Here is a 576,716-nt window from a genome sequence, read left to right as displayed (position 1 = left end):
TTGAAAACACGATTTTAACTGGATGTGATTCATAAAGACTGACAATGTGCAGTCAAATGAAGAAAGATGGTTCTTGTGCAAAGTTAATGGCCCATGGCAAAACCCAAACACCAAACACTGGCATAAAACTAGTTTGTAAAGAATCATAAATCTCTAAGACACCCAACATGATGACACTCCATCCACATTTCACACTTGTGCTGTTTGTCATTCAATCTGTATGCAATTAAACTTATTACTGGTTGACTTGAGAAAAGCTATGTGTAAAAGTCAAAGTCCCATTGAGACTATTGTAGCTATAGCCTACAGTGTAATATGGAATGCGTTTAATGAACAAGTGGATCTCATCTAGTCTAGTTTAGCATTGTTTATAGCCTTTGTAGTGTGAGACTACGATAGGCTACTGCAGCATTGAGCCTTAAAAGATTTTCAAGTTGGTACAATCCCGTGAGCCATAAAAAAGAAAAGGAAAAATAAACATTGCAATTAGGTCTGTGCAAGGAAATCAACTATGCAAAGAAAGAAAGAAAAAACTATGTGAGCAATGCCAGAGGTTGTTCTGTTCCCAGGCACTGATGCATGGCCCATCTATTTAGTAACCTAAAATTAACCAACCAACTCATTCATGAGAAAAAGCCTATCATGTTATTATAAAAAGGGTTTAACATTGTTAAATGTGTTAACAGTTAAATTAAGAACAGTTAAATTATTTCAAGATAATGGCAGTCCGTTTAAGCGTAGGCTAAGGAACTATTGCACTGAACGATACAACCAGCTTACTGTTCCAGTCACTGAATGTTGAAGTCCTAAACACGGAGTGTATTGCTGCCCAGTTATTAGCATACAGCTAGCAGACTTACGCAGTATTTCCTAGTGGGTGGTCCCTCCTCTACTTGATGTGGAAACTGAATTAGCGCCGAGCCAGTTTTCCCCTCGATCTGGAAACATTCCTAACCTTCCAGAAATTAGCTTAATATAGAGACGTAATAAAACACCTCCAGCCCCTGGCGTGTTGTTTTACCAAATAACATCTAACTGGCCATTACTCCCCATTAAGGCTAATGGTCAGACTAATTACGATAATTCCATAAAAGGCACTGTGTTTAGAACAAACTGTGGACGGGCATTAACTTAACGACAATACTGACCTCTCGCTGCCTGGATGCATTCTTTAACAGGCTAGTCCCTTACTTTTTGAATGGCTGGATGAAAACGTAGACTACTTATATCACCAATGGCCTGAGGTTGTGAAAGGAGTTGTAATATAAAAATGAGATTAAGAGAGATTAAGATGTGTAATGCCAGGGCAACAATTTTGTGATAAATCCTCTATCCCATCATTTACATGATAGGCCTAGCTATCCTGAAACTCTCCTAGATGGAATGTGGCTCTTAAACGTTTTGAACTTCTCAATGCTTTATGAATGACGATAACCAATGAATATCAAATTCCAAAGAATAGGTTTTGTCTGAGTAAAATAGGAAGGAATACTGCATTCAGCCAAAGAATGCATTAGGGCCTGTTAATTATTTCTCTTCTGCTCCAAATTCTTAAAAATCCTTTGAGCAATCAAGAAGATTTTCTTTAAAGTGCCACAGAGTATCACTCCACTGTTAGAACAGTTTTATGCTGTGGTATTTTGTTTTTACAAGTGAGGCGGTACAGGCTTTAAAAGGCCGCCTAAAGTATTAATTGTGTTCATGCGGTCTGTGCTGATGACTGGCCTGCCCCCCTTTGATTAACACTGGGCTCTGGAACCAAAGCTGTTGTCCCAGGTGCTCTGTGTTTGGAAAGCGAACGCTTCCAACACTAAATACTTCACAGAGGAAGTCTCTCACAGGGCCAAGGCTGAGTAGCAACACCACATTGAACCACTTTTTGGTGTGCTTTCACTTCCTCTACAGTGTTAAACGTTAGGATTGCTGTAATGGTGGTGACAGTATAGCAAGAAACAAGCAAACTCAGGAAAGAAAAAACAGAATTTGGGGTTCCCCAACAACTGGATTATAAGGCAAGTCAGAACAATTAAGTCTATTTTCTTTATCAGAGTATCCAAGGGTAGGCGTACTCTCCAGCTCCTCCAGGCGTATGTTTGGATCATTGCTTTGTGGCTTTTCAACACCCTATTTTAACCTGAATAGTTGTCATCTGAGTGAATGGATATTGGTGGATTAGTGCCATGTTGTTTAGACTGGAATTGTCATGTACAATAGACACAACAGCTGTTGCAAAGTAACAGACCCAAGAGAATAATGGAACATTTCCCTCTGCAACTGCACTATCGCGTTTTGCTGTTTTTATCTTGATTCCCTTTTCAACTTAATAGTTCTCCAAGGCTTTAAATGACCGTAGCTATGGATATCTACCAGTCCTACAGCTCACCATTTCCTTGCGTAGCCCTCCAGCCAGCATACATTTATGAATGTGTAAGATTCTTAACATTGCTGGCAGAAGTCCAGCAGGCCTAATAAGTGTTATTATTCCTGACTTGGCTTTTGAATGGCGGCCTGGGCCCAAGCCACCCAGTCCGTCTGTGTTCAGTAGGTTCTCTACAGTTCAGCCTGCCTGCCTGCCTCCCCTACTCGGATCCTGTTAAACGGTGTTGATTAGAGCAATTGGAGAATTCAGAAATAGAGCAGCTGCTTTGATTTGGCCTGATTGCTGTTGCTGAGGGAAACGGCTAAGAGAGGCATGACTCTGTCAGTAATAGTTTGGCAGATTCCAGATGTTACCCCCCCCCCCTTTTTCTCTCCCTTTCACATTCATATTTCTTGATGCACTCATTCAACCATTTAATACAAGAGAAAAAATAATGAAAGTCCACTTTTAGGATTAATTTCTGATGTTAACTAAACTCCTCCTCTGATCGCCACAGGTTCTGAATGTTAATGACAGAAGAGGCACACAGGCATAAGAACATATAACAATGTTTTTGGACTTCAGATGTATGCTGATAAGACTGTAAACCAAATTGTTTCCGTCTCAAATGGGTAAGGGATACAAACATTTGGACATTTGGCTTCAGATGCAGTGCCTCCAGGCATAGCAACCGGGCAGTGAGCACTAGGTTTTCAGTGTGTTAATGACAGGCCTCAGATTCTCCTTGACTCTTCCAGAGCCGTCTGCACTGGGCATCACCAAAACTAGCTGAATGCTGCAGCTCCGGCAACATTAGCAGCTGGAATAAATCCATGCTTGGCCCTTTTTTTGTTGCTACTCCCAGGTTCTTGCCTCCCAGGTTCCGTTCATGCCAGAGCACAGCCAAGCAGTTTGAGTGATATGAGTTTGAACTTTAGATAATGTTCACCTTCTAGGTCTGCAGTTTTTCCAATCTGCACAAAAGTATTTTTAGTTTTCTTATGTACTGTATTTTGTTGATGATTGATACTCTTTCATTAAACTGGTTTAAAAGAAATGGACCAAAGATAAAAGAAAGGTGTGAAGGTAAATAATGGAGCGGGGATACATGTTTAGAAACGAGAAGCTTTGTCAGAGAAGTCTTGCAAATGAAGGTTTCATCCGAAGTGAATTCAGCCTCCATAATGATATTGTTGAGGACCACACCGTATGTTAAAACATGCTTCCACATGCAGTGCTAATGTTAATTCATAATAAAGTAAGTATAGCTGCATAGGCAAAGAAGCTGTGTACACAAAGCAGGGGGAGCTGATGAAAGAGGGAGCTGTTCTGGCAGTCACTTGGTGAATTGAAACACATTATTTCTCCACTCAAGCCAAACGTACAGTAATGAATGTACATGCATGCTCCTTTTTCCTCTGAGCTGCCCTCCCTTCACACTCTGCCCGCCTCCTTTGCTGAAACATGAATGACTTGCAAAAGTAGCCCAGGACATTTTTCATAAACAGTTTTCAGTTCTTAGCACCACTTAATCAAATGTCATACTCCAAAAACACAACATTACTTAAGCTCATTTAATGGTCACTGGAAAGTGACAACGTTTGATAAAAATAAGTATATTTTCGGTGCTAACAATGTCATTACAAAAGACCAAAAAACAGGAAATAATCCTAAACATAATTTCTTCATCCCAAAAAGATCAACTGGAGGGAGAGCATGAACGATGCCTAATGCTTTGCTGAAATGATTTGAGGGCAATGTCGCCAATGTGATGCCGTTTCAGATTTATTTGACATGTTAACCGTAAATACGTACTTTCTAAAATGTAGTTTACAACCATTGTTCAAGACATGTATTATTAGTTTAGTGTTAGATTAGGTTGCTATGTCTTTGTCCATACTCATACTATGTGTCAAGCACATAGGACCTGCCTCAGTTGACCTTGTTAGACGCTAAATCAAATCGTCCACTGGTTGTGGTTGGACAAGGAACTACCAACCAAACTGAAATTATGGTGTCTAGATTGATTTTTGGTAAGAGGGTATACTTTAAGTGTAATCGAGTAAATAACAAGAAATAGGTTAGGCTCTTTCATCTAATGTTTGAATTTAATTTGAAGTCATTACATTTTCAAATAATGGATTCTTTTATTAAAATTTGTAAAAAATGATTGTCCTAAAGCACACAAACAGATTTGGTTGATAGCACACACGTTTAAGTGTGTGTCGACCAGGGTGCAAGACGGGGAGGGAGGGGCAGGCCACAGGAGGCGGTTCATGGGTAAATGGGGGCAGGTCTGAAAGGGAGTGTGTGTGTGTGTGTGTGTGTGGGGGGGGGGGGCACATCTGAGAGCAATCGCACTTTGTGACAAAATGCAGACCTAACAGTCTGCTCCGACACTTGTTACCAGCACATAAACACTTGCCTTACTGAGATAGGGGAAGAGGGCTATGGAAGCAGAGTGCTTTGCTGATCTGTCATTTATCAACAGCTAATTAACTGTTAATTTGCCAACCTTTAGGTTCAAGCATGCAGCCAATTTATCACACCCAACAAACACTCTGTCTGCCGTCCCCCAAGGGGTGGTCCTGTGGCCTGCTAAGACTTACCCTCTCACACTACTACCAACTTCACGTTGCCAAAATGAATCATCTGCTCTCTTTGTTTGCTACACAGTAGACCTTTAAAACTGACGACTTTTTGCAGGGTCAGTTTAAAAGTTATCAAGGTTAAATAAACACAAATAATGTATAATGAAATTGTTTTAGGAGTTCAGAGTTTACTGATAGAACCTTTTCGTCAACAGAATAGTAGATATTGTGTTTTTTTTTTGCTATGTAAAGCTGACAGCTAGATGTGTTAGTAGACGTGTGTCTGGCGCTGTGTCGTGGGCTCTGTGCAACACTGTCCCACTCCAACTTTCTGCAGAGCTGATGTTGACAGCAGCAGCCGTTAGCAGGCAGATGGAACTCTCCTGCACGCAAAGGTGACAGCAGCTGTCAGAGCACCAGAGGAAGTGCCCTCATAAAACATTTGTGCTGACAGCTAGAAACTCGGGGAGCAGTCTGACACCACCACATATCTTTGTATTTCGGAGCATCGGGTCAGCTAACGTACCCATCACACACGCATCTCAAACAAACCAGCTGCTCCATTAGTATGAACAAGTGAGAACAAGAATTGATAGCAATCATGATGGGAGTCTGACAACCATAATCAAATATTTTATGTTTAGTTCAGTTTTTCATACTGTGGTTTATGTCAGGGGTCAGAAAATGACATCATTCAGGGAAACCAAGTGTGAAATCCAAAAATTCTTCCTCAACAAAGGAAGAAAGTAATAGAAATAGCAAATGATAAATTATTCCACTGAAGAAACAAATCATGAAACCTTAGTACAATTGCTCTCAAATCATGCTCCAATTGCACCAAATTACAGAGAAACTGAATGGATGTATGGATATCCACCCATAATTAATCATAGATTTACAATAAAACAAATACAAATAACACTGTGCAATTGTGACTACTTGAATTTCCAACTTCTCAGACTAATCACCCCCAGAAGCAAACAGAGAAGGGATTCTGTTTTGCCTGAAGTTATTAGGGAAAGGTATGTCCAGAGATAGCAAAATGAATGTAAGGGTCCCACAGCAATTATACTCACTCAAGCATGGAACTTGAAGCCCAGTGCCAAATTAGGTCGTTTTGCAGCAATTTACTTCCTCAAGCAAATCTCTGAGGCACATTTGAGAAATGACAGACTGTTTACAAACAGGCTCTGATTGCATGGGAGAGCACCACTAGCCCACCACACACCTGTCAAACAGCCTGATCCTGGTAACATGGTGGATGACTCAACAGAAGGTTTTCTCTAAGGTGGTGCAAAATGAGATAAGGATTTTGACAGAAAGTGCATGTAAAACATCAATCTTATCATCACTTTAGGAGAACAAAGAAGCAGCCCTTTTAATTAACCTGAATCAATTTTCTTTATGTTAAACATTTCAAAATTCTTTAGGTAGAATTCTAGAGTAACCAAAGATTTCTCAAAGTTGTTATCATATTCCTGATATTAGACCTGATGGTAGTAGGTGGTAGATCTGTCTGCACCTCATTTGCTTGCTCTTACATTGCTATTTGATGATTAACGTCTGCATAAGTAATTAATCCTCGTTACATAGAATATTTGTGAAAAAGAAAATGAGACCTCTTTTTCCAATTTGGCTAACATATTTATATTAGGATTAAAGTGGGGCATTTAGGACTGGTGAAATACTGCCCCAGTGTGTTTCTCCAGCAGCTGTGTGTCCCCGGGCCAGGCATGGTCAGTCTAATGTGCTCTGATAGTCCCACTAGAGGATTTCCTTACACCAACCCCCGGCCGCCGGCCGCTTGATCAGGCCCAGGCCTCAGTGTACTCATTCATCCCCTAGCCCGAGCACGTGTGTCTGTGTGTGTGGGTCCGTGTGTGAGAGCTTACCTTTGCAGTAATGACAGCCCACTGAAAGGAGACCTGTGGCGAGGCTGGGCCAGCCAGATCTTTTCAAGATGTCTGCAATCAGGCGCTCAGGACCGTGTCATTGCTTTGCCCTCCACACTCACACACCAGTTCAAACCCACAGATGAGCTGGGTTTCCTCACCAGAGACTAACAGCACTGGGGAAGGGGGGCTTTTATGTTTGTCACAGAAGTAATGTTTGGAGGAATTATTATCTGCTTAAAAATGACTGTTTTGTGTTATGTTCACATTCTTGCTTGTCAGTGGTAATTACTAATTCCAATAACAAAAAGCTGAACATTTGCATTTTAAGACTAAAGATTTTTTTTTAATACAATTGTTGTCAGATTTACCACAATCTTTAAAAACATTTTTATGTTGTTAACATGACATCCTTTCCATGTAGATAATCTGTGGAGCGTTAAGTGTTAAAACATATCTTTAGGATTTTTAAAAATCATTTAGAGTGAAATGTTTTAAATAGCTGTTAGAATGACTATAAAAGGAGAAATCAAAAATGTTTGTGCCAGAGGCTGGAAAAACAGTATTCACTCAAAGCACTTTAATTTTAATTATTCTGGTTTCCTTTGCAGTCTGGTGCCCACGCTTTGAAACCAAAGAAACAAAAAATAAACACAGTTTCTAGAAAAGAAAACACTTTTGTCCCCTTCTGCACAGAGCCCCCACAGCCAGAGTTTCCTCTTGTTGCACCAAGGGCAGGTTTGCAGTGAGAGGTGAGGTGTTGCATGGATAGCCAGATCTGGCCAGTGTATTAGTACTACCTGGTCCGTGTCTGGACACTGTGCAGGCCAGTCTGCAGTCCAGCCACTCAGCTGCCCTCTCACTATTATCACAGCTGTAAGTATGCCAGCCAGAGAAATTTGTCTGCAATTCACCTGAATTGGAAAGGCTAACCCAGACCACTACGCTAGCTCTCGTGCAGCGCACTGTAATGGTTTGTTTATTTTCAAGGTTTTGCTTTTAGCAAATCATTCCTTATCTGTCATTTGCTTATTGTCCCATTGGGTAGCTCCATAGAAAACCACCACATGGCCCTATAATTGGAAAGTTCCCTCTGCACACTTAACAAAACAGTCTAACTCTGAGCAGGTAACAAATCTTTGCAAGTGCACACATTCTCTGTTATTTTCACTTTAGTTGATCTTTTGTAGCACCTGGTTTGGAATGGTCCAAGAAAGGGGACCACAGTCAGAGGAAATAACAGATCCAGAGGGGGAACATTTTTCAAAATAGCCCCTGATTTCAAGGAGCTTCTCAATGTTAGCCGTGATGCTGTATGCTTTGTTGTACCAACTTAGATAGCTCTGTCATTACAAGAAGTTATGTTGTTTGACAGATGACATATAAGTTATCCCACTAAGAGTGTATTCTTTCTATAAATATCATTGCATTTGTATGTCACAAGTAAGAAATTGTTTCCTTTCCATATTTACTTTTTCATGTCAACCAAGAATTTTGAGTTTTCATCAACAACTCTAAACAATGCAATCCAAAGGATGCATTGTTTGTACCCAGTGGGATGAAGATGCAAATGGACAAAATCAAGTGTTGTTTGCATGAGATAACAAAAGGCCCTATTGTTTACATTTTTGCTGGCGGTGCCGTTGTGACATGGTAAGCATAAATAACCAGCCATACTTTTCAATAGGTCAACAAAATATGCGAAATTGACACAGTTTAAAATGTTTCTACAGGGAAAATGTATTCGAACAAAAAAGCATTTTGTGGAGAGCTTAGTATAAACGACACAACAGCACTGTTCCCAGGAGTGCTAACTGTGTGTTACGGTCCTGCAGATGTCTTTACCGTTCCTTTCCTTTGAGAAGTGGTCAAAGAGGGAAGTGGAGTGGTCTCTTTGTTCTGGAGTTGAGGGTTCTCAGAGAGACTGAGACCCAGGCAGCTTTACCTCTCTAAATCAGCCTGTCACACACCACTGGTTCTCTGTCAGAGCCCTATCTGCTACCACTTACTCAGAAATGCAACAAATTTTGTTATAATTACTTAAATTTACCATGCTTGTAAATACTTGTGCTCTGACAGTTCATTTATTTTGTTTGATTGCTGCAGACTATTTATAGATGAGAGCTGCGTGAAGGCCTGGCAAACGGATTCCGTGTGTCATCCATATTCCACACAAAGACAAAAGGGGCAAGGATGATTATCCCCTGGTTTTACACTGTTTATTTACTCCTTTCACAGAGGCCATTGAGAACATTGCCATAATTGACATGCATTCAAGCTTAGCCCAAGTAAAGATATGTCCTAGAATATGCATGGGTCATGGTCAGGAGTGCCCAACAGCAAAAATGGAAATTATTCCCAACACAATACTTTTTTGTATTGTTTTTGTATACTTTTGAAATATATTGTTTTTTGCGAGTAGGTGTTTAATGTCTAACTGAGAACAGTGTAAAACAACGAATAAAAAACTTCCCAATAGAATGGGATGTTGTCAACTTCCCAATAGAATAAATAAAACATATTGCCTTCCTGTAAGAAGTAGACTGTTATGCCAAAACAATTTGTCAGAAAACCAGCTATGACACAGGTTTATGGTGAATCCTAGACTGTGTGTGTAGTCCCACAATTTCCCCAGATTCTGCTGAAGTCCAAAGGGAGTAATCAGTCTACTTAGTTTACCTACTTCAGCAGATGCTCACAGGGCTCGCCTGTTGTTTTCCTCTACCACTTATCATCAAGTGTTTGACCACTGCCAACAATAATTGAATGCTCATCCCTCACCTCTGTGCGATAGTATCTATACAATAACACACGAAGGGTAGCAATGCTACTCTTCTCAGTGCCCAGAGCGCCTGCTGAGACTGTCACGCACCATTTCAGCTCAACAAATCCCCGGGGGTGTTCTCATGATGAGAGGTCTGATAGTGTGGGTGGGATGAACCATGCTTGGTGAGCACAGTCACACAGTAACACAGACTCTATATGACAATTGTATGACTAAAACCACAATTGCCTCAACTTATTGTGTGTCCACTATTAATGTACTCTCTTCCTGTGGCAAGTCAAGTTAATTATATTATTAATTACCTTCAAAATGTGTGACAAATTGTATGTGGTGTTATTCCTTTCAGCACTACAATCTGTGAGTATATTATTGTATCTGTAAATGAGCTGCCTGTTACAGTACTGTGGCTGGTAAAAAATAAATTTTCACTTGTAGAAATATTACACACAGGGTGGAAAAATAGAAATGCGAGGAGGATCAATGATACAACAATTTATACTAATTAATACAAATTATTACACAACAAAACAGTTTTGAAGTAATCATTTTGTTAATACAGCAACCATGATTTATTTTCACTACATTATTGGCATGTGCAGAGGTTGCATGCTATGACAGTTGGTTGAATGATCCATTTACATGTTCTGCTTACAACTCCCACATATTAGGGACAGAATGTTCTTGTTTTATACCAGAATGTCTCTCAGATAAATGTGCAACATTTGTCTTCATAATAGGAACTGGTTGCATTTGTCCGCTGTAAAGTAAGAGCCGAACTTAGCTGGGTTAAAGGAAAGCATTACAGCCGGCAGGCATGTGACCACATAATTTCAACAGGAGAGGCCTAAGCTTCCTCTGTTTGCTGTCATTATTCCATCAGTAAGCCACATTAAGGCCCAACCATCCTGAGGAGATTGGAGAACTCCTCGCTGCAGGGCCTGATTGGCTATTATCTAAATGAATCAATGTTCAATATCAGAGCTTTTGACTACATAAATACCCTGTTAATATTCAGAGGAAGTGCTCGAGGTCAGGGTGCTCTCAGCCGCTTGACCCAGGGGTCACAGGAACCTGAGCCCAGGGGTGGCACATGGCAATGAATGAGCCCTAATGATTTAGATGGTATCTGTTACAAAGCCAAGAGAAAGGCAATCTTACTGGGCAATCTGGCTGTGGAGAAAAGGCAGAAAGAAACCCACTTGATTTAGAGGGAGGTGATGCTCTCTCAGCAATGCAGCACCTCAACGAGATACGAATATTTGGACAAATGACAACAATTTTACCACAGATGAGCACTTGGGTTCCAGATATATGTTGGTAAATAGATATTATAGAGGCAATTGTGTCCTGGATTTAATCCACTAAATATGGCAGATCCTTTTGTTATTTGTTTATTTACATGGTGCTTAAGTGTATTTTGCGCCGTGTTAAAGTTCCCTGGTCTTGTACAATCCGTTTGTTTAACTGATGGTTGTCATAGAAATCTCCCAGGAGGATTAGGTGAGCTTTTGCTTCCATTATTCCAAAAATTAACCATTTGTACTGTGATCTAATACATTTGCTGATGGGTGGCATGGTGGTGTATCTCCCTAAAACGCTCAGGTAAACATGGGGCAAACAATAAATAAATTGCCTTATTTAAAGAACAAAATATACTTTGGATCATAAATTACTGCATGTAAACAGAGGAAGGATTTTAATTTCACATTTAACCTGACCATGATAATAATCATCATGTTAAAAAAATTACTTTGAGTATGTGCCCTTGTCTTCAGGGTCCAATTCTGCAGTTACTGCAAAAAAAGTGCCAAGGAAACAGATGTTTGCGTTTTTGAATTGCAAATCTAAATATGTTGCATCTGTTGCTTGATCCTGTTTCCAAATATCTAGCATGTTGTGAAGATCATTGGTGTTTATCTTGGTAAGATTTGATCCAACCTCAGTTTAAAACACTTCACTCTATCACTTTTACATAGGTCAGAAAGAGTTCAACCTCATGGTAGGAAATGTCTGTTGTTAACATTATTCTGTCGGTCATTTTCTATTCTTTGTTGTGTCACTGTTATCAAAACACTGTTGAAAAGTGTATACTTTATTTTTGAATCCACAAGCTTTATTGTTATTTCATCGCTTTCATTGCTAAGAGATTTTTAAACCTTTTTAGACATAATTTTTATCACTCATCAGTGGATAAAAAGTGGATTTTACCTCTTCAATTGGCTTCTACGCTGAAGGCAGAACACACTGAGTGGTGAGTAATGTGGATGAAGCCTGGAGAGTTTGATAATATTCTCCATTTAGGCTTTCTCCTGTCTGCAGTTGTTTCCTTGAAGGACAGCAAAAATGAAGGGTAAAGTGTAATTTTCCGATACAAAGTTTGTCAAAGGTTTAACAAATATGCCACCAAATAGTGGTATTTATATGCAATAAAATAGTGTCACTGTGTCTGGCAAAGACAAACCTAGTTTCAGTTTTCTCCGACACCAGTACTGCCCCATAGAGAGGGGGAATACTCCTGTTTGCTGTGGACAGTAATCCATGCAGACAGGATGAGCTCTGAACAGCCCTGTAGAGTCCTACAGAAAACAGAAACTTCTTTCTCACTGTTTTCATCACCAGCACAAACAGGGGAACTCCAAACTCATTAATAGATGATCACTGCTTGGAAGGCAAATCTTGGTTATGAGTCTATCTTTACTAATCTGTTCACAGTAGAATTAGAATGTAATATCATTGGTGACAGCCTTGAACTCTGAAGAATGTAATGAATAAAAGGCCAAACACCAACAAAGTAATGGAAAAAATCCCTCTAGCAGCAGTGATGCTTGCATTGTTGAATGCACACACAAAGGCAAAGTCTAACCTGACATTCCACTGTAATTAAGACATCTCTCAAATGACCACAGGGGATTCACATAAAGCACCCGGTTTTCAAAGCAATGGAAGCTACACACATCTGTGATCACTATTCAGCACCAAGTGACCATGAATGTAGTTTAAATATAACACTCAGCAGGCATTTGCTTTAATGTATTGACGTTTAAATTGTGATCCCACTTGCCCCCTCAAGGGGACAAGCACAATTCAGCAGAAGTAGCCATTGATCGAATAGTCGTGTTGTAGTAGTCTACAGGTATAAAATCTGAAGACCAAGCAACTAAATGGCCATTGTCTTTAAAATAAATGTACAATAAGGTAATAAAAAAGAAACAGTATATTGATTTTACAGTATATTGATGGCTAAGAAATATTCAGTGAAACAAAAGGTAATTGGTATAATTGAAAACACCTAAATATAAATGGGATATGTTGTGCACTATCCAGGTCATTTGTCATTTACAATATATCGTGTAATTAACAATGATGTAGGCTTGTCGATTTCGTTATTTGTATCAATATAATTCAACCTAAATAAATGTAACATCACATCCCTGTTTCCTATACACATGCTTAGTATTTGTACATTTTGGTCAAAATGTGAAGTTCAAGTTCATAAACCTTTCAGTTTTTCTTTCATGTTGAGTACCAAGACCTTAGGATCACAAATGATGTGATTGTTTCATTTAGTGACACTGAAACACTTCAAGACTTGTGTTAACAATTAAGTAACAATAACAACTCACTTTGACACTAACCAGAGTGAAGAGGGTCCGAGGCTTTATGCACTAGTGACTTGAGGTTCAAAATCTCAATATCATGAAAACTAAAATGGCACTTGATTAAAACACAATAATGACAACTAAAAGTTTGACAAACAATAAATAACTTTGACAACTTAGATGTTCCTACCAAAGGATATATTTCTTCTTTATCAGCCATAGGCCATTTTCTGAAGGGATGCATTTTTCCATTAGTTAACTGTTTAACTATTTAACTGACATGAATGTTTACTAAAAACTCAAATTTGAAAAGCAAACAAACTAAAAGATTGAGATGTATTGCTGTTATAGACATGTCAGATATTAATTATTATTAAGCATGAGAAAAGTTTTTTTTCTCCAGAAAGTTTCAGAAATGTGACCTAAGAATAACTCCAACTCATGAGATAACCGAGATCTTTATTCCCACGCACATATAACTTAGCACATATAAACAGCAAATTGCTTCTAATATGAATTCCTTGCATATAATCTGAGAAGATAGTCTTTTTTATCTCCATCTACTGGTGCATACTTGCTATTGCCTCATGTCTGCCAGCACGTTCTGTGGGTATAGCCTCAAATACATTTTATTTTGAATGACGGGGAAAACTCAATTGTTGAACCATATGTGTTATATTCTTCAAAAGAGTGAGGCCATTTCCCAATAGTCAATATTTACATCACCTCAATGCACTGAATTTGTATCTTGTACATACCTAAAAGTTTTGCAAAATAATTTTGCATCACAACAAATCTGGTAAATCTAAGACAATGTAAATATATGAATGGATCACTTCTATTTCATAATCCCTCTAATACTGGTTAATGGTGTGGACCTTGACTTGGGTTTAATTAATGACTTTGCTGGTCTAAGTTAGGTGTTAGGCCTCAGGCCAGGGCTAAAACAGTTATGTGGTTGAACCTTGGCATAAAAAAAGTGAAAGGTATTTCTGAAATCCCTATAGACATTTTGATTGTATGGTGGGAATTGTAGACAAAGGCCAGGGTAACATTTAGCAGAACAGTAGCATTAATTACTACAGAATACCACAGAAATAAGATGTCCCAATAGCACAGAATACACAACAAATGATTTTCAAAGAAAACTGTAAACTGTATTCAAGCAAGGTTGATTATCAACAAAAATGTAATCTTAGTTTTAAGTCTTGCTTAAAAGGTGATGCCATATTCTATAACAGAAGGATCTGAACACATTAAAAAGATTTTGCTCAAGAGGGCTGTTAGTCCATTAAGTACTGTATTGTATGCAATAACAAGGGAAGACAGCTACAACCGGTATAATTCACTGCCCTGGCACAGTGGACGCATTTAATAGGTTGGACATACAAAAATAAACCACAACAAAGCAACACACTTATTGTACAAATAAAACCTGAACTTGTTCCATTGACAAAGTTTGATCTGAGTGTATTTCCTTGCAATGTGGATACATGATTTACATCTGTGACTAAAACACGGCTATTGATTAGCACATAGACACCTGTTAAAAATGTACATACTTTCAACCAAAAGAAAATGGCATGATGGATGTTAAACATAGCTGCTTAATAATAATGAAAACAATAATAATAATAATAATAATAGAGACAATAACAATGACATCAATAATAATAGTATGCAACATCTTGACTGCTGACGATGATAACATTGACAAAGTGAAGACAAAAAGGATCCAATGTTTTACACAGAGTAGTGACCTATTGATGCCTGAAAAGATCAAAACTAACTGGTTCTTGTTCGGGGGGATTTTACAGGCTGATGAAATATTCAAAAACATAATTCTTAAGAATTGTACAAGTATAAAAAGCTACAAACATTAATAAATTACATCACTGACACAGAAAACACTTCACAAGGTGCTAGTAAAATAATTTTGAACTAGGACTTGAACAAGAGGCTGGTCATAGAAACTTTGTTTAGATTTTTTTCTTTTTGTATTTTTTCTCTCCAAAGCTTCCTCTCTTATTCCAAAAAAATCACAATACGGTTAGCTTTGTATGTAAGGCCATATGACAATGTTATTTCTTCAGTTGTTTTCCAGGCAACACCTCAGTCAAAAAATAAAATAAAAATAATGTTGACTATCATGTCTCGAATAAAATGTAACATAATGGCTATTTCTATTTATTCATATACATTATATTTGTTTATAATTAGCAAAAAACTAGTAAAAATGTATAATGTGGTATGAAGGGAAAAAGATACAAAAAATGAGTCATTTAAAAGGCTTTGTACAAGCTACATTCTACATACTGTACTGTGAAGCAATATTTATGCATATTTCAGTCTAAGTTTATGGTGATGCCTGTGAAACAAAAGAAGATAGAAAGTATCCCCATGTAGCCATAGCAACTAAAATGGATGAGGCTTATCATCAGGTCTTTAGGTCCCGTTTAGTGTTAATCTTTTGAAAGTCCTCTACGTATGTGAGAAAGAAACAGTCATTTACTAGCAGTCTCCAACATGTTATACTTGGGAATATCAACGCGTAAACACAAATAACTGTGATACAATGTGAAAAATAATCCCATGTATTAGGTTTATTTATATTCCACTGTGATACTCTAGGAAAAAAAACAAAGTTATTTGCTGTTCGATCAAAGTTTCTTATAACAGCAGTATTACCTTTAGAATTTTACAAAAAATGTAGTTGAAGACTGTCTTTGCCCCGATAACTGATATGTTTTGATAAATATAAGAAAAACTTTAAATACAAAGACTGCATATTTTAGCATTCGGGTCTCTAATAAACAATAAAACTAAGTGAAAAGTTTATTGTAACTGTCATCACATCCTAACATTTTACTTTACTCAGGTAATAACTTCATTTTTTGTGCTTAATAGTTGTTCCATAAGTGCCTTTTTGGCTTTCCTTTCCTATTTATCACATGACACACCATTACATCAATAAATATCACTGATAGTGCTTAGCAAACAAAGTAAATAATAAAAAGTTCCAGGAAGTTAATGCTTCAATTAAAGCCTTAAACTGGGGAAGCTAAAGGGAGAATTTAAGATGACTGACCCAGTAGCGTTACTAAAACATTCAAGCATTTTTCTGCTCTTTCCCTCTATTATTGAACATTGGGAGGCAATGATAAGCCACATCCAAATAGTAGGAATGAATTTCCTAAAATAAATGTAAATCCCCCAAACCAAACCTCTATGCGGACATGCAACTGAATACATGCAAGGGATACTTTCAGAATCTTGGAATGACTGCAATGTACTTCTATTTCACATGTAGCAACCCCTGATAAACAGCTGTAGTAAAATGACACGTTTTCTCTTAAAAAATATTTATAGCAGGTATTCTGTACACTTTAATATCTGAAAGTTATAAAGAATAAGTAGAGGCAAAAACCTATTTGAATGATGTTCTTCTTAGAAATTGAAAAATGTGTGACTTGTTTCGTCCTCCCTTGTGTTTCCGTAATTTTCGCTGTTGGCTTTGATCAGTGAGGAAGAGGAATGGGAGGAGGAAGAGGGGGGGGGGGGGGGGGGCAAGATAGGACCAGTTCATGAGCCCAAAACATCAGGAGTATATCCCAGTCCTACACAGTTTGTGTTACAGAAGGAGCTTCCCATTCCGATGGATCTTTAAGATCTTTCCAAGTCTCTGTTTGGCCGTTGCCATGCCTTTCTTTAGCCTTTTTGCTGTATGAAAGGGTCAACAATAAAGGGTTAAGGAAATATAAGCAGAACTGATTGAGTGGGTTGATTATAGATTATTATGAATGATTATTAATCACTATGAATGTAATAATTATCATTATTAATTAATTGCCTAATTATAGCCACCAGTAAGAATCCATTCAACATGTTTAAGTTCACAGTAAATAACCCTTTAACTAGTGGTGGGGTACTTATAAATATTTAAGAAACATATTCCTGTTTAATAATTTACTTGAAAACCATGAAATGTAACTGCGTTTCTGCCACAGACAAGATGAGATCCAGATCCTACTGACCTTTAGCCTCGGCTGAGACCCCACGATCTCCTCCTTTTGTTGTGGAGTTCTGGGATGACGTAGAGGGCCGTCTCTGGTTGAGGAAGACTCCTGGAGCCATGGGTTGGGGACCCCCAGGTGGTGTTTTGCCTGTTCCAGTGCTGTACTCATGATCTACCAGGCTGTCTTGAGAATCCTGGGTGGGCTCTGGGGAGCTGCTGTCCTGAGAGATGTTCTGGGGTTCCTCAATCACTATTGTCTTTTTTTTGGTGGTCTTCTTCTTCTTCTTGGTCTTCTGCTGCTCCTCCTGATCAATAGATTGGGTTGAGTCTCAGCAACTTACTGTCTCCGTGACAAACTTAGGCAACCTGGCTTTATATTTAGTGTTAAGTGCTTTGTAAAGCGATAGTGTGCATATTACTTAAGCCCAATTTATACTTAGGTCGCAGACACTTTTGAAAAGGTCGCTGACAGAAATGACGTCTCGGTCGACACTTTTAACCGTCGCTTAGAAGTGTCGCCTACCAGGAGAAATTTCTACTGGCGCGGATGTCGTCACATAGTGAAAAATTTAAATGGTCAGTTTCTCCGATTGATCACCTAGGCTACAAAGCGTTAACAATGTAACCATAGCTATGAATGTAACGGTAAAATGATTCTGTTTACGTCACGCGAACCTTGAGCACAGGCTACTGTTTGCCGAAGTATAAATGCAGCTGCCTGAGCGACACTTTTTTTTTTTCGTCGGCGACCATTTCAAAAGTGTCCGCGACCTAAGTATAAATTAAGCTTTAAAGGTAAGGATAATTATAGTGAGATGTAAGCCAACCAACCTGATGGGAGAGTTTGGCTGCAGCAGCTGCAAGTCCAGTTTCTATGGAGGCCACTCGTGCTCCCTCCCGAGCAGGCCTCTCATGTCTGGGGACTGAAGGACCTACACGCGCTGCAACCATCCACACAGTCAAAGAAACATCTATTCAAAATAAAGTTCAGATTTCATGCCGGTATTACAATAATACAAACCTCTACGGTCCACATTACTGTACCTGTTGGACTGTAAGGAGTGTCATCAGAACTTTTCCTTTTCTTTGATCTGGATTTAAATACAGGATTGTCCTCTTCAGACTCCAGAGAAGGGTAAACTAAAATAAACAATGAATCTAGTTAGTTGGTAAAAGCATACATGCGATTTAAAACTACTGGCTGTCATAGCATCACCCCACAATATCCTTCTCCATCGTAAAATTTCTGCCCAAGAAACAAGATGACACACCAAAATTAGGCATGAAGACATTCCCGTCTGAAAAATGATGTCACACTGGAAAGTTCAATACAGCAATATGTGTCACATGATTTGTGCATTCCTTTTGCATTTGACTGCTTTCTTGCAGGAATAAGAGCCTATTCAACAGCTGTTAGACATCTGTTGACTGCTCCCTCTCTCTCTGCTTGCACCTTGCCAATTTTGAACACAACCATTTAAGTGCATGCACTACATTTTCCGATAATTAAATGATCAGGATAAAAAAATTGTGTTTACAGAAGTGCCTGACTGATTTGATAAAATGCAAGCCTGGTGGTGTGATTCAAGAATGAGAATGTTTTATACCACTAATGACTCATTAGATTTTCCCTTCAAAAAAACATTTAAAACAACAATTCTAAACTTGTGTTAATGGGATATTAACAGACTGGGAGGGTCAATCCTGCTGTTTTTGGATGGAGTTCACAAGGAGCTCATTTCAGGGAAAAATACCAAATTGGAGTAACACTAAAGGGTGGGTTTGGAAAGGACGTACAAAAAGTAAACACAAACCCTATCATCTTCTCCTAATGAAAACTTCCTGGTTAAATTTAGAATGAAGGGACCACATGTTGATATAAAATAGGTCAATTTGTTTTTAAAGACACCTGTTAACAGCAATAGGAAAAAGTCATATACATCTTATAGGTATAATTACTTTTTTAGCACACTTAAAACAACATTTTCTTTTTAAAGGAATCTGAAAAATAGGCAAGAAAATCATTGTTTAAAGGAGACATCTGTCATTTTTCAAAATGTAGTAGAAAGCTTTACACAGGAATTCAAACAGGATGGTTTAGTTTTACCATAATCAGAGTCCTTGAAGCATGCATCCATGTGATCCTGATCATCGTCAAACTCCATACTGTCAATACTGCTGCTCTTTCGGGTTTTCTTCGGGAGACGTTTGTTTGGCCGCTTGCTGTTATTGCCGCCACCGCCGTTGGTTCCTGTAGCCTTCTTGCCAGTCTGTGCGCTGTGAGAGTTGTTCTTTGACTGGCTATTGTTCTTGGACTGGCTGTTGCTCCAGGTCTGTTGCATGCTGTCTGAAGATGACAGGTTTGCCATGGACAACATGCCCTGAATGGCTTCCTGTGTGCTGGGGGATGCAGGTGGCTGACTGTAAGTACGTCAATAAGAAATACACAATACACAGACATTACACATCAGTCAATTAGCCAATGGGAATGAAGATAGATCGAAAGAGGAAAGTAAGGAGTGAGTTTAACGATAGGCTTTTCCATTAACGTTAACGAATCATTATCAACAAAGTTAATAATGCATTGTAAGGGCATATCTTTATTTTACCAAACTGAAGCGAAAATAATCTCTATGGACTGTCCATTTAGGAAAGCTGCCCTAAAAACTAAACCAAATTGTCCCTATTAACACCTATTAAGTCATTAACCGGTAATTTTAAACAATGTGAAAAGTGCCTATTTAATGTAGTTTTAATTGGCCATGGTCATTTCCTTCCCTACAACCATTAAGATATATGTATGTGAATACTTCCCTTTTCAAAACAGGAAAATAATTTGAGAAATTTACATTTTAGTAATCTTTTCTTTTTCTCTTTCATTGCTCATTTGTAGCTTTCATTGTGGTGGTAATAGACCATCAAGAGCTTACCAAAACAGCAAAAAGCAAAGCGAGGAAGTGATAGCCTGAGGCCATACTGCTTTTGACAAATGAATAGTGAGTGATGGAGGATAAAACAAAACTGACCAAAAAACTAACTGGTGAAAAACTTTGAGTAAATCATGACGCAATTCAGGAGTTGATATGTAGTCTATGGGTAAGACCTTTGTTAACAAGTTTGAGTTTTGGTGTTTTCAGAAATGGTCAAGAGTCTTTAACGAGGCAACCCTATTTGTTATCTAAATGAATTGTAATTAACTGCCAATAATCCATCCCATCAAGCTTAGTAACCAAAAGAACCAACCTTGCACAGTGTATGTATGCTGTACTGTGTGTTCTAAGACTGTTTACATTACCATAAAATTGATTTTCATCATGTTATGTCAAAGCTTTATTACCATACCTGTTTGCACTGTAGTCGATCCCACCCACTTGTTTGCTTGCCTGTAACAGGTCAAGAATTCCTGCTGCACTGCCACCCTTCTTTTTGACCTTGGAGTTCCGACCTTTGACCTCTGGTTTTGCATCTGTGTCTATATGAAGGGACTCTTCATCTGAAGAGTCAGCATTCTAAATAAGCAAGAGTACAATGAAACAACACACATCATCAGCATGACATACTTTCAATAAAGTAAGCAACATGATATCGATACACTGTAATTTTCCAAGTTAACGCATATTTCTGAACTGACACTAGATTTTGTCTTGGTTAAGTGGGGGAGTTAAGAGCATGCTGAAAATAGGCAATGAAACAGTATACCAAGGTCATTATATGGCTTCTTATGAACTCAGTTAACAACCATATGGACATCTGGTGTCATTCTGTTTCTCACTCTTACTTGATTCACACCGCAACTATTGCCTTAATCAGTTTGTGGTGTTCCTTGGCCAAATCCTGGAACTTTCTCCTTTTGATTCACACTGTATGTTGTTTTAAGTGGGAACATTATGGGACAATTGCAGCACACTCCCAGTATGCTGTTCTAAGGGCAGAGCTTTTGCATTTGTGATAGACTGCTTTTAATGCAATCATAGGGAATTCATTATGGACCTCATGGAATAATATTGTTAAAAGTTTTTGTCCAACATTTCTTATAATCTGTCATTTCGTTTTTGCAGACAAGGAAACGAAAGTATCACATTGTAATTACAGCAATTTGTTATGGGTGTTAGCTTTCCAACAAGACAGAAAAGAGGCTAGCTTCAATTTGATCTATAGTTTTCAAAAAAACTATTATTAATCAGTACTGTGCTGTAAATACCTTTTGAATTGAAGGTTGGAGCTTCGTTTTTTTGGCCGGCTGAATGGGTTCTTTGATGTTTGACAAAACTGTGAGAAATTGGACAGTGAAAATCAATCACAAGAAGTGACAATTAGAATTCAATCATAATTCTTCATCAAAACAACTACAATTTAGCCACTGCTTTAGCAGAGGTCCCATGTAACCCGAATGTCCCCATTGTGGGACGAATAAAGGTATATCTTAAACAATACAGATATTTTCTAAATATGCAATATGTTTAAATTGTTTACAGAACTCACAGGATATGTCTCTCTTGACAGCGTTTTTTTTCCTCCTGATGGGGAACTCATCTATCTTCAGCTCTCCTTCATCTGAGACATATTCATACTCGTCTCTCACCGGCTTGGCTTTGTCTTCTTTTAAGTTTTGTAAGGATCCAAAAACACTTGAGTTGGTCTGGGGTTTTAGTGTCTTAGACCTGAAAACAAAAGGACATGATAACAGGCCTAGATTATATGTGGGTGAAATAACAGACAAAAAACAATGAATCGCGAAACATCATCATGAAATTATTTTCACACAGGTAAAACTTTATCCATACATACCCGAGTAATTTTTTGTGAGACATGGTAAAAGCAAATTTGTCTTTGTTGCCAGACAGTAGTGTTCTTTCAAATTTGTGCTCTTCTTCCATCTTTAACAGGGAATCTGGTTTACTGTTCTGTAAAATCATTGCAAACATTGCTTGAAATAGGTAGACCACAATAGCATATTACAAATTGGTAGATATGAATTCAATTAATGGAAAATGTATTAAAGTGAATTGTGCATTTGGTTTGTCAACTCTGGACTAGCATTTAATTGCTTTTCACACTAAAAGAGGAACTATAAACCTTCACCAAAGTCAACTATGATCAAAACTGATAGATTGAAGATGTGGTCTGTGATGGCCTTGGTAAATATAAGAAAATCCATCCCATCTGCAAATGTTTGGCCTGATGCTAAGGAACACTTGGATCAAGATCCTTGGAGTGACTACAAACATTCCAAAGCAGTTTGGCATTGAATTTTCCATGAAACTAAAGCCTTTTAATGTCTTCCGTTCAAGAAAATTAAGCTTTCCTACAAAACTATTTCATGTTTTTCAGTAATAATGACAGAACAACATTCTTTTTGAAGAAAAATGGCATATGTAAATACTTAGGTGAAATTTGGATATGACACAGTGTAATTCCATTAGATAAACTTTGGAAGGAAAAAATGTTCTCGAGGAGCTTTGATGAGCACCAGGCCCCAAATAGTGACTGAAGCCACAGTGCTATTTTATGCTGATTGCTTTGATGTGAAGGGTGTGAATCCCTTCTGGATGATCCAACTCCTTCACTCCTAAAGCATTCCTAGTAGCATTTCATTTGAAAGAACATTTAACATGTTACAGATAATTGACCTGCTTACTTAAGTATCAGATCGTAAAATATTTCAACTATGCTGACAATGTGCTCTAATCTGGAATGCCTGTGCTGTGACTTACCTTGTATTTCCATTTGGCTTCAGTTTTGTTCTTGTTCTGTTCCCGAATTTCAAACTTATCCAAATTATTCTGCTTAGATGTTTCCTTCTCTGACATGCTTAAAACATTTTTAGCAGCCTAAAAGTAAAACGATGATCTCTTGTTACATGTAATTGCTTATTTCAAATGCATTTTCTTGCAATTCATGACACATTAATGGTAGAGGAAGGCTATTCATTGTTTTATGGGTTTACTTACCTTCCCCTTCTTTGGCTGGTCCATCTTGCTCAGGATGTCCTTAGCATGAGATTCGAGAGCAGCAAAGCTGGAGGGCTTTGGTGGGGGAGCAATCTCCTTAGCTTTCTTTCCTTTCTTCTTGCCTCCTTCCTTCACTTTGGGTACCTTGGGTGGCTTGGGAGCCTTAGACATCTTGGGGGGCTTGGGCGGCTTTGGGGGTTTGGGTGGTTTCGGGAGTTTGGAGGCTTTCTTCCTTGTTGGTTTCTCCATGGGGGGTGATGGAACGTGAGCTGGAGAAACAGGTTCCTCAGGCTCAGAGTGGGCTGAAGGAGGCTCTTCCACAGGCACCTTGGCGCTAGGCTCACTCTTGATGGCTTTTGTTGCATTCTAAAGAGAAGATGGTATATAGGGATGTTCAAAGTGGATCATACGATGAGGAATTGTTCTTCTACTCCATGTTTATCAACGGTATGACAATACCTGGTTGGAAAATCGTGTTGAGTAACCCTATGGATGCAGGCCAACACCGTACTGTAATGTAACACACTATATATGTCTCACAATAGAACACTGAAAAGTGACCACACCTCTGAAATTCTGATCTCCTTGGCAAGATCCTTTATGAGCTGTGTGGGCTTCATATTCTCTGGAAGCTCATCCTCGTGTTCCAAAAGAGCCTGTTGTCAGGGGACATTTTTCAAAAGCATATTATTGCAACACCAATTTGTAAACATCAATTCAGTTAAATAAAAAATGTTAAAAGACATAACATCTATGGCCCAAACAACTCCAACCCAACTGTCACAGAAAAGAAAACAAATTAATTGTAGCTTGACTTGCCAGTTGTCTCCATAGCGCCGCTTGCGTCCAAGCTCAAAGAGGACTATGTAAATGGAGTGTTAACTACCACAGAGGTAGACTGAACACCCCATTTTTATGGTACTGATTAATTAATTCAGGAACGGTTGGTCGACAGTTGGGTGGGTGTGTTTGGGCGTAAGAAGTTAGAGAAAGAATGAGTGTGCAATGCAACAGGTAAGCTTACCTGTTTTTTTGTCCATGCTCTGAAGGCTCCGTTAATGATTTTGGCACCATGTACCAGGTATGGAGCTGGTTGTTTGTTTGCCTTGTGTAAACCTGAAGAAATAGAATAAGGAAGCATGAAGGACAATAGTAAGGAATAACATATTTGGCACTGGAGCATGGGAAGGAGTAATACATGCCCTATCAATGGAACAGTAAAACTGTCATGAAAACAGTTTGTTGTTCTACTTCCCCTTTTGGAAGTTGAGGATTTCAAGAATAAAGATCGAAACAACCACCAGCATCGTAGGTCACTTTCAATACCCACTTAGAACACCCAAAAGACTTGAAACTAAATTTGTACAATATGATCAGTTACATTTGAACTAAAATAGGCGCCTTTTTACTAAGCTGGTTTCAACTTCGACTGACTACTGATTGGCTGGACTGCATTCACACCCACTATACATCCCACAGTTTACTTAAAAAATACAATCAAGAAAACTTCAACAGAAAAAAGTGTGAGCTAGGCTAAGGAATGCCTTGAATTACCATAACATTCATAACATAATGCAGTCTTAAACTGTATGCTGGTTGTGTGCACAGAATTGCAATCTGGCCTTACAAACACATATATACCCCCCCCCCCCAACCACACACACACACTCACGCACACACACACATACACACAGAAAATGGTGGAAATATAAACAGTTGCCCCAGGCCAGCTGAGGGGAGTTTAAACAAAGGCTTGTAATGGAGCAAGTGATTCTGCCTCAGCCAGGCCTTTTGAAGCTAATCATCTGTGAACTCTGCGATTCCCCGATTTAATGACTGAAATAATGTTAGAGCATCCAGATCCTCATCTGCTGAGCAGATTTCTGCCAGAAACACATGGAAGAGCAGCAAGCTGCATAACTAACTCCAATGCATCTCTGAAAGATGCCTTTTTAAAGGCATTAAAAATACTATTTATACTGTAAATATAGGCTAAAATAATATTGGGAGTACTGTGTAATACTAAATTCACAAAAATCATAGATGAGATTAGGTTGAAAACAGAGTAAATGCAAATAATAAAATATGTATTATCCACTTAAAAACATAGAATCTCAGTTATAAAAATGTAAGGAAATAATTGTTCACCTTTAAATCGCTCCAAGAGATGTCGACCGACATACCAACATGCCGTCTCAAAGTTTGGGAAGGGAGTGAGGCTTCTCACCTTTAGTCGCTTTTCTACTTCGTAGGCTCTATGCAGAGAGACAGTTTGGGGCTTACAAATACATTTAAATTTAACATTTAGAAGACGCTCTTATCCAGAGCGACTTCCAGTAAGTACAGGGACATCCCCCCGAGGCAAGCAGGGTGAAGTGCCTTGCCCAAGGCACTTCACGTCATTGCACGGCTCGGAATCGAACCGGCAACCGTCTGATTAAGAGCCCGATTCCCTAACCGCTTAGCCATCTGACATTTAAGAGACCCACATCAAATTGAACATCAACAGAAGACCAATATAATCATTAGGATAACACAGTAACAAAGTACTTTATGCATTTCATCAGTAATAAAAATTTGATGGATTTCATAGTGAAATACAGATTAGCATTGAAGTAAAACTGCACCCTTCCTCACCTCATCTGCATCTCCACACTCAGGTTGTGGACAAAGTGTCCAGAGAATGCCAGGCAGTCAACTGGAGTCAGTATTGCATTTATCCAACCTGAAATAATTGAAGTACACACTAGTAATTATAAGGGAGCTCACATGATTAAATTATAAACAGTATTTCTTTAAGAGCCACCCGTACCTGATGGAATGAACAAAGTCTGTCCTTGCTTCAGTGTACATTTGTAGCACTTGTCCACCTGATCAGCGAAGAACATCTCGCTGTGATTGGATGATGACCTCCAGCGCTCATACAGAGACAGGTTGGCAGAAGTCGGCTTGATCAAGAAAAATATTTTCTCTCCCTGAAAAAAGGAAACAAAATGCACAGAGGTATATGTAGTGTCAGTCTCCTTACAGATCAGATTCAGATCAATTCTACAATATGTGATTGTCTAGGTGAATTCTAAAGTTATAAGAAGGTTGCTATTCCACCCACCTTGAGGACATGGTACCAGACAGAGGCACCGCCACACTCAATATGGAAGTCTGTGTAGCTGTCTTTCACACAGATGAGACAGTACTTGGTGACTTTGGGCTTGCCAAGCAGAGCATCGTCAGGCCAGTAGTTTCCTACCCAGGATAACCTCCTCACTATCTGGGGACTCTCCACTATACTGTCCATCCTAAGAGAAAAAAAAAATATTATAAAGTATGATACTTATTATTACCGCAATTCAAGTAAGAAACTGTTTAAGGGGCAGCTATGTGATTCGAGAGATGGAATTCAGTATATGTTTATTGTGAGAGGTTCTATTTATGTTGTAAAACTTGTTTGAATAATACATCTGAAGTCAAAATGCATCCACTCCCATTTTAGGACAGTATGGGAGATTAGCTGCGCTTTAATTTTGAAAATCTTAAAATCCTTATTGACGTTCTGTTCACAGTACTGCTAGAGTGGGTGGCAGGATGGATAAAGTCATATTTAAATGTTTATGTTTTGGAATATTTCCATTTCATGAAGATGATTCTTCTTAGCTATTTCATATTTAAATTCACATAATATCAGCAACTTTCCAGGGACTAAAAATCTAAAATTATTTGAAACCTTAAACATTATATTTATTATAATATATGCATATGTAATGCACTTTTGGATTTACCTTGTGTCTGAAAATTCCAAGTTGATCACATTTAAAACTTTCTTTCTGTTTGTGCTATAGTAGTAATCAACAAACTCCTTGAGTTTCATCTTGCTGTCCGTCTGTTTGGTAACCTCAATAACATCAACACCAACATCTGGACCTTCAACAAAAAGATGGATGAGATTAGAAAGAGGCATTTACCAACAAAACATAAAATCTGGTACTGTTCAAAATAATTGATAAGGCCAGCATAAATAGAGGTTAAGGTAAAGGTGAAAGTGGTTTTGCATGTCTGGGCGTCTAATGCACAACAGCAAGGCAGAGGCGCCCTCTGCTGAAAAAATAGAGGGTCTTTGAAAGAGTCATTTAAGTAACAAATCTGTCCAGTGTGAGGTAGTGACATTTTATATGCAACACATCATTTTGTATATGCATGCAATGACACCAGTTTCAAGTTCATGACTCATGACATTTGAAATGCAATGTTTAAATGTGTTGATGTTAACACAAAAACTCAATACATACCAACATAGTTCTCAACATCACTGATGTAGAAAGTTGGAGCTGGCATGGACATATCCAGACCGTCTTTCTTCTGGACTAGAATAGGTTCATTAAACCCATTCTCCTCCAAGTAGTCCATTGTCAGTTGACTGCCATTCAGTTTAACCACTACATCTTCAGCACTAGGAGAAAAATTAAACATTACAAGCATTCAAAACAAAGGTAAAAAGGCGGAGAAATGTATAGGTATCAAACTGACAATAAAGGCAGGAATATCTGTCTGCCTGTGGCGGGATTATCTTGAGAACCGGGAATTGTATAAGGTTGAAATTTGCCATGTTTATTGCTCAGGATCCAGGGATGTGCAGTTTTGCATGTAACATTGTTTGGATACGTTAAATGCAAAACGAGGAACAATCTATAGCATGCAATGGTTATAGTATATAACCACCCAAACCCCCATGCAATGAACTGCGCAAAAGGCTCCACTTCGTCACATAATTTTTTTTCTTCACATTTCTATGACATGAGGGCAACATTGGGGCTAAAGGGTAAAGGTATACTGTAGGTAAAGGTATACTGTAGGTATAGGTATACTGTAGGTATGGGTATACTGTAGGTAAAGGTATACTGTAGGTATAGGTATACTGTAGGTATGGGTATACTGTAGGTATGGGTATACTGTTGTTAGTTACAATATTAGCTACTCGGCTAGCTACATGATTAACACGGGTTGTACTATAGCCAGCTCACTGTAGTAGTGGCTAACTGAAAAGGTTATTCAGCTAATTGTTATTTGATTTGAAATGCACATTCTGTCTGTTTCACTAGAAACACTAGCAACCAGTATAAAATATTTACAAATTTGAATTGAGCTAACTGATGATGGGCTGAGCTGCACTTAGCGATGGAGCCGTGCAATGACGTGAAGTGCCTTGGGCAAGGCACTTCACCCTGCTTGCCTCGGGGGGAATGTCCCTGTACTTACTGTAAGTCGCTCTGGATAAGAGCGTCTGCTAAATGACTAAATGTAAATGTATACTAGTATATGTAATTACATGAATGGTAACAGGCAAAGACAACCTCTCCATAAATGATTAAAGAGTGCCATCTAGTGAGACTTTTGAAACAAGAGACTTATAGAAGTAGTATATAGTATAACAGCACTTTCAACTCTTACACTAAGTTCTCTCTAGATCTGATCAACTGATATTTACTTTGAGACATATTTTACCGTTAGATGTTGACAACATCATTTGAAAGACATAGAATGTACCTGGGAAATGTCCGACTGCGAAGCTCCTTGATGAACACTTGACTACCATTCTGGACAGCTTTGACATCTGTGCTTTGGCCTGTGTCATGCTTGTTCCAGTTCTTCTTCTTTTTCACTAAGGGAAAATGAATTTATGTACTCATGAACAAAATTCACATTCTCACATACATGCACAAATTTGTTTGAGGGCTATTTAATGGACTAACGTACTTGTTGATTTGCCATGGGTCTTCTCACAGTTTGGACAGTGATAAATATCAATGTCTGGAGCATCATCTTCATCCACCTCAACACAGCTAAAACACAAATACAAACCATGAAATAAAAAGTATATATCAAATAATAGAACAACAAAAATAGACACAAAAATAGAGACCACAATAACATGAGGAGATTCCTTCCATTTGGGGCCGCTGCTTTCAAGCATATTGACCTGGGAGTTTCCCACTTCCAGACTTTTTTTTCACACTCCTTTTTTGGTTGAGGGTGGGAGTGGGGGCGGGGGGCTGTATGCCAGTTTTACTGCTTAGGCTACTCGCCATAACAACATGTCCTGTATGAAGTCAATGAGGGAATGGGTGGTGTCTTCACATGAAGGAAATTGTGATTTTTTTCGGCTTTGTTAATTTGTCATTTGGCAAAGCTTAATGCCGTTTCATCTAATATACTTTCACAGTAGATCTCTTTCCGAGTACAGCACATTTGTCACTACATAGATAATAATGTAATAATTGTGCCTATGTTTTTTTAATATGAGCTGTTAGACACAAATCAGTTGGAGGTTTAATTAAGAATAGCGTTGTTTATAGGTAATTAAAGTAATATTACTGCTTTGTCATAGCTAAAATAAACAAAACCAGGGACAAACACTGATCACAAGATTTGCTACAAACTGCTCATAGCACTTACATTTCAAAAATATTTTACAAGTGGAAAGTCCTTGTTCACCAACCACTTACATGAGTGTAACCAGTTACAAAAGTGTATGGTTCATACTGACAAATAATAATCATTAGTCATTAATGCAGAACATAGTTCAGAGATGCTTTTAAATATGCAAAATGTTCATTGAAAAATCACAGTTGAAACAGCTATGAAATCATATCATCTTCCATAAAAGTTTAATAAATATATTATGTATTGTACTAAAGCATAGTATCAATAGCATCTCACATTTTTTGTAATCAATCAAAACCAATAACAAATGATCTGTGATAAATCAAAACCAATAACAAAGTTTGTGTGTACAATCAGTGTTGCCTACATTATCAACATTAGTTTGTAAGAAAGAAAAGGCCATGTAACATTTAGAAATGAAAGGAATGTGTGATGTAACCAATGAACCCTGAATGATTGCAAGCATAAACAAACAGTAACCTTAATCTGGGGGGTGTTGAACATGTATTCACAAATCTACTCAGCAAGCAAACAATAAGGACTAATCGACTATGATTGACATCCCCATAGGTATCATGGGAGGCCACCATGAAGTTTGGAAGTGTTATCAATACACAACATTGCAAAAAATATATTTTTTAGTAAATAGGCTTACAATTCATAACTGACAGATAAAGTCTGAACTGGAACTCTGAAACTATAATGAGAAGGTGAGGCAATGTATACATTCTTGTTGTATTCCATATCACTGTTGGTGTCTCAGAATGAAATTCTATAAGCAAAAACTAACTTTCTGAATATTGCCAGACCAATTGAAAAGGCTTAAGATTCAGAAGGGACTACAACTGTGATCTCATGAAAACGGCACTGGTTGCAACAGCACCTAAAGCATACACCTCATCCACAAAACGTTCTTCAACAGTTAATGGTCTAGACAGTCTGTACAGTTGACTAACAATTTAGTAGATTCCTTGGCCATCACATAATAAGCTTTCGCTGAACTTGCATCATTAGCCTCTACCACCTGTCAAGTAATGACTGATTAGATTTGTTACAAACCCATGGTTAACGATGAGCTATGTTCTAGCAGCATCAAAGGGTTAATGTAAACGCGCGTAAATGATGGCCAGTTCTGAAGCGAATTGTACTATGTGTGATTTCAGTAAACCAAATGATTTTAGTATCGTATCACAATCACTCTTGGTCAAATATGTTAAGATTGGCCTTGATTTATATGACAATTTTGGTTCACTGGAGCATGGATAATATCTAAGTAGCCTAGACATGCTACCAAAACGACCGACTTCTAATATGTGCGAGGTTAAACTGACGGAATTGTATGGAATTAGATCGTCTACATTACTGCAAAGCACTGCAATCAAACATTGCCAACCGATAGTCTACGTGTTGGCTATTGAACAATATCATTTAGCCCGAACAGGAGAAGAAAAACACGCTATTGTCTATCATCATGTAAGCTAGGCTAGAATTCAAACTGGCAACTGCCTATTGTCAGCCGTAGGTATCAGAACCATCGTTTTACATTGACAATACGCAAATGTAGGGACATAAAGACACGTTTAGACACGTTTAGACCAGATATTTCAAAGATGAGTAAGTGCACATCGAAACAATGTAGCTACAGACAGAATGCTTAGAGCCTCGCGAATGTCTGATGATCGCAGACACCCACTGTTCTGGCGTTCGCTCGCTCGCTTCAACAATGATATTGGGGTTACGCGGGATAAAACAGTAGGCGAATATGTTTATTGAAACGTATAGAATGATAGAAACCCACACCCAAACTATCAATTGTGTATTTAGTTGACTAAATCTTTTTGAGCTATTCACAAAAATGTCATAGCCCAGTCAGCTATATTTAACTCCGCCTTCTTCTTCAAGCGGCCTCGCTCTTATGGCAATTCAGATGTAGACAGCGAATGTGCAATAGGCTGTCAAACGTTGAAAGACCTCACAAAATATTATGCAAACTGACCAAAAATCGCCGTAATAAATATAAATAATTACCTGCCATGGAACCAATCCTTGCAAGCATCACATTCTATCATAAACTGGGTTACGTCGTAAGGTAATCTGCAGATGCAATATACTGGTACAGTCGCCATGTTCGCTAGATCAATTCACAACAACGTCGGAGAGACGGGGGCAGCAGGAACCCTCCTGCAACAAAATACCATATGAAGATCTTCCTAATGCAGGGCCGTTCCGCGGGACATGAATTTGAATTCAAAACTCCAACATACGCTGGCGTTGCATTAAAATGGTATCATTGTTGAAAGGATATTAAATTTCCTGAAATGCATTATTGTGTGTATGCCCCCTGGTGACAGTAGCCTACAGTAGTGAGACGTTCATAAACCGTAAGAAAATGTATCATTGCATTGTAATATTGTTACGTCAGCGCACTAGACAAAAATGTGTCCTCAAATGAGATGAATGAATTATCTCATTAACACTGCAGCTGTTTCCCCGGGTATCCCAGGACGTTCGAACCCGATAATTTATATCAACAAACAAACAATTTACACACATTTAGTTTATGATTCAACACTAAACGGGTAACCTTATTGACTGCGTGAATTGATCAGTAACGCACTTTACTTCCAACCATCTGAAAAGAACGTGCTGTAAAGATTCAATATAGTAATATTAGCTTCCCTAAATTCTACTTATAATAATGATAATAATGTACATTATAATTTCGCACATTATAAAGCATAACGTTTGAAAGGTTCAGGACTAACAAATAGAATTAAGATAATATATCTAAATCAGATTGGTTAACCGTATCAATATAAGAGGGAAATTAAAAAAGACACAAACGGATTATACTAAAAGAATATACTTTTATTAAGCATTGTAAGTTGCATTCAATTGCCTTCGGAAAAACCCCACACCACAATCCATCAAACCCAACAGTAGTTCATTCTTTTACAACCAATGAGTTAAAAAGTAACTCCGCTCAACTTACATCAAGGTAACCTATTTATAGCTCTTGCGGGCAGGGGACTGAGGAATACACCATATTTCTGATCACTAATGAGTGATGAAAATCTTCATGAGAATTACATGGAAAAGTTAATTAATGATTCTGGTTTAGAAGTACACGAAGTTTTAAAACACTAAAGAAACATCAAAATGATTATAGAATTACTTATTTATGATAAAATCTCAATGGGAAGGTCAAGCATTTTGCAAACTTGTTTTCAGCTACAAAAGGGGGTATTTCTGATTAAAGCTTTTTATAAGAGGGTTTTCATTTTTCCAGAGATGCTTTACTAATGGGAATGCAAAAACAGCAACAGAGAACAATGAATATAGTAATGAGTACACCAGGGTTAACAATATTCAACAGTGACTAGATAATTTTGTAGTTTTTTTTTGTTGAGTAAATGAAACAAATGTCAATATCACAAAAACTGAAGGTTAGAGCAAATCAGTTACTGACAAACAGTTAACATCAGGACTATTACTGATTCTTAGACATTCTTTTGAATTTGCAATGGGCACAGTACTGGTAAGAATGGAAGAAAAAGGACTACATGCAATAACTACACTCCTTTTAAGATTGTGAACCATGCAGACAGTTAAGCTGAAACAGTAGTACTAGTTTTCTACATCTGAATCAAAAAATCATGTTGATCACTAATTTTGACAGAGCATCAGGATTGTATGCATCTCTGCAATTTTATAACCGTTTCTTGAAATATTACTTATGTAGCTTAAGTATATCATGAACTGTTGTGAGCACATTACAATTTATGCTGCAGGATTTAAATCAACTACAGTTACTTAATTTCTAAAATAACTCAGCATATTTGCAACACAAAACTCACAATGATGACCCATGTGAGAAATGTGTTTCTGCGCTTCTCTCTTTTCATGTGAGTTTAATTTTCAAAAAGCATTTACCGTGACAACACAAAATCAATTACAATGGCAAATATATGATGCCAAGTACTGGAATAGTATCTCAACCTATAAGAACTAAAAGACAGCCAAATAAAAGCATCTTGAGGCTTCTGTATTTCAAGAAAAGGAAATAAAACACTCATAACCAGTTTGAGATATGTATATATCAGTGATGAGGGAGTGAACTGCATTTACTCCTTATGCTAGTAGTATTTCATACTGGCAGACTTATTTTGACCAAGAAATTGTCATTGTTCAGGTTTTACTTGCTAACATCAAAGAGGGATTCAAATTTCTTGTCCTCATTTTCTCTTCCTTAAAGGAAAAATGTTTTACATTGACTGTAGGCTTTCCATCTCTCCAGATATTCCGAACCCTATACCCCCCTTTCATCCTTTACCTTCTCTATAAAAATAGGTTTACTCTTCTGTTTTTAAGACAGTGGAGCCAAGAACTTCGTCTCTGTGGCAACCACTGTCTAGGTTTAGTGCATGTAAATGAGGATTAGTATTGCACATCTTGGAGTCACTGCTAAAGGCACTTTCAGGTTTGTTGAGAGCCCTGCTTTCTACTTTCATTCCGTTCAGCTGGTCAGTCTCTTTACCATCCATACCATTCTCTGTGGCGGAACCTTCTGGTGACACTGGAGGTGATTTGGCTTCTTCAGGTTTGGGCTTATTTCTCTCCTTCACCACCTCATTCACAGATGAAGCATATGCAGGCTTGTTCTAGAATAAGAAACATTTCTGATTAGGAAATTCTGATGTCAACTGCTGTTAAAAGCTAATTGCAGGGCATCCCAGTGGCTAACTAGGTAAACAGGTTCGATTCCATCCCAGGAAATTTTCTGCATGTCATCCCCTCTCTCTCTCCCGCTTTTCCTGTCTCTCTCATACTGTCACTATCATTAATGAAGCTGTAATGCACATTACAACACCTTATACCTCTAATGCCATTAAAGTTAGACACTATATTATCTAGGAGTTAATGTCATGATGCTTCATAATTTCATCTAGTATAACTCTTTGATTAAAAGTACTTGACAGTAACAAAGTGATGCATTTAGATGCATTTACAAAAAAATAAAATGATATAAAAATTCCATCCATAACTGATAAAAAAAAAACTGTTATGATCATATGAACGCTTAAAAGAGATTTAAAAAAGCTGGGTCCACTGAGGGAACAAAAAGGTTAGCAGCAATTTGGAAGTTAATTAGAGGGCTTTAAACTGCATAAAGATCTGCTAAGAGAATGGGATGTTCAGTCACCCCATAGTGAAAGCTGAAACAATGACTTTGTATAGTGTCATTACACTGTAATTAAACATAGGGCACAAGCTGTATCCACTCTTTCGCTGTATTGCACAAGAATAACACATACTACATATTTTGAAACATTCACATTCATTTATTTCCTGGGAGATTGAAATGTGCTCACATCTTTTCAACACCTCACCTGGTATGTTCCCTGACTCTTGAAGCCTCTGCCATAGTATTTGGCTCCTCTACCAAAAGTCCTGAAGACAGGAGTTGAAATCACACCTCTTGGACGACTAAAGAAACATAAAATTAGCAGCAATCAAAGCTAATTTGCACAAACAATTTAGCTTTGCTGTCAAGCCATGTTTTAATTGCTCCCCCAATGTTTTAATACATTCACAGAAGATTTTAAAGTGAAAATCTGCATAAACATTAAATAAGTTCTGGATTGTTAAAATCCTTTTTAAAGAGATAAAATAAAAGATCCCAGGCACTTTCCATTCCCACAAAAACATATCTCATGCTAATTTCAATACCCAATTACAGCACAAAAATACAAGTATTGTTGCTTTATTTAAGATGATAAATCTTACCCTCTGTTTGATCCTCCAACAGACACCACCTGGATGGGAAAGGTACCCCTGCCACGCCCACGGCGGCTCCCTGCCCACTGGCCCACTACAGTGCCAGCAATCTCCAGCTTTCCACCTTGTGAGGACATGGCTTGAAGTCCTGGTTTGAAGGGTGAAACAACACGTGTTTTGTGTCATTTCACCCTTCATATGGATGTAATACATGAACATATCCATGTGTAAAATGCCATAAATAACCATATAATGTTGTTTTCAGGAGTTAATCCAGATTCTGTCAAACACACTTTACATTTTACATATGTATTCTTCAAAGTGCATGGGACAACATATAAATCATCTGCATCCTACTTCACTCTCAGTAGGTGTAAAACATAGCTAAATGTTTACATTGACCGTTAAGTGTCATCATCATCAACTGGTATATAACAAGTTACTACCTACTGGTTGTAATTTCTCCAGTCATTGGTCCCTTACCAGGCATTCCTCTGCCTCGCCCCTGAGGCGGCAGCATTGGTGGTGGGGGGTAGAAGGAGTTGGGAGGGGGGTAGAAAGGCATGCCATGGGGTGGTGGTGGGGGAGGAAAAGGAAGAGGATGAGGTGGGCGAGTAAAGTTCAGACCCTCCAAGATACTCTGACGCATCTTCTCCACCTTGGCAACCAGCTCAGCCTACAGGGAAGAGAAGGAAAAGTGAAAGTCACTTTAGGACTTATATCTTTATTCACAAAGGCTGTCAAATGACCTCAACCTTACCAAAACAAGCAGAATTATCTTTTCACTTTAGACACAATGCAGAAAGTACTGCCATCATTTCATGGTGTTTTACACATCAATACTCCAAGATATGAAAGATGAATATGATTTTTAATATTAAAGAAAACAGAAGGCTAACTGTATGCAAGGTGAGAACATGTCACTTTTGGCTGTTTGGTTTGGGTAGAACTACCTGACCATCACAGAGGTCGATGAGAGGGGCCTTGTCCCGGTTAGCTCTGATAAGTTTACTCTGAAGCAGCTTGCCATCAAAATACATCCATGGACAGCAATGCTCCCATGGAATGGGCTGGCCACACACGTCATTGGCAAACAGAGCCATGTCCACCCCGCTCATAAACAGAGCAGACAGTTGGATACCTCGAGGGTCCAGGTTGTCAATCTGTAAATACAAACGTCCAGAAATAAAAGACAATCCAATGAGAGAACCTACCACCTCTTACCCCATCCAGAGCATTCTAATCGAAGAGCAGCACAGCACTGAGCAGCGTAAGCCAGCGTAAGCCCATTCACTCAGTCTGCAGACATATAGTAGCTGACAACCTAATCCAGCCAACACACAAAGCCAGCAGGAGAGAGACCTACAGTACACAGTCAATCTGCTACAGAGCATAGAACAGACAGGCTGACATACAGACTACTAGCGCCAAAGTGCACAGCTCGTGTGGATGGTTTACAACCAAGACCAGCCATCATGAAATAGTCTCAACATAAATGAGAATCTCAATACATTAGGAAAACAATACTGATGTGTCAGTAAACCATCCACGCGTACAAACACCCCTGTCACTAACAGACATCTTTTCCTGCTGAGCTAATGAAAACATGCTTGTGCAAAACATTTGTATGCTTTGCTGTACACATTTTCTTGCCACAACAATATGAGGAGTGTCCTGTGAAACAAAAGTATAACTGTCAGCAGCTTACCAGCCCAACCTCTGATTTTGAGGCCATAGTAACAAACAAAATAACCCAGTCTTAACATGATTGAATAGGTTACTGCCAAATCCGTTTTGGTAGACTGCCACCAGACGTTTTCAGGACACGCCTCATATCATATCACTACGAAATCACCTTCAGTTCCTGCAGCTGGTCAGGTTCATATAGTTTAGGAGAAAGTGCTTGGGCTAGGAAAGCGTCAAGTTCGTTACGACGCAAAATTCTTACTCCTGGCCATTGTAACATAAACCTGAAGCAAAACACAAACAGTGAAATATTACAAAATGCAGGAACTGATCTTAAATTAACTATCTTTTCTTAAGTTGTCTATTACTGAGGCCCATCCGTTAAAAACTAAATCATTGTAACCAAGTCATTTATTGGCCTCATGTTAAGACATCATACAGGCCATACATTTGTCCAAATGGGATGAAGCCCATCTGTGTAGGTGCATGAGGTCTCCAGCTACTGTTCCCCACTCACCGGAGCACACAGCAGAGCACCATGAGGGGGGTAGGAACGTTGGCAGGGTTCAGCATGGCCGGAGTGTCAGAGCGCATGCAGGCCAGGAAGGCCCTCATCCTGCGGTTCTTGTCCTCCACGGCCTTCCCCAGCCAGAGCTTCTTCAAGTTTGGGCAGGTCCACTCGCGGAAAGGCAGGGCCTCCACCAGCTCTGGGGTATGGGGAGACTTTCCCTTGTATGCTGCCCACTCTTTGACGATCACCGGAGGATCTACAGAGAAGGGATATGAGGTTAAAACCTAAGCAACGACCCAAAAATAGTGACATTTATGAAATGGCTAATAGGTAAATTTAGGTTTGCTTAAATAAAATACTACCCACACTCAGGGAGGCGGTTTCTCTTCATGGCTACCCTTTGGGCCTTCTTTTTAGCCTCCGCCAGACTGAAGAGCACTCCGTAAACACATTGGCGGATAGGCCGGAACAGCTGCACCGCTGAAGGCAGGTCTTTGTTAGCTTCATCCTCAATGGTGACAGATATCTTAATTTCACCCTGCAATGAAAGACATGTTACTAAAGTACTGCAATGTTGAGTAGGGGAAGCAAGGAAGCCTAGCTAGCAAAGAAGAGTCCATCCCCCTGTCATCTCAGTATCAAAAACAAAAGTTGTCAGTGTGTCTCTGGACTAGCAGGATCTCCTCTGACCTTGGTGAGAACATGGTAGATGTAAGGGTACATGAGACCCTTCTTGTGTCTGTGCTCAGCAACCCGAAGCACCTCTGGGGCCACCACAGGAAGAGGCGGGGTAGTGATGTCCATGTGGTTCCTGGTTGGCATTGAAAGAAGGGATGGAATCTGGGCACTGAGGCTATGATGACCCCCCACCTCCAACCCTGGACTAATGTGGGAGGTCAGCTTGAGGTCAGCCTGGGAGGGAGGGAAGACAACATCTGGATGAGTTTATATTGAGAAAGAGTAGCGTGTTTAAATTCAAGAGGGTTGCATCGCTCAACTTACACTTGTTTGGTCCCCCAGGTCACCCACTACTGTGTTCTCAGATTCATTTGCAGATTTGTCCCATCCTCCTTTATGGTCAATTACATGACTACCGAAACAGAAAATACTTACAATTTACTCTGAATGGGGGATGAAAAGTTTTGTTGATACAAAGTTTGATTTCCATGTGTTCGAATTAATGTAAATGTCAGTCGCAGAAAGATATTTTTAAGGTGACGTGTTATACACACTTGGCAGTGGTGCCTGTGCTCTCCTCATTCTCAGAAGAGGAGGAAGTGGAGGAGGTGTTGAAGAACGCAGGGTCACTGTTGTTGGGGCTGCTGCCCTGAACGGGGTTGATGGGAGAGGACCTCTCATACAACGGTGTGTGCTTCCCTTCATGAGGAATGTTGCTGAAGCTGTTCTGATCTGGGACGCCTTTCTCCACTGAGTCCAAAGCTAGGGCAGGCTCCACCAATGGGGTTGGGTAGGCATGCTGGACCTGGACCCACATAACAAGCCATGATATCATCTCAATCACAGCTCTGGATTGAACTCAAATATGACATTTTCACATGACACAAGGGCTGTGTGGAGAAAGGGACTACTCACCCCAGGTTTCACGAGCAAGTGAGCCTGTGGAATGTTGAGCATTTGTGGAGGTGCATATTGTGGCACTGTTGCAGGCACTCCGATCTGATTTGGTCTGACTAAGAGTGGAAATCGAGATGCAACAGGGAGAGTCAGACAGCATGGCACTACATCAAGCCTTTATAGTAACTCTACTGACAGTGGAGCCACTACTGGGGAGCCTGCCAGAATACTGAAGCATACTGAGCACCTTCAGAAATATTTAGGATGATTTAATCAAAAAGACATACAACCTAACTAAGGATGGTTAGAGAAAGAGTCAAACTATAATGCAGTGTGCCTTTTGGGTCATTAGACCATTCATAAACAGACCATTCATAAACAGACCATAAATGAGTTTTCCCAAACTTGTAGTGGCTATGCAAGCCTTTCTAAAGCAGCCTATTTGTATGCGCAGGACATAGCAGCCATTCCAGAGTGGACACAAGGTCTGAGGCAAGTGGGAACATTTCTCACATTACTGAGAGCTCTCCGGCTCTGTCTATTTGACTGATACAACAGCATATTTTAAGGCAAGTTATCAAAGAGATAGATATAGCTGAGCTGAACAGAATAGGTTCAAAATATATTGTTGTGGACAGACACTGAATGCAAGGTGAGGCATAACAAGTGTAGACTGGCTTATGGTAAATTACAGAGATACATTTCATCCAGTTGAATGATTCAAACATGAGGAGACATGGGATTTCTACTCATCCCCCATGATTCACCACTAGCTTTTGTATCGCTTTGCTTTTGATGTCAAGTTTTGATGTCAAGCATGACTTCGTAAGACAAAGTGACCTTTGAAGTTACCTAAATAAGGAGAGAACTGAGGGGGTTTGCTGGCTGCAGAGTAGTACTCCACTGCCTTCTTGAAGCGGACAACTTTGTCATCTGTTCTTGACTGAAATAAGAAAAACAATGATACACCTATTGTCAGTGGAAACCATGTCAACAAAACTAAGCAGCAGGCTTAGATCAAACCAGACAACTGGCTTCATGTCTACAAGGGTAATTGTTATGAAAGTCAGAATGTTCCTAGATGTATTTGCGTATAGAACTGCCAAAACCAAGATACTGCTGACTATGTGCCACAATGGTATTCTCATTTTCTTTATAAATAATGTTTTTGAAAGGGTTTTGGAGCAAACTTGAAACTCAGCAACCATATATTTGCTAGTCACAGTAAAAAAGCATGTGCATTCTTGCTGTGCAGTTGAAATACCTGTGAATGCTTGAAAATGTCCTTTGCTATGGCTTCCAGGTCAGTCATGTCTTGCATGTTGCGGACATACTCAGCCACTGCTTTGATCACCACATCACAAGGGGGGAGCACTAGTTGGTGGGCACGCACCTATTGAACAGATGACAATTTATTGTCATCTATTATAAAACTGAATATGAACAATTACAAATACATTTACTGGACTTCCTGTGAACAATCAAAATATGTAGTTCTTATGGAACATCTTCAATGTCGGAAATAGAGCGACATACAATGGGAAAATACATGGATTTCCTTCACTTTGGCTCCATGTCTAAACAAACAACTGCCTGCCAGACAACATTAAGACTCAGTTAAGAGGCCTCAGTGGAAGAGACGTTTGTATACTTATGTTAATATGTCACTACATTGTTTTGCCAGTTTTAGGTTTGCTAGTTGCATGTGTAACTGGTGTCATCGTGCCGCTTGTCAGCATAACATTCCCCCCGATCCTCCCACACTGGGATGCAAACTTGGGTCCTCTGACTTCCAAACAAGACTACCATTTTGTATAGACACCGTATTAACCAGCTACGCCACCAAAAAAAACAGCTCTTCGATGGCACGGATGTCCAGTATTTATGAAGATTGTCAAGTATTCAGTCCTTTCCTGACAAATCCAATTTCTCTCAAACAGTCACAGTAAATAGTAATTTGCAATGAAACATTAGATTTGTGCTTCACTAGAAAAACATCATGACACACAATCATTCATTGACAGTTTACCTTCAACGATGCTAATGGATGCTCTGGACCAAGTAAACTCCAGTGAAAGGCAGCCAAGTCTTCATCAGGCAGTATGTGATTACCTGTAACCAAGAAGCAATGTACTCATGAAAAACGAATATGATGAACTAGGATAGTTGTTTGTAGGTCATTTATTTGGCTAGTGACTGACAATATCTCTGTTACCAACCTAAAAGTGATGCAAAGATGACAAATCGATTTGGATTCAAATCAAGCTGCTTTGCCACTTCATGCATCAAGTACTGGCTGGTGGTGAGGCTTTTGCCATTGCGACTCAGTTTGAGGGCATGGGCACTGAAGTAGTAGGGGATGTTGCACAGGGCATAGTCAGAATCATACGCCACTAGGCCATGGAACCCATTCTCCCTGCATAAGGTGATCACTTCCAGGTGGTGGTCTTCGATGCTCTGGACAACCTGAAAAATGACAACAATGTTGAATTGCCTGTATACAACATTTCAAAATCACATAGAAAATATGCTCTTGAAAATATGCTCTTGAATCAATCACGGGAAGCTTTGGAATTCATTTAGGATTATAGACTACTTAGGTCATTATAGTTCAACAGATTGTATCATGTAATTTGAGGAATACACAGAATCTTACAAGAAGATAAATATATGTACACTGGCCCTAAAAGTACTAGCCTTGAAAAAAAACAAGGGAGACTGATAACTGAATTTTGAACAGTAAAAACGAGCCAAGGGCAAATAAACTATAAGCGGAAAGTAGGCTGTCCAACACAAACAAGGTAACTGGACATTTTAGGCTTTGTTTTCTGAACACTGTAGCTCAATGGTTGAGCCTTGTTTCTCTAATCATCCCGGTGCCATTTCCATTTTCGAAGAGGGCCGTAACGTAAAAGTTGGCATAGGCCTGTTGGCTTTGGCTCACACTAAACAGTACAAGTGACATGTGATTTCAGTGTACAGCCAATGGTAGGGCTATTTCTATCTGTACTCTGAAATCAGAGCCTCTGCTGTGTAGCCTATAGGAGCAGTGCAAAGGTGGGACTAACAGCAGTACCAGTGCAACTCCTCTTATGAACATTCTCACAGAAGATCCAATTCCCAGCATTCATTGGAGGTGTTTACTGCTGGATTCTGTAATGCATTGATTCGAGCTATGCCTACTTTTCACACGTTAATGTCAAAGACACGCAATACATACTCCTACTGTACTTTAAAAAAAATCTTAGCTCTCCTCCTTTTTGATGGACCTGGCAAAGATGGAGGCAATGACAATACTATAAAACAATTTGATAGCCTTCTAAATATTTTAATCTTGAGATCCAATTTGTTAGATTATTTAACTACTGTTATCTAAATGATATGTACATACGTTAGGATTTAAATGGCCAATTATAACCAACTTTATTTCAAGAGTTGACAAGCAAATTAATGGGCGGCTTTCAAGCACAAGAAATTCAAGATCTACCAGACAGGTTCTTTTCAGACAGGTTGCTAGCTAGCCATCCACTTAGCCAACTAAAGCTCAAGACCAGTAACGTGTTACTTGAAAGCAAGCTGCACAACTGCAAACTTTTGACAATGTAGTTAGTGTAACATGTCGAACTGGTGTGTTGATAGCAGCTAGTTAACTGTGTAATTAAGGTCAGTTTTGTTGGCAAAGTAGTTACTAAATTACTGGTAATGACACTAAGGTTAGCTGGCAGTGCTAGCTAACAAGCTAACTTACCCCGATGTGGAACCTGAGGAGTGCCAGTCGGATGCAGTGGGCCATGCATACGGGAGGGAGAAACCAGACCTTCGGGGGTGGAGTTCCCTTATTCTGGACGTGGCTGACAATCTGCTGCGCTGTCTGTCTTTCATTCACCTGTCGTTTGACCCATTCGTGAAGACGGTCTTTCTCCAGGGCGCCATTGAAGCATACCAGGAGCTCAATGTTGCCGTTGAAGCAGGCCTTGGCTAAAGCAGCCAGGTAACCGAGCATGTGGTTCCACTGGCCTCCGCTCACCCAGTCGGTGTAAAACCCACCATAGAGCCGGTGTAGACAATTTTCAGCATCCACAAGCAACCTCAGCGGACTTTGAGGTGGTCTCTGTCTGCCACCTCCAACCAGGCTCCCCCGAGCTAGCTTCTGAAGCTCCACCGGCACCACAGCATTTGGGCAATGCTTTTCAATGTATTCTTGGAAACCTTGCACACCCATGATTGTATTCAAATGAGAAATTGCTATTAAAACGACTTTAAAAGTGTAGACGCGTAAAAGCAGAAGAAAACAGGGGGTTACAATACACCTCTTCCGTTGTCAGTAAACCAGTTCTATGGATATTGCAGTAGTTTGAATAGTTATATCCAAAATTAACGAAATCAAGTTGCTACTAATGCATTAACTGTTTTTGGTGAGTTGTTTTTTGGTTCATGGCTGCTGGCCGCCATGTGCCGTCTCACGGAGCCATGTCTCTGGATGTGCGTCTGTCTAGTCTGCAGAGAAAGAAGCATAGCGACGCAAGGGCACGTACTGTGCTCAGAGAAGGAGGAGTCAGTGCGTTACATCGGGCGTAGGAAAAACTGTTGCATCTCACTATGAGAGCGCAGCGATTATAATGCTATATCATTGTATCATCTATTGCTCAATTGTCAAATTATTGTATGATGTGTACTACAGTGAAACCATGTATCAACAATCTCCACTACCAATGGAGCGTTGCTAGACAAAGGAGCAACATTTCACCTTATGAGTTAAGGGCTTTTAATGATTATGTAGGCCTATTATGAGGATCATGATTTACAATCCTCTATAATGAGAATTGTTCTGAAAATGAGTGTGTCATATAACCAGATTAATAGGCTACATTGAAGTAATAAAATCTGTGAAAACAAACTGACCTGTATGCCGACATGTAAAACTATGCGTGTCTTCTGACACCTGACACTTCAGAATAGAGAAGATAGAACAAGGATAATAATTATACGTGTAACAGGATTGATCAAATGATGACTGGTATCATTCAATTAGACACTTAACACCTAGAAAAATAAACTGAAGAACATACCAACAGGGGGCAGCATAGCACTATATACTTACGTCTCTCCTGTTGGTGTATGCGTTTGAAACTCAAAATGAAATTTCAACGTAATGTTCAATCTTTTGTGGAAAAAATCTGAAGCAATTGATGTCCTTAAAAAGCTTTTATTCATAATAGTATGAATGTGTTTGTATTCTAAATTCAATTGCAATCATTCAGCATATTGGGATACAAAAAACAACATTTTAAATCAAATATTGGTGGTGAAACAAAGGTTTGATATAAAAAACACAAATAAAAACATTAATATACATTAATTGCTGTAATAACATTAAAATATACAGAAATCAATTACATAATTACACATTATGTTTACTAACATTGTGCCTAAGTAAAATTCGATTTGGCTTCATCTGATATGCTGGTCTTTTATCACAGATGATATGTGTATTGTTACATTTACCAATATAATATAACTAGTCACTACAAACCTCTTTTAAAACCATTTTATGTAGATGTCTTGTAGCATTTCCTTTCAACACGAAACAATATTTTCATTTTTAAATATATTTATAGAAATAATTAAAACATATCAAATATTTTGGTCAGGGAAGTTTAGAGACAACAGTGGTTGAATTTAGCTATCAAACCAGAAAAAAAGATAGCTTTTGTTTAGAATACCAGTGGCTTACTGAGACCATGAGACAGCAGTTCACAGTGCACTTTCAGATGTCAAGCGATTTCCGAAAGTGCTGTGCTTGTTGGGCCAGCTCCTTTGCAAAGTTCTGGGCTTCATCTAGGGCTGTTGTGTCTGGGAAGTGCAAAGCAGCCTTCTTGGTGGCCATAGCCAGCTGTTTAAGGAGTGCACACAGGTGGTTGCACTGACACAGCAGGCTCTGGCTAGTCTCTCCACTGTGGGCCTCCCTGCACAGGGTGTCCACTAGTCTTTGGCCCACCATGATCACCAACTTACTGTGGGATATGAAATTCTCAGGTGGCTGGCCATCTAGTAGGCTGTTCACAAACACACTTATGGCCTTTTGTAGAGCACCAAAATATAAACGACAATGTTCTGGAAGTACAACTCTTCTTGGCCCCTCCACATCAACCTGAGCTTCTGGGGAAGGCTGTTTCTGGTCCTCCTGTGAGGTAGAAGGGGAAAATGTGAGAGAATCAGTGAAAGATTGTCATTCATCCTCTGCACTTCCTCAACAACTCTCTCACAGAGAAATAAATATAAAGGAAGTGGTCTGCTGTCTTAAATTACAAGGAATGGATACAAATATTTTTAACCATTTGCTTCTGTATCACCCTTAAAAAGTTGGCTCTTCACCCACTGTGACAGGAGGACATTATACCTTTGGCTTTTTGGAACCCCCTCTCGGCTCAATCATTGGCTTCCCCTGTGCTTTTTTCTGTTGTTTTTCAAACTCTGTTTTAGTCTGGGAAGAAAGGAAGTAAAAAATAATGAGGTTAAAATACAAAGTGTGTTGGAAGTCAATGAAAGCAAATCAATCAAATAATTAATTGATTATTTGCAAGTGACTACAAGTCCAAACAAGTTCTACTAGTTGGTAAAAGAAAATATACCTGTAATTGAACATAATCATTTTCATCTTCCACGAGATCATCCACTTGTTCACTCTCATTGTGACACTTCTTTGTTTCTGGTGAAATTGTGGAATTGGGATTGTCTGGTTCTCTTGGCACAGACCTGAAAAGAAGCTTCCCATTAGCATTGAGGATGGACACCAGTCGCTTGACGTCCTCTGGCACAGTACGGGCCACCATGACAAAGCGCTCGAGCGGATCAGGTGTCTGAGCTTGTCCTGGGTCTTGGGAAAGAGTATCAAGAGGCCATCCAGCCACATTTAGAGCACTCATGGCCTGCTGCAAGATCAGACCTGAGTCTTCCAAGATGGAAAGCTGCTTGTGGAGCCTGGCCTGCAGGTTGGCATCAGTTAGACGGCGGGCATTGCCCTTGAGGTCCAAGGCAAAGTCCAGAAAGAAGGTCACAGAGCATGTGATTCTCTCTGCTGCACCCTTGATCTCCTTCAAGTGTTTCCCCAGGTGCTCCTTCCTCCTCCAGTGGCTACTGACAAAATCCATGAGCTTGGGAACAGCCCTGCACACAGCTTCCTGGAGCACCAGAAGTCTGCGGCCTGCCTCCTCCTGGCTGAGGGTAACCTCCCGTAGAGGCTCTGGAGAAGAGGAGCTCAGAGCCAGTGAGTCACAGGAGCTGGTGGAGGAGCTGGAGGCTGTGCTACTTCTCTGACTGTCAGTGGCTGACATGTGTGAAGCACTGCTTCTCTCTTCCTCCTCCTGAAGCAGTGAGCCCCTGGTCCCTGGCCGGTTACGCAGAGAAGCTGACACCAAGTCCATCCTGCCACGCTGCATGCGCCCTCTGGAGTGGTCGTAGTTGGGACCAGTGTCTCCTCGGCACTCCAGGGGCACGTGGCCTTTGTAGGAGTCGCTGAGGCGTCGAATGGAAGACTGGTCCTGTGGTGGCACTGCATACACACTGTCCTTGGACTGCTTCTGTCCAGGTGGTTTGTCATATGTGGGAACCCTTGGAATCACTGTTGGTGGACTGTGGGTGTCTTGGTCCTTTCTTGTTTGATTGGAGCAAGGTTTTGGTATATCATAGAGAGAAAGAGCAGAGCTTGGGCTTCGCACAGGCCAGACATGTGCTGGTAGAGTGTCGTAGAGCTGCCTTGCTGGGCTCATGACTTTGCTGGGCATGGTACCATTGTAACGCTGCTCGTGACCAGGCTTCTCAGGAGACATGGGCACATCATAGATCCAATCGGATTTACGAGGGTTGGGAAGGGTGTTGTACCCACTTGCCAGTCTCTGTTGAGCTTCAGTAGATGAGGGCACAGGAATATCATAGCTAGGATCCTGGGATACAGGAGGTGGAACTGCATATACCTGTGGAGCATAAAAAAGGTTTGTTGAATGAGAAATTACATTGTAGAAGGACAGAATGCCTAACAGTAAAGAAATGGGTACTTACATAGGAATCACTTGAATTGTCGCTCTTTATACCCAAGGTGTGAAATCTCCTCTCCAACTCTGAGGTTCGAATCAGGGAGACCTTTCTTTCCAAAGGTTGCCTTGGTGATTGCTGTAATCACACATGTTGTTTAGGGGTTAAAAAGGGGAAATTCAGTATAACAATCAATGTTGCAGCATTTTGTCTTCTTCTGAATACCTACATTTTTATAACATAGGGTTTTACTGGGTACACGCTTAAAAACCTCTTATGATATGTCTAAGACAACTAATGCAGGAACATCAGTACTATTTATACTGAGACTCACAGTTAACAGAGACGCCCGTCTGCCAAGGCTTGGGACATCATAAACCTCCCCCTTGGGACTAGAGAGGATGCTAGGGGCCAAAGCCTGTAAAAACAGAAGCTATGATTGGTTCCTCCCTTACTACTTTGATCTTAAACGTGTCCACCTCATTGAGCTCATACTGAATATTTCAACCCCTTTATGAGGATAATGTTTCCTCTCAAACCCTTGAATGCCAGTCATCCCTATTAGGCAGGCAGGCTTGCCAATTAACCCACTTTTATAATTGAAACCCTTCTGCTCATTGACTCTTAGATGGCTACTGTAGACGAGAACAGCCCTCCCCTGCAGCAGTAGAGGAAATGTTCAACATATGGAATGGCCCCGTGTGCCCGATGCCGAACAGGCACCCTCACAGACACCTCTCTCATACAGGGGTCCTCGGCAGCCCTGACTGCTGTTTGTCGTTAGTGGTGTCTGAAGTCTGTCTTTGCTCGTCTTTTACAGGCCCATAAAGGCCCAGTGCTGCATGCCTGTCCCCACAGAGAGCCCTCTGGTCCTCATCTGTAAGCTCTTTTGCCAGCGGGGGCTTCCGAATGCTGCATTTCATCCACTTTCTACCTCTCTAATCATGAGGAGGGTTAACACTTCCCAAGGAAAGGGACCAACCATTCTAGGTGAGCAACTGTCAGACAAATGTCTGGCGTTTCTAACTTAGGCATATGTTTTTGTTTATTTTTGCAACAACAACAAAAATCTCTTCTAATAGTCTTTTAACCTGCTGCTAAGTATTTATGATACAGAGAAAATCACCTTACCTTGCTGTTTCCCTCCAGTATTTCTGTGCTGTTCTTGAATGGGGAAGGGAGAGGACTCTTGGACAAAGGAATGGAGGGGATCTTATAGATCCTGTCCATGCATTCATAAGATGATGTGGTGGACAGTCTGGGTCCACTTGGGATTTGATAGATATTCTGGGGACTGTCACTGTTTTGGCAGTTTGGTGATGTTGAATGTTCAGCACTTAGCGCCTTGGGTAGGAGCTGCAGCCGGTTGGCAGGGGCCAGACCTTGACGTCCATACAATGAGCACTTCCACCATCCACAGCTACCAGCTACATTTTGATCCATCACTGTGACAATGTCGCTCTTTCGGAATGCCAGTTCATCAGGACACTCTGCAACGTTATCAAACAGAGCCTTTGCAAGAAGGGTCTGGAAAAGGAAAGTATCACAAAAGAGGTTGCATGAACAGCACACAAAAGGATATTTATAACAAATTGTGCAAGACATATGGAAAACAAATCTTACTGACAAGCAGAGAGCATATTCTCTGCACACCAGATTACAGTTTACAATACAATACAAAAACTAGGCACTGCTTTCCATTAAGTTGTGGAGTTTCTTTTTACAATTTAATATTACCAGAGTTTGTTTAATCATTCAGTGGCTCGGTACCCTTTACAATTCTCACTATACCCTCTCATTGTTAAACAACAATTGAACAGATGTGGAGTGAGTCCACTTCTAGTCTCATTCTTAAATTAAACATAAATAGACATTCGTAATCACAGGTGTTCAGTAAGAATGGACTCATTCGATGTCCTGTATTTTGATTCCTGTGAGTATTACCCTCAGACAAATGAAAGGAAACAAGAAACCCAAAAGCATCTTATTTGAAAAGGAGCAGAGAGAATGCTCCTTTTCATTCCAAAAATAAACAGAGCATAGTATATTATATATAAAAAAAAGAAATCAGATAAAGAGTAAGAATAGAATCAATTCATGTTAAAGGATGAAGCGGCTTCACAAGTCCGGCTTTGAACTGATGGCATGACACAGTGAGATGACTTGTTTGCTAGATTAATCAGATTAATTCTATGAGGCTCACCTATTGGCTCTAAGCACTTGGAAATAAAATGCCCTTTATCCACTTTTTTGTGAGTATCCATAGCCGAGTGTAGATGATACATATGGTACATACATCCAATGTTTCCAATCCAACATTCAGCAGTATCTACAGCATTTATACTCACACAAACACACATACAGAGAAACTCACACAGCCACGCACAGACACACTCGACCCCCCTCAACCCTCAGCTGATAAGTCAGGCTGCTGGCACTGCCTTACATGGTACTGCCCTCTTTCTGTCAGTGAATCCTCCATAACAAAGAGCCTATTCACCATCAGAGCCCAACACACACTGCACCTGTTGAATAGAAGGCCTGCCAGGCCTAAAGAGCACAGCCCCTACACACTGACCACAGCAGACACAGGCCCACTTTCACCCCCAAACACCCCCATCAAGTGCAGCAAACTCCCCTGTAAAGTCTGCGGAACTGTGGCACTACGGTCACATTGCAGTTCTATCACGTAGCTCAAAGCATCATGTAAAAAGTGTCAGACAGAGGCAACTTTTTCACCAGCAGTAGTCTTTAGGTAAATGCTATTTTGTGTGTACATTTCAAACAATTTGTTCACATATAGAAGAACCACATTTCAAAGACTACAACTTCCACGAGTTTAGTCAGAACATATACGTAGGTTAAGTTGCATTTTACAAATGCTGCTTGTTGAGGTTAGGGCACGTATGTGTGAAAGCAAAACACATTTGTCATAAATTGCTTAGATGGGAGTTTTGAATGTGATTTTGTGGTGTAAGGACATTGCATGAGAACTGTCTTCTCTTTTCCCAGTCATTTGCATCTGATATCTAAATAAGTTCTAGATCAGAGCTTGAAATAATTGTTTATATCATTTGAGAAAATATCAGAAATTGAGACGTTTTCACAGTGGGACTTATATTTACATAGAACTCTTAAATACTTATGTTATGCATAGTATAAGGACATATGGGAGCTGGAGTTGTATATGCACTGTGCTAAGCAGGACAAAAGTATGTTTACTTCACTGTGTGTTGTTTCTTTGTATATCAATCAGTACAGTAAAATAGGGGTCAGATTCAGCTGTGAGTCTTTTGGATTCCTGCACACGCCTGCTTGTACAGCTCAGGTTCTGGCAGCTGGCTGCAGCACTTTAGATACACAGCTGTCTTTCTCTTTTTCTCTCCTTCTCTTTTTGATACTCTCTCTCCTCCACCCTTTGGGCAAATAAACATGACCTGGACTATCATAATAATAAAATTAATGTGAACGATGGGCATTTAACTCAATGAGTTTGGTATCTAAATATGCTGCTCTGCTATCTTACGTGTGGTTGTGGTATCCCAGCATTAAAAGATGGAACAATACAAATTGACACTCTAACACCTCTTTCTACCAAAGACTCTGGGCAGTAGAAAACAGTATGGGAACCATTCCCCCTAGCTCACTTTGACCTTTGACCTTTTGACAGCCTGGTCATGACCCCTAGGTCAGGTCAGCACCTCATGGTCAATCAGCTGAATGGCAACGCCAGCATAGGTGCAAGGAATTTGTTAGACTGAGAAAAATACTAAAGAGATTTTTTTGATACAAATCAGAGTGTTGGACAGAACAAAAAATTATGAAAGGATTTCACAATTTCCCTACAAAATGATGAACAGTGATACTTAGTTAACCATTCAAATATCATATTCTGTTGCTGTGTGATTCACTTGTACTAAATGTTGGAACTGTGGGGAAATGTCTATGTCTATGCAAGCCAGAGGCAGCACAAACAGAAGTTTAGATGAAGTTCTCTGTTCAAACCAGGACAGGAAGATTTCCCATAAATTTCACATTAAAAAAACTTTCCCACAGTGTGTGTTTATGTCAATATTCAATCTAGTCCAGTGACATCCATCATACTGTAGGTATAGGGAAACTCATTGTATCCCATGGAAAATCCAATTCAGATCTAAACAAACTGAAGAAGAGGTTGAAGCTAATTCTGGTCCATGGCAGTGACTTTGCCTGCTTACAGCTGCCCTGGTATTTCCTGTATATGAACTCTTGAGAACTATGTCAAATTTCACACAAAATCCAAACTACTGATAAGAACTTCTCAAGACACCAAATAAAACTAAACTCCTATATGAAACAATAGTACACACTTAAAATAGTTATGATAAAACTATACAAGGCAGATGTGGATATTAGGAATCGTGCAATATCCTGCCAGGAAAAGTAATGCTTGATTACTAACACCAGAAGATTCACTCTGTAGTGCAGGAGACTTGATGCAGCACCATATCTATATTCACCCTCTGGTTTTATTTAAAAGTAGACTTCCTTTTCAACTTCCTCTTCTGTTTTGTCTATGGCTAGGCACTCGTCATTGCCCTAAACCTCTTCCTGATCAGCTCTGAGCACATCATGGCCACCATATTTTGTCTCCTTAAACCAAACTCTTTCCACCCAACCCAAGCTCACAGCATGTTTAAGGAAAGTTAGATGAAGCCGTTTACATTTGCAGCTGATTCGTGTCTGATGTTATGGACATGGATCAAGACTGGTTAACAGACTACTTGGGAAAAGTCATGCTGATTTTAACTTTCCTGTGTGGGAGGTCAAGAACATTATTCAATTTATCCACACCAGCTTTCAGTTGTGAAATATCTACTGACACCCTATAGTGTGGACATTTTATAATACAGTACTTAAGAAATGAGCTTGTGAGTGCTTAAGGTTGTTGAGAAGAATACATTGAAATGGGCTAGTTCCCAGTGCATAGCGTTTGCAGGATGTATAATGATGACGCTTCTGCCACTTTTCCACAGTTTCTCTGAATGATATGAAGTTCTTATGATAACTCATTCTTCTGGAATGAATGTGCTGTGGAATGCTGTTGATTCATGTTATATCATTACCTGTGAATATATAGCTGTGTAATACCATCTTCCGTCTTCTATCAAGCAGTTGTGACAGTGAAACTCTCAGTATTACACACAAGTCTTGCCATATCCAATCAGTTCTGTCAGGATGACAGAATGAACCCAGCTGGGACCAACCAGCAAGCAAGAGGTAGAGGGAAGGTTGAAGAGACAGAAATACAGAAACAGAGATAAAGAGAGAAGTATACCCCCAAATTCTTCCTTCTGCAACCTTTACATAAATGTAAAATCAGTATCTATGGGAATATGTGTCTGGATAGAGCTTAATATGAACCACCAACAAAATGGTGACATGGTAAATACTAATAAAAAATAACTGTTCAGACAGAGAATTCCATCTGCTTTTAATTCTGCATCTGCTAAATGACAATAAATGTCATTAGGTAGGATATGTATAAGATGCCAAAGATTTTGCTAAAATATTAAATACAATGATCAATTAAACCTGACATAAAAGTGTAGGAATTATGTTCTTCCTCACTCCTACCATCTGACCTAGCAGAACAACCAAGTTTCACAAACTGAGAAGACTTAAGGAGCCATATTGTAGCTTGAAGGTCCAATGAATAGTTCAACAGCTTGATTTCATATAGCTTCAAGGAGTGTGTTAATGAGGCTTATAAACGCCAATCTGCAACACACTCTCAAAGGACCAACACTATCATGTTACAACAGCAGAGTATAGGAGTGTTGTAAGTTGGGGGGCTATACATGGAAATAACAGGTCGCTTACACCGCAACAAAGTGAAATCTTAAGAGACAGTAGACAAGTTAAGATTCCTTTAACTGATAATCCAAAGAAAATAATGCAATCAATAAAATAACAATTGAAAACATTGAACCTTACAATGATTTCCTGAATATTTTTCTTGAACTATTTGAATTGAATAATCATATATTAAGTCGACATCGGGTGAAACACTCACCTCCATTTCCAAATAGGGATTACAAAGTAAGAAATGCTAAATATTCCAAATCAGATATCCTGACACTCAGTCATGACTAGGAGTGTGTGCAACCTCGGTGTAAAGCCAGAGCTTTGTGGTTTATTAGCCTGCTCGAGCACACACATTCTCTGAGCTGTCACTGGGAGCCAGACTCTTTACACACAGGGGCGGGGAGAGCTTACCCAAAGTCTTTGACATAGCTACTTTCTCGCAGTCCTATTGGCTTTGCTTGAGTCCTTTTCATCCTTGTCCCACCCTTTTCTAATTACCTCTGTCTCTCCATGGCCGACCATTTCTTCAAAGAACTTCAATGAAGTTATTAGAATACAACCAAAATACAAATGTTCTTTTTCACTAACTAATTTGGTTTATCGAGAAAAAAACAGACTCATCTTTCTTCATGTTCTATCATTTTCTTTTGGGTTGAATTTATCTGTTGATTTTTGGAAATGTATTCATTGGGAGTTAAAAGAAAAACATGCATTCTTAAGCCAATGGCCATTGTTGCCAGGACAACATTGAGAAAGGCCAATGCCTGAGAAGATCAGAGTGAGGGATGTTAGTGGGTCCGTGTACCTTGTGGCCATTGGTTTTTCTAATTTGCAACCCGTGTTGACAAACGCAAAATAGGGCCGTAATATCGTTTTGTCACTTTAGTAAATCGAAAACACATTTAAGTATAACGGCTTGTTTTTGGTTGTTTCGTTTTTTTTTTGAATAATGAAATAACCATATAACACAAATGCTATAACGAGCCATTAATCGTTGTTTTGATTATTCCATATCCTTTATGCTGATATCTGCAAAAGATGAAAAATAGTCTCGTAATATCGATTTGTCCATTTCGGAAGTCAGAACCAGATGATGGGGAAAGGCTTGGTTTCCGTTGTTTTGTTTCATTTTGGAATTACGGAATATCCATATAACACAAACGGTATAACGAGCCATCTACTCATTTTGTTTGATCGGCCGTATTATGCATACTGGCACAAGTGAAAAAGAGAGAGAGGGGGAAAAATGTGAAACTATTGGGGGTGTTATTACTTGCGAACACCAGAGGGCAGCAACGACTAGCTTAAAAAAAAAATGTTCCTGTGATCTGCAGGCCTACAATCTTGACGACATGGCAGCAGGTTCTTTAGTAGAAGACACACACACCAAACTGAAGGCACATGTTGACCGCGTTTGCTAGTTGCTACTTAGTTAATAAATCTTTGATGAACCCAAGTTTCTTTAATATATATTAAGTTTCTTTAATATATATTAGAAACATTACAAGACAGGGCTCCAGTGTGTGTTCAAACAAGGCCAAAAGTGCCAGACGGTATCAATCACACCCGTGCAAGTAACACTCCACGCCCCAACCCTCCCTCCCCCCACCTAAATTAAGCTTTCAGTTCTGTTGTACGTCTTAATGAAGTGCATTGAGGCAATCATAGTAAGAAAGTTGAGGTCATGTGGGCTACCTTTGCAGTTTACATAGACACACAACTGACAGAGGCACTGTTGTGGATACTTTTTTCAAAGTTCTGATCATATTCCAAATTCAACTTCTTCAAAGTCCAAAAACAGTACGGAGCAGCAACGAGAGGGTTCCCAGGAAAATCTGATCTAATATTATAATATATTATAATATTATAATTGTCTTAGTTATTTGTGGCTTTTATACTTCTTGTGAAATGGCAGACCCCTTACAGGAAATACCTGACCCCAATGGTACGTCAATGATCAGAAATGAGAACTGTGGTATCTGAATGCATGGTGTCGGAGGTGTAGCCTAGTCTAAGACCACAGTGCATTTCAGTAAACACATGGTATTTGGCACTGTGTCAGACCAGTGGAGATAAATGTACTATCTGAATTATTAATAAAGGCTAATGGCCCTCTGTGTGAATTGCATGCATTTACTGAGATGACATGCAAGCACATCACTTCCAAAAATATCTGTCATATATATATACCCGAAAAAAGGAAAATTCAATATGGAAATAATTGCCTTTAATAAAAAAAATTGACACAATGTATACAGTACAGAAAGAAAATACAAAGAATTGTCAACTAAAGTCATTCTTTTCCCCCCACCAAAACTGTGTGGAAAGACTTGTAGCCACATGTCAATGTTTGTCTGGTTAGATGCAATTTAGATCCTAAAATAGGCTCTGTTTAAAATTGAATATTGTGCTGCAATGGTCATTCAGAAATATTATCCCAACATCTATGGAAAACAGCGCCCCCAGGCTGTGGCTCGATGAGGATGCAAACAGTGAGACGATGGCTTCAAGGTAATCAGAAGTCCTGAATACCACTGCCACTGACAGAAAAGCAAGTTTAAAACAAAATGTCCTCAAAACTTTGTTAGCTACAAAAAGCTACAGAAAGAGGATCTGATGGTGAAAGATTAGTGACTGTCATCAGGCCTGCAGGACCTATGAGGCTATGAGGGTTCAGTGGGATCCCTGCTCCCTCAGTCTGTGGTGGTGCGGCGGTACCAGAAGCGGGCCCTGAAGTCATCGCTGCAGGTCATGAAGCCAGGGTTGGTGGGCGAGTGGACAATACAGCGGACAATGTTGTTGTGGCCCAGGGACAGAAGGTTCTTCCTCTCGGCCGAGCGCGAGTCCCAACAGCACAAGCTGATGGTGCGCTCATCAGGCAGAAGGACGTAGTCCTCTGTGTGGTTGAACACACCCTGCGTGCGGTGCATCTGGCGACCACTCAAGCCCGCACCTGTGAGAAGAGGGACGACACTGTAACACTGGACTTTCTCAAAATAAATCATCATCTCAGAAGATGCAGGTAAGGCTCTTACGTTCAGTATTGCATATGGGCAAGCAGGTGTCGATGGACAAAAATGGACACTTGTTAATCTGACCAGATTTAACAGTGTATCTCATAACATTATCCATTTGTCATTACAGCTTTATGTGTTAAGGTAGCATCCTCACCTGTGTACTTGACAAGTGTGCGTCCAGTAGAGATCTCCCACAGCTTTACCACAGAGTCTTTCCCACTTGACAGAATGTACTTTGAGTTCTTGGAGAATACGGCAGAGCAGACCTCAGCACCGTCGTGAGCCTTGTCAAAGGTGGTCACACAACGGTTTGACACTCCATCCCACAGCTTGATGCTGCCATCCTTGCTGCATGTGACATAACTGTTGGCACTGGGGTTGTAGTTGACGGAACAGATGGTGTCTGTGTGCTGGTCCAATGGGTTGCATGATACAAAGCACTGGAAGGTGTTGACATCATAGAGTCTCAGGGTGGGATGCTGGGTTCCCACTAACAGAAAGTCACCTGATGGATGGAAGGATATAGACCGAAGCATTTCCGCTTCCTGTGGAGTGGATTCCCAGAAGTGGACAGTCAGGAATAAAGCCATTGTGTCAAATGCATAAAATGTATATGCGCAAGGAGAGAGGACTGGTGGGAAACACATTTTTGTGAATAAACATCACAAAATAATAAACATTTGGTGGATAAAGATCACAAAAGAGCTGTATTGTAAATAGATAATAGTATCAACAGAAGTTTACCTGAATATGCTTAAAAGCTCTTTTCGCAGACGGTTTTGAGTAGTCAAAGAGTTTGAGGGTGTAGTCACGGGATCCAGAGGCTAGGATCTGTTCAGTAGGATGGAAGGAAAGGCAAGTGACCTCATCCACATGGTCATACAGTGTCCGAATCACTGGGTGGTTCTCCATGTTCTGCTGGGCGGTCTCATTCATCATCACCTACAGAACAATGAGAGCCATGAGGGCACAGCTACAACTTTCCAACGTGCAACATTTCATGGTAAATGATGAGTGATGATGGCTGCGCTCCCTTTCTCTCAGACAAGCCTCACCTCAATGGGCATGGCACTTTTAGCCAGCATGCGCTCTGTGTCCAAGATCTTGATGGAGGCATCAGCAGAGCCTGTGGCAATGAGTTGGCCATCACGGCTGTAAGTGGCAACACGACATGGCCCCTTGTGAGATGTTACATAGCAGGTCTCGTATTCTGAGGCTTCGGGAGACATGGTCTGCACATCTGCGTCAAACTCCAGGTCAATTCCCACACCAGGTGCCACTGTGTCTGACCGACCAATGGCATATTGAACCGCACTATCATCGTTTTCCATACCTGTGACAAATGATAGGTTTACAAGTTTTACTGTCATTGCATAGAAACGTGAAAATCAAGCTATACAAATCCAACATACCAATTTTTGCAAGCTGCATCAGCTGTTCAGATGGTGACACCACACTGGGTGGCTTCACCTCGTTGATGAGGTTGTTGGCAATGTTGGTGTAGCCATCATAGAGAAGTTGGCTGATTATAAGCTTGTATAGGTGCTGTCGGTCCCTTAAAGTCGGTTTAGGGCGATACATCTTAATTAGCAAGTTATGATTTTCAGATGTGACGATTACAACAAAGTATCTGAAATAAAAACAACACATGCACGACGTTAGTCATCACCAGCATATTAAATAATTCATATCTGTTAGCTTTGCCGACGCTTTTTGGTTACATTTATATAGCTAGTATAATTGCTCTGGTTGTATACTTTACTCCGGGCACACTTTTGTAGCTAGCTAGCTAGCTAGCTAGACAACTGCGGTAATGGATTGCTAATGGCTACCTAGAGAGCAAGTTCGGTAGTATTATTGCCAAATGTAATCAATGAAACTTGCTAGCTGGCTAAGTAGCACTTAGTGCAGCAGTCGAAGCCAGCTAATATAACGTAGCCTAGCATAGATACAGTACCTAGCAAGTCATTGTGGAGTGCGTTAAGATTACCTCAATAGCTAAATCAATATGTCAAGTATTTTACAGTATCTAAAGTAGCTACTTCATATGTTCACTTGAATTGAAGCAGCTAATAAGCTAGCTAGTTACAATACTACCTTGATAAGAGAGGCGCTGTTTCCAAAAGCGCTGCATGCTAAATGTGCGCCGTAGGTTGAATTCTCCAAACTCAACGTATTTGCGTCATGTGTACGCCACGTTGTAGCCGAAAGGAAGTCGTCCATAACACAGTCAGACGTTAAGAACGGATCTAGGAGCAGTTGGCCTACCCGAATGTAAAAAAAAATGCATTGGCCAAAATGTGCAAAAAATATTCTGGACCAGTTCTTAGTATTAGACTTCGATTTTCATATAAATACGGCATAGACGGAGAGCGCAAATGCGCATTCTGAGAAATCCAGACGGGGGCGCGCAAGTATTGGTAGCAATTGTCTATGAGATTTTTTAGTTGCTCCGAAATTTTTGATCTAATTGTTGCATTTTTGTTTTAGTTATCCTTTCAGTCACGTAGCAGTGTCAGTATATCGGTTTGGCGCATAATACAAAATAATCCTCGAGTTATTAGGTGGAGTCACGGGGAGTCAGCTGAGCGGTGAGGGAATCGGGCTAGTAATCCGAAGGTTGCCAGTTCGATTCCCGGTCATGCCAACTGACGTTGTGTCCTTGGGCAAGGCACTTCACCCTACTTGCCTCGGGGGAATGTCCCTGTACTTACTGTAAGTTGCTCTGGATAAGAGCGTCTGCTAAATGACTAAATGTAAATGTAAATGTTATTAATGCTGATCTGATGCCAGAACACTAACTATCAGCACCCAAACACATTTTTGCATCATGCAATGCATGAATAGCAACAAACTTGGCATGTGTGGTCCCCTGAATTATTTCAAGTACCAATCCAGATAATTTATGTTTTGTAGACATTTATGTGTGGTAGACAATAGTCAGGTGCTAAAGCTACCAATAACTTTAACATTTGTATTAGTCAGTCCCCTGCCAAAACTCCTTAACACATTTCGAGAATGGCAGGAGGTGTTTCGTTACCATGCCAACACAACCATCCCCCCTCAGTTGCCTTGGAGACTGGTGTACTGCTGATTTCTTCTATTGACACAATTTTACAATCCTGCCACCTGAAACTGGTTGAAGACCTAGTTCACACAGTCGGCTAGTGTCAGTGGCCTTTAGGCCTTTACAGCCTAGACAGTGCAGAATGATGCTCGCTTTATCAACATCTCACAAAGCAGAGAAAAAGACTGCACACATGGACACAAGTGTGCTCCGTTTGTACAATAATAACTTGTGGCTTTTTTGGGATCAGAAGAGGTAATTTATTTAGAAAAATATCAATTTGTTTTTACTCCGTGACTAAAAAATCTTGCTGTTAGAGAAGAAAATATACAATAGACAGTAGGATAGCAGTTGTCATTTTTACACCAGTCTTAAGTAACCATTCACATGAATACATATTGCACTATTGGTATTCCCCTCAAAAACAGAATACATTTGCAGACTGAAACTTTTTGTTATTCCCAAAAGCAGCCTCCACTCCTCTGCCCTCTTAAACACATAAGACACCTATACTCATGGACACAGATGGGACTATGCATACATTGGCAAAAAAGGCTGTGGTTATGATAGTGGGTGGGATGTTCTCTGCAAACACTTCCATCTATTATCTGTTTACCCTCATGGGCAACGACAATGCCAGCGCAACCCTATGATTTGCTGACTACACCCACTGAATCTTTCTTGTGCCCTGCGAGTGGGTGGGTGAGGTGTGGTTAGAGGAAGGAAAGCAGAGAGATTTTATCAGAGGAAGTATTCAGGTAGTGGCTCACAGTGTGTTGATGTTAGAGTGAGTCAGTCAGTCTGGGAGAGATGTACTGTAACAGGTAAGGCTCGATGCGTCAGAGAACTTCCTCCTTCTATTGCAAATGTTGTTGATACTTTCAGTTCTGCAATTCCTCATACTCAGAATGTGACCATCTGTGCTTTTCAGTTCATATTCTTCTCTGTTTCTTTCTTTTGCTGATCACTCTCTGTACTTGTCAACTTATGCATCAAAAGTCTTTGTTTAACAGCACTGTCAAGCAGCCCCTTCTCCCTCGTGTTGATCTCTGTCTCTCTTTGCTGTTCCCTCTCTTGTTCTCTCTCTCATTCTCTCTCTCTGTCTCTTTCTCACTCCCCCTTCTCTCGTAGTGCATATTCGGTCTCATTTGCATCGCTTACAGGGTTCCTATGTCGTCTTCAGCAGAAACATTTCCTCTGCAAAGAGCAAAGATTTGATCAAAGAAAACTGCCAAACTGCTTTAAAAGAAGTCTTCATGACTCACAGACGTAAGCATGTTTAGTACAGTATTGAGCATAAACAATGCTGTAAGCTTGCCAGTTGACCTATATGGACAGTATTGTATTAGAAGTGGATTTGGTGCAACTGTCTGGAAAAGTAAGATATTGTTGACTTTGGTTTGTGGTCAGGTGTTACTTTAAACTTTCTAATCTGTAAATTTCTTTCAATTTGTTAGTTTTTTTGTCTACACTTTGGTTGGTATATATTAATATAGGTTTTTTGATAGCACACATGTGAATTTACAGTCTCATATTTGTTCGGTTTAGAATAAACCTACAGTATACACAGATATGCCAAGTTCTCCAATAGACAAAAGCCAAATGTCTTTGAAACTATTTGATCATAATTGTATTATTTTTCAGGAAAAGGTTAGTCACTAAATGCTATGTGTTCACGTGATCTGTTTCAGTCAAGTAAAGGTTAGGAGGCTGTATGTCCATGAATGCCAGAAATTTACATATCTGACTGGAAATGATAGCAGGGTACTGTATGAGGAAGAGCTTCTCATTGACTGTGTAACTCTACTTTGAGCATTATAATTTAGAATATTTTGAGGATAAGTTAGAAAAAAAGGAATAGATGTTCAAGTCAAATGAACGGGGGAGCAGAAAACAACTTGACATTGTAAAATGTGCCACAGAAAGTGTTTGGCGTGGGTGTGCTTTAACTGCACTCACATCAAACAGACGTCTTTAAGCCACCAACAATTCTAAGGCTGATACAATCATAATGCAAATGAGGATATCTGTGACTCATACCAACAGTGTCACACTGAGCCACACTGTTTTCATACTGTAGGACTACATCTTCTTTTGCTTAAAGATATTTTTTAATGTATACATTTGAAAATACATTTAGGCTAATATGTTTATGTGTACTGATCTAGACAACAGCATGCACATTTCAACAGATGAGACACAGCTGTCTCTCTCTCTCTCTCTCTCTCTCTCTCTCTCTCTCTCTCTCTCTCTCTCTCTCTCTCTCTCTCTCTCTCTCTCTCTCTCTCTATCTCACTCTCTATCTCTCTCTGATAGTCAATCTCTTACCACATTCATGGCTATGTAGTGCATGTGTTGTGTGTGTCAGTGTATGTGTGTGTGAGTCTACGTGTTAGCTTTCATTCATTTCCATGCATCGCCTGCACTGCAAATTGTCATAATAATCATATTGTGTCATACTGCACCTTGACAGCATAGTCTAGCTTTGATGTAGCCCAGAAACGTTGTCCCACTACTATCCTCATCATCTTCACAACAAAAAAAAACCTGTAATGTTGACTCTAATGGCATGCTTTGTTTCTAATTCATATTTATTTGTATCATTCTTATTGTATTCATCCCAGTCTAGTTTAATTACAGTTTATGTCTCAGAAAATGAAGACTTGTATGCCTTGCACTATAAACCACAGACCAGAGCAGCATTCCCATTCAAACAGAAATAGTTATTCTTTGATCATGCCGAGCAGAAGGCCTAATGAAAACGATGTTTCTATTGCAGGTAATTAAAGGCCCTGCATTGGAACATCACAACGGCTGTTGCCATGGAGACTGGCAGGCAGGGCTTTGTGAATGTTTCTGTGCTCGGCAGCTCAGTCTCAGCGCAGAGTGAAAACAGGATGCACGTCCAGGCCCCACCGACGACTATGCTCGTCCACACGATACCTGCTGCGCCACCACCTCTCCGGGCACAGATACACCCACAAGCCCAGCTACCTGCTGCCACCCAGGAATCCGCCCACCTGCATCTGCCAGTGCCGCCTCTATATGCCAAAGAGGCACTTCCCTTCCTGACGCTCCACTTCCCTGGAGGGCTAGAGCTTCATCAGGGACCTAGCCCAGGGACAGCCATGTCTGCAGCCAGACCCAAGTCTGCAGGGAAGCATTTGTGCCCTCATTGTGGCCGGGACTGTCTGAAACCCAGTGTGCTGGAGAAGCACTTGCGCTGCCACACTGGGGAGAGGCCTTACCCTTGCACTACCTGTGGCATCTCCTTCAAGACCCAGAGCAACCTCTACAAGCACAAACGCACCCAGGCCCACGCCCGTCTCTCATCTGAGTCTGAGCAGAGCAGTTTAGGCAGCCAAGACAGCTTGAGCAGCTCCGGGGATACTTATACCACCAGCCTGTCTTTAGATGTCCTCAGTGGGGACTCTGGGAATCAAAACATGGAGGTTAGTGCATCTCTCTGTCAAGCCATCTCTCCATTTAGCTCTGTGCTGCCCCCTACTGCTCAGGTTGGTCCAGAGACAGGCTGGGCCCTGCACCAGGCTGCTTTGGTGGGACTTATTCTTGCACCTGGAAATGACCATAATGTCTCTTTGGTCCAATGTACAAAATCTGAGGGTATGAATTACTCTGATAAGACAAATGATGAAGAGAAAGATAAAACAATTGAAAATACAAAGCCTCGAGTGGCTCCAAATCGTCATCTCCCCCTCCAGAGGCAAGAGGCAACCCTGTTTTCCAAACATTGGGAGAATTCTGTATCAAGAGGAAAATCCCAGAGCCATGACAGCACAGATTCCGGATTCAGTGAGAGTAGTGAGCTGCCCTGGACCACCAGTCCTGGGATTGTGCTGCCTGACCACAGCATGGAATCCCTTGTCGAGTCCAGTCTGGAAGTCCACAGCCAGCCTAACACCACACACATCTCCACCAAGCCTGACCTTACTACTTCAGAGACCAAATCCAGTGTATCACAGCAGGAACAGAAGAAACTGGAGGAAAGGATCTCCAAACTGATATCTGAGAATGATGCAGTAGTGGATGATAAACACCTGGAAAACGTGAGGCCTCGGAAGACAATGTTGTCCAAGCAAGGGAGTATTGACCTCCCCATGCCATACACCTACAAAGACTCATTTCACTTTGAGATAAAGACCAGCAAACCCTCTAATACTGCATTAAGTTGGCAGAAAGCAGACAGAGGGGCAGCTCTGTACAGCTCTGTGCCCAGCCAACACTCCTCCAGCGTAGAACATGTTCCCCTGACACGCAGCAGTTCCCTGCCCTTCAGTGTGGGAATTCAGCACTCAGAGAGGAGCAGCACAGCCTCTCCCCAGAACAGAAATTTTATAACTTTAGCCAGAAGAGGCAGCTCGGGACACACATACCCAGCAGGCTTTGGCACAAAGTCTGTAGACCAGCAGGTGTCCAATCATCGCCCACTAGTACGCCAAGCAGCCATGGACTGCAACCCGGCAACAGAAGGCCTCGCTTTGACATCATCATTGGAGGAGGTCTTTCCCAACAGTCTTTGCTCAGATGGCGACAGCAACGACATTTGTGTGGAGCCAAGCAGCCAAAAGTGTCGCAGGAAGAAATCACAGAAGTTTGCCTACAACAAATGGTACATGTATGGGGGTGGAACTTTTAAAAAGCTGTACAGTACAGACAAAGTTGAGAATAATACTGTTCTCAAGGCTAGAAAGTCAATGATGAGCCTCGAGCATGAGGTGGTCCAGGGGATTCAGAGAAGGGGCTCATTAATGCACAGGGAGCTTGTCACATCAGTGGGGTCTACAAAAGACTGCACTGCAACAGTGTGTCACCCATCCTGCCTTCCAGCCAACCTGCCCTCTGTCCCATGTGGGAATGTATGTCAAACAGGCAGCCATCTTGATTCCTCGTTTACCACGCTGAAAACAACCTTTGTGGAAAAACTGTCTCTGTCAACACATCCACCAACCACTGGAGCAGCAAACGCTAAGAGTACTGAATCTGTTGCAGAGAGTGTAACGCATGGGGGAAAACACACTGGCAATGTCTCGCTACATCAAAATTGTACAAGATATATTCCCTCAGAGACTAAGAAGCAGAGAACTGACAACAACATATGTTCACTGGGGACGCAGTTTGACCCCAACGCCAGTAAAACAGTGATGCTCCCTGTCAACGTTGGTATGACCTGCTCTGCTTCGTGTGTGATGAAGACCAACATAACCTATGTGAGCACTTCATTCTCCTCTAACAATCACACTGCCACTAAAACCAACTTTCTACCAAAGTACCAGCTGAAGCTACCCAACACAACAGACTCAGACTCTTCAACACTGACCTTAAATCAACCCACTGGTATAATTTGCCATAACACCATCTGTACCATGTCCTCCTGCCAGACATCAAGAACCATAACAACTGGAAAGAAAGACATTCCATCCTCAGAATCCTCATGTATGGATCAGAGTCACACAGTTATGTCTCCACCAACAGCAGTTGAAAAACAGCCATCTACCAACAAAGCCTTAGTAGAGAGTGAGACTGTCACAACAACGACAATTTTACTCCAGGAAAGGGATGCAAAACCACCCACCACATATATACAGCATCCACCTGTTGTGGCTTATGCAAAGAACCTCTCTGCTACATGTACGCCTATCACAACCTCAGTTAGGAATCTGACTGTTGCACCCAGTACAGTTTCCACTAATAATGTCTCATTAATATCAGAGAACAGTTTTACTGAAGAGTTGAACACAGCTGCCATACCTTGTCACATTATTCCGTACGATGACTCAGAGCGTTCAGCTGCCCAGAATGTATTTCATGTTCGGACGGCAGATCTCCAGATCTGCCTGGAGATCATATCTGATGAGCAGCTGGCTCTCATAGAGCCCCAGATTGAAAGGCAAGGCCATACAATTGGGTCTGGATTCTTTACCTATAGTGGAGAAACAAGGGCCAATTCAAAGGACGCCACACATGAAGAACAAAGCCACTTCGCCAGGGCAACAGTGAATATAAATGCAGATTTGGGGCCTAAAAAGGCTGGATCTCAAACTCAGGTTAAGTTGTCATCCTCAGAAGGTCTTCAGAACATCAACTCCTTATTACCAGAAAGTTTTCATCAGACAGATCAACACATTGCTGTTACAGACCACAACAATAGAAGGCAGACAGAGAGACCGTTCAAAATGGAATCTACTCCTTCAACTAACACAGGACAACAGACACATTTCTTACAGGTTTCATCCACATCACCCGACCCATTATTTACCCCTGGAACTCATAAACACATGCTTCTGCCAACACAGAAGAACCGAGCGGGGGTTACGTCAGCTCCTGTCTCCTCAAAAGGTGTGAAATCAGAAAGGAGCCAAACACAGGAAGAACATGTCCTCCCGAAGAAGCCTATTAGCCAAAAGGGCCAGGTTCCTGATGAGCTGCCTGGCCAACACAAACTCTGCCTGGCAGCCAGCTCCTCATTATCATCTTCTACAGTAGCAAAGAGCAGCTCAGGAAGTGGATTACAGGAAGCTGATAGCCAACACAAATCTCTAAATCAAAGAGCCACATGTAACATGGACAAGATAAAAACTAAGAATACAACCCTGGAACAAGAAGCCCCTACTTCAGAGGGAATGCCTAGAGAATCCCATCTGCCCCTGCAGTCAAGCTCTGGTCATAAGTCTAAAGCTGAGAGCAGTGTCGCTATCCCCAAAAAGGAGCTTTCTATTTTCCAGAACCAAGCCTGTAAAACTTCTGGAGAACCAGACTCAAAAGAAATACAAGTCTATAGTAGTTTCATGGAATTTGAACCTGTGAACTCAAAGATCTATTCTAGTTCTGATACAATGTCATCAAAAGCATTTGGTGTGGGCCATATCAACATCGAATCTCTGGATGTACATGTACCTTTGCCATGCCAGGCTCAGTGTAAATCAGAGGAAAAACCTTCCAGTAACCACAGAGACACACAGCTGGTCCAGTTTACCTTTGAGCCTTACAGTATTCATGAGGAAAGGCCCAAACATGCCCCTGGTGTCTCTTTATCCAATCAAGACCCAACAACAGGTAGGTATACAGATGTTTATCAAATTGTATAACTTATTCTTAGTTTATGCTGCATCATGCAGTTGTGAGCACAATCAAGTTTACAGATTGTCAGAAATCTGATATTTGTTTAAAAAATGACCTCTTTCCTCCACAAGGGGGTAGTAAATGATCATGGTTCTTGTGGGATTCTCTTTGAAATGAGAAGAAATACAACTTGTCACAACACCCTTTGCTGAAAAGACCAATGAGTTTTGTACAAAATAAATAAAGGCAGCTGACATTCCATCTTTAACTGCCTCAAAAGGCACCCTGAATAAACAAAAAAACGTTTTAAAAAAAAGTAAAAAAAAGTATTGTCTCTGAAAAGCAAAGAATGTTTCTGCATTGGAAAAATATAGCATGGATCTAATTTCACATTAAATATTCCCCTCTTAATAAAAAAAAATTATAAATCTAAATGTTGAATTAAAACGATTATTTTCTAGGTCTTTACAAACAATTAATTGAGTGTCTCTTTATTATTATTTATTTTTTTACAAATGGTTCGCTAACAACTTTTAGGAACACATGACCTCTATGATGTGTATGCAGGAGTTTAGCCTACAGCTTAGGTAGGTCAGTTGACAACTGAGCTTCAGATAGTCTCATATAGGGATATTTCTTTGTACCAGTCTAAAGTCATCATACCTACACTCTATTGGAATGTGTAGGTTTTATTGGTTATGATTTCAAATCTCTTTCAATGGTTCAGTAATGCAAAAATATGAATAATTTATAATTGTTTGAATATGTCTATAGTTCTTTAACTATCTGCAAAGGATGATTATTACAAGGTGTTGTCTATAGTCAAAACAAATACCCCACCGGGCACAGAGAGGAAGAGTTGATTCACACTTCCAAGTCCTCTTGGCTTGACTAGGCCGTGGTGTTTTGACTGATCAAATGCTTTCAGGAACAACAGAGGAGCCTCTGGAGGTCAGAGGAAGTGGCTTCCCCTGGGGCTTCTTACACAGCAGACCCCTGGGTAACAGAGGATTCGGCTTCTGTCTCCTTTCCAGACAGCTGACAGGCAATTTGAAATATAAACGCAGACTAGTCTTAAAGCAACTCTGCACAGGGGCACGCGCTAGAGTTCAGCCAAACCAAATAGACCCTGAGTATCAGACCAGTTGTTTTTTCACCAAGACAATTATTGCTATATCTCCTCCTTCATAGCTATCTACCAAACATAATATATATTGTCCACATGTTAGTCTCAGTCTCAGATATGCAATCACTACATATTCATTAATTTGGCTGACATTAGGTTTGCAATGAGGCGTAATGTTTTTTTGTTTTATTTTATTTTATGGCATTTTCTGCTTTATGGGATAGACAGTGAAGAATGACAGGAAATGTAGGGGAAAGAGAGAGAGGGTAGGACATGCAGGAAATGGTCTGAGGAGGATTCAAATCTAGGCCCCTGCGGTAAGGCATCAGCCTATGTGGTACTCACACTTGACTGGTGAGCCACGGGAAGCCCCCAAGGCATACAATTTAAATAATATAATGTTGGAGCTATACTGTGATTAAGTTACAGTCAATAAATGAAAATCCAAAGGGGTTTGTCTCTTCCATTGCAAAATATAGTGTGTAATGTATGTCAGCACACTACATTGACTGAAAGTGACTGTAAATAAGTCTACATTTATTGTCGTGATTTATTTGTCGTGATTTATTTAGTCAGACATTTACTGCATGTATCTATGGGTAGTTCCTTATTATAGTGTAGATCAAATCAAAATAGCTCAACAGCATGTTACTGACTGAAATGCCATAGCATTATCCAGGTGGAATAATCTCCATAATCTAAATCTAATTTCACTGACTGGGTATCATTCCAGACAATCCAAACCCTAAATATGAGTGAAGGACAGGATCATAAAACAGTTGTGAACTCATGTCCGCCCCCCTGGCCCCCTAACCTCCACAAACACGTACAAACATACACAATAAAAATGCTTTTCATTTGTTGTTGTGCCCTTAGGGGATGTAGAGAGAGGCTGCCTGACAGGAGATTCTATCCAAAGGGAGAATGGAAAACTAGGCCTTCAGAGGCCTCTTTGGCAACCCGACAACGCAGCCACAGAGTCCAGGGAGAGAAAGGGTTTTGGAGAACCAGACAACCAACATGCTGAGCAAGAACAGAGCAGAGGAAGAGTGAAAAAGAAGGATGGAGGAGAAAGAAGTTTGAAAAGAGACAAAGTGCTGGAGTGGGAGGATGTCAGGCTGAAGGCAGGTGATCTACATATCCAGCAAACAGATATGTTTAGGCATGAGGTTGGTACATTTTCCAATGTATTTACAGCTAAGATGCAAATACATATTTCATATATCAGACACTGTATGCCACTGTAATAGAACTGCAACTTGTAATTCAAATTTTCATCAAAGAAAGAAAGACTTAAACCACAGACTCAATGGTTTACACATTGGCATTCAACAAAACATACAGATAGTCAACATAATAGGCTTACCAGCATCATGTTTACTCATACAGTATGTGGTGTAACGTGCATGAATTATTCATTGTAACAATACCATATGATTGTTCTTTCTCATATGTGCCAAACAACTTTCTTCTTGCAAATGTAAATGCTTTAATCACAGGTTTAAAAATTTATGTTTGAGGCCACAGTTCTGTACAAGTCATTAATTCTATCCATTGTTCTGACAAATTCAAACTGACATGCATTATTTTACATAGTTCCATTTATCATACCTCCAGCTCACCACCAGTTACCACAATGCAGCTGGGTAACTTTACTATAAACTCTGCATCCACCATATGTAAAGCAAAATTTAAAATTCTTTAAAATTCTGATGCAGTTATTTTAATTGAAACTCAAAGGACAGGTAAGCTTTAAAGTATTTAAAAAATGCCCCTGCACTGATCTAATAAGATGGCTCAGTGAAGAGGATAATAAGACTGTCTGGTTATGGTGGCATTCCTTTCATCTATGATAGCTAACGCAAATATAATTCTCTTAATAACAGCTCCATGAGGTAAAGGACAAAGCAGATTCTCATCAGAACTGTGGACTATCAGCGGAGCCTCGTCAGTTTTTTTCCCAGACACAGGCCGGAATGTTCTGCAACCCCTCTCAACCCTCTCAGCAAATGACACTCACTTCCAGTCCCATGAACGCTCAAGACTGTAATACTAGCATTCCTAATACTTCAGAGCCTGAAATGAAGACTATCGGTAGTCGGATTCCCCAACAAATGTGTGACACCAAAATGTTACATGTCAGCTCACCTTTATTCAAGATACAAAAACAACCCGTCCAGAGTGAGACCTGCCTTACAGAAACTACTCAACATAGCCAGGTAAACAAGACCAGGGTCATGTGCGGCTTTAGCAAAACTCTATCTGCATCAAAAGGGCAGAAAACACCAAACTCAATTTCTGTGGATAAAGCTCATATGAGTACAGCCCTGTGGAGTATGACAATGGATACTCATCAAGACAGCAGTGACACTATGGACAGTCTCATGCACCCATTACACATTGGAACCTCTGCTCTCACACTGCCAGGGGACAGGCCTGACAACAGAGAGCTTACAGCACCAGTCTACACCACACTCACCAATGTACTTGTGAGGCAAGATAGTTCAAGCAAATATTGCTCTGTACCATCAACTGGACAAATTCACACCAACCTGCTACCTGACTGTCTGATGAGTGGGGCAAGGGCAGTCCAGAGCAGCCTGGAGGATATAGAGGACACCGGCAGCAGCGATGATGAGGGGAAGTTGATCATTGAGCTCTAGACAGGAGGGAGTACACAGGAACATATGCAGACATAAATGCTGGCCGAGATAGACTCATAGTTGGTGTGTGTCACAATCTAACGTGTCTTTCTCGCGTGCAACCAAAACCACCAAAATTAGCTCCTGCTCTCACTCTCACACCTGCAGCTCTGTACCCTTGCCACCCAACACACACACACCTGTTCATATGAATCATGCATCAACTCTTTATCTCCTGATGTTGGACTGCCAGTTAGGGCACCTGGGGAAAAGAACCATCCACCACAGGAATGCAATCCCTTTCCCAGACTGTGTTTACTGATAGTGAGTCAGTCTGACAAGGCACAGGAGTGCAGATCACAGGAAACAAGCACATGCAAACAAATCTCATAACTCAGGCAGCCATTGATCATCAGGTTGGTGTTATGACAGGAAACCACGGCAGGTACTTATACCTTATATGGCATAGAACTGAGCACAAGTTCTATCAGACTTCTGTCTGCTGTGGATGTCTGTTGTGCTGTATGGTATCGCTCTTGTTAATGTGCATTGTGTAAATAGGTCAGACACAGGGATTATTGGGAATTTTCCAAAGTTTCATTTAATTAAGTCAAAGTACAGATTTCTTTTTCAAAAGCTGGCAGCACAGTATTATGGGGGTATTATGGTGGAGATACAGAAAAACAGTTGATTCAGTCTACGTATATTGCAAATAGCTGCACCATGTGCCTATGACCATAGTAACCCATGGTTTATTGATTGATTATTGATTTATTGATATACCATGCCCTCTTGTGATTTATAGCTTAATTATTTAAAATGGTTTTTTTCAAATGTTTATTAAAATTAAATGCTGAATAAATGAAAAAAGAAAATGTTAACAAAACTCCTAACTTCTTTTGCATACATGCTTCTAAAAACTTCATATATGACACATTTATAGAAAATATATATGGATATCAATGTATACACCTACGAGACAACAAAAGGCAAAGAACGTGACACATTCTTTTTTCATCACCTCAATCACTCAGCATACTTTTTTTAAATAATTCTATAACAATCAGTTGCAGATGGCAGAAAACATTTGTGAGTTAGCAAGAGAACAATGTTTACTTTAAATGCAAAACCTTATCCAGAAAAATAACATATTGTGTTCCATCTGTGCTTGATGGTCTTCCCTGAGTGCCACATATGACTTATCACTCCTCATATTTCAGCAACATTTGGAGGGACTTCCACGTGCAGCACAATATATATTTACAATTACTCAACTTCTTTCACTTCTATATTAAGCATGCAGTCATGGGGAACAGAGAAAGGTTGGATAAGGGAGGGTTGAGAGTCTGTCTCTCCTAGTGTGTCTGCAGAGGCCTCTACTCTGGACCATCTGCCATACGTCATCTGTTTCAGAGGAGATCTGTACAGAGGGTGGGAGGGTCAACTAAGAGCAGTCTAGCACTACTTTCATGCTGTCTTTGCTGAAAGTCTGTTGCAACAATTGCAAAAGATTGTTGCAAAGATTAGCGGAGAGTGGGATTTCTGGGGGGTTGGTAGGTAGTTTGATGGTCATTGAGAAGAAATGAGTGTGTTTGACTGATCAGGGTTATATTAATGATAAAGTGACAAAGAATCTTAAATTCGGTTTTCAGATCGACTTAACTAATCCGCTTCTGTTGTGAGTTTAAACTTTGATACCAGATTTCTTTGTGCTAAAGTGATGAACTATGTGAATGTGAATAGGTGTGTATGGGTAGTGCTGTTCTGATGAATTGAAGCTAGAAACCACAACAAAGAGACCCAAGACATAGCAACACTGTATATTGAGGCTTGAAAGTGATGACTGTGATGACTATCACTAGTCCCTAATGGGATGGCTTAGAGTTTGAGCTAACTCCAACTCAGCACAGGTGGGAAATGACTACTGCACTGGTGTCAATGGAAAGGAAATACAGCTTTAGAAAGTATTTTGGAAGACAATGCATAGTCAGGGGTCAGAAAAAGGGTGGTCCTCTCAGGGCCTGGCTGAACATGTTTTAACAGTTAAGTACCCTAGGCAGGGACAGCCAGACTTAAACCATAGGTCATAGATAGGAGAACTGGATAATCAATTGTGTCAGCCAGTCATCCAATTCACACTATTCTTTCTTTGTGTCCAAGATCAAAGCTATTTAGACATATAATACATTTGTGAGTTCTTGATTTGAGTAGGAACATTTTGTTTATTGCAGCAAAACAGGCAGGTAATTTAAGTCACCTAGATAACACTGAGAATTTCAAAAGGATTCTCAGAATGACAGCTGTGCAGCAAGGGACTGCCAGAGTGCTTGAAAACCATGACTTACTCATGGAATGAAGTATCTTTAACCTAGTAAATGTTATCCTTTAAGTGCGCTGTACTTCTCTCCTTGTTTTGTTCCCATGCCAGACCATCTGCAGTACATATGACTGCATTCAAGTTCAAATCTACCAAAAGGAGTCATCATCTTTGCTCAGCTACACCACAGTTCTTATACATGGTTGCCAAACAAAATTTATCACCACAAACACATTCTTCATGTTTTCTTAATATTCAAAAATGATTAGAAACAGGAGAGCTTGCTCACATTCAGGAGTGAAAACAGTTATGTGTGTCTGTTCTCCCGCTAATGCTGTTGAACACATTCTGGTTATTATTACTGTGAAACGATATTATTACAGCCATACGAAAAAGCTCTCTAACAGAGCTCTATATTGCCAAATTGCACTTGTTAACTTGATAAGGTAAATGAATGTTACTGAATAATAGAGAAACTGAGCTTGTTTTGAGTTATAAAAGAATCATGTTTGACAAGAAGCATTAGGCTGTCAAGATTCTGACATACTCCTGAGGCGCTGCATAGTTTGTTTGCTAATGTCAATAATTTCCTCCATAAGTTATTAGTATTCCCCCTAATAGGTTTAATTAAAATAACTATGTTTATTTAATGTTATCTTTACAGACTGTTACTGTGTTTTTTCAGTGTGATATACAGTTAGCATTATTTTATTACATTCTATATGCAGTACTTCTTCATTTTCTGATAAGATATCACAACCCAGACAAACAGATGTTGGTCTAAAGTGTGTAACAGAGAAGAATTACTGTCAACATGTCTGTGGAGCTACTAGTTGGCTCACTGACTCACTGTGGGAACATGTTATTCCTGTAATGAGTTCCTAATGGCTAAACCAGTCTATCTTCACTTTGGGCAAACCTTGGGTTGTTCAAATGGTTATTACCATAGGTCTTAAACTGTCCAAAAAATCTATGGATAAAGGTAAGCATCCTGAACTCTTCATTTGCATTCACCCTTGCTGTTTAGTTTCCACATTACAAGTCCTAATAGTTACTTGGAAATTGTATCAAGTGCAATGTGTCTTAAAACAGATAATCAAATAATAGTACATTATAAAAAATCTGAAATGTACACTAACTCGGAAAACATTTTCTTTCGAAATACATTGTGGTTACAATGATAAAGCTATCTTCCAAGGATTGTAAATTATGAATCCCACAATCATATATAATCAGTTCCTATTAAAGGCTTAATGTCTTAATGTAGAGGAAATGTCTGTCGTCTGTCTGGTATGTAGGGAATGAGGAGGAGAGTTGACATATCCTTATGAGAACTCACAAAGGAAACAAATCTCCAAGGACATGAAATTGCCAATCTCCAAGCCAATCTCTGGCTTAAACATCACAACCATGCAGTGCAAAACAGACATGTTGCTGCCTGTGACTTGTGTGACAGTCTTGTGTTTTTTGTTTATTCCCTAGTCGTAGTAGAAACAGAGAGAGTGAATTATCATAGTATTTGTTATATGAAAACTGAAGTGTCATGGGTTCCACAAAACTGCCAAACGTTTCTTTCATGCCGCCTATTACACCACATAGACAGACCTCCAGGGACCAATTAGAAGCAGCTATGATTCCGATCCACATTTATCTTGTCAGCAGTAGAACATCCAAACCAGGAGCTTTAGAATGATATGCAGGGAATGGTTGTAAGCATGTCCATGTTGTGTCAAAGAGTTCATCATTGTATCATGTCTGTTCTTTACATCCTAACATGTAGATGATGTACTGTAACTCCAGGTGGACATTGTGTTGTACTGTATGTAGCTTCAATGCTTTTATCTAGTGTTATTTTTGGTCTGACATGTGTTATATGATCTGTTCAGTGATTTAAAAAGTAATAGATTTGCTGGTTGCGCTTGGCTTCATCCCAAAGGAACAATGTATAATAGGACCTTGAGAGACCAAGCAGACAAGCTGAGACAATGAGTTGGTGGAGACGAGCACAGGCCAGAGGGGAATTTGTCTCGGCTGATTCGTGGAGGGTCTATTGGAGTCTGAGAGTAGATCAGCCAGAAGCCACATTCCTGCAGCAAGTCTGTCAGTTAGACAGAGAGACTGGGCTCCTGCACATGCATTCATCTTCCTGGCATCAGACTGCACTATAATCTCTGTGACAGCCTTTGGGAAGGAGGTGGATAAGACTAGACAGCAGCCATCAACTGATAACTAATAAGCTCTTCATTGATTTCCATTGATTTTGTTTTTGTTTACATTCCATAAAGGGAGTTTGTGTTTAGCTTTTCCACAGCTCACTGTTGGTGAAGCCATACCTTTATTTTGTATATTATTTTATGTATATGTATATGATGGTAGTTGGAATAAAATATGTTGACTGAAGTCTGTTCCATTTGGCCTGTCCATCTAAACTGTGACTCCCACACAGGGGCGTTGTTAGACATAAAACTCTACTTGGACACAGGCCCCTATTCATATCCCTTTTTTTTCTTCCAAGCGTGCTGCGCACAATGCACTACTCAGCAATATAAACTCCCGTTGCTTAACCCACTATACAACAGTTCAGGGTCGCATTCATTTGAGGGCAAATACTGTTTTTTTGAGCTTCATGTAATATAGTTTTGTAGCCAAAATAAGATGATTGGTAGGCCTATCATTTAGAAACTTTATTTAGTTTGTTTATGTTTTCTTAGCCTACCTAAATTCTGACTTGTGTGCCGAGTCCAACACCTGGACTTCTGTGTGCGTGCTGCAGTGGTTATTTGGCAAGCTCAGAAGAGCGCGCTGACATGGAATTCTGCGCGCATCAGTTTGTGTTTTCGGTTAAACTGCTTTGATTTTACAAGCGTTGATTGGGATACTTCGTTTATTTTATCAATGTAAACTAATGCACTGACAAATATAAAGTAAATTGTTAAAACTCAAACTTGGGGCACGTGCCCCAGTAAAATGTGTCTAACGACGCCCCTGCTCCCACACCTGTGTGCCTGGGAGGCACCCAAGCTGTCCCACAACCAAGGTGGCTATACTAATGAACAGACCCCCCCCCACCCCCCCCCCCCCCACCCCCCCCATTATGTCTGCAAACCACAAATCACTGCATGGAGGAACTCACTTCCATGACTCATCATCAAGAAAGGGCCAGTAACCAGAGAACCTGGTTGAGCATACATTCTGCAAACACTTATTCTGGGGTCCAGTATTGTTTAAATGGTTTTTGCTTCAGTTAAAATGTCCCTGCTATAAATGTCCCTCAATATACTCTCTAATATTGGGATTTTGAGAGTCCACAGACACAGGATTTAATCCAGGGTCAATAAAGCTGGATCATCAATTTCAACCCATGTCTAGCTCTGGGGCTTTGTATAAGAACATTTAACATGTGGAAAGGGAAAAACTGTTTATAAATCCCAAATTGTGTTATTTTTGTTGCATGATTTTAATAGTGAGTTCATGTTTGTGATATATTTTTCATTGTCAATGCAGCTGAGACTAAACAACAAAGACTATGGTCCATGCACTAATGTCTTCTCTGTGCTTCCAAGCTGCATCTCATTCTGGCGATCTCTTCTTTGAACTCAAGAGCTGACAGAACTGGACTGCATAAAATAGCTTGAATAAAGCTCATACTATCAGCATAGCCCCCAACTCTCCAACTCCGGAAATTGAATGGAGAGAAATGAAAACTGCTTTTCCACAGAAATGTTCACAATATTGGGTTGCCAGCAATAGCGCCCTCTGAAAATCCTGCTGAAATTATTCAATTGTGGTGCTTTGTGCTGATCTTTTACAAACACTTGTTAATGACAGCCTCAGATGTTTATCCCAAAGCAGACAATAACACATTTCTGGATCATTCTTAATTTAACCCAGTCCCCCCAGAGTCCACCCTTTATTAAAAAAATCTGAAGGCTAGTTATTGGACATTTCTGATGCACTCCAAGTCTCCCAAATCATGTAACGTGGATAAACCGAATGATTGATGATTTCTCTTCAAATATTACATTAAATATAAACCTTTACCAATCGATGCATATACATTTACAAAGTACTTTACCAAGCAGTAAATCCTTGCACACCCTCATACATTTAGCAAGCGAGCGGGTCCAGATCTATTCAGTTTTCAACAATACAACCAAAGCAACATTTTGAATTCAGGGAGAAATATGAGGGGGTTTGATGCTGCTAAGGGGCCCCATAGTAGCTGTTTAGTTAAGATTAATTTCCCAACGGGATCAATGTGGAATGAGGATTCTAATCCATGTGCCTTACATTCCCATGACATACAAGGTAACTTCAGCAGGTCCTCCCTCAACCACCAAACCATTGCCTTGATTCAGACTTTATTTTCCCAATGTGTTTCCTGTTCAAACACAATCGAGTTCCACAGAAAGGCACTTATGGAGAGAGAAATTATATACATTTCCAAACAAAGTATCGTGAGATCTTGGATTTACAATGATTAAATGGGTTTTAATATCAAACTGACTGGTTGAGTACTGTATCAAGTTAAAATCCTCTTGACATACTTTATGAACACATGATGCTTGAGGTTTGTCCTAAATGTCCTAAGAATGTTTTTTTCTTTATATGTAATTTAGGTATCCTGAATGTACTAAAATGCTAAAAAACATATATTGCTATTGTCTGCTCTGATTGTACAATGCGTCTGCAATTATGTAATGAATATTTCTGAAAAGTCCGTTGGAAACGTCAATGCATGTTAAATCACTGTCCAAACACTGTTGGACTTAGTGAACATGTGACTGTGTAACTGTGTGGAGTTCTTGAAAAGATTATTTGGTGCATAAGACAACTTTTATGGCATAGTTTCACCCATCTCTGCCTCAATAGTTCAGATTACTGTGCCCTGGGTGGGTTACAAATTGTCTGGCTTCAGTAAGACTGAAATTTAGGAGCCAATTATTTTACTTACTTCACAACACAAGACAAGAAAAGATGCAGTTCACTGATAAACATTGACATTTGAGTTTTAGGCCTACAGTACTCTTCTAGTTTTGTCTCATTTTCTTTTGATAAAATACGCATACGCGCAGGCACACACACATATTGACAACAATGTAATTGCAATTAACTCATTTCGAACTAAAATTGGCAAAGCCACTTTAAGTGGGGTCATTAACTATTTACTTAGGGTCACTCCGACTCATAGGTCAGTTTGAACCATCTTCTAGTGTGCGCGCGCGATTGATGTCGTACCACAGCCCCTAGCGGTATGTGGTTGTCTTGTTTTTGCTTTCACCGCACAGGCTATAAAGGCTTACTTCAATGTGCGCCTGAAGTACAACAGCCTGTCTTGCACTGTTCTGTACCTCACGTGAACTATTGAGCTGTCTTTCACTCAACAAGTCTTTCAAAGAAACGTAAAATGCTTGTTCTGAGAAACAACCCGGATATCTCCTGATTTTACTTTCAAGACTCGAGAATTATCAGCTGGTTTACGTTCGGATACGGCAAATTTACTGTCACTTGTTTATATCTGTTATATTGAAATTTTTCACGCATGGCTAGTGCGCCACAGATGGATCTGAAAGTTTTGCTTTTTATCGGGCTAACAGCTGTTTTGGCAAATGGTAGGCTAAGTGTAATTGTTATTCACAATAATATGGTAAAAAGTGATTGCACGGTAAGAAATAGAGGAAACCATGTAGATGTATCGAACATACATGTTCACTACATTTCTGAAATTAATATTGAAATTCACTAAACGTTGTTGTGTTAAGAAACGTATCACTTTTTATTTGTGAATGTGGCACCAGTTTTGTTTTTTCCCTCAACCCATCATCACTTGTTTGCCACTTGCTGTTTTTTTTTTTTTTTTCCATAGCTGTTCTAGTTCATTGAATGATTGCCCTTTTTTTCTTGACATATTAAATACAAATTAAATCATATGCATTAATCTTAAATATTAGGTTTTATATAAGTACATTATTAATGTCATATTTAGCATTTAACACATCTTTTTCCAAATCTTTTTTAGGTTCTCCAACACGCAAGGATGTGAGTCAAAGAAGAGAGCTGGTGTTTGCTAAAATGAGTGAACTCCTTGGGACCTCACCAGAGCAGCTAGGCAGGGTTGCCTCCAACAGTGATGGCTCACAGTGTCCCCAGTGTCAGCTGTCACAGCCGCGAAGACGTGCCAAGAGATGCACATGTTACACTTACAAAGACAAGGAATGTGTCTACTATTGTCACTTGGATATTATCTGGATCAACACACCAGAGTAAGTGTGATGAACATTTCTCACTAATTCATTTTATTTTTTTGCAATAACATGATCTTAACCCTATTCATATGAAATATTACTGTGACATTGGGCCAGTTGTCCTGGTAATATTCCTTCCACATTAAGACATAAGCTACACGTTAACTACTAAAAAGATACTGAGCTATTAGTTTAGACCCTACGTCAATAACCATAGTAAAACAAACTTCATTAAATTATTAAGTGTTAGTAGGATAGGTTATAACAAAAGTGTAAGAAGGCACAGCATGGGGGAGGGGTGTTAGGACTAGGAGAGAGTGGATCTTGTAAAGGGGCAAGTGAAGGTTGTGTCACCGAACCAAGATCGATGTTAATCTTCACTCACCCTTGGAAAGCCTAACCTCCCCCATACCAAGTTTCACATGTGCAATAACTTGTACCACTAAACCATTAGGATGTGTAACTACATGGCAGTAACTACAATGTTGTTACTAACGGTATTGCTATGTAGTGACATGATAGTTTATGTTATCTTAATGTAAGGTGTTTGTCAGGAATTATTTTTGAATTTAAGTTTTGAAGGCATTATAAACTTGGGAGTAGTACTAGTAGTAATATAAGATTAATGAGTCATGTCATAGTGTAATAGTTCCCAAGCTCTCCACCAGAACAACCTTAACTCGCCTATGCATAGATTACTAGTATGTTCTGAAGCCAAACAGCTCTTAAATGAAAGTTCTTCATGTTAACTTTCCCATGATTTATGTATTTATGATAATCTAATTTGAACTCTTTTCTGCCAATATGTAGATTTGTGTAATGTAGCTACCAAACTGCTACTACACTAATGTTCTGCACCAGAATACTGAAAATGTAATGACAATGTTATTAGTGCTGACAAACACATGTATGGTATTTACTACACAATAAATTCAGTATGCAGCATGTGGCAGATATCCAGTAAGTCACTGGCTTCATCTCCTAAGCAGTAATACCTTTAAAGAGAAATTAACATCTTTCACAAGTAATCAAATATTACCTTCCTTTATACACCTGTCCGTTACAATAAATGTAATTATCCCTCTCTTTCTTTCTCTATCCAGATTCATATTTTTCTAACCATTACATGACCCTCCAACCTTGCCTAACATTACTTTTCAAATACAGTACTTGTTATTAGTCAAGCCAGCAAAGCCCTGCAGATACCCTGACATGAACAAAATACCATGATAATTCTGAAATGGACTAAATTTGTGAAACTAATAGCTCATGAAATTCCCCACTTCAAAGAGCAACTTAAAGCATTAACATTCCTGTGATAATTGATTGTAAAATTGCTATCAAACTAAGAAAATTTTATGTTGAAAAAAGGTTTTCAACACAAGCCGTGTTGCTAGCTGTTCAGTGATTTATGTTTTTAGCACCCCATTCATTGAATATTGCCTGAACTCATGTTACAGGCTCCTGGGGTGTGAGTGTATATAACCTGTATGTCAAGGCCAAAGGCACCGCTTAAACTCAAAGGGTCACTATAGTTTCTGACTGGCGTCTGAGTCTAGCTGGCGGGATTCTGGGGTGGATTTGAGTCTAAGTTCTGATAGAAATGACAAGGGTGATGATATTTATTTTTACTCTTTGAGAAGCAAGTCCCTGGGATTGAGGATGTATTGTAGCTCAGATGCCAGATGGTTCATGAGAAGACCATAAATACACAGCAGGAGCCTCTGTCACACAGTGGAGCCAGGTCTCCCACCCTGTCTGTACAGACATTAGACAAGCCTTCTATCCTCACTTTGATTTATGAAGGCATCCTATGCACTTTATGTAGCTGTCCGGTTTTCTAAGAAACCAGGTGGACGGGGAGTGCCACAGGAGACATGCTGCTCAACAGGAGTCAAGCACAGCGTTAAGGAATGAAGGGGGGATATATTGGGTTTTCCACCGCCCTGGTGACTTTGAGAGGGAGTTCCTCCATGTGGTTCCTCCTGTGTTTTGTAAACAACTGTGCCAGCCACTAGAGCAGAACATCCAAAGAGATCCTCAGAGACCATCCTCTATTTACATGCACAGTTTAAATGCAATTATTGTGAATAATGGACTAACCCTGCACAGCATCTGCTGAAGACATGCACGACTAGAGAGCTTTCATTCCCCTCTTGAATCAAACTAACCAGCAGGCTCTTGCTTCAACATTAGAGACTGATGTATAATTCTTGACATTGTGAAATGGCAATAGTGCAGCTCAATGTCTTGATTTGATCTCAGCAGTACTGTGCTCTGAAGCTCATGGAGATGTGCGGTCTGGACACTTTAATTAGCCTCATCAGTTCTGTCCTTCTTTTCAGGAACGGTGTGACTATTCACTTCCGTTCTGGGTTTATGAGTATTAAGAAATCTGTAGTTTGGATAGAGAATCTGAAATCTAACACACACAGTGTCGCTAACAAAGTCTTTCTGAGACATGATGGTCAGAGGACAGAATTTATAGTAGAAAGGGAACAACTAAGACAACACACAGCCAACATGTGGACACTACATCATGGACCCATGACTATCATCAGAACATAATAAACGCAGTGGCGGTTCTAGACAAATTTTACTGGGGGGGGGGGGGGGGGGGGGGGAGTGAGGGGCCAGTGTTTAATCAGAGGGGCACATTAAAAAACGGAAGCAAATTATATTTCAGGGACATTTTTACAGGGGCACTGGCCTCTGTAGGCTCCTGTGTAGAACTGACCCTGAATATATGGTAGATTACAGTAGGAATATATTCATGAATAAAAAGACAGAATACAATATCAGATAATAAGGCAATAGTAACAATAATAATAATAACACTTTATTTATATAGCACATTTCATACAAGAATTGCAGCTCAAGGTGCTTTACATAAAATCAATAAAAACTATAATATACATTATAAAAGTAATAAAACCCTTCTGAACACAGGCCGCAGTCTTTGCGGTATCTCGAGCCATAGTCTTTGTGGTTTCCCAATATAAATAAAATGTAACTCAACAAAACATAAGCCGCAGTCTGCAGGAATCCAAAAGACACAGGACACAGTCTTTGCGGTATCTCGAGCCGCAGTCTTTGTGGTTTCCCAATATAAATAAAATGTAACTCAACAAAACACAAGCCGCAGTCTTTGCGGGAATGAAAATCAATAGAAAAAATTATAAAAGTAATAAAACCCTTCTGAGATCAAATTAATAAAATGCTTTGGTAAAAAGATTAGGTTTTAATCTGTCTTTTGAAAATGTGTAGCTTGTTTGCTTCCCTAATATTTATGGGTAATGTGTTCCATAGTTTTAGGGTGTAGTTGACAAAGGCCGCATCACCAATCTTCTTATGACTGCTTCTCTGGTGACCCTTTAATAGGCCTGAATTTGATGATCGCAGTGTTCTAGCTGGTGTGTAGTTAGTAAGAAAGTTAGCAATGTAGCTAGGTTCTTGTCCATTTAGAGCTTTGTATGTGAGGAGACAGACTTTAAAGTCAATTCTGAAGTAGCTAGGACAGGACTAATGTGTTCTCTCCTTTTAGTTTTGGTTAAAAATCTAGCTGCAGAGTTTTGAATGAGCTGTAGTCTTTCAGTAGTTTTCTCGGGAAGACCAGCGAAAAGTGAGTTACAGTAGTCCAGCAATGATCCACTATTGTGATTAACATAAGCACATAATGAATCTCTGATTTCTTCTACAATTCCAAGAGGTAGTCGTCGGTTCTTTAAAAATAAATTTTGTGTATTGTATTTTAACCCTTTTTATCACAATTCACGTCAAACAAAGGCATACATTTAGCAGTATCCCTTTGAGTATTTTTCAAATGTAAACATGTTTGTGAATGTCTCAGCTTGTCACCAAGGTAGAACCTCAAGGCTCTCTTCACTGTGCCCTATTTAAGACTAATTACTTCTGTAATAATTCACACCTTGAACTTCCCAAACTTGTTTTGCCAAGCATGTTCTGTTTGGGCTCCCAAAGCACATATCCCTCGTTCCACCCCTTCATTCAGGATTCAATCAGTCTCTCCTGCATACACATATCATTTCACAAGAGAACATTCTTGTCTCTATAATTGTACTCACACATTGTACTGTATGTTTAATGTTGTTGTGCTGGTAATGTGTTTTTGTTGCTACCGTGTGTTGCGTGTTGCTACCATGTTGTCCTGATACCATGTTATGTTGCTACATTGATATGCTCTCTGTCATACACAAGATCTCTCAGACACAGGGTCTCTCCCAGAGCCTCTACAAAGTCTATGTCGGGTTTCTTGTGTGCTAGTTTCCACAGTTGGTTGCTGTTTTCCTGCGGTTTGTTTGCTGATGCCATGAAGAATGGGTTTTAACTAACCTGCCTGGTCAAAATATATTTCTTAATAACATTTATATTTGCAGGCACACTGTTCCTTATGGGATGTCCAACTACAGAGGCTCAGAGCGTGTGCGTCGCTCCACCCAGACAGAGAGTGGAGGGAAGCAGGCCGAGTCCCGACGCTGTGCGTGTGCACTGCAGAATGACACGGCATGCAGCAGCTTCTGCAAGGACAGGTAAAACAACCACACAAATAAGTGACGACATGCAACTACATGTTTGTTCTGTACATAGTTGTTAAGGGAGCAATAGTGTTACAATTTTGTGACTACTAGAGGGGGTTACCATTACTGTCTCTTCAGACACGACATAGGAAACAAAATGAACTTAAGTGTCTACACTTGGCAGATGCTTTATCTGTACAGCAACTTACTTCTGTATCTTTCTTTTCTACAGGGAAAGGAAACCATAGTCAACTGTCTTAAGCCGTTCTGTGATTATCAGTTCTACCGGTCATGACACAGCCATGTTCACCTTAAAGAGCCTTTCGCCCTGACTGAGAGATCTATTATAGGATCCCACAGTGACATTGTACACTTAAAAAACCTAGGTAAAGTAATATATCAAGTGTATACCTCCATAGACATCCAGTCATGGACATGTCATTCAGTGGGAACCTTGCTGGACTGTACCACAGCTAACTGTCTTGTCAGCCAACTAAAGGACTGATGGCCGAAAATCTTCTATTTTCAAGTTTGACATTTAGGAGAGAAACTGGAGAAGAGGGATGTTCACAAAGTGCTCCTTCTGTCCATCTCTCCATGTATCTGCCCCTCAGATGGGAGGTGTTTTTCATTATTTCTCCATCAGCTGGCTTCGATATGCAAGACTGTCAGACCAAGAAAAAGGCCTATATGGACAATGAGCATTGGACCTGAAAGACTTATACACAAAATGTTTGTCATGGTGCTTAGTGCGCCCTCAAAACATCATCATAATAAATATATGCTAAGACTTTCCTATTTTTATCTTGATGTGGATCTACACTAATCCAAGACTGGCAAGCCGGTGCACTTGAAGTGGACAAAAAATGATCTGAGGGGGGTATTGGTTTTTGGATGTCTCTCATATTTGATTCATATGGTCAAGTTACATGTTTTCTCCTTGAAGAAAATATGCCAGAACTACATCCTGTGACTCACAAGATCATGTTGGATCCATGTAAAAAGTAAAAGTGTTCATACCAAGGCCGTAGCCATGGATTCAACATTGGGGGGGACTAATTAAATTTTTTGTGATCATTTGGGACAGCGCGCGTGGTTGCCTGTCGTAGCATAGCACATTTATATTTGTATATCAATATATTGGGGGGGACATTTTGACCAGATTTGAATATTGGGGGGGGATGTGTCCCCCTCAATATACATTATGATTACGGCCTTGGTTCATACTAACCATTACGATAATAATCTAAACTTCAAAGGTATTTTTTATTTAATTTTTCATTCTTTTGGAAGTCCTGTGATCAGACCTTGGATGACTATGACCATCACCAGTCTGGTGTTTTGAGGGAGGGTACTTAAAGGGGGGGGCCACAGAGTGTGTCCCTGGCTGAGGCTTAACACATGTAAACAGAATGTCACTGGATCCATAGAGGTATTTCTTATCGGGAATGCTTTAAAGTAGACCTCTAAAAATATCTACACATGCTAAACTATCTGTAACTACTAACACAGCTCTGTTGATATGGATCAAATGGCAGAAGATTGGGTTTTATGTATTGGGCAGTCATTTGATTATTCACAGACCTTCTATAGAGAGTATTTCTCTGACAAAAGGAAGAATCATCTTTCTTGCCTTTTTAGGTAGATGATGTGGAATTTCCTAAAGTCTTACATTTTATCAAAAATGTCAATTGAGATTTTGAATTAAAATATGCTTAAAATGATCAGTTTAGTGGTAGTTAAAAGGTTTACACTTTTATGAGTATGCAGGAAACAACACGGTTATCCTTTTGTTCCACTAATTAGCTGAACTGGGATGCTTATGGTTCTGATCTTACAAAGTTAACGAGAAACATACCTACAAATACTGTCCTGTCCAGTTTGTATACTGTCTGCAGGATAGTGATATAAAATAGGAATCTCTATCAATATCATGGGCATAATGGAAGGTATTATACTACATGGACATAATACTATATTTTTACCACAGCTCTGTTCATGAATCATTAATTGTGGTCAAATGGTCAAGAAAGGGTTTGGAAAATGTACAGTACTGGTAGGTTGATGCTATGCTTCCAAAAATGTTATGTATGTGAACAATTTGAGCCATAGTCTACTAATAAATCCTGAATTGCCCCATTGTACAACAAGGAGTGTATGTCAACCTGTGACTGGTAGATCACTACTGTAGTTTTGTCAAGCTGATGTTATGTTTAGTGATCCAGAGAATTTTGATTTCAATTTGATCATTTACCAGACGCTCTTATCCAGAGCGACTTACAGTAAGTACAGGGACATTCCCCCCGAGGCAAATAGGGTGAAGAGCCTTTACCAAGGACAAAATGCCATTCCGCACGACCAGGAATCGAACCAGCAACCTTCTGATTAATAGCCCGATACCCTAACCGCTCAGCCAACTGACCCCCAGAGGAGACAGTAATAACCAGTAATCTTTAACATAGTACATTACTTAGCAAGAAGCTACTAACAAACAACAATTCGAATACTTCAGATACCCCGGCAGTCAGATTTGATGTTAAATCTAAATCTGAAACACTTTTCCTATAGATTTATGCTTCTCCCCCAGTATGGTCATTTATGGACAAGTCCTAGTAAAAAAAAAGTAGAAGATAAAAAAATAGTACTACCTTGCAGAATAAGTCTGACTCAAGTATCTAAACTGTTTACTGTTAGGTCTTGTGACTTGATATATCCATGACAAATGAATGTTGCAACATTCTTTAAAAAAATAATGATTATGTACTGCATGGGCATCAACTACCAGCACAAGGGGCTCATTAGTATTTTATTCTTTAGACTGCATTCTACGTTTAGATAAATGTGCCCTGATTGGAAGCAATCATTATACAGTGGGTTAGTGCAGACACTTTGGTCTCGGATCTATGTCAGTGCCTCTGAGAGGATCTGCAGGAAGCACACTGTTGCTCCTGGAGCTCAACTACATTATATTATATGTACAGGTACATGCATGATAGATTTCTGTTAAATAAATTAGATATCATCCTACCTTTGTTTCTTAGTGCTATTGCTTTTGGCAGAAATGGCACATTCAGTCTCCAAGATATGAAGCTGTGCTTAAACTAAATGATTTAAGCAGAGCATCTCTTCACATATGCAGATTAAAAAAAACATGATTGGAAACATGTTCCAGTTAATCTGACATACAAAGCTAGTGACATCCAAAAATATGAAACAAAAAAAGCATTGGCAATGGTTCACTTTTTGAATGACTACCACTGTTGTCAACAAACTTTTCTCGCAAGTGAGTTGAACAAGTTTGGCAATGTAAAGAAGAACCAAGTGTATGTTCCATTCATCAAAGGCTCACTTTGGAAAGATTGGATATCACTGTATTTTGTTTTGTATATGTATATGTATTCAGCTATAAATATTATAATGGGAGTAAACCTATATGAGCATAATACATGTATAACTGTGATCAAATACTTACAGTATAGATGTGTGTTCTTTGGTTAGGCTAAGAAAAAGATACTAAGATTGCTTTTGGCAGCAAAAAAAAAAAACTTTAAGGAGGTGTAGTTTTCCCCTAATATCTCATGCTAGTCAATTACATCCAAAAGTACATTCCACTTTTGTCATTATGCTACATAGCAAAATATTCATCTTGTAAATGACTCCCAGTCTTCTGTCCCTTGCAGAGGGACAGAGTTATATATTACTGTTTAATGGATGGCCTATTATCAGATATACATTAAATTTCTTTTTTGCTTTAATCCATCTATAGAGCAGAAACTGCAAGCCAGATCTAGTTCACATCCTTCTCTGAGAGATATTTGTACCTTGTACCTTGAAGATGAATTCATTTTTTATTCTCAGACACATCATGAAGTAGAATGTACAATTACAATTGTTACAACTGTAATAACTACAAGAAGCTAAAAACAGGATTGATGTAAAGTTACTTCAGTTAACCTAGGCCAGAGAAGCTTAGTCAAGGTGAGTCAAGGACTTCCAATGAAATTGTTCACAGAATCAGAGTTTTGGAACTGCAAACTACAAACTCTATAACATTTGTCAACCAATATGTCTAACTTTATGTCAAAGGAAAATTAGTCTAGTCTTAGCATGCTTTTGTTTTTGGCAATGTGGTTGTCTTTACATAGAATCTACTAAATGTGTCAAACTCAATGGCAGATCCCCATCTCGGTTGGAACAGAATATGTATCGACATTTTATTTATTTTTATTTTAGTAAACTTATGGTTCATAAATATGTAGTCTCTATGCATTTTTATAAATGTTTGATATCGTTTTTCACTGTGGAAGGAACACTTTTTTTATCAGTCTGTTGGGGCCAATTCCATATTCCAGTATAGAAGAGCACACAATAGTTTTCCTTATTTTGGAGGGAGTTTTATCACAAGCCTAAAATCCAAAGGTAAACGCAGAAAGAAATAAAACTCCTTCTATTATCCAGCCAAAAGATGCAATTTGCACATTTTTCTCCAAAGAGCAGCATGTGGCTTTGGTGTTGGCAGGGTATCTGTAGCTGTTTATTATGGATGGGTGTAACAACTTTGGCCACACAGTGCAGTCATGGGGTCAAACACTGACCCTTCAAAATAACCCATCAGTGACTGGAGCATTCTAATCACACAAACATCCAGTACTTAACAATATTCTCTGTCAAGTAATACATGAACTGAATTCTGATTCTGATTCATTCTGTCAAGTAATACATGAACAGCAAATGTATTTTGTCTGGTAAGTGGAAATACTATTGTTGGTCAAAGTGCAAAATCATAGAGTACTTTGAGTCTGTCCAACAGATAACAATTATGTTCTTTTGACTGATCAACATCCAAGCATCCGTACAAGGCAAACAGACGTGATTTTTCTTGTATTAAAAACATATTTCAATATACTGTGGCTTTGCTTTAGCTATTATTACATATTATTATTAAATTGTATTGGTAAGATGAATGCATGGATGTGCATGGGTTTCGTTTTAACAAACCTTTCATCACCCTAGATACAAACAGTACCCCATGCTCTGCTGCTAATTATTGGTCATTTCATTGGCTGTTTGACATTGTAAGGGACATGTCCCTACAGTCTACCCCAAAAACCTATGCCTATGGGTATCCACCGTACAGTACATACAGTTCCACTGGTTGCATCCTTGTCATTATCCGGATGTAATGATATCCCTCAGGGAACATGACCTGGTGGGATCATCCGTTCTCACACAGCTTCTCCAGACTTGTGGTCATGACTCAGCCATGTTAATAAGCAGTCTCTGACAGAGCCTAGGAATCACTTTAGTAGGCAAAGGTGAGAGAAAGGACACTTACCACAGGCTTTGACATCTCAGTGCCCTTTCTGGCCTTCTAGTTACTAAACTCGGTCAAAATGAACTGTACAGAGTTGACATGCAGACTCCCCAAGACACTACCCACTTCCCCGGTTGCCCGGATTGTACAGTATCAGTACTGCCAGACTGCATAGTGAATTTAAATCTTTGTAAATATAGATTAACAGGATCTCTTTTAGTTGGAGCTCACCAATGTGTTTGCCCTTGTTGATCCACAGTAATCTATCTCTTAAAATGTATGTGTTTGTGGGTTTGTGATCAGCTTGATCATCTTAGAGGATGGGGATCTGGGGAAGGGGTTTGGAGCCCAGGTTTACCTTTGAAGACACTTAAGGTTATGCTGGTTGATGCTTAGGTTGATGCTTAGGGGCACAAGTTGTTTGCACTCTTTGTACTAAACTAGGTGTTTTGTTCTGTCTGTACAGGTACTTTGAATAAATCTGAATGTATGGAATCTAGGCATTTAGCTTGGTTGATATGGAGATCTTGTTGCCTCTCATTCAAAATGGTTTAAATCGGTTCTACAAGAATTTCATCAAAGTTAGATTTGTTATCTCAATAACAATAAGCACCAGACCACATGAAACATTTTACTTGTGCATTCCTTACAACCATTCTGAATCAGTGTGATATTCGGAATGAAAACTATTCAGTAGTGAAAAAGATTAGGAGAATATCTACTTGTTTTGAATTATACTAAACCTATGCTCCTTTTAGATTATTTGTCCGGCCATATAAAAAAATATATGTTTTGCATTGATCTCTAAATATGAGTCAAATTGTTTTGTTAATTGATGACATTCATGATTCTAACTCATACTGATAGTGTGAAAACTTTCACGCTGTTTCACAACAGCATGTAACAAACTGTGCCAAAAACTACATTCTCAATGCATTGTTTATTTACTTGAAGTATAGTCAAACAAAACTGTTTGGATTGGCATTTCACATTCGACTCAACCAGACAAACTCAGTACTTGTGAAAACAATTTTTTTTCATTGGTTCCTGAAACACAAATCAAAGATAAATCATGTACTTAAAATAATAATAATAATTACAAATACTTTGTGATAGGATAGTTACAAGCACTAGGGGAGTCAGGTGGCTGAGCAGTTATGGAATTGGGCTATTAATCAGAAGGTTGCTGGTTTGATTCCTGGTCGTGCGAAATTACGTTGTGTCCTTGGGAAAGGCACTTCACCTTACTTGCCTTGGGGGGAATGTCCCTGTACTTACTGTAAGTTGCTCTGGATAAGAGCGTCTGCTAAATGACTAAATGTAAGCACTGATCACAGAGCACAACATATAAAACTGCTTAAGTAAAGAGCCCCCTGCTGTATTATCTGCAAGACGGATCACTTCAAATCTTTTCATTTTGGTTCTGTTCTTTTGCTCCAAGCATGGAACAGTTTCTCAGCATTGTGCCTCAGTTCAGCCTGGTTTGAGAGGTCCCCTCCTATTGGTCCACATCCTATACTCTAAGGTAAACAACATAAGCCCTCAGGTTAGGCTAAAAAAAATAATCTCCAAAGACACTTGATGCGGGAGCCACAATACACAGCAACTGTTGCCCACAGAAAAATCCACCCCATCACTAATTGGGAATGTTTGACTAATGTCATGCCACTCCTCACAAGGTAAACTCACAGTGGACACAGAACGAAAAATAAGTATTAGAACCCATTGCCTTTTTTGAACAGCAAGGTCTAAGCTGACGTTGTTGTGTTTTCAGCCATGTCCCCACTGGCATTTAGTAGATGACTTGTTTCCTTCACTTTGTCACAGTGTGTGATTGGAGAGATATCCGGGCGCTCTTTTCCGCCTACTCTCGGAGCCAAACCTACGCATCTGCTTGTCACTGACATGGAAGAGGACAGATAGCTGGATTCAGATTCAGTCTGTCGGGAGAGGAAAAGGAGGATCAAGGGTCCTACAATGAAATTATAATGTAGCCATGGAGAGACAATGTTTTCTCCACACAGTGGTTACACGTCTGCATGTTGGAGAAGAAACTACAAAGCCTGGTTGATGAAGGAACCCATAACATACTGTAAAGGTTGTCAAGTCTTTTATAACAATGTCTTCTGACCTGTCACAAAATCCAAGCTGCAGCCTCATATCTATAATCTTTGTCAGTATATCATTAGTTGTCATATCTGTAGCTCCACTTTTTTTTAAGTATTATAAAATCTCGGGTCCTTCTGTTTCACATAAATATTGTCTCCACCAGGTGCATCATACTGAGAGCCCAACAGCCAGAAGAGTTACAAAAGCTTATGTCACATGAAAAGACACACCTGTTATGGAGTAATGTGAACCTGGTTCAATATGGACTTTATTTGACCCTTTCCTTTGGACACTTTGGTTCTTACAGTTGTTGAACATTACAGACAAAACCATTTGTTTCTGAGGAGCCTCTGCTGCTGAGCACAGGGTCCATGGTTACAAATTAAGAACTTAACAGTAAATAACTCTCGATCACTTGTTTGAACTTCGGTATCCCTTGAAAAACAAAACAAATGACTATAGATTATTTCCATAATTTTGACAGGTAGAAATTCTTTTCACATCTCAAAACAATGTTTGGGTTTTTGTTTCCATTGGCGTTGAGTTCAAACATGACCACTAAGTGGTTCAAACTCCCTATATCTTTCCAGTTAGTCATTTTTTATTCTAAACAGATTTGAACAATACACCTAAAAGGATGGCAAATCATGATTTTAAGGAGTGCGGTTTGTATATAATACAGAAAGAAAGAGAAATAGAAAACATAGTTAAACAACAACATACCGGTACTTGTTGGTGTAGTTGTGGTCAAAGATATTGGCATATATATGCATTTCAAAGAATGCACCATAATGGTAGTGAGAAACTTAAAGCTACAAATATCTCGAAAAACCTTGAAGTTGCTGTTTCCATGGTGTACGATGATATCAGGACGTTTAAGGCCCATGGCATTGTAGCTAACTTCTCTGGTGGCCACATGAGAAAACATGATCGTTGACTGCTGCTAAGGATTGTTTGAATGGGGGAGTAAGCACCTCAGTCAACTTCCAAAGAAATTCAAACTGAGGTTTAAACACAAAGTTTTGCGGTTTCAAAAGGCTAGTTACCTTTTGCAGTTCAATGTTCAACACAGAGCCCACCTCCACAGAAAGCTGGGTCTCGATCAAATATTCTAAGTCTTCTAAAAGTACATTAGCCTCAGCAATGGTGAATTAGAGTTCCTCACATTCTTTTTTCTGCATGCAGCAAACTATACATGATGACTGAAAATTATCCAAAAAACAAAGGACTAAGGCTTCGGCCACACATACTTTTCTTCAGTCTGAGATGACATAATTCAGGAGACTGAGACATTTTGCATGCCGCTCTGGGACTTATAGAGTTCCATGCGAGCAAAGTTTTTTGCTCTTCATTTCACATTTTGGCTCCATGTTTCATTTATCTCAGGGGACAGATGAGTGTTAGGTATCAGCTGCAACATGAGAGATGTACAGTTCTGAACCACAGGTCTGACTGATGGCAGAAGGAGGCCCGTTTTGGCTCCTCTGTTTGAAGTGAAGGGGAGCACAGCGGGGACACCGGATCCCACACAGCCGCTATGGTATTCACACTGGTTCACTTCAAGACGGAGGAAACTCTCGCCAAAATCGACATCTGAATGTCTCCATAGAGTGCACTTGAATATTTTACTCCCTTCAAATCTTGGTGGAAAACAAATGTCTATTTCATAGACATGCACCAATAAAGATTGTCACAAGAGGCAGTGCAGAGGAGGAAAATGTCTCCTTTTTCATCCTGAGAAAGAGGCGGTCTCAACATGGCCTGTTTTTCTTCAAAGGTGTTCTTTGAAGGATAAGGATCTCCTGCCACCCAAAACCTATAGCAGTTTATCTTGGCCAAAGAAAACTGACCTCCTCTCCAAAGGGTTCATCAGGTCCTCTCTAAAGTTCCTGCTGATATACAAGATAAACATCAAAAGATTTTAATCAACAAAAGCATGTACAGTATGGTACTCAATGACTTGTTAATAAAGGGAAATTAGTGAAATACAGGAATTTACATAATGAATACATAGGCTATTTATTTTTTTATTTTTTTACTCAAAATACCCTCTTGTTCATATTAGCAATTTTAAATTAAAAGTAGTTGTAATTCAGGTAGTCCGTTTGCAGGTGTACAGCTGCGATGCGGATGTCGGAGCTGATCGCGGCTGATCGCGACCACTCTAGCAAAGAGTATAGAAGAGAATAGAAAGAGTAAGAAGAGTATATATCAATATAAGTTCTTTGACTCGAGTCAATGGTGCAGTTTACACCAGACGCGCCGCGGCGCGTTTCAGAAGCGTCACAGACACGGGCCTCGGCGCAGCTTCGCAAGAGATAGGTAACTTTTGGGTCCAAGCCGCAAGCTAAAATACAAAATACATTTCAGAAAACGGGTGGAAAAACGAGTCGGACAATGAAATGCCTGGCTTAAATTCGCTTTATGAAACAGGCCCCAGGTCAGTTCAAAATAAAAACACAGTGCATTAAAACACCTTGTGCAACACCGTGTGCAGACTCCCGATTGTATTTCACTTCACTACATCGGTGGCAAAAGGCCAGACATTTAAGGATTTTACATCATGGACGACGAAGAAGTTGAGCAACACTAGTTGTATGACACCACAAATCCACAAACTCGCAGCAAACTCGCCAATACAGCTGTGCTAGCCTGGCTCTGCCCTCCTACGTACTTCCGCTCAATTTAGATTTTGCTTCTGTACTAGGTCTGGGATTTCAGTGTATTAGTCGGTTTTCAGAAACACATTTTTTGTTGGTCCAATCAGCGAACAGAGGGAGTGGCTGAGAACGATGACGTTGATATCGTGCATTCGTTTGAGTTGTAGTTCAGTAATGGCGTCAGAGAAAGATGCAAGCGAAACTATTGGGTCTGTTGTGGCAAAGCTGCCGAATATCCATAAGTTAAAGCCGGAGCAAGAACAATCCTTGCTGAGTTTTGTTGGTGGCCATGATGTTGTGGCCCTCCTCCCCACGGGGTTCGGGAAAAGTTTGATTTTCCAGCAACGGCAGCTAGCTCCGTTACAGTAGTGGTGAAGGAGTTGGCTAAGGCGAACACTAGCAGATCCAATAGTTTTAAAGTTCAACAGAGTACCCGCCTTCAAGGAAGTTAACGCTTGTCAATGGATCAATCCCAGACCCTCTGTACAAATGAAATGTACGAGGGTCTGGTTAGGACCAGGCTACTGCCTTGCAGCATCTCTTCTGAAATGCTGTAAAGACAACTAAACCTGGTCCCGCCGCAGACGCGTCCTGTGTGAGTTGAGGTTGCGTCGAGGACGGAACAGACGTCTGAGTACACATACTGAGGTGAGTGGATTCCACCTCAGTTATTGGTAGGCCTATGTAGGAGTCTAAAAATACGGAATATCTAAATTAATCTACTGTCAAGTGCCAAAACTGAATGAGGATTTAGCAAGCGAAGTTCTCTCACTTTTATTTATTGTGCTTCACAGTCGACCTCAACACGGCTTCTGACTCTGGGGAAGGGAAGCAGCAGGTCTTGCTGGTGCGATTCATCACATGCAAGTGCATGGTCAATAATTCTGACAACCACTTGCATTTGTACTCCCAACCAGGTGCAGAAAAAAAAGAGTTTGAGTTCACACACAATGTCAAACCCACAATACTGGATCTCTGGTAAATATCGCTAAAGAACTTGTTTGTGACTGTCACTTGATCTAATACATTTAAATTACTTTAAATACTGTGTAGTCTGTGCTGTATGTGCTAATCACTATAATCATAGAATATTTAAAAAAGGGAATCTTTCTAACCTACACATAATACAAAATCTAAAATGCTTGGCAAGGTGGCTTGTACAAAATTGAATATTTAACAACAGATGGCCCCCACACAGGCACATCTTCATGAAGCCTCCTTATGTGTAGGAATTTCAGCAGATCAGGAAACACTGTCTCATGTCAGCCATATATCACTATGATGTACAGCATACAGTCGACTACAGCTTTATTATGTAGTTCAAGATGTTTATAATAATTCTCTATCATGCCAAGACTAGACGATACACAACCTAATCCAAGAGGATTAGACAGGATGTCTAAGAAATTGCACAAATCCCCCTGATAGACCAAAATAATGGCAGGTACATAATGTATCAACAAAGTTCTCAAGAGGTACAAAAGAAAAATACAGCCAAAAAATTCCCAAAATTAAGACCTTGACTTCTCAAAATAAAAACTGAGAGGGGAATACACAAAACAGTATACAGTACAACTCTAAGTCATAGTTTCACTAGGTATCAGTTCAGATCACCAGGGATCATTTTCAGCCAATCTAACCCCTTTTCTCAGTGCACATTTTGGTAATATAATATATTCACAGCATGCACATTATGAGCATAATCGGGTTGGCAAACCAAGTCTGTACAGCCTGCTATGAAAGTATTATAATGTTTAGGCTTATGCCCACTGGCATGTCACGTAAAGTTGTTTTCAGTTTGACATATAACATATGCAGTATATCATCAGCTACACAATATACCACTGTAGATAATGGCCAGCATTTCAACTACAAACAGGAAATAACATTTTTAAGAAAGTACAAACTCCGCCTTTAAATGATTCCCTGAAGACGATGCCTACAGTAGCTTTATCATGACATTGTTGCTATAGTTCTTTCACAAGCCTGTTTCCACTGTGAAAAGTGATTCCAGATGTTTCCTCTACATCCCTGTCAAGTGATGGAGACCAGAGGCTGCAAGCTGATGAGGAGAGCCTGATCTGTCAGGACACAGTACAGCGCCCCAGTACAGTACAGAATTTTTACTGACATCAAACCACATCAGAATATTCTTTTGCATTTGGCATGGCTGGTGTATTTTACATTTCAGCAGTGAATCTGGAATTTTAATCAATAAATCAATAAATGAATGGAGAAACAACGGTTCAATGCTCCTATTGAGTACAAAGGCTGAAATGTAGGCTACATGGATTAAGCACTTTGATTGAAGAAGGTGCTTAATAAGACATTTCATAACTGTGTTCTAATTTCTGTATGTCCATTAGACCCAGTGTGTTGCCCTGACATCAATTGCATGCTGACCTGCCTTACCATCCTGTCTGTGCCAGGTAGGTCCATACTGAAGGCTAGCACAACATTTTGATGGTAGATGCTCATCTGTTATGCTCTGAAAAATATCACGAAAGAGCATAACAGCTCAGGAGGAGTCTCTAAACCCATAATAGATCATATAAAGCCCCTTTGTTACAAGAAACAATTTTAACATTTTTGGGATATTGATTCTAAGAGGGACCACCCTTACCACCCTCAGTGAGAAATAACAAGGTTTCTTTACATTTTCTACTAACTTTTTATTAACGAGGCGATGGTCATCCAACATCAGCAATTTAAAGAGGAGACAGATTCCATATGCCAAACTTTTGGTGCTTCATGGCTTAGGATGAAAATCAAAAGAAAAATAAGAGATAGGCCTACATGTCTGACCTGGTCTATTTGTAATTAAAAGATAGTGTGTGGACTTATTTATACTGATAAAAAAAAATTACTGTCATGCAACATATTCAACTTTTTTCTTCAACATACAGTAGCCTATGAATCCAAAATGCTTTATACATATGTTAATGAGCCAATTCATCCTCAAATAGTTTATCAAGAGTCTAGATATACAATTTAGGGATGGATTCTTGATGATGCATAGCAAGTAGCAACAGTTGCAGTTCATAGTTTACATCAATGCATAGGTTAAACAGTGCATTTATTATTTCTTAATAATATTGTAAATTGATTCAAGTTACAAACAGTATAATTCAACTGAATCTGATAGTCTTCTGTTGAAGACTCATACCTTTGTATATAGTCTTACTGATTTACGAAAACGCTGATACTACAGCTGGACCAAGGCCCTCTAAACAAAGAGGCTTTCTTCATGCCAGGACAGCCAGGTAAAACAAAGTCAAATTACACAAATAAAGAATAAAAATAGCAGAATGCTATCCAAATGTAGCCTATGTGAGACTGTGTGTTTGGTGAGCTAGTTATTGGATTAATGTGCTCTAAAGTGACCTGCAAGAGCTGACCTGTCTATAATCAACTATGTTGACTAAAACGAGTACTCACTTACATAAGGTTTTATTTTATTATGACACTTTAGACAATTATAAAACAGGCTAGAGTACAGGTTTTAACTATGTACAATAATCCACTGACAAACTGGCAGCAAAAACATTGGTCTGTTATAGCTAGGATTTTGTTGCTGTCCCCACATTAAACTTTCATATAGTTAATTGGCTAAGGCTACAGAACTTGGCTACAGTGCTTCATACTATGTCCCTTCAGGGGTTTTGGTGCATTGGACACTTAATTTGTGAAACCACCTCCGTTATGAGAACGGCTGTGGAAACGCACACACCCATAGTAATATCAGATTCATGAGAATGACTTGAAGGAAGAAACATCCCCAGCACTACTAGCTCTGCAGAAACAGAAACTATGTATTTCTGCTAGCTTACCTGTACCATGCTCTATGCACTTCAGCATTTGCCCTATTGCTATTTTCTTCTCTGCTTATCGTGCATTTATTTCCATTGATAGAGGACATTGTTAAATGTTGATTTACTGTCAAAGTTCTTGAGCATTCCAATAATGGGTTCCCTGAGACTGAGTACAATTATTTAATTGTCTGAACAATGACAACACTCCCAGGTGAACTGCAATAGAAGTTGAGTCATCAACCTAAAATCAGACAAAACAAATAGTCATAGAAGTTGCTTTAAGTGATGTCTGACTTGCAATATGCTATTAATAACATGTTAGAAAACAACTAAAGTTCTGACACTAGGACCACATCTTTGGTTTTGTCCCTATTCAGATTTTACAAACTTTATTTTATAATTACAACTTGCATAGTAAGTGTCCATCCTATTTGGCCTTTAACACCCCTGCTGTAATAGTTAACCCTTGTGTTATCTTCGGGTCGTTCTGACCCATCAGTCATTGTGACCCACCGTCGTATTGCGACAACTTTACCGCATACAAAAACAAAGTGAAGCATTTTCTTTTAACTGTTGGGCTGTCTCAGACCCCCCACATTGCGAAGGTTAAAAGAAAATTATTTTTATTTGTTTTTGTATTGGGTAAAATTGGGTAAACACAACGATGATTCGTTATGAACCTTTGGGTCATGTGACTCGAAGGAAGCACGAGGGTTAAGACACCATCCCATCTGCTTGTGAAATGTTTCAAACTGTACCATTGCTTAAATATTACATTCTGAGAAATGAAGACTTTGCATTCAAGCAGTAGGTAAAGAACACATTGACTGTCGGCACCATCTCTCTGCCGCACCCAACTGAGACACTGTATCGACATCCGTACAGAGAGCTGCGATACACATTCCCCCTCGAAAGAGGGTACATAGAACCAAGTGTGGAGGCAGCAGGAGTAAAGCGCTGACCATCCTATGTCGCATTAGCAATGAAGGTGTGTGGGTGAGTTCCTGGTCTAAATAATACTGCCCTGCTAAAGTAGGTGTGCCCGGACTGTGTGATATGAGATGCTGACTGACAGCGCTATGGTCTTGGAGTCTCCTGCATGAACCAGCTCCGCTTGATTTGGGTTTTTTTGGGACTTCATTTTAAGATGTAACCCCCAAAAATGTTGTTACCCAGTAAGCCACCGCAACCCTGTTTTACACTTATAAACGGTCCAGTCCTTGTACTATACCGTGTCAGGCATGTTGTTAACGCTCCCCTTCTCTTTATCTCCTTTAGTACCTTTGCATGCCTTGTTTTATGTGACTGTTTAACATTTATTGAGTCTTAAAATGAGTCATCCAATTCCTCATTCTGGACTGGTTCCATAACTCCATGCCACAGCATGCCACTTGTACCAAAGACATGAGTTGGTGCCATGCTGTCAATCATGTGACAGTTCCTGTATACTCCCTCTCCAACAACGCCTCAGGACCTGTTTGTGTTTTTCACATACAACCATCCTTCCAACATTCCTCTCCCTCTAAAATAGTTCCTGATCTTACTTGAGTGGATAGGTGAAAACATGTGCCTCTCTACACAGCTGTTACCCATCTCCTCTGTCAGATCAGTGACACAGGCATTCCAAAACATGTATAAGTCTCTGGGCTTCTAATGCCTATTCATGTTAATCTTGTTCACTTCTTACAGACCACTAGTACTATAGTCAAATTAAATAGAGTATTCCAAATAATAAAAAATATAGATCATGTTTTTTCACAAAATAGCCAGTGGAACAAAGTATGTCAGAGAACAATACAAATCTTTCAGAAAAACAAAAAGAAGAAAGGTTTTTGGTTATTTATTTATATAAATAGCTACAGTAAACCATATGCAAAGTACAAATTCTGAAGATTAAAGATGATGGATCTTCCATATATTTCTAGTGTCAATTTGCAAGGCTTCTTCAATGGACACTGCCATCTTGTGGCAGCATTTGCAACAAGATTTTAAAGTTTTAAAGCAACTGCTTAGGATGGGATGAATATTCCACTTCCAAAGACCACTTGAGCCTCTATTCTAACACAAGACTGAATTGGGAATGGCACTGTCAGCTATGGAGGGTGCAGCCTGAAGTCTGAAGGTTATGGTAAACTGTGGAGGAGGTTGGATGGGTCAGTAAGGAGATGAATGAGAGAAGGAAGGCACATCTACACCTTTGGGAGTGGGTGAAAAACTGGCATAGGCCTACTTGGTCTGTGTTTTGTGTGGGGTTGTGTCTCATCTCTTCAACAGGCTGTTGATAGCTTTAATCTCATCATTAGAGAGAGGAGACAGATTGTAGCCCCTTAGCTCAGGCTTCCCTGTAAATAGAGATAAAACACGTCAACATTCAAAGGTGTAAGGTAAGAGACCATTTTCACAAATACCGGAATACTTGAGAGCAAAGCTGAACCCCAATCCAGGTAGCTGAAAAATGTGCTATAGAAAAAAATCCTTACCTTGCAACTCATTGAGACGATTAACCTTTGCTTTCAACACTTTACGGAGATCATTTATCTCTTTGTCTAGTTGGTCTTGGTCTAAACAGTAAAATTATGTTTCAGTGCACTGCAATGGTTGCACATGCGTAGCGTAAAAAGTGGCTGGACAAAAAATAAGAAGCTATGGCTAACCTTTAAGAATCATCTCAGTCGTCTTGGCTTTAGGAAACTTTATAAACATATTTCCAAAGCAAACCTTTACTTTCTCTGAAAAAACAAAAAACAAATGAGGCAGTCAGCTTTAAACACTTTCTTTTTTTTTTACGTCAAAACCTCTGGTAAAAAAAATCTCTTACCATTTGATGAGTTCGGATTACGCAAAGCATTCAACGCCTCCCTGTTTCCATTTCTCTTTTTATCTAGATCCACAATCTAAAATAAAAAGTATGATGGACAAAAGCGAAACTAGCTAGCTCAGCAATGACAAAGTAGTAAGCCAATATATTCATGCACGTTCCTTCTCTTCAGAATCTTTGGTGCCAATTGCAATTAATTGCTGAAATGACTGACAACACGATCTCATTAACCACTTGTTATGGATCGAAAATATTTTACCTGTTGTTTGTTTGCAAGGACATCTTCAGCTGCTTCTTCTATTTCTGTCAAATACTCTAAAGCGCGCTGCGATTCCGTCTCCATTATGTTGTGTTCATATTTATGTATGTCCCACGTAATACAAAGGCGGATGGCAATAGTTCCGCGTTCGATTATTTCAGAGCACCAGTCATGAGCAGTATTGCAGGTTTGGTCCTTCATATGACAGAGTAACAGACGTGTTCATTCCACTGAAATGTACACTGAAGCTATATGAGTGTAAGGAATCCCAGCCTTAACATACAACCTAGAAATAATTTATCCTAGATCATGCCAATTGCAAATGTACAATTTTGTATTCACACAAGTAATACTTAGGAGGAGTTCAAACAATTTGAGGACAGTGATACAAAATGTGTGTTGAAACGGAAGTACAATTTTACATTCTTAATCTCTTTATTCACATGAAAGGGAAGCACCAAAAAGTAAGCACCTTGTGTTTATAAAACTACAACAATCACTTCATCAGCAAGACAGAAGTCAAAACATCATGTTCAGAAGACTGAATTCCCTTTCTTGTTGAAAATTAATGATAACTGTAAAGATGTACTATAGTCAAAATGTTTTATAAATACCATGACAACACTGTATTATTAGAAAGAGTAGAGGTGACAGTGGCAAACCTTTGTTTGGCCTTTTTAAACATTATGCAATGTTTGTAAACATATAGCAAATGCCAGTATCAAAGCTGTGACATTACTTTGTAAATTCAACCTGTTTAAGCCTTCCATTTGGCTTTACTATGGTTAAATTCTTGGATCCAAGTAAATGGTCTACTATTGCACCAATAACATCTGGTTGTCGGGCTTCTGAAACAGCAGCTCTTCTTCGTTCCGAGCCACTCCTCTTTCGTTCAGATCCACTCCTTAAACATTCCGACCCATTTCTCCTCTCGGACCCACTTCTCTGCTCAGAACCACTTCTCCTTAAACCAACCTGCCTGTGATCCCTAGGTAGTTTATCATCTACCCTAATACAACCCAATTTCTTTTCAGTCCCAACACTCAAACCTTTTACTACAGACTGAGGCTTAGTTGTGGGAATCGAAACAGGGTTGCGAATGTTTCCAAATGCTTGCATGTTTTTCATGTAGCTCTTCCCTCTCTCTGGGCTCCCAAACCTCTGGGCCCTGCGTGTCATGCTCTTATCAGGCGAGTGAGCCCGGCTCTCACTGTAACTCCTCTTAGGAGGGAGGTAGGCCCGGCCCCTAGACTCCTGCGGTGGACTGAGTTGAGAATGGCGGTGTTGAACATGGGAGCGACAGCAGGTAGTGTACAGGGTGCGGCAGGCTGTGCAGGAACAACCAGAGAGTTGGACAGTGTGACTGGCCAGGGTGGAGAGGAATGTGAGAGGAAAGGCCCGCTGACACTGGAGGATGCTCTTGGGACAACTTAGGCGGGAGGAGAGAGCAACATGAGGCCGGTGGTGACAACCAGCTACAATTGAGTCATTGGATTTACCACCTTCCTCCTGGACAGTCTGGAACTGATGCCATTCTAGCTGCAGAAGCCTCTCCAGATACCTTTCCAGTGGCTCGACTGGCCTGGGGCGAGGGGGTCCCCCTCCCTCCATGTTGTAGTACACAGCCAGCTGCCCCAGACTCCAAGCATTAAAAGGTGGAGGCAAGAAGTCTGGAAAACTTAAACTGTCGTGGCCCTGCCGTCTTCTTCCAGTGGTATGTGGTGAGAAATCATTAGAGTCGATAACCTCAGCCCGCAGGTTGAGCTGAGGGGGGGTGCAGTGGGAGGGGAGCACAGGAAGCCTCTCTGACTCAGAAAGGTCACTGTCACTGTCTTTGCTTTTCTGTCCATACTCACTCAACTTCACAGTCTCTGGGTTTGGTGCCTGGTCCTTCTGTGGGTCTGAGCTTGGCTCTGATGGGGAGCTAAGAAGTGGAGTTGGTGCACATCTACTTTTCCTAGGACCAGTGTGCTTCTGTTCTCTGTGATGGCTGTAGTGAGGGCCCCGTTGGTCCCTGTGCTCCTTCCCATCCCCTGTAGAGGGCAATGAATGGGGCTTTGCATCTGGTTGGTGCTGGGTTCTGGACAGAAAGCCGTAAACATTTGAAACATATTCATGTTACAATAATAAATATATAATAAATAAGAAAAAATGGTCTTTGATGTGCAGTTACTCTCACCTGAGTTGAGATGTGTTGTGCTTGGTTGACGGGCTGTTAATTTTGTGTCTTCGTCGTCTCTGCAGAGACTGCTATGATTACAAATATAAAAAATGTAAGAAACTGATTTAATTATGAACCTTAAATACTCAATTCTACAAATGATGTCTATTTCCAATGTAATTTTTTGGGTATTGGCTATAGCTAAAAGCTACAAAAGAGAAATTAGCCTACTTTATCCACTGGCAGAGAATTTTCTTGAGATGCTTTCACAGGTTGCAATGACTTATGGGTCTTGTCATTTTGACTTCGCCTCCCCATATTGGTGCTATAGGAACAAAATAAGTAACCTAATCTGAATTTAGGCCTGCCCTAAATAAATTTATACAAGCATATACAAGGAAGTGTTTGCAAAGAAAATTGGACTAGGGTAATAATGGTTTGGGTAGGGTGTATTGTTTCAAGATGTCGCCTCAAATTGTCATTTCAAAGTATGATAATGAAATACATGCTCAAACTACCAAATATAGGCTACCAGACAACAGATGTCCGATTATAATAACATAATATTGCTATGTGGCACTGGTGCCACATGTAGCCTGAGTTTGAGAAATGTAACCCAAATTATACTATAAATATAGGCAACTCGTTTCACAAGGACGACATATGTAATGCATACCTTGTCACTGTATCAGCATCCCACGATATTTTATCCAACCTTTCCCTGAAAGAAACCTTGCTGTAACCACTTGTACGTTGCAGCAGGATTGTGCCCATCGATGAAAAACAATTGGAACACTTTCAAATAAACCAAGCTTGTGCATGCTAACTGAATTAGTTTTTTTTCCTGCACATAATCTTTTCGCATCTCACAATAATGCGTTTTTTAAACATTAACGACAGCGTGAGAACATGGCTTCGAGCTATGCCACGACGGACCAGCGGCCAGCGGGTGATCATAAACAGAAATGTAGCATTTTAATTGTTTTAAAGTATCCATATGTAGGACAAGAAATACTATGTTGCATGACGAATCTTTCATGCACCAGAGTGTAAGAGCATCTTGTTGTTCTCATTTCAAGCACCCTGTAATTTACATCGACATGGGCCGAAGCGTTGTGGGTAATGTAGTCATTTACCGTAGCTTACGTCTAGGCGTGGTGAGGCTTCCCACAACAAGGTATGTTGGGCTATGGACACAACGGGCATGAAATATCTTTATCGCAACACTAGCGCTAATCTTAAAGGCTGCAGTCATCCTATAGCCTGCCAGGCAAGCACTAGCCTAGAAACGCATGTACAAGATCAAAACAACAATTTGCTATTAATATCCACAGTAGGAGTCTTGCTAAATGTCAAAGGTGACCTATACAGTAAGGACTTTGGGGGTATCAGATATCTTGGCTGCTGAAATGTTTTGTACCTCTCATTTCATAAAGAAAGATCACAACCCCAAACTGGCAACTTTCAACTTTTGCATCCTTAGCGTTCTGAGAGGTTATTCAAGCAGTTGGGAACTGATGTCAGTCGTGGTTTATATTGGGGTAGTAACAAACACTTTGAGCAGCAGTGCAATCAAGACTGTTGCCAGTTGCAGATGGTCTTGACTAAGGAACTCAAAAAGTAAGTTTTTTTTAACGTAAAATTATGCATGCCTAACCAAACCTTTAAATTGTGCATTTGACCTAAATATGCTCAAGAAACAATATTTGCACAAGGATAAAAGTTTCCTTTAAGACCTAGTAGTTATCGTTTGGTTAATTTCCTCATACAGTTGTATTCCCGTTCTGTAGTTTCAATGAGAATGAACAAGGTTGGGGTACGGCAGACAAAGAAAGCCTCTCCAGGGTCGAATGAAGTTGGAATGCAGTTCACCAGTGTATCCAGACCCAAAGCAACAATCCGTTTGAGGGATCTCTATGACCCTAAACCTGAACCAGTAAAACCACCAGTCAGAATACGTCCTCCCAGTCCTAGACCTCCTCCATCTAGGGAGCCTGTTTTTGGGCGCAGTCTCTCTTGCAATCCACCGACCAAGCCCATCATAAGAAGGCGAGCCCAGTCCCTGCCTTCATCCACAGAGAGGAAGAAAAGTCCAAGAAACCTGCAGGTGCGCTTTGTGGACTCACTGGGCCTCGAACTGGAAGATGTCAAAGTATTTAAAGTCGGTGAGGACCCTGCAATACCCCCTCATGTCATCTCTAGGCTGCTGATGAGCTCGGAGGTGGCATCAGGGAAGCCAGTAGAGTTGTCTCTGCCCTACTTCAAGCCCTGCTTTGCTGAAGACATGGGAGCTCAGCCGGATTTTATGACGCGCCTATCCATTCAGCAAGTATGTCTGGAGCATGTCTTGTGCTCAGAGCAGGGAATAACTGGTACCATACAAGTCATTAACTCAGCCTTTGAGAAAAATGTCATAGTGCATTACTCCTTTACTAACTGGAGGAGCTGGGCTGACACCAAGGCATGCTGGGTGTCGACCGTACAGCGTTTGGCCACTGATGGGCCAGAATCCGATGTCTTCCGATTTCGCCTTCCAGTTCCACCTTTTATATTGCAGCCTGGAGCAATCCTGGAGTTCTCCATCTGCTACCAAGTCATGGGTTGTGAATACTGGGACAATAATAATGGGCGCAATTACATGCTGTCATGCCATAGCTACAAGTTGACAGTACCAAAAGAATGTGAGAACAGTATGGTGCATTTCACATGAATGGCCACAGTTTTACCAACGCATTTATCTGAGGTTTGCTTGGAATGGTGGGAATACCTATAACTCGTACTTGTACTACTCCATGGGAGCTAGAATAATGACTCATTGAGGTTTGACTGAAAAGAGAAATGTAATATAGAGCAAAACGTTTTCAATGAATTTTGTGGTCCATAAGTAGAATCAAGACCCATATTTCTGTCTTGGTGGTGTGTGTGTGTATTTGACATAGCATCAACCACCTGTCTAAGGGTACTACTAATGAGTTTGCTCATGTATCACTTCTGCAAGGCCTGTAACCCAATTCCATGGTAGGCTGCATGTCCTCAAAGTAACTGTTTGGAACTATGACACAGCTGCAGTAGACAGTAGTTTGTGGTGAATGTACAAGAGCTGCAAGCTTAAGATAGTAGTCTTTACAATTGATTCAATGTTATGGGAACATACTTACAGTGTACACTATAATGCCATAAAATATTTACAAACAAAATCAACAGACTGATCTTCAAGATTGACACGGTTTGTATACATGGTATAAAGTTATGGATTTTTTTGGTAATTGTTAAGATTATGCTCTGGGTAAGAGGGTCTGCTAAATGACTAAATGTAAGATGTGGATAGAACATTGGGTTAAGAGTAATCGACCTCATACAAGTATACTTGACCTTTCCCAACACTTTAGAGTTAGGATTCTGGCAGTGCAATGGAATGGCATCTTAGAAATTCATTCTTTCATGTGCCTTTTTTAGTACAGCTGTACTAGAAGCACATTGCATGCTGCAAACATGAGTTGTGTAATAGAAACGCTGTGGAAAATAAAATGCACACTAATACTTGCTGAACAGTTTTGAAACATTTCATTTTTATATGAAGGATTTTGTCTTGCCCATTGTACTGAATTGACTTCTCATTTCAAATTTTTTGTCATGTCAGATATTTTACACAATTTGAGATGCTGATATTAAAATAGGCAACATATATCTAACACTTTGTGTCAGAATAGGAGTGTACATACCACCTCAGCTCAATTCACACATTTGTCTTTTTAAAACTGTGCTAGAGTTCTTTTGTTGTATGCGGTCACTAGATGGAGTCAAATCTTCCATTTCAGTGGAATTCAGTTCAAATTCAGGAATGTAAAATGATGAGCTCAATGTTTGTGTGACTCAATATATGACAAAACTTGTATTTTGTGCTTTCAATTAGCTCAGTTCCATGATTAAGAGGAGCAAATTGCAGAAGGGAATCAGCTCATCAAGTCTGATTGCAGACGTTGATCCCTGTTCAATAGGAACAGATTGCCCTTTCTCTCCATTTCAAAATTGAAAAGGAGAGAAGATGCAAAAATGCTCTAATGACTGTAACCTGAGCAGTTGTTTGACCATGTACTGTATAAATAGACACGTGACAGCTTCTGACCAAAATGAGTGGTCACGTATATCTTTTATACTTCCTTTATATAATGTTATAGACATGCTATCATTGTGTAGAATGTTCCTGGCTCAATAACCTCACAACATTAGCCACGATAGTACACAGTGTAATAGAAACAAAAATAGAAGCATAATATTACTTTTTGCTATCATCATATGTCGATATCTTTACAGAAACTTCCTGTCTGGCTTGGAGTGAGCTCTAAGCTAGACAAATGATTGTCTGAGATTTTTCTAGGATGATAAACATTGCTCTGAAATGTAATGGTGCTAAAAAAAGCTCTTCCAGTCCTTATGTCTTGTGTGTGTGTGGATGGGACTTATGCAACAGGACGTTATCTCCCCCTTCATTGAGAGCAGAGGAGACACTGCAGACAAAATGTCCCATGCTTCTCTACGCTTCATTAGTCCTGCTTCATTACGCAGCCATCAGTTACATTTTGGATTGTAACCCAATCCATGCTGTGGGTCACAGTGTAAGAGAAAGAACCATTTAAGGTCTAAACAATTATGTTTGAACATGATGCAGGTCTCCAGAAATGGTTGTTTAATGCAGATATACTATGTGTTTTATTGGTCACAAGATCACTTAAGAAACTAATATTGGTTTCATTCAATATTGGGAGTCAGGTGGCTGAGCGGTGAGGGAGTCGGGCTAGTAATCCGAAGGTTGCCAGTTCGATTCCCGGTCGTGCCAACTGACGTTGTGTCCTTGGGCAAGGCACTTCACCCTACTTTCCTCGGGGGAATGTCCCTGTACTTACTGTAAGTCGCTCTGGATAAGAGCGTCTGCAAAATGTAAATTAGACTTTAGCCACAGGTTCATTTACAAATTGGGTCAACTCGTGCTTGCTTTTGACCTGTGTGTATTTTTTTGTGCATGAGCATCAACTGTTCCACATTATCTACGTCATTATCGACGTAGCGTATGAATGCTGAGGGTTATCCTGAGAGCAGGATATCCCTCCCACACAAGAGCAATTCCCTTCCTTCCACACACTCACGTCCATGGTTGCCAGGACTTTCAGGAGAACTGCCCTCCACCTGCGGTGGGACTTCTGGCCGGAAGCTGTACTTCTCATTATTCCAGCCAGTCAGGGGTCTGGGTGTACATGCCTCATCAAGGATGTTGCCATCTGTTCCTCTATAGTCCTAAGCTGTACAGCTTGAATCACATACAGCTTTTTGTTGATCTAAGCAATGTTTCTTAACAGAAGCACTGATTTACGGTTAACTGGTTTACAGTGTCGTATTCTGTATAACTAATACTTTCGGCTGTAACTCAGAACATTTGATATCATTACAGCCGCAAGAAAATACATTACAATATAAGACGGGTTTAAACTATGAATAAGTATATCCATATAAAACTTATTTCATTGCTGGGCTGTGGGTTGCAATCAGTTTTTGACAGCCTTATTTTTAACAAGTGGCCTGGGGAATAATATGACGAAATATCTTCATAAGCACCACAAACCTCTGACCTGATTTCTATTTGTGCAGCCAGGATGACGTAGGATGCAGACTCAGGCACAAGTGACGCTACCGGGTCACATTATTTCCACTAAAGATAGCTGACTGGGAACATACGGTATGTAGGCAGGTGGGCTTCATATACTTTTTATCTTTTGATAACCATACAAAAACCATGTACTTCACATAACTGCAGACATTCATAACTACGTGTACAATCTAAATTCTGAGCTGATTTTAAATATTCCTGACATTCTGTCATTGCATTTACACTTTAAAAAAAGGACAAACAACTATATTTCTTAAAAATGCAAAACTTGTATTGTGCAGACAATAAATAGTGCTTACAAAGGGATTTTGTCTTGTGTACAGACATGGTTTCCTCTTAATAAGAACAACACTTACACAGTTGATATGAAATCCATTTAACTTCAGTGAGACCCCACAACACTTGAGGTGTGACTACCGACGTTACGGGAGTGGGAAAGGTTTAACTGGCCACATGCACATCTTTCCTCTGGCAACAAAAAGGCCATGTTTCAAAAGAGTCTGATTAAAAAAGAAAGTCTCTGTATGGCAAATAGACCTTGTCGCCCCTGCTCCAACTGAAATGTAAAAAGAAGGTAATGTAATGTTCCTCTGAGCAGATGTGGAGCTTGCTGCATGCACCTCCTCTGCTGGCAGCTCCAACTAGAGACATAGCCTCCAAGGTTCACTGCGCCCAAATATCAGGACACTCAGGGACCATGGGCCAGGGCACTGGAAGACTCCTTGCAAGGTCTTCACTGACAGAACCAGATATCAGCAACTCTTCACAGAAGAAACCTTGCTAAGGCCGGTGGAACCTACAAAGTAGAGAGAGGGGACAATGAACATAAGCGCCATGATCACATCCACAGGCCTCATCAATCAGAGCTCTATTAATAGCTCAATGGACAGTGCTCTCAGGCTGTCCTCTTTAGAAATGGGGTCTTGCGTAAGCAAATCCCAGTATAATTCTGACCATACTCTGCTTTTTTTAAATGCTGAAAGTCAAGTTTAGGGTAAGCAGAACGTAAGCTAAATCTGTACAGACATTTATTATTTTTGTCAGGGTGTGCTAACGTGTGCAGATTTCGGTTTCCCAGAGGAGACAATGCAGCTATATTTGGTACAACCCTGTATACAACAGTACAGGGCATATTCAATTATGTGAAATAAATAATGATAATGATGATAATAATAATAATGTGTTGAAAGGGGGGCCTGCCCCGTTAAGAAGAATGACTGCGGGAGCGTCTAATTAGCACCAGTGACGGTTATTTTTTATTAGAACCCGCAATGTTATATCTGTGTTTGTATTTAGAGAACCACACACACTAGATAGAGTTCTGAACGGATTCCCCACAGTGTTTTGACATAATCCAACCACCAGATAATTGAACTATTTTTCAATAAGCAATCAGTGCATGTTTTAACTTTGTTGCTGTCACACAAACTGACCTGCACACATCAAACGAAGTGTGCACTGACCTTGTCAGGTGCTTGCTCGAAGAATGAACCTCCATCTCATTACTTTTGAACTCGTTTAGCTCCTTCCGTATTGCTGCCTGTGAGACACAATCAATAACAAAAGTAAACCCCTGGGTGTGGCCCTGTACATGCGGAGGATCAAGTTATAAAGCCGTTCAAATGGAATTTCAACTATGAAATGACAAGCTATTTAATGTCAGGCAAATATTTGAGGACACCAAGCTACACTTTGTTATTATGAGGAGGAAAGTACATACAGTATGTGTTTTGCACATAACAGTACTACCAGGCTAATGCTGATGATTCAATCCTAATCATTCTATAATTGTTCTGAAATCTGATTGAGAATTTAGATGAGCATCTATAGAAAAAGTAAGCTATAGCTCCTTAGTGTCTGTTTTACTATTGACATGGGTACAGTATGTAATGACCATTTCAAGTGAACTCAAGTGGTAATAGAGCACAGTGCTCAACAGGGGGTGCTCTCGGGCATACCTTGTCAGCAGCTGACAGTCTGGTCCAGGGCTTGTCAGCACGCCTGTCATAATCCTGAGCTTTTGCTACCTCCACATAGTCACTGAAACGAATAAGGATCTTTCTGTCCCGCAGTTCATCAACTGTGGGTCGCTGGTTAAGCTAAGGAATAAAAACAGTGGTATTTGTTATGGTACAAGTCAGCCGAAACATTGTTTCTATTATTTTGTAACTCATCACTGATCAGTTAACCTTGGGAATGTGTCCCTCGGGGAGAGGATGGGAAGGGCAGTGTATTGTCCGGTGCATGTTTCTAGTTTGTAAATGTTGGTGTCTTAAGGTGGATGTCCTGCTTACCTTTCTGTTAAGACGCTGTTTAATTTCCCTCCTTTCTTCTTGCTCTATCTGGTCGTTCCTCTCTGTAAGACACAAAGTGAGAAGTCCCATATAAGCACAAATACATACAGACAGGGAAACAAGTGATGGACGGTGTCAGGACAAGGTTTCAAGTTAGTGATGCAGAAGTAATGCGGTCTGCAGTTATTGGTCATGACACTTAGTAAATCCAATCTCACAGAAAAGCAAGGTATTATGTGACAATCAAAACTGTCTGTAAAAACCATGCCAAAATATCTAGCTCACTTCAGATGGGGACGCTTTGGCATCTGTTCCCATAGACAAAAACAAGGACTGGCCTCAAGCCCTCACATTTTCTGTGTCTGCCTGTATAATTTTTTTTCTTAAACAACAGCAGCCCAGACTTACTTGAGGTTACTTGATTAATGTGCACAAAATTCCAGTAAAAAAAAAGAAAAGAAACATTTATAATCTCCACAAGATGGATTAAGTGAGTCTGGACTGTGCTGTACCACTGGAGTAAAGGTGGAGTCAGCATGTGTCTCCATCAGATTCTATCAAATCTGTTGCAGGAGGATCAAAAATAAATAATACTTTAGAGGCTGAATGTCACTTCAGTATGATTATAAGAAGCAGCAAATCTACTATCCATAGTTTGCATCATGGATCTGGAACAGGTGTCCTTTTGCTAGAAGTGTATGGTCTTTAGTCCAGTGATTTGACAGTGCATTGTGTGTTGCATTTTGACACTGTGGAAGAAGGTGGCTCGTCTCAACATCAGACAGGTGCTTAGTAGGGCCAGAGTGTAGAGCACATGGATGCCACCTCTAAACCACAAGCATGAATTAAAGTCTCAACCATAGGTAAGAAAAAACACAGAGCCACACCAACTTGTAAAAGGACAGTTTCACAGATTGTTCATTCCTCTGTCGCCTAAAGCAAAAGTCTGCAAGATCACTCTCCTCAGGGTCAATGAAATGTAACAAATGTAATCAATCTTGATGAAAATGATCATCTATTCAGTTCTCGTATTTTTGATGTATTTCAACTTTTCAATATTATTTTAGTTTTAGTAGTATTAGTAGGCTATTCATTGAACTGCACAGATTTGTGAAAGGGTTGTAATAGTTGCTATGTATATGAAATCTAAATTGTGAATAATACACTTAAGAACACTTCTTTTGCTATGTCAATAAATTGTTCAAAATGATGGTAGTATGCCTCATCATCATCTCCTAAACCCCAGTATTGCAGATAGTATTGCAAATACTTAAGTGTTTAAATATAGTGAGGACATAACAATAAGAACCTGATCACACCCTGATTATATTATTGCCAATCCAGTACTTACGCTTCAGGATGTTCCGACTTTCCAGTTCTTCAACAGCTGGCCTCTGGCTGAGTCTCCTACGGAAAAACACTAGAATCACGTTTTGGACCATTTTGATCCACTTTCCCCTCAAGTAATAGTCTTGCAGTCTGGTACTAGCACGCTGTTTGCCGGAAAGAATGTGTAGAACACCAAGATCTACACATCTTAAAACAAAATCGTGAGTCCCTTCTTGAGTCTATAAACCAACTTCGTTTACTAAATCGCGACAAACTCAACATCGGGGAATAGATCCAGGTGTGATTAATCACGCGTTAAATCCGTTTTACAAGCATTCTTCCTTAATATGTATCTCTGAGTATGAATCGCAGCACTTGCCGTCCAAAAATTACTGTTGTGACAATAATACGACACAGTAAATTCGCTAAGTATCCCAAAGAGAAGTAGCCTATTTGACTTAATTGGGTATCCGGGCTTCTCTACTGCAGATGCTGAGCGCTTAGCTGTCAAGTCTGCCTCGCAACCTGACGCTGTTTAGAGTGGTGTGATGCTGGAAAGCCTGTCTCCCTTTTCACTCCATGCATAATTTCTGGGGGCGGTGCCTAGCAGGAGATTCCCACGCACACTTTGAATACGCCTTGAAAACTGCTGCAGTAAGGAATTTAAAAGCAGACAGAACGATGCAGTGGAGCTAATGGTTAATGAAAAAATAGTCCAAAATATTTCTCCGAGTTAAAGGCTCATTACACACATGGTGATTATGGTAAAATGTGGTTTATTTTTAGATCGTTATGCCCTTAGATCAGCGATACCTCCGTATTGTTTACAATTAGGAACACGGTGTGGCAATTATCAATAAGGTCTGCAAAGAGGGAATCCCCTGCCTATAGATGTGCACCGAGAAGGACCCAGACAGACATGCTTAGCATTGACGCTAAAGTGGATTCGTAGTTAAAATTACACCATTCGATTTCCTCAATAACTTACATCGTAATTTGAAGCTAGACATGAGCTGTCGGAATACACAGACAATAGACTACTACTGTTTTGATACAATATGCAATTATATTTAATACCCCACGCTATAGGCCAGGAAATAATTATGACTATAATGGACTGGACTGCTAAAATATTTCCGGGCCACACAAAACTAAATCCACAAACAAATGCCTTTCTTTCTTCTCCACACCAGCCCATCCTCTACATTTGTGCAACTGCCATAAACATAAGTAAGATGACCTCAAACTTCATATTAAAAGTCTTCATATTGTCTATAGACAATACAATGAAGCCTCACTGCAAACCTACTTACTTATTTCTCTTATTTGGGAAAATGGACCACCTCACCTCTTTCTTGGCCTTAAACACAACATCTGTATAGACCATGTTTCCAACTGCAGGAACTGTGCTGATGGGGTGACAGTCCATTTTCTCACCCTGACACATTTAAAAATGACAACTCCACAAAAACCTTTGTTATTTTCAGTCCATTGATTGTTATGGCCCCAGTCATGGAAATAGTAGGTGTACAGATGGCAACTAGGTTCCAAGCCTAAAATAGAACACATTTAATAGCCTCATCTGTGACTGGGACCACATTGGGTTTATCATAAAACAGAATCACTTGCACAGAGATGGACATGACAAGTGTCCTGACATGAGCACCAACCACAAGGTTAATATGGTACTATACTTTGTATCAAAGTGGTACAGATCAGGGGATGGTTAACTTACCAGCCCATCTAAATGGACTTTCACAGGGAAAAGGTTCTTATTGTCATTTGTACTTCCTAGGCATTCACTCCTCACTCCATTCCATTTGGTACAATGTGAAAGTTCCTGATTTGTTGGATGACTCACCAGAATGTCAAAGCCATGAGCCGGCTGCAGAAGCAAGGCTGATGGGAGTGTCAGCCCATGGAAGTGGAGGAAAATTGCACGAGTCAGGAGTGGTGGCTGAGGCCTACTAATGCCCGCTGAGGTGTGTGTTAATGCCCTGGTCCATCTCCTGGGGTAACCGTGACAGGGTCTGAGACCAACACACCACTGCTCGATGTGGTGTCTGAGAACCAGTTAAGTGTGGCTGGGACACCCTGAGGCGGACAGTTGCCAGGAATAATTAAAGAAGTCATCTTCCTTTCTATGTTTATATAACTTTGAAAAGGCTTGGGTTGGATGTCATGCCTTGGGTGGGTGTGAGTCCTGACCTAAATGTCTCTCCTAGTAAATCTTGGTATGGGGAGATAGACCAAGTGTAGCCGGGCACCTCATTTTACTTAGAAGCCTGCTCCCTCTGAACCAACTCTGAACAACCCAACTGTTCTGTAATGCATGTGTCAAGGTATATATTTTTTGTACATTATGGATTGGCTTACATGGCCCTATATGCCATTCAAAACTCTGGAGGGTTCAAAAAGATGAATCAGGTTCAGACTCAGTTCAAGCTCAGAGCTTCATGTAAGGTCAAACATAAATGATTAATGCAGTCTGCTGTTTGAACCTGAGTCTGAACTTCACAGTAGGTCTACAGATCAAGGAAACAGGCAAGCTGAGGCCACAACGAGAAGTCATCTTCAAAATGCATCAAATAGTGGTCACCTGTGCCAACAATGTGAAAGTGCATCAGCTATAATGTGTAGCGATTCCATCCAAGATTGATACATAGCAACTACAGTAATAATAATCACAATACTATCAGAATTATTGAGAATATAAATCCATACAAATGGTTGACGAATCAACATGTGGCACAAAAACAAAGAATCTGACAAATCCTTATCTTCCTCAATATATGTCTATGCCATTCCCAACATCATGGTAAAAATAATAAGAAAAATGATCTGAATGGGGGTAACAACATCTGACATGTAATGGCAACATCTGTTGCCATTAGAGATGGCAAGGCTGATTATCAGAGAGAACAACCCGTGGAGCACATAGTTAATTACTCCTTGTGGGAATAGGGGGTTCATGGTGGCAGTGTATAATTTTGTACGGGTCTTTTTTGTGCAGTCTGTGATATCCTGCACTTTTTACTTCTACAACTTGAGCGTAGCTTCTAAAAGCAGCAATATAATTGGGTGTTGCCAACTCTGATTCTGAATGTTTTATATAGACATACATAGGTTTCAGATGGACCCAAATTCAAATAGCAAATGTTGCCATCAGCTATAAAGCTCACACAATCACATTCTGTAAATGGGAGAACATGCCTGCTTATACAGCTAAAAAGTGAAATAAAAGGAAAGGAATGAAAGGAAGAAGGAAAGAAGTTGACTACTAAAATGTCTGCTTAAAAAGAGAGGGGGGAAATCTTACTCAGAACTTTTTAAAGCCCTGAGACAAAGAAAGCAGTTACAGACCTCATAAGCTACGTGTGTCCTCTCCACCCTACACGTGTGTCCTCTCCACCCTACACGTGTATCCTCTCCACCCTACACGTGTGTCCTCTCCACCCTACACGTGTGTCCTCTCCACCCTACACTTGTGTCCTCTCCACCCTACACGTATGTCCTCTCCACCCTACACGTGTCCTCTCCACCCTACACGTGTGTCCTCTCCACCCTACACGTATGTCCTCTCCACCCTACACGTGTATCCTCTCCACCCTACACGTGTATCCTCTCCACCCTACACGTATGTCCTCTCCACCCTACACGTGTGTCCTCTCCACCCTACACGTATGTCCTCTCCACCCTACACGTGTGTCCTCTCCACCCTACACGTATGTCCTCTCCACCCTACACGTGTGTCCTCTCCACCCTACACGTGTCCTCTCCACCCTACACGTATGTCCTCTCCACCCTACACGTGTATCCTCTCCACCCTACACGTGTGTCCTCTCCACCCTACACGTATGTCCTCTCTACCCTACACGTATGTCCTCTCCACCCCACACGTGTGTCCTCTCCACCCTACACGTGTGTCCTCTCCACCCTACACGTGTGTCCTCTCCACCCTACATGTGTCCTCTCCACCCTACACGTGTCCTCTCCACCCTACACGTATGTCCTCTCCACCCTACACGTGTGTCCTCTCCACCCTACACGTGTCCTCTCCACCCTACACGTATGTCCTCTCCACCCTACACGTGTATCCTCTCCACCCTACACGTGTGTCCTCTTCACCCTACACGTGTCCTCTCCACCCCACACGTGTGTCCTCTCCACCCTACACGTGTGTCCTCTCCACCCTACACTTATGTCCTCTCCACCCTACACGTGTCCTCTCCACCCTACACGTGTGTCCTCTCCACACTACATGCACACTCTGACTCAGGGCCAACAACACCTCTTCACCATGCTGCTCCAGAAATCCAGTACAGCATTTAATACTATCTGACCTGCTTTTATCAATAGAAGAAAAGAGGATATCTGTACATTTTCTCATCATTCTCAAAGAGAGCTCAAATGAAAAATTCTCAGATGTGTTCAAAACAATCACTATGGTGTGTCTGCAGGGGGGAGGGAGGAAGGGAAGTCCTGGCAGAGTCTCATTAATATTTCAGATGATGTTCCACAGGAAACTGCATCTAGTGCTTATTAAATACCCTGTGTTACCTGGCAACTGCTGTTGCTTGCAATAGAGTTGTACATTTTCACGACAATACAAAAAGTTTCAAAGGAATCAAGTGAATCAAGATGCTGCCCCTCATATTTTAGAGGATGTAGCTTAGGTTGGCTTGTTGCTTGTAGACTAGACCGAATGTATACATTTGTTCCAAATGGTTCACATTTATAAAAATGTTGGTCTGGTTTACTTTGCTCCAAATTGCTTACCTTGCCAAAGTTTAAACATTGTGTGTTCCTTGTGAGTCTGCCTAGAGTGCTAAAATATGAATCCCTACAGTTTGTTGACAGTGTATTGTTGTGGAGACCACTGAGAAGGTAATGACCATGACATAAACTGACACAACAAAAATGGCTGAATTGCTGTACGATAAGGATACCTACTGTAAAATCACACAACAAATAGACATTTCAACATATATTTAGGGCACAGGGGAGCAGCTGTGTGTGGGTTTCTTTTCGCTGAGTCCTGTTTCACACTGACAAGCCGGGCTAGAGCTGTGGCCGAAACAAACTTTGAGCCACAAAGGCCTATTTCGTCTCCTCCCACACCACTGCTGCCAGTTTCCCTCATTATACACCCCGTCCCTCTCGAGCAGATTCAGTCAAGATCGGCAGACACTTGCCTTGGTGAGGCTGGGGGTAGGAAATGTGAAAAAGGGTGCGTGGGTATGTGTGTGGCCATGAATAACTCATAAACTGTCTTGTCTATTAATAGCTAAAGAGCGTCTCCATAGGAATTAATGCAATTAGCATTTCTGAGATGGCTATTGATAGTAAGGTCATCACCCACAGAGCACAGGCATCCACTGACTGAGGCTCTCCCCCACTAGTCTTACAAGGTCCCATTCTCACCACCTTTCTTTCCTAACCACCAATCCAGTCGCAGTAGTGACAGTGGAAAGCTTACTGGGCCAGAGCCAGAAAGATGTAGATCACTGCGGTAAGTCAAGGCCACAATTTCAGAAAGCTTCCCTGGGGAATGTGGTGGTTCAATCAGAGGGGAGTGGAGGACAGGCAATCTGTACATCTGAGCAGGGATAGGAAAACAGCCCTATCTGTGACGTACATACTGCATTGATCGGAGCTGGTGCCGCAGTATTTTAGCTCCAGTGACAACGATCTGAGCTAAATTTAGCAACAGAGGGTTCCCTTTCCCTGTCCTGGGCCAGCCTACTGTTCTGAATGCTGGTGCAACCTAGTACATCAAAGCTGTTCCATACAGGCTGGAGGCTTTGTTCCACAATGCAGACAGAATGACATTCTGTGTTGCATCATCAGACCTATTTTGAAAAACATACATGGATATTGGAAATATATTGTTTAACACACAATACACCTGCACAAACAATTGTTGAAATGCACACATCGTTGCTTGTGTTTGTATACTGTATGCCTACAATGTATTCTTCTAAGTAATGGTGAAATGAATTGTCTTGGTTTTGTAATAGAGCTGGATTTTTTTGGTCAGCATCCAAACAACAAAGAGACAAGTCTCATACTTTAGAACAATTAACACATCTCAGCTTGATTGGTATCCTATTCAACAATTTGGTCGATATCAGATTAGAGGATGAATTCGCCCTGTTGATGACTGACTCTGAAAGCTGTCCTTACATCATGTTGTGTGACAGGCCCTGTACCAAGCTGCTCCGCAGCCAAGGAGGAACTGGCTGTTTGTTCTGCTGCTATTCTGCTCCGAAGACCACACTGTTCTGATGGAGAACAGACTCGGTGAGCACAACAGCTGCTCACCCTGTGGGTCCTCAACCCACACTCAGCTTCTAAGACAAGGCACAGTGTGCCGCCACCTCAATAAGCACAACTGATTCACTCATTAGGATTCACTGTGTGTGTCCTGAAGACACCAGCAGGTACGAGGTGAATAGTCGGTGAACACAGAGAGGACAAGGAGGAGGGAAAGTGGAAGCTTATCGTTCGCCACCGTTCTAGGGGCTCAGTCGTTAAGGTCCACTCTAAGACCACCATGTTAGTGTTGGAACTCTGGCCAGCCAGGATGGCCGAGCACATGGTGCTCTCATCTTAAACAATGACATGTCTCAGCTGTCCCTCTGTCAGCAGACCAGGAGTGGTGATGCAGCACAACCTGGCCTGGGCCCTGGAGCAGAGGCCCCCCAGCACCTGTGCTGCCTGCAGGCTGTAGAGGACACTATAAGGCCATCTGACGGGGCTGACCCACATGGCGTTGTGGTCTTCACACGCCATTCCTGATGCAGGCGTCCCTCCATGAAATGCTCTCGATCACATCATTATGCAACTTTAGGATGAAAGCAAGCCATCCCCCTGCTTCAATATGTTTTACTCATTTGGATACATAGCTGTCCCTCACATTGTTGTGGTGAGCTAAACATTGTTACATGGTCCAAAGGATTTACTTTGATAACTCTTACGTCATCAACTAAATACTTTCACATGGCTACTTGTTTTGGTGCACTCACCAAAAGTGCACCAAAACACAATCGGATAATTGTCTATCCTAGTATGATGCTAAGATGCTTTTCCTTGTCTGACATATCCATACACAGTCCTACCCTGGTTGGCAGACTTTCCTGTTGTCATACTTTCCCTCCATTACACAGGATCAATCACTTCCTGCCAGTTATGTAAGCGTACTCAAAAGTCAACTTTATGTAAGCTGTTGACTAGTTATGTCTGTGTTCAGCGAACAATTGATGTGGTCTCATTTCCTACAATAACCCCACTATATTTGGTTTGTATGCAAGTTAATTTTGTATGCATTCCAAGCATTACCTCCGCAGAGTAATTATTGTTATGGGTAATATGTAATTTCCTACATTTATAAAGACATGCCGTATACTATTACATTTGTTTGTAGTCATTTATTCATTAGGTAATATTTCTGATATTCCCCAGTCAGCCTTTTCCTTAAGCGGCACGTTTTTCAGCAAGTGTTAAGAGTCACACAAGAGCACGTGGAGATCCACATGGATGGAGGCATGTCAGGGGTGTGCTGGATGGAACAATAACATTCCAAATATCTCCACTGAAGTGATGGAATTTTTCTAATTCATTCAACAGTTCGTGATCATGGCCCGGGCTAAAAATAGCTTTGGTTTATGATGCTTGCGTTGATGACACTGTTGTTACTGGCTAACTGCTCCTGGCATTCAGACTGGCACGCAGCTGTGAGATGCCCACGGGTGGGGTTGAACAAAGCACACGTGAGGAAGCTTGATGGCAGGGTTAGAGAACCTCACAGACATTGATCTGAGGCCTTCTGGCAGTCTAAACACACTCCTTCTAAGCCGTCGCACACAATACACTCAATTAAAACATTAAAGTGAAGTAATATTCATCAAGATCAACAGATTAGCAGAGGGTCTTGACACTTAAAAAAATCCAAACACATAAAACACATAGCCTTATCACAGCACACTATCACACTTAACAAGCCCACTTGTCCTCTCTTACTCTCTCTTGCCTTGGTGTTTACACCCAACATTAGCTCTTTTGACCTGAGTAGCATTGCCTAACTGAGTGCGGAAAGAACATTCCCAAAGGGAGTTGGGATAACTACCATAAGTCCTTAACTCCAGACAGAAGGGTGGCTGGGCTTAACTCCCTCCATGCTCCTCTCCTTCTCACACCTACGCTCTATTGATTCCTACCCTGAAGTGTCTGCAAGCTATTTTGAGCCCTCCTGCAAAGACTACTGTCTGAGTCAATTATTGATGTTGTCATATATTTACTTGTGTTAAAGGGGGGACCACTGTATGTCTAAGTGGTATGCACTTAATTATACATAGCACCCAAAGAGATAAAAACAAGTGATACTGTACTACAGCTCATGGATAGTACTGAAAATGTATATGATGCCAAATCTATAAACCTTACTTTTATTGTAACAGAGCTATCACATATCGCCTGAGTTGTTTGTGTTTTCAAATTTGCTGTGTTTTTTTTGTTGCCAAAATGGCAAATCCAGAATTTTGTTAGGATAACAACCACAGTGTAAAAACTGAAAGTGTTAGACCTCCACAAAAATCCCTCTCGAAGCATGGAATAATCCCACCAAATTCACCAGGACAACTCTCATTGTTCCATTCCATTCCATTATCCAAAAATGAATCACATTACAATATCATGAATGACAGGTTAAAATGATAATCCCTTCAACTTTCATATCAATAACATAAAATCCTATAAGATCAGATAGTCATGTGATCATATATTACTGGCAAGAAATAGTGAGGGTTATTTTCAAGGCATTTGTTTGTGGTGAGATACTGGCTCCCCCCACTGGCTGATAAACTTGTCCAGTTTATCAGCACACTATAATACTATCAAATGTAAACCCCATAGAAATGCAATCTTCATTTGGTAGACAAGAGCTTAAACTAATATACTTTCTAACAATACATTCTATCAGAGATGTTCAGAAGTACATTTCTGCTAATCCAAAGTATCAAGCCTTTTAGAGACCGGTCTTTGGTCACAAGTCAAATTTAAGTCCCTGAGGGTAATAGCTTTCTGTGTGCTGTGTATTCATTTTCTAAACCGTTTCTGAAAAGAATTAATATAATTTATTGGATAAACTCATCATTTCTAGGGACTACCTTGTCCATCATAAGCACATTTGGCATTGAATCAAAATATCATGAAATCTCCCAAATCTATGAAAACTCTTCATCTCTACATTGAATGTAGTTTCAAAGAAATGTACAGTATAATGCAGAGAGAAAATATGAGACAGTTAGAAAGGAGAAATGGAATGGAATGCTGTTAGGCTAAAACTGTGTCGATGGAATGAAGAGATGATGGAAGCAGGTGATCAAACTCATTAACAGACATGGCCAACATAACCTTCTACAAACATGGAGATGGAAAGTGGGACAACAAAACAGCCATACATGGGAGAGAGGGCGGGCTGATGAGGGGTGAGCTGGGCCACAGAGAGAGACTCACTTGGCTAGCTTCATCTCTATCTGCTGGCGGATCTCCTGGCGCTCCTGGTCACTGCGTACTGGGAAGATGTTCCTGTCCTCCAGGTCCTGCTTACTGGGACGGTTACGCAGCTTTACAGACAGTAGTTCTTTCCTCATCCTACGTGGCAATGTCCCTGTTTACACACACACACACAAACAAACAAAGGTCAGCAACTGTTTTTGGTGCCATGGCTCACTACACACCATGCATTGTATACTATGAATTGTCAACAATGTAATCCTGTTCATCACACTAACAAGAGACCAGTTTGTTTGCACTGGGTAAACGTTTCAGTTTGCAACAGTAAGCTACACAAGGTTATTTCACATGCTTGTGTTTCCCTGATGACCCACATGCGGTGACATCATCACCCATCAGCCCAGGAAGTAGGGCAGCTCAACAGATGTCGCTGACAAATACAGTCGAATGACTCTCTTCATTTTGGCTACATTGTTAATCTCCCACATGTGCATCCGGAGTAAATAACATCAAGCAACATAACATTAAAACAAACTACCCTGCAGAAAAACAACAACTTGTAGGAGAAACACCAGGATTGTGGATTGTCTGTGCTATTGTACCTTAGGACAAAGTTGATTTGAAAACCTACCAGATATTACAGACTCGTTCCAGCTCTCCTGGTCGCTGAAGTACTCATCCAGGCGGCGATTCTCTTTGTTCTCGTCTGACTCCTTCTTGCTCTCGGACTCTCCAGAGGGCTCCTTCTCTGTGCTGGACGTACGGGGCAGACGTCCATCTGGGCGGCACTTTGGGGAAGAGCGTATCTCCTTCCCTTGGAAACTGAGGTCACAGATTTAAGCCTCAGATCAGACTCAACATACTTCTACGACAGCTATGTGGAGAATCAGATGGCTGAGCGGTTAGGGAATCAGGCTGTTAATCAGAAGGTTGCCGGTTCAATTCCCGGCCTCGCTAAATTAAGTTGTGTCCTTGGGCAAGGCACTTCACCCTACTTGCCTCGGGGGAATTTCCCCGTACTTACTGTAAGTCGATCTGGATAAGAGCGTCTGCTAAATTTAAATGTAATGAGAGAGGTTAGGCACCTTACCTGTCCTGTCTATGCTTGGAGGCCAGAGCACGGTGCAGTTCCTCGATGATGCAGCTCGGGGACAGCTGTGGGTGCAGGGAGCCCAGGTGGGGGGAGCCTGTTGGGGTGAAGATCCGGCCTCTCAGCAGAGATCCCTGTGGATCTTTGGGAAGGGTGAAGTTCCTTGGCAGGGTGGCGGGAGATTTTTTCACTGCCATGGGATGAGGCCCTTTTTGGTGGAAATTGCACACGTAAAGATGTTTTCATAGTAATATTATAATTCGCTTGTAAGATAAAGCAAGACATTTTAACAACTGTCTCACCGTCTAAACTGCCTAATCTGGTGAGAAGTTTGACAGGTAGACTGGGTGGAGGAGGGGTGCTGGCGCGTCTCAGGGGAGGGGGTTTGGTGACTTCCTTGGGCCCCTCAGGGGGGTCCCCTGGCCCCATGGAGTTGTCATCAGGGGGTTCAGTCAAAGACGACTCCTCCTCTTCCCCTTCTTCATTCTGACTATGATCTCCTATTGTCTCTGAATCCTCAGTCAAATCTTGAACTGCAAAAGAAAAACAAAGTTTTGTTATTTTCCCTCTTGACCGGTCGATTTCGAACCAATTAATAATCTCTGTCTCCACCAAGTGGTGGTTAAGAGGAATCACATGGAGTTTTCCACAATGTACTGACAGCCTAAACCTTGACATTTCAATGTACCCACTATATGGTAACAAAAACGATAGTAAACATTTAGAAATGTCCTGGCCCACCTGTGGAACGATCCAGATCACTTCCCTGGTCCTCTGACGTGTTGGCCAGGGGTGCCATGGGCTCCTCTTCTCTCTCCTCCCCATCTGAATGTGTTGGTGTGTCTGGGTCCTCTATGTTGCCCCCGCAGGCTAGACCTGACTCTATAGGACAGAAAACAGCGACGTATTATGTATCTATATTGTTTTCATAATGATAAGTAAAACAACGCAACAAAACAAAATAGTGTGTTGTGAATATTAGATGGCACTGGCGTGTGCATGAGTGAGTTTGTGTGAATGTGCACGTGTGAGTGACTGGGAGTGTGCGTCCAGTCATGCACTCGCACACCTGGCTCTGCCTCCCCCAGGCCTCTTCTGGTGACATCATCCCGACTCTGTCGAGCAGCTGCCTTCCTCTCTATGGCTGCAAGACACAAGCATTTGACCTATGTTTATCTGGTTGAATGGAGCAATCCATACACACGCATTATAGTCACAACAACATTCCAGTTACATATGAATTTGTTTTTAACTGCATATTGAATTATGTGCCTTACACTGGCTACATTCCTACATTAATTACCTGTGGAACTCTGCTTAAGCTTCTCATTTTTCTTTTTTCTCCACTTCCAAGGCTTGAAGATTCGGCCCAGGCTGGCCAATTTACTGTTGCGTCGAACAGGAGGGGTTCTTACCCCTGAAACCAGACAACCAGAGTGGAGGGCCCTCTGTTGTTCCATGACATCTACAAAACACAGAACAGAAAGAGGGCTCTTAGAAAACAACATAACGTACAATACAATCAGCAGGGTCATCAGCAGCTCTTGTAATTACCTTGTAAATGTCAAAAGACTGTAAATGGCAGATTTTAAGCATATTTAAGAGAGCAAAATACGAATGATTTTTTTTGGTGATTGACTAATAAAGACTGCCTGATTCACATCTGGAAACTGAGCAGTGTGGAGGACAGAGAAGGATATTGTTTGAGTGTGACTCACATGGTCAAGGCTAACCCTCTGGACCCACACACTCAAACAATGGACTGCTTCTAAACACAAATTATTAAAGCGCATGGAGAAATAAAGGCAGCTCTACTTATTTCCTATGAACAGTAAAAATGTGATGAGTCGCACCTCAACGTCCTTGGTTGTGTTCATGCAAACACACAACACAACAATGATAGTGTAGAGAATAGCCAGTATGAGTATGTATCTCTACCAACAGACATCAGTTGATGTTGCTCAAATAGTACTGATTCCTTGTGCTGGAATGCATTGCCTGCATTCTTGGCTCAAGGAAAGGATCCAGTGTGAGCTCATGTAAAAGCGCTGTGTTTTGACTGCCTCATCTGTCACTATGCTGCACTGGGTGACAGAGACAGAGAGACGGCTTCAGCCCCTGTGAGGAAGGACAGAAATAGGCCCTCCCACACAGTCTGGCTCAAACAGCGAGCTGACACCTCAGGGAGTTTGCAGCTGAGCCGTCGGTTGTTGAGGGAGATGCTGCTTTCTAAATACGAGCTCACTGATACATCAGTTCATTTGACTATAAAGACATTTACCACTGCAGCCTCAGCTCTGAGAATGGAAGGATACTGGTAAAAAGAAAGCATGGTTCAGTCTCAGACAGCTTTAAATAAAATGGGCATCCTAAATCCCAAATTGTGTCCAATATACATTCAAGCTGGACCCAACTGCTGGTCTAAAGGAACCAGGGCCCTGATAGTACTTAAAGAATCTGTAAGATTTGTTGTGTTTATAAAAATAGCACTTATATTGAATGAATGAATGAATTTATTTCAGACAATTTACCACAAAAAAGTGATTGGTAAACAGTAGTTATAAAAAGAAAATAACAATCCAGAACAACATATACATATTCACCAGTATTAGCTCAGCCTCGCATTACATATTCATAAATAAATTTTGAACATAAATAGAAACTGATAATTTAAACAAGATTTCCAATTGAATAAACTTGTAAGTATATATACCTCAGACCTCAGTTAATTTTCTAGAGCAGTCATGGAATGTGGAAAGCACTCAATGCCAGAGAAAAATATGGGAAATAGCTGCATTCAGCACAGAAATATTATAACGTGTCCTTGACTCATGTAGTGGCAGCAGGTCCCTCTAACCTTTCAAATTCCACACCCAAAGAGTATACATGTTGATACAATGTTTCCATAAAAATAATGATATTTATTTTAACAAATCTGCACATAACCAACTGTGCACCCAAAGCAACTGACAGTCATCCAACTCTTTGACCCCCAACAATGGGAAGCAGATCAGCTGCCTCAGTCCTGTGTGCCCGACTAACCAGATGTATGGAATCCAGGTCATGCCTAGTTACTGCAGTAAGTATAAAGGGTCAGACCACCGTTACCATGGATACCACTCTGGATGCAGCAGAAAAGGCCCTAGGAGGCACAGAATCAAGAGAGCATGAGGAATACGGGGTTGCTGGGTGGATGAGAAGATTGTTGCCTCATAGACAGAAACCTTACAAGAACCAATCACAGCCTAGCTGAACCAATGCATAATGCAAGCAAGGAATTTCTGTATTTTAAATGTTGCAAGTTGTTGAAATTGGTTTATAATTGTAAAACAGACTGACCTTTCCTTACTAACATTTCCCTTTTTGTTTTTAGAATATCTTGTTATAGTAAATTTATAACGTGTTTTTAAGAGAAAAATGTATGTTTCAAAGAATGGTATGCTCAGCAATGGCATCATCACAATACAGAGGTGTACTTATCATTCTCATTACGAAAATAAATGTATGGATAATAATGTAGCCTGTCTTTTTTTATTATAAAATTGAATATACTCCCATTCATGTATCATGGATAGGTTTGAAAAGCTGAATCAGTGGTAACCCTCAGTTGTAACCATTCCATTATTTTAATCGAGACTTTGCATTCTGACAAGCAACATAAACTCTAAAATAACTTGCCGCCTGACTCCTCCATCGGCGTCGTGGCCTATCATTAAGATTTTAACATGATATTGCACATCTTTCGCCACCTTCAATCAACAGCTAAACATAGAGGCAACAAGGAAACTATAGGTTTTATCGTTTCATCAAACATTTGAATCCTGAAGAGGGAAAACACTTACGTGCTATGGTAATTGAATCTTCAAGCGTTTCTACGTGGACCTAGCTATCTAATCCCGTGATGCCAAATAAAAAGGAAAACAAGGCGTGTAGTGGTATACAAAAATAGCAGGAGCTGGACGGCAGATAAAAGCCGCGAGAACTCCCTCAAATATGATAAATGGTCCTACTAAACATTCTGTTCAATCTCTGTCATTTGACGTCAATGAAGCGCCGGCATTTCTCCTCAACTCAAATGTTGTCCCGCCGCACTCACATTCAGTTCTGGTGATGCAGGCTACCCACCCCTTGTGTTAGGCTACAGGGAGCACTAAGACTTTAGTTGTTTATTTGAAAGGAATATAATTTGGCAATGTAACATACAAACAACTTACAACTTACATATTTCTCTCGTATTTAGTGTGTTTCAAGCACATCAATGTAGAATATAGGCCAGCCTATTGTACAATGATGTGACGGAGGCCTATTGATCACTGTACATAATTGCCATTTAACATAAGCATGTTCCTTTGTCTTCCTAAGAGACGCTTTGTCGACATTGTTGTGGCAGTAATCAATTGATGGGGAAATAGAACCTTCTGTGGTTTCAAATCATTCTCAGTATATAGCACCTTGACATTATCTTTAGACTAAGTTACAGGGTTAAAGTAGTCTTAGAACATGAGATGGGAATGAATATTTCTCCCTTGGGTTAGAGGAACAGTAAGTACAGTTAAGATGTGAAGCAGTGAAGCACCTGCTACACACAAAACATGACAATATCTCATTCAATATTTACAATACTTTAGATGTGTTCCCTAGACAAATGAGGTCAAGATAGAATCACTCCATACGGATATCTTGAATTGTTAACTCCCAGGGGAGGGAAAGGAAAGATAACCAGGCACTTTATCAGCAGTTCTTTTACACAAGTAAAAACTGCAGCTTGAGTGTCCATCTGTGGAATAGTGATTTTGTACAAAGTACTTTACAATTGATTTTCCTTTACTTTGAAACCATGATATAACTGAATCGGAATGAGGTTATTGATAGCATTGGTGTATGTACTGAGAAAACTAAGACAATAATCCCGTATGCAGACAACATGATTTTGAAACACAGCAGTGTCAATGCAAATTCAAGTTGCCATCATAATATAACAAATCAATCAGGCACACAAAAACATGTCCAAACACTAGTAGTTAACATGCTGAGAAGGAAACAGAAGACAGAACATAGTAATTGAGGCCTGCTGCAAGTACAGGCCTGGAAGAGCATCATCACTGAAGACATTGTATGCAAGGATACACAACCATTTGATTTCTTTATTGTATGATGTCAACCTACATTTTAGAGTCTAATTTAGTTCAATACAATTGTGGGACTTAAGTTCCAAAGGTTCAGTTGATCTTATAGAACATCGACATTTCTACAGTCACACAAACACAATGTTCAAAATACGTAATTTCTAAAACTGTTAGCCTAATTTGGTGTCTTTACTTGAATACACCAGAGCAAAGTCCACCTTATCATTGTTTTTACACATCAATGATTGTTAGTCTCCATTTATCTTGACACATTCAAAGACTTAATTCTACCAGAAATCTCTAATTTGTAAATCCACAGCCCAGTCCCACAAGATTAAATGTAGCTGCTACTTTCCTCCCTCACACTTTCCTGTGCGTGAGTCAATTCTGTGTGACAGATCAGTCTTTCCACTCCCACTCCAAGCTTAGCATGTTGCTTTAATTACATTTGCCAGTTCTACAAAAAGGAAAATGTTTGCCTTCACGATAAAATCCGGGTGGTTTCAATCCCTATCTCTGTGGGATGTAGGCTTCTTGAAAACACATTATTAACAACAATACGCTACGATCAGTACTGGTCTGCACTTCCTTTACTGCACTTTGTGAATCACATAAAATGATCAATATTATCTGACTCCAAATCCCTTCTGTGACTGAAAAAGCAGAATGTGGATGTCAAAGGGATCAGACGGCTTCTCAGACATGTTCAAATTTGCAACATATTGGTTCTATTGAGCTCTGAAAAGATTTAGGTCAAAGCATGAAACAGCTATAAAAAATACATTGAGTAAATGGCTGACGGCTCTTTTCAACTTGCCTCGCCAAGAAGCAGACGTGTCCACTCCCCAGTAACCTGGTAAAACCCTCCCTCTTCTTGCCGCCACGACACAAACACACTCAGACATGCACAAATACAATATGGATCTGGTCTATGAACACATGTCATTTGTATCTAGCATATTTCTATTCCAACAAACAATACAGAAACATTGGGTTGAAGGATAATGGGATAGTAAATAAGCACAGAAAAGAATACATGTATGTATACAGGCAAAAATCTAGGAAATCAAGGACACTGTGGATAAAACAAAGCCCAACACGGTGTACAGTATGCAGGCCATGAAACACAAACCAGTGATATCATTATGAATCTAAATGCTATTTTTTGTGTCTGACGTACCAATGAAGAATTTGTAACCTCTAGCGCCCTAACAATTGCATTGATGCTCTACAGCCTAGTTTTTTTAATTGTCGTTCTTTGCAGCCTAATTTTGGGGGAATCTTGTGCTGTATGACTTTGCTGAAATTCTGCTGCCAGGCGCTGAGAAAACCAGGCTGCCTAATGAACTGTACGACTAGACTGGCTGTCTCAATTCATTCTTTTTATGTGCTCTCAAGCCTGCCTTTGCAAGCTGGCCAATCTCTTATCCTTGATGCATAAGACTGGCTGTCCCCGTCCAATTCAGTCCTTAATCAGCACTGAAGCATGGTCTGTAGTCTGTAGCTTGGCCAATGGGAGTTACAGATGCCCTGTCATTTATGTGTCCGTTGATTTGATTGGAGGACAATGACATCATGGTTCCCCCTGTTTTTTGGTGTTGCTGTCTGTGATCCTGAAGTCAGTTGATTCCAGGGACAAGATTGGCTCAGAAACATGGGGTAGAGGACAAAAAGGTGGCCTTGCTTTAGTACTTAATGCTGAGCCACTGACTCTGCATTTAAAATCAATAAGAAAAAAAAAACTGAGAGAAAAAAAAAAGATCAGGTATTTATTAAAATCCTCCAACTAACCTGCACTATAAATAGCCCTGGTATGGCAGCATTATTGCTGCAATGCCCCACATAAATCACTTTCATTCTTCTAAAGCAAAAGCTAATCAACACAGCTCTTAGATGTTCCTAATTTTTTAAGTATGACATTTTTTCTTGGTAATTTTAATTTATTTACATATTTGCTCAAAATAACCTTCAAACAGAGCTTCATAATGATCTACCAAGCTTTTCTTGTGAAAGGTTTTGAGAAAATAGACTAACCTCGAGAAGGAAGCTCTCATCTCATCTGATATCTATTTTACCCATCCCCAGCTATCCTCTGTTCAAATCAAATCACCCTAAAACGTTTACATCCAATTCAAACTAAAAGTGTCTATTGATGCACATATTTAACTTTAACAGCATAACATTTTACCACTGTTGCTGAACTAATGACAAGGACCATAGTTTTGGATTTCGTTCTCTTCTGATTTAAAAGAAGTTGAGAACTAGTGTCCAGTGACCAGAGGAAACTGGTCTGTGATGTACAAATGACCTTCAAAGCTTTGGGTGAATCCTGCACTCTTTTGGATCTTCCTGTTGGCATAGGTGGCATAGGACCTGCTCTACCTGACAGAAAATCCCAGATGAAGCAGATGCAGCAAGTGCCTACCTGTTCTAACCTCCAGATTAGAACAGGTAGATTCTTGTGACTTTGTGACTCTTTGAAACAGATTTCCGTGCTTTACTCTTTTGACCTCACACATTTAGCTCTCCTCGCTTTCTCTCTCTCCCTCTCTCTCTCTCTCTCTCTCTCTCTCTCTTTCTTTCTAAATAGGTTAGGTATTCACTCACTGTCCCTTTCTGTAGGTCTATGCGGCCTGTTAGAAATTGTAGATGTACAATTGATGGACCACTGGGTCTCTGTCTCGGCCCAGCTGTGTCGGCCTAGCCAGAGCTCCACAGGGCCAATGACAAGGCCAAAACTGTTAAGAAGATGATGACAGCAATGCTGACAGGGAGATGTCAGTTTGTCAGGAACACTAGTCTGTTAGGGACATTTAGCCTCACAGCACAATTTCTCTGAAGCACCCATATGCACACATAAGCACACATATATGGATGGTAAATACCATCATACTATACTTGAACATCATGTAGATGCACATATGTTTTCTCCATAGTCCTCTGTAGGTGCAATGTTTTGAGAGAATAACCCACTTGTGTAGCTGGAACCGGGGCTTAGCTTCTGCTCAGCTTCCCGGCTGAGCAGAAACACTGTCTCTCATCATCCTGTGGAACATGTGGGAGGATACTGCCAGGTACCGTTTGCTATTCTCTTTGTGTTGCCTTCCCCTCTAAATGCTCCGACTTAATCATAACCCTGAATATTCACTGCAGAAAAGGCACACCAGCTATATATAGGGCGTCTGATTAAGAAAACATGAAGCATGTCGATTCAAACACAAGGGGTCCTATAATCTCCCTCATCAGGCCCTCCCGCCTACACTGGAAGAGAGCAGGAAAGGAGACAGCAAAAAGTGGCTTGAGGATCAATGAATGGAAGACGGATGGACAGAGTCCAGTAAGGGAGAGCCTTTGATGTGACAGCAGCATGTCAGATTAGAGCTACAGGATCAGCTCATATGGGGACGGCTGAATTGACAACGCACCCACAAACTCAGTCAATGCCTGATGATTGTAACATCGTACTTCCATCATACAACACATAAATAACCCTACATATAGCATCATACACACACACCGACTGTCTAAATTCCTGGCTATGAAAGAAATTAGTTTGGTACACAATCGATAACTCCATGAATCAGTATGTAGTCTGTAGTAAATTAATGTGTGCTAATTCTGTAATCTATGAATTGGCTTGGTGAGACCGATGATTCTGAGATGATTTTACTTAAATCAGGCCCTACTGAAAGAGCATAATATGTTCTTATTAGGGGTGAAAGTGAGCAACATAGAGGTTTGACATTGCAGTTGCCTCATTCTACGCATTGATCTGACGACATATGCATGTGAAGTTATTATGTCACAGCTGAATATTCTTTTCATTATTGCAGTATATTAATATTCCCAGGGAACCGACAGTTTATAGTTCTGCTCAAGTAGTGCAAAGCATTTTTTTTGTATATGAAGACATTTATTTTTCAGCAAGAAATATAAGTGACAATGGTATCTTCTTTGAGGACTCTCTCTCTCTCATGTCTCTTAATTAAACCAATATTAAGAAGAACACTATTCTTCAAGTGCATGTTCAGGTGGCAGGATCACAGCTGCAGTAAGGGGGCCAGGGGGATGAAAGGGTTAGCAGCAAGCAAAGGAGATGGAGAGATGGGGAGGGCAGGTTCTTACTGCTGCATTGCCCTTTCAGCTGGTCATGCCAGGGAAGAAGCCTGCTAACACTGGAAATATGCTGTGCTGCTATCAAGCTGTGCTCCTCGGAAGATGAGCATGCAGAATGGTAACCGCTGACATGTGACAGGTCCATCCCATACAAACTCAAGAGTTACAGTAATTGAATAGTGTTACAAGCTTTTTGTTTGTACATATGCAGCAACTGTGCAGTATCATTCACAGTACAAATATTCACTGAGATCATTTTTCATTAACAGTATTGCTTTTCTGTTTGTTTTGGCTGGCACCTGAGAAGCAGTATTATGTTTTGTAACTGATCAATTTTTTAAGCAAAATCAAAAAAAATAGCTGCTTATGGTCGTGTATTGATCTTGAGGTTGACCAGCACTCACTTAACATTGGGGTTAGATTGTTGCTTTGGCAACAATGTTAAAGCATAAATAATAATGCCAAATTCGTATTCACTCTGCATGACCACATTGCTCTTATGCAGAATATTACCATGGAAATGAAAAGCCAATGAACATGAACTCACATCAAATAATGTTTACATGTTCAAAGTTGACATACTCAAGACTACATTGGACACAAGTGTAAAGGGGAAAGATTCACCACTGAAGTAGCCAGATAAACACTATCTCATCTTACAGTGGAGGTTCCAAGTGCTGGGCTCAGCCCTTTCTGTCACCATAGAAACAACTAAATACACAACGAGCACTGTCATCAGCTTCTCTTCACTACACTCAATTCAGTGTGATGACACATTTAAGGCACTCATTTGTCCATCAGAGTGTAATATGTTCTCAAGGGTGTGTTCTCAAAAAGGATGCAGGGCAGTGAGTGAGCATATGGTTGATGATTATGAAAGAAAAAATATAGACTTTACCTTCCATTGCAGTAGTGCAATATTGTCTGCAAATTATGACAATCAATGTATATTGACTGAACACTGATGTGTTTTTTTATACACTCAAATGGAGAAATGAGTGCCTCCATTTTTGACAACTTTACAGAGCAAAATACATGAGATGTACATTATGTTTTTCTTTGATACTATAATAATTTGGCCTAATGTGTCATCTCAGGTTCGTCTCAGATGCTATGTAGACCAGCATATGCAATCATTTCCATGTATATACAGCCTGTATTATGTATACAAAATAAATGTATGTCATTATTAGAGCTTTTTAGCTTTTTGCATATATTTTTTATTTTTTACGGTGGTGGCCTTTTCAGTGTTGGTCAAGTGGTACACTACGTTTGATGCATGACAATCCGTGAACTAAGCGCGTGACAGCTATAACCCAGAAGAAACATAGCATTAATAGGCTAACCAATTTCAGACAACATAAATTGAACAGTAATACATATCTAATTCAATGAGGTTTACCTGCTCTGTGCGCCTCACTGATACGAGCCTCCGTGATGATGCTTGGGTCACTTTGAGATCTACCCCTCTGCAACACACAATCCTCATCCGATGTAGCCATGTAGAGAGAATACAATTATTTCAAAATGAAATATTGATAACGTTTCCAGCGTCAGCCAACGTTACGTGTATCCAGTAGTAGTACAGATTGAATTAGGTTGGACTACTGCAGCTCATGGTACCCAAGAGGGAATGCTCGGGAAAACCCATTGGAAGTGCGCGCTCCTCTCTGCATTGGTGGTGTGCATTCAAAAGCGCGCTCACGAATCGTGTCGATGTATTGCGGACAGAGATGCTTCATATTTAGCGATAGTAGCTCTGTTAAGGCTGTAGGTTGGCTCTATGTCGCCCGTGGTTAATTGTTTGTTGAATACAAATTCCTAATTTTTCAATCAAGACATTTTCTTCGTTGACAAATCCCCATCAAACCACAAGGTTGATGGGAATTTGATTTATCAGTTCCCGACCCAGTACAAAACGTTAATGACAGGCATCCTATTTCCCTTAAACCATTTTTGCCAATTAACCATGGAAGTAGTGATCGTCTTTCCAAGCACATTCAACTCACACTCCTGAACAGTAGGTGGCGATGATGCACCCCTTAGTTGAAATCTGACAACATTTCAACATTCAGAAGACGAAGTAGTCCGAAAAGAAAGTCACTGACTTTAAACATGGCTACGGACACAGAAAGCAAAGATTCAAGAAGTGATACAATTGCGACTAATATTGAAAATAGTATGATTGTTTATGATGATGACAAAGTAACGCAAGATCTCAGAAGTGTGTTGGTCACTAGTGTTTTAAATTTGGAAAAGCTTGACACAGACCTTTACAGGTGCGTAAAATAGCTAGCCAGCTAGGCTACCCACCTGTCAAGACTTAAGTAATAATACAGTAATACTAATAGCAAAGAGTAAAAAATAAGTCTTGTTTCTTTCACTAATAGTAGGTCGCTAGAGCCAGAGCCTTTTCTCTCTATGGCTCTGGCTAGAGCTAGCTTATTGACGTAGGTAGCTAGTATAGCTACCCAAAACCCTATGGCTATGCATTTCACTAGTTTTTCATAATGCTTTCATTGGGTTATCTTTGTTCAGTTTACAACCTGGAAACGATGTGGAAATACTGTGCGCATTTTTTGCTGTTAAATTAACTAGCTAGCTAACACTAGAGACACAATTAAGATAGCTCAGTAGATGTAGTTCAAGGCACAACACTACTACACATCGTTACAGTAACAGGGTAGTTAAAGCATTTCATTCTGATACACTAAGTATAAAATGTAATTAAGTCAACAACATGTGGGTATTATCTGCAGAGGAAAGCACCATTGGGTACCCCGCACCCAGCGTCTATTTGGGGGACAGATTATTGGTCAAGCACTTGTGGCTGCTGCTGAATCTGTCAGTGAAAATGTCTTTGCACATTCCCTTCACTGCTACTTTGTACGAGCAGGTGAGGTTACACCCTCGATTACAGCCAATTTGAGCTCCCAACAATCATAAAGTAATTAGTAATACTGATCTGTAATTGTCTCGTGATTTTGCAGGAGACCCTAAGGTTCCGGTGTTGTACCAGGTAGATCGTACACGAGATGGTCGAAGTTTCTCTGTGCGATCAGTGAGGGCAATCCAGCATGGGCAACCTATTTTGATCTGCCAGGCCTCTTTTCACATGCAGCAGCCTAGTCCCGTAGAACACCAGTTTACCATGCCCACCGTTCCCCAGCCTGAAGAGTTGCTCACAGTGGAGGAACTCATTCAGCATTACCTCAGGTAATGTATCGTACTATCCACAAAGCCAGAGCTTTCTATATTTTTTTTCATGAATTGACCAAAAATAACAGAGCTGCATGGTATTTTACAGTAATCCAGACCTGGCTGAGAATGCAAAACAAGGACTCAACAAACTATTGGCTGATGAGGTCCCAATTGAAATAAAACCTGTCAACCCACCAGGCTTTTACAAACGTTTAGCCATGGAACCAAAGAAGCTGTTCTGGGTGCGGGCAAGAGGACATATTGGTAAAATGGAGTTGGTGTTTGTGTGCACTGTGCATGCTGAATTAAATGTGAGATGCTGTCACCAAGCATCATGCAAGGGAAACTGAAGGAGGTTTGGCTGACTTAATGAACACTGGACTCATATTGTTCATATTTTTCTCTAGGTAAAGGCGACATGAAGCTGCACTGCTGTGTTGCTGCATATGTATCAGACTACTCTTTTCTGGGCACCGCACTGATGCCTTACCCACAACACAAGGCCCAGTTCTCTGCCTCTCTGGACCATGCCATGTGGTTCCATAGCACTTTCCGGGCAGATGAGTGGATGTTGTATGAGTGTGAGAGTCCATGGGCAGGTGGGCTTACAGTTTCCGTCAAAATCTGTCCATTACTAAACTTTTCTTTCACAGATTGTCCTATAATAGAATGTGTTTTATCCTACAGGGGGCAGCAGAGGACTAGTTCAGGGACGTCTGTGGAGGAGAGATGGGGTGTTGGCTGCCTCCTGTGCACAGGAAGGGGTTCTACGAGTACAATCAGCTCCACAGAGTCAACTCTGAGAGTTTTTAAGACAAGAACATTTTAATTGTAGATAATATTTATGCATTTCATCTTGGTAAAGTGATGTAATTTATAATAATTGAATAATTATTGTTTTTTGGGACTCATTTTGACTGGGCACGGTAGTCACGCCAGTGATACCTGATGTATCGTTCATGAGATTAGCCTACGTAATTGGGTATATTGTAAGAGCTCTTCCATAGCAAAATCCAGTAATCTTCAGACAAACACTGGTCCTTATTTTATTTTGCTGTCATTATTGAGTCTACTGTATATGACATATGTCATTCTATTGTGTCTGAATTCTAATCCAGTAGGATTATCAGTAAATGACCAAATCCTTAGCAGTTAGGGCAGCACCTGATTATAATGAAACATACATTTAGTCATTTAGCAGACGCTCTTATCCAGAGCGACTTACAGTAAGTACAGGGACATTCCCCCTGAGGCAAGCTGGGTGAACTGTCTTGCCCAAGGACATAACATCATTTGGCACGGCGGGGAATTGAACTGGCAACTTTCAGATTACTATCTTAACCGCTCAGCCACCTGACACCCTTACATACTGCCTAGTACATTTTCCACAAACGCCATCATTTGAGGGGTGCTTCAGGTTCTTTATACATAACTTTGTTCATCCATTATTTGCACTTGATTCTTTGTGTAAAATACAAAATTAAAATACACTGGACTATTAATTGTTGTTGATTTGTCCTTATTAATAGTAGTTTACGTCTTTTAAGTCCTTCAAATGTGTAGGCTGAACAAGGGCGTAGAGTCTGTATTCGGACAAGGCAGTTTCTACCGTTGCTATGGGAGAGATGTGTATACCCACAATGCACCCCAATGAGCTAGTGAACAGAAGCTAAGAATCTTCATAGGTAATTTAGTTTAGCTAGATAGTGCTTTTTAAGCAAAACTAATGTATAACAATATCTGATAGTCTAAGAAAATCTAAATTTCGACGCAAGACAACTGATATTAGCTATATCTTGTCCATGTTGCATCAAGTAGCATTAATTGTATAGGCCAAATGTTCGCTGGCTAGATATACTAGCTAGTTAGCCTAGCCTAGCTACACTAGTCTACTTATACTGTAGTTAGTTACATCAGTAGTAGTTAGTTACAGAAAACCACGTAAAGTTCATTGACAACATAGGAATGTGCTGCTGTACAGTTATAGCCTTGTCTGTTTTCCAGGTTTAAATGTGCTTAAACAAATAAAGCGTAAATGGAGAGTGAGCAGCGCAACAGTGTTGTTTTCAATGCATCCAAGAGAGAGTTGTTCACCATCAACAATGGATACAAGTCAGTGCAGAAGCGTCTGAGGGCACAGTGGAAGATTCATAGGTAGGCACCATGTCCCTATTATATTGTTACGATGGTGTGCTGCTTTTAAATTCGTTAAGCATTTTCCCCTTTATCATGTTAAGTATAAAGGAGGAGTTGTCTTTGGAGAAATTAAATGGTGTGAAGTTGTGGATCACGGCAGGACCAAGGGAAAAGTTCACAGCTTCTGAGGTAGGCTAGGGCTAACCCTATACCTGTTCCACTTAAACCATCAGTACAGTTATATTTCTCGTATGAGACACTGTATATTGATATAATTTCAGTTGGAGGTTCTTAAGCAATTCTTAGATGGAGGAGGAGATGTTCTTGTGATGCTTGGTGAAGGGGGGGAGATGAAGTATGACACTAATATTAACTTCCTGCTCGAAGAATTCGGGATATTGGTCAACAATGGTGCGTATAGTATACTATATGAAGTGAAACTGTTATTTATCGTAATACTCACTTCTTAATATTGTTTTTATTGAGGGTTGTTACAGCTGTATAATTTAATATTTCCTTTATAAATAATGCAGATGCTGTGGTAAGAAATGTATATTACAAGTATTTCCACCCAAAAGAAGCACTTGTGTCCAATGGTGTGCTTAACAGGTTAGTTACAACTAGCTATTGATAATCTCGATGAAATACTAGGTTGTGTAACCAGTCACTTACAAAATATGGATGGATGTTTTCAGCCTCTCTGTAACTATGTTTTCTTTAGAGAGATCAGTCGGGCTGCAGGCAAGGTGGTAACTGGAATCATTGATGATGAAAGTGCTGGTAACAATGCACAGTAAGATCCCCCCTTATATATGATCATGCTCAAGGATCTATTCTGTTTGGGTTCAACTAATTCTACCCATTACACCCTTATAATAGTATTTGTGTCCTTGTACAGGGCTCTGACTTTTGTGTACCCATACGGCGCTACCCTGGCCGTGATGAAGCCTGCTGTGGCTGTTCTCTCCACAGGCTCTGTGTGCTTTCCTCTCAACAGGCCTGTCCTGGCCTTCCATCAGGTCAAAGTGAGGACACAATCCAATTTGTCTTTCACTTCTGAACAGTATGACTATACATTATTGTACATTAATATTACAAATGTTTCTTTCATTATGAAGGAGGCGGGCAAGTTGGCAGTGCTGGGGTCCTGCCACATGTTCAGTGACCAGTACCTGGATAAGGAGGAGAATAGTAAAATAATGGTTAGTGCTGGTTAAGAAACATAGGAGTGCACACGTATAGATTAAAACTGGGATCCTTTTGAGGCTGATAAAACCTGAAATGTATCTGCTTTGCTCTATGCAAGTCGTTAGTATTATTTTTAATTCACAATACTTTTTGCATCATACAGGATGTGGTGTTCCAGTGGCTCATGACTGACAACATTCAACTGAACCAGATAGATGCAGAGGACCCTGAGGTAAGCAGGCACATGTTTGGAACAGCAGTTTTACTATTTCAATTTCAATTAAACAGACCCTACTTTGGTTTGTCTAGATTACAGATTACACCATGCTACCAGACACTGGCTGCCTGTCAGAGAGACTCAGAGTGTGCTTGCAAGAGGGAGACGAAAACCCCAGAGACTTCACCTCCCTCTTCGATATGTCACTGCTCAAGTTATCCACAAACACTTTGCCCCAAGTAATTGGGTGAGAGACATTCACATACCCCTTTATGTGTTGGAGAGAATAAACCCAGTTTCATTCCATGTTTTCGAAACCAAACTAGTGAGTTGCTGACATGTTCTCATGTGCTTTTCATCCCTGCAGTTCTTACAAGCAGCTGAATGTGAAACACGAGCCACTCCAGTTAATTCAGCCTCAGTTTGAGACTCCTCTTCCCCAGCTGCAGCCTGCTGTAAGTTGTACCTCTGCATCCTAGGCTTCATTCCTAAATGAAAAAAACATGGGAGTAAATGTACAAAAAGGGGATGTATCAGTGGTGTGTCATAAACAGGATGCATGTCTTTTTCATATGCTGGCTGTCCACACATTCTTTTGCGATTCAGTCTGTTTACAGCCTAATTTGTTTGTGCAAGTATTCATCTCTCTACACCTCTTCCTAAGTGATTTTAGATGTTCTTTTGAAACACTTGTGACTTGTTGATCTTTGTGTGCACATATTGGTGTCATTGAGCAGGTTTTCCCACCTGCATTCAGAGACCTTCCACCTCCAATGCTTGACTTGTTTGACCTTGATGAAACATTCTCCTCTGAGAAAGTGCGTTTGGCACAGCTCTCAAATAAATGTAAGTGTTTGACTATCTTCCATCACATTTCTCTAACATGTTGTATTTGTCACAACACTTGGGTGAAAAAGTAGCCATGTTAATAGATGTGTAATGTTCCCTTAGGCACAGATGATGACCTAGAGTTCTATGTGCGAAAATGTGGAGACATCCTGGGTGTGGCTGCAAAGTTGGACAAAGACCAGAGAGATGCCAAACATATTTTGGAGCACATCTTTTTCCAAGTTGTGGAGTTCAAGAAACTAAATCAGGCAAGTTAAACCAACCAACATACAAAACGTATGGTTGGTTTTACCAAGTTAAATTGTTTTAAAAATGGTTGTCCTTTCTTTCCAGGAACATGATATTGACACAACAGAAACAAGATTCTCCCCATTTTGATTGACCACTTCAAGTCCGTTTTGTACAATGTATTTATTTCTATATTTGTATTTAAATCATTCCATTGAACTCGTCATATGACAGTTTTGTTTGCATTCAACTTGTTTAAGACTACCATCTTTACGTAACGCCTTTCACATCTTTGTAAAGTGTTGTCATAACAAATGTAGAAATTTGTAATAAAAGTATGATTATATTCTGAAAATATTTGACATTATTTTTCACAGTAAAAAAAAATACTTTATTTGTCAAGTTATTTAAATGTTAAAACACAGTTCAGAGTGGTGGTCTTCTGGCTTGTCCCATGTCTGCAAAAGTGAAATAAAAACAGTTTTGAAAGCCAATGGCAAAGCCCCAAAAGGGAGATATAAAAAGGGTACTAGAGACAAAACTCCATTTGAGAACCATACCTTAGTTATTCCTGCAGTCACATATCCGTTTTTTCTTTATTATCCACACAAGCAGGGCTGGATGTTTGTTTCTGCCAGCCATCCTCAGCTACTGGTGCAGACCCACAAGATGTCTGGCTGGAACCCACAGAGTCCTCACTCCATGACTTCTGATACTCATCTGTGCCATTAATGTGCTGTGATGTGCCAGACCATATCAGGGAGGGAAGTTCAGCAAGAGAGGTGGAAGCAGAGCCAGACATATACTTGGGACTCCAGGTGGATTCCAGTGTGCTAGACCCCAAGGTGAGTTGGGGGTTGTTGATGTCCGTTTTGATAAAAGAAAACTCCCAGGATACATGTGAAGCTGTGGAGCCAACACACAATTTGTCAGGTGAACTTGTTTTTTGGAGGAACATACAGGGAGTAGAGGACTGTGCAGGTGTCCTTATCGGGGTTCGAGTTAACTCCACCGACATTGTGTTCATGTTGGGTGCCTGAGAGGGTGACATAGTATTGAATGGATCACGGATGGTAGATAATGACGGTTTGGTCTCAGAGTATTCACAAACGATTTCATGGGAAGGTATGGATACTGAACCCTCCAGTGATAGATCATACACAGATGAACTTTGATTAACACAGAAACCTCGGTCAAGTTCAGATGGCGATGCCAACTGAAAGCTGGATATATCTGTGAAGTAAAAAACAAACAAAAAACATTAAACCCCATCATCGAGTAGTATCGTAGTTGCTACAGCACAGTTTCTTACCAGCACTGACTAACTCCCTGTCCATATTTTCTGTGATTAGTTATTTCAATTGACACAGCTTGTTTATGGAGCTTGCTAATGATCTCACCTGTCAATAGGCGGAGTTGCCAATTAAATTACTCCTGATGTGAAGCATAGTTGAGGAGGAGCAACATATTTTCGGAATGGAATTTAGCCAGGCTGCCGCTGCTTACGCACTCTTACGTCATCACAGGACTCACTGCGAGACTGTGAGAAGAGAAGCGCGCGAGATAGAAACTTGAGCGGGGACTTGTCTTAACAACAACGCAAGCTCCAGTCCAGATAGACAGAAGCTGGTTTGTAGTATCTTAAGCGCATGCATGGGGGATTTTTATCCAACCAGTAAGATAAGAAACGTACTATTGGCAGTTGTGTTGTATTGAAGTTACATGCCAGGGGAAATATTTGTCATATTAATTTAGTATTCAACTAGATAGATTGCAAACGGTATCATCATCGACTCTCCCAGGTAAAAAACTGTATCACAGACCAGGGAGGGAAATGTCTTGGTGGTCGCGCGGGTAAGTTGCTAATCATGCCTTACGCTCTTTATTCATCATCTACTAATTTGATTGTATTTATACAGTGGTCGGTGGCTAGATATTATGTTTAGTCTCTGCCGGCAGCATTTATTTAACTCGAGTATTGGCTGGTTAGCTTGCTGGCTACATGTCTCAAGACTGCCGCCTTTTTAGCAAAGCTGTTGACTTGTAAAACTCAACTAGATGGCTTCTAATGTTGAATTTATTTTTATTTTAGATAGATAGTAAGCATAGTTCCATGTGCATATTGTCTGCAAAGCTAGCAAAATAATATAACCATTTAATAATAAGCCCACTTTGCATGGTTAGCCGGTTGAATAGCTCTAAACTAGCTAATACTAGCTCAGCTTGAATGTAGTGACAAGCCCTACTCGTCAAAATCCAGTTTTTCGTGCAGTCTAGGCAATCTAATTGTGTTATAATTGTACATTGCTGTATCATACACACAGGTACAACATTTAATTGCCTAAATGCAAATACAACTTAAGCCAAGTACTTTCCAAGTATTTTTCTTGTGATTTTTAATAATAGTCATGTATTTATTTAGCAGCCTCTTTATCTAAAGCTACATATCGAGGGGGAATCGAATCTGCGTCTTGTTCTGCACTCAACTGCTCTCCACTAAACCTGTTCATCTTCTCAACAGTGATGATGGGGAGGAAGCTATGTGTCAGGATACAGACTCTGATGTGGCAGAACAGAGAGACTATGGGAAAGTGAAGGTGAAATGGACACAGGAGGAGGTGAGTTTCAATAACATTTGCAATAGTTATTAGTTGTCAGCAATCCACTAGCCAAACATTAAAATGTCTCTTGTGTTGTGCTCAGGATGATAATCTGAAAGCTTTAGTTCAAAGCCGGGGTCCAAATGACTGGAAATATATAGCCAGCTTTTTACCGGTGAGTTCCTTTAGTCCTTTTCTGCAATATCCTTTCAGTATTAAATTGCAGCTGTTTTTCGTTAAAAAGCATATGTACTCCTTTTCAGAATCGCACAGAACATCAGTGTCAGCTCCGCTGGTTCAAAGTTCTGGATCCAGATCTGGTCAAAGGGCCTTGGACCAAAGAAGAGGATGACAAGGTGCTTTCCATTTGACCCATTATTTGTGCTCGCATCTATCTAGTCAGTTTACCCAGTTATCCAGATGCATTATAAACCTTCTGAATACTTCCACACAGGTCATCGAACTAGTGAACATGTACGGGAACAAGCAGTGGGCTATAGTGGCCAAACATCTTAAGGGCAGGCTAGGGAAACAGTGCAGAGAGCGCTGGCACAACCACCTCAACCCTGACGTGAAGAAGTCCTCTTGGACAGCCGAGGAAGACCTCATCATCTACAAGGCCCACTGCACACTGGGGAACCGCTGGGCTGAGATAGCCAAGCTGCTTCCAGGAAGGTAGATGCTTTTACTGGTGCTGGAGTATCACTCAAAATCTGTTATCTTTTTTTGTTGTTGTTGGTGTAATTAGAATGGGGCTTGGGTTACTGATACATGTATATGTTTGATGAATATACTTTGGTCCTATATTGTTGCAACCCCAGACATATGACATTCAGCTATAATGTAAAAAATGAACACATATCTCTACAGAACCGATAATGCTGTGAAGAACCACTGGAACTCTACCATCAAGCGCAAAGTGGAGATGGGCTTCTATTCTGGGGTTGTGTGTCATCCTAAGGAACATGAAGAGTTTATTGCTTGTACCAGTAAAGACATACAGGTAAGTCTATATTGCATGCATGTTGTCCTCAACAAACATAATCTGCAATTGTTGTCAAGTTTTTTAATGCAAGCTATATACAGATGGAGCACAGCAGTGATGGGTGCATGGACAGGGACTCAGGTCAAGAAACTACACTGCAGGTGAGAAGGCAAACAGTCAGTGTGGTCATAGTTGGGGTGTAATGTATCCTGTGTGGCATTTAATGTTATATGATGGGCATTTGGGTCCAACATTTCAGTAAGGGCCTTACGTTTGTTGACCTACACATTTCCAAATGGATTTTCATGTTTTTGTCACCTCCGACAGGAGACTTCTGACTCAGCTGCTGTAACAGATACGCCAAGAGAAGCAGGTTCCCTCAGGATTTTTTCTCCCCAGCAGTCAAAGGATGGAGGTGGCCCCAAAAGTGACCCCGATTCCACGGGAGAGATGAATACCACCTGGGTGGTGGATAGTTCAGGCTTCCTCTCTCCTACAGGCCCTGCCTTAAAGGAGGTCATGGATATGCTGGATGGGGTAAGAACACTGAATAAGATAATTCTTCAGCCTATAGGAAAGTAAATTGAATGTCATTTTACTTTGCATGTGGTACTTTCATACAGGTATTTGCAGACCCTCCATGATATTAAATAGTCAATGTTTTCTGCTTCTCGTCAGGACCCGGATGTGTGGTGTAACCTGGCAGCCTTTGATCTCGCTGAGGAAAGTCAGAGCCCAGAGAGACACCAGTTCCGTTTGGAAGGTAGTGCGCTTCAAGAGTTAAGTAAGGGAAATCGTGGAGAACTGATCCCGATCTCGCCTGGTGGTGTGACACCCCCCTCCATACTGACCCGCCGAAGTCGCCGTCGCATCGCCCTGTCTCCTGACTCCACTAACTCCATGACTCCCAAAAACACACCGGTCAAAATCCTTCCCTTCTCTCCCTCACAGGTAACAGTTCTTAAAATACACTATAGAATACAGTGTTGTGAATTTATTTTCTTCATTATCTAAAGACTGCATTTCTAGTTCTTCAACATGTGGACCAAGCAAGACACTTTTGACCTGGAGAATCCCTCACTCACGTCCACGCCAGTATGCAGTCAGAAGGCCACGGTTACAACACCATTGCACCGTGACAAGACTCCACTTACCCAGAAAGAGAACTCTGTGTATGTGTTCTTATTTGACCCATTAGTCCTCAAATTCCTCCATTTTATTATTGTGAACAATCTGTTTTTCTGTTATTTTTCCTATGTATTTTATATAAATATTTTTGTACCAGGTTTGTCACACCGAACCATAAGTCTGATCTATACACTACTCCTCGAACTCCAACACCATTCAAAAATGCCATGGAGAAATTTGGTCCGTTGCAGCCTTTGGTAGGTCCCTCTATACCATTGCCAGGATATCTGGAGGGTTAGAACATTTGAATGTGATATGTACACCTTCCTTCTAATGGTGTTTTTCTTTCTAATCATGTCCATAGCCCCAAACTCCTAATTTAGAAGAGGATTTGAAGGAGGTCCTTCTCAGAGAGGCTGGTATCACACTGACTGTGGTGGGTGACACTCCCCCTGAGCAGAGACGGAAACAGGTGGTGAGTGACAACAGAAGTCCCCATCTAAATCAGGAGCATTATTTCTTTGTTTCGGATTGTAATTTAGGAGAATGCAAGATCATTGGCAACACTTAACTTTTAGCAACACTTAGCCATAACTTAACTTTTAGGGAATTCAATGTGATTGCTGTAACACAGTTTCTCATATTCAGCATCGACCTCCAATGAAGAAAGTGCGCAAATCCCTTGCCCTTGATGTCATTGGCTGCAATGAGACTCTCCCTGCCAGACACAAGTCCATACTGTTTGAGGCTAAACCCTGTGTTAAGGTACATAACGCAAATTACATCTGTACTTTATGCTACTAGTACTAGTATTTGTTATGCATGTTGATTTTGTGTCTCTTTTTTGTTGTTGTTTTTACAGGCAGAGTCCCTCTCGGACTCTCTAAACTCTTCATCGTTCTGTAGTAAGAGAGAGGAGAACGTCTTGGACCAGGGCTTCATTGTGGGTCCCTCTGAGAGCATGCATCCCAGTCCATCTCCGCCAACCCCAGTAAGCGTCAAGAGCCAATAAAGTGCCTTCTGCATTCGGATAGACATTTAGTATGCAGGATTTCATTGTGATACGTTCTTTTTTTTTCAGATGTCTCAGGCGTGGGAGGCTGTTGTTTGTGGACGAACTAAAGACCAGATTATAATGACAGAGAAAGCAAGACGCTATCTTAGCTCACTAAAGTCCCATGCACCTAACAGAGCCCTCATCTTATCCTGAGCCGATGGTCACTACTCTACACTACTGTAATGTTTCTGTTGTCTTAGAATGTGTTATAATCTTCACTTTAAAAAAGTTTTAACATTTTGGATTTGTTAGAAAAAAAGGTTCAAAAATGTACATAAATGTAGTACAATAGATGCTCAGCTGTGCTTCTGAATGTCTCTAAATGAGGCAACCTTCTCCTGATCCCCTAATATTTAGAACAAAGTGGTTATAGTCAAAATGCGAATGTAAGACTTCACTCTGTTAAAATTTCTAAGGAAATTAGGGGCCATAACAATAAGTCTAACTATTGCTTATGTAGTTGTGTAAGTCTAGCATTTCTTATAAAATGTGTTCTGCGTTAAAGCTTGAAAATATTGTAACAGAGTTTATGTAGTACCACATGATTTAAGTACCTGTTAAACTGATAATGAATGGGACTGAAAAGATAGGGGTTCTCCAATATTGTGTACATATGTTTTATCACTCCTACAAATTATAGATTTAAGATACATTTTGAAATGCTCTATGTATAGCAACAGAATCAGTGACTGCTGGTCATATTTGTATAGTGTGATGTATATAATAATTATGGAGGGTCTGTCTATCAAAACTTAAATATGTATTTAAGTTTTTTTTTTAATTCATGATTGATCAAATGTACAAAAATAAATAATTGTTCTCCATCCTTGTAAGGGTAAGTTATATGAATTAAAAGGACACATTGCTGTACATGCATGATGCAAATGTATTAAACACATAACTTATTGTTTAGTGTAATTTTGTATTTTCTTTGTTTCGTCATACAGCAATCTGGAAATTAATGATTTGTAGGTTGTAGAATCATTAGGTGTGTTCGACTTCATGTAGCGCCGGCGCAGCAGAAGATGTTGGGGACCAATGAGAAACGAACACAGAGTCTGAAAGCGCCATCCCATTTCTGATGACTGAATTTCCGGTAAAGAAGAACCCGGCAATGTTTGAAATAAAATAATTATTTTATATTGGCACCATATTGCGAAGAAAGACTATTAAGCGAATATTTATCGAGTTGAATTGTGTACATATGTCTACATCAACTACAAAGGTGCTCAAAATTTCCTTATTTACCAATGTTGGTTGATGTCATTTCAAAATCGTGGGGAAGGTAAATTAAAACGGTGAGGTTAGACATAACATTATGCCAAACATTTAGAATAGTAAGCATTTTTTTTTCTATCCATCTTGGAGAATGAGAAATGTGTATTAGAATATAATCAGGTTTCCATCATTGAGCAATAATGATAGTTTACGACTCCTTCCACCCCTCCCCTTCAGAAGTAGTCTTACCTATAGAACCCGGAAACAGTCGCCGGTTTTTGGTGACGCTGCATTAGAAACGGCAAGACATGGCACAGCCTCGTAAGTATTTCTGTCTGGTAGGTTTTTAATATGAAATTGATCCGCTTCCAAGGAATGGTTTCTGGCAAGCAAAATTGGTATAATATAATGTACACTTTAAGTGGCAGGACGATAAAAATGCGTTTAAAAAAGACGTGCAGGCAGCGAGCAATGCAATTTAGCTATAAAGCTAGCCAGTCTGCTAGCTCACGCTCACTAGCCTGTCAACCTCTGCTGCTAAAATGCCATAGTTACCCGTTTTTTAGCCAGGTAATATAGAACGTTTATGCACACGTCTGTTTAAAGGTATCGCTTGTAAGTGTACTCGTGTGTACCAAAGGTGTAGCCACTCATGACGTATAGCTTGCTAGTCAAAGTCGGTGAGAAACAAGGCAATTTTCCTCTACCAGACTATTACGTTTAAAAACGACAATTTCGGAGATTAACATGCATTGCCGATAATTTCCTTTCATATGACACTGTTTCTGAATCAACAGGATTGTTCAGCTTGGTCTTTCTTACCCTGGCTCTTGGAGCCCAGGCTCTGACCCCATCCCATTATCTTTCTCGCTCTGATGTGGAGAGACTTCAAGCCCTAATGAGGCAGCCCTTTACGGATCTTGAATCTGCATACTACTCCATTGTGGGTCTTGGTAAACTTGGGTCTTCCATTGCCGATGAAGGTGTAAGTATAAAGAAGGTCGATGTTCTTATGCAGCTACTATTGCAATTGGTCTTCTTGTATACCTTTTGTTTAGTGTGTAATACAATTATCATAAGGATATCAACCTTGTTTTTTGTAGACAGTTGTAAAAAAATTTTTTTAAAATTTTATTTGCAGGATGCCTGCCAGTTCCTGAAGTCCAAGCTTGACCCCACGAGTGTTGATTCCCTCTTCTTTGCTGCCGAGTCCAGTCAGGCTATTTCAGGATGTGAGGTAGCTGCAGATTGAGTTGTTTTTTTAATGCCTTTGAAACCATGTATCTTGTGTAAAAACAATTTGAGCGCTGGACTGCAGTCCCATTTCTCTGTTTTTTTTTCTTCTTATTGAATGCATCCAGTCTCAAAATGTACCTTTTATAATCCTCTCCCCTTATTTCAGATTCCGGTGTCAAACGAGACTCGGGACCTTCTACTAGCAGCAGTCAGTGAAGACTCCAGTGTGACTCAGATCCATCGGGCTGTGAGTGCCATCAGTTCACTGGGGCTGCCTCTTGCCTCACAGGAGGTTGTCAGTGCCCTTGCTGCCAGGATTACGAAGGAGGACAACGTTTTGGCGTGAGTATTTATGCTGAAGGTTGAGTGTTCCCCTCAATCTTTTCAACATGATCACTTGGAATGGCATGTCTATTCATTATGGGAGCTCTATTGGTTTATTTAGTGAAGGTCTCTTGGCAGGATCACACAGGCTCTTCTGACCGCCGCTCGGCTCTCCCAGCAGGCAGAGCTTGGGGGGATCCTGGAGGAGATTGAGGTGAGTTTCAAAATTCCATCAGGTTTGGTTGTTTTTCAGATGCCCTATTTCTCTGTAAAGTAGGCTCTGCAGCTTCAGTGTATATATTTGATTAATTATTACTATTATTATTATTGTATTTGTATTATAGTTGTTGCAAACAGGTTGTGCCTTACTTTCCCTTTCAGGATCTTGCTGCACGCCTGGATGATTTGGGTGGAGTATATCTGCAGTTTGAGGAGGGACTTGAGGCAACTGCCTTGTTTGTGACTGCAGCCTATTCTCTGTCAGACCATGTGGATATGGAGCCCCCTTTGAAGGAGGTACACTATCACGTAGATGTCAGGAATAGGAAAGGGATGGAGATATCGATCTTTGTGATTCAGTAATTGTAAAACAAAACTATGTACCTACCAATGTATTATGCTTTAACACTAATCAAATATAATCTCAACACAGGACCAGGTCATCCAGCTGGTGAACTCTGTTTTTAGCAAGAAGTCCTGGGATTCGCTATCTGAAGCCTTCAGTGTTGCCAGTGCTGCTGTTGCCTTGTCCAACAACCGTTTCCATGTGCCAGTCATTGTCAGTGCCCAAGGGCCTGCCACGGTGTCTCACAGCCAGCCCACCCTCCAGGTACACCACAGATAGTCTGTTCCTAGGCAATTTCTTTTAGTATTATTGTTGTTTTTGCACCCCTATTGAAACCATGTCTGTAACTGACTGTCTTTCTTTTTGATCCATAGCTTCTAGTTACTAATGTGCTTTCCCAGCCCCTGGCCTCAGCCAGTGTGGTGGTGGAGTCTGCTAATGCCCTGGCTTCCAAGAGCGTCATCCTCAGCCAGGCACCTTTCACCTTAAGAGAGTAAGCATTTTCCAGAAGAAAATGTATTTTACGATTTCTGTCCAGTTTTTAAATATGTGCTTTAATAATAATGTGGATCTGATTTTAAGTGGTGTTTTTGAGCTGAACTTCATGGCCAGCCAGCCAGCTAGCGGATATTACCAGTTCACTGTGGCTGTGACTGGGGACAGCAGATTTGTTGCCAATCAAGTTGAGGTAAGCTGGCTTGGCTGGTTTTGTAACCATTTAATAAATTAAATACAAGCTAATTTTGTTTTCGTCTGAGTTGGAGTGGAGTTCTAGCATTAATGAACTGTTCTAACTTTAGCACAGTGAATCATTTGTTTCTTTGGCCTTTGGCTTTTGGGTTAACAAGTCATGATGAAGTCTTGTTCCTGATGAAGACTATTAAACTATTATGTAGCTTTTATCATTTATGTAGCAAATTAGACATAGGAACGTTGGTAGTGCTCTAATGATGACCACAGATGAAGCCAGAAGCAAGAAGCATGTCAGAATTGTAATCACTATAAATGTGACAGTAATCACACCACTTTGTTGGAATTAGCATGTGAATGTCAAACCTGAACTTTTATGTTAAATTCTATCTCTCCTATCTTCTTTTTAGATGAAAGTGAAGGTCTCTACTGAAGTTGCCATCACTAACATGGATTTGTCTGTGGTGGATAAGGACCAGAGCATTGGCACTAAGACAACCAGGTCAGTCTCCAGGCTGTTTCCCCTGAGGACCATTTGTGTCCCAAACACCAAAATAGATTGCTCAATGTCTGTTTTTCTCTTCCAGGGTGGAATACCCCTTCAAGGCCAAGACCTCCTTTACCGCTGATGGCCACCAGAACTTTGCCATGTCCTTCCAGTTAGTGGATGTCAACACTGGAGTTGAGCTCACCCCCCACCAGGTTTGTAGTTATCCTACTTCATCTTCATTTCCAGTATAATAGAACAATTCTGTTACCTTACCTTCCAGATTGGAGTCAGTAGTTTTCTTTCTCTTGACTCATCAGACATTTGTCAGGCTGCACAATCCGAAAACAGGCCAAGAGGTTGTGTTTGTGGCAGAGCCAGACAGTAAGAACCTTTACAAGTTTGAGCTGGACACCGCAGAGAGAAAGTCTGAGTTTGACTCAATGTCTGGAACCTATGCTCTCCACCTCATGGTTGGAGATGCTACTCTGGAGAACCCCATTTTGTGGAGCGTGGTAAGTTTCTGGATCGTAAGGATTAACTATCAAATCATCCAAGTGTTCCTTTGCTTCTGAGCTCAGTATCAATAAAGGTTTCTGTTTTTGTAAGGCGGATGTAGTTCTCAAGTTTCTCGATGAGGAGGCTCCAGCCACCATCCAGTCTAAGACCCTATATGTGCCAAAACCAGATATTCAGGTAAACAAGACGGTCGGTCAGACACTGGTTTTACACAGGTTTTACACGGGAACATCCCATTCTACAGACGTTGATTCATGTTCTTCTGTGCTGCAGCATCTGTTCCGTGAACCAGAGAAGAAGCCTCCCACGATGGTGTCCAACACCTTCACCGGCCTGATCCTCTCCCCCTTCCTCCTCCTGCTGGTGCTGGTGAGAGACACCCTCGGTTTACAATCAGTATTCATTTCAGAAATTGTTTTTATTTCATTTTTTTGGATGTCGAGAATAGCTCTTTAAAATGGGACCATGCATTTTCAGTAACAATGCATGTTTTGATTAAAAATAACAAAAGCAATGGTAAGTACAGTACATCTGTTCTTCACAAAGGGCACTTGAAGTGTTAAGTGATGGCCACACTCAGGAAGGCTCAGTTCATGTCAGTGTTTTTCAGTGAAAACCGTTGAGTTTTTATGACATCATGAGGCCTTTCATTTACAAATAGCATTCTCTTGTTCTCATCCTGTCTCTTCAGTGGTTGAAACTAGGGGCCAACATCTCCAACTTCAGCCTATCTCCCAGCTCAGTTCTTTTCCATATTGGCCATGCAGGTTGGTACTGAGGGTGGAGCCCTGCATTTGAAAAGGCACCGTGTGTCACATCATGCTTGTTTCCATGATTCTTAAAAAATTTGCTTTTAACCAGCTCAACAATATGTTGTTGCATTTCAGCCATGCTAGGTCTGATGTATGTCTACTGGACCCACCTCAACATGTTCCAGACTCTGAAGTACTTGGCCATCATCGGCAGTCTCACTTTCTTGGCTGGGAATCGCATGCTGGCCCAAAAAGCAGTAAAGAGGTAAGCCTCCTGTTAGCAGTACCCGACAACCAGATGGTTCCTAGAGAGCTGTTGACTGCAGAGAGGAAAATGCCCCTTTCTGGATGAGGACCGTTGTGATGCTATGGGTGGCCTCTTGGCACTTCATGTCCCTGTGGTTGACTGGTGCCTCCGTCCTCGTGGCACTTCAGAGGGCTCTGCCGGCCCTCAGTTATTCTCCAGGGGCCCATGTCTGCGCTGGGCTGGCAGAGGAGTGGAGACCCTGCTGCAGAGCTCCAGCCTGACGGGCCCTCTAGTGGGTCTTACCAGTCGAATCTGTGTGGGTGAGGAGCTGAGTGGGCGAATCCCTCAAGGCCATCAATTTGAAAAGCTCTTGATAGGCCAGAGGCAGACCTTTCAGTGTGTGTCACTGCCTAAAGACGTCAGGGTGTAATCGCTCAGTTTCACTGTGGAGGTACCCTGCTTGCACTTTCCTGTCTGTTCTACACTGCCTTAGCCTTGTTCTGTACTTTATCACAAGTCAACATGATTATGTTGTGGGTGTGATTATAAGCAACGATGGAATATTCTTGCTTGTAGGTTTTCTTCTTGCTAAATTGTTTACACTTCAGCTAGCCATAGTCTCCTCTAGCTAGTGCCTGTCTCCTTAATCCTCCTTCCTCTCCCTGCTGTATTTCTCTCTTTACTCCTCTTTCAGGATTGCTGCAGAGCAAAGTAGTAGATTGGCAAAATATAGGAGCCTGCGGTAAAGGCCTCTATTCATATACAAAATGGCCAGTCTTCCGGGTTAAAGTAAGGGCTTCCCTATGGTTTGCATCCCAGTGCCTCGCCATTGGCCTGTCTAATGCATGACTGTGTGGTGGTGCTCATTCACAGTGAACTTCCCCATGTGATACCGATTTCAAACCAGCCCCTGTCTCATCTCACCGTCATCTGACCACATATAGTCCACCTTTTACTTTCCTTACCTCCATGTTAGTACTTTAACCTGCTCAGATCAAGGTGGATCATGATACTGGTCATACCGTATCACTGTGTTGTGCATGAAGTGATGTGCCATGCTTGGGCATTTCTCATAATCATCCTTGTTGTTAAACAGTCCATGTGAGTTTGATAGTCTGATTCTAGCATATTTAAACTGAAGATCTGAATCCTCACATGACTCTTATCCACTCTGAGATGATTCATGTATCCAGGATATATGGATGCATTTAATAGGCTTTTGTGTTAACAAATCATTGCTTGCTTTTCTCTGTGTAATGACTGGAAAAAATAACAAGCCTTTTCTTTTGCAGAATTGAAAGTAAATGAAGACAAAACATAAAAGAAGATTGAAGATGCTTAAACATTTGTTTCCAAGAATTGAAGGACACAAAGTCAAAATGGCATATTACGTGAATTCCTTTTTTGTTTATGTGTTATCAGTGTGTCTTAAAATGTCAGAACTGAAGCTCACTGATAAGACATTCTCTCACTGCAGGCTTTAAAGCTATCCATTCTTGCACTTCATCTTGTGATTTTTTTGACAGTGGGCTATGGTCGTTTTTATGGTTTCTTTATGAAATTTGAATGGATTGGGGTTTTTGTACATTCTTGTTTTCTATTTCTGAATGTCTGTCTCACCACTGAAGTTAGCACCCAGTTTTACAACATGTTTAAGTGCATTGAAAGTGTCATTACTGGCATGGTCAACATCAAGAACCTTTCATGGAGCCATATAAGATTAGCTTGTACAAGTACTGAATTAAATGTTTTCCCCTTTGATAAAAACAATTCCATGTGGAGAAGAGAATAACTGATGGGTAATTCCAGAAAATCAGATGTTTTGTAATGAAAGGAAATAAAGAAAATGAGAATTATTCTGTCACTTTCTTGAGTCTAATTCAACTACCATATAAGCATGTGTCTTCATGTCTTTGGATATGAAACAATAGTGCTTGTGAAATAAACACTTTGGGCAAAAAATTTAATTGAAACACATTGACCCGTATAAAATCTCCTTGCTTTATTGTGAAAACATTGCACTTGCATAATGTCTTGAAAACAAGTATTGTAGAATGTGGTAAACTGGATGTGTTGGTTCTTCATAAGCTTATATGTGCTGTAAAGAAACTGTTGAGATGAATGGCAGGGATGCTCAGGGCCCCATGTTCCCACAGACACACCTGCTGTTTATGCCCAGCCCTTGCTGACACAACATAGAAGTCTGTAAAGAGCAAACATGGATTTAGTCTCTTGTATGGCTTATGTCTTTTAAGTCTTATGCATCGAGGTCAAAGTTACCTGGATTTCTTGACATTATGTTGTCCCCTAAAACTCTGTTGTCTTTGAATGGAAGTTAGATCATGTTTGTAGGTTCCCTCATAGATGTCTGATTGACGTTTTACATAGCTTTCTGTGTCCTCTCTGAGTTAAATAGATTAGAATAAATACACATAGTTACACATGTTAACAGCGTATTCCTTGTGATACAAAACTATAGCCAACAAACACTTGTTTAAGATTAGACGACAATGACGTGTGGATGTCTTTTGGACTATTTACCTAAGCCGTTTTCCCATGATTGTCTGAAGAAACTTTCGTGCAGAAATTTGACCCAGGACTTTCCTGTAGCTGTTTGTGAATATGGCATCAGCATGTCTTTCTGACCTGAACAATAGATAGTAATGAGCACATCAGGAACAATGTGATCGAAACCAAAACATTTTTTTATCAGAACTTTTAAATCAGATACTCTGCACAGCTTCTAGTAAGAATTGCAATAGTGAACAAGAAAAGAAAACTGTCTGTGGCACTAACCTTATCTCAGCTTTAGTAAGGGGAGTGTTGTCCTCTTGCTCCTCTGGTATTTGATTTTCTATGGAGGAGGTCATCAGGATGGATGTGTCCCTCTGTCCAAACCTGGCAACATACAGCAAACCAACTATGACAACTATCTGTAAACTATCTATACCAAACTATTTGTTTTCAAATATGCAAAAATATGAAAACCACAATATTCAATCTTTCAGATGCATCTCTGTTTTTTCATGAATTATCAAATGTGTTAATTACAGGGTCTGTTTGTGGTAGTGTCACTTGTAAAACAAATAATCACATGCCAGTATTTCAGATGTATTCAGGTCACATGAATGCCCAGTACCTCATCTCCATAATAATGTTCTGTTTCTTTGTCCGCTAAAGCTGTGATACTGTGCAAATGTTTCACCTTTTAGTGACTAATACAGACAAGTTGACCCTTGTTAGCATAACAAGAGCACAGGGCACATTATGACAAGCAGAGTGACCCATGAGAAATATAATGCATCATATTCATAGACAGTTTGCTGGCAGTGGTGATTTCTTTCTCCCTCATGGTAACAGAGTCTTTGTCAAACACATCTCATGTTCATCAGTCTATTGTTATATGATTATTGCACACAACCATTGCTCATCAAAGACAGAACATTCAATAATTAAAAACAGAGTATAGGGTAACTGTGTAGGCTACAGTTTACAAAAAACGGTGAAAGGTTGACCATTGTTAAAGTATAAACCATACTACTACTTATGCATTCAAAAACCTTGCAGCAATTTGACAAGAAGTTGCAAATAAAACATATATGTTTTGTCTGTTTCATAAAAATATGCAAATGAAAAAAATACTTAGTTAATCAATTATTGTTCTCAGACAGTTGGTCAATTGGCTTTGTGCCTGAATAGTAACTCACAAGGTTGTCATAAGGAATTCCGCAAATTCTACTGATTCACTTCATAGTGATGCAGTTCATAGATGGTTTTTAGATGATTGTTGTAGCTCTATTGACAATCATTTTGACTGGGTTTTTTCACTGTTTCATTTATGTCCTTCAAGAACATAATTTAAGTCATTTTAGATATGTAAATATTAAGGTATTATTGTAGAAGAACATAAAACCATAATTCAAAGGCAACTTTATATTTACTTTATACTTTTCTGGCATTTGCCAAATTAGTTCAATATTTTCACATAAATTATGATTATCCAAAGTCTTGTGGAAGTCCTTTGACTTACCTTATTGATGGGTAGACTGGGGAGCCTGATAAAGACATGACCAGGCAGCAAAACACCAGCAGTGCAGCTCTTTCCATCATCATGGCAAGGTCTGGGGAAAGTGGACTGCAAGAAGAAATGACAGTGTTAAAATTACATTACAAAAAACGCTGAAACCACAGTTTGCCTTACTTGGCCTCATATCTTTGCAGTGGACATTGGGTTCCAGTGAAAATACACAGAAAACACTCAGCAATAATGCTTTCATTCTGTCATCATAATTGGGTTTACTTTAAGAGTTTATCATTTTAATTATAAGTGTGACATACCTTAACAATTGTCAAGCGTAGTATGAATGTACTAAATATGTTACCTGGATTAATCCTTTGAGTTTGAAAGCTTGTTATCCTGCTATCCTATCAATTCTTTGTGTCTGATTTTTTAATCATCTCTACCTTTGTAAATTGTGATGTTCAAATCACAGGACAGAGACTGGATTTATAGAACTCTCCTCGGAATAAACCTTTTTAACCAAGCCAATAGTAGAGCACAGTGACATCATTTATGGTAATATTCCCTTTCTCTCTCTTTCTCTCTCTCTCTCTCTCTTTCTCTCTCTCTCTCTCTCTCTCTCTCTCTCTCTCTCTCTCTCTCTCTCTCTCTCTCTCTCTCTCTCTCTCTCATACACACACTCTGTCGAAGTTGAGGTCACTTATCTCAGCACCCGCCTCTCTCTGATTACACAGTAATCTGAAAAAGAAAAAGAAAACTAACCATCACATCAACTGTAACTTCAGAATTATAGATATATTTTAATTAATATTCAAACCATGAATTCAAACCATACCAAATATAGTTTACAACTAAAATCATGCATAGTTACATTTTTGTGTGGTGTTTGTCCCAGCGAATGGAACGTTTATGGATGGAACGTTTCAAAGGGAAGTTTTTCTAGACGGACGCAAAAAATGTTACGTGCCAGAGGATAATTTGGACAAATGAAAGCTGGAGAAGCGTTTGTGTTAATGTGCAGACTATAAAACATTAGAAAATCTGATCGCCATGCCTCGCCTTAAGAACAACGAGCAAGCCAAGGTTGTAGTGCTAGTTGTTGGTTGTGACTTGCTTACTGTTGTATAAGGGCAAGCTGCTGACTAAACACCAAAAATACTTGCTTTTATCGATAGATTATATATAGTTGAATAACAAGGATGAAGTGCACCACGGGATTAAGAATCGTTGTACCATTTCTACAACAGTGGTCACCTAAAGGTGACAAGGTTAATCACAGGTTTTGTTCAAAATTAATTAGTATCCCGTCAAAAGAGAAAAGCAGGGCAGATAAATTCAAGACACAGTTATCTACTGGTCCAAGTTTTAAGGATTTTGTTAAAGGAGTTTCTGTCTACCCAAAGCCTGTTGGTGATTTTGATGACAGATATGAAGCAGACAGGCACGCCAATCAATCAGAAAAGGGAAATTCAAGGAAAGGTATGTGGTATCTTATTTTCAGGGGTGGGAAAATGTGTTTTCAAAAACAGTCTTCCCTCAGATTGTTAATTTGTTTAAATTTATAATATAACATTTTTGCTTAACAGTGTGTTTTGAAACATATGGCTGTCAGATGAATGTAAACGACACAGAAATCGCCTGGTCCATATTGCAGAAAAAGGGTTATGAACGCACAAGTGATTTTACTGAGGTATGGAGCAACATTTAACTAAATTAGATTAATAGGTACTAGTCAGCATTTTCCATTTTTGAGACTCATTGATTCTCCAATCTTTTCTAGGCTGATGTTATTCTCCTTGTGACATGCTCTATAAGGTAAATTACATATACTATGGGAAAAGAGTAGTGGGATTCTTAACCATTTTTAATGAGCATATCTTTTTTTGTTATACTGCATTTGCAGAGAGAAAGCAGAACAAACAATATGGAACAGACTACAGCAACTCACAGCCCTCAAGAAGAGACGGTCAAAGAGTCGCACACCAATGAAAATTGGAGTTTTAGGTATATAATAATTTACTTGTAAGTTGATGCAGGTGAAACATTGGATGTCACAGTGTCTCTCTTCCTCTGTGTGTTTGGTCAGGTTGCATGGCAGAGAGGCTAAAGACGGAGCTACTGGAGAGGGAGAAGCTGGTGGATGTCCTCGCTGGCCCAGATGCATACCGAGACCTTCCCCGTCTCCTCTCTGTGGTCCATGGTGGCCAGCAGGCGAGCAATGTGCTGCTCTCTCTAGAGGAGACCTATGCTGACATCATGCCAATCCACCACACCCCTCAGGGATACAGTGCTTTTGTGTAAGTGTCACTCTCTGGCTGTCTCTGATGTAGACCTGCATACAATCTAGTCTGTAGGCTGTGTACTGTAAGGTTATTTTTTAAATGAACCTTGACGTTTTCTTTCTTTCTTGGAAAACATGGTCATAGGTCTATCATGCGAGGATGTGATAACATGTGCAGTTACTGTATAGTCCCGTTTACACGAGGCAGAGAGAGGAGCCGACCAGTGGCCTCGATCTTAGAGGAAGTTTGCATCCTGTCTGATCAGGTTAGTTCCAGCCTCTCTCAGACCCATGTAATACTGCAGCTGCAGCTGTCTCTGTGTATCTCTCCTCTTTATGTTCCTCAGTGGATACGGTTGTGTGTTTTCTCAGGGAGTGAAGGAGGTGACACTGCTTGGTCAGAATGTCAACAGCTACAGGGACACATCGGAGGAGCAATTCTGTGGTCCGCAGCCGCAGCAGCTGAGTCGAGGATTCAGCACTGTGTATCGAGCACGGAATGGAGGCCTGCGCTTCGCTGACTTGCTGGACAGAGTGTCCCTCATCAACCCTGATATGAGAGTGCGGTTCACTTCCCCTCACCCCAAGGACTTCCCTGATGAGGTATGAGGAAGACCACAGGCTGTTTATGTTGGTGCTACTGTCATTCTGTTCAGGGTGTCACCTGGGATGTGTTATCTCACAGTGTACCGGATGTTGTTTCCTTGCTTCGTCTGGGCAGGTGTTACATCTAATTGAGGAGAGGGCAAACATCTGTAGACAGATTCATCTTCCTGCCCAGAGTGGCAGCAACACAGTCCTACAGGCCATGCGCAGGGGGTAAGAGGTTGTCCATTTGTGTGAAATTAATTCATTAAAAACTGAACTGAAAATACTAAACTGTTCATTACAGTGAACAGATGTATGTGGCCATTTGTTTTTATTACAGTTACACAAGAGAAACCTACCTGGAACTGGTAGAGAACATCCGGAAGATAATACCAGGTAGACACTGAGTAAGAGGTCTTGAGAATAGCTCACTACTCTAAACACGTCTGTGTCACAAGTTACATCCAATTTCAAAGTTATAAAGGCTGAATCAGTTGTACTGCCAGTCAAACAGGCTTAGTTATTGTTTTTCAATGTATTTATCTCTATTTGTGTCTGGGTCCCAGGAGTGAGCCTTAGCAGTGACTTCATAGCAGGGTTCTGTGGTGAGACAGAGGAGGACCATCAGCAGACCCTGTCTCTGCTCAGAGAGGTGGGCTACAATGTAGGATTCCTCTTCGCCTACAGCATGAGGAAGGTGAGCAAACTGATCTGAACCTCTCTCTATACGGTTCTTATTAGCGATGCTTCTGCCTCTTACAGGTTTTTCCAATTTCTGAAGCACAATTTTGAAAACAGGGCTCACTTTGTCAAAACACAACATACGATTCACACAACTAGACACACAAGTAGCAGAACACCTCCGATCTTTTGCAAAATGAAACACTTAGTTCAAAACGATACAATCATGTATAAAAACCCATTTCTGTCACCGTATACCACACACATGGTTCATAAGATTGGACTCTGTTTGAACCAGTTACACACTGCTGTGAAAAATGTAAAACACTTTTACACTAACTATTCTTTTCTAATGATATAACCTGCTTGATTTTGTCAGAGATATTGTTCCAGCAGAGTACGTAAAAGTACATGATGTTGACCACAACACACAAGACTAGTACTGCACACTGCTGAAAATATTTACTGTATTTCTCCACATTGTCTACGTAAAGGTTGTGTTTTGCGCAGAAAAATCAGAACATATTTAAAATTGAGTAGGCTACATACTGTAAACACAGCAAATACATTTGTGGAGACAAAAGAAAGTACTCAGCAAATGAAATACAGTACATTGTTTCAATCAGGGACTGTAGTGTATATAGTAGGCTACATTTTACTGTACTGTAGACAGTAGAGAATAGTAGTTTTCACCTGTGCTCTTGTCAAAATGTCCAAATTACTGTTGCAACAGTATATCTGCTGAGGTTGGGATAAACTCTCTGTCCAGCCTCTCTCAATGTTGCCCCATGGTTCACAACATGGTCAACAAATGTTGTTCGAATTTCATTAGATACTGTAAAGTTGGCCCTATTCTTCCACGGCTTCAGTTCTACCTCTCCCTACCAGTCTTCCTCCACGGGCTCCCCCTCTCATCCTCCCTCTTCCTCTTCTTGCAACATTGCCTTCCATTTTTGATGAGGACAGGTACACTGACCTGTTACCTTTTTATAGTGCTTACACCTGATTGGTATGTTTACAGTTAAGCACTTGAGTGCTTTTACACCTGATGCCTGTGTTTGATCCATTCGTTCACATGTGTGACATTTTTACATGGCAGTGTCTAAAAAAGGCAATGAAGTGACATAATCTTAAATCTTAGAAAAGTGTGTTTAGTGATTCGTAAAACACTGTGTGTAGTATTTTGCAAATAGTGTGCGGATGAGTACGTGCTTATAGTTGTGCAGGTCTGGGCTTATGTTTTGCTCCTTGAGGGTCAGGTTTCACTAACTGTGTTTTTTTTACATTTTTGTGTCTAAGCAATCGGAAAAAAACTGTAACACTGACACGGATCCTGTGTTCTTGGGTCTCCCCTAGAAAACCCATGCATTCCACCGTCTTCAGGACGATGTCCAGGGGGAGGTGAAAAAGAGGCGGTTGGAGGAGCTTATCCGTGTGTTCAGAGAAGAAGCTGTCAAGGTTAACACTGCCCTTATTGGCAGTACACAGCTCGTCCTAGTGGAGGGAGTGAGTACTGCAACTGGATGTCACCTGCACCTTTTTTTGTTCTGTACTGTATCTGATATGGTATACCTGATCATGTTCTCTTTATGTTTTATAATACACATGCATAAAATGTTACATGTTTTATAACATGTTTCCTGTTTTCAGGAGAGTAGAAGGTCTGCCCAAGACCTGTGTGGGAGGAATGATGGGAATTTGAAGGTGATCTTCCCCAGGCAGGATGTGGCCATTCAACCAGCCAGCACTTCCACTGCTCCCATAACCCCTGGGGACTATGTCCTGGTCAAGGTATGATCTCCCAAGTTTCACATCAAGGCAACACTGTCATTTTTGTCAACTCATCTGAAAAGATCATCATTTAGTTTGAACTGCAATTAATTCAAATGATTCAGAAATAGTAATTCAATAATAGTAATAGGGTGTTGTTCTGTTTTATTTTTTATACAGATTATATCAGCCAACTCCCAGAGTTTGCGAGGCCACGCTCTAAACCACACATCCTTGAGTGAGACTGAAAGATGTTTGTCTGACCCCTGTCATGATGGACAAATGGCTGCAGTTTGAAGCAGACATGCTCTAGCTCTAACCAATGTTTTAGTGTGCACATAATGGACTGTCAAAATGTGCTATATGATGAACTGTACCATGGTCACCTACTGAACTGAAAATGATAGCTAAATTATCCAAATAAATATTGATAGAAAACATTTATTGTGTTCAAAGAGGCATACATATGAACATACTGATTAAGTATTGGTTTTTCAAGATGAAGTTGTGGCAGTGAGTGCCTGTAATTTATTAAAATACCCTTTATCCTGTGAACAGAACATCTGTCCCAATCAGCATATAGTCCTGGAGAGAGAAAAATACAATTATTTAAAATGTGCCACAGATATGTTTTACACAGTAAATGGGCCATAAACTCAAAATACCAACACACACACACACACACACAGTATATCACTGTACCTTAAGGACCTGCAGCTGAGTGTTCACAAGGTTCATCTTCCCCAAGGATGGAAGTGGATACCCACTCTCCAACCGAGCTAGAGAGACAAACACTAGATTATCCCGTGTTCAAAACTAAACTGTACAGACAGTGACATTACAGTACAAACCAGATTGTGGATTTGCGAACCCACAAAACCCACTCACCATTAACTATGGGTATCACTGCCAACTTCAAGACAATCGAGAAGATGTTGTCCAGAGTTTTCACCTGTTTGATGAAAGATGACATAGCTCTTCACATCCAAATGTATGAATCCAGAATTACTTTAAGCTTGTTTTGGATGTCTGGCTTTATTGTTGTTTACCTGAAAGTCTCCCACATTACTTGTTCCGAGTGTCATCTGAATCCTGTGGAAATTAAACATTTGTTTTGTTTGTTGTTGTTTTTCACATGACACATAATCATACAAATGCATCCTTGCCCTCCTCCCATCCCAACAGCAGAGAAAAAACAAGAAAGAAAGAGAAAATATATAAAACATAAAATACAAAAATATGCATCCATAAGCTTTTAAGCACTTGAATGGACTCTTAACACTCACTTGTTCAGGGTCAGAGTTCCTGCAAGTTTCATGCCTGTCACGTACATTCGAGCACTGACACTGGCCTCCTGTGGAAACAAAAGAACCTGATGAGTTCATTACTATCAGTGCTTGAGTTACTGCATTCCACCTCCTTGTCCACAACTGACCATGTTCAGGACAAACAGAGGGGAGAGCGTGGTGTTGGGCTGGATGGCGTAGGCCGTCACAGTTCCAGTGGCCTGCAGTGTCACGTTGTTGGGTTCAAAAGTGATGATGGGCTGCTTCGTCGTTTTAACCAGCAGTTTCATCATCAGACCAGGAAAACGCTTTGCAATCTGGAAACAAAGAGCCACATTTCTACTATAAGGAAAAAGCTGGCAACCTCAGTCAGACACATTTGACTTCATGCCATCAAATTGAAGGAGATCACCTGTGGAATGAACACTCCAAACGTCCTCGTATTCAGTCGGATGGGAGAGATGGGGGGGATCTAGCAGAAGAAAAGTATAGTCACCTTTCACTGAATGAGTGCCCTTAAACATTAAATGATTAGAACGATGAGAATGAAGCTCACCATGTCATCCGTGACATACAGACTGAGAGCTCCGGCTTTGTTGTACACAAAGCCAGCAGAGTTGGGAGTGAAGGAAGAAATCCCAATGTACAGCATGTTGTTGATCTGAGGAGGCAGGGAGAATGGTGTAGCAGAGAAAGGAGGCTCCTGGTGGGCTCCAATGTTGTAAAACTCCCCCTTCAGAGGAAGAAGGAGTATGTGACAAAGAGAGAGGTAGATAAAGAAAAAGATGAGAGAAAGAATAGATATTCAAACACGTCAGACAAACTGATTTGCCGATTTGGTGTAATCTTGCAAAATAATATATGTATCTTATAAGCTGTCTGTATTTCTTTCCATCTAAACCAAATGGCATCTGAAATTCATGAATGAAAAATGTATAGACAGAATATTTCTCACCTTTAAGCCGAAATCAATGCAGGATTTTGAAATAGCTGGTGATTCCACCATGGAATATTCAATCTCAGCATCCTTGTCCACTTTGGCTAGAACTGTAAGATAAGACAAAATCCACATTATAAATGCAACCAGGACATCCATAGTAGTACAGCTATCATAATTATTTACAGTTGTTCAGGGCTTGAACAATATTTTACCATTGAGAGTTTTCAGCTGAGGGTTCAGGTCAGTAATAGCATCAGCCACCAGGGGGCAGATCTGGAATGAAAACATCACAACAATTGGGACTTAGTAACAAGGCACCAGCCTTGTTACTACGTCCTAAGACTGTCCATGAAAACACACTTCACCTGTTTCTGTATTGCTTTGCTCAGGGCCTTGTTAATGTAGGAACGGAAGAGGTTGTACAGCCAGCTAGAAAAAACCACAGCATTTACAGAAGTAGAGAAACAATCAACTGAAACACATTACAGTAATTTAAGAGTGGTTTTACTTTCAACTAGACAACCCAAGATAACATCACTCTGAAGTGGTTTTACCTGGCTCCGCCATGAAATTTGACTTTGGCGCTGCCCAGGTCTGTCACACAGTTGACACTGCTAACAGCAGGCCGACCTGTCTCATCGCTCTTGATGGCAATGCTTGTAGTAATGGTCAATCCATTAATTCCCAGGTCAAAAGAGCCACTGTCTTTTCTGTGTTGTAAGAAAACTTGGGATAAGAACCATCTGCAACAATGTATGTTCCCCCCCCTCCCCCCCTTAACTCTTGATGTATAATTTTCCCCCCTACACACACACTTACATGAACTTATATCGAACCCTCCAGTTACCATGAAGGTTGAGGAAGGCATTTCCTATGGACAGGCTGACACCTGTTCCTGGCACTAGTCCCAGCCCAGACTGTGGTAATCCCAGACTCACTATCCGTAATCTGTAGCATGCAAGAGGACACAAATCTATGTGCTTTCCACACTTCTATAAAAATGAATGCATATTAGAGCATCAGACTGTTTTTCTTACCCCGTCAAACTGTACTTGACCCTGCCAATGCGAGACACTCTCTGTGACCCTGAGAGGTCTGGGACCGTGATAGTGTTGAGTTTTTTCTGTAGAGATGCCATGCCAATTTGTCTGCCTGGGAAGAGGAAAACGGAGGGTAAGAAACAGTCAAAACTGAATGACTTACCTTAATACTTATGAAACCTACCATATTCAAGGCCTTTCTCAGTGAGTACCACCTTGACTCCAGGGTTGATAGCAAGTGTCAAGGGGAGGAGAGCCAAAAGAGTCAGCCATGCGGACATCTTAACTGCAGTCAACTGTAGACAGACAAAATCAATATTGTACTCTTTGTTATGTTGTTAGGCTAGTAATAACATAAATTTAAATAAACTTACTGTACTCCTGGAGAGATGAGTAACCTACAAGTATAAGGTGTGTCACTCTGTTTTTTCTTCAGAAGGATTTTAGTAAAAAATAGAGTCGGAGACGGAATATCTTTAAAAGTCAACGTGGCTTGATGATTTATTCAGTAATGCAGCACTGGTTCAGGAAGACACAAAGCACTTACACACAAGACACAACCCATTATATAGCCTGATATGAAGAAAATCTCCAGCCTTGCATAATATTGTTTCCCAATGTTCAAGATTTTCCATCACACATTGGCCAAGGCCTCTTACAGTTTTACTCAGTTGTTAACACACAAAAAGCAAAAAATTTGGCACAATTGCACAACCTTCACTTCATGTATCAATTGCTCGACACAATTTGGCACTACTTACACCACATATGTGTGCTGTTTTATGTTTGACTATGAAAAAAGTAGGCCTACACTGAGACATTTTACAAAAGGAGAAATGGCTCATTCTCCAGAGTCATTGTCATTCATATGGTGTGTTCCATTTCTATAATTGTGTTTTCAATTTTGCACTACAGTGTGCTGTGAATAATTGGTAGTGTGCAGCAAATGCTTAGTTGTGTGTGTGTGGGCTACTGTTATGAATGGTATGTGTGTGTCATTTGAAAATATGGCTGTGTGTACCAAATGAGAACACGAGTTCCATTTTGTGAACAGGTAAGAGATTTGATGGCAAAGAGTCATCTTGCAAAGGGGGTGTCAGGTTTAGCATTTTGTGTGTGAGGTTTTCAGTTTTGTGTGTGCAGTTTTGAGAAAACCGTTATTGTTTTGAGAAACGTGTTAACAATTGTGAAAAACTGTAACAACATGCGTGCTCAATCATTATTATGTCCGCTCAAAACCTCTCAGACAGTTCACCCCTTCTACTCATCCAATGTGCGTCACCCTCAAAGAGACCGACATGTGTGCCCCTCCTTACTTAGACTATCTGGCAAGGTATTCCGGAAGGCGGTGTTAGTGAAAACCCTGAGTTGGGTAATCCTAAAATGAGCCAACCTCTCTGGGGTTTCCGTTCTAGAAAGAGAGGTAACGAAAACTTTTTGTCAGTCTCCATGGTAACTTACTCTGGACCTAACCTACTCGCTAGCAGGTTTCCCATGACAAACTCTGCATTTCTAACTATCCCACACAGTTGGCAGACATGGGGTGTCCTTTCCTGGTTCAGCCGAACGATATCGAACAAAATTTAATTCGCTTAGTTATACGCCGGGAGAGGATTATAAAACTGCGATTCGATGTTCTTTAAATCCCTGATAAATACCCAAGTTAACGTTAGCTACCGTTTCCCGTCACACTCCATAATTTATTTTAGCAACATTCTCAGCCATAATGTTAGCCTACACTCTGTGGACGTGCACCCAGAACCGACCAAATGCTTTTTGGCACTGAAATAAAGACAAATCATTGAATGTATTTGGTCTTCTTCATTGCCTACAAATAGAAATCCAACAATGATTCATATCGGCGAGTCCTACAATTTACATGATTCACCGGTGACCATGTACCCTCCTGTAACTGGTGTTCCAGCAAATGAATTTCAAGATTTGTAGGGGGTTAATATTGGCCATACAACTAAAACGAATTCCCCTGGTTTGAAAGAAGATGGAAAACTGAACAGTGTATTAATGCCAATACTTTACTTGACTATGGGTTAAATCAGAGCATGGTCAAAGTAAGGTTAAATAAAATAAACATGTGATAACATTGCAAATAAGGTTGCAAAGGGGCGGAAAGTTTCCGGTAAATTAGTGTTGAGTCTGAACGTTTCAGCCATAGACATATTCAGCCCTATGCCTGGCAAGTGTGAGAGCGCCAAATTGCGTAGAGGCCAAGAGCGGTATTGCAGACAGATAGAGATTTAAATTATAGGTCGCAACATATAGCATTTTTTGAGCTGTGAATTTAGTTAAAAATTTTGAATTATGAACTGAACTTGTTCATGTACAAAGTGAACTTTCCCAACACTGTCATTACCTAGCATATTGATTACTTGGTAAACTGAAGCCATGTTCATTTTAATACCAAGTTTGTATACAGTAGACTAACTTTTTACAGCAGTGAGAGTAGGATGTATGTATGTCCACACAAAAGTTGTATTATAAATGTTTGCATGCATGTCTGCTTATTCCAAGGTAAATACGGTTAAATTACCCCAACATTTCCAGTTTATTCCCGTATATTCCCGTTAATTCCTGTGGAAAGTTTCCAACTTTGAATATTCCCTGAATTTTGCAACCCTAATTGCAAATTAATTAAATCAATTACAAGGCAAACATGTTACAAAATGAAGGTTAACTCTTACCTACTCGACGATGATTATTGTAAACCAGAGAGAGAAACCAAGAGGTGAGGAAGGAGAATGAGTAGAACAAGCCAGAGTTGAGGAGAAGGTCTCAGGAGATCAAGAATCCACAGAAAAATGCTTCACAATTCCTTTTATACCCAAGAACAACCAATCACACCACAATCTTGACCCTTACCATGTATAATATATAATTGTTTTGCTTTACACTGTATTACAGTGTTTTTAATAGTGGTGGGCATAGATTTTTTTTAAATCTAGATTAATATCACTGTAATCTTGGCGTTAATCTAGATTAATCTAGATTAAAATGGCTCATTTGAATTCCGCCGAAGGCATTCAGAATATGTGTGCTACCCAAATAATGAGATAAATCTTTGAGAACGGGTTTCTCAAGCCAGGTGGCGCATTAGACCAGGAGATCATCTCCTGTTTCCAAAATGCATCACAAACTGCTTGAGAAAGCTGTTCTACTATGATAATTGGTGATGAAAATAAATTATGTTCAATAAGATGTACTTGTGATTAACTGTTTATTAGATTAGTTAGCTTGGCTGATAGAGCTGTGCTGATGGGCTTGCCTCGGTTGCACTCAAACATCGTAGTTTGACGACGACTCTTCCCCTGCGCTACATCAGTGCTTGGCCCGGCATCTTCCGCATTAGCTAAGGGATGCTTTGCGTTTCGGTGGTATTTGAGACTGGAAGAACTCCTACAGTAAACTAATTCCGCATAGTACAAGGTGCAAACAACCTTAGTCTTGTCGAGGTTTCCATTGGGAAGCTTCTTAAAAATACATTTTCCCTGAAGCAAACCAGGCGGCTTCATAGCTGCATCCATGTTAGCACGTCACGTTTGATGTGATAATTTCATTACCAAGGCATACACACAGGTTCGAAGACTCGTTCTCGCCCCCTACAGTGCAATTCGGCTAGGTATACATCCGCGCTAAAATATCAAGGTTAAAGTCATCATAGCTTGCTTAGTATAGACCCAGCTCCCAACCCAATTTTGAGAATAGATTAACGGCGATATTTTTTTTTAAATCGCCGATAAGAGTCGCAGCGCGTTAACGCGCGTTAACGCCGATAACGGCCCACCACTAGTTTTTAAACATATGGCTGTCAGATGAATGTTAACGACACATAAATTGCTTGGTCCATATTGCAGAAAAAGGGTGAAGGTGATCTTCCCCAGGGAGGATGTGGCCATCAACCAGCCAGCACTTCCACTGCTCCCATAACCCCTGGGGACTATGTCCTGGTCAAGGTATGATTTCCCAAGTTTCACATCAAGGCAACACTTCCCTTTTTGTAAAGGATTTCGAAATATAAATGTCATAATAGTAATAGGGTGTTGTTCTGTTTTATTTTTTTATACAGATTATATCAGCCAACTCCCAGAGTTTGCGAGGCCACGCTCTAAATGATTCCTCCTTGAGTGAGACTGAAAGATGTTTGTCTGACCCCTGTCATGATGGACAAATGGCTGCAGCTTGAAGCAGACATGCTCTAGCTCTAACCAATGTTTTAGTGTGCACATAATTGACTGTCAAAATGTGCTATATGATGAACTGTACCATGGTCACCTACTGAACTGAAAATGATAGCTAAATTATCAAAATAAATATTGATAGAAAACATTTATTGTGTTCAAAGAGGCATACATATGAACATACTGATTATGTTTTGGTTTTTCAAGATGAAGTTGTGGCAATGAGAGCCTGTAATTTATTAAAATACCCTTTATCCTGTGAACAGAACATCTGTCCCAATCAGCATATAGTCCTGGAGAGAGAAAAATACAATTATTTAAAATGTGCCACAGATATGTTTTACACAGTAAATGGGCCATAAACTCAAAATACCAACACACACACACACAGTATATCACTGTACCTTAAGGACCTGCAGCTGAGTATTCACAAGGTTCATCTTCCCCAAGGATGGAAGTGGATACCCCCTCTCCAACCGAGCTAGAGAGACAGACACTAGATTATCCCGTGTTCAAAACTAAACTGTGACATTACAGTACAAACCAGATTATGGATTTGCGAACCCACAGAACGCACTCACCATTAACCTTGGGTATCACTGCCACTTTCAAGACCATCAGGAAGATGTTGTCCAGAGATTTCACCTGTTTGATGAAAAATGACATAGCTCTTCAAATTCAAATGTATGAATCCAGAATTACTTCAGGCTGTGGAATTATTGTTGTTTACCTGGAAGTCTCCCACATAACTTGTTCCCAGTGTCATCTGAATCCTGTGGAAAGTAAACATTTGTTTTGTTTGTAAACATTTGTTTTGTTTGTTGTGACACATAATCATACAAATGCATCCTTGCCCTCCTCCCATCACCACAGCAGAGAGAAACAAGAAACAAAGAAAAAATGTATAAAACAAATACAAAACTATGGGGGAAACCGGGGTGTTTGTGAGCATGAATGCATCCATAAGCTTTTAAGCACTTGAATGGACTCTTAACACTCACTTGTTCAGGGTTATAGCTCCTGCCAGTTTCATGCCTGTCACGTACACTCGAGCACTGACACTGGCCTCCTGTGGAAACAAAAGAACCTGATGAGTTCATTACTATCAGTGCTTGAGTTACTGCATTCCACCTCCTTGTCCACAACTGACCATGTTCAGGACAAACAGAGGGGAGAGCGTGGTGTTGGGCTGGATGGCGTAGGCCGTCACAGTTCCAGTGGCCTGCAGTGTCACGTTGTTGGGTTCAAAAGTGATGATGGGCTCCTTCGCCGTTTTAACCAGCAGTTTCATCATCAGACCAGGAAAACGCTTTGCAATCTGAAAACCAAGAGCCACATTTCTACTATAAGGAAAAAGCTGGCAACCTCAGTCAGACACATTTGACTTCATGCCATCAAATTGAAGGAGATCACCTGTGGAATGAATGCTCCAAACGTCCTCGTATTCAGTCGGATGGGAGAGCTGGGGGGGATCTAGCAGAGGAAAAGTATAGTCACCTTTCACTGAATGAGTGCCCTTAAACATTAAATGATTAGAACGATGAGAATGAAACTCACCATGTCATCCGTGACATACAGACTGAGAGCTCCGGCTTTGTTGTACACAAAGCCAGCAGAGTTGGTAGTGAAGGAAGAAATCCCAATGTACAGCATGTTGTTGATCTGAGGAGGCAGGGAGAATGGTGTAGCAGAGAAAGGAGGCTCCTGGTGGGCTCCAATGTTGTAAAACTCCCCCTTCAGAGGAAGAAGGTAAATGTAAATGTAATGTAAAAAGGAGTATGTGACAAAGAGAGAGGGAGATAAAGAAAAAGATGGGAGAAGGAATAGATATTCAAACACGTCAGAAAAATAAACTGATATCTTGCAAAATACTATATGTAGTATACTTTAATACTGTGAAATTCAATTCACAGTCTGTATTTCTTTCCATCTAAACCAAATGGCATCTGAAATTCATGAACGAAAAATGTATAGACAGAATATTTCTCACCTTTAAGCCGAAATCAATGCAGGATTTTGAAATAGCTGGTGATTCCACCATGGAATATTCAATCTCAGCATACTTGTCCACTTTGGCTAGAACTGTTAAATAAGACAAAATCCACATTATAAATGCAACCAGGACATCCATAGTAGTACAGCTATCATCTTAATAATTATTTACAGTTGTTGGGGACTTGAACAATATTTTACCATTGAGAGTTTTCAGGTGGGGGTTCATGTCAGTAATAGCATCAGCCACCAGGGGGCAGATCTGGAATGAAAATATCACAACAATGGGGAGGTAGTAACAAGGCACCAGAGGCATGGCAGGACTTAGGGCTGTGGGGGCCCCTGGGCTTGGGCCATTTTCAGGCCCTACCTTCTATACATGACTTTAAATAGAGCAAAATGATATATACACAAGCTATGTATTAGAGCTACACGACTCTGGATAAATTGAGAATAAAATACAGATCACAATTCTGAACAAACAACTAAACAAAATAACATAATTTATGTTAATTGCTGAAGTCTATTTAACATTTTTAATTAATCTGAATTATTAAAAAAAACTTTTATGGGCAGGGACCCATACTGTGCAGGGCCCATGGGCTGGAGCTCAGTCAAGCCCAATGGTAAGTCCGGCCTTGACCAGAGGTAACTACAAATCCTACGGCTGTCCATGAAAACACACTTCACCTGTTTCTGTATTGTGTTGCGCAGGGCCTTGTCAATGTAGGAACTGAAGAGGTTGTATAGCCAGCTAGAAAACAGGAACCACAGCATTTACATAAGTAGAGAAACAATCAACTGAAACACATTACAGTAATTTAAGAGTGGTTTTACTTTCAAGTAGACAAGCCAAGACAACATTTGAAGTGGTTTTACCTGGCTCCGCCATGAAATTTGATTGTGGCGCTGCCCAGGTCTGTCACACAGTTGACACTGCTAACTGCAGGCCGACCTGTCTCATCGCTCTTGATGGCAATGCTTGTAGTAATGGTCAATCCATTAATTCCCAGGTCAAAAGAGCCACTGTCTTTTCTGTGTTGTAAGAAAACTTGGGATAAGAACCATCTGCAACAATGTATGTACCCCCCCCCCCCTAACACTTGATGTATAATTTTCCCCCCTACACACACACTTACATGAACTTGAGATATCGAACCCTCCAGTTACCATGAAGGTTGAGGAAGGCATTTCCTATGGACAGGCTGACACCTGTTCCTGGCACTAATCCCAGCACAGACTTTGGTAATCCCAGATTCACGATCTGCATTCTGTAGCATGCAATAGGAAACAAATCTTTGTACTTTCCACACTACTATAAAAATGAATGCATATTAGAGCATCAGACTGTTTTTCTTACCCCGTCAAACTGTACTTGACCCTGCCAATGGGAGCCACTCTCTCTGACCCTGAGAGGTCTGGGACCCTGATAGTCTTGAGTTTTTTCTGTAGAGATGCCATGCCAATCTCTCTGCCTGGGAAGAGGAAAATGGAGGGTAAGAAACAGTCAAAACTGAATGACTTACCTTAATACTTATGAAACCTACCATATTCAAGGCCTTTCTCAGTGAGTTTCACCTTGACTCCAGGGTTGATGGCAAGTGTCAAGGGGAGGAGAGCCAAAAGAGTCAGCCATGCGGACATCTTAACTGCAGTCAACTGTAGACAGACAACATCAATATTGTACTCTTTGTTAAGTTAGGCAAATAATAACATAAATCAAAATAAACTTACTGTCCTCATGGAGAGATGAGTAACCTACAAATATAAGGTGTGTCACTCGGCTTTTTTAAACTCCAGTTCCTTAAGAATAACAAAGAGTAAACGAAGAGGATCTACAAAGATTGTCTCAGATCAACAGTGTTGAGCAGTAACTGTGGCGTCGCTACAAGTAGCGCCGTTACCAGTTGAACTACAAATTCCTAGCGTGGTGGTAGAGTCGCTGTTTTCTGAATCAAATAGCTTTTCAGTAGCGAAGCTCTTTTATTGATCAAGTAGTGCGGTCGTGTCAACATTTTCCCAAGCATTTCTGAAGATCAAGCTCAAGTCTGAAAAACAACTGCTAAGGATCACACAACCATAGTCAAACAACCTAATCGTCACAATTCAGTACAGGGTTGGTCAACTAGGTTTGGCCACGGGCCAATTTTTTTCAGAGCTAATAGTCGGTGGTCCAGAACTTAATCAGCATGTATTATTACATTGTTTCTCCGGTAACAGTTAATTGTTTAAATAATCAATTGAACTGAACAATATTGCATGCCTATCTGTTTGACTGATCACTGAGATAGCATTGACTTGAATTTGAGTGTGTTCAATATAAAAGTAAATAAACAGGGGGTCATTTTGACTAGCAGCTTCCCTTGTTGCCTTGTTCCTTACAACTGAACAATTACTTTTGCCACACCATTTGCTACAAGAATAATCCTAAAAGGAAATTCTGGTGTGGACTAGCACTTCCTTTTCTGTTAAACAGAGAACAGAAACATTCATCTTGCACAATATATATATATAAAATATATATATAGACTTTGAATGTGGCATAAAATATACCTATAAACTGAACATTTCTTGATTATATTAAGTAAAGTTTTTCAGGTCAACAACTGTTTTGCATCTTGATAATCAACATGAATCAAAGGTTACTTTATTCTGTTGATGGGAGGTAAACCCATTCACAAACAGCAGTCTCAGTCTGTGTGGTGGCCCTGGGGGATGTGGGACAGAAGGCCATATGATACCATCCTAACTTGATTCACTTTAGGCCCTTGAAAGAGCTGTGTGTCTGTCAGAGCGGAAGATAAAGCCACAAGACTCGTGATGAATTAACCACTGAGCTACATTTTTATTGAATTATGCCAGGACTGAAGTGAAAAGAGCAAGGCGGAAGATGGACTTGTGACTTTGAATGTCTGAGTTGGATATCCTTATGGAAAGTTGTTTGTTTGTGCCAATTGCACATATTTTATTTTTTTGTGTTGTCACAAAGAATACTAAAACAAATAATTGTCTGCCTACTCAAGTTGCAGCCTTTGCAGCGTAGCTAGTATTACTGTTCACCTTGTGACATAAGATTGTGACCCAACTATCTGCACTACTATTAGGTTGATGGATAAACCGCTTGAAAATCTTTTACTCAGCATTAGATAGTATATTCCAAATAAACCCTTTACCATGTTCACAAATGTGCTACAATGGGTTTACTGCCTATTTTGTATTTCATATTCAAATTGTGTACAATACACAACTCATATTGTATATTGGTTGAAAAAGAGTATTATATTAAAAGTACTTACCTTAAGCAGAAATCAGACAGAAGCAAATCTGTTCTCTCTTTCGGGTACAGCCTGCTGGCTAGCTGCAGGGCGGACTAAAACTAGTAGGAAGTAAGAAGTAAGACACATGACCTTTAATTTAGTCTGCTGAACGAGGAAGAGCTAATAGATGGGGACCAACCAGACAATAGGGGCCAACCAATTTACAATCAGATTCAGGAGCTTGAGTGTGTCCACATTTGTTTTGCATTCCAGAAAAAAGGCAGAACTCAATGAATGTATATTTCGTGCCAATAATCACTGATTATATTTAGTGCCAATAGAGGCTGACTAAGTCCATTAATGTCTGTCAGACTTGATAATTGTCTGTCATAGAGTTGACTGACTATGGTGTGTAGAAAATGTATGCACAAATGATTTTTCTCAATAAAATAAAAATACTGTAGTTCTCGGGATGTCCTGTAGATGACAGTATTGTAGTATGTGTTTTGTTGTACATTGGGTTAGGGTTAGGTTAGGTAGGGTTAGTTCCATGTAGGGTCTGTTCCATTAGTCCCACATTAGATTACTAGATACAGTCCCTTGGTCTTCTATCAATAATCATAACAGCTGATCTTTAGAAATGGGACACAGGAAGTATTATTTGCAAACAAAACATTATTTGTGAGTTTGGACTTAATATTAGATTGTATAACATATTATTAGCTCTGTTCAAAATAGGACTGTTTACTGTTGTTGTTTACCATTTAGAGTTGTTGAATATTTGTTATATAGTTTAAATAACATGCAGTTAGGGTTGGTAGGGCAATGGACAGCCTTGGCACATGCCAATGTGTATACCATATGCTTGATAGTGAAAATTGAATTCTATAACAGCTGTTTTTCACTGTCCCTTTGTCATTGGATCCATTCATTATTTTCGATTAGCACACATATATTTGGATGGGCCTGCATGTGAAAGGTTAAACAAACAAAATTGTTTTACCGATACAATAATACACAATGGTCATAGTGATTGTCTCTGTCTCTATCTAAATAAGTAATCACGAAGACTCCTGACGAAAACAAAGGGCACCTGCCTCCTTGGAAACCGGACATTTTTTAATGGTTTGGCAGTTCTGTAATGGGGTGGCACAGATGGCACAAACACCCTGTGGTCAAACTGCAGGGAAAATGAATTCATCTGTATTCTGTAGAGTAGCCCAAAGCTATACATGGAGACATAGACATAGACAACTGGTGCACAACTTTCCTGAGAAGATGATGTTGACTTTGCAAGGTATGGCAGAGAAGAAAAAAAAAGCAGTATTCTGCATGGCTCTGAGGAGAACGTCAGCCTTGCCTGCCTTCATCACTCTGAGCGTGTGAGCCGGGCAGAGCATCAGCCACAGGAGAGCTGCAGAGAATGTCAAACAGGCAGTAGTGGACTGGTGGAAGATCTGGAAGTGGCCGCACTTCACTTTCACTCTTTATGCCTATCATAATATTGCTCATAATATCTCTCCATCACACAACAACACAGTCAATCCATTGTAAGTTTTGTCACAGTTGGGAGCATGGCCTGTTGATGGAGAGTGTCCAAACCCAACAGGCCTGGGACCAGAGCAAAGCAGGGAACTTCCTCTCGTAAGTTGCCAAGTGTTTGTGGACTTCAGAAAACTTTGAGATGTGAGCTGAATTTATTTTCTGACAATATCTGTTCACATTGTGCTGAGATATGTCCCTCTGCAGATACACGTAATAACTTGAGGTTCATGTCATTCATGCAAACGTGTTTTGTGAGGTGTCCCTATATCAAGGCGCTTTTGCGGCCTGTAGACCTAGGCTGGGTCTGAGGAGTGGGGATGGGCATCAATGCTCCAGTGTATGAGGCATAAAAGGGGCAATGTGCCCTGAGAGAAGGCCTGTCTGTGCCCCAGCTCCATGCAGCTGGAGGACTGGGCACAGCTCCACCAACCTGCTCCATGCCTTCACTGCATCTACTACTGCCCCACTGCTACACCCGCTACTACAGTTCAGCTACATCAAGGCTAATTTATCATATTGCTATCCTTGCAACCTTAAAGCTTAATTGGGTATGGCATGTATGTCTGTTAATGCACGTATCTATATTTTTTAACTGTAATCAGTACATTTAAAAGTATTTCAACATGTATATGTAAAAAGTATTTGGCAAATTTTCTTGTTCAAACGAATATATAAAAATTTGTGATTGTCAGCAGAGGAAGAACTGCTTCCTGGGCACCTTGAAGCCCTTCTACTATAGATCTACAAAGCTGTACTGTATACGAAAACATCAAAGAACTGTCTATTCTGTTTCAATAAAAAAGGATCAGATTCTCTAGTCGTGATATCCTTCAAGTATTGTGTGTTTCATGCCCAGCACAGCACAGCCTACTTTCTTCATTTTGAGTTGATATGGAAAACTGGACTGTGCTCTCCTCACAACGGTTGACCATTCGCATGAATGAAGGAAAAAAGGACGCTGTGTATTACCTTCTAAAATAAGTTAAATAAAGAATACCTGCTCAGAGCTCTGTCAGACAAGAAGTTGAATGTACGTATATGTGATTGGTGACACCCAGTGTAACTGAAACCTGTACATATCGCAGTTATACAGACAATATCTACTGGGAAATGCAGGCTTCTCAAAGGGAAACTATAGGAAAAATTGCTTGGATAATTTAGGCAAATTTGATTATGTAGTTAAATAAAAAAGACCATGTTCAACTCCCTGAACAGGAACATGGATTATAAATGTCCCAAATGAATGCTACAATATTTAAACTATAGAACAGGGCCTGCAGCTGTCAGTTTAGAGCAGAACTTAATGACCCAGTGTGTGTGTTGTTGTTGTCATGGTCCAGATGTGGGCTGCTACATGGCAGGGCACAAGGTTCAGCAGAATGCCATTGCTGATTTCCTGTGCAGCTGTGAGAGAGCAGCTCCGTCATGTGCAACCAGCGACCAGGCCGGACACACAGGGTGTGGTATAGCATGACAGAGTGTGGCCACCTGGGAGCGTAGACTAAGGACCATGCCTTGGTAAATACGCTTCTCACTAGAAAGCATCCAAAAGACTCATTATGCCGGAGAGCTGTCACAGTCATCATGAAACAGACTGAGAGAGTCATGTTTTTTGTTTCATCTTCAGAGTTCCTGCTTGTCTGGTGAGAACGTAATGTGGAGGTGGAACAAATGAAGGAAGAAAATGATCTAGTCCTGCCTGAGGGAGTAGAGCAGAGTGTGTTTTGGGAGGGGAGATTTGAACCAGGGGTTCAGACATTGAGGAGACAGTATGCTAGAGGTTTCTTTTGAGTCTTTTCAAAACAGTGCATATGATTTGGCATACCCATGCATGACATTTTACACTTGGCACTGTCAGTGAGTGACAAAATTACTTGTGGGTGGGATATACTTTACATAAGCAGAGTAGCTTACGTCTTACACTGGTTTTACAGTTTGGATATTTACTAAAGGTCACACAGTAGGTTTCTGCTGTATCAAGCAGTGTGCAGTACAGTGTGGAGTACTACACTCTCCCGTTTAATTTCATCTGAAGTATCATGATTACTTGAAAATCAACTCATTGTGATGTTCCTTATTATTATTATTAGCCGCCTGTTCCTCAAAAGCAATATCAGGTGGCTGAGCGGTTAGGGAATCGGGCTAGCAATCTGAAGGTTGCCAGTTTGATTCCCGGCCGTGCGAAATGACGTTGTGTCCATGGGCAAGGCACTTCACCCTACTTGCCTCGGGGGGAATGTCCCTGTACTTACTGTAAGTCGCTCTGGATAAGAGCATCTGCTAAATGACTAAATGTAAATATCCTCAGGGATGTGATGGAAGATATTTGAGAGTGGGCCATTACTCATCACTTTTAAAGTTTGAAAGAGGTCTAAGAACTGAAATGTGAAATGGTGAATGTATTAATTGTAATAAAAATCTGTTGGCAAGTACATTTTTGCTTCCAAAAGCAAACAAGCTATTCAGTGATACTGAGTTATTAACCCCGTCAAAATCCAATTTATATATTTAGTAAAATATTTTTGTTTCAGCACGAAGAGAAACTTTGTGGAAATGTGGAACCAACTACTGCTTCCAAATCCTACCAGAATATTAAAATAATCTTCTGAAGGATCTCTCATGGATTACCTAGTCTCATTTAGCAAGGCATCAGTTGACAGAGTATTGGCACACAGTCTCAAGGAGATGCATTAACCCGTTAAGGAGTAGCGTCACACATATGTGATCGTTCGAAAGCGGGCCCCACAGAGTACCGTCACACGTGTGATTCTGAACATTCCAACCGACTATTTTCCGAGAGACAAAAACTATATGACAAACGCTATAGTATGGCTTCAAAATTTACAATTAGGAGGCTAACAAGTAACACTAGCAGGTAATAGCATTGCTACGAGTATTATGCTAGGTTGCTAGGTAACGGAAGCTAACTAAAACTAGCTAGCTTCCGTTTTGGAAAAATAACTCACTCTGGTAGAAGCGTCGGTAATATTTAGAACTCACTACTTAAAAGGTTGGTGTAATAACACAGAAGACAGTGTCTAATTTGAATTTACGTTGTTTCAGCACTTCTGTGCACCGCAGTGCGCCCACCTGCCTGCCAAACAGGTCCTTTCCTTCAGGCAGCATGAGCCCTGCTGCTTCCAGGCAGGAGGTCATTTGAGTGTGAAACTGATGACTGGAAGTCTGTGCTCCAGCCTGACCAGGGCTGCTGCTCTGGACTTGACCAGGAGTACAGGGAAAGAGAGTTATGTTGGTGACCTACAGAGAGCTGACTACATCATCTGAAGGAGTGGGCTGGTGGTCAAAGACATGTCAGCATCTTGCGGCAATTATGAATGACAATACAAAAGTGTTGTATTGTCATTCAGCCAATGTCTGATCATTGGCTGTGTTCCATGTCAATATCGGAATAAACCCCGTTATTTGCATTTAAAGTGCATAGGGAGAGATACACACTCATATTACAATCTACTATTAAAGTACTTGGTACAAAATACAGTCCTACCAAGGAAAATATACTTAGTATCTCTGTGTATGTACATGTCTCATTATTTATGAAGATAACTTTGAAGTTATGGTTGATTTGCTATAACAGTCTGCCGTACCAAAACAAAATGCTCTATTGAGAATTAAGAGGCACTTCAAAGCAGACAAATGTTGGCATAAAAGTATAAAATGAGTATATAGTGAGTTTCAGACAGAACTTGATTTGAAAAGATCAAGAAAATATAGAATAAGAACAAAACCAGAAGATAATGTTAGAAATCCTTTAGGGTTTGAATTTGATTAGTTGTCCCAGAAAATAAAGTCACAGGTTATTCCTGACTGCAACACTAAAAGAAACTGACAACAGTAGACTGGATTCAGTATTTTTCCACAGAGGAATTGCCTGAAGGTAAACACACTTTGTGAAGCAGCCTTATTAGCGAAAAAAACTGTGGTTCTAAAAACTATAGTAGTAAATCATTACTTTATCTCTGGCAAACACACATAACACTGGAAATCGTGTACAACCTTTTCTCACACTAGGCTGCAATGTCAGTTCAAATTTACAATCGATTAAAAAATATTCACTTAACTTTACTTGATGTAATCATACATGACACAAACCATTTCAGAATTGACCTAATAAGCATACTCAATTGACATGTATGAAGTCTTTACAAATATTTAGAGACCGGCCTTATCTTTTCTTAAGTGGTGATAACATAGGCTACATGCATGATTAGTCATGTTGTATGCTAAATTACATCACCCTCTATTTTTTGAGAAGCTAACTTCTAATATACTTGTAGGCTCAAAGCAAGCAGTAACCTATACCAATGGTGAAACGCATTTGCGTCAGTAAATAGGCTGGCTTGTTAGGAAGCGCTGAACAAAATCCACGGGATGCTTTGACTTCTTCGTCTATGTCCCTCCCTCTTTTACTCTCTCCTCATCGCCCTCCCCGGTGTAGGCTAGTCATCTGAAGCTCGCAGCAACGCACTTACACGGATCCTTCAGATCAAGACGAAAAGACTGGGCTCGTGCAGTATTGGATTGATTAGTTCGTAGCGCGCAACGCCATCCTCTCCTGGATGAGTGTTTGACAGAAAGGTAGGGAAGGAACCTTCGCCAGACGGTAAATTGATTACGATTTTATTGTATTGGTGCTATTGGCTGTGACAGTATAATGATTGTCTTTAAACGAATATGTGAGTGTATATGTATGGTGATTTCCTGTCTATCGAGTTTACAATTTCCTCCACATATTATAGGTGACAAAGGAAGAATGTAGGTGTTTTTCTCTCAGTGATCAACATGCCAACACTCCCCGTTAATAAGATGCCTGTCGACATGACCGAACCTGATTTAAGCACTGCTAGTCGGACACTGTCACATGAACCCGCATTTGTTTACTGCAGCCTATGCATTTGCGGCATGATTTAGCACAATGAATGAGAGAGACAGAGACAGAGAGAGAGAGAGAGAGAGAGAGAGAGAGAGAGAGAGAGAGAAAAGAAATGTGAGGAGAAAACATCAAATTGCAATGACACCTAAAAGAACCCTGGTGCACAACTTGTAGTGGTGGCTGAATGTCCCTCACAATAACAAAGCCTATGCTACTGTAAATGTCGACACACCAAGGCCCACACAGTTCAGATAAACCGTCCCACTGAGTGTTATGAAAGCTGATAGCTGATGTAGAAACACACATTTATTGACTAGACCTATACCTTAAGCAACTCTTAATGCAAAGTATAATGTATAGTGCAAAGTACAATTAGTCAGTAGGTGTATGGAGTTTCTATGGCAAAAGTTGTCATGTCTAGTAAGTAGTTCCTTATCAATATAGCCTATATTCATCCCCCCTACCCCTTACACTTCGACACAGAATGTCACAAACTATTATTTTCCTGTAAACTGCAGTTTCACAGTCTTCTGTTGTTTAACAAGTGTTTCAGACCATCTCTCATGACAGCTATAGATCAATTTGTTTTTGTTCAATTGTGCAGTTGTCAAAGCCTGATTCGCCTCTGACACACCCAGTTTTCATAATACACAAATAAACTCTCTCTCTCTCTCTCTCTCTCTCTCTCTCTCTCTCTCTCTCTCTCTCTCTCTCTCTCTCTCTCTCTCTCTCTCTCTCTCTCTCTCTCTCTCTCTCTCTCTCTCTCTCTCTCTCTCTCTCTCTCTCTCTCTCTCTCTCTCTCTCTCTCTCTCTCTCTCTCTCTCTCTCTCACACACACACACACACACACACACACACATACACACACACACACATTCTCATACTTGCACACCGAGACTGAACCTATACTCTAATGCACAAATGGAGGGCATTCTCATTCAGACATTCCAGAAGTGGTTTGGTGTGCTGAAAAACAGTCATTGTGTACTTTTGCATTTGCTGATACCTATCCCTGGATGGAGCTGCCTTCATCCAAAAGGTAGCCTAAACACACTAAAGAGTGTCTGGTAGGAGTGGAATGAACATCCAGAGGTGCAGTGTGTGTGTGTGTTCTCTGCTTGTCTGCTCCATGCTGTGGCATTGCCATGTATGGAGGTGGTCTCACCTCTGGACTGTTTAGCAAAGAAGCCTGTGGTTCTTTGACACATATATGTAAATTCATCTATCTATATAAATATTTGTGGTTTACGGTTTAATTATGGTTCAGGTGGGCATCTCTTTGGAATACATATTACATCCTGAGTGATGTCATGAATGCATTTTCCTCTGGCTCAGTCTCTCTTCATGCTGTTCAGTGGTGACCTCTTCATGGGAACTCTCCATGGTTACGGTTGCTAACAGTGGTCATACATCCTGGTGAACAACAGAGCCATTCAATGCTTGTATTCCAGGATACTTATTTCGAAGTGTCCTTTTAGATCCGCATTTGTCGCCAAGATTGTTTGAAATTTCAGTAAGACAGAACAATGATAATTAGCTAGACTCTTGTCTCTTGAAAGAGTCTAGTCTTGTGTTTTGGTAACTTGATAGTGTTCACATGGTTTAATCTTGCCCAAGCCATGTGGGTTGTTATGACATGGTTAATGATGCAACATAACCTCTGATACAGGAGTATCATGTGTAATTAGATGTCTTCTACCACACTGTGATTTAGCAATGAACAAAATGCCCATGAAAATTAACATAGAGTTTAAATGGTATAAAATGACCATCTGCTAAGACAAAAAAAGTATATTTGTCCAGCCTTTTAAAGCAGCTTGACTTGCATATTTGTTATGTGTATAGATGTTTAGCTTCACTTCACCCGTCTTCTTATTTAGGGTTTTGAACTTGGATTTGGCTGGCTGGGATTCTCACCCTATAGAGCTTTTCCTGCAAAACACAGACTGGCAGCCTTACTTGGTAGAGCTGTCAAGACAGCGTAGTGGGGTTAGTGGTGGACACACCCTCATGGCAGCTGTGCCAGGCTCACTGTGAGCATAACCTGATGCTCTCCTGCTGGAAGGACAGCATGCCTGTCCTTGTGCTTGCCCCGGTCTTCTCTTGTTGTATCCAAGTGTCATTCTGCTCTTCCTGCCTTTGAAATGCAGAGAAAACATCAGTGTCTCACACAGGAGTCATGATATATACAGATTGTTGCATCATATACTGTTGCTGTTTGTGTGTCCATGTGTGGGTGTGTGTCTGTGTGGGGGTTAGGAGGCTTGAGGGTTGCTGCTGGGATTTCATAGCACAGCATGCAGATTACCCTCATTTGCAATTCAAATGAGTAAATAGGAGGCATCCAGTGAGGATGAAGCAGTCCATCTCTCTCTCTCTCTCTCTCTCTCTCTCTCTCTCTCTCTCTCTCTCTCTCTCTCTCTCTCTCTCTCTCGCTCTCTCTCGCTCTCTCTCTCCCATCTCTCTGTCTTTTTCATGCCTGTCTCCCCCCCCCACCACCTTTTCCTCTGTGTTATTGGAGACAATCATATCCTGAACACGGAAGATAAACTCTTTATTACTCATCCTCAAAAATCAGATGCCCAAAGGTCACCCCAACAGATGTCATTTAGCCTACAATGACAATGCACAATGCCAGTACCACTGTAACTGCACACAAGAAATCTGGTTCATGAACAGTACAGAGGCTAGTGCAGACTGTGTTGAAAATAGAGGCTGTGCTTCAGTCAGTGCCTCTGCCAGGCTGTCATAGCTGCTGGCCCTTCTGGAATGTTCCCTGGCTCTCGGTGTTGTTGTAGCAGGGGGAATCTGCTCACGTCTCCGACAGCACTGCAGTGCCCTTTCCTAAAACCCAGGCCAGAGTCAGGCACTGTCTGTCAGCCTTGCGTCCCTCACACACTCAGGTGTGGACTTTACACTTCTCTCTGAACTTGGCAAGGTAAGCTCCACTATACTGGATGGGGGTTCTGATATGGTTGTTCAATGCGCATTATGTGCCTCGTGTCATTCTGAAGTCTTATTGTTTGGAATATGGGTCTCATTCTAGATGTGGGAGTTTGATCTGGATTAGGTGTCGAGGAGCAGGAAAGGTTTAGTGATTGGGAATATGATGGAGAAGGCAAGAAATGTAATCACGTATCTGTCTTGATAGAAAACAGCCCTGGAGAACAATAAAACAACTACAGAAAGACCAGAGAGATATTGCATTGTGCCCACCCTTCTCAAAAAACTTGCTATGGGGCCACATACAGACTCATTAGATGTATTGTGGTTGGGGCTTATCCCTTATGTTTCCCCATGGAACAGGACCTTTTAGTGTTTGTAAACATTTTGAAAGGTTGGTATGAACACCATTAACACACATTAGTCTACTGTATCTGTGAGGGTGTGTCTGTGGCTGACGTCGCCACCACTGACCCAGGGCCTGCGTGCAGCCTGGCTCTGCTCCATGACCTCTCCTCACCCCGGTGTGGTCCTTCCCACTCTTCAGGACTTCTCATGTCTGTGTGCTCAGGGTTGTATTTACGTTCCATCTAGCCACATTGCCTTTTGGTGCATTCTTCTGGAGCCGAGATGTTCTTCGTCAAAAAGCGTAGGGATTTCATCTCTTAAACGGTTTATTCTCCATTGCGCTTCCAGCGCTATGTCGGAGAGTCCTGTGTGATGTGGGAAGTTTCACTTTGTCCTTCTGAAGGGGAACCAGGGAGCGTTGGCCAGCCTCAGCTGCAGCTCTGCCTGATTCCAGTGAGTCAGCAGGTTAGGGGATGCAGGCTGGCTGTTTCTCCTTTTACGTCCCTCCTCTCCCACCCTCCCCATCCAACACACACTCCCCTCTGCTTTCATTCTTTGAACACCCCCCCTCGTCTTCCCCCACTTCCCCCTCGTCTTCTCAGGGCTAAGCCATGCCATGTTGGTAGCCCCCATTGATCTGGTGTAACGATTCTGTGTGGATCTTTCATGCCTCATTATTCTTCCCATCTCCCAGGAAATGTGTTCCCCCTTGACTCTGTTCTCACTCCCAGTAACTGGGAACGACATGAAAGCATGATGGAGCTGGTGGCTCAGAAGACGTTCAGCGGGTAGGGTAGCTGCTTCACTGCAGGGGGTCAACTGCACCTAGACTGGGTGACGTTTCCTGGTGTCATCTCTTGGTGTACATTATAACATACGTTGACTGCTCAACCCATGACCTGAGCACTGGTTCAGCTATACTGTGCAAAACATCCAAGATGTAATTACCCTGTCAACAGATAAAAAGAGATGGGTGAGTTTAATCAGAGCTCTCGTAAACTGGGACATCTGATTAAAGCCATGTTTGTATTTATTTAAGAAGACAGAGTTCCCACAAGACTTAGGCCTCTCTGGTGTGGCCCTGTGATATTCTTATGCTGCATGTACACATGAAACATGATCATCATGTTGCAATACAGCACCCAACTGGATATCACAGGGGGGCCAAAACATCAATCTGTTTTCTCTTTGAATTCCCTGTGAGCATGCTCTGTTGATGGTAGGAGCTGCAGCAGTAGGCTGGGAGTGAGGAGGATTTGGCTTCCTGTCCCTCTGGGCCTGGCCTGTGGCTAACAAACCTGTCCTACTGGTTTCAGTAGACGCTCGTCTGTGAGGCAATAGCAAGCGTAGACGTTGGCGATAGGACTGCGTAATCTTGTAGGAAGACACATATTGCGCGGGAGGTTGACGCTGAGATATCTCGACAGAATTCGAATGGCATGTCTAGCGTGCTGTTGTCTGAGTTCATGCCACAGTGTTGCATTTCGCCCTTATATAACATAGCTGACACATTCGCCTGCCCTAACGGCATCGTGTGGAAAAGGATGCTCACCATCTCTCGATATTGTTCCGCTCTCTACCCTCTTCTCCACCTGCACGCAGCAACGGCTGTTCTCTCACCTCGTGAAAATGCATGTGTCCTTCCTGATTTACCATGAGTGCAGACCTCTATCCAGACGGGGTTTCATGGTCACATTCTGTTCCCCATAAACGGGGATATTTTACTGCAGCAATTAAAGAAGTAAGGTTAAGCGCCACGACGAGGCAAAGCCCCAGGGGGCATCTGACCAGGCCCATTATGTCCTGCTGTTTCACTAAGCACTGAGGCTGTCTGTCCTATCAACCAAGCTGATAACATACCCAACTGGCTTTGGAGGAGAAGATGCCTTCCGGAACTTTCCCTCAGAGGTCTGTTTGTCTTCTGAGAGGGATACAGTTGTGGCTCATGCGACGGTGTGCTCTTTTACAGCTATAATAACATTTTTGTGGCTACTTTTTAATTTGACCTGAAGTTTACGAGGGCACGTGAGGGCAGATTGAAGGACTGCCCTTACAATAATCATCTGATCTGTTTCTATTCTCTGATCTGTTCCCATTGTTATCAGCAGTGGAGAACAATAATCTTGTTGTTCCCCAACACCTAACACACAGATCTCTGAAATCTATTCTCTTTAGCACTTACTCGCCACGCTATCTGCTCTAGCCCTCTCTATCACATGGCTTGGTAGTTATCAACCACACTTTGTTCCACAGTTTGAGAGCTTAGCCGGCCGACATCATTAGTACCCCACAGCACACACAAATCCCTCGTTGATTCACTGTAGCACATTGATTGATTATGGCTTGACAAATCACACGCTCTTCTATAATTCATGGCATTATGGATGCTAAAGCACATAACGCTCCAGTGTAAGTTTTTCAGTTGCATCCGTTTTGTCCACGAGGCTAACTTCAGCTCACAGCAACTTCTCTTCAATGCACTGATAAAGAAGCTTGGGATTGGTTCCATAGAAAGCACGCAATAATGTACGCTGTGTGCGGTACACAATATTCTTAGGCAACTGATTCAGTTAGACTGAAAATGTCGGAACTCTGGAAAGCACTGTTTGTAAGGCATTAATATGGGATCACTATCAAGTTAGTCCTTTTGTTACTGGCCCTGTCTACTAGTACCACTAAGGTCTCTATTCGGCCTCTTAACAGCTCCCTGTCACCGACACCAATAACACAGAGTCCCTTCAGCTCCCTTTCAACCAAGCACTGATCCTAATAAGGAGATGAATGGCTCTATACAAACAGGAGAGTGAGCCGAGCTGTGACTGGACCTATGCCCATTGCCTCTCCCTCTGAAGCCCTGTCTGTCCCAGACCTCCATGTCCTCAGCTGTCTGGGTGAAATGGCATGGGCTCCTGTGGGAGGTCTCCTGGACCAGGGCTATGCAAGTGGTCAGCAGTGGCAGTCGGGCAGGCAGAAAGGGCAGGAGGATAGGGATTCAACTAATATTGCCATGACCAGCAGCCCCCACCAGCCGTCCTGTGAGAGACCCTTCCCCAAGCCAGTCCAAAGCTTGCTGAGTGGGTACCAGCTGACAGAAAAAAGAGTGGAGAAATTTTTTCCAATCAAATGTCTCTTAAGTGCCTGTCAGGGAATGACAGGCTCCATATAAGAACTCATTGTTTTCGTGTTTTTAGAAAAATGGGATTGAATTCACAATGACAGTATCTCCACTTGGCAATTGAGCGTGTGCCAATCATGGATAGGGTGTCCCACGGCATGCTTTTAAATGCTTTCATTCGTACAACACAGCTTCCATAGCAACTCTGCGTCTGTCACACTTTCAGAGAAGGGAAGGCTCCTATTTGGTTAGAACTGTCTCTTTGAAGAACCCCTTGTATCAGACATTATTTGTGATGTATGTTGTCTACAAATGCTTTACACACAATGGAATATTGTTTGAATTAAGTTCGAAGTGTTCAATGTGTAAAATACTTTAAATCTCAGGTATTCTAACAAGGCAACATTTGTTTTCACCTGGTATTTGAGGGGTTTTGCTCCATGTACAGGATTGTCCTTGCTTGTGTATGTAATGGGTCTTCCATTCAGTCCCCAGCATGAGTAAAAGGCAGTCTGAATGTTCATGTTTGTTTTTTAGGACTGAGTCTGCTTTTCCCTCGAGGTAAGGCTCAAACAGCTAGCCAGGATAGAAATGGGTGAATCAACACCTGTCGTCATTGCCTTTACCTAAGCACACATGCTAGGCTGTGACAACAATGGAGTAACCTAGTCGGACCAATGCAAATGGTTCCCTGCAATTCTATAATGTGCACCATTCAGATGTGTAAAGTCAGGGTGTACGCTGGTTTCATGCGGCAGATGCAGACACGGTTGACTGACAAGCCTTTTAAGTCTCACTGACAGGAGGGATGTTCTGTGCCGTTTTCATCATCATTTCATTTCATAACATTATCTATGTGAGAGGAATGAAACATTATCTACAACTGTTTCCACAGCAACCAAAATAATGTGCAGCCTATGGTCAGTAGTATGCTATTCACATCCCAGCCTTGTGCTCATGACAGAGCCATCAACAGCTGCCAAGCATTGTTCTCACACATCCTATGGCCTAATGCAGAATATCTCCCATCCTAGGGTCACAGTATAGTGACAGTTTAGGCATAGTTAAGCGTAGTAAAACACCCATCAATAAAATGGATGATATTTTTTTTGATGATAGCACGAGTTTTGCTTGAAGGATCGATGGAGAAGAATGGATGGCTTGTTGCTATGAGCTTTCCTTGAAATTGTATTACAGAAGATAGACGACCTCAGCAGAGCATCCCCTATCCATCCCTCTCTCTGTGTTGGCCAGTGTCCATCCAGATGCCTTGCTGATCTGTCTTTCCCTCAATATTCACTCCCTTCCCCATCTTTCCATCTCTGTATTCCCATCCATAACTCTGCTTCCGTGAGCAGTATTACTCTCTGTACTGTACCCTGTGCTGTCAATGACAGTCTGGTGACCCCGTGTGAATCTGGTATTTACATAGTGTAGAAGCTGTGGCCACACTAGAGGACAACATTGATTGATCTGGTAGCATTCCTTTTGTTTACCCTGCAGACGATTGTACGCCTCAAGAACAAGCCCAGCCGCAGATCAATGTCAGTGTCTGGGAGATGGCACCAAGTATAAAAACAGCTCAGTTGCAATTGTTCATCCTTGACTGTCACAAGTGTTCAACATTGACTGTCTCTCAGTCATGGCTTAGAGTGTTTGCATTGCTGTACTGTCTGGGCTGGATCAAAACAAGTCGAATGTATCTTCCTTCCTCCGGGGCTCGAGGTTATAACTAGAAGAAGACCGAATGCTGACAGTTTTTGATCTATCCTCTCCAGACCTTCTGCTGCAGTCCTCCTGTGATTATGAACTCTGATGCCACACAGTCTTCCCCTCCACAAGCTTGACAGCCAATCGGGGGGAAGGATGATGGACAGGATGGCTAGAAAATGGGCCCAACGCCAACCCTGTCCCGCGTTACCTTTCTCAGTAAGACCTCTGATCTCAGTGGGATCTACGCCCTGGCGTTGCCAGGCAACAGAGCCCTTCTTGACGGGTAGGGATGACCATTGCAATGACCTTTCAGTGGCATGTGTGAGACCTCACCACAGCGCCGCCTTCACTTTGGGATAGCCTCTGCTTTAGGACTGTGCTCACGCATATAGGAACTCTGCCATGACGCTGTTTGGCTTTCTACTCCACGTCCAATGTCAAGTGCAATGAGATGATCTCATTCGACAACCAATTACCAAACTGCTGTAGATGCAAATATCGTTTGCTGGAGCGCCGACTCGCTCATCCGTAAGATCTCCCATTAGAAACGCCGATTCTTGATTCCTTTGAGACGGCTCCCAAGACCGCCTCCTACGTGGCGTCGTCTCCTGTAGCATCGGGGGGGACGGGGGGGGGGGGGGGGACGGGGGGGTTGGTTCTGTGTCAGCAATACCGCCACAAGGCACAGATCCGTAACTGCTCTTTTCTCTGCCATGGGAGAGCTATGCTATGATCGTGGCTGCCATAGAGCTGAGGCATGGTGAGTCTCAATACACAGAGCTGCCGTCCTGGGCTTCTTATCTCCTGCCCGTGTACTGATCAGATGGTATCTACGCTCCAGAGCTGCTTTCTGTGGCTACGGGAAAGGCTAGGAGATTTTCCAGGTCAATTTCAGCTGTGTGTGCTTGTGTGTGTGTGTCTGCCGGCCCTCTATTACCTCCACGGACAAGGCCAACAGGACAAACAGCCTTTTTACCAGATTTGTCGTGTCAGCACCACCCCGCCTCTTTCATCCTTAGGAACTGGAGGAAAAGAAAGCGAGAACGAAATGGCTGAGAGGCGTGTTGTTTTGGTTGATTGTTGCCCCCTCTCGTTCCCTGTGTTCGTGTGTCACAGTAAGGCACAATAGGCCTTTGTGCAGGAGTGTTCTTTGCGCTGCCTCTGTGTTTGAAGAGCTGTGCCCGGTTTGGAGGACTGACTGTAGCCGAGGTCATGTTGACAGCCAGCTCCGCTAGGCGTTCTCCTCTTATCATCCCACAATGATCAACACATCTCTGCTGCCACGCCTCCCTCACCTGACACGGAAAAGGGCATCAACACTCCACACCAACATTTCACAACTCTCCACTTTCACAACTCTCCACAGGCACATGGGATTATTGCAGTGCAGTTCATGAGTCGTGTCATTAGTGTTGCAGTGGGCAGGAGCCTCATTCCGGTATGGCTTGATTAAGGCTCCTCCAGGTTTGTTCACCGGCGGCACTCTGGCATGGGGGCCGCGGTGGTGTGAGGGAAGGCTTGCCGTGGTTGAACATGTCTGCCATGATTAAAGGAGACAGAAAGTCTTGACTGCTAAGCAGAAGGGATGGATTATTCATGATGCTGCAGAGCAGCATGAGGAGGGGGAATCATAGCCACCACAGAAGAAGCTCATCCACTTGCAGCTCCCGTATTTGAATACCGATCAATTTCAATGTCGTGCGACGACACGCGACACATCCCAGAATATGAGAGACTGACACGCATGGCGCTGCTGAGAAACAGTTTGCTATGTGTCTTCCACTCACGGTAATCATTTAGTCAAGGCCTTGGGCGAGGGGCATTGTGGGTAGGATGCTGGCCGTGACTTCACCCCTTCCCTCCTCCCTCCCCGCTCCTCCCCCCTCCTCCCCTCCGGCTCCATACCCTCTCCTCCTCTCAACGGGGCTCCTACTCATCCCTCATGCACCTCACATTGATGGAGTTTAAAACGGGCAGCATTTTACTTAGGGTTCCAATGACCTCAGAATCAGGGCCGGCATGCTAAACAGGCTGGTTTGTGTGAGAGGCCCCTCTGCCATCGATCCCCTCTGATCTGCCGTGACATGCAGCCTGTGGTGAGATCTGCCATGGCCACCCTGATGTGCAGTGTCAGGCAGAGTTTTCAGCAGTGGTCTCTGTGTGTGTTGAAATGGAGCGGGCTCCTCCCCTGGGTGAGTTCACCTAAATGGGGTTCATTGTATCTGGTCAATAGGTGTTGGTCAGAAGTGTTTGTCTATGGCTTATACACGGAGCTGCATTTGTGTGCGCGGCCTACTGAGTTTGTCTCCACCTTTGTGCTTGGGATAAATAAGGTGGATTGGTGTTTGGAAGTCTGGTGGTCACCGAGCGTTAGTGAGGTCCTCGTGAGGTATCTGAGTTACTAAGGTATCTGGATCTGTATTTACATTTACGTCGAGTCATTTAGCATTTCTGTCACTTTGTGTCCATCTCTCACTGTCTTTTCAACTCTGTCCCTATCTTTCAATCTTTCTTCCTGTTTCTCAATACACTCTCTCTCTCTCACACACACACACACACACACACACACCAACATGATGTTGCACTCCCTGTGCCGCAGTGACGCATGCCCTCAGTAGGAGGAGAGGTACAGACGAAGAGATGAAATAAGCCCCCGCTCTCGCTCTCTCTTTCTCTCTCACAAGTGAATACACTGCAACGATGTTTGTGTGTGTGCAGAACTTTGCGAGGAAGTTGGTGTAAGCATATGCTGTTGACATGGATGATTCCTGTAGTGGAGCTTCTCTATGCGTACTCATGGGAGTGCTCATATTCCCTGACCCACTTGGGAAGCTGTGGTAGTTGTGTGTCCTCTAAGAGGCTGGCAGGACTCTCCAGGGTGTCCCAGTGTGAACTGTGAGTCAGTACAAGTGTATGCCTGTGTTATGTAACAGTTTAGACTTGCCGTATGGCCGTTTTTCCACTGTGTCTTTTGCACCTGGATCTGTTCTTGTACGCAGTCCGCTCACTGTTTTGACTACCTTGACCCTGCAATGTAGATAATAAACACATGAAGATGATGAGGCAGTGTACTGGAATGCTGTTACTTATGTGCGCGAGTGTGTGGTGCAGCAGAAAGACTCCTAATCTGTTTCTCAAGCAGTGTGTGATTATCTGGAGGGAACTGGCTGGCACTGAAGCACACTTTGTGTGTGTTTGGCTGGTCTCAGCTGTGTGCGGGCAGGGGACTTGCAGGTACACCTGCAAATCCCTGTGGTTATGTAGGGTCTCGCTTTGGAGGATGGACTTGTTCCACCTTTACTCATGGTCGAGCCTCCAAACCCAGTGGAGGAACTAGCTGGCGTAGTGTGTAAAGGATGATCATCTGTTAAAGCACAATCACTTCCCTTGATACTGTACCACAGCTAGCTCAGGGACACCTTTGTCATTTCAGAAGGCTGCTCTCCCGTGATGGATTTTCATGTTTGCGATGTGAGATGCTAAGACTAGGCCTATGCCCTTAAAGTGTCCAAAAAAAAGATTACATGGAAGCTATGTGCTAGTTTTGAGGATTTTATCAGTGGTGCCAGTGCATGTATTAGGCTTCACTGAGATTTGTGTGGCTGTTTGTATGGTTCACCCTTCCATGGAAATCTTGAATCTTTAGTAGTTTCATCACAGTGGCTTAACTGTAACACAGATATTGAAACAGGCTTAAAAAATTCTTTATATCTATAAATCAAAATAGCAACCCAGTATTAGATACAGAATAATGACAATTGTGGTACTGTGTGCCTTAGTTGCTGCTTGTAGGGGAGTTTCCTAGCTGGCCATAGTACATCTTTCTGTACCAAGTCAAGTGCTGTTGACCTTGTTTTTCAAGGTGGTTTCTTTGAAGTGTGCACATGTTTCCATAATGAGTGAGTCCAGTGGCTGCAGGCTTATTATGTGAGGTTTCAACTTTTCTAAGGATCACATTTGTGTCACGGGGAGAATGGAGTGAATCCAGACACAAGCTGTGAACATTTCTAAAGCCTCTTGTTCAACACAAAAGAGAGAAGCTATACCTTACGCGTATAGCAGACATTCTCTCACAAGATGCAAGTCGCAGCTAAAGTATGAACCGCGCGTTCTCTCTCCTATACCCATTTCACACGGCCCTTGTGAATACCACCCCTGGGTGCAAGCACTGCACCGCCCAGTATGAACCTTGCAAAGATTCCTGAACTCACAAGGGGTTATGACAGTGCCACAGTCAAGCATGGACAGCAGACAGTGAAATAATCTCCTTTTCACTAGTGTCCATGACTGGGAATGCAGTCTGAGTGCAAATGTAAATTATTGAGTGAGACTGGCTCTGCTCCAGAAGTGTGCTGTATGAATGTGATTACAAGCAGTCTGAATGGGGACAGAAATACAGAATGATATTTGCTGATGAACAGAAACTGAACCAAACAGAGAACATAGTAATGAGATTAGGTGCTGTTCTCTCTGTATCTTGGCTCAGGCTCTCTCCTCTGCTTACAACAGCCATTGTCTCAGTGGCTTAGGGGTCCTGTCTAGTGTGCTATCTCCCAGGATGGAGCTTGTTATATGAAGATACACAATGACATAAGCCTGTTTTAATCTTCTTAAATATCCCATGCCTTACCAGCACATAACTCATATGTCAGATGAAAATATAATTCAATTGCCTTAAATTGTGATAACAATTTGAAGTCTTCATACTTGTATTCTTAGATACAAACCTGTTTTGGGAACTTTTGTTAGTTGTTGGGACACAGGTTCTGTTTGTTTCATTTGCTGTGTCACTATCAAGTCACCTTGTGTTACCTCACTGAAACAAGGGACAACTGAAATGCCCTTTTACTGGTTATTGTATCCTTGTTGCAACTGATATAGTGAAAAAGATAATACTACTGTAGCTGCTGACCATTTGTAAACATTTTCTTTACCTACAACCATAATTTCCCAACTGAATCTTATGCTTCTCAGTTTTGAAGACCCCCCTCCTCCGACCCCCCCTTCTCCCACCATGACAGTGTGACCTTGTGTCATAAATGCTTGATTCTACCAACAGATTGTGCCACAGATGTCTCACTGTGCTGCGGGCTGAAGAGATTTGCTAACCATGTTTCTGTGAAGTGGGAGGACCAGAGGACACTTGCCCAGTGAGAAATACTATAGGGGGTAACCTTGTGGTGTGGCAATTGACATCCAGGTGTACATTACATTTTATTAGCATTTACTGAGTTGATACACTTTGTTCATGGTGGGACCTTGTCGCAGTATTGTTACTCACTGCTACCAGTTTGTCTCCTGGATCAAATATATCACTTCCACTTTATGTGTGCCAGGTGGAGTGCTATATGCTAACTAATCGTATTGGTGTTTAAACTAAAGTTGTGAGGCACCCTCTGGAAATGATGGATTGTCTATGTATTTACAGGGTACAGTGAGCACAGTGTGTTTATGTACAGTGTGTGTGTGTGTGCGTGTGCATTAATGTGTGTGGGACTATAATTAACATCAGAACAGCCTTGTGTCCCTGGCTGATAAACGCCAAGGTAATTTAAATGCTAAGTATGAGGAGGCTGTTTTCAGTGCCTCCTGTAGTGGTGATGTCTCATTGTTCAGTGTCTTGGCTGCTTTCTTCCATGTCAGCACGTGATAATTACAATGTCACCCTGACACGGTTCACTGCTATTATTTGTAGTGTGATGCAGCTTCTTCGAATCGACCATCTTTATGTGAAAGTGGGAATGGAAGCTCAGACAGATAGCTAACTGCTTATTATTTCTCACTGATCAGATGGTAAAAGGGCATCAAAGAGGGCGAGGGAGACAAGTTCCCCAGCAGGACTACACATCTCCATCTGTACCACATTCATTTATTGTGCTCACTTCAAATGTATTGGATCTCCAACCCACATCTAAGACAACTTCCAGAATCGCACAGACTTGCTTCAATAGACAAGTTCCTTCCTCTCCTCAGCCCAGCTCCTTCACCATGCTGAGTGGTTGTGTGCCACGCCCCCCCCCCCCACAAAAACTGCCCATATGGCATGGCCCTCTGCCACCCTCTCCATGGGCACTGGGGCATGTGCTCCAAACGAGCTGTATGGTTGATGCTGGTTAGGGCCATAGGCTCTGCTGTCATAGTGTGGGTAAGATCATCATTCAGTCACGGTGTAAACTTGTGATTGGTCGAGAATCCTTGTCTCCTGATGGAAACGCTCTCACGTGGTGGTCTCCTTCGTCACTGCTAAGGCCCTGCAGTGTCTCACATGCTTGTTGAAATGCAGCTTAGCAAGTTGTGCCACAGATACATTCTTTGGCACTGTACAGACATATCATATAGGTAAATACGGTACCAAAAGTATGGACACATTTTCCCATTCATTTTCCCATTCAATTGTGTATATATATGTAATTCAGTCAGTCATTCAGTCATTCAGTCATTCTATCATTCTGTCAGTCACCATCAACGCTTCCATTGCCGTGTTGATGTCTTACTGTGTTACAGCATCAGTGTCAGCCCAATGCCAGTCTGTAATGAGGCAGCCCATGGTTCCTGTTCCTCCATCAGCCCTCCATTACCCACACGTAGCAGAGGAGAGGCTGTCTCACTCTAGCTTGCTGGGCGACAGCAGGCCTGGTTTGGCTGGCAGAGAGGGGTGCCGATGGGCACCAGCAGGATGCTAGTTTTGCCTAGATGGCTCTCCTCTGCCAGCCCTCTCACGGTCCAGCTCAGCATATTTCCTTATCGGAGCGTTCTGCATTTTCATTCTGATGGGCTACTTATGCAAATATCATCCCATTATCTTTTATAGAAATTGTTTCGATCCCAGTGTTTAGAGTTGAATGAGCACAGCAGTGATGCTCTTTGAATTGAAAAAGTGGTCTGGAAAAAATCAAAACTTCTAACAAACTCTCAGATGCGCCATAATTGAGCCATACAGATCATACTGCAACATAAGTGTGAATTAAAATATCATAATTGTGTGATCTTTGGTAATAGGAGCATGTTGTAAAATAATCCTCTGTTTCCCTTGTTTTATACTAAAGCTGTGATGGCGGTGATAAATGGTACTAATCTTACACTGATCCCATAACCAAATACACCAGGTCTCTTCCATGCTTGACCTCCATGAGGGCACTGCAGCAATCTCTCAATAACTCCTGTTGTATGGCCTCCTGATCCATCTTGATCCCTGGAGATAAATACAGTGAAAACATGTCGCCATAATTCAGGCCGGCCACGGGGGAGATGGAATGTGCTGTGAGGGCTCAGACGCCCGCCGCTCTCATTGTGATTTATGCCCCTTTCTACGTCTTGCAGGGGTGAAAGGAAATTGGAAAAGCTTTGTTGGAGGTGACCGTGTGTTCGCAGCGTGGACCTGGACGCTCCTCTAAAGGACACCATGGTCCCCCTGAGCGTCAGTAGACTGCCAGGGCTTCTCCTGGGTCACTCTATCCTCGTTTGCGGCCCGGCCCTCCTCAAAGCCCAGTTGGAACTTTCACAAGGGCAGGTATTTATGTCCAGTGATTAGCATAAATACATACAGGGAAGCATAAGGTGCGATGACCTTCCTGGACAGTAGAGGAATGGTCTCTGGCAGTCACCAGTCTCTCAGTGACGTTATGAAGGACCATCACACCCTCGTTGTGTGCAATGACAAAATGGCTACGTCCCCTGAATGAAAAAATAAATATTTTTTGTATGCTTACCAGACTGTGAAATGCAAATGAATCATCAGGACAGGGAAGACTCAAATGGAACACTGTCTCTCAGCATGTGAATAGAGCTATTCTTATCATCAAAAGGGAAACTGAATCCGAATAGTCAACTAACCACACTCACCACGTTGAAGACAAAGCAAATATTGTTTTTCAGTTAACTCTCAACAGGGTGATGGGAGGAGCTTTTTGTGAAGCTGTATTTAACTCTTCACTTGATTTATTGGTTGTAGAGAGAAATATGGTTGGTTGAAGTGTGTGAATAGTCTCCCTTTGTCTAAGTGCTACAGCCTGGGTCAAAGAACCAAACAACATCATCTTTATAATCTGTATTTGGCCTATTGCTTTTTCAGCAGCCTTTCCATTTTTCTTTTCTTTGGATAGACTCATTATATAGCACTGTTAAGTTCTTCAGGTGCACCATTGTGCTAAGGTACTTTGCAGAACTAAACTAAACAAGCCCATCCTACTGTAAATGTGTTTCTTTATCAGCAGTTCTCTCGGTTGAGTACAACAGGAGTAATTGTGCTGTTTTTAAAAGGGTGAGGCACGGAAACCGATTCTGCGGCTCCTTGATAATAGCGGTATGTAATCCACCATAAGCTTTCTGGAAAGAGCACCCTTCCTGACAATCTCTTATTAACTGGTGCATTGTGGAGGCTGAGAAGAGGACAGGGCCTCTGAAGAATGTGGCCAAGCTTTTGGTTATGATGAGAGAGGTTCATGTTGTCATGCTTGTGACAGGAACATGACATCAGACATCAGAATGTTTTAAAAGCATTTTTTTAAAGAATACGATTTTACATGAAAAATCTGAGAAATTCTGCCCCCTCACACATTGTTGCACAGGCAAAGACATTTCGGAACAAGGAGCAATTATGACGGTGTTATTGGAAGAAAATGGATGAGGTAGAAAAAGAGAAACTCATTCCGTTAATGGAAGATTAGCCCGGTAATAAAAGTGTTGAGCAAATGCCAGCAGTTTTTCCCATTACTTTCAAAGAAGCTGTTGCTGACTGGAATCTGTATATACATCTGAAGGGTAATATCCCAGAACTGTGTGCTTCCTTGTAATTTGTTCCACTATACTTTGAAATAGAAAAAACCTCTTAGGAAGTAATGGACAAATGGGCTGGTACAAAGCTGAGTGCTTGTTGTGGCCGGGGCTGTTCAGAGACAGCAGGGCTGAGAATACCCGGGCTCGCTTCTCTCTCCCTCCCTGGGTCAGTCCAGGTGTACCAGGCAGGGATCCAGGAATGTGGAGAGTGGGAGCTGTGAAACTCCTCGTAAGTAGCAGTCCTTTTCTCTCCGTAGACACCGGAGGCCACACGGCCTGGGGCTAAGCCCTCTCTGTCAGCATCCATCAGCTCACACTGAGCAAAGGAAGTGTTAGGAAAGGACCTAGGGCATATTTGGGGAAGGGAGACCAAGGAGGATTCCTCAAGAACACACTGCACCTTGTGTATGTGTTTTGAGGCATGTGGATTGTGCTTCAGGCAGAGCTTGAATGCTCCATCAGCATCATGTTGAGATTGTCAGTGTGTATGACAACCCTGGATGGATTTGTTGCGTGTGTGAATGACAGTGGTGATAGCAGATGTCATCGTGAAACTTCTTCCTCTTTTCCGGTGACTGGCTGCTTGACCTGACAGTGACACTGTGGGTCAGGGCAGCAGAGACAGAGTGGAAGAAACCGGCTCCAACAGGACCTTTAGAAGATGAATGGTCTCATTTCCTTTGAGAAAAGCCGTGTTGTCTGAAATGTCATTCCACTTCATGTACTGTAGTCACACTGCATTCTGCAGGTGAGGTGAAAGATTGTAAGGCAGGGCAGTAGTCTGACTTTCAACTGACTTTAACAATAACCGACACCTGGCACATGACACGTATGGGACCAGACGTTTAGGCCCTGTAGCCAGATCTTCAGACTGTGCAACCATACTGCTCTATACTCGCCTATACAAACACATTGTGTCATTGTGCAAAACTGAAAGCTCTCCAGTAAAGGACTTCCCTGCCACCTGAGTGGCTGTCTACACAAAGCAAAATAGATGTCTCTATTGCTGTATGGTAAAGTGGGAGCAATAGTTTAGACATACAATTTGTTTCCCTATTTCCCAAGAGCCCACCTAAAGACAGAAATCAAGCCACTTGCCATACTCTGCAGAACTACCCACTCAGCAAAGGCACGCAACACCGACAAAGAGGATTACAGCCTGAGTACCAATGAGCAGAATGGATTTGGGATTGGAGTGGAGACTTGGCCAGACACCGCTGTAGTAAACCCCCCTGTCAGAGACGACTGTGTACTGGCAGGTCCCACAGGTAGTCAAGACAGACATCAAAGGGAGGAGAAGGTTATCAGAGCCAGTGAACGGCCCCCTGCGGCTGGCACAGGGATGTCCGTGGCTGGGCCCGGATCCCACTCTGTTGTCCAGACAAAGCAGCTTGGACTGGGGCATGTGCTCTGACTGGTCAGGAGAGCTGTGTGGTCCTTGTAATGCTTGGCATTCCTTGTGTCGTAATCCCCCCCTTCCCTTCGTAGCCCTTAAAGCAGCCCCCCCCCCCCCCCCCCCCCCCCCCCTTTAACAATTTCTGATCTTTCTCTGGCTTGATCCCCCCATCCTCGCCTCTTGTTGTGGCCTGCCATCTTTCTTTCTTCCTCCCTCTCTCTTCCTTTCTCCTTCAGCCCGCTGTCACATGTGCCGCTCCGGAGGAGGGGAAAGAAATGGGTTCAGAACAGTTACCATAGCAACTGAATCTCCGCGCTGAGCCAGTACTCTTACGCGCTCTCTCTCTCTCTCTCTCTCTCTCTCTCTCTCTCTCTCTCTCTCTCTCTCTCTCTCTCTCTCTCTCTCTCTCTCTCTCTCTCTCTCTCTCTCTCTCTCTTTCTCCCTCCTCTCTCTACTCTTAGATTAAAGCCACTTCTTTGTGACCAGAACGATGAGAAAGAAAGGGAAAGGCAAGTAATGGACAGTGGTACACTAAAAAGGAGGTGTTCCAAAATGTCATTACAGGGCTTCTTTTCTTTGTTCTACTTGTGCTATGCTGGACCAAACCATAAAGCATTTGATCAATAGAGCACAGTGTGTTGTGATAGAAACATCTTAGCAGGTCTGCTTATAAATACCGGTGTTAGACGGCTTGCAGCTGTAAGGTACTTTCTCCTCTGTAGAGGTGATGACTGTGTGTCGATGGAGGGGGGCTGTTATAGGTAATGGTGTGTGACTGGAATTTGAATGTGTTCCTGAGGGTTGATCTTATTCCTGTGACATTAGCCCATACTAATTTCGTAATTAATCGGAATCCATAAAAGATCTCAGGATAGGGGTCCCAATTAGACCTAAGGTATGGGTGAGTGTTTGAGCGAGAGAGTGACAGAGAAAGAGAGAGAGAGAGGGGGGAAAGGGGAAATGGGGAGTGTGTGCTTGTCTGTGTATTAAACATCCCACTCTAATCAGAGCAGTACTGTGCAATATTGACTTACATAGCACTTTAAATCATGCATAGCTAAATCATTCACAGCCAATACGTGCTCTTCTATCGATCCAGGAGAAAGTGAAAGTTATGAAAGATGTGAGTAATTATTTACTCAGCGGAACTGATTGGGTGTGAAACAGAACGATTGGCTGTTTGATCTTCAAGCAAGGGTCAAGTTTGCCTGGACAATGTTTTCAAACCGGTGTCATTGCTGGCAGAGGAACATGATCCACCCCATAGCTATTACAGGCACACTCATATGGTTGTCATCTCAGCTGATGCTGCCAATGACTACCGTGTATCACCACAGCACCACAGAGGCTCACTTGCTGGGTCTTTCAATCACACAGATTAAAGAGGTGTACAAACATGAACGACACCGGGTCATTGAGAGATGCCTCAAGTGAGACAGAGGCTGTCGAAGAGACAGAGAGGATAGGAGAGAGGTACACGGGTCTCCTTACTTAGACTCGTGGGAGACCGCTGCACAATAGGAGGGTATGCCTGGCGGTCATTGACTTGATTCAGCCGCTGACGGAAAATTGATTTAGCACCATACAGCCCAGGGCTCAGCTGGAACAGACATCCAGGGAAGATGAGGCCCACAGCAGCTGACACGCTGCTCCCCCCCTGCTCTTTTTGTCCCGGAGGAGAGAAATTAATTTGGTTAATTCTGTGTGATTTTAAGTAATGAGACAGCCGAGTGTGTGACGGCACGGAGGAGGACGGAGGGCTCTCTTCATGCATAGTCGCACACTAGGTGTCAGCCCCTCTCAGGGTGGCTGAGTCCCCCTTCCCCCTCCCCTCCCCTCCCCTCCCAGAGACCCAGACCCCCAGAGGAGCGCCCCTCCTCTCTCTCCCTGCATTAGGGTGATATGATTTGTGTCGCGAGGGCAGAGGGAGCTTCAGGGTCAGACGGAGGATTGGATTACAAGCTTCCAAGACACTGCATTTGATGCTCTGTACTGGTGTCTTCTATGGAGGGAGGGCTGACCGGATCGGACTGCGTTGAGGGGAATGCCATTTGAGAGTCCATTTCCAGTCATTTCCCCCTTGTACGGAGAACAACAGTGGCATGTCAATGGATGACCAAACAACTGTAAGATGACCTAGCCTGACGGCCTCTAAACTAGCCTTAGAGCCCCTCCCCTACATGGATGGGCTTACACATCCTCCCACACCGTAGCTGTTTTGTTCACACCACCAGCTTTGGCCCTACTGATTGCAGACCGTACTAATATACTAATAGGACTCATTTTGAGTAATAACTAGGCAAATACTGGTACTCCATCACTACATATGCATATTCATCATTTTCAGACCCACTATCTTGCCTAGGGTAAAATTAATTAACTTGCATTTTCTGTGATTATAGTCTTAGCGACAGAGATTGTCGAAATTAAATACTTGTCAAGGGATTTTCTTTATTGACATGGATGTCTTTGATGAAAAAGTGCTTTCAGTAATGCTGAGTGGTCACTAAAACAAGTTGACCACAGAATGTGTTTTCTGACGATTTATTTTCCTTATTCGGTGGCATGGAAGTTGAGTAGCTGTATAAGGATCATTCAATGACCTTGTTGAAGAAATTAGATGTGCTTCTGTTAATCACAATCAGTTGATCAGCTAGTGCCTTATTGTCTGGTAATGAATTCTAAGCTATTCATTCATTCACATATTGTATTCTTACTGTGAGTGTCTCTGTCTCTGCCTGCCTATACCAAACCTCAATTGGCTGTATGTTATCTTTGTATTTGTCAATTCACGATGAACACCATCCTCTGACCTTCAATGAGACTTTACTTTTACGCATGTGTCTGAACTGGTCATATTTATGTCGAGGTGTTTGATAAACTCTCACTCCAATCAGCTGGCTGTCTAATACTTATAAGCCCAGAACCTAGATTGGTAGTCACACTGTTCTAGTGGAGATGGACAGAACTTTCTTCCACGACTGCTTCCTTGTTTTTTTTTGCACAATTGCAATTGTGCAAACAACACAACACATACCACTACCATGCCAGTAAGTAAGGTTTTACAAGTTCTGTGTTTTTCTTTTCCCCCCTCAGGTTTGAGCTGAGTTGCTTTGGCTGCAGAGCTGGGCGCTGAGTCTGGTACAGAAGGCTGTAGAAGAGTCCTCCCACCTGAGGGGGGCAGTAGCAGTCATGCAGGACTCTGCCTCGGATGGCAAGATGGCCAAACATGTAAGACATTTTTTCAGAATAACCAGAATAGCATGCTGGCTTGCATACTGCAAAAAGTAAACATTTACATTGACTCAGTATGTATTGGGACATCTTAAATATTTTCCTGGCATACTAAATATGATTGTAGTATGAATATTGGGATGGAACCATCATCTTCCGTAGTATTTCTGCAACCTTTTATCATGCTGAACACCACAAAACATTTATGCCCTTCATGCTATCACCCTCCATTTGATACATATACAAACATTTTGTAATGTCTACAAGATAATATGGTTTGCTGAAGTTTGAGCCGTGATTGTTTGATCCTTTGCCCTTAGGATCAAGACTCCAAACCCCTCGATGACTACAGGGACACAGATGATCTGTCAGAGAAAACCACCCCCAGCAAGATGCCCAAATCACCACAGAAGTCCTCCAAGCGGCCAAAGACTGCCCCATTCAAGGTCACCCTTCTTGATACCACCGAATACGAGGCAGCAATTGAGGTAAGCATCTGAGGATGACTATGATCTCCAATATAGTACGATACTTTTCATTCACAGGATCACATGGACCTGTTCTGCTTTGAATTTAACAAGAAATGATATTGATCACTGCCCAATATGACATTCCTACAAATGTATTTTCTTTGTTGTCGTTCGCCTTGCAGCAGATGCAAGTAGTTTCACGACGAGGTGTTCGTGTTGTGTTAGCTGCAGAGAACAGATAAGGCAGTCACACAGAGGATGACAGAGGGAGAGATTCACGCAGGGAGCTTGGGCAAGGCCGAATCAAGGTTGCACATTCTAGTGAACACACCCACATAACAGGCCTGTAGAGGAGTAGCGGAGCATGTTAGCACATGTGCAGTACGAGGATTCCTCATCCTCCACAATTATTCCCATTGTTTCAATTGACTATGCTGCACGTTACAGTTGGTGCATTCTTTTTTTACATGCTGTTTGGGAGCATTTGTATGAAGACATACAATATGTTGACAGTGAAAGGGTGTTGTGATAGGAGAAGTGAGTGGTCATATGTTCAGCAAATATGTGTTTCTGCTGGACCAGTAGAGCATGTAACTAGCCAATAATGGCAACCACAGTATCAGAGTTGAACAGTGCCGACCCTCTCCTGTTCCTTGCCTACCCCCCTTGGCATGACATCGAGAGAATATTGTCCCATTGCAAGAGTTATGTTACAGTTATTCCCCTCAGCTTGTCAGTGAAATTAAAATGAATTTTTGGGCAAAGAGAAGCTGTTCAATCGGCATGGCATGTCTCTGTGTTGAACCATCATGCGTCTGTTTTGGCAGGGGCATATGGCATCAGGCTGTTAGTGGCCAGGGAGCCGTATGGCACCCTGCCCTCTCTCTGCACCTCCTCCCCCACATCCCTCTCCTTGATACAAACATGGCAGAGTAGAAAAGACAGGTCGGATGAAATCCACCCTTGCATAACAACCTGGGAAAGAATGATGGGAAATCCATAGTCATTAAATGTTGCTGTTCAGGTGCAACCAAGGAGAAACTAGGATAGTGTTATTGGTTGGGTGTTAATGACAGCAGCCCCTTACTTATGGTAATGGGTGTAACCCTTTACAAACATACGGTAGTGTGATTGTGTGTGAGTGTGATGCAGGCGTCACCTTGTGTGGGTAGTCTTTGAGATATCAATGGAAAACACACCTTCACTGTATGATGATCCATGCCTTTGACTTGTACCCCTCCTTGAATCTCTTAATATAGCAGTCTGCTTCAAGATGTACTATTGAATCACTCTCTACACACCCTGTTTACATAGCCAGCTGCTGTACAGCATTATCAGAAGTCTCTCACCTCATTCCTAGAAAGGCGTGCTCCTTCCTGTGCCTAATTGCTGAGTTGGAATGTCAGGCCTGCCCTATCAACCCTCCTACACGCTTCAGGGGTTAATAATAATAGCACTGAGCAAAGGCAGGCACCACTTTGTGACAACTTTCACGGGAAGAGCTGCAACATTCAGGGGTTTATTAGCCCATCTCGTCATGGCTGCTTGGCCTCTCTGGGCACTGGGCCCCCCTGCACACCTCCGGGAGCCTCTCTGCCCACTGGGGCATTGCACCACCAGCCCACGCATGGAGAAGCCAGACTGTGCTGGGGTGTGCACTAGCAACATCCTTTTGGTGATGAGCTAGGAAGTACGCGAAATTACTGTGCAATTCGGTTTTGTTCTGGAGAACAATGACGGGGATTTGCTTGGGCTTGGAGAGTGGAGTTAAATTAATTGCTTTGAATCAAGGGTGTGTCCATGGAGAAAGACTTCTCTGTCTGACTAATGTGCCCACGTATTTCTACCAGCTCTCCAATAACATACAGCCACCCTCCCCTGTACATCCACCACCCACTACATTGCTGTGGTGACCTGTAGTGGATAACACTACTGGTCACCCGAAGAGTCAATACTCTTCAGAGCTTTTCATGCGTTACCCACAATTCACACACACCGAGGCAAAAGCAGACTTAAGAGGACTCATCTTTACGCCCTGGCCTTGAAATATTGAGGAGTGAGATAGGGGAAAGAAGCAAACTGCATCTTGTTTCCCTGGCAACAGCTTGCTGTGTTTAACTGTCATTGCCAAAACGTGACTGCGGAAGGCAGCCGTTCAAGTCGCCCAGATGCTCACAACCCACAGAGCCACACACAGTGCTCTGGTAAAACCCCCAGGGAAAAGTGCACTAAAATGTGTGTGTATATGAGTGTTTGTGTAGTTCTATGACATGTGCTATATCAACTGGTCTTTTGGGTAGAATAATGGTTGGCTTATTGGGACAGGATATTACCTGTCACTGTCTTAGAAATAAAAAAAGGAGACACATACCACAGTGAAGCTCAGCAGCAGCATCTGCTTATCTGATTTGAATGTGTTGCTTTTGTTCTAGTGCTAGCTTGCCATGTTGACAGCTTTGTTCTGAGATCCTTGTTGTCAACTATTTTAAGCACCATGAATATAATACAGCACTCAAGTGCTCAACTATTACATTGTGTTAACAAAACCAGAAGCTGTCTTGCTGTTTGCCAATGCTAACATATACAGCATGGTTGAAATCTCAACACTCATTACAGCTAAACAAGGTTCCAAAATGTACTGGATGAATACCTCTGTTGCTTTATTTATTTACTTCAACTAGTAATGACACCTTTTTTATATTTTTGCGCTATTTTTGTCTTTGCAGAAGCACACCAAAGGACAGGTGCTGATGGACATGGTGTTTGAACATCTCAACCTGCTTGAGAAAGACTACTATGGCCTGACATTCAGTGATGCAGACAGTCAAAAGGTCAGTGGATATATCACCTCTGACTTGCCGTCATGTGAAATACTGTTTTCAGAAGAATGTGCAGAGTTTCATCTATCAAATGTGAACAAAATGAAAACAAACTAAGCTGAGGCAAACAAAAGAAAAAAATTGACATTTTCCAGGCAGGATAAGCTAATTATACAGTAATTGTAATTATGGCTTTTGTGTCACAGGTTAAGGTTTGGCTCTAAGAATCCTCTGAATATTCCTAACTGTCAGGCTGTTAAAGGACATCCTGTGTTGTGGGCAGAGTGGGTTCACCCTGTTGCGCCTTCCCCTGGGGCAGGTGTCTGGTAACATGCTGAACATGAGGAGAAATCCACCCACCGCACACACAACATAAGGACTGTCTCCAGTCACTACAGTATATGCCACTTGTGTGTGTCCAGACTTGTGTGTGTCCAGACCATGGCATGTTGGGTCTTGAACAAAACAGAGCCTCGGCTCTAGGGGGACAAAAAGGTAAATTGGATACAAACTGAATGCTTATCTCTTATAGAGAACATGTATCCACCTGAGAGCTGGAAGGCTGCCCTGAGAGTTATCTCAGGGCAGCTGGAGCTTTGGGTCAGGGGTCCTCGCTGACTCAAAGCCAAACAAGATGTGAAATGTGCTTTCAGACCCTCCTATTTTCTGCTCTGTGAGGTTATAATCCTCCCACCATTCGGTGAGAACGTCTAATGTGTGTATGATTGCTTTGTGAACTATGACTGCAGTACTCCTGAGCTGAGCAGTGAACAGTGAACAACGGGAATCCTGCTGGAGCTCTATAGAGAGGAGACAAAGAACACAAAACGCTTTAGTAATTGAGTGCTCTTTGGCCCGGGCAGAAGTCAGATAAATTCAGAATGATAATAAATGCTCGGAGCCCATTAAGGTGTCGAACAAACTAATTAAGAGCACCCCTTGTGTATGTGTGTGTGCGGGTATGTGTGTGTGTGTGTGTGTGTTTCTTTCTGAAATGTGTATAACAACTTGGCAGGACCCCTCGCAGTTTGTCAAGGATGGCCACAGTGTTGCAGTCTGCTGTGCAGTTTTAAACGTTCACGCTTCTGACCTCCCTCTGGCAGATGTGATACTGTCTGCCAAAAATACTCTCAGCACTAATAAGCAGTTGGCAAGTGCCATTCAGCCGTGGAAAGCTTACTATCAGCTTTCTGCAACATTCTGCATAGCATGGCAGCATTTACCATGCAGTAGACACACTCATGCTTAAATCACCCGTCTTGAGTTTGCAAGGAGGAGCTGGTTGGCGCTGAACGTTGTCGCTTTACTCGTGTGAGATTATGTGTCGGGGTATATTTTGTTCCAGAAACAGCGCTTCGTGTGGTGATTTGCATCATTACACTGATGATGCCTGAAAAGATCTGATGAAATAAGCGGCCCAGTGGCAATTTAGTATCACAATAGTCAAACAGATGTTGGAATAAACCCTCCCCTCCCTCTGTAGAACAGCACAGTGGGGGAAGGCGTACTTCCTTTCATTTAAACATATGGGGAGGCTTTCATCAACAACCTCGTCTGCAATTATAGCCAGGGAGTGGACCAGAGTGTGGCAACAGAATGTGCAGTTGCCCTTTCTCCTGCAGCCCCCTTGTGACTCCTTCTTCCTGTGTTTCAGAACTGGCTGGATCCATCCAAGGAGATCAAGAAGCAGATGCGCAGTGAGTATCTGCTCAGTCACGCAGCACGTGCACGCCAGCTGCTCTCAAATGTCACATAGTCATTTACATGAATTCTATAGAGCATAGAAATATATAGTTAGCAGTTAGTGGTGAGTACTTTATTGATTCCCAATGGGAAATTGCGGTGTTGCAGCAGGCAAGACGAATAAATACAAAGAATGTACAATATAAACCAAATAGAAAATTTATAAAATACAAAATACCTAAAATATTCCTAGTTTTGTTTGAATATATCTCAAATGTATTATTATGTGGGCTGGTTTAGGCTCCTATTGAGACACATGAATACTGTATGTAGTTCACCGTACAGGTCTTCATTCTTAAGCAGCAGTTACTCATCACAATTTTGTTCATATCTGTCCTCAGCTGCTCCCTGGAACTTTGTCTTTGCTGTCAAATTCTACCCCCCAGACCCCTCCCAGCTTACAGAGGACATTACCAGGTAAGGAATGGGATGGGCGCAAATGTGCACTTTGTTTGAAAGCAGTAGTAAACCCCCCTTAAAGGATTGGGAATTCCACAGACTTCGATGGCTTGTCCCTCCTGTTGGAGCTTGCCTACAGACTCGGCCAGTTCTGTCTAACGCCCACCTTCTTGTTTGTCCCCTGGCAGGTATTACCTGTGTCTGCAACTAAGGGATGACATGCTATCAGGTCGCCTGCCCTGCTCCTTCGTCACCCACGCCCTCCTGGGCTCCTACGCCGTCCAGGCCGAGCTGGGAGACTACGACCACGATGACCATGGCACCGACTACGTCAACGACTTCCGCTTCGCCCCCAACCAGACTCGCGAGCTGGAGGAGAGAGTGATGGAGCTGCACCGCACCTACAAGTACATACACTCCACGTGTTTGCGTTCAGTGTCTTGTTGTGCCATATATACTGTACAACGCTGTGTTCTCGCGCGGAGCCATTGGATCCTCCTGGTAAGCTGTTACTCACATAGTGTCAAATGGCCCACCACACATATGTTGATAAATTACACCACATTTCCCCAGCATCTGTCATTTCTGTCTCCACACAGTGCCTCGCCAATATGTCGCCACATCCCCAGTCTCAGGGTCCACTCCCTGCTTTAGACTGGCACTGGCGGTTGGCATGATGTCATTGAGATTTAGTGTTGTGGTGGGTGGAAGTGGTAACATGGAAAAAACACCAGGCTTATTACTAAAAACAATTGAGCACATTCTATGTGGTTGTGCACTGTCGAAACATGTGTGGTGGTCTTGGTGGTTATTCTTTGGACTTTGTTTCAGGGGTATGACTCCAGCTGAGGCAGAAATCAACTTCCTGGAGAATGCAAAGAAGCTGTCCATGTATGGAGTAGACCTCCATCATGCCAAGGTCAACTCTAGAACAGATTATTATCGTGTTCATTTTTGTCCCCTACGAACGTATTCTCTTATCATGCTCATGTGGTCTCTTCACGTCCTGTCTTCTCTAGGATTCAGAAGGGATAGATATCATGCTGGGTGTTTGTGCCAATGGACTGCTGATCTACAGGGACCGTCTGAGGATCAATCGCTTCGCCTGGCCCAAGATCCTCAAGATATCCTACAAGAGGAGCAACTTCTACATCAAGATCCGTCCTGGAGAGGTACTGGAATGCCCTCATTTATGTCCTGATAAAAAAAGAATTCTCTCATTTCTTTTCATTTTTTGGTCCTTTTATAATCATTGTCCAATCAATGCAAGACAAAAACACAGTTAAACTCAGAGAGGAATAACAGAATGAGCCCCAATATTTTCTCAGCCCTGCAGCCATTTCTTTCATGGTTGGAATGTAGCGGTGCAGCCTATAATGTGAGAAAAGTGACGATCAGTCAATCCGATGGACCAGACACTGGAGTTGGAAAATCTCATGAGTTCCTCCCTCAGGGTGGAAGTGGATGCAGTCTGTCTGGGTTAGTGCTGCTGCACAGCAACTTCTCCACCATGCTGAGTGCCAGTTTGACAGGCTGTCTGGCCAGGCCCCAGTCAAGGCCCACTGTGAGCCTCTGAAAGACACGGATAAAGAGAGCCTTTATTTGCTCAATGCAGCTGCAGAACTAACCAGAATAAGGGGTTGGGAGTATAAATATAGAGCCATGAACGCCACCCTCATGCTGATTCCCAATGCCGTTGAACCCTAACTCGGTAGGTCAGATAGTCGGTCAGTATGCATGACAAAGTGTCATTCCTTATCATGATTCCTTTACATTGACGAGCATAGGGACCTACGCTTCTGTCCCATTGTCACACTGCTGACAGTATCATGCAGAACACATTGTGTCAGTGTCCTGCTGGTCTTGTTTCTGTTCATTAAGTGCGTCTGTGCGAGACTTCAACCATTCACTAGGAGAATACACATAAACACCTGCCACTTCTTCCTCCTAACATCTCTCTCTTCTCCTTTTCTCACTCCCCTCGTTAAACCCAGTATGAACAGTTTGAAAGCACCATTGGTTTCAAGCTCCCCAACCACCGAGCCGCCAAGAGACTGTGGAAAGTCTGCATTGAGCACCACACCTTCTTCAGGTAAGCTTTCATCTGCTTTCCCAGGAGAGGGGTGTGGTCTCACCTGTTTATGAAGCACCTGTGCAAGATGGCCTACTAGGTCATGGTCTTGTGCACCCTTGGATTTGATCAGTTTCCCAAACTTCTCTCCACACCTCGCTGTGCTTAGGCATCGCTGGGCATCAGAACTGCAGGATATCTTGTAGAAAGAGCTTAGGTGTGATTACACCACAGCTTTTATCACAGCCAAGGCATTTGCCTCATCTAGGTTCACATCTACACCATGACTCAGGCTGTTTTTTGTCTTCACAGTTTTGTCTCTTAGCCCTCGTGTATTAACTTGTTTCTCTTCTCTGCTTCATTGCGTGATTTGCCTTGGGGCTTTGGAAGGGATTCACCCCAACATAACTGTGGGAAACATGTTGACATGATATTGTGGATATATATATACCTTTCATTTTCAAGGTGTAAGTCTTTGGGCTTGGTCTGTGTGACCCTCAGGCTGGTGTCCCCGGAGCCTCCCCCCAAGGGGTTCCTGGTGATGGGCTCTAAGTTCCGTTACAGTGGGAGGACCCAGGCCCAAACCCGGCAGGCCAGCGCCCTCATAGACCGGCCTGCCCCTCACTTTGAACGCTCCGCCAGCAAGAGGTACTTGCTATCTCGCAGCTTGGACGGCGGTAAGCAGCGTGTTCTGAACCCGTTCTCTCTCACCTCTGTCGACGTCTGTGAACCGTGTCTGTGGTGTTCTAACCCTGACCCTGCTCTGGTTTTTCAACCATCCTCCATGTCCTCAGCAGAGTTCTCCCGACCGGTCTCGGCAATGTGTGGGAACCAAGACAAGCTGTTTCAGCGCAGTGTCAGTGGACAGCCCCACGAACACAGCCCCTCTGGGGATGAGCAGGACACTGAGCTGGAACCCAGTCTGGACCAGGACCAGGACCAGGACCAGGAGGATGAACACGACCTGGACCAGAAGGAGGAAGACGTGGAGGACCAGGAAGAGGTGACCACTCCCAGCAGAAAGAGGGAAATGAAGGTACAGTCATGTAGATGATGGAACTAAATCATCACTGTTTGAATGTTGGCTTTGAGTCTGGTCTGACTTCTGCCATCCGTTCTCCAGATCCACAATTTACGTGTTTACTGTAGTGATGAATGTGTACCCCTACAGTCGGCATAATGACAGAGCCCAACACAGTGTCCAAAACAGTACTGACCCTTAACTGTTCAATGAAAGCTTGGTCAGGCATGTACATTAGTCGCATTTTCTGCAGTCATTTATTGCAGTGGGGACTCGAGGATTTGTCACACTAACTGTACTACTTAGCAGCTTATGCTTACTAGTGCACACTCGCTGTCCCTGCTAACTGCTATGTTGAATGTTTTCCTCTTCTCTCTCATGGTGGTGATCCTCCCACCTCTGCAGTTCATTCTGGCTCCCCCTGCCTGTCACTAACGTGCTCTCTCTCTTTAACTCTTGCTGGCTAAAGGAGGATGCTGAGTCACATCTTGAGAGTAAACAGGAGGTATTTCGTTTGCGTGGTACCCTCTCTTCTGTCTGCCTGTCTGCCTGTCTGTCTGTCTGTCTGTCTGTCTGTCTGTCTGTAGGTCTGTCGTTCCAGACTGGATTTGTGTCACCCTCAGTAGTTGCATCTGTAATAGTAGAGCTAGCAAACATGAGGACATGTGTGGTACAGTACTATATGGTCCTCTGAACCATGTTGTTGTGTTTCACCCATAGTATGGTATCAAGTTGCAAAATGTGATGGAAATGCGGTTAATACAATGAAAGTTGTAGTTCCTTGGAAGCCTGTTGGGCCATCTTTATTTATGTATGTCTGCCTTCATGTCAGTCTGTGGACTTGGCTGTCAGTCTTTGGGTTTGTCTGTTTGTCTGTCTATGGGTTTGTCTGTTTGTCTGTCTTTTGGGTTTGTCTGTTTGTCTGTCTATGGGTTTGTCTGTTTGTCTGTCTATGGGTTTGTCTGTTTGTCTGTCTATGGGTTTGTATGTCCATCCGTCCATTGTTGTGCCTTCCTGCCTGCGAGCCTTCCTCCCTGACTTAACGGCTCCGGCCTCCCTCTCTGTCTCTGCATCCCCCCCCCCCCTCCAACACACCCCCCTGTCCCCATGCTGTCACCTGTGCCATGCCCTAACTAAGCCCCCTCAGTTGGACCAGGAGACCACCCCTCGGCACAAACAGGAGGTACAGCCCAGCTCACTGTGTTCAATCACTATGCTTAGTGGCCAGCTTCTCTGTTTGTGTCTCTCTATGGCCCTGCTGAGAAGTAGGAAGCCCCAGACATCAACCCAGGCAGGAAGTGATTCTGCTCCTATCCAGTGTCCAGTTATAACACTCAGAGTTAGATAAGGAGCTAAAAGTATCTAACCATGATTATTTTCATTGCAACAGAATCTGTTATACAATACAGTATGTTACATAATATCAAAGTAAAGGAACTCTATGTGATTGAGTTTTTCATGAGAGAAAAATACACTTCTTAGTCCTTATTGAACATACATTTGTCATTTAAATAAATGAAGTTGGCTTGAAGTTGATAATGTTTTACTACACTTATTTATGGAATCTAAGTGTTCCTTTTGTATTTTGTATTTTTTTACCACTGTTCAGGCCTCATTTGATTAAATGCATCATTGACTTTAGACAGTAGATACACTATACGCTACATGGTAAAACTGAGTTGTTTTTATTGGTGTCATCTCAATGAACAATGTATGCAGACACTTTAATTTCACATTTCACCGTTTTTTATAAGGTCCGAGCCATATTTATTCCTAGATAGACCATTGCAAAAAGAATGCAATCCCTGCTGCTGAAGTACTTGATCCATGTGGTGAAACCTCATCATTAGGCGACATTAGTGAAACCTCATCATTAAGTGACATTAGTGAAACCAAGGCATTATGTTTGTGTCTTTTGGTGTTTCTGTGGAACTTAGTTGGCAGTGTGTGATGCATCATTTAAAATCATGTTTCGGTCACTAATGCACAGCAAATTGTAATTAAATTGAATTTAATGTGTCAATTTGATTACTGTGGTTGTAATTTATATATCAATGTATTTCTAATAGATTTGGGTTCCGGCTCCCATCTTTTTCTTTCTTTCTGCCTATATCCATTTTGTGTCTCCGTAGTTTTTGGATAAGCCTGAGGATATGTTGCTGAAGCACCAGGCCAGCATCAATGAGCTGAAGAGAGCGCTGAGGGAGCCCAAGTTGATGAACCGTGAGAAGCGTCTGTCAGGGTCCTCCCCAGGCGGCACCCCAGAGAAGAAGGCTGTGAGTGGGGGGTGAGGGTGGGACGACCGGGGGTGGGAGGACCGGGGGTGGTCCTTTGGAGAGATCCATAGCCTCTACTCTATTACTAATGGTCCTACTCTCTATGTGACTTGAGGCTGATAATGCAACACTGCCTGTTGTTAATATTCCGTTATTTATGCTCACATTTCTTAGCACTCGAATAGGTTTACTTATCACTGGTGCTAAGAGTGCCTGGAGATTAAGGTAGCAGAACATCCTTTGGTCCATTCTTTGTAAAAGAGGTATGACTTTTGCTGTTCCAAGTTATTCAAACTTGAAGATCTATTATATTAAAACAATAATTGGATCTAGAACAATAGCTGTTGAGGTTAGAATCCGTGTGTGCCTATACTGTTAGAACTGTCAGAGAGTTGAATGATGCATCTCTTTTCTGAAGAGAAAGCTTCATAATAAAGAACATAGAAGAAAATGGAACTTGTTGTAAAGTGCCTGGCTGTACACTTAAGTATACTAACAATCGAACTGCAGTCATATGTCAGGTTTCCAAACACTAGAAGAAAGGAACTTGAATGCAACATGAATAGCAGACAGCAGTAGATGTTTGATTAGCTTTATGGAATGCGAGGTACTCAGAACAATCTTATGTGATGTCACTGTGCTGTCATCTTGATTGCCTGGTAGTGAGATGCTCTCTTTGTGTCAAGACACCCTGTCTCCTGCATCTTTTATCACTCTCTTTGTGATTGTTCACAATACTGTACCTAGATTGGGCTCTCAAGATAGGACTTCCATGACAAGAGCTATCTATGTTTTCTACTGACAATTTCTCATCTGCTGTCTGAAAACAATCTGATTATAGTTGTGGGATGTCAGACACCCTTCAGGGCAAAAAGCTCAATATATTTTGGTCCCGAATCTGAGGAAAAAATGTAATCCTTTGGACAGAATGCTGACAAAGTTTGTCTCAGAATCCTAGAGGGTAATACTTACCAAAGATATTCAGAAAATCAATGCTTTGATGTTGTTGCAAATGTTATTTGCATTGCAAATGGACCCTTATTTGGTTATGTAGTTGGCAACCACACAATGCAGGTAACGAGGACTGGTATACTTGTGACTCTCCCAACTATTCTCTCTTCTTGACTTGCATTTCCTTTAACCTATTGCATGTAAACACCAATAGTACTATGGAAAGGCAACACAAATGAGCTGCCTCTTTTCCTAGTTAACATAGTACAGTACATGGGTAACAGGGTTAGGGCTCTAATATCTGTTCTGCACTCTCTCCTCTGCCCTCTCCTGGTGGGGTTAACTCTGCCACCGGCCCCCCAGGAGGGAGGACTGGACCCTGTAAACAGTATATCTGTTGAGGGCTTCACCCAGAAGACTGTTGTCACTTCCCCAGAGGTTGCACTTCACTCTTCTACCTCATAAGATACTATCAATTACAATAGGTTTTATATATAGGATGTGGCACTATTGTATTCTGTACATTCAAATGGCTCTATTATCCCTTTCTACTGCTACTGTGTATAATACATTCATGTCATTACTTAGTTTTATGTACTGTACTGTATATGTAACATACATAGTTCTATAGAAATCTATGATTGCAGAATAATACCTTAAAAACCTTTACGTTGCAGAATGTACCCAATATATTTCAAAAAGATAAGTTCATACATTTGATGTGCAACTGTATTTCTTTTTTTGTGAAACATGATTGTAGCTCTGAAGCAATGTTACAGTTGGCAACTCTAACTGTGTTTAATCTATACCAACATGTAGGGCTCTGAGGAGTGGGTATTGATTGAGAAACAAGACACTTATCAGGACCCTGACTGGAAGGCAGAGAAGGAAAAGAACAAAACTCGCACCTCACCTCCTCCATTAATGGCTGACTCCTCCTGGGAGAGAAAAAAAAAACCTGAGAAAGAAAGCGATAAAGCCAAGATTATACATATTGAGGTTACAGGAGATGATGGGAAAGAAATGAGAACCTGCATAGATGACTTTACCTCGTCCATATCTAAGGAAGCCTGTGAACATCCTGAACAAAGATTGAGCAACAGCAGTCGTTTTGTGGTGGCATTAGCAGACACCCCTGAATCTCCTGAAAGGGATTCTCGACGTAAAATACCCCCGGCTTCCGATCCTTCTCCAAAGAATGACATGGTTCCAGACCCACACAGGGGAAAGGAGCAGGAGCCCCACAGAAACAGAAAAAAGAGGAGACCTCAGAGTTTAAACCTGGGAATGTCCACAGAATTCATCTATGAGAAAGAGGGGGATGGCTCCAATGAAGAGGACGAGGCGTCTGACGGGGAGCAGAGGTCTTCAGAGATAGAGGGACCAGTCTTTCATCCTGAGAGGCGGACAGCAGGATCAGAACAAAGAGAACTCGGCCCTCTTCAAGATGACCAAAGATCAAGCGAGACGAAGCAGAAGGCTGGCCCTGTGTTTGATGACCCCCAGCTCGACCACAGCACATCGGTAGGAGACGACAGGGACACTTCTCCTCATGAGATCATAAATCCTGACACAAGAATGGACCCAAAGTGTCCATTTAGTGAAAGCCAGTCAGCAGACCAAGGACTAGGACCAGTGAATGGCCCGGGGAAGGCAGAGCCTGACAGTTCGCCTGCACAGTTTAAAGATGAGTCACAGGTCAGACAGAAAGGCATGGCTGACCGTAGAGACTCCACAGTGTCACAGCTGAGACAGGTCAGGACACATGAGAGAAAGGCCAGCAGCTCTGGGGGAGAGGATATTGAAGGTCTTGCATCAGACAAGGGTCAGAGAAGGTCCTTTCAGAGGCTGTCGGGCAGCAGTCAGTCCGAAATAACCAGGATTGTTCCTCTCAAGCCTGAGAGATCAAAGAGTGTCGCCTGCAAGGATGAGACAGACAGAGAGACAGAATGTGATAGTTTTAAGGAGAGGATTTTGAGACGAGAGTATCGTTGGTCGGTTGGTTCTCCAGAGGGATCCGAGTGGACGGACATTCCCACGTTTCATCCTGCGTTTACCCTGCCGTCTTCCAGCTCCATTGCCACTAGCGCTAATCCAGGACAACCGGTCCACTCTCTAACCTCCATTCAGAGAGACATGCAGCAGCACCCGGAGGAATGGGGCCTCGTTGATGTGGCAGGTAAAGTGGAGGATAAAACGGAAGAGTTGGTTCAGTCGCAAAGCAGAGCTGCTTGGGAGGATGCATATCAGCCAGCGAGGGGACCCACAGAGAGTCATCTGCTCAGCTCAAAGGCATCAGCGCTTTCGAAAACGGCTCCTCCTGCCCCGCCAGTGAAAACACAGAAGGCCAGGGAGTCTGGACTCATACTCCGGAACAGCCGCAATGCCAGCAGGGAGCCTGGCCAGGACGCTGCCAAGAAGAGACACTCGGTAACTCTGCTTGGCATCTGCTTTTCAGTCATTGGAAGCAAAAGCATCGCATGAGCTTCAGACAGACTCGCACACCCATTTTCTTTTTTTGTTTTTGTTTTCAGTGACTTGAAATAATATACATACATGTAACTTATACGTGCCTGTATATGAAGAAGGGGGTGGAGTGCTACTTATTACACAACTTATTTTGATACCGTCTCATTGGCTGATGCAGTAACAATGCCATTGGTGTATTCATGTATTTTGAGTTTGGACTCTAACCCTTTTGGCTTCCCCATGTAGTCCCTCTCCCTGCCTCCACCCTGACCATTCCCTCTCTGCACACATGTTGCAAAAAAACGAAAACAAAAATGACAAACATTTAGAAAAATGTCATACTGGCTTTTAGATCAATTCCCCCCTCTCAACCTCTCAACCCGAATTTCCTTTCAACTCACTGGATAAAGTCTTAGCTTTGTAAGAGGGTTGCAAGGAAACAAGGGCTCTTGCATCTTGTCATAGCTCTGATGTTTTATCTACATGCTGTTTCCAAGCTGAAATGCAGAGGAAATAATTGATCTTCTGAGATGGTTTTATACATTGTTTACCACTGAATGAGAGGAAGAAAAGTGAGAACAGAATCTTATTTACATTACATTTACATTTATTCATTCATTTAGCAGACGCTTTTATCCAAAGCGACTTCCAAGAGAGAGCTTTACAAAGTGCATAGGTCACTGATCATAACAACAAGATAGCCAAAAAACATCGCGAGTAGCCAAAACATGAAGCACATCTTATGCACCTAAAAGGCGCTATATGGCACACATACTGCTAAATTTCACACAATGTTGAAGCATCATACCAGATAAAAACAATATCCCAAACATACTAAGTAATTCCAATGCCATCTTTCAACCAAACCTCCTCTTGCCCAGCACTAGCACACTGTGTCGCTATTTCCATTTCACAGTTGGTGTCATTAGTAGTGTGAGCCTATTTGGCAGTTGGATGAAATGAATAAGATATTAAGCCAATAGCTTACACCATTTCCACACTTTCATTTAAATAAAGGTCCTGGACACATTGGCATGGAGAGAGATGTGAGCTCATTGTATGAGCTGCCTTGCCAGAAAGTTAAATGCATAGTAGGGAAACATTGATTACTGGAAGAGCCAAACTGAGAGGGCTTCCAAACATGTCATGAAATTAAAATTCTCCTCCTTTTCATTCCCGGGCTGGCTTTGAAAGCACACTGATGGCACGGCAACCAAACACAATAATGCGGTGATTGGCATGCTCAACTCAAAATTCTCAACTCTCTAAATTATCTTTGGGGTTTAGCATCACTCACCAAGTCTGTAATTAGCCAATGAGTGTTGTTGCTATGCTGCAAATACTAGACCATACAAAACTATACTTGAAATACATTCATTATACATATGGTATGAAACAACAGCAATTCCAATGGGTCGTCTGTAGATAGTTATTTCATGTATAGTGTTGATGTAAGTTGTCTAACCTCATGAATTGGTAAGGGGGTGAACTGTCGTACGAACCTCATGTATTTCTGAGCATAGCTCCTTCAGTAGTTCAGTGTGGTGGTAGGAAGCCTTGCCTGGCTCTCTTCTCTCCTCTGGTGGTCACAGCAGCTAACCACTGGTGGCTCTCCTTCTCTCTCTGCTCTACCTTCACAGGAGCCTCTCTCCACCACTGCAATTTACGAAGAGCAGCTAGCTGATATCAAGGTCACTACATTTTTATAAACCTGCCCTAAGTGGTCTTTTCATTCTTCCCCTTGCTCTCGATATGCGGATGAGCCCGCTTTCACTCCCTCATCCTCTCCTGCCATCATTCATGAGGAATGCATGCTGCCGCTGAGTGACGTCAGACTGTATTCGCTTTTCCACTGCTCTCTTCATTTCCCTGAGCACTGTATTCAGGTAGAATTATTCAGAGATGGAGTGCTCGTGACATGAAAGTAGAAATGTCAAACGGTACAACCACTGAGTGGATGACTTAGCCTCTTTGGATACATCGTAAAGACCCTGGACTTTTATGTCCGTTCATGGTCTTTCATCTGAGGACATTGCCTGCTGTCCTCTCAACATTGCTCATCTCTCCACCATCATGTTGTTCCAGAACGGGTGACAAAATGCATGTCTAGAAAAGCTAACCTTGCTGTGATTGTGATGTACTGTATTACTTGAGTCCAAATGCTTCATAATAAACAACAGCAAGTTGTTGAGTCCCCCCCCCCCCCCCAACCAGGGGAATGTCATCCCATTAGCCCCTTGCATGGTCACCTCCGGAGTAGCAATCAGGCTGCCGCTATGTGACACAGGCATGGCGCTCCTCTTTGTCATCTGTCTGACCCAGAGGGAACCCTGGGAGAGGAGGCCTCGGCCAGGCTCTGTTTCCGAGGAGGACCAGGAGCGTGACACTAGCGTCTGCATGAAGGAGACCCACCTGGGCATCGAGCGCAAATGCTCCAGCATGACGGTCAGCTCCACGTCCAGCCTGGAGGCGGAGGTGGACTTCACTGTGATCATGGACCTCCACTCAGAGGTGGGGCAGTTCTCCGAGGGTATGTCAGAGCTAGGAGCCAAGGAACACCAGCCGGAGGTGGGCCGGGAGGACTTTGAAGAAACCTCCAAGTTCTACTCGGCCCGTCTCATGGGCTCCCATGACAGGTTCCCTGTAGAGCAGAGGCCCCCAGAGGAGCGTGTGCATCATGAGGTAGAAGGACACACCCATCGCTTCCACCCCACCGCCATCTTTCAGAAACACCACGTGCCCTGCGACAGACTGGCACCTCGACTCATGCTTTAAACCCCCACTTCCTCAGTTGAACCACTTTCAGTTTGGACTTTTTATCCTTTTCCATTGTTTCATTGTGCTTCTTGTTGTGAAATTCTTTGTAAAGTTTATTGTGTTACTTGCTTTTTTTCTCTTTTGTTAAAATGTCTCCCTATGTTATTTATTAAATGTGTTTGTTTTATGGTTTCTGTTATTGACATACACTTTTATTAAAGTTTATTCTCATAGCATTCACTCAACCATTCTCATCATTCTGGATTTTAACAATTCTTTTGACAGACTGTATCAGACAGTAGTGAGTGGATTGTGACTGTGCTCCGCAATATGATAATGCTAATAAGATGATCTTATTATAATGTCTTTAACGTTATCATATATGTTTTCCGTGACAGCCCCCCGTGGCCAGGAAGGACGCTAGTGCTGTGAATGCTGCCCACATGCTGAGGAAGGCTGACTCCAGGACTGAGACACACACTAATGGCTCTGAACCCACCAGCCACAGCATGGATGGCTCTCGTCAGGTAGGTCTGCACCCCCAATCTGCCTCCACACACTGACACTGTTACACTCATACCACTGACCCTTGCAATTATAAAAATGGTCTGAAGTGGGAAGATCATATGTGAATAGCTTGTACGGCAGAGGACAAATGATCCATATTTTTTGTAAACAACATAGAAATCGCCATTTTGTAAAAGTAGAATGTGTGGATTACTCTATGCTTTTCATTGCTTGTGATTGTATGTAGTCGCATAATTTCTGGACTTGAAGCATTATCAGGCATAATTGTATCGTTATGAGGCGATTAAAGTATTGACATGAAATTAATGAGAATGATGAAAGTAAGCAGGAGTTCCATTCATCTCCAGAGTCAGAGCATGGAACTGACGCTGCCCCACAGGTGCCTGATTAAAATGTAATTACTGCCTCTCCCTCATGCCATTCATCTGTTGATGAAGATGAGCTGTGGCAGTAGTCTTGAGAGGATGCCTTTGAAGTGCGAACACCTCACTCAAGTCCCTGTAGATGAGAGCAGTTTTGTGGCTGTGCTTGTCATGTGGAATACCATAAGCCACAGTATATGTGTGTGTGTGTGTGTCTGCAGCAAATGGAGGATGACATCACCTGTTTGGAAACAAAAGCCTCCTTCACTGACGTTGCTGAGCCACTAGAGGGTGATGTGGTACGTGATTCTTGACAATAGTAGAAGGGCATTGCTTTTACTGTAATGGCAGGATTTGCATGTGTCATAAATCTGCTTTTGGAAAATAGCATATGCTGTTTTGAATGAGAGCATGCATTCTCGCTAATGCTTTGACACTCCCTCATCATGTTTAGGCTGCACCAAATGTCATGGGTGCCTTCATCAGAGAAAAGATTCATGTGAAACATTCAATAAATGTTTGATCTCATGGTCTTTTTTGCATAAACCTTAATAAAACTTTGACCATAACAAAGGCAACCCTGAGTTTGTGTTACAAATATTGTCATTAACTAAATCATTTGCTTGTGTTTTTGCACCACACTCATAGCTCCTGACATTGTATCACAACAGCAGTAGAAATGGCTAGAACGATCTATGTTAGGATGATGCAATATTGGTGCATCATTCGGTTATATTACAGTAATGTATCACTGCTGGTCTACTTATTGACCAACTGCTGGCTCCATATGGTCACATGCGCTGATGCCTCATCAAATCACTGCTGCTTTGCATGATACAATCTACTGTTCTCCTCTATAAGACTTCTAGCTCTGTTTGACCTATCCTCTGCTTTTCTCTCCTCTTTCTCCCTCCTCCTCTCCCTCCCTCCCTCCCTCCCTCCCTCCCTCCCTCCCTCCCTCCCTCCCTCCCTCCCTCCCTCCCTCCCTCCCTCCCTCCCTCCCTCCCTCCCTCCCTCCCTCCCTCCCTCCCTCCCTCCCTCCCTCCCTCCCTCCCTCCCTCCCTCCTCTCCCTCCCTCCCTCCCTCCCTCCTCTCCCTCCCTCCCTCCCTCCCTCCCTCCCTCCCTCCCTCCCTCCCTCCCTCCCTCCCTCCCTCCCTCCCTCCCTCCCTCCCTCCCTCCCTCTCTCTCTTTCTAGAACCAGGCAATGTTAGGCAGAAAGGAGACAACTGCTGCCAGCAAAGAGAATGGATCCCCTGTAAGTGGTTACAATTAAATGTATTTGTATGCAAAGTTTTGTGTGTAGAATAGGTACATTACAATTTCTTGATTTCAGCGTACATTATGTGTCCTTTCACTAGACTATGCTAGTTGCAGCACCGCATCTGTCTGCAAGGGTTAAATAATACTGTTATTGCAGACTTGTAGCCCAAAGTAGAGTTGCACATGCTGTTGATTTATTGTCTCTGACAAGGTAATAATGGTTACCTTAAAACAAAGCCCCTGGCTGCGGAACTGAAGTAGCATGTGAAGCATATGTGTTTGGTGGCCAACACTAGTCACACAACAGCCAGACGCACAAACTGTGTATTGGTTGTGTGATAGCACGTTTTTGTGTGTGTCTGTGAACAGTTTGTGTGTCTTTGCCGTTGGGGCTGAAATAGCAGTTATTCTAGGGGGCTGTTGCTGGGTTAATAGTATGTGTCTGCTGGCTGTGCTGCAGGTGAAAGCAGCTCCCCTGGGGAGAGAATCTTTAGTGTCCCCGCTGACTGTCACTGCTGAAAATGTCACCTCAGCGACCACCACTCAAGTTACCAAGGTAACCTTTCTTTTGTCCCCGGCACCGCTTAAAGTGGTGGTGAAGGGAGGGAGAGAGCCTCTGGCTGGACCATGTCTTGCGCATCTCGCTGTAATCAGTGTCAGAGCTCTGCTTGTTTCTGTGGTCTCTTCAGCTCGGTGTGTTTCTTTTGTATCAGACAGTGAAAGGGGGCTACTCAGAGACCAGGATTGAGAAACGGATCATCATCACCGGAGACGATGATGTGGACCAACATCAGGTGAGCAGTCCAAAATCACAAGATAGTGTACACTTGTCCAGTAGGTATACTAGATTTTTGGGTAGTAGAGGTAGTACTTCTAGTTAGAAGCTATTGTTATTGCATGACATGTACCAATAGTGTGTGTGGCTGTGTGCGTCATTTCTCCAGGCCCTTGCCATGGCCATACAGGAAGCCAAGCAGCAGCACCCTGACATGCTGGTGACAAAAGCAGTGGTTGTCAGGGAAACAGAATCGCCAACTGAGGAGAAACACAGAAAATCTGAGGTAGGTGCCCTCGATTTTGTATGTACTGCAAGTTTTTACAAGTCTGTATGATAAGTCTTTTTATGGACAATGCCATGATCAGCCATGTGTCATGCTGAGTCAGGCTGAAGGGAATATTGCTTTCTGTTTCAGTCCTGATTGCTCCTGGTGGCTCCTGGGACTGGGGACAGGAGTTGGGCCTTGTCGTCAGTAGCCTGACCCACCCTACAGTACTGTAAGCCACCACTGCAAGAGGACTACCTGCCCTACAGTGTATACAACACAACAGGCCGTGCTACAACACAACACACCTCCTCTTTCCGTCCCTTTAGCCAAAACCGACTGTGATTTTGCCTCCAACCCAACATGGCCTCCCCAATCCCCCCAGACCTAACTCTCCTCCTCTGGAACATGCCCCTTCTGGGATTCATATCCAGGTTTGTTCTAGTGTTGAGAACAGAGGTTTAGGCTGCAGTGTTTATAGCACCAAAAACTTGTACATGACAAAGATATTGCTATTGTTTGCATTCTCACAAGTGGGAGGTCTGTCTTACTTTGATTGACATGGTGGTTCATGGTAGTTCAAATATTATTTGGCCCTTAATTTGTACAGATTTATTGCATCCATTAGAATACAACTGGCCATGCCATGATGTTACCCACCCTGAGTTAAAGCGAATTGACTCCACCCCCCCAGCAAACATTGATTTACGGTACTTGTAACCACTGATCATAAATGTTACAGTAAGTCAATACCCCCCCACTTACATATTGCTCTCACATATGGTTACCATGGAGATGCTATATGCTGACAACATGCATTTAGCATGAAAGAGGGGGTTCAGTTGATGAGAGGGGTGGGGGGAGGGGATAGGCAGGATGCATTATGGGGCCAGTGGTGATGGCCAGCCTTTAACGCTTGTTGTTACAAAAGTGACACATATATTCAACAGCTCTCTTATTAGCTTTTTACATTTTTAATAACAATAGAAGATCAAATTTATGCCCTGTGTTTGCTTGTTTATGAAATTAATTAGATTATCATAATCACGTGCATGATTCAAAATAGTGTTGGGAATGAGAAATACAACATGGAAGGTGTCTAATGTCAATAGGAAGAGCCCAGATGACTTAACATTGACACACATATACCTGAAAGACCATGTGGATTACTGGTGATGTGCATGCCAGCCGATGCTGATGAAACTGAAGGACATTAGGACAACTCAACACAAGTGGACTAAATCAGCACGGACGAGGGGCTTGGCTTACAGGGTGTACCTAGTAGTTTACAGTCTCCCCCTGAAACAAACTGAATTACCTCTGTTGTTCTTACCCCATACCACCCTTGCAGTCAATCTTCCATTCTGTTTGTCACAAAATGCTGGTCATGTAGTCCATTCACGGTTATGACTTTTAAAGCCAATGAGTGGTTTCATATAATGTTTTATCTAAGAAAATAAAATGTATGTTTTTTATTTTTTATTACTTGAGTTGTTTTTAAGTTATGGTGTAGGAGTTTAACATTTGTATTTATAAGAGTGGTGAATGTGAGTGTGGTTTTTTTCCTTTCTAAAAAAGTGTATCCTCTTTTGTCCCTGACAAAGCCTGGATTTATATGGTGATATGTTGAAGCCCCAAGCCCATCTATATGAAAAGACAAGAAGCTGAACTGTAGAACTGTTACAACTGGGATTCTCTTTCTGGTCCAGGTTCCCATTGTTGAGGTGGCAGCCTCTATCTGGCCACTTGTATAGAGGGTTGCTTATGCCCTTTAAATCACATCTATTATACTTAGCTTTCTGTACATCAGCCAGTTTGAGACATTGCACAAACAGTGATGTGAAAGGTACATTTTTAATAACACTATGCATCTAACTAACTAATGGAAAGGTCTCGTAGGGATCCTGATTCACATTTGCAGTGTTGCTTTCATAGTCGTCTTGTGCTACTCTTAATCAAAGCGGTATATCCCACTGCTTGTGAGACTTGCAATAACTGTCTCCTGTAGCCACCTTGCTAATCTATTATTCGTCTACTAAGAGGAGAAAACTGTGAACTGTCATGCAGTATTACCAAATCATACCTGATGGAGTTAGTTATGAGTGGAGCTCCACTACAGTGTGTCCATGGCTTTGTCACCCTGCCTGTTTAAATGAGTCTACTCACTTTTTCTTGTTGTGACTGTGTGGAAGCTTTGGACTCGTCTTACCTGCTGTTAACTTAAATCTCTGTGAATTCTCTCTGTTAAGTCTCCTTAGCAATGAATTTGTATATTTTACTCTATTTTATTTGATCTTATTCTATTTTATCTGGTCAAATGACACTGGATTGTTGTGAAGGCAATTGCTTACAGTGATAGCAGCAGTTATTTTAGAGAGTTCTCTGTTTTTGGTCTATTCTCTCTGAACAAGATGGTTTACTTGCTATAAGCAGTGGGAACAAAGTTGCTATGTATAGCTGATGTGGTGGGTTGAAGGGTGGATTGCATATTATTTATAAACATTTTCTATATAATTTCTTATGTTTGTGGATAAATTACAGTATATTATTAATGGGACTTGGCTGGGTGCATTTTATAACAAACACGTTAGAAAGTGAAGCAGTGCAATATTGTTGTCATACTGATAATGGGTGTAATACTGTTTTAGGAATTGCCACATACTGGACTACTTACTGTAAAACTGTACAAGAGGCTCTTAGGTCTTTGGTTTCTTCTGAGGTGACCTTTACCCCTGAGGCCTAAGGAAGATACAGAATTAAAAGTCCTGGTCAAGCACTGGGCACTTTGACTTCAAGTGTTTCACTTGAAACCACTCTTCCAATAGCTTCCACCTTACAACTCACCACGGCCTTTTGCTCTAAATTCCCCTAGTGCTTGGTGGTGTGTGTTTGCTGTATTTGCATTCAGTCTAAATGGAAAACATACATGCATAAATAAATGTCTCAGTGCACTTCAACCTGTCTCCAAATGACTGAGAATGATCTGTATTGTGTTGGCAAGACACCAGAGTGCTCACACCACAACACTCATGCTACAATGTTATGTTATTATTTAAGACTATATTGCAACATCGACATAAGTGTATTTCACACCTTCAAAATATGAGAAGTCAATATTACATTTAGTAAAAAAACAACACTAAATTGTGACTGTGGCAAAATGAGCTACAATTCAGTTACTTGCATTGCCATCAAGTGGTCTTTTAAAGCATTGCAAGTGGAAAAACTTGACCTCTAGCACAACCAAGTGGATCAACAATAAATTGCACCGTTATAAAACACCATAAATACTGGGTATATGCAAGTAGACAATTTCTTATATAAATCAATAAACTTTATTAACACAGTATATAAACAACCAACAACAGCAAAAAACAAAACAAATAAGGGGCATCATGTGGAGTATATGGACGGAAGGACCAGTAAATCTCAGAGGGAACAGGAAAACACCTGTTTTTGACAGAATAACAGACATGAATGTAGACATACTGGATCTGATAGACAGACCTGTTTTCTCTTGCAGGTTGACAAGCCATTCGGTCACTTTGCAAATGGACAGTAAAGGAGGTGAAATAGTCATGCTGAGCAACAATTATTTACTGTATGAAATATTTGAGTTTTCACATAAAAACCAAGTAGTTCGGCTCTTTAGAAAGGTTCTCTTTTGATATAAATGATTTTGAGTGTACAAAAACGTATCACACATTTTGATGCATGATTCTAAGTCAGAACCAATAGTCTACACATCCCTTTTACTACGAACTACCTGCACTTCACTGGATTACAAGCTACATATGGGCTGTAGCGATCGCACACGGCGCTGAAGACTATGGGAAAGGAAAATATCAGCAGCATTTACCTTTTGTAAGAATGCACACCCAAAACAATGTCTCAGGCGTCACATGTTACTTCTCAACCATGCTTGACAGCAAAAAGCTGTGGAAACACACATCCTTATATGGAATGAGCATAGCATTAAACAAGCTTATCTGCACCCAACACCCTGTCTATTAATGCGGTGAGCACACATACAGCAGCTGCTCACATGTCTCTAATGTTCTTTTTTCTCAATATACAGTTTAAGGCTCTTTAAGGACCTGAGGATTTTGAACATATGATGAGGCACACACAAGGCAAAGAATAGCTCTAGAGTAGACACAGGGCTTGCTGAAAGGATGATGGGGAGTGAGAGGGGATACGACAGACGTGGGGGTCCAGTCACCAGTTCAAAACAGTGGCCAAGGCAGAGGGACCAGTGGGAGATCAACTCCAAACCCAATAAGGACCATATAACCTCCTTGTTGAGTGCTGCTTTTCTTTAAACATGGACCTGCTTGTGTTTTAAATCTCACTGATGTCACACAAATAGCTTCAGTGCAATGTTTTATGAAGTTTGTTATGAGCAACAGATAATTCAGACTTTCTTTTCCACAGATCCAAAACAACCAGCTGCAATTTACTTCTGATGATTCACCTCTTCTGATGTTTCAGTGTCAAAAGAACCTCAATATTTTCGCCATGCAATTTACACCTTTTACACCTGTGCCCTTTAGAAAAAGCCCAAACCAATTACACTTGGCTCAACAAAAATCTATAAAAGCCAGACATACAAAAGATGCATATAAGACATTTTTTCAATGAAAGCTGCTTTGGTAACAACAGAGTCAAGACATTGGTCGATTTCCTGTTCTTGCCAGGGTGCTGAAGCGGGCTATTCCCTCTCATTTCAATAACATGTTTTTCAGCCTTGTCTGCCTGCCTTGAGAACTAAATGAATGGAGCTAGTTACACCAGACTGAGCTGTATTTCTCCTGCTGCGTCGACTCCACATCAGAGGCAATGTTTGCTGGGAGCACTTTGTCATAACGATGTCCGTGCTGTGAAAGACAGTGCTATTGTACTGAGGGCAGATAGAGTAGAAACCTTGGATGCCGAGCCAATTGCATTGGGACCTGAAAAATATAAAAATGAATGAGTCTAGATACTCTGTGTCATTTCATTCCTTTAAGCTGGTGCAACTGCATGCTTTGCTAATCAAAGCTTAAGCATATATTTCTGAATACATCAGCTATTACAGAGGCTTCAAGTGATACTGTGAAAACCCCCAATATACCCAATTCACACTGCCATTTTTATAGAGTTTACCCTTGTAAAGGGTTATTTTAAATAAGTAATATACACATGCTGTAACTGACTAGAAATATTATACAAACCTTCAACAAATACAGTTATTCTTGCTCTTTCCAATCTTACTCTTTAGGAAACGTTAATAGGCATAAAAGCTTTCTCTGTGGCCAATGACAAAGATTGGATTCTTCTATTCTCTCTGAGGGTATAGTTCACTACTGACCTGGTATTCTGGGAATGGTTATCTGCCTGCTACTGCTCCCCTCTCCTCCCTCTCCAAATGGTTTAATCTGGATGATGTACTCCTCATCAATGGGCAGAGAGAGCTCTACTGAAGTGGTGTTGGTTTCCATGACACGAGGCCGGCTGTGTCTATTCCGCTTGTAGAGCACCTGAGCAACACGGACGGAACACACAGGTCAGAGATCACACAGGGGAGACCATCACAACAAGCACTATTTCTGGCTAATCTTTGCAGGGCTCTCTAACCTTGTACCCGGTGACCTCAGACTCGTTCTCAAGGGCTTTGACTTGCTCCCAGTTCAGAATTATCTTGGAATTCGATGTGTTCCACATTACTTTTACCGGCGGCTGGCTGGGGGCTGGGAAACAGAAATACACGACCATCAGAATCAAAAGGTTAGAACGTAATAGCTCACCCTGGCCATAATCAGATTCCATGCTTACGTGGTTTCTTGGTGGTGACATTGACAGTGGTGCTAGGAGGCCCCGCCCCAGCAGTGTTGTACGCCCTCACTGTGACGTAATACACACTGCTTCCTTTTACCCCACGAATAATGGCCGATGTCTGGTTCCCCACTGTCCTCTGCACACTAGCTGTCTCTTCCTTCTCTTGAGTCTCCCAGTATCTCAACTAAGACAAAGGGAAACAGAACCACCACAAAGATTAATGCTGGACAGGACATTGCACAGTCCATTTTCTTATACAGTACACACTCTCAATGGACTGTAAACTGTAACTGCAGGGAGTTCACTTGCACCGTAAATTGGTATAAAATAGGCTTTACTTCCAGATGCTGTCGCCTCGTGTATCCTCAGCTTATCACGGCTAAAACTACTTTGGTTCTGGTTACTTAGCCCTAGAAGTAAGCAGACTTTAACTTGCATGGTCAAAGCCAAATCAGTATGTGCTACATTTCCCAGCTGTCAGGTTGTCTGAGAACAGACTTTCATTGTCACCCCTATGTCCGGTCTGAAAAAGCCTCCTTGCTTGACAGCACAAATATAATTTCTGTTTCCTCACAGGAAATATTTGCTCAGGCATGGTTCTACTGTTTACACTTTGAATGGTCAACAAATCATAATTCTATCACTTTAGGCATTCTGTGGATGAAAATTAGATCTTTGTTCTTAATATTGAATTTAAATGACCACAGAATTAAAACGACAATGAATCAACCAAGCACACCAACTTTGAGAACTGGATGATGGCCTACATTATGCACTATTTTCTCCAAAAGAATTCATAAGCAGATCAATCAGAATAGTCACAGTAACAGTTAGCACTTAAACTAAACACAGAGACGTGACCATGCTACATCTGCATTATTATAATTATATGCAGAAAGCTATTACAGTAGATGTTTTATGCTTATGGCGCAAGGGTTGGCAACAGCCATAAAAGTATACAAAATTTATGTATGTTTATAATTGCATATGCACACACATCCACACACTACACACACACACACACACACACACACACACACACACACACACACACACACACACACACACACACACACACACACACACACACACACATACTCAAATAGATGAAAAAAAAAAAAAATAGTTCTTTGCTTACTTCATAACCGAGAACTCTTCTCTTGCTGGTGTTCCAGGGCAGGGCTTTCCATGAAACCTCAATCTCTGAGGCGGACAAGCTCCTGGCACGGATTCTGGTAGGTGCTCGGCCAGGTTCTAGAGTGAAAGTCAAAAGACTTATAGGGACTTAAAAATAAAAGACTGCTTTGATGACCCTTAAAGTGAGTCCATCTCTTTCATGAAAGCTTCAGAGGAAGAGCCATCTGCAGATGCAGATAGGAGTGCACAGGCTGGAGAGTTTCTGTGACAGCCACTCTGCAGCGACAACTCTCCAGTAGTATTCTACAGTATAGAGTGCTGGAGACTGACATGACAGTGCTACAATATGACTGCCGTGACATCGTTTGACCCACCTTCCTCTGCAGAATAGATAGTTGTGACGGGTCCAAATGGGCCTTCCCCTTCATTGTTGTAAACTCCAACCTTCACCTGGAAGGGGGAGTAGGGCTGGATGCTCTCGTTTTTGAAGACATATTTGGATGCTTCTGGAGAGGGCACTGCAGCTTGCATCCAGCCAGGGGCCCCATATGGTCTGAAGGCCACCACATAGCCAAACCCTCCCCCATTCTGCTGCTCTTCAGGAACAGGCTGTAGGGAACAAACACACACACACGCAAACACACACAATGGGTGTGCGTGAATGCACACACTCATCAATAATACAACTCCCACAGCATGATACCTCTATTCAGCTATTGTTAAGGCTAAAAGTACATCATACATCACATATTTATTGTGACTTTTATTCTATAAACCAACGGTCCCTGAAGATAAATGGCCCAGAAAGGGGTTTTTAAAACCAGGGAAAGTGGCGCAGGGTCATTGCTCGTAAATGGGAGACATTTTAAACAAACAGCATTTGTAGCGTCTTTATGTAATCAGCAATAAAAACCATACTGACATTGTAGTTATCTGCTGGCACATCAAACAGAACATAGTCTGAGGTAACTTCAGAGTCAAGGCTAAATGAACACTTTGTTGAGCAGAAGTTACTTTTTAACTGAACCCTTCAATTAGAACACCAACATGTACTCAGCAAAACTTTCACAACAGTCAATAATTTCAAGCACACAGAGAAAATATTCTGATAAAATAGGCTTTACAGAAGAAAAGAATATGGGGAAAAGACCATCTTTGAAAAGTTGCTTGTGACTTTGGAAGAACCATTCTGTTTAATTATCTTATTAAAACCTCAAAGGCATTTTTCTTTCCCCAGGGTGACAGCAGCAGTTATTGCCTCTCTGTTCTTAAAAATGAAATGCCATACATTAAGCCAGTCTGCTGTTATTAATGAAACTAGGGCCCAGATCCCTCTGAGAATAATAGCGTCTAGCTTCTGCGGCTGAGGGACTATTGTACTGTAACGGCTTGCTTACCTCCCAAGTGATGACTAATTCAGAGCGGCTGCCACCACCTCCGCTCACATTGGCTGGTGTGACCTTCGGAGCTGGGGAAGGAGAGGATCACCTTAATCATGCTGAACTCCACAGCTCCATCACAACTGACAATACACATTCGACAGAAAGGACATTCAAAACAAATTCAATACCAGTTCCATCTTGGCTTTATATTATTATGACAAATACTATTGATTAGCAAATCGTACCAATCAAGCATTGATGGGGAGATACATGGGGTGAGGTGCTCATGAATACGTACAGGTCTCTTTAGTCCTTGCTTGTTTGGATGACTTGCTAGGCTCTCCGGTCCCAACGGCGTTGCTTGCCAGGACTCTAAACTCATATTCCACCCAGGGGTTCAGGTCTATTACTGTAGCTGTCAGGCGTCGGCCCCCCACCACCTCAGGAACTGGCAGAAAACACACACAGCAAGCCCCCCACCACTCAGTATGAGCCCACAGTATTCAGCAGAGTGTCCTCCAGGCTGACAGTCCAGGTGAGCCCCCTCCACAGGTACACAGGACTAATCACTCACTAGGACACAGTGTACTCAAACACCAAAGACAAAACACACACCTCAAGGGTGGGCCACAGAGTCCAGAGTAGGTTATGTGTGATGACATAAGTTCTGATAGAGAGATATGCTAATAGTACAAAAGGAATAACACAGCAATTTTAAATAAAACGGCATGTAACTTTAATGTATAAAAGAATTTGAGACACTATTGATGACCACACATTGCCCTATTACAGACAAGTTACTGAAAAATCACCCTTTCAGCTGTATCAAAAGATCTTTTCTATGCTATCAAATGACAGACGTCCCTTTACAGCCTATAAGTGGGCCTATAATTTTAAAAATCCCACGTCGGCCAATGGTCACGGAACAATTGAGTGCCATTTGGCGTTGCGGCAAAATCACATATCCAATATTCTCACTGGGGAAGAGAGTGGAACACTGTCCCCTCCTCCATGTGATTTGCTAAAGCCATGGCTGGTTGGACAGAGAGCTGGAGCCTACCTGTGGTGACAGCCTGCCAGCCCAAGGAGAATGGTGTCCTGGCCTGGATGGTGTAGCTGGTAATTGGACTGTGATTATCTGGGCCGGGCGTCCAGGAGAGGGTGGCTGTGGTATCAGTGATTTCTTCTACATGGATGCTGGTGGGGGGCCCTGGGGGCCCTGAAACATAGTACAGCCAAGTGAGGCGGAAGAGAAGGAGAGGGAGAGGAAGGAAGAGATGGGGATGAAGCGGGGGGAGATGACCAGAGAGAAGAGAAAGTTAGTGTTAAGGAGGAGGGTATTAAAAGCTGAGCAGTGGTGTCCTTATCAAGGTTTCCTTTCAGCGCTGCAGCTGCTGAGGGGATTTTTGTGTAAAACCTGGGGGAGCTATGTTATCTAATGAGATTAGACATTAATATTTTTATCTGTAAGGGAGACACTACTCATCCTTTCAAAAGATTTAAAAAAAGTGTGAGCTTGATCGAGGCTAAGTCCACTAAAATGACATTTGACACTTTTACAATTTTAGGTCGCATAGACTTGCATATATGTTATATCTCAAATATTATTTTACATGGTTGATGTAACCATGATGACCACTAAAACTATGCTGACCATGGCATTCAATGACCTTTACAAGACAGACAGTTGTTCACAAAATGAAAATGTCATGCCCATTAGATATAATCCCTAAAAAAATTATTGGTATTAAGGGATGAATAAATTCATTAACTTGCTAGTAGGTGGATGAAGCCTTGCCTCAATATTTAGACTGTGAGAGAAGTACATACCTCTGACAACCAGGTCTGCAGCGATGGAGATGCTGTCCACTTTGGTCTGCACTGCACATGTGTACTTTCCGGCATGTCCTAGTTGGATGTTTCGAACCATGATGTCTCCAGCTGAATGCTGCTATCAACACACACACATAGGTACACACACAGACACACATTCACACACACACGCACACATACAGTTATTTTTTGTAATACAAAAACAACATAAGAGCAGGAATGTGTTTCTTATCATTACTGTGAGTATTGTATCTGCAGCTCTGTCTTGCAAATGTAACAGAAATCCAACAGGTTCACTTAAAAATAACTACACTAACGTATTGATGTACTTTATATGTCCTGGTTTCAGACATGGAGTAGAGATGTTGCTGATTAAATAATCAAGCCATGCTTACTGTATATTTAAGATACCGGTAATGTGTTATTTCTTTCTGTCTGTAATTACAATCCCCCCTTCTACACTATGAGTTAATCAGCATAGTAATAAGTGCCTTCAAGAAAAGGGATACATTGGACTTAACAACAGCTTTGGCACAATTACTGTGAACTTTTTGGGGGGTTTATATGGAATATCTAGTAAATGCATGTCATTCTATTAGACTTTTATGCCTTAGTGATAATTATGGGATTTTAAATAAACAGCACTCTCATATTTTGAAGCACGATATTTTAAATCAAATATACACAGTAAATTAGCTGTTTTAGTTCAAACACATCACAGAATGTGAGTTTTCCAAAAGGACTCCTACTGTAACTCTGCTTAAGGAGAGGAAGTGTGCTATATGTAAATTTGAGTACAAAATAAATCCCTGGCAGCACTTTTCTGTCCATAAATATACAGCCTGTACTGCAGCTGTATCTATTATGACCTCACTTACACTAAAAGAAGAGAAGTACATTATTGATGTACCAATGTTTCACCAACATCACCTATTGACCTCTTCCAATGTAATTTCTGAAGAGGTTGAAAAATCAATGTCTCTTTAATGACATATTTTCAAGAGAGTGCAGTTACATAAATAAAATATAAGCAATCTTCAATACTCTGTAGTACATACGTGTTTCGTACTATTCATTATGCATTGCAGTCCCTCTGACAAGCATGGTGTAAAACCGTGGTAATACAGCACCATTTCTCAGACATGACACTTTGATTATAAATGGGGGGCTTGATAGCCCGGCAGGTTCCTGGAATGGTGAAAATATTCAGGAGCTTATGCACTTACACCGCCCACTTTTTCAAAATATCCGCCGTGGCTGCCAAAGTGGATCAGCTGCTCGTTGAAGAACCAGGTGAACTTGAGCTCCAGGGACGGGTCATGAGACACCTGACACGGCAAGACAATGCTCTCTCCCACGGTGACGTCCAGGGTGGAGGGGAGTGTTGTTATGATGGTGGGCTCTGGAAGACAAAATACATTAGTGATTGGCAATTACCTGATAAAACACAAAGTTCAACAGTTCAGTGGTATTCCCAATGCATTAGCAGGCTTTGCTAATGGCTTTGGGGGAGGGACCTTCCTGATGATTCCCACTGTTCCTATTATGATCTAAGCATCAGTCCTGCTAAGGAGAATGGGCCATGAACAATACCTGGACGAGAACTACTTTACTCCATTGTACAAGGGGATGGCTTCTTCCTTAGCTGTTCTCTGTGGAGACCCTATTTGGCTTTCCTTCCTATACCTAGAGAGATGCTCCATGTGTCACTGTCAACTAAATCTTCCGCCTGCAACTCCCAAATCTGCTGTTGAAACTCCTTTAACGAGCGTTGAAGAAAACAATCCACAGGAGTGTCTGCTCTTCCTCTTCTTAAGTCTCTGCTGCAGCATTACTTGTTGTTTCACCTGGGAATGAAGCCAGGTCCCTCGCCTCCTGCTCAGGGCGAGCAGCAGTGCAGGAAGAGGAAGGGAGGGAAAGATGAGAGACGAAAGAGAAGAAGAACACGAGCAGCTTTGTTTGGAGGCTGCGTGGTGCTCGTCCCCCTCTTGGGGGTGCTGCAAGTTCTCTGTTGAAATACCCACTCTGAGCACAGAGTAAATTACCCATGGCAAATGATCCCTGGACAGGCATGGATTCATGCAGAAAGTGCCGGCAGTGCAGTCTTCAACCAGAGTGAATTCGATACCTGCATTGTATGCCCCCAACTCAGAATGTGATTTATCTAGTCTGTTTTTGATATCAGAGGAGTGCTATCAGCTGGTAGATATTGGTGTATTCACAATGAAAAGCTGCCTTAAAGCTTTAGTCCGTTTTGCTAGGATGAATAGTGAGCTACAGTAGATAGAAACCATACATTATTATAAAAAGGCACATGCAGGAACTGTAGATGGCATAAACGTGTATGGATCTGGAAGTACCTTGGAAAAGGTGAGCGCAAAAGCCGTGTTTTCACCAGGTTGAGAGAGAGAGAAAAAATAACTATTCAATGTCCAGTTGTTAGGCAACTGGTTTCATAGAATGTATGAATTTCCATTCGGCTCAACCTTCATGGCTCCTTCAATGGAATTTTTAGCCTCTCACAATGAAGTATTCAAATTACATTTCTTAGCTGTGTTTGTTCTTAGATTCCAGTCTAGCAATAATATTCTTCATCATTTATTTTTTATCTTACATTCTGAGACTGACAAAAGGGACCTATTGGAAAAAGAACACAGGGAATAGAACTCTTATTATTGTACTCCATCATCTGTGACAGATCGTATGGATAACTAAGGCTGGTTACACAACCCCAAAAGAGCAAGTCAGCATAACTTGATTGATATCTATCATGTATAATGCCTTGTTTTGTACTGTCATTGTAAAAGAGAGAGGAGCCAGCCTCGCACTAAGCAGGGTCAATCATAGACAAGATAGAGAGCACATAACCGTGCTGACAGACTGCACGGCATAGCAGGCACTGCTGGGAGGTTGGGCAGGCCAGAAGTAGAATAACAAGAGAAATTGCATAGTAATCACGATAAAGGGAGAGGTCAGTGACGAGGCTGTTTGTTTGAATGAATGTGGATATTTTGCTTGCTCTCCGCGGAGAGAGCACTGACACGCCTCACTCTGCCAGCACTGCGGCTCATCCCGCAAACAGCAGCCATCATGAATAATGCTCGCACAGCCAGCCGAGGACGAAGACGCCCTGCCCACACCCACTGAGACTCCCTCCCAAGTTTAATGGCCCTAGGTGGGATGTGTAAACGTGTACTCTTCTCTGGTGTACATACTCTCTGGGCTTCTGCTCAAGGGTGGCTGTGTGCACTTGAATAATGCATATTGTATTGAGGAGTCTTAAGGTTCAGGAATTTCAAAGAGCTGAACATTTTAACCCTTACAGCTCAGATCCACAGACCGGGTTGTTGGCCACCAGGGTTTAGGGAAACACAAGCAAATAGGCTTCACTGGAAAGTCAAAAACAATGTCATTACAGTAACCTGTTGGAACAGGATGGTCCAACAGTCCATGCCGTTCTTCTGTACAGTGATTGTAGTCATAATTGTAAAGCATTGTAGTAGGAAATTCAAACCACTGTTGGGAAAAAAAATGATTGAAGATGATTGTCTCCAATCTTTGCTAAAATCTTTTAATAAAAAGTTACTGTCAAAATATACCAGTTACAAGATGGGTTTAGAGATAAACTCATTAAAACCCATTTATCAACTCAGAGCAAAACAAACTCCTTCAAAGGAAATCCACATATTCATCAAAGGACACAAATATATTTCAAGGTCAAACCTCAAAGGAATCTTTTTGAAAAACCTTGTGTACACATGCATACTTTTTCAAGCTGCTCTGTGCTCTATTATTCTCAATAAAATCTATCAGCCACCTGCTGCTCAAATCATTGACCAACCGATGTTTCATAGATTTGAATTCTCCCTAGGAAGATGAAAAGCAAATGCTGAAAAAACTGTGCTTTAGTGGTCAATATCTTCATTTCAGAACATTGGTATAAGGACACCACACAAATGGTTCAGACAAATTCTGTTGAACGGCCATGACAAATCACACCAGGGGTCCATAAAGGTAGTGACCAATGCCACCTTGCTGCATTGAGTTTCAGAGTTATGTTTGTCCCACTGAGGCCAGCCCTCATTTTAATGCATGTTTGTTTCAAAATATTTAAACGAACGCCAATACGAGATTTAATAGGACAGTTGACAGAAGGACTACTTCCAACAGAAAATGTAATGTTATAATTATATAGACAAAAATGTATACTGATATTTCTCAGACGGAGCGAGGCAAGATTTATTGCATCAAATGCTCTGACAAAGATGGAACTCAATATGGAGCCAATGGGAGGTTTGAGCCCATTGATCAGATGTAATAGTAGGAATTATGAAGCAATTCTAAATTGCTAAATTTCACCTCCACTGCAGGCTACTCAAGATCCAGAGAGTACATTTCTAATCAAGAGTGATTAATCTGTTAATATCCCCTCAGTGTTGGAATAATGGGGACATTAGCAGGACTCATCTGTTGTGACTGCTCCTCTACTGTTTGCTAGGTGGTTTATTCATGTCTAGGGTAACTGAATGCTTTGTGACAGGTATTTTTCAGTATTCATATCACCACAGTCAATTTAAATAAACTCCTGTCATCTTCCATAAGGGTGACTCTCGCCTCGGAAATTCCTCCAACTGAACAGGTTTCCAGCCCTCAATGAAATAGTGCATGTAAATTACCCCATCCCATTTTCAAAACACTATCGATTGTGACAGAGTAGCACAGGATCATATACAGAATAGTTGAAGAATGCAGTTTTCACATATTAGGATGGAACGGACACCATTCAGAGATAATGTCAAATAAAACCCCAATTCCTTTTCCCAAGAATAATGAAAGGATAACTGTGAGGCTATTAACAAGCAGTAGATACACAAGACCCATTTTCTTCAAATCTAGATTGGACATGTATGCGTGGGGCATCATACTAAACCTAGCATGTCATCTGCAGGCTTTCAATAACCATTGTTTGCAAACTGAGATGCTGGGGTATTGAAATGTATTGAAAAACTGTTGTGTAAAACTGTTCACAGAACACTGTGTGATGAATGGTCAAAGGAACCCGGTTAGGTACTCTACTCCATGCCTATAATATAACACTCATTGTGTCTGAAAGTCAAATACTGTTCTTCATTTCCAAGCGATTAACTGCTCATTTCCATTAATGCTATTCAGTTACACATTTCAATCTCTTTTCCTTAGTTTGAGCCACTCCCTGTGCTAGCAGAGGATGGCAATGAGAGTGAGGCATAGGCAGAAAACCATGGTTACTAAGGATGCACAGAAAGCTCTCTACTTTTCATTGACTGCTGACTTTCAGGCATCTATAATACATGGAATACATGATTCATTATTAATCAGGATACGGAAATGCAGTCAATGATGATTACAGAAAAGAGAACTGGCACGGACAAAACAATGGCCATACAAGCTAATGCGTCTAATATTATGTAGGCTACCATCATTTCAAAGCGTATTTCCTCTATTCAATCGTCAATTAATCAATATTGCTTTATTATTTCAAAAAGGCAAAAGCCGGTTGCCAAGGTAACAGCTTTGGAATAAAAAAATATGAAGATATTTCAAAAGGTATTTAGCAGAGTTGTTTGCTCTTTGTTTCAAAGAGCTTTAGAGATTGCTAACTTTGAGTGAAGTGAACTTAATGGATTGAACTTTTGAACAAACATGACAGCATACAACTCAACATCAGTTTGTCTTCTTGGCTATGTGAGACATTGCATTAAACTTTAAAGGGATAACAAAAACATATAGCATTTGTATTCCTCTGTTCTAAACTCTGTTTTGTTTGATCAATTGAGTCATCTTCCACTCTTTCCCAGTGTATTAAATCGTTCCATTTACTGTAGCATCTCTACTACATTTTTGTTTTCGACTTATAACAGTTATACTCCTTTTAATAATGGATACTAACTTTACAGTGTTTGCCACCTTGCTGACTAGACGTCAAGATGGTTTCAAGGTTTGAAGATACAGCGCTAGTGTACATGCAGTGAAACTGTAAGCATGGGGTGCACACAAATAATGCTCCCTTGTAAGCAAAAACCAATACAGTTTTCCAGGCTATAAAAAAAACTGACAACAAACTGTGGGACTGACATTTAGTAGGAGTACATTATTATCTCCAATAATTCATTGCTCTATAAAAATGAATTCCTAAGGCTCACAACAGTTATATACTATGCATTAATAGTACAGCAATAGCGTGCAAGAATACAGATGTGCCCATACCAAGTAAGAAAAACAACCTTTCCTTTTAACATAAATGAATACCCTGACCTCAGAGAAAAAGAGGCTGAGGAAAGTTCTTAGAACATGTCAGCAAATTCACCCGGGATGAGCCAAGGATGAGACTACCTTCCTTAACGGCAGAGGGAACAGAAAAACAGCTACATGCACAGAACAAAGCCACCCAATACACTGCACCTTACACCTGCTTTTCATTTATATTTAATGAAGTATAATAAGTCACAGCAACAGAGCAGAAATGTGATCCAGAGTCCCAAAGGGTGACTCCAACAGATGATCTAACATGCCTTGCTTTCTCATGCCTTTTACACAGCACTTACGTCTACTTATGTGGCCCAGTTGGATGAGTACAGAGAGCACAGGCTTCTCTCCAGTCTATAGACAGAGAGGCCATCAGGGCAGCTTCTCTCAGTGCTTAATGAGTGTTCAGGGCAATAGACACTGTCACTATTGTCCATGATTTATTACATGGGCAACACTGTATACTCCGTGGGTAGGGATTCAGTTTGGCATAATAATGATGAACATTCTTATAATTGAAAATTGAATATTGCATTTATGATCAATTTAATTAATCATATAAATCTAAGGCAATGTCTATATAAATGAAAAAGAATTACCTTTAACAATGATAGTCCCCGAACTGGTTGCCACTCCAAACTGATTTCTAGCGACACACGTGAAGAGGCCAGCATCCTGCTGGGTTGCATTCCATATTCGAAGGTTTCCATTTTTTAGAATTGTAACCCTGCAGATAGAAATGCAAACATTTTGTTTATTGGACCATTATAACATATCAATACCATATCAATCTACAATTGGAGCTAATACATAATCAATTGTAACCTTGTTCCATTGGCCTCAAAATCAGTTGTTATGTCTTTGCACAAGGTGATCCTTCGATGGCGCACCTTGCTACTGTCTAGAAACTATTTGGAAATCACATGAAGACATCATTCTTTTGATATTTCTAATTATGCTTTGAGGGTTGACAAATGTGACAAAAATCAACTTTAATTCCTTCCCCACATAACTGCAAGACAACCAGGACAACCATTCTTTCATCTCAACATGGCCTTTACACAGTGGCCACTAGTACTGTGAAAGGTCAGTGGTCCTTAAGCAGACTCGACATTTCCTTTACAACAAGCAAAAATGAAAATAGTAACCTTGAAAGCAGGACATTGTGGGAAATAAGTGGAGGACCAACTCATTAAAGCATGGTGGATTCCAATTATCTGAAGCGCTCTGCTGAATCTGCAATGTGTAAATATGCGAAAGCCCCCGGCACCGTAGAATTATTTTCACTGTATAGCCACTTATAAGATGTGTCCTGACCACAGAACCTGTTTAAGTGAACACTGGCATGCACAGAGAATTTGGATGGGATCTAGAATTACATGGCTTTCTCATGAAAGTTGCCCTTATCAAAAATGTGTATCTGAGTTTCATATGGTAAATCAGTTGTCGGGCTGAATTGGGGGTAGTTCACTGGCCCATGGGATTCCCGGACTTCATCCTGACACATGAAGTAAAGTAGTAATACTGTATGTCAAACGTCTAGGAAGAAGGATTCTGTAACACTTTATTTATACTAAAGTACCCTTATAAAGTAGATATGTGAATATACAACATTTTCAGTACTGTACTTCCAATTGTATAGAAACATTTAAATATAGTACAAATGTATTAAGCTCTGATTTGTTACATTCAAATTCAATTTAAGTCCACTGTTTTTCTGCGTGGGCCTACATATTTTACATATGCATTCTGTGAATATATACTGAATATGTCTGAAAATATTTATATCCAGAATGTTTCATGGAAAACAGAAGCTATACATAGGTTATTAGCTAACATAGGTTGGTTAATTTTAGTCACAAGAAGGCCAAAACTACATTTCATCCAAGGAGACTTTTACACATAGCCCAAACTGACAACAAATAGGGCACAACATTGTTTTAACTAGAACAAACCATGACCTGAATTATTACTACCTTCAGTACCTAGTATAGAACAGTATCCAGCACTCAACTGACAACAATGCCTTTTTATAACTAAATACCTGCACCTGAATGCTGTGCTACACATACAGTATATCCCCAATCCCCTGATCCACAGCACAAAGGGCCTATCACGTGACTGATATGCTATGTATCTTGTAAAAGAAGCACTGTAGAGGGAGTAAAAGTGGTGCTGTAAAAAAACACAATGGGTCCTACCGGGGGTCAAGTTTCTTGCAAACCAAGATTGTCCTTGGACATCCACTAAACATAAGCATTCTACCGTTAAAGAGAGATATTAGTGGGATATTCTTCTTAGTGACATGATACAAAGAAAAAAGAGGGATTACTGGTACTTGGTTTCCAGTTTGAAGATAATGGAAGAAGAGCTGAGGTGAAATAAAAGTCAGCTAAAGAAAGGCACGGCATGACACTGAGGTAACCGTCTTACAGTTCATCTCCTCCTCCTGTGCCTCCTCCCTGGCAAGTCCAAACTGTCTGATCTGCCCACTACCTCAGGAGAGTCTTCCCACCTCAGTCCCTGAGAGACATTGCGGAGGAGGATGTATCAATAATTCACAGGTGAGATGAACACAAGTGCCACTCTTTTCATCTCAGCCTCACACAAGTTTAATGGCAACAGCAATAAACCTCCAAAGGAGAGACGATTATTTCCCACACAAGAGGGGAAAGCCCAAACCCACTCATGTAATCCAAAAACACCGAAAATGTATCTGGACAAGATCAAGCCCAAGAGAAAGGGAGTGGACGCTGTTGATCTTCTGTGTCCTGCGACAAGATGAAAGACACAAATAACATCTGTCACAAAGCAGCCATTGCTGCCACTGTGAAGTGCAAATTGAGAATGGACATTGGATAAAGAAGACCCATTTTTTCCTTCATTTTTTGTTTCTGTGAGACACACCAAGTGCAGCTTGTGTTACATTATTTTGGTTTACTTTCTCATCATTCAAAGACACAAGAAATGTCTTGATCTTTAATGTCTGTAAAATGTTGATGTGCCAAATGTTTATGTTGTTTGATGGGGAAATGACATGGGCAAATAAAATAGGCAAAACCTTTCAAAAACCAAACTTTGATGTATATTGCATTTAATAGAAGTAAATGCCTCAGCATAAAGAGTGTGATTGCAACTAATGGTGTCTCGTATAAACATATCTGAAAATAACCTACCTATTCATACGTCGTGAATTAATGCATATTGGGTCATCTGAAATCATACCACCTATTCTGATTTGCATTCATAAATGACACCATTCTCAATTCTAGTCCACACGGCTCTCACCCCTGGCCTGACTGATGGTGTGACTGCAGGCTTTAAGGTGTGTGTGCTCTTCGTTAGTGGAGTACATAAAACAGCAGTGTGGAAATAGGGGTTAAGATTCTATCAGCAGAACTACTCAGCTATGAGGCTGTGTTGAAAAAGGCCATCCCGTGCTTACGGTGATTTTGCAAAATAATTACCATCGGCTTAGGAGAGCTACACACACAGCCAACTGCATCTCTGCACACAATTCTTACTCCCTGCAATCCTCCCTCCATGTAAAGCCAGGCAAAGTCATATCCAAGTCTAAAACGACAGCATTCCCAGTGCCTGATAACCTATTCCACGGCTTGTGCTAGGCCGTGTGTGAGCGGGCCGTGTGCTCCCTTCATGTTAAACTCACAGATAAGGCAAGGTAGGCGTTAAACAATGCTGCTTTTTCTACACCACGCTGACCATCGTTGACCTACCTCCAGGTGGTGTTTCTAATCATAATTGTATCAAAGTGTTGCTGTTCCTAACACTGCTGGAGGGGAGAGGGGGAGAGGCTGGGATGAAGCGTCTTCAGGGGGAGAGGCTAGGTCACCATATCCTCTGAGCAGGACAAGAGGTGGGACCTAACTTCAAGTGTTGATCTATGCCTCTTGACTGCTTTAAAACCCTGAAGTGTATAGTGGGAAATGTCTGGCATCACAAGATAAATTGAAAGGCTGTCTTTCCAAAGGTTCCCCACAGAGCTCTGTGTTGGAGAGAAACGGCTCTGTCAGCCGCGTAAATCAAGCCCAACTGCACAGCCGGGCTCCGTGAAGCCCAACCTACAACATGGGATGCAGGTAGCTCAACTCTAAAATAGCTGAGGAATCTATTTTTGAAACATCAGGGCAAATCCTGAGCGCATGCCTTTGTTGGTAAAGTTGTCAAGGTTAACGGGCAATTACGAGGCACAATAATAGATGGCAATGAGTTGACTTTTTTATCACTTAGACAACAAACCCAATGGCTGACGATGGTGAAATAAGGACACCTGGGCATTTACCGCTGACAATTCTCCAATATAGCTGTAATTGATATAGATTTTTCCTTCACGCAGACTTGTACTAATACTTCTTAGCTTGTCACACGCATTATTAGTTCTACCTAATGATTCAAGAAATTATTCCTATATGATTAGAAATGATCTACCTTAGGGTGCTGTCAATCGTAAAATGAGATGCAGCTAAACTCAAATGGCATGTCATCTGATGGTGTTAGACTCATTACCCCCCAACCGAAAAGTCATTCAAACGTCTTTGAGTAGTTTAATTGTGAATAAATAACTTTAAAGTACAGGAGAAACAAATGTTTAACACTGGAGTTTAGCATACAACTCCTAAACCTCATAAAACAAACATGACTATACTGTACAGTATTTTCTGAAAGCACCTTCTGCAACTGTGAAAAGGAATTTCCTTATTATATCATGTGCCTCTGTCAATCAGACTTCAATACCAAAATGAGCAGGTATTCAAAGTCACTGTTCAACAGTGCTAGAGCTTCCACAGAGCAAGTGACAAGAGGATGATTGACAGTAAGGCCTTAGTTAGTTCTTGCATAATAGGCAGCCAGGTAGTGGTTTATAGTACACTCTTTTTATCATTTTCAGTTATATTAACATGAGGTAAAGAGATAGTTTCAGGCTTTCCCAAAATGACATTTTCTTTCAGTTGACTGTGGGTTGACCCTTGTCCCTAGGGGACTCAGTAGCATTATGGTTTCCATTGTGATCCACAGTGTTATAAAACACAGCCAGAGGGTAGGTATGCCTCCAAAGTAAGTATTAATATACTGTATGCTTAGTTTGTGAAACAAACACATTCTAGTACAAAACATATGGTACAGTACTGTAAATTGAAAAACAAATGTGCTATGCATTTTTGACTGTGCCAGCATGTAAAATATGTACTGTGAAAGTACTTTTTATAAAAATCTCAATTAACAGTCTCAGTAAAACGTCATTGCAGACCTTGATCAAGAACATTATGTCCTCCGGCATGAAAAGACTGCTAAATTGTTATTTGCTTCTTACCCATAACGACGCAACAAATGCAATCTGAGCATAAACACAAAAATTCCAACTGTCTAAGGACTTCCTGCACAAATACATGTCTTTGAATTCATTTTCGCAGTGAGCACACAGCTTATTACAGGTAGCTGTCTTCATCAAGCACGTTGATTTAGATTGTCTTAATACCCGGCTGTAGAACAGGATGAGATTGTGTTGGTAATTGCATTGGGAGGAGTGAGGGTTTATCTGCCTGGGCCACAGAGGGATGGATCCTCTGCTACAGGATTTCTTTAATCACAAATTGCGCTCTCAGTTTATTCTCTTCAACTGTTATTCATCTCCTCCTCATGTGCTGAGGTATCCTTCAGGAATAAAGAGCACACACGTGTTCCAAAGAAATTGTCGGGGTAACCAAGATGGATTACTCGTGCTGTGCTGGCGGATTCTTACTTTGAAAAATGATATCAGCAGGAGTCTCCCAGATAAAAATAATCCCATAGAGCAGTACATCGGACGTGCCTGGGTAAAGAGGGTTCTGACCTAATCTCAGAAAATATCTTGAAATTTAGTTTTGCTCCAGGTTGAGATGTATTTAGTTTTAGTCAATGTAACATTTGCTCTGTATAGTAACACATTTTCTAGACAGAGTAGGATTCATGAAACTACAGACAAATTTGGTGTGGATGCATATCTCAAGACATTTTATCCTCTCTATAAAATGAAATGATTGAGGACAGGACAATAGAAGCAAAAAGAGTCATGAATCAAATGTTTTGACTGGAACAGTATCTTACAACTATATGAGCCACTGTACAGAGCCACAGTACATCTGAATCATACATTTTTTGAACTTGGAGAAAGCTATCCAGCTGTTACAGCACTTTCAACATTTTAGGAGTAACAACATAATTATCATTACTAGGCTGCACTTGGCTGTGTCTGTGTGTGTGTGTGTGCCTGCCTTTGAACGTGTTGTGGTTGTCTAGAGATTCCAGGGTACTCTGGTCTGGCTCTGATCCTGGGCCGGAACACTCATCCGGCACTCTCATCCTCAGGTGGGTGGGAGGGAGGGCCGTGCCTCTACATCTGAAATTTCAGCTAGTGCCAACACCAAATCCCAGGAAAGCAGGGGGCAAAATCTAAATGAACCGCCTCAGCCTGCCACATGAACCTATCAGGTGGTGGTCCTCTCCTCAAGGTGAGTTAATGAGATAAAGTCTCTTTGGCTGCTCAACCTCTCAATATTCCAATCTGCCATTGCACAGCACCCACAGAAGCAGATGTTCCAATAGAATCAAATTAGAGATGCAATGAGGAAAAATGTGAAGTGACATTTACACATTATAAACAATGTTCTTTTATAAGCGCAACAGCATGTATCCTTGAAATGATGATACACACATTTTCTTCAGGCCTCCCATTGATGAAAATGATAACTGCTTTGATAGTACACCTGTTTCTGCACTGCACCAGCACCAATTCAATGACTTCCGAAAGTACGCTTATTTTATGAACATTTGGACACAAAGAATTAAAATAAAAAAAGACGCCATGTAAGATCTGATATAGGTAAACGAACATATGTTTTCCTCGATGCCCCACCCATTTATATTTTTTGTTCCTTTCCAACAAAATGTATCCTTGAGATGGGGCTGGCGGAGTTCGGCGGAGTTTGGCCTTTAAATGGAGTTCACTCTGTGAAGCCACCTCATTTATATAAGAGCTATCCTCATTTCTTCTGCCTTTGCAGGAGAGATACCGATGGGCCATAAGCATAGCTAGAACTGGAACTGGGGCAATCTTACCCTGGGCCTTGTTGCCCTAAATTCAGCTGAATAGCCAACAAAACAGCCCAGACACAAGACCCAGCAGGTCTTGTGTCTGGGCTGTTTTGTTTTACAGCATTTTCACCATCAACTCATGAGGTGATAACAATATTTCACTGGACATCTTGATGTATGTTAGACATCAGAGAAGTATGGGAGAAAAGTTACAACTTCAAGAAAGTCTAAGTCAGGGGAGTCAGTTGGCTGAGCGGTGAGGGAGTCGGGCTAGTAATCCGAAGGTTGCCAGTTCGATTCCCGGTCATGCCAACTGACGTTGTGTCCTTGGGCAAGGCACTTCACCCTACTTGCCTCGGGGGAATGTCCCTGTACTTACTGTAAGTCGCTCTGGATAAGAGCGTCTGCTAAATGACTAAATGTAAATGTAATGTTTTTTTTACCCTTTGGTTTAAAAGCCCAATAGGCTAAATGGATTCATAAAAATATATTTTAAGTGAACTCATTTGCACATGAATCTAGTTGGTTCATGACAAATTTTGTAATGCAAATTAGCTTGGTTTTATGTTCGTATTTCATAACTATGTTGTATGCTGTTATATATATATATATAACTTATGGTATGTTTAAGAGAACATACCATAAGTTGTGTCAAAACATTAAACTACAGGCAATCTTTCTCTACCCCATAGAGTGAAAAGCTAAACACAGAGCCAAATAATGGTTCTCTCACCATGACACATGACAGCCAGGTAATGCATTCCATTTTCAAAACAGGCATTCATTCTTAAGATACCTTTACAACTGTAAGAGTGCCACAGTTGTGTAAAGTTTGCAATACTTAAAACCTCTGGCAGATTGTGTTTGATTCACAGAAGATTAAAGGAGGTCAGCAACACATCCAGTGGCTACTCATAAGGAGACAGTTGATTATGTGGGTCTGCTATGGTTGGGCCAGCAGTGACATATTGAAACGGCATGTTTTTCGGCTGCCGTCCATGCCTGACATGGCCCACTTATACACTCATCAGCAAGACCTGCTCTGCTCTCTCAGCTGCTTTGTTCCAGCTGATGTCATCTAAACCTTGTCCCTGCAGGCTTGTCTGGGGGAGATAAGACACCCCCCCTCCTCTGGTCTCCTGCAGAAAAAAGGGCTGCTGCTATGAAGATGGATTACCCAGCTGGTGACACGGTCTCCCCTCCCTCTAAAGCCACTGTAGAGCGCTAACGCAATTAAGGCAATTAATCTTCTACAAAAGGGGTTCAAAGCTTCCACCCATCCTTCCCTTTGATTAGACACACTCTTGAACAGGTGTACTGCCTTACTCACACACACATATTTACATAAAACAACAATAATTGTATTATTGATTACTCTCTAGTACAGTCATTGTGCTAATGGTATAGGCAAACTTTCTATAGACTGTGCAGATGTGAATCTTTAAACGGAAGTGAGAATTATTTCCCACTTGAACGGAGGCTGTATTGTTCTGAAAACAACAATAAAGGATACTTCCTGTGATTACAAGGCAAGACAACCTGCAAAATGTTCATGTTCATTCATGCATTTGTGTAAAGAGGGAGATATATTTAGAGAGATAGAGGAAAAAGAGATAATCATAGTCAGCACAATTCACGTATGTTCAGTTCTTCGAAAAGTTACTTGGCAGGGTTCCGACTATTGACAATGCAATCCAGCATTATGACAAGTTTTCATCTACCACAATACAACCTGGGACAGATGAGCCGCAATCCTGATCTGCACATTTTTCTTTTTAATTACCCCTGTGTCAAAGGCGGCCAGGTGGTTTGAACTGAATATCATTTGCAAAGTAAAGGCACAGTGATTTATTTCAAACTTCAAATAGGCCCAGGGCTCCACTTCAAAACCGATATTGAGGTATTTAGAAACATTTCCTCTCTGAAGGATTTTTATAATAGATTATGTTTGGGAGTGCATGAAGACTCAACACAATCAGGGTCTCAACAAATGCTGTTTTCATTATTTAAATAAATACTCTTCAGCTACCTAGCAATAAACTAATAGGCAGAAACAAGTCACTAAACACTGTAACAGGTAGGAAACAAAATAAAAGGAACTGAATATCATGGAAGCAGAGCCACGGCCATCTTTTCAGCATGATTTCAGCATGCACTTCCATGGTATCCATCAACCAATAGACATAAACCAGTGTTGCAGCAGGGCAACATATGAAATCACTCAATGCAACAACAAAACCCTCAATGCATTTTTATCACAATGATTGCAGCGCTTGATAAATATCTGTATATGAGACAGCATCATCTGGGCAGACAGGGCAGGTGAAGGGCACCTGCAGCGTAACCACTATGCAAATGTCCCACCAGTTTGTTTGACAAGCAACACTTCTTTGTGTATATGTAAACCCTGACAAGACAGTGAGTACACAGGCCTTCTGTCAGACTAGCTGCTTCACTGGTGACTCCCTGTGGGTGACCCCTGCCTGTAGAAAGGCTGTCTCTCTACAAACACGCACACACACGCGCAAACACTCAGAGATGGGTTCACACTCAGTTCCTGAGAAGCTTGGACATATGTCAGAATACAGTGACTGGTCTGGTGGCCCTACAACCCCTACAGAGGGCGAAAAGTGCTTGATTAGCACCCTGACGGGTAGGCTGTCTGCCTGGACACTTGAACATACTGACCGAACCACGGCCAAGCCAATTACCAGAACCCATAGGTCAGTTCTCCAACTGACTGAACAGTTTTTTTGTGCAATGCAGGTAGACTCTAAATATAATCATGATACTGTATGTCATGAGATACAGTGGCTCTTCATGAAGGCTGCAGATGTTTGCAGATCACACACAGCCAAAGCTGAGAGATAAATACCAACCGTCAAAGAGTGGTTGTGGTAACACTGACAAAGGGAATCAATATGATACAGCCCCAAATAAAGGACCATGTAAACATAACCTCGGCTTGGGGTGTCTAGTGTTGGCTTGTTATCAATACTACATGAACATAGCCTCAAGGGTACAGTGCCTGACCAAAACCTATGATACCTCAGGGCAAAATAAACCAAACCCTTCCAGAGAGCATCAGTGATTCAGAGATAGATGACAGCTGTACCTGTTGCTCTCCTGTAGAGCCTCATTGCCCTTCTTCCAGGAGATTACACCCCAAGGAGACATCTTGGGCCTGCATTCGATAAGCAGGTCTCCTCCTTCCCTCACCAGGGTTTGAGTCCTCAGCTGGTTGTGAGAGAAATCTGGGGCGACAGCTGAAACAGAGCGTGCGTGTAAAAGAAATGGTATCCATACACCTCTCTCTTTAATGTACATAATAAATCTTCATTTTAGGTCTGTGTTGTTCTGTTTTGTGTGCCGAGAGATCTCATGCAGCAAGATCTGGGGATCTCGGGTGGGGTTCAAGGTATGGAGGGGGAGAAATGGGTTTACATTGACTGTAGAAAATCAGGCAGTACAAGGCATATTGTACAACAAAAATTGTTAGGAATCTATGTAACCCCTGCAGGTTTTAATTACAAAACGGAGCAACTGAATAAACCACAGTTATTTTAAAGACAGCCACACTTAACACTCCACTTCAAAGTGAGCCACGTATGGGTGATGCTCAGCCAAAATGGCATGAACGAAGAGGAACAAAGGAACGGCTCTTCTTAATTAACAGAGACTGTTTTTTTCCTTCTGTAGAGAAACTAAGGGAAAATGTCACATCCTTTAGTATTTCAGCTGAAATTAATGTAAATTTCATCACGATAATTTCCACCGCTTCAGGTTCCTCCTCCCTTACTTTTATAAAGCACTTCAATTAGCATCTCTCTGCAAGGGACTGTCAATGACATTTTTACCTCCACGTTCAATTTAACCCTGGTACTCTGGCTGTCTAGAGACTAATTCCAATCAATGCCAAAACAATCAGAAGGTTTGCAGTGGGATGGAAGGGGAGTGAGAGCTTGAGGCCAGCCCTATGCAGAGAGTGACAGGCCAGACAGGGCAGATGGGTGAAACTGGTGAGCAGAGCTGCCTTTGCATACATCATTTGCTCGCCAGCACATTCATCTTATAATTAATGTTTTTCAATCAGAGAGCAACTATTAAGAGACTCTAGGTCATTTTATTGTGGGGATGAATGAAGGAACTGTGGCACAAACTTGCAAACAAACAGCGCAGCCACTATAATGAAGGCTACTCATGTATATACACCCATACACACATGCAAATTGTGTTTGGCCTTACCTATGACTCTGAGCTCTGCATTTGAGTAGACTTCTCCATGCTTGTTTCCAGCCACACACTGGTACATCCCCACGTCGGCCAGGGTCAACCGACTGATTGACAATGCCCCATTTCCAACCTGTACGCGCTCCTGCAAATACAGAGATGTACAGTAAGACTTATTCCCATTTCTAATTTGCATAAAAGCACCCAGCCAGCATGCCAGTGAATTATGATTTGGATGTGACGGACATGGCAATAAATCTAGGTTTTCATCCCTAATGGAGGAAAAGGGTTGGGTGGAGGGAGGCAGGCGAGCAGAAAATGACCCTAATCAATCTGCATGTTTATGAGAGTGAAATAAAACCATGGCCTATTTATATCTCTGGTTGCACCACAGGGTCCGTTTCCCCCTAGGATGCCGAAGGAGGGGATGAGAATGAAAGGAATATTTTAACATCAGAGGTATACTGCATCGTGAAAATTGGTTTCTTGATATGTATGCCGTATACATACCAAGCACTTAATGCTGTAAGGTACACAGTAAAACCCCAGTGTAGCAAACGTGTCTCTGGATGGAACCCTCTACCTGGCTCAGGGAACAATCTCTGTTGTGACTGCCCATCAAAGTTATCACAGCCTAGATGGGGAGCATGCACTAAAAGCTTAGCACTTACTGCAGCCATTTCATCCTTGAGGGAAGTAATTTTTCTAAATTAAGGCACGTTAGGGTATCCCGTCTTCTCAGAGCACATAGAAATCAGAAACGGCTCATAGCATTGGTGTACATTTTTGCCCCAGGTTGCCCTTGATCTACTGTGTTTTCTACATGCTCCCCCTTAATGTCATTAGAGCACATTTCCATACGTTTTTTTTTCCATGGCTCCAGACCAAGGGGATTAAGGTACTGTCACATGAAAAGAGAGGCTTTTCCCATTGAAACATCACCAGCTAATCCTATGTTTGAGCAGGTTGCTTCTAAACGTCCATAATGCTCAGTGGCTTTGGATGAGCAGGGCGAAGATGCCTTCTGGCACTAAGAGGCAAATGATGGCGTATATCTGTCCGTGTGGAGAAAGGACTCAGTTTATGGCTGCTATTAATTAAGCATGACGTTCCTCTTTAATCAGCAGTTTCTCATGTGGGTACCTAGGGGGACCATCTGTACGCCTTATGCTGAATGAAAATGATTGGCAATGTCACTGCCAACAAGACCAGGCCCCTTTATTTGATATATGTAGCAGGGCATCATGAAGTTCAACAATTGATGTTGTAAACAAACAACTGATGTAATGGTTTCAAAAACACTCTCTATTGTGTTCGGTTACTATCCTGCTAGCAGTGCAGCTGTGAGAAGTACAAAATACCTTCTATACTCTGCATGCTGTAGAGTAATAATAAATGCGGAGATAGACTATCACTCTCATTATAATGCATGCACAAAACTAAACCCTTCAATTAACCTGCGGTAATATCATATCCTTAATGAGAAAAGTCTATTGATTTCCTGTAATTTCCTTTTATACGCCTGACCTTTACTCATCAGACTGATGGAGCTGCACTGGTTAATAGTGACATTTCATACAGTTTAACACCTCTGCAGATTAATCTGCTTATTCAAGTGTATTAATTATTATTAATTCATCGTGTCTCATTTATAAAAATTCTAGTTCACAAGACATTACGTCAATAACATTTCCGACCTTTTATCACAGGAACTCTCTAGGGCATCAAACACAGATGGCCGAATGATCTGTGCATTGAAACTATAGATGTAAACTATGGTGTTAAAAAGTTTTGAAAAAAGCATTTTTTGTGAGATAAACAGATGGGTTAACTTTGTTCTCTCAGAGAGTTCTTTCACCAACCAGCAAAATAAATTATTAGGCAGAACTTGTAAAGACTTTTAATAAAATGTGGTTCTATGGCTAGACAGATTGTTAATTATGCGCAGCTGAAAGCAACCCTAATCTGACTTTATGGGCAAAGGAGAGCCTGCTGTTTGGAGCATTGCCTGTGGTAACAATAAAACAGGCTTCGCTCATTTCCACTCCATATATAACATCCAAGGTTTGATCGATACCCTCTGTTTTGTTTGTGGCCATTTTGTATAATGAAAAAAATTTACATAAAGTCTGTTTATTTATTACGTCCAAGCTATGCCTGAGTGCTTTCCATCAATCTCTTACAAATAACCTGGCCACGTAGCACCAGGGATCACTCTAAGATATGTCGAATCCTATTTCCCAAATGCCATAATGAATACTTTCTTCCAACCACAGAACTTGTATCGCTAATAAAATGAGTTGAACAAATAAGTAGGTTGTAGACTGAAACTCCTTTGTCAATGCAAAGTACTGTAAATAGTGTTGAGTTCCTCTTGGTGTCGCAGGTATGGGGAATCAGAGAAGGGAACTACATAGTGTGTTTGTAAGACTCTCCCTTTTCCTCTTTGGTGGTACAGGATTAATGGCTGCACTCTAAAAGAGAGATTCACGAGAAGATTATAGTGGCTCTTACATCATCCTGCTTTCAAGGCTTGCATAAAATTGTTGCCTTGTTTGCAACTTAAGTCTTTTAACAAGCAACACAAAGTATACATTTGAGGATGTTCAACATCCTTTCAGAGATCCTTTATAAACAGTTATAAAGTTGATGTAGACCCGTTTTTTTCATCCCCATCCTGGAGCCTTATATAACAGTCTGAAGTACATAAGAGTGTAGATACATTTCTCCATACCACACTTATTACAGCCAAAAACCCAATTCTGTAATATTTTGAGTGAACCTTATATAAATGAGTACAGCAATTCAGTACATGTGGCTCACATTTTCCTACATAAACTTATTTTTGGAGAGCCCCACTTTCACAACCCTTTGAAAGAAACTCACTTCAACAGGCTCTATGTTTTCTCCATTCTTCATCCACCTATAGGAGGGCTTGGGTTTCCCGGTTGCTTTACACTCCCACACCAAGGAGTCGTCAATAGGCTTCTGCACGTCCTGGGGTTTCTCAATGAGGTGTGGAGGGGCTGCAGAAATGAACAGCAATCACAGTTAGTTGAGCGTGAGCATGAAGTGTATGTGAACCTACTATAATGGCCATTAAGGTTGTCTTCCTTGAATTAGTTATTTGTATTTTTGCGCAACAAGATCTTAAACTAAAGTGTCCCCCATATGTTGGGACAGAGAAATGTTCCCACAATTGTGGCCATGAATGGTACCATAAAATACCTCAATTATGAATTGGATTATAACATTGAATAATAGTACAGGGCGAGATTTGTTAACTGTCCAGTAACTCAAGCCTAACAAAGGTGGTCCATAAATATAGAAAACCCTTACCCTGCTGCAACGGAGAGAGAAGATGCCTAGTAACTGGTCACTACCCCTAAACTATCATGGGACCTTTTGACCTGTCAATCACACCTCATGCCCTTATCCACCTTGGTCTCAAGACAAAAGGATTTTATGGCTGGGACAGGATAATAGGGGTTAGTCGGCCTCAAACGAATTCAGTCAACAACTTTCAAGAGAGCGACGAGGCAGTTCTTCAATCGAAAGCCTTAAAATACAGCACATTAAGCCTAAAAGGATGACATTGACTCTGACACTTATTGGTGTGAAGTGAATGTGTCAACGACTTTAAGGTGGATGTTTTCACCTATCAGGCTTTACACAATGTTAGTAAAGGGATAATTTAGAGAGGGGATGATTAACTATTAACACTTTGACATGGAGCACTCAGCCATTGCATAAAATGCAACAAGAAAACGTGATGCTAACAGGGGTGTGGTGGCTCCTAGCCATTAGGCACATCATAATTTAGACAAAAAATTTGTGTTGTTTAGCATACAGTCTCTCATGCATAGGGCACTTTATTTATTCCCACTGAATTTAGAGTCACCCCCCAGTTGTTGGCGCTCTGTTTATCAATACAACTACTGAGATTTACAATATGAAAAGCTATATATGCTCTGGATGATGTGTAGGTCAATCTACTATCATAGGATATCACACAAGGCTATTGTCAGGACAAGAGTAATGGCAGACCGTGCATTTCCATTACACAGGCCGACCTAATACCGCACTCAAGGACTGACCTTTGAGGTGACTTCTCTGTAATAGTACATACAAATCCTGATCTAATTGGCTTCTGCATCAGCTTTACCTCCACATGATATAAGATGAAACAGTGGGAAATCCAATGGAAATTGCAAATGTATCCCTATAGCACGTCTGTGAACTAAATCTGATCAGATGTGTGTTTTGTGTATTTCTGTGCATATGTGTATGTGATACAGTCAGGAAGGGAGCCTTCCTCCCTACCTTGCTCTATGAGAGAGAGAGAGAGAGAGACAGAGAGGGGGGGGGAAGGGGGGGCTTGTGTTTGTGTGTTTGTATGCGTATGTGTGTCTAGGTATTACTAATGCCCGTGTGTGTGTGTCTGTTTGATGGAAGTGCCACCAGAGGAGATAGCTGAGATGTCCTCCATTATCACCAGTCATTTAGCATCACATCCATTCCACTGCAATCTTCCAGAAGAGCCTAGTGGGCCTGCTCCACCTCTCAGGACCCTATTGTTGTTGTTTCCTCGCCCCACTGTCGAGGCCACTCCCTTCATCCCTCACCCACTGTGAACGTATCGACTCTCAGTCACCACTCACTAAATGAGACTGGGCAGCCCATCTCTGGCTGCATCTCAGGTCTCTCAAATCAGCCAGAGCTAATGCTAAGAGGTAGATGGATGTGATGGGATAGAGGAACAGGCCTGCATTATAAATGTACTGATAGGTTAAGCCGATGCATTTATATCCCTTGTGTAGTCTTAACATTCTGTATGCTCTCCCTTGTTTGTAGAAAACATTACAAGAATCAAATTTCAAGTTGAAAAAATATAATTTAGGGAGTTGCCTCTGCTGTCAAATATAGTCATACAGTCTGCATGCATATGTTTAAACCAAAAGCGTGTTTTAATGAGCTTTTCTCCTTTATATTCTGGTTGACATTATTTTCGCAGAAAAATAATGAAGTATCAAAACAACATCCTCTTTTTAGAAGATAAAAGCTAATGCATTGCATTTGTTGCTTTTAGTCATATACAAGTGTGATTATTATTCACACCTTGATGCCTTAAAAAATACAAAATGCCACTAAAAACATTATCATATACGTGATAATGATTACGATACATGGCAAATAGCAGTGTAAAATAATTGTTTCCTTCTCTTATTAACAGGAAGTCCAGTCTTCAAAGCTCTGTGCCTGCAGGTTGCAGTGATGTACACCAGATACACTTATCGATTTACTTATTTCCACACACTGCTGACAAATGTCTCAAAGGCTTAATTCCAAGGGACTTCAAAATAAGATTACAGATTTGTATCGCTTGGCAGACAGAGAGAGGGGAAGGGGGGTGAAGCCACATCAGAAGAGACTAGAACAGCAGCTAAAACTGACAAACCAGCCCCTGTGGCTCACAGGACGAGCAACATGGCTGCTGGGTTTCATGACGTAAAGGTGCCGTGAGCGTTATAAATAATGGCAAATTGTTTAATACACAGAATGAGTTACTTGTGACAGCTGTCAGAGTCTGACTTATGCACCGCAGGGCAGAAAACCAATTGAGGGAAAGAGCGGTTAAAGTTTGAAAAAATAAATAAAGAGATCATAAATATTTAGCCGCAGAAATTGATTAAGTGTATTCTGTATGTGAATATGTCTGTTTGAATGAATCACTTGAGTCCTGACTAACCTTATCAACTAGTTAGCTACAATATATTCTTCCCCTCTGTATTTCATGTACACGTACAAAACATTTCACCTCAACTTTCAACAAGGGAACAGGTTCCTTCCATCAGTGCAGAAAATAAACAATGAAACAACAAGTCTAATAAAACATTCAGGGAGCCCAATGAGCTATTCTTGTAAATGGGTCATTAGGTATACAGCAGAGAAAATTCCAGAAGGGAGAAATAAATCCCTGTGGTACAAATAGCCTACAGGTACTTACTTAATAGGAGGATGTCTTGTATGAACAATGCCATCACATGACTACCACCAAAACAACAGAGGGTCAGGACCCTCCTTTTGAAAGTCCAGAATAAATTTAACTACAGAAATAGAAATACCCCAGAGTGGCTCTGATAGAGCTTCTACCCCCTGTACATGCTTCTTTCATAACCCCAAAACATTCCACCACTGGAATAACAACAAACAATGAAAGCAGAATTGTCCAGAACTGGGAAGACAAAGGATCTGAATTACCAAGGAGTGATTTTGGGAAAGTCTTATCTAGCCCAAGGCAAAGTTACAATATCAGAATTAAGTAAAGTTATCAACAGTAGCAATGACTGAATAGACTGTCCTTATTCCAGTCCATCCAGATACTGTACTGGAGATGATGTCTGTGGCATATGTGCCTCTGGTCTAAGTATAGTACATTTAACAGCTTTGATCTCCAGTCAAGTTGGATGTCAATCATTGTGCCATCTGGTGAAACCCAATACAAGGCTCATGAACAAGGTCACATCCAAGGGCTCTGCCTCATCCACATCATTCCTTTAATCTGGATCAAAATATCCGTGGCCTCGTGCCTGACAGCATCTAATCGCTCAGATGTGCTCTTAAAACAAGGCTCCTCATGTTCATTAACATGGACTGTGTTTTAAGACCAGTTACTGTAGGTCTGCCTTTGATGTCTCTCAGTCTGAGCAACTCTGGCACATGTAGCTTTCTCTGGTCAAATATTAATGTACTCCTCGATCACCTACCGTAGAAAGAGAGCTTTCCTCTCACACTGTTCCTCCCCCTGGGGTTTTCCGCCTCGCACTCATATGTTCCTGCATCTTCCTGCTGGAAATACGGGATTTCCAAGACACCGCTGGCTTTCCTCACGTCTACTTTTCTGGAAAAGGGAACTCCGTCTACTCTCCTCCAGTTTATAGTGGGGGCCGGGCTGGTTGGAAGAAAATCAACAAACAAGACAAGATAATTAGTACTGTATATGAAGTATATACTCGGTTATTTGAATATACTTGGAATAAATAGTTCATCTGCTGAACTAGCAATGATCTCTGAGAACCTCAGCGCACACTCTGTAATGAGATTCTCAGATGTGCATCCCAGCCTGAAACTAAGAAGGGTTTGAGGCAAAAATGTAAACTCGAAAAGTATCACGCTGTTTATTCTAAACAGCATGTTTAGAATAAACACATTTATTTTTCACGTTTCATGTCTTTGAGTCCCTGTTAAGTCAAACACAGATGCTTAAAATTCTACAGCTTACTTACTTTCCAAGAGCAAAACACTCCAGCTTTACAGTAGAACCCTTGGCTACATGGACTACTTCTGGAAACTGAACTTCAATCTTTGGCTCATATTCACCCATCACACCTAAGAAGGGAAAGCCACAGTGTAGAAAGAGATGAAAGCAAATACAAAATGTGATTTACAATATGCCTACTGTAGAGTCCTATACTGTAATTGAGAACAGTGACACAGCTAAAAAGTGGCTCCATGCAAACACTAGTCTCTGGTTCAACTCAGTTCACTCATTCCATACGCTCTGCTCACATACTGCTGTTGCTTTTATCTGAAATCCAGTCTTAAGGTTTCCTGACACAACCAGCTTTTCAGGTGGAAGAAACAGACAGATTTTGTCTTGTTTCATTTGGTGGTGAAACATGAGTTATCGGGATGGGCCCCACTGTCTAATAGCTAAATCAGATCCTTATCACCATGGGCTAATGCTGTTGGTTACCCATGGCACTATAGCCCATGGTAAATGAGACAGGTGTAAGAACGCGGTAATTGTCTCAGACCATAACCTTTTACAGAGGACATGAGCTAAATGTGACCAGTGACAACGGGGTTGGTAATTAGAGTCTACATGCCACATTGATGTCTGGTTGTAGATATCTGGTTTGATAGTTTTGGTTGAAAACAGAATCTAAAAATAAGAGATATTCTTTTTGATTTGTTGAAAAGCATCAAAAACATTAATATTGTGCATATTGTAACTTACAAAATAGAGATGTGTTTTAGGGACCCATCTCTATGAGGATTAATCTCCTAAAACCCTAAAACCCTAAGCCACTGGCATCTGTTGTGCATAACCAGACTACATAACCAATGGCATCTCAGACTGATTGGGACATCTGGAAAATTGGTACGCCTGGAAAAAAATATTTTAAATATTTAGCAATACCACCAGTGGCAACAGTCCTGTTAGCTCCCACTTCACACATGAGGGAGTTGACTGTGGCCATTCTATAAAGGGATAAATCATTCATGCACATCACAGTTCAGTGTCCATAATGTTGGGAGCAGCAGGGAAAGCTAGATAAAAAAATAACTAATGAATATCCATCTTTTTGTGACAAGAACGCTAACATGTAGATCACAGAGAGACATGTGACCTTTCCATAGAGGCTTTGATAAGGCCAGCCTAAAGCATAAAAAACTGGAGTTACTGAAATTAGCAAAGAAAAAAAACATTTGCATTTCATTGGTATTCTTTAAAAACACTTGGCCTACTTCAACTGTTTAATTTACAAATACGTATTTTCCATGGGCCTAAAGCCACCCTTTCATTCTGGTTGTTCATACCTAATTTCTATTAATAAGTCTAACCTTTATCGAATGCAATATGTACGATGAGCTACAAAATGCCATATGTAACATTTGTTACAAAGTGTCCTCCATCTTTTGCAAGAAATACTGGGACATGGAAAAACATGTTCTTTACTGAACAGGCTCCGTTCAGAGTGACCCCTTTTTACCAGAAGCTAGTGTGTTCTTTGTTTCATCCAACTGTTACCAACCAAATCAAATTAAAGACACATTGACTAATAGGCATTAAAAAGTAAACACACAAACACACACAGACACATACATACACACACACAGGATCACATCGAGCAAGGTCTCACCATCACTGCGTAGCACTAGTGGAGTGGGTGGGCCCTGCACGCGGGTCTTTGTGACAGTATTGGTAACCACACAGGTGTAGTTTCCCACATCAGAAGGTTCCACTTTAGCGATGTACAGATTCCCTGTCTCCTGGGAGATGAAGCGGCGTGTGTCCTGCTCCACAAATGATGGGTACTCATTAAAAATCCAGGAAAACGTCAGATCTGGAAAAAAAAGGAGAAGTGTCTCAGATCAAATAAACACCAGACTACATGCATGTTAAAGGTCAGTAAGATTATGTACATCATCAAAATATCATTAGGCCATAACCAGGTTTTGGCAGGTGGGTTTGTGAGGATTGGGTTGTGGGTTGAATGCATTTGTTAGTGTTGCAGTTATGTGGTGTTTTGTGCATCCTCTTTCTCCTAAGGGTAGCAGAACTACCACAGAGTTTCGTGCCAAGGTGAAAATTAATGATGGCCAGAGTCTGTGATAGGTTACAAAGCTGTGTAATTATCTGAACAAATTTCAGCACAATATTATTCATGCGAAAGAACATTAGGACATTTACCAGAATATGATGTTCTTCAATCTATCACAGCTAGCATGGCCGGGTTTGGAGAACACTCTATACAATCTTATGACTAATTTAATAACCATAAACAAAAAACGTTTTACAAAACAGAATAAGGAACTTAAGTAATACCACACAGTCCTTTTAATGACATTGTATGCTGTTATTCAGTTCTCCAGTCCTTTCCACTGACAGACACATACTATTTCCCTGCTGAGCCTAATCAAACCCATGCTCTTGTTAGCAGGCTGGTAATTAAACAAAACAGGTCTTGGAGGATTCTTACCCTAGCCTCTCTAACTGCCTGGTCATTTATCACAGCGTGTTTCCATCCACGCCACAGCTTGCACAGCTTGTACCCTGATACAAGCATGTACATGACACATTACAGTCGGCCAATCAGCAATCTCAGAGCTTTCAGTGTGTGTGTCTGTGTGTGTTGAGTGTAGATGGGGTTCTCTCAGGAGCAGACCAGAGGGAGAAAGAACACTACAGCAGGACAAGACATGTTTGTGCCTGTTTCCTCCCCAATGCTTTTGAGCTGTGACTGTCCCTGCCCATGTTTACAACTGACACACCTCTACATGGTGACTGATTATGTCGACAGTGGAATCAAATGGAATAATTTAATTGTAAAGAAAGATTTTAGACATCCAGTCCACACATTTGGCACATTGTTTTGTTCGTGCAACAGCAGCATTGCAACAGCATCATTCAGTTTATAGTGTTTGAATTAATAGATATAATGTGTAACACTACATGTATCACTATCGTTAGAATTGTATTAAGAAGATTTCATATAGTGATTTTTTTTTAATGTATTCCAAAATATACAAACACAGAGTCAAGAACATAAGGAGCCATACAACAATTAAAACCATTTCTTTACCCAACCATTTTTATAGTCCCAAATTCCTCTTATAATAAAGTGAGATTAGATATGTTAGCAAAGTAATTCATCCTCCATAGTGTGGACAAATCTTCAAGGCTAAAAGATGATAACGTTTGACGGGAGAGGAGTTTTCACTTTGAAGTGTCCCCGGAGAGGAATGTCAGATGCTGACAAAATACAGCCCAGTGTGTGCTTAGACTGCTGGGGTTGCAAAATGCTTCGGAGAAGTCACCATGAAATGAAAAGATCTGCAAAACATAGAGACCTGTTAATGTATACTCAACTATTTGTGATGATACAAAAATCATGTATCAAGAGAATGACACAAGTAACTCTGTTAATGAATATATGACATACTTTCTAACTAAATGTTTTTCCCATTACAAAGATAGTCAACATTCAGAATTCAGAGTGCAAGGACTTTCTGTACTGTCCCATTCAAATACATCCAGTTTAAGGGAGTAGGCAATTCCATTTCAACACATAATTTCCCCAAAAAGATTCATTTGTATCCTTTTTAAAGTTTATTATTAATAATAGTGTTACCTTCAATGCATATCACAGAATGGTGATGGTGACAACTGTTTGAAATTGCTTACACAAGCATTCCCAATGTGCTGTATGTATTAGTGTCATTGTTGGGAGGCAACAATTAAAAGCCAGCCTCTTGGCTTGTTCAAGGCTGCAAACATGATTAATTTCTACACACTGTTGGATGGCAATTTCTTCTTTAGAGCTAACCCAGTGGCTGAATCCCTTGGGATTCACAGGGAATAATTATGACAATGGTGAACAACAAGAGCAAAGTAGGTCTGCTTCAACACACTAAACAAGCTATCCATCAATAGCAAAGGGACCACCATATTAGTGAATTCCTTACTACAGTAGCCTATATGGGATTCATAATGTGCAGGGCTGGGAAGGGTGGCATATTAACGCACTGTCAGTGTACTGCTTCCAATTAATATTATGTGTCTTTCTGATCATCTGGTGTTAATAATACATGTAATGCTCTCTCTGACAACAATATGCATTTTTAATTACGAAGCTACAAAGCAAAAGCACCAAGGCATGCTGAGAACGATAAACAAACATAAAACAAAAAGGTTCCTAATAGTCCTCTTCAACGTGTAATAATGATCAGATGACTGAGCTAGCACAGTGGAATTACAGGGGATGAGGAGGAGATGGGCAAAGACATGGGAGGGGTGGGGGGTCAGTTTCAAGATCTTAACTCTCTCTCTCCGCCTCTCCTCTTCTCTTACAGTTTGTTTCCGTTTTGAGAGGATGGCCCATGAGAGTGAGCTGAGTGTCAAGATGCAACATGAGTCACATTACAAATCACATTGAGAGAACTAGTGTGACCTCCAGTAAAACTCAATCATAATCTGCAGACTAGTTAAACTAGCAGCATGCAAGACACTGCCTCTCTGTGCTGGAAAAACGAAATTCCACACAGCCTCCCGCAGAAAACACCACTCCGTCAGTACTGCCACTCCAATTGTGCTACAACGGGAAGCGTTCCCAAGTCTGCTCCGGGCTCTGAGAATCCTCCTCCCGTTACTTTACAGGACCAGACATAATGCACATGCTTTGTGTTCTCAAAGCCTGGGGTCATAGAAAATAAAAACAGAAAGGACACACTAGACTTTTCTATTTTTGGTGGGTATGTGCTCAAGTGATTTCAGTCTTGAGTGCCCTTAAAACATCCCTCTCCATTATAAAATGGAGGTCAGCTGCATTAGGACTAAACACAATAATTGAGTAATACAAAGACTAATGGTAGGTCACACAGACAGCCTATTAATGCGGTGGAGTTTGAAGGAGAGCAAAAGTGACAACCTCTCAGCTCTTCTGGCTTCTCTGTGTGAGATTGTCGTGGAAGCTATACATTTCTGGAAACAGAACCAACAAATTTTTCAATCCAAGGGTATTAGAATCCCCTTTCTAAAATATAATTTTAACACTAATGTTAGCAGGTCATGGGTGTGTGCCTTCTCCATCTAATGTATTCTGTTATAATTACGCACAGCCCAGTCAAGCTCGCGAAGCAGGAGCAGTGGCCTGTCACATCTAAGCTGCATGGGTTGAGGCAGCTCCTTGCTTCTAGGCCGGCCTGTGTGTCTGTGTCTGGCATGGCAGTGTGTGTCATCCCTGATCTGCACTCAGCCCAGTCTTCTCGTTCGGTTTGCCTGCTTACAGCAGGGGAGGGAGGGGGACTCTGTGTACACTGGTTCAAAAATAAATACAAACATTTTGCACCTTTCAGATATAGTGAATCCATTGCCTTTATGGCTTTACAGTAGTTGCTCAAATCAACAGTCGGTTTATGTGAACCTCTGGGCATAATACATGCTTCTACTGCTGAAGGCTGTTGTGTAACTGTACGTACTGTATGAAGTAAGGATTTGTGCTAAATACACCTTAATCCTCACTCTGTACTGTACTTCCAACAATGTGGCTCACTTCCTCACCCAATAAGGCTGAAAACAAATCAAGCGTAAGGGATTGAAGCATGCAGAAATATGTGTTTATGCTCAAGGGACAAAAAAAACAGGTATTCAGGTTGCAACCTCGCTTTATTGTCTGCCACCTCAGAGCCACTACAAGAAGGCAATCACTGGAACAGCGGAAAATATGTCGACAAGCCCTTTACTTTCAATGTATGATTAAGATTTTGACTCTTCCAGTCTCCTTTTTGTAAGAACTAATTTAGGCCTTGTCAACATCTCCTTTTACCGCAGACACACAAGGTCAAGCTATTGAAACGAGAAGGGTTTTGAGTTCAAAAGCACATTATGAAAGAGTAGAGAGTTCATAAAAAAAACATTACAGTAAGCCATAGAAATATCCATTCAATGATTATATTGTGCCATACTAACATAGCCAGACAGCTAAATCTAAACCAATCCTTTTGCCTTTGTAGCTGACCAATTATTACACAGTAAAAAAAAAACGGTTAAAATTCCACTCTAGCTATATTGCAATTATTTTGGGGGAAATAGTTTATAATCGCTCACACACAAAATGACACAAATGACGTGAGGTTTTAAAAGTAAGGGTATATAGACGTCTTTGTGCAAATAACAGTTACACCACTCCTAACACTACATATGAGTATAATTCTCTTAAACATTAATATAGTCAACTATTGTGTAACTATGCTGTATCAAGAATTACAGTGAGGGGTCCAGGCCGCTTCTTGTGTATTGAGTTAGGAAGCTGTCTTGTTTTTTTATATTGTTATTTTCTCTTTGCACAGCCGGTGACAGTGTATTCCTCCAGGGATGAAATCCCCACTGGCATTGAGGGATTTGTGTTTATGTACTGGGGCAAGGGAGCCTGGGGGACATGACGTGTGACTGGGGTCCAGCAGAGAGGAACGAGGTGCTTACACACTGCCAACTAGATGGCAGGAGAAATAACCTGGCATTACACTCGCACACACGCACAGCATGTAGAACACACACACACAAAACCACACACTCAACATAGAACATGAGATGCTTTAGAAGCATCTGTCATTTAAGTTCTTTGCTAGCCTGATTAATGTGTGTATCATTTCAAGAATGTACTATTTGCGTTCCCACCTGCACACTCACCCACTCACCCTTTCATGGCAGTGATCTGCATGTGTTTCTTGTTCATGTTAGTTCAGTTTCTTGGAAGCCACAAATCTGGTGTTGTTTATCCTCATATTGGTTATCACTTAGAGAACATGTTTTCAATTTGACTGGAGACACAAGTTTTCACATTTTAAAAGTGTGTTTTATGTACTTCTTCGTAAATGTATATATGAGTTTTGGTGGATATGTGTGTGTGTCTTCTATAATTTAGCCATTTGGAGTATAAAATATGTGTGAGTACAGTATTAAGTGAACAACTCTGAGGTTATTTATGGAGATTATAAAACTCTGCCATCCACTAATCAGATTATAACAGTAAAACCCCTGACAGCAATATTTTTTTGTCCCACCATGAACACTCTATTGGTAAACATTCTGTTGGTATTCATCTGAATATCGTCATACTCTTTTTCTCTTTACACTCACTCACACACACACACTCACACACACATCCACACACACACACACACACATATACCCCAAATCACCTTTTTTCCACACACTATTATTATTAATATTATTATAATTCGACACGTACACCCCCAATCACCACACACTATTCCTTGTTTTTGTAGGCCATGTACATCTCAATCTGCATTCTTATGCACACTGTTCATGCATCAGGCAGCAGGGGGAACTTCTGGACAGCTGTCTGCTATATATTATGTGTCCCTTGACAGTCACTCCTGCACAGAGTGTCCTCAACTCCACCGTCCATCGTTAGGCCGACCAACATATGGTAATGAATAAGGATGCACTGGGTGGTTCATCTAGCATAGCACCACCCACATGCATCTTCTGATTGAGATACATTACTTGTGAGGTAGGTGTCTAGGGTGGCATAGCAGATTGTTGCTATCAGTGCTTGTCATTGGGGGATACCATCATTAGATAGCGGGACACCATCTAATGATGACAGGACAGCAACTGAGAGCCACCTTTTATAATGGCTAAGTGATGACGCCAAAACAGTTTGATCATATTTCTTGAAGTTATCTCTAGGTGTTGATGACTTGCAGATGCATTGTCCAGGTCTATTCATGGCCTATATCTGCATGACTTTATACTACCTAGTGCTGGAAATAAGATAAAACAGGTGTTACATTTAAGAACTCCTCAACAAGAGATGGAAATAATGTACCACATGGGATGCATCTCCCATACAAAGGCAAAGTGACATGCTAGAGGGAAGTCTGACAAGCCAAAAAGTTGAATGTATGAACAGTTTTGTAGAAAGATATTCATGAAGGGTTTTCTTACCTCCAGAGTGCGATGGAGGTCCACACAGGAGAACCACACCCTGTCCCTCACGCACTAACACAGAGCTTCTTCTGTGCATCTTGAAATGTTCCAAGTCTGAAAAAAAATACACCCAATGTAAACTCCTGACAGATATGGCACTAGACCCTTTTGATATAAAGTAAAACCAGTGCAATGCCAACAAAACTGTGTCAATGCATTACAGACAACTAAAAGACAATAACACTTAAACATTATTGATAATATAAAATATTTAAAAAAAGAATACATATTTGTTGGAGATGTGGGACCTTAGAAATATAAAGATTCATTCTCATGATAGTCATCATTGCTTGAGGTGAACAGACCTTGGAAATGCCTCAGGCCAAATCAACACCTTGTATGTTTGTTCTGACTGTCAGAGAGACATAAATACCTACTGCATTAAGTGAAACAACACTGTATAAAAACTGATCTTTGAAATTATGGGAATGTTGTAATATATTCAAATAAGATCAAGTGTGGATGAAAGTGTTGCATCAGCAACTTCAAATAAGTTATTCCAGTGAACAACATTATACTTGTGGAAGGTTGTTAAAATACAAACAAAATATGTAAATGTATGCTACAACAGTTCAGTAAAGAATATTAGAGTATATTAGGTACTATAGTTATAGATGTAATGTATTGGGATTAAAACGGATTTGGCCTAAATCAATAGGGACTTCCAAACTATAGCACTTTACAGGTTCTTTGGTATGTAAAGAGGATTTTGCTGGGCTGGGTCACACTTGAACAATTTTAACGGACCCAGTGGTTTTCAGATTTCCATTGTATTTTATTTATCACACTCACCATTACAAAGCTATTCAAAAATAGTTTAGAAACTGAAATGAGCCTTTTATTGAAACTAATGTACTAATGTCTGCTTTCCAATTGATGGACTACACCCTTTTTGCAATCCCCTTTGCTACTGTAGCCAGATGGATCTTTATATAGGTATTTCAGAAAACACATAAGAGTCTACATGGATGAGCTTACTGAGATACCACAGGAATCCGCAGAGGTGGATGAATACATTGACAACATTTCCATGTTTTTTATGATTAGCTTATCGGTAATTTGATTTACATAATAAAAGAAAATTAAAAAATATATGCATTTATTTTGATCACATTCTGCACATGGCACAAACTAGAAAAGCAAACTATCTTAATTCTTCCTGACCTCTCTAAGGTCTTTGAGGTGTTTTGTCAGAAGGGTCAGAAACGACAGAAAAACAACCAATAAGAATAATGTTAAGTACAGTTTAATGCAATGTTAATTTGATTGGATTGATATAGCTGATTTTAGAGCACAAATGAAATAATTTTTAAAGGATTAATTAACTTCCCTCACTAATTTCCCTTGATGTGTAAAATGCTCCATATTGTCAAGTCACCTCAATAAAGATGGAGGAATGGAAGCTCTCATTGCAGGGCGGCTCAATAGGACATTTTAAAGCAGAGCAGAGACCAACTCACTTTGAAACTAGATTGCTGATTAGTTCTGCTCCAAGAGCAGATTTAAATGCAACATTACTGTGCTCACTGATTTATGAAGAAGACTATAAGGTCAGCTAATATATGTCATATTGGCTGTGGGACAAGTCTATTATGAGGCAGGCTTTAATTATTCCTTAAAACATAAATCTCCTCTTAACCCAGGAGCACTCTTTTACTAATATCTTTTGGATTTTCTTAAGCTCTGTTAAGAAAGGTAAATCTTAGAATTCCCTTAAATTACTATGAGATTTGCCAGTTGAGAGTCAATTACATGAACAAGTATCTACTGCACCTTTGCAATTTGAGAGATAGCAGTGAAACCAAAAAAAACAAAAGGATATACTATACTCTTATGTCATAAAAAGTAAAAAAGAATTAACATGTATAGGTAGTAAACTGGTGCAGTAGTGGCAGTAGTGTAGTATTCTGTGGGTTAACATCATTATTGTCGGTCGGTAAGGGCTGAATTTGAGCAGTCTAGACTACTGACGGTCAGGTAATCAAATACAGCTTGAATCAAGGACTTGCAAATGTCCTAGCCACAGGCCCATGGGTGTGCTTTTGTGTCTTGGTCCAATACAGGGACCATGGCATAGCAGCAAAAGCTTTTGAGTGGAATCATCCCTCACTTTCATCTCAAGGCAGGATAGTAGGTGATAAAAGCCATAGAGAGACAGACAGTCTGATGGAACAAAGTGAACTAGAGCATTGGACATCTAAGGTCCTGAATTAATTCCAAAGTGTCTTTTTGCCATCATTTTGGGTTTAGATTAAAGCTGTTGTAATAACAAGACACACTGATCCAGTTATATTTTTGTCTCTGTTTTGATATTTGAATCAATTGCCAACACACACAAATACACATCCACGCACACGCACACACACACACACGCATGCATGCACGCACACACATCTCAGTACACCACTCTCACTAGTCAAAAAAGAGCAAAAGAAGCATTGTTGCAAAACAGCCAGAGGAGCCCAACTGAATGTTTAGTACAGTATGCTACATGGTGCCTGTAGCAGGGACAAAGATAAGGACTTGACCAAAAGCATGCTCCTCTGAGCACACACAGCTGTGCTTTTTTGGTTCAAAAGGAAGCATGAAAGCATGCTCTCAGCCTTTAAGGGCCATCTCAAATAATTTCACATCAAACTTGTGACAAAGAGAACAGCCTTGTGTGGTTTGGCATTGAATTGCAAAATAAAAGTCTTCGAACTGAAAAAGATCTTTAGAACAGGTAGCTACTGTAACAAAAGAAAGGAGATCAGACTACACACTGCATAAGTCAATTGTAACCATGATTCATGATCATTTGGATAAGTAACTGATGATCTATCCAGAACCATTAGCATCCATTATTTTAAACCTGGGATGACACAGCAAACAATGATCCAGATTACCCTGATGATCACATCCCAGACATATGAGCATTTTAAATGCCAGCATGACTTATCATACTTCAACAAGGCTGCCCAACCATAACTATGTGATTCATTACACCCACAGTCTCCCTTTGTCTTGCTGAGCTGAAAGGGTGGCAGAAGGAAGTGGGGGAAAATAGTCAAAATGATAAACTGTAGCACAGTTCTAATTGTATATCGGTTTTCTTTTCATAAATGTATTTGAACCTTTCTTTTTTGGCAATAGGCTCCTCCTTTGTACTGTACTACTACTGTACCACTTTGTACTACTGAGAACCTTCTTCCTTAACATCAGGCTGTGCATGCTACTGTAGTTATCCTTGACGGTCACATTGTGAGTTGTTTGAAGGTTTCCAACAAGGGGTTCACTTTAACTTCCCTTAAACTCCAAAGAGGATGTTTCTTGACTGTTGCCTACAGAAGAGGCTCATTTTTATACACTAAAGTTGACTTGTTAACTATGTACGTGCATCCCTAAGTTCAACCAAAAATGTAATACATTTGAAAACCTCTCCATGGTATTTGTTCTATGAGAATCTATTTAGTGACTAAATATTGTGGCATCTATTTAACACATTCTACATGATTATTAATTTTGTCAAATATTATTAAATACTAAAATGTTCATGGGGCACAAATCTAGACCTTTGAAAGGAAATCAACAAAACATCATTCTTTTGACATGCTTAGAACACCCGGTAAACATTCTGCAGGTCTACTAACTATATGCTTTTATTGATTGGCTTTTATTTTCATTTCTAACGTCAGCATAGTAACAAACCCCACTGTACCTGTGATTCAGATATTGGATATACAACCTATTCATCAGTATGAATCATGGGTGACCATATTTGACATAATCACATATACAGAATCAATACAAATACTGATCAAGGGCAGCCTTTATTGAATGAGGAGGCCCTCTATCCATCAGTTATCCTTGCCTCAGGAAGTGGGCTGGACAGCAGCAAACTCCTCACAAGAAGAGGCACCATCCATCAAAAGTTAGGTAGAGGGAGGGGAATGCTGGATTATCTGGAACATTGCCACTCATGCAGTAACCTTGAAGACCCTGCTGACTACATAGAGTAACGCTCACAGAGAAATACAATTGTTACTCTGAGGAATGCTAACTAAGGTGTTATACGCTGGCTATCCCCCATGGCAACATTTCTCTAGACCAAAACATTGTCCATCTACTTAGACATGGTTTGATATCAACCCTGGTAATAATGCTCTTTCCATCACCAGTGACACATGCACTATCATACACATGACTGAAATAAATTGAATGCAGCCACAGTTGGAAAATCTGTCTGGTACAGTCAGGATAGACAAATCCTAAAGTCTAAATGGCTCATGGATCTAATGATTAATCCACAAAACTAACATAGGATAAAATAAAAATTAAAGTTACAGTACAAAATATAACAGTATTGGTGAAAGAAGGACAGATATTTCTTTCTCATTTTGATAAACACACCATGTCACACATTGAATACAGTTGTTGATTAAAACATGAAAATATATTGTATAACACCAATGTGCTTTGGAAAGATTATGAATGAGAAACATGATTAAGACACTATCAATATCTCTTTAATTAAAGCGCTCACAACACCCAGAACTCAATTACTTAACAAGAATGCGGCTTTTGTCAGAGAACAGCAATGATTTGCATATGAAAATTACTGCAATTTCCTATAGGCCTAGATCTACTGACAAGACTTACCTTATCAATGCAATTATTTAACTTCATTCAGGAGAAATTGTAAAAACATACATTTTCTAAGTATATTCTGTGTCCCTGGTACTGTGTTATCTTTAGTTGCAAGGTCACTAGCACAGGCCATATTTGCAATCACTATATAGCCAATTTTCATTAGTTTTTTTTGTCACAAGAAAATGGAATTGATTGTTATAGAGTGTATCGTGATAGAGGAGCAATAAAGTACTTCATTAATTCAACCTGAACATGGGTAGAATGTATTACTGAGTCATGTGCTTCTGTAGATATATATTTATTAGTCCTTTCAGAAATTCATGTGTCCATTCAGCAAACGTCAAACAAACTACAACACCAACAAAAACAACAACAGCACCAACAACAACAAACAACAGAGCACCTCAACAGAATCACAGATCTAGACACAACATATCACTAAAGTGCTTTACATATAATAAGAAGGTGCAGCATCCTCACACAAAAGAATATGTAGTCTTACATCCTTCTACAATTACATTGTCAAAGTAGTATGAAGTACCGGTAGTGTGATGTCAAATAACATGGCCACAAAATTGACAAGAATCAAAGAGCCATGTTGTAAATTGCATGACACATTCTAATAATATCATCTGCCCTCTAAATTATTCTCTTGAACCTGTACCATTCAATCAGTGAGTGGAGTTAATTAAGCTATAGCAAGAGTAATAAAGAAGATGGATGACACCCGGTCACAGATGCATGCCCTTAGTATGTGACGACAACTGAAGACCGGTAAGGTCAGACCAAGACAATTGATGGAACTGTCACTGTGTCGGCCTATGTTGACAGTGGAGTTCCCCCACAGAATAGGATTGGTCCTACCTAGGGGTGACTCTGTGCATGGTCTAGAGACAAAACAAATGGCCTGGGAGAGAGGCTACGGCCTTGCTCCAAACATCAGGAACCAGTATTCAATTTGCAGCAGCCACCTCTTTTTCACTGTCAATGTTGTAACTTTTTTTAACATTAAATCCAAGAAAACCACTGAACGAACCCCAGAACATAAGCAACAGTATATGTTTGAAAGTCTTCAAGAAGTCGTCTAAGAGGATTTGTTTGAATCTGTAGGTTCTGTTAGTTATTTTAAAGAAATCTTGGGTAAACTGCTAGTGAATAGCACTAGGTGTTGTTTTTGATGTTTCATGACTCAGGCATAATATCAGTGGTTAACATCTAGCTCCTTGAGTCTCAGCACTGGGAGCATCAGGTCCCCAGAACGTTACTATCACAAGTTCCACTGAAATATCTTTAATACCACATCCATTCACATTGGTGGCTGGTAGAGTTTGATTAGAATGGGAATAAAACATTAGTGTTAGTGACTTACATGAAAAGGTTAGGCTGGCCTCTCGGCTGACGATGGTCCCGAAAGAGTTGGTGGCGAGGCACTGATATGTTCCAGCATCTTGGTCTTTGTTCAGCTGGCTTATTCTGAGATTTCCTCCAGACAGGCTGTAGTGAGAGCCTGATTTTGGATGGATTACTGTGCCATTCAGTTTCCACCTTAGAAACAAAACGACAATAAATTTGAAATTAGTTTTTTGTTTTCACAACAAACAAACCAAAAATACCCTTGTGGACACTTCAAAATTTTAATCTTGTAAAAGTACTCAGCATGTAGTTGTATTGACACAGCATGGACGAAAACGAAGAACTTTACTAACTTCCTTAAATATTTTTTTCAAGAGAATTAAGAGCCAAAAGGGACCCCAATCATAAACTACATTGATGCCCTGTGTACCATGGAGAAAAAAATACTCCATTTTCCCAGAAAACACATAATTTTAGGCCATCCATCTAGTAAGACACCCAGTCAAACAGCATAAAAAAGAATCTTAATCATTGTAAAGCAATTCAAACTAATGGGTGCTCCCTGCTTTTTGTACTTTGCATTCTATACCACGCTACATGATTATTCATGGTGTTCCAAGTAATCAGCAAGGTTTATAATTCACTTATGATGCTGGTGGATCCTCCGTCCATACACTTAGAGCAAAGCGTATTACAGAAAACACGCGTGGGAAGAAAATCAATAGCAGTAAATTCCAGTTATAGAGGTATTAACCCATAACTCAAACCTAACACCCTGACACACAGAAACACCAGCATACAGTTAACTAATTATCTGTGATGTCCAGCCCTGTTACAACAAAAAGAAGAAACTCACAGATGAGTATGCATGATAATTCCTAATCACTTTATTGGAAAATGACCAATGCAAATAATGATTAAGCTCCAGAGGGATTAGCCCTTGATTATATCTTTGGAGGGAAGAGAATAATTGATTGTGCATATGGATTTCAAACAGGACTGATGTATTAAAAGGTTTCCGAAAATATCTCCATCTATTTGTTACACCTTTGATTAAAGTCTGAGTTTGCTACACGGCCGTCACACAATAATGTATGCATTATTGATCTAGAGGAAATAGGAATAAAGGCCTTAACAGTTTGCTTAGTATATACTGCATACAATGTATAGTGTCTGAACTTATTTAGCTTCGGTCATCTTTAAAGTCATACTAGTTCATACAAGAAATAACTGACTCTAGAGCTGTGACGAATTTGTTTAAATGTGATACAGCCTTTTTTGTACAGTCTATATAGAAATTGTTCAGGACTGTCACAAGCCTGTCAGAAGTGAGTCCCTTCTCTCAAGAGTGTTGTTATCAAACACCATAGAGGAGGTCCACAGTTTCTTAAGACTACTCATACAATGTACTATATACTGTTGAGGCAAACAAGAACAAACATTAATATTTAACTACACAGTGTGAACAACTGTTTAGAATTTCAGAGAACAATGCTAGAATGACAGGAGCCTCCAGATGATCGAAACCTCCTCATCAGCTCTCACAACAGCCAGTCTGTGATGTACGTTTTTATTTGTATAGGGTTTCATGCTCACATTTGAACACACTGTTGAATGTGTCTCCCAATACAGATTGAAGGACTATCAGTTTAGGACAATAATGACATACTCAAATGAAAATGTGACAGCTTTCTTTGACTGAGATGATGATTGTGATAGAGCACATTAGTCCACCAGTCTTTAGGTCAACAGTTAAGCCTCCAACTCCACAGGGAGTGTACTAATCTGAGTGTATAAGGTTGGCACATATTCTATTATTGCGCCAGTAAACATACCTTTAACAAAGATTATTGTATGTTAATTATTGCATTGCTGAGTTAATGTAACAGCTTTGATATTAGCTTTGACATTTTGATGAAGTTAGCAATAGATTAAGCCAAGTACATGTCAAAGTTACAGATAATGTGATTATCTTACTTACTACCAATCATGTTAGTAGGAGACACGAGAACAGCAGTTCAATTTTCTGAGCACATGCTTTATGCAATCATGTACAAAGGGCAGTGCATACGGTGGCATCGTACTATGCCATCTGGTTTATGAGTTTGTGGAAGGTGGTCTGTTCCTTTCCTTAATCCTTTTGTGTGTCTGCTTTTAATTCAGATTTCCTGTGTGCTTACATTATTCACTAATCAATAGAACTAGTCATTGTATACTAGTTGCTCATGTATGTTCTCATGTAAGCTTGCTATTAATAAGAGTAGATTGTGTGTATGTGTCAGGGATAATAGATGTTCGGGGTCAGGAGAAAGTACTGGCTAAACGTTCCTTGTCATGATTACAAGGAGAGCTCCACCAATGAACTCTAGTATGAGAGTTGTCATGTGTTGGGAGCAGTGAATCTCTTTCTCTGAGGCTGTTGTAACGTCATTACTGTCTGACTGTCACTATCATTGTTTACATTCTTGTACCCTATAAAAGATGGTCCTCCGGCCTTCAGAGGAGAGAGAGACCTGGTTGAGACCTAAGCTTGGTGTTGTGTTGTCATTTATGGTCAGAAGACTGGTTTTCTCTCCCAATCTGCAGATTGATAATACTTTTTAAAATCCAGAACTCTACTGAACTTAGTCACTCCGTTTATGAAGAGACGGACAAAACACTTTCTTCATCAGTATCCACAGTGTTCTGTCAGAATCGTACATTTAGCTTTAAAACATGTAATGTGGGTACGTGCAATTTAATGCTAATCTGTAAGGTCAACCAGTCACAAGATGCAATTGTGTGATGTGCAGATAATGAATTTTGAACATGATTTAGCCTACAGCTGCAAATGAGAAGAAATCCCTGGTAGACAGCTTGGGCAGCAACCCCACTAGAAGACAGGCCTATACAGCAACCTTGACAGGAAACAGCTGATTAGGTCAACCTCTAAGCTGGCTCAAGCTCAAGTATTAAATGCACCAATCTTTCTAAATCTCATCCTAGTAATGTCAATGAGCACATGTTTAATTTGACCTCATAGTTTCCAGAGATACAACATGCTAAACTTTCAATATACTAATAGACCATGCAGGGAGGAAATGGAAGAGTGAAGGTGGGTAGGTTGTTAGCTCATATGCTTGTGCAATATGCTGCTCCATTTACAGTACACAGTGCCCGTGATGCAGTCAGTGATTAAGATGTCGGTGAGATACACACACAAAGATTCCTGTAACTATAGCTGGTGCACAGTGCCTGTGGTGAAGTCGGTGACACACTTTGACTTTGGAATTTGATTCGGGTGGTGTGAAGTCCAGTGGCTTGAAAACCTGTAGTTTCTGTACTTTCGTGGAGTCCGCTTGTCTTTAATTAGTATGTCATAGAAAGTGGTGCAATTTATAGGGCTATTTAATTTTCATGAACCACAAATAAGAACATTCACGAACCACCTTCACAGCATTTCAACTTCATAGTGTCGTGTGAGATTAGTGGCTCAAGCGTTCAGTGGAGCTCAACTCAACACTGTGATATTTATTTATTGCGAGATCCATAGTGACAGCTCAACATGGCTGTAAGGGATCCATGGCAAAACATGGTGGCAAATTATAATTTTCGATCGTGAAGCGCTCATAAACAACATAAACCGCAGCACAGGGTCCTGAGACGGACACCTGCAACATTACAACTTTGCACAGTGCTCGGTTCTTGAGATAATTCTTTAACTAAAATCCCACTATAAAACTTTCACAGACAGACACACAGAGATTTCTTGCATTGAAGTATAGATGCTGGATTTCCAAAAAACTGATTAAAGTATGATGATGGTTGTTTAACCGTCACCTAACACTTAACACTTTCTGTGAAAAGACTGTACAGTATAGGTATAGTCAATAAGAAAAATACCCAAATTGAACATCTGAACCTGCTAAATAGTATGAGCCACAACCCAACTACTATATTTTTTTATGTATTTTTATACACAAACATCTCCAACTAGACATACATTTTTTTATGCTGAGCCCATCCTCCTTAGTGTCTCTTTCAGCTCTGCACATACCATATGTACTGTTTGTGGCCGTTGTGTAAATTGGAAAAGGTGTTTACTCCAGTGTACTCACCTATATAGAGTAGGTGGACTTCCCTGGGCCTCACAGCTGAAAACCACCTCCCGGTTCTTTTCCAGGGAGTCAACAGGGAATACTATGCTGCCGGGCTGCTTGGTGAATACAGGGCTCTGCAGGACACCACTTCCTACAGGACAGAAGGGAAAGACAACACATCCACTTACACTTGGACACCAAACCTTGTGAAACAGGCAATTAGTCAGACAGGCCAAACAGCCTAGACCTTGTAAACTGGAGGGAGCAAACCACAAGCAGACAAAACATATCAATTAATTCAGCTTGTCACTGCACCATGGCACAGGAACGACTTATTTGAGGTGGGATGTGTCTTCAAAAGCTATTTAGTTGGTAATAGGATAGCTCCTGATTTATACAGAACATCCGACAGGGAAGGTTTCTCATTTGCCTTTTGTCAACGTGCATCCTATTTTACCAAGGAGCTATCGGAGTAGTTTTGTCCCCACAGACATTCAAGCAATTAGTTGTGTGGTTAGCATTCCTCGTTTGTGGTTTGTATTCTCTTTGAGGAATGACACACACAGCGGAAGTCTCCATTACTGCATGGAAAGCTGAGCATCAAATGGACTGCATGTGTCAGTTGACTTGGTGTCAGTAAGCCATGGGAATAATGGATAAGAGACACCACTAAAGTAATAATTTTACCTTTGGCCCAGAATGTGATCAGATGCCATCTTAGTTGTACATGTATACACCACATACCTCCACAGACGTCACATCATTTTTACTTTGTGAGAGTAAGTGAAACAACCCAGACTTCACCGACAAAAACTGTGCAATGTTGCCAGGCTGGATTGCTACTATAATTTTACATATGATCCGGATGTCTGATAATTGAACAAAAAATATTAATACAAATATTGAATAAGCAAAGTATTAGCAAATTACACATTATTTCAAATATGTGTTGCGATATTTTGCAATATGCTAATGAACTATGTATAAATGGCTTACTGGTTTGACAATTATAATCAATGTCATGTTTCCAAAAAGGACATCTAAATGCAAAACTAGTGTGGGTGGTTAATGCTTTAATTTAATGAAGAGTAATAAATTATGGCAAACAAATTAATCTGACTGATTTGACTGAAGTAATTTTCAAACCAAAGCTAACTGTGCATTTATGTGCAACCTGCTCTGCATAACTAAGAATAGGTCACATGATTCTGGAATGGCTAGGGTCAGAGGTCTTACTGATGGCCAGCAGCAATGCACTCTGTCACTGCAATGGAAATCCAGGCCACTTATTTTCCATTCCAAAACAGAAAAGCTTTTCTAGCAGCAGGAGGCATACAGATTACATGTGCAGTAAATAACAAACCTGTTCAAAACAATTTTCATCATTCAATGCATTGTTTAAGTGATTACATAAAAAAGAGAGATTTGTGTTGAGAACATTCCCAGTGATCTATTGTTTTTACCCTGACAAATAGTCCAGTGTCATGGTTACTATGTGTTGTGAGAAGTTAGACTGGTAGTCTGGTGAAAATGTAAGGTGTGCTGTGTGAAAACCAACACATCTGTTGACTTGGGGATGTGTGTTTGGGGATCCTCAGGTTTCCCTTGAGAAGAGTAGATAAATAACAGCCAGACTCTAGGGGTGCCATGAGACGGACAAGATAATAAATACACATCCTGTATACACACAAATAATACCTGAAATACTATAAATTGATGTATGTGTAATTACGCAGTATGTTGCAGTGAGTTACAGTACAATCAAGTACAACTTGGCAATCTTTGCAGATAAGAATAATTTCAAGTTGGATGTTAGTATTATTCCAAGAATATGTGGGCCTATAGTGATATGTACTCCAACACAAAGCAACAGTACATTTGTCTTTTATTTCAATAGTTTTAGTTAGTTCTTCTGGGCAGCAATTCTGCTTTATTTTTTTTGACATTGACGGACAGGAAAGTATGACATGCAGGAAGTGGCCCATGCTGGAATCAAACCCAGGCCCCTGCAGCAAGGGCTCAGCCTATGTGGTACATGGTGAGCCACCTGGACTACCCACAACTATCTTAGTTAACTATGCAGTATGGCAGCATTAGTTAACTATGCAGTATGGCAGCATTAGTTAACTATGCAGCATGGAATATGGGAGGTGAAAACACTGTGGTGCCACTGCTGGAAGGGAGCCCCAGCCAACAACAAAAAAACTGCAACATTTTTAATTGTTTTCACCAATTCGAGAGGGGATACATTTAAAGTGAAATATATTAACTTAACTGTAGTATATTATCTTAACTGTAGACAGATTATTTTAAGGAAATAATCAGATTTGATTTAGGTTTGAGTGTAGTAATCTGTATTTAAATAAGAATAAGCATTAAGGAACACATTTATGTAAAAATTTCCCTTCAATGTTATTGCACTTGAGCTGGCATAATGAGGCTTGTTTTGTTTCCATTTAGACAGACACGTCAGCTAAGTCCTCACAGGGAGGACTGAACTCCCCAGGGAAGTGACAGGTGAGTATTTATGTCTAAGGATGCATGATGAAACAAGACCACAGAATATTGCCATGCAAGGACAGTACAGTACACAACCGACCGTACAACTGAAGTATTATATATTCAGTGATAATATATTTAAATCAAGTGGTTGTACTCATATTTGCATTTGAAATACATGTCTAGACAGGTCAGCTCAGCTCTTGTATGCACTTTTTACACTACACTGGCAAAGTTTGAATTGGATTGCATCATAAGCCACACATAAACACACAGTACTCCCAAAAGCACTCATACCACTAATATGAGTCACAGTGGCTTGCTGTTTATAAAGATGGCATAGTTTGTCTAAAGCCTAATGAGATTTCATAAACATTTACATGATTGTAGTAAAGTAAAATCTTGATTAAACTTCAAGCAGGTGTATTTCTTATTAAATAAAATAAAAGAAAAAGGTGAATTTGTCCTTGGGGGACAGAAACCATAAAGCAGTGCAATAGAACCCATCTTGCCCGGTTTCTGTCTGCCAAAAACTGTGAAAATCAATGAACCCCCTCCTCTCAGCCTCTCAATTAGCCTCACATACTCATTAAAAACTCTACAATCTGTCAGAAAACAATGCTAAAGTTGTGACAATGTACAGCTTTTCAGTGCTTTTCTCAGACTGACAATGGCATTAATCATTCATTTCTCAAGCTTGTTTGACTCAAGCACCATTGCAAAATTGCCTTTGAAAACTGTGTACCCACACACGGTGAATCATGGTGGAGAATACTGAAGAGCCGTGAGGCTAACAAGACTGATTTCCTAGATTGCATGAATAAAACATTTATTGATATGCATATCAAAAGAAAAGTGTTGACAAAGCAAAATAAAACCATAGCGAAAAAGCTAAGCAGCCAATGAGAGGGAAGGAGAGGAGAGAAAAGCAGAAGAGAAGAGAGGAGAGGAGAAGAGAGATCAGCTCCTTGCATTTGGTCTGAATCACTAACATCCTCAATTAGCAAGGGCTTGGCTCTGTGTGGTTGTCAGGGGACACCCCCTCCTTCATCCTGCCATACAAAGAATAATTGCTTCTCCTGAGGAGCAGGTGAGAGCACCTGGAGAGCCAGGCTCCAGGTTACCAAGACAGTGTTAGATGTCTCTGACAATAGCTGAGTTCTCCGTAAGTCTGTCATCAGACAAACATATGCACTAATGAAACCCTTAATGGAACAGAGACCCAGAGAGAATTTATTTGGTTGTAGAGGTATTTGATCTAATACTTGAAATGCAACTATACAGTATAAAGTGTATGATTGTATGATACGTTGCTCAATATAAGTTCTAAATAAAAAGGCGAGATGGCGTCATCCTTAAAAAGCACACGCCTACTGGTTGTCTCCTTTGACAGGGCAGGGATAAAGCTAACACACCTTACACAGTAATCTACTTGTAATCAACACATTTTAATGAAGTGGGGACAGCTGTGCTGCTCAGGAGGTCCACATGGACAGAGCCCTGTGGGGGCACTGGGCCACGAAGCACACCCAGGAGCACTGGCTCAGCTGGCCAGACACCAGCAGGCACACCTCAAGCTGCTCAGCCATTGGAAGGACAGAGGTCAATGTTCACCCTTCCATTGACAAACTGCCTGAAGAGAGATCATCTCTATTAGAACCACAGCTTAACATCAAATCAGACCATCTGACATGCATGACAACCTAGGTCTGAGTATTCAATGTCCTTCATGGCCACAGTACACAAACATGGAGAGGGGCATAGAGATTTAACATTGTTCTCCAATGTCACAATGATTTTAAGATATTCTTATTCTTATTTGCATTTCCAAGCCAATACATTCTCAACAGTCTATATTTCCCCACCATGTCACAGTATTTACATTATTTTGACCTTATTGAAGACATTTATGTACAGTAAGTAGTCCTAACAGGGCATGCTATTTATTGATGCATCACAAGAGTTGTTCACAATAGCAGCAGTAGGACTGAGAAATCTCAGAATATGAGAAAGACCAAATGTAAAGTAACAGTTCTGCTGTTTGTCCAGTGTATCCAAACCAATATAACTAAACCAGAAAATGTTTGATAACATGGTGCAACAAAATGTTTTATGTTTAATAAGTACAGCACAATTGTACTGGTCATCTTAATTTTCTGTTTGCAACAGTGTAGTATCTATTGTCTATTTGTTTGCTGTATGGGATGCCTTTTATTGCATTGCATTGAGTCATTTTAGCAGACACTCTTATCCAGAGCGACTTACAGTAAGTACAGGGACATTCCCCCGAGGAAAGTAGGGTGAAGTGCCTTGCCCAAGGACACAACGTCATTTGGCACAGCCGAGAATCGAACTGGCAACCTTCTGATTAGTAGCCCGACACCCTCACCGCTCAGCCACCTGACTCCTTGCCCATACTAATTTGCTTTATAGACTATTTACTATTTGTAGACAAATAAAATATCCTTTCTTTACATTAGATTGCTTTTATATGTATGTCCTTTATTATGTTCTGCTATTGCCATTTCAAAAAGGTGCTCATTAAACATAAAATGTCATTGCTTTTTGGAGAACAATTCAGCATCAAAGGTTTCATGCCGTTATAATTTGAACACACTTGGAAAAGCATTCGAGTCAATGCATATTGCCAACTGAGACATTCTAATTGTGAGGGGTTTAAATTTCAGCCATGCTTTTAGCTGGTAGAGACCCTGGGGCTGCATTAGTTATGTAACATCATGTGTTCATGATGTCTGGTCACCCAACAGGTCCAAAGACAGGTTAGAACAACTATAGTAATGTCTCTAGAGATTTCAAGGTCACCTCATGTTCAAATGGGAAATTACTCAGCATTTAGCCACCAAGTCTAAGAGGTGAAGAAAGCCTTTCTAAGGTCCTCACATACATGGCAAGAGTGTATAATGTTGATTTCTTGTGTAGGGAGATACTTAAATTCTCCATATCCATGGCATATCAGGTGTGGCAAATCAAGTTCTCAGGTGCCAAAATGGCATTCCAGCAGGAATGTGTGTAAACTCCTGTTAAAGGCTCATGAAAGTGTGCAAAGAATGAATACAATTAATGGAATGGCATAGCCATTGTCATTGAATAAGCAGGCGTAACATGTAAGGAATCAGAATTGTATGCATGTCCAGTGGAGGACAGCGATACTGCGGTAATCAGACGCCAACAGCGAGGCTTAGAGTGACAGTGGGAATGGGAGGCTAGCCTGTCATGCAGAACAAAGGTTTACTGTCGGAGTAGCAGAGGACACACAACTTCACAGTCCCCGTTTCACATACGCTACGGCTTGGAATATGACAAGTTATTGTTGTGTTTTTTTGTTAATTTGATCAATTATTTGCAGTGTGACAAGTTCTGTGACCTTTTCCATCAGATCTATTAACCACCCTCTGACTGAGGAGCTACTCACCTCCAGAGAAAAGTGTAAATCTTTATCAGAGAACTCAAATAAATACAAAAAATAGTTAATTGTATTGTAAGATGAATGAATGAGTTTAATATTATCATTATGAATCAAACAATTAGACTATTCTGTTATGGTAAAGCAGGTAAAGTACAGCTTTCATTTGAAGCTTGGATAATATTGTAATTTCATTTGAGTTAGACCTCAAAGGGAGTAGACATCAAGGCCAAGCACAGTTAGCTGTTAATTCATAAAACCAGAATGTCCCACAGTGGCAGCAGCTGTTCTGCTGGCTAGACTGTGAGAGGAGCAACAAGTAAACTCAACACCATGCTTATCAGAGCTTGTCAATCAGCACTGAACCTCCTGCTATGTGTCACCAAGAGTGACTGATTACCACTAAGCCCAGGGTGATTGAATGTTGGAAAAATGCATATCCCTGAGGAAGCCACACTTATGCTGACTCGGTTGCAAAAAGCAAAATCTCAACATTTTCATGAAACATAAAGTCTAAAATAAGTCTGGTGTGAGTTGAGTAATAAGTGGATGGGTTTACAGGGCAGTGCTTCTTCATTAGAGCCTTTTCCTCATCTTGATTAGGATAATGATTCCTGATTAAACACTTTGTGAAATCCAACTGATGTTCTCTGTTGACCCCACCAATTTGTAAGAAAGACAAATTAAAGTCCTCCATCAAAATGTGATCAATGCCAAAGAGCCCTTGGGTGATACGGGGACCACAGTATAATGAAGCAATAATTCAGCTTTACTGTACAGTAAAGGAGTGACGGATAAAAAACTCAGATAAGGTTTTTCAGTTGACTTATGCCCCCCTGTAAGCCAGCTTTATACTGTATCAATTGGAGGCATCACCTTAAGCCTTATTTCTTTTACAACAGCTTTATAGACAGAATGGGAGAATATAACCACGAGTCTCAATTTCCCACTTCAATAGTGTCTATGATCCCATGACCAGAGATCGCCTAGTTGGTGGGAGGTGCTACAACCAAACCAGCTCTGGTTATTCAATATGTTGTACATGATTAAATTCAAACAAAAACAAAAATACTATTGGAAAGGGTTCTTCTCACGTTTAAAGTCTCTGTCAACCACCATCGTTCACTAACCTCTTAACTGTGAGTCAGCACTTCAATACATTTGTACAGCGCGGCTGAGGAAAGCTATCATATCACTTAGGTCCGCAGTCACATGTACGCATGCAAAAAATGCCATCTTCATTAACTCCTTGTCACGCCCACGGCCGTGCCCCAGCCTACGTTTGCATGTCCTCATGTGTCCCTGTGGTCTGTGTTTATTAGTTTCACCTGTGTCTTGTTGATTGTCTGTCAGTGGTCTCGTTAGTGACGTTGCGTTCACCTGTGTCTTGTTTGGTTTGGTATTTAAGTCCTTGTTATTTGTTCAGTCTTGGTCAGTCATTGTGTGTTTCTTTCTGTATATCTGAAATCTTTCTTTTACAGTACACCCAGTGATGATTTTAGACCCTTTTTAAATTTCATGCATGGTCGTGGCCAACACAGCATTTTACCAGTGCTTCCCAACTTTACAACTTGCTCTGGAACCAATCGTCACTCCTAATGCCTAAACCTCACAGCCAATCAGAGGCAGAGTGGGGAGAGGTTTACAGACCCATCTTACATCATTTAGTAGAAACAATTTTATGTTAGCTTTACAGTAAGTGATGCTTTTGACTTTTGCTTTTTAAAGTAGTTCAACACAGGTAATCCCATTTGTTTAATTGTTTTCTATGATATATGCTATACAAATGTATTTATGGTTAAAAGAACATGACATTGTTTACAAGAACACAGGTTCTACATAGATCTAGCCTCTTAATTTTGCTCTCAAAGTGCACCAGATTCATGAGTTTAACTTTAAAATTTAATACATTTTCTTCTGAGTGACCATGCCCCCGGACCCCCCTAGAGGGTCGGGGGTTTGCCATATCCTTCTCACATTTTTCACCCCTGACCTGTTTGCATGTCTGTTATTAGCAAGGGGGTTTAGCACTTTTGCAAGGCACTGTATTCATGTCACATTCTCATTGGGGGCTGACCACCCCTAAAGGTCTGATCCTAAAAATCGCCCCTGAGTACACCAATGTCTAAAGTGAGCTCTACCCTTGCACAGTATAGTTAAGTATGGACATGGAGTATTTGATTACGACAGATCCAAGGTCATTGCCTTTTTTCTCAGGTGATGCAATTTCACATTTATTTGCAATCAATGGATTCAATTTAATATTTGTATCTTTTGTTTCATATCTGTAACTTTAATCTCCTCATTTAAAATCATGAAGACAAACCCAACTGCAGTCAACCTTTGCTGAGTGCCACCCCCACGACAAACTTATTTACTTTGACAATTCCTTTCTTATTAAATAAACTCTTCCACATTATTATTTGTAACCTAATGAAAAAAAGAAATTAATGTTTGCCTGTGGCAGGTGTATTTGAGTTACCTCCATTCTAAACTATGCCTTTCATACTTCAACCTGCCCTAAATACATATGAATAAGGACACAAACATCACAAAGAAGGCTCTTGCGAGCATCAAAAAAGTTCTTAATAAGGTACTTTACCTGCAAGGCACCTCGTGAGTGATGGCAGCACCAGCAGTTTCCATAGCAACATCATATTCAGTTTTGTAGGGTCAAAGTAGACTCACATCCAATCACAAATGTACGGTATCCTTTGTGTTTCTTTTTAGGTATTCAATCTGCATGAAAAGAGACAGGTGAAATTAAGAAATAAATAATAATGAACGTTGATAAGTAAGACAAGACAGATCATTAGCACTCGTACTGTGGAATAAAACAGACCAGTCATTTGAAAAGTGCATGAAGTGAAGTAAACTTACAAATTAAATTAAACAGAAACATTTGACTGCACATAAACAGTGTAAATATAATTAACTATAAATACTAATGTTTAACAAAATGGTATACAATAAGCCTAAATTAAGAGTAGTCTACAATAAGTGGTAAACTTACACGTGACTATCAAACATTTAGAAGACAGAAACCCACTGACAAAACTGACAGTCCCACTAGTGTCAAACCCCGATTTATTTAATTCCTCTACAGAAATCCCATGGATATTGCCATGGTTTAAGTAAACAAATATAAAAGTCTGCATTGTGTCAGTGGGATAGTAATTCTCTCTGTGCTCCAGGCCTTAAATGTACAGAGCAGAAGGATGGATCATGGATGGAAGGTGGGGTGTGAAGGCACAAGAGGAAAGAATTCCATCAAGACTCTGTCTTATGGTAGAACTTTCAATTAGTATTAGATGCTACTGAGTAGTAATTTATTAATTATCTGTAAGATACAATCCCTGCCCCAAAATATATACAGTTGTGACCCGAAGCATACTATAAAGGAATGCCAATCCTGTAGCATGGACTCGCTAGCCAGCATTCTTTTTTTATCACATAGTGCCTTGGCCCTTTTTTGTATTTTTTCCAATGGAGTGGTACAGTGTTTTGAGAAATAGACATGGGAAGGCTAAATGGGACACAGTGGGGGTAGGTACTGAGATTTATGCAGCTTTCCAGAGTCTAAGGGTAGAATACTGAATATGTCTGTAGAGAATGTCACAAGCTGCCTCTGGAAAAGATACGTACTAATGTTGAAAATGTATTAAAGCAATGTGACGAGCTAAGTAATGAAATGTACCATTTACAAAGCTTCTCTAGACAAAATGCTACAATAATCCAATGTCCCTTGGGTAAATATATGTTTATTCATAGAGATGAAGTACATTGCACATCTGTCTAGCACAACTCTGTTTAACATTTCCCAGACATACTGTACCAGAAGTGTTTAGAACTTAATGTGGTTGAAACTACTTTTTACTTGAAATGTTATGCCACACTTAAAATGTTCTTCTGAGTAATGCAATTATTAAATGTAAAACAATGGATGGAGAAAATCAATAAGTGACAAGATCTTATATCTTCTATTTGTGTGTCCCTTTGGATAAAAACATCTGCTAAGTGAATACAATTTGAAATATCATCGTCTTAGAAAATTAGTATGAGACTTAAATCTTGGTTTGTCTGAGTGGGTTTGTCTCTTGGTCATCTCTTTCTTTCAAGACTTTCGAGGCACTGTGTTCTACTACTGACAGGGAATATATTTTTATTTGTTTAACAACTTGAAAAGTCAGTTACAAATCCAGCTATGTCTTGAGACAGCGATCTTGAGTCAGCTATTCCCACTTGTGGCTGAAATCAAGTGATGCAAACATGAGATGTGTATTATTTCTCAAAAGGGCTTCCAATCAGAGTATTCAGTAAGAGGACAAGGATGTTCAAATAAATAAATAATGTATTGCTAAAATGAAGCGAAAATATATGCCCTCACCAGGGAACCCTATTAAAGTACACAAGGCGTGTGGACAATCAATTGTGGTCTAACACTGAATAAAAGCAATCCAGTGTTAGACCACATGGAATTCATTTAAACAACTTGGTTTCTTTTGCTATCCTCTTTGCCTTAGCTCCTAAGTGGTGAGTTAGCATATGTGGTACAGTCCAGAACTTGTCCATTTGAATGTTAGTCTTGTCTCTCAAATAATGGGGTGAAAACGAAATGAAGATCCATACGTTCTAGTTTTAACTGAAACTTGGTACTAACCTGTTGTATCAAAGACTGACATTTTGCTGATAAGATCAAAATAAAGGAAAGAAAATTAAGAAATGTGTAGATTGTATTTGTATTATTAAATGGTACCATGTATTTTATGTATAGAACAGTAACAACAGTGGGTGCCAGTTTGACATATGACAATGGCCAAGTTTCCCAGATTCGTTAAGAAGCTCTTAACGCTAAGAGCTTCTTAAGAGCGTTCTAAGAACGCTCTAGAACGCTAAACCCGGCCAATGACAGTTATGGCTCATAGAGCATCCAAGGAAGGGTTGTTACAGGCTCCATTACGCTTACATAAGCATCTACCTACCCTACATTGGTGATACAAGTTAGTAGGCTTCTACATAATGTCACATAAATATAAAATCTAATTGCATGGTTCATGTGCAGTACTCCATCTTCATATAATGAGGTCAGAAAAAACAAAGGTTTTGAATTACATATGTTTTGAAATCAGAAAAATGTATTTATACCTGAGAAGAACTTTGAAAGCTGTGTTCACTATCTAGGCCTCTAGCTCTCCATAAGTCCTTCTTCCAGCTGGTCACTTGATTGAACTCCCAGAGGATCACTCTACCCTTTAAAACTAAATACAAAAAGTGCTTCAATAAAATGTCTAGGTATTTAGCATATCTAAATGCATATCTAAAATATTAGTCCTTAGGAAAACAGGAAATGTGTCAACACAATTGATTAAGTCAACACAATTGATTAAATTGATAATTGATTAAATCAAGCCATTCCAATAACCATTTCTTAGCCAGTGTTACACCTTTGTTGGGTGCATTATGTATATACTAGTCTATCAAACTAGATCTTTTGAATGCTTTCTGTCATCATATGCTCTCTACACTTCTAATTTGTCTTTTATTCAAAGGATGAGAGAAGGAAATAACACCACATGGGCCATACGATTTATTTATTGTGTTTGTATTGCAATAAATGAAGTAGGAAATAATGCCCAGACATCATGACCTCACCCAATGGAGTACTATACATTTCAAAACACTTGCGCAATCGGATAATGTCCCATTGCAATAATGCAGTAACAAAGTGCAGAAAGATAAAAAGAATTCCCATGTCAAGTCGTCAACTGAAACACATTCTCTAGAAGAAACACAGACCTGACCTCTTGCTGTGATTACTTGTAAAGCTGTTGTTAGCAGTCCACATATAAAGCATATTTAATAATGCAACAGTCCCAATGCTTGTATTTATCCTAAAGCTAGTTGTAGGGTGGTGTTGTTATTGAGCCCTCTATTAAAGCCAGTGCCAAGAAGTTGCAATGCTGCAACATGTTTAAAGAAAACAATGCAAACAAACCATAAAACATAAATAGAATACATTTAAGAATCTATTTTAGGCAGCATATAGGAATTTACACATGGGGTTGCATATACAGTACTGTATTTACTATTTTAATTCATATATTATTTTTCTGAATTCTACTTCATAAATTATGAACGAGGAGATCAGGGTGCAAAATAACCCTGAGGGAATAAGAGATTGTTTAATTGAAATCCAATCCATAGTCCGTGCAGAGACCACAATATCTCAGACAGAGAACTAATCACTTGGGGCAGACTAAATCCCTTTTAGTGAAAAAAAGCATTTATACTAAGTGACATATTTTGCCTTTGCCCTTTTTAATGTAGAACTGGTAAGGATAGAAGACTTTAGTTAATTTTTTCCAAATTGTAGATCATTGAGTAGATGCACAAATTGAGACCACTAATGCATTTATAAACAGACATGGCTCCCTCTGTCTTAGTGGGATTACCTGTACCTTAACTTTAAAACCTAAAAGGGAAAAAGTATGAGTCTCTATGGTAATTTTCACCAAAACCAACTAGGGTGTTGAGAGCTGATTTTATGCACGTAGAAACATGTTGTTATACAAACAACCAAGCACTGATAGGGATTGTCAGACAAGGTGTCCCCTCTAAAGAAATTGGAAACACTCGCAATCAATTGGAGCCTTTTTTCTCATTTCAATCAAAATCCATTATAGCTAACCTAAAATAATAGACTAGTATGGTTGCCTATTAAAACAACACCTGGGGATGATCACATATGTGACAAAGCAGAACCGTGACAACTTAAATATAATCAGGACTTTCCCAGTTTGAGGCGTTGAGGTACAATAAATCCTTAAGGTGCTGGTAGGTGGAAAGAATTACCTTTGGACATCAGACTTTTTAGGGGAATGTTGTTGAACAAAATGTGTTGCATGTCGCTAGCCGTGTCAATGCCGTAAGATCTTTCATTCGGATTTTCGGCTGACTGAGGTTGGGTTCTATAATAAGTTGACACTATAAGTAAGTAAGTAATGACTGACACTAACTCCAATAAACAATCAACATGTAACTTCTCAGCCGTGTACAGTACACCTCAGTATGACATAGCAGACATAAACCACTCCCTGTTTACTTGCAAAGTAGTATTAGGGGCCTGTAGCATCCTCACTATATAAAGGATGCTCTGAATCTCACAGTACTGTTTACTTTTAAAAACCAGCAGAGTGCAGCAAAAAAAATCTCCTTTTTGCAGAGGTGCTAAACTACTAACACTGAGCATTTGTCTTTATTTGCTGCTCTTGGCCCCATATGTCTTTCCAGCTTGTGTGAGGATGACAGTCTCTACAGCAAGACAACCTCCACTATGTCTACTCATAACATATATTCATTCTGTTGGAGTCATCCATAGTAGCAATCTCATCCAGAGACTGCTATCATTATGCAAACGTGTGGCAATGTGCTGACTGATGGCCAACTAGTTGTGTACAGTATGGATAAAGTGGATAAAGTATCTAATAGATCAATTACAATGTACACAGAGGTACTTACTTGGATGATATTTGAAAGTGTGAGCAAATGTTTTGGGCCTTAAAGACATCCTGTGTTGATACTATGCCCCCAACAAAGTGTGTTATCAAGTGTGAAAAAGTAAGACACTTTTTATCCCAATGTGCTGACTGATACAGTGCCTATAAGCCCCTCTGATACAGTTGAGTAGTGAGCGGATTTGGGTTGGCCAAGCTGCAGGACAACTGGTTACGGGGTGTGCACATTTGGTTGTGCCCCACTGAATATTACAACTAGTAAAACTAGTTAATGTGAATAGTAAGGCTTAGAAGTGTAGCAGGGATATAGCTAAACAACTGAAAAGCTTCAACTTCCAGGCTACAATGAAATTGCTTTGCAACATTAGGACTGTTACTTACTGTACAGGGGCTTAAATCCCAGTGGATAGTACAGTAAACACAGAATTGTGTTGTTTTCTTAGAGATAAAAAATCATTCTATACATAAAATGAAAATACCCCTGATGACAGTTGTTCTATACTTTTACCACAGGAAACCGTCCAATAAAATTTTCATGGTGTCTCTAAATGTATCTAACCCAGAATCTTTTTAATGTCACTTCTGCCTTACATCACTTCTGACAGGCTGTTGGGTTGCAGCACGCTACCCATTAAAGGCACGTTTTCAACTTCCTGCAGAGCTGCATGTGGCTGGGCACTCTCAGTCCTTCATGGAAGCACCAGCAAAGATAGTTCATTATATTTACAATAATTATTGTAAAGTTACACACCATGTTTGACTCTGAGACTGTCCATGAAGCTGCTATGCATTTCCATAAAATAATAATAAAATATATTGGTGTACCTGTTAATACAAATATGACTGCTTTTCATTTTCACTTTTTGGCACATATGAACTTTAACAGGCAACTGCGAGGCAAGGGGAAATAATCTCATTTGGACAACAAGTAATTATTTAGAATGGGAGAGGCGAATTGAACAGATGCTCAAATATCTATAATGCATATTAAAGACTGGTTTTAGTTCTGACTGGATACAGCGATTGAAAGCAAACGCATCTGCGTGTGCGCATCAAGATCAGATAGGGACAGCCAGAAACCATAGCAGGGTATGTTACCATGATCTGGTACTGATTAACAGATGCTCACATTCGTTTTATGTAGATCATGCAATCATATGATGATGGGGAGGTGCTGCTGGAAAATAAGGGAATGCAATGGTATCTTGTTACTTTATACATAGCTGTTGCTGACAAAAGTTTGTCTGTAAAACGTGAGTTGAGTATGTTCACATATGAGATAGGAGATTTGTTTATTTCATTTTCTGCCTGTTTAATCTAGTTGGCTAGACAGATTCCATGGCCACAGTTGGTGGTCAACGACATAATCAGCAAATCCGCAGAGATTATGATAGGGAGTCAGCGCATGAGATTATCAAACATCTGCACAGATCAGAGTGGCACAGCGGACTCACAGGTACATGACAAAATCAACATTCTGAGGCAAATCACATAATATGAGTTTCACCTCGTGTCTACAAATTCACAGATATAACCCTGGCATGTAGATAACTTCTAAAAGGCACGCTACTTCTCAGTGTAGGGAGTTAAGGCATCATACTGAAAGCATTGTTTCCGTCCAGGCTATATCGTACGTACACTCAGACTAAAATACAAATTGTGAATGGATGAAACCGATGGTAACTAGGCTCAGTTACAAATACAAATAATATCACATTGATGACAACACCAAATAAACATTTAAATAGTAGGCTACTACTGCATTTCATTCAAGAAAAATAGTATTAACAATGTAGCCTATCACTAGGATAACAATAATAATCTTACCGTGTACGTTTTCCTCCAACTGTTATTTAAATTAATCCGCGTTTCGATACTATAAACAAAATTCTGCTCACAGGCATCCTTGTTAGTGATTCAGTCGGCAGCCACACTATGCGTCCCTTAACCTAGCCTACTTCAGAGAGCATTGCAAAAGCTATATCGTCAAACCTAATTAATTCACATTATGCTGAATTGTGCATGTTCTGGTAGTTATGATAAACCTACTGTATGTATAAAGCATGCACAGTTTGGCAGATTGCTTAAAATGCCATTTCCCGCGACTACGAACTGAAAGACGTCGCTACTTACTGTGATGCATCAGTTTCCCTCCACTCCCCAACCAGGAGCAGAGCAGACACGAGTACGAGCTGTCTCTCGACGAGGCACTCACTCACCGCACCGACCATTCAAGCGGAACAGACCCTTCTGGGCAGTCTAAGCGGTCGGGATATAATAGCCCAATTCTTTTATCTGGGATGTAATACCAAACAGCTACGTGATCAGTAAAGCAGTCCAGAGAATCAACTAGTCTAGGAGGTGATAGGCTACAACCACTTCTCCCATTGATTAGGATGGTAGTCTTTTTCTACAGTATTACCCTATGAATCATTTTCACTCTACTGAATATGCTATGGCAAGGGGAAGGACACCTCCCACAAGAGATCGGTTACACTTAACTTTGAAGCATTCAAGAAAGCAGTGGGTTAGCATTTAAATAAGGAAAGGCTACATTTCAAGTGTCTCATTCTATAGGCCTACAGACCTCGTTCAAGGGTTGACAGATAACACAACAACAAATAAAAATGGCAAATGATGGTACAAACAACCTAAACAAATCTGACCCAAAACGACTGAGTGGCGTTTACCCATTCCTAATGTAGGAAATCATCACTTCAAAGACTACAGCAGGATGCATTAACTGATCAAATATTTATTTGCTCTTAATGAGAGCACATGTATTGGTAAAGATATTGCTTTTTTTCATTTAAGGCCTTTAAAGACAGTCAATTAGCCAAAATTGGCTAATGAAATCAATATTTTCCATTGACAACAACAGGGCGGTCTGAATGATGTAGGGCAGGTACCCTGGGAGTGGGGGTTCACAGGGTCATATGGAGAACTGTAAGCCTCTGATTCTAGATTTTAATCAATGAGCTGATTGTATTGACACATGTGACTCCCAGTGGCATGCAGTATCCTTAAAAGGAACAGATGTGATTTGTTTTTCTGTTTAGTCTGAGGCGATATGTGAAATCACACATATTTGCATATGGTGTCAAGGCAGAATGTCAGCTGTGCATGGCTGCAATAACAATATCTCAAGTTAAAGAGAGTTGAACTCTCTCTGACACAACATTAAGAGTGGCGTGTCTGTATGTTTGTGTGTGAGAGAACGTGTCAATAGACAAAAAGATGTCCTGTGGAAACAGACAACAATCCACTAGGTGGCAACAGGCTTTAACTGAGTTGTCAAATGGTTACTATCGGTAAACATTTAAGACTAAAAGCTATACACCATTATAAGTGACTACATATGTCCACAACAACATTGAAAAAAGAGTGTCTATAGTAAGGAATCTTCCTACTAATTGCAAATACATTAACTTTTGATGTTGTGTGATTTGTGAATCCCTCCTTGTAAAATACATGTAGGACTCAATTCTAGAAAAGGTTCTTTTGGGATCTTGTGGTCAGCTTTCACTTTAAGGTTCCCAATTTACTTTCTGTGACAAGATTTAGAAACCCCAGACTGTCAGTAAACTAGCAAGAAATACAAAATGCTATTAAGGGTGGTCAGATGGGTGAGCAGTTAGGGAGTCGGGCTATTAATCAGAAGGTTGTTGGTTCGATTCCTGGCCGTGCCAAATGGCATTTTGTCCTTGGGCAAGGCACTTCACCCTACTTGCTTCTGGGGGAATGTCCCTGTACTTACTGTAAGTCGCTCTGGATAAGCGCATCTGCTAAATGACTAAATGTAAATGTATTAACCGTAGTTAATAGTAAATGAGTAAATGTAGTCCATAGGTATAGTATTTTTTATTTCAGTAGAATATGTCTTAGATTGTCTGACATGAATATAACAAGTTTATATCATTGCAATTGGTAATAGTGACATAGGTGACACTGACATGGATGCACCACATCCTTAAAAGGATGGATGGTCAATGAAAACAATCATTGGTGTATGCTGGCGAGGTCCCCTCTTACATTACATTATACATTGAGATGCTTTAAGTGCACCTCACATACAGAGCAAGGTTTCTTAATGTCACCAAATATGACTGTGGTAGAACTGAGTGCAATAAAAGGTAAATAGAGAAAACTTTGGTGAAAATGGCTTCTTGTATTACAGTCACCAGGATATCTTTAGCTATTCTCTCTGAGAGATCACATCCACATTGTGTGAAAGTCTAAATTGAACAAGCAACCTCTCGCTGTGGTTTCAAAGACAGGATAAAAGCCTTCCATGCAGCCTCTGAACCACAGAGCAGCACATGATATAGAGCATTGCTGTCATCTTCAGCAGCCAGGGTCTCATTAGTCAGGCTGTATTTATCCATCCACACTCGGAAGGAAGTCTACGTTTATCAAGCCTTTTTATCGATGGATATTCGGTCATTACTAGGAACGGACAACATTTCCTGTCCAATCATAATGAAGTCATAGTGCTGCAGTCATTCATCAGTAAGGTTATATTATGACTGACGAAGCTGGCAAAACCGTAACGGAAAGTGCTTCAAGGTGATGGTTAGGAACATTATTATTCAAGTTATTTTTTGTCTTGTTTATTATGTCATGTCCAGATGGGCATGTTTAATGAGACTGTGAAGTGTTAAACACTGTAAAATGTGATACTACACAATACAACACCATGCAACCCTGAAACTGTATAGTAGTTAGCTGAACCTTACAGTACTCTTACTGAACATATTTTATTATTCTGTCATCTTGCATCCCTGAGTCATCCTGTATCCCACTTCTGGTGTGTGGGTGAGCATTGTGGCGGTGATGACATGGGGGGATTAGTTGCATGGGGGGTGCATGGGGGGTGCATGTGTAATGACGACTGTCACCAGGAGCTCAGACTTTTACATTTTGTCTGCCTGTTATTGCTGTCACCATGTTTTGGTCATTAAAAAGCTAGGCCAACATAAGCTGCTCTGTAGTTTTTTTTATAAAAAATTTGAATGAATGTGAATTAATGTGAAGAAGGAAACATTTTCACAAAACATAGTTGAAGGGGTCTTATGTTGACATCTTTAGTACAAACACTTTGATTTGTGTTGGGATGCACACTAAATACTATTAACATTTGTAAGATGCAAGTCAAAATGTAAAATAGGCCCATAGAGACTGTCTCCTAAATTTCTGCGTGTGCTCAACACACAAATGCTGTTGTTGAAGATAATAAACAGAAAAGACAGTTAAATCTCTATTTATCCCTTGATGGAAGAAATAACCTTGTTTTATGGGCTGTGCCTCAATGCAGAAAATTAGTTCCTGAAAAAGTCATTAGTAACTTACTTGCTTTAGAGGGTGACATGCCCCCTTGTGACCAATACTGCACACTTGCACACACTGGGTAGTAAACCTTTTATTAGATCAGTAGATCTAATTGCAGACACCCAAACAGAATGTCAGGAAGGGAATACTTCCCACTTCCCAATTAATAGTCAAATTAGGCAGAAACTTAATGTAAACACTGTTGCCATTGTGTTATCAGTTGGAGAAAAACATATTTCTGCAAATACTTTTCTTAGAGCATGTAACTTCATGTCTTATTCAAACACAGTATTATACACCCATTAATACTTTTGGACCTTCCATGTCAGGTAACTAATCTGGGGCCTCTGTTTTTGACCTGATCAGTATCCAGGCCTCACTATAGTTAACACTTTTTATGTCATGTTATAGGCTCAAGGAACAGATAGGGATTCATCTAAATGGATATCGCTGTATAAATGTTGCTTCTCCAGATCCTTCAAGAATCAAATTGAAACATTATGCTGTAACATACAGTATATTTATACACAGTGCAAATTTAACTCATACAGGGCGCCACACTACTTAGTTACGGTTTCAGTTGTCATAGATATGAATATTTTCCTAATAACGTAATGAAAGCCACGTGATCTGGGATATTTCTTTGCCTCTTCCTAATAAACACATTTGAACAGGATATCTCTGCCTGAGAAGCTTTCAGAGTTATATGAAACCATTTCCTTAACGCTTAATGAACACATAGTTTACAGTACTTATACAGACGCTGCACTGGGCAAAGAGTAAAACATAACTACCACTGTTTCATGTGAAATTAAACATGAACATGTATTGCAAGGGAAGCATAGTCACACAAGCTGTGCCTCATTCCTATAAATAAAAATAAATAAAAAATAAATAAAAACATCCCAAGGTTTTTGAAAAGATTAAAGCTCCCAACCTATGATGCAGGAGAAAAGACAGCAGGATATTTCCCGGGATAAACCCATGTCGCTCCAATGAATACAGTGATGTTTTTTTTTCTCCCAGATTGGAAAAGATCATAAACAGCAGCAGAGAGTAGGTGGTAGGAAAAGTGTACTGTGTTAAGGCGTGCTACCCCATCACCCTCGAGTGACGCGCTGATCTTCATTTCCCTGCTCACTGTAGCACATCTCATCTCATCAGGCCTTTCCAGGTGAAGCCACTTGAGCAGTCCCTCCCTGCCGTCAATGGCTAGGGCCCACTGGCACTGTTGGAGGACATGCTAACAAGGGTATGTGGAGGGTATGTGTGCTAATGCTCGGGGAACACACTGGGGATATACTGTGATACGAGACCTGAGGAATTCTACTGAAGTGCACACCATCGAACCCGTTTTGTTCACACCAATACTGTTTGTCAACACGCATCCGTATTGTTATCGAACAGTGTGGCCCCAGGCTTTAGTCAACAACAGCAGTATGACAGTCAACCGTTGGCAACCTGGCATAAAGTGTCGATAAAATGATAACACTAATTAGAAAACAGAGAAAATATAGTGATTTGTCTCTTACTTTTGTGATGAGTGTATAATATGCCATTGAACATGCAGAAGGTAGCAAAATAGGAGAGCATTATTTGACTGTGTGCCACAAGGCTTCATTAAAAGGTAATTGGGCATACAGAACAACCTTGTGAACCTCTGTTATCGGTGTTCAGGGAAACTTCTCTTCGGCGGTCATAAGGATTGAGTCCCTTCCTCAATATTAATGAACTCAGTACACCAAATTAAATAATAATAACGTAAAATTACATAGCATAATATAGCTTTGGATGCCAAAGCATGACATGACATAAAATGCAAGACTTTAGTATAAGGTATGAATACCAGGACTTCCAAAGAACACAATGTCTATACAGTAAAAAAGGATACCTGAAGGAAGCAATACTGCTTCTTTCATGTACTGCGACACAGGATTTTGAGATGTTACAGTGTGTTGAGCAATATTCATACAGGTATATATATATATATATATATATATATATATACTGTATATACATAAATTTACATATAATGTATATAGCTTATACATCACAGACTAAAGCCAATCATGCAGGGTGCCTAAAACGGCAGCTCTTACAGTTTAACTGCCTTTATTTGGAGTTAAGTAGTTGGATGGACTTACCACAATTGTTGCGTGTTGCTGAAAGTCTCCACAGCTAAAATGCTAACTTCAGGCCCCATACCTCTCGTTTTCTTGTTTATCAGTTGTCTCAAAGGGGCAGAAAAGAGACAGTTTTGAGCCTCAGCACAAAATGGTCCTAATGGTCTTAGATCATGTTTCCTGCTCTGACACACCATTAAGTGCTAAATGTTAGGAATTGCATTACTACAGCTCTTAAGATTAAGAGTGATAAGGTAAAGCTGTTATTTCTATCCTCATGGCTCACTAGCAGAGGCCATGACTTTCTGCTGATGAATAATTCACACAGCCAAATCATCAGCCGCCAAAGATAAAGGCCCTCCAACCACCCCTCAAGTCTATTGATTTTTGCACACTTCTTATTTTGGATTGAATAGTGTCAGATGGACAAAAGAAACTGAAACTGCAAAATGAGTCACAATTTTATGTTGATTCAGAGACAACTGAAATGTCAATAACAGAAAAAAAATATTACTTAAAAGTTATTTATGTCCTTTATTGAAATTGTTAGAATTGTTATCAAAAGATTGTTGAGTCATTATATTTATTCTTTATTATTGACAAACTTTTTAAAGGGATAATGATGCAGCATTGACGTGTTCTAGTAACATGTAGCCTATCTCCATGTAAGGGGTGGCAGTCCACCCACAGTGCCAACTCCACCCAACCTAAAGACTAGCGATTATGTAATTTATCTTACATTTTTGACTTCAGGAAACAAACACTTAACAATAACTCAAATCTGAATTTTAAGGTTTAGTCTATTATCTAAAAAATAGTCAGGGAGGTTTATCTCAGCATCCAAATAAGGGATTTAAAACTGTTATTAGGCTTTTCATTTGGAATATTTCAAGGTTGTAGTCTCTACCTTAAAACATTTAAATACTGTGCAGAGATAGAGGTGATCTATAAATTTTTGACCTCCTTGAGCATTTCAATATCAAAGGTTCATGTATTCATATAAAGGAGTGATGCTCTAGTGTGTGTTAAGTTGAGATGGTGACCAGCTGAAACAGTTTTTACTGCAGAGTGGTCCAACAAAAAGGGGACAGGGCTTTCAGAAAACACATTAATTACTGTATCAAACAGGACCTAGAGACTATATTGTAGGTTACTCTGTTGCCTCTGCTGTATGTGGAAGGGGCTAAGAACAGAAGCTGTAGTAAATCCACTTACTGCTGTTTAATAAGTCATGAAATGAACATCTCCTTAGGCGTCCTCCAGGTTCTCGCAGCCTCTGCATTTACACAGTTATTACATCATGTTCTAGCTTTCAAAGAATAACAATGGGGAAGCATCTTGATCTTGATGAATACTATAATAAATTTATTTTCATCAATTTCGCTTTTGGATTTTTCACATTTTCCACTTGGTTGTAGGTCCATAACAATGTTTATGTTTTGGTTGTTATCATATCAAATGTGTGCCGCTGTGCATATATTGGTACTGATGTTATTAAAATCCATGAATCCATCATTATCTTTTTAATGAGACATTCCCCCATTCCCCTTTCTTAGGGGGTACAGTATAGTGAAGATGCCTCAGAACAGTGGAGATAAGCAGTCTACTTGTTCCCTTACCAAGAGGACATGGTACATCTGCTCTCAGTGTTGTGCTTGTGCTCAGTGCTAGTGCTAGTTAAACGTGCACAATCATCTTGAAGCAGACAGTAGTCATACAGCTTGTGTCTCAAAGGACCCAAATCAACAAATGATATATGATGCATCAATTTGTTGTTTCAGGTATTGGTAGAATCATGTTCTCCATGTTCTTAGGTTACACAGGTAGGCATAAGTTAATTGTTACCATTGTAGACAATTAGCACTAGAATGACAGGTCAAATTTGAAGTGAATTGGTTGACATCTACTTTATTAAAAGGATGTGGGGAAGGTTTTGTTGTGCATTGCAAACATCTGGTCTTCACAGGGATTAATGATTCTCAGAGTTTTCACTTTACTGGGGTCAAGTGTCAGAAGTCACATGCTTAAAAAGGCTTCCGAAACAGGCGTAACACAGCCCACTGAGTGCAGAACAGTGCAAAGTGCCCTCCTCACCTACTTTTCCACTGATACTGATGTTGACTAGAATGGTAAACATACACAGGTCGGTGGAAGACCACCAGAAGTGAACATTTACAAGGCTACTTCTATTGTGCGGCAATGATAATCGTTGTCCTCTATTTGAAGTCGCAGCTGTTTTTTTATATTGATAACGTTGCGCAGCTCAGCAACCACAACATTTACTACTGCCATAATTTCTTAACGTTCAAGTTTCTTGCACTTGTTTGTGACCATACTTCTAAGGCCAAGAGACAAGAAATGAATTCCTCACATTTATGTAAGTGTATGATTTTCTCTTATGATTTTCTCTTTTTCACGTTCTGTTGCCTTTGCCATTTATCTTCACACCACAAGAATCATTAATTGTTCAGAACGGGTTTATTGAGAAATATTTTGGGGAAACCAGATTACTTATGGGCGAAGGAGTGAAGGGGGTGTGGACAAGGAGCTCCCTTGTTCAGATGTGCATTACCACTAGTCAATTAGGATACGCTCTATGAAGGCAAAATGTACAGTCTGAGCTTCCAAGTTTCTCCATACTTATTATTTTGCGGATGAATTTACAGTCTTTGGTCCGAATTTATTTTTTCTCCTGAATCCACAAAGACAAGGAGTATAGGAGTATCAAGAGTGAAGATAAGGAAAGGTTGAAGAAATGAATATTTATAGCACTGTAGAGAAAGATAAAATATATTTCAAGGCGTCCTTAATGTCACCAGTAGAGTAAAAGACACAGAGGCATTTACACTGTGGATTGTTTCAGGACTTCCAATTCTGCAACATGTGACATGATCTCACATGGTACTGTACTACACTGTATACTGGTCTACTTCCTTTCATACTGAAGGAAAAAAGATCAACCCCTACAGCATTATTAAATACAGTTTTACCTAATATGTTGGCAGGTATAGGTATGTAACATGGGGCACTACAACATGCCCCTTAACACTGCCTTGAACATTTGGCGCACCAGCCATCTCTTGCACACAGTGGACAGCTCATCTGAATCAACACACTCTGCCAAACATAGGAAAGCAGGCAAAAACTGGTGGTACAAGACACAATCCCACCTCTGAGCTATAGTTCTTCTATGCTTTAGCTTTGACGTTTTCAAAATGTTCTGAAAGGAAATCTCATCTTAAATCGGTTAAAGGATTCTATTAAATTATTAAGGTACTGTAATCTACAATGACTGGCAGAACATTTCATTGCAAAGTTGTTATGCTTTCTATTCAAATATGTTATGTAAACATTATTAAGTCTAGCTTCGACAATATTTAGATTTCTGTAAGAATACAAAGTATCCAACATTGTGTGGCACAATTTTAAGCCACCCAAAGTGCTTACACAGATATGAGACACACACCCACTGACTCCCTGTTCTAAAGTCATCAGATGTGACTGCTGAGTATGAAAAGTGAGAATCATCAGGGTCCATTAAACTTAAGCCAGCAAATGCTTACAGTACACAAAGCAATTTAATGTATTAGTTCCACAAACAAACCAAGGCACTATTTCTACACTACATCTGTTTCACGTTTGTAAGAAAAAATAGGACATGCTTGTCCAATAAAGAGAAGCGTTACCTGAGCAATAGCATTGCAGGCATTGTGTAAAGAAACCCTTTGCTAAGCATTTTATGAGGAGACACAGTGTTAGTAATGAGAAAGAATGCCACACATAGAGGCAGGGGAGGTGAAGGATTAAACCTGAACCAAGCCCCAACCATAACCCTAAACACAACTTCATATTTATCTCACTCCAATCCTATCCACATCAATGGGGTGCTTAGCCATAAACCTAACCTAAGCTTACTCTAAGCGTTAAGGTTGTGCCTTCTGTCATTGAAGGCAACCATTTTAGATGACCTGGTCAACAACCTAACAATCTCATGCACAAGTTATCAAATCATTTAAGATTTCTTTAAACATAAAATAAATTGATGACAACACAGATATCCAACGTTTTTGTTTGTGTAAAAAACTAAACTCTTAAAATGTCTGTCAACATCAAAACATGTCGCTTGAACGAAGCAGTGACAGATGAGATTAGAATAGAGTCTATTTCAGATTTACCCAAAGGTACTCTCTCTCTTCTAATCTGATGAGGTTCTCATTCGTTCTCTCCCTCATCTTATCGCCTTACCGCTATGGGCAGCAGGTGCTGTCAACCTAGTTTCCGCTCTCCAGTGTTAGACATCATTTTCGGGTAGGTGTCCATTTCTGTCGGATATCAGTTAGAGCCTACAGCACAGCTATATTAATACAATTTGGATACGACTCCACAAGGCTAGATGTCTAAAGTTGATGGTCCATTTTATCATGTTTGACCTCAGTTAACCTCTTCCTTTTAATTACTGTATAGTGTGTTACTCCAACGACACGTATTACAAAATAAAGGATGTTATTCTCTCTGTCTCTATCTCACTCCAAGATTTTAAATATTGTAATATAGACGTCAGAGAAATAACATAAAAAAAGAATTGGTGAAATATTACTGAATTGTTTGTTTATCAGATACTGAATAATTGTTTATTTGCTGAGGTTAAATGTCAAGTCACTGCAAAGCAAAACCAAGCAAGAATTCTATTTAGGTGATTTTTTTTGGTTAGTAATATTAACAAGTACAGCAACATAACAAGTATGTCTTCATGGATTTTAATAACATCAGTACCAATATATGCACAGCGGCACACATTTGATATGATAACAACCAAAATATAAACATTGTTATGGACCTATAACCAAGTGGAAAATGTGAAAAATTCAAGAGCGAAATTGATGAAAATAAATGTATTACAGTATTTATCAAGATCAAGATGCTTCCCCATTGTTATTATTTGAAAGCTAGAACATGATGTAATAATGGAACCTTAAACATGCATGAATAAAAGAGGCTCTCTGGAACATATGCTCATCTCTCCAAACAGGTACCAATTGCTTGACATCATCTGCACTCTAACTGTTGAACTTGCCTGTGGTGTTATTTTATTTCATTTCTGATTCAATCTGCAACACAGATGGATGATTATTCCAAATCCCATGTTTCTACAACTTGTGTACACACATGGTTGAACTTTATGCTTTTAGGTATTCCTTTGGGTTTTGTCAGGCAAATAAGATACATTGTTTTAACTTTCACTCTGCTGTGGATTTATCATACTATTCATATATATTCTATGTGTGCATTGTGTTACTCATGTACTGAATGGATCCTTAAGATGGAGGGATATTTATTGCATATAAAGGAGTGCAGCATTTAATTCACTAAAGTGTTCTGATTCTTTATATAAATCACATAAAAGTCTTTGCTATTTAGAAGATGGGATTCAGTTGAGATTGTACTGAATGAACATTGTGCTAATGTGAGTGTACAAGACAATAGAGTCTACAAGATTTATTTCACCTGATAATACATATTTTGAATGGATTCAGTTGGTTCAACGCAGGAATATGAGGGCAACATACTTCATAAATGTTGTTTTTGTGTACAGACAGAATCTACATTTTTCTCTTTTTACTGAGATTCAATGAACTGCTGCAGACAAGACATCTTTCACCTGGTTCCATGTAGGTTAAATTACCTGTGTATCTGCTGTGTGGAGATAGGCTCTTATCGCACATTGAATATGTTGGCAGAAAGCAGCGTGAGTCTAGGCAGCTGGTGTCCAATGGCGTGGTGAATCTTGAAGCCAGTGGCTCACTGCACCACTGGCAATCCCCATGGACTACAGTGTCTATGTACTACCTCACCAGCATTTTGGTCTACTGCTGTTCATGGCTTGCTCCACAAAGGTTTAGGCAGTCTCCCGTTCCAGGGAAAATCAACAATGCTCCTTATCATTCATACTACACATCAAAATAGTATTTGTGAGAATTAGACACTCATGAATATTGCATTCAATAGTACACTTTAGCATATTTTCCAATGATGCTACGCACTGTATCATTTATGTAATTCATAATCACAACACAACATACCAAATAAACCAAACCAAATGTACATACTTTTATCATCAATGGGAACTTTTGATTGAATTAGAACCTCCGTCTCTCTTAGAAGAAAAAAAAAGTCAACTGAAACCATTAGGAAGGTCAATAGCAATCTACTGCCTTGTGCTTATTGATTGGCATTCTATCTAGAGGGAAATTGCTCCTTGATAAAAATTAATCTGGTGAAGATGTAAGACTCTAACTTAATTAATAAGATGTCTGAAATTGATTTTGACAGACATCAGACATTGCTATTAAAATAACCGTTGTTGAGAGCATATGAAGTTTGAAAGATTAAATCGTGTCAGATAAGCGCGAGGGAAACTGCAATATCCCATTCATCCTCAATGATTTGTACTTTACATGTAACACTGTCACTGCACACTGAACAGAGTGCTTGGTATAGTTCCTCAGTTCTTAAACTTACTAGTTATTTTATGAAGGACACACATTATTAAGAGAACACATTGACTGTTTTGACTGTAACTAAAACCAGTGAATCTAAGCTTGCAGACAAATACACACATACACAGATTCCTTTTGTGAATTAACATGATTGTTAACATACTTTTTCTTTTAAAAGAGTATTTCTAAACAACCAATATGTGTCATAAGATATTGACATTTAAAATAAATCATAATGGTTAGGTTGATAAATGAAATTAACTATAAACATAGTATATTGTAAATATCATATGAAATGACATACCATTTTTGCTTTACATAACAGTCTTGAATTAACTCTTAGTGCCTAGTCAAGAAAGTTATAAATCATTATTTTCCTAGTTATAGCAAGAACTGTTGAAAAATCTGCTTGAGGAAGAGTTAAAAGATGTGCAGTAAGATGCAATATTCTCAATATGTATATTTACGTACATCTTAATCATGTGTACCTTAGTTGTTATACAGGCAAACAATGTAGAGCAGACATCATTCTTGTTGGATCATAACCAGTTATTACTGATCTCAATATGAGGAATGAAGAAGAATTCATCTTGCTTGCATTACTTGCATTTGTACCTAAATAAAGTTGAGGCAACTGAACAGTCACATGTCACAGATATCTTGCCCCACTTCCTAAAACAGTAGTGAGGTTAATAACAGGTCAATGCCACAGTGACATGTTCTGGCTGAACTGCATATTGCCTATGAGATTAGCACACGGCGACAGGGCCAGATCCCTCCGGGGGAACAGGAGCTGAAGTCCATGATGGAGGCCTTGTCAGGGCAGACGAGGGGATTCATAATGATGATCCTAACGATAGACTTAGAGACAGTCAATGAACCAGAGGCTGTCAAAGGAGCTCCACAGGAGCGGCTCAGTGCAAAAGCTGCTTCTCTGTTTCATCACTGAAAATGATAAGATAAGACTTTGTCTCAGGTAATAAATAAATACTTTAAGTGGTGATAGTATGATCTTGTTCTGCTTGTAGCTCATTCTTGATTAATTCTATAACATCAACCCCAATCCATAGAGGGTAATTTATGCTGCTTCATGGCTGTGGTTCATGGTCAAGATTCAAAGTCTTAAATAAGCTGTCAGCATTGTTGCCATGTATTTTATTCAACTTTGATATTTTGAACATGCTACAATATATTGTCAATCCAGTATGGATATGATACCTACTACAATTGCCAGGAGAAGGTATCACATTCTCCTTTCTTTTATATTTTCAAGACATGTTAGTCATTCATTCCTGTCTTGCCTGTGAAACTGCACCCTGGGTTTACATAGGATTTGTCTAGCTTTTCTTTCTACTGTGCCAAACTGAAAGAAAGCATCTCAGGAGATAGATGTGACATTCAAATGCAGTATCCTGTTCGTCTCTCTCTCATTATGGCCTGTGCAAGTGAGCTCCCACCTGGTGAGCACTCTTTTTCTCTCACTTAATCAGGTCTCTTGAGAGTGGTGCTATTGTATGGACATCATTAGAGCCTCTACACTGACAGATACTGATGTCTTTGGGTGAAGCCAAGTGACATATTCAAGATGGTAGTAATATCAACCCAAGTAAAGATTAAAGTCAAACAATGCAGAGATATTGTACTTTTTGACTGTATAATTTACTGAATACTATATGGGCTCTAGAACAGATATCCTTTTAGACCTCTAAAGTGGTGTATGATTGCACTGAGGAATCATAACAGTTGTTTGAGTTGTTGACTGAGTTTAAACTAAAGTGCTCTTGTTCCCTATTTATATCACATTGATGTATTTTAACTACAAAGCATGTATATAGTTGCCTTTTTTATGGTTTTATAGAATGACTATCATATACATTTAATTGTCTTGAATGCATGCTGTGGTCTTTAAGTGGCTTAATGCCATAATCCAAATCCAAATGCCAAAAGCTTATATTTACCCAGAATTCTGGAATTAATTGTTTGTTGTTCATGGAGATTCCACTTCCAAAAGCAACCAAATGTGTTGTTCAAATGCAAAATAATACCTCAATGTACCTCAAGAATAGGTGGGCTATGACAAGATGCACTAAGTATCCAGATAGAGAGCTTGGTGTAAGCAGAGAAAGAAAAATGAAATATGTGGCATTCCATGTTTTTAAATCATTGAAGACAAAGGGACAAGGCTGCACAAATCTATCTGGATGTAATCTATGTTTTGAATACTCATATGTCATGTTATGCCAGGTTGCTTTGCGTTGTCTTGTCCTAAGAATTTCAGTGCCCAGTCTGACCTTGTGTTGTTCTGTGAATCTGACAATAAAAGACTTGAACTTGAGGAAGACCATGTAGGGTTTTTTTTTCAAATGGTGAAACTGGAATACTAAAACATGGACCTCATAATATTTTTCAAATGTGCTGCTCTATAGAAGAGTGTGTGTGTGTATGCAGGTCTACTGTCTGTCTGTGTGTATGCAGGTCTACTGTCTGTCTGTGTGTATGCATGTGAGCACAGAACTGAAGGGCAAGCTAGAGTGTAAGTGATCCTAACGAGAGTGAACCACATCTGTTGAACCACACAGACGTCTCATCTACATTGCCTGAAAAATGTCAACAACAGAACAGCAGAGGCAAGTCTTAAGCTTAAAACAAAGGTTAAACTCCATTGTGTTCTTCATTAATGCGTTTTTGATTGATCTCCCTGGAGTCATCTCTACATACAGCAGGTGTGGCACCAGGGGTGAAGCTGGCACAGGCAGCCGTATCTGTCTCCCAAAGCACAAAAATGTGCACCACCAGCAGATTCATGCTGCACTTGATCACACAAACACACAAACATTTCAGACAGGGTCTCAAGGTGATATCAGATTTGATAAGTATTGATTGACCCAAGTAATTTTCACCACTCTTACTGTACATCAAGAATCTTTGACACCCCTGTTATTTGTTTGAGATAAGGTTATCCATCATGGTCATCCATCAGAACACAATGTGGGTGCAAAAAACCTGGAGGTTCCTTAATAATGTCTTCTTCGTTTTACAGGTCTTTTGACATACAAACTTTGCAAATACATGGCATTAAAAAAAACAAAATTCAACCTGTGGCATGGTTTTTCCATTTAGAGCAGGTATTCTGAAGATGGCCTCTGGCCTCAGGTAATAACATCAACACTGTCCAGCATCCAGCTTAATTCTTATGATACCATGTGTTGTCTTTCCTCCCCCCACCCCCTGTTTTGACATGTACTGCACAAAACATGTAAGCCCACAGACTGCTTCTCCAAAGGGACTACCCTTTCCATATTTATATCCAGTGACGAGGCTATGTAGTCTGCTACGCCTTTGAGCAAGAGATTTCCCTGGCCTCACACAAACGCACTGCCAGCCCTTAAACATTCCAGTCATGGTTCAGCAAGGTGCCTGCTGTCAATTTTATTTATAAACCTCCCTGCCCTAGTCTTTCATTCAGACAGGCGCTCCCCAACCCCCATCCACTTCCCATACAGAGCCATACATAGAGGGTAGCAGTCACCACCCACAACACATCCTCAGAGGTAAAGGGTAAACATAGCTCAAACCAAGCTTAATGCAATCACAGTGCAAAGAAACACACACATCAGCAATAACATAGGAAAATGCAAGACACTGTGCTAAGGTCTATAAAAATGACACAATACATCCCAAAAGCCCACTGCATGAGATTCATACATTCTTTCAGTGAGCCATGCTCTAGAAATTACCTCCTGTTTCTATTGGCCCTTCTTCACCACTCATGCAACAGACACTCAGGCTGTGAGGGCTTGATGGCTCCCCAGGCACGAGTCACAGTCTCTGACAATAGGCTCTGATAGTCACAAGCACAAATGATGGTTCCCTGTATGATAGTGTCGACAGAGAAGCCCTGATAAAACAGCTGCCCTAAAGAATGCCAGAGGAGCACTCACACACTTTTGGGTTACACTGACATAATGAGGACAATTGCATGTATCAGATATGAATTCAAAAATCCCAAGAAATATGGAGAAAGATTCTGATATTTAGCAGTTAATGTTCTTTTAAAATACATTAGTCCTACATGAAAACAACCCAATTGTTTAATCTATAAATTGAGGACCACTGGGACCACACTACAGATGTTGCATTGCAGCACAATGCACTATACATCCGTTTGAAACAATGTTTTGCCTGGGTCGGTGGATTGAGCTGTGATGCTTTAAGGGGACTGGTGCTGTTGTTGATACTGTCCCCACCCGCAAGCAGCTGCCATGTTAAAGAAAGCATTGAAAGAATGTCCTCTTTCTCAGTAATTACTGTAGGGGTGTCCAATACAAAACCACAGCCTTCACGCTTATTAATACATAATGGTTAAGGTTCTGAATCCCAGGTTCGATTCCAGCCTGGGCCATTTGCTGCATGTCCTCCCCTCTCACTCTCCACTACATATCCTGTCCCTCTCCATACTGTCAATGTCACAATAAAGCAGAAATAATGGAAAAACACATCTTGAAAAACAAGAGGAAGAATCAAGAACAGGCTGTGAAAACCTATCATGGCTGTGTATCTGTGTGATGTCTGGGTTCCAGGCTCAGACCAGCTCATCCTGCTGACAGGTCTGAAGTACTGAAAACCCTGGAAGATGCACATGAACTGACCTACTCTGAGTTGGGACTCTGCTTTGGGTACTGCTTGGCGTTCCTGTAAACTATTTCAAAAAATAAATTGGACTACTTTTCTACAGAGACATTGCTGGCATCACAAATCCAATTTTAGCCAACCCTTCTTTCTGATTTGTCACTGGACCGCAGATTGTATTTCCTTGAACAAAATAGCCGTGACTTGGTTGGATGTGTTTGCTCAGTGAAGCTTCAACAACATTTACTGCCTTCCCATAAGACTGCTCTCCTTTAACCTGGAGAAAGATTGTCATACCAAACTGGCTCTTACTGTAAACCAACATGTTAGCGATTGTTGTAATGGTGTCACACAAGGATTCCTTATTTCATGATGCCAAGTAAATTCAAATACCAATGGAATAAAAGTCTACAGCAGTGGTACTGTTCATAAAATATGATTCAGACAATCTCTCAAATAATTGCCTATCAATGCCCCAGTGTCTTTGCATGTCAATTAAAAATGAGAGGCCATTTATATCTCTGTGCTGCTTTTTCTGTGCTATTTCCCAGGAAGTCAGGAAGTGCAGTCATGTAGCAAAAGTCATTCAGTTCTCTGTATGTGTGATGATGAGACTAATCCAGAACTATTCAATCAAATCAAACTTTTCGGTCAAGCCATTTTTCAGTGTCACATTTCTTTATGTTTGATCCATGAGGTGAGCATGTCCCATTGGCATCATCTATCATCATCAAGTCAGGCAACAGGGCTCCCCTGACCACTGAGCTGTCTCTCCCCAGGAGATGTATGACTCTGAGGAACATCTGTCAATCACTTATATAGAGGTCTCACTGCTTTTCCAACATCAATTAACCAACAAGAAATGTAAAAATGTAACACATTCTGACACATATTCAAAAGCTGTCATCTGTTTGCAGGCACATCTCACAGTAACTCATACACACCTTCATACCCCCAATACAAACATACACACACGGCAGATTGTCAATAGATGTAATGAATATGCTTGAACAATAAATGGTCTATGGTTTCCATCATTTCTTCTTCTAAAGTGAGGCAGAACAAGACATGCAACAGATTTGAGGATGTTTGCGGTCACCAAGGGTTGAACACTACTCAGACACTGAGGATGAAACATTAATTGAGGTCATAGCACTGGGGCGTACACTCCATTAGACACCATTTTCTTGAGAACAAGACTTGCCCGCAGGAGAGGAGAAGAAATTGGAACAAATGAGACCACTTTTCAGTAGAGAGTTAACCATGATTTGAGAAAACTGGGAAAAAAATTTAACCCAGATTTGTGTTTACGCGCTGTGTGCATACCATTCCCCTCTTGCCAGCAATAACAACGAATTGTTGCCAAGTTGCAAAAAAAAGGTATCACTAGTCTCTTGGTGGATTGCACTCAATTACTCAATAATCTCTTAGGAGTAAGAGACTGTCTAGGATGTGGCTATAATTAGACAATAACTGAAACAATCCTACCTGCATTAATAAATACATACTGTGACTAAAGCATTTTGTCAAGGCTAATATTCAATTACATTATCTAGTAACTGACTATAAAGACACGTTTTCTATAGGGACTTGGGAAGGAGTACATACATTTTGACAGTTTCTTCTCAAGTGTTTTTACAAAATATTTTGAAGTAAGAAAATGTTCCCATGTTTATAAATTGTGACAGAAGAATGAAACACAGTGAGTAGCTATCGTGCAATTCATTTCAAAATGTTATCTCAGTCTATGGTTTGTCTTGGGGAACCTTCCTTAAATTAAGGGACAGATACAGTAACAAACTTTCTGTACTTTCCCCTATACATTTGGTGTTAAGGTGATAATTTATTTTCATCTCTCACGATGAACTACCGCTAGAAAGTGCAAAAGGCAGGTTACTTTAAATGACCAGACATACATCCTCATGTGCCTTAATCAATAATTTACAGTGAAGTGAATACTCCTGATCGACATGGCAGTGTGCAAAAACCCTGGGGTATTTTAGGGTTATTGGTGTCAACGCACTAATGGGCTGAAATGCAAGAGGACATTTGACAGGGTAGAAAAAGATAAGGAACCATTATCACCCTCCCAGACTGCTTCAGGGACTTAACCATATTGGAAATAAATAACAAACATATATACAAAAACCTTCTACTAATCCATGCTTTTAAATATAAAATATATTGACTTTTTAAATGTATGACTTACAAAAGCTCATCACATTCATAACAAAAATAAATAATACATAAACGATCATAAGTAAAATGTTTCTTTATAAATCAAAGTATGAGCAGGCATGTTTTAATTTCTGTCACCCCCTTCGTCAATTACCATGCCCTCGTTTGAATTTGTTACATGCTGTAACAAGTATACACAAAACCAGTCAAATGTCATGTTTGAGAGCATACTGTCAATAACCCACAATAGAATACTGCAATTCATTCTGATAGGGTAAACCACAATGTATTTTCTTCCTATCCTAATTTCTTTCGGGAAATGCATGACTTGAAAGTAACATGAAAGGCTCATGCTCTGTCTGGTTTAAGCTAAAAATGTGAAAACTAGCTAATACAAGCAGAAAAAGAGCAACCAACATGTCCATGTCTGCAGTATCCTAAATCATTTATAGCACCAGTGCTGTCAATACTACATGTGTCCTACACTGCAAGGGACTGGAAATAAAAATACTGGCCCTTTCTGCACAGTTCTTTTAATTCAGCTTTTCATTTTACCTTCATACAATAACACATTTTTAAACAGGTAATACCACACTATGATACACTGTGCAGTAGTTATTTCATAATAAAAAACACTTATTTGATCTGTACATACTAGTATTGATCTGTACAGTATCTATCTAGGAATGGAACAATGTTGGCTTGTGACAAATTACTTTTCTGACCAACAAAGTTTTGTGACATTTCTAAGATCAGGTATTCGTTACAATCTACAACCACCTGACAATCTGTCAGTCAAATAGTGTCTCTGAAACACATGTTGTTGACATTCTGTCACCATTGACCTTGAGGGGTCCCTTCATGCCAGTGTCTACAGAGGCTTAAAAAAAACAATAGTAAAGTAAGGGTTAAAAACAGACACTATGAAACTAAGACATTTTGTTAGACACCTACAGGTCACCCTGTAGAATGAGAAAGATGACTTCAATATTTATCAGTCCAAGCGCTCAGCAGTGGTCTTCCACAGTAGATTTCTTCCATGTGAATCTGGGGAGAGAGCTGTTCAGGCTGTCAGTCGTCCTGTGATGCTTGGAGAAGGCTCATAGTCTTTTTAATTCTCACCCAATCTTCTGTCCATCACAATACTTTATCCCTACTTTGGAGCTCAGATCAGGTCCACAAACTGTCACTTTCTGACATGTCTCAGAGCCTACACCTCTGGAAAAAAAGGAATATATACTGTAGTGCCAGTGTAACATCCCAAGCTAGATTCAATAAATACTCTAGAAGACAAATTCATTCTAGAATATAAATGCATTTTAAAAATAAGATGCACTTTTTGTATACGTAACATAAAACATGATGACAATTTTAACATTGTGAACATTCCTAAAACATATTTCACAAATCTGTCAGTAGATTAAAATGCACTTGTTACTGTAATAGTTGTTCCTACATAGTATTTTATGCTGCCAATTGGCTGTTGTATTATGGTGCTGTAGGTAAAGGGCTTCCTACTTAAATAATCCTATCCAAGATTTTATTAACGTTCCATGAACATGGAAATAGTTACAATCTGTGAGTTAGGTTTACATTTACAGTTGTGTAAATCTGTGTTTATTTCATACAGAAAATACAAATCCATTCTACAGGGGATTTTAGCTTTACAAATGCAAAATTATGTTAAAAGTATACTTTTAGATTTCAACATTTATATTGCCAATCAGTTGACCTCACACTAAAATATATGTTGGATGCATAACAATAATTAAAATAGGGATTCAAACTATAGTTGTTTCAGCTTCTCTATCTATTCCCCCTTAAACTACAGATATGTATGTGCATGTTTACATTAAATTACAATGGCACTCAAACCGAAACCATCATTTGACATCTGATATTGGATATGACTGTTATTTGCACTCATCTTGGTTTAGCATATTTTAATTACTGCAAATGTCAAGCTAGGCCCTGGAAGTGATCCCAACAGGCTCAGCTCTAAATAGTCTGATTTCTGAGGCCAATAACATAATGTTTGGAGCATGATATTTGACGTCTTCAAGAGAGAGAAGAATACTAAACCACAATTTATAAGTAATGTATGACAACATCTCTCAATTATTTGTTCATATTCATATTTTTGTTTTCAGCGTTTATTGAATTCAAATAAATGCTACAGTACAGCTAAGCATTGCAGATAAGCATATTGGATGGTACTGTATAAACCCCAGGAAAATCAATTCTGTCATTATGCACTCCTCCCATTTTAGACTCTCCATACTATTTGTGTGACATTTGGTCACATGTATGAAGACACAAACTCACACACACTCACACATGTTAAGGCATGCTTTTGATTTACTGTATGATGTACAGTACAACATATATGTACCATTGGAAGACTTCCTACCCATACTCAAGAGTATGTTACCATGTTACAAGGTGACATTTTCTTTTTTAGTAATAATTCTTTTTACTAAGATTATGTACAGTATCTGCCATAACTCTCCGTTAAGAGACCTTCTCTGTATCAGCACAGAACCTTGAGGATTCACTGCAACTTGCAGAGCAAGATGCTCAAGGTGCTTCTTTTCAGATTAGCAGCAGCGTAAACTCAGATTTGACTATCTCCAGTTGTTTTTTTCCCTGTGATTTTTTTTATACATTGAAGCAGTTGCAATGCTTAATTTCTTGGTTAGTGGACAGGAAAGTGACAGCCAGACATTAGAATTAGATTTTTTTTATCCTAAAATACAGAGCATCCGGAAAGTATTCACAGCACTTCACTTTGTCCACATTTTGTTATGTTACAGCCTTAGTCCCAAAATGAATTCAATGTCATGAATTTGTTAAAGTGAAAGCTATAAATATTTATGTACATGTGATAAAAAAAAAGGATTTTAAATCTATCTTAATGTGTGTACAATATTGATGGAAAAAATGCTGTAACATAACAACGTGGAAAAGTGAAACGCTGTGAATACTAATAATATAATAATCCGGATGCAATGTACGATTGCAAATCCATACTATGTATTATCTTCTAAGTCATGTTTTAGTTGATTATTGTCCAAAACAGATACATATTTAAAAAATGTTACATTAGCATTATAAATCCAAATAGCTTTCAGTTTTTCCTTTGGTGTGCATACTTAGTTAGAGCAGTCCTCAGATTCATGTCCATATTCAGACTCTTACCTGTCAGAAAATCTGACATGATTAATCTGACATGAGTATGAAGAAAACACACCAACTTCACAGTGGTAGAACACAATCTTCATTTCATGCCCTGCCAGTTTTATGTTCTGGGTCCACATTTTACTTGTCATTATGCCAGCTTCATCACTACTACACACAGTCAATGATCCACAATGCATATTTAAAGAACATTTTCAACGTGAAATTTTATTTAGTTGCAATTACGTCTCACAGAGATTGTTGTATGTCAATACAATAGTATTTAGTAATGTAAGCATCAGCTATGAGTAAAATAAAATATTTTCAGAAGTACACATAAACACAAAACAATAGACACATAAATGGAAACAAAGGATCAATATGAGGTACATCTCCAGGTACATAAGGATTTGAACGAATGCTCTTAATAGTAACACAAGTAAGGCCACTGTGTCCTGTACCCAAGGAGGGATATTGTGTGACACCATGTTGACCATAACTACTCTTAATAGCTGACACTGTCGCATGCAAAAAATGGACCATTCATAAACTAAAGCAATGTCATTGAATTACCTTTTTCTGCTACTTTAAGTGATAACCGTGCCAAACATGCCCTGGGATGTAGAGATGTGAAATTGCGCCCCAAAAAACGTTTTGTTAGAAATGCACTAACCTTGTACTAAATCCCTGTACTGTTTGCAGACATCTAAAGAGCATCCTCATTGTAATAGAAACACTTGTTCCACTAAGGATTTTCCTCACAAAACAGAACGTCACGAGGCACGAATAGGTGAGGTTAGAATCATACTGCATTCTTTTAAATGTATTCTTAATATTGCAAAGATAATAAATGTTAAAAGAAGATCTGAAGATAGTTCATATGACGGTTGCAAAGTGGGTTCCTTCTGTACTTTGACATGTATGGGTAATGTTTAATGATTAGAAATTATGACTGATTACATTCTAGGAGGGGAGTGTGAAAATCTAAATTTTGCCACTGTCTCGTCATTTTAGGAGCTTTTTGTACAATGCTACTGTATGCAGTTACTGACATGAATGTTTCTTTTTGCACTATACAATCACATATGACAGACTAGATTCATTGTTTGACATTTAAGTTACAAATGAAGAACACTGCTGTTGTAGGTTAGTGTGACCGTTCAGGCTTTAAGAGACTTTATGTTTTTAATTGTTTGCATTCAATATTGCTGTTAACATTCTGCATATGAAAAACCTTCCCATTTTGCATCATACGTATAGATTAAAATGCTTGACAGGTTATACAATTAAAGTATTCTACATTGTAAGGCAACCCAGGTTTATTTAATAATTTCACAACCTGTTGATGACATGTTCTTAAGATGTGAAAACATTGCATGAATCAAAAATCTATAAAAGTATTAACTTATTCCGGATCTTAATGAGCATTTGCAGTAAATACCTACAGTACAGTTATTGAAGGCATTTTATAGAGTAAATATAAACAACAAGTACATGAAACATAACTGCACCAGTCGTTTTGGATCCTGGCAGAAATTACCTTTAGAGTTCAGACCTGTGAGACAGGAAAATAAAGATATCAATGAATTGGCATAACATTGGCAAAACATACTTTTCAAACACACAGAAGTCATTAAACCTTTGTCTATACCAAACATTTGCAATGAAAAAAGGAAAAATAATAAACAGTGTGGAATATGAAAGTGAAGTCTTACTAGACATCTTTGGTATCCTGATTGGGCCACTGCTGTTGCCATCCCCTCCATCACTTGACGTCTTGATCTCGATAAGATAGATCCCCTCTCCAGAGGGGATCTGCAGCTCCACACTGGTCCTGTTGGTCTCTACCACACTGGTTCTTCCATGCCAGTTATGACGGTACACAACCTGGTTTGGGGTCACAATGGGAACACTTTCTAAGGATCAATTTCTCATTTCATAATAATTCCACTAAGCAAAAACAACTTGAAAATCCCTTTTGATAATAGTAAAATACAATTGAAAAATGCATAGTACTATTGATTTTCTGTAGTTAGATTTGTACAAGGACTGTTATAAATGTTAAATGATAGTGTACTAATGTAATGCTAATGCTAGTTTGGTAGTATGTGGTTGTCTGTGGCACTGCATGGCCTCTGAATGTGAGACTTCACAGACATCATGCTGCTGCTCTATCTATAGAATCATACATCCGTCCTCTTTACAAAACATCCTTCCAGTAGATCAAAAGTATTTTTTTGGACATACGGTACCATAAACCATACAGTGAGATAATGCACCTATCAATATAGATCAATGGTAAAAAAATAAGAAAAAGGATTTGCATGTCCATTATAACTGTATATTTTCAAGCAGACTTGTTTGCTATATGACATATCAGAAATGTAGCAAAGAGAGAAAAAACGACTTTGTTTGTACTGACATACAAACAGCAGTACAACAAATCACAAGAGTCTAACACATATGTCTCTTATCACTAGAAACAGATCGATTAATTTTGAAGGGTCAGACATTTCCAATCTAAAACGGGACACTGGAGGTTTGAGGGGATATTTCAACTGGTATGGAAGACCCATTTATTGAGCTGATAGCTTCAAAGGCTAAATTTGTTTCTGAAGTTTCATATTTTGTTACGCTGACAAACTCACCTTGTATCCTGTCACTGCTGATTCATTTTCCATTGCCTTGACATGCTCCCAATTTAGAAAGATCTTGGAGTTGGTCAAGTTCCACTCAATGTTCCCTGGAGGCTGGCTTGGTGCTGAAAAACATACATTATTTTGCTATTTGATTATCACAAATCCATCAGAATTCATTTAGTCAACATTTGCAGTTACAGCTGAATCACAGGGTCTTTAAAATCCCCTCTCCTCTGACAAGAATGTGAAGGTCTGACTGATATCAGGCAAATGCAATAGAGACTCAACCAATACTATGGAAATAAGGGTTCTGTGTCAAGACTCCATATGATTTGGGGTAAGATGAAACCTTGCAATATTTATTCTGTAAGAACAAGTCATTGTATACCACACAATTGGATTGAATACAAACTTATAGTCTTGGATTTAGTCTTGAAAGCTGCTATCACAGACTTGATATTGCACAAACCTTGCTCTGTATCACATGATCTCTGCCAGACAAACACTCAACAGCCGTTGCTCGAATGAATATTCTAGTCCCTCTTGAGAAACAAGAATAGCAAGGGAGGAAAATGTGTAAATTGGTGTCTGAAGGTTGTACTCACGTGGCTTCTTGGTGGTGACGTTGACAGCAAGACTTGAGGGTCCTACTCCTGCACTGTTCTGGGCCCTGACTGAGATCAGATACATGGTAGTGCCTTTAAGCCCAGAGAGGAGGGCAACAGCTTCAGTGGCCCTTAGTCTGTCTGCATCACTCTCCTGTGTCCCCTCCTCCCAAAAAAGCACCTAGAACAAAGGCATGAAGGCTATTTGAGACCTCCAGCTGCATTGGAGACACTTCCAGCACAGTTGTTGTTGATTTCATTCTAGACCTAAGGACCAGAGATGGGAATGACCTTAAAAATTCACTGTAGAGGTCAGGCAACCTGAGCCTTCTACACAGTCGTTTGGGGGTTAACGACCAAATGTCCTGGATCCACTGGGATTTTAGCATTGAGGAAGGGTGTTTGTTGAGGAGAAAATTGATATATGATGTTCACACTTTTGAGAGTTTTTTTTATAGAACAGCAGTAATGCAGCCAGGGTATTAGGCTCCTTGGGAGACTGGAACAGCTGTGAACAGAATTTTCATTCCCCTGATTAGACTGTAAAAAAAAATCTGATTTTTTATTACAGGCAATTTTTCAGGGTCGGAATTTCGTAGACTTTTGCCGGCTGCCATTATATTCAAATCAACAGCAGCTCCTTGTAGTGTCAATCATTATGAAGTGAAATCATATGAATTTGGTTGTTTTCCATCTAAATGTTGGTGCAATGTTTTTTCTTTACCTCATATCCAATGACCCTGCTACTGCTGGCCCCATTGGGAATTGGTTCCCAGTACACCTCCACTTCAGAGGCAGACAGGGTCCGTGCCCACACTTTGGATGGGGCCTCCGAAGGCTCTGAACACGGAGATATGATATAAAGTTAACATATGAGAAATTCAAACACTCCGATTTCAACAATTGAAGAAAAATTTTGATCTTGACTAGGAGTAGACTAACCGTCTTCAGCAGAATACACTGATATCGTTTGGCTATATGGACCTTCTCCTCTGTTGTTGTAGACCCCAACTTTGACCTCAAACTGAGACAGGGGTGGGATTGTGTCATTCCTGTAGATGTATTTGGAGACGTCGGGTGAAGATCCCACTGTCTGGCTCCAGGTGGTGGTGCCAAGTGGACGAAAAGCCACAACATATCCAAACCCCTCTCCATTCTGTAGCTCCTCTGGTATGGGCTAAGAGAGGGAGAAAATAGTCTGTGGGTTGTGTTTCCATTTTTAACACTTTGCTCGCAATGATAAGGAGTGAAGAAAATGATAATCTTTGCTGTGTCTATCAGGGTGTTAAGATTATAACAATACAACACACTTTTTGTGGTTGTTAGCATAAATATGTCTGACACATGCAAGACCATTTTCTCCACCTTTGCCTTTTCATTTTGATTCAAACACCAACTATTTACGGAGGCAATTAGTGAAGCAAGACAGTTCTGACTTTAATTAAACCCTCTTTAATTGAAGCCGTGTCACCGTGGAGAATTCTATCAAAGTCTTATGCATGTTTAAATGACAGATTGGAAGGAAAACATGTCACAGTGAAGTCCTTCTTACCTCCCAGACTATGACAAGTTCTCCTCGGCTTCCTCCACCTCCACTGACATTAGCTGGTGCGACTTCAGGAACTAGATGGGTAAAAACCCATTCAAAGTGTGAAACACATGGAACATGACATGGTGGAGCATGTACATCCTGGAGGGAATGGAATTCTGAACACAACAGAGCTCTAATTCCAATGTATTTCAAATGAGCATAGCAGAAGAATGACTTTCGGATCAAATTGAATCTAGCTTGACACATGCATGGCCTAGTGTGTAAATTTGTTGCTGCCAGTACAGTATGTCACCTCCACATGTGAGGCACTGCAGGAGCCCTACTCCCTTGTGATTTACTCAGCAAGGCAGAAGCACTCTGCTAACCCACTCAAAATAGACACTTTTAAGTCATGGCCTTGTGGCATGCGGGGGTATTTCACATGGTTCCTGTTGATGCATATATAAATTAATTACAGTAGGGTTCCAGAGTGCTGGTGTTCTCAGCATCGTAAGGTATTATGTGTTTTGCTCTGGTAATTCTAATCTGATACTCATTAGCATAACCAATCACTTAAGATCATCATTCAAATACAATTATTACACTCACTCTCTACTTGAATCTTTATTATATAATTAACCTTTGAAGTGGTGTCAGTTATATTCAACATTTGATATTGTTTTTATCAATTGTAATAATTGATATGGTACTGTATTTATAGCCAGTGGATGAGTGGAAGGTTTTATATTGGTGCCATCCATATGGAGGATTGATCATGCAGATGACACTGATCACAAACTAAAATTACAATTTAATCCACCACACAGGATAAGGAAGGACAGGAGTGTCCTGAACTGTACCTGCTGCTTTAGTTCGAATTTGTTTGGATGGTGAGCTGGGCTCTCCAACACCCATACTGTTGATTGCCACCACCCTGAATTCGTAATCCACCCAGGGGTTTAAATCTATTACTGTTGCATGCAACATCTGTCCAGGCACAGAATCAGGAACTAGGATTAAAAGAATTTAGAATTGAAATACACATTGATTTTCATCCACCAAAAAGGTTGCATTCACATTGCATGACAAATTTCAGCATACATTTGTATACATATTCGCCGTTGTTATACAATTCTCCACATTAACATATAACAATTACTACACATTTATGAAATCAACATTTTATGACTACTGTATTGTATATAAAGTTACGGCACTTCTATTTGAATACATTTCTGACTTTCTGTTAATGCTTTATCACCTGTCTTGACAGCTTGCCAGCCTATAGAGAAGTGGGCCCTGGCTTGTACAGTGTACATTGTGATTGGGCTGTGGTTGTCAGGCCCACACTCCCAGGTGAGTGAGGCAGTGGTGTCAGTAATCTCACCCACACGCAGGCCTAGTGGGGCACCAGGGGGCCCTGAAAGACCAAGAAGAAAAGGACATGCACTTTCATCAGCTCTATTGTATAAACCGAATAAAAGCGTATAATGTTACATGCAATGCAGGCGCTTTTCACAGTTATTTCCCAGCAGCATATCTTAGAATGAGTGAATAAAGAATATGAAATAAGAAGTGTATTACAATGGGTTTAATAGAAATATAAAATAGAAAATGTTTAGATAAAAATATTTGTGTTCCGTGTAAATATTTTGTGTTACAGTAGTGAATGACACCTTCTGAGAATTATTTAGCAACACGGATAGCTCAGTGCCAGCGGAATGTCAATTTCAATTTTTGGAGCAGGCCGCTACTTTTCAGCCAAGCTATGTTACAGCAATCCTGATCCTGCCAATCGCCTTTGGCGAGGGGGGCCTTCCTCTTTGGCGTATTTTGTGAAACCACTGTCAATCAAACTCGAGCTGGAGGAAATCATGGATGCTCTTACAAGAATTAAGGGGTCTGTTTCTCAAATTTGAATTTCTTTTGTAATGACTGAACAAAAAATATGAACAGAGACAGATAAAGAGTAAGGTTTTCAAATATTTCTTCAGGTAAAGGGCTAGAGCTGGCTTGTAAGGTTGAGACGTGTACCTCTCACAATCAAGTCTGCTGCTGCTGAGACACTGTCTACCACAGTGTGGACCATGCACACATACTTCCCAGAGTGCTTCAGCTGAATGTTCCTCACCATCAGGTCACCTGCTGTAACCTGCATAGAAAGAAAATAACTTTTCTATGCAGCAAGTAGTCGATACGCACTACTTCAAAATAATGGTAGGAGTTAAAGAACAAAGTCTACAGTACAGTTGAGAGACAGGACCAGACAGTAATTCGGAGCTGATGTCAAACACCATTTTTTTTTAAACACATCAAGGAGCTTTTACAATAATGCTCTCTCACTGAAATGTCAGTCTTACAGAAGTAACTTTTTGTGAGTTTTGTGTGCTCAAGAAACTCCTGGAATAAATACTGTAATTAGACAGATTTGTACATTTTATTCACCAGGCTTCTGGGTGATTTACTCTCTGTGCTCCGGATCCACCTCCATGGCAAAATTTTCTGACATGTTTGAAAAATGTTTACATTCTTTGTGAGAGGTTTGTGAACAAAAATCCAATACTGTACTGCAACTACATACCCCTCCAATCATCTCAAAGTAGTCCTGTCTGTTGAAATCGACGAGTTTGCCATTGAAGAACCACTTGAAGGTAGGTTCCAGTGAGGAGTCCATGGACACTTCGCACGGCAGAACAATGCTCTCACCCACGGTGGCGTCCAAACTCAGGGGTGGAACAGTGATCTTGGTTGGCTCTGTTACAGAACACAGGGGTGGAACAGTGATCTTGGTTGGCTCTGTTACAGAACACAGGGGTGGAACAGTGATCTTGGTTGGCTCTGTTACAGAACACAGGGTTGGAACAGTGATCTTGGTTAGCTCTGTTACAGAACACAGGGGTGGAACAGTGATCTTGGTTGGCTCTGTTACAGAACACAGGGGTGGAACAGTGATCTTGGTTGGCTCTGTTACAGAACACAGGGGTGGAACAGTGATCTTGGTTGGCTCTGTTACAGAACACAGGGGTGGAACAGTGATCTTGGTTGGCTCTGTTACAGAACACAGGGGTGGAACAGTGATCTTAGTTGGCTCTGTTACAGAACACAGGGGTGGAGCAGAGATCTTGGTTGGCTCTGTTACAGAACACAGGGGTGGAACAGAGATCTTTGTTGGTTCTGTTACAGAATTCTGGGGTGGAACAGTGATCTTGGTTGGCTCTGTTACAGAACACAGGAAGACACTGTGCACAGGATTGTTGGAGGAGTTTTTCTGTTAATGTATGGAAGCAAAGATATAATGTAGTCCTGAAAAATAAAACAAAATTAAACATTTTCAAAGAAGAAACTTTCTTGATGTGATTAATTGACATGTAAAGTCTTTAAAAAAATAAATAGAAAATGGTTGTTGAGGAATTGAGACTCAATAATTAAACAGACAGTACTACAATTACTATGTCAAATTAGAAAGAAAGAAAAAACTCTCTTAACACTTGGTTATTAAAACTGAGCCAGATTGTGAAAATGCAACAGTAGCATATTCTTAAATTAACATGCAATGACTTACTCAGGAAGTAAAGACAATTCTTAAGCCAGTCCTATACATGTAGATGCCAAGGATTTGTTTCACTCTGCTGTGTGAAGAATAACTCACAGCTGACAAAACCATGGATGAGTTATGCCTCTGTCAAATCAGCAGGAACATAAAACAACTATATATTTCATTATCAATTTCATGCTTGGGTTGTTTTTTCCCCCGAAAACACAGCTTTAAACCATCTGTTTAACAGGTAATGAAATCTGTGGCTGGGAAAGTACCTTTCACCACCAGTGTGCCAGTACTGCTTGACATGCCAAAGGGGTTTCTAGCGACACATGTATACCTCCCTCCATCAGATTTGCTTATGTTAGAGATTCGTAGAGTGCCATCTTCCATAATGGTTCGTCTAGGAAAGAAATAACAGAAAACTACTGTTATCATATGGATTTAATATAAATGACAGGGATTCCTTATAATAAATACTCATGCCTCACTGTTAAACATTTGATGAATCCTAATAAGTGTTGAAGTACCTGAACAGGTATGACCTCATTATATATATATTTATGTAATTATGTTTTTGTCATATCAAATAGCAACTGGCTTTGCCAGGAAACTGAATTCCACATTTTGGAACAGAGCAATTATCTTAGTTCAAGCAGAACAGATTTGCTGTAGGGTTGGTGTGATATTAAAAGCACAAAAGATTGAATGTGTATATTAATAGGATACACAGCGGGATACTAAGACCAATGAGGATGGCAAGAGAGGAAGAGTGATACATCGTAAAGAGATGATTCCATTCAAATGAAATCTCTACCTACAGCCTCATCATTGTACAATGTGTGGGAGATGTTATCAACACAATAAAAGCCATTTCCAAAATGTAATGAAAGAAGATATGAATATAGAACCACCAGACTTGAAACACGCTGTCAGGACTGAGTGAAGAACCAAGGAATGTGGAGGCACAATAGTAGGGAGGCACGTGACTAAGATACTAAGTAGAGAAGACAGCTCTTTGTTATTATTTTATTGTCAACACTATTGATTTGCAGCATTTCCCTGTTAGGTCTGCCAGTGGGTTCTGTTGGGTGAATCCGCCAGTGGAAGTTTGTAAACAGGCTGAATTAGAAAGGGCCTTGTATTTTTATGAAAAAGTAACATATTGAAAATCTTCACACCGAATGTTTGAGGGAATTTCTAAATGTTGGAGGCCAAGGTACACGCAAATAAAAGCACATTCATAAAGTATGTTAACAACATGACCTTCTGATGTGGTAAACCAAACAAAAAAATCTAACAGTTCCAATATAGCTGCTAATAATAAATACATTCACTTTGCTTGAGCTCATACCCAGGGACCAAGTCTGACATCAGTGCTGTGTGCAGATTTATTGACAAATGATCAAACACTGAGTGATGGAAGCACGTTGAGAACATGACTTGAAGGGGCAATGAGCTGAAAAACAAATACAAACATAAAGAACTATCTGCTTTGCGAACAAAGTCTGTTCCATGGCATGCGTTTCTTTTCTCGTCATGAGCACTGCCTGTGTAATCACTTCTTTCTCCTTCTCCTAGTGACCGTAGTGTGAAACATGATAACTAATCAATTGCACCGCTTACATGTTGAGGTAGGTCCAGTGAGTTACAGAAAGACTATGAACATGTGGCAGCATGTATTGATGTGAACTAAAGCCCTAAAACACATATCTCCCCAAGATTTCTGTTTACACTTCATGTCACAGAATTATTTAACCAAATTCCTAGATGCAAAATTAAAACAACATATGGCACAGTGTTAGAGAAATATTGTACATTAATAAACACGTTCCCAGCTTCTCTCTCCATCCTCCACACGTCCTCTCCCCAGTCATTTATCAAAGTCAAACTTGCTATTCTGACGCCTATGTATGTAAAAACTTGTACAGAGCTAAAAATTCTGGACAATGGCAGGCGAGGGGATCAAATTATGCTATTAGAGCTATGTTGCTCTCTCACTCTTTGTCCTTCTACTGATTTATCTCTATCTCTCTTTTCTTCTCTTATACACAGATAGAGCAATGGTAGAACCGAAAGGCCTACAAAAACACTTACACCAAAAAATTGCAACCTTCCCATGACATCTAAAGTCCCCGTGAGTAGAGATATAAATAATGATGAGCCCAGGAGAGTAACTTGGCCACAGGAGGAGGCCCCTTTAACATGTACTATCAATGGCATGAGCAGTGATGCGTAACACACTGTACCTCTTGCTGTCCTTCAGGAACTCGCCTCCTCTCCGCCAGGAGATGGCCGCCCTGGGGGACGCATGAGGATGACACTCAATGATCACCTCGCCCCCTCTCCGGATCAGCAGGGACTTCTTCACAGGACTCTTGGAGAAGTCCGGTGGAGAGGCTGACAAACAAACCTTGGCTAAGTCATTTGGTCCCAAACAGGAAGTGACATCAGCTCTCAGCCAAATGATCTAACACATTGTCAGTATTTTTATATTTTTATAAATACCTTTCTTAACAAGGTGGTCATGTAACATGTATAGCTCAATGTGTGCTCAATGTGCTTTCTTCTTGCTTCTACAGACTACATTTCTGGACTTTCGTTCCTATTACAGTTATCTGAAGTTTTATGTCTTGGCCTCTTCTATGCCTTGACCTATGGCTTCATCTTTTGTAAAGAAGAGAAAACAAACACAAATGCTTACCTACAACCTTCAGCTCAGCACTAGCATAAATGACCCCGTGGTCATTCTCTGCCAGACACTGATACATTCCAGAGTCTGTGAGGCTGATCCTGGATATGGACAATCTTCCTTCTTCTATAAGTATTCTGCCCTAGTGACAAAATCATACATGATGTGACAAATGAGTGATAAAGCTATAAAGTAGCTTTTCCGGCTGCAATTTGAAACCTAGGAGAATCCATTTCAAAACTAATGTAGGAGAAGCTTTCACTTGTTCATTTTTTTTGCCGTACATTTACCCAAACAAAAATCCATCTGTCAGTGTATGCCTAAGTAAAATGGATATCATCTTTCTGATGATTATAACCTTTCCAGGAAAGATTGTTTGGGGTAGCCTTTTTTACGAATAATAAATGGATTAGTGTTTGATCTTGTGTCTTTGATCTGATATCAAAAAGGGTCTTGAGATGTGTACAACTGTTTTTTATAAGCAATGTCCCACAATGTATAATATACCCCATTTTAAATCTTACAGTAATACAATGTCAGTCCCTCTCACCTCTGTTGCAAGGGCACTCCCATTCTTCAGCCATCTGTACTTAGGTTTTGGTTTTCCACTGGCCCTGCACTCCCACAGTAGATTAGCCTCTATGGCCATATGAGCATCTCTCAATGTTTGCATCCAGTGTAGATGGTCAACATCTGGGGAGTTAAAAACATGGATATTTGTTGAAAAAATTGGAAACACTTTGTTTATACAGATTGTGTCCACAAAATTGTCTTGGCTTACATCGGTTTGGCCTAAATGTTACTAGAGCACGAGGGAGCTAAATGTGGATGCATGGAAATAGTCTTATTCTACTTCCATCACAAACTAATAGCAGCATTCAAAATGACATGGGATATCTTATCAATTTAATAATAACATAACAAATAGATACGATAATACTTTCAAATAGCCCTTTTTTTGCCTAAGACATGACTTCAAATTCAATGTTATATAACATTGAATTGACTCATGGATTCCGCGGAAGCAACTGTCCGATGCGCACGCCTCCGAATCTTCCATTATCAGGTGATATTGTACACCTCGTCGGGCATCATCCCTTACATATAACATCAGCTTTGTGATCATTTATAAGCATTTTATGAAAATTGTGTGAAATGTAAACGGAATGGCAGAATCTTTGAGTTAAAAAACAAGTTTTACTATATGCACTAAGGTTTTCTTGCAGTCAATATAAAGAGTCGCCCCAAATAAAACCAAAAGAAGAAGATGGAATATCAGTATTTTAGTAAAGGTGAAGACCTTACTTTGGAACACAAGCTGTCCTTTGGCAACACTTCTTCCTCTAGAGTTCTCTGCTGTGCACTCGTATAGACCAGCATCCTCTGGGCGGAAATATGGAATTTCCAGAACCCCGTTGGAATGGTTAATTTTGATCTTGCCGGGGAGGGGATTCCCATCGGCTCTCCTCCATGTAATGGAAGGCACTGGGCTGCGCAGGAAGGACACGGGCGGTCACATAGACCACATGCTCTCACTGATTCTTATTAAGACATTGGTTGTCAGACTGCTCTGAGGCATGGGGGATGCCTGGCCAATTTACTGACAGTTCACAGATCGCATACATTATATTCCGTTATGCAGAGAGCACAAAGTTAAGTTACCAAGCCAAAACTTACTTTCCTAAGGCAAAGCATTCCAGTTTTACTGACGACCCTTTGGTAACATGTAGAGTTTCTGGGAACTGAACCTCAATTTTTGGTTCATACTCTCCCATAATAGCTGCAAAAGGAGATACATATGTAAATCACAAGACAGGGATTTGTATTGTCATATAAATCATGTAAATGCAAGAGCTCTGGCAAAATGCTGGTACAAAGTGTAACTATCCTGCATGATGATGTAGCTTACAACGTCACTTAGTTAAGAGGTTCAGTGAGTTTGAATCACATACAGTCTCCGCATCAACTTCAATAGTAAGTAGTACACATACTGTAACGTGGTAAAAAAAAATGTAAGCAAACATCCTGGAGAAAGAAACTGTATACATGTATGTGTGTGCGTGTGTAAGAGTGTGTGAGTGAATATATATATATACTGTGTGTGTGTGCTTGTGTGTTCATGGCATTGTGTGAGTACACTTAGCAATTGTGGCTATGCAAATATATTCCTTCATGCGGAGAGAGAGGGCTTTTCAGACACACAGTGTTGAGATTGTAGACACTGCAGAGCCGGGCTCCTGAGCAGCAGCAAAACAAATAGTGTCACACTCAAGACAACTGATTTATCTCCTTAGCATTCCCTGCCTGCTGCAACAGAAGCTAGTTTAGCACCCGGGGTAAATAAGAAGCAGCCGAGCATGCTCACCATCCAGGCGCAGCACGACGGGGGTTGGCGAGCTGTACACGGTGGAGTTGGTCATCATGTTCCTCACCACACATGTGTAGTTCCCCACGTCGGAGGCCTCCACCTTGGCTATGTACAAGTTCCCTGTACGCTGGGAGACGAAGCGACGAGTGTCCTGCTGCAGGAAGCTGGGCCGTCCGTTGAAAATCCAGGAATATTTGATCTCTGTGAAAGAGAAGAGCAGCAGAAAACTCTGCCAGTGAGTCACAACTATAGTATCATAGATTTCAGCAATGGAGAAAGCAGGAACACTGCATTGGCTTCAGTCTCTACTATAATTTATTATAGTTATAATAAATTTCATTTTGAGGGCATCTGACTAATAATGCCATTCAAATAATACCATATCAAAAATAACAAGCAACACATCTCCCTCCCACTCACATTACAGTTTTTCTCAATTTCTAAAACGCTAAAACCCATTGGCTGAACAAAGTTCTCAGTTGCCTGAATTCATGTAGCTAATTGTGCCTGTCTGTTGTCAATACCTTAAACCATTTCACATGGTAAAACACAATTTGCAGATCTCACTTAGACTGTTCAGCAAAACTCTAAACACATTCTCATTTTTAAAACACATTCTGCACTCTAATGCACATGTCATCCATACTGGTAAACACAAATGGCAATAATCAAATACAAATAGAGAAAACATGTCATTGACTAAACACAACCACTCAAAATTGATTTCACTTGTTTCAAATGATGTGACACATCATTTGTGACCAATGTGTGATGCTGTGACCAATATAAGCCAGTTCAGAGAGCAAACAGGTTGTTGAAGGTGGGAAAATATTGCTTGTGATGTTGACCAAGTGCTCTGGCATAACCCAGCCCAAAGACAAGAAGAAGCACATTGATCACATGTTTACTCCTTAGATTTTTGTCCCTTTCAGTATTGCATACTGTAGTACAGTGCATTGTGGGCTGTATACTGCACAATATACAAATTGTATGGCCCTGAACATTGTGCTTTCCATTTGTTACAGTAACAGTACAAGGAGGAGAAAGAACAAAACAATTGCAAAGAGCAAAGCAGAGTAGTAATTTCTGATAAATTTTGAGCTACTATGATATAACGTGGTTTTGTTCATCAAAGGACAATGATTGATAAATATGAAATTAGTTTTGAGATTACGTAAAAATGTATAGTTCTCCCTGAGAACTATATGTTTTGAACAATGTGTTTTCTATTTTTTGGTGTATTGTTTACTGACTGCTTGATAGTGTATATCAATTGTATTTGATCACTTTGTTTATGATTTGAGAGCAATGTTTGATTTTGAGCACAGTTAAATCTGTTTTGAGGCAAAAGTTTCATTTTGCAAGCAGATTCTGAGGTTTTGTAAATAGTGCTTGAAGATGAGGTTTTGTGTTTACAGTTTTGAGAAAATGGGTGACTGTTTCAAGAAATGTGTTTTAGCAATTGTGAAAAACTGTAAAAGGGGTCAATGCAAGAAGGTTTTGCTGATGACATTGGAGTACAGTGGAGTAATTTATGACTTGAAAAACCTTTTGTCCAGATTATTGTGACAACGCTTTACTCCTAATGAAAAAGAGAGCGGGAGAGCGAGAGAGAGAGAGAGAGAGAGAGAGAGAGAGAGCAAGAGAGAGAGAGAGGGAAAGACAGAGAGAGAAAGGGAGAGAGGTATGTCTAAAGACATCAATGTCAAATTAAGATCTACTTATTAAAGGGGCAGGCCGAGGGAGGGAAGGAGAGGCTAGAGTATTACCCTCTGTGATCAGGAACACATTACATCCTGCAGTCAGCCTTTTGACTAGGTAGTCAGTTAAAAAGTCCCACTTGCTTCCTTTAGGGAAACAGTGAATAAAAATCATTATAGTGAAAGTCAGGGCAGACACTGACAGACCTTTCATGATTAGGGACTATTACTGAGTGGTTCTGCTTGAGGGTAGCGGTCTCACAGCAACAGAGGACAAGTAGGCACAGAATTTAACACTGGACACTGAATTTTGGAGCACCTACCTATTGATTTCTTAAAGTGGCCTCCCATATCAGGTCTTCAAAGAAACTACACAGTATTTTACTTTTTCTTTAGGCATAATCAACTACCAATGTTATTAGACATCAGAAAAACTGAGCTGAGTAATGTCTAACCCCCCCACCCCCAAAAAACTATCTAAGTCCAATGGATTTTCTTTGAACTATACCTTGAGAAAGCTGTATTGTGTAACCAAACTCTCATCAAATGAGTCACGTCTATTTGGAAAAAAAAGTTAAATAAAGACTTGGAGGCATTTGGGGGGAAAGTGGGCAAAAGTGTGCAGTTTGAATCCCTTGTGGACATTGATTCCGTTAGAAACAGTGAGTGGAGAAATGGTAGTGCGCTGGCGTGAAATTGTGCTGGTGGCGCAGAGTGGCTGCAGGAGTATGGGGCACTTTGAGGGTCTGCTAATCAGCTGCACACAGACGCACGCAGACTCACAGCTGTGCCATGGGATAAACGCCCTCCATCCCCCCCCAGCCCCACCAGGCACCAGGAGCCTTTATTACCCACCGATAGGCTGCCCACATAGAGAGGAGAGGAATGTAGAGCACTGAAGGCTTAACAGATGACAGCGTGGTCACAGGTCACATGCAGGGAAAGGTAAGCTTGGAGCCATTAAGAGTGTGGCTATGAACTATGGATGTGAATGAGGAAGGGGGGGGGGGGGTTCAGGTGAGGGGGTAATAGGGAGGGATCCAATAGGCACCATCATAGATGAGTACTGTATCCCACAGGCGGGGGGAGGGAATAAAAGGAGGAGAGAGAACATAATGCGTCAAAGTGTGGGACTAAAGAGTGCTCAGTGGAAGAGGAAGGTATGAAAACAAAGAAACGTACCGCTGTTGTAGAGAGATAACGATTATGAGAGTATAGAACAATAGCTAGAGGGCGATAGCGGAAGCAAGGATGATAGTGAAGCTGCAGACAATGTGAGAAAGGTAAGATACTTTTGCAGTGTACCTCCATTATGGGGTGGTGGGCCACATAGCAGAACTACAGCTTGCCCATTTCTCACTGAAACTGTATTCCTTGGCTTCCTGCTGAAATTCTGTAGATCTGTGGGGATGTAAAAACAACAGAGAACTTCAAGGTTCCAATAGTTAATCTGACTCTGCTGAAAGGTAAGGTTCAGCAGGGTGCATTTAATTTTGCATGCTATTTTTCCTCAGTTTAAAATGCCAAAACATTAAAGTTCCCCGCTGACAGGACAGACACACGTGAACTGAGAACAGGTGAGCATTGAATGCCGCTCACCGATCAAGGCCACTTCCACTTTCATTAAATGCTGCTGCTGTTCAAACAGCACCAGATATCCATCCCTTTGGAAATACCAAGCAAATCCCAAGAGAGGGCAAGCAAATATCTAATCTAATTGAAAAGCTTAGAACCTTCCGAAGTATATAATCCTATAATATTAAGTGGTCATAAGTGAAGTAAATGCACAATAATAAATAATACAATAAAAAAGAATACTAATTGTAATAGAAATCTCTTGATTTATCAATCCAAAAATGAAGTGGTAACCAATTCAAATTATTTTGCAGTTAAACAGTTCTCTAACAGTCCTCTTTTGTGTGGAAGCCTCTACATATGGGGCTCCATTAACATGACTGAAATTGAGGCACATAGTAATAGAAGCAGAAAATGTGTTACACAGTTTATCTGAATAAGACCCAGCTGGTGTTGATGTTCTCTAGATTATGTGATTTCATCAGTGTACACTGTGTAAGTGCAAAATGATTCTAAGATGCAGAATTACAGTACACTAATCACTAATGCATTATCAAGTCTATTGTAAACCCACTTAATGCCAAGATGGTAATTACCCACACTAACGTCTGTTGCCAAATGAAAACGTGCCTCTGTTAAAAAAAACAAAAACACCTTTGGTTCGAAAAAAAATACATTTTCTTGAACTTCAATCAATTATTCATCAAATCACAGACACAAAAACTCAGTTGCAGTATCCTGCAACATACTTCATCCCGTGAACTGAACTTAAAATGAGCGACTCACATGCAAACTGTACATTGGCCTCCCTGCTGAGGATGGTTCCAAATATGTTTGTAGCTATACACTGGTAAACACCACCATGATGGGCAGCATGAGGGCTAGTGATCAACAAGTTGCCTTCCACCAGTTTATAGTTAGAGTCCCCGTCAGTGTTGATGTCTCTGCCATCAACTCTCCACCTGTTGAGTGATATACAAACCATATATCATTCAGAAAGCATGCAGAAGCATATTAATATTGTACCTCCCCTCTGTTGACACATTCTGAGCCACCTCAAGAAAGTTACGTAAAAGGAATATAGAAATATGTTCTGTTATGTTAGAAATGTGTTGTTGATCTTACATCTGTAAAGTTTTGGATCTCTATTCGTCAGTTTATGTTTGAGTAGTTCTTGACCCAGGTTATACAAAGTAAATATACTGTCACACATGGCATTGTGCCCACTGAGACCTTGGGTCAAGCCTGCCACAACTCTAATGCCTTTGTTCCTCTCATGGGCACTACCAGCTGGATTTCTTGTGTAGACATGTACATTCCAGGCATAACGGGTGACATGACACCCATATTTATATTGACTGAAAGGATAGGGGCCTTTGAACGTGACCAGCCATTCGTCCACAGTAACTTCAGACCCAGGATCAAACTAATTGGGCAATCATTCCACATGCAGGAAACACACATCCCTAAAGACTGCAAGTTTGTCACTCTCGCAAAATGCTGGGCGTATGTCACGGTTATTAAAGCAAACTTTCGTAGAGAATAATGAAAAGTCTTGAGTGACAGGGTTACATGAAATATAGCTCGGCCTTTCTCTTTGTCCCATAAACTACCCACAAATTCCTTTTTGGACTTGTATGCTCCATCTAGATTCAACAGTCCCATGTATGCATACAAATGTGTCTCATTTATATTCTGCAACTTGTCTCCAAACACAAGTTTCCCTTCCAAGTTTGACATCTCAAGTATGATTTTCTCTATGGACCATGGTATGAATATTTCAAATACAGACTAGATGTCTTGAGCGTGTGTGACAGGGTTCTGGGCAAGCCCTACCATACTACCAGCAAAACAATGTTATGAAACCCAATTTCCCTCCCATCCCACAAACTCCCTTATGATAACATTCATTGATGTGCTTGATAAGCTACGTCTGAGTTCCAGACCTACAGTCATTACATTCTGTCTGTGTTTGTGGAAAAAGAAAGAAACAATGCAACTTCTGTACTCTTAACAGTTATTTTGTACGGTAAAAAAAAGATATTTAACAATTACCAACTTGGTCACTTTTGGTTTTATAGGTTCATGTACACCACGTTGATGATATAATGAAATGTATTGCTGAAACATTTTCAAAAGTTAAATGGTCGTTAAGAGCTATGAGAGTCTGAATCGGGTCAAAAAAGACCCTAACATAACAGAAGGGTTAAGGAAGTTTAGAGAGAAGCACTTACTGATATCCTGGAGGTGGGTTTCCCTTGGCTTTACAATTGAGGAACACCAGGTTGTCTTCAGATCTCAAAGGAAAAATAATGTCACTTGGTTCTTGAGTAAAGACAGGGCCATGACGTGTATTTCTTTCTGTAAAAGAGCACAGTCACCTTTTTTTGTACTGCACTGTAGCTCTGTATTTCACAAACAGAATATTTAATTGAAATTGTGTAAAATTTGCATTTCAGGCATTGCACTCTACTATAATCAAGACATTATTTTAAGACTGTATGTGAGGTATTGGGAATTGCACTGCAGTATTATTATGTTTGTACACCATATATCAATCAGCTACAACTGTGATCAAAATGTTTTTTTTGCAATAAATATTTAAGCGATTTAAGCATTTTTGTTTTTAATTCACCACACCTGTTAGCTGAGATGTGGTTACTTTGAGATGTAGCTAGTAAATACAGACTGTTTCTTGATTTGGGTTAGCGAAATACTGTATAACTATGTACTTCTGATCATTGAATTCTGCTTTTCTACATATATTAAAACCATTAAATATGTCTAATGCCACTATGTAGAGTACTGAAGCTTTTCCAATACGTACTTTGTATCCTATACATACTTTGCACACCTAATTCACAACAAACCTGGATAATCAAATACGGATGTTTTCTAACTCTGAACTGAACCAGATGCTTGTTTTGGCATGTCCATAATATGCATGGCAGCACTATCAGGTCTGTTGTTTTAATTCTCTCCTGCCAAAATACCAATACTCCAGAGTAATTACTCAATGTTCCACTAATTACTTATCTGAAATGTAGCATTTCTTCAATGAGAGACCCCTCCTCTCTGTTCCCTGAGCTAATTGCAAACCTTGTTGAGACATGTTGGTCCTCGATGGCTTCAATCGGTTTAATTTTCCCTTTGAAAATCACCTACGTTTTTTTACTCTGAGGATGAAATTCATTTTTAAAGGTCTCTCACCTTGACGAGGACAAAGAGAGACACTCCCTCTCGTATCATCATCATTCTAATGAGAGTGGGAGATCTCTTAGCCTCAGGTGAGGGCCTCCTTTTGCGGCCTCTAAGGGAGTTGCTTCATTTTTTACCCTCATCTCAATGTCCTTTAGATTAAACAAATTAATGAACCTTTTATAGCTGGGCTACTCAGCCTGGGAGATGCAAAGGGCTACAGAGAAGCAGTCAAACCTCCCTCTCAACATACAACATGGCCATATAGGTCCTCCTTATGCTCCACCCAGTAAACTTAAAAGGTGTTTACACATGTAGATGTAATTTTCCTCCACAGAGGAATAGAGCTACAACTAAAGTCAAATTCATTGGTTTATTTTATTAATGTTTTCGCACAGTTATATGCCCTAAAGAAACTGCTGACTTAAGATGAAATACTAAATCAATGGAAATGGAACTGTAAATAACACTACAATGGCCGTCTACTCCATATACTGTATACATTTAAATACATTTGTCTGATGGCTTGTAAACATTGGCCTGACAATAATTTATATATGTCAACTTTAAATTCCAAGTTTAAATGCATAGGCTATAATATCCAAAAGAAACATTGTAACATACAGTAGGCTTAGGATAGTCTTACAGTATAGCACTAGCATTAGGGTCACTAAGGTGTAAAGAATGGATTATATCCTTATTCAGGGTAGATATTATGGACCTGTGTGCTGGTGTGTGAAGTGAATTTGCTTCTCTGTGATAAGAGGAGAGATGATATTTGATGGGGATTGTTTCCCAATGTAAGAATTTGAAAGATTTAGAATGAGCCATGATATTGTGTACATTTGTTGTTTGAAGTGAGATTACAGAACACATAACATTATAAAACGTGTTTTTCTATACCTGTATAGAGAAGTTTGTTGAAGTTTTGCATGTGATGGTGCATGTGATGGCTTCACGGTGATAGAGAGCAACAGATGACTCACATATTGTAGTGCTGCTGGTTACCCTTAGCAGCATGATACCTGTCTTAAAATGGCATAATCCTCTTTGAGGAGAAAATCATAAAACAGACATGCATAAAAGAGAGCTGAACTCTCCTCGAGAGTGTAGTATGCAGATCAGGTGTGGTATCAAAGGCAACTTTGGGGACATCTTACCAGCCAGGCACTCTTTGAGTGACAGAAGGATTAACAGTTCCCATGGCAACAACATCTTCATTTTCCAAGGTCAACCACTTTCTTTTTGCTCATCCAATTTTCTGAGAAGGGAAACTATTTCTTGTGTAAATTTTCAGTTTTTGACTCTAGAAAGAGAGAGAGCTAGAAAGAGAGAGGGAGAGAGAGAAAAAAATACTGGGAGAGAAAGGCAGAGAGTAAGAGAGATTACAAGAAAGAGAGAACAATCATTTGCTGTATATACCAAGCCAGAACAAAATAAATAACAAAACTGGGCTGGAACTTGAACAAAATCAGTGAGACATTAATAATTCATTCACCCAAATAAGCTGAGCTGAGATCCCCAGCCAGAGGGGCAGCTACCAGCTGATCCAGAGGAGCTGATATTTAGTGTACATTCTGCTGCTACAATATCTCCCAGGAGAAAGTCAGGGGAGGAAGAGAGTTAAAAGAGACTCACCGCCTACAGCAGCAACAGATGAGCACAGTCTTGTGCCAAAGGCAATGTTTAGATATAGCTAAAACTATTGGTTCAAGACATTTAACCAGGGAAAACGTGTGATACTTTTGCAAATCTGTTCACTCTTCCCTCCACATATTTCATTGAGCAAGATAACAGAAGACATATGATGGGAGACAGATTTTTTGAAGGGCAGAGGATATAGCAGCATGGTAAGACAAACTGTATGCAATTAACCTGGCACATATAGAGAGAACCAGAGTGAGCAATTCATTTGCTAGTGAGGCATTCAATCCACTTCAAATCAGAACAGACATCCTAACTGCAGTGTGAATCATGGGAGGAAACCATTAGTGCTATGAATTCTAAAAGCTAAGATATCAATAGCTCCATAGAGGTCATGTTGCAGTAATATTTATTCACTGTTACTGTAGGATTCATGAACCTATGAGCATCCTTCACTTTAGTAGAGTTATGTTGAACTCACACAAATAATGTTATCCCTCTCAATTACGTTACCTCTTATTCTCAATGAAAACGTTCTATTCCAAACTAAACAGATCGTAATGTATGCTTTCTCCCAGACAGTCAAAAATGTCCCCACAGGTTTTACTCAATAAATTAAAAAAGATGAAGTTGAAAGAAAACCCCATTAATATCCATTCTTAGGAACATCCTTGTACTTAATTCTTTTTCAGTATAAGTAATATTACTTTGCTGGCATCTGTTTGAAAGTTGAAATACTGTTGAGTACTAATCAAAATGGGAAAATGTAAGGAGATTATTGTACAGATGAAATGAGAGATGGAATGAGATGAGATTTATATATTTTCTATTATCTACTCTGTGGGAAAAAGAATCCTGACCTTCAGCACTTTATCTTCTCAGTCATCTATTGATTTGGTTTCCGTTTTTTAACCTTCTGCCTTTTTGTTTGTCATTCTGCCCATAAAGTGAGGGTTAGAGTCTCTATCAAGTATGGAAGGATAAGTCAATAACAGGACATTTGGTTGATGTTTTCCCTTATGAGACTTACAGGGATGATATATTTGTGTCATGGATGGAAAACTGATGCTGAAACAATATCCATCTAACAATAGATGGAACTCTCTTCTGACCTATTCTAACACCCCTGGGACTGTGACAATTGAAGGGTTTTCTTCAAAATCCACACTCCAGCGGCAGTCATTTGAAATGGTTCAGTATACAATATTTGCCATTTAACAAGGCATTACAATCAAACATATAATTAAAAGTTAAATGATTATAAGTCTTAGTCAGGTTGTGAATAAATCCACAAAGGTTTTGAGGGCACAAGAAATAGTACTTTCAAGACAGATATATTAAATTATTCCTGATCTTAAAATAGACTGTGAGAGCTTCTCACTTTGCGATGACTGTTGCACAATGTTGTGACGTGTTGTGAATGAGATTCAAACAATTAGCTGCACAAACTGCATGCTAGGCACTACAGCAGTGTTTAGAATCAGAATCAGATTTTGGTTTTATTCGCCATGTAAGTTTACACTGAACACTGAATTTACTGTGGCCGGAAGGTGCAAACAATAAACATATAAACATATACGGATCTTCAATCAAAAAGTATTAAAGTAAAAGATTTACCAGAAAATCAACATGCAGTAGGATGTAGGAAGTCCTCCTGACACTTCAGACTTACTGTATTAGAAACAGGGCTCTGAAGTCTATAGGGACACCACAGAAATCATGGAAGGTAGGCTCATCTGAAGTTTTTGTTATAAATGTTCACATTCCAAACATAAGATTAACATTTTTTTTTTTTACAAAAGTGTCATAGGTCATTTTGAACCCTGATCAGATGTACTATGTAACTAATTATTTATCTAATTTGCAAAAGTAGATGTAATACAGTAAAAGTCAAAGTAGTATGTACGTGAGTTGTGGCATTAATTTCACAATACCTATGGCATTAACACTCACTGAAGAATCATGGCTATTTATGGATCCTTAGTAGATTACAGAGACAGGGGAACTATTGCAGTCCATTGCAGAGGTTGTCTTACAAGCCCCTGAAGCCTTAAGTCATTAGTGTCCCTGTTCAGTCAGATGATCGATGCTAATTTATGGTTGCTGCAGTCAGCTGTCCAGTTTTACTCTCAAGCTTATCAACTTAGTTTTGTCTCCCAACTCTACCATGTCCACTCCCTCTGCCATTCAAAATCAGACTTGTGAAGGACTGTTTGCATTTGCCCACAGACAGTACTTTGATTATGCTCAGTTTCAACCCCAGATTCCCGTAAAGTATGGGTGAGATAGCTGGCGCTGTTCCTCTATCAGATAGCACTGCTCTGTTTTAATGATGCATAGGTCCTGGGCATCCTTGGGGACAATGTGTTTCTTGGTCACAGTCCAGAAATTTAAAGTAGTTGCTCATGATCCCCATGATTAATTTATATACCCCAGAAAAAATACAATGGTAATAATTCTTGTGCCCAGCGGACAGTGGTCACAGGTGTTGGAAATACCAAGTGGGATGAAACCGAGCTAATGGTGCCTGGAAGGGAAACGATCTGTCAGGGATAATCCCTAATAACACTGTGGCATAGATAATGCTCTCCCCCCTTTCGATGGTCTATGATATTGAGATAGCTGCAGAGGAATGATTATATGAGTTATGGATATTGACACAAATAAACGTATGCATCTTGACTATTTACTAGTGTAATGTTTATTAGTGATTAACAGCCCACAGTGGAATATCAGAACTAGGAGAACCAGCAGACTTAGTGATCTCTGGTGAACAGTGTTCTACTTCATTAGCTTCTGAGTAATTGGCTAAGCATGTGACCAATGAAATTAACATTGACAGCCTGCCGAGAGTTAATTAAGGCATGTTTTGGAGCACACCATGGTAAATACAACCATACTGCATCAGATAGTCTTTTTCTTAGGGCAAAGTTTGATGCAGAGGTTAAAATACAAACAAATCCAGACCAGCTATGTATTCTCACTTTGTCTTTATGGAGTTGTAACTAATATACCTTTTACGGTAAATGTAAATCAGTATACTTATCATATAAACAAGTGGTGTCTGTTCCCTTGCATACATTCATGATCTAATCACAGCTCGCCTCTCTCAACATTCCTGTAAGTGTAGTGATCTCAGGTTACAGGCCCTCCATATCCAGTCCTGAGGGAACGAGACCCACACTAACACTGATGTCTCTGGCTGCCGCCTTCTGCCGTGTGAAACAGGCACTATGAGAGGAGGGGAGGATATTGGTTTGGAATATTGACATGCTATTGCTCCTGTTGAATTTGAACAGTAAAACTCAACCAATGTGGGACACTGAAAAGGGAACATACCGCATTATCAAGCAAAAGAGGTTAACATCAGGAATTAGGTTGTTGAAACAAGCCGGAATTCATTTTTGCTCTGTACTGTGATCAGATCAGTCTGTAGGTCATACCCATTCGATTTGTGAGTGAGACATTGCTAATCAGTTTCAGGACAGTAAATTCATGTTTTCACAGAGCAATAAAATGCATAAGACAGCACTCAAGGGCATCTAGATATTATAACCCACAACAAGCCATCAATAATATCCTAAACCAGTACTGCAGCTGTTTTGCCTGGTTTCAGCACTGTGAGCAGCACACACACACACACACACACAAATGTGGAACACACATGTCATGGGAAAATGGGATTACTGCAGAAGCAAGCCGAGCTCCTGTACCTGAAGTAACAGGCACAGTTGCACTCATTTACAGTACGCAATAAATCATGAAGCCCAACAGACAACCATAGTTCCCACTGATTGAGTGCTCACAGAGTAAGTGGAGTGAGCGCGCTTCTCTCCCAGCAGCTGATACACAGTCAGCCTCTTCCCTCTTCCCTGGGTCTGCCGAGAGAGAGAAGGAGAAAAGGAGTGATACTTAGATAATAGAAAGATAGATAGATAGTTAAGAAATCGATAGATATGAGTGACATTGAGAGAGAGTCAGAGATAGATAGAGAGAGAGAACAGAAAGGTGGGAGGGATACAAAGAGGAAGGGCGAGAGATGGTTCACTGTGTTTGTTGAATCTGAAATCAAGAGCTACTGCAATGGTTTCAGCTTGGTAAACAAAGTACTATGTCTCTGCTACCAGTGTGTAACACAAAGTCTACAGTCTCGGTGGTCACCAGATCCAGTCTCAGTGAGGATTTAACAAAACACTGAAGGCTTCTTACAGTGTAAATTCCAAGACAAAGGTTGATTGGTCAATAAACAGCAAGTCCAAATCAAGTAAATTATGCAATATAACGTTACATAATATGGATATAAGACTGAGTCAGACCTACGTCAGTGAAAATAGATGCTTTGTAAGACAAATACATACAATACTTCTGAGCTATTTTCTATGACATTTTCATTTCAATGTACATTTTTCCTTCTGGGTAAACTGCTGTATCGTTAAGTGGTGTGATGCTATATTTTAAATAGAATAGAGAAGGGTAGAGTTAGATATAATAAATATGCATTTACAGACAAGCAAAAACCCAAATGACCTGAATGTCTGTGCTGGCACCACAGACGCCATTTCCTCATTGCAAGCCGAGTTGTTTCACAAAAATACTGCAGGGAGATAGACCATGCATACAGTGGTTTTAAAGAAAAACACTGCATACTTGACAGTGCAACAAGGCTTTTCCTCTCCAGAGAGAGGTCAATGGCTGGCAATTTCATGATAAGAGTCCTAAAGTGAATTACTGAACAAGGATGAATTCATGTAAAATTATGAAATCCCTTTGGATCTGTTTGTTAAGATGGCAATCGATGGAAAGAGCCCCCACAATAGATGCTTCACAGTGTGCTGAATGTACTTTTATCTTTTGTATGCAAGTGTGCTTTGTTCTGCGTATGTGTGTAAGTTTGCGAGTGCATGTGTTTTTGTATGTGAGTGTGTGTGGTATGCGTACTGTATGTGTACAAGTGCGAAGGTAAGAAGGATCTTTTTCTAACACTCATAAACATAGGCTATTGTATATCTGAATCCTCAACTTAGTGAAGGATGGTGTAAGTATATCAGGTCCATATACTGTTAGTCAATCACCAGCAAGCCAATAAAACACAGACACTTTCATCCCAGTGGAGATGAAGGAATTTCACAAGCATATTAATGAGGAAATGTGTTTACTGGTCTGGAGGAAATCTGGGATTTCTCATACGCTTATATTAGTCACGACAATTACATCAACTATCCTTTTCAATTAAAAAAATGTTATTTATCCCAGTGAGGTGATCCTTGGAGGGTGGTAGTAGTATCCATGTTGGTGGTAGTAATCATTTAAATACAACAGTGAAGATTATTTATAAAACTGTATATAAAACAAGTTCTTTGTCAAGTATCCTTTTTCTTTTTTAACAGCCTCCACACCTCAACTTAGATTTTAAAAAGCTCACAAAAATCTTACAAAAAGAATGCTTTATTGACCCACTTTCCTTACAGTATGTGCTCAGGTATCAAGTCTTTTGGAAACAGCACTAAGTGCCCAAAGCAAGGGAGTCAGATTTCTGCAGCTCCGGAGATTATGAATGATAGGGAAACTCTTTTTACATTCATTACAGAGTCAACCATGAATAATTAATTGACTCAAATTACAGATCCCGAAATATTCAACTGTGTTGTATCAGGACTTTCCTTTTCAATTGATCAAATCGACAGGAAGTGATGTATTGTGTTTGCCAGCAAAAAGGATCTACACCTCACACAATTAAAACAATATGCTTTTTCTGTAATGGGAATAAAATTACAATAATAATTTGAGATAAATATAAATAGAATATAATAGTCTATGTCCAATCGCACAAAATTTGCTGTAGCTACTGCATGTCATTTATTAGGTTAAATAAGGTAAAAAGTAACTTTTGTACATTTTCCTCACATTTTTACTTTCTTTGAGAAACAAAACTGAGGAAAAAAAGCATCACAAACTGCTGATACTGTAACACAGGCATCATTGCACTGTACAATATAATCGGAGCCCCTCAGAGTTCTGTCGACACAGACGGGTTGTCGGCCTCAATGGGGAATTGAAGCTGTCATTCACCTGAATAATGTGGGAGACAGCAGTGGTATTTCAGAGAGGAAAAGGAGTCCATCATTTCTGCTAGGTCACAGATTGAGTGACTAATTCTGCTAAAGGTTAAGCATGAACTGTGACCGCTCCCCTTGACAGGGGTTTGACTGAGCACCCACATCCAACAATACAGGTCAATATCCCTACTTTGATTCCTCCTACATCCATAGATTGAGGAGAGATGATGTAGTTGAGGGTGGGCTTGGAGTTTGAGAAAAGCATCTAAAAGAAATTCTGCAAGATTTGAAAAGAGAGCACACAATTCATATACATGTATCTATGGTGTTTTTCTTTTGCAAGAATCTGCTTAGAAATTTCACTTATGCCCTCTGGGAGACATTCATAATGAAGTTCTCAAGAGCTTTCAAAGACAAGATGTACCTGATCTGTAAAACCTTGTGAGATTACTAAATGAACATCCTCAAACGACACTTGTCTCATTTTATATCACCACTCTAATAATGCTTTGCTCGTGTAATAGCTCAGCCATAAAATAACAAAAAGACTGGGTTCAATAACATTATGATCTACTGAACATAACTGTTAATTTCCTCATCACTATGGCTTTAAGTGAATCAAGCTGGTAAAGTATGTAAAACATGCCAAGATCAAAAGTCTCATATATCTAGTATCAAAAGGCAATTTGTAAAGGTTAAGGATGATGAGATTACAGCTGGATGGTAAAAAAAAAAAATTCAATAGATTTAAGGTCAAGAGTTGAGACCAGTGAGGAGAATAATAAAATAAAGTGGATTTAATTTAAACTTGGTCTACTAAGATTACAAAGGCTTGGTCACTGGTAAAACTACTGATATCAATATTTACATGTCAGCATAGTTTCAAATTCTGTGTGATTAATTCATAAATTTTATTTCCTACTTGGGTTCATGCATATAATAGAGCTTTATACAGTCTCTGACAAGTTAGTAAACTGATGACTATCCATGCTGAAAACTGTCGCAATTACAAACATGCCCTTCTATTGTATGCTACAGTAGTACTGGAAAAATACTTTCTGCAATAGTTGTCAATTTATTTACATTTACATTTAGTCATTTAGAAGACGCTCTTATCCAGAGCAACTTACAGTAAGTACAGGGTCATTCCCCCGAGGCAAGTAGGGTGAAGAATTTATATACAACAACGTTGGCAAATACTGCACCATGTCACAGGTCAAAAGTTATTATTATTATTATTATTATTATATATATAAAGTATTATATTATATAGAATATAAATTACCTACCCTACAATATTAATAACTGACAGAGAGACAAGAGAAGATCTGCAGTGTATACCTACCGTACTGTAATGCGGCACTGCTAGCTTCTGTAAAGCTAAATCAAAGTGTGAAGTGCTGAGTCTGTAGTGTTGTTGAGCATGCAGATTGTGTGTGGGTGAACAGAATGGATTGTCTCAGTGACAACAGAAGGGTGCCACCCCCTCAAATCCTAATGTTTGACGCTTCTTTGAGTGTCTGCCCTGAACTGTACAGTGCCAAAATGATCACAGCTTTGCCCTTTTTCAGTGTAAAAGTCCTTTAACTTTGATCTCCCTGTCATCAATTAAAGCCAGGATTACTCTGACTAAGTCTATTTGAAGCCTGCGGCACTGCAAGCCTAACCAGTTTGAAGGAGTGCTGAGTCCTTAACAACGATGGCCTCCACAGATTTTTCACGTTGTCGCCCCATTAGACAGGCCCACTCTTAATTGCGGTGGCACTATCTAGCGTGTACAGGGTGATGGTGTTGCTGCAGTCAGCAGTCCACAGGGCTCATTTTCGCTTCCCTGTGCTTCAGCAGTGAGAGACAGAGACTTCCTCTGGAGACACATCGCACATCCTCATGTCACTTTAATTGATGGCAAAATTGTCATTGGTGATCATTACCAACATGGAGCAGCTATGACTGCAGGTGTGCCTATGTTCGCCTCATTTGTCAACCAGTAGTCTCTTCTTTAGGCTTGTCAGATTTCCTAAATGCAAAATAGACTACCTATTATTCACATTATATGCTAATTACATTCTTATATGACCAAAGCAGGGGTCTCCCTTGTAAAAAAAATAATCTATTTTTGCTATTGAAATAATGTCTATTGAAATTTCAACAGCATGGAAAAAACCCTGAGATACAGTAGATCTATGCTGACTCTTGGATTATGCCAGAATACAATAATTTCCCTCTGGAATAACATATACATTTGTAGTCAGTATCTTGATGATGAATGGTTCTTTGTTAATGTAGGCAGATGACTTCAATGTACATGTGAGAAATCAAAACAGAGACACAATAGAGTGATAAGTTCAGAGAAGACCCCCACATAGAGAATGCTGTTGCAGACATCTTCAGTTAAAGATAGTTATGCCTCGAATGAATATGTGATCTTAAAGCCTTAAAAAAGTGAAACCTGTTGCGGAAGACAGGGAACAAGAGACTGTCAATTTGCCCATCATCTTTCAAATAAAAAATAGTGGCAGCTAGAGCAAATACTTCAGTCAATTAAATTCATGCCTGAGAGTTTGGACAGTGACCTAGGCCATACATATAGAGTGGCATATGCAACTGCAACAATCACTGCGTTGCCTTGCCTGTCAGAGCCTGCTGAACAATTTGAGCGTGCACTACGGCCAATTAGTTTAAAGGCAGGGTTCATTGAAATGGAACAGCTGAGATGCAGAACAAGAGCCAAAGCATTTTCAAAAGCATGTCCCACTTTGTCTGGAAGGAAGTGAAACAAGAGTGACTCTCACCACTGTTTGCTTCACCCTCACACACTGATAAAATTAATAGTATATGGAATGGGCCTGATTGGCCATTAATGCATACTCAAGCCTACAGTCACAGTAAGACACAAAAAATAATCAAGCAAAGCATACAGGCAGTATTAATACCACATTATTTAAATCAATAAAAAAATTTTTTTTGACAAGACATACATTTGAGGTAGTAAGCTACAAGTATATCTAAACCATTTTAGACACAATCGTACGACTGTCTTATTCATGCAATAAGATTGAATGTGAGAGTACATTATTGAATATATGTATGAATATTTTGAGAGAGAGATATCCAAATGCTATCCAAGTTTTAGTTACCTAAAATATCCTCCTGTTAGTACATCTACAAATATACTGTATATTGTAAAGCTAAGCAGAACACAGGCACAGCAGAGTACGTGTTAAAATTAAAGTATTAAATGATCATAGTCTTGTTTGGGCGTACTGTATGATAACACCATTTAGTATTTAACATCACATGATAAATGATTTGTCAACATACCGTTTACAAATCTGCTAGTGATAGAAAATAATGACATTGTGAATTCTAATGTAAATGATAGAACTATGATTCTTGATGGCTTTGGAAATGCTAACAGAAGGCCATCCATCCTTATTATTATAAGCATGGGTTAGGACTGCGGAGCTTAGGGGAGCCATTCATTGGGCTGCTGATTTGAATATGATTAATGAAGGGCCAGGTCTTGGAGTTGCATCCAGCACCCACAGCCAGTCAGCTGCTGATAGGCCACAACACAAAGTTGTCTCTGCCATCACACAAGCACAGCTTCTGTTTACCCAGTGCTCAGGAGGACTACTGCTCTCCATCTAAGCCCAGTCCACACTGTTACACACATTAAGACTGCAAGGAGTCTGTCCAGTTGGATAAGGGCTTGGGACCACTGCCATCAGTGCCACAGCTCAGTCAATAGGACACCACTTATCTCATTCAGTGGGAAGGCAATATAAGGTATTGTAACTGTGGCATCCTTCACTCTAGTTTACAACACATAAAATATATAAAATGAAAAGCAATGTCAGGCACAAATGTGTCATCTCAGGAGCTCTGTAGGCATCAAGGTCACCCTTGACAAAGTCTCCATTCTTCATCCACGAAAGTGACACATGCAACGAACGCGAGTTCAGAAAAACCGACCAAGACCTGCTCACCCTACAGTACTTTAACATGTATCAGTCACTGTTAAAACATATGGGGTGATATGTTTCATTCTGAAAGCTCATGGGAATAAAGTAAGAAACCTGGTTCTCAATGTCAAATCCTAAAAACCCAAAGGTAATTGCTGTGCTTTATTTCACTACCGCAAAAAAAATCCCTGTCCTCTAATATATCATTCCACTGTTGCCGGGTCTACGGCACCATGTGGACAAGGTCTCAAAATGCTCTGACCCTCCGTGTGTTTATTTCACTTAACCATCTGGCAGTTTGAGACCAACAAGGTCAGTTCCCTTTTCTACTTACAGCTCCAACCTTCAATCTGGCAGTACCACAGTAATCTCTAAAGTATTCCTGATAAACTCTACAAAGTCAGAGTACAGACATCAATGCAGTAATTGGTCATTAACAAATACTTGCTAATTGGTATTTGGAAAATAATAATCGACCTTGTTTTTAAGATACAAAGTGTATCTTAAACGTATACTTAGCAGTACTTACAATCTACCAGTCTGCCAAGGCTTTAGTGATTCAGTAAATTCAGGAATGTATATTTAATGTTAACACTACCTAAAGATATCAAAATGGAACCTAAAGCTGTGATATGTAAATAAGCGAGCCATTGGGTTTTATAGACATCTATTGATGGGCAGTTAAGGCAAACCTTTTAGCTCATGGGATTTTTATACACATCATAAAATATGTAGTGCATGTTTATACAAAAACGTGTGAATGTGAAATATAAGTAAATAACAAAAGCTATAAAAACAAAGCAACGTAATTGTGCTCATAAAAGTCGATAGTGTATGGGTTATTATTAAGAATCCTGAACCCATGGTGGTGTAAAGTGATCAATCTTTCAGTGGACAGGAGAGATAAGATGTTTTGCATCAAAAGGCTTTTAGAGGGGGCTACTATAATGACTTCCATTTCATTTCCATGCAGGGTCCATTTTCTGTCCTTATTTAAACAATATCCCCTCCACCTGTATACCTTGAGTACAGATTGTAAGCTACAGTCCAAAGCATTTTTCCAAATGCACACATTGCATCACAATTTGCAAACATGATATATTAATGGCAGGTGGAAAATGTTAGTAAAGACACAGGATAAAGTGTCAAGAACTATATTACCAATTAATTTTTCAACCCCTCTAAAAATTGCTGTGAGTGTACCAGCATGAACAGCTAAAGGGGAAAGAGAACCTTAAACCGTTTTCCGTAATCATCTTGTAGCTTATATGATGGACAAACAAACAGCAGAGAGGCGTGTAATGTCTCTCAAAAGAAATCTCTGTTAGGGTCCAGGCATGCAGCTGGATAGTTCTCATTGCTGGGACTGTCCACTAGCAGAAAGTAATGAGATCATCCTGAGTGAAGTGATGCTGAAAATGAATCATCTCCTTTCTATCCCCCAACGGCACAGTGTCCACATATCTCCAGGAGCTTGTGCACAGAGCCCATCCATCCTTTAACAGTACACTGGTCCCAGTCATCAGTGGAGCAGTTCAACCAACAAAACAGGATTTGATCCCCCCCAAAAGAATCTAGAAGAAATTAAATAAACTAATCTGTGGTCTATGCCGGAAATATTGAATCCTAAGTCTCTAACACTATACATTGCCCTGTCTCTTCTATAGCATAAACGAAGAGAACTCAAGCCCTGATCAATACTTGTTGATACAGAAATGGCAACATTGAAGGTTGACAGTAATACCTCTGTATTTTCAGGACATGTTTTCTATTAGTAAACCAACACAAGAAAATGGGAATTTTCGTTAAAAGCTATTTTGCTTTTGGCATTTCTGTGGGTAATGAAATCACAATGCACAATCAGTGGTAGGGGTTGGAAAAATGGCAGTGGTCCTTATCCATTAGACCTGGCAGCCATTGAAGGCTGACTAAAGCCATTTTAATGCTAGCCCAATATTTGGGGACATGTTATTGATGAATCTCTGCAAACAAAGTATTTTTTGAAACACACAAACATCTACTCAAAAAAGAAAAAAAAGAACACAATGTGGCCTTGAAGATAAAGAAAAATCTACACAGCCCCGTAAGTATGATGGGAAAGACAGTTTAAATGTTGAGAATAAACATAGAAGTCAGGAGCTCTTTTTCACTGCATGAGGATGTAAGTAGTCCAGGAAAAATGGAGTTGACTAACTGTAAGGTGCTGTGATGTCTGTGAAAGGTTTGTTGATGGATTGGCTGGGGCAGCCCCCACTGTCTCTTCACTAAGGCAGAGTGAAATGGCATAGGGCATAGGGCAAAATGACAGACACTGACACAGGCAGACAAAATCACCAGAGCTACAGGGACAGACACACAGCTACAGACAAATAGGCCTTTGAACTCCAAACCTGCCCCAGAGAGTTAGAACCACAATGGTCAATGCCACAGTCTCAGAACTGAGAAGAGACACAACCCAAGGCCATTATCTCTGACAAATGACTCACTCAGCACACACAGACCTATTCACAGGCATGGACATGGAGCACTGTAGTTGTTTGGTTTGCAAATTCCAAGATAAGAGGCTAGGAGGACCTGCAGTAGCAGCATGTACAGGTTTATTGCAAGTGTAAGCAGCTCATCAGAAGATGGTTCATTGCAAATCCATTTAGTGTGCAATACATTAATCATCCTGCAGACTGCAGAGGCTCACTTTTTATGTTAGTCCTGAGTTCCTCAATAAGGACTGCTAGGAATTCTGCCCAACTATCACAACATATTTCTTGTGTTTTTTATATAATTCTTTGTACCGGTTAATTTGGTTACATGCACTGATATACAGCTATGTATTAGACCAAACATATATTAAATATGGCATAAAATATAATTTCAAGGCATTACTGCCTTGAAACTAGGTCGACAGTACTGTATAGAAGTTACACAGAGTATTATTGATATCAACACTAATAGCACTGACCCCTTTGAAATCATTATATGCATTCCACACCACACCAATTCATACAATGATGTCAATGTTTTCCACACTAGGAAAGACACTAGCATTTGAAGGTGTTCAAATGTAATTTCTGGAGCTAGAAGGAGCTAACAGAGCCTTGCAATTTCCCAACAAAGTCCTATGGGATGTTCCTCAATTACATCCTCCCCAACAGCACTGTAGAGTGTGGCACTGACATTACGTTCAGAGTTAATGTGATGCTAATACATCCACCAAATAAAAATGCATTACAAAAAGGTTATTAACCTACAGATGAAAATATTGTGCTGACACCTCTCTCGTTCTATAGCTTGGTGTTTCTAGACTCGTCAAGAGTAATAGTCTCCAGTTGAAAAGCATGTCTAAGTACATTTAATTTACTGTATGTGTATGGAGCATCTTAATGAGATGTGTTAGCAAAAGCAAATGTTTAATTATCTTAATATTGTGTTTGACATACATAGCTAATAGTTTGTACGTTTGTGTAAACATCACAATCTATTTGTATAGTCATAAAACATCCTCACACTGAACTATACTGAGCTACACATCAACAACATACTGAAACTGACTGCCTGGTCCATTGTAGTTGCAAAAGCTGCCAAATCCTGTGTTGTAAACAGTTGAGGGGTGGAAAGTCACATACATTCATGAACACTCCCACTCAGCTTGTAGTAGATGTGACTTACAATAAGGCTGCATTTGATGGATAGAGGTGCCTCAGGGAAATAATTTTCAGTAACTTACCTGTTGTGAATGAAAATAGTGATGGTGAGATGATAAGAGCTCTCTTGTGAACAAAAACACTTGCATTATGGAAACTAGTAACATACAGTATGTACAGCCCTGCGGGTAGAGGTCAGTGTTGGTCAACCACCCTCTTTACAGACACACCATGTCTGAATTCAGATAAATGCAAATCTCATGTTTTTGTATCTAGAGTCAGGCTGCTAGAGGAAGGACATAGAAACATTTATGAGTCTATGGTGTGACACTTGCATGGATGAGAGGTGTGCAACAACAAAAGGCAACTCTACTGCTATCAATACAAATGTATAAAATCATCTTAACGCAGATGTTGAATAAGATAGCAAATAACCATAATCTTGGAGAATGTCGAAGTGTAGATATAAAGAAAACTATCAATTGTTTTTGTTGCAACTAGCAAAAACATGTCATTTAAGATATTCCCATGTTTCTTTTATGAAAACACTTTACATAACAATGAGAAATACCTATTCAAAAGTTCTGTAAGACAAAGTGACACCAATGCGAACCACAGTATAAAGTCCATTACAAGGGTTTCAAATCTTTTTTATGTATCAGCGCTATTGCTCAAATGCCACTCCCACACACCAGACAGTGGTAATTATTTATGTTGACCTACAGCAGGCAAAGAATAAAGCACACCAGTCAGAGCAATGTATATCTGTTCACAGAGGAAACTGTCCAATATCAACACACAAAAATTAGTCCTAATCTGTCTGGTTTAGTGCTTCCTAAGTAACATATAACTGCACAGTGATTAGTTAACTCCTGATCTGACAGGATCATTTAAAGGATAGCAGCTGTGCTTGATCTCAAGCTCCAATGTAACCTAACAAAACTTATGATTCATGTTTTCTAGCAGCAACGTAAACTTAAACTTTTCCCAAGCATGATTTGGATTGTCATTGTAATGATCACCAGAAATTGCATGTTATGTTTTTGGTGTGACAGGCTTACATGACAGGCTCTCTATCAGCAGTGTGCAGGTGTCCCTTGACTCTGACAAGAGTTTGCAGACCGTGCATCTTCAGAATGTCTACCACCCCCTCCTCTACCACTAAAGTGTTAGTGATGCCTTAGCGTCAAAGGATTTGTAAAAACGTGGCTTAGCTCAGCTCCCACCTTATTCCTAGGGTATTATCCACAGGCATCTTTCCCTCAAACCCCCAAGCCTGCCTCCAAATCTGCTTGTAAGTTCTGTTGGAACCGCCAGTGTAGATAGTCTGAGCTAGTTGTGAAATAGGGTATGACTTTTCCAAGAAACGTTTGGTCCTGTCTACGGATGGTTTGAATTATATATACTCAAATAATACAAAGCCGTGGCACAGTTGTTTGTGAGGTGGAATTGAAAAACTTGAGCTAGACGAAATTCTGCCATAACATAATTATTCTGACAACCTCAGGTAGGTACTGTACGATACTCCAATTTTCCAACAAAGGTCAATAATCAAAATGAATCTCATGAAAGATAATCCGGCCATTTGGAAAATTATAATCTGCATCCATCGATGAATATCGCCCATTGCTAAAAAGATTATAACCAGGACTGACCAGAGTGGAGGTAGCACTCTTACATAAGGGATAAGTAATTGAGAATATTTGCATTAAAGCCTTACACAGAGGCTTGTGGGTTCACAGTCGGGCTTCGATAAATTATTTATTGGGAACACTGTTGTAAAAATAATAAACACAGACACAAATGATTTCTGTGAGCACAACTTTAGTGATGGAATGTATAGACGGTACTTTGAAGGGTCGGGATATTTTTAGTTTAGGAGGAGCAGAAAAGATGAAAGAAGTTACAGTTCAGAATGGAACAGTACTGTACATGATAATTCCATTCCCTTTTCCTCAAAGCACTGACAGTGAGGGTTCTGATTTATTCATGAGCCTGGCTCCTGCTGCCAAGGAGCATTAAATGAAGCTTGATGACTGAAAAGTAAAAAAAGTCTGCTGAGAAAAGCAAATTACAAGTCAAAACAAATCAACTTAGGTGTGGACAATGCATGTATCACTCTCCAATTGACTTTACAGAGTAGCTGTTTGCCAGAACAGTGAACACTTTTCCCTGAGACGCTTTTTCAACATTGAAGGTAGAAGAGATTGCAAATCCCACTTCTTTTCCATAGAGAAAGTTTCATTGAAATTGAGACTTGTCATTATACAATAGGTTATTATGTTATCCTAAATGTCTAGAGTGAAGCTAGTGTCAAGTTTTAAGTTTTCTTTTGTGACTCAAGTTTCATCCACCACCAAAACCCAACAAGTCTCCATCAAATCAAAACAAATGTTATTTGTAAAGCCCTTTTTACAAGCAATGTCACAGAGGGCTTCACATACGCCATCAGCAGGTGAAGGTACTGTGTCCAGATCGCTTTGATGCTTACCTGGCCCCCTACAGCCTTATCAAACCACTCACTCTATACACCTTCAAATGTCCTCGCAATATCACACACAAATAACACTACACTAACACGGGGAAGCCACGTTTAGCACGTGGGCTTCCCTGACCATCAAAAACAGGTGGACTAATTAAGATCCCATGACTCATCAGTCAGACCTGAGAACTGAGCTAGCTCGTATGGATTCAAGGTCATTTGAACAAGAGAGTAAGAGGATGAGTAATTATTTAGGCTTTCTTACAAAACAAACATTACCAAACATACTTTCTGTAGATTGTATGTAGACTTGACTGTTTACCTCTTTTCAGTTTCATCATTATGACTCTTCTTCAACTATTGTCTCACGGCATCACTTGTAGCACATCAACAGCAATACAGTGCCTGCCTTACTGGAGGCTATAGGGAATCCTTTCACGTTAAGTGTGCAGGGGACTGACAGACTCTCAAGCAGCAACACAGGATTCATCCATGCATTTTGTGTGAATACAGAACCAGCTGCACTCCTTACACACCTGCAGCTATTAACACAGCCAATGCCAGGCAGGATTAGGAGCAGGACTGAGAGTGGAGATGGCTGAACTGGTGCTCAGATATCAGAAACATGACCTAACATGCTAAACTATACCATCCGCTCCATTCATCACTGTTATCTCTATCTCCTCAGTGAAGATTACACCTCAGCTAGCTACCTTCTTGTACCTTCCTGCATCGAAGCCTCACAGCCAACCACAGGATGGTCTAAGAACAGAAGGGTAAAAACAAGCCTTTGAAAGTTATCAATGTACTGTGGTATACAATCTGCTTTTAATGTGTCCACATGTCATAATGTAATGTAATCAACAAATGTATTACTTTAATTAATTTTCTCAGAATTGGGGAGTCATTGGATCTATTGTAGTTCAATTAAAGATGAAAGTGATGGAGATGGCCAGTCTGCTCTTGCCAGTTACTTGGGCATTAGGCGTTTAGTGTAAGCAAATAGTTTCTATTTTCTAGTCTAGATTCCTTCCAGTGTTTGGCTGGGCTACAGCGATATGGCAGCTCTATTTAGTCAGTACTTCATAAATAAAGCCACAAAGTGTAATATTAATCATCATTTCATCTTATTCAGTGACAGATGAGGCATAATACAGTATATTTTCAGGGGGTTACATTAGAAATGTACGTCTACTGTTTGATATGGATACTATATGTGGTGGTTGGTAGTTATCATTCATGTCTATACTAGCAAAAGGTCTTCCTCATACTTTACCCAATTATATGAGAAAAAAGCACAGTGTGAATTTCAAGCCCACAGCCACATTAGGTGAGAAAATGAGAAACAGAACTAGCACATTCTTAGTGTATATTGTTGGCGCAGAGGAGTTTCATTTATATGGACTCACTGTAAATATGTATGTATTTTGTATAATTTCATACGCAGTAAGTATGTAATTAATTCAAGTGTGTTAGCGATACATTTGAAGAATCAGAAACACCACAGCAACTGAATGCCAATTTATGTTAATAGAAACGACACGATTATAAACGTCTTCATGCACTTTTTGTATAAATAGTGTAAGGAACTGTTTTTTTTCCACAATGAAATAAAATAAAACATAATTTAAGTGAACAAGGCTTAAGTGACATTGTATCATAGACACATGGTAAAAGAGAGTAGCCTACTCATCTTTTCATAAATATTGGGATGCGCATCGGTACCATGCATGCACGCGGAATGGGGTTAATAAACTTTCCCTAGGCACAAAACATGTAATCTCACAAGCTCTTGACCAGAATACAAACGTTGTCTTGTAAACCTGCAGTAGTGCCGCTGGGTAATAAGCATTTGCAGCATTTGAGCCACTTCATTTTCATCAAAACATAATTATGTTGTTACTGTAGCACTCAAACTTTCAGAATGGTATGACTGCTTACCTTTAAAAAATTACGACTGAGTAGGTTGCTGCGAGGAAAAGCAGATGCTCTGCTTTTCAGAGTCGGGTGTGAAAACAGGCAAGTGTACGTGGAGCTTGAGATAAGACAACCGCTTTATGTCCGAGTTACTCCAAAGTGCGCCTAGCCTGTGACTGCAAACACGCAACACAATTAGACCCCTCCCCTTTGTACATCAAACTATTTACTTAACATTCTATTATAACATTTTGATTTTGCATTTGGGGAATTTCTTCTCAATCAAGACATGGAATTGGTTTTAAGGCTACTATACACCACTAGCTTTAACAGCAGTTAGGAGTTCAAGTCTGGATTGTGTCTCCTTTACATTGCACACTGCTTGATGTCTTGGCCTTCATAGTAAAATCAATCAAGATTGGCCCATTGTAATTTGTAAAAAAAAAACCTGAATGTCACTACCCATTTGCACTCTACAATCAGTGGACCACAAGTACAGGTTAATGTTGTCCATGGTCCATGATGTGATTCTCAGAAGTGTCATAATCTGAAATGGAATCATAACAAGACATCACTACATGTTGCTGAACAATTTGATCCTCTTTTATGAAATCACTAACTTCTGTAAATACAGTATCTTTTTACATAATACTGCAGTCCTTGGTCAACTAAATAGTTTAGAAAGACAGAAACCATAAGCCTGAGAGATAATTCTGTGGAGTTCATGTAAAGACACATCTCCTTGAAAGGAATCTCTTATGCCTGATGTTTCCATATCAATACAGTCAGCTCCCCTGTGAAAATCCAAAGACCAAAATAGAAAGGATGTGGCAAGGGTACAGTAGATCTCAGTTTCATGATCAGTGGCAAATGTGCTCAGAATCCTGGAACATAAACTACACCAAGGACAAATATGCAGTTATCAGAAGTGTCTTCATAATTAAGGTATTCATTTCATGCAATTACTTTATAATCCGGAGGGAAACCAAGTGTTATATTATAAACTTCCTGATATTGAACAAGCTGGGAGGGAGATGAATAGCTCAAACACTGTATATGATTTCAATAGTTTGAATGAGAAAGTAACGGTAATCTCCCTTAGTCTGCCAGAGTGTCCCCATTGTGTCTCTCTCACGTCTGCTTGATATTCACAATTTGTTGGTTTAGACATTTCTTGAAACATGTTTGTCCCGTTAAACAGAGGGAAACAAAATTAATGAGTCAACTGTTGTGGGGAGGGTTTCATACTGACATTGTAAATACACTTGGATTGACTGTAAAAGGAACATGGCAGGTGAAATTGGATATTATGTTGTTATCGGCATACAGCATACTATATACAACTATGTTCTTTCTGAATTGACAGCAAATGATAATCCTTGATTGATTAACATTTTCTTAATTATCTGACCAGTGACTGTTCTCATGATTGTTTATGAAGACCGATGGCTAAGATACTTTGGATCTCTCTATTTTCAGCCATTGAGCCATCTGTTTCCAAACCCAAAGGACTCAACTTCAGTACATGATCCTGCCATATCTAGGTTATCTAGGTTGCTATACCCTAAGCTCTATCTACATCACATCCCAATTAGTCTTCTAAAACAACAATCTCTTATTACAATAGCATTATGGAGTGAATGACATTCAATTCCCCAGTGATACTATTTCAAATGTTTAGTGCTTTTAACACATGCCACGCCTCATAAACCTGGCTACAGGGCAAGTGGTACAAAGTCACCATGAAATCCAGAGCACCCCTAATGTTCATTCCTTTCATCTATCTTATATACAACTAAGCTGAAATCCCCCTAGTCACATTGTTGGATGTTTATTTACTTGTGAGTGATATTAAAAAGGCATAGCTTGTTAAATATTAAATTCACATCCTATTATCATTGATACGTAAACTATATACGTGAATTGTTTTGATACGTGAACTCTATTGTCAGATACTATGTTTATTGGTTTTTAGATAGAATTCGGAATCAAACTGTACATGCAAAACAAAGATGTTTCCTGTGTACTACTGAATGTATCCACTTTTGCCTCAGCACTCCAGATGTTGCACTCCATCATGCAGGTGTTACTCTAAATATGTGTTGCTATCAGAATACTATGACTTTCCCCCTGATTGTGGTCTGGACATTCGATTCTGCAATGTCAAACTATTGTTACTGAACATTCACATAGATCTAGGGTCTAAATATGTTTTATCATAAAGGTGAACCAGTTTCAGAGTTTCTCTAGTTGCTGTGTCTGTGACCAATGTTTAATTGTCAGACTCAAGGCAATAACTGTTCAGAAGAAAGAGGAAAATCATGGGTTTTCATATCCAGATCTTTCAATCAGAACCTGACCCGTCTCTAATAAGTGCCATGCCAGACTAGCTGAGTAATTTATGAGCTACCTCAAAAATTGCTTCACATAGGATCAGAAGGGCACTTCTGTAGTATGTAAAACCAGTGGGGACATGGATACAGAACCCTGGATAAAGAACCCTGGATACAGAACCCTGGATACAGAACCCTAGATACAGAACCCTGGATACTGAACCCTAGATACAGAACCCTGGATACAGAACCCTAGATACAGAACCCTGGATACTGAACCCTAGATACAGAACCCTAGATACAGAACCCTGGATACAGAACCCTGGATACAGAACTCAAGCCACTATACTGTATTTTGACTATGGCCCTATTTTTTACGTATAGACTGATTAGATGGATACCATCTCTAAATAACTCTACAAACTCCTTAGATATTCAAACAAGTCTCCAATATGCATCATTGGAATTTCTATGAATAGACTGCTGTCGTTTATGTGAGGATGAGGATTGTTTTTTTTTTTTCTCCACCTAAAGCCTTTCCTTGTTGTAATACTCAAACTTGCTCAAAGAATACACGTTGCTCTCTATTTGTCTTTTCAAGGAGAGGGGCTTCATGTGTCGTTTGACCAAGTTTTCAACTTTGTCCCCACCAAAATCCAGTGACATTACTGCTCTCTTTGAGGTTATATTGTCGGTTCTGATAGATTACCTCTCCAAAAATAGAACAACCTGACCAACTTCTGTCAGTCAAGTCATTCAGGTAAAAAGCCACGAGAAATGTTTGTTTCATTTCTGCTAGCTCAGCGCTGTAATTGCACTCAGTTGTACATGGAGAGTGAATAAAAACAGATCAAAAGATCCCTGAGCACCGTGGTAAATGTGGGTCTGCGAATATCCTCATAACACTGTAATGACATCAATGAAAGAGTCTTGGGACTTGAAGAATGTTTTTTCTCTCTAGAAAGTATAGGATATAAATGTCTGTACAGTGAGAGTTAGCTCAAAATTATGGTTGTCTACAAATGTGACTTGAGGGATTACTTAGCTGAAGCCTACAAAACAAGATACTGCCATAGGGGGATGTGGAGAAACTGCAAAGCACTGAGAAGTGACTATCAACATTCTGTAAAAGCCTCAATTCCTATGTCCCTGATTTATAGATTTATCTTTGCTAATTCATCACATGTTCACAAAACATTTTGATGTATGATTTTCCATAGCCTTAATCTGGATTGTTATTTATTTATTTATCTTTTTTTATTTATTATTAAAGCTTATCCTCATTTATTGTTTTCCCAAGCAGGTATATATTGAATTCTTCACATCAGGTGATTGTAACTGAACACAAGGTCGGCATCTTTGTGTGAATATGCATTAGGAGCTCCAGACTCAAAGTGGTAGACAATGCATCATTTGTAATGGAAAGTGTTTGCTGCTGTGTTGCTGCCACCCACCGAGTCTACAAGCAGGCATCTCTGTTCAGCTGAAAGACCACACTTGGGCAGGCGGATTTCCTAGCTGAATAGGCCTCCTGCCTGCATCCACTCAATTTTACAAAGCCACACTCAATGTTGCACTGGGAAGATAAAAAACTGGCCCATAATTAAGCCTGGGTGAAATAATCTTGATGGAAGTTATCAAAAACCATTAAGTTATTCTAAAAACCGCAGTAAAACGCATTATAAATTCAACTTCTGTCTTGACTTTAGTGCCACTGTGTTGATTGTGCTGATTACGTGTTTGTGTGCACGTGTACTGTTTTAAGGCAAATGTAATGTGTCCTGTGAATCTATTGAGATCCAAATAAACAATGCTGAATCTTCTGAACATGATTCCATCCCTGCAAGGTTTCATTTTAGTTCTTAACATTCACTCAGAATGGCTGCAATCAGACATGCATTAAATTAACCATAATCATTCCCCATGGTGCTATAGTACTTTGCGTGATTTGTATCCTAGAGGCGCAATTGGGTTACTGTGTCAACAGTTCTGTAGCATGCATTGAGAAGCTGATGCCGCTTGCTTTTAGCGAAGGCTTTTCTTTCACTTCCCTTGTCGAATCCTGTGATGATACGTGGGTGGATAAACAGAGGAGAGGTAGACACATGGGCAGAAATCCCAGCATGACAGAGAGGAAAGACCGAAGCTCATTAACAGAAACTGCTGGAAGGATCCCAACACTGAGTCGGCAGAGTTAGTGCTAACATCGGGAATCGGGTTATTAATCATAGGGTTGCCGGTTCGAATCATGGCCGTGCCAAATGATGTTGTGTCCTTGGGCAAGGCACTTCACCCTACTTGCCTCGGGGGGAATGTCCCTGTACTTACTGTAAGTCGCTCTGGATAAGAGTGTCTGCTAAATGACTAAATGTAAATGTAACATTCCATTTCTGAGTGGAATCAGACGTGTAAAGGGCACAACTGACTGGACGGATCACTCCAATTGCCCAAGAACATTTTTCAGTTTTACTATGCAGGGTGTGCATTTAGCTTTATCTCATCAACAGTGGTGATCATCATGACTGCTGTGCCTGGTCAGTTTGGGCTATTGACATGAAATGGAGTTGGAAAAGTCCCTTGGAAAAGTCCTTAAAATCAGCCACAAGAGGTCATGGGAACAGGTGAGTACCGGGATGGTACTATCCAGTCTTGGGCTGACATTTGTTCCCCTAAGGACAAATGGCTTCATATGAAAAATTGATATGGTGCAAAAAATAGACTTCCGGTCAGATAAAGACTTCTGACTGAGAGAGCAGATGGAATCCTGGTTATAGCAGCCCAATTTGCCAGAATCAATTATTCATTGGACAGCAGTCTGACCAGCACCTAGAAACACAATAACCAAGACAAGAGGTTGAGATTTTTTAAGGATACACCCAGAGCAAAACAAATTAGTCGGGACACTTTTATAGATGACACCATCTTTTAACCATTTGTTTGTCTTTTGCAAGACTCCACATATAGCGCTCTGTTACTGCTTTCATTTGAGAAGTCTGTGGCTGTTTCATTTGAACCTGCTCAACTCTTACAGTACACTGTATTTAAAGAGTGTATAACATACTGTTACTTTACATGTAAGTACATGTATCTAGGGTTAGCAAATGTTTTGGATATTTCTTACTTATTAGAATTGTAATAAATATATTATTCTTCCATCTTAAAATGAGTCAGATAGTACCATTAACATTTTCTGATCCAGAGTTCATATTTAAAGTGGAGTTAGTCCTTTATCTCTTTAGATGTGTATACTCTACAATGTAGATTGAGACTCAGAACTATTTATTGTGTTATAAGCTATTGTAACTTTACAACAAAACTCTAAGCAGCGACTGAGGAGAATAGAATTGCTGCTGTGATATTCTAGGGCAATATTGTAACAAAAACATAATCATACAGAGATGAAGTAAACTTTCCTGATTACTAGTGAATAATTTTTTCAGTACACAAAAAAATATGCAACATGCCTCTTCATTGTTATTATACCCTGTGCAAAAAGAGAGAATGTGGTTTGTCTGACAGAAGTGTCAAAATGAAAAACTATCAAGTGTTAAAATGGTAAGCCCATATTATTATGTTACAAAAACCTCTTGCACCTTGACTCAAGGGAACTGCCCAACATGGTCCCTATGGATGCTATGTTTTAATGAGTCAGTTAGCAGAAAAGCATGGGAGCTGGTTTTACATTTCAAATAACCCACAGTACATTACCAGCAGTTATTTACAATGTTAGCGTTGCTCATTAATTCTTCAATAGGCCCTTAAGGTCCTGGTGACAGCCATGGCTGACAAGAAAAGCAGGAGAATGCATGGTTGTTGTTTTCTTTTCACAATATAAAACATGGTAATGGCTTTGAGCAAAGTGCTTGATAATAAATTATTGAAAAGGGGCTCCGCTCATTGATGATGTAATACTTAAAGGTCATGACTTTGGTTGTGTCTCTGCACTGTAATTCATCTTGGCAAAATCGTCTTTATATCAGGTGTTTTATACAGAGTAACGTCTGGTACAAATCCAAGATTTTTGATTCATGAAAAATGTGTATGTAATATTTCTTCTTGGTAGGAAATCATTTTCCATTTACTCTCCCTTAACACTGACAATTTATAGGAACCCCAGTTGGGGTATGAAGACAGCTGTGCCAAATGTCATTCCTTGCTACAAACCTGACACGACTGGGAGTAGGGAGACCTGAGCGCCATAAATGAGATCACACACCTGACGTGTAACCATCCACGCTGGTGCTGTCGTGAGTGGGAGTTAGAGCGTGCAGGTGTGTCCCGGTTCCCTCTGTTGGGGTTAGGCTGTGACAGTGTGTACCTGGTAATCTCCCTTTCTGGCTTCCCTGCTGTAGCTTTGTAATCTCATTACCCATGCATGTCTCATTAATTTCCGTCATGGCCGAATGGCTCACAAGTCTTGCTGTCACTGTTTGGTATCAGTCTCTATTCACCACCAGGAAGTCAACTTGCAAACAAAGCAGAGGGCTGCACAATACAGTTTCCCTAAGAAAAACCACCAAAGAAGATATTGTATCCTAGCTGCTCTGTACTCTGAGGTTATATGTATAGCAGCTGTCCAACATGAAGATCAAACAGTTTTCTTCATTTTTGGAGAAGAAAAAGGGAACATTAGACAGATTGGACTTCATTGTTTGTTAGATGTTGGTTAGATGAATGACACAATCATGGATTTCTTGCATCACTTAGTATGCTAATGCCTGCAGGGTTGATGAAACCATGTTAAAGTTTAGATCTAGAAAACACAAAGGGTTTCTCTTGACATAAATTGTAATGATGATGCTAATTATGTTTTTAATGTGTGTTTAATCTGATGTTAACAGCTGGTTGTTCTGCTCTGTTTTTGCTCGTACTGATTGATAACCAATCCAATACCAATAAGTGGCAGTATTTGTTATCCGGCTGTTTTGGTTCAATTGAGTTGGAGTGTTGGTAGGCTAAATTAAAGTTATTTAGCGATGGTACATGATTGACAGCAGGCATTGTATTATGATTATATTGTAATGTAACATTGCAATATGATTGTTTAAATGATCAGATTTTGTTTTGTGTGTATTATCATCCAAGTCATTTTATTATTCAATCAATAAACATTTCCATTGACCTTCACAGTCTGGCACCAGTGTAAAGGCTATTTCAATCAAAATTCTACTCAAAATATATATTTACATTCACATTTAGCAGACGCTCTTATCCAGAGCGACTTACAGTAAGTACAGGGACATTCCCCCGAGGCAAGTAGGGTGAAGTGCCTTCCCCAAGGACACAACGTCAGTTGGCATGACCGGGAATCGAACTGGCAACCTTCGGATTACTAGCCCGACTCCCTCACCGCTCAGCCAACTGACTCCCTATATGTAAACAATAGTTCTACAGTAAAGAAGCTAATAATTACAATTCACAGTATGTGTGTCATCCAGTTTGTGATCATGACAGAAGACATCTAACTACATTTGTACACATCTTGGTTCGGTTGTAAAATAGACCATGATTCTGGCTAAAGATTGGCCTTCTATGAAACATGTCCTTGCCTACAGGCTTTGTTCTCGCATTGCTGAATTTGTATTTCATTGGTTTCTTCTATTCATGAAGTCTATCTTATGGGATGTGGGTTTTCTTCCATGATGTAGTGTCATGCAATGGTTAGCTTTGAGCAGTTAACAATGTGGTTCAAAATTGATAAAGTGTTCAGGTATAGTAGAAACACATTGTAGCCTTCCGTTTTACTGTATTTGCAATTTCCATCTTATGCAATCAATGTCCCTACAGCAAGAGTCCACATGCCATTAATTGGCTGATAATGTAGTACCTAGTTCAAATCTTGTTCTTGTCAAAATCACTAGTTAAAATTACTTGGTGGACAACGTTCACAACTTCCTGTTGTTAGGGTGTTCATAATTTCCCACTTGCGTTCCTGCAATGGCGGATAGTGAAAGTAGACAAAGCACTGCTCAGTGCAGATTGAAAAATAATGTTGCTGTTCACTGAATAAAGGGTGTTGATGCATATCATCTTATAAATAAAATGATGTATTGCCCTGTCAAGGTTGCTCTTGAGGCAGTCAAATCAAACCTGTCAAATGCAGATAAAGTACATCTCTGAAGAGAACTCCTGCCTGTCACTGAATTTCCTACTTTCCCATGTTGTATAGAGAATGACATCCCCCTTTTGCCCCCAATTTAAACTAACAAGGATGCAGATTAGTGACTGATATTTAGACTTGCTTGGAAAATGAAAACCTGTTTTAAGAATGAACAAAATGAAATGGACTGGCCAGGGTGTTTCGTGTCTCATTGCTTGCAGTTTTTCTATCGTATAATAAAGAGTCAAACTGTTAGGGTATGTTACCTTTTCCTGAAGTGAAATCATAAAATTTAAGGCATTCCAGAGGAGGATATGGCCTCAGACACAACTCAAAGTCATAGTTACTGGACTGTTCAATACAAAGCGAGGACTTCACCTCAGGAGACTTCTGAATTCATCCTGGATAGAAGGGATGCACTGTTCTCCTCTGTGACAGCCTTCAAGGTTCAGAGATAGGAAAAATGAAAAATGTCACCTTTGGGAACTAGTGCTGTTGTTCTGAAAACTTAAGTAGGCAGGCTGTTCTTTCTAGCATCATTTGTTTTCATTTGTAAGTTTTTATCGAGTGTCACTGCTGAAACTTAGTGGAAGTGCACATATTTTCTTAAGAGGCAGTGTTGTTTATTACTGTTATGTGCTCTCATGTGTTCTGTTCTCTGTAACTGTCCTTATTTAGAATATACAGGTGTAAACAACAACAAACTTTGTATGGTATCTTAATACATTTTCCTTAGATTTCCATGTTATGGAAAGTTTCACTTGCACAAGTTTCACTTGGTATGGGGGAGGTTTGGCTTTCCAGGGCTAAGTGGACATTAACCTGGATCTTGTTTTAGTAACACAACCTTCAACTGCCCTTTTACAACATCAACATGCCCCTTACCCCTTTCAATACTGTACCTAGCTCCATCATATTCGAGAGAAGGCAGACTTCTCTCTGGAAATCTCCAAAGCTTGGCAACCTACACCAAGACTGTTACAGTCTAGATGGATAAATGACAATAAAGGGAAGAGGAAAAATATGTATTTTTGGTTTTTGGGTGAACTGTCCCTTCAAATCGACTGCCGTGTTAACATTGGTGAGGATGATTGGGTGTGCTCAACATGACAGAACTGAACCAGCTCTGTCTGTTTCTGTCTCTTTATAAATACAAATATAAAAATATTGTGCATACATTGCATTCAGATGAAGTCATTTAGCATACTACAATCTCTAGATGCAATATAATACGAACTCCCTCAGTTGGGTTTGGGTTTGTGAGCAATCATCACATTAACAGAGAGTTGAATAAACAGACCCAGATAAGCAGCTCACCGTATTTGTCATGTTGGAGTCAGCCGAAAATGTTGTCTCCCAGACTATTAACAATCAATGGATTGATTTGCATTCAGGCACTCATTGCTGATTGCTTACTGAACAAGTGGCTGCATGCATTTTGCGAGAGCTCTGATACTGAAGTATTACAGCTAGTAAGTAATGGTGTGGCCTTATTTTACAAATATGATCAATTATCTTATCTTGTCATCGCAAGGTAGCCTACCTTATTCAGAAGCATCTGTTATCATGTTTCAAATTCCTAATGACAAAAATTGATACTGTAGGACTTTTGATAGTGGATTCATCAAAAAAACTAAATTTAACTCTAAATTATGAGTTTTGTGATGGATGATAAAAACAGACACATGGTCTTTCTATTGTCAGCAAGATCATGAGAAGATGTGAAGCAGCAATGTGGGGAAGCACGTGTAAGGGATTCGAATGAGCAAAATAGAAATTGTTCTTTTTCCCAGAAATTCTTCCTCGTAGATCTCTTAAAAACTACAGTAGTATAACAATTGGGAAAAGAGACATTTTTCAGAATACTTTTTTCAAGAGATTGCCTTCAGGGTAAACACACAGATTGAGAGTATATCAATCACTGAAGCACTCTTCCATAACCACTTGTCTGGAAACCATAAACACCTAAGCATAGCCACTCTGTCTTTCAATGGATGAAAAAACATACATTGAGAAAGAAACATTGATGGTTAAAATACTTGCCTGTGGTTATTCCAATGGTCTTAAAGTAAAACAAATCTCAGTTGCCTGCCTCAAATATGTACTTCAAACCTTGCATTTAAACCTAAATTGAAACAAAACTACAACTTTTCCATGGATCTGTCAATTGTGATGTATATTTTCCAGGCAATGTCATCCATGGCTGACGAAATAGTCATCACAATCAAATGCCATGAGAAGTTTGCACATGACACAAAAGTACAACTACAAACTACAGAAACTTGACCTTAGTATGCTGTTTTTTTCTTTATTGGTACTGTATCTTGCCAAATGTGCTGTAGCCCCTCTTTCTCATGTATAAAAAAGACCACATCAGAATTGCTCTCGGTTTAGTGTATTTTTGGGGCTCTAATCCAATACAAATATGATGTTGTTGACACAATCTGATGTGGGTAAAGCTTCATGATATGAACTGCACAGCACCCACAGACACATAGACCCACAGACCGCATCAAAACAATGAAATAAATGCAACTGACTGGATCACTTGAGTTCTGAAAATGTTTAAACAATATGACTTACAGCATCAATATATTTTTTTACTATATCTAATTTGAATGAAATTACATCACAACCTGTGCACATTTTGCAACCTACTTTGCTACACTCTATTCAACCAAAAGGCAAAGAGGATGAGTGAAATACTGAACAGACATTTAGATAACGTAAGATGGCACTTGTCACTTGAACACTTGATGCTTTGCATGGACAAACAAGAACAACTCTCTCAAAAGTAATAAAAATTTTACGTAATTCTGAATGTATGTCATTTCTTTTGATGCACACACTCAGAGCAGGCTGTTAAAAGGGATCCCATCCATTCAGAAATGTTCTGAAATGCAATTTGCCTTATACTGAGGTAAAGTCATTAATAGTAATAATAAAATCAACTATGTTGACTCATGATGAAACATTTACAATTTATTGTGAGGTCGTGGCTCTAAAGAGAGGATGAAGCCATTCTAAATCAACCATAAAATTGCAGATGGTGATCCAGTGTATGCCAGTAAGTGACTGTCATTACTCCAATTCCCTGCCTGACCTCGGCATACATCATTACTTTACCAATGAGTTGTAACATTCCTAAAAATATTTCTATTTTAACAACAAGGCAGATTTTCAATATCTTGTCTTTATCAGTTCCGTAATTTTCACTGTTAGAAACTTGTAGTAGAACATTATAGAATTTCGGGTGTTGTAAAATGTTCATAGTTTTTGTAAAATGCATGTTCGATTTGAATAAAAGGTTATCTTATCAATAAATCAGATGGAGTCAATTGTAGAATCAGGCAGTGAGTGCTTAACTTAGAGTTCTCATCAGAGGGAAGCAGCAACCCTCTTACAGTATGGTAATACAAAAAAATCAGTTTGTATTAAACAAAATGTTTTGTGTTTTCTTACTGTAGTTTATAGTTTGCTTACCTTTGTGTGTTTTTAGATACTTTTGAGCTACATTGAGCTTAAGCCAAAAGCCTGTTGTACACCCCACACATAAACAATGAGCCTCAAATTAGATTAGTGATGGAGGTCAAGCAGTGAGATCCGAGACTCCCGCTCTGGGGAAGCATAACATAAGCAGCGGGATCCAGGTCAATTACGCAAAGAAAACTGATAATTTGCTCCAAAAATCAGATAAACTTCACCAGTTAGCTGGTTTCATCTTTTCTCATGAAGAGAAGATCAATATCAGCCAGGGTGTGGTTACGGTAAACAACTGTCACCACTGCAGTAGAGTCTGGTTGTGGTCCCTCTGAACTGAACACAGCTAGGCTAATACAGCCTGTCTTTTGACTGACTTTCATTTCAGATTTGTACTTGTAAATGCAATAGGATTTGTGTATTAGACATGTAAAGTAGTCAGTTCCTCATTCCTTGGCTGTGAAAACAAAACAGCTCCATTATCTATGACACCCCTCTCACTTTGCTGAAGGTTAAAGAAAAAGGGTAAAGATTGCTTTGATTGTAGTGCACTGAGCCTGATCCTCTCAAGTGTGAGGGCTTTTTAAAGTGGCATGGTAGGAGCTTGGCTCACAGCTTATCCTTGTGGAACTGTGGTGTGAAGAATGTGGACTGAATCTGTGAAAGGCCTGTTGGTTCTCCCCAAGCTGCAAGCCCTGGTGTGCGGCCCTGTGCAGGTGGCTGGCTCAACTACCCAGCACACAGCAGATAACAGGCTCCTCAGTTGATTGGATCAGAGAGGAGGACTCGCTTGTCTCCTAGCCAGCTGTGAGCCAGGGGCCAGGGCTAGACTGAGGCTCAGTCCACTCATGTCACCATGTCATTAGGGAGACGCTAGGCCATACTGCAGTACACAACTAGGGGTACAAGGCTACATGCTCACCTCATTGGATATATGGGAGTCTAAATTAGACATCACAAAGGAATTTGTGTCCATATACTGTACATTTCAAGGGATTGAGTGACTGAGAGTGACTGTGCTCCTGCAAAGGAACAAACATCAGTTCAGTCAAGACAATCACGTATTACATTTGAGCATTTATTGTTACATGACATGGACATGTAGATTTAACTTTGGCGGAGTGGATGATCTAAGTGAAGGACCCCCTGCCTCCTCGATGCAACACATACATACACGACATATGAGGCAGGGAGCAATAGAGATATAATCCCCCTGTTGGAGAGAACATACAGACAGCATAGGGGAGAAGGGGATGGTGGAGGGCGGCAGGAGTACTGATCATTCAACAACCGGGGTGAGTGTGTGCGTATCCACGCGTCTTTTAAAGACGCCTTATCGGACGTGGCCCAATGAATATGCGCTGCTAACATGGGTGTAGTATTGGGCGGAGGAAGGAAGGTGGAGTAAGACGCCTTACGTCCCCGATAAATGAATGACGCACGCTGCTCGATTGCCCTGCCTGAACTAGCTGCGCTTATGTGTGAGCTCATCATTTAGAAGTATAAAAGTACATCTATTATAACATCTTATGTTAAAGCAGGCATGATTACGCTTCAACATTTGTAAAATAAAAATCTTTTGTGAAGACAACCACAAAATATAAAACGCACATGATATGGAATGTAGTCACATAGAAATGGTGAAAGGAGATCTAATTTAGTTATTGTTCAATAAACTACTGACCTGTTTTGCTCAAATAGCTATATTATCAAATAGCTTTTTATTCATTTTTGGTTTTCCCACTTTGTTGTACTGTAAACTTGTATCATTGTGCTCTGTGTGTTCCATTGGGGCTTCACTTGGTTACTAAATTGTTGTTTATACTGTAAATCAACAGATACAAAATCCTAGACAGCCATGAAATATTAGGCAATATATTATTTCAATTTTTTTTGACTGCAATATAATAAAACGATTTTAGATTCATTGTTGGAAACACATTTGTCAAACACAACAGCATGTTTCATTTGTTAGTGCAGCATTGCATATTAGTACCCCACCACCAACAGCATAGTTGGTAGAGTTAACAATCCACAAAATGATAATGAAAACAAAAAACATGTTCACTTTCTACAACATTCAGGTGATGGTAATATAAAAAAAAGATGTCACATAGATAAAGCTACTAAAAAGAGAGATATGTAGCACACTCTTTAAGGCAATTATGAATGTTTTTTATGCCCCTCATCTGAATATCAGTATATAACAGGCTCCTAACTGTCACTTCTTTTATTGAGTTTAAACATTCACAAGTTAAAAAAAGAATCACTGATCATACTGTATAACCTTTAAATGTGTATGATATCTGCTCTGCACTCTCATGACTTATATAATTTATGATACCCAAGACTTAAGCAGTGTGTGGCCATCTGGCCTCTGGGTGAGAAGGCCTCGGTAGTCCCTGGCGGGTGCTCTGCTGCTGGTGAGATGCAGGCAGGTGTGCAAAAGTGTGAACACTTGGCCAGAGTTGAATGGACATGCCAGGTCAAACAGGGAGTATCCTCAGTGTGAACTGTAGACGCCTCTGCTCCAGTCTCTGACCCGACACTGTTGGGTGGTTTCCAGAGAAGCCTCCAGCCATCTGAGAAGTGCGATCTACCCCCATCTGTCCGCCTCCCTTGGGACCCCTGTTACCTTTGGCCCGCCATGTGTTCCTCCATAGCCTACATTCCTAAATCAGCGTCAGCCTGTGCCAGATACGTCAGTTTGGGGATGGCCTCTTTACACCCTCGCCAGAAACACGGGGAAACACGTCATAACACTTAAAACCTTCACTGAAAATAATCACTCCACAAGCCATTCTTGCACTACAATAGATTAGACTGCACACCATCAAGAGCTTGTGTCCAACAGTTGACATTGCTGTGCAATGTGTGTTAATTATCATTAACCTCAAAATTACTATTAGAGATGGTGCCGCTGTAAAATCAGTGCACAGTAACATGAGTAGTTGTTAGATGACAAGAGTGGGCAGAAGTGTGTGGATTTATTTGAACTTCAGAATTTCTTTTCTACTAATGAGTGTTAAATGAATGATGAGGGTAAAACCTAGAGTTTGCTCCTTCACACTGTGTTCCTCTAATACGGGGGACAACAAGACTCAAGACACCAGGCCAATTGCATTCCATCAACTGGGAAATGCTGTGAGCTTTAACATCCCCCTGTTCATAACTGTTTCCTGAAATGTCCAGTGCTGGCAGGATGTATGCAAAAAATACGACAGCGTGAAAAACGTTTTTCTTTTTTCCTCCAAAAGTTGCTGCTCACAGGCAAAAATGTTTGATGAATGAAGCCCTCATACAAAGTGAGTTGCTGACAGCTCCAGGGACCTGGGGACCAATTCATTTGCAGAGCCAGTGTGATATGTTGAGATCATTCCCTCAGATGTCCCTGAAGCCTTGGTGATTTGAAAGAGTCATAGGCATTGCCGGCATTGAAATGTTTGCCTCCGAATGAATCCCATATTCATAGAGTGGCCACATTACTAGTAATTTATGTTTTCCAGTGAGTATTTATGGTCCTTCTTAGACTAATTCAAAAAATAAATTTTTGGTTCATTGTACATTTTTTATTTTAGAGCAGACCTTTGTTTTACAGCCTGAAAGATAATTTTGATAAGGTATCTGTTGAAGACACATAATGCTTCCATGATCCATAATAGCAGATTATGTCAGCAATTTGACACAAAATAAGAAAACAATTTTTCTAGTCATAATGGTCACACAGTAGATTGAACATCTTCTATAAGGAGAAAATCACATGTTCAGTAAGTCTGGAGGCTGTGACCTGGATATGTGAAACAACCTACACTATAACTGGTGACACAGAAAAGGATTTATAGAGAGGTAGTGCCTATTTTTCTTCTCTACTTAATCCAGCCATTTTTCCAGTGCTGGGCCTTCTAGGCAAATGCTGACTTTGACCTGAGTTTTACATTATTTATAACAGTCTTGGCGATTTAGATGAAACACTGTAGGGGTGCTTTGCCTGAAAAGCCTCCCCTATGTGATTGGGGCCTTTAAATTTTGACCTTGTGCTTCAAGTCATTGAGGTTCTCTTTCCATTCAGCTCTCAGTGGCTAAGGCAGCACAAGGGCCCATTTTATTCACCTCTGTGAACTCCATTATAGGTACTAAAGCAAGATAAACCAGTCTTTTTCATGTCAAAGAACATCTTTGACAATAGGACTGTAATTGGACCTCCCAGTTTTGACTGATATGCTGCTTATTGTATAACCAAATGCTGATCAGAATGGGGGAATGATGGAATACCATTGCTCTTATGGAAAAATGGGAGCCTAACCAGTCCTTTTTTGTGAGACTCTGTTGTAAAGTACATCGTACATACCTGGTCATTGACATTGCATTGGCCTGCATGTGACTTAGGAAGGCCCGTCCTACAAAAAGAGTGCTACTCTCCACTGCAGTAGGCCTGCTTATCAGATGTGATTACAGCCCTGCTCCTGTATCCACTGTCTGGGCCCACCTCCTTGTTAGCCCATATTCATGTCCTGCGGCAGGTTGTTAAAAACAGCCTGCTAACAACCTTGGAGACAGGCATGACCCTGCCTTGACACGTTTAAGTAAAACATTTTTACAGCCCTTAAAACTTCCCTAACACTTTCTCTAATATGACATTTAGAGAGAGCTCTTAAATCATGTCATATGAAATCACTTCAGAGCTTAATCTGTGGCAAAGATGTTTGCAGGCTGAGGTTTACGAAAAGTAAAACAATTTAATGACATCAAAAACACCAATCAACATTCTTAAACATGCAATAGCTGTATTTGTACAAAAGTTCAATCAGGTTGATCTCTGTGTTAATGTTAAGGTATAGTTTACAAACAAACATATCATGGTACTGTTCTGCTGGAATGAGAATGGGTCCGGTGATATGCACAGAGCAAGGCTGCCATAATTACATTGATAAAACATAAACTTCTATTTTAATGTGTTTTTCCAATGAGTGGATACATATAACAGTATTACTTGGTTCCAGAGAGGCACATCGGTCCTGACAGCAATACTCTGACTGTCAGCATTATACAGGAAAAGAAATCGCCTTTTAGCTTTACATATACTGTATACATGAGAATGTGTTCTTTTTTGTCCCTGTATCTACGACGCTGTATTGTTATGTGTCAAATCCAATGAAGGAATAAGTTAATAAACAAATATTGTATACATATGAAATCATATTGAATAAATGATTGGCATATATAAAATCAAAGTCAACCATATTGACTTGAACTGAAAAGTTCAAACTTCATTTTCTCACATACATTTGTTTGCTACAAGATGATTTACCATAATAGGCCTGACATCATAAGACGATGAGTAATTGGACTGAAGCACAATGTGGACAGGGAGTAGTCTTTTTCTTCTTTTGAGTGAATTACAAACAGTAGTTGCATTTCCAAAAAAACGCAAGTGCCCTAAAAGGTCTTCACTGCACTGCGGTAATATAAAACACACATACAATATATATATACATTTGGAAATTATCATTTTGTTACAGCTTGATAAAACATAGCTCTATAAAATGAGAATGGCAGTGCAGTTGGCAATGACACATTACATTTCACACAAAATTGTGCTTGGTATGGATTATGTCTCTTATTTCCTATATTTCCTTTCCCCACTGAGAGTTTGATAAAAGTGGTGTCCTAAGGATGGATGGTGGCTCCTTTCCTCATGCTGGGGTCTGACAGGTCCCCTTGATCTCAGTGGACATCCTCTTTTCCTTGCGTCCAGCATACTCACCAATAAAAGAGCCATCCTCATTGAACTGGCCCTCCTCATCTCCATAGTCTGCCATGCTATCCCCACTGTCCCCTGCTTTGATCTCTCCGTTCAGAGACTGCTGGCTGCCCTTCAACGGTTTCTCATCATTGTCACTGCACAGCACACAACATGGCACAGATACATGGAATTTAAAATCACCCCATTTCACTCATGGTTTAACTCTATGGGCTTCATTGTTGAGGACAGAGTACAGGCTTAAGAATTAAGAGCTTGAACGATGTGCTCCGGTGATTGGCATGAATCGTTTACCCCTCACTAGCATATGCAAATGCAATAATAAATGCATGTTAGGGGTATGTCAATCAACCCTGCCTTAACGGTGCGTTTGCATGAATGTAGATGGAAGTAGACTTGCTCGGAGTGAAATGGGATGCTGAGGTTTTACTGTACAGATGTCCTGTCATGCACATACAGCCCTGTACTATACTGCACTGACTTGTAACTACAACTATAGGGTATAATCTGTACAATAGTCAGCAGTAAATCACCAAAAATGTATACTGTATATAAATATACTATATATATATATGCCTGTACATAAATACACAATATATCAGAATCAGAATCAGATTCTACAGATCAGATATATATAGGCAATATTCGTATGTCTATTGTTTAAATTGTACCACCTGGCTATCACATAAAAGACAGCAATTAGAAACTATTACAAATAGTTTTAAGATTATTAAAAGTGGCACAGAATGTCATTTACTTGAATGTGTGAGCCGCACCAAATTGATTTGACTTGATCATGTGTTTCTAAGGTTTCCAAAATGGGTTCATTTAGGGGAACATACACAGCACTGGAAGACAGCACTGAGACTGTCTCTGAGCCAGGATCCAGACTCCAGATGTCCCATATGGAGCTGGGGTGTGCAGACTCTGCTGATTGAAGTATTACACTGAGAGCTGCATCATGGGAGTATGTTATGAATTGTACCACTGGAGGATTAATGAAATGAGCTCATATATTACTGCCCTTGAGGTGAGCTACTTTCAATTATGCTGATTTATTTCCTCCTCCTACTTTGTTGGGCAGCCATCATTTACGATCACCCAGGAACAAATAGCAACATCTGAACAATGAGGCAGTTCCGTCAGATGAGCTCTACCACCACACTCTACCTAATAACAATGCACCATGAAGTGTAATACCACATCGACACTACTACTCTAATGTGTAAACTGCAACAGGGAACTTGTTGCTATTTATCACATACATTAGGCAGTTACTCAGCCCATCACATGTGTTGAACAGGGATTTCTGTGAGGGTCCGTATAAAGCTCATGCATGTGGGCTTGTCTTTCAGATCAGGAGAAATGCAGAGACATAGTTATGTAGGATCATATAAAACAATGAAAGGCAGGATAACAGGATTATTGTTCATTGATGTGTGAGTCATCATGAAAACGGCTTGCGGTTTGGTTTACCTGTATTCACAGAATGTGTCATCATTCATCCCCTGGGATTCCACATCTGGATGAAGGTCTTCTTTCTCCTTTACTGCTCAGAGAAAAGGACAACCATTTAGTTTACCCTGAGCATTTAGTTTACAATTTACTTGTTAGCAGACAAGTGAGCACGATAGCTCACTTATAATTGTTTCCACATCGTCTTGTAGTTTCACACATGCAAATGTGTTTTATGTCAACAATTTCATCAAACACGTCACCAATGTTTACATGTGAAGTAGGTTTGAGCTTGAGTCTAACTTGAGTGATTGTGTGTGAATAGTAAACAGTGCATGTGAAATGGAAGAATACAGAGTAGCACTGGATTCAAGCAGCAGATCAAAGCAACATGTTCTTAGCTGACAAGAATAAAAACGGAGCACAAGTCCACCTGTTAGCCAATTAGCTGGAAAATAAATGCAACTGTACAGTATATTACCCCATTTCTTTTAAAGGCAGGAATGACAGAAAGTTACCATACAACATATCTCATCATCCGCTATGCTAGCATATTCCATAACGTCTTTTTGCAGGGCTTGCTTGTGGAAATACAAGCACTCCATACATTAAATATATACTGTGAGTGCAAATATACACACACAATGAGTCTAGTAAATGTAAACATTTAGAATTCAAATTGTTTCAATAAATCTTTATTTCTAGTTATTATACATACACTTTTGCACTTCTACAAGAGATTCCTGAATGACATATGCTTTCTATATAATAAGCAGAATGTAATGTAAATATAACACCACTTGATGCAATGATTACTTAACATTCAGAAGATGCTGTGTACAATGATGTTTGAGAAGGGACACTTACCGGAATACTTCCCTCCTTTATTTCTGTTGACAAAGCAGGCAATCAACACAATGAGTGTGAGAAGAGCGACAGCACACATCAGTCCAATAAACCAGCCCTGGGTAGAGATCCCTCCATGGATGCTTGCCAACCCTGAAGAGAACAATACTCAATGACTTTGACTTGACTTGGCCTTTTCAAAGATACTTGATTGAATGTTTACATCGACAAATCCAAACCGATGCAAAGGCAGAGGTGAGGTAGTACAGGGACATGCTGCAACGGAAATGTCCCCGAATTAATATTAAACAGCTTATCTGCTTGTCTAATTAATCAACTGAAGAAGCTGTTCAAATGTAATTCCTCCCAGCAAGTAAACAGAGAAAATCAAATCCTATTGACACTGATAGGACCATGCATGGTACCTTGAGCCTCCTTCAAGGACAATGTTGTTTCTGCTTACTACTAAGTAACCATAGCTGCTTCTCCTGTGAGTCTGTTTTAGTTTGAGATCTTTGGTATCCCTTCTCACCTTTAGCCCTGGTCTTGATAACATCTTCAAATATACTAGAATTATCAACCCAGTTGTTAGTCATAAGTCGAACAGTGTACTCAGTCCCCGGTTCGAGCCCTTCAATGATGTGGAAAGTCTTAGAGGTGTTAAGTGCCTTAGATACCTTCCAGTTACCTTTACCTACAGAGGTGCACAATCGGGTAGGATTAGTATTCATGAGCACATACACAGACAGCTGTATTATGAAAACTGATGACACTAATCTAACACATATATAAGACTGACAGCACACACTCACAGACATTGATACAGATGTTGTTACAGATGTTGTTACATGCCAACAAGGATTTCAATATAGCCTCCAAGCTACAGGTACTACAAAATGAATGTTAATGAATAGAGGAGGGATGTAAGCTTACGGTTGTTCATATATGCAATATATAACTCAGAATCCTTGTGTTCACTCGCAGGAATCCAGCTGATATTTGCTAAGATGTCACTAACCGAAGAGCTAATATTTAACAGAGCAGGGACTGACAGAGAAATGGAAGAGAAAAATGACAGAAAAGGGGTTAGTAAAGGACAGATATAAACATTATAAGATTGAGTGTGGTCATTGTTTCAGTACTAATGTATTAATGAAAGGGCTATCCATTTGTCTCCCGTATGAACGTGTCCCACTGTATATGTGATTTTTTCCCGTAGAGTACTTGTGGCATGCGATGAGGACATCAATAATGCTTGACAGAAATGGTGATACAATTCAAATTGTTGATATGGAAATGGAAGACGTGCAGCCTGCAAAGGTAAATTAAAATCTACAGATAAACATGCATCCACAGAAAAACAAACACAACCACAATACAAAACCTTACTCCTCTGCTAAGATGTACTACTGAGTCTCTTCTGTTTTCATTATTTTCATATATAATGTATACTGTAGGTGCTCTTTAGCTTAATACCTCTACTTTTGTACTTGCACACTAAAGAGACACATTAGACTATGATCAAATAATCCCTCGCAACACTGACGTCATCACGATTTTCAAGAATTGGGTTGGGTGTGCTAATTATGTACACAAATACAACTGCTAAATAAGGGATGTTGACAGCTGTTGTTCAATCTGGACAACAAAATACAATCCATTTCATTTCCCTCAGGCAAACATGCAAATCTTCAACTGTGTTTCCAGCTCAGGTGCATTATTTGCTCAGGTGATAATTCCGTACACAAGGACACCTGTATCTGTCCTGCCCATCCCTCAGAGTACAAATGACAATCTCCAGCTAATGCTGATGTATGACTCTGTAACTATGGTAATTCCTGTCATTGGGTTGGTATGATGACTTGAAGTGACACAGAACCAGTCTAAAAATATACCAAGGCTGGCTGGCGTGTTTGTCACTGTGCCGTTCAACCTGGTATTAAACGCTGCAGAAAGCATCTGCTACCGCAGCAGGGAGTGCATGCCCTGCCACACGTCCTGAAAGATGGCTCTTCAAAGTCAGGGAGCACTTAAAAAGGAGAGACCAGAAGATTGAAATATTCTGATCTATGCTTTCAACAGCTTCTACTTACCCACTTATCTCAGTGTCCCTTAAATATCACCCTCCGTGTAAGAGCCCACACCTCCTTCACTCTGCTCAAATGGACTTCTCCCTCAGCTCAAATACGGCTATGGACATTGTCCCACCGCACTATTGTTTACCCAGTTGAAGGTTAGGTGGAAATGTCAGGTGACTGCTTGGTCAATACTCGGTTGTGTACAGGAGGGCTGGGCCCCAACAAATCAATCCTTGACAATTAGACATATTTGTCCTGGTCGAACTACAACACATGCTGTTCACACCGATGGCTAGTAGTATAGATCAGATCCTTTATAGTGAATTCCCCAATGTTCCATTTGGTGAAGTATTTGTTCTCATCTAACTCCACAAAACACAGAAGATTGTTTTTCCTATTTTAAAATAGAACAGAACTAAAAAGAGGATTGGTGGTATCCTGTCTGTGCAGTTGGATGTATCCTTTATACCTATGTTGGAACGAGTGGAATTGGTCACATGGGACACTGAAGTGCTTGAAGGTGAGGTAGTGGAAGACTGGCCTGGAAAAAGAGACAGATCTTGTGATTACCATTTTTTGAGTGAGGAAAAGGGGCTACTCTCTAGTGAGAAAGTAAGGTGGTTAGAACACATGCTGCCTGCAACCACAATCGCTGTGGGCTACTGTTAGCTTCTACAGTATAGGGCAAGGAATAATATTAGTCTACAACTATGCAATACATAGTCAGATTTGTTACAATGCTCAAATACATCTGATTGATTGTAATTAAATGGAAAAACAACACTTTAATGTTTACTGTGTAGTGTGACTAAATTATAGTCACACAAGGCTTTGTCGATTTGTCTGCACCTTTACACTTTACTAGATAAAATGTCGGAAACTACTGGATATTACACTCCATCTGATCTCTATGTCTGTCTTTCCCACCTGGCACCAAGCCTGCTGTCAGAACAAAAGTCAATATTCATTTAGAGATTCACTAATGAGCAAGGACTAAAATGCATTTATAATTAGGCTGCTCATTATCATTGTTATTGCAGAGGAAACCACAAAACTTTATCTAAAAAAGGTGTTGACATTTGCTAATGAAAAGAGGCATCAGCGTGCTCACTTCTTCTGGCAAGGGCAAACAACAGACAAGGGCAATTATCCACTGATGAGGCGAGGATCTGCATTTCATCTTATTTATGAAGACCTGTGTGATGTGGTTTAGTCATGGGAGACCTTAGTAGTGCGCTTCATGCCTGAGGCCGCTTCGATAAAGCAGGCTAGGTCTGTTGTAGCACATTTATCAAACTATCAAATTACATTCATGCACCCAAAGCTAATGAGAGTTAAACTGACATGTCTACATCACAACGTACCAACAGGTATATCCAAAGAAAAGCAAGAGTTAATGGATGGCACTGTCAAGAAATCTGCATGTACAGCAACCTGCTTATTATTGGGATATACGTGAAGGCATTGATGGATTTAGTAGGCTATTAATCTACAGTAAGAGTAATTGCAACATCTGCAACTCTACAGTAACAGAAATCTACATACTGAAGCTGACAGTGGAAGCCGTTTTTGAGGCTGGTGAGAGAGAGGTAGAAAAGAAACAGAAATGCATTGCCAGGCAGACATGGACAGCTGTTGTGCAAGGTAAACATCACACAAAACACGAAATGTATCATTACACATGAATGCAAGAATGTGAATCCCACAGCAGGCACACTGTTTTCAGTTGCATTACGGAAAGCTTTGGAACATGACATGGCACTGCAAAGCATATCGAAGGCACGCATACACTATTGTGTCAGAAAGAATGAACGTTTTGTGACATTACTCTGTATCTGAAATATCCAGAATGTAAGAATTCACTTCAATGAACCACAGCCGAGTCAAAAAGAGTCCTATTCAATCAAAGCCAATTTTAGGGAGTCGAGAAATTAGGTTTTATGTAGTTTTCACTGTACTAAAGAAAAAAACAAGATAACAGCTGTCAAACCATCTTTATAACTATAATTCTGACTCTAGAAAGCTACTGGTTAAAGATAATTCGAGTTTTGTTTTTAGATTTCCATCAGAGTAGAAAAATAGCATTATACAGTCGTATAATGGTGTGTAGTCCATTATGCTGAACATATATCCAACATTTCAAAATGGCTTACAGCTTGCCAATTTCTATATGATTACACAAGTCAATATGAAAATCTACAGTTCCTTACGCTCAAGACAATTCTCTCCCTCGGCTGATTGTTTCATAGTACTTTCTCCCTCAGATCAATAACCACTTGCTCTTTCATGACAGTGACAGATGAAACCTTCTTTCTCACCCTTATGGTATTGTTTACCTAAAATAATTATTCCAATGGAGATATGAGAAGCTTGGCAGTCAGAGCCTATATAGTATTCTTTTCAGATCTTTACCTTTTCAAGCATCTTACATGATTATAGCCTGCCACCCAACCCAAACCCCTCCATTACCCCCACAACCTGAATCCATGTCCTGATTCTGTCCCCTTTGAAGTCTCCCCTGTATGACTTACGTGCTTCCGGGGTGGTTGTACACTCGTCGCTGATGGCAGGTCCACAGCCCACTCTGGTGCAGGAGCGCAGGTACAACTTGTACCTACTAACTGGCTCCAGGTCATGGAGGACCCACTTATTGATTTCAGGGTTGTTGATGTCCACTGCCAGCAGGTTCCCCACCTCCTCCGTGTCATTGACTAAACAAATAAACAAACCAGATTACATCTTGGACTATGAGACCACAGGGAACTATCTAATCTGAAGGCCAATTTGATGGATACACTCTCTTTGCATAAATGTCGAATTTGCATGCAAGTGGGTTTTAGCCCACTCAAGCCATGTACTGTTGAGTCCTCCCTGGTGATGAATCTGACGGTCAATGTTTCAGTGGAGAACTGTGGAACCTGTGAAATATTAACTTAGCAAGACCTGTGTGAAACCTGGCTAAGCCCTTGAACAGCTGTTCAGCAGCGTTTAAATTCCTTGGCTGCTCCTGGCGCCCCACTGACAGCTGGCTGCATTATCCTCAACATTACACACATGACTTCCTTCAAGGGGACTTCAAACCCCCCACTTCAAAGGGTCTATCAGCTTTATCACGCTGGCACAATGAAAACGTCGCCTCTTCAAAAATACAGCATGACACTCAGCCTTATTGTGCAGCAGTGAAATCAAACTCAATTAGCAAGCAAAGCCTGAAAGGCTGTTGTTGAAACTTTGAGATTAGCCTAATCAGGGGTATTGTTTGAGGACATTGAGACACATGAATGGAAATGTTGTCTGTTGGCAATCCCCTGCCGGATTCTGGGTCAGGGTGATGAAGTCCCCACTAGACAGGATGGGGCCACTTACAGGAGACCTTAAGAGGCTGTGACACAGTGGCCTGTGTTCTCGCTGCTAAAGCCACACCATGACACAGGTCAGTGTATTTCTCCATAACACATTTCCCTTACACAGGCTCTGACCCAACGCTGACCCCCACTCCTACTAAAACAAGAAATGGTTTCCTTTTTCACCAAAGGGCTCATTGTGGGTTACACTATCACATCAATATCTCCACAAGGCATGACCAGGGCATCACCAGTCTAACTGCTAGGAGGGACCATAAGAGAGAGAGACACATACTTAGCTGATACTCGAGGAGATATCCTGTGAGAATCCCATTGGGTTCTAATGGAGGTGACCACACAAGGGAGACCGTGTGCTTTTGAGCATCGGCAACCTTAAAAATCCTGTTGTTCCCTGGAACTGACACAAATAACAAAACAGAACGCTGTAGTAAGCAGTGGGATGCTGAAGCCTAGATTGTTCTTCTGTTGTGGATGCTAAATCAATATGCTGCATGGGGTTTTCTCTCCTCTCAGACTCCCCCACTCCCCACCCCCACCTGCCCCTCACCGCCTCACCTCCCTCCGGGGTTTTAAAGTTGATGGGATGGCTGCCTGGCCCGTTGCCCCGCCCATTGAAGGTCATGACAATGAGGCTGTACTCAGAGAAGGGCGTGAGCCCGGCTACAACGCCACGGGTCCTGTCTCCAGGAAACGTTAAAGTGTTTTTCTCTCCGTGGCTCATCTTCGTTTCCAGCAGACTGCGCAGATGCCACCAGTTCACCTACAGCACAGCACATGAGGAGACACTGTGTACAGTGAACACATCACTGATTCAAATGGAAGGCGATGAAATGACTTATTGTGTTTTCACTAGTGGCCTGTGCCGAAGGACATTGAGCTGCCAGAGGTAAAGAGACAGAGGGGTGAGCAGGACACCAGATCGAGCCAGATGAGGGTCACTCCCTTTAAACTGTGTCTAAAGCCAAAGGGTTGTTGTGAGGAATTACCCGGTAGCCTCCCAGATGTCCATGCAGCTTGTCCTTGTGAACACGTGTCCAGCTGACCTTGACTACGGAGTTGTTCATCACCTCCACACCTACATCATCAGGGGCTGCCGAGGGGACTGCAGAGGTAAACACACACGCACATGAACACACATAATGAATCAATGCCTATACAGCTATCAATGCTTATTGTCTAGGCACCCAACATTCATCAATCAACTGGATACTGTAAGGTGAGCTGAGCCTTGCAGGATAACACGGTACATTTCAGAGTTTAAGATCATATATGGTATTCAGGAGCATCACTACAATACTGTTGTTCACAATAATAAGAGACATTCACAGTGGTAACATTCCAAGAGTTAAGGATTTAATTGCTTGTGCTACAAACATGACACAGCTAGTAACAAGGAACAAAAATGCTACAATCACTAATATACTGGACTATGAGTCCCACTAGCATTGCCAGACCAATTTGCAAAAGCGTATTACTCTGGAACCACTTAGAAGTTCCATTTGAGATTTCCAAGGGGTTTTGTGAAGGGGCACACATTACAATGCATCTGGATGCAATTGGATAGAATTGGAGACTAACAACCAATCAGAGAAATGAAACGTAATCTTGGGTTTTTACGCCTGCCTCAATGGTACTCCTCTGTGCAGTCATCGTATTAAACCTGCCCCATATTACATGAACGGTTGTGATTGTCCCGGCACTTTTCATGCCGAGGGGAATATGTTTGAATGGGAGGGTGGCAGGACCAATCTGCCAGAGCAAATAAACATGAGCTCACAGAGCTTTCCGGTTCCCAGGCTAGTAGTTCAGTATCTTGAACATACAAGTAAACACTATCAAAAACACATGGCTAAACTGAGTGCACACTATGAAAAAAGAGAAGCTAGTGTTGTACTGTATCTATCCACAATGGGTTTGAGTGTGGAGAAAGATGAGGAAGGAGGAGGGAGAAGCAAGGGAGTCAAGACCTGAAGTAACATCCAGAGGGCAATTCCAAAAGAAAGCTGTAGAAAATAAATACAAAAAGGAAATGTTCATTTTTCTCTGAACTGCTTGGCTGAGAGTACATGCCCTTTTTGACACTGTCTGACAGCATAACTGGATAATAACTACATAGAATGGAACAGGACAACGAAGTGGGATAATCTGGTTTCTTTAGAAACTATTCTGTAGGAGGTGAGCATGGTCAGGACTAACAAAGGTATCTCACCTGTTCAGGAGGTGATTGCTTAAGGCTTCTATTGACTCAACTGACACAGAAGTGTTATGGCACAGTGGCATAGGCTAGATTATTTTTTATACTTGCAAGGGGATTTCTGTTCTAAACTTTTAAAGCAAAGCAGAAATGTTATGGAAACAATGTAGTCACAGCTGGTGATACAAATGTACTCCTAGTCTTAACAGAACAAGGTTCAGGCACTCACAGTCTTCTCCTGAGTAGCCTGTCACAACTTTGGGCTCTGGTCCCCAGCCTTGGTGGTTCTTGGCCTGAATCTTGATCTCGAAGGGTATGAAGGTGGGAGTGTCCATCACCACATAGGAGTGTCTCTTCACCATGTGTTCCTGCCAGTCCTCCTCATCCTGCCGTTTGTAGCTCACCTTATACTCCAGACCAGGGCCATTGTGCTCAATTGGTAACAATGGCTGTAAAAGGAAAAAGGGAAAAAAATATTAGATCATGTCTGCCATAGTCGCTTTGGATAAAAGCGTCTGCTAAATGAATAAATGTAAAATGTAAAAAATGTCTGGATCTGAAACAGTGAACCGATTTGTGTAAAACATGAACTGACAAATCCACAGTCTTGGAAATGAGTCAGCATTTTGTTTAACATAGTGGTAAGACAAGGGTACTGTATACATTGATTTGTACAGAGGCAATCATCTGAGAGGCTAAGTCATCAGACACAGAGAGACATGGTGCTGCCCCTACAATGGTATGACAATGAGAAATAGAATAAGATACCATTATCCACAAAAGCAAATCATTAACAATGAGAGAGCTCATAAATCGGAAAGCTCTAGCTACATTACCATGGCAGGGCAGGACGATAATGAGTGTGGGAGAGATTCATCTTTTTACAATGAAACGGGATTTATTACTATACTTGTGAAACAACCTCTATTCTTTGACCTTCCTTTTTCACTTTCTACTCAAAGCACCGCATTGGATGTCTGTCATAGAAAACCCATTCACTGTGATTCCCCCAAAATTGCTTTTCTAAAGCAATTCAAAAAATAGTAAAGGAACATTTTTATTTTAGAAATGATTGTTGATTAATGCAAATAAAATAATTGTAACAATAGAATATGTTCCCTAGACTACTAGATACATTATGTGGCTTCTAAAGAAATGTCGATGCTGTGAATATTTATTGAGGTAGCCTACAGCAGAGCAGTCAGTGGGCTAACACCATCATTCTTACCTCCCAGTTGATAACCATTTCATTGGGCAAATGACCTTCAATTTTGATATTTTCAGGGTTCTTGTCAGGAGCTGTGGAGGCAAGAAATATAGATTTTGGCACAATTGGAAGTGAAAGAAATCGTCTCTGTAATATCAACATTATAGTTTAGATTTTCAACAAGAGTAGTTTCAATGGCTATATCTCTAAGTTTTGAATTTTCTACGAGCGACAGTGGCGATTGCTCAAGTGGCCTGGAGGTTAGGATGAACAAGACAAGATCACACCTGCTGGAGGGGTTTTGTATCTCTCAGTGGGCTCACTGGGACGTCCCCGCCCTACGGCGTTCACTCCAGACACACGGAAACGATAGTCGACATGGCCGTGAAGTTTTAGGATGGCCAAGCCGTGATTTCCAGGAACCCTCAGAAGCTCTTTCCAGTTCCCTGGCTCCCACTGGTTCTCCTCATATTCTATAATGAACTCTGTTGACAGGACGAGACACACGGACAAGTCCTCAAATTACCAGAGCTTCTGCCAACGGGATGTTTATTGGAGAGCCAGCTGTGCAATACACTTCTTAGACCCTGCAGAGCTCAGGGAAGCAGCTTTACGGAACAAACAAATCACATATGGAGTATAAAACGACATTTCTGTATGAACATACAGTAACAAGGATTAACATTTTCCATTACGTTTTTGTGCCTGGTGTATTACACTGCGCAGCTACAGCTTCAAGCTGTCTGTTGTGTTTGCAGTGGTAAGTGGATGGCCTTGTTACCTGTGGTTGAGCTGTTGTGGTCTTCCCCCGGGATCCACTTCAGTTTCACACTTCTTTCTTTGTGTTCAGACAGCACCAAGTTCTCAGGTGCATCAGGGACATCTAAAAAACAACATAACAATATTGCTTTGGTAACACATAAAGGCACACCATTCTCTGGAGTCAGAAGAACAAGTGAAAGGACTTTAAAGCAAAGTCTACATAATGTCCAGAAGTGAATTAATGTTATACAAAGCATCATCTAAGTCATGTTTAAGAGTTTCAACCGATAGTCTGGTAGTATTATTATGAGGCTTTGGTCTGAAGAAGTATGAGGATGTTCATCGATGTGGTCTTTTTCTGCTTTGTGAACATAATGCCCTAGGGGCATCTGACTTCGACATATTGATCCATGTTGTGATGTGTCATACATTATGGTTGTACTGGGGTCTTTTGGTCAGTGCAGGCATGATGTCTGTGACATGTTTGCTCACCCAGCACAATGAGCAGAGCAGAGGCAGAGTCTTGGTCCAGTGGTGTCCTGGCGACACATGTGTACATGCCCTGGTCCTTGTGGCTAACATTGATAATCTGCAGTATTCCATCTTCTATAAAGTACCTATCGACAAAGAGACAGAGACAAAGTATTGATCTGGGAAATGTGAAGGTAAGTGAACTTTATAGCTGGATATAAGTTCAGTGAAACCACAATAAAAGGATGTCTCTTACCCAGAATTCTCTGTGTGGTTTGAGGCTATCTCTGTATCATCTTTTTCCCACAGGATTTCAAAGTCGCCTCTAAAGGACTTGTCATACTCTGCCAGGCATGAGAGCTGGGCTGTGGTTCCTATTAAGATCTGCAAGTCTTCTGGGGTCTCTACGATTCTAGTGGGATCTTAGATAAATGAAAAACAAGACTGCAGTAGTTACACAGTACATTTGCCCACACATTTGAAGTAAAGCACATTGTGGTCCCTTGTCTCAACAGTATACCTTTCACATCCAGTATGGCATCGATAGCAGACGATCCCTCTGTGTTTTTAGTGTAGCATGTATACTGTCCCTGGTCCTCTTTCTCCACATTATAGATCTCCAATGATCCATTCTCATGAACTGTAAACCGTGGTCCCTCCACAGAGACTGCAGCATCATCCTTGTCCCTGGAAAACGTTAGTCATTAACAGAAGTCTTCCCTTTAACATTATAACATCATACAAAACCTCGGTGCACCAACGATGAAGCATGTACAGTGAAGTGTTACAGTTACTCTAGCAGAGGGATTTGGTATATGAAGTTTTAGAAGTATGAGAGTCTGAGGTATACTGCCCCCTGTTGGTGTGTAAGAGTATAGGCGTGAAGGGTAGGCAGGGACGGGGGACCCCAGTGTTGTTTACCGTGTGTTCAGCACTCACCAAGTTACAGTCGGAGGAGGAGAGCTGAACACCTTGCAGTGCATAATCACACCTTTCCCTTCCACAGTGGAGTACTCCTGTCCCTCCTCAGTCAATATCAAAGGAGGCATGTCTGTGAGGAGAGATAGAGAGACATCTAAACCAAGCATTTTTTCCTTCTACACTGGGCAGTGGGCACAATATGACAACCTGAACCGACAGTCAAAGAGTAGACACGACAGGGTGGGACTGAGACTCAGAATGCCAATTAAATTACAGTGCAAGTGTTAATGATGTAGGTGTGGGTAAAGCATGACATTATTCCTGTCCTCCTTCATTGTTAATTGTCCCTCTTTGTGTGAGAATGGCTGGACTGTCAGGTTGTCAAAATTAGAAATTTGTCAAAATGAAAAACAACTGAACAAAGGACATCTATCATAGAAAAGGTGTTCTATCTTTAGACAAAGAAACCAAAATGCAATTATTAACAAAAGGAGCAGCTGGGAATTAGCATTCAGAAATGCCCCAGTTTTCTTGTCTTTTTTTATTTTTTTATCTGTACTCTGGTGTCACAAAGAATTTCCAGACACTTCTGAATAGCCAAGTATATATACATGTATATATATTTATTTATTTATCTGCACTTATAAAAGCAACACATGGTTGTTTTGTGGCACCAAGATCTTAATTAAATTAAAACACAGCATGATAGCTTGGAACTGTTGGGTGACCCAGAGGAAGAGTAGCTAGCTGGGCTTATCACCACACCCTTGGAACACCGGGTAGGCGCCAGGCCGACTCTTGATAAGCGGATGATGATGGATGGATGGACACAAGGAAATACAGCCCAAGACCATTGCTTGGTAACCTGCTTGCATTCTTGATTAAATCATAGGTAAATAATCTTATTCTGACTGGGAATACAGTGGCAATGAGAGTAGACCGTAAGAGACCTAATGTACAGTACAATACACTTACTCATTATCATGAGGTTAGCGTTAGCCAGAATGGTCCCATGTCTATTGGAGGCTTCACACTGATAAACAGCACTGTCAAACTCTTTGGCATTTTTTAAGAAGATTTTGTCATCAAATTCCTTTCTGTTTGATGCAGGGACCTCTGCAACCAATTGGAAAATGAACAAGATTAATTGCAGTTCAATTCAAATCATACTTGTCCATCGGTTCTACCACAGATACGTAGGTACTGTATGTAAAACACTGTAGTTCGGCTCACCTTCCAGGGGAAGTCCATTCACCCTCCATGTGATAGTGGGCTGAGGAATGCCAGAGGCTGAGCATTTGATAAGCACATCGGAGCCTATCATACTGAGTTGACTCTCTGGCTGAAACACCCAGCGAGGAGGTTCTGGGGAGATCAACAGCAAGGACAGTCTCAAAAACCACTAAATGAAACATGTTGAGATTGAGTTATAATTTAGCTACAAATCAAGATGCAAACAAGACAACGCTATTATTGTCACGCATGCAAAATGTTCCTCTTAGTTACCAAGCTTTCTATATACCAGTAGATTATAGTGCAGCAATTATTTTCTTGACTGTGCATTACTGTGTAGATACTTACCTTCAACTGTGACATCAAAAAAGTGATCAACCTCTCCGTAGGTGTTCTTGGCCTTGCACCTATACTTCCCACTGTCCTCATCATCCACAACAGGTATAGACAGCAGTTTCCCATGATTCTCCACTGTGGCTTTGTCAGGAAGTTTGTGGCCAATCTTTACCCATTCAACCTTGGGGGTAGGACTAGTAAAGACATGTGACAATGTGACACATGGGCTTAGTTGTCACATCATGTAACACCATATGAGGTATGAGACTGAGAGGTAACTGTACTTACAACCCCTCTGCAATACACTCCAACAGAAGCTCCTCGCCTTTGACCAGCTGTACCTTCGTCTTGACACTAGAGGGTGTCAGAAGACTAGGTTTTCGCTCCAGGATAGAATTGGCTTGTAGAATGGAAAACGGACAGTCCAATCAGTGCTTGTGCTTGTTGTCAAACCAACATTGAAAAATACATTGGAAAAAACAATGCATCTGAATTTTACAATCTGAAACAGAAACCATATCCAGTACATCTACAGTAGCAAACATGCTAGTCAGGGCTCTGCTATGAAATCTAACTCACCTGGACCAGGACTGTCACCTGTGTCACTGTTAGACTTGGCTGAAATGAAGATGAACATGAAAACAAGATATATGTATTCCTAATGAATTTTAAGAACAACAACAAAAAACATAAAAAACAAAAAAACAAAAAAAATCTAACTTTGTAGATGCCATTAAAGAATTGCAGGATTTCCATCATCCCAAATGCACTGTCAGGAAAGCTTTCCACTTTCCTGACTCAAATGATCAACAATGTGAATGGGTATCAGATGGTCAGATGGTTTCCCTGGTTAAGAGGATTAAGTTGAAACCTACTACTCTTGACGATGACAGACATGGCCGTCTTCTGCACTATGGTCCGTATCTTAGGAAAGGCAGCGTAGCAGCAGTAATCCCTGCGGCTGTCCTTGATTAGGGCATTGGAAAAGAACAGGTCTCCGTTTAGGCCCATGGACACCCGGTCATCCTGCTCTATGTGCTGTAGACCTGCAGGACAGGAATGGAAGTGTTCTATCAAACTCATTCATCTTTCTATGAGTCATATGAGCTGCCACCCTAAAATAGAGTGGAAGACCTTACCACAAATTCTCAAACTCAATATTCTTTACATGGGGTTTATGATTGTTACTGACCGATAGTCATCCAGTAGATCTGTAGGGGTGGGATCCCGCTGGGGGGGTTACACTCAAGAACGAAAGGCTGACCCTCCTCAACCACTAGGGGGTCAATCTTCTCTTTAGGAAACTTTGGAACATCTGGCAAAAAGGCAGAATGAGAAAACTGAGTCACATATTTAACGTAGCTACTTTCTTTTCCAGCAGGTGGCAGTGAAATAATGTGAATGTGTTTTGTGTTGGCTATGTGAGTTGGTGATGGCATTTATTTGCAGCAACCAATGAAACAAATCCTACAGAACATTTTTCAGATTTTGGTTTGCAGGAAGAAATGGATGTCAACTATGTTCAGTGATGGCTGAACTACTGTGAAATATGACAGATCGGTAAAGGCACAAACAAACTCAGTCACAATTCTCCTTGTTGTGATTTCTTTAAAGATTTATAGACTGTGCAACAACAAAAATAAATATATATATATATATACTCAGGGCAATGATTGAGAGGCTAGATCACATTCAGTGCTTTTTTTGTAGCTTTTGGGCATTGATATGAGGCAACTGTGGGTGGACTACACTGAAGGTTCAATTTCTGCCACGGCCAATACAATGAAAGGCTCACAATGGTGAGGCACAGTCATTACACTGGATTCCAAGCCCTGAATCACTTTGAGAGAACTGTAATAGAGCACCACCGGGACAGGAGAGCTGTGTTACTCACAGGGCACAATGAACTCAATCTCCTGCGATATGGCAGTCCCTAGTTTGTTGGAGGCGTAACAGCGATAGATCCCCTGGTAGTCTGTGAGGTTCCCACTGTTGGGAATCACAAATGTCCCAGAGTCTTCCTCTTTCATCAGCCTCGGATCCAGGAAGGGGTCAAATTCCAGTCCGTTCTTCGTCCATCGAAATCTAAGAGAGCAACAGTTTTGTCAGCTTGCGATGGAAAACAAACCATGCAACCATGCAAACCATGCTAGAATCTGCCAAGAGAACAGCATGTTCAGTTTTGAAGCTTGGCTGAAAGATTCAGAATTTTATACCATGGAATAAAACACATAAACAGTAGTGTCTCGTGCCAGAGTGGTGGTGCTACTTGTCTGTTAGACTGCTAACGAGCTCTCCGGAGCTGGGCTTGTCTCTCCCATCTGTTGGGGACACCAGCGTGGCCTTATCACTACTCACTCAGGCTCGGGGTTCCCTTTGGCTTCACACGTCATGGAGAAGCTCTCGTCGAAGGGGAAGGCGATGCGAGAGCTCGGAGACTGCTCTGTGATGGTGGGCAGCTGTTCAACTGGGCAACACACAAGGGACAAGGCTCTGAGATACAACCTAGCCATTGGACTACATGTAGCACACGTTTCTTACGAAACATGTTTCACACTCAACAAGATGGTCTTTATTAGCATCTCTCACTAAAGTATGTCACCATTGTAAATGTGTTAAAGTGAACAAGGGCAGATGGGTTATCGATGGTGAGTAACTGTGGGATCCATGAAGTAGGCTGGGTCTAAATGCCATAGGCCATTTTTCAGAGATGATATTTCAGGTTTATGAAAGACTGGAGTATGATATATGAGGGAGTCAGGTGGCTGAGCGGTGAGGGAATCGGGCTAGTAATCCGAAGGTTGCCAGTTCGATTCCCGGTCATGCCAACTGACGTTGTGTCCTTGGGCAAGGCACTTCACCCTGCTTGCCTCGGGGGAATGTCCCTGTATTTACTGTAAGTCGCTCTGGATAAGAGCGTCTGCTAAATGACTAAATGTAAATGTAAATATGACATGATAAACAAATCCTTAACATGAGGATGCAGCAAAGCTTTTGTGCTGAGCACTGAGCTGAGAGATCAGAAGTGATGAGTGGAGAGTTGGGGACTTCACTAAAACTAGCTGACAGATTGTCATCCATAGCAAACTTACTGTTTAAATGACCTAAAACTACGGTATCCATGGCAGCGAGGAAAGCACAAAATAAAAACACAAACAGAAGTTTAGCTTACGTAATCCTTCTTCTAAATAAATGTTAACATATTACATCGTGTATTTGTGTTCACTAAAGTAAATGCAGGATAACACAAGCTTTCTAAAAGGGTATTTAGCATTTAGTCCAGTATTACTTTGTACGTCACGTCACATGTTCATCAACTTGTTTAAACTGTTATTTTACGACAAGGCCCTTAAGAGATATTTCGAAATCATTTAGAGAGAAAAACCAAGCATGATTGCCATTTCCAAGGAAACTGTAGAATACACAGCTTTAACACAAGAAAACAGGTTAAATACTGTAAACATTCCTCTAAATAAACAGCAATGAGTGTCGATTTGGTGGCAATAAACTGACAGAGACAATACTACCTTCCATGGAACTTTTGATCCTAATAATATTTGATCTAAAACGTCAGCAGATCACTTTGATGATCACCGACTTGTTAACTATTTAATACCCATTACAGATAACGTATAACACAAAAGTCAACACACTGTCATACCAAGTTCCAGTTCAGTACAGACTGTTGAGGACAGACTGTAACTTACCTTCCAATGGGATATCAATGGCAGTGGCAAGGTGAAAAGCACTGATGCAGACGACCACGCCCAGCAGGAAAGCCAATCCTGGCTTCATCTGGAGCCTCATGGCTACACGGCTGACAACAATCTCAGAGTTCATGGAGGAAGTGACAAGAGTGGCTTTCTTCAAACTCTTCAGTTCAATCCAATGTCATCCGAAAGGGGCGGGACCTGTAGGAGCACAGACGGCACATGAGGTCTCCCTTAAATTCACCCATGTGCAGGCAGACAGATAGGCAGACAGTCAGGCAGTCAGTCAAGTCAGGCAACCCCACACACAACAAAGCCCTCGTGACTGAGAGCGGCGCTCAGCCAGGCATAGGCCCATACGTTTCCAGCACAGCACTCTCTCGCATCAGCAGGGACCACATTCTGTGCCTTTCTTTTACTTCAAATGCCATTCTGACAACAAATATACATAATAATGCCTTACATCCCCCTTTCCCCTGGGACACAAATTGTTTTCTTGTTTAATGTCTGTTGGAGTGTGGAACAAAGACAGTATTTCCATGCAGAGTACAACAAGAAACGTAAATAAATAAATAAATAAATGTGTGAGTCTGCCTGTGGATATATTAATGCTCGACAGATGTTCCATATTCAAGTGAAACAATTAGGAATTCATACCACAAAGCCAAAGAGCCCAAAATTTACATCATTAAGATATAATGCAGAAGATTCTGTCATGAGGCTGTTGTTGCTGTTCATGTGTCTGTGGGCTCCTTTCTGAATATTCAGAGATAAACAACAGAGCCATATTTATGTGATAGCTAGAAATATGGCTGTCAGGGAGACATAAATACCACATACTGTACACAATGTACAGAGTAACCTGTCTCTGTCTGGCAGCCAGAACAGTACAGAACAATCCAGTGCACAGGGTCATTTTCCACCTAACAGACCAAGGGTCAGGCTATAATGAGCAGGATCTGGCCAGAGAAGAAGGCTGGGGGAGGGGTGAGATTGTGTCTGTACAGGAATGTTTTCACCTCTATGGAATTGTTACCCTCAAGCCTCTGTTGTCGAATCTCTGGGGTGTGAGTTCATTAGCCTCCATCATGTTGGCTATGGCCCAGCTCATTAGGTCACTTTATTCCTGGATCTAATTAGTTAAACATGGAGCAGTATTCCACAAGCATAAACATGCAATAGTGTCTAAATTCTGCTAAAAGAAAAAAGTAACTGGCCAAACTGTAAAGCTCAAAGTCAGCAGGAAGTCTGCAGAGAGCACACTGGGAATTTGAATACGGTAGTTAACACTTATCATCACAAGCATACAAATCCAGTAATTACAACTAATTGGAGCTGGTGTCTTTTCTTAGGATGATGTTTCATCCAATTAAAGCCCCAAAAAGGGATTTGTGCCCTGTTACAGTAAGCTTTTATATTTCAACAGCAGTAAAAACAAACCCTGTAGATGACCATGTCCAGTGAGAGAGCTTTTCACAGAAACAGCAGTTTCTTTACATGTGTGATTTTTTATTTCTCTCCCCATTTTTTATTGTCTCTGTCATTTAACAAACTCGATAGGAAACACTGAGGTCAAAGGCCAGTTCATGAGAAGAAATTGAATAATTGACCAAGGAGTGAATGAGTCGATTTCTTTGCAGCCTTCTGTTTTCTGATGGACGTACACTCTGAACCCTTCCTCTGTGCCTCATGCTAATGGAATTAACTCTGTCTGGGGCCTTTGTGACTCAATACTGGTTGTTTTGACCCATTGAGTGACCTTACTGATGTCACTGGCAGAGCAACTGAAACAGAGCTTCCAAAAGGCTGATTCCCTCTTCATCACAATAAAAGACCACCAACTTCCTTTTCAATTCATGATCCCTGAGCGTCCAGAAATGCCGGATGTGTGATTTGCTGTTCCCATTCCACTATTTCTCATAAATGTGATCTATGTTACTTGAAGCAGAGGTAAGACCCTGGGCTAATTGGCCAGTATTCTAAGGTTTTTATAATCCCTTAAAGGCAATGTGCTCTTTTTACCCAACGGTGTCAGCCCAAAGCCTTTTTCAACCTAACACCACTTAGATGGATTATGTTTGATTCAAACTGTGCTTGAACACATGCCATCTGATTTAATTTGTTTTCTGCCTTGTTGAGCCTTTAGCGAGAACCATTTTGGCCATCTGGTTGAGGGAGAACCTTAAAACACTGGGTTAAACTAGTAGAAGAGATGATGTTGGCCTTCCAGAACAGTGTGGGCTAAAGGATAGGCCTGTTTAAGACTGCAGGCTGTTCTTAATCCTCTCCTTCAGCAACAATCTCTAGTGCCTGAGACTGATGAAGCTGGCAGGATTTTAAAAGTTGCTTGTCGTAGGAAGGACAATATGAACTCTGACCTGCCTTAGCCAATGCTCAGAGAGGACAGAAGTTGTAGGTTGAAGGGGCGGAGGAAGGAATGGTGGATTATTGGGTGAATGTGGTTTCAGAATCAATCTGGACCGTGTACAATCTGAAGCCATGGTTAAAATCCACGTTGAGTGATTGACTGACTGACAGACAGACACAATCCTCTATCTCACTGCTTCCCATTTACAGGACCTGCTGACAAGATCTACAAAACAATGATCATGTAGAATGATTGTGACACACTACTGATAACTGAAGAGATGTAGCTGGCAGACTGAGCTAAAGAGTTTCTGCATCATGCTCTCCACCTGTTGGTTTGTCTGACTGAAGAGTCACATTTTCACCACACAGTTTCCAGTCTGAAATAAAGACAGCCACTTGCCCAACTCTGTATATCACCCTTTGAAAGGAGACACTAGAGGGAACACTAGAGGGAAAGTTTTCCTTTTGGCATAAGCTCTACCCATTGGTAGATTTTTTTGCCATCAAGCATTGGATGACATTTTTTTTGCCATCAAGCATTGGATGACATTTTGACCCAGATCCATTCCCTGATTTACAATATCTTATTTATTATTAACAGACTTTTCTGAACCAAAATGTTTTTACTTCACACAATCTTTCTAATGCATTCACTGCAATGGAATGATTAATTGAAACACGAGATGTGCCCTACACAGTTTTTCAAAGTTCCTATGCCGCTCTGTAGGGCTGTCTGTCTCTTTCACATGCAAAGCAGTGCAGCACTACAGACAGGAGAGTGTGCCACTACTGTAGTTTTATGCGCCAGCCTGTAATGGGATTAAGCAGATCCTCAACTTGTCAAGCTGGATTAAAATATTCTGTTCACTAACCGGCTGTGACTGAAGACAGCAGCTCCACATTGCTCTTGCAATCCTGATAATGATTCACCGTAGTATGATGAAGGACAATTGAAACAACAGGATGTTTTTTTTAACTTTAGCTATAGCAATTAGCTTATAGCACATTTCTGCCACCAGTATTAAGAACATATATTTTTTTTAATCTATTCTTTTACAAACAGTACAATGGACAACTGCCCTTTTTGTTCACAAAACATAATGAAAAATATACATATTTTTATCATTCTAAACCACAACTACACACTTACATTACGTTTAGTGATTAGCAGACGCTCTTATCCAGAGCGACTTACAGTAAGTACAGGGACATTCCCCCAAGGCAAGTAGGGTGAAGTGCCTTGCCCAAGGACACAATGTCATTGCACGTCCAGGAGTCGAACCGGCAGCCTTCTTATTTATAGCCCGATTCCCTAACCACTCAGCCATCTGACTTCCCGGACTTCCCTTCCCTCTCTTAAAGACTAGAAATAAGCATGGAAAATAGAAGGCATGTACTAAGATGTCCTTTTTATGTGGACAGAACACTAGCAAAAAGAGGTAGATAAATTGTTCTTCCCCATGCTTATGAATGCAGTCCATACATTATTAAAATGTTAGTAACTAGAACAAAACAGAAACAGGACCCATAATAAGATTAGGAAGTCAGAGCAATATTTAATAATAAGCTTATCTAATGGAGATTTGGCTCACTTTCACTCCACTTTAGCATGCATGACAGTTTAATTATCTCACCATTAATATTTCAGGAGCCTATGCAGGAGCAGGTGTTGGGGCATGGGACTCGGAAACTAAGACTGGGAATGTGGCTGTGGCGCAGGGTTGGAAGGTGGGGTTCTGGGTTGTGGAAATGAATGAGGCATGGCTTTACACCAATGTGTGGTGGTTTCACAGATGACTACAGGGTCTATGACCTCAGTCCCAAGTGGAGAGATGAAGAACAACCTTCCTGACCCCACATAAACTGTGGTGACCACTGAAAGTGTGGGACACATCCTACAGTGACACTACATCTTCTATGACTGTCGAGGCATCGCTTTTCAGAGCACCATAAACTATGGTGGAACAGCTTTTATTTATTTATAGAGCGTTTGTTTATTTATAGTCTGGTCTTTTATCATTATTGTAGCACATTCATTATAGCAATTGATTGGCGAAACATGTGCTAATGGTTTTGCTCATCTGGTTTACACATGACAAAAAAGTCAGATGAATGAACTGTTGATAAAGAAAGCCAAGAAATTGGAAAACAACAGGAAGAGAGCTTGTCTTTCCAGGGTTCCTTTTGTCTGTTCATTTTCCATATCTGGATATACTGTAATCTCAGCTGAATGAGTCTTTCATGATTAAAACACAGGTGAAGGTTTCTCTCATTTTAATGAGTCCCTCCTTTGTTTGGATCCATGCTGTAAGATGTTTGTTTCAGTGAAATATGTAGACCTGCTGAGCATATTAAAGCGCAGCAGGAACACAAACGGTGAAGGGAAAGTCCTGCTGCCAACTCTCTTTCAAACAAAATCTCAATTTCTCTTCATTACAAAGATATGGTAAATTGTTTCCTGAAATAGCAATGCATAATTTATGTATTGAATGACATGCCAGTGTAATTTTGAGAAAGCACCAGAGCATATCACACAATGTAATGACAATGTACGGACAACTTGTAGTCCACATTTTAGAGCAGGGACAAAAAGGGATATGTGTGATGTGATGAGTTTGTCATAACTATATGATGTGGTTTTATCATGTTTTAGCGTTGAAAAGGTGTGTGCACCTGTCTAAAGAAAAAAAGAAAAAACGTGAAGCCCTTTCATTTCTGCTCAGCTCACATCTCTTTGAAGCTCTGAGTACCAGAGGGGTGCTCCTTGCCCAGGACAATAATCATATTAGTCTGGGAACCTCACAGCAGCAGAGTATTCAGAGCCTGGACTGTGGAGACAGGGATATTATTTTGTGTGAACCAATGCAGCAAGGTCTTCACCACGTTCATTCACTCCATCTGACTGATGTTGGCAATTTCCCAGGATGCAACTGTGCCACAGAAGGACATGATGGATGGGTCTTATACTCCAAATCCCTACCTCCATCAAAGTCTAAAGCAATTTACTACCTCCCAGAACTCGGGATTATTCGATGCCCCTCACAACACTATATATATAGATAGATATATATATATCTATATACCGTATATATGGTGAAATAAATATATGGACGTGATATATAGATATATTCACGTGGTATTTATAGATATATACACACACATTTATATCAATGTGGCAGAGAGAGAGAAACAGATTGAGAGAGAAAGAGTGCATAATTGTACTGGATTGTGCGAGAATTAAAACTGAAATGACGTTACTTTCATTCCTTCCTCTTACTCTTATCATGCAATAAAACTCACGTCTCTGATTCATTGGTTATATGTTGTATGCATCCATTTGTCATATCATCATATTATGGATAAATCCATGTAGTATTTCCTGTGATGTACAGCAGGACATCTGGACACCATCCTCAAGCCGAGCTGTTCGACACAGCTGTCGGATATGTGACTCATTCCTGACTTAACTCTGTCAGTTTATGGGGTTGATGGGAGGGTCAACATGACAGAAATGGGAATGGGGTGAGCATTTTTTTGTAAATAATCAAATACAATATTTGATAAATAAGGCAACATCCCTTTTTGTATGTGGTGATTTGAAAGGGCTACCTACCGGTATAGGCGTTTTCCTCACATTACTGAGTGACGTGTGATTATGAATAATTGTTTATATACCAGTTTCACAGAAGTAAAAAGTGTTGACTGAGAGTAAAAAATCGAAAATAATGATACCCACAGTAAAGATTCAACATGTAAATCCAGACAATGTGGCTCCTTTCCGCTCTTGAGATCCTATTTAATGCCTCTCAGCTTGTCTCCTGCACGTGCAAAGACCAAAACAAGCTCAGATAACTGTCACTGTTCAGAGCGTACAGACAGATCCCAAGACAAGACACCATACTTACAAGACTTAACTTCATTCTCAGCTCTGGTCCCTTGTGAGAACAACCATTCCTTTTCCAGGCAATAAAATCCAATTGAAGATTAGAGTATAAATGCCAAACTTTCTGTCCTGGGGAAAATCAGGGGACTTCACTGGATGCGTCTGTTCATGCAGGATCCTGAATAACACAAGCTTGAGATCGAGAGAGAGAGGCACTGTAGACACATATGTTGCCAAAGCCTCTAGCTTGGCAAAGAAGCTCATTAAGCCACTGACAATCATTCCCACAAAGCCCAATCTAAAGGCTATTCACTGGGTGTGTACAAAGGAAAGAGGAAAAGTAGAGGAATGCAAGTTCCATCTCACCCCTCTCAGTGTCCGGCCACACATGTTTGCTGCACCTGAACACCCCTTAAGTGCTATTTATAATGTTAGACAACACAGATGCACGCAAACAGTAAGCAGTAGGTGGGAAACAGGAGGATATAAATCACCCATAGAGTGAGGAGGATCTGCTGAGTGCATGCTCCTGCAGTGTAAAACACAGCAATCCTCTTTGTAAAGGAGGGACAAGCTCCTTAATTCCTAATGCTGCTGTAGATTGTATTTAAGTATTAGAGAAGTCAGAAATGTGCTAGTAGTATTCAGTATACAGTACATCTGTGAACAGGTTTTGTCTTGACCTATTAGAACTTGATAATCTTGCCAATGTTTTTGTTTATTTGATCTGAGGAGCCAGTCTCATGTTAATCAAAACTGGGGTTTTGAGAGTGTCTGATTTTGAGAGCAGGTTACTGACACAGATTGGCGACTCCAAGACTACCCAGATGGGGCAAGTGGAGCCTGTGTGACCTGTCAGGGGGAAGCAGAGAGTGCTGAGACTGTCGATAAAAGCCTTCCACAGACCAACAAAAAGCGCAGCGTCTCTCCCACGACACAGGGGGGAGGGGAGAGTGCACCCCAGTCTGGATGATGTATGGTGTGGACTCAGGTCTGTGTCTTGGGCTTTAACGAGGAGAAAGGCAGAAAATGAAAAGGGGGAGGGGATAAGGGTCATGCTTGAATTATGCTGATGCAGGTCGTAAAACCGCTGCAAAACCAACCAAAGGAATGGAGTCTTTAACGTTGTGGCATTTGTGCAGGCCTATGCAAGGTTATTAGCACTTGTGCCTTGCAAATGCTGACAGCTGGGAAACAGTGGGAAAGAGATGGTTTCCTTTTTAAACACACATATTTCAAATTCCACCGACTGGGATCAATGTCCATTAAATACATCACACTATCCAATATATGGTGGCTATAATATTATCATTAAAATGTAATCATAATTAATTAATTCATATGCATGACATTCTGAGGCAACATTAATTTCATACTCTGTGACATTCAATAACTATATTAGCAGGACATTAAAAGAGACATCCACAATAGATGTGACCACTAAAAAGTCCCCCGTTTCTGAATGGCTGTGATAGTGGAGATGTGCTGCTAGGGACTGTCTGACATTTGCCTTTAGATAATGAAAGCAGATTGCCAAAGTCAGACACTGAGAACCCTTACATGCTCTGTGGAGCCAGCGCCAGACCCTCAAAGCCCATGAGCACTCTCTTTGAGCAGCAGCAGGATGAAGCTGCCATTATGGCCACACAAACAGAGGGAAGCCTTATGAACTTTACACAAATGCTTACTGCTTGGAGTTGGGCGGCTCTGGAAGCCAGAATGACGGGTAGGTACCGGGGGCAAGTTGCCAGTTCCGAAAAGCTTAGTGTTCACGCACTCAAGCCCAACAAACCTGACATTGTCCTGGGCACTGCCCCGGGAACTGCCTCTTCCCCTCGCTTTCCACCTCCTCAGCTCACTCACACAACCATGCCCCCCCCCACCCCCACCCCACCCCCCAACTCAATGAATTAGACATGACTTACAGAGGGGTGCAAAAGCAAACATTTATTTACACTTGGAGTCATTTGTAAAAGTGCCATGGAGCCAACTGGGAGAATGTCATGGTAAATGAAGAGCATCCAAAGCTGAGTCAATCAATTCAAACTTTGATTTACTGTCTGTCACATTTTATTTTGTTGCGTCATCATTTCAAAGCCTGACAATGTTGGATCTGTGCTTGAATCACTGTGATTTTGACTGAGGTTTCTTGTTTCACACACGTGATCAAGGTGACATAAACACAAAACTGATATCGGTTACAGAAAATGTTTACACTTTCATTTACAACACACTGTGAAAAGATTATCTTTATCTGTTCCAAACAGTGATTTCCAAGAGCTATCTGACCAGTATAAGATCAAGATCTCATAACCTTATCAAATCAGTGGTATTCATTTAAACAGGTTCACTGCCAGGTTCCCTCAGGCAGCATGGAACAGAAATCAAACAGCATTAGAGCTACACATCCCAATCGCTGAGCGGTTCCATGTTCTGTGTCCTAAAGGCAGAGGACAAAAAGAAGAACCACCCCACTTTGACCTCAGTGCTGACCTCTGAGCATCTCCTTGTGTCCTCTCGGAGAGAGATATACTCAGGCATTAGCTAAAACTTCAAAGCTTGGACGGAAGGTAAAGTAGGCTGGGTCAATGGGGGACAACCTGAGTGGGGGAAGAGTGGTGACTGCTGAGGCAGCACTAAGGCTAATTCAGACTAGATCACACAGTTGCCAGACATGCAGACTGTACACAGTTTGAGGCTTTTAATTGAACTTCAGGCAGGCGGCCCATTTCCTACCCAAACTGAACTGCAAGTCATTTAGTCCAAAACGGGCGATAAGCGCAAAACCTGAAATTTGCATAAAGGCGCAGTAATATATGTACTAATATCAAATGCATTTCTGTGAATGTGACAAATAAAAAGGAAGGCCACCACATCTCCACAGAATGTGCAGTAGTCAATCCATATTGTGTGTTGCCATGGTGACAAAGGCCTGGTGTATCACCACATTGAACACTTCAGTGTTGGTGGAACACTTTCAGAGCTGATGCATTGCGGACTCTTGACAGTGGTGCTGTACTTGACCCTGCTCTTCTGAACAAGAATCTCTCTGGTGTTTTTGGTCACGGTTAGAGTATTCCATCACAATCAACATGCACCTCTGTTTGAACTTACCCTGATCCAGAGCCCTTAATTGCAGGATTTCTGTTGGGTACTGTACAGTAGGCGAACTCTACCAACAAATAAAAAGCAGATGAAATTCCAACAATTTAATTGGCCATGTTGATATGCTCTCCATTCTCCATTATCCCTGACATTTTAATGGTCTCTCTCAATTGTTTCCAGATCCAGGTTTATAGGTGACTTTTTCAGCCCAACCCTCAAAAAAGAATGTCTGATACATAAAACTAGCACCAGATAAATCAAGCAGCATCCAAGGGAGGTCGGCCACTCAACAGGGTACATATTGTGCATAACAACTATGCACAGGCTCTAAATTACATTTTCTACAATTTGTTTCATACAAAAATAATGGTGCAGCAGAAAGCCATAAATTCTAAGCATATTAAATGGTTCCAGGTGGATCCTAAGGTAGGAAAGTTCAGTGGTAGGGGAGTGGTCCTTTGTAACGTCTGCAGCTCTGAGAGAAGGACCATGTCCTGTGGCAGGGAGTGCTTTATCAAAAAGCAGACATCCGAAGCTCACAGATGGTGTGCCCAGCCATCATGCCAGTGATTAAGGGATCATGCCTCCTGATTAGCACACCTACTGAACACCTTGTGTTAACTAACGTCTGTTCCACATGGGCCTACATCATAACTGCAGGATGAGTAATTCTGTAGTATGGTCAATGATTAAGCAGGATATCCCGACAGCGTGTAGACTACAATGCAAATACAACCAAATATTTTCAAATAAGTAAAAGGATCATTCCACGTCACCTCATTTTAAGCAGATATGGCTGTCCGAAACCTTGACAGTGAAGAGTGGTGTCTCTCTGTCATTTCTTACCTCCTCTCACAGTAGTCTTGTCGACAAGTTCAGATGAAGTGTCCACTTAGAAACCCATTTTAATCATTTTACCCCTGGAATCAATAAGACATTCCCCCCACAAGGTCACTTTACACAAAGGAGTGGGTTTCAAGTCCTGTGATGTGTGGGGGCATAGACAGTTGACATAGAATTCTGGGGCAAACAGATGTCCAAAGACCGATTCATTAAAATAACTGTGCTGTCTTTCATTCAAATGTGTTGGCATAGCAACTGAGCTCAACCTGAAGAGCATACCCACCCAGAACAAACAGCATTCCAAATGATTGGAGGGCTACTCACATAATCACACACACACACACACACACACACACACACACACACGCATACACACACACATACAATGAGCGATTCAATTCTAATTTAATGGAAAGATCCTGCAGGCAGGGAGTAGTGCAGATCATCATCTCCACTATCTCCTAGCAGCCAACAGCCAGCAGTCAGCCAGCAGCAGGCCACCTGTCAGATAGAAGGGGCCTATCATAAACCACTCCAGGCACTATCCATTCAGCCAGCAGCTACCATTGTTCTCACATCGGATTTAGCCAACAAGCTAAATTAATTATTTCCAGAAAACAGACTTTCTCTTCTGGTCCTATTAAGGGAAAGACAGCAGCTAATTCAGTAAAGAACACTTATGATAAGTAGTAAGGATCTGAGGCCTTGTATGGTGCGTGCTGTCTGCCATCATCCTGGGATCACAGAGGCAAGGCCGTCTGCAGAGCTGCACCACTAATCCTGCAGTGGAATATGTCTCAGGGATCTGTCTCACATGGACGCACACCTCAAAGGGAGAAGGCAGACCAGTATTTGGAGGGAATTAAAGATCTGTGTGTGTGGGATCGAGGCTGTGTCTGTGTCTTCACACTGGCATGCAGGTCAATAGGTCTGCTGCACAACCACCCTAGCAGCACCCGTAGAAGCTTCCAATGGGGTAAAGCAATGCAAAGGCAACTTCAGGGTCTGTTGCTTTTGTTTACTGGATCAAGGGATTCAATTTGATGTGATTTTGTAAGAAAGAAAAAATATATATATTTGGCCAATTCAGTGAGAGTGAGAACCTGTGAACAATTGATATGTTCTTCATATTAAACAAAGTAGTATTTGTGTGTGTGAATTTGTGAGAACATACAGCAACTATGTGTAGAACAAAACGGTATAGTCGCCTATACACATGGGTCCCCAGCCGTGGTGAGAAAGGCATGGTGGTTTGGTTCTCATTGTGCAGCCTTACCTTTTCCCATGGCCAATTAGCTCATGTCAGGTAGAGGAGCCTGAAGGCAGAGCTCTATTAGGTGGAGCAGGAAACTGCATTAGCATGCTAATGTCCCTTCTGACCTCACCAAGAGGGCTTATAGTTGCAATATATTTTTATCATGAATATTGTTGGGGAAAGTATGCTGGATTTGAGTCATTCAAAGCAGATAATCATTCAACTCAACAAGAAGTTTCCTTTGGGTTTTGTTGAGAAAACAACACGTCAGCAGGCGCACTTTGAAAGTTTCCCATTACCTTCCAAATAGACCTGCAATACCCATGGATGCAGTAACAACAGTGAACATGGTATCAAAGAGATTTATGGAGGAGTATTAAACAGCACCTGCAGGGCACATCTGGTGGTCAGAAACCCTATGGTCTAGTAAACATGCGTCTATTTCCTTACTGGCCATTGTATGTCCAATATCAAATAACCACCTACAGAAAAAAGTTTAGCTACAGTGTGTGTGGTGAAACTGTCTGAATCAACATAAATGGAACAAGGCTTATTATACACAACCGTAATCACACTAGCCTATATAAAAATAGAAAATCAGTCTCAGAATTCTTTGAACAACAAAAAGGTTTCTTAAACCAGACAGACATCTGATGTCGTGAGACATGAAGAATATCTCTCAAAATCAAATTATTAAAAAGATCTCTAATGTCTCAGTCTCTGAGAGTCTGTTACACTTGAAAGCGCCCTCACATCAATGAAACAAACGTCTACTTCACTGAAACACTGCGCACACTCGGAAAGTTATCTTTTGGAAACTTGAAAGGCACACGGAGCATTAAAGAACCCAGTGAATAGGGCTTTTAGAGAGCTGCCTTTGTCAAGCTCACATCAAACGCCCCGCCTAGAGAGAGAATAGTGTTGCTTTTTGTTGTCTGCGTGTGGGTGAAACTTTATGCTGTTTGCTGCTCTAAAAGTCACATAGTAGAATTTACCACTTCACTTCTTTCATTCACAGAGGTCTGTATTTGATTTGACAATGATTCAAATTATGTTTTTGAAGTATATGTCATAAACTTTGATGGCAATTTTCCACTTGTAAGGGAGACAATGTGCCACTCACAACATAATACTGTAGTATCTTGTCGTCAATTGCAGTCGAAACAAAAGCAAAATGCATCATTTATCAATTGTTAAATAAACAAACCGTTCAGTTGTACTGGGACTACAGCATTCATATCTGAACAATCCATGGATTTTACCTAAAATATTTATTCATTTTCCAACTATTGATTCGGGAATCAGATATAATTTCTGACATACTGTAACATTTGGAAGGCACGCGTAGGAGGCAGCTGTACGGTATACTAAGCAGTTGTGTGTAATGTCTTCCACTCTCTTGAGTCTCGATGACAGGGTGGCAGAAAGGTAAGTGCTTGGTAAAGGTTTGCCTTTCACATGAGCAACAAGCAAGTAATTTGAGGTCTCAAGAGGGTTTAAGTGGTTGGGCTGCAGGAAACCCCTGGTGTGGATTCTTGAGGGGCCATCTAAATGTTACCCAACAGACATTGCAAAAGCATTTAACTCTTTTACCCTGGTGTAGAATATAAGATAAGTGGGTTATAATCTAATTATCTCAATCATAAAATCGAAACTACCATGGGTCATCATGGGTAGACGGAAGCTGGGGAGAGAGAGGGGCTGCATAGGGCCAGGAGGGGGGCTCATTAGTGGTGATATGCCATCTGTAGAGTGAGATCAGCATTGATGGTATATAGGCAAAGTACTCATGCTTCTTAAAGAAAGTACTGTAGTTAGATTAATGAAATTAAGGCTGTGTATGAGATTTGTTGAGAAATGGAAATGGAGATCTTTGGGAATGGTTCAGGGGCTTATTTAGAGGAAGATAGTATCGACCAAGATAATGCCCCTCCCAGGGTTGATACCAATTCCTCTGTGTTAACTGTGAGCAGCTGGGTTATCATGGTACAGGACAGTGCAGTAGTTGGATATTGAACAGAAAGCATGGTCTCCACAACGGGTCGTTGTTCTAGAAGCATCACAACAACAAAAAATCCTTTGATGTGTATGCTAAGATTAACGGACTAAAAGGATGAATGAAGTTTTCCATCTTATATTCTTATAAAGGAAGATCATACGAAACCATAACTACAGACTGAATAAAGGATGTTCTTTGTCACTATGTACTACAAAAAATCTAGACAATCTTTGTTGTTGTGACAATATCAATGGCACGGAATTGTGGTTGCATGTGCAAATATTTAACTGGACTCCGCCTTTAACCTCAAGTTGCCTGACGTATACTTTAAAGAACAGCCTTTACATTTTGTCAGAGGTAGTAGGCTCTGACACCATTGGTACTACAGTTCTCAATTGGTGCAAACTAACAAAATGGCACACCAAAAAGGAGCAAGCAAGAAATATTTTCACCCCCCCAGTTTAGTTAACAGTTGTTCTTGCGACTTATAAAAGATATTAACGCGAAAAATAGGTTAGGTCCCTCGACTATTCTCATGAAAATTCATGAATGCTAATATGGAGAGCTTTGAACTCTTCGATTCATTGAATGAAAAATATTTAATTCAACCTTCGACACATGCTTTATGTAACTTATCACTCAGAAATACCCGGATGGATTGTCATTCTGCAATTGAGCTATGTTGTTTAAGATAAAAGGATACAGGATTGCTGAGGACAGAGCTTTTTGAAAAGTGCCAGAAGACAAGTGGATATCTTGCCTCCCCAATGGCTGTGATGACAAGTTTCACTTGTAGAACACATTCCATGTAGAATGATGTTGAATGTGCACCTAATCAATACACACATCAATATTGTCATCAGGGATTCAGCTCTTCCTTGAACACTTCAATACTTTGCTTAAGCCATTTAAAAGTATTCCAATGCAAGATTATGTTAAAATAAAGATAAACTAATAAAGTGCTACTTTTAATATACTGGAGGTCATATTAACCCTTGTGTTATCTTCGGGTCATTCTGACCCATCAGTCATTGTGACCCACCGTCGTATTGCGACAACTTTACCGCATACAAAAACAAAGTGAAGCATTTTCTTTTAACTGTTGGGCTGTCTCAGACCCCCAACATTGCGAAGGTTAAAATAAAATTATTTTTATTTGTTTTTGTATCGGGTAAAAGTGGGTAAACACAACGATGGTTCGTTATGAACCTTTGGGTCATGTGACCCGAAGGCAGCACGAGGGTTAAACATGCTTCTTGGTGTTACATGTAACCTACAGTAAATCAACTGAGAAGTATGGTACTATAACAGCAGGATGTGAGCCTTTAGAGGTAAAGTAACACAGCTCAATGTAATGGGCTTTTTTCTTGGAGATTGGTACATATAGGTGGTGAGCTACTCAGACAGCTGCTGCCTTCCGGAACCCATGCAGATTAGGAAGTAATGACTTTCTCTTTCTCTGTCCCCCGCTTCTCCTTCACTTAGTTTACACAGTGCCTCTCCTCTAGACAACCTGGTGCTCCTGCCTTTAAAACAGAGGGGACACTGGAATAAAATGTCATCCCTTGGAATTGCCTTGGGTCACAACAACAGCACCTGTTTTATTGGCCCCAAAATGCCTTTGTTCTGCCTCCAACCACAAGGAAGTTCCCCAGGCACATGGAAATGGGTGAGTTGTTATAGCAACGTGTCCCCACAACATCAATAACTTCTCGATGAGATTTGAAATGTCATGGACCAAGCAATTCTCACCATTCTGCAGAAGTGAGGCTTAGGTGAATATTGGACTGAGTGAAGGTTCAATGTTGTCTGTCCTTGATGCTTCCGTGAATGAAAGAGACATTTTAACAGGAAACTAGTGTCATTATAGTCTCATTTCTCATGTTCCATAATATGTTTGTGTGGGGGTTTCACGAGGCAAAGAGCCTCGCAGCAGCCCACCATTAGGACAGACTGTGCCATGTCGTGACATGGGAACCCCAATAAACGTGTTAAGAGCCAGAGGCATTAGCATTTTGGAAGCAGCTGAATAGAGGCGTTTGTTCCTCTTCCTGTGCCTCCCTGAAAGACTCTATTAAAGGGAGGTTTAGGGATTGCTCTGTTTTGGACATATTCGAGTTGGGATTGCAAGGGAGAAAGTTGGACAGTAAATGTACGTTTTCCTAGGAGATCTTTTTTTTTTTTTTCAGTAATTTATGCACTCCTCTCATTGGTTAGAGAAGTTATCTTGGAGTTTAACTGAAGTTCCATGGAAATGAGAAGTATTATCTTTACATTATGACTGGAACTACAAGTGCTAAAACATTTTTTTCACGGCTATTCACTCCTATATACACCTATTATTTTATACATTCCAGTCTCATCTTAAAGATTAAAGATTGATTCCACAAAACATTGAATTAGTCAATACATGAGTGCACTATGATTCATTAATGTTCCATTCTAATACTCTTACAGAGAAAGAGAACGAAAACAAAACATGCTCAACAAAGATTTGATCTTTATAGGCTGTGTGGGACACAGTACTGTATTTAGACTTCAACATGGCTTGCTTCTTTAATTTTCAAAGAATGTAAAATGCTGTTGAGCTAAATACATTCACAGATTCAACTGTAATGCTTTTTAAAAAAAAATAGTAATTGACAAAACAGCATCCCTCTCAGCTCCACTAACGCAACTTCTATTGATCTTCGGTTCCAGTTCAGGCTGAGGACACAGCAGGAGCCCTGGTCAGATCAGGGCCATCCTGTACCTGTCTGTCCTCCTTCCTTTCATCCCAGCACGGACACCCTTTCATGGGTAAAATACGGTATCTTTTGTATTATTACATCATGCATAATGCATGCAAATGCTGCAGAGGAGTCTGATTGGTGATAATCGCAGGCATGCAGTACTGTGGTGTATCAAGCTCCCAGTGGGTGATTCTCATTGAGCATCAGTAGAGGTGCCCTACAGTGTCAGTGTAAACAGGACCAGCCATCCAGAATGAGGTTATTGAAAAACAAAATTGATCAAAACCAAACTGAACTAGATTTCCCTGAGAGCCTGTAAAAGCAGCTTGATCCATTTACTTTTGGACCTGTTCCATGCGCATGTTGGCAGAGGTTGCTCTGGCATGGCTCAGTCAAGCTATAAGAAGATTAAACAACGATACAGCTGGCCTTTAAATGTATGAGATGAAAGTCGGACATTGATAAAAGTCTGAGTATTTGGCAGAGGTATGCCATCGCAGTGTGATATTTTCAGAATACAAAACTTCCACATCCCCTCGTTATATCTTACCTTCTTAATAACATTATAATATTCTGACAAAAATATTCTTGATTTGAAATTGAATTGCATGTACATTTGTGTGAACAAAGAGATAACACAGGCCAAAGTAGAGAGGAGTATACAACTGGACAAGCAAGAACAAAGCAAGAACAAATGAAGCTAGCCTCCTGGTAGCCTGCACACCCAGGGGTAAAGACAACCTCTACAACATAGCTCATCTTTTAATAAGATTAGACATAATCACTGGTAAAGAATCAAAGAAGAGTGTCATCAAAAAACCAATGGGCCCGCAGCAGAGATCAGACCCCCTGCTCTGCATGACCAGGCTGTGCATTGATCTTGTAGAATATGACTATTGATCTGCATCAGGTAGGACAGCAAACAGGCACTGGCTAATCATTATTAATGATACCCCGTGTGACAAATAGGAATTGGCTTCAAGACAGAGCCGAAGATGATTCATACACTGTCAGATGGGAGTTCCAAATTAACTTGCAGAAAATCCTAGTGGAAACCCTTCCCACAGTTGCCTCTGGTAGACCTACCTCCGTCTCCTTTGAGCTATTCAAAATAAATGAGAGCAACATCAACGCACTAGAAACTGTGTTCCTTTCATGCTCTTACAATGGTAAACAAGCCCTTTCAATACCAAGAACAACCGGTTGGACAATGTTAACCCGCATTGACCAAGTACCTTGATGGTATAGAGTGAATTGACCTCAAACTCTCCGGGGCAGACAGTGTTAAATTACTCTGAGAGGTTATTGATTGGTGAAGTGTACATTTGGAGGAGAGAATAAACGTGCTTTAAAAGGGAAAATACAATGACTGCAGGCTCTTCAGTAAACAGAATTTGGACGACTGAAAATCTATTGCACTACCGCAGAGTTGACAGTGCCCACTTACTCTACAGGTTATGACTGCCTATAAAGTAGCTAGTAATTGGAAAAAAGACTATGGACATTTACCACCTTATGACTGAATTGATGAATGGTCCAAGTCATGACCACATATTGACTTTAAGCATTGCATTCAACAGTATCATGATTAATGATTGTGATGTACCTGCATTCAAGTGAAATATGAAGACTGTTTTGGTACAGTAACATTCCTTTTATTCTATTCTGAAATATCAGCAATATTAAAAGATGCTAGTGGGTATCTGAAACCTTGTACAGTAATTAGGAGTCTAGGGAAAGTGCCTCCATTAGCTTAGCAGATCCCCATCCCCCAAGCCAAACACTGCCACCACTGTGTGCCCCCCACCCCCACCCCTTTCCACCCCTTCTCAATATTGAAACCAGTAAACAACGCCATTTTCTTTCCAGACCTTAAATGAAGATAAATGATGACAAAAGGCCCAATTAGTTTCCTTTGAAGATTTGGGTTGGTTGAAAAAAACGGTTATCTCTGATGCACTCACACTGAACAAATTCTCTAAAAAGGGCAGAGAAGGGTGGTGGATTCATCTAGCCACCATAGACTCACATGTTCACACTGGTCTCAAAAGAGGCCTGCGAATATGCCGAGGTGGCAGAACAGGGACGACCATTAGCATCCACGGCCGCCCACCTCTAATGATGATGGCTGAGGACTTGCTGCGCTGGGCAATCTAGGCACAGGGGCTCCAGGGTTCTGCAAGCTTCAGCGGTCTCCAGGCTGACAGGGGTTCCCCCCCCCCCCCCCCCCCCCCGGGCTCTCTGCTGCTGATGAGCCTGTCTCTCCTCATTCCCTGGGCCAACAGGAAGGACACACTCGGTCCACAATATCATCACTCTGGTGCAGCCAAGCACTGAAGCTGAGCAGTGACCAAGGCTTTTTTTTGCTTTTGCTGTCTTAAGTGTGGATTGTGTTTTATATAATAATATTATGTCTGAAAACATCTTGCTGTTCATGATATATATATATACTATATATACTCTACAGGCAGCCAATTGATATGTCTGCAATCTGAATACCACAAATGGAACCAATCAAAGCTACAAACCGGAATAGCCAACCTTTGTCTTCACCCTCACTCAAATCTAGTGAAAGTGACAGAGAGGCATGGCATCTTTCAGATCTGTCTTACTCCCTCAGCAGGAAGTGGTACCTATCAGGCGCTCTGTGGAGGAAAACCATTTTGATATTATTTGCCGCTCTTGTGGGGGAAAACAAATCCCCCTTGGTGCCTGTCTGAGCACTGATGGATCTTCCTGGCTGACCAAAATAATGGAATCCCCCTCCCCCGCTAGTGCATGATGCTAGTGCTTGGCTTGCTGGGTACCAGTCGCACTTCACAGCCCAGGGACAGGTAGACGTGAATCCACTGACAATTCTGTGATACTCTTATCATTGTCTGAGGAATTTGTTGGATTTATCTTCTGAGTACTGCTTATAGGCTGTTGCCCAGTCTGTAGCTCAGTCTGCCAGAAGGCAAATTTTGTAATTGAATACTTACAGAAGTCGTCCTAACAGTGGTTAAAAATTCAACTCCGGAAGTGATCGTCTACTAAGGTCATGTGGGGCTTGTGAGGTTGGAATGAAAGGCTGTTTACTTCATGTTTTGAATGGTGGAAACCATTGCCAAGGAGGGGTAAATTTGGTCAAAAAGGGGGTTGGACCCTTAGGGTGATGTATGGAGGGAAACAGTGTAGTCACTGTTTAGAAGCACAATCGGAATGAAAGCTTTCTGCCTGCCAGCAAACCATGTCCATGTTCACTCTAAGGAATGTAGACTATTCCCTAATGAATGGGGAAGAGTTTGCTCGAGTTCCCTTCCTACACTGGCATGAAGAGGTAGGATAATGTGGAGGGTTAATGGGTGTGCTGGCACACTTAAATCCTGGACCCAAGACCCCACTCACGCCACAGGTGGTAGAGGGTAACAGGGTAGAGAGTGGTGATTGTTTTCTCTGTCTAAGAGGCATACATAAGGAAGATACTGAAGGAGGCCCTGTGGGTCCGTAATGACATTAGATACGGAGCAGCAGGAGGGGACCTGCCAGCGACCCCACACTCTCTCTGGCTGGGCCACGGCCTGGTGACCTGGACAGGAAACAAGGGCACGGTGAACACACGCCTCCTGCTGCTACAGGGAAGCAAGGGAGTTGTTACAAACACACTCTAAACACTTAAACATCAGGTGAGGTAAACCAGGGGTGCAGACTTGTGGTCATAAAAAGTGTGTTCAGCAGGAAGAAGCAGTAGCCCCTGGGGACATCTAAAAGAAGCACTTGTGGACAGATTTGTGAGGGAAGTCATTCCAGTGCCAGAGGCACCTTACACACTGTTTTATCTCATATCCCTAGAGTCACCAGTTGCCAATGGAACATGTAGCTCAGCTGTAGCCTATAGCAGGTGGATTTTCTAAGATATAAAATACTTTCCAAACAAGACAGACTGAAGACTCAGATAATTAGTTTGAGCCGGCAAGAAGTAAAATGCAGAAGTAAAGTGCATATGGGGGTTGTCAGTCCCAAGGTCCAGTTTGTCAATTGTGCTTTTGAGGTTACGTCTTCTGTCAAGCCTGTCATGTGATGAACATCATGCCGCTCCCCAATTATATTGACATAAACAGACAGGAGTCCCCTAACTGTGAAAGAAAAGCACCTGCATTGTTTCCTTTGTCCAAAATGCTCAGACGATTCCAAAGAGGTGCAATTACTGTTGTCATGTGACAAGTGATGGCAAGTTGATCCATAAAACATGTTGTCAATGTTTCAACTTTAATGCATGAAGAGAAGACAGGCAAGAAAGGCTATTACGTGTGAGTAACTCAAACTGAGTGTTGAGATTATGATTGGGGAGGCACAATGTGTATTACATGAAATTTGATCTAAAATCACTTGAAAACAAAAGATCTGGTAAAGTGACCATGTAGTGTATTTAAAGTAGTGTATCAATATACTGGAGACTATTATCCAGTGCTATACACAACACATTTTGTTTAGCTCTTTCTCAGCAAACGTTTCATGCAAACACATTTGAAACACGCTGTCTGGCATCTGAAACAAGTGAGTGCTGTAAATAATCAAGTCTGTCAGAAGACTGTCATTTGAGACAGACACCCAATAGCTGCAGTGCTGTAGTATCCCAATTAGCTGTGGTGTTTGAGGTGAGTCATGCAACAGAAGGCCTCCCCGGCTGCTTTCACCGGAAAATGACATACTGTCTTGGCTCTGAGAGACACCACAGGCGACTGGCAGGGTCAATGGAAAGACACAGCGCACAGATTGTCCATCCAATCAGGCACAGTCTTCCCATTAAAGACTGGTGGGAGCATGTCCTGGCCTGCAGGCCTACATCTCAAAGCTGGATTCTTTATTAGATCACCTTTATTGATCATCTTTTGTTTTTCGAAGCCAACGCCTAAAGCCTTGTAGCCGGCCTACCATTAAAGAGTAGGTGGGTGATGGGGATATTCTCTCCATTATTGTGATATTTGAAATAGCTCTGTTTTGAGACAATAGTACAAATCTAATTGAAACTTTCAGTTTCATTCATACAAATTCATAGTTTGTTGTTCAGCTTTGGCATTTTTATGTATTTTATAATCTTCATGACAATCCATGTTCTCAACCCTTCCTATTTTAGAGGCACATATTCAGTATTTCTTCTAAACAACAATATAGGTTATATCTGTTTTACATATTAAATTACAACCCATATCTGAGGTGAATTCTGTATCTCTAGGACTCCTGTATCTCTTGTGAGTCAAACAGGTATTAATAGCAATCTACACTGCACTGATTGATTAGCTTCTTCATGCTTTGTTGTGTGTAAATTTGTAATTGAAAAATAAGTAAATGCACAATACCGTAGCTCCAATAAACACAACCTCACACATGATACTCCCTTGTATTTTGGGGGGGTAAACCTTTGAACTGCAAGTTATCGTACTTTCCAATTACTACAATTCACTAGATATAAACAAAGGGCTTTGGTATGTATGAAAAGGGGGTCAGAAGGTCTACATGTCTTCCTGGTGTTCATTGGGTCAGATGACTAGACATGGGCAGGGAAGATCCCCCCCAAGCTGATTAATTATTCTGTGTATTAACAATCTTGGCAAGGATTTGACTCAACATTTGCTCTGTCTAGGGGCGAGAACATTAAGAAATAGACTATCGCTGAGATTTTGGCTCTCTGTACAGACCTCCAAGAATGCCAAGGACAGGCACAAAGACTTTCAAACTCCGATCAAACATTCTGACATCTGTTCAAGAAAAAGTTCTAGGGCAGACTATTTCAATTTGTAGGCTGACTAATGGCTATTGTACTGAAATATTTTACTAATTGCGAGACCGTTTTTTTTTTACCAGCTGGTAAATCAGCGATGTTAATTGAGAATCCCTGAAATCACTCATTCATTTAGACATAAAGGGATTAACTCATTTGTTTTGTTCTACAGTTACATTAAACAAATGTTACAACAGCAAAGGATAAACAGCCCTCTGTGATTGTTACACCGTTAAACCTAAATAGGATTATGCTATTGATAGCTCCTCCTCGTGTGCAAGTACTCTTGGCAACCCCACCACTCAGCACGCCGCCTTGTTTCATTATTCTAATCATGGTTGGTCTGTGCGTCGATCCTCCATTTGGGGATAGTGGTGTTTGACTCTAGGCGTGGCAGGGCGGGAAACAGGCTCTTACTATGCAGAGCACTCGGTAGCTGGCACGAACACACCCAAAGCTCCTCCATGGAGCTCCACCAGCTCCTGAGTTTCAGACGTGTGCTGAGAGCACCCACCCACCGGGCCCTGTGGTGGGTAATGAGGTCCCTGAGGAAGCCTCTGGGGGAGGCGACCCTTCCTTCACAGCAGACTCCATCATAGCTGCACGTTTTACACTCTGACATCTACAGGCTCTGCTGGGGCTTTATTAGGGGTATATTTCATTCCAAACAATAGGAGCAACATTTTGTCATGGTGAGCTGCCAAATGGCAAACAGAGGTGAGTTTCTGTGGTAGCATTGGAATACCAGGTGTTTATGTTAGTTTACACTCTTTTTGAATGTATGTTGTTGACCCCTGTTTAGTTCACCTGTGCCGTTATGTTTACTTATACAGTAAGAAAATATTTCCATACCGATTAGACTAGTGGGACACATACTATGTATTTGGATCTCATTACAGCTCTCTTACTGCATTCTAATCGTACTACCATTTATATGACATACATACTATACACACATTATATACACGCAGGTTGACGGTTAAAATTCTACCAGTTCTTATCATGTCACCATACTGTATCACAACCCAATTTCTCATATCCTGTCCATTTCCTGCCCAATCTTTCAACCCACGTGTTCTCCTTCATCCTTTCTGCCCTTCAACTCCATGTCCCCAGGGTCTCACTGCAAGCTTGCCCATGCTACCCCAACACAATACTCTCAACAAGGACACAAAGCCAAAGACATTTGGATGTCCTTTTTCATTCACAACATTTGTCATTTTTATGTCTTTGCTCTTTGTTCAGTGTGCCTGATATATTCATGAGTAATCCTGAACAGAGACAGCAATTGAAATATTTGCAGTCTTGCACTATATTTGTACTGCAATTGAATACAGCCTATTCCACTGATCTTCATGCATGAACATAGTGTCTAGCTCTCTCTGCACTAAAACTGTCATGTCTTGTAGCGCTATTAAGAAAAGTATAGTTACATTTGTCTTTCATGTAAGGTTGTTTAACACATGTATTAGATTATTTTGTGGATATTTACAACACATACTGTAAACAAAGGCTTTACATGTAAACAGGCATGTAGCAACTTGAGTGCCTCAGCCTTTTACAGTCCAACAATGTTGTTGTTTTTTGCTAATTCAAAATACTTCAATAATTTCATACTATCTCTTGTTGTAAACCGGATATGGTTGATTTGATCTGTCTATTTCATAAAGAATAAAAGTGTATGAAATAGTACAAATGTGGTACACATATTTATTTAATCAAATTAAACATAATTTATTTTACAGCAAGCACAATTTACAAATGGCATAAGGCAATGAGTAAGCCACATAGAAGAGTTCCACACGTACAAATAGACTTTCCTTGCCACAGATAGATACAATAGAAAGGCCTCTGCATGGACATTTACAAACTGTCTAATAACTGGTTGACACATGACAACTGCAAAGGTGACAAGCTTATGACCTGTAGCCACAAGCAAATACAATCTGGTTGGGGTTACGAGCAGTGCCCTGACAAACAGCAGTTCACTTTTTGCAATGGTGTATCCTGTAGTAGGAGTAACAGAGAGAAAAACAGAATTATAGCCCAAGCCACTGCTTTAAGCACATAAGTGTAGCTGGAGAAAGAGAAGCAACACAGAGAAGCAAGACAGGGAGGGAGGGAGAGACAGGAAGAGAAAGAGAGAGAGAGAGAGAGAGAGAGAGAGAGAGAGAGAGAGAGAGAGAGAGAGAGAGAGAGAGAGAGAGAGAGAGAGAAAGAGAAGGAGAGCGGGGGAGAGAAAATAGCCTCCAAGCTCCCTACCATAGGAATGCTCCAGGGTAAAGGAACCCCTGAACATGTGTGATAACATTGACCTCATTGCAGGTTTGTCCTTCAGTATTAACTTCAGATTAATTGTCCGTGCAGCCATTGATCATGTTCACCCAGTGGCCCTGCTAATACAATGGCGTTGGTGAATTCCCGATGATCAGGAGCTCATATCATTACATCTTTACCACCTCCCCCCAAGGCTGAGCAGACAAGATAATTCCCTCTGCTATCTCTCCTCTGAGTCTCAGGTATCATAAAAAGGCAGACGCACATTGCCAGAGAACCAGCAAGATTTTACTGTAGATAAATTAATATTTCATGAAACCAAACACATTTCCAGAACATACAGTCTAGGTTGCGCCTGCATCCTGTCACCCCCAGTAAACATGAAAGAGGAGGGCTCGGCTAGTGCTGCAACATTCTGAACACTGCCTGCAGCAAGGGGAGCTGAAGTCGTCACTGTAATTGCCTGTACCACTGGAGCCTGAGTTGAAGTTCAATTAGGCCTGGGTACTTGCTAGGCTGCACACCTGCTTGTCTGCAGTATGATGCAGACTGTCTTGAAACGGTACTGTATGGCATGTTCATAAGAAAGAGTTAGTACCCCTGTGTCTATCGAGTTTAACTGCTCCAAATTCACAGCAACCAGTTTGGCCCCAGCCCTGAGAGGGTCTTCAGGATTAATATCTGCTATGTATCTCCAGTGTTTTATAAAATAGATGAGGGGGATAAGACATCATAAATGGCCAATTAGATCCATGCAGCTATTCATCCCAGCTCTTTGATTCAATACTCATATTTAATCTCCAACAATAATCTGTGTAATCTGTATCATTCAGATGGTGTTCTCTGTCTTGCATTTCCTCTTTATTTCTCTCTCTCTAATATCTCCCTGTAGTTCCCTATATACTGTAGTTGTATACTAATTTGTTGTCAAGCTTGTACACACCATACTGTATCATAATGATTTTCCTAATTCAGTGTCATTTTGTTTTACTATTGTAGTCTTACACCATTCACAACAAAATGCACATGCAACAAAATGCTGCAGTTTTTAAACCCATTCTGCCTCAGAAGGCATTGCTTGTTCAGAATGGAAAATGAGAAATAGATGCTGAAAAGGTTCTGGCGCAGGTGTTCTTAATGTGAGTTTGTATGACTGACTGAATCTGGGTGTTTATGTGGGATAGACAGTGCATAAGTTGGGTTTGGTTGAGAGTCATTTGGGTCTAAAGAGGTACAGCTGATGAACAGTACTTTTTGGCATCACTGAAGTCCGTCTATATCCAGAGCTTGTCCATTTTATAGAAGCCATACTACTATCTTCTGCCTGGATGTAAATTCCACTTTGTATCTGGCATATTGTTATTTAAACCATCAAAAGGAGAAATAAGTCAAATCTCCATGAAATCATTCAGGTTGTAGCTGCATGTTTAGTGGTGAGAAGTTCCCGCAAAGAAATGCTGGATCCTTGCTTGTTTCCTTTCTGGATCTCATTCAAGTTGTTTGGTGAGAAGTATTCGACCTACTTCTGGGCACAAAGCACCAGTGCCCTGAATACAGAGAGGATTGGGACGACTCATGGTGACAAGTGCCATAAAAGACTTGATTTAACTAAGAATGTGAATGAGATGGCCACAGCCTACCTGGTACTCTGTGTGGTACAGTATTACTTAGATATATATCCTAGTAGGTGTTAAAACTATGCCACTGAGTTCAAAATTAACCCTATTGGATGTGCACTTATCTCTGGATTAAAAATGAACTGCATTTCTTATGCTTGGGGACTTTACTTGAGATATGTCCAGAAATAGAAGTTTGACCTTCACAAGGTCCCTCTAATTGATGTCCCATGGTGGGTGCTCAGGTACTGTGTACTGGAAGGAAATGTGGGGCAAATTAACCAGAAACCAAAAAGTATCTACACAAAGGAAACAAAGTGCCAGACCTGTTACATGTTCCTGTGAGACGCCACAAACAGATCAAACACCCCGAAGACGTCCTCTGTGGTGAAATACCAAAACAAGAACGGGAGGGGCCAGAGGTGGGGGGAATAACTCTCCAAATGGGGGAAATTCGCCTGTACTTAGTTTTCTATATTCACTGCTTAGAATTTGTAATAGTAATCTATGTATTCACACTGAGAGAACAACTAAAGAAAGCATAGTAGGATTTATTAAATACAGTACGTTGGTATATTTAGAATCACAAAAACCACACAGATAATTACAGAGGTTCATATCTCCAAATACATTGCTTAGTGTAAATGCTCTTAGATACCAAAACAGCAATCTTTTCTTTTTAATGTGATTTTAATCACATTCTTTACAGTGAAATCAGTCATCATACTCTCATCATGCCACTTTCAATGAAGAAAAATTGCATTATCATCCAGATCAATGCATGAGATAGAAATAAAGGTCATTTTGTGTAAAAAAAATCTTAACATTTGTCCAGAGGTTTTCAGAAAATATGTTTTTGAACAGCACCCATTCACCACTACACTACTGTGCCCTTAGCAGCCCTTTCTGTCATATTACCCAAATAACTACTTAATGTAATTTACTGTATAAGTAATTTTCCATGATATTTGTGTTCATGTTAACCAGATCCAAAAGTATACGTTTCTAGCACAAATCAAGCCCAAATGGATCATTTTCTGAATTACGTTAAACATGTTAAGCCAGAGAGATTATGAATGTAGATTTCATACATTGGCCTGAAGTTATTAATTTTCAATGAAAAAAGCATGACATTCAGTGTACCACATCATTACAAATGCCAAAAACCTAGACAGAAGGCCCATATATAACTGAAGGGTTCAAGTTTCTCACATCAGCATGAATGCATTCTGTCGTAATGTCTTATTTATCATTAAATAATGTGGGCTGACAAATTCATCCATGCAATTCTCAGATTGTGTGAAAATCCATCAATCGGTATTGAATGAGCAGCATGAAGTGTTGCCATGCAACATTATACATATATGCAATTAGTATAACATTTATCTAAGTGCTTAAACCAATTAGATTAACATAATGTTTATAGGCTCCAACAATAACCTACAGACGAACGCGACACAAACAGCAATGTATTAGTCAAAGAATGTACTATTCAAAGTCGGTTTGTTTCAGTCATTTACAGGTTTCTCAATGAAGCCACCAATCAAAGCAAAAGAAGACTACTGATGCCAACTTGGAGCAAATATCACTAGATCAACATCAATGGACAAACACGGACGAAAATAACGATCGTGTAAATTAATTGCATAAACCTAAAATGCCATAAAAAGACACTCACCTAAAGGCTGCTCATCGTTGTAGCAGTTCAACAGAAGTTAAATCTTAGATGCGCGAGAGCTTCTGAATCAAAACGTGCGCAATTGGTCGGACCAAATGACACTACAATATGCCTCCCCTTTGGATGCTATCGTTCCCGCCTGTAAAAAAGTAATGGGGTTTCCTCTACAAAGACGTTTAGAGAAAGGACCCTAACGCAGTCAATAGGTTTTAGAAATCCATGGCAACGAAGCAAACCCCTGCACAACTTCTCAACGTTGTGACCGGGTTAAAACACCCTCAATGACAGGAACATTATTCCGCTCACAGAACGGGCAGGTTCTAGAAGGGGGAGGGGGTGCCTGCAAACTCCGCCAGTTGGACGCTTTGCAATTAGTGATAATATACAATATTTTGCATTAATGATTCAAACATGTTCATACAAGTCCAGAACAGTGATTTTACAGCCATATTATCAATGCTTAATAATATTAAGTAGGCGTTGCGGACAATCAAAAAACTTTACTTTAAATATGGATTTATTTTTACGTCAAAAACTGGGATTTATTCCCGCAATATAAATCAAATCATAGTTGGCATATCATTACATCTTTGCGGGAGCAGACTACAATACAAAAATAAAAAGGCTATTTCAGCACCTTAGACAGCAACATCATTAAAGCAGACTACGCCTGCGGATCAGCGTGCAGGTTGGGGAAGGTCAACAAGAAATCAAATTAGCCCTCAACCTTAAACCATATAAATGGGCACACATTTGTATAATGAAGACACCTGTCAACTGCAGTTCTACATGTGGAACTCTGAATAGCAAACAGAATGGCAATGTGTGTTTCAAATAAAGGGGGAAATATAGAACATAAAATCCCTTATGTCACAAGGTCTGTTCAACTTCAATCAGATTTGATTTATTCTATGCCTTTGGATTCCCCTAATCTGTATATTTGAGTGACTTCGAAGGGAACCTCCATGTGTGAAGGAGGAAATGATTCTGTGTAGAGTCAAAAGTGATCTGATTTAGGGTATTAATCTGATTGAACTGGGATCACAAGATGCCCTTTACCAAGCAGTTAGAGTAATCTGATCTTTTATGAGACACTCTACCTTACCAAGAGTGCTCCATCAAATGTAATTTGATTTGTTTGTCCAAGATCACCTGTCTGACACAATATCTGAAAGCATATGAAGGACATCCCAACGTTGCTCGGTACATCCTACCAACGGAAGAACACGGGTCCTGTTACTCCAGATCCTGTTCACTCCAACCTAATTTGTGAGATAAGAAGCTGTTAAGATTTGAGATATAGTAATATAATATTCTGCACCTGCACTGTAACTTGCCAAACTTCAACAGCTCAGCAAGGCCTCATTGTAAGTCAGAAGTAGACATTTCCTATGGATACTGAGCAAACGGAAAAGAATGAGCTGGTACTGTCAGAGTGGGGTTTGCAAGCAGTCGGAACCTCTGTCAAAGGTGTCAAAGTTCACAAGCAGAGTAAGAATGAATCAATGTACACCCCCTATAGCAGTGTTTCCTTCTTGCGTGTGTGTCTCTCTCGCTCTCTCTCTTACTCAGAGGGGATCTCAGTGGGATGGAAACCCCCTCATTGACGTCCAAAGGGCTGCATAATGAGAATAAATGAGCTGGAAGTAAATATGCAGGCTGTTTTCTGCCTGCTGCTCCAATACCAGTCAGCCCAGAGCTTTCATCAAAAATGAAGACAGATTGTGGTGCCAGAAGAATTCCATGGTGTTATTCTTATCCAGATTGTATTTAATTTTTTGGAGGATTTTACATAAATTTCACAGCTACACTGGATATAGTAAATACTTGTGTTTGTTTTTATGTAACTAATTTAAACAGAGCATGACTTCACTTAGAAGGGTAGACAATTTAATTGAATAAACCACACACCTCATTCAAAGAAAACCTGTCATGCTATGCAATGCAAATGTATGCCCTAATGCAAAGCTCTGTTGCTAAAACATTGCTTTTGCTATGTTGTAATGTCAAATGCTTTGGGTTTGCATGGTAATTACATTGTTGCTACCTGCCATTTATCACTTTGGAAGGAGTGGTAAGCACTCTTATGGAACAGAGGTCCATTGGTCTGGTTCAGTAACCCTTCTCAGAGGGCTTCCCTAATCTCTCACTTATTTCCATTGGCAAACACGTTTGATGTTAGAGGGAGAAACATAGATGAATCTCTGATGAATCAGGCAAAAAAGGATCCCATGGGAGTTCGTGCAAAAATGGCAATAATAGCATCACAAGTGAAGTAGGGCAATGCTACTTTATCAAATAATAAGGATCCACCAAATTGTGACAGTTGTTAAAATATACAATTCATGAAACTACTAAACAAAAATGGTTTGAATGCATGAGAACAACTGAAAACAACTATCTTTAAAATCACCCAAGTGTGTACACAAACACTGATTATCATACACTCACACAAACACACATGCAGTTCTCACTCACAAAAGCAAGCACACACATATCACATGCACACATACACACACGCTAATGGAAAAAGTACACATGGTGCATTCCAAAAATGTGGATCAATTCAGACATTAGCACCTTACATTCTACTTTGATTACCCCTGTAGGATACTGTGTGCATGTGCCTGCATCGGAATGGGTCTACCATCTGTAGCTACTCAGTGTTCAAATGAACCCCCCCCCCCCTCCCCACACACCCCCACCCTCCCCATGCACACAGAATCAGATCGGGATGGGCTGGAGGCCCTCTGGTACCTTGTCTTCCATTTGTAATTAATATCAGGAGCAGGCTGCAAGAGGGTGTTTTCCTCTGGCAGACAGCAGCATGCGTAGGCGTGGTCCCAAGAGAACACGCCGGCATCACTGGCACTGCAGCTCCATCACACGCCTTCGAGGATCCATTTACTCCTAATGAGTGGAATCAGCCGCATCTTCTCTCACAGTAAAGGCTGGAAGATTTGCTGGTGGCTGGGTGAGGGGCAGGCGGGAGCACGTAATATGAAAGCTCATTTAGGGTTTCCATGGCAATCTAAGTAAGAGGAAATTAAATCCGAAGGTGATAAAGAAAACGTATGTCAAGAGACTGCCAACAATGTAACAATGGGAGCAATATTATGTCTCCATTTCCTGTCTTTATTTATCTAATATTCTGCGTTTATTAGTGTGTTCATCATGCACGGTTGAGAAATATTTTTGCAGGGAGTTGCCAAGAGTGATCACAACAATGAACGTATGGGGTTGGTTTTGATTAATTTTAGGACACTCCGTGTACCCCTGTAAACGCTCTCTGTTCTTACAGCCGATGCCTTGTCCTTAGACCTTGGGCTCGGGAGCAGTGGATGCCCCATTGAGAACATAAAACGGTTATCTCTCTTAACACCTTGAGCTGAGGTGACCGTCTTCTTGTTACAGGTTGTCATCACGTATCAGTAGCAAGGCTATTACAGCTGTGGCCACACGCTGCTAAACTGGATGGAATGTGCTGTGTGTGACATTTTCAGTGAGAGAGCTGGAGGCCTGCATCAAAGTGGACAGCAGACAGTCCTCCCTCTTTCTGCGCTGAGAGAATTTAACATACTATAATTAAATTTCTCAATGGATGGATGCAACACAATGACTGTGTGATCATGCAAATAATTGCCTCTCCCCTCATGCTCAGCCAGATTGGTTGGTAGGCATGGTCATATCTGATCTGTGTGAATACAGCCAAGACGTCACTAGCACACACTGTAATCAGGCTGAGTGATGTGGTACATGGGAGCTCATTATTGTGTGAATGGCTGTTCCAAGAAACCAACATTTTGATATGAAAGGCTGAGTCTTGTAGGAGGATGTCATTCAACAGCTCCATCACCAGAGAGGGTTGGCCCTCACTCTTCACACTCTTCACAGCCCTCTGGGTGCTATGTGTTCCTCCTGTAATGTCCTGCTTTATTCCCAAGATGAGGTTTAAGGAGCAAAGACAGGCATATACCAGACGGGAGGCTCAATCCCAGAATGCCTTGCGTTGTTGACTCCCAGGAGATTTGTATAACAGGGTAATAGAATTGGGCCCGCGGGACAGCAGGGGTGTTATTTTGTCACTTTCAATCAAACGGTTTGGGGAGTCTTGAGGAGCAGAGCACATGTTTGATAACAGGGCAAACAGAGCCCACAGGGGATGCAAGCAGAGATCAGTAATAAGCAGGAGAGTGGATTTAGAGGAGTCTACCTAAATCAATACTCTTATAGTCAGAATCCAATCTAATCAAAAGCATAAGCCCTGGGGCCAATTAAAAAGTAAAAAGGGGAATCAATAGAAATAATCCTTTATATTTTCTCTCTTCATGCTTGGCCCTTGACTTTAGCAGATCAACATAACGTTTTCACCTATTCGTCACCATGCTACTGTAGGGATACTGTGAAACAGACATACCAAGGATTATGTCCTATTGTGTTTTTTTTACTTGGCAGGTTGAGCTTTGGAACAGATTGTCTGTTGGTTACGTGTTGGATATCCAAGAATAAAATAATTGAGCTATACAAGATTATTAAAGTATGACTCCAGTCCAGAGTTCGATGGAGGTTATCTCCACACCTATTGAATTCAGACAAAGGTAGAACCAGGAAATTAAAAGAATGTTTAGATCACAACATAGGTCTTTATTATACTTGCAAGCAGAGAGACGACTAACTCCTGCTCTGAGTCTGAATTACAGACTGGCCTTCTTTATATGGCTTTAGACAGACTGTTTCTCAATATTGAGTCATAACTCAATGGTGTTAGCCGACCATTTAGTGTGCATGTTGTGATGGAAGCACATTCTGCCCCTCATCATAGTTGTATCATTTGTACGGGCCCGGGCCTTGTATCATTTGTAGGGAGTCAGGTGGCTGAGTGGTGAGGGAATCAGGCTTGTAATCCGAAGGTTGCCAGTTCGATTCCCGGTCATGCAAACTGACGCTGTGTCCTTGGGCAAGACACTTCACCCTACTTGCCTCGGGGGAATGTCCCTGTACTTACTGTAAGTCGCTCTGGATAAGAGCGTCTGCTAAATGACTAAAATGTAAATGTAAATGTAAGGACATATTCTGGCCTTGCTCTGACATTGCACAGAAACGTTGTATTCCAGTAGTCAGGCCATATCTTACCTAATAGAAAACATTTATCTAAAAAACTAATGGGCCTCATACATATGAGAGCAAAGCTTTCACACATTTGGCCAGCAATATAGCATATTTGTTATTTTCAGGCAAATCTAGCAATAATATTCACCTCACAAAAGAGGGGCACTAAAATAATGTAGAGAGTCACTCAGACCATGACATTTATGAAATGATCTCAGTAATTGTCCGACATTGCATGTGATCATGTGTCACGAGACAACAGTATGAGTAACATTTATGACATTTGGGTGTTAGTAGTTGAGACAAATAAACCACTGGTGGAATTCCAAGTAGAGCAGATTAGTAGGGTTGTGTAACAATAAGTTTGGCAGTCCAAAAACCAATCAGGTTTGTTTTGCAATGGTGGTCTCAAGCAGCATGTTCTTGTACAATTACAGCAGCTTGTTTCCAGTGTTTTCCAAGCAGACAAGCTATCTTGTTACCCCAGCCCTGATGCAGACACATGATCTGTGGGGTCAGTGTGTTAGTGAGTGAGGGGGATTCTGAGAAGCTCCCACAGGAGCAGAAGTGATCCAGGACCGGATGATGTCACAGTGACAGAGAACAGAGAGGGCCATGTTAGTGTCAGGGTAGAGCTGTACTCTGACACCCAGCATCTACCCTTCCTGTTCCTCCCAGTGCTCCCCCTACCCACCTCGGTCTCTGTCTCCAGACTCCAGTCTCTCTCTCCAGACTGAATTCCGAACCTTCCCAACCCTTATCCCCCTTCCTTTCCCACTCTCTTGGTTTCTGTCTCCCTCTTATTATTATTACTCTCTAAAAATCAGCCATTCTGTGTGGTGGATGAGAGTTATTATTGTCAATTCCCCATGTGTAGTCATAACCCATTCCTACATTTACATTTAGTCACTTATATACACTTATCCAGAGCGACTTACAGTAAGTACAGGGACATTGCCCCCAAGGCAAGTAGGGTGAAGTGCCTTGCCCAAGGACACAACATCATTTTGCACGGCTAGGAATCAAACCGGCAACCTTCTGATTACTAGCCCGATTCCCTAACCGCTCAGCCACCTGACTTCATTCATATCATTATATGTTTATATCTTCACATACAATACGTGGTGATTTTGATTAGTGTCTAAAACCAACAATAACGCAATGCTGTAAGATGTTTCGGATGTAAATTATGTTCAAAAGTAAGTGTGGATGCATTATTTAGAGACTAAATGTTGTGAGCATGAATGAGCGTTACTAAACTACTATTTTCTTTCGGAGCGTGTGTGAAAGGAGTCTGCCGCAGTTGCCATGGAGATGTTGCATAGGTGGAATGCAGGAAGTCAATTAACAAGCTAGCTGCATATCATTGTCCAACAAACAGTGATACGCAGCTGAATTTGGATTTTTTTCTCCAGACGTATATGTTAAAGCACTTGTCTGAAATGCATACATGGATTACTTATTCTATAGTGTTCTTCAACGAACGATCAGCAGTTAACAATTTGCTTTGGCAACCTGTCACCACTGTGAATGCAGTGGATTCGGGCGTCGTCCAGAAGGCTATAATGGGTCCATTGTACATCTCAAATGAAGTATAATCTGGATGGACCACATGTGTTGGTCTCCACTCCTTCTGTAGGAGCAGGAGATGGAGGCAGAGCCCCATCACAAAGGCCTGCTGATAAATCTGTCTCCTCGATACAAAGTACTCTGATATAAACGTTCAAAAGAAATCCTCCATCCACGCCCACACCACACCCACTCACCCACTAGCAGCCCTTCCCCCCACAAACACACTTGCACATGCGCACACAGACACACGTACACTTACAGTACACACACAAACACATCGATGCTGTGTGTGGCCCTGGTGTGTATGATTTGCATGTGCTTCCAAAAATACTCCTGGAAGGAAGCTGCTTACTTCATATCAAGCATGTCTCTTGTCTTCAGGGAATAAGGGTGGGGTGTTCCCAGCCAGCAACATTTTCATTATAGAGCAAACAATAGGCTTCCAACCTACAATAATGAGAGCCTGTACTGATAAAACCAAGCAAACTACATTTCAAACAAGAAGAGGTGGAAATACCTACTTTGAGTGCTATTTGCAGAAGCAATTGTGTCACTGGAGTAGGCCCACTGATGCTTATATATTCTGACTGTTATTACTGCCTCGACCAGTTTCATTGTGAGACCTGATGAATTCAGCAACAGCCCTAATTCATGTCTGTGGGACTGCAGCAGCAGAAGCGTTTCCAGTCCTAGTGGGTGACAGGCAGATGACATCAGTGTGCCCCCGGGGGCTCTGAGGATGCCGCATCTCTTCCTCATCAAGACAAATAAAGGATGACTTTGATGGTATCATCTGGGAGTCACAGCCCCCACACTGTCACTGTCACACTGACCACGCAGTTCCATTTCCCAGTAATCGAGTTTCTGTCTCGCCTCTTTGTGTTTAGATGAAACTGTGATGAAGGACTCTCTCTCTCTCTCTCTCTCTCTCTCTCTCTGTCTCTCTTTCTTTCTTCCTCTCTCTGTTTGGCTCTATTCTCTGTGATTCACTCACAATTTCCTTGTTTCTCTCTTCTCTTTCTCTCTTTCTTCTTTTGCCTCTCTCTTCCTGTATTGTGGATGATGATTGTGTGTTGATCTTGCCCCCCAAAAAATGTGTATGTGATGAAGATTACTGTAGGAAGTGTGCACAGCATTATGTATATTTTCCCCATGGAGTGAAATGTGAACAACAATATGATGACATGCATTGGGATTAAGAAGACAACATTGGAACATTGGAAAATACCAAAGATGTTGAAAGAAGCTCCTGATGTCTTAGCTCTGTTCCTGTACAGATGCCAGACACTTTCATTTACCAAAGATTAGCTTCTGCTGCCCTCCCTTGGTAGAAAATGTGACTACACATTTCGTTTTTAGCTTTTGAGAACACTGTCCTCTTCAGGACACATTTGTTTCTACATCATGTTACTTCATTCTACATTTAGTCAATTAGCAGACGCTCTTATCCAGCGCGACTTACAGTAAGTACAGGGACATCCCCCCCGAGGCAAGTAGGGTTAAGTGCCTTGCCCAAGGACACAACGTCATTTCGCACGGCCGGGAATCGAACCAGCGACCTTCTGGTTACTAGCCCGATTCTCTAACCGCTCAGCCACCTGACTCCTGAATTCTACAAAGGGATAAAGTTTTTGCTTTAGTGTCTTCAGTAAGGCTACGCCTGAAGTGTAAGTGTCACCACATAGCTGTAAAACCAACCTTATCAACCGTATTTACATTAGCACTACAGGATTTACTAAAATGTTGAAAGGCATGAGGAGGGACAAGCTTTAACCTAATCCTGCAATTGAAACTTCTTTGGTGACCACATTTTTATATGAACATAAATGTACCCTTTTGCCCATACCGTGTTCCCTTGTGTATTTCCCTACCTCTAAAACACAATTTCACATTCTCGCAAAACTGTTCTCATGTACAGTCAGACTAACAGGCATTACAATGATTAAATAATAATGTATGTCCTTCAATTTATGGTAATTTGTTCCAATTTCATCCAACTGAACCTCAGGGATGATTGGGTGCAAATGGCATGTGTATCACATCATTGTCTTCACATTGACTGTTCATGATTTTATAGCCATGATACATTTGATATTTACCATGGCTAAATGGTAATAATATTAGACTTCAAAAGCAAATAATGATCAAATATTGCAGCCATTGACTGACTGCCAAGAACATTCTTTTGGGTTTTCACCAGTGGCAGATTCGTTTACAAGACCAATTGAGTCCACACAACAACTCCTGTTCACTTTGAAGTCTCCTTGCCGTTGGGGTCTAACCATTATTGGACTCACCAATTTCTCTTGAATGTATAATTAAAGCTTTTTTTTTTTTACTTAGTCAGCAGGGGATATTACATTGGGGCAACGGCCTGGTGATTTAACGCTGGTGAGTTGGAGTCCCAGGAGAGAGTGGTTTCATGCCCTTGAGCAAGGTTCTTGTCCTTAATTGCCCTAGTAAAGATACAGTTGTTCAAGTGCATTTCAGTATGTGCAGAAAATACAGTGCATCGTAAAGAGTTATGGGACTGGGACTGATATTAATGAAGTCCCACAGTATCATCCCATCGTACTGTATACCATCCCAGTGCAACAGCGTTCAGAAGCCTAGTTTCTAGTGCAATCCTATTTAAATAGCCTTGGTCAGTGACTTCTTAGTAATTCATCCCAGTATAAATATCTGACATATAGCACAGTCTGGGGGGAGAAATAGAGCATAAACCATACAGTATGCTGACTGTTTGGGTTCTTATTAGAGGGAAAATGCTGCATTTAACATTCTTCCCTGAGGGTGTTGATGCCTAACCCTGTCTAAAGCATGCAGTGAACTGGTGTCATAGACATATATATGAAACTACAGCATGCACAAACACTCAGCACTAACACTAATCCGTATAAAGAAGAGGAACTGCTCTACTCTCTACCCCACAGCTACTCACACCAGCACGATCTCACGCTATGCACCAATGCCAGTGCGGTCTCACACCCCGCACCATCTGCCAGCAGCCCTCCAATTTGGCATCCATTTCTCTGTGGGGAAGGACCCAGCATGCATTGCACTCTTCTGCCCATATTGAGTACTTTTACTGCAATCACTAGGGCATGTGGGTCATCAACAGGAAGATAAGAAACTTTGCTCACTTTTTACTCGGATACCCCTTTAGCAAGAGGGATGGATAATGTCCAAAATGGCTGAAATGATTCAGAGCGACACAAGGGGAAAAATGTCAAAGCAAGCACAAGACATACATGTTCCATTTTCATGTTATTCCTATACAACAGCAGCCATTTTTGCATTGGTGCTACATTATTGTAATCATGTGATGTGTCCTTAACTAGGTTTCTGCAGCGTTGTAGAAGACATCTGTTGATGCAGTACAGTAACATAGCATACCCTTGATCTGCTAACATCTCTGACCACACAAACTGTGCAACTGTATCTCTTTGAAGGCAATATCCAAGTGTGTGTGCTGTGTTCCGCTTTCCTTGCTAACATGACTTCCAATTATAGAGACCGTCAGAAGGACTTGTTGGGACCTCTAGTCTTTAAAAAGGAAAAGCAAGCGGCAAAAAGCCTTGTTTGATTAATCTGTGCAGTCAGTCAGTGTGATGCGGCTGGCAGGCCTCGAGGGAGCAAGGGGTGCGGGTAGGGACCGTGGCCCAGGCTTGCTGGGGGAATGCCGGGGACGGCTGTTGACAGTCCCCCACCTCATTAGAGGGCCAGTCAAGGGGCTCTGCGGTGCAGTCTGGTGGAATGTGTCTCCACTGAACCCCTGGAAGGGGCTTTGATGCCTGCTGGTGCATTGTGACCATGTCAACCTAAGAGGAACCCAAAGTCTGTTTGTACCACTGCACTGTTCTGACATTAATTATCTTCCTATTGCCCACAGTCAAATAGTGTGAACTTCTCAAATAACTTATATTTGTTGTTTTTGGTTGTTGTTTTTAGTAATCCTGGATGTGATGGCTGTGCTGGAAGTGCTGGTCCACTGTCATTGAAACTATACTGTACACCAACAGCACTGGCTGCTGTGTCTCCTATTCAAAGAGGCCACTGTTGACAGTAGCATTGGACTTTTGAATGGGAAAAGACTGAACATGAGGCCAAAGATGTGAGGCATGTACATGTAAAGCTGGTGTCAGTGTTGAGAAAGACCTCCATCTAATACAGAGACCATCATTTCACTGATACTGAAAATGCTGAAAAGAGAGCATATACCAACAGGTTTTGTTGTGCCAAGGCTCTATGAGCTAAGACAAGGGGCTATGCTGCCGACAAATTTCAGCTCAGGTCATTCAAGAGCATCTTGACACAACAATAACAATTCTGCTCAAACAGAACGTCTGCTTTGGGAGTGGAGTGTATCCAGACGAGCAGATGGAGGAACTGAGAGTAGCTGTTGTGTACTTGTGGACATAGGAGGCTTTGATAAAATGGGCAACCACATTTGGTACTCTCCTGCCTCGGGAACCTTTGGTCGCAGTGCTACAAAGCAAGAAGTATACACCTTCCCTTGAGAAAACACGTATCACTGAATAACCTGTCGCAAGATAAAAGTACTGTAAAACGAAGAGTCCTGGACAGGCATTCATTTTTACATGTGAGCAATAGTCTTGTGATGCCCCCAGATTGGGCGTGAGAATATAACAATGAACTGCTCCCTTGAGAGAACATTTTTACATTATTTACAGCTCTCCCCTGTACCGAGAAGGACCCTGAAAAACTGCCAGTGTCTCTTGCCAATGGGATGCAGGTGCAATCTGATTACAATGCAAAAGGCAATTATCAGAGCATCAAGTGTGAAGAGGAACTGTAGTAGCTACTGTACACGGCTCTTCTGTGCTCCTCTGTGAACATCACAACAAGTCACATAACACCCTTATCTGAGACCTCAGACAAGAGTCCTTCATCCCACAGCTGGTGAGTTATGCTTCTGAATTAATGCCAGGCATGAAAATATAATTCTTGGAATATGTGATTTTTTCTTTACTCTGTATTTCTTTTCATGTAACATTCATAATTGGAAAATTATCAAAATACTGTAATGTAGTGAATGCTAGCATTTTACAGAGTTCTAGTTCATCATGTTAGAGATTGTGAATACAGTCAATGTGGTCTTCTGGACCTGGTGGAAGGCTTCTTCTGGAGTTCACAGTACTCCCCGTCCAGAGGTTTTCACCAACTTCCTTCTAGCTGGGTTTCGTCAGGCCTGAAATACAAAGAGAATAGGCGAGAGGTGCTTGTGGAGATACAGTTCCACTCATTGATGTTGAAATGTTTGAAGCCCTCTCAACTGGTTTTCAAATTCAAGGTGTGGAATGTAAAAGTGCACGTATAGGACTTTGTTGCAGCAGTATACTTAAAGGTACAGGATGGATGGAGGATGGATGAATGGAATGCAATGCCTTATCTTGTGAACAGCAGTCATTTTGGCCCTTCTGATGATATTTCAGGAGGGTGTTCATCGTTGTTATCCCCAGACAATATGTGTTTCTGATCTTGGTTGCGTACACATAGCAATGTGTCAAGCCCTTCGTCCTTGAGCTGCTCCCTGGAACTCATTTGCAGCAAGCAAGCAGTGAGCGATGTGGTCAGCAAACACACCAATTAAGCTGACAGTCTTGCTCTCCACTCACTTGCCTTTCAGAAGGGGTCTATTATATGGAATGACCACAACTCCAAAGCCCAATGAGAATAAGTTGAGGTTTGAAATCCCCAGACCTCTAGGAGACTAGAGGTAATAATTACTGGCCAAGAGATTTTGATTTATTGTGGCAGTAGAATTCCTTGGCACGGTTATAAAGCATGAGGCAGGCAGGCCAGCCACGATGAGGCATGAAGAACCCACTCACTTTCTCAGATTTCTTATCTTATTACATTATGTAATACGCCATAACATTGTAAAATATCTCTGACATTTGCCAGAGCATCGATAATCAAAGCATATAATCTACATCCAGAATGTGACCCTTTACAGATGTACAGACAACTATTACATTAATATGACAATGACAACCTCGGACTGTTTGATGAAGTATTAAGGAGACAAAAGTAAGACAATCCTGATATCCATCTGCATTCTCTCTGATTGAGTTCCTTCTAGGCACATTGATTTGGCTACCCACTCAAAGGCTTTAAATATCAGCCAATCAATTAAATGTTGAAATAGAAATATAAAATAATAAAATAGAGTGTCATGGAATATGCACCACCGCATAATATAGACAATACTGTAGAAAAGCCATTTAAAATATGATAGACTAAAAGATGAGGCCCGACTCTTATGACAGTGTCATTAAAATGCTCCTCATTAAGTTGGAGCTAATTGAATGGATGCAGGTTTACAAGAACACAGAAGAGAACAATAAATTAGCAAATGGTATTCTGAGACACTTAATCAGTCTCGATGAATAGGACTTTGTGACAAAAAGGCTGGCTTAAAACCTATTATTGGCACATGAAACAACGCTGTTTTGGTCTTTGTTGTGGTGTATCCTTGTAGATTTTTTATTCGGTTGATGTTTCAAGATGACTACATGTTTGGAAGGGGCTGTCCTTATCTTTTGCACCTCCCCACTGTTAAAGGTAGGAATGATCTCCCAGCTGTTCACTGGTGTTCCCTCAGAGTACTTGAGAAAAATCCCAGCTGACCTTGTACTCAGGTGACCTTGACACTGTGACCAGTGATTTCACTTTAACAACTCCAGGCCTTCAGAGTGAAACTCCTTCTGAGTTACAATATACTGTATCTTATCAGCTAGAGGTTGATATGATAGACAGCAAACAGAGGACAGTACAGGTTGAAGTACAAGATGGCTTTGTAAGTACAAGATGGCTTTGTAGTTTCAGTAAGTATCTTCAGTGAGTTAACAGTTCTCTGACAGGAGTCCACTGCTTCTCAAGACAGAATTGTAAAATAGTGAATACATTTAAATCCAGGAATTAATTTAAGGAATTGATCCATCTGAAATTGTATGAAAGTTGAAAGAAGTGCCTGCTACGCAGCACACACAGCTAACATCTTTCATGATGAATAGGTTGGTTATTTTCAGCCGCAGTCCCAGCAGAGTTGCTGGCACAGTGCCAGGGAGGGGTCAGGTGGGCACCTCAGTTGGACCCAAGAAAGAGAGAATGAGACGGGCTGGGCCTGGCCACACTGCTCCCTCGCCAGCCCTCTGAAGTCGGTCCTCCAGGACACCAGATGGAGTACAGTCTGAGCACCACGCTCCCTGGGCTCTGTCGGTCGCTCCAGTGGAATCAACCGGCTGGGCTTTGAATCATCCTCATCTGGCTTCTATCTCAACGGGTCTCGGAAGTGGAATCAAAACTTCCAGATGGAGAGACAGGCAATGTACAATATGTCCTGTTGCACTCCATGCCACGGATTTACACCACAATTAATATTATACTGCAGAACCAAATAGGGTTGTATAGTAGGGCATACTGAGTTGGAAAATGTGATCACTTTCTTGCATTTACTAAGTCTATGAACATGCAACCTTTCTTCTCTCCAAGAGTCTCAGGAAGGAGGAATAGGGTTCAATTGGCATATACAGTGTAGGCCAACATTATGAAAATTCAACAAATATATACAGTATACATATCTTCATAGCTAAATGTGATAACATCAATGTCATAGAAATAATTAATGTTGTTGACAGAATTTGCTACTTTTAGTTTGCTGTAAATGAGAGCAATGCCACTATATTATGAGTTCCAGTGAGACCTTTCCCTGCCAGATCCTGTCACCAGCAGTTCAAGGGCAGCAGCACACGTATTCGACAGGCTGCAGGTTGTGTGTGTGTGTGTGTGTGTGTGTGTGTGTGTAGGAGGTTCTCTTGACAGTGGGCCCACATTTAATGAGGCACACCTGGCCCTCATTCATAATGGAAGGAAGATTTTATATTAATTTGGTGGCAGTCTCTCTGTCCAGGGTGATGTTTAACAGCTGTAGAAGCCCAGTAACCACTGCATAATATATGATACTTCACATTTGTTTGAACCGAAAGCTGAGGTCTTCATTGTTAAACTTCTCAGTGCATCCAGTATTGGCACTTAAACAGAATCAGGGTAAACAGAAACAAAGCACACTGTACATGATTAGTTCATACATTTGAATGTAAAGATCCATCCTGGAGCTTCTGAAATAATTATGTTGAAACATGTATGAAAAAGGACTACTGCAGAGAGGAATTGTATTCCTCATTTCTGAAAAAAGTAAAGCAACTAAACTCTGCCAAACAATATACAAACATGTGATTGTTTTTGTTACAATAGACCACATAGTCTAGAAGATATTGTTAACTTCCTTCTCTGTGTGTGGATGTATAGGGGTGGGGGTAGGTGTGATGACTCATGCAGTAGCTAACAAGGGACTGTTCAGAGTTTTTTCCTCTCTTGCCTCACAGCCCTGGATATTATCAACAAAGAGAAAACATCTGTTTGCCATCCTTCATTCTGCCTAAAGTGTGATGGGCCTAGAGGAAAGGCTGTTGTCACAGCAGGTCAGCAAAGGGGACAGATTTAGATAAAGGGTTTGATCTGTTCCAACCTGATTGATGATCATTTTCACCTTCCTGCTTGTAAAAAATGAAACCCTTTGGACATAATGTATCACAGACAATGTTTGAAAAATGATGCTTGACAACCTGGGAGAAATTGAGGAGGAGGAGCAGAATTCCTCAACAAAAAATAATATTGTGATATTGTCTGTCATACATTAATACTTAAGTTCAATGTTGAATTTTATTTGGTGAGTTAACCACCCAACCATCGATTGTAAATAACACAATAAATTATTAAAGCATATGTAACCTATAGATCTAAAATTGGCTAGAAACTGTACATGTGTACCCCTAGTAAGTGATGTGGATTTGGATTAAAAAACATACCATGATTGACTCGCTTGTGCTCAGTCTGGCATTTTATAAATGAACAATGTTGTTCAAGAGGTTAAACACGAGTATTGAAGTGTTCTGAATGAAAATTGCTCATGAGTTAGCTCATGAGAACTTGTCTCATCCAATAAAAACTATTTGGCTTTGTTGTGTTCGGACTGCTCAAAAGACCTAACTATTGTTTGTATGATGAAATAATTGCTCAAGTGGGACAATAACCCAGTTGAGACTTTCATCCCATTAGTATTGGTACCTACAATACAATAATTTACAATATTTCAAATCCTCTGCATGTTGTCGCACTCCACTTGAAATAATATTTGCAAGGTGTGAAGAATGTACAGTACTTTGCATGAGTGAGGACATCTACCTAGTCTCCCCACATGCATTATTTAGAGGGATGATTGCTAAACGATGTCACTTTACACTATATCAGCTACTGCAACGTACAGTATACACAGCATAAACTACTGTACTGCAATGTACAGTATACTTCAATGGATCATGTGTAGTGGGGCAATAATTACTTTAACACTCATGTGTATTTCTACATTAGTCTATAAAAAATCCTGGAGGCCTTCACTTGTAATCCTAAACAATTTCCAACGAACCGACTAGATAAAATGATTAGGGAGACATTAACAGCAGGACACTAAGGTGTTGTTGAATGGTGCTCACCCATCACTTTACAAGACTAAATTAATAACTGCTTACTGTTAATCATTCACTACTTATACACCTAATTTCACAAGACCAGTAGCTAAAGGTACATTACTGTAAACATTTCAGAAAAAAATAAATAAAAAAAAATCTAAAAACTGCCCGTAGAGGGGACTCTAATGAGTAAACCAGATCAAGTTTGGTGCATGTGGGACCCTCCTAGTCAGAGTTATGGGTGAACAAAGGTAGAGAAAAAAATTTAAAGAAATTATCCCAGCATCCCATCAAATGATTCTGACTGTACGTTGTGGGGACTTGTGTCTATTGTGACGTTGACGTGACAACTCATGAGAAAAGAGGTGTACAGGGTCAAGTGGTACATCATCAAGGTTCATATTTGTTTGCCGGAAGTACACAAAAAAATCAAAGATGGCCTTAAGTACCTCAAAACAAGACGAAATACAGACGCTTGTCGGATGTTTTGGATGCATATTTGTGAATGTATATCTATTTGCCCTTTCGTCCGCAGCACGTTTTTGTTTTGCGTTGTGGCAACCTTTTGACTTTTGTTAATACACCCTTCACCACTGCTCACTATCATGAGTCACTCCCACATATGTACACCACTGATTTGCATACTTCACTTTTGGTTACATACTACTTACATACTTCACTTTTGGTTATCTTATAATAATAAAAAGAAAAATATTAATTTAAAAAAAGAATATAAAAGAAAAGAAATAAAAATACAAATATGTTTTATTGTAATCTGATCAGAAACTTGAAAACTTGAAAACAGGTTACATTTCACCAGAACACAATATGACTATCTTCTTGGCTGTTTTGTTTCACTTGATGTTATTGCCCATAAAATCCACCACCAGTAATTTACACCAGCAAACACTTGCTTCACAAAAAGACGTTACATCTCGGAGCCATGGCCTGTAGACGAGCCAGCAATCAACAGTTAAAGACTAAAATAGCAGTTTCCAGGGTGTTAGATTTGTTATACTGTAAAAACATTTGTAATTACTCAATCAGTGTCCTGAATTGTCATAAGAAATGGCACAAATGCATATAAATGAGAGGTCTATAGTTAGGTCTAGAAATAAAGTTTAAAAAAAACTGAGGCATCTTTTGAGAAACAAGTCAGTAACAACAGAGAGTGTGATGTAGGGATCAGGCGACAATTGAACATTACTATAATACTTTTGTCATCACCACTGGTACCAAGTCAATAGAGAATAACATAGATCTCATTGGATTTCTCTTGCTCAAGACATTTTTTTATAGCCTGAATAGGAATTTTGTTACCAATGTGGACGCATGACAAAGTGTTTAGCTACTGGTAATCAATCTCAGCAAAGTAAGACTCCTCACAGTATAGTGCTCAAAATATTATTATATTTCGAGCTAACAAAATACTGATCCAGCACAATTGAGTTCTCAATGCATCCCCTACATAACTATATACAGTGTACAGAAATGAAAAATGTTTCACCTCAGATGGGAAGGATGGGAAGGATGAGTATCATCACATTTTCTAAATAGACATACTGCGTGGAGTGTAAAGAATGTACAAAACAGAAGTAAAACTATATTGACAAAGTTAGGATTCATCTCAACGTTTCAAAACGCATTTGAAAGTGGGTTCAACGAGATAAACTACTCTTCTCACGAGAAAAAGACATATGATGTAGTACATGATCCAGCAGATGCTGAAAATATGTGAAAACACTAAAGCTTGAATTGTTACTGAACTGTATGCTACTTCATCATGTGAATATGTGAAAAAGAAAACAGCTCTTGGTCTGTGATTGGTCTATGAATGTGTTCTTCTCTGAAATAGAACAAAATCTTTGGAGGAGAGAAACACATTTGACCTTTAGAGACAGATACAGTGGAACCAGAGATACACTATTTGAACTAAGCCAAATTAGATCAGGAAAGGAAATGACTAATTGCAAGAGAGAACTTCAATTCCCGTTTCGCATTTTTATGGCTGCCCTGACAGCGAGTGAACTACGCATATGTAAACAGAAAGTGTTGCCACAAAACAGTGAGTTATGAGGACACGCGTAAAGAACTGTAAAACGTTTTTTTTCTATTGTTCATTTAGCATTAAACTATAAAAATATCTGGAGAAAAATTTACAAATCAGAATACCTACGCTACCTTTTCTGCCTTTATGCAGCTTAAAGTGCTGTCAATTCTCAGGGGTTATACTTTTTTAATGAGATCTTTGGGTTACAGACCCACTTTATGCTTTTAAAAGCATAGAGAACAAAGTCTATGAGTGCAAATTGCTTTTGTATTCCAAAATATGCTTTTATTTTTTGCAGTATTTGCTGACTACTTAAGACCATTCATAACAGTGAGAGGGATTCAAGTTTAACCTTTTAAATTCCTTACACAACACGATTGAAATACTTTTGAGAGACTTTTGATGAAATTACAAATTAAACTAAGTAGACGTTTAACCCAATTTCACCATTATAACTTACTCTGCTTGCTCTACAATAAAGTAAGATGGTGGGGCTACAACGGAGAGACTGGTAACTTTAGTACTTCTATGGATTAAAAGTATTCAAGTTCATGTGAACTTTTCTCTGTCACCCTGTTTTTGATCATGTTCTCCTGACAGAATTTTAGCACACTGTACTGTACACCTTGAGCTACGTATGTGCTCAAGCCTTTCTATGTTGCTATCCTTTTTAGAATGGACCAGTTGTCTCTCTGTTTCTCCTCCCACTGTAAGTACAGTATATGAGCATAGATCAAACGCCTGTCTGTCCACAGCCTTACAGACTGAGGCTGCTGTCCAACCCCACTGATCCTTTCCAACCTCACTCAGGGCTGGATGGGGTTTTCAGCATGGAGAGAATAACGAGCAGACCCCTGGCTGGTGCTATGGGCATGCCAGAGGCAAATTTGCTTTCCATGTGGTACTCCAAGCATGACACTGTGAAAGGAGAGGGCCCCAAAACCATACCAACTGCACAGAATGACCAATCTGAGTTAACTTGATTAAACACTAATCTAATGTGCTTTGTAATGTGTTCAAAGAAAGACCTTGCATAGTCTCACGGTACCATACAGAGGATAGCTGGATGCTGTCTAAATCGTTGGAACGAAGAATTAGGACAAGACAGCTCTCATGTTGGGTTCAAAGACTAAATGAATACTTATGAAATTGTTAGCAAACAATCAACCACTGTAGGGTTTATTTGCTTCCCTTAAAATGGTCTAAAATTAAATTGTTTGGTTTATCTATTGGACTTCAATCAGAAAATCATCTGTTCATTAAGATTAAGATGGTTTCACTTCTGGTCTCTCTAATGAACTTGTAGAATACAATACTGATACATTTAACATACAAGGTGGAAGGTAAGATTAACAAATTGATGCAGCTACTAACATCAACAACATGGACAAACACTACCTTCGAACATTCTAATTATGATCAATTAATCATAAGACACTCCTTGATGTGTTGATATTAAAAGGGATGTGTCCCATCCCCCAAAATTGGAACCCACTGCTAACATGTGGAGATATAATGATGGACCTGTGAACATGTGAATGTGGGAATGCATTTTGAATGCACTGCTGGGGTTGTGTGACGTGCGTGAGGTGTGATTGATTGTGTTGTTATTGCTAAGGACTCTCTTCCGGCAGCCTCCGGGACCCTTTTCGATCCATCCACTGTCTGTTTGTACTGCTGCTCATAAATTTTACAGCACTGGGACCTGCTGGGAGCTTAAACAATTGCTTTATTGATGAATTCCCTCATACAAGGAAGAGCACCACAGCTGGATGGAGAACTTGCCGCCACAAAGCATCTATTATTTGAGTAAAATTGCAAAACTGGTCCTTGAAAGTTAGCTAGAGCTGTAGACTAACACAGGCCACTTTTGAAGGGACGTGTGTACATAAAAGCACTGGACTATATGAACTGTAAGTATACAAGCAAATACATCTGAAATAGGGATCTTGGAATGGAATGTGATGCTATGTATTAAGATGTTCTGTATATGTGAGCTGCTGCAGTACAGTTGGAAAAATGGTAAAGAAGTGAACGTGTTAAATTTTGAATTGCTAACTTGAGCCGAGAGAGAGAAAACGAAAGCAAAAGCGAGAGCAAAAGAGTGTATAAGAGAAAAGAGAGGGGATACCCTCTGTCATTGCATCCATCTCAGCGTTCGGGATGGACAGTATCAAGCACAGTCGCCTCTTGAAAGCAACAATCCTTCAAGGCACTTACTGTTTTATAGAATAAATATTGCAAGGAAAACAAGTTTAATTCTTGCAAGGATCAGCTTGAGGCCCATTTCAAGTCATATGGGGGCTGCTGAAATGGAATGCTGAAATATTTATCACAGCATTGCATATTCAACTGAGGGTCCTTTGTGAGTGCTTGTGTGATCTTCTGCAACACGTTCACAAATTAAATATTTATCACATTTAAATAAATAGGCAAGTGCGGGGTCCCGGGCGGCTAGAGGAGATGCATAGGTGAATAAAGAGGGCTACAAGTGGTGTACTATGAGGGATGATTGGGGTGGTGTCCCTGGAGGAAGGACTGTGTTGAACATGGCTGTCACTGTACAGACATGAGACCCCCTGCAACATGTTTTCATTACAATGTGGTATCAGATTGGCTCAACTAACATACTGGTATCAGAGGATCTGAGCCATTGTCCTCTGCCTAGAAAAGAAATTCAGTGTCAAAAATGGGTTTGATCTGGATAGAAGTGATACACAACATATTCTGAGCTCACTTGAGAGACAGTGCAATGTATAGACTGTCAGTAAAAAATAAAATAAAAACCTTACCTTAACATTTCTACCATATTTAATGTTTTATTCACTCTTGAAAGCGATGTTTTGTTATTATTCAATAGAGAATTTAACAGAAATAATTTGATCTTGATTCGATTCTACTTTTGGAATCAAATATGCCTAATATTTATGAGAAGCATTTTGTGGTTCAGTGTTCAAATCAATAGTCTGTTATGCCGGAGGCAAAAGTTTCAAAATATTGCTTTCTACAAATACACAGTAAAGGTCAATGTGTAGATAAACTTGTGAACATAATCTACAGCAACATCACTGCAAGGTTAGATTCGAACACATCTTCAACCTGCCTTGCAAGCTGTACAGTACTTTTTCATATTGTATTCCCAGGGAGCCAGTTCTGAAGGTACTGCTGCCTGCTTGTGAGACATGTTGTGTTTCTTTACCTCTGCATGACTGAAGGTAGGACTCTAGACCCCTAATCAGATTTGTGGTCCAAGAATATGTAAATTTTCATACTTAAAAAGTGAATTATCATTTATCTGTGGTCTTCGCTGATTTCCATTTTTTATCAATCAGTTTATGAACACCATCCTGATTCACAATGCTTTGAACTTTTCATTTCTACTGTATGGGAACTTACAGTAGTTTGTGAAAGGCCCAGAGACACATAAATATCCGACGAGGCAAAATCCCAGACAATTTGGAATCCCTGCCGGACGCATTTTTTAGGTCTCGAAAAAAGGATATGTCCGGGTAAAAGAGGACGTATGGTCAACCCACTGAGAGGAGGACATCTAAAACAAGTCAAACATAATCAGCAATTAAAATAGTCAGCATGTGGGAGTGTTTCACGTGAGAGAAGACCCAATACTGTGACTAACTCCACTTTCAAAATAGGTAGCTACCTATGTGACATGATGCCATGATGAGCAGATTGCACCATTTAAGGAGTCACTGGGATTTTAAGAGGAGATTACTCAAAAATAACTCATTTTAATATACCTTAATTTTCAAAACCTATTGGACATCCATAGACAGAATGAGACCATCATGGGCACTGCATCACGGGCACAGTGCCCTATCCATTATTCCAGGAATCTGTGTGTGTATCACCTACTTCATCAAGGGCACTGTGGACTATCAATCTATAGTTCCAGGAATATGTGTATGTGTGTCTCACCGACATCACCAACTACATCCTGAGCACTGTGCGCTAGTATCTTGAAAACAGTTTTGAGTTCAAGTCAAATCTGAGAATAATATATGAAAGAAATACACACTGACTTACATTTACATTTAGCAGACGCACTTATCCAGAGCGACTTACAGTAAGTACAGGGACATTACCCCCGAGGCAAGCAGGGTGAAGTGGCTTGCCCAAGGACACAACGTCATTTGGCAGAGCCGGGGATCAAACCAGCAACCTTCTGATTACTAGCCCGCTTCCCTAACCGCTCAGCCACCCGACTCCCACTTACAGAAGGGTTGAATCATGTACTGGAGACACTCAAAACAGTTACCCTTCACCAACCACATTATTTCTGTAACATTGTACTGCCTCCAAAAACCTCAGAGAGGGCATCTAGTTGTGCAATTAATTGGAGAGGAATTGTGTGGCAGGTCAGGGATGTGTCTCTTTTTAATTAATACCAGTGGGCCTCCGAACCCTCTGAATGAGAAGTCATGAAAGACAAACGCTCAGTCAACCATATCCTTCCAACTATATCCATATATCTTCCAACTTCCAACTCCACATAGAAAAGCCCAGGAGATGCTTTTCTAAACAGTGTCCCATGTGGGAATTAACACAAACATTTATCAAACATTTAGTAACACTGCAATTATAGTACAATTACAATGTATGTACCAATCATAAATGTATGAAATAGATAACTAAAATGTGCCTTTAGGCTGTGTGACTCCAAAATCACTCTTCAAAACATTTACATTGGGTCTTAAAGCTGTGGGGAATGATTGAGGGCCTGGTAAATGTTGTGTGTAATGCATTTCAGTTTCAGCACTAAATCTGTTCCCTAGTCTCACTGACAGTATGTTCATGCCAGGAGGCCTTCAAGAACAATAGATGCTTTCCTGCCTTCTCTTTCCTTGAACCAGATTGACTGGGGCTTGACACTGTTTCCCTGGCACTGGGTTGTAGGGTGGCATGTTGCCAGGGAATTGAGTCTCTGGCTTGAATATACCATGTGATTTAACACCAAGGATATCTTCATCACCTGGCATTTCTTTCAAAGTTGTAAAGGGGTATGCAACAAAAAGAGAAAAAAACAAACAAAGTTTGAGTACTTCACAACTGTGTGAAAACAAAGCAGATAGGGGTGGTCAGAACCAAAGTGAGTTTGATTGCTTCATGTTTACATTTTGTAAATACAGTGGATGTGCAAAGTTGTTTTGTGTTGGTGTGTGATAATGATAACCTAATTATTTATATTTTCCAACTCAACAAAGGGTTTGATCAATGAAAATGTTTTTGATAGATATGAGAGTTTATATTTTCAATCCTGAATTATATTTAATTATGAGAGGATGTTATTGGTAGTCACAATCAAGCCGTCATCTACAAAGCTGGAAACTAGAATCTCAGAGTTAAGAGTTTTCTGCCTGCAGGGAATTAGTTTGTTTACCAATTCTGGAGTTGCTGAAGGGTTAGCATTTACAAGACACTGTGCTGTTTTTTTCTGTTTTCTTTTCATGCATCCTCTTTGTAAGAAGAGACATCTGTTCAGCATTTTGATTGCTGTACGTCATGATTAATCATAATGAAATAAACAGTATACAATATGCCTGAGTTCAAGAGTACTGTAGGAATAGGTTGATTAGAATTAGTTTTACTGTTAAGTTCACAAAATACGTAATCAGATTTAACTAATGGAGCAAAATAATTCATGCACCACACTATCTTTCAAGTAAAAGTCTCCTTTCCGTATGAAAGTTCCAGCGTGTATTCTGTGTAAACATGCCTGCAAGCAGGGTGAGAACTCAGAGTTCCTCGAGGTTAAGAAGTTACAGAATGCATGTTAAAATTGCATGACTACCTTTTAACACTTATGTTCTATCAAATACAGTTGAGTGGAGACTCAATAATGTTGCCTGACAAATACTGTGGAAGTGGGCCACAGTATAAAATACTTTCTTAGACTTCAATAATGGCCTGTATCCAATCTTTTATTTTTTTTGCAGAATCAAAAAGTAGGAGGCAACAAATAATGTGGTCATACAGATACTTGCAGGGAGGATATCAAACTTATAATGTAGATTGCTTAACACAATAATAATAGGATGCATTTTCAGTGTTAAACAAAGCTCATGGTTCATCTGTCTATAATGGTAAAACATGTGGTTCTTCTACACCTGCCTGCCTTTGAAGTGATAAATCCCTGTGGGTAATCCAGCAAATGAGAGATCATATTCTGTTTGATGTTATCTCCTTCTGCATGCAAAGTTAAAACAATGGACTTTAAGGTTTCTGCGGTGGGCCATTCGGTAGCAGACTTCCCTGCCAAAATAGTTATCTCCATCTCGTTTACCTTTTCCATTTTTACCATTACACTTGAATTAACACATCAGGTAGGCTTATTCAGTTTTATATCGGTAAAATGAGGTATATACTAATATTAAAGGTGGTTAATTTGTGATATTTCTTTTTAGCAGTTGTATACAATTGTTTCTATGGATTTTACGATTTAGAGATATATTTTATTTGTTGACCTAAAATGTAATGGATGTTACAACAGCATATACAGTTTAGAAGACAGCCAAATATACCATCTTATTGTCACTCTGGTTTGTTACAACCCAAGGCTCTCTTTTGTGCATCAGTCATGTAGACCCTGATGTTAAGATAAAGACAAGGCGTCTGCAATTTATTGTGGCTTTGATCTGATAAATACACATGGTGTCCCTAAACCACATTTTGCCAAATGTGGTCTATGGATTCCCTCCTAAAAACAATACAAAAAGGTATAACATCTATAATACATATTTTATGTATCAAACCATGTGAAAACGATATTAATATGTAAACTTTAGGCTATACTTTGAAGTACAAGTACGTATAGAACTTGATCATGCTACCATGCATTGGCATTTCTTGAACTAACAATCAAATTCAATAAGAATGGCACTTTCATGTGCCTGTGTTTTTTCATGCAACACACTCAGTCAGACCCGACGATAGGGAGTGCTGTTTTGTCAGTCCGGTGGCCCGCATTTCAACTTGCTAATGATATTCTATCCAATAGCTGAGCAAATATTGGCCAGAAAGTGTTTACAGACTAGTATATGATATTATTGGTACAGGCCTACATGTTTATTGAAACCGTATAGTTCTTATTTAAATTGACAGCTTTGAAATAAAATCAATCATGACAGTCCGAAAGCGCATTCTTCAGCAAAACTGTAGACTCCTCGTGTATTTCCTTTGCTGAAAGGAATCAGTGGTCTATAATAAATTAGGCCTACTTTCAATTTGACTGGAAACCACACATTTTATGAGCAATGCACAGAAATGAACGGAACACAAAAATACAGATTAAAAAACAATTAATTCTGATTGGTCGACTGTACACGCCTGATTTGTGTAGCTTGAGAACCGTGGCGCAATTCATGAGCTTGGTTGTTTCCACGTGCCACTACTTGGTTCTTCCACAACGGTTGTAACCCGGGGATGCGCAGAACAAGCTCAGTTCAGAAGTCACTGTGTTCTTTTGGCTGCGTTTCTGGAGTGTCTTTCAATGGTCTGGTACTTGGGAGACATTTCGCTTTAGGTATCCGGGGCGAACTTTATCGCCTGAGCAAATTCATTGATCGGCTGGTTCGAAAATCAAGCCGAGAGCATCTCCTAGTTTTAAACGTAGTTGCGGGGCTCGTCCCAGAACTGGGGTACGTACTGACTGAGAACATTTGGATTTGCGATTTTAACATCTCCGTCTGACTGAGGACTACAGATGACAGCCTACATGAAAATGGTTTATTTTCAGTAAACAATTTGCTTCAGATGATTGATAAAATTGGTTCTGTCAGTACTTCTCATATGGATTCTATTGAAAAGAAACGTACGCTTTCTGCCAATCACACTGAGGAAAATTACAAAAACTGGTATGTATTGAAATTTACTCGGCATAGGCAATTGCATTTGAATCAGTCACATGACTACTGTTGTTTTTTAACTGTTTTTCCACCCTTTCAACATTGGCATATTTTTTTCCTATGGATTAACTAAACATTTTATTGGAGCTTATCTTGCAGTTTTCGCATAGGTTATTTTAGACTAAACTGTGCGTTCAAGCTCTGCGCTTCTGAATCGTTTTGATTTCATATCAGTCATTGGTCTCATGAACAGGCATTTCATTCATTCAATCAGATTGCGTCTTAACTGATGTTTTAGCAGTTACTGCGAGGAGAATCGGTTGTCTGAGCCCACTGGGATTTCTCGTGTACAGGCTCATTTCTCTCATCTAGGGCACAGGACCAAATGGAGCTGCTTTGTGCCGAGCGGTCCGAGAATCATCCTTGACTATACCAGACTTTGCTGAGGCTACAGAGAGGCAGTGAAATGTTGGCAATTGGCGGTGCTGCACGGAGTTTCTGCCGTGACCTAATAGTCATCCAATGTACTATTCAGTAATACATTTTTGCAAGTGTGCACCATTTTTTAATCATTGTTTTATAAACTAACTGCTGACCAACCGATCGGCTGCATCCTAGACACTTCCAGGCATGTCTCCAATATTTTTTTTAGGCTAAACACTATTGACATAAATGCCCATCCCTGGTTCCTGTATAACTTTGTGGTTTAGCAGTTTGGACTTCAACATGTTCTGGATCTCAAAATAATTTTGTAAAACAATATATACTGTAGATAGGAAAAGAAACAAAGAAATACACATGTTCAGCCTAAACACATTATCTGTGCTTTTATCAAGGGACTGTAATTGTCTCTCTGTTCCTGTTTATATATTATTTGTATGCTTTTTTCCTCATGTTGTGGCTAACAAGTGCAACCAAATGAGAGGTGAAAATATTACCGCAGCAGTTTTATTCTCCAAGGATGGCTCTCAGGCTTGATCCGTGTCTCTGTATGGTTTAAGATGACCCCTTTGAAGAGAATCGGATTGGCAATCATCATTTATCACATGTCCAATTTCTGTAGGGAAAACACAGTGTTATAGGTTTGGATAACGTAGAATGGACATAACCACATTCAACCTTCTCACCACCTCTGACAGCCTACACAGACATGCACCTCTGTTTGTTATTGGGATGAGGGTGTAGAAATGGTTCCATGATGGAGTGGTGGAACGGATCAGCGCTCCCTGTCTCGCTGTCTTTTAAGTGCACTTACTCTCTTGGCCCTATGCTTGGCAGCAGCTGAGGGATTCACCCATGCATTGGCCCCATGGTTAATATGCTAAGGAAGCACTGGAGCATCTTTGTCTTCCAGGAATCCCATTCTATTGTTCATGTCATATGGCATTGGTTGGTTGAATGTATAAAATAATGCACATGGTATACTAAACAGTAAACACATGGCCTGTAAGAGCAAGGTATTGCTATAGATTCATGAAAATGTGATATGGACATAATGTGTCAGATTATGGGCTGCATATGTACCAGCCTAGCTGCAAGATGACATTTCAAAATTTCAGTTCATCTTGGTTTGGTCACATTTTTGTATTTGAAAATGTAATGTCTGATAACCGTCATTGTTAAAATTATTATTTTTAAATCCCACATAAGTCATTTATTTCAGTGGCAGGACTGATGGACTTTGAGCGCTGACGATGCAGCATGATTTTATTCTATTCTTCATGTCCTCATGTGATATGTTATTTATGGATGTGGCTAAAGTATACTGTAGTAACATGTAATGTAGTTACAGCAGTTAATGTTTCTTATCCACAGAGGCTGTTCTTTAAACAGGGAGAGTGACATCTTATGATGAAAGCACACAGTATAAAGGAAAAGATTAGAAAACAATTCCTTAAATTAAATTGCTTAAGGATGTTGCAAAGATATATGATTTGGTTAAATGAAGGTTTATGTATTTCGTTAAAAATGATCCTAATGTGTGTTGACAAGCCTCAGTCAGTTACAACTGTGCAATCAATAGCATAGGATTCTCCCTTTGACCTTGTCATTTAATGCATACCTTAAAGACAAGCTAGATATATGTAAAATGTAAAATAGAAAAATACATTTAGTTGAGCTACAGTAAAAATGGTTAGGCACAAACAGACTATTGAATCCTTCAATAGTGGATCCTACCCCTGAAGACTGTCCAACTGAGAGCCATCATAATGATTGTTCAGCAGCAGACAATCATATCCAAAGACAATGCTCCACAGAATGTTCCACATTGTGAAATGCCCATGGTGTGTCCTGTCTTTAATAAAATTGCATGTCCACCTTGGGTTCCTTAGCTGAGTTATTCAAGTGATCTTAGCAGTGCACACCCCCATGTTGTGATGGAACCTCTCTCCTTTACTCCCCTCCTTATTAGATCATTTGCAATATACTGTCCCTCAGGGGCAAATGGATGCCTTTAACCACCTCTCCTATCAATTATGCACCAAACAACAGCCCCTCAAACCAAGAAGTCATCTCATTTACCCAGGAATACGTTTAGCCAATGACTTTCATTAGGCTTAGCTATTCTGGAGGTGAAACTATGATGGCTCATTACATTTGGGAGAGAAATCTTGTGTTCATCATTTCACTCGACCAAGTCCATGGATAATGATACCGTACCCACACCATCACATGGTGATTTATTATCATGCACATTTTGTGCATGTGTGAATTTGTGTGCCTCATTGTTGTTAAATTTGAAGGAGAAATTCTGGCTGTCATATTTCCTGGCAAGCTTGAGGGGATGTATTTTAGGGTAGAATTCTCTCAGGAATAGGAGTAGTGTGGGATGTACAGGATAGGATGACAAAGATGGAACCAACTGACAAGAGGATGGCTGCACAGATGTCTGCTCACAAAATGAGGAAAGTGGTGCATATTTCTCCAGTCAAATCTCAAGGCATGTAATCCAATGTGACGAGATTTAGAGTGACAAAATGCCTCCTAAAACTTGAAAGACACCAGGAAATCTGTCTTAGACACAGTGTGCCTGCAATTACAACAGATGAGGAACAATTACTAGCATCATGACTATGGTGGTAAGCTAGGACTAACCTGCTGATTATGTTATCTATAAGCAAATGAGGTCCCCCCTTGCAAAGAGACTACTCCATGGGAGCATAAGGCAGCTTCAGAAGACTGTGGCTTTAGGATTAGTACATCACATCAGCCATGGACTGACAGCTTTGGCTGTCCTCTAAGTGTCATAAAAATTACATACTATAAATGGCAATGGTACTGTAAATTTGTTACTGTGAAACAATTTACTTGTATATCTAAAGATCTATGTGGTTAATCCAGAACAGGGTCATGGTCTATAAAGTTTCAAAAGGCTTAGATTTCTAAATCCTTTGAGTCATATCACTTACAGTAACTGTGATCTAGGTCAAAGCTTTAACAGAGCTCCTGCAGTTCCACAGAATGATGCAACGCCATCCCCAAGCTTTAAATCATTAGACCATCTTTTAGAATCAAACTACTTTGTGATGCATCTTCTGTTGTGAATTCTTTGATATTTCTCAATCAAGATGCAATAACAGTACCATAAAACGAACTATTCCAGCATCACAATAGTAGATTATTCAAACGTTAAAATGTTTGAATAACAGTGGAGGGAGTCTATCTCCCTCCACTTGGGACACATTACCTCCTTGGTTGACCACTCTCATGGTGCCTATGATGTATCAATATTGAATGTTTTTTTAATGTTTCTAATAATAGGCAAAAAGTAGCATTTGAGGCCAATCAATTCCAAACTCCACTTCTCACTGATGTTGCAGAAGTCTGCGTGCTGCACAGGTTGGGAGAAGAGAAAACTATTTACCATCAATCATAATTTCCGAGTTTCATCGCAGTCATGAAAGTGAATCATTGTTCCAAGGGGCTAATCATGTAATGCATTGCATTTTTATGCTGGCAAGTTTTTCAGTGATGGACATGCAGTTGTCATCATTGTAAAATAAATGCTACTGAGAATCACTTTGCAATCTACTATGCATAAAAATTGTTCAGGGCTTTGTGTCTTGAATAGGAAATGTGTCCGGTCACAACATTTGAATGAAGAACAAGATAACTATTGCCATTGCTATTATTATAATATATTGTATTATGATGTTTCTTGATTTTCAATGCATGTCATAGTTTTCTTAAAATGCCTTATTTGGATAATTTTCATAATTACTTTCTCTTCAGATTCTCATATAAGAGGGGGAGCATTCCATTCACAAGCAATTTGATGAGAGACTTGTTTGCCCTTGGCAACTAAAGATGATGTTACTATGGAAACGACTTGTGCTGCTATCAATCATCGGTTGCCTTGCAGGTAGGATATTTAAGCACACATTTTATTCTAGAAAAACATAATATGTCATTACACAGCACAAGGTTTTATTTCATTTCCCATGCAATGCAGTACTATCAAAAACAATACAATCTAGATTTATAACACAAACATCTAGTTAACTACGTTTTGCATAGTGTGACATACTCTACCAATAATGACTTGCCTTAAACACATACATATATGCCTGTTTAGAAAAATAGATCTTTAAATGTGTAGATTTGGTTTATAATCACAGTTAGAAGGAGCTTATAATGCCTCAAATTAGACTAAAATGTTACTGTATTTTGTGGTTTTTGAAGAAATCCAAACCCTAGCCAATTCTATTTCATACTGACAAGGTTAAATTGATTAAGATGCCGTTTTACAATATTCTTTCCCTGGTGTCCTTCAGCCACCCCCTGAGCAGCCTGCTGCATTTGCACTGCCTGGGACATATGGGATTCTATTCCTATGTGTGATATGTCAGAGATCATTATCAGGATCCTTGGAATGGAACTGGCCCAGCATTTTAGTACAAACCACTTTCCACAGTACCTCATCTGCCCTTGTGGTCACCTGGGATTGGGCTAGAGTCACAGACTCTCCTCAGTGAGAGACAACCACTGTGCAGGGGAGGTGAAATGTCAATCACATGTGCAAATTACATTGCAAATACAAAATAATGTTTTTCAGATTGCTTATGCATAGTGATCGGTTATTCACATCAATTTCTCAAAAGATGGAGCGTTAGGCTAAATCAGAATAGATAATACAGTACAAAAAACGTAAAGGACCACTAAAATGTCTTTAACATTTGGCTTGCTTTGTCAATTGTCTAGAGTCTAGAGCTACAATACTTGATCCAAACCCCCCCAAAAAAAATCTACCAACATTTCAGGTTTAAAATTCCGAAACATAAATGCATAGTAAACACAGTTGTAAAAGAATTATATTGAGATATGTAGATGCAAAAACATATCACCCTATTGGGATTTGGGGGGATTTTTAATACGTTTAAATTGAGAGGTATTTGATCCCCATCAATTCCACCACCGAAGTATAACTAAAAGTGCTTACAAGCTGCAATATCTGAAAAAAAATGGTTTGAGCAATCTCTTGGATGATTCAGATAATTGGTCCAGATGAGTAAATGCCAAATGTATATCCTGGAGTTCATTAAGGCAGGTCTACTGGCATCCGTCCTGTATTTAAAATAGCTTAATACCGTAGATTACTTCAATTTCTTTCTCACTGTTATGTGTTCGATTAGTGAAAAGTATTACACACTGTAAAGAAGGTATAATATAGAAAAGCACTATTTGTCAACTTAGCACCAATTTTTATAGGGCTTTTTAGCTGATTGAATACATTTCAGGCGTGACGTAATTGTTTCATGCTTTACTATCATGTTTGATAGGGTTAGGGCTACCCCTAACCATAATGGAAAAACACAGTACCATTATACTATTTAAAGGTTATCACATTTGCACTTTTTTTCTTTTTACATTGGGAGAACTTGTATTGTTAATCAGCATCAAATATTACAGTGTTTTATGTGTTTTTGTTTCCAGAAGAAGAGCTCATATTTCGAGGACCAAGATGGAGAACAGAGCCTAGTGACCTCATTTTACCCATCAACTCTCCAGACCAGGAGGCTACTATCAGATGTGACGCAGATGGGAGCCCCACCCCACAGTACAGGTATTCTGCCACAGCTACCCAATTACAACAAAGCTGCAAACATCCCAGTGAATTCCTCTGGCAATCATGCAGGGAACCACGCAGGATAACGATTACATTGATTAACATTGCTTTGAGGGAGGACCCCATTTTACCCATAATGCTGAGGATATATTATACTGAAGATGTAGGCACAGAAACTACATGCATGTCAACATTAAAAAGCGGAAAATAAAGGTACAATTTAGAGGATGACTGAAAGCAAAAGGTTGTTCTATGATTGAAGTGGCATGTCATGTTATATAATGTCTGTCACAGTAGATTTCTGTGACTAATTTGTACTCTAGATCCTCATCAATGTCCCTGTACTCGTTCTGAAGCAAAGCGTCTGCCTGAAAATGCCAGGCTGCGCTGCTTTTGTGGTGGATAGTGTTTCCTGGCTTGGTCAGCATCATGTAAATGCACAGCAAGCAGTTGAGAGAGGCAATAACCTTGTGAGTGACATTCTGTTAAATGCTAACATTTCCTCTAATGCTTTAGTGCTGAAAACATGGTCTTAGAGTAGCAGCAGGGGGTATCCTTATACTTGTTGTGCAGGCTGAGATTTCCAAGGATGAGCTTAACCATTACACTTGCATACTTGTGTAAGAAGTAGAGTAGATGTGTTCCCACCAGCAAACTAAACCATCTTGACATTTACAGTTGTGCTTTGCTTCAAGAGTGTATTTTCACAGACATTCATAGATTGATTAAAATGACATGATGTTAACTTAATGCTTCTCAGTCCTTAAGTTATGCGGTGTAAATATCAACCATATTTAGAAATAGAATTGATGTTTGAAATTCCTGCAATGTAAAGATGCTATGTCTTACAAGATCAGATGCTGTTTTAAAAACGTCATTAAAACTGTTAATGTTGGTTAGTCAGACTAGCTAACTCATATCTGATGAACAATTTCAAATTGTTTGTCAAAATCCAGATAAATTATCATGCATTAATAACTGTAAACTTTAAACTGACTTACGCCTATCGTATACTAATAGATGAGTAAATTCCAAAGTTTACTTAGCATTGCTTTATAAAAATTGAAGCAAATTATTTTAACGATCAAACTTTCATGACAGGGGACTGACATTTGCAGCAATGTTGTTAAATACGGGTTTAGTCCTCAAATTTAGTCTCAGCGAGGGAGGAAATGGTGGCTTTATTTGGTTGCATCAGAGTCGAGGTTTGACACTGAGTGAAGTTGACTTGTTTTCCCCTGGGCAAGGATAGGACATTTGTTCCAATGATGTAAAGTGAAACATAAATGTTGAGCAATAGATTTCCCTAACTCAAGATTCAGGTCCTCAACTGCTCTGAATGAACTGCCCTGCCTGTCTTTCAGAACTACAAATGAATATTGGCTGACATCCTAGTGTTTATGCGTTTCTCAGTGAAACATACAGTACTATACTTAGTAACTAAGGAATAGTTGCTTGATCATTGACCGAAGTTTAATAGTATGGAATGTGTTAGTTTACTCTAATCCAAAGTCACTATCCTTCAATGTTATTTATCAGTTTAAATCATTGTCATTTGTATTGACCTTACCACAGACTGAAGGGCGCTATGGCCATGGGACAGCTGAGGATCTTGTGGATGTTCCCTATAATTAAATATGACCTCAGGGAGAAAATGTCTCTGTGTCTTTGTTTAGGGGTTGTACTGAGGTAAATCGCACTCCAAGGATACATTAAGCAATGTTAGTTTCTCATTTACTTTAAGAAGACAGCAATCATGCAGTCAGAGAACATAAATAGCATGAAAACCCATGCCATGATTAACTTTATAACCTTAGTTAAAAGTAAAAATACTTAGCTGAGTTTTTGGATTAAAACAAAATAGCCACTGTCTGTCTCCTAGTCAGCAGGAGGTTGATAAATTAGCCACAATAGTGTGTATGTTTGTGTGTGCGCGTGTGTGTGGGCGGGGGGGTTGGTCTCAGGGGACACTAGCTAAGGCTAGTGTGTGGAGACATGCTGCAGCGCCATTTCTTGCCTCTATTTGATGAACAGACCTCATGAAAAATGTATGTGAACTTCAAGGTTGGCCAGAGTTCATACAGACCCTAGCCGGATCAGCCCATGCCCTGTACCAGGCCACAGAGGGGACACCTCCCTCTGGAGTCTTTGTTTTTCTCCGGTCTACCTCCTGTCTTATGCGTTCATTCAATCCAATCAATTAATTCTATCAGAATTTGTTAATACTACAACTTTGAGAGAATGTGTTTCTGCCAGAGTGTGCCAGAGAAAGGGAAAATTAATCTGGGCAACACTTTACATTAAAGTTGCATCAACGACTATGTAAGCACATAGTCGTTAGGAACAACAATGTCGTTATATAGGAACTGTTATGTAGTTACACTTCCACACGGTTACATTTCAATACTGTTTATCTTAATCTTTTTTAAGATATTACAAAAGTGAAACTTGGTATGGGGAAGGCTGTGCCTGGGCTTTTTGCCCAACTACATTGTTGTTACTATTGCCATGTGCTTACATAGTATTCAATGTACCGTTAATGTAAAGTTTAATACATAGCCATTCTGCAATTTTGAGTTTAGTTGGGAGTAGTAAATGAGGAAATAGCCTTTTGTTTAGATGGCTGAACATGTGCTATAGTCAACTGTCTTTATTTTGGTTTTATAAGAACTTCACACATGGTTATAAATATTAGTGCTTCTTAGTAATGAAAAGAAATGGAAAACTGCATAATACTATTGTACAACAATGTTTCTGGAATACCATAAAAGGTATCCCCTTTGAACATTTTGACTGCGTAGATGTTCAACATAGCCCATGCCCTAAGAAGTAGGAGTAATTACACCATTACTTAAGGCATAATCATACAAGGCTTTCCCTCTGTTGATCTTTCCCTCCCACCTCAAACAGGTCATCATTGTCAATTCCCTGGTTTGCGCCAGTGTGATTCCTATTTAACGATGGCAGGCAGAAGGTGTTTCTGTCAGGTTGTCTCGTGTTCTAACAGAGCAGTGGCTTGTTGTTTGAGGTGTAGCTAGCTACGTCTGTGGAGGATAGACACCCTGATACTAGGTCGAGCCAGGCCATCTGCTGCAAGGGTGTCTGATCTACCCAGGCTGCCTACCGTCTTCTGCCATTAACTTCAGCCATGCTGTGGTGGTTGCAAATATAGCTAGTGATCAGCCAGCCCAACCCCCACCTCTTTGCCACAACCTTCACCTCTCAATGTTTATAACATGGAAGTTGGGGCATTGGCACATTTTTTTCAAAATTCCCAAAATTTCCGGACCAAAATTCCCGTGGAAACTTTCCGGAAATTTACCGGAAACTTTCCGCCCCTATGCAACCCTAGATCTGGATGTCCTTTACTTAAGAAGCATCTCATGTTTTCCAATGAAAATGTTCTGTTTTTCATTCCTGAAATCAGTCTCATCATTCAGAAGTAAGAAAGTGCCCTGTAATAGATAAATAATGAAAGCAACAACATGAAAGAGAACCCCGTCTTTTGTAGTCAGTTAGATGTGAGCCTGGGGGGGGGGGGGGGGTTATGACATGTTTTAAGACACTGTGGGGTCCCTTTCTTTCAGCTCGTTAGTTTGCAGAAAAGGAAAAATAATATAGATTTTTGGGATTGTCATTAAACGATGTTTTAGTGGCAGTGCTCAAGGAGACTTAGAATTGCATTCTAATTGTGCATTCATCATGCATTAGTTTCCGTTCTAAAGAGGAGGGTAATCTACATGAAAATCTTCAGACATGGACTTTTTCTATCTTTTTCAACTTTAGCAAAACAAATAAATGTCCTTTGTAGCCAACCCTTAAAGCTGAAAGAATTGTCACACAATGTCATTGTTACCGCAAAACAAATAGTGGTATTTAAAGAGTTTTAAAACATTTAAAAGTTTTTCTTCATGATCATAATGTAAGTGTTTGAGCTACATAGCAGTTCTTTTTAGAGAACCAATAACTGAAATATCTCTTTGATATCTTAATATTTACTCCTTGTCCATAACAAGTACCTTGTAGGATGTTACTTTCATTTGGTTCAACATTACCTTCCATCAGGATGTTTTCAGTCTAACGTAGGTGGACCACTCACATCGATCCCTGTGATAAATGTTTGCCAGTGTACGTCTCCCGAGGCCAGGCTGCTGATTGTGTTTGCGTCTTTCCAGATGGTCGCTAAACGGAACGCTCATTGATCTGGGGAGTGACTACCGGCGTCACATGTCTGGGGGCAGCCTGATCATTAGCAGTCTGGACAAGGACCAAGACACAGGGATATACCAGTGCACTGCCTTCAACACAGTGGGGACCATCCTCAGTCGCAGAGCCAGCCTGCAATTTGCATGTAAGTGATCACACTAACCCTAGCATTTGATATGTCCCACCTAACCCATCATGCTGTGTGTGTATTGTGACTAGTCTGTGTGTGTGGCATTTTTGTTAGCACTAAATCTGCTATTAATGGCAGGAATAGATTTTGGAAAGGGAAATGTTAATCAAGTGAAATGTCAAAAGCAGCAACCACAGTGGGTGTGGCAGATTGTGACTGCCCCTGAACTCCATTGATTCTCGTGTGTTGTGTGTGGTTCCAGCTTTCAAGTCAAGTCAGTTTATTTATAGAGCACATTTAAAAACAGCCAATGCCGACCAAGGTGCTGTACAAAGTCATCAGATAAGGCAAAACAACAATAAGTTGTAGAATAAGAAAAAAACTAAAACAACACAATTAAAATAAGCACGAGTGACCCTAAACTGACTCGAAAGCCAAAGAATAAAAATGTTTTAAGACGAGACAAATTTCTCAGTGATGGGGGATGACCTGATAAAGCAGTTTAAACCTGAGCAGTTTATTCCACAGACTAGGGGCCACAACTGAAAAGGCACAATCACCTTTTGTTTTCATCCGAGTCTGTGGAATGGCTAAAAGGAACTGGGTTGATGATCTAAGGGGCCTGGAAGTGTGATACAACATAAGGAGATCTGAAATATACAATGGAGCCAATCCATGTATAGCTTTAAAAACAAGTAACAACACCTTAAAATCTATTCTATATATGACTGGCAACCAGTGAAGAGAGGCCAATATCGGGGAGATATGGTCCCTCTGCCAGTGTCTGTGCAAAGCTCTGAACCAAACTCTAGATTTAGTCCTGAAAGCACACCAATGCTGATAAAGCATTATACTGTCACGATGTGAGGTGGGGTAGGCCCCAAACGTGGGAATGTAGGCAGACATGGCGTCAAAAAAGGGTTTATTCATGAAATAGGAACAGACAGGGTACTCACGGTGACAAGGATAAGGACATGACAAAGACTGGACACAAAACAGGAACCTAAATACACAGAACCAAACAAGACAGAGGTGGACACAATGAGACTAAAGAGAACTGAAACCACTGAACGAGACACAGGTGAAGACAATGACAGACAGGGAAACACTAGGGCAAGGCAAAACCAAAAACAGGGGGGCACGGCTGTGGCCGTGACATATAAGTTTGAAACTTTGTTAAATAGGCTCAGATATGTTATGTTTGAATGTGAATCCCTTTACTGTAGACAGACAAGACAATGACACTTTGCCTATCTGCTATTAGAGAGAGAACTATGGCAAGGGGATTGTACCTTAGTGGGCCGTTAGTGCAGAGACACCTCTCTACTCTCCTGACCGGGCTGCCTAGCTATTGATCATGTCCCCGGGATGGAGAGCCTTTCACTTCCTCTTAGGATATGGACTACCATTATCTTTATAGGCTGATAATGAATCTCACTTGTGTGGGCTGGCTGAAGAGCAGTGCTGCTTGACATTTATAGTGTAGCTGGATTCAGAGGGGAGGTATTGGAGACAGGGATGGCTGCATACTCTGCATGTTTTCTCCTTTAATGAGACCCTGGCACAAGACAAGGATGTCAAGCATCTTTTCTCTCCTGGCACCACAATTCAATCTCAGTTGGGTCTCCTCATGCTGGTACAGTACACTATGTTTTTGTGGAGCAATCCTTCTTGGTATCAACTAATAAAACACAAACTGTAAGAATCATACAATAATACCAGCACCACCACTTAATTCATGACAAGAGAAACTAAACAAATAATAATAATGAGCATTCATATTCCTTTGTGCTGTTGTTTAACATTTGTTGAATTCCATTAATATTGCTGCTTGTGTTTTGTATTTTATATTTTTCCGTTCCCACTCACAATGAACTGTCTCTCAGAGCTTTAGTGTGTTGTGAGCAGGCATTGTGACAGCTCTCATTCTGCACAGGATGCAGCCAGCAGTAGAATGCCGCAGTATTAGCCCTAACCCCTGCAGAGGCTCTTCCCTAAACTGAGATTCTCTGTGTTATGGCTGTCCACTGTTTCCCAAATGACTTATCAGAATAAGAGCCCAACAGATTTAATGGTTGAAGATATTATTGGCAGTCTTACTCACTGGTGTCAGCTGTTTTTTAGTCTCCCCGAAATTAGCGTACTTAATTTGTTTATTTTTAATTTGACATTTGTTTATTCTCGTGTCTTCTTAATGATTTGAGCTAAAATCTCTTAAGTTGTATAAATAATGTAAAGATACAATTGTATTTTTCACATGCGTTTCATTTCTCTTATGGACAACAGAAAAAAAATTCAGTAGCAGCAGCATGGTTAAGTATTGCTTTTCCAAAGATGTCTCCAACGCAGTTGGCTCTACTATCAGAATTGGATAAAAGAAAAAACATGTTGGTCCGACATAATCAGTTTGCTAATGTCTTCTTGCTTTAAACCCAGGGCCTGTTCCTCTTCCCTATAATGCACTCAAGACTCCAGGAGGGAGGTGCATCAGAATTGTGTCTGGCAGTGTTCTATGACTCCATATTGAGCACATGACTCCTCCTGTGTCCTGCCATGACTTGGCTATGTTGAATTTCCTTGCGGTCATCTGAGAATTGCTCATTAATCTTCCCCACACTGTCTCACTTCCCCTCAGTAATCCTACCCCTCTTCTAATTTCTCTTATCGGTCACACTGACTTCCTTTTGTTTGTGTTTGGAGCCTGACTCCCAGCTTTTAGCTGGGGGCTGCAAACAGACTGAGCGCAGGGCTAGTGCTGTCTTCCGATCGGTCACAAAGCCACTGAGTGGTTATCAACCCCAGGTACAAGCTCTCTGTCTGCCTGCGCTCCCCCTTTCATCTGTGGGATGAATTACACTGAGCGTATTGATGGGGATGCTGATGCTTTTAAATGTGAGATTATGTAGCATCTAATAATGATGCTGGTTATTGCTCCAGGCACTAAAAACTGTTATTTGTCATGCACTCTATGTTTGCGCGGTCTTTCAAATTTGTTTTTCTTCCCCTCATTTTATCGTATTGTAGGTAATCTCCTGCTATCACAGCAATTTGGGTTTCAAGGGATCCATCATGTAGTGAAGACCTTCAATTACATGCAATGCTCCAGGTGCCTTTGAAACCACTGGAGAGTTGTGTGGATATTACCTAAGGCAATCAGTGACATACTGGCGCAGTTATAGGGCTAAACAAGCATTCTAATTTGCCTTGCTGCAGAACGGTTTTGGTTGTACACTCTAGTTGTATAGTAGTATGCAATTGCAAAGAAAAAACTGTGCCCTGTATCTGAATTGGTAAGTTACAGTAACATTACCCCTTTGTTTTCTGTTTTCTCAGACCTAGATAACTTCAAGGCCCAAACAAGGAATGCTGTCAACGTTCGTGAGGGCCAGGGAGTGGTTCTGTTATGTGGACCGCCAATGCATTCTGGAGGTACGTTCGAATGTGTGTGTTTCCTTAGATGATAATTTGTGGGCTGATAGCTGGAATCTTGGTCGAAGTTTTACATTGGAAACCTCCTAATCTGCCTTCTTCTGGACTTCTTAGAACCTGATTAGTTTTGAAAATTTCTACAAATTTTTGCAAAGAGTCTTTGTAAATATTGATCTCAGCAATCCTTCTCTAACTCAGATCATACAGATGGCTAACAACCAAAGCTTTACCTGGTGTACCCCCATTAGTTTTTCTTCATAACAATTAGAACATTTTGATGGAAAATGGAAACATGTTCTTTAAATTGAAGTATTAACGGGATCTTTAGGCAATACATTTTTAATTAAGCACTTTTAAAACGTAGATTAGGGAATCAATATCAATTTATCCAGACAATTAGAAGGCAGAATTGTGAGGAATTTGGAACTCATTTAATTTCTGCCTCAGAGTTTAAAACCAAGTGATAAAACTTTTCAGTGCTACTTGTTTATTTTCCTGCAATGACTGCAGGTGACATGTACCAGCCCACATGCCACATTTTTCAGATACTGTCCAGATACTGGAGACTTTGATGCTGTTGCAAAGCCAATCACTAAGGAAAGCTATGTATTGGAAAACCCCTGTTTTAATCAGGGGAGGTTTATGGCCTTCATTTGAATTTCCTTACTTTTAAGGCTTTTCCCAAGCACCATACATAATAATATCTAGTAGGCCTATTTTAATATGCAGTATTTGACCCATTGGATAGCTTACTTTTTGTAGTGTATATAGTTCAGCTGCAAAATCTGATTGTATTCCAGAATACCCAGTGTAAAGCACAAGCATAGAATATCTGTCATTCTGAGTTTATTGTTACAGCAATTACAGTTTTTATCTTTTTTTCATCTCCTGTTTTAACAAGTTTAACAAGATTAATTTGTATTGCATTCAGAGGCATTAATGTCACTGTATAGAGGAACCTTGAAAATGAGTAGCTTGTTATTATGTACTGCCTATAAGGCTTTCCTGCATGCTTCTATTGTGCCGCAAGGGTCCTTAACAAATGCCGGAAGATGTGGTCTCCAGTGGCATACTGTATATCCTGCAATAGACAGGGCCACAAATGAAATATAGTTGTTGACTGAAGTGATTGCATTTCTGTATCCCATCATAAATATTTGTTTATTCTCAAGTGCGCAATTATGAGATACTTTCTTTTCTGTGTCAACGCCAAGGTCTGTAACTATGTGCAGTTGCGTAAAACCTATTGTGTTCAATAATAGAAGATGCTGCATTGTATTGCCATTCTCCATTTGACTCGTATTTACTTGACAAATGCTATCACTGCTCATTACGGCCACATAGCTCAGAGTCAGGAATCCCTGATCCTGCTCTCTTAATCAGAATGAATCGGTTTCAGCATCAGCGAGCACACTGCCAGCCAAGGTTGTCAGGCGTGCTGCCTTGGGTGACAGAAGATGAGGGACTGTCGTTGCATACACCTTGTAGCTCTGCACCCTTACCTCCCTGTAGTGCTTGTGCGGTCTCTTGGTTTTGTGAATTGATTCAGTCTTCTGGGGATGACACAGTGATGCTTGGTGGCAGGCCTCTGTGTTCAAAAGTGAGTCTTGTTGGCTGGAGAAGAGTGTGGCATGGATGAGTCAAATCTGGCAGGAACCCCGCATGGTCCCCGTCGCTCAGGGGGTGGACAGGGCATGTGTCACGAGAAGGCCAGTGAGGCGCTGTAATCCATTTTGTTTCGCTCCCTTTCCTTTGGTCGCCCTTTTTTTGGCCACCAATAGCTCTTGCATTGACCATTTCTCGGTATCCTGCTAAAATGAACCTAAAAATAAGAGTAAAATTGAGTGACATGCTGTCTATCTCCTCGCAGAGACCATGTAACTCGCCCACAATGTGTGACATTGTGCTTACTAGACATGCAATGTTAATCCTTGACGTTTATTTCTTTCTACTGCAGAGCTGACTTTTGCATGGATCTTCAATGGATATCCATACTTTGTCCAGCAAGACAGTCGTCGATTTGTCTCCCAGGAGACAGGAAGTCTTTATATAGCGAAAGTGGAGCCTTCTGATGTGGGCAACTACACATGTGTGGTCAACAACAGCATTACTAGATTGAAGATCCTCAGCTCTCCTACACCGCTGGTCCTTAGAAACGATGGTTTGTCATTCTATAGTATTCAATCATGAACAACAACAAAAATTGCCTGACTACTCTCCAATGCTCCTAGTGACTTTAATGTTAAAGTAATGGTGATACTGTAAATTCCTCCCCCTCCATTTAATTACCCAAGTCGTGTGGTCTTTTTTTTCTTTAAGAAAAAAAAACAACAAGAAAAAAAACAACATTTCAACACTTTAGTCTTTCAAATCTTACTTTTTTCCATCTACACAAAGACTTTTGTCTTTCTGCCTCCCTGTTATTGTTTGGTCTTTCATGCAGGGTGCAAAGCACACGTCCCATTAATCATTGATGCAACAATGTCGTGTATTGTATCCTTTTCATAGGAGCAATGGGTGAATACGAACCCAAAATAGAAGTACATTTTGCTGACACGGTTCCAGCAGCAAAGGGATCAGTGGTGAAACTGGAATGCTTTGCTCTAGGAAAGTAAGTGAGCGTGCACATGCTTATGTCTATGTTGGGAATTATCTTGTGATTAGGGAGGATGTCACACCTGGTATTTTGGAATTCTGGCAACACCATCCAAGACAGATTGTTCATGTTGAGTGAAAGCCAATCACATGGGACAGACAGCAGTCTCAAGAAGCATGGCATAGGAAGTAACAATATATTTCACAGGAATACAGAGCTGTTGAGATTAGAAAATTATCTTCTTTCACTCAAAAATGGATGATATCCAGATTGTGATGAAACTGCCTTTGTAAAGGTTTTGCCAAGAAATTGATGAAGGCCACATACTGTACAGTCTATCATATTTTTCTCATCTCAGACAGTCATCACCGTAGGGCTATTTTTCTGCTCATGTCACAGCCCTGTCCCAGAAATAAGCTGGAGGAGAACCAGTGGAGTTCCCTTTCCCAGTAAAGTCAAGATGAAGAACTCCAACGCTGTACTGGAAATCCCCAATTTCCAGCAAGAAGACACAGGGACGTACGAATGTGTAGTAGAGAACAGCCGAGGGAAGAATGCTGCTCGTGGTCGCATCTCATTCCATGGTAAGTGATCCTTCTGAAACGACACAGAAGAGAATCCAGTGAGATTTATAAACTAATGTGCTTCGGTTACAGATATCCACATATGTAAACTGAGGTTCACAGTCAGAATAACGTCTGTTCTTCTTGGCCTGCTTAATATCTTGGCTATTTCAAATGTACAGATACATTAGCTTAATGATGTGGAATGATGGACTATTCATTCACTTTTTAAAATAACGGACACCTATGATAACCATTTATTGTTAATATATTTTTTGTCTGTACTGTTCATCATGCTGACATGGAAAGCCTAATCTACATTCGTTAGCAATCATGCTGCTTAAGTTTTTTCCTCACAGTTTGACAGTGCTTTAATCTCATTCTAATACGCTATTATAGGGAGTCCTAATTTAGATATACCCTTTCTATAAAAAGTAGAAAGTTATTGTCAACTTCATTGTTCTTCTTTTCTTAGCAAAACCCCATTGGCTTCAAACAGCGACTGACACATCTCTTTCCATCGAGGAGAACCTGTTTTGGGAATGTAAGGCCAATGGAAAGCCCAAGCCTTCCTTCAGCTGGCTAAAGAATGGCGAAAATGTCATGGCAGAGGTAAGGAGACCTGCTATACCAGCAACCTAGACCAGTCAGCACGGGTCTACCTCGTTCAGGACCTAGTGATGAATGTAAGCTGAGAGACCGGTCATACTGACATATCAAATCAGCATCCCTGTGCCATAGTGGGCTGTATATAGGCCCTCTGAACTGCTGATGGGGCTGACTAAGACAACAGCAGAAAGAATAAACCTGTCTTAATGTTTTTTCCAATTGGATGTCCCCGAGAAATAAATAGCTTATTAGTGCATTGCTGGTATTGTCACCATTGCTTTTTTCTTTCGATTGAAGCTGAAGGTCAGCATTTCTGCCCCCTGCCCCCTCATCCTATCCCACTCACAATCTAAGCAAACATATTGCATTCCAACTCTTTCTGTCATGGTATATTGTAAGTAATTGCCTTTGCGCCAGTACACAAAATAGACTAGTCTAGCATTCCTATGCCGATCTTCCTGTTTCTCCTCCACAGGGTCGGGTACAAATGGAAAATGGAGCACTCTCCATAGCAGCTTTAAACCTGTCAGACAACGGGATGTATCAGTGTGTGGCTGAAAACAAACATGGCATTATTTATTCCAGTGCTGAGCTAATGGTGTTAGGTAAGATTGCTTTCCTCTCCGCTTTCATAGACGTCTATTTGTCTCTTCCCTTGATCATCCTTTAAAAGATAGAGCTCCCAACCTGCCATTGCCCTTTTCAGCAATCACTCTGCAGTCTCATTTGATGCCACTCCGGCTTCAGTGGAGAAAATATGAATCTGATGGAGTGTCTCATTTTACTTTCAATCGTTTCATCATATTGATTTTGAAACTACAAACGCATTGCATTGTGGCATCAGAGGGCTTTCTCATGTACATGGTATATTGATTTATCCATAGAGCTTTGATGACTGATCTGACTGACTCGATGAGAAATTCATTTCTGTCTTGATATTTGATGACACTGAGGGCTCAAATGATGGCTAACAAAATGTGATGATGACCGAGAGAAAGAGTCCAGTTTAAAGACATGTATGTCTGGCTTTCTGAGTTGCGTTTCTCTCTCTCAGCTTCACCTCCCAGTTTCTCTAAGAACCCACTGAGAGCCCTGCTGAAAGCTCGCTCAGGCAGTGAAGTCACCCTCGAGTGCAAGCCCCAAGCCTCGCCCCCAGCAATTAGCCTGTGGAAGAAAGGAAATGATATACTACAGAAAACTGAGAGGTACTGTAGGATTAAAATAAAATACATACAAAAAGGTGGTGAGGGTGGTGAACATATTCATTCCTATTCATTCTTGTGCAGTTGTTTGAATAACACATTTGGCAGCTGTGTGGATGCTTAGAATGAAAGGCTGATGGAAACAATTTCATGAAAACATCTACTAGAAAATATACATTAGTTAGTACAGTAGATAATATGCAGTCATTGACAAAAGGCCTGGATAGGTCACAAAGATTTCATTGGTTGTACAAAGATAAGATTGTCTTGTTGTGGTGGGGTCTCCTGGATGCATGTGAAATTACAAATTGCTGTTGGCTTCCAAGGGAATTAATGTATACCAAGTGCATTGTCAGTTTTGGGATACCAAGGAATAGACATACACTTTAATTGAATGTAACAATAAAAACACAAGTTAGTTAGGGAACTGAGTAGTGTGATCGATATACTGGCTACAGTAAACTAACAATATCCAAACATTGTCAAGATTTCATTTTATTCATGTCAAATGCTCTATGGTCAAGGTTAAATGAACTTAGAATCTGAAGATTCAAAGTTTTATTTTTGATTTACTGGATACAGATTTTTTGTACTAAACAAAAGTTTATCCTCACTTACGGACTAGTCCCACAGAGCTCTGACAAAAATATTTCTAACTACACTGAAAGCTCTCAATAGATCTTCCTGATCCCCCAGGATTACTTTACTTCCCAACGGCACTCTGAAGATTGCTAACGTATCCAGAAAAGACGCAGGCAGTTACACGTGCATCGCCAAGAACCAGTTTGGAACTGCCAGCACCACTGGAAGGCTGCTTATCACAGGTGAGGTGTCAAACCTGTAAATGCTGACGGTTTCTTGTTTCTTGTTTCTCTTTCTTTTTTTGCTGAATGTGTGTTTGAGTGCTGGGTGTTCTTGTGTGTGTATAATTCCAGGATTAACGGAGATCGGTTATTGTGACAATTTGCCCACACTTTGTAAAGTTTTTATTTTCTTCTAGCAAAATAAAATGTGGGATTGATTTTGTCGATAGTTAAATAAGTATTACTGTAACTTGATAATGTAATGAGATAAAGGTTGTGACAATGAATGCTAACGTGTCATGAGTGCACATACAGGATGTCTGGGTTCATATAGTGTAGCACAGACACACTCTGTCTTCAGCCTCCTTCCTTGTTTTTCTCATTAGCTTTTTTCACCAATTGCTGAACCCTTTAATGTAATGAAATTTAATTATCATGACCTTTCTCACACAAGGCTCCTATACTCCACTGCATCCAATTCGACACAGTCACCATTGGGAATGCATTTTGTTAGCATAATCCTATTTCAGAAATGTTCCCCCATACCAACCATGCAAATAGCAAGTGTCATCCAGATATGTTGTTGAATAGTAGCAAGGAAGAAATTGCTTGATATAGTTCATCAAGATCTACCATGATGGTGTTGCAATGAAAATAGCATGATGTAACCTTGATTGTGGGAGCTGATTCTGGAAGTGTTAGGGTGCTAATTGTTCTCATGCAGAGATATTAAAATGCATCCGTTGTCTGGGCAGAGCCTACCAGAATCACCCTGAGGCCCGCTAACATGGAGATCATTGTTGGCGAGAGCATTGTGCTTCCCTGCCAGATTGCCTGCGATCCCTCCCTGGATGTGTCTTTCTCTTGGGAATTCAACGGGCAGCTCATCGACTTCCAGAGGGACGGGGATCATTTTGAGAGAGTGGGAGGGGTGAGTCATCAAGAACCGATCTGGGGCTATTCTAGGATTAATTTGGACATGATGCGTTTCAGTTGGAGATACATTTTTTTACAGCTTTTTTATTTATTTGAATGTGTGTTGTCTTTGTGAGCAGTGTTTCATTTGTTGTTGTTATATCAGCAGCAAAATATCTGAATACTAGCCCTTAGTAGACTTGGAATTTTTTAGGGCACATTTTATTTCAGTCGCACACGCTGACATCTACAGTATCATTTGTCTCCCTGCATTAGACAGACTACATGAATGGTGATGTGCTATTATAAAGGTGAGAAGTCATCATGTTCTTCAGGAGATCATTCTACTCCAGAAAAAGGGTCTTATTAATTAATTCTCCGGTCCAACTTTCTATTCTTCCTCCTCAAAAAGAACATTGTGTTGTTATCTTTCACTACTGTAACTGAATTTGCATACCTATTTATGAATCTTCCCACCCCCAGAAAATCAGTAATGAGATTGCTGGCATTAACCAAAGGCAAAGTGGGACAGTTCAAGTAAAATGTATCAGTCCTTGTGCCATAGTGATAAGAGATTTGATGAGCTGTGTTCCTTTGATGGAGAGCAATGTTAAACAGAATGGTAAACTTGTATGTTGTATCAAAATTATCTTATACAATTATCTGACTTTATTATGGTTTCTTTCAGTTCCCATTGTCTATTCTATCGATCCAGTTAATATGTGTTAGTATGTATGTCAGTATGTGTCCACAGCAGACCAGCCATACCCAACCATGTCCTGGTCAGGCTGAGTTCACTCCTGCATGGATACAAATGGCAATTACAAGTGACATTAACATGTGGACACGCATATAATGAGATACAGTTTTCATAGATTCTGTTTCCCCAGCCCAGAGAGATTACCATTCCCTGGCTCAACAGCTTCTGATGAATTAATTAACATAATTAGAGTAGATCTGCCTCATCACTTCCTGCCTGCCAAGGCCGTGGTTTAACCCTTCGCTCTCCAGTTGGTCGGGCAGCTGGTGTCTGACATGGAAGAGTCTGAAGTTGATTTCTGAGCCTATAGGCTGTCAGCGGAAAGGCAGAGATAGAGGCCTTCAGTCCCAACGTCCCAGATCTGTTTGCTCATTGCCTCTGAGAAGTCTGCATCCCAAGGCGTTCATGCCCAATTGCAGCAGAGCTGAGCCAGTCTCTGCCTATTAAGTTGATGGAATCTGTAGTGACTTGAGTGTGTCTAACCTCACTAGCCCACAGGTGAATCAGTTCCAGACATGGCTACTCAGTATTTTATCCTAGAGTCTTAAAGGTCCTCAGAAGTATTATTTATATTCTTATGTCGGATCAACAGTCACTTGTGGGTATAAACATAGTTATTTCTCCATGACCTCACCAGTTCAGCGAAGTGTAAATAAATACAGTAATATATTCTGTTTAAAGAATCTTCAGTAAATGACCTGTATGGCAAAACCCTCATGATGGTCAATAAGCGAATTAGCAGTATTGTATGTCTTCAATCACATCTTACTCCTATTTGGGTTTTCCCTTCATCATCTGTGATTTTCCCTGGGGCATTGAAGTGCCACTGTATTATTAAATACAATATTTACTGTTATTACTTTGAGCTGTTCTCATCTCTCATTCAGGCTTATTTAATTAAGAAATAATTAGGATTATCTTGCCAATTAGCCAGACTGTATTTGTTTAGTTGGTCCTGTGTTGGGCTGAAGATGAGGGAAGTGTAGTGCCTGAAGGATAACCAATAGGATTGTTTGTTTTTAAGAACATCTGACATCCTGGTTGTTCCGTCTGACTAAAAACCATGTGACCTGAAGAATACAAGACAATTACCTACAGTACATTTCTCCAGTTAAGCACTAATTCCTTCACCTTGTTGTCGTTTTGCCCTTATAGAGCATATCAGGCGACCTGATGATTCGTAACATTCAGTTAAATCATGGAGGAAAGTACATCTGTGTTGTTGACACTGATGTGGAGAGCTTGTCTGTTTCAGCCATCTTGGTTGTGAAAGGTAAGAAAACTAGCAGTCAAGGGTACACATTGCAAGTAGACACTGGATCATTAATGCCTGATACCCAAATAGTCTAGTCTATTATTAGACAAGTGTATGGTGTACAATACCCCATCATTATTCCACTTTTCTGGTGATTTATATTGGTATTCATCCACAAAACAAACTGTCGTAGCTGTCTCAGGTTCTTTAGAGATGCAATGTTTATCACAGAAAATTGCTTTAATTGGCTCATTTACACATTGGTAAAATACCATATAAACTCTTGAATAATGGAAGAGTGGAGGCAACAGCATCATCAACATGGCAGTACAACATGTACTGTAGCGTTCATACAGAACATCAATCTGCCAAGCTGTTTCTCTTTCACTTTTTCTCCTTCCCTCCCTCCCTCTGTTTCTCTCTCACACAAACACACACACACACTTGCACATGTATGCAAATGTGTGAATGATCCGTCTGCCCAGTGTTAGTGATCGCACACCCTTAATCACTTCACACATCATACATACAGGATGGAATGTCCCTTTGCAACCAGACCAAGGACACAGGCCTTAATTAGATGCCATGGCATGGCCTTGATATGTACTGTAGCAGGGCCATCAGTACATAAGTTCATCACATGGGGATGACAGTGGAGGAAAGGCAATAGGGGGATTTGAAGGCTAACATTGCTAATGATCTGATTGACAAAGGTCCCCCCGGCCCCCCGGATACAGTGGCGGTGGAGGAGATCACAGACAGCACGGCCCAGCTCTCTTGGAGCCCAGGCCGGGACAATGGCAGCCCCATTACTGGCTACATCATACAGGCCAGGACTGCCTTCACTGTGGGCTGGCAGGCTGTCGGCACAGGTAAAACATGAAACAGGCAGTTGTCATTTCCGTGGGTTCTTGTCCCTCTCATTTCAATGTCTGAGCTATTTCAGTTAACAACTGTCCACTATTAATTCCCAGTGCCTGAGGTTGTCAACGGCAACACATTAACTGCCACAGTGGTTGGCCTGAATGCTTGGGTGGAGTATGAGTTCAGGGTGGTGGGCAGGAACAGTGTTGGTATGGGGGAGCCCAGCCCAGCCTCTGCCAGAACCAGGACAGAGGATGCTAGTGAGTATCTCTGTTCTTCTCCACTCTCTCTACATAACACACAAACACGTACCCCTGACATCTGACATCTGAGCCGACAGTTGAAGCATTTGCTTCTTTGATTGACTAAATGTGATGGATTGTTAACTTCGGGCTGGCATATACACATAAGGACACACATGAATGTTGTGCCATAACATTTCAGTGCACAGTTATAGTCAAGTACTATACTGAATTTGACTGTAGACATGGCAGTCAACTTTTGTTTTGTTCATGCATTGTGACACTCATAGCAGTCATAGGAAGATGCTGTTCTTCAAAATGTAATTGTGTACAGTAATACCTTCTAAGGGAAGGTTTTGTCGACTGTGAAATAGAATTCACAGTGTGCATTAAAAAGCTGTGTCGTAAGGGTTAGAAATATACTTTAGGCCTGCAGTTCAGCTCTGTTAACTGTTTTGTAATTGCTCTCCTCTGGGCTTTGCCTCCTAGTGCCTGATACAGCTCCCACTGATGTTGGAGGAGGAGGTGGCACAAAATCTGAATTAGTGATAACATGGGAGGTAAGTCATCTGTCAGACTTTTACAGTTTTCTCCATAGCTGGGTAATGGTTTTGCTTAATTGTGCAGAATTGAATAGAGCAATTTTATGATCTGCACCAGAACCAGCACCTCCCCTCTGGGCTGGTCTCAGAGGGCCATAAAGGAGAGTCTGCAGAGGGACACAAAGCACTGCTCTTGGGGATAGCTTCTGTGTGCCCACTCAAATAAAATAAAGAACATACTGTAGGAAGTGTTTTTGTACATTGGTGTGCTGTGATGCAGTGAGAATGGTTGTGTCCAATCATTGTAGTCACCTGAGTAAAGAGAAAAAAAAGTTTAAAAAAAACTATCAGGCCACTTTTTTTCCTGGAAGACAGAGGCAGAAAAGGGTTGTCTGTGTCTTTGTCTGTATGCGTTTTAATATCACTATAGTTCTCTGTTTCGCTCCCAGCCCGTGCCTGAGGAATTGCAGAACGGAGAAGGATTTGGTTACATCATTGCTTTTCGGCCGCTGGGTGCTGTTACCTGGACTAGAGCGGTGATCTCCACACCCGGGGTGGCCCGCTACATCTTCCGGAACGACACCATCCCGCCCTTCTCCCCATTCGATGTGAAGGTCGGAGCCTACAACAACCGTGGGCAGGGTCCTTTCAGTTCCATTGCCACAGTCTTCTCAGCAGAGGAAGGTAAAGGCAGCCTCGGCACAAGGAGCCAGGCTTCAACATGCCACAGTCCTTTCTGTCAGAGGTGTGACCTTGAATAGTAATGATGAAATATCTTAGTTCAGACCCATTCCCCCCCCCCCCCCCCCCCCCCCCCCCCCTCAAGTTGGAAATGTCAACTTGATATTAGTTATTGCGGCAGTAGATTACAGGAAATCCTAGTAGACACTTACCACCCAGTGCTGTCAAATAGGTACTGTCTTAATTGAATTTGCCATGTTTTCCCTTGCCGTCTTCCCTTATGTCAGTCATAGATCCAATTAAAAAACAGAGACAATGACTCTGCAGGTGTGTTTTGCCTCCATCCTATATTTATTAGTGTCATTGATGCAGTTAGATGAGTCTGTGGAAACATCACGTTGGTCTTTCTTTCTGCAGTCCCCAGCGTGGCCCCTAAGAAGGTCTGGGCCAGAAGTGTGTCTGCCACACAAATAGAGTTTAACTGGGAAGCTTTGCCTGCTACCCCTGAAAGAGTGCTTGGATATGAGGTACGTGTGATTTACTTAATTGACAAAATAGCAGATATGGTACAATGTCAAATAATAGTTTTGCTATGTAGCCTGGTTATACATTTCAATACATTTATAACAATATATTATGTAGTTACAAAATGCTAATAATGGTAACTGACATCTGTATTTCAATGTAAACTGAACATTAGTATTCATAAATGCATAATGGCCTCAAAACTGTTGCAGCTACAGAAGAACAAGGAGGAAAGCTACCATCCTCTTGGGAATGCAAGGAGCATTGCAATTCTCTCCAAGCGCTCTTTCAATCTCTGTCACCCCGGCTCTTTGCACTAAACAGCCTGGTTGCCATGGAGCTGGCTATATTGTTCAACAGAATAGCTCTATTATGTCACTGAACAGGATCCCAGAGCACATTTAACAGGGGAAAGCTCCTTGGGAGTCCAGTTGGTATGCATCTGTGGTCTTATATGCTGGGTCTCTAAAGGTCCTCTGAGACAAATGATGTATCTTAAAGGCACATTAGTTAGTTCTTTTAAGAACTCAACATACATTTTAATATATACTGCACCAGACAGTTAACTTGGTTGAGGACAAATATCAGATAATTGAATGTAGATGCTGCTAATTCCATGGAAGTATATCCCAAGGGCAGACTTCACTCTTCGCATTCTCTCTAATTATTTATTGACTGAACTTTTATGTCACTTAATACTAGACATGAATATTGAATATGACCCAAAGCTCGTATCGGATTATTTCATTTGCTTCATCAAATATTTCTTAACCTGCCCTTTTAATTAGAAGTTAATACCCTTGTGATAAGCCATTAAGTAGTGAAGAGAAAAAAAATGTATACTGTGCTGCAGTTAGCTGATTTTTTGCAGTAGAGTTCTAGTAACCACAGTTGAATAATTGGTTAAAAGTGTGTGATGTTTTGTTTGTGTTAACCAGGTTGTTTTCTGGGAAGATGACACCAAACCTGACACGGTGGGAAAAGTGAGAATATCTGGAAACTCCACCGTGGTTAACGTCACAGGCCTGAAAGCTAACACACAGTACTACCTGGCTGTCACAGCTTTTAACACGGCCGGGACAGGACCACAGTCTCCCCCTATCAACACCACCACCAAGAAACCACGTAAGTCAGTCACAAAGAGTTGGAGTTTCAGAGTAGCATAGAAGTAACGTGAAAACATAGAAGAACATAGAGGAACTTTTTGTAGAAAGAAAAAATATGTATTATACAATAATTGGAAAATAGAAGAGCATTACTTTAGAAACTGAAAATATGTATCACAATAATTGGGACTCACTCTCTCCTTTTCTCTCCCTCTTGGTATCTCTCTATCAGCACCAGGACAGCCTCCTGTTAACATAGAATGGACGATGATTGGCTCTCTTCTCACTCTGCAGTGGGACCCAGTAATAGCTATGGAGATAGAGTCAGAGGTCACCGGATACTTGGTATGTCTTACTGCACTCTGAAACTTTGGTAAAATTATACCCATATTACAAAATAATGTTGATGCACGTTTCGCTTTGTTGTTTGTAGGTGTTGCTGAGACGACAACGATATAATGACGTAAACACAATCCTAACAAACAAAACCACCATAGAGCTTACCCTCTCTGCCAATGACAACTATCTCATCCAGATCAAGGCCCTGAGTGATGGTGGGGAGGGTGTGGGCAGTGAACCCATCCACATCTACAAATTAAGTAAGTTTGCCATTTCCTCTCTTCCAATTTCCTCTTCCTGTGTCCATTAATAAAGCCTAAGTAATGATTAAATCACCCGAATAGCACATTTTATGTCCTTGTTGCATCCCTTTCCAACTTAATAGACTTGTTTTGGGTGCAAGAAATGCAACCTTTTTAGAAATGCATGTTTAGGACCATCCATCTCTGCCACTAGGTTATTATTCCTTGTTGACTGGCTGCACAGTGCTACGGCATATAAAATAGTTTAATGCCCTCCCCCACTGCTTTGCAAAATTTAAAAGCGGTTCAGTTTTTTCTCTAAAGAGAACGCCTTTCTGATGTGATACAAGCCTTATCTTCTCTGTACACTTTAATGGCCTCTCCTGTTGAAAGACATTAATAATGTAGATATAAAAAGCACATTGTAATTCACAGTTGCCCTTTGATTTATGATGACTTGTCAGAAAATTGAGCGGGTAGCTACACAAATGCCGCTTTTACACATTTCTCGAAAGGGGATTTTCTGTTGCTGAAGAGTTGCTCTGCTGATTTTCTTTTTTAGGTATGGGAGCGCGGGGCTCAGGGGCTTCTCCTCTCAGCCCTCTGTACTTCACTGCAGTCCTCATCAGCGCTCTCCTCAGCTGCTCCTGGTAGTTTGGAACCAGAGAGCTCCTACTGTACCCCCCGCCTCTCCTCTTCCATCAGTCAACCTGCTCTTGCTGCTGCTGTTCACCCTCCACCTGACTGGCACCGGGCCCAACCCTCAGGACTGGACTGCACTTGACTGAACCAGACAGAAGTATCACGGTGAAATGCATTGATTGAAGTTGCAGTCTGATAGGGACATGGATTTGTATGCATGATATTTGACATTTTCTTGTTTTGACATATGGGCTGTCATGCTTTAGAAACTATTGACTTTTTTTAAACAAAGAGACTTCCATTTGGAAGAACCGATGTCTACATGATATACTGTATGTTTGTGAAAACGCTGATCTTTGAAAAATACTAATGCCTTAAGTCCATAATACATACCAAAGTAGTTGATACTAAATTTGAGTCACATTTATTTAATTCATACAGTTTGAACCCTTATGAAAAATAAAATTTGTCAACGATCCCATGAACGTGAATTTTCCACCTGACATATATTCAAATGTAAGTAATTGATTAACAAACTGTTCTTGACGGTCAACTGGCTTATAGAGAGGCGGCCTTGTTTTTTTTTAGTCAGTGACACTCCATTTGCCAAATAGCAGAACGTTAAAAGTTTAGTAGAGATGCACCATACTTTTATCTCTGTGGTATCAGATTACATTTGACCACAACAAACCTTTTTGAATCACACTTTTTCTAATTACAGCAAAAAACTCCCACAGCATGCTTTGTGTGTTAACTAGTTGCCTCAAAGGGAACAGGGCTGGAAAGCAGATGGATCACCTGTGCCTCTCACCCTTTTCTGCATAGTGAAATACTGTAGGAACAAGGCTTGTCACTGAGCTGCTAGCCCTAGAGCGTTAGACCATCTCTATAGCACGCTAATGGGATTTGGCATTTTGTTCTCTATCTTACGCTCCTCTAAATAATTAATGCATATCACATTCAGCGTTCTGAACCCAGGCAAATGGTAAGTTTCCTGAGAATAAGAGAATAGTATAAGGTGATGTTACTTTGTCAAGTAAATCCCACGTTATCTTTCTTTACATCTCGATGACCTTTGTTCTAGTTGTGCTTATCATGTATGACTGTACTAGTATCTAGAATTGAGAGTTCCAGTCAGTGCAATGCTAAGACAGCCAACTGTAAATGGAGTACTTACTAGTGACCACAGGAACCAATGCGTGCAGTCTTCCAAATGGCCTGCAAATTTGGTCTGATTTAAATCAGCTTTAAATGTCAAAATGGTGAATGGAAAGGGTTTGTTGAATTAACATTCATAGAAATACTGGCTCGCGTTACACAAAAAGGGTTGAAAGCTTTACAAAAGCAAAACAGATTGAATAGAAAGTTCTGCAGAAGTTGAGTCTTCACAGTAACTGTGAGATTCTTTGTTAATGTACAGTATGCTTTATCCGCATCTTAATTTCAGAGCTATTAATGCATCAAATTAAATATGTCATGCTGGAATGACACATAATAGTAGGCTGTCATTATGTCCCCTGCATCTAGTACATCTTTCTGTATATTATTAAAAAGCTGCTACTCTGTCTAGGTTCAGACTCCAGTTAGATGCAGAACACAATAGTGGGCAACACTTTAAATTAAGGTGACATTAACTACCATGTAACTACATGGCTATACCTAGTAACCACATTGTCATTACAGGATGTTAGCATTGATCTTGCTTTCTTTGCTTTACAACACCCACTTACCTCTAATAACCCTCCCTCATACTGTGCCTTCTTGTAAAATAAGAAGAGACATATATTTTGATTGATTGATTGATTGATTCAGTTATTTTGATGTCATGCACACACAGTTCCCAACCCTCTTAGGTTTCTAAAACACCAAAAGTACAGTTGGAAAGGTCAAACATGTCATTACTTTAAAGTAATTTTACAGCTCAAGCTTAAACAAAATATTCTGCCTTCTCCCCCCAGCTTGGCCAACAAAATCTGCTACGAAAAGTTCCCTTCCTGAAGCATAACTCAAGTTTTAAGTGCTTGAAGTTTTACTGTATATATTGTGTAGTTACACTGTAGTTTATGAAACTTTTATACAAAGTGTTGTCCAAAAGTGTTTTTATCTCATATTGTTGGATGGGCTTCTTGTCATAAGCCATTTTTGTGCAGTATAGGTGTTGAGTTGAGAATTGACTGATCTCTGAAGAGTTTTGTCGCAAACGGTAAACTGCACTGCTACTGTTGAAAGAACTGTGCCTTCTCTGAGCCAGAGGCTGTTTAGGCTAGCTGAGCATTGGTGATTATGTTATGGGCAGTCATCCTCCTTTGCATCCAAACTTATTTCCCAAAGTCAAATGAAAGCACAAGGAAGTGGTCCAAGGTGACCGGGTGTCCCTGCTCAGTCACCGGAACAGGTGTGTAGGCTCCAGAGGCCCGTAAAACCCAAACAGCAGACACAATCAGGCTGTCCTATCCACTCCTCCCCTGCTTTCATAAAAGCCTGTGCTCGTTGATTAGACTGCTGCAGACCAGTCAATTGGATATTGATTTTTCTTTCCCATTATTGCAGCTGTCACAATTCAGCCATTTGATTGACTGATGGCTGCTTTTCTGTTGCACATGTTTAGGTGTGATACAGTTGGGGATGTTTGAGATACCCAGTCTCTGCTAACCAAGCTCTCATGATCCTGTAGTGCAAGACATTTCCTTTCAGATAGTAAACTACCATTTGTGTGATTGGAATTTTAAGAGTCTGTATTTGCTCCCTCGCTATTTTTTAACATGTTGAAGTAAAATCAACAATTGCTTATATGGTTTGCTGATACAGTTCATGGTTCACAATTGTGACATTTTTCAGCATCCATACAGACAATTTACTGTACAATTCATTGTCAAAGGTCAAGAGCTAAAAATACATTCTTTTTGTGATATTCAGATGTTTTTGATGTTCCTTTTGTCTACAAAAAACACTTAATATAGCATAATTAGGCTTTGAACATTGTGTTTGTTTTCTTGTATGTTTATTTGTCCGAGAGATCAGCAAAGTATTTTAAAGGCAAACTAAATCCAGTGTAATAACTAATAAGTGTTATAGTGCTGTCCAAAAAAGGTGAATAACTCTATTGCCATTTATTGCATTATTTACTTAAAAGAAAACTTCACTGACCCAGTGCTGAAAAGTTTGCTACAGTTTAAGTGAGTATACTTTGTTACTACTGATGATATCTCAGTAATGGTGATCGTATTTTTAGAGTTTGTGGACCATCACTAAATGCTATTGATAATAAAACTGATTTTAATTATCAAACGCAACATGGCAAATTACAGTAAAATAGAATACTTTGTGTTACCTATATTGTGCATTATCAATCTAACTGAAAACATATATATATACTTGGTCCAATAGCTTGCATATCTTTTTTAAGATGGTCAACAAACACAACCATGTTACTTTTTATACTGAGCACTGTGTCCCTTGATTTTAATACTGGTGTATTAAACCAATGATCTCCATGAGATACTGACCGGTAGACTGGCATTTTCACATTGAAAAGTAACTGTTTTGTCTTGTATACTAAACTTGTGCATGTGAATAATGTTTTTGTGCATTTGTGTTGAATTTTATAAACTGTATCTTAATAAAAATGTTTATTGAAGCCAATGCTTTTCCTTTGACACACAAATGGTTAATATTCTATGGCTACTGCTTTTTGCTCTCAAAGAGGTACATAGGTAGGTGTCAATGGCTTTAAGTCACAATTATATGGCATCACTAGATATTACAGTAGTTTGTGTAATGAGTCTTCAGACAAACAATGAGTTAAGGATAACCTCTTGTAGCTCTGATTACATTTGGCAGTACAGGTGAAAAGGTTGTTAAAGTAACACAACCAAATCAAATTGACAACTTTCAGAGAGGGTAATCGATTTGTGCTGCATTATGCAGTGCTACTTTCTATATGTATGAGTTAAACATATGAGGCCTAATTGGGTCAAAGGCATTTTCCTCGTGTTATCTAATTCAGGGATTGCAGAGTTCAATAAATCTTTGGGAAGCTCTGCTCAACAGATTCTTACATCAGTGATAAGCAAGGCTTTTTACTCGGTCGGATCTAAATAGGATTACTTTTTGCCAGAGAAGTTTGTAGAACAAAGTAGTGTTTTAGCATATAATCACAATTCTTTCTAGAGAGCAAGTTCCACATGCGAGAGTTTTTTCACTTGTTTATGTCACCTACCAGATGCTCAGGAGGTTTAACAGGTTTACGAGAGATCCTATTTAACCTGATTTATAAATCACAGCAAACATTGACACTATATGGCCAAATGTATGTGGACACCTGACCATCACACCTATGAGCGTGTTGGACATCCCCTTCCATACCCCCTTGCGGCAATAACAACTGCCACTATTCTAGGAAGGCTGTCCACATGATTTTTGGGTGTGTCTGCAATTTTTTCCCATTCAGCCACAGTAGCATTAGGGAGGTTGGGAACTGTTGGGTCAGACATGGCTTGCATATGGCTTTAGAATTCATCCCAAATGTTTTGATGGTGTTTCGGACTATGCTGCATGATGTTCTTCTTTTAACCCTTCAATGGGTGCCAATTTATTAGCCAGATACGTTCCTTAACCTTACTACACGATGTTGCAGATTCGGCACCGTGCAAGAACATGACAAAACATAAGACAGTTTAATCACTTGTGCATAAAGTAAACTGGAAGGAACAAGGAGTAGAAGTGGAGTCTTCTCCTCCAGAACCTTAGTTTTGTCTAACTCCATGTTAACAAAAACTGTTTCCCTGAAGTATAAGACATCCGTAAGGAGTTTCTACATACCTACTGGGAAAATAAACCCTGGTCTTCCTCTGGATGTAAAATAGAAAGAGGACATACTCAAAATACAGGCATTCCCTTTGACATTTAGCCGGCTTTGGACATTTTCAAACGATTTTGAACTGTGGCTGGGATCAGGTTGTTATTATTGGCAGTCTGTGCTTGTTCTAAATTCTGTGTAATTAGGGGTTAAGCAGTGCTGACCATTTTCCTAATTAAGTAGAAATGCCATTCTCATCAGGGAGTGGCTAGCACAGGCCCTGAATGCCAACCCAGAGCTTGTAAACACCTTGTCAAATCAAAGTGGGCCAGTCCTTTCCTACTTAAACGTGCACAGGTTTTTCTTAGGGTTAAATTGGTTTCAACTAGTATTTTTTCATATCATAACATAATAGAGACATTTGTCTCTCAAAAGTAATAGTTAAACGTAACAATTGAGCAACTTGAATTATAAAATTAGCTAAATAATTTGTCTCTAAACTCATTTAGGGACATTTGTGCATCTGTCCACAAGTCAGATTTTGAAACTGTAAAATAAATATGACCTCTATAAAACTGTCTTAGCTACAGCAATGGCAACAGCTTTCCAGTACAAAAAGAAGAAGAAAAACAGAGAATAAATCCATGATTTTGACCCTGAGACTATGGATGCCCTGGCAGTGTTAACTAATTAGCAGGCCACATTTTCAATGCATGACAAGGGAGGGTAGACAGGATGGAGGTTTGGCAATTAATCACTGAGGTTTATTAATAGGGTATCTGACCTGTATCACCTGAGAAAAGATGAAAGAAGTATCTGAGGCTAGCACCATCAATCACTTGCTAACCTGCAGACATAAACTGGGCAAGCTATGAAAAAACATCTATTTGTGTGGAAACATGAACCATTATATACGTTTATATATGTATATATATTTATTATATACCATTATATACGTTTTAAATATCGTAGATTACATTCATACATAGGGAGTTGTGAAAAGAACGCATTGCAAAACATATTTAAGGTAACGGCTAATGTCAATTAGTTTAATGAGAAAATCAATATGTAGCTAAGGTGATATCTAGACCCCAGAGCGTCTTGCTCCTTATGCTATATTAAGAATCAAAAAGCAATATGCAGCTTTAACTATATGTATATTCTGAACTAGGTTTTGAATCTTTAAATACGATGAAACATACAGCATGTGCCATGTTTAAACAAAGGACAGTGGGATATTACAATAATCTAAAGAAAGGAACATGGTCCACTGTTTAAATCTCGTTCACTTGCTGTTTGGAGGCAACATTTTCAGCATATATATTAGCACACTGCCCAGAATCTTCCAGAAGTTCTTAGCACAGATGCATGGACAGTAAATTTGAATGAATGTCTAAGGATATTTCAGAACTGAGTATGTGGGCAGTGTTGTCTTCCTCGTAGCACCTCAGAGGTCTTCACATGTGATTAACTCACATTCTCCCACACATGCCAACCATTTACCAACATGTAAAGTACCCAAGTAGAGATTCAGAGATTCAGAGTGTTTGTTATTCTGTAATATATTACAGTCTGGGCTCTAGTGTGTTAAGGGTAAAATGTGGCAATATTTTACATTTCTATGAGCAAAGGCAATGTATTCACACATTAGATCAATAGCAAGAGTATAGCGCAAGAAACAAAACATGTAATCTGATGAGCCACAAATTGGATCAGCCTCATATATGCAGGCTCTCAGCATATCACTGGCCATATATATCAATGTTGTCCATTAAATTACTCAAATTGCATATTCTCTCTCTGTGCTGAAGCATGCTTTGCTATCTGAAGGTTAGAGGAGTCAATGAGTCACTAATTGCTAAAGAACCACTTTTGAAACATAATGGCTAGATACTGATTTCTTACCACATAAGAAATATAACTCATTGTTTGTTTAATTATGTTTGCTTCAGCTTGAACAGATGATCAAGCTTTGCAGTTGGATCACATGGCAACTGTGCAAATGCCATATACCAATGTGATTAGTTTTTAATAAAGCAGGTGCTACATACTTGAATACAGATACAATATTTCACCATGTTCTTCTAATTGTTTATGTTAAAAGGCTGACTCATTGTTTCAGTCCCTGCAGAGGCAGTCACAGCTCTCCTGGGTTTGATTTCTGAGTGAGCTACACCAGCTGTTCCCTCTAATAAAAAGTGCAGGTAAGAAACAGCTGCTATTGCTAAAAACATACTTGCAACTTTCGCAACCAAGGTAAAAACTGAATGCTCCATGGCACTTCAACACATTTTGGAACATATAACTAACAGCAATAATGGGTAAATAAAGCAATCTAGAATGTTGTGTTCATAAGACAAAGTAAAGATAAAGTACCACAAGTGAAATTCGATTTAATGTAGCACATTAAAGTGTTTTAATTGTTAAATTGTTAACGTATGAACACCAGTAGGCCTAATGATGTGTTCCAAACTGTATATGCCATTTTGCTATCAACACAACATTTAAACAATTTTGAAATATATGGTTTAAAAGTGACAAGGATGGGGGTGCTTGAACTGGCATTTAAATGAATAATATACAACCAGAGCCTTAGGGATGACATATGTTAATATGTTCTTTGGCTACACTCTAATGTGTGGCTCTGCTCATAAGCCTCCAGCTAATTAAACTTGCACTTGAATTATGCATATGTATTAGCAGAGACATAAAGCCATGAATTGAGAGGTGATTAACATGGGTGGCCCTCTACCAGTTGCAATCAACCTTAACAATTTAAAAGACAAATGCCATGCCATGCAAGTGGTATTTTGTTGGTCTGTTCTTGAGAGGTCCCTTATGACGACAAAATATCACATGACCACAAACATCTGAATAGGTGGTGATTATTGTTTTATTGTTGTCAGTGCGAGTTACTCATGTCCGAATCATTCTATACAGCTTTCTCATACTGAATGAGTATCATACCACACCTGTACCCTGCTGTTGGATGGCAAATTACATGTCTCTTGTCTGATTCAGAAGATGCCAATTGCTGACAAACCTGAAGCTGCCGGAGCTCTAAGGTGCCAATCATGTGGAGGAGCCCAGCGGAGTAAATGAAGTCTGACTCTGGGTGCATCTGTTCCCTAAGCTGGATGCAGCATCCTCCTTCATTATGGCTTCATTAAGTCACTCATAGGAGATGTGAATGCTGAATGCTAATCGCAAGCATATTCAAAATTAAATACGCTCCCAGGACTTCTTTGCTGTACGAGGGGCTTCAATGGTTTCATAACATCCACCAATACTGTACATTTCTATCAGTGCACATGTCAGACTGATGCTGGAGATAATTGTTCTGAGATTCAGCTACAACGTGTCACATGACCTTCCGCCTCTCTATGCTCTCATGGCATGTGTCCGCTCCACATCACTTTGTGAATGTAACTTTGAATGGTTTGTCTGATATAAAGCAGAAGAGCAAGAAATCAAGTGTCACAGACATATTATAAATTACATTGGGACCAAAAATAAATGTTGTATTTAAAATGTATGTATAAAAAAGGTATGAAAAGATATAACAGATATAATACACAGATACTGAAAAACTGAAAACATGGAAGCGTGAGCGTGAAGAACACCCATCCATTATCTCCACAGTTAGGTCAATATGTTGGTCTGACATCTGATGCAGGAGCATGAACAGTTGATCGTTCCTAATCTAGTTGTTTTCTACTGCACAGTGGATCTCATCTGGCTCGTTGTGCCGGATTCAGTGATCTAACGCCAGAGCTGGGTGGCGGGGACTTGGATTTAGAGAGCGCTGTCGTCACAGGAGAATGTGAATTATGGCTCAATGTTCCTCGACAGTGCTGAGCCGGTGGCTTCATCTGCAGTGACAGGCTCTTGACTGTGTGTGATGATGAGAGACAGCTCGGGGTTGGCGGTGGGCACCGGCTCTTCAGCTGACAATGTGAATTATGGAGACCTGAAGGAGCGGCGTGTGCATCAGCAGGCCTCCGCTTCGATTAATCCTTCCCTCAAAGGTCCCAAAAGAGAGCGAACAAACTGTAGTTTGCCTCAGCTCCACAAACGCACACTCCACAGAGTACACATACACACACAAGGGGTTTAATTATTACTGTACTTAGACACCATACGGGCGGTGAACTCGGATATCCAATCAGAATGATGGTTTTGTTATGCAGGTCATGATGTCTGTTGGTTAGGAATTGATAGCCACTTTTCTAAATGTATGCGTATTTACAATTTGGGCTGTATTCTGAACCTTGAAACTGTCAGATGAGGTCAAATGTGAAAATGTAGCCATAGGTAAGCAATGTAGCCACAGATGAGCAAATCTATATCTTGCTGCATGTTTGCCACTAATCCTGTTTTTCTATTATTAAAACATGGCAGAGCTTAGAAACACAAGCTGAACCTTCCAACAGAATCTTGGAACTGGTAAAACAATAGTATCAGTATTTTCTTACCTTATGCCCTGCCAAGTTTACAATGTCTGCCAACTCACACCACAGATTTATGCCAGCAGGGCCAACACAATAAACCAGACACACGGGCCTAGATGGAGGACTATAAATGAGCTCCAAGCATAGCTGGACACAGCTCCAGTACGTACAGCTGAGATAAAGGTCTTGCTTTCAACATGTTTTACGTAAATACATTTTTGCCTTTAAATATGAAGATGAATGCTACCCTACAGTGTTTCCATCTAATAATAGTGTTCTGTGTTGAGTGTTTAATTCCAAATGTGTCAAGTAGGCTAACTGGTCTGAGTGATAAGATATATTTCAAAAAAGGTTTGTTTGAACCTGGATGAACGATTCAATGTATGTGTACTGTTGGTCAATGTGTGTACGTGTGTGTGTGAAAGAGAGAGAGAGAAAGAGAGACAGAGAGAGAGAGAGAGAGAGAGAGAGAGAGAGAGAGAGAGAGAGAGAGAGAGAGAGAGAGAGAGAGAGAGAGAGAGAGAGAGAGAGAGAGAGAGAGAGAGAGAGAGAGGGGTTGTTATCTGCATCCAGACTCGTGGGGTAGTGCAGATGGAGAGAGACAAGCCTATTAAAGGTACCAGTATAGGCAATAATCTCATCAGTTACAGCCAGCAGCCTCTACTATTGGCATGTTGTCTAAATTTAACTCCCCCACACAGACTGAATATGTTGCTGAGACATATCCATCTCAAATTCAATACAGTTCATTACATTCATTGTAAAGTGTCTGAGGCTTTTTTGCTGGACATTAATGACGTTTCTAATTGATTTTACATTCTGTCTATCTTCCATCACAGGGTGCTGTGTAGCAGCATTTAAAAGTCACTCCACTATTTGTAATTCATTTTAGTCAAGATTGTTTTTTACCAGAACACAATATTGCTATTTCAATATGGCTACAATACTGAAAATAATTAGTTTCTTTAATGTGGCGAGTCATTTGTTAAAACCTTTCAAAATATATATATATATATTTTGAGGTAAGACCACTTCAGCCCTAACTCTCCCAATGGAAATGGCATTTTGTGCTGTCCATAATGTTTGAAGTGCAGTATACCAACATAGCTTCAGTGCTGTAACTGTTATTAACAGCTGAATGTTGGAATAAAACGTGTTGAAGCCTTGGAAGAGCTAGGGGTTGTGGTGGCCATTTGAATGTATTTTCTTCTGAAATTTTCCCCAAACCATGGCTCATCACATAACATTTTGTTTTGGTTTTCATTTGGTACTGTGTCCATCCTGGATATTCAAAAAGTGACATAACCAACTGTATATGAGGACCTGGAAGTTTGTTTATTGCATGTCCATTCAACTTGACAGTCAGCAGTGGTAGCATCTTAGAAGGGGAACGTCGCCTTAAAGACTACCTGTTCTCTCTTATTATCATAACTTGACCTCTGCTGAATCGAATTACTCTAACTCAGACACAGAGATGTGTCTGAAAAATTGAATCGACAGTTTGATATCAGATTAGGTTCTTAAATGCATTTAAAGGAATACCTTAGTTCCCAAAATGAGATTACTTTATAATCATTTGCATGACTCCAATCAAAATGTTTCATTTGTCGCACACCAGTATCAACTTACATTATCCAATGCCACTTTAAGTGTTCTATAATGCACATAAACATGATGAATTATTCACACGCTGTCAATATATCTGCCTACTCTTCAAAACTACCACTACCACTGCGGACTGTGGGATTCAAGAGGAACGCTTCTGAATTTCACAAGCAGATAGACATCTGGTTTAGGGGTACATTCCCAGACTCAACACATGTTTCGGTGGCATGGCCCTCCAGCCCTGGGCTCTACCTGATATTTGTATGTCGGCCTCAGTAGTGCAGGGCTGGAGACAGGAAGCTGTAATGAATTCTTAACACTGCAGAGGTAGTCGGAGCACAGAGGACAGTAAACAATGCACACTGGAACGAATCAATGCAATTTGTAGAAAACCTAGAAAAGCAGGACAGTATGAAACTGATTTCTCGTTAACAATAGATTTATTCAAACCAATGCATATATGTAACAGGAAACACATTTTTACATTATTCAGTGAGAAAGAGCAAAACATTTCTGTAATACTGTGGCAAATTTGTGAATTTCTTCAAAGTTTTGTGGAGGGATATTAACCTTGAGTAGACACCTGGCAACTCTTCCTAGCTGAAGCATTTGAACATAAAGCCACAGGCTGTGTTCCTCCCTAACACTCACCAACCTCATATTCAATGCAGCCTTGTACTTTGTTAGTGCTAAACATTGAGTCGACAGTATCTCTGAAAATCAGTGTTGTGGTTGTTGCCAGTACCTTTCCACAGTCCACTGATATGCAGGGCTGAGAGAGCTAGTAGTTATCAAGAGATATTGAGGCTGTAAAAGTGACAGTTGAGATTGTGTGTTTGTAAACAGCACCCAAGGTTATTGAGCCAGTAAAACGTTGTGGTATTAAAGGTCAGAGACCAGGACTAATTTTCAGAAGGTAATGTATGATTTTGGGTAAAACATACTGCTAAGGAAGATGATATCAGTAGCTTTCTTGTCCATTTTTTTTTTTTTTTTTTAAGACGTAAAAACTACATATATGTGAACTCTCTTAACCTAGAAACTCATCTCCCAAAGCCAACTTAAAGAGGTGAAATGTGAAAAAAGTTTACATTAGCAGAGAAAACTTTTACTTTGCCTGCTCAGTGTAAACTACAGCACACCAGTAAAGTGTTAAGTGCCACATCAGGCATGCTCTCAAACCTAGCATGACCCCCATTACTGTAATGGTATGCATTCCTTATTGTTAAATATGATTTTGTTTATCTAGCCGGAACACAATGACCATGCATTACAACCCCACACATGTTGTAGCCTGTCTAGTCAATAAGAAAACAGAACATGTACATGGGATATCAATGCTAAGAATTAGTTTTTACAACTATCTGTCTGATTTACTCAGATGTGGAATTCCTGAACTGACACAATGAGGCTATAGTACAGTACTGTCACTCCCAACTGAATAATACACATGAAGGAAGTGTACACAAGGTGCGTGGCATCTATAGTCTCACTCCATCTTCAACTCAGCAAGAGACCTGCTCCAGGACAATAATAATTGTAGAACAGTTTATTTGTGGAAGAAAATATAGTATTTTGTTGAACACGGTTCATTTTCATACTTTTTAGACACTTCCAGCAGGTGGGTTCAACATGATTTAAAAAATAATAATAAAGCAAAGAGATGTAGTTAGATGTTTTGGTTGAAATGTCCACTGGCCACATGCAGGTCATTCTAGTGGAGTACACTAAAGAGGATAAGGGCTTTTCTGCCCCTTAGCAAAATTTCACTTTTCAACACTGAGATGTGTCCACTTCTAAGGTCAAATACTACTCTAGGAGCTAAATGACATATGACTGTCTGAGAAGGACAGGAAAGGGTTCTATAAAATTTCCTTCAATTTCATATTTCATGCATGAAAACCAGTGTCAAGAGTACAATTCCAGCGTAGCAGAAGTGCTGTATGAACAAAAAGTTCGAATGGAGCAAAAAACTAAAAAGAAAAACACATTTCCCGATACATGGACATTTTTCAGTGAGGTCAATTGACAATGCATTTAATTTAGCCAAACCTGTTTCATCTTTTATCACTTGTCTCAGCCAAGACTCTGTGGTTAATGAAGAGGATTTCTGCCATTGCATGAACAGTTCCCAGGCCTCCACATTGGACTAAAGCACTGTATTTGTTTTGCTGTGGTCTTTTCCATGGGTAAACACTGCTTCTGTCACATGAGGTTTCCAAACGTCCCTAAGGTCTAAGCACAGACAAGGTCTGTCTATCAAAATGGCTCGGTCAGCACTATTCCTACAGCACACAGGCCCTTTCCCCTCAACCCCCCAGTCTCTAATAACACTTTACTTGATGTGTGAGAAGGCCAGCCATGTGGTAGACCGCAGAGCAGAAGCATTGTTTGCTGATAAAACATTCCCCACCATGGGTATAGACATAGAGCCATCTTTGACTGCAGACCAGACCAAATAAGGAAGCACTAATTCCCTTTTCATTATAATCAAATATAGGAGTCATGTTTTTATCACCAAAAGAATGTGAACTTTATTGAATTCTAATTATGTGGTTTACCATTGTACTGCTTTCCCTATTACAGCACTGTAATCTAAATGTGTGAATGTCATATAACATAATTGAGAAAGTTATAGTGCATGTCCAAACAAGGCAAGAGGTAAGACAACCAGAAGGAATGAACCCACAAATAAATGCCATATATAAGACAATGCCAGGTATAACTTTATAACCACAGGCTCCAACAGCTTTCAGAGAAAGCTTTTAAATACAGCCATTATCCATAAAGAAGAAATGTGCACTCAAAATAGAGTGGAATGCATGCAAAGCATGTTTCTCCATCTGAGTCGCCAAAGGCAAAATAGTCTGAAGTGGATCTTAAATTATCTTTCAAATGATACATTACATGGGATATCTGTACATAGATGGTGACTGGTGGGCTTCAGAGCTGTCCAGAATGTTCTAGGTTGAAGGTTATTTCTCCTGTGTAAAAAAAAAAGACTGTCTGGAATTGAATATAGCTAACTTTCAATTTGTATATATCCAATTCTAATCACATGATTTAACCAACAGGAAGGCAAATTGCAGTGATAGATTTGGAGATATTAACAGATTCACTTTTAAGATGTGGTGAAAGGGAACAGCAGTATCAGTTCCTTAAACAATTACTGTACGTTAATAATGAGTGGAAATGATCTATTCCCGCATTTTTCCTTTTGTATCATAATATTTATAGACATGACTGTATAATAGACTGGAATGACTAGTATGTACACAGGATATGCATTTTTTAAATATTATAATATGTGTATATTTAATATTGCATCTCAAACAAGCCACAATACACCACACACAAAAAACAACAACAAGAGCATTATGTGTATTCCACTGTTGTGAGCTCACACCACAAATAACGCATAATTACAAATCTCCTTCCCTCCAGGTCTGACAGCATCTTGGGTTTGTGGTGTTATAACATGAAGAGCCGGCTAGGGTTGTTGAATCAGTACACACCTCTCTCCAAATCAATACGTGGATTTATGGCTGTGTCTGAAGCATGCTTTTACTCTCACCTCCTGATTGGAGGGCACTTTAATTGCTGAAATCAATTTCACTGATTAGACATAACTCACATAGGGCTGAGTTACATAATTCATTGGTAATTAAAACACTGAGTTAAGAGACAAGGTTTCTTAATTAATTAAGTTTATACTTCCCTGCATAGAGATAAAATCAATGGCATATTCTTTTCCATCGTAATTAGGATATTTGCCTAAGAAAACAGTAGCAATATGTGCCAATTCAAACAGATGTGTTAACTGTCACACATGTGAGACTGTGTTGGTAAAATGCACTGTAGTTCTTGGTGGAGTTTGAAGGATTGACATTACTACATAAACCTACAGTATGCTGAATGGGTATCATTTAAATTATGGAGCCTTTTGCTTTCACGGTTAATTGAAGTGGGGAATGGAGAGACAATTTTTGCTAATGAGGCTCTGCAAAAATGAACCTTTTCTTTTGCTAATATCTCTGCAAACATGTTTGAACCAGATCAAGCTATTCTATTTCTGTAACACAGCGAAATAAACATGTATTGAGCAGAAATGTTTAAAAAAATCCAGAGAAAAGCAGCAACCAAAGAAAATATATGTAATATCCGTCTTTGAAACCTGAAAGCTTATGGTGTAAAATGTAACATGAGGGGAGCAGGGGTCTATCAGGCCTGTATCTCCTCACAAACACCAGCCAATATCTGCTTCTCTCTCTGAGCTCAGCACACAGGCCCTCCTGACTCTGAATGATTGTCACAGTGGGATGCTCAGCGGGGTTTTTGTCAGTCATGATGATGAAAAAAACGCTAAGTCAATCATCAGATGATTGACTATCGATCATTTTCTGTTGAACCTAACTGAGCACGGTCTCAAACACATTGTGCTCACTTTGTCTTGCCCCTAAATTAATGGATGAGATATCCAGAATGCTAATGAAAGCAGCAGAGGGTGATTATTGGGGAACCATGGCCAGCTACTAGACGTATGCTTGACATTTCATTGGACAGGTCCCATAGGTAAAGAATTATGTTTTTAATTACACCATTATTAAAGTTATTTATTTAATTTCTGTCAAACATGGTTAAGTGTCATTCACAGACACATTGAATCCATTTGGGGTGTATGGTGCCACAAAGGCTGCAGTGTAATTCAAGAGAATTTCATGCAGAGCGGCACATTTGTCATGCAAGGAGAGTGATAATCCTGATGTTAGACATTTTGCTGCAAGCGGCAGCATACTCTAAGATAGCTGGGTCTTTGTCAATATTAGTCTTGGTACACAGTACATTTTCAAGTTGAATGACTTTAAATTGCTAGGCTCCAAATAGCAGAGACACAGGCTTTGGCTGTCAAAACATTCCTTTGAAAATATATGTAATGTATCTTTACCCAGTGATCCAAGTTAATATTGATAATATTTATAAAAGAAATAAGATTTGTAGGAGGATTTTTATTTTTTACTTTTGTGAGAAAGATATGTGTTGCTGAAAAAGAGTCCTGTTATTGTTCTTTGTTTCCTGCCTTCCTTCCCCCATCTAAGGAATCACCTTTTGTGTGTTTTGATGGTGTGGTGGGTGATGATTCTGATGGTGAGTCTGTTCCCTTTGAAAGTCTTCAGAAACAGGAATCAAGATGTATTCATTCTCCTGTAGCCATGCCATCCACCGTTCACTAGCTTTACCTTCTTCTTGGGAAATCAGTGAACAGATGTCCAATTGAAATATAAATAAATAAATCCAGGATAGAATGAAGAGCTGAGCAATGTCACACATGCACTGTCAGCTATTTTTAGGGGCTCTGCTCTGGTGAAGGGAATGAAAATGGAGGGAGGGGGTTGGGGCAGCATGAGAAGTGTTGCTGATGTTGCAAAGGATAAAGAGAGGGGCGGTTGCAGCAGCCTCTTATCACAGCACTAGCGGTTAATTGTTGTGTGCTGCACTCCAACGCATCACCAGCTCCGGTGTGGCGTCCCGGCCCGCCAGCTCATTTGTGGGCTGAGAGACAGCAGGTGTTCAGGAGAAGGTAAACAGAGGGACAGGGGGGACCAGCAGGCTTGGTCCTGACTGCCATTATGTGGCTCCCTACTTGACTGAAAACAAGGATGCATCTCTTTTGGCATGCAAGGCCTGTTCAACCTCCCCAATCCTGGCTATGTCCAAGTGCTCAGCTGGGGGCAGGGTCACGGCTTTGGAGCAGGCTCCACAAATGCTGTTCTGCCCCAAAGGCACCAACCAGTGGGGAAATTAACAAACAACAGCAATGTGTGATTCTCCTGTAGCCTCATGCAAGATAGCTGACTCCCATACTGATCCTTTGTCATGATCTCCTGTTCTGATCTCTGATCCCTCCTTTGTTAAAAAAAACAAAAAACACAAAGCAATATTCATCTGCAGTTATATTGCTACATTAAAAATTTTGAGATTATTATTAACCGCTATTAGCTCCCCATCGTGCATTCCTTTCTAGATGTGGTGTTGGTGCTCCAGCAGAAGGAGCAGTATCAGAGCAGAGGCTTGTGAAGTGTAATTAGCATACTGTCAGATGTCATCCTGTTGGCCTCTAGACTCACTGCTATCTGACCTTTACCATTCTTTGAACTTTCTCTCACTGTTGAATATACATATTCCACTTCAACACATGCTCCTATTTTTCAATATAGTTGGCTGACATTTTAATGTGAATCACTGCGATGTGCAGTTGACATTTTTGTCTCCTATTTTACTACAGAATGCTTGCAAGTCACGGTTGGCATTTGGAGTGCAAACCTAGTCTCAGAGGATCTCTGCATGAAGAGGACAGAAGAGATAGCTGTGTGATAACAATCGTGCTTCCTGATTCTACTTCCTGAAGCAGGCTCTCCTCTTTTTCATGCTTTTTGGAGATGAAATTACACCTGTATGTTTTTGAATTTCTGTACTGTGTGTGTGTGTGTGTGTGTGTGTGTGTGTGTGTGTGTGTGTGTGTGTGTGTGTGTGCATGCGAGTGTGTGTGTGTGTGTCGGGCTGTGAGTGCCTGCTGTGTAGATGTACGTATGTGCGTACATGTTCATGTACTTGTAAGTAAGTGGGTTTGAGTGTGTGTGATTGGACTGGTGTGTGTGCCAGAGCCTCATATGTTATTTGTGTCCAGAGTTCAAGCTTTGACAAGACATGTCAAATCATATTTCATCTAACAAGATGACAGCAATCTTTCCATACAGTACAAGCAGCTCTCCTCTGCCATTCCACTGTGGCCTCATTGTCATTTCCAGCCATCTATGAAGAGGCAAGTCTCTATATCTGGTGGAATACTGCAAGCAAGGAAAATAACAATGGCTTATCGTGACCAGGGAACAGGGATCTTGAGGGAATGTGGTGGTGGGGTCGAGCGGGGAGCAAGGAGTATAACATGGACAAGAACAAAATAAAAAGTACTTTGGATGCAAAACTATGGCCCAGTTTCCCAGACATGTATTAAACCCAGCACTAGATTAAAAGCTTTTTCAATGGAGATCTTCATTGACATTTTCTCTTACTTTAGGACTAGGTTTAGGCTGAATCCTAATACTCCCGCTTACCCCTTACCCCTAGCCCTTACTTTTGCGCGTTCACGTGAGAGCTAGTGGTGTCCCAATACTCTTTTTGAGCTAGGGGTAGGGCTAAGAATAAGGGGTATACACCCCTTAAAACCAAGTAAGCTCTGGACCTTACTTGAAACCTAGGGCTATGTGAATCCTGCGCAACAGGCAACAATGGCGGCCAGATCATCCAGAGAGTCCGATAAATGTAATATTTTCGGCTTAAATAATTTATTTTAAAATTACGACAGTCTTGTTTTGTGCTATACACAGTCCTGTACACATATATTTGCAACCATGTTCTTAATTGAAACGTCTTTAAAAATCGCTACTTTGCTCCGCTAACGTTACATTGCTGATTTGCATAACAGTCATGCATTTCTCTGACTAGCATGTCTACAGGTTTAACTAAACTCCATTAGCAGCGAATTTCATTTGATATCAGTGCATATCACTATTTGCTTTGGAGACATCGATACGTGCTAGAAGACGTAACCGTAACCAAGTGTCGTCTCATTTCTTAGGGCCTTAGTTTTGAGGGCCAAGGGCTAGGGGTAAACTAAGGGCTAGGGGTAAGGGCTACGGGTAAAGGGGAGTATTGGGATTCGGCCTTAATCCATGTCTGGGAAACTGGGCATATGAGGTTTTTGTTAGGAGTGACTCTATGGTTAGTGACCAAATGTAGGTTAAAGGTTAAAGGAAATTCTATTCAGTATCTAAATAAGTTACAGCCCAGTAGCTTACATTGTCTGTGAAATTTTATTTGAGAGGGAGAATAAAATATTGTATTTTTTTACATTGAAAGAGGAATGATCTGTGAACTGTGCAAATTATAGATAGGAGTAGGTGACATCCAACTTGCAGCCTGGAAAAATACAAATAGCATTCTGTGCTTGCCTTTGAGGTCAAGTATATGGTAGTGAAGGGTCTCCTACACAATACTCTATAGAAGGTCTGTTCCTGTCTGCATCCTCCCCTCACATTTGTATCCTTTTTCTCGTTCTTGGTTTTACTCTCGCTCTTTCTTTGTATCGCTTTGGGCTCCCACTTTTCCTTTCTCTCTCTTTCTCTGCCCAACTCCATCTCTCCCTTTCTCTGTCTCTCACACAAACAAATACATATTTTCACATGCATTCAACACATTCTTTCACAGCATCAGTGCAAAGTGCTACGCTGACGACACGCAGCTGTACCTGTCGTTCCCCCCGACCGATCCGGGGATCTCAGCTAGGATTGAGGCCTGCCTCACAGACATCTCCGCCTGGATGACCGAGCACCACCTCCAGCTGAACCTCGCCAAAACAGAACTTCTCATCATCCCGGCTAAACCCTCCATCTCCCACGATCTCTCAATCACCCTGGGATCTGCGACGGTGACCCCTTCATCCTCTGCCAGGAACCTTGGGGTTACCATGGACGACGAGCTCTCCCTCACGGCCCACATTGCTGCGGTCTCCCGGTCATGTAGATTCACCCTCTACAACATCCGGAAGATCAGGAGATACCTGTCTGAGCACTCCACCCAGCTGCTAGTCCAAGCACTTGTCCTCTCCAAGTTGGACTATTGCAACTCGCTGCTCGCTGGTCTCCCAGCATGTGCAACCCGCCCTCTTCAGAGGATTCAGAACGCAGCGGCCCGCCTGGTCTACAATCTACCCAGACTCTCCCATGTTACCCCGCTCCTCATCTCTCTCCACTGGCTACCTATCATGGCCCGTATCAGATTCAAGACCCTGGTATTGACCTTCCGAGCAGTGAACGGGACTGCACCCGTCTACATCAAGTCTCTCCTGCAGCTTTACACCCCCACCCGTCACCTACGGTCTTCTTCAGACAACCGCCTGGTGGTCCCACCGCTCAAGACCGCCCGGTCCCAACACAAGCTCTTCTCCTGTCTGACCCCCCAGTGGTGGAATCAACTCCCCACCTCCATCAGAGACACTGACTGTCTCTCCACCTTCAAGAAAAGGCTCAAGACGCACTTGTTCCGGGAGTACAACGGTACTTAGGAATGGTTCGCTTGACCCGATGTTAGTTCCCTCAAGGATCACAATGACTCTTGCTCAGAGACTTGTTGCTCTTGTGGTTAGTGGTAACTGATTTAGAATTGTTTGTACTCGCTGTGATATATTGTTTTTTTATTATTGTTGCTTGTCTTTTTTTTTTCTTTTTTTTTCACAGGTACACTTGCACTTATAGCAGTTCATGTTGTTTAATTGTAACTTGTTTAACTACATGCTCTTATGGTTCTTCCCTTTGGCACTTACTTTGGTTGTTCACAATGTGTGCTTCATGTTTTGGCTACTCGCAATGTTTTGTGGCTATCTCGTTGTTATGATCAGTGACCTATGCACTTTGTAAAGCTCTCTCTTGGAAGTCGCTTTGGATAAAAGCGTCTGATAAATGAATAAATGTAAATGTAAATTTAAGTGCCCCTTGTGAAAAATGTGTGCTAAATGGCATAGCAAACTCTGCTTCCATACTGATGTAGAGAGCCTATTTAGGATATTACAAATCATGTTTAACATTAAAGCATTCTATGAGAATGAGACATGAGAGGACAGCCTTGAAAATCCTTTAATACTACACATTAAATGGCTTGCATACCCATGTGCTATTAAGTATATAATTCTCCAGAGCGAAATCAGCACTTGTTTAACAAAGATTACCTTCCAAAGAGGCATTGTTTCTAGCTTCAAAACCCAGTCTTCCTGTGTTTGTGTGTGGATTGTCTATGTGCTCTTCTGGGACTAGCTGCCCAGTGTGTGATCACCAGCAAAGACATTTAGCCTGGAGCTCAACTCGTGTTTGGTTAATTTGCAGACTCAACGACATAGGTTAGGTCAGTGCTATTGTAATCCACCCCCACACTCACTAAGAATGCACCTCAATCCTCCCCAGTGCCATGAGCCCAGAAAGCAGAGTCCAAGCGACCGACAGAGAAACAGCACTCTCCTTGCCGCCATCACCCTCTCCGACAAACAATAGCCAGCCGGCATCCAACCGAGTCCTGGCTTTTTTATTCCCACAGAGTTGTATAAAACTCAATGACAGCTATAAACAAATACAGGATGACAAATGATATGGATATAAATTCTGCCAGTGAGACCAGAGATAGGAAGATGAAAAGGAGAGCCATAGATAGAGATGATACAGTGTGCAGAAAGTGCAGGTTTTGGAAATCCTGCTGGATATATACAACATCTGAGAGACATTGTGCCAGTGGCTCGACGGAAGCACATAAATGTAAATTGATTTGGGCAGATATCCCCATGGAGCCAGCAATGTGCTATGCTCTTTATAGTCAGGAAGGCATGCCAAGTGAAGTGCCATGGGGTCATACTGAAAAAAGTGATGAAATGCATTACCAGGGTAACATACTGTAGTTCACCATGCTTTCGTAGTTTCTCCTTATATGGAACAGTCATGTCAGAAGATCAGGAGAAATGGGAGGGGAACTATATTTGCTAGTTTGTTATTGTTGAAAACCAGTTTCACACTTGTACGAATAAATCCATAAGGCTGTCAGACTACAACCGCACAGCCATTATGTGAATTACTGCAGGGGTTAAGTTATGATGTCACGAGAGGGAAGCCTGATCGAGAATGTTTTTTGCCAACCAAAGACTTTAGAATTGCGAGTCTCTCATACATAATGGTTCCACTGTTAAGCTCTGGGCCTCAATGTAACCCCTGGTGCAAATGATGGATGGTAATTAACCATGATACATGAGTTGCCATATGAATATGCTGACAGGGAATGCTTGTCAATGATCGGTAGGCCTTTTAATATTTTCAACAGCTGGCTGTGTTTTTGTTCCATAATGAATTATACCTGTGGATCTTAAGATTTGGAACATAGTTAATGGTGTTGTTGTGCTTCATTGCTTCCCTTCAATCTAATGGTGAAGGTTTCAAATGTCCCCCTCATGCACTATGAAAGAGTTTCCAATTAGATTTCTAATACCAGAGCAGAACTGCACTTCCCCAGGCGTTATAAGAATAGGTCTCTCCCAGGGCACTGGATATTATATCTCATTACTGACAGTGCTATCCACCTGGGATTACGAGATTCCAGTTAGAATGGCTGATCACTTAAGCAGTTCTCTCTTTCCCCCACCCCTTTCTCTCTTTCTCTCTCAGTTTCTCTCTCTTTCTCTGTATCTCTCTCTCTCACACACACACACACACTCCCATTCAGTGATTGATTGGCTTTGGTCTCCCCAAGCACCTATTTAATGTCAAACACAATGTATTGACCTCACTTCCCAAGGAAAATGCTCAAACAAACCACATCAGGCACTTACTGAAGTGTTCACTCAACACATACAGTATTGTAAATTGAGAATTAGGCTTCCACATCTCAAATGGAATTGGTAGATTGGGAGAGGTCCACAGTGTGCTCTTTTCAATTAATGCCCCCCTTACCCACACCACCCACCCCCCGCCACCCACCCTACCACACATATACACACACACATTTACCATCCCCACTCCCCATGCAAATAAAACATTGATTTCATCAATTTATTTTATTGCTCTAAGCACACAAACCCTCTGTATGAGTTGAAGAAAAGTATGTTTGTATGGAAGTAAACTTGCATCCTGACCAGAGCTCCTGGTTGACACTGTAGGGCTGTACATCCCTACTAAATGCAACACCTGCTCTAAACCAATAGGGATATTGATAGTACTATAACGCCTGTCTTCTTTAGCCAGCTCTAGCTTCAACAATCTTTTTTCAATGAGCCTCTCTGTATAAATGCTATGTGACCAAAAGTATGTGGACACCTGACCATCACACCTATATTATTTGAGCTTGCTGGACATAACCAAAACCTGTTGGGATATTGGCCACTGATGTTGGGTGATTGGACCTGGCTTGCAGATGGTGTTGGAATTCATCCCAAATGTGTTTGATGGTGTTTAAGTCAGGCATCTGTGCAGGTCACAAATCTGTTCTTCAAACTTTGTACTATCAATTCGGGGAAGGCCCTGTCCCATTACGGCTTGATAATTCCCCCATACACTGAGAAAGGTCCATACATTTTTTGGGGATGTGTAAAAACGTGGCTGGCTTTGACAGATCCCTGACCCCAACACCATCAAACACATTTGGGATAAATTCAGATGCCATCTGTAAGCCAAGTCTGATCACCCAACATTGGTGCCTAATCTCCCAAATGCCCTTGTTGCTTAATGGAAGAAAATCCTGTATCAGTGTTGCAACATCTATTGGAAAGCCTTCCCAGAAAAGGTAAAAGGAAGTTCTACATAGAAAGTGGGAATCAACTAACCAATCAGCCAACCAGGTGTCTGTATAATATATATATATTTGGAATTTACAGAAAGCAAATTTTCACCCAAACACTAGCTTTCTCAAATCCTAACCTAAACCACTGCCTGTCTGATATCAACCATATCGCTAGTCTTGGCAAACAAAACTAACAGCCCAGTAGCAGGCTAAAATCTGCAACATTTTCTAATACATTTCCATCCCATTCTTAACTCTGTATTAGTGCAAACAATTAACAGTTACTGTATCTACTGTTGTTTCTGATAATTGTTTTCTTTTGTCAGCACAGCTATTGTTTCATTTATAAGGAGGAAAACAACTAGAATCCCAGATAAATGTATCACAATACTTCCACAGAGTCGCTATTGTGATCCAGTGCTTTGAATAATTTGGTTTTAGATTTGTGTGGCAGCATATGGGGACTGAACTTGTGTTATTAGTCCAGGGTTGACCAAGGGTATTTCAGCGTAAAACGTTTGGAAGAATATTAGTTTTGTCACTTTGAAATAACTTTTTGACAAAATGGCACGTTAGATAATATTCTTTCACTTTCATGCATTATGGATTACTTGTATTTCTGGTGAGATGAATGCTCTGTTTATGCAGTGGTCATGTTTTGAATGCAGCATCAAAGGTCCTTTTATTTCCTCCCAAAATTCCAAGGTTACTGCTCTGGTATGTGACCCACATTCTAAACATTGCACACATTAATGGCTTATGTCAAAGACTGGATCAATTCCTCTGTGCTTTGAGGCATAAAGCCACATTACTGTTATGGTACCGTGGCTTCCATGGACATGTACATTGACATTGTTAATGAATGACTGTATTTTAATTGAAAATCACAGGTGGTGGTACTCTATTTCTCTCTCTCTCTCTCTTTCTCTCTCTCTCTCTCTCTCTCTCTCTCTCTCTCTCTCTCTCTCTCTTTACTCCTTCTGTTGATAATTATTGCGACAGGGACAGCACACAGACATCTTTACAGGAGGTATAGGAGAGGATAAGACTACAAACGCATGAATATGTATTTCCCTTTAATTAGTAGCTATCAATTTGCAAGTACAAAATCCCTCTTGTTCTGATTTGACAGTGCACCTGCGTTTAATTGTCCTATGGAGAGGTCCTGACCAGGTTCATGCAAATGTCCTGTCATTGTGTTTCTGAGGGGTCCTCCATTAGGTTGTCTCCCCCACCAGCACAGCCAGGCCCCAGGATAATGCAATATGAGGCTCAGTCACTTCTGCTCACTTCTGCTCCCTCTTTCAACCTCTCCTGCATCCATCTATGGAATTAGCCTCTTCACCTCCCTGGCCCCATTCACTCCCATCTTTTCTCCCTCCCTCTTTTTTCCTGGGCCCTTATTCCTTCTCTTCAGCTTCACAGCCCACACATGAGCAGGGGACTTGCACAGACTGCATCATCTTTAATGTGCTTACGGGAGAAACAGGTTTCTATCCATTATCATTTTCTGTAATGGTGAACAGAATAAGTGAACTTATAGCTAAAAAAAACACCAACCACATGCAGGGGATTCAAAAGATCCTTTTCAAAAGGATAACACTGTGTCAACAATAAACTGTAGCTCTGGAACTCAGACTAAAACCATGGAATACATCATACAAGGTCCACTCGCAGACTGGTGTCTTTCTTAATCAGCGAAGCAGCTCACATCCAAACAAGGGGTGGGTGAAATTGAAATGACTGTTGAAATCTCCATCACAAGAAATTACATCTTGGCAAGAGCTGATTCCCTGTTTCAGACTAATGAAGTTATATGCCCTTGCTCTGCTACCAAGATGTCTTCTAATGTGCCTTCATTTGCTAAGATAATTTCAACAAGGCTCCACTTACAGAAAAAAAATCCATACACACTTCCTGTCTGCACCAACATCGACCAGTATAGATTGGTAATGCACATCGGTGATTTATCTACCCATATGTACATAAAAGCAAGGCCAACTCAAAGGCTTTAAGATTAAAAAAATTACGCAAGCACAAGATAGTCATTTGTAGTACTACAGTCCGCATGTCCTGACCATTGTACATGCATCCAAATGTTTCTCCTGAAAACCAATGAGGTTTTATCCAGCACCTATTTTTGGCAAAACCACAGTACCATCATGTGCATATGATCCATGGATTTATGGAACAATCTGGATCAAATAAGCCCATCATTACATGATCTGTCTGCTGTTTACCAGTGCAACATGGGGTTAGACAAAGGCCCCAACAGGGAAGCAGACAGCCTATGTGGCGGAACCTCTGGGAACATGGGGATTTTAATGACGTACAGTATTCATTAAAAGATGACTTCCAGTCTCTCTGCAGGTGTCGTTGCTGTCAGATTAGTGGTACTGAGATATGGCTGGTGCTGAATTTAAAAAGCCCATATGTTCTGTCAGCTTGACAGAACTGTGACCCAAAACTGTTTGTCCTTTCCTAAAGTGTTAGATTCAACTTCTCAGGCACAACTGTATTTCCAAGTACTGAAGCAGCTGGAGAGGCAGGATATAATTGATAAGAATTTGATCATTCTGGAAAATATAGATCAGTACTGTTTCACCAACACAAAGCAACTGTGACAGAACCTTGCCTCGATTTCACAAACCAGTTGATATGGAGGGTTATGGGAAGGCACTGAACATCATGTATTCAAGTCCAGAGGGTTTGCCTTCAAAATGAATCTCATTTTGTCACCAGAACAAATTATTGGGACCCTCTGCTAGTGGAATGCATGTCAACGTTGATTTAAGGGATTATTTACTTTCTGCTGGAATTTATATCAAGTATGCTGTTCGCCTGATTAGTTAATGTACAGCTGCAAAGCACACTGGATGGAAAACAATTTGATATGAACGTGCCCAAATTTCAACTATTTGTTTTTCTGAAAAGTGCCATACTGTCCAGTGTGAATTCCATACTATTGTGACAAACAATCTAGCGGCCTGAGACTTTTGATAATAAATTATTTGGCTGATTGATTCATTTTATTGATAGAGAAGAATCAGTTCAGTAAACTCTTCCGAAGTCCCATCAACCCACATGGCAGTTCTCAACCACCTAGATTTGACGTCTTGGGAGAGATCTCATCCTGTTAATGTGATAAAACATCCCATGGGTCCTGGAGCAAACAAGAGAAATAATGGAGAACGTTTGAATATTTCAACACCAACTGATGACTGTCTATTTTTGCTTGTCTAATTCATTTGGATACAAGCATCTATCTCAAGCGGCATCTGTCTGCATGTCACCACAGAGTCTAATCAATTTTAGAGTAACGTCAATGACAATTCTTACTTAAAAAATGCACAAGCATTTATGGCTAGCGGCCAGCAATTACACCGTAGGGGGAAAGGGGGGGAGACTTTGCATAAGTACAGTGTGGGAGCTCCAGTAGTAGGCTAATAAGAGCAAGGTTAGAGGATAATGTCATCAGGATGGAACAGGAGAATATGGATTATTTCCTGGGGATATGTCCCTAGGCTCCATTATACTCCCTGTATGTATTTATGACTGACTGACACAGCAGGACCAGGTGGGAGGTAAACAGGCGTCTTTGGGCCACTGCTAAAGCCGCCTTGCTGTGGATGCTGAACGGAGAGCCAGCGTGCCTTCGTAAGAGACAGAAACTAGGACAGTTAATGGATGACCCAGGACATACAGGTAGAATAATGGTCCAACTGACTGGGGGGGGGGGGGGGGGGGGGAGGTGTTGTATTGCAACCCTGCCAGAGGCAGAGATTTATGATGGCTTGTTAGAGGCACATAGATAAATGATTGTTGGCCTCTGTATGTGGGACATACTTGTTCAGCTTGTTCAAATGTGACAGGAAAAAAGAAGAAACACACTGCTGCTCTCTGATTGAAGGAGAGATCCATCTTTTCACCTATGATGTCGCTATGCTCCTGTTGCTGCTGCATACAAGCCCGCTGGCATGATAGCACAGATAAGAGCGCTGCACAGGATGTTGTGTTGTGATATTAACTTCTGCACCCAAAACTTCACTCCTACAGTTCCAACTTTTGACAGAACTTGTTACCTAGATTTCAAAACTATTTGATTTGACTAAACCTGTTTTAACAGCTGTAATGACTGCAGGAATATCTGTAAAGCCTTTTGATTTGATAGGGTATTACCTGGTAATTGTGACATGGTTCTATGTGTACAGCTGTTTTCATTTGGAATGTAACACACATTAATAATCATGGAGGTTTGACAGATGTGAGGGGGGCTGTAATTGAAATGACATCTCTGGAATGGAATGCATGCATAAACGTAGGTGTAGCTTTAGGTATTATCCATGTATCATCTCTGAATACTTAAGAGGCGTGACATCTCAGAGGAGAGAGACAAGGAGTCAGTCGAAAGAATGGGGAAAAGGTGGAAATTGAGATGTGAAGTGAGGAGGAGGAAATCTGAGCGAGAGAAAAAGAGTGTGAAACGTTCATAGGATACGGGAACGTTTTATTAAGAACTCTGCATCCTTACAAGTTACACTGTGCAAAAATACATTTGGGCGGTTATTTGTAGTTACTACTGTGTGTTTCAACTAGCTACAGTGATAGGTTCAGCATCAGTCACTTTCTATTGCCTACTATTGGTTGATTCATTTCCATAGAGTTCTATTAGGTAAGGGTCTGGTCTAAATCTACTAATTAAACTATGATTGGGTTCCACTAATCAAACTTTACGATTCCTCAATGATCGGCAAAGTCAATTACATCCTATCTATAAATTTTACTTTCTCATTAAATTTCCCCCCGTTTTAAATTAAGGCGAGCGTTGAGTGTATTGAGTCTGGCTTAATCAAGTGGAAACCACCAAAGCCCTCTGACTCTGTAGCAGGCAATCTCACTGAGCTTCTCAGCCTATCGCTGTGAGCCCCAGCTTCATCAGGCTTATGCCCACTGTGTCATATCTGCATTACAGCTGATGGAAATAGCAGTGACTCTGAAAATATCTTCTGTGTGACTAATGAAGGAGGTGAGCCAGAATCCAGAAGCCCTTCTGGTGGCAAGAGAGAGCAAGGGAAATACTTCTTGACATTGTCTGAGAGCTAATATCTTAAATGGTGGCAGGCTGTAGTCTTTATGAATGATTTATAGCTTGTGAAAACTAGCATCTGCGAAGGAACATCAGCTGTCAGGAGATGAAAGACTAGAATTGGTTTGCAGGGTTTGACAAGACACCACCGCATCTGGAAGTTGTGGGAGAGAGAGAGGCATCAGGACCAGCTGCCATGCTTACTGCTGCCACCAACACCTCACTGCATGGTGATAAGGTGACTAGGTCACCACGTTGTGACCTCAGTCAAGAGTTTAGGGATGACAAGGGCTTTCATGGCTCACCTGATGGCCCGGATGTTCTGCGTCCCCTTTCAAAATGTAATACATTTCTTAAAGGCAGCGGAAAGTCACTTTTTTTCCATCTCTTAAAAGTACAGCCAATATAGTGATCTGGAAAAAAAGAAAATTCAATTATTCTAGACTAATGTTATTTCAAAAGCTATCTGGTAGAGACTCTCATGAGTACTCAGAAGATCATTCATGTTCAGTTCAGAACAAACCGCACCATCTAGCTGTATCAGAGAGTGCAGTGAGCCATGCCCTACATTTCTACCCTTGAGTCTCATTGGACTTCAAATGCAGAGCCAGTCGTATTCCATGGTTAAATTGTACACTGTATGCACACACAGACACAAGCGTACTGTGGGATCTGAAACCCTATGTGGAGGAGAAAACGCAACACTGTGGCTGAACACAAAAGCCTCAGAGAGGCAGGTTTATTGGGAAACCTTGGGGGGGGGGGGGGGGGTTCGGGGAAGTCAGGTGTCACGCTGCAGGGAGACGAGGATTTACCAACGGTCCTTGGTGCCTGGGCTGTCTAGTCTGTCAACAGTGGAGTCTGTGGTTTAAAAACAAAACTTTTGTGTGGGTATTTGTCCTCTTGCCAGAGGCCTGTTCCATAAAGGCCGCTCAAAAAAGTTGGACTAAAAGTCCCAAACCTGACTTGAATTAGTTTAATTAGTCAAGCGGTTACTACATCGGTTCCATAAAGGCCAATTACAGCTCACGCACTCCTACTAATTCAAGTCAGATTTAAGTAGTCAAGCTAATTGCAGCCCGAGAGGTAAAACATGGATCATACAATGCACCACGGCAAAAGCAATGCACACGGCCACGTGACTTCTTCCAGAAAGAACGTTCCCTTAAAACCGTGTACTATGACAGCTCTCATCCACCGCTTCATCAAAATAAAATGACATGCCATGATTGACGTAAACTATAGGCTACTAAAAGGTTGAGGTCCTTTTTTAGACATTTACTTCGTTGATTAAATAACAGACACCCTCTAAACACATCTAAATTTACTTTTTTGACATCGTTTAATATAAATAGCCTGCTATTAATCAATACATTATCCAAGAGCCTAACTTTTTAACATGTTTTTTGTATCGGGAAAATGGAGGAAAGATGTACTACAGATTTAGGTTCGTTTTGCAATAGGCTACTGTTAACAATTTACATTTTACATTTACATTTAGCAGACGCTCTTATCCAGAGCGACTTACAGTTAGTACAGGGACATACCCCCCGAGGCAAGTAGGGTGAAGTGCCTTGCCCAAGGACACAACGTCATTTGCACGGCCGGGAATTGAACTGGCAACCTTCTGATTACTAGCCCGCTTCCCTAACCGCTCAGCCAACAATTATATAGCTATGATAATTATACTAATTTAGATTGAGATATAGGCCTATGCCTGATGCCTAAACATTTGAAATCACAAACTACCATAGCCATACATTTAACGGCTATGGTGTGTATCAAATCATTGTTTATCATTGTTTAATGCATTAGGCTAAATGTTGTAGCCTATGTAGTCTATTTAAGTAGATTTTCTATAAATGTAGCCTACATATTGAACTGATGAGAATAAGAAAATGAGAATGTCCGTGGTAAATCATCGTTTTCCCGTTGGGTCAATGTTACAGGAACGTCTGGTTAAGCAAGAACACGGTCTAAGCCTGACAATTAGCCAGACCCGGACCAGGCTAGTTTCGAAGCATAAGTTACCATAGTAACTGAGTTCAAACTACGTTGAGCTAGCTTTATGGAACCGAGTGAACTAGAAATTTGTCTGACTAATTGACTGGCTTATTCTGTAAACTTGCTTTATGGAACAGGCCTCTCTCCTTGTGGAACCCTGGCAGGCTCCATTATGGGAGGGCTGATCAGGGGTGATTGAGGTCAGGTGTGCCTCATCAGCCTCTGCCCAATGTGTTGTTGAGTTCCTTCTGCTTGATGGGTTAAGTGAGTGGTTGTGCGCTGGTTGCACGCTGGAGTGGCGCAGAGACCACCCAAGCCACACCTTCTCTCGGAGTTGAGCCTGTGTCTCATCTTCCAGACAGACCTAAAGACTGCACAGATGGTTCCTAGGGGAGAGAGGGGTGTGGGGTTCCAGCAGCATGGGATGACCCAGGTGAGGCTCTGTCCTAAGCCTGTTAAACACATTAGATGGAATGGAGAGAGAGGACAGCAGTGTCCTGAGTGGGCGGTGTTATGGGTTCTATTTGGCTGTATGTACCTCAGCCTTTCAAAGAGAATTGATAGACGAACACCCTGAGGCCTCAGGTATAGCTGTATGGCCCAGGCCTTTTTAGTGACTTACTGTTGGGCGACAGTATGCCTTTTTTCCCTTGTTTCCATCTCTCTCCACTCTCTCTCTCTCCGCTTTCTTTCTCTCTGTCTCTCTCTGTCTCTCTCTCTGAGAAAACTGAAAACTTTTGCAAAATGTTTTCATCAGTGTCTGTGGAACCTGATCTGTACCGTGTGCAGGAGATGTAAGGAGCTGAAGCGAGGCAGTTTGAAGATGTTAGCTGGTTAGAAGATATTCAGCCAGCATTCAATGATCAGTTCATTTCCATGAACTATAAATCCATTTAAACTCATGCAGATTAATCTGCAAACCACACCCAATCAAACACAGTGTGCATATTGTACCTATTTATATTTCTTGCAATTCATTCTCATTTTCTAAGCGCTTTCAATTACTGTAGCTTGAAATAGACTGCATGTCTCACGTTTGTTTCAATTTATATTGAAAGTGACATATGTTGGTCCATCTTTTGTTTTTTATTTAAACAAACCAAAAACAAAGATTACTCCTTCAATAACCTCTGAATGGTAATGGGAACAATACAAAGCTGTGGCAAGTGGGGCATCCATATAAGAATCTGAAAATGAGTTTTGTGCTCTTATCTGGAGGGATCAGCTGCTCATAGTCTGAATCTGTCTGCAGCAAATTGGCCCTCAGATATCCTCCTGACACCATTGCCAATCCATTGTTGTTGATCTCTTCAAGCTCCATGTGATACACACTACACACCATTGAGGCTCCTCATTGTGAAACGCTGACAGAAAAGAACAGCATCGCCACCATTAACTCACATTCACTTAGGAGCCTGTATTCCCAGAGTTGTCAAGACGAGCCCCTGTTCAACTGAAAGTTAACTTTCACATCTACCATCATCGTAGGCATTGGGTCTAAAAGAAGACTTTGGACCATCCAATGCTATAGACTCATTAGCATGCAACATGAATCCTCTCCCATCACAATGGATTAGCTGTGTCCCTGATTCAGCAGCTCCAATTTCGACACTGTGGAAATCTGCATAAAAGAAAACTATTGGTAAAATTGCTGCAGTAAAGATTTTCAAGATGATTATAATACATTTCAAAGATTTCCTGACCTATGGAGAATCCCCACTTTCGTTTTGCTATTGATTTGGTTTCTCTCCAAACAATTCCCAAGTGAATAGCATCGGAGTGAGGGTGATAACTCAGATTTGTCCCTGGAAATGAATGGCGTATTGGTTACTTGGTGATGCCTCAGAGTGATTCCGGGGAGAAAACTGATCGTCTGACGCTGTGTGCATCCTTTTTCACCTGATACCCTGCAGGACCAAGGTGCACTGCTCTACCACAATGACAGTATAACGGTGAAAAGACTATACTTGCTTTTCAAGGACATGGGCTTACAATAAACATGAAAGAGGACATCTCAAAGACGATCAATGTTGAAGTGCTGGCTTAAACACAGGAAGGGTTATCCAAGAGAGAATGTTACCTGTCATGTTCATGATGCAATCCCCAAGGTGCTATTTGTAACTCTTACCTCACTGCAGAATGGTGTCACATCAATACGGACAGATGGTACAGTAGTTAAAGAAAAAGTTGATGTAATTTCATCCAGAGCTCCACTTAGTTCCAATTCAGAGTTATTCAGAGCTTTCAGAGTTAAGACTGTATCTCTGGTGATGGTAAGGTGGTTTCAGGCATGACCTATAGTGTGCTTAAACACACCCTTATGTGTGGAGGTTTCCGCTAGGATTTGCACTAAAAAGCAGACCCTCCTCTTAAAGCTCTTGACAAAAAGATAGTCTCTACCTCCTGAAAGCTTTGCAGCTTTGTAATTCTGAAGGTTGAAACACCACTGCTGTCACCCCCAGCAGTCACTCTATTCCCTGCTCCCTGACTTTAAATTGAACTTCATCTCGACAGCCTTGAATGTTTAATACACTAAAGGGATACCTTTGTCCTCATACTAAGTGCAGTGTAATGAACTGTGTGGAATGCAATCTGGCACTAACTAAAAACCCTTTTCGTCCTCATTTTTCAAAGGACATTGTTGGAGGGTGAAAAGAGTGGGCGATTGTTGAAATTGAGAAATTTCTGCCAACAGCTACTGTATTATGAACCCCTCTTTGTCACTTCTATAGCGATTCATACCCCTCTCTCTGCCATTGATTGACCTCTCTATTCATTTTAACCACACTTCAAACAGAAGAAAGTTCTCTTTCAGTTCATGCCTGTGCCGCTCACTCTCCTTTTCAGTGTCTACACTTGGCAGCGGAGAGCAACCAATGCTATTTCCGATGTCTGTTTTGTTTGTTTGCCAATCAGAAGGGTGTCTGAAGGGGAATTCTGTCGAAGAAAGAGTTTGGAGAAGGATCCTGGGGTGAAGAGATATTTTCAACATGATGGTTGTAGTTGTGCCAGCCCCATATATAATAGAACAGTCCTTCTCCTTTTGATGTACATACAGAGGCTAAATACACAGTGCAAACAGAAGCACAATGCCATGAAGATATGGGAAATCATTTTGCCTTGAAATGAGCATCCCACTGTACTCCCTGTTAACTGGACTTGACGTGTACTCCTGTTATTTTCCCCCCACAGGGATGCAATAAGGAAGAACTCTCTTACGGTAGGGGCTTGTCTCATCTGTTGTTTGTAGGTCATTAGTGTTCTGATAAGCCCCTCTCCCAGAGGTTGAAACTCACACTGAGACAGAGTTGGTGGGTCATTGGTACAGTAGGTTGCAATCCAGGCCAAGGGGACAGAGAGATGGATGGACAGGCCAAATATTTGTATTTCTAGACCGGTGATGCGTGACCCCACTTTCACACCCTCCTGACTGTTTACTCTGTGTACAGTACAGTACCTCTGCAATCGGGATACAGTGGATATGAGTAGTTCTTTCACTGCCCTCCAGTGGCTCAGGGAAAAAAAGTAGGTTGGTATAATGACTGCAAGCTCAGGGGTGTATGCCATACATTGAGCGTCCCATCTCCTCCCAGACACGCTGGGAGCTGGCCCAGACATACAGGAGCTGAGATGACAGGGTCCAAGCAGGGAATCCAGATGCATTTGCTCTCCAACACCATCGTCATTTCCTGTTTGTTTCATTTTGGTGTCCCTAAAGTACTCAATGAATTACATTTATTGCAACCATGGAAGTAACCAATTACAATACATGCAATTTAAGCATATACTACACAAATAAGCAGAAGAACCCTCCATTTATTTCTTGAAGCCTATTATTAAGATCCAGTTGAAAGTGGGAAAATATTCTGCAAAGTCTAACCAGATGTGGTTCCTTGTTCCTTTCCAAACCAAACCTTTAGGAATGCAGATTTCTGATTGCCTCTATGAGAGCATATGCAGAGAGAAAGAATGGGTCACGGGGTCAAGGGGTTCATCATGATGTTTGTGTCCATGTACAGATGGTCCTGCACCATTCCTTGGGTCACACCGTATTTCTGTAGTATCCACACAAGGAGCCAAACTGGGAGATCAAGGAGAGGAGGGCAGGGGGGCTGGTACTGGCAGCAGGGGGCGACATTGCTTCTCACTCCAAGAGAAAGACAGTTTCCCTTCTCAAATCCGAGAGAACTTCTGCAAAAAGAAATTGTGTGTTCCCAAAAGATTACAAACATGCAGTAGAAGGGTAATGTACACCTCATGCTTCACGCTTCGATTCATTCATGCTTAGAAGAAGTACTGTAGGCTTAGCGACATCCCACAACATTCAACATCTCTCACGTTACAACATCCACTTACCCCTAACTCTCCTCCTCCCATACTGTGCCTTCTTAAACGTATGTAACAACCTATACCGCTAACATTTAATACTATATAATTAAATAGAAACCTGTAATGTTTTTGCTACAGGTATTGCTATATAGTTACATGGTAGTTATTGTAACCTTCACATACAGTGTTGCCCTCCGTTCTACTGTAGTTCATCCTATTCTAAACTCTACCCTTCTCTAGCTAGACTCATAAAAACTAGTAGCTGGGCACCAAAACAAAGCTTCAGTTGTACCTTAGTAACCTCAGCTCATGAAAACCAATGGATTAGTGTCACATATGTAATTGAAAATTAGGTTTTGCCAACAACCTTAAAAGTTGTGAATGTAGGTATCATTTAAGCCCCGATAATATAACACAATGCACTTATTATTTGTTAAATTACAGTATTATCACTAGAACAACAAAATGGAGATAGCATTCCAAATATAATTAATTGAAAAGTAGAAAAATATTCATATGACTTAATGTACAGAATATAAATCACCATTAGTTGTCAACATATCGGATGTCTCAAATTGAAGTACTGGCATTGAATAAACTTTGAACATAACAAATAAGTTTGAATTGTAATACATAGAACATTGAAATTTGCAGTTATTTTATCTGAAACTAAGTTGGCTATGTTACTGCAAACATAGTCTTCTGCACAGGCCTGGAGAATGTCATGTTTTTACCCTTCACTGATCTAAGGTTTGCCAGGTGTCATTCCGTTGACCTAGAATCCATTATCTCCCATTAGACCCCTGTCTCCTTTCGCACTTAGAAGTGTGTACGTGTGTGTGTCAGCATGTGTGTGTGTGTGAAGAATAGAATTGTATAGCAATTTATTTGCAACATACAAATTCAATTAAAGTTCAGCTTCTATATAAAGTTTCCTCTCTTGCTGTGTTGAGCAGTGCAGAGTTCATTTATGTGCTTTATGCCACACAATGGTTTGATAACCCATACCAAATTCATGTGTTGCTGACATAACACAGTGCTGTCTCTAAACTGAAACCACTCTACCATCTCAGAGCCTTTCCAATCAAAATTGTGTTCCTTTCCAGGAGAATTCCTGCTGCACCTGGTCTCTGTCAAGCGAAGCCAACACAAAAGGGCAGTTGACGCGGATCCTTTTAAAGGGTCACATCTTCAGATTTCCTTTCACTTTTCCCTCCATGAACTTAGAGAAGTGTGTCTAAGTTCCTAAAAGCCTCTGGTAGAGAGGGTCATGACATGAAAAGAGGTTGCAGTTTCCAACGGCTTGACTTCATTTGCAGCAATTTTGCATGAGGGCATAAGGGAAGTAGGATACATTTTTGTCCAACAATGCTGTAGCTTTGCATGAGGCTGATTGCATGGCAGTTTAAACATTCCGTCTGACAGATTTGTCATGTTACAAGCCAGAGATGGAGAGGTGTAGAAATGTAGCGTCAAGACTTGTGTTGATTACAGGCGACAGCATGGGATCTGCTGAGAGACAAGTGTGTTCTCTCCTCACACATTTTCAAGTAACTGGGAACCAGTTCCCTCTTCTCTAGCTGACGGATGCCAACCTGTTGAGAAACCAACAATTTTGACTATGGAGAACTTCAGTTACCTAATAAGAGTATTTGATACTGCCCGTTGATACTGCTGCTGCTTTGTTACTGTGACACTGAAGAAGGTGAGCGTCACCAAGATTCCCTGACAAGGCATGCAAATCCATGATAAATGATGAATCTATGATTACATTGAGCACCGCTGTGAAATGCCGTTTCAGTGGGCACTTGCTGTCCGTTGTACTAACAGTTTTGTGTTCACTTTCCATTACTACTTGTATTGCTTGTTTCAGAATGAATTTATCCATTCATCTATTAGATAATAGATGAAGTATAGATAATTCAAAAAGAGAGCGTTTGTTGTTGTGCTCCGGTCAGTGCCACTCTGAGCCAAGATCCTCTGAGATGCTCTATGATCAAAGGCAGAAAACACTGGCAAGATGGTCATCTATTGTACTACATACTGTAGGCACCTCCCACACCTGTACCTGAACATATATGTCTGAAAGACAGGAACTGGGTGCTTTGGGGATGTTAGCAACAAATACAGTTTTTGTGGGAATTTAGAAAACTTTGGTAGACTGATATTTTTAGTGATAATGCCTTGAGTCTAAAAGCAGCTGTTACCAGTTGCTAATTGTCATGGAAAGCATTACCCCTGAGGTTTTTGTAAGGCTGTTTTAAAACATTTCAAATATATTACTATTTTGCAAGCCCTGCAGCCAAAGAAGACTGACACACCAACTGTGTGTTTAGGACCAGTTCTCTTCCTTTTACTGTTCAGACATGTTACATTTTTTGTCTATGTATTAACCACATTCCTCTCACTCCAAAACTTTGGAGATTCCAAAATTCTTAGCATCCTCCCTTTCCCCTCATTTCATGGAATCCACTATCCTGTTTGTAGTGTTTTTCAGCCCAGAGACAGGTCAGAAAGATGGATGTTACATAATGAGTGTAATTGCACTAATCCTTCCGTTTTCACAGCGCTTTAATTTGTTCATGCTGTTACCTAATCTTTATTGGGCCATAATTTGTATTCTGTATATGATTACATTTCCTCTTCCAGTCGTTTGGCAATTATAGGGCCTGCACACTCCTGCTGGCTTGCGCAAAACCTGCCATTCGTGCTTTGGCACAGACATAAACAACAACAGCTAAAGCAGAGGTTACCAAAAGTCAGAAATAAGAAACGCAGTGTACATATAGTAAAGGGTTACGTAAATCAGCAGGGATAGTTTACTGCAGATATATTCATCTTTTTCCCATCAAAACGGATGTTGTCTTCACTCCAGTAGGAGCAGCTCACGCTATTGAACTCCACTGACAGGCCTTGGACTTTCAATTGAATCTTAACATTCAATTATTTGGTGCCTGGATGTCTAAGAACGATCTGCTGATTTTTACATTGACAACACATTCAGCAGCCTGGCGGACTGAATATTAGCTATGTAATTTTGTGGCCTGTAGACTGATGGATTGTGCGATGTGATATGTAGTGAGGAGGAGGGAGAATGTTTCAGGTCAATTGATGTTTATTTTGAGAAACATCCAGCAGCAGGGAGAAAGGAGCTTTGCCAGAATCTAAGCAGAGGACACTAAACTCTAATTGTTTTACAGTGTTGCTCCATCTCTTTCTCTGTCTCTCTTTTTATCTCTCTTTTTATCTTTCTCTGTCTCTGTGTCTCTGTGTCTCTGTGTCTCTGTCTCTCTGTCTCTCTGTCTCTCTGTCTGTCTCTCTCTCTCTCTCTCTCTCTCTCTATTTCTGTCTCTCTCTCTCTTGTCCATCTGAATGTAGGCTATTCAACTTGTAAACAATGTCCAGATGTTGACAGTGTCTTGCTCTCTGAATCCAAGCAGTACAGTAAGTAATCTTTGATCCTGTCTCGTTTTACGCAACGGGAGCAGAAAGGTTTGCAACACAAATAGGACAGACTGAGTGACTACTGAGGGATATGATTTTGGTCACTGTGTGCTTCAGTCAATACCTTCACTGTAACATCATGCAGGGCCAGGATGATGTAGAAGGCATAGTGGACGCCCTGTTAGACTCATTATCATCAGAGGAACATTCTTCCCTGGCCACGCTGGCTTCTGGACCACTAATTTACTCCATCTGATTTCTCTGACTCCTCATTTCCCCACTGATTCTAAAGGGAAAGTCCTTTTTACGCTATCACAGGGTCTAATTTAGCTGTCTGTAGTCGCTCCAATCTGTGTTGGCATGCAAAGTGGTGGGGTCTGACGTAAAACTGACTTGACCTGGATGTCCAAGCTTCTGGAGGGGAACGCCAAAGCTACTTTTAGTAAGCTTCTCTCTGTTAAAACCCCTTCAAAGTGTTTGAAGCTAGACATACTTTTCAGGATGTGAAGAATGTTGCTGTTTTCTACCAGATTTTATCCATTTCAATTCACAGACTCCAAACACATGAAATACGTTTGAGTTCAATCGGATTATGTTGCTTATGTTGCGTAAATAAAGAATGCAGCCAACGTGGCTGCCTCCTTATGCTTAACTATGGCAGTCCTAGCCAGAGGCCTATGTCCCTGAGGATATGGGCCAGGTGGATTCTCAGAAATAGCAGCAGAGTGGTCATTCTTTTGAGCTTTACCTCATGAGACTGGTTAGCGTGACTGAGTGAATCAACAAGCAGAGAAATCTCCAGGTCAAAAACAGAGCGTTTGCGAATATTTCCCCTAGATTCCTACAGTATGTGGTCCTATGTGTCTGTCTAATTGAGGGCATGACTGGTCGTCATCAGTTTTAGGTCAAATGAACCATAATGTTTTGGCCATGTGAAGTACTCATCGTCAATACTTTTTTAAGTACCCAGTCATACTGTATAATAAAAAAGGTAACTAATAAACATGCGAACACAACAATGCCAGACTAATTATGTGAGACTTCCAACACTTATGAATGGTAGGCGGTTGGGCTTGTGTCTAGGGTTTGAACTAAATGACAAGGTTCCTGCTTGATAGGATCTGTGGAGGGTTGAAGGTATAAGCCTGACCAACTCTGATGGAGACCTGTGTTGAGAAGTGGCAATGTCTGTTCGGAGTTGACACCAGAAGCCGATTCGCTCCAGTTTCAAGCTCAAAAGATGACATAATCTCTTTGAGAATCAGATCTAGCATCTGGCCTTGTCCCTTCTTTCTATCTCACTTGCACTTGCAATCCAGCCTCATTGTTTGATAGGATAATACATTTTCAATTCTCAAGGTGTCAACAGACTGTAAAAAGAGAGGCTTGAGTTTGGCTAAGCTGTGATGCAAGGTATTAGAGGGCATCTGCTAGACATTACCTCTCTAGGTTGTTGATTATAAATGACACTCACCAAATTGAGGGTATGATCAAAAGCACACATGTTTATATTTAACATACATGTCTTGATAGTTGAAAGCTGGCATCCCACGACAAGAAAGCCAGCTGTTTCTTATCAGTCTGCATCACTTTCTTTATTTTTGACACACACACAAAAATTGTTTTCCTAATGTTGTAAAGCTGCTTTTGTACATATTTTAGGACAGTGGGAAGGAGATCAGAAATGGAAAGTTGTGGAAACTGTTGAGAAGGATTTTATAACTGCTGCAATCCCTTACTTTAAAGGCCATTGTGCATGATTTAGGTGAACTTTTTTGTGTTTTTGTAGTGGCATGGTTTCATGGACTACATGGACTCATGTAGTAATTTATCCATGTAGCACTGTGGACAGTGTGTGTGGTTAGTTATTGAACTGTACCTTAGACCTACAGTACAATTGCCAATAAGAATTGAACAAACTCCTTGAGACCACACTAATATTACCCACATGTTTATCATATGTTGTAAATCATATGTCAAATCATATTTGTAATTTGTATGTGTAGCCAGTGTAGATTGGACTCACTCCTGAGGGATATATACAAGCCACCCATGCAAGCTAACAGTGAGCTTTTCGCTGGCCTAGCTGGTAGTGGCTCGATCCCGAGTGCGGGCGAAGGTCCGAGTGTACCTCCGACAGGAGCGCAGCCACGTCTGTTACACATGTCATGTACAAGGCAAACCTTCAACAAGAGGAGCACAAATTATGTTGGGAAAATGAACATTTGATACCAATCACTTACGGTACTGTATGTAAAATAAGCTTTGGAAAAAAAATCTAGCTTTAAAAATAACCTATTGTTGCAAAATAGCTTACTAGTTTGCATTATCAAGCATGTTCTCACAGCTCAATGTGGATTTGTAATGAGTTGATATGTTGGTTTTCCAAGAGTTTTGGAAGCTTTATAAAATGACTATAGATCAAAAGAAAAATATTTGTATTTAGCCAAGTGATGTTTTTTGACTTCATCTTGCATATCTTTGACACCTGTCTGCAACAGAGATATAGCCCATAAGACAGGCTGGAACATGACAGATGGTCACTTGTCTCCCACATCTCCCAACCTGACAAGCATCCTTCAGAACACAGGAGCAGACATGCCCCAATTGTCCCACATGCATCCCTGCGTCCTGTGTAGAGACTGAGCATTCAGTACAGATAAGCTTTTTGATTTTCAAGCGCTGGGAACAAGCAAGTGCTGATGTTTCTCAAACCCCTGGCATGATAAGGACATGCGATAATGCTCATGCATTCCTGAAGCATTCAGAAAAAGCGGTCTTGTATATCTCCCTGACAAGTCAGTAGGATGCTTGAACTCTGCATCATATTAGAACGCATCCCAGAGGAGTGCTGATAAGGAAAATGGTTCTGTTTCTCATGGATGGCACATACACAACATAGTATGATCATGAAGTGGGTATTTTGTAAATAAGTCAAAACACTGCTCACTTAAAGCTTGGTAAGTCGTATGTTACAGTACATCCTTTCCTCTATTGAGGGAATTTTGGCAGGGTGTTCTGGCGTTGTCTCTGAAAAGAAAGAAAGCATTCTGAAGACAGTTTATACACAATCACCAAATCCAGTCCCATAGGGGGCCATGTTGTAGGTCAGGGAGACTCAAATTATCCTTTGATACGGTGTAAGCACACTGCAGGGGGACAGAATGTTCCCCTTCAGAGGATAGATCCTACTTTCTCATAGTGTAGTCCAGTCAACAGGGGTCTGACCTCCCGACCAGATATCCTCAGGACAGCAGACTCCTTTATTGACACGTCTCTCTGTGGTTTACATTCCATCTCTCCGACTCTCTTTCGAGCCCCCCCACACCCACTCCCGATTCGCTCCTTCTGTGATGACATTCTTCTCCCTCTCCTTGTCTTGTTTATGTATTTCATAGTTGGTCCAGATGTTGGGAATGATTGAGAGTCAGTGTTCTGAGAAATGGCTTGCACTACAGTCATGTGGGAAGCCTTGATCAGTTACACAGATCATTACAATTGCTGTCCGCTACTGTGTCAACACCAGTAGTAGGAAGCTGTGTACTAAACTACGGTATTGTATATGACAATGATGCTTATAGGTCTTTCACCGTAATACAATATTGATGACAACACATTTTTAATTCATTTCCTAAATACATGTTATAGTGTATTGCGTTGCACATGACTTTAGTGTGCTGTTTCTTAGCATTTGTTCAGACTTCAAAATAGCAGACTTGTTGTTGTGAGATTATGTATTTGCATACAGTACCTCTTTGTTCTTACTGGGTTGATCAACATTAGGAATATTAGATTCTATTTTGATCACATTTCAGGTAGTGTGTATATTAAATGTAAAAGAAATTCCCCCTAACAAGCATGAACTATAATTTTGAGAATACAGTAAATTACAAATAAATTCAGGCCAAATGCTGTACAACACTCTCAGTGATTTGGCATTGTGAATGTTGCTTTTCAGAACAGGGGGAGTTATTAGAATGAAGAACAGTACCATTTTACAACGTGAATAATTATTCAAACAATGAATATCAGTAGTAAACACACCAGTAATATGACTCTATCTTAATTCAAAGTTCAAAGACCAGTGAAGATGGCACTGGATTTTTTATTCCATCCTTTCTTGATATATTGCTTTTTGAAGTTCACTTTTTTGTGGTTAATTAGTGGAAAAAAATTCTTTCTGACCACTTTGATGGTCAATTATATTTAATAAACATGGCAAAGAAATAAATCAATTACAGGAGGACCTAATCTTCATCTGAAGCCGACTGTGAAGCCACAAGTCCTGGAGAAATGTTTGAAAGAGACCTAATGGAACACATATGTCATGCAACAAAAGCCTCTGGGAGCTCCATATCCCATTTAGCTAGCTGCTTGCTCAGCGGTGGTAAAGTAAAGCATTGGAAGTTCTTGGTAAAGTGAGAAGACCAGCTTATTTTTTACTGAGAATACCTGTAAGGGAGAGTTGTCTCCTGGTCTGAGCCCATGACATGAATCCGGATTTACCCTTTTAACTATCCTATCACCACTGCACTTAGCGTTTATACCTGACAGCCAACATTTTTGCAGAAGCAGATGAGAGCTTCACATGTGGTTGAGTTAGTTTACAAACTGTTGATTCACAGGTTTAATCCTCTCACTAGCACTATCACATCTTAAGTAACTGTAAGAGCCATCTTTTCTGAGAATCTTTTACATGCAGAGACAGAGACAAGGCAATTAATCACTTCTGCTCATCCTTTTCATAAAAACAGTTCATACCCAGTTTGAAAGAGTTTGCCTAAAAATAAAGATAGTTTCATACAAAAAGATTCTGATAAAGTGTGTGTACATGTATGAACATAATTTGTAACAAGACATGATGGGTAATTTATCTATTTCAATTTACAATCATCTGATTATTATTGTATTTAAGGTCTGGGTTTACTGTCCCTTGCTACGCAACAGTGTCAGTTTTTAGTTATTACTGATATACTTCTAGAAGGTTCAGGAAGAGAGTTTGACCACTGGGACTTCCAATATGTCCTGCATGTCCTCAGTGGTTTAATGTTAAAGTGGTTTTAGCAGCCACACACAGATTAAAGAAGCAATTTAGAAACCCAACAGATTAAATTCTGACACAATTGGCACATTTCTAAACTCTAATTGCAGACCACAATCTATTTAGGGGAACATTATGTTTTGTAGACGTTTTGTTCGCCCTCTTCACTTTTGAAATACTTGTTACTAATAATTGTTGTGCTCCAAGTCAATATTACTCAGTCAGTTGTGGGTTCATTTCAAACTAAGACTGACATGCATTTGAGAAGAACTTTGAAAAGGTGAGAAATGATTTCAACCACTATTTCTGAAGAACCCTATTAATTGTCTCCAGATAATACTATCAACAAACTATGAACTACAGTGTGAGATTAAAAGTTGTTTAAATCAATGTTTGTTGACAGTCACATCCACCAGTCTGAAATAGCCCATGCATTACAAGGTAAAATAATGTATTTCACAATTTCCTCTGGATTTTAAAACATATGTACTGTATATACTAATAACTTAAATTGCCTTGCAAAATACATTTGCAAGGCATCCATTGTGGATACAGTGGGGAAGCAACACTTAAAAACTTGAGAAGTGAAATCAAAAGAATCCTTTGCTCTCCTCATTAGTCAGTCATTGACAATTTAGCATCAGAAGTTGGAGAAACTTGAATCTAGGATAGATGTCATGGTTCAGTGAGCAGGCCATATGGTACTACTGTGCTGTTACATAAAATTAAAAAAAAGTAAATGAATTGGAGTAGATTTGTATCTGTTGAGTGGGAGTGTGGAGCTGCTCAAATGGTGTGTTCTGTTCCCCTACTGTTCCCTTCTTGTGGTAGGGTCTGCTTTTGCAATTACATATTTTAAAAGATCTGCTTCTTCTAACAATGGTTCTAACAGTATCTGGCTTTCTATCTTGATAAAGTGTGACATCATTGTTAACTTAATCCCATGTTGGATGCAAGTGACAGTCTGTCACATGTGAGTTACTTGATCCTATAATCATAACAATCTGCATTATGGTATGCAACATATAAAAAAAATATCAGGATGACTGGTTTGAGAGGCCTAGCTCAACCTTCCATCTCCTATCCCCAACATCACTTTGATTGCAGTCTTGTAAAGAGAAGACTTATGGCAACAGACTCCAGGGCAGGTGGAGAGTTCAAAGGGACCCACAGGCTTAATGTCAATCCTGTGTTCAGGCACAGGAAGTAGGGGCACTCAGTACTCTGTAAATATTAGTGCTATAAAATATAGCATGCCCAGATGCATATAAACAGCATACATTGTAATAGAACGTTGTGGAGACATCTCATTTCTGAAATAAATCCATTGAGGTCTGGTAGAAGGGTTTTGTAGACATGAGTCACATCTGAGATTTATTCAAACAAAAAATGTTGTTTTTCTACAACAACAGTAGCTAAGGGAGAGGCGAGAAGTTTGAGTCAGAAGCAATCATATCAGGATAAGCTCAAGGCAAATCTTTTTGCTTTAGTCTACAAGAGACATTTATTCTACCGTTTCATATCTGTGTAAAAAATGTACCAGTAGGTTAAGGATTAAAATGCTCCAAAGGATCCCCAAGGTACACACATACCGTACTGTAGCATTCACTTGTCATTTTCCCATTTTTGCATACAAATGAGATACAGGATCCAACCTGATACATTTTATATTACAGTAGATAAGAATACAGCTATATGAGCATTTATTTCATCATCATCATCATCATCATCATCATCATCACCACAATCAGCCAAACACATTTCACCATCTTCTGTGGTTAGTGAAATTTCAAGCAAAGAAGAGGAAGAGTTTTCAGAGTGTGCTCTTCAGCTGTGGAATTTGGTTTGTTTTCTCACTGGCCCTGACTGTATAAGCAGAGCCATTATCTCTACTTCCATCTGCACCAGTCGACCAAGACCAGAGTTTTGGCAGAAGAAGACTCACTCCCTGGGACCTCGTGGAGAGCAGGTATTTGCCTCTGAGGCGTCATGCTACTGGAAGAGGATGCTGCCTCGGATGATGGGATTCTGTAAGCATTGCCCCAAACCCAGTGCCGGCTGAACCGACATGCCAGTGTCGGCTGAACTGACATGCAGACGATGAACTGAGGCTAGAGCCAGATGGTCAAAAGTGAAGAGATAATGTATTCTCTGAGCCACAGTTGCACGTAGCCTACATCACCATTTAATTACTTTCATAACAACATAAACTAAACATTAACGTCATTATCTTAATAGAAGATTCACCTGTAAGGTACTGTATATCCTTTTTTATGAAAAATGTCATTCTGACAGGGAAAAACACTGTAATGCAAACAATGAACTGATTATGTGGAAGCCAGATTGTTTAGATTAAGAGAGCACTTTGGTTACTCTGTCTAAAAATAAATCATGTCAGCCACAACTTTGGTGAAGTATAGCTCATAGTGGCCCTCGCCACAAGGGAAAGCAATAACTATGACCTCAGTCTGTTATTTTGGTAATGGGTAATTAGAAGGGGGTTGTTTCCGATTAGCTCCTAATGTTACTTGCACAGGCCACTGCCTTGTTTCCGTGTATATTCAATTATCCTCTCAGTGGTGCACTGCTGAAATACCTGGTTCTCCTGCATGATTCAGCTGAGATTAAATCTGGATGTTTGTTTTCAACCCTGATTATTTCACGATCCGTTGTTCAGCTTGTGTGTTGACAACTATGTACAGGTAGAATAATTAAGATTTCCCACTAAACACACTTTTTCCAGTTAAATTCCTGTGGTGTTATGCTAATGTTCCAAAACCCTAAGTACATCTATACATACTGGCATATTGTGCATCTTTATCATTTAAAACTAGATGCTTTATACTGGAATGCAATGCACAAAACACTGTAAATAATCATGTCTGATGAACCTCTGTAAGGCTTTTATGTTCTAACTTCTATGATTCAAATGCCTTTGAAGAGTTGCATTCCTTTGTGTTTAATCTATGGCAGTGACACTTCATACTGCTTGACTTAGAACATAAATATAAAAACAGTGTAATAAAGATGCCATTTAAAATGAATAATTTACATATGCCTTTTCATCCCAGTAGAAAACGTCTGTGTCAACATTTGTCTCCAAATATTCATCAACAGTTGACCCATTTTGGAAAGTGCAACATTGTACACCTTCAGGAAAATGTAACAAATGTGCATATTATTCCAAAACACTACTGAAATAGTAATGAGTAGCGTGAAGATCATTCAGGTTTGGTTTGATGAAAAAGTTACTTTATATAATGATATAAATCAGCATACCAGTACATTCAGGATATGACAAGATGGCTGCTTATACAATATGTTTTTCAGTGATTGTCTGTGATACTGTTATTTTGAACTGTTATCTAAAATGATGCTGTACATGCATTCAAACAGAACAGATCATCAACAGAATGCTGATGCTTTTCAGGTGTCCCCTTGTGTAGTCCCACAGGTTCCCAGACGGGGGATTTCATCATTCAGTGAGTCGTCACTACTGATCGCCAACAACATGACACACAAGAGATGCCTCATGAAATGCTGACAGCTGGAAGCCTTGAAAAATATGTCCTTTATATTATATATTTGTATGACATGTTCTGAACTTTTGGCTCCTTTTTAGCTCACAATTGGTGACAAATCACCACTGACATCTTATTCCCCTAAAGAACAAATTGAGGACAGTGGAGGTTGCAAGCGTCTGTGTTGTGCACAGCCTATTATGTTCACTGTGGCATGCTCTCCCCCCAGGCAAAGGCCCAATGTACATATCTGGAAACTGGTTCAAACCTAAGTCACTGCTGTTCTGCTTGCCATACTGGACTGAAAACAATATAGCTGTTTAAGAGGTCTTTGGTGAGGGTCACATTTGCTTTTATTTGTGTTGTTGTATCTTCATTTATAGTATCTGCATTTTAAAATATAATTTTGGCCATAGCAAAAACAAAAACAATGAACACAAGTCACACCACCTTGTCATCAATCATTTTCAGTACCTCCATTTCTTCTATGTTTGAATGTGATTCCAAAGGGAGCAAGGAAATTTACATTTTAAACCAGATGAGGTGATGAACAGCAGAGGAGGCTGGCTGGTGAACAACTACTGAGTGTAAAACTCTGTCTCTGATGACTTCATCACTGCTGCATGTTGGTTCCCTCTTGCTGCTTTCATTATCACTAATCTTTCAGCATGTTCCTGTGTGTCTGCAGACCTAGCCTTGCTGGTAACCCGTTTCGGGTGTTAGACATGGTCCAAGAATGGCTCCTGCAAAGAGACTGACCTGGTTACATGCCTTCCACACACTTAACACTGGCATGCTCATTCCATATAGACCTGTTTGTAAACGTTTGGCTGGTGGTTCCCAAAGTTGAGATCAGCTCCCTTCCAAAAAGGATAGTGCATCTCTTTCCATATTGTGTCCATGTTTTTTACTTAAGAAACTGTAACCATAATGACAAAAAATTTATTAAGTCATTAGTTTGAAATTCAGTGCCATAATTAGGTTTAGTACTGTACTTATACTGTACTTATGTCCATTTTATCCAGTGCTTCCAGAATGTGTATGTTGACAAACGTGTGAAAATGTTGAATGTTTTCCTTAGTGCTCTATTTTTTCATTGCCAAAAGAAAATCTGTTTTCAATAGACTTGTCCCTTGGAAACCAATGTAACTAATGCATTATGTTAGTCATTCATTTTCCAAATCGCTGAGAGCGTTACTCTCTGCCAGATCACATTCTGCAGATAATATGTATCAGGTAAATGTACTCCCTCTATCACTTAACCATAAACCAGCTTTGTGTTTTGCTTAACTGATGCCATCCATCTTCACAGCTCATCAGCTATTTGTAGTTGATGAACCTACTAAGAAGTTGTTGAAACATGCTGTATTGTATTCAGGAAACCAAAAAGTGGGCTTCTTGAATAATGCACATACCCAGCATTTGTAACCCCTTTTTGAGATGCCTTTGGAGATTTTATTAGCGTTTTGCGTATTAGCATGCAGATCTAGGTCATATTTTGTTCTCAGACTGATTTAGCTTCATGGGAAATAGGGATTAATAAGATTTCAGGTGCCTTTGACCTAAATTGTGTCTTTCCACCCCAGAAAGATAAGTCTAAACAATCAGGTTTCAATGTGTATGGGTATCATGTAAATATTTGGGTTTTGTCCTTTAAAGCTATCTACACATATAATGATGGCAATTTAGTATCATATAGTTATACATATTATTGTGAAGCATAATTACAACATACTTCACTGTGTCAGACAGAAATCTCCTTTCTGTTATTATTTGCTACAAAGAGTTGTGAAATGAAACTTTTACCCACATGTTTATGCCTGTAAGTGTATTTTGACAGTTGAGCTGCTGTTAACTGTCACAACACACAGAGAGAGGGGGGGGATGGCTGGTTGTTTAGTTTTCACCATCTGTCATCAGCATCCTATGGGAGACAAGTGGGGCCATGCCTGATCTCAATCAGATCCCCACCCTCCACCTTCTGGAATCATGGTCACAAGGCCACCCCAAGATCTGTACGCTGCACCCACAGCCCACATTACAGAGCAAGGGCACCCCAAGATCTGTACACTGCACCCACAGCCCACATTACAGAGCAAGGGCACCCCAAGATCTGTACACTGCATCCACAGCCCACATTACAGAGCAAGGGCACCCCAAGATCTGTACGCTGCACCCACAGCCCACATTACAGAGCAAGGCCACCCCAAGATCTGTACGCTGCACCCACAGCCCACATTACAGAGCAAGGGCACCCCAAGATCTGTACACTGCACCCACAGCCCACATTACAGAGCAAGGGCACCCCAAAAAAACTAAATAAGTACATTGATTTGTATTTGGTCTGATGTCTTCTGTTGTGCAGGACATGCAGTTTCAACAAAGATGATGAAAAGAGGTTTGGTTGTCACGTTTAAATATAGCTTGAAAAGGAATAACTCCCTTCACAGTAACCCACATGGCCCTCATTTCTTTTACATATATAAAGTACAGCGGTAATGATTACGATATGGCCAGAATCCAAAGCCTCACAGAACACCCTAATCACACATGCTGACACTCAGATATCTCTGTAGCTTTACAGCACTAACCGAGAAAGAGAGTGGGTTCAGTAATAAGCCTCGTCAAATGTTATCTGTATCATTTTTTGTTCTTTTTATTAAAATGCATTGCTGTCAAGGGAATAGCACTCGCTGTTCCTTTTTCCAAAGTCCCATTTCATGAGCTCAAGACTCCTCTGATGACTAATCTGAGATGACACATCTGAAATATGTTTTGCCCCAAGAAATTTTGAGACAAAATCATGAGTCTTCTGAACAAACAAGCCCACTTGCTTACTTGATAGTCTGAGTTTAGAAAGAGTTGAGAAAATATTATGTAGATTTTCTTATTAGGCTCAATGGTCAAATTGTTCTTGTAATTTTGTGGATTTGTGTAAATCTGAGTAAATAAACCAATTCGACATCACATGCATTTGGCGCGGGGCTTCAATAATTGTATTTGTGTCTTATCCTAGTGCATCTAGAAGTGTGGGAAGATTGATGCAGGACCCAGTCGTCTGAACACCTGACTCTCATACTGGACTCGAGGGTTAGGATCAAGCCTTATCTCTGCTGGGACTTTGTGTCTTTAAACTGCTCCCAACATAGATGAGACTGTGTTGTCACTGCATCTTATATTGGAGTAAACATTCTAAAACAGAGTCTACATGGGCATTCCAAACCATAGAAATTAGCTCTAAAGTGCTTTCCCTTATAAAATATCTATCCAAATTCAGTGTAATTCTCAGAATTTCAAAGCAGTTCATGATAATTGTTTAGTAGTATAGTTTTTTTTGTATTCTGTTTTTTGTTTCAACGTTATTATATTTGAGAACATAACTTTGTGCTGTCTAGTTAGAGACTTTTGTAGACTTAGAGATGGAGAGCAAACAGTCTAAGCCTATGACAAACAACGAGAGTTAACTGATATAAGATATAATTTCTGAGAAAAATGGCTGAGCAAGCATAGCAAACCCACAAACCAAACCGGAATATTGCAACTGGAAATGTTGTAGCCTACTCATTGAGCTAATACAGAATGAAAAGTTTTTTTTTATCAAATAGAGGGATCATTAATTTGTTGAGTTGATATAGGACTATTTTTAAGTTCTAAAGTATAGCCTCTGTGTGCACAGTTATTGCATGCTCTTTGTGGACCTCTGGATTCCCAGTTACAGTGAAGGCATGTATACCATACATTCAAAGAACTTACCGTGCTTGAAGATATATTTATAATATTACTCTATGTATAAATTACTGCAGACATTAGAGACCAATATTAAGATGTCTCCTCGGCATTGTGACAAAAGCGGTCAGATCACCATGATCAGGGTGTGAAGGACTTGGAGGTGTCCCTGATGTCTGAGGGTGGTCAGTGCCTCCACGGTCAGCAGAACTATCCAGTACAATGGCCATGTTGACTTAACTCAGATCCACAAATATACCTGCAGGCCACAGGACTTCTTCTTTGTGATGACCAGGTGCAACATCCATGAAGAGTTGTAAACAGGCTCTATAAATCCCTCTCAACACTAGCTAGACACGTTGTAGGGTCTGAAGGATGGGCACAATGTTTGGGTTCATTTGACTTGTCGGTGAATGCTGTGAGGCCACTGCTGTCCAGCCTTGTCAACAGGGCCAGGCCCAAGATACTGCTATCCTGTCACATGTTTTTATTACAAGAACACCAACAATACAAAAAACATCATTTCATCTGTGTGCCACAAAAAAAAAGCTTTCCCATTTTAGTGGAGACTTGAGGGACAAGCAAGCTTTGAGAATGTTTAGTAGTCTGCCTTCTAAACTTAATAAGTAAGCACTTTTAAGAGCTTTATACTCAAATAACTTTCACTCGTGGTGTCTACTTTACCTACTTATACACAGTACATGTAAAGTAAGGAAAGGATGGATTTAAGTACAGTTGAGCTTCATACAGTAGTTACATTGCTTTGAAAGATGTAGTCTATTACCTTTGTGGTGGAAAGGTCTTTGTGCATGAATAATTAGGTTTGAGGTTGTAGGCTAATATAAGGTCCTTTCTTTTGAGGGTAACCCTAAATTGTTACAAAAAATGTAGATTTTGTAGGCCTAAATGTAACTGATTAACTTTAGGCTGTGCGTTTTTCTTACGGTGTTTACGGTAGAGAATTCCTCCACATTTTTTCCAAGCAAGTCTCGGTCAATTAGTTCAGACAGTAAGGAAAGCTTGTAGCCAGTTAGTCCTTACTCCTCCAATGACAAGCTAAAACACCTATTACTCCTACTTAGACCTGTGGGAATCCCGACGAAATTTTGGATTTACCTAAAACATGGGATTTGAGTTGGATCGATTTAAAGGGGCTGTGGACCCAGATTTCAAATGCAACTTGTGCAATAAAGTTCTAGAAGACCCGCTTACTACTCCGTGTGGTCATGTCTTCTGCGCTGGATGTGTGCTGCCTTGGGTTGTCCAGCAGAGCAGCTGTCCAGTGAAGTGTCAAAGGATCTCTACGAAAGAGCTTAACCACGTTCTCCCTCTTAAAAATCTGATTTTGAAGCTGGACATTAAGTGTGACAATTATGCAAGGGGTTGTGAAAAAGTAGTGAAGCTGCAAAATTTGGCAGAGCACGCAGAGATGTGTGATTACTCGCCGGCCAAATGCAGGATTAAAGGATGCAACGAAGTATTGAACCTGAAGGACATGGATGCCCATATGCGCGAAACGTGTGATTACAGACCAGTCGGGATATGCGAAAATGGATGTGGATTGATGCTCACCTATAAAGAGCAAAAACTTAACCATTGCTGTTTGAAAGCGCTCAAAGCCCACAACAGCACATTACACGGAAAGGTGGTCAGTTTGGACAAAGAGTTCAAGAAGCAATCTTTGAAATCCAACAAGAGAGAGAAGTCACTTCTCGCGCAACTGTCTGCTGTCCACAACGAGCTACAAATGACAGCATTGAAATATCAAAAGAAATTTACTGAATATAGTGCAAGGATCGACTCGCTGACCAAGACCCTGGCTCCTCCGTGCAAGGTAAAACGTTAAAGGATTCGAGGGAGGTTACTTGCAGTTTCAAAACTCTTCTTTGTCAATATTCGTAACTTTTATTTCTTGAGTGTAGTTAGCCTATATTTTGACACTTGTGGTATTGGCTTTTGGTGTGTTATCCGACTTCTTAACCTAAACTCCGCTGGTTAACGATAAGGTCCACCTTTCTGACGAGACTTTGGAGTTTCCTGTTGTCAAACATGCTTTCCAAGTATTTCTTGTAGTGCCTTATTCACATAGAGCATACTGTAGTTTTGAACGAGGAGTAAGGGCCAAGGGGCCAAACTGTTCAGAAGTTCTTCCTCTCAGCCTGCCATGAGACATGTCTGTCAGCTGCACTTACGGCCAGCTGGCTTCCAAGGGGGAGGGGCAAATATTTACTGCTGCTTTGTACACACCGAGACGCAGGTCACAATTACCTTCTCATCGATTCAGCGCTGCTACAGTTATGTGGGACTTTAGGCTGAAGATGTCGCCCCTTATAATGTTCATTGAAGACCACATTTCAATTACACATTAGCCTATAGTGCGAACAAAAATGATTTATTGGTTATGACTGGAACTATTCCAGAAGTGTAAATTTGATCCTCAGATAATTTATTTTATATTATTTAATTGTAAGTACATTTATATTTCATCAGTCAATGTAGTATTTGACCATAGAGCAGAGGTGCTGTTGACAGTTGTAGGCTCAACCACAACCTGTTGCCCTGATTGTTCAGTTAGGGATGAAGATTTGTGTTTTCTTATGGTGACCATTAGAACATAAATAAACAAATACATAAACTAATGAGGAACCTTCACAAGTCCAAGTTAGATGTTGACTAGTTGAATATGTTTATTGAGACAACTGTTGTAATATATCAACAGAACAACAACAACAAAAAACATTCAGTGGATTTTTTTTATGAAACAGCTGCAGTGCACAAATTCAGTATGAAAGGGGTGAATTTTCTTTCTTGAATCCCTGGAAAACATCTCCAAAGGAAAGAATTCTCAAATTATCCATGGAAAAGAAAGTAGAACAGATAAAAATCATTATGTGGACTGTGTGGTTAGTTTAAAGTTTTTTTTTTTTCTTCAATTTTTTTCTTTAGAGTCAGTCAAGCAGTATGAACAGGATTGCTTGGCGCAGAACTTGAGTGCACATGTGGCAGTATCAAACAGAAAGACACAAGTGGAATTAGCTGTGGGAGGCGGGCGACTTGCAGCCTGCCACTGCACAGGCCTCAGGAACCTGTGTTTTTAGTTTTGCTGGTCACGTTGTTAATACAGTACATCATGTTACTATGTTCTAGAATCTAGATCTTTATATATTCTCAGACTCATTTTAGATTCTTAGATTGTATTTTTCCCCAACATAAAAATACCACTCTGCCTACATTTGACAGGTAACACACTTAAGCCATATTTGGAATCTGCACAGTTGTCACCACTTGGATTGTGGTTAGCAGATGTTTTTGGTCCTGCTTTGCTCTGACAGGTGAATGAGAAAGTCAGGTTCAACTTTGTCATCTATTGGAAACTGCTAAACAGGAAAAGCTTCCTTAACTGGTTTCAGGACTTTGTCATTGTCATTCAAGAGTAAAATACTTTTTTTTAGTTTATATCCACTTTAGCATTTTCTATGTGCACATTCTGTATGAATTTTTTGTGTATTTAGTATCATGGGTGACTGCCTAGACTCAAAATAAGCAGTGTACATTGCACCATGGCAGTCATGTACAGTACTGTTTTGCCCTAGCCTATATGGTATTCAGGACACTGTACATGCCGTTAATATCTGCTTATATTTAGTTCCAGTGTGCAGTGGCATACTGAAATGACAGCTGAAATTATCTTCACAGTACCCCCCACCACCACCACCAACACCACCACACACACAGACTCACCCCCTTAAGAAATGGGTTAAGACGTTCCCCTTGTCATCTCTCCACTGACAAAGAGGTCTACTGGTTTATTAATACACATAGCAAACATTTCTGAAGTGAAAAAGGGAAAGAGCAATAACCTTTCCTGGAACTGGTCACTTGACAGCTCTTTCACCAAGGGCTGGTTAAGCTATAGAGAATTCAGTAGATTCACATGGTGAAGCATTAACATATGAGAACATGTTACCCCCTGCCGTTAGCCATATTTATTCATCTTGTTATTTTACATTTCCAATACAGTAAATTAATAATTCAGCAACTAATATTATCCAATACAGGCAAAATAAAAATGGCTTTTCATGAAAGACATACCGATACTATAAATATTTCTGAACACTACTTGTTGATGTTCCATATTGATGTTTACTTTAGAAACTCAACAGAAATGTTGAGTTTATTAACTATTTCGAAGTTAATGTAGTTCATTGTGAAGTTTTATTTTGATTTCTGTACTCTTCTTCTGTGTCTGCAGGGAGGGGATACCAAAACCATCACAGCAATCCTCCACCGGGAGGGGGGGTCTCTTGGATTCAACATTATAGGAGGAAGACCATGTCCGGTTAGTCGAGTTTTACAAATTAACACAAATTATTGGGATACCCTCCTGATTATCAGTCAAGTATAATGCTCCAAAGCAGAACCAGAGTTCATACTTTTACTTTTTATACAATATAGACAGAAACACATTGTGCTAATTAGACTTGGATAGCTAAACCGCATCAATCCTGTTTTACAGTGTCTTTTTATTGGTTGGGTTTAGTGGATTTGATTTTTAAGATGAAAACTGCAATTCGTTTAAATGAGAGTTAAATCAGGGATTATGATTCTGCCTTGTGTTGTTTTCTCTTTAATTGAGAGGATTGTGGTGATATGGTCCCCTCAGAAGGGTTAAACAGATCGTTTACCACAGGCTGATAATAACCATGGCCATGTTAAATGTCTCACTGTTTGAAGAGAAAAAACATTATGACGGTGGGATCCTGTGACAGAAATGAGGGTTATCCTTATCAGAAGTCCACCTGCATGGTAGAGAGTCCATTCACGTGTTACAAATGCATTCTCCATACATACAGTGTCCTTCTACAGAGTACACAGGTCCCACTGAAATGGTGTTCACAGTATCTGTTTCACTTGGAATGTATGCCAAACTGTTCCAGGGCTGTTTTTCTGTGGTTTCTTTAAAATAGCTCTTGTGACGCATTTAGATGTAGCAACATGGATTATTACAGTAAAATGTTTTACAACAGGAACTGTAAAAAGGGCCTAAATATCCCAAGCTATTTTATTTATTTATTTATTTATTTTATGGTCTTGCAGATTTGTAATTGTCCCAAATCACCTGAACAGAACCATGTATCAAGATCTCCGTAAAAGAGTACAGAGAATACAGTACACACAGCCTTTGCTTGCAGTGTCCTGGTTACCAAAAGACTTCCCAAAGAGGTCACCAAATCTTCTATAATAAACCATTGATTCAAATGGAAATAACTTTATGAGGCCCTGCAGCTTTCATCTTCCATCCTTCACTTGGACTGATGGGATGACCAAGCAGGGGTGGATGCCTAGCTTACTTTAATTGAGGCTGGCCATTGTAGCCACTACACAGACTGTGTGATGGACCTGAGTTTGTCTGCCTTTTTGCCTCTGGGAAGGGGGACATCGCAAAGCATTAGCCCGCTCACACAGTCCTGTTGTGACTGCCCTGGCACTGTGGGTAACTTTTGGACAAAGCATTATACTGTAAACATTGGCTTGTGATGAGTTCCGAAAAAAGAGGATGTGGACCTGAAATAATTAATTACTGAGCTCACAGTTTGACTTCTGTGGTTTCTTTAAGTATTCCATTAAAACTGAGCACAGTGTCGCACGACTTGGCAGGATACAAGGTGGTTTTGATGTGGTTTTAGGAGGGAGCCAAGAGAGAGGTTGGCAGTGGATGTTGTGAAGCCAATCATAGATTTTACACTGTGGGGTCACAGCCTCTGTGATGGACCCAGAGAAATCAAAATGGGATTGTATACGTTAGTGAAGTCTATATGCAGAGCTTGTGATGGCCAGGGTCGCTTGTCCATGTCTGGGAAGCATGTCAACTGGCTGGCCATCCTGGCACATGGCACTGCTGGAGCCCAGCATTAAGCCCTGTGTAATGTGCACCTGCATCCACTTCCCATTCACTGGCGGCTGTTGAGCCCTGTGGTTAATGGTGGGGTTAACCAGGCAGTGTCGATGACTGCAGTTGTGTTCATGTGTAAGGACCTCCGGGTCCAACACCCTAATTGGTGGGAATAAGCAAACCTGCTTCAATTGTCTGCATAATACCCCTAGGACTTTTAAAAGTAGGTTACATAGTAAGTTAAGACAATTTTAACAAGACTCCAGGAGTTTTTTGAAAAATAACTGAACGGAAAGTTCCTTCAGATCACATAGACAATATTACACTGTGTTAATATTGATTGTTCTGTACTTGTTTGCACATCTACGACATGTTGTTTTCCCCCACAGGATGACAATGATGGCACTTCAAATGAAGGAATCTTTGTATCCAAGATAGTGGACAGTGGGCCCTCGGACAAGGAAGGAGGCCTTCAGATCCATGACAGAATAATGGAGGTACTGTATGTGCCCTTCTACAGCATTTCATTTGAAGGGCAAGTAGCAGGAATCGTTGGGGCTTGCACTCTTTGGACGTGTCCAGCTTCTTTATGGCTTCTGAAGTAGAACAGTCAACGGCAGAAGGTTTTACCTGGAAGAGCTTCAGTTGTAACTCAGTTTAAATATAATGATTATAGATTATTCCACTGCACACATGAGAGATACAATGTACTATACATTTTATTTTATTTTCACCATTATCATTCATATCGTAAAAACTTTGTCTTGGTACTATATTATGCTGAGTTAGTATCTGTGTGCTCTTTTAACAATAAATACTGGAAGCTGTCACAGAGGGTTTGCTCTAAGAACAGAAAACCTGAAGCAAAGCTGTCGTTCGATATTTGACTTGGTATCTTAAATGCAAAAACCTTGGATTACTCACAAGCAGATGAATCTCTAGTGACAGTCTTGCCGTGAAGAAGCCCCTTCTGGTCTTCAAACAGAATGCCCATGTAGAAAGGCCAGGTGCCCTCCGAGGTCAATGTGAAGGGTGCACAGAAAATCAACATCACAAAGGATGCTTTTATAGTTGTTGTTTGAACTTGAGACCGTAACAAAGTATGCAGTGAGCTATAGATCTAATGCATTGAACTATGAAGTGTTAGTGACTGTTTACCACAAACTGATGGTATGCTACAGATATTACTTTATGAACCTTCTTTCCAAACTAAAGCATTTGATGGTAATTCAAAAACTACTGTATGCTGTAAAAAAAACTACTGTATGTTCTTGTTTGCTTTTAGCAAATGGAAGATGTTAAAAGGTGGCAAGGGGAATGGTGTCCCTAGATTGCAGATTTTCCTCCATAATTGATCCCAACTCTGTTTTGACAGACAGAAGTTGTAAATGTTATCACAACCAACTAGGATCCAACACTATAGGCCTTTTATAGTAACCTCTTTACGTATCGTTAACAAGTTGTCAAATCCCACTGTTCGTTCAGATTCCCTTGACAATGGGCAGATTGAGCCACAGAAACCGACAGCGATTGACTTGGCGCCGAGTGACTTTAGACCAGTGGTGCCTTCAAGTGGCTTACTGGCTGGATCCATGAGGAGAGATTAGCTCACATGCCGCGTCAGTGTGTGTCACTGGGATTTACCCAAATGTGTGTGTGTGTGTAAGTGTGTAAGTGTGAGTATAACGTGGATGATTATATTAACATGCTTCATATATATGCTATGGATATGGGTATGTGTTATCTGAGAAGACTCCCCTGTATGGGATTATATTGTATTTGGTAGACATTCATCTTTTAAATGTAAAAGAGAGCAGATTTAGCTTTAGGATGATATTGGACCTTCATTTGTATTTTTGTCTTTATATTGTTGTTGACCCATTGTATGATAAGTCACCAGATCTGTCTAGAGAGTGCAGAACATGAGAAGAAGGAGAATATGTAGAGCCTGGGGACAGAGGAAAAACCCTATTAAGTGACCCCATGTCAAGAGGCAAGGCATGACTAAACAAAACCGAACAAAATAAATCCTTCATGAATTGAAACTTTGCTGTAGAGACAGTGCATGGTTGTTGTTTCCCTTTGGTGGTTCTCATTGGATACGAAAGCTGATCTCGGAGGTGGTTTCAATCTTACAGGCGCTTTCTTTGTCATATTCTGTCATAATGAAAATTGCTGGCTCATATATAATGCTGTGTAATTGTGTCAGTTGCTTTCCCTAAAGGAGGGAGAAGTACTGCTTGAATTCAGCGAAACATAGTCATGAATTAAGTGAAAAATGTATACCCAGAGCCCACCGGCAGTTCCGTGTCGTGTATTCTCCACTGATGCAAGTAGATAAACCAACATCCTGTGGCGCCCTCCCGCTCGGCTCCCTGTGTGGGACGCTGAGCGCAGCTGGAGTGTGCATTTTCAACCTGGGCCATCGGAAACCCTTTCAGCCTTGCCTTTCCTCCAAAAAGACTTCTGTCAGCACTTTTCTTTAGTTCTGCTTTGATGGCTCCAGAAGCTCTCCCCAGCTTGGATGAACCAGGAGAATCTCCTTCAGATGCTGTTTGTTGATGCTGCACATTTGATGAACTTCCTCAAATGGATTCTTGTAACAGTCAGGATGTCATTATCCCAGTTTTAGGGCAGTGATTTAAGTTTCTTAATGGTATTTTGCTGAGATTCTTGACTGGGATAATTCTTTTTTCTGTGTTGGCCAATCAGTAGACAGCATAAAGACCATTATTAAAAAAATGAAAGCAATTCTTCTCAGTGAGTGCATATGAAAATAAAAGTAGACAATGTGGATCAGCGCTCATGCATCACAAAGCAGTGCTTTGCTGCAGGGATCGGCTGGCCTATATGGAGACATTTATATAACATGTAGGGAAAACAAGTTCAGCTGAAGAGGTGGAACCACAAGGTCCGTCTCCATCTCAGACAGCCACACCAGACTGGTGTGTTTTCTCTGCCTTAAGTGGAGGTGTTAGTTCCAGTAAGTCTACATGGATGTTGCATGTACATGATGATCCAGGGCTTGTCCACCAGGACAGGCTCTTAGCGGGGGAGCGCGATGGCAGATGTCCCTCCGCTAGAGCAATAGCGCTTGGGATGAATCAGAGCATGAATGCCTCCTTGTTCAACACAGACATTTTCTCATAAAAAGTCAGTGCTGTTTACTTTTGCTCACTCTCCACGAGCTGAAAACTCTTCACACTCAGGTCTGGAGCAGATGTGTTTGCCTATCTGATATAAGTCAGATTCAGTTTGAACCTAATCGGTGGCACCACTTCATTTTTAGTCTGTCTTGTTAAAACAGAGGCATTATGAAATTAGACAGTTGCTTGAAAAATATATACTCATGCAAAACTATGCTTTATTTAATGACACATTTTTTCTTTCGAAATGTTACATTGTTCTACTTGCCTAAGCATTTCTTAGCCTTCACAACACTACACATTCCGGTTTTATGACAATCAACATTGGCCAAGACTCGAACATCATTAGCTGTTAGAAAGGAAAGAAATGCTTTGTGTTTTTCTCCATGGCTCTCAGTATTTACACATGCCTCAGATGTTATGGCGAATAATATCATCACTGCTTGCATGACAAAGCCTGCGTCACAATGCCACAACTGCGCTCGATCGCTTATGGTTCGATGTTTTTGTGCGCAACCAAGTGCAAGAATCAGAGAGAAACAGGACACTGGAGCTGCAGTTGTAAATGTCACCCTGTAAATCCACTGTAAACAGTTTTGACCAAGAAGGGTGAACAACAGCAACTGCTTTCATATATTCTGACATTGAGTAGATGTCCGTTGTAGATGGGATACATTGTGACCATGTGAACTGTGTCCCAGCTGTATTGCAACAACAGCATGTAAGCTTGTGAACCCCCACAGTGGAAAATGGGTTGGATGGTAGAAGACTTTTAAAGTTATTTCAGTCCGTTTATTTCAGTATAAACAGTGCTCATAGAACAGCTTAGTGTTCTCATTGTTTACACTCTGTGCCTCTCCTGCCCTAGTCCCCTGCACGTTCCATTTGCAGTGAAAGCCCAGGGCTGTGATGGGTCTGTTTTAACAGATCAGCAACATCTTCTGCTAGAACCGCCTGTAAATCCCCCTCCTGTTGCATCAACTCTTTTCCATTATATGTTGTTTTTTTCATTCCAGAAAAGCTTGTGATTTTCTCTTGAGGCTTTATATGGTTGTTTCCATTTTGTTCAGCTCAGTAGGGGGCTGTCAATGACTAACCATCCAAAAATAGAGCTAAAATGACATGTAATTGGTTTCTACACAAACATACCTACCATAACAGCTCACCTATGTTGAATTCATGTGCAATTACCAGCGCTTGTTTGACCTGTTTCACGTTGACCACATTTCTGTGTGATTAACACAAAATGAGAGGAGAATTGTGGTGGAAAAATGTCACAAGTCACAACTAAAGCTTTTCTGACATGAAGTATTTGGAAAAGCTATTTGAGAATATTAGATTTAACCTCAAGACAGAACCCAAAATTGGCTTGACTTTCCTTCACCCTGTCCGAGTGAATAAACCTCCAATATGTTAACCTGCACCTCCTACCCAGGCACTTAGTTTGAATAATTTAATATTTTATAATTTCTGTTGTATTTGTTATAAATGTCTGGCTAGTCAGATATTGTATTAATACGTTATAATAACTTTCTTGTTAAATAGATGAAGTGACAAGATCAACGTCAATCTAAGACTCAATAGTCCAAGTTGTCTTCTAACAGTTTGGGACTCTTCAGATAAGAGCAGTGGGTAACAATGTTAGTCCAGCTCCAGGAATCCTGCAGGCCAAACGGGTGATTCCTTATCTCTGTGTGCCTGCCGAGCTGTGAGGTTACCCACAGTGCACCACTTAACACCCCATACCTCCCGAGAGTTATTTTAGTGTGGCCTCGCCAGCCGGCCCCAGCCACCCCTATCTCTCAGCAGCGGAGCCAGGAACATGTGATTGGAGCCTGATAGAAATGTGAAGGGAGCTGTATAGAGGGAAGGCCCAGACCATGCATGCTGATGAGCCTGATTCCGTTTGAAGTGTGGATGTTAGCATCCCCCTTCCACAGGAAGGAGGGGGAGAGCCTTGGACAGTCTGTTAAAAAGTAGAGAAAATCCCATTTGTAACTGAAGGGATTGTGTTTCTGTTTGGTGGTAAAACCTACAGAATGGGCTTTCTATTTATACTGTGCTTCAATGCTTTTTCAAAGAGAACTATATTCAATAATCACTTGAAACTTTGGTGACAGACCAGTTATTTCTAAAACGGTATTAGATGTCCATATTTAAAGAGGACAAGCTATTTGTACCACGCATGTCTCATTCATCAAATCTCAGTAACTGAAACCTCTGTGACTCTTTAGGGATTAAAGAGATTTATACTGTTGTTCATCACTCATCTTTGCTTTATCTTTGTCTAAATACTCTTGCAGCATTAAACATGATCTCATTTTGTGTGTGTTTGTTTGTGGATTTAGACGTTCCAGCCCCCACCTCCCCCCTTCCCCTCCCGTCCTCTCTCCACCTCTCAGGGACAGAATGTCAGGCGTGGGCGACCCGTCCCCTCTGTCACTTAGTGGTTGTCACAGCACATGGCCTCTTCTGCAGGACATGGTATCACACAATTTCCCAGCCGTTATTTCTGACCGATTTGATCTGGAATCACATGTTCATCCTCAGGCAAGAAACAGACCTTTGTAAGGCCCCTTATTAGATTTCGGCCCTCATGTAGTTGGACTGTCTTTCCCCAGATGAGCCGGCCTACTGTGTTGCCTGGCCCTAGCCAGAGTCAGGCACTACTCTGCCCAGCAGAGAGACACATTCCATTGCTCTATGGGCCAGCTTAGGCAGGACATTAAATCAAATCAAACATTTTAAAGAGGCCATAATCAGCTTCTGGTGGTGGCCCCTGCATAGAGCAGAGCTGTGCAATGCACACGCAGGGACAGAATGCCCGGCTTTGTGGTTGTAAGTGAGGGCCACCGACTGGAACAGGCACAAGCACATCTTTGTTTTCCACTACTCCATACGGAAACATAGAGAGAGAGAGAGAGACAGAGAGAGAGACAGAGAGGGAGAGAGAGCGACAGCGAGGGAAAGAAGCAGAATGCGAGATGTGGAGAGAGAGATGAGATGTGAGAAGTGGTTACAACCAAAAAGATGAGGTGAGCTTATTCCTAGCTCAGGCCACCAGGCTCCTTGTCCGAAACCACACTCATAACGTGTATTTCAACAGCATCTGTCCTCAAAGGATAGCCAACAGTTGACAATTTCCGTGGAGTCTTACTGTCTGGGCCTACTGTAAACGTGTTTGTCCTCTTCCTCCACAGTCTTTTCATTGGGACTTGGCTCTTTTATTATTAGAACCCACCAGGCTGATTTATGGCCCCTAAAGTTTTTTTTTCTTTTTGGGGGGGAGAGAGGGGGGTGTTGGAGGGCTAGAAATAGACAGGTGTAATTAAGGCAAATTTTCCTGCCAATCAATCACTGAGCTTGTGTAAACGGATCAGTGACAAAGGGCTCAGGTTGGCCTGCCAGCTGCTCCCCCTGTCAGACCTCCGACCCCCCCTAAGACTGCCCATCGTCCCCCTAATTAACTACCCTCAATTAAACGCTAATAGGCTGATTAACAGACCCTTGGCTATGCTGTAATGGCCCGTCGTTTCCTCCCGGTGCCCCTCTGAAATGTGTCCTGACTGCTGCACGTTAATCACTGCCCACTCCCAGAGCTCTCTCTCTTTCTCTCTTTTTGTCTCTCTTTCTTTCTTTCTTTCTCTCTCTCTCTCTCTCTCTCTCTCTCTCTCTCTCTCTCTCTCTCTCTCTCTCTCTCTCTCTCTCTCTTTCTATCTCTCTCTCTCTCTTTCTATCTCTCTCTCTCTCTTTCTATCTCTCTCTCTCTCTTCCTCTTTCAAAATCCCTCTCCCTCGCCTGTCGAACCCACCCACCTCCCTCTCTCTGTCTGTCTCAGCTAAAACTGGCTTCTCAAACTTTATGCCACCCTGTCCTCCAGCTCATTACACTCTGATTGATTCCCTTAAAAAAGTCGAGCCACAGTTGTTTGAATGATTTCATCTGCGTATTATGTAAAATGTCCAGAGACAGGCAATTGGAGAAATGCTCCATGCAATAAAATCAATTATGGGAGAGGGACTGCTAAGCCACAGCTGTATACTTTTGAATAAATCACATAATGCTGACATGTGGTTTGAGGAGGACATTTTGAGTATAGGGTTTTTATTTGTAAAACAATCCTCATTTTGGGGGAATAGGGATGTCAGGGTATTGAGTGGAACAGAGGACCAACAATAGTATTTTTCCATGTAGAATGTTTTGGAGTGTGTATTTTATGACTCAGTCTGCATAGCATTTAGAAAATACGCTGAGGTACTTTCCTAAACTGAGCTCCATCTTTTCCAAACTTGGCAGCTAATGAGTATAGCTTTGGCTATAAAGGGGTTAAGCTTAATTTATTCAACCTTTCATCGGTAACTTTGTAATTCAAACGGCTCCCCACCAGGCTATAACTATATAGTATGTATATATCACTTCCTATCATTAATCAAAACTCATGAAGTCATGATGGGGTTTTTAGCCTTAACAGTGGAAACTCTAGAGCTCAGCAAAGTTAAACGAAGTTTCCACTCTTCACTACTTCTATAATCATGGTTAGTAATCAAGCAAGTTCATGCCAATAAACTCTTCTTGTAGAGTGACATACTGTAGTACAAGCACCACGCAAAAGCTCTGTCTGCATAGGTCAGGGATATGAATAGGGCTTCAGCTAGTTACCACCAGCAGATGGTAAGCTGCATTTACAGTATTTACACTCCCTCAGGAATTGTATTTATTCAGAACACACAAGGTTGACATCCCCAAAGATAATTCTTTCTCCTCTAACTGGCAAATGTTCAGAGATATCTGAGCTAATTGGGATACATCAAAATGCAAATGGTTGTGTAGAGAAGATAACTGTTCCACACTTCATGTATAAAACATAGAATTACAATGTACTGTATCACAAAGAGCAGTCAGCTGCCATGTTCATCTCAAATTTCATACAATTATCGAGTGTGAATAGGTTATTGGCTGCGATTATCCTCGAATGCCTTTGGTGCGTTACCAAGGTTGGATGGGTGTACTCGATGTGTCAGGGCTTCATGGTGGCAGTCAGGCCTCCATTGGGGAATCCCCAAGGCCCTGTCCTCACCAGCGGCTCCTGAGGAGGTACAGTGCTTCCAGATCCCTCACATGCCAACTAAGTGGATCGGTGGCCGCTGCTCCCCTTTCGGATGCAAATGTGTGCAAATAGAAAACATTGTGCACTGGCGTGGTTCGCGCTCAGTGTTGCCCTGCTTTGCCCTTTCTCTTGCTCCCCTGAGAGAGATGTTCCCTTTCAAGTGTAACCTCTCTGTCTCATTAAAAAATGTCCTCTATCCTCCGCAACTTGCCAGACCTTGCCACATTTGCACACAAGCAATTGAGGAGCACTTGCGCAGGTGAAATCCATTAGTTTGGAAAGACAAAGCGCAAACACACGTGCGAGAGAGAGAGAGAGAGAGAGAGAGAGAGGGAGAGGGAGAGGGGGAGGGGGAGGGGGAGAGAGGCTGTAGGCAGCTCCTTTAAATACGTCTGCTCTTGTCACTTTTTGAGGATGAGTAGGCCTAAAGCAAGAGACAGCTCTCCCTCTCCAGTCAATCTACTATTATATCAGACTCCATCTTTGGAAGTGGTGTGCCCCTCAATATATCACTTAATCAAGTAATGTCTACTCCTCATTAAAGGAGCTTTGTGACAACACTGTAATAGTAAATGTAGTGATTGACAGCTTTATGTTGTGGGGTTGTCTTGCACCAACAAGTGGCTGTCATATGGTTTTCCAGCTCTACAAACATAAAGTTGAAGTGGTAAACTACTGTCTACTGTAAACTACTAAGTCAAATATACCCACAGAATGCAAGTCTAGGTCTAATCATTATTTAGCACTACAGAGCTGAGATTGCAGCATTTGTTAGAATTAAACAACCTTCTCATAGTCCCACACTGTTTACATTAGTATGCAGTAGAAAAGTTTAGTTAACAAATTCCTTTAGATTGTGACACATGATAGCAATGAGGCTAAGAAAATAACTCCCAGACTGAGACCACCGTCTGTGAGAGCAGAGCGAGGTGCCATGTCCAATGTCAGGTTGTCAGTAAAGATGACTTTACCCCTCGTCAACTGTAGAGTTTTAATAAAAAATCCACAAATATCAGGATGCATATGCCTTAATCAAAGTTGGCTGCTAGTTGTCTGCTTCTAGCAGCCATTTTCGACATACAGTATAGTTTGAGAATTTAAGGGGCAACCGGATTCCTCTCTCGGATTCCCCTCTCTACCGCAGTGCAGCTAGACCAGATCTGTGATTGAAATGGGCAGGTGGTCAAATATATTCCCAAGAGTAGGAGCTCCCACAAAACTTGAAAGGGACTGTGTTCCCCCCCTTCCCATCTAATGAAAACACTAGTCCAGAGTTGAAAGGAAGGGTAGATTGGGACATGGAAGAAAAACATGTTATTGAAGCACATGATGGACAAGATAGACAATGAGCCATTGTGGAGTTTAACTGAGAGCTTCTGCACCTTCTGGCCAGCAACTGATAATCACTATACTATGGCGTCTGCCTTTGTCTCAATTTCCTTTTGTGGAACTTGTGGAAGAAAATTACCTGAAAGAGTTGCTAGGAATAGTTGCTAGGAACTGCTAAGAATATCTTGAACATTTTCTTTTTAAAAGGAATTTCATTCATGTGAAAGAGTCTTAACTTTAGGTGAGGCAACGTGGATTACATGGGCGGTGGTGTATGGCAGAATACTACATTAGCCTACGTATTGTGGTCAGCGACAGGGACGGCTAGTAAAGTCAGGCACCATGCCGTGCTGGCACAGCTAGAGCACAGAGATGGAGTCTGCAAGGTTGCAGGAGTGACAGAGACTCTGGATCATGGACAAGGAAGGCTGTTTATCACTCGCAGAGAGCAGAGGCTGAAGCGGAGGCCCGACGGGGGACTTCTTTAGGGAATGTCATGTAGAAAGTACTGCAGGTACGGAAGAGTGCGACATAAACCTCCCCACATCTGCAGAAGTCCTCTGCCTGCTGATAGACAACGCCGCTGGTAACCTGAAAATGACTTCTTTCTAGATCATGGAGCACTTTCTCTCTTCTCCCTTCCTTCCCTCCCTCTCCCAAATCTCTCTCTGTCTCGCTCTTTGTCTCCATCTTATCTGTCTGACTTACGTAGCTCAATACAAGGTCATTGTCGCTCTTTCGTCTTGTAGATTTATGCCAGATAATGCCTGCTTTTCTTTGTTTTCATATCTGATGTCCTCATCTGGCCTTATTCTGTCAGGACACGTATATACAGGCACACGATTCTAAGAAGAAAAAACGAAAGAAGGAGCTTCAGCTGCAGAGGAATTCGTCCGAAGAAATGTTCACCTAATGTCTTGATGTAGATCAATCTAAACCAGGCCTCGCAGAGTGTCATCGTCATTAATGGATTGAAAATCCCCTCTTTATTAAACAGGAAGATGACCTTGCTGTCACCATGCCACTTTGACAGTTTGAAAAACATTTATGCGAAAAGAACCATAGGTATGTTTTTTCATGTGTCATGCGTACTGTCCTGACACTTTTCGACGTCTCCAAGGCCCAGAGAGTGTTCCTGAGAAGGAGGCTGTGGAAGAGCAAGACTGATGTTAACGGCCCGCCCCGTCTGCTCTCCTGCCCCGTCTGCTCTCCTGCCCCCTCTGCTCTCCTGCCCCCTCTGCTCTCCTGCCCCCTCTGCTCTCCTGCCCCCTCTGCTCTCCTGCCCCCTCTGCTCTCCTGCTCCCTCTGCTCTCCTGCCCCCTCTGCTCTCCTGCCCCCTCTGCTCTCCTGCCCCCTCTGCTCTCCTGCTCCCTCTGCTCTCCTGCCCCCTCTGCTCTCCTGCCCCCTCTGCTTTCCTGCCCCCTCTGCTCTCCTGTCCCCTCTGCTCTCCTGCTCCCTCTGCTCTCCTGCCCCCTCTGCTCTCCTGCCCCCTCTGCTCTCCTGCTCCCTCTGCTCTCCTGCCCCCTCTGCTCTCCTGCCCCCTCTGCTTTCCTGCCCCCTCTGCTCTCCTGTCCCCTCTGCTCTCCTGCTCCCTCTGCTCTCCTGCCCCCTCTGCTCTCCTGCCCCCTCTGCTCTCCTGCTCCCTCTGCTCTCCTGCCCCCTCTGCTCTCCTGCCTGCTATATGAGGCCAGCAGCTGCTGCGTCTCTGCTAAGGCATGCTGGCTGCTCCCGAGATTGGCTTCCATGCGCACTGGATTTTACACAAGGCCCTTTATTTTTGGGCTTATGGCCGTCCAGCAATAACAAGCTAACCTTTCACACTCTTTATTAGCAGGAAAAATGAAAACATTTATTTGTGACTGTCATTGGAGACTTGGGGTGTCTAAACAGACGCTGCATTGCATGCAGTAGCCAGTACAATAAAGGAGCATGACATTTCAGAGTGCGTCTCAGGTAAAGGGCGCACTTTGTGCTGTACACTCAAATTCCTTGACACACAGCCAAAGAAATGTAAGCCTTCTCCCAGCTGTCCCTTGGCACATCCAGACATGGCCTTTATCTGATTTGGAGAGTTTGAGTGTGTGCAGTGTGAACAGCGTACCTCTGTGGCACAGTGCCTGTTCATCAGCCTGGAGATCTCTCCTCAAGCAATACAGAACAGCACAACAGGACTTGCTTTTAAGTAAATCTTACCACTGCCCTGGTATGTGGGTCCAGTCCCAAACTACGGGGCTTTATTAACATATGTCTTCTCCTAGTTTCTTGGCATTTCATAACTTCCATTTGACTTGAATTTAGATTTTTAATTTTAACACCCCATGTTAGGCGAGCTATGGAAATGAGAACCACATGTTTGGCCACATTCTGTACATAAAGGTATGTATTTAGAAAAAACTCTGAAAGCTCCTCTGTTTTTTCGTGGACCTCCTACCATTCCCTTACCTCAGACCAGCAGATGATCTCCTACCAGCAAGCCACAACCACAGCACAGTTGTACCCTGGTGTTCCAGAATGCATTAAATCTCAATAAGGAACAAGACTAGATCCCACATAATCCAGTAACGGTAAATAGGAAATGTTCCCATCACAATCCTAGCCACTCCTTATTTCACATTTCAAACCATATGAAAGTCAGTTATGTTCACATGAGTCAAAGAGAATTGGTTCCAGACTGTTAATGTCTATCACAGGAGTTACAGAGCCCTGTGATTATTTTGGTGTAAAGGTCCAAATAAACCGTGTGTAGGTCACGACCCCACTGATATGAACCAAATGTACCATGCTTTCCGACCTTTGTTGAAATGCCTACCGCTGGAGGTACCTCACAAAGGGAATGTTTCACAGTTGCCTTCCCCTTAAGCTCTTACTTTTCAAATGTTGCTATAAAACATTCCTCTTGTAAGAACATGGTCGCACAGACCTGGCTTTATCCTCGCCACAGTTTGTTTGCACAACATCATTTGTCAGGTAGTCAGCAGGTAGGCTTTAGACAAATATACAAATCCTTACTTGAGCCAAGCTTTATGAAGAAAAAAAAACATAAAAACGTACGATTAATCGTTTTTCACAATGCATATGTGATACATGAAAAAAAGGTTATTGGCTATAAACGATATAGATTCAAACCTCTAATGCAGACGTTGCCACTGACTGGCTGTTTGTTACAGATCAATGGAAGTGGATAAACATTTCTATATATGAAGCCTTCTCTTTAAACATAATGGTGATTCATCAAGAAGTGATTGTCAACACTTTCAAACATGTTCAAAGACCAATGAGTCTGTCGAGCATGTTTCGACTATCACTCTCATTTTCTCCTGTTGAACGATTTACACGGCTCTCCAAAGCTGGTCAATATTTATGAAAGTGTTTACATTAGGGCGGCCCACCGAGCGCTGATCAAACGTTTCTTTCATGTTTGACCTTGCCCTGACTTGGCTCCCAGAAGCCCCTAACCAGGTGGGGGGTAATGAGATGTCAGGCTGGGTGCTGGCAAGCGAGTCTAACAGCACCTTGTACACGGGGGGCAAGGCCACGTGTCACAGTCTGACCCACCTCTACCTCTCTGTGCACCCAGACACATCCCAGCTATGGCACTCACATTCCTGCACTCACACAGAGGAGTCCTGAACACTGGGGCTAGTGTTGTTCAGAAGACATATAGTAACCTAGTAAAAGAGTAGCCTATTGTTTGAGAGGGGTGTGCTAACAACACGTTGTCCCTTGTTGTTTGAATCTCCAAGCTCTCCTTTGTGAAGTCCTAGGCATGCCTCAAAGTACAACCACATTAAGTCACAACTTTGGTCACAACAGGCAAGTCAGCAAGTTTGTGTCTTTAGAATAACACGCCAGTATTATGAAGCCAAAGCCTCTTTGGCAATCGCTGCTCTTGCCATCGTGGTGAAGACTCCCATATGAACATACCTTGAGTGGTTGTCTTAAATCCTAATCCAGGAGGCCATGTATTTACACAGTAAACACAGAGGGTGTTTGGCAACCAAAACTGATAACTTTACAATTGGAAATGTTTTCTCTAAGTTCTTACCAGTCATTTGTCTGTCATGGTAAGTAACCACCACTTTCATTCAGACATGGCAGCTTTGGTTGTGTGTCTGGTAACTGTTTTAACTTCATCTGAGCCAACAGTTGGGCTGCTTGGTAGGGAGCAAGGCTGTGTTTCGGTCTCATGAATTAAATGACTTGATGGAGAAACTCTAGGGGGGCAGACTTGAGACTCTGCTCTTAGCGCAGTGAGTGGTAGTGAAATCATTCCTAGTTTCCTCTTTGGGGATGCTTTTTGTGCTCTCATGCTGAAATGACAAGAACCAGCCTTTGCTTCTCAAAATACTTTGTGTGCAAATATTCTCTCTCACTTCATGTTTCTCTTTCATTCTCTTTTGTGTCCCTCCCTCTGTCGAGCACGTACTCCTTCACTCTTGTCTGTTCTTCAGATTAATGAGGTATGACTCTCAGAGAGAGAGAGATGTACAACTCTGTGCTGTTTCAGTCCTGCTAGATGTGTCCAAAAATGGAATGTTGGAAATATATATATCAGTTTGGATATTTATTTAAGCTGATTTAAGCTTGATTGAGATCCAAAACTCCACTTCAACTGCAGGGCTAATGTTTGGATAGATTCTAGTCTGCAGAGATAAGCTTTGGATAGATTGTAGTTTGACATGAATCATGACACACAGTTTGCTAGCCAGATGAAATGAAGTAGTTATGTATGTGAAGGCCTTAGGCCCAGCAGAACTGGCAGGCCAAGTCCGGTGATGTTTGGACCCATTGTTTTACATATGGTTAGCAACCTTGTTATGGCTGGGACGGGGACAGCCAACAGGCCTGTGGTAGGAATGAGGGCCAGTGTGTCTCTACTGCAGGTCACCTCTCTGATTAGCCTCGCCTCACCAGGCTGTGGCATTGCTCTGATCCCCTTGTTGCTGCAGTCAGCTGTGAAAACCAGGTTGCACTGGGCTTTTTTTAATGGGTTCTTTCACCCTCGCCTTCACTCCCTTTCAGCCGTCTATACCCCCCCCCCCCCCCCCCCCCCCTTGTCACAAGAGCAAGAATCACTCAGCTGTAACTGAGGAGGAACGCTTGCCTCCAAACACATGATTCTCTTCCTCAATTGGCCCATTCAACCGATCTTTTTATACCTCTTCAAAAATGACTTGCTTTGTCATTCCAGAGGCTTATCAGTTATTGGTAAACAAGCATGAGACAGACAGACGGACGGACGGACGGACAGACGGACAGAAGGAGGAGGAGGAGGGTTAAGGTATTAGAGCAGTCAGTGTTAGTAGCCTCTCAACCCTTGACACGCTTAAGTGAAGCAAGCAGTTGTGATCCACCAGCAGCTATATTACAACGTATGTAGCTCTCCAAGGGAATTCTTGCATACGACACACTCAAAATGAGGTGAAAACTAACACACATTTACACACATATTGTATGCACAGTGGCCTCTGGGCACAGACCGCGTATTTAATGATGCAGTTTGCTTTGATGGGGAAGAGTAAGAAATCTACTTTGCACTCTAAATATGTAATGTGTGGTTGCTGAGTACATCAAACTTAATCATTAATTCGTCTGGATGTTTCCCGAGGCAGTTCAGTATGGAAATCATGTGCAGCCAGGCGTACTGTAAAGAAAGACATTTGAATCTACGGTTGTATGGGAATCATAACAAGAGCTCCTTTTTCAACTCGTCCAGCAGGATTAGTGAGCTTTGAGGGAACTGTAAGCACACAGCACTGGGATCGAGATGAGCTGGCAGTAAGAGAGAGAGGTTTAGAGAGAGAGACATGATCTCTCTAAGTCCTGTGTCAAATGTACCCTTTCTAAATTATGTCAGTGACCTACTTGTTAGATCCTGTCACTCTTGGCCTGAGGTTTGAAGAAGACATCAATTTATTGAAGTTATTGTCTATGGTTGAATTGACACAGCCTTGAACAGACATACATTTATATTCCATATGCCCAAAGGTGGAAGCTAAGAAGACGAAGGAGGTATTTTAGACACAGGAAAGTAGGACATACAGTCTTCCACAAACTGTTGCTTGAAGAGCATTGGAAGGGCCGTAGATCTGGGGTGTCCTGGGCTCCGTTCCCAACAGTCAGTGGTTACAGATGCAGCTTGTTCCTGTGAGCTGGCCTTGTGCATGGGCAGGTGCCACACACTGATCCCCTCCTCCATCTCCACCTCAGAGAGCAGGAAGGCTGATTAGCAAGTGTGAGATCACCAGCTTGTCAAGTCCATTCAAAGGTTGTGTGGCCAGACTGAAAGGAGCTTTGTGCTATAAGGGCAAAATAGTGGAAGAAATTAGGGGGTGGCACAAAGGAAAGAGTTCACTGTACATCTTCTGTGAATGCAGGCTTCCCTCTTGCTGTGCTTAGATAGGCCCCTGGAAGAAGGGGAAAAAACACAAGCTATCCCATTCTCTTTCACTGTAGAAAGGTCATTCATGGACTTACAACCTACCCACAATTATTGGAATACAGTCTGTGAAGTAAATACAGGACTGACAGACAAATGACCTTAAAAAGGGGGCCCACTTGTTTGTTGGTCAGAGAGAATGTGGAGATGTGGCAGCTTGTTCCAGGTCTCCTGCCCCTCCGTTATCCTCTCACTGCTTCGTCTGCCTCCTGCCATGTCCGCCGCATTGTGCTGTGGGGCAGGTCCCCTGTTCTGCTTATCTAAGCATATCTAGTCCAGTCTTGACCCGCTGCCCACTTTCAGCCCATGGATGTGCCTACTGAGCAGGCTGTGTGGTCCATTGTGAGCGTGCTGGGGTGTCAGAACTGCAGCATGCGGACCACCGGGACGAGGAAACGCCTCAGTCCACAGCGGCGAGCCCAGGAGGCCAGAGAGGACCGCAGGGCCCCCCAGTCAAGCCCCAAAAGAAAACATCATACCAGAGCCTTTGCTCTACTCGGTGCTAAATGCAGGCAGAATGCACTTCAATTGTTCCAAAGAGCACAGATGTCGAATGCTGATAGTACATACAGTAGTCGCAATACTTTGGCTATATTTGACTTTTTCACTGGATAAGAGAAGGCATGAACCATCTCTGCCACACACGTGCAGTGCTCTGCATGACCCTAGCTGCACATAAGACAGTGGGACAACAGTCTGTACGGTATGTGGTATTGTCCTGGCCAGGTCGCGCCGGCTTGATACGCTAGCACCGCTCTGTACGGTATGTAGAACGGTGAGCAGTCATGTTCCCTGTCCTCTCCCTCAGAGCGCTGAGTCAGCCACGCCACCCTGCCACGCACACAGCAGCTGCATCTGGCTCACATGACACACTCTCTTTACCAGCATGTTTTTGCAAGGAACTGCCAATGGAGATCTTAGTGGCTGCCTCTCCGGCATGTCTGTTTGATCTGTTTGGCACTTTGAATTATGAGTCTGATAGAAACTGATATTGTGGGGAAAAATCGGTTGGGCTTTCCTATCAGAACAATGGTTTTCCATATAAATGAGCGGGCTGGAATGTGATCTGTGTTTTGATGTTAGCTACATTCACCTGAAATGGGGTTTTGTTCATATGAGTTTGGAAACAAAGACTTTGGCTTTCAGTAAAAGGAGATTTGTTTTAATGGGAGTTTTAAAGTTGGGCAATTTTTTGTTAGAAGTGTGTCCCATTTTTCCCTGGAACTTTGTTTTACAAGTCTACCTCTCTATTGCTGCTTTTATCATAATCACAATAATTTGCTGCATAAACCGCTGAAACTTAAAAAGTTCATGGCAGTTCATTTACAACTCTAAAGTTATTTGCCTGGCTTGAATCTGTTTGATGATTGGCTAGTGTGATAGGCGAGGCCCCATGGTAGAGAACATGATCTCTCTACATCATCACATCATCAGGCCCAGTGCTGGCAGCCCAGATGACACAGGCCCACATGACAAGCTAATGCTCATGCTCTGATATGGCCCCTGTCCACTGAACAACAGGGTGTCATTCCTTACATTCTTCCCCCCCAGAGCCTCTTGTTCTTTTAGGATGACCTTCAACTTATCTCTCCATCCGTGCATGTCTTAGAGGGAGGGGGAGGAGGGCGACAAGTAGATTGGGGCTGCTTGTTCTAAACATGGAGCCTGTCTGGCCTGATGGGGGATTGAGTAAGACTGCAGCAGCCGTCCAGCAGTCTAGCAAACGCCTTGTTTCTCTGTGTGTGCCTTTGCGTGTGTGTTTTCCGCGCTTGCGTGCATGTATCAAGTGTATCGGTGCCCCCCAGGCCAGTGTTACTGCAGTGTGTAAACCCTTCCCATGGTCCCCTTGGGCCACAGACAGGCCGCAGAGGAAGCGGACCCACGGCCAAGGAGACGGCCTACTGGGACGGGATCGGCGAGGTCGTCTCCATGGAAACCCCAGCGCCCAGTCAGGCTTCGGTGTTCGGTGTTTGATGTGTTGCCACGATGCAGGTTCTCATGGTCCCCTCCACTAACTCACTCACGCACACTTCCAGCTGGAGAGGAAACAGTCCTCACAGCGGTGCTCTAAGCCCTCCAAACTAAAGCGCCCACCTCAGCACTCAAAATATCAACTTCACTATATACAGCCATCACAGGCCGCTAGCATCCAAATAGAGCACTAAATCTGTCACTCCTTTCAAACGCAAGCCAAGAAGGTATGGAGCCCTGCTGCTAGCATATAACCTCTTGTCACGATAACACAGTCAAGTAGCAATGGTGAGCTGTGGCAAAGCATGCGCGCACGCGGCTGCGAGCGTTGACCTCCAACCACAGCCATATTGATGTTTGATATGACCTGTATGTTAGTTACGGTCCTGTAAACCCTGATAGTCAAACAGCCATGGCCTAATTAGTGGATGTGTGTCCATGCACCCAGGCACAGCTGAGGTCGAAGAGTGTCACACCCCGCCTAATCAACGTCAACTAGCTGCAAATTACCAACACATGGTGCCTGGTTAGAGCAGGAGGTGGGACCAGTTAGCAAGGCTCAGTGCCCTGGCCTCCTAGAGACTGAGCTTCCCAATGGCAGAGAACTAGTCCGTTTCCAGGGTGGGAACAGTTGGCCTGCAATGAAACAGACGCTTAGCCACTTATTTCTGTGTCGTGACTCATGCCTTGTAAAATACAACATGCTCATTTTAGACTTGGTGCGATGTTACTGAAACGTTTCAACCTTTCTTTCATCCCCCCCCCCCCCCCCCCCCCCAGTGTTTCGTTTATGTGCACCTGTTATATTGAAGAAGTCAAATTCAAAATAGTCATGCGTTAAACAAAAGGTCGATATCAGTACGATTTTGGGCTGCTCTCCTGCAGCGTCCAGTAAGTATTATATGGCCCTGAAATACAAAAAGCAGAGCTAACATAGGCGCTGAGCCATTCTCTGTACCACAGTGCAGCTTATGGTCTGTGGAGTCCCGGAGCACATTAAACACACTCCCTAAACCGCCAGCTACTTGTGCAGTTCACTTCATATCAGCTCCGAGGCTGTATTCTTAATGGCGCTCTGCCTATTGAGCGCTGCCCAGATGGCTGGCCTGTGTCCCCCTGCCCTGCTGCCTGGGAGGAAGCTGTGACTCTGCACTTCCACAGGGCTCCGGAAGGTCTCGGGCTGCCTGCTGCAGCTACCATGTTTGGTAGCGAGAGTCAGCACTCCCACAGCATGGAGGCCTGGAGTCCCCGTGAAAACCACACGCTCCCCTCTAGCCCACTGGCCCCTCTGCTCTCCTAATTAGCCCCTTATAGCTGCAGTCATGATTTACTTCTGGACAGAAATCCCTCTATCCCCCAGTGGAGAGCATAGATGTGGCTAAGGCGGCCCAGTCAGAGAGTAGCGGCCAGGCTGAGCATGCACCGCAGCGGTGTTCCCGTGCACACAGATGACCCGCTCTAATTCCATTAGCAGGCTAGCCGCGCCGTCTCTGTTGCCCGCTCCATCCGACCTGGCTGGAAACATAGCACGCAAGTGAGGTCTTCTGTTTTCACAAAGTGGATGATTTACAGAGCTGCTGAATTTGCGTGGTGTGGAGCCAGACTGAGTTGCAGTGCTGGAAGTGGACAGGGCTAGGGCTGGAAGGGGACAGGGCTAGGGCTGGAAGGGGACAGGGCTAGGGCTGGAAGGGGACAGGGCTAGGGTTGGAAGGGGACAGGGCTAGGGGTGGTGCGGGCTGGAACCTGACTTCCAGCCTGTGGTCTGACTTCAGGTCCAGCTCCAGTTGCAGTTCATCTCGTTGGGGCTGACTCAGACATGATGATAGAAGCAGATCCATGTCTGGGGGAGGTTAGGGGTAGATACATTAACGGACCTCACATATTTCTGGTTGACCTGGGTGGTAACCATGTTGCAGTGAGAGCATGCTGGTCAGTAAGAAAGGCCAGGCAAGAACTCCCTAGTCATGACCTCAGTCTCCAGTGTTTTAAAATGTAGGCCTCAACAGATCAGGCCCCCTACAAGCTGTCTGCTCTGTGAACATACTGACTCTCTGATGTCATGTCTTAACTCTGCTGATATAGAACTTCCCTCATACCATGTCCATGACCTAAATTTAGTAGATTTGAGCCCTATTTGTAGACAGCTATGCAATGATCATTGTATGGGCCTCACACACCCTGTCTAGCTTCCCAGACAAGGCTTTTGTAGAATACTTTCACTTGTATTCCATTACAATCTCTGTCTCCTAAATTACGACCGGCAATACCTCAGCCTGGCATGTTTGTGGTTGTCGCGCAGTCATGTTCTGCTTTTGGACTTGGTGAGACAATGCCGTCTTCTGAGGCATGCTTGAGTGGGACCACATTCAGCCTGCTAACAGGGGAGTCAAGTGGCTGAGCGGTGAGGGAGTCAGGCTAGTAATCTGAAGGTTGCCAGTTCGATTCCCAGCCAAATGACGTTGTGTCCTTGGGCAAGGCACTTCACCCTACTTGCTTTGGGGGGAATGTCCCTGTACTTACTGTAAGTCGCTCTGGATAAGAGCGTCTGCTAAATGACTAAAGGTAAAGGTAACAGGCGTCCTCACCGTTAAAAACATGTCGGAGGCCATTTTGACAGACCATAGTTTGTAGAAGCACGCTGACCTGCCCATCTACTCTGTTTCGTCATCCCCTCTTCGTCATGGTTGTCCAAATCATAGTTTGGGTGTTTGCACGCTCTTCAGATCCCATCAGCACATCCCCATCCAAGCAGGAGTAGTATATCAGTCTTTAATTTGGCATGAGAAACCGATCTGTTTTACCACCATGCCTGGACGACTGCAAGTGTAACACAGCAATCAGCATGGCAGGAAACTAATAGCGTTGAAGAGCACACACCGAAGTGTAATGCAATCTCCAGCCAGCACATGCCTTTGTGTGGATTTATGCTGATAACCACCCACATAAACTAGTGCTGAGTGCATAAAAATCCCGTATACATCCAAGAAGCAGGATGACGGCTCATAAACAGGCTGTATAAATAGCCGTGCTCAGGTGCTGGTATTTCATTTGCATGCGAGAGCAGCCGAGAGATCTCTGGGTGGCTGGCCTGCCAACACACTAGCATGCTGTCATGTGCATAGGCCAGACGTATAAAGCTGCAGCACTACCACCCGGCTCAATGTTTACCCAGGATTAGATCATTTGTATCCTTACGACGAGCAGGCCTGCTGCAATTCCACTGCACAGATGGCATGAGAGAGAGAGAGACAGTGAGAGAGAGAGTGGAGTGAGAATAAGAGAGAGAGAGAGAGAGAGAGAGAGAGAGAGAGAGAGAGAGAGAGAGAGAGAGAATAAGCGATAAATAGAGAGAGAGGTGGAATGAGTATAAGAGAGAGAAAGCGAGAGAGAGGTGGAGGGAGAATGGAGATACAAAAGTAGAGCGAGAGGCAGCAAGTGCAGTACAGAGAGACAAAGACGTGGAGTGAGATTGAGAGAGACGTGGAGCGAGAGAGAGATAGCGAGAGAAAGAGAGAGAGAGCAAGCAAATTGTTTTAATAGGAGGTTGTAGGCTTTTGTTTAGTGAATGACAGTGTGGTTGCTCTCTCACAGCTTGGTTCAGGGTTTGGTTGTCTTGTTTGTTTACAGCGTACGTTCCTCATGAGTGGCGTGCTGTTGGAGCCCAAACATCCTGCATGTGACATGGGGTTTTAATTATGAAAGCCAGCGGGCTGCACAGTGATCGCCGTACACAAACTGCGCCTATGTGTTTGTGTGTGTGCGCGTCGTCACGCACGTGTGTCAGTACGTGTGTGTGCTTGCCTGCGGTATAAGCGCTCTTAAAGGTTCACATTCATCCAGAGAGCAGAGCCCAGTGGTGCCCAGCAGCTCCACAGCTGCAACAGAGAATCTGTTGTGCGGCCAGAGGAGAACTGCGTCAGTTCCTCTGGGGAGAAATGTGAGAAATGCCTCGGAGAAACTGTTAAGTCCATTTCTGTGAGGCACATTATTTTTATCGCTTCTGCTCTACTGGAAGGGTAAAATCAATCAAAAGAAAGGTGAATGGCGTCTAGATTAGAAGGTGGATAGGATTCTTTCGTTCTTTCCTAACCTCTCAACTGGATCCCACTCAGGGAAGCCACACGTTGTGTCCATACCTCGTCCTCCTCCTCATGAAAGACAGCCTCTGGCTGATGAGACACAATTACCCAGTCCTCAAGGGTGGAGAGTCACCTCGTCTCCTGCAGCCCAGGGCAGGACAGGTCTGAGGAAATGTCTGCACGAGTTCAACTCTGCTCTGATGAGCTTCACCTCCCCCAGCCTGTTCACAGTCTCCCTGCAGCCCATCAGGTGTAGTCTTCCCTTCACCCAATCTCTGTCACACAGGGAACCAGTGCCCTGGTGAGGCAAAGCCAGCCTCAAATCACAGCCACCCCAGGCCTCTATCATTGTATGTTTTATAATGCCAATTTTTCTTTTTTCTTCACTGGTCCCTGCAGGTAGGATTTGTATTATTCTCACAAATCCTCGATTCGGCACAATGGCATAACTCACGGTGATGGCTGGATTTAGGTTAAAGCTGCTGTCAGAATGTGATATTTTGCTAATGTGTTGAGCAGATTTGGCTTTGCGCAGGGTGGATGGATATGGAGAGAGTGGTTGAGAAAGAAAGAGAGAAAGAGAAAGAGAGAGAGAGCGAGAGAATATGCTGTGCACCACACACCCAGGTTGTGAGGAGGTAGTGAGTGCAGGGTTGAAGGCAGTGCACAGCTGCATCCACAGCTGTGTGTTGGGCCACAGCAGACATGCTTTATCAGCCTGATTGGTCACATCTGGCATCATTACTTCCAACTTTGAGTCACCCAACAATGTGGGGGCTGGCGGGGACGGTGTGTGTGTGTGTGTGGGGGGGGGGGTGGTGGTGGTGATGGGAGGATGGGGAGGGTCTGAGGGCTAGACCTGGATGTAAGGGTTTAGCTAGAAACAACATGGCTGTGTTTCTGTTCTCTGGACAGGCTAGGTCGCCTGTCTTCTTGGCCCTGATGGTGTTTAAACATGAGGCTCACACAAGCGGCGCTTCTGCAGCACAGAACTACCTGTGATCAGGGACCGTTCTTCATGTACCCTGGATCTGTGCTTCCTGCTGACTAACCCAAGACTGATAAACCAGAACCCAGTTGAATCAACTGATTTCTATCTCTGAGAACACTGGCACTCACGTACAGTACCTGGCTGTACCACACTCAGAAAATCAACCCAGTGACAAATAAGGAAAAGATACTACTGTTCTGTGTGTTGAAACGTAGAAAGCTAAGAACAAGGATTTGACTGGGCTAATTCCTTGCACATGTGGTGAGTAATATCCCTCTGGATCTTGTGCTGTTAAGTTGGGATCCAGATGCAGAGATTGGACTGAACTAAGCTGACCTCCTCATGGCAGAGTGGGTTTGTATGGTGCCCAAGTCTATGATCCTTATGAAATAGTGGAGGTGGTGATACTGTAGTGAAAATGGCATGGCTTGAGAATATTCCACCTACTTGTTGACTAAATGCCATCACTGGGTGAGGGAGGTGAGATGTACCATGTCAGACTTGGCAAAAGCTTGCTGGATCTCTTTCTCTCTCTCACTCTTTCTTTCTCTCTCTCTCTCTCTCTCTCTCTCTCTCTCTCTCTCTCTCTCTCTCTCTCTCTCTCTCTCTCTCTCTCACTCTCTCACTCTCTCTCTCACTCTCTCTCTCTCTCTCTCTCTCCTCTCTCCTCTCTCTGTGGCTGTGTAGACCCCCACCCCTCCCCCAGAGAAACCCGTTTCCTGCCTTGCCTCTGTGCTGAAATCAGATCCCAGCCGAACTCAGGCCTTGTTTTTCTTGGCACAGGCCGCACACAGACACTCACACAGAGCTCTGAAGCTCCCCTCCATTTCTTCCTTCACTCTCTCTCTCTCCATTTTCCACCTTCTCTCTGCTCTCTTGATTTTCACATACATTTGAGAGTAAAACGTCCCGAACTTTGCCTTTTACAGGAGTGTGGAATCAACTGATAGAGATGCCCACTGATTAAGCCTTCTGATAAGACAATGAGAGCCACAAGGCCTCTATGGGTCTTCAGACATTTTGGACTGTAATTTGATCTCCACCAGTGCACCCTGCACATATTTTAATGACAGTTAAACATCTCCAGATGCAATCTGAAAAACATCCAAACAGAATGCCTCTGCTTCAAGGTTTCTGCCTGCTTTTTAATTCTACAAGCGGTCGATACGCAATTTTGAATAGTTTTTGAAAGAGAAAGAAATACTGCAAATCCCCCTAACAATGTATTTACATTAATCTCTGTTTACTCAACCTTCACTTCGACCCTCAACAATCTGCTTGTGTCAGTTCCTGAAGATGTTCTTCATGTCAAGCAAGTTAGCATTCCTCTGGGTTCATGTTCAACATTTGTTCTGCTGTGTTGCACTGCTGCCCCCCCGGCAGGAGCAAAGTGAGGCTGACTGAATGTTGAGTGATGCAAGGCAAGCATATTGTTTTCTAGTCGGGCTCTGTGGCTTGTGGGAACAGGGCTATAAAGAGGTTTGAATGACGGAAGCGTGCACCCTGGTCAGCCTGCTCATTCTTAGTCTTGTGTTTACATGCCTTTGGCCCTCACACCACTACCATGGCCCACAGGGCAGTTAACTTCAAGTATGAGTTAGTGCTGTCTGTGGAAAGGTGCTTTGTCTCAAGGGCCTGAGCAGATACAAGGATCACTGAGAACGTCTACTTTTCATGGATGAGTACAGCCTGTGTAGGTTTTAACAGACTGAGCTGTTTAAACTGTCCAATATTACATAAAGGGACACAACAGGACCATGGCTCAGCATTGTAGTTATTAGGGTTTATTCAGGCACCAGACTGTTGAGTGCTTAAAGGAAGTACCCTTCTCTCCACCGCAAAGACATTAAATCCAGGGTTTAAGTCATCATTTTGAGTTTGGTTATTTGAGGGTGTTTACTCTTGATTTCCTCTTCCCCTCCTCATACCTACAGCAAAGCAGAAATGAAACCCATATGACCATCCAAAAGGCTTTCTAAGTTACTAAATCAAAAAGTGACCCTACTCAGATTTCCATCTTCTCCCCATGCAATGTTTCCATTGTATTGCAGGCCAATGTACTCCAGAGGACGGGGGAGGGAGGGAGGCAGGGAGGGAGGTAGGTAATGAAGGGGTGTTGGCGGGCTGTTGCATCACATTGTCTAAACAAGCCCCTTGTTGAGTTATCATACAGTTTATTCATTAATAATTACCCCAATTGAAATAAAGCCCACCCTTCTCGGGGACTAAATATGAAAATGTTTTCATCACGGATTACCTCAGCACAACCCCCCTGTCTGTCAAATGATGTTTCAGTGTGGACTACTTCATGTTCCAAAGGCTCTGTCTTTAACAACGATGTGGCCGTGTTGTTTTTGTAATAGTTGTTGTTGTTACCACAGCTTTCCCATGGTTAATAATTAGAGGCATGTGATGTTCAGGGATGGTCCGGGGGGGAGGGGGTTTGGATAAGTCCGGAGCTGCCCTCCTCCCCCCAGCGCCCCCCCCCCCTCCACTACGGCCCAGTGCGTGTCTCTCTTGCCTGGGCCAAATTAAAAGCCTCTGCCTCTGCTCTCACATTCAATTAAAAGCTCCCCTCTGTGGCCACAGAGAAACAGCTGCAGAGACTCCACACTGTCTGTCGTGCTCTCTCTGCGAGGGCTACGGCTCCTCTCCTTTCTGGATTTACACCCTGGCGACTAGCACACACACTCATACACACACACACAACACGTTTAGATCAGAGCCAAATCTAAATGTTTACATGAGAGGCGGTGTCCCTGCTTCATTCGTCCTTATCACGGCTGCATAACAAGGCACAATTACAGAACAGATAGCACAATGTGGGCAACAGGCTAGCAAGAAAGGAAGTGAGTAATAGCTTGTAAACAAATATTTTGACCAGTTCTCTTTGATGAAACAGAGCATCTCGAAGGCATGAATGAATCAGACTGTAATTATGTGTTATTTGCTGATATGAGGCTGGTCATAAATTCCACATTGGAAACACTGATAAGGGTATTGTTGGATTGGCATTATTTCTTCTTGCACATTTTGTTTCCAGAATGTTCCGTCAGTGTTAGACGCTTATATCAGGAATATGAGATTGTATTTGAAGTTCAGCCTGTTGACTGTAGATAAATGTACATGCTCTGATTTTACTACTGTATTTAAGTCTCCTCTGGGTGGATACTTTGAGTAGAGTTGACATGTTCTTTGAACCTCTGTGTCTTTAAATCACAGGGCCAACTAACTTTACTGTTTCTCTAACTTTAGAGAGCATCAATTCTGTCTCAGTAGGGTTGGCCCAGCAATGGGTACCCTGGTGATATGTGAGACAGGATAATTTAACATTCCTTCATGTTTTCCCTCTACTTTGGCATGCTTTGGCTGCTCTTACTGACTGACTACCTGACTGACTAACTGTCTAGCTGACTATGAGGGGAGGACTGGTCGGGGAGACCAGTCTGTTGCAGTCTAAATTTAAAACTGTGGAAAGACATGTTTTGCCAGCAGCCATTGTAAGCACTTTTCACCAAATGGCAGTGAAAGACTGAGAGTCTAGTATTCTTTTACTCCCTCTCTACCTCTCATCCGCCCCTCTCACCCTCCCCAGTTTGACCGAAAGATGCAGCTGTCCCTGGGAGCACGTGAACTGCCTTGTGTACTGCAACATTCACACCAGGGTTCAGATCATAAAACTGTTGTATAACAACAGTAATCTAATTCTGAACATTTCTGGCTCTTTGCCCCCAGTGCCTTATCCCTATCCTTATATGCTCCACTCTCACCTGATGTACTGAGCTTTCTGGACTGGAATGGGCGTGTGCCCGCAGTGTCATTACAAGGCTGGAAACACACAGTTCTTCGTGTCCTGTTATTATCCAGTTCTGGATGTGTCTGCTGTCTGTCTACCTAATGTATTTACAGTACCTTTACACAGCCCCAGATTTGATCTGACTATGGAAAAAGGCCATTCCAAACCTCCAGATGCTGTGTATTTGAACCAAATCCTGGATTACACTGATAGCATCATCCGCAGAAGAGCATGTCTCAACGCCGGGAGAGAGTTTGGATGGGGAAAGATGTTTCCACTCTGCTCTCCGTTCCTCCCTTTCTCCAATGCTCGCTCTCTCTCTCTTTCTCTCTCTCTCTCACCTCATTCCATTCTTCCCTGTAATCAGCAGCTTTTCAAGTGGTCCAAGGCGAGGGATTAATGAGGGTCCTGTTTACTCGGTGACCCAGGGTGAGCTGGGGAGGGGACATGAGACGGGGAATAAGGAGGAAGTTTGACCTTCTGCCCAACCGCCGAGGCCAGACTCCATGGACCACGCGCTCTCACATGCAGACATGACTTCATGACTATTACTGGGCTCAGAGAAAAGATTGGTCTAGGTCTGCATCCAAGAACATCTTAACAAAATTTAGCTTGACTTCATCCAGATCTTCGTCCGAATCTCCCACATAAGCATGGAAGGGTTTGATTTAAGAGAAACACTCGGTCAGAAATACAAGCTGCCAGAATGATACAGTGTAGAGTACAGTAGCATACATTCCAGTGATGTGAAATGGGCCCATGTTGGCATATGTTGTTAGTCTGTGCTGTTAGAATGTGGCCCTGTGTGGGATGAGCAGGCTGTAGATAAGAGCTGATCCCGGGGAGATTCTCCCATCCGACAGGCCAGCTGAGACCAGGCAGCTTGTTATTAAACAGAGACAGACAAGGAGAGCGGCCACACAACCAAATATGGCAAACCGTCTGTCCTGACACTGCCCCTGGAGATACAGTATGCCTCGCTGTCAAATGATGTGCTAATATTTCGTGTTTTCCTTCTCTCTCAGGTAAGAAAGACTACGTTCTCTTAAAGCCTTTGTGATCCCGCCATATGTAAGTAGAATGTGATCCACAGTGTGGATTTCCCTTCTCCTCCCTCCTCTCTTGTGTGTGTGTGTGTGTGTGTGGTATCCTCTGGATACCAGTTGTTTTGACAGGCCCCTGACATTAGCTGCCTCTAAGACAGTGGGGGGGGGGGGATAGTCAGCTCCTATTCCCCACCTATCATGCGATAAAGCTTCACGTTAGTCTAACCGTGTTGCTGATTACCATCGCAAGCATGGACTCCTCCATTCTACAGCAGTGACAAAAGGAGCCATTTACTGACGGGCAATTTAGCACTTGTGGTATTGGCTCAGTGATAATAGAGATTTAACCTGTATTGACTTACTCCTTTACATAATCCTCCGCTAAAGAGTAACTTCCAGAGTGTGTGATTACCACAAGGGCAATGGCACGGAGGTAAACAGGCCATGGAGAGGTCTAATCCCGCTGAGGGCTGGAGGCTGGGCTTGAAGGGAGGGAAAGCTGTCTCCTCGCTGAAGCACACATCAGAAGAGAGGAGGGAGTTTCGAAGGGGGTTTGGGTAGACTGCCGGAGCCATTTCGGTCAGAGGGGCCCTGGGGCCCCAGGGGGGTCCCAGATGGATTTGGGAAGTGCCTTCTGAGCCACCTCTCCACCCAGCATGCACTCCTCCACACGGGACACCCCAGCTTGTCTATGGAGGACGAAGAAGAACATGAAACGGTTGGGCAGGGGAGCTTAGCCAGTGATAAGAGCACTTCCACCCTCCCTTTGCTGGGAGGCAAAGATAATATGACCCTGTGACCGAACCCAAAGTGTCCTGGACCCTTAGGGTAGACATACTCTGATGCAACCACTCATGGAATTCTCCTTTACACTCTGGTGTAACCCCAGACTTTTGGGGGGCTTCTAACACGGTTGCAGTTTCTGTTTCTGTTTCCACTATCCAGAGAGATTTGTTGACTTTTGGCATACAGGAAGGAGCAAACTATTGACATTGTTATATTCAGCCAATTAGGCTGCTTTGGCTATTTTACCAGGCATGTAGCCATCAGATGGCCTCCACTACCTAACACCGGCCATGGCTCTTAAAAAGCCCCAAAGGTTTTGCCAGAGTCAAAGCAGACCCACCCAAGGCCACTGGCACCAGACTTTTGTGACTTTGGGGACAAACATCGGTGTCAGAGTGCCAGCGCCTTAATTGTGACTGAATTCAACAATTCTATCTTTGTTCTGTTTGTTTAGCTTAACATCAACTGGGTTCTGCACATTACATTGGCTCATCATGTCTTGAGAAGAAACCACTGCATCACTCAGTGACCGTGTTCGGGGTATATTTAGGTCATTCTATTAAACTGTTCATCTGATATGGGTTCTTTACAAGACCAGCAAACCATGAGTTCTTGGGAAAAACACACATTGTGAAGCCTTACATTCAGTTTGGTTTCTGTTTCAAACCTTTATGAACTTTAGCCAGACCACATATCCACACAGTAATGGGATTTTTGTATCTGGTTTACAGTTAGACTCCAGCCTAGTTATCTTGCCAGCCACTGTTGCAAAGAATAATCAGTTCACAGCACTTTTAGCAGCTTGCTTAGTCATTTTTAAGCAGCTCTGATCGTATTTGTTTAACTCAATGTTCTGAAATTAGCATTTTTCTGCAGGGAAACATAAACATCCTCGTCAAGCTAACAGAAATTGCTGATTGTCTCTAATTTAGTTCATGCCCAGCTGGCTGAGCTAGGGCAGAGCATGATATGTAGTAGCAGACTGTACGCTCTGAGCTGCCAGGATAAAACAAATTGTGGCTGTTGGTTTTGATAAATACAGACCTGTATGAATATGTTTATGGAAGGCATGGGGGGAGAAATTATTTATTCTGCGGAGAAAAGGTGCAGTCACGTTGTTTATCTAACTAGGACTAACATTTTGCCACAGATCTCAAATCAAGATGTGCGTCCTTAGGATAGCTCATGCTATGGTTAGTCGCTGTGCTCGTTCTGCTTCTGGAGCAGATGTTGGAGCAGATCGAGGAGGTCAGGAAGATCAAGGAGAAAATCACAACAGGCCTTAACCACACACCATGACATCAACACAAACACAAGAGTTTTTCGCTGTGTCGTAGCAGCAGAGCTAATGATTCCAGAGTGGCTCTGCAGTGCGGGTCAGGCTCAGTGTCGGAGATCTGTGGAGGGAGAAGACTCCATGCTGTTCGCACTGGTCAGGAAGGAGGAGCCGTCCTCCGTTATCAGAGAAGAAGAGAGGGGACGAAAAGAGAGGATGATGTGCCAATGGATGCAGATAGTGTAGCCAATGAGCCCCCGTCCCTCCCCCTTTCCCCCCAGCCACCACCATCTGCTGCCCTGATGGTCCAGTGTATCGACATCCAACTACTTACAAACTCTTCCTTCTTCTCTGTCAATGGATTCACAGATTCACAGACGGCAGGAGGAGGTCGATGGAGCTCATAGAATTGATGAGGGGTCTGAGACACACAGATCACACTGAGCACTAGATTTAGGATGCTATTAGACATGTGTACTATAAATTGGCCTGTCAGCTGGGCCATGGTTCCTACTGCGATCGTTCCTTTTCTGATTGCAGAAAGAAACGTCCGTGCTCACGACAGGAACCCAAGACAGGATGTGGCTCAAGGGCAACGTTAGATATGAATATTTGATCCCAGAGACATATTGAAGCCCAAGGGAAAGATAACCTTGTCATTTCTTCAATGTTACATTAACGACCTCCCAGCCTCACAGCAAGTGAGGAGGGAGGATTTAGATCCTCTGTGGATCATACTCCAAACCCCCAGTGAAAGTGACTCACACAGCAAGATGGTGCTTGCATGGAGCTGGAGCCTGAAACAGTATTTCCTCTCTTAACTGTAAGATACACCCATTGTAATGTAGAAACACTCTGTATCAGGTGGGACTTTGAATGTACAGTATGTGTGTGTGTGTGTGTGTGTGTGTGTGTGTGTGTGTGTGTGTGTGTGTGTGTGTGTGTGTGTGTGTGTGTGTGTGTGTGTGGGTGGGGGGAGGGGGTGTAAATTGATGTGCGATCACATGCTTGCCCGCCTTCGTGTGTGTGTGTTTGGACTGCTTGTTAGCGCAATGTCAGATGTGTCTATCAATGACGTTGTGCGCCGCTGCCAGGACAAGCCTTTAAGCCAGGCTCTGTGGATGCAGAGACTTCACCCCGTGTCTCTCTCTCTCTCTCTGCAGTCCCTGCTGCTCGCCCAGCTCTCTCTCTGTCTCCGCTCCGGGCTGAGGGGTCGTAGCGGCTGACGCTCAACTACATATGAGCATCATGCATTCCGACTTCTGCTCCAAACCTCATTCCTCATCTCATTCTTTCAACGGTTACTTGAAGCATATTTTCTTGAGCTTTTATGGTTTCAACACTGTCTTTTTAAAATGCGTATTTAATATCTGTGGGAGTGTTGTGTGGGGGGGTTCTAATCTTCTCTCCATGCCAGCTTAGCCTTCTTATTGGCAGCGATGCTTTTGTTATCCGTGTATGTGTGTGCGCGAATCTTTTTGTGTCACCTTCCCCCTGGGTGCACCTCCACCTTCCTCTATGCTCAGACTGACCTTATAAAACCACTGGAGCTCATCCAGAGAAGGGAGCCTCCAATAGAGATTGGACACCTCTCCCCCAGCCCTGCCTCCACCTCTCCCCCAGCCCTGCCTCCACCTCTCCCCCAGCCCTGCCTCCACCTCTCCCCCAGCCCTGCCTCCACCTCTCCCCCAGCCCTGCCTCCACCTCTCACCCAGCCCTGCCTCCACCTCTCCCCCAGCCCTGCCTCCACCTCTCCCCCAGCCCTGCCTCCACCTCTCCCCCAGCCCTGCCTCCACCTCTCCCCCAGCCCTGCCTCCACCTCTCCCCCAGCCCTGCCTCCACCTCTCCCCCAGCCCTGCCTCCACCTCTCCCCCAGCCCTGCCTCCACCTCTCCCCCAGCCCTGCCTCCACCTCTCCCCCAGCCCTGCCTCCACCTCTCTCCCAGCCCTGCCTCCACCTCTCCCCCAGCCCTGCCTCCACCTCTCCCCCAGCCCTGCCTCCACCTCTCCCCCAGCCCTGCCTCCACCTCTCACCCAGCCCTGCCTCCACCTCTCCCTCAGCCTCTCCCCCTCTACCTCTGGCTGTCAGACATTATGAATTAAATTCAATTAAAAGCTGTGAGAGAAGGAGGGAGCGGGGGTGAGTGAAAGGTAGGCTGAGTGAGAGAGAGAGGTGCCGGTCAGGCAAAATGGGCCTAATCCCAGGCTGCCTTATCAGTCGTGGGCTCTGGGAGTCTGGCTCCAGCTCCAGCCCCAGCTCCTCTTGGGGAATGCCTTTTATTTCCCCTGACTGATCTGACTTCAAAGGCGTCCGAGGGAGCGGCCGCTATCCTTTCTTTCATTACCAGGAGCTTTGTGCTAATCTGCGGGGGCACACCTGACGGCCCCCTCTGCCCGGGGAGTAAGTGCTGTGTAATCTGTGCATAAAGGAGGCTTAATCCCTCGCGCTGGGGTCGCGTCCTCCTGCTCAGCTACCTGATCCTGGATCAGTTCCCAAGCTTGTTAATTTGTTAATCAGAGCCGGGTTGGAGTGAGGAGCGAGAGAGGGGATCAGAGGAGCAGGGCCGTGGTTGTGATAGATGGGGGGGGGGGGGGGAGAGAAGTGGAGAGGATGTAAAAGTTAAGAGGATACAGAAAGAAAATAAGATTGTTAATTAGCTGTAGGTTTATTGATCACTGTCTACATTTGATTAAACAATTAACCTTTTCTTTCTCCAGTAAAAGCCACCTTTGGAATTGTGTTGGAGAAATAGTCACCAGCTTTCTCTATGGAAACACAGTTCAAGACGCCGTTTCAAGTTAAAGAGTAACTCTAATGGACACCAGTAGTAGCCTTTTAAAAGATATGATCCCTTCTGGGTCTCGATGGAATGGAGTTGAAGTCAAGATATGTGTGCTGTTAAAGCAAACGTGTTTTATGGTTCTTGGAGGGTTTCATGGAGACGAAATGCAGATAGGCGAGGAGAAAAAAGTTCAAGCATGGAATGCCAACCTTCTTTTGTGGCTCACAGCGTTATGCTGCCTTTTGTCTTTGCCGTCCCTGGAAAGTTTGGTTTGGAGAAACTTGAGAAATGTGTGGTGTGCTAAAAAGGAAGGCACACAGAATTGTCTTTAAGGCCTGTGAGGTCCCATTCCTCGGGAAGAGCAAAAGAGACAAAGCTAAACACGCAAAACGGGAACGCAAATATCAATGAGAGCTCGACAGGAATCACGAATGAACCGACTTTTCGATTTCACTTCTCTTAGCGGTTCTTGGACATTTTTTAAGCAGAGTTGAAATCTCCCCTCCACCCGTCCACTCCTCCCGGCCCCTCCGACGCTCTGCTAAACTGCTCTTTTAACAGTTCCTGAGAATCTGTGGTAGATAAAGATCGATGTGAGTGTCAAAGGCTTTCCCTCCTCTGCTCTTGGGTAATATCCCTCCTCTCATGACCACCGATGCAATTACTGCGGCTCGTCAGCCTTCCCCCACAATGAGCTGTTTACTTTGGGCTGCCTGCCTCTGGGTGCTGTGGCTGAGCTCTCATACCCGTACAGCCCAGCGGGGGCAGCCACACAGTCACCAAACCCTACACATTGCCTACCCAGATGGCCTCTGAGCGCCCGCCAGCCCCACTCACCGAAGGCTCCCACCCAGCTTCTCGACACCCCCCCCCCCCCTCCCAGAGCACACTCCCAGACCCATCCGTCATGTCGCTAGGCTGGCCGCGCCTAGCCCTCAGTTTTCTCCAGCTCTGTCGCGCTACTGGAACAGGAACAGGAATTGTACAAGCGGGAATCAATACCAGCCAATGGGAGGGGGGGGGGGGGAAGCATTTGATTTCGGGAGGCTTATTGTTGGAGCCCATGAGGAGGCCGTCTGAGCTCTGCTGCTCGTACCACACGCTCCCTACGCCAGTGCTTCCTGTGCCCTGAGGCTGAGGGGGCAGGCTTCTCTCACTGCCACAGCTCAGAGGAGAGGAGGTGGGATCGTTTACATGCAGTGCCAGACAGCCTGCCGGTTGGGCCTGCACAAAGCCCAAGCCCGGTTCCTTCCAGTTGGGCTGATGATGTGTTTGTATGGGTGCAGTCGGCCTGCCTGTCACTCTCAGGCCCCTGGGCCCAGGTGCTTCCTGCCTGCCATATGTAAAAGCATGAGTGAACTCAGGATGGGCCAACTCAGGCATGAGAATTACACCCACCCAATGCCTGCCCTGCACCTATGCGTCTGGCAAACGGGCCAGTCCAATAGCCCAACCATTTTCACTCATTCGCTCTCCCTCTCTCCCTTCCTCTCCCTCTGTTCTTCTTCTCCCTCCTTTTCTCTCTTGCAATCAGCGATGGCATCCACATTTGTCAGTAACATCTGTGGAGTGAGTCGCTACTCGTGACGTGGAACAGGCAGTCTTATATTCCTGTTGGCTGTTTGTTTGTGTTTGCCTTCTGCGGAGGTGTGGCCTGCAATGCGGGTAAGACAAGCTGTTGTTATGCATGGGTTCCCTTCAGAAATCTAAGGGTGTTGTCTTGTCGTTCCGTGTGAACTCGCTGTCTGTGCTCCCTGCGCCTTGGTGTTCCCTCATGCATGCGTCCTGCATGCATTCTCCACCTAATGTGAGAGTTGTGTCCGGAGAGCCTGCTTTACACAAGGTGATGGTGTGGAATATTCAGACAAATATTTACACGAGTGAGAGGGGATTTACACGCTTTTGTGCCAGCTGTGGCAGTACCGTAAAATATTTATATGCTCCCTGAAAAATGCATTTTATGTGTAACTGAAGCTGTGGTCTGCTGAGCGTCCGGGTAGACGTGTCAGAACCCTGCCTTTCTCAGGGCTGGGTTTCATCCCGGTGGAGATTCAGCTCTGAGGACTCCACTCTTGACTCCACTTCAGACATGGCTCCCTCATCACAGGAGGGGTAGAGAGCCTCCTAGTGGCACAAGAAGACATTACAGCTACAATAGTGCATGTTGCTGCTACATGTCTGCTCTTAGAGAAAGTTTATTCATGTTAGCTAAATTGGCCCTTTAGTTGTTTTTTTGTATTTCTCTCTCAACGATTTTTCAATATTCTCTGTAACTTCCATTCTAATGATGTCAGATTTATTGGCTGACTTACTTTTCCCCACAGCTTGTATTTAATTTTTTTGACACATGAGCAGTTAACATAACAAGGTGTGATTTACGACCACTGTGAAAGGTGTAATTTAAATTTTCTAGTAGGAGCTCAAACAACCGGTGAGCCACTCTGCTCTGAGATGTTTTGCGTGGTAACCGTAAGGCGTTTTAATTGTGGCTCGTCTCTTTTTCTCCCGCCTAAATCTCTCAGCATGGCCTATTGAGAAGGGGGACAAAACGTATTAGCACTCCTCCTCCGTAGCATGAGTCATCTTGACAGGCGGCAGAACTTGTTTGTGTCGCGCCGGGTGTCAGGAGCCCTGTTGTCTGAAAGGACTCGCAGTAATAACTGGCAGCCCAGAAAGACGCTGAGTACATTAGCTGCTCATAAAAAGAGCCGATGGCACTCATTGGTAGCCTGGCCCCTGTTGTCTGTCTTTTCATTGGTGCTCCTGATGGATATCTCCATGGTGATGGGGGCAGTTAAGGTGCTGTTTACCTCAGGCTGCTGCATACCCAGGTAGTCTGCCGAGCCCGACGCCAGAGCACTGTCTGGGCTGATAAGACTGAGACTGCCTGGGCAGATATTGACTTTCCCTTGGGGGTTAGCAGAAAACAATTTAAGAGTTTCACCAATGCAGTGAGGAGCCGTCCTAGGAGCTCATTTCACCTGGGTCATTCTGCCAGGCAAAGGTCACTGGCCATGAGGGTTACATGTCATAGTGTAGCATGAGCACCTGTCCTCTACTGACAGTCCTGGAGACTGGAGGTCAGAGGAACAGCGGTGTTACTGGAGACTGGAGGTCAGAGGAACAGCAGTGTTACTGGAGACTGGAGGTCAGAGGAACAGCAGTGTTACTGGAGACTGGAGGTCAGAGGAACAGCAGTGTTACTGGAGACTGGAGGTCAGAGGAACAGCAGTGTTACTGGAGACTGGAGGTCAGAGGAACAGCGGTGTTTGACGGAATGCACTTCCAGTTAAATGGAGTGGTTTTGTGTATGTGTAGGACTAAGCGAACAATGACTGGCCAAGGTCAAACGCGGTTCATGTGCTGTGCTTGTCCTCCAGGCCGACGTCGAACCATTAGCACTTTTTTCCAAACTTCTCTGTCCAAACTCGGACCTCAACCACACAGACACGCTTTAGTTTAGTGGATGTCAAACAGTGCCCTTTTGTGTTAGCATCAGAAATAGATTTTTTCCTCCAAGCGATCCACTTGTATCTTCTGCTCACTTCTCCCTAAACATATAAATGCATGCTGAAGTAAGATTGTGGAGATCTCTTCTGGAAACATGAATTTCCAACCCGCCTAGTTTGAATGCAGCTCTATGCTTGGTCCTGATTTCCAGATAGCGATAGAAATAGACTGAGCCCCAGCTGTAGAAACAGCATGGCCTGGGAGAAAGAGAGATGGGATTTGGTGTGCTGGATCCTTGCAGCTCTGTAGAGATGGGAGGTTTCATTTCCTCAGGATAGTGCTGGCTGTTTGAACAGGTGGTGGATCCCCCTGGGGCCGTAAACGCTCAGGCTCCTCTCATGTCTTCCAGTTTGCACTCTCCCGAGCACAGCAGGCCCCCTGATGGAGCCGAGCATGGGCCCACCATCGCCCCCCCCCCCCCCACACACACACACCCCCTCGCTGCAAGTCCACTCACGGAGAGCCCATCCCAGCCCGGCTCTCGAGTCTGGCTCCAGAGCCCAAACAGACAGTCTACTAATGTGTTTCCAGTCCCTCTTTCCCCTGCCTGTCACATATGTTATTACTGCTCTGTGCAGCTGGGCAATGGGACTTGGGAGTGTCTGTTAAGGGGGAAAGTGAGCATCTGAATGTTCTAATTACAGGGGGAGGGGGGCGGGGGGGGGGGGGGGGGGGGATGGGACTGTGTGTTTTGTAATTTTTGCCTGGCGGGGGTAGGGGATGTGCGCCACCGCCTGAGTCATAGTAGACTGGAGCCATCTCTCCCCCTCCCTCTCCTCCCACTGCCTACACAACCAGCTGGGCTCCTGAGACTGACAGGAACACACGTGCACATGCACACACATGCAGACACACAGACACGTGGGGTGCACTGTGAGTCTGCCCAAATGAAAGACGTACTAGAGAGGGTGTGGGAGGCAGGGGGGGAGGATGGAAGGAGTGGTGGTACAGGGGGGGGGGGGACGGTGAACAAGATGTGGGTATATTGTGAGTTCTAGGGCAGATTTATGGTCTACTGTTGAATCTAGCAGGTAAACACCAGTGTGGTCCGCCTCCCATAGAGGACACAGCTCTGGGATTAGGCCACTTGCTAAATCTGTTTGGACAGATTCTCAGTTTGGTACGAGCTCCCTCTGCACCACTCTCACTCGCACTCACACCTCCTATCATCCCTCTGTCTGGTTGTCCTCATCTAGCCATCTGTTTGTTCCACCTCTCTCTCGTGACCTCTCTCTATCTTATTACACCTTCTTTCCCTTATCCGTCACACTTCCTCAGTCCCAGTTTGAAATCCTCATCTTGGTGGTGGACCGTCATCGTTTGGTGAATTTGTGGCTGAAGTCTAAAATAAAAATGACCATTAGGTGGCGACGTGATCCTATTTAATCTGCGCTTCTGTTGTCGGTGTTTTCGTCTCGCTCTTATTTGATACCACTCCCTTACCCTTTAACTACACACTGTCTCATCAATGCGTGTGAATTCAATACCACCACATTACAGGTATGCACATTTTAGAATACAAGGAGGGACAAGGCACATGCACGGCTCGATGGACTCGAGTCAACGGGTTTCCTCTCGTCCTTTGACATGTATTGAACTCTCTTGTGCCTCTCAATGAGACCTCTCACGTTGATCTGACCTGCCAGAGTCGTGGAGAGAGAGCTCCTCGTCTGCCCCAGTCTTACTGCCTGACCTCTGAGCCCTGGGACTGGGAGGGGCCCAGACAGACACCTGTTCAGAGCACGTGGAAACTTGTGTCAGCACTCGACTACTTACCCAGGAAAGATGCTTGACCTCTCTGTGGCCTTTCTCAGTGTGACGTTTTGTTTGTACTTTTGGTATGTGTGTGTGTGTGTGTTTGTGTGTGTGTGTTTGTGTGTGTGTGCTTGGGGAGGGGAAGGGAAAGGAGGGGGTTGGGTGTTGCTTGAGCCTTTGTTTGTACTGGTGTCTGTCGGAATGGCAGATCTGCTTACCCTGTAGATTTGTGATGTAATCAGGTGTTAATCTGTGCCCGGATGCTAGGTGAGCAGATCTTTTCTGACAGAGTTGGCTCAGGCCTGAATCCCGAACCACCATATCTGAACACTGAGCACCAGACCTGAACTCAGAGCCCTAAAACTGAGCCTTGAACCCCAGCCCCCAGGCCCCAGGCCCCAGCCTCAGATGCCTCCATCCCAGCCCTCATTTGAACTGCTAATCTCATTACAGGAGTGAGAGAGCGAGAGAACAAAAGCTCTACTTCACCTGAGCCCTCGCACTCATTACACATCAAGAGTTGCATTAGACCTCACTGGATGGAGTAATCACATTCTTAACCCTGCTGGGTTTCATAACATGCTGTGGTGGGTGTGCAGTAGCTGGCCATTAGTAACCTGGCATAGACTGATTGGGACTCTTATCTTTGTACTGACAATCTCTTACTGAGTTTAAGAAGAAGGAACAATCATGTTTTTGCAATTTGACATCCATATTAGGGATTAAGTAAGATTAATGAAGGCAGTTAACAGCCTGGTCATGGTTGGTCTTGTAAGTGTTTGATTGAAGATTATGAGTATATAATGTCTGCCACTTATGTAACCTCGAAATGTAAAAGACACAAAAAGCTGGAGAAATTGTATTGTGACCTTTAGAGAAATATCTTCAATGAACCAGCATCCTCTGCACAAGAGCCCTACACTTTTGGGATACTGGTTTCCATAGTGATGGACAAAACAGTTGATGTTTCCTTGGCAACCACCCAGTGTCTAGCTAGAGGTCTGTCGGTCATTGTAATACCCTTTCTGGCATCGTCTGTCCATCAGTCCCTGTAAATCAAGTCACCAAAACCCAGCACATAGACACACACTCCCTTAGAGCCAGACTAAGGGGAAAGCTCTTCCTTTGTGTGGGTAAGGGGGTCAGCAGTACTGTGTAGAACTTGAGAGTCAGGCTTCCTTTCCCAACATTAATAGGCAGACGAGCAATATTTCAGCAGCTTCTGAGTCTGGAGATAGAGAGAGGCTGTTTGCCCTGAGGCCCTGAGAGGGTAAGATAAGAAAGCTGTGGGAGTGGACGGATGCACAGAACCACTCCGGCTACGAGAGCCAGGTGAGCCTACGCCCCCCTCTGCCTCCAGAAATTAACCCAGAGGCCTGTTGCCTTTTGAACTTTTAAATCAAATGTATTGATAAAAGTGCTCAATAAAATCATACATTTTACTTCAAATATAATTTTACACTATTGGTTGTTAAGATTTCATTTGTGAGGCACTCACACAATGTCTCAATCTCTGGTGTTCTGGTGCACTGGTGTCCCGCCTAGCTCTACACAAACTCTCTTGCTGTCCGCAGGCAGCCAGCTGCTGGTTCCTCTTATTGTTATGGCTTCTGAGGAACCTGCAAGGGAGGGTCAGCCTGTGGCCGTGCAGGAGCCCTCACCCCCGTCCTGGGGGACACCCCAGACACCCCAGGGTCCTCCGTGTCATGCCTTGAGTGACAGATACAATGTAACCATTCTCTGGTCAAACTCACCCCTGTCACTCACCCGTCCCAGGACAATGACTGAGGCCTAACCCACTCTCTGTGTCCTTATTGAATTACAGCACAGGTTGGCTTTGTGTATTCACAGTGAGTAATTGAAAACATGTGACCATCAGAGGGGTGAAGAGTAGGGGCTATGCTCCAGTGAACAAGATTCTACTAGCAGGGAAAGTCAAAGGACCAAATGAAAGTTAATACCGATGCATGACACATACTATCCTTAACTGAGGTCTAAAGTGTTTCCTTTGTAGTCGTTCAGTGTGGAAGTAGGATTTGGGTCCTACTCAAGTGATTGGGCTGTTCTCTAAGGTAAAGTGAAGTTCAGCCAGTTTACTGCAAGCTGAGGTTAACCTCACAGTGCTCCTGAACCATAGGCCCTTCGGCGTTCATTTGGGAAATAAGCCTGCACTCAGCCTGGAAGTGGTGTGCACCATTGATAGGAGCTGTAAAAGCTTTAAGAGTGCCACTCCAACTGTCTCTCACTTAATATAGTTTAGTTTAGCGTAGTGGAGTTTTAGTAGTTGCCTCATGCATCATATTACATAAGGTTATTGGGGAAAAACATCCACGCAGACGGAAAGTAGCTATCTAAACAACTTGAGCTCTGAGCCTAACCTGAAAGTACAGCTACACATGCATACTTAAGAATTGCTTTTGTGCTCCATATATCTCAGATATCTTTCTTCCCAATCATATCATCCTAGTTACAATGAATGTGGAAATTCTATCCAATTCCAATCTGGTGAAAAGCCTGTGTCCTAGTAAACCTGGCTGAAGGGCAGTTCTCTCATTGTGGGCTGTGGGGGGGAGGGCTTGTCCTGGGGTACTATTCCACACCTCCCTGAATGTCTTGAATGTCCCACTTCTGTCATGGCGACCCTGTTAAACAGGATTTGTGTATTAGCACTACAGAAGGCGACACAGAAAACGACTTATTGCCACAGGGAGAGGAGTAAGTGACGTGTTGGTATGTTATAGTGTAGAGAAGGACACAGTGATGGACCCACGCACACACACACACCAGAGTAACACATGTACTTGGGGGGGGGGGGAGTGTGTCTCCGCCACATTCATGTTTGCCATTTTCTCATTACTCTCTTAATGACCTTAATCCTCTGTCTGATCTTAGACCTGTTGTATGCACCAGGGGATCTGGGGTTCAAAGGCCAAACCATCCCCTGTTCCTGTCTCTCCTCTCTCTCCTCCAAATCAGTCATTATACCAAACCCCCTCCCCCTTTCTTTCTTTCTTTCTTTCTTTCTTGTCCATGTTTTTCTGTTCCTTATGAAATTAATAGAGGGTCCAAAACCGTCTTCATCTCTGTCCTAATGGAGCCTGTTCCTCTAAACTGCCGTTGCATTGTGTCCTTTAATGGCAGCGTTTGTTGAGCACTTCGGCGGAAATGAAATTGGCATTGGAGGAAAATTACATGGCTACTGCTCCTTGAAATCAGACCATTTATTTTCCCTCTATCCATTTGGAGAGACGGGAGTAGAGACTAAATGTGTGATTCAAATGTCTTTGGATCAAACACACTACATTCTGGGGTTCTGTGGTGCTAATAATACTCATAGGTGGTACTAATACACATGGGTGCTGACAACACAGGACTGGGAGCTGCATACAAAGAAACCTCAATAGGGAGACCTGCTCTTCAGAGCCATTTGCCCATTCCCAACCTAATGTAAATTGCAGATTGGCCTAGACATAAACACGCATCCTCTATTTGTTCAAACACAACCCACAAAAGAACACCTGTGGGAAATATATTATAGTCCCAATGAGTTAAAAAGGCAATGCTCATCATTAAGTATAATCAATCAATTTTTCATTCTGTAAAAAGGAATCATTTTATAAATGGTAAAAAATAAAAGATGCTTTTATCCTTGTGGGTGACATTTGTTCGTTGCAGTTTTACAAATGAGAGATCCTCCACACCTGCTCTGCATACTCAAACAGGGTTGGTGAGTGAAGCACTGACAATCGAAATCCATAGAATTGTACTGTAAGTGAAAATAGTTTTCAATGCATTTAGTAATGACGTTTGTCAGGAATTAAATCCACATTTTCAATAATAGAATTAGTGCTTCCCCGCTAAAAGCAGTGACCTTTCAGTTATCTGTCACTCAGGGAAGGAGAGAGGGAAGTGGAACAGCAATATAGATTGGACTTTGATACTCTAGGAGTTGCTTATTGAATTCACTCACGGAAAACCAGGTTTGCATTGTCCTTAGCAGACGTGTCAGTGGCCTGGGTGAGAGGGTGAGCGGAGGACTGTATTTACACTGCCTGGTTTCTCTGTCAGCAACAATAGCTTGTCAGCATCTACAGACTGTAAGCAACACGACAGTAATAGACGTGATTGAGTTCATCAGATTTGATGCATTCATCTTGAGACTGTAAATATTCTAAAATATAAAATGCCTTAAACAAAATCCTCATGACCTAGTTTTAGCTCTAAGAACAGTCTACATTTGGTAATAATTGTTCTGTTTCTATAACTTAATCCAATACACAATAAAATCTCTCTCTCTCTCTCTCTCTCTCTCCTCTCTCTCTCTCCCTCTCTCTCTCTCTCTCTCTCTCTCTCTCTCTCTCTCTCTCTCTCTCTCTCTCTCTCTCTCTCTCTCTCTCTCTCTCTCTCTCTCTCTCTCTCTCTCCCTCTCTCTCTCTCTCTCTCTCTCTCTCTCTTTCTCTCTCTCTCTGCCATGTGTGCCCACTGGGCCAGCGAGGTCACTGTCCAGTTCTTTAATAATGGGCTAACATTGATGGTTGGGGTTGGTGGGACCTGGGGGGGGGGGCTCAGACAGAGATTTACTGACTTCCCCTGATAGTCAACTAGCAGAGTCAACATGCTTCAGTTTCCTTCGTTCAACATATCGTGAAGTAGGACAGACAGGAATGTTTAGGTGCAGGATAATATTGTTTCTGCGTGTTCAGCATTCATCTATCAGGGCTGACTGTGGGACGGCTGCAATAGTCCTCCACCTCTGGGCTGCAGGTCGGTGAGGTGATGTCATGGTGGTGTCACTCACTCACCTGTCAGTGAGCTCAGCCCTCACTCCAAGCCCTTCATCTGGGGGAGTGCTGTAATGTAATGAGATGTGTCCTGAACATGGATGCTGCCTGTAACTCTCCTGTCACAGTCCTGTCAGACAGACATGACAGCCCCCTTGGGAATACACAGATGCTGATTCAGCTTCTTTGAGCCATGGTCTCCTCACTCACTGTCCCACCTCAGCATAGCTCTGCAGCCTTGCTTTATGCACTCACCCCTCAGTGCCTCTCTCCCTACATCTTTACTTTCCATCATTTCTCTCTACTCCCATGAGGCATGGCGACAGAGCTGGCAGGTCTGTCACCAGGGCTGATGGGTAATGAGCTCCTGACAGGAGCCAGTGCACCACTGGCTCATTCATGTGAGGCCGGGGGCCCCACCACAGAGCTGCACCAGCAGGCTCAGCCCTCAGCACAGGAGAGAAAAGATGAAATATGAGCTCCTTTAATATCCCACCTAATAAGTGTGTTGACAAGCACCATGAGTTACCTCATGGAGGAATAGCATGGCATTTGGATAATTAGCTGTAAACAGTTTTTATGATACCTTGCCAGTGGGCAATTGCTCCAGAATGTTTATAGTAGCAAAGGTTAGGTTGTGATTGTTTGGATGACCTGTGGTGGTCGCTTATTCAGTCTGTGGCAGAGGTCCTGGGTCAGTGCAGAGCAGAGCAGGGCAGACCATCAACCACAGCCACAGTCACTCAGTCAACACAAGCCCCTTATTTACATTCAGATCCATCTCTCTCCCCTGTGTGAAAACCCCAGACAGCAGCTCTGAGCCACTCACACAATCAGAAAGGCAGATTGCGGTCGTGTATTCTCTCGTGTGAACACTGTTGTGTCTGTTTTTGCCTGAGAACCGTGGCTCACTGTGTGTAGAGTAACTTAAAAGTGGTGGATCTGCTTTCCTATCTGGCATCAAGTTTGATATTTTTTATCAGATATGGCAGTGTGTTTTCTAGAGTGATTGTGTTTGGTTTTCCCATATCCCACAAGATTGTGCAGTAGACCAAGATAGTGATATTGTTGTTAGCTCCTGCTGAGTACATGCTGTTGAGGCAGCAGTGCCGTTAATAGGAAAATTGTGTGTAGAATGATACTTTAAAATTGAAAATAATATCTCCAATAAGTGATTGTACCACAGGTTTTGTGTTTGCTGCTCTTCACATTACTGGAAACATATCATTATTGAGGACATCATTTTCCCCATAAAATGAATAAATGTTTTATATTTATCATCTAGAGAGTTGGTCATGCCAGCCACACATACAACCTGCATTGGACTAGCAGTAGCAACTAACCAACTCCTATATTGACATACTGTGTAGATTTACTGTGGTCACATGTCCCCTTTAGCACTCTGTAGCCCGTGTCCCTACACAGCCAGGTGTAGTGTTCAGTTGAAAGAGATGGCATGGCTGGTTAAGCTGTGCTGGATCTCATTCCCTGGCCAGGGTCCCTGCTGGACCCGCATCTGTGTCTCAGAGTGAAGCTGACAGCTCTCTGATGAATAATACACAACCTGGTGTTCCACAAGTAAACACACACACATCAACATACAGTACACACGGGAACACACTCTCACATGAGCCACAAAGGCATGGAATAGAGCACAGGGACTCCAATTACCCCCTCCGTTTGGTGTCCATCCTCCTGCTCTCACTCTATCACTCTTTTGGTCTATTTTGGTCTATTTGGCTCTATCTTTCTCTTTATTATTCTCTCGCTCTCTCACACTCTCTCACACTCTCTCTCTCTCTCTCTCTCTATCTCTCTCTCCCTCTCTCTATCCCTCTTTCTCTCCCTCTCTCTCCCTCTCTCTCTCCCTCTTTCTCTCCCTCTCTCTCCCTCTCTCTCGCACGCCTCCCCACCCTCTCCTGCTGTCTGGATGTTGCATTGTCAGAGTGTGAGAAGGAGCTGTCCGTCAAGCCTTTCAGTGTTATCACCACCAGCCATCAGGCTCCACACTCCCCACACTTCTCCACATCCTCACCCTGTGAACCCAGTCTCAACACCAAGCTGAGGCCCTGCTCAGTCTCTCTTTCTCTCTTTTCTCTCTCTCTACTCTACTCTTTCTATCTCTCTCTCCCTCCCTCAGACACACTCTTTCTCTCTCATCCTCTCACGTAACATTTGGTCCATGCTCAGGTCTAACGACCGTGCTTCTAAACTCTTGGACGGTCGATCGGTCCCCAAAGGAGAGAATGATAGCCTGACATTTTCATGTGTGGCGTGTTGAAATGTCAAGGTCAGCTTCCATTAACTCCGTGGCTGGGTAAAGACCCTGGGAGAGAGGTACTGCCCGGTTGCTAAGCTTTGATAACCCTCTTAAGCACTACTGGGGATCAGCACCAGGGCTGCCTGAGGTCCACACACTGTTAACCCTGCCCTAGAGCCTCCAGTCAATCCTTAATTAGTCAAATTAGAGTCAAAGACCGGTCAGCTCACTGACTGTAAATATATGCTAGTGGTCACCCACTGTTCCACGCGTGGTCTGCGCAGTCCCACTCTATATTTATTCATTTAGCAGACACTTTTATCCAAAGCGGCGTGCCTCAAAATTGCTTAAATTAAGCACTCTGAAGATCCTGAAGATGTAAATGATTGGAGGGCGAGAAAAGACAGGGATGTGTCCGGCAGTGTTTCAGTCAAGAGAAGGCTTAAGTGATTGGTCAGGAGTTTGGTAGTGCGTGTGGCAGGCAGCAGAAGTCACCGGATCCCTCTGTTGCTGTAGTTAAAACCTCAACTGGTAAACTGGGTCCACTGGGACAACAGAGCGTCGATGAATATGAATGAGCCAGCCAAGCGTTCTGCCAGCACAGGGGAGCTGCTCTGGGAAAGGACCTCACAGTTAATTAGGAGGGGGGACACAGTCGCCCCTCAAACCTGCCTCGTCTGTCTCCATCCACCTAGAACCCCCCTCCACCAACACCACCACCTCCCCCAAACCCCCCAGTGTTATGATGACAAGCCACATGACATTATTACTTTAGGTGTGACTTGTTAACAGGGTTCTGTGTGAAGGCAGTTTGACCTACTGTGCGTTTCTCTAATGAAGGAGAGTTGAGCTGTCTTTCTCTCCTGAGTCCACGGGTCAAATGTTTGAAGGCTGTTTGTCCCAAAAGGACAGGTTCCACAGTGCCCATGCACAGGGACAGGGGTACAAATAAGCTGTTGTCAAGGCAACAACTGATCAGTGACAAAAAAAAAGGAAATTAATGAATTCAGTGACAGCATTCTGGAGCACTTGTTCCGTCCGACAATCCAAACAGTCTCTGAATTCTTCATGTTGGATAAACTATGGATTCAGTGTTCTATGTTCTTTTCCATGCTTTAAAATAAAAATGAGTAAAGAGGATCTTCTCGAAATCATTCCTTTATCCCAGCCTTAGGCTCCCTATGACGATAGAGAAGATGAACATAATAATAATATGTTCTATGGTGCTCACATTGCCAAGCACTCCACACAACCAAGACTCAGTTAATCACACAATGACCATGGGGACCCAACCCCTGCTTTCAGTCTGAGTTTACACACAATTCGACTGATTATAATTGCAGCTCTTACCAAATAGAGGTATCCCTGCAGGTTGCCTGTGGCAGTCTTATTATCAGCAGTCGTCAGCAGAGTGAAATGATCATATAATCTCTGTTGTTAAGACGTGCACCATCTTTTGAAAACCACAACGGTGGGAAAGGAGATGATTATCCGCGAGCTGTTCCTCAGCGGAGACGGGAGATGAAGAAACTGACAGGATGGCGCAGACGCTAACAACAGAGGTCTTCCTGTTGGAGGAGGATTGTGGTGCACCGCAGCAGAGCAGCCAGGGCTGCTGGCTGATAGGCATCTGTGGAAACATCTGGGCCAGAGGAAACCCTCTGCTCCGGGCTCATGAACCAGTGTCAACACCAGGAGGCCCCTCGGGAGCCCCACCTCTCCCACCATGTCCTACATCCAGGTCCGGGAGCCAAACACTGGGACTCACCTCAGACTAGCATCGAGAGCAGAGCGGATATGGGCTGGAGCCCTGCAGACGAGTGTCTGAAATAATATTTCCTTTGTTGATAACCTTCCCTCTGACAGGCGGGGAATGGTATCCTGGCTGGGAGGGCGATGGAGGGGGTGAGAATGTCAGAGTGGCCCTCTCTCGGTGATGTTACCATGGATTGTCACGCCATCCATACTGACATGTCACGTCATGCGCCTGGACATGCTGTAGGACTTTGGGATGGGTGTGTGTGTTGTGTTTGGACTGGCGTCGAGAGACTACATTTCCCAGCCCGCTGGGTGCAGGCATGTTGGGTCTGCCTGCCAAGTGACATCAGACTGGACGAGGTGGTGTGTCGGTAATTACGCGAGCGGGGAGTACAGTAGCGCTGCCTAGACAGAAGCACTCTGTTTTTGGGAGCACCCTGACGCCCCTGGGTCGTAATACGCAAGGCCACCCGGCGCCCTGCTCGTTGGCACTAATTGGCATTTGGGCTTGGTTGGCTGCGTGGCACCAGAGTGGAGGGCAGGGTTGATGCCAGGTCTGCGACATTGGAGATGACCCTTTGTCAGATGCTGAGAGCAGCCCCCGACTGGGACTGGGACACGGCGAGAACGCAGAGAATGACATGTCACTTAGCATCAGATGGTCTGCCGGATGAAGCTTGCTCTCTATGACGGTGAAGTCTGAGGTAAACATCCAGGCTGCTTCTTTTTTTTGGGGGGCTGTTATCCTACATACATTGGGAGAGAATGGACACTCTCTGACAATGCAAATGCCAAAGGTCATGATAATAAAGACTTCATTCAGCAGAGGACAGGGAAATATACATTCTATACTATCTAATCTCCTCCTTTCATGAGAAAGTATTTCATAACTTTTCTCCCTAATCCTTAGATAGAAACAAAGGACTCCAATCCTCTTTTCATAGGGCTGACTTCATTGTCACACTCTTCAAATGTTCAAAAGGAATTGTGGAGCTGTTATGAATGACACGCTTCTCTGACCCCTTGAGAGTCATGTTTGCTTGCTGTGAACACAAAAAAAGATTCTGTGTCACTCACTTAGTCTTGGCAGAAAATAGACGCTATGAGTTTTAATGAATGCTTCTACATTAATCATAGTTGGCACTTACTTTCTACCTTTATTGACTCACCCCATTTTTGTGGAGCAGCCCCCCTCATGATTATTCAATAAGCAGACACTTAATATGCATGAGGGGGTGTCTCTAGACTGTGGGGTGGCGCTAGCCCCAGCAGGCTTAACAGAGAGCAGACGCAGCTCAGAGAGCTAGGGAGTGTGTGTGTTACTGAGGGACAGACTGAGAGTGTGCTCCCTCTCAGTCAATCACACATACACGCAGGGCAGCCTTTATGTCAATCTAAAAGCTAAACCTAAAGCCAATTCCTGGACTTGAGAGTAGGGACAAAGAGCAGACTTGTGTGGTCAAGCTCTAAGTGAGGCACTCCAGAGAAAGAAAGACAGTAAGAGAGAGAGAGAGAAGCAGAACAACATATCTCCCCATCTCTTCCTGCCTGTCTGGCTAGAGGGGAAGACTGGATGGTGAGACCCCTCTCTCCTCCATGATGGGATGCAGCCTTTGTACCCTGCAGAAGCCACAGGAGCAGTACAAACTGCTGTATGAAGTCTGCCAGGTAGGCTTAACTTGTTCCAACCGTCTCTTCGTGAAACTTGGTACAGAACTGTGGGAAGAAACTTTGCTGAATGTTGCTTTTCTAGTTAAGTCTCCTGTTTTTCAGAATTATATTTAGTCAAATTTCTGTATTTGGCAGAAATTTGTTTTTAGATGATAGTTGTAGAGCTTCTCCTCTGGCATCAGATTTGTTTTCTTTGCTCTAGCTTCCCTCATGTCCTCACCCATGTGTGTGTGGTAAGAAGGGCAGAGCAGAGCAGAACAGAACAGAGTATAGCAGAATAGGGTGGAGTGGTGGAGTGGTGGCTGTCTGGCTTGCCCCCTTCGGGGCATCAGTGTGATCTCTGTGCGCAGGGTCAGGGAGAGGTGAAGATCTTTAGTTAAAGAAAGGATGATGGAGTGACAAGGCTCTGAATGTATCTTTTAGTGTGTGCTGACCACACACCCACCTCCTCATTGTCAACGCAGTGCTGACTTTGTCATTTCTGCTTTTAACCCCTGTTTGACTTCATCGAAAGTTTATGTTTAACACTCTTACTTGCTTATTTTGCACATTCTTTTCTAAAGAAATATACAAGGCATGTTATGTACACTCTTTGTACAAAAAGAGGGTATGTTTTCATTCGAAATCCCTTTATCGTTTTTGGAATTCTGATGCAAAGTTTATTTGTACAAAGGTTATTAAGAATGGGCTGTTATTCCTTCAATCTTGTTATACAATATGATATGTGTGCTATGTGGCTGTGCTAATGGTCTTAATGCACAGAAATTAACCCCAACCATAACTTAACAAAATACATCAATGATTGTAAAGTTTTATTGTCTGACTTGGGTACTGATTTCAAAAATCATGGCATGGAGATCTACTTTTTAGCCATAAGAAACTCTGCCGAGCGAGGAACGATGTGAGGGAGTCATCCACCATCTCTTATCACTTCCCTGACAACCGTCTTGTCCTCATTTGAACTGCCTCTGAAGCAGCTGTCTGCTCCCTCTGCTGACATCAGATGCTCATCTCAAGGTAGATCAAGTTGTATTGTATTTTTTAAACAGCGAATGAAAACGTTCCTTGGGTAGAGAATTGCTAGCCCGAACGCTGAGCACGGTGTGTAGTCTGCTCCATGCCCAGCAGAGGGGGTTTCTCATGAAGTTCTTTGGGGTATGTGACCATTCTGTCCTCTTCTCAGACTCCCGCTGTCACAGAAATCAACCCACTCTTCCAAGAACGGTTCCTTCATTTTTAGCCTTTTTGCTGGGATCAGTTTAATGACGAAGATCCTGTGTGTTCTAGTGGCACCAGACAAAGCCGAGGTTCAAAGCGTAAGACTGAGACAGATTTTGTTGTATTCTTGAGAGGAGAGCAGCGTGTTCTTGTTCCCCCTGCTCATCCATAACGGGCGGCGCCCGTGTTGTGTTGTCCTCTTATCACGGCAAACGACATGCCCATTTTGGGAGCGGGCGGCTGGGTGGCTCGTGGTTGGCTGGAGGAAGCTAATGAGGCTCTCTGTCTGTCTTCCTCGTTATCCCCCAAAACACTGCTCTGCCCCATTAGTGGGAGATGACAGAGGAGTCTCAGCTTTGGGTCTGCACATCGCCTTGCTTTGATCATGCCAGGGCCGCCTCTAAAATGACTAAAAGGTTTCCGCGAAGGGTGGGGCTGCTTTTTTGAGATGTTGGGATCAGAAAGGAGCAAAGCCCCCCCACCCTCCACCTTCCCCCTGCCTCGCCTCTCCCTTCCCCCGTCCCCCTGCCTCGCCTCTCCCTTCCCCCGTCCCCCTGCCTCGCCTCTCCCTTCGCCCGTCCCAAACTGAAGATGGCAGGCAGAAGATGGTGTGGGGCAGGACTGTTCTGTCCCTTTGTCCTCCTCTCACCTCGGTCACAGCAACTCTGTCATCCTGCCTGTCAGTTGTGCTTGATTGGCAGGCTGTTTGCTGCTGGGGTCCTACTGCTGGTCATATGGCATCCCCCTGCGTTGCCAATGACCCCGGCAACCACAGCTGTCTGCCTGAGCTGGGACAGAGCACACTGAGCAAGTTTACACTAGTTCACTTAGCTAGCACCAGACATGCCTCACAGCAGCATCACAGAATACACCTGATATTCTCTAGATGTCTTGTCTGAATTGATCAAATGATGTTTATAATGTGAAAGTGTGAAAGTGTGAATGTCTGACACTTTGAACCGAGCTCTGAATGTGACATTGCCAGAATATGGCAATTTGACTTTCCATGCAGTATAGAACAGCTCTAGCTGTCTCTGGTTCGCTTAATAGAGTCACTGCTTTAGGGTGGATTGCTCTATTTTTGCCAGCAAACAGCCAATGGTGAAAGAGCAATATTCGTTAGGCTACTAAGAACCCATTAACAATCCACCATTGCACTGTCTCTAATTGAAAAGATAATTAAGTCTTTGTTGCTTGGGGCTTTATGTGAGCATGGCCGCATGATGATGGATCAAGCGTAAACGTAAAAGTTAGATTTTGGATTTTGGTCACTCACAATTTGGATAATTTGCTTTGGACGAGTACAACATAATGTCACATCCAATGAAAACAGGGCATTTCTATAGCAACTGCCTTTTGTCAATAAAAACCAGTAAAGTAACACCTCTGGGTGTTTGGGGTGAACTGTCAGGACATCTCTGCATGGGCCCTGCATGGTCAGCAGGCATGCTGCAGACCTCTGTGCCCTCTCTGTGTGAGGGCATGCATGCCTGCATCTGTCTGTCCTCATGCGCACGTGCCCAAGTGCACACAGGCGCATGCCAATGTTTGTGACATGCGGGTGCCTTACTGAAGAGGGGCAAAAGGGGTGTGTGGTAAGTGTGTGTGTGTTTGTCGGCCTGGGCGTGTGTTGGTAATGAACCTCCTGGAGCTGTGTGTGAAGTGTTGGGCGGTCAGGGAGGTCTGTGTTAGCAGGTTCATACAGTAGAGACCAGGCAGCATCACTGCTACACTCCCTGATAGAACACACACGCACACACACACACACACACACACACACACGGATGCTTTTGATCAGGGCTCCTGGCACTGTGCCCACTCTGCCCTCTTCCACTGCTCTCTAGAGACGTAGGGAGGCAGAACATTTATACTGTCTCTCACACTCACTTAGCTTAAACTGC

General features: G+C 41.2%; 23 protein-coding genes and 1 long non-coding RNA gene across 40 annotated transcripts in view; 11 read left to right on the top strand and 13 right to left on the bottom strand.

Annotated features, from left to right (window-relative positions):
• Positions 1-14,565: 14,565 nt before the first annotated feature.
• phf2 (PHD finger protein 2) lies at positions 14,566-31,905 on the bottom strand. Of its 2 annotated transcripts, none has more exons than XM_067236334.1 (22): positions 31,656-31,905; positions 28,941-29,026; positions 28,731-28,845; positions 27,476-27,636; positions 26,969-27,110; positions 26,302-26,488; positions 26,005-26,167; positions 25,830-25,917; positions 25,341-25,447; positions 24,217-24,308; positions 23,759-23,848; positions 23,193-23,558; positions 22,956-23,072; positions 22,030-22,145; positions 21,724-21,902; positions 21,443-21,510; positions 20,584-20,750; positions 19,349-19,662; positions 18,286-18,381; positions 18,073-18,182; positions 17,261-17,546; positions 14,566-16,946 (listed from the first exon to the last, which is right to left on the bottom strand). In XM_067236334.1, the coding sequence occupies exons 1-22, from the start codon at positions 31,751-31,753 to the stop codon at positions 16,858-16,860; spliced, it is 3,237 nt and encodes a 1,078-aa protein (XP_067092435.1). In that variant the 5' UTR covers positions 31,754-31,905; the 3' UTR covers positions 14,566-16,857. The 2 variants fall into 2 exon arrangements, with proteins under 2 accessions (XP_067092435.1, XP_067092443.1); XM_067236342.1 differs by having other exon boundaries at positions 19,349-19,641.
• A 569-nt stretch (positions 31,906-32,474) lies between these two features.
• LOC136944728 (constitutive coactivator of PPAR-gamma-like protein 1) lies at positions 32,475-43,668 on the bottom strand. 3 transcript variants are annotated; one of them, XM_067238614.1, is made up of 17 exons: positions 42,926-43,668; positions 41,397-41,643; positions 41,207-41,289; positions 40,442-40,570; positions 40,030-40,120; positions 39,196-39,293; positions 38,835-39,085; positions 38,605-38,692; positions 38,293-38,514; positions 37,969-38,140; positions 37,609-37,858; positions 37,261-37,375; positions 36,359-36,568; positions 35,856-36,081; positions 35,415-35,553; positions 35,018-35,114; positions 32,475-34,288 (listed from the first exon to the last, which is right to left on the bottom strand). In XM_067238614.1, the coding sequence occupies exons 1-17, from the start codon at positions 43,397-43,399 to the stop codon at positions 33,980-33,982; spliced, it is 3,201 nt and encodes a 1,066-aa protein (XP_067094715.1). In that variant the 5' UTR covers positions 43,400-43,668; the 3' UTR covers positions 32,475-33,979. The 3 variants fall into 3 exon arrangements, with proteins under 3 accessions (XP_067094715.1, XP_067094723.1, XP_067094731.1); XM_067238622.1 differs by having other exon boundaries at positions 35,889-36,081; XM_067238630.1 differs by lacking the exons at positions 32,475-34,288; positions 35,018-35,114; positions 35,415-35,553; positions 35,856-36,081; positions 37,261-37,375 and having other exon boundaries at positions 36,380-36,568.
• A 782-nt stretch (positions 43,669-44,450) lies between these two features.
• Positions 44,451-53,385, bottom strand: cass4 (Cas scaffold protein family member 4). The gene is made up of 7 exons (XM_067241792.1): positions 53,264-53,385; positions 48,340-48,735; positions 47,543-47,626; positions 47,236-47,346; positions 45,810-47,150; positions 45,578-45,661; positions 44,451-45,361 (listed from the first exon to the last, which is right to left on the bottom strand). The coding sequence occupies exons 1-7, from the start codon at positions 53,267-53,269 to the stop codon at positions 44,945-44,947; spliced, it is 2,439 nt and encodes an 812-aa protein (XP_067097893.1). The 5' UTR covers positions 53,270-53,385; the 3' UTR covers positions 44,451-44,944.
• Positions 53,386-55,605: 2,220 nt separating this feature from the next.
• Positions 55,606-58,269, bottom strand: cstf1 (cleavage stimulation factor, 3' pre-RNA, subunit 1). Of its 2 annotated transcripts, XM_067239783.1 has the most exons (6): positions 58,170-58,269; positions 57,485-57,702; positions 57,128-57,405; positions 56,817-57,014; positions 56,227-56,617; positions 55,606-56,008 (listed from the first exon to the last, which is right to left on the bottom strand). In XM_067239783.1, exons 2-6 carry the CDS (start codon positions 57,651-57,653, stop codon positions 55,749-55,751), a joined length of 1,296 nt encoding a protein of 431 aa, XP_067095884.1. In that variant the 5' UTR covers positions 57,654-57,702; positions 58,170-58,269; the 3' UTR covers positions 55,606-55,748. The 2 variants fall into 2 exon arrangements, with proteins under 2 accessions (XP_067095884.1, XP_067095875.1); XM_067239774.1 differs by lacking the exon at positions 58,170-58,269 and having other exon boundaries at positions 57,485-57,825.
• Positions 58,270-59,920: 1,651 nt separating this feature from the next.
• On the top strand, positions 59,921-70,851 carry znf831 (zinc finger protein 831). Its single transcript, XM_067245600.1, has 4 exons — positions 59,921-59,963; positions 61,919-66,213; positions 68,222-68,514; positions 69,232-70,851. The coding sequence occupies exons 2-4, from the start codon at positions 61,962-61,964 to the stop codon at positions 70,006-70,008; spliced, it is 5,322 nt and encodes a 1,773-aa protein (XP_067101701.1). The 5' UTR covers positions 59,921-59,963; positions 61,919-61,961; the 3' UTR covers positions 70,009-70,851.
• Positions 70,852-77,846: 6,995 nt separating this feature from the next.
• Positions 77,847-83,801, top strand: LOC136953665 (endothelin-1). Its single transcript, XM_067247441.1, has 4 exons — positions 77,847-77,916; positions 78,324-78,567; positions 82,947-83,099; positions 83,702-83,801. Exons 1-4 carry the CDS (start codon positions 77,847-77,849, stop codon positions 83,799-83,801), a joined length of 567 nt encoding a protein of 188 aa, XP_067103542.1.
• Positions 83,802-98,807: 15,006 nt separating this feature from the next.
• pdrg1 (p53 and DNA-damage regulated 1) lies at positions 98,808-100,181 on the bottom strand. Of its 2 annotated transcripts, XM_067240977.1 has the most exons (6): positions 100,060-100,181; positions 99,801-99,876; positions 99,637-99,711; positions 99,463-99,543; positions 99,213-99,324; positions 98,808-99,115 (listed from the first exon to the last, which is right to left on the bottom strand). In XM_067240977.1, exons 1-5 carry the CDS (start codon positions 100,141-100,143, stop codon positions 99,242-99,244), a joined length of 399 nt encoding a protein of 132 aa, XP_067097078.1. In that variant the 5' UTR covers positions 100,144-100,181; the 3' UTR covers positions 98,808-99,115; positions 99,213-99,241. The 2 variants fall into 2 exon arrangements, with proteins under 2 accessions (XP_067097078.1, XP_067097077.1); XM_067240976.1 differs by having other exon boundaries at positions 98,808-99,324.
• A 317-nt stretch (positions 100,182-100,498) lies between these two features.
• fam217bb (family with sequence similarity 217 member Bb) lies at positions 100,499-103,288 on the bottom strand. Of its 2 annotated transcripts, none has more exons than XM_067240972.1 (4): positions 102,897-103,288; positions 102,452-102,545; positions 102,239-102,309; positions 100,499-102,139 (listed from the first exon to the last, which is right to left on the bottom strand). In XM_067240972.1, exons 1-4 carry the CDS (start codon positions 102,992-102,994, stop codon positions 100,795-100,797), a joined length of 1,608 nt encoding a protein of 535 aa, XP_067097073.1. In that variant the 5' UTR covers positions 102,995-103,288; the 3' UTR covers positions 100,499-100,794. The 2 variants fall into 2 exon arrangements, with proteins under 2 accessions (XP_067097073.1, XP_067097074.1); XM_067240973.1 differs by having other exon boundaries at positions 102,239-102,306.
• A 113-nt stretch (positions 103,289-103,401) lies between these two features.
• ppp1r3db (protein phosphatase 1, regulatory subunit 3Db) lies at positions 103,402-105,769 on the top strand. Its single transcript, XM_067240974.1, has 2 exons — positions 103,402-103,840; positions 104,011-105,769. The coding sequence occupies exon 2, from the start codon at positions 104,016-104,018 to the stop codon at positions 104,928-104,930; it is 915 nt and encodes a 304-aa protein (XP_067097075.1). The 5' UTR covers positions 103,402-103,840; positions 104,011-104,015; the 3' UTR covers positions 104,931-105,769.
• Positions 105,770-108,117: 2,348 nt separating this feature from the next.
• phactr3b (phosphatase and actin regulator 3b) lies at positions 108,118-132,855 on the bottom strand. The gene is made up of 13 exons (XM_067240953.1): positions 132,756-132,855; positions 123,415-123,576; positions 123,181-123,255; positions 122,853-122,993; positions 122,414-122,644; positions 122,112-122,319; positions 121,653-121,843; positions 121,022-121,175; positions 111,528-111,583; positions 110,177-110,238; positions 109,841-109,981; positions 109,346-109,422; positions 108,118-108,678 (listed from the first exon to the last, which is right to left on the bottom strand). The coding sequence occupies exons 1-13, from the start codon at positions 132,853-132,855 to the stop codon at positions 108,663-108,665; spliced, it is 1,614 nt and encodes a 537-aa protein (XP_067097054.1). The 3' UTR covers positions 108,118-108,662.
• A 596-nt stretch (positions 132,856-133,451) lies between these two features.
• Positions 133,452-136,056, top strand: acot8 (acyl-CoA thioesterase 8). Its single transcript, XM_067241165.1, has 6 exons — positions 133,452-133,632; positions 134,113-134,249; positions 134,344-134,569; positions 134,661-134,818; positions 134,962-135,153; positions 135,242-136,056. The coding sequence occupies exons 1-6, from the start codon at positions 133,469-133,471 to the stop codon at positions 135,355-135,357; spliced, it is 993 nt and encodes a 330-aa protein (XP_067097266.1). The 5' UTR covers positions 133,452-133,468; the 3' UTR covers positions 135,358-136,056.
• A 146-nt stretch (positions 136,057-136,202) lies between these two features.
• On the top strand, positions 136,203-139,521 carry ift52 (intraflagellar transport 52 homolog (Chlamydomonas)). 2 transcript variants are annotated; one of them, XM_067238663.1, is made up of 14 exons: positions 136,203-136,239; positions 136,559-136,708; positions 136,792-136,879; positions 136,972-137,101; positions 137,224-137,299; positions 137,412-137,483; positions 137,589-137,715; positions 137,809-137,892; positions 138,042-138,110; positions 138,188-138,342; positions 138,463-138,550; positions 138,833-138,941; positions 139,047-139,192; positions 139,278-139,521. In XM_067238663.1, exons 2-14 carry the CDS (start codon positions 136,590-136,592, stop codon positions 139,320-139,322), a joined length of 1,308 nt encoding a protein of 435 aa, XP_067094764.1. In that variant the 5' UTR covers positions 136,203-136,239; positions 136,559-136,589; the 3' UTR covers positions 139,323-139,521. The 2 variants fall into 2 exon arrangements, with proteins under 2 accessions (XP_067094764.1, XP_067094773.1); XM_067238672.1 differs by lacking the exons at positions 136,203-136,239; positions 136,559-136,708; positions 136,792-136,879 and having other exon boundaries at positions 137,039-137,101; positions 137,414-137,483.
• A 27-nt stretch (positions 139,522-139,548) lies between these two features.
• LOC136944781 (uncharacterized) lies at positions 139,549-139,799 on the bottom strand. Its single transcript, XR_010876789.1, has 2 exons — positions 139,733-139,799; positions 139,549-139,630 (listed from the first exon to the last, which is right to left on the bottom strand). It is a non-coding gene; the product is annotated as an uncharacterized lncRNA (long non-coding RNA).
• A 1,012-nt stretch (positions 139,800-140,811) lies between these two features.
• mybl2b (v-myb avian myeloblastosis viral oncogene homolog-like 2b) lies at positions 140,812-145,673 on the top strand. Its single transcript, XM_067241518.1, has 15 exons — positions 140,812-141,026; positions 141,694-141,790; positions 141,876-141,947; positions 142,036-142,128; positions 142,227-142,447; positions 142,643-142,775; positions 142,859-142,918; positions 143,085-143,294; positions 143,436-143,708; positions 143,787-143,929; positions 144,043-144,142; positions 144,250-144,360; positions 144,534-144,650; positions 144,748-144,876; positions 144,967-145,673. The coding sequence occupies exons 1-15, from the start codon at positions 141,007-141,009 to the stop codon at positions 145,093-145,095; spliced, it is 1,908 nt and encodes a 635-aa protein (XP_067097619.1). The 5' UTR covers positions 140,812-141,006; the 3' UTR covers positions 145,096-145,673.
• Positions 145,674-146,427: 754 nt separating this feature from the next.
• On the top strand, positions 146,428-152,836 carry rpn2 (ribophorin II). 2 transcript variants are annotated; one of them, XM_067242487.1, is made up of 18 exons: positions 146,428-146,481; positions 146,958-147,145; positions 147,302-147,397; positions 147,563-147,738; positions 147,859-147,934; positions 148,102-148,236; positions 148,373-148,549; positions 148,660-148,778; positions 148,868-148,973; positions 149,386-149,477; positions 149,563-149,677; positions 149,783-149,977; positions 150,072-150,158; positions 150,255-150,350; positions 150,673-150,748; positions 150,869-150,998; positions 151,675-151,769; positions 152,273-152,836. In XM_067242487.1, exons 1-17 carry the CDS (start codon positions 146,469-146,471, stop codon positions 151,724-151,726), a joined length of 1,929 nt encoding a protein of 642 aa, XP_067098588.1. In that variant the 5' UTR covers positions 146,428-146,468; the 3' UTR covers positions 151,727-151,769; positions 152,273-152,836. The 2 variants fall into 2 exon arrangements, with proteins under 2 accessions (XP_067098588.1, XP_067098589.1); XM_067242488.1 differs by lacking the exon at positions 151,675-151,769.
• A 3,158-nt stretch (positions 152,837-155,994) lies between these two features.
• Positions 155,995-160,815, top strand: cdk5rap1 (CDK5 regulatory subunit associated protein 1). Its single transcript, XM_067246767.1, has 13 exons — positions 155,995-156,480; positions 156,588-156,691; positions 156,782-156,816; positions 156,905-157,005; positions 157,088-157,298; positions 157,428-157,548; positions 157,655-157,885; positions 158,004-158,101; positions 158,211-158,266; positions 158,437-158,567; positions 159,908-160,057; positions 160,202-160,342; positions 160,502-160,815. Exons 1-13 carry the CDS (start codon positions 156,201-156,203, stop codon positions 160,616-160,618), a joined length of 1,776 nt encoding a protein of 591 aa, XP_067102868.1. The 5' UTR covers positions 155,995-156,200; the 3' UTR covers positions 160,619-160,815.
• Positions 160,747-164,130, bottom strand: LOC136952107 (bactericidal permeability-increasing protein-like). Its single transcript, XM_067246796.1, has 16 exons — positions 163,962-164,130; positions 163,772-163,883; positions 163,585-163,699; positions 163,367-163,495; positions 163,102-163,257; positions 162,913-162,976; positions 162,760-162,820; positions 162,563-162,654; positions 162,164-162,340; positions 162,020-162,079; positions 161,757-161,924; positions 161,608-161,675; positions 161,371-161,413; positions 161,210-161,273; positions 161,024-161,100; positions 160,747-160,906 (listed from the first exon to the last, which is right to left on the bottom strand). The coding sequence occupies exons 2-16, from the start codon at positions 163,866-163,868 to the stop codon at positions 160,865-160,867; spliced, it is 1,413 nt and encodes a 470-aa protein (XP_067102897.1). The 5' UTR covers positions 163,869-163,883; positions 163,962-164,130; the 3' UTR covers positions 160,747-160,864.
• A 3,785-nt stretch (positions 164,131-167,915) lies between these two features.
• On the bottom strand, positions 167,916-173,137 carry LOC136952093 (bactericidal permeability-increasing protein-like). Of its 2 annotated transcripts, XM_067246778.1 has the most exons (17): positions 173,069-173,122; positions 171,507-171,575; positions 171,320-171,431; positions 171,133-171,247; positions 170,912-171,043; positions 170,652-170,807; positions 170,463-170,526; positions 169,974-170,034; positions 169,771-169,862; positions 169,338-169,514; positions 169,194-169,253; positions 168,931-169,098; positions 168,782-168,849; positions 168,511-168,553; positions 168,362-168,425; positions 168,185-168,261; positions 167,916-168,073 (listed from the first exon to the last, which is right to left on the bottom strand). In XM_067246778.1, exons 2-17 carry the CDS (start codon positions 171,513-171,515, stop codon positions 168,032-168,034), a joined length of 1,440 nt encoding a protein of 479 aa, XP_067102879.1. In that variant the 5' UTR covers positions 171,516-171,575; positions 173,069-173,122; the 3' UTR covers positions 167,916-168,031. The 2 variants fall into 2 exon arrangements, with proteins under 2 accessions (XP_067102879.1, XP_067102887.1); XM_067246786.1 differs by lacking the exon at positions 171,507-171,575 and having other exon boundaries at positions 173,069-173,137.
• Positions 173,138-179,043: 5,906 nt separating this feature from the next.
• On the top strand, positions 179,044-222,032 carry LOC136944341 (band 4.1-like protein 3). 6 transcript variants are annotated; one of them, XM_067238191.1, is made up of 22 exons: positions 179,044-179,170; positions 200,852-200,986; positions 201,310-201,477; positions 204,186-204,290; positions 205,933-205,975; positions 206,363-206,438; positions 206,609-206,827; positions 207,252-207,339; positions 207,440-207,592; positions 208,415-208,512; positions 208,957-209,168; positions 209,286-209,527; positions 211,645-211,788; positions 213,559-215,169; positions 216,849-216,899; positions 218,364-218,492; positions 219,077-219,154; positions 220,052-220,111; positions 220,577-220,672; positions 220,830-220,910; positions 221,061-221,177; positions 221,310-222,032. In XM_067238191.1, the coding sequence occupies exons 2-22, from the start codon at positions 200,948-200,950 to the stop codon at positions 221,313-221,315; spliced, it is 3,816 nt and encodes a 1,271-aa protein (XP_067094292.1). In that variant the 5' UTR covers positions 179,044-179,170; positions 200,852-200,947; the 3' UTR covers positions 221,316-222,032. The 6 variants fall into 6 exon arrangements, with proteins under 6 accessions (XP_067094292.1, XP_067094454.1, XP_067094374.1 ...); XM_067238353.1 differs by having other exon boundaries at positions 179,056-179,195; positions 208,993-209,168; XM_067238273.1 differs by having other exon boundaries at positions 179,056-179,195; positions 209,289-209,527.
• A 3,959-nt stretch (positions 222,033-225,991) lies between these two features.
• Positions 225,992-289,998, bottom strand: cntn4 (contactin 4). The gene is made up of 23 exons (XM_067238289.1): positions 289,868-289,998; positions 282,823-282,959; positions 274,316-274,448; positions 270,235-270,410; positions 264,195-264,290; positions 257,863-258,066; positions 256,222-256,324; positions 255,703-255,887; positions 251,822-251,961; positions 248,951-249,080; positions 247,821-247,971; positions 238,213-238,340; positions 232,555-232,730; positions 231,326-231,443; positions 230,556-230,714; positions 229,794-229,943; positions 229,511-229,581; positions 228,488-228,722; positions 228,115-228,230; positions 226,974-227,160; positions 226,776-226,888; positions 226,510-226,678; positions 225,992-226,111 (listed from the first exon to the last, which is right to left on the bottom strand). The coding sequence occupies exons 2-23, from the start codon at positions 282,875-282,877 to the stop codon at positions 226,020-226,022; spliced, it is 3,087 nt and encodes a 1,028-aa protein (XP_067094390.1). The 5' UTR covers positions 282,878-282,959; positions 289,868-289,998; the 3' UTR covers positions 225,992-226,019.
• Positions 289,999-312,675: 22,677 nt separating this feature from the next.
• On the bottom strand, positions 312,676-332,733 carry LOC136944503 (contactin-4). The gene is made up of 22 exons (XM_067238301.1): positions 332,673-332,733; positions 330,549-330,675; positions 329,101-329,276; positions 328,045-328,140; positions 325,037-325,240; positions 324,349-324,451; positions 323,977-324,161; positions 323,222-323,364; positions 322,684-322,813; positions 322,229-322,379; positions 320,255-320,382; positions 319,023-319,195; positions 318,476-318,593; positions 317,703-317,861; positions 317,302-317,451; positions 316,463-316,533; positions 315,853-316,087; positions 315,635-315,750; positions 314,911-315,091; positions 314,315-314,427; positions 313,382-313,553; positions 312,676-313,221 (listed from the first exon to the last, which is right to left on the bottom strand). The coding sequence occupies exons 1-22, from the start codon at positions 332,731-332,733 to the stop codon at positions 313,133-313,135; spliced, it is 3,081 nt and encodes a 1,026-aa protein (XP_067094402.1). The 3' UTR covers positions 312,676-313,132.
• Positions 332,734-367,851: 35,118 nt separating this feature from the next.
• Positions 367,852-387,596, bottom strand: chl1b (cell adhesion molecule L1-like b). 2 transcript variants are annotated; one of them, XM_067232415.1, is made up of 26 exons: positions 387,464-387,572; positions 386,849-386,866; positions 386,115-386,223; positions 385,651-385,841; positions 384,949-385,071; positions 384,632-384,802; positions 384,336-384,374; positions 384,045-384,156; positions 383,769-383,950; positions 383,421-383,552; positions 383,163-383,303; positions 382,206-382,317; positions 381,787-381,953; positions 381,523-381,688; positions 381,288-381,412; positions 380,815-380,916; positions 380,321-380,518; positions 380,055-380,125; positions 379,056-379,275; positions 377,619-377,734; positions 377,188-377,392; positions 376,907-377,029; positions 375,799-375,978; positions 371,211-371,342; positions 370,365-370,437; positions 367,852-369,025 (listed from the first exon to the last, which is right to left on the bottom strand). In XM_067232415.1, exons 1-26 carry the CDS (start codon positions 387,561-387,563, stop codon positions 368,821-368,823), a joined length of 3,513 nt encoding a protein of 1,170 aa, XP_067088516.1. In that variant the 5' UTR covers positions 387,564-387,572; the 3' UTR covers positions 367,852-368,820. The 2 variants fall into 2 exon arrangements, with proteins under 2 accessions (XP_067088516.1, XP_067088508.1); XM_067232407.1 differs by lacking the exon at positions 386,849-386,866 and having other exon boundaries at positions 387,464-387,596.
• A 57,844-nt stretch (positions 387,597-445,440) lies between these two features.
• cntn3b (contactin 3b) lies at positions 445,441-468,862 on the top strand. The gene is given in 23 exon segments (XM_067252090.1): positions 445,441-445,495; positions 445,923-445,928; positions 447,067-447,196; positions 451,375-451,550; positions 454,869-454,964; positions 456,922-457,125; positions 457,473-457,575; positions 457,960-458,144; positions 458,599-458,735; positions 459,208-459,337; positions 459,787-459,937; positions 460,631-460,758; positions 461,493-461,668; positions 463,568-463,685; positions 464,381-464,539; positions 464,642-464,791; positions 465,263-465,333; positions 465,765-465,999; positions 466,414-466,523; positions 467,460-467,646; positions 467,860-467,972; positions 468,061-468,226; positions 468,771-468,862. Coding segments are annotated over 23 exon segments (3,078 nt in total).
• A 51,382-nt stretch (positions 468,863-520,244) lies between these two features.
• The window catches only part of pdzrn3b (PDZ domain containing RING finger 3b), a 69,108-nt gene continuing 12,636 nt past the window's right edge, over positions 520,245-576,716 (top strand). The window contains exons 1-3 of one of the 2 annotated variants that reach the window (XM_067241749.1): positions 520,245-521,055; positions 523,474-523,560; positions 525,504-525,611. In XM_067241749.1, the coding sequence (XP_067097850.1) occupies positions 520,345-521,055; positions 523,474-523,560; positions 525,504-525,611 (906 nt within the window). In that variant the 5' untranslated portion in view covers positions 520,245-520,344. Of the gene's footprint in view, positions 521,056-523,473; positions 523,561-525,503; positions 525,612-573,508; positions 573,595-576,716 lie in introns of those variants that run through there. The other variant, XM_067241757.1, reaches the window with a different exon arrangement.

The sequence above is a fragment of the Osmerus mordax genome, chromosome 1 (assembly GCF_038355195.1).
Source record: "Osmerus mordax isolate fOsmMor3 chromosome 1, fOsmMor3.pri, whole genome shotgun sequence".
NCBI lineage: Eukaryota > Metazoa > Chordata > Actinopteri > Osmeriformes > Osmeridae > Osmerus > Osmerus mordax.
This window is presented reverse-complemented; position numbering and strand designations above follow the sequence as displayed.

Bases quoted from the DNA above. Each gene is read 5' to 3' on its own strand.
- phf2 (XM_067236334.1), bottom strand. From the start codon at position 31,753: ATGGCGACTGTACCAGTATATTGCATCTGCAGATTACCTTACGACGTA. The intron at 22,146-22,955 runs GTAAGTCACAGC...ATGATTTTACAG, and splicing joins AAGCCAAATGGAAATACAAG to AACAGTAAACCAGATTCCCT. The intron at 16,947-17,260 runs GTCAGTAGGATC...CCTTTCATACAG, and splicing joins GGTCTCAGCCGAGGCTAAAG to CAAAAAGGCTAAAGAAAGGC.
- LOC136944503 (XM_067238301.1), bottom strand. From the start codon at position 332,733: ATGAAGATGTTGTTGCCATGGGAACTGTTAATCCTTCTGTCACTCAAA. The intron at 329,277-330,548 runs GTAAGTGCTTCT...ATCACTCAACAG, and splicing joins AACCCACCTCCAGGATATCA to GTGGAGAGTTGATGGCAGAG. The intron at 322,814-323,221 runs GTGAGAGGGACT...TTTTGTCACTAG, and splicing joins GGAGTGCCCTTGCAACAGAG to GGCAGAATACTTATAGAAGA.
- ppp1r3db (XM_067240974.1), top strand. From the start codon at position 104,016: ATGAGAATGAACAAGGTTGGGGTACGGCAGACAAAGAAAGCCTCTCCA.
- cass4 (XM_067241792.1), bottom strand. The intron at 45,662-45,809 runs GTATATTTTCTT...CTTTCTTCCCAG, and splicing joins ATGATTATGTTCAATTACAG to ACTAAAACAGAGTTTGAAAA. The intron at 45,362-45,577 runs GTATAATGTCCT...TCTACCTCACAG, and splicing joins GGGGTTCCAAAAAGCCAAAG to GAGGACCAGAAACAGCCTTC.
- LOC136944728 (XM_067238614.1), bottom strand. From the start codon at position 43,399: ATGGGTGTGCAAGGTTTCCAAGAATACATTGAAAAGCATTGCCCAAAT. The intron at 36,569-37,260 runs GTGATTTCGTAG...TTGTATTTACAG, and splicing joins ACCAGCTGCAGGAACTGAAG to ATTGACAACCTGGACCCTCG. The intron at 34,289-35,017 runs GTGAGGTGTTGA...TTCTTATTCTAG, and splicing joins AGAGTCAGGGAACATACCAG to AACAAGCCTGCATATGCTTC.
- LOC136952107 (XM_067246796.1), bottom strand. From the start codon at position 163,868: ATGTCCGCATGGCTGACTCTTTTGGCTCTCCTCCCCTTGACACTTGCT. The intron at 163,258-163,366 runs GTAAGTGTGTGT...CTTACAACACAG, and splicing joins AGGGTTCGATATAAGTTCAT to AAAAGACAGTGGCTCTTTTG. The intron at 160,907-161,023 runs GTACAGTGATAT...TTCTCTCTCCAG, and splicing joins CTCAGCTGCAGGTCCTTAAG to GACTATATGCTGATTGGGAC.
- LOC136944341 (XM_067238191.1), top strand. From the start codon at position 200,948: ATGCAGGACTCTGCCTCGGATGGCAAGATGGCCAAACAT. The intron at 220,112-220,576 runs GTAAGTGGTTAC...GCTGTGCTGCAG, and splicing joins GCAAAGAGAATGGATCCCCT to GTGAAAGCAGCTCCCCTGGG. The intron at 220,911-221,060 runs GTGAGCAGTCCA...TCATTTCTCCAG, and splicing joins ATGATGTGGACCAACATCAG to GCCCTTGCCATGGCCATACA.
- fam217bb (XM_067240972.1), bottom strand. From the start codon at position 102,994: ATGGGCACAATCCTGCTGCAACGTACAAGTGGTTACAGCAAGGTTTCT. The intron at 102,546-102,896 runs GTATGCATTACA...TTGTTCCTATAG, and splicing joins GATGCTGATACAGTGACAAG to CACCAATATGGGGAGGCGAA. The intron at 102,140-102,238 runs GTGAGAGTAACT...CTTTCTGTCCAG, and splicing joins CACAACACATCTCAACTCAG to AACCCAGCACCAACCAGATG.
- LOC136952093 (XM_067246778.1), bottom strand. The intron at 170,527-170,651 runs GTAAAACCACTT...CCTGTTTTCTAG, and splicing joins AAATTTCATGGCGGAGCCAG to CTGGCTATACAACCTCTTCA. The intron at 168,850-168,930 runs GTCAGTTGTGGA...TTGTTTCCACAG, and splicing joins CTCTGTTTGTCCTGAACATG to GAGGCCAGTGTCAGTGCTCG.
- cntn4 (XM_067238289.1), bottom strand. From the start codon at position 282,877: ATGATGTTGCTATGGAAACTGCTGGTGCTGCCATCACTCACGAGGTGC. The intron at 247,972-248,950 runs GTAAGGCCAAAC...GCTCTGTTTCAG, and splicing joins TGCAGAGCTCAGAGTCATAG to CTGTCGCCCCAGATTTCTCT. The intron at 230,715-231,325 runs GTATGTACTTCT...ACTATGTTTCAG, and splicing joins TGCAGACCTGGTTGTCAGAG to GGCCCCCAGGGCCCCCCACC.
- cdk5rap1 (XM_067246767.1), top strand. From the start codon at position 156,201: ATGAAGTGCACCACGGGATTAAGAATCGTTGTACCATTTCTACAACAG. The intron at 157,006-157,087 runs GTATATAATAAT...GTGTTTGGTCAG, and splicing joins AATGAAAATTGGAGTTTTAG to GTTGCATGGCAGAGAGGCTA. The intron at 157,549-157,654 runs GTTAGTTCCAGC...GTGTTTTCTCAG, and splicing joins TTTGCATCCTGTCTGATCAG to GGAGTGAAGGAGGTGACACT.
- chl1b (XM_067232407.1), bottom strand. From the start codon at position 387,596: ATGAACTCTGAGATTGTTGTCAGCCGTGTAGCCATGAGGCTCCAGATG. The intron at 382,318-383,162 runs GTAAGTGTATTG...CTCTCCTCACAG, and splicing joins CGCTAACCTCATGATAATGA to ACATGCCTCCTTTGATATTG. The intron at 379,276-380,054 runs GTAAGAATGATG...TTCCTTTTACAG, and splicing joins AAATGGTTATCAACTGGGAG to CCATTGTTACCAATTGAGCA.
- phactr3b (XM_067240953.1), bottom strand. From the start codon at position 132,855: ATGGCTACATCGGATGAGGATTGTGTGTTGCAGAGGGGTAGATCTCAA. The intron at 122,645-122,852 runs GTGGGCCAGGAC...TTTCTTTTGCAG, and splicing joins TGATCTGGATCGTTCCACAG to TTCAAGATTTGACTGAGGAT. The intron at 121,176-121,652 runs GTAGGTTTTCAA...GTGTGTAAACAG, and splicing joins GAACGAGTCTGTAATATCTG to GGACATTGCCACGTAGGATG.
- LOC136953665 (XM_067247441.1), top strand. From the start codon at position 77,847: ATGGCTAGTGCGCCACAGATGGATCTGAAAGTTTTGCTTTTTATCGGG. The intron at 78,568-82,946 runs GTAAGTGTGATG...TTATATTTGCAG, and splicing joins ATCTGGATCAACACACCAGA to GCACACTGTTCCTTATGGGA. The intron at 83,100-83,701 runs GTAAAACAACCA...TCTGCCCCTCAG, and splicing joins AGCAGCTTCTGCAAGGACAG to ATGGGAGGTGTTTTTCATTA.
- pdrg1 (XM_067240976.1), bottom strand. From the start codon at position 100,143: ATGGAGACGGAATCGCAGCGCGCTTTAGAGTATTTGACAGAAATAGAA. The intron at 99,712-99,800 runs GTAAGAGATTTT...TTGTTTTTTCAG, and splicing joins TAATCCGAACTCATCAAATG to AGAAAGTAAAGGTTTGCTTT. The intron at 99,544-99,636 runs GTTAGCCATAGC...TTTACTGTTTAG, and splicing joins GACTGAGATGATTCTTAAAG to ACCAAGACCAACTAGACAAA.
- cstf1 (XM_067239774.1), bottom strand. From the start codon at position 57,722: ATGTGTTGTTTTTATTTCAGATACTTTGTTGTAATCGTCACATCTGAA. The intron at 57,406-57,484 runs GTATGTTGGATT...CATTTGTCACAG, and splicing joins GATGCAGCTTGCAAAAATTG to GTATGGAAAACGATGATAGT. The intron at 57,015-57,127 runs GTGAGGCTTGTC...ATTGTTCTGTAG, and splicing joins AAAGTGCCATGCCCATTGAG to GTGATGATGAATGAGACCGC.
- mybl2b (XM_067241518.1), top strand. From the start codon at position 141,007: ATGTCTTGGTGGTCGCGCGG. The intron at 141,791-141,875 runs GTGAGTTTCAAT...TGTTGTGCTCAG, and splicing joins TGAAATGGACACAGGAGGAG to GATGATAATCTGAAAGCTTT. The intron at 144,877-144,966 runs GTAAGCGTCAAG...TTTTTTTTTCAG, and splicing joins GTCCATCTCCGCCAACCCCA to ATGTCTCAGGCGTGGGAGGC.
- znf831 (XM_067245600.1), top strand. From the start codon at position 61,962: ATGGAGACTGGCAGGCAGGGCTTTGTGAATGTTTCTGTGCTCGGCAGC. The intron at 66,214-68,221 runs GTAGGTATACAG...TTGTGCCCTTAG, and splicing joins CAATCAAGACCCAACAACAG to GGGATGTAGAGAGAGGCTGC. The intron at 68,515-69,231 runs GTTGGTACATTT...TCTTAATAACAG, and splicing joins CAGATATGTTTAGGCATGAG to CTCCATGAGGTAAAGGACAA.
- acot8 (XM_067241165.1), top strand. From the start codon at position 133,469: ATGGCTACGGACACAGAAAGCAAAGATTCAAGAAGTGATACAATTGCG. The intron at 134,250-134,343 runs GTGAGGTTACAC...GTGATTTTGCAG, and splicing joins CTGCTACTTTGTACGAGCAG to GAGACCCTAAGGTTCCGGTG. The intron at 135,154-135,241 runs GTGGGCTTACAG...TTTATCCTACAG, and splicing joins GTGTGAGAGTCCATGGGCAG to GGGGCAGCAGAGGACTAGTT.
- rpn2 (XM_067242487.1), top strand. The intron at 148,550-148,659 runs GTACACCACAGA...TTTGATCCATAG, and splicing joins ACAGCCAGCCCACCCTCCAG to CTTCTAGTTACTAATGTGCT. The intron at 149,978-150,071 runs GTAAGTTTCTGG...TGTTTTTGTAAG, and splicing joins ACCCCATTTTGTGGAGCGTG to GCGGATGTAGTTCTCAAGTT.
- ift52 (XM_067238663.1), top strand. From the start codon at position 136,590: ATGGAGAGTGAGCAGCGCAACAGTGTTGTTTTCAATGCATCCAAGAGA. The intron at 136,709-136,791 runs GTAGGCACCATG...TATCATGTTAAG, and splicing joins GCACAGTGGAAGATTCATAG to TATAAAGGAGGAGTTGTCTT. The intron at 137,716-137,808 runs GTGAGGACACAA...TTCATTATGAAG, and splicing joins TGGCCTTCCATCAGGTCAAA to GAGGCGGGCAAGTTGGCAGT.